Below are 576,716 nucleotides of genomic sequence, written 5' to 3'. Positions count from 1 at the left end.
ATCCCCTTTCATCCTTCTAAACTCCATCGAGTATCGTTCCCAAGTCCTTAAATGTTCCTCATATGTTAAGCTTTTCATTCCTGAGACAATTCTCGTGAAGCTCTTTTGAACCTGCTCCAGGGCCAGTACATCTTTGCTGAGATATGGGGCCCAAAACTGTGCAGAATACTCCAAATGTGGTCTGACTGGAGCCTTATAGAGCCTTAGAAGTACATTCCTGCTTTTATATTCAAGTCCTCTCAAAATAAATGCCAACATTGCATATGCCTTCCTAACTACTGACTCAACCAGCAAGTTTACCTTAAGAGAATCCTGGACTAGAACTCCCTCGTCTCTTTGCACTTCAGACTTATGAATTTTCTCCCCATTTAGAAAATAGTCCATGCTTCTGTTCTTCTTAGCTGAAAATGTGTTGCTGGAAAAGCGCAGCAGGTCAGGCAGCATCTTTATGTTCTTCTTACCAAGGTGTATGACCTCACACGTGCCCACGTTGTACTCCTTCTGCCACTTCTTTGCTCACTCTCCAAACCTGTCCGAATCCTTCTGCAGCCTCCCCACCTCCTCAATACTACCTGTCCCTCAACCTATCTTTGTATTGTCTGAAGACTTAGTCAGAATGCCCACAGTCCCGTCATGTAGATCATTAATGTATAAGTGAAAAGTTGTGGTCCAAGCATTGAGCCTTGTAGAACACCACTTGTCACTGACTGCAATCCTAAGAAAGACCCTTTTATCTCCACTCTCTGCTTTCTGCCAGACAGCCAATCTTCTACTCATGCTAGCACCTTGCCTCGAGCACCAAAGGCCCTGTGACCATCCTTTAACAAGGTTATTTTGTCTTTGGTATTTGTTTTGAGAGGGGTCGTAACGGCAGAGGTGCCAAAATGTCTGAAGTGGCTACTTTAATAATAGCTAACAGATGCTGGCGAAGTTAACAATCATAAAAGGCTTTCAGGCTTTTTTAAACACACTTGTACAATGAAAGGGGAGTGGCCAGTTCTCCCAGTTCAGGAATTTATTTTTGTTTGGTTTTGTTTGAAGCTGCTGGTCAAAGAAAGCTCCTGGGAAAAATGTTCCCTGATTTAACAGAGATTTCCGGCTGATCCTCTCTCTCTGACATCTCTCTCATTAGAACTTGTGTTTGAATTTACCCTTTTGCCAACGGGCATGTTGTTGCAGGAAATTGGAACAGCTCTTGTTAAGTTAGATAATTTCAGTCAGATTTTCAAATTGTTGTTAATGTAAATTCTGGTTTCTTTTGCTTATGTCTCATTTGGTAGTCTGTAAATAAATTCTGTTCTGTTTAAAATTGAATGGTTGGGCTAGCTGCATCATCCTGGAATACCCACCTTACACCTGCTTAAAACAACTGGAAAAAATAGGTTTTGGGCTACCTTCTTGAAATGTTTTGTGGGGATCAGGCTTGGTCCATAACAGATTGGGGGCTCTTTGCAGGATTTGTTCTATAGTTCCAATTTGTGGTGAGGACTATTGGATTCAAAGGTATAAAGTTGTAGGTGTGAGTGTCTTTTGTTCTGGGTGTTGAATGTGGTTCTTTTAAAATGCGTTTGAGGTAGTAGTGCCTCTGTCAGTCACTGAGAGTTTTCTGGTGGTGGAAGAAGTGACTTTGGCGGTTTTGCAAAAGGTGAACAAGGAAAAGGCAGTCAAGCTGGAGTTGGAGTTGCCTTCATCTGTAAGAAAGGGACAAATAATTACAGCAATAGCTGAGCTAAATTTGCTGGAAACATCATCGGAATCTTTGGAGATGACTAAAATTCCATTCAAAATGAAGCAGCTTTAGTTAGAAGCAAAAGAAATAGGAAGAGAAAAATAAATAAAATTGTTTGAATTATGATTAAAAACAGAGGAAAGGGAAAAAGAACAAAATGCCCTTGGAGAACAAAAAGAAAAGGACGGAATCGCTTCAGCAGAACAAAAACAAAAAGATAGAGAAGAAAGACAAAAAGAAGGAGAAGAAAGGAAGAAAGAGGGAATTTGAACTTCATAAATTGGCACTGAGACAGGAAAAGTCGCTTAAAAGGATGGAGATAAAGGCTGAAGATAAGCTCAGTGAGGAAGAGAGTGAGGATGAGCAAATCCATGGTGGCCAAAGGCCTGGTGGAGATCTGTTAAGATATATTTAAGCATTGCCTACATTTGATGGGAAGGATGTAGAAGCCTTTTTCGTCTTATTTGAGAATGTGGCTGAACAAATGTGGCCAGTGACTATGTTGGTTTTGTTGATCTTAACAAAACTTGTCAATAGAATTAGTGAGGTATTTGCATCAGTATCAGAGGAGAAATCTGGGTCATATGAGGAGGTGAAGAAAGCCAACTAAAGTGTGTATGAACTTGTGCCAGAAGCCGTCAGACAACGTTTCAGGAATCTAAGGAGGGACCCTAATCAAACCTACAATGCGTTTGAAAGGATCAAACAAAATAATTTTGATTGGTGGATAAGGGCATTAAAAATAGAGCAAACGTATGACGCTCTTAGAGATTATTTCGGAGGAGTTTTAAAATTCACTTTCTGAAGTAGTGAGAACTCATGGAAGAACGGAGAGTTAAAACAGCAAGATTAGCAGCTAAAGTGGCTGATGATTATGAGTTGGTCAAAGTTTGGCTTTCAAACTTTATGAGTAAATCAAAGTTTGGCTTCTAAAATCTGTTTCAATCTGTGAAAGATAGAAATTGAGGAAAAAAGAAATCCTCACATAGTAAAGGAAAAATAAATCTCGGTGAAGATCATAAGGATGACTTACCACAGGGTAAAAAGGAAACCCTTGAAGGGGATAGAGAAGTTAAAAAGCTCTGGTGTTTTCACTGCAATAAAAATAAGCCATATGAAATCACAATGTTGGTGGGTTAGAAAAAGCACTGGGAAACCAGATGTAGGGAAACAGGATAAGCCAGTGAAGTTTTTTGGAGTGGTAATGGAAAGCACAGTGGAGGCTAAAAATCTGCACCAGAATGTACAACTTGGTTGGAGGTTGGTTAAGGAGGGAGTGCCAGATCTTCTTAAATCATATACTTGCGAAACTAAAGTTTACTCTCATAGGTCAGAGCAGCAGGTAAAGAGATTACTGTATCTTTGATATCGAAAGATGAGGAGACATGTACCTCAGAAGGACTACTGCCAGAAAAAGTCTAGTGATGGGAATTCACAGTGAGACAAGAAGCACTCAATTATCTGGTGAGGTTAGATTGTTCGGTAAAGAGTGGAGAAGTCGTGGTAGGAGTTCTGGACAAACTCTCAGCTCTAGGAATACAATTTGTCCTTGCTAACAATATAGCTGGTTAACAGGTAGGAGTGCTGTCTACTTTAGTTGAAAAGCCAGTGGAAAATCAGGCTGCATATCCTGGTATGTTTCCTGACTGTATAGTAACGAGGTCACAAAATCACCAGTTGAAACAGGAGAGATCAAAGAGTACAGATAACAAAATTGAAGTGGAATTGTGAGGGACCCTGTTTATCAAATGGTTGAGACAAACCAGGAGCAGATGACAAAATACATATCAGATAAATTAAGTGAGTTACAGCAGAAAGATGAAAAATTAAAGCAATTGAATCAAAAAGCAGACACAGAGAAAGAACTCAAATGTATTCCTGAGTGCTACTATCTCAAAAAGTATGTCTCAATGGGGAAATGGAGACCATCACAAAGTCAGGCCAATGAGAAATAGGCAGAAGTTCATCAAATCGTATTGTCAGTGGGTTATAGAAAGGAGGTGTTACGGGTAGTGAATGAATTAGCAGTAGAAGGTCATTTAGGGGTAAGAAAACCTCAACCTATAATACAACAACATTTTTACTGGCATGGGCTGCACATGCATGTATTTGAATTTTACCAGACATTTCATATATGCCAGGTAATTGGAAAACTACAGGCAGTCATAAAACCCGTCCCTTTAATACTTATTCCTGCATTTTAGGAATCTTTTACAGAGTCTTAATTGATTGTGTAGGACCCCTAATTAAAACAAAAAAGTGGTAATCAGTATTTGTTAACAATAATGAATGTGTCCAGGAGATTTCCGGAGGCCATTGCATTATACAACAGCATAGCTAAAAGGATTGTTGAGGAGTTACTGAAACTTTTCAACAGATATGACCTACCCAAAGAAATACAATCAGATCAAGGGTCAAACTTTACATCACAATTATGTTAGCAAGTTATGGACAGCTTAGTAATAAAACAATTCAAATCTGCATAACATCCAGAATTGCAGGTAATGCTAGAAAAGTGGCATCAGACATTAAAGGCCATGGTGAGGTCTTATAGTCAAGGCTACTCAGATGACTGAGATAAGAGAATCCATTTGCGCTGTATGTGATCAGAGATGCAGCAAATGAATTGACCAAATTGAGTCCATTTGATTTAGTTTGTGGGCATGAAGCAAGAGGACTACTAAAATTGATTAAGGTGGAATTGGTAATTCAGAATTCAAAGACCACTCATTTGGACTATGTGTTACATTGTCAGGAACGATGAAATAGAGCAGGGGAGTTGGCAAGGTAGCATACAATGAGACAGAAAGCGGACAAGAAATCATAAACTCACAATTTTGCTCTCAGAGATAAGGTGTTAGTGCTACTTCCAGTGACAGGTGAGCCTTTAAAAGCAAGGTTTAGTGGACCTTATCAAGTCGAAAGGAAATTGAGTGAGGTGAACTCAAGCCAGAAAGAAGTCTCATAGTGTGTGTCACATTCAAATGGTATTTTGACAGGGAAGGAAAGCCAAAGGAAACTGTGTTATTGGTCACAAAAGAGAGGGAAGAACCAAGGTCAGAGGACTCTGAATTTGACGTTCCTCAAACTAAATTAGACTATAAGGAAGTTGTTAAAAATTGGGATAAATTATTGAGTTACCTACCAGAGGAAAATCGACATGACCTGACAGAGTTATTACTATCACAGGGGAGATATGCGGAAATAAACTGGGCAGTACTGACCTAATTGTGCATGATGTAGATATAGGATGTGCTGTTCTGATTAAGCAACATCCTTATGGGCGTAACCCTCTAAAGTGGCAAAGGTTCAAAAGGAGATTGAATGCATGCTCCAAGATGACATAACCAAAGTGAGTTACAGTGATTGGAGCTCACCTGCAATAATGGTGCCAAAACCAGATGGCATCCAATGGTTATGTGTGGACTATTGCAAGGTCAGTGCAGTTACAAAGACTGATGCATATCCGATTCTGAGTTTGGAAGACTGTATTGAGATGGCGGGACAAACAACTTATATTTCTAAGTTGGACTTGCTCAGAGGATTCTTTGTTCGAAAGAACAAAGGCAATTTCAGCTTTTGGATTGCAGAATGGACTCGATCAGTTTAAAGTCATGCCATTTGGTATGAAAAATGCACTACCCACATTTCAGACACCAACCAATAAAGTCGTTGTTGGACTACCCAACTGTGTCGTATACATAGATGTCCTGGTGATTTTTAGTTACACGTGGAAGGAACATTTGCAACATTTATCAGACTTGTTCGGTCAACTTTGAAAGGCAGATTTGGTGATAAGGAGACAGTGAGGTCTGCAGATGCTGGAGATCAGAGTTGAGAGTGTGTTGCTGGAAAAGCACAGCAGGTCAGGAGCATCCGAGGAGCAGGAAAATCGACGTTTCAGGCCGGAGCCCTTGATCAGGCCCGAATATTGATTTTCCTGCCTCTCGGATGCTGCCTGTCCTGCTGTGCTTCTCCAGCAACACACTTGAAACTCAGATTCGTGGTAAACCTGGCCAAAAGTGAATTTGTCAAAGCCCAATTCATCTTCCTGGACGACATTATTGGACACAGACAAATGGTGCCACAGGATGCAAAAACAAGGATAATTTGAGAGTTTCCCATACCATTGACAAAAGAGCTGTATTACGGTTCCTGGGATTGAGTGGATTTTATTGAAAATTCATAACAAATTTTAGCAGTGCTGCTCCACACACTGAATTGCTAAAGAAAGGCAAGAGTTTTCACTGGACAGCGGACTGTCAAAAGGTATTTGACAGCCTGAAAGCTGTGTTACCCGCTGCTCCAGTATTAGCCACACCTAATTATGCAAAGTCATTCAAAGTGACTATTGATGCGAGTGATGTGGGTGTCAGTGCTGTGCTCTTCCAAGAAGATGCTGAGAAAATAGAAAGACCAACCAGGAGGTTGAACATTCATCAGCAGAAATATTTGACAATTGAGATGGAGACTTTGACCTTGGTGTTGGCGTTAAAACATTTCAATGTTTATGTCACCGGTAATGCACCTGAGACAGTCATATACACTGATCTTAACCCATTAAAGTTTGTGGAGAAATTTGAGGACAAAAATGCCAGACTGTTTAGATGGAGCTTGTTGTTACAGCTGTTCAATTTAAGAATTGTGCATGCGGCTGAAGGAGAAGATGTGACTGCCGACCCATTGTCAAGACTTGAATGAGAAACGGAGGCGTTCAGTGGCAGGAGTAAAACAGACTGAAACAGAATGTAGTACTGCATGTTTGCATGTTTTTGGTCAATATATGTTTATTGTGTATTGTGGTGTACTAACAGTTTAAGATGAGGGGGTTATAAAATGAAGCACTCTTTGAATAAAGATGGTTCTGTTTTTTAAGGGAAGAGGTGTGATGATGCTGTTCCTTTAACAAGATTATAGAGTCATAGAGATGTACAGCACGGAAACAAACCCCTCAGTCTAACTCGTCCATGCAGCTCCTTTAACAAGATTATAGAGGCGTAAAGACGCACAGCACGGAAACAGACCCTTCAGTCCAACTCGTCCATGCCGACCAGATATCCCAACCCAATCTAGTCCCATCTGCCAGCACCTGGCTCATATCCCTCCAAACGCTTCCTATTCATATACCCACTCAGATGCCTTTTAAATGTTGCAATTGTGCTAGCCTCCACCACTTCCTCTGACAGCTCATTCCAAACACGTACCACCCTCTGCGTGAAAAGGTTGCCCCTTAGGTCTCTTTTATATCTTTCCCCTCTCACCCTAAACCTATACCCTCTAGTTCTGGACTCACCTACCCAAGGGAAAAGACTTTGTCTATTTATCCTATCCATGCCCGTCATGATTTTGTAAACCTCTATAAGGTCACCCCTCAGCCTCCGACGCTCCTGGGAAAAACAGCCCGAGCCTATTCAACCTCTCCCTACAGTTCAAATCTTCCAATCCTGGCAACATCTTTTCTGAACCCTTTCAAGTTTCACAACACCTTTCCGATAGGAAGGAGACCAGAATTGCACGCAATATTCCAACAGTGGCCTAATCAATGTCCTGTACAGCCACAACATGACCTCCCAACTCCTGTACTCAATACTCTGACCAATAAAGGAAAGCACACCAAATGCCTTCTTCACTGTCCTCTCTACCTGCTACTCTACTTTCAAGGAGCTATGAACCTGCACTCCAAGGACTCTTTGTTCAGCAACACTTCCTAGGACCTTACCAATAAGTGAGGTAAAAACAATGACTGCAGATGCTGGAAACCAGATTCTGGATTAGTGGTGCTGGAAGAGCACAGCAGTTCAGGCAGCATCCAAGTAGCTTTGAAATCGACGTTTCGGGCAAAAGCCCTTCATCAGGAATAAAGGCAGTGAGCCTGAAACGTGGAGAGATAAGCTAAAGGAGGGTGGGGGTGGGGAGAAAGTAGCATAGGGAACAATAGGTGAGTGGGGGAGGGGATGAAGGTGATAGTTCAAGGAGGAGAGGGTGGGGTGGATAGGTGGAAAAGAAGATAGGCAGGTAGGACAAGTCCGGACAAGTTATGGGGACAGTTATTGAGCTGGAAGTTTGGAACTAGGGTGAGGTGGGGGAAGGGGAAATGAGGAAACTGTTGAAGTCCACATTGATGCCCTGGGGTTGAAGTGTTCCGAGGCGGAAGATGAGGCGTTCTTCCTCCAGGCGTCTGGTGGTGAGGGAGCGGCGGTGAAGGAGGCCCAGGACCTCCATGTCCTCGGCAGAGTGGGAGGGGGAGTTGAAATGTTGGGCCACGGGGCGGTTTGGTTGATTGGTGCGGGTGTCTCGGAGATGTTCCCTAAAGCGCTCTGCTAGGAGGCGCCCAGTCTCCCCAATGTAGAGGACACCGCATCGGGAGCAACGGCTACAATAAATGATATTAGTAGATGTGCAAGTAAAACTTTGATGGATGTGGAAGGCTCCTTTAGGGCCTTGGATAGAGGTGAGGGAGGAGGTGTGGGCACAGGTTTTACAGTTCCTGCGGTGGCAGGGGAAGGTGCCAGGATTGGAGGGTGGGTTGTTTGATGGCGTGGACCTGACCAGGTAGTCACGGAGGGAACGGTCTTTGCGGAAGGCGGAAAGGGGTGGGGAGGGAAATATATCCCTGGTAGTGGGGTCTGCTTGGAGGTGGCGGAAATGTCGGCGGATGATTTGGTTTATGCGAAGGTTGGTAGGGTGGAAGGTGAGAACCAGGGGTGTTCTGTCCTTGTTACGGTTGGAGGGGTGGGGTCTGAGGGCGGAGGTGCGGGATGTGGATGAGATGCGTTGGATGGCATCTTTAACCATGTGGGAAGGAAAATTGCGGTCTCTAAAGAAGGAGGCCATCTGGTGTGAGTTCCACCACAGAACACACCAGATGGCCTCCCAATCCTGATACCCCTGCAGTCACGTCACCGTGATGTCCACCATGTCATACCTGCCAATTCTGATCTGTGCCACAAGCTCATTTACCTTATTCTTTATACTTCATGCATTCAAATATAACACCTTCAGTCCTATATTAACTGCCCCTCTTCTCATTGTCATTCATTTATCTAGTATGCTTGATGTTTGATTGCTCACCCTTTTCAAATATTCTGTCCTATTTATGTCTGTTCTTGATACTTTAATAACCTCTCCTGAGTTCTCCTTCCCTGTCATTTTTTTCATATTTTTCTATGCAGTTGAATCCACCCTGCAGATGTTAACTTGGTGCTTTGTTTCTCACTGAGGGAATGAGGGAAGTTTTAGCCTTCTCTCCTCCTCTTCCTTCTTCCTCCTCCCTCCAACCCCCCCCCCCCCCCCCCCCCCAAACTTCCTAGTTTAAAGTCTTGTTGACCAGCCTACTTATGAGAACATTAGTCCAGGCTTGGTTCAAGTGGAGACTGTCCCAGTGGTTCAAATCCCTCTTGTTCCAATGCTGATGCCGGTGTCCCATGAAAAGGAACCCCCCCTTTCCGACACCATCTCTTTAGCTACATGTTTACTTCCCTTATTCTTGTGTCCCTATGCCAATTTATACATGGCTTAGGCAGTAATCTGGAGATTGTAACTCTTGAGGACTTGTTCTTTAATTTGGTTACTAGGCTTGCAGGGGAACTTGCAGCTGGCTGTTTTCCCAGATACCTTCTATTGTCCTTTGAGGTAAAAGTGGTCATGGGTTTGGCAGGTGGTCTTGAAGGATCTATGGTGAATTTCTGCAGGTCATCTTGTAGATAGTACACATTGCATGCTCCTGAGTGTTGGTGGTGGGGGGAATGGAGGTCATAGATGTGGTGCCGATGAAGCAGGTTGCTTTCTGCTGGATGGTGTCAAGCTTCTTGAGTGTTGTTGGAGCTGCACCCATCCAGGAATGTGGGGGGTATTCCAATACACTCCTGACTTGTGCCTTGTTCATGGTGGGCAGGTTTTGGGGAGTCAGGAGTGGAGTTACTCACTGCAGGATTCCTTGACTCTGAACTGCTCTTCTCACCACCATATTTATCTGTTGATGACACCTTCTATTATGTTATAAATGATCGAGAGTAGATTGATGGGGTGGTGATTGGCCAGGTTGGAGTTGTCCTTGACTTTCGTGTTCAGGACACACCTGAAAATTTTCCACATTGTCAGGAAGATACCAGTGTTGCAGGTGCACTGGAACAGCTACATTTGGGGTGCAGCTAGTTCTGGAGCACAAGTAGTCCTCAGTCCTATTGTCAGAATGTTGTCAGGTTCCATAGCCTTTGCAGGATCCTGTGCCTCCAACCGTTTCTTCATATCATGTGGAGTAATTCGAATTAGTCCAAGCCTGGCATCCGTGATGCTAAGGACCACTGGAAGAGGCCGAGATGGATATAGAATTAAGATTTATTCATCCGTTATTTATCTCCTTTGAGGAGACAGTAAATTGTGGAAATGCCACTTGACTAGTTTTCCTTAGGCCCAGGCTTAAGTTCAAATATCAGCGTGGTGATTGATGGAACTTATGTGATGCTGCTCTTTGAACAAGGTTAGGTTGTCCTGGGTTTTTTTTTCAGAGGGATTGTAAAGACACAGATTCAAATATGTCTGGGTTTACCTACTTGAAGAAGCCTTTAAATAAAAAAAACTTGTACAATGAAAGGGGAGTGGTCAGTTCTCCCAGCTCAGCATTTCTCTGGTGTCTTTTGGTTTTAACATCTTGCCTGTTTTGCAGATGCAGGTCAAGTTTTTGAGGCTGCTCGTCAAAGAAACAGTTCCATCTGATCCTCTCTCCCTCTGACATCTCTCCCGTAAGAACCTGTTTTGATTTTACCGTTTTTGGCAAGGGGGTGTTCAGGGGAATGTTGCAAATATTTGTCACAGCATCATTAAGTTGTGATAGAGTCGATTGGGTTTTCAAACAGTTATTTTATTCTAAATTCAGTTTTCTTTTGTTTGTGTATAAATAAATTCTGTTTTGTTTAAAAGTGAGTGGTTGGGCCAGCTGCATAACGTTTGGAATATTCACTCTACACCTGCTTAAAACAACGAGAAAAGTTAGGGTCTGGGCTTCCTTCTTGAAATGTATCGAGAGGATCTGGCCTCATGCATAACACTTACATTCAATCAATTTGAAATGTAAAACTTGTCTCAATAATGGTGACCATTAAATTGTCTTAATTTGTTGTAAAAATCCATCTAAGTTACCAATGCCCTTTCGGGAAGGAAACCTGTGGTCCTTACCTGATTGGGCCTGCAGATCTGACTCCAGATTCAGAGCAATGCGGTTAATAGTTAACTGCTTTCTGAAGTGGCCTCACAGCCATACAGCTCAAAGTTAATTTGGGATGTGGAAGAAATGCAGGCCATGCTGGTGACACCCACATCCCTTGAAAAGACAATGAAAAAATGTTTGAAAAACTTGAGCCTGAATCCAATTGGAAAGAGAGAGAAAAACAAGTACAGATTCAGCTCCCAACGTTTGATGTAGGGCACGCAATGGCAATTTCCCTAGCAGGGTCAAATCGCTAAGCACTTAGGCACTTGATTTCTATCCAATACCTCCCACTTCAATAAATACCAAAAATGTTGGAGCTGTTCTGCAGGTTTGGTAGCAAGTGTGGTGAGAGAAAGGGAATTAATGTTGAGGTGATCAAATTCACCTTTGATCACAACTGTTCCTGTTCCAGGATTTTGCTTTTGTATTCTAACTGGAAATTGTATGTGGATGTAAGTTGAGGACAGAATGAGATGTTCTCTGGTCAATTAGCATAGTAACATTCTCTAACTAATGAACAATTTGGGCAAAGGGCACAGTGACCTTAACTGGTGCCCATTGAACCATGCCATATTATGTGTTTTGTAAGAGCTTGGGAAGCGCATAGTTTGTTGGCATCAAATGATTCTTCTTCTGTCTGAATGTTTTTATTTGTTTGGCGAAAGGAAGCGCACAGCTTTGGCCAGCAGCTGTTATTTTAAGGATGAAGGTTTATCAGTGCTTATTGATTTGGTTCAGGACTGTGGAGAGAAATGTGAAGCCAAGTTGGCAAAGGTGACACCTTTCAGGGGGGAGATACACGTGCAGAATGGAAGAAATCTTTGTATTTATAGAGTGTCTTTCACAAATTCAGGCTGTTACAGTATGATTGAAATGTAATTACCATTGCAATGTTGGAAAAATTCAAAGCGAATTGCTCACAGGGAAATTTAACAAACACTAAAATTGTAATGACCAAATCATCTTTTCTTTGTGGTATTGATTAAGTAATAAATATTGGTGAGGACACTGCAAATACGCCCCCACCCCCCCCCCCACAGCTTCTTTGAAATAACACCAAAGGATCTTTTATTTCTATCACAAAGAACAAAGTCAGCTTCAGTTGAATGGTAATCAGAAAGATGGTATGAGTGAAAATTTAGCCCTCGACAGCATCACACTGAAGCCCAAATCTCCAGCTGGATTTTCGCACTGTCCTTTCTGCTGTCGCACTTGAACCCAGAACCTTCGAAAACAAGTACAACCAATTGAAATGATTGGGAAAAATGAAACCAGCTGTAGCCATATTCCAGAGAGTTGAGGACAAAATTGAGATTCATACTTCACCGCGGCTCTGCACAAATGTGGCATTCTTGGTGTTGTGGTTCTGTTCGCCGAGCTGGGAATTTATCTTGCAAACGTTTCGTCCCCTGTCTAGGTGACATCCTCAGTGCTTGGGAGCCTCCCGTGAAGCGCTTCTGTGCTGTTTCCTCTGGCATTTATAGTGGCCTGTCTCTGCCACTTCTGGTTGTCAGTTCGAGCTGTCCGCTGTCGTGGCCGATATATATTGGGTCTAGGTCGATGTGTTTGTTGATAGAGTCTGTGGATGAGTGCCATGCCTCTAGGAATTCCCTGGCTGTTCTCTGTTTGGCTTGCCCTATCATGGTAGTGTTGTCCCAGTCGAATTCATGTTGCTTGTCGTCTGTGTGTGTGGCTACTAAGGATTCTTGTTCTTGTAATGAAGTCTTTCAAAGTCTTTTGATGAGATTTTAAACCAGGTGAATATTAAAGACCTATTCTTTAAAAAAGAGCTGGGGAATCTTGCTGTTCAGCCAACATTTATCCATCAACTGATATCAAGAAAAGCAAATTGTCTGCAGGAGCTTTCTGTGTGAGAATTACTGCTGCTGTTCACACAAATGCAACAAAGACTGATTCCTGGATGACAGGAGAGACTGTTATCGGTTAGGATTATATTCACCAGACTTCAGAAGAATGAAGAGAGATCTCTGAGAAAGCGATAAAATGTGAATAGGATAAGACAGGGTAGCTGCAGGAAGGATTCCTCAATGAGTTGGAATTCTCAAATCAGGGATCACAGTCTAAGCATCAGGAATAAGCCTTTTAGGACAGAGTTGAGGAGACATTTCTTCAGAAACAAAATCAGAAATTGCTAGAAAAACTCAGCCGGTCTGGCAGGATCTGTGCAGCGAAAGCTGAATTAACATTTTGGGTCCATTGAAACTTCTTCAGAACTTCTTCACTCAGTGAGTGGTGAGTCTGTGGAATTTGCTATCGGAAAAAACCATTGAAACCAAAACATTGAAGAAAGATGCAAATATTGTCCTTTTAAGTGAAAAAGGATCAAAAGATATTGGGAGAGATTGAAAGGCAAAGCAAGTTCAAAGGGCCAAATGGCCTACTTCACCTCCAATACTTTTCTGTTTTTATCTCTGTCATCCCCTTTGCTGTCCAATCATTTGTGATGTCTGTGCTCTGATATTTCATCTTTCTAGCTCTGTAACATCCCCCCACCACCGCCCCGTACAATCTTTTACCATATCTGCACTTCTTGAATTATGACTTTTGAGCGTCCTGGACTTTAATTGCTGTGCCACTGGCATCTAAGTTTTCAGCTTTGGAATTTCCTCCTGAAATCTCTCTGCCTCACTTTCTTCCTTATAAGCAATGTCTTTGGCTAAGCTTTCAATCATCTGCCTGAAGATCTCTCCTTACTGTGGCTCAGGGTCAAGAGTTTTATTTTGCAGGTCTTGTGTTTTTTTAAAATTTCTTTAAAGGGGCAATGTGAATGCAATTCGTTTTTGAGGGTTCAAGGAGCAATGCATAGTATCCCTGTCTCTGATTTGGAAGCTCCAGGTTTGAGCCCCACCAAAACACCTGGTGGCCAAAAACAATGTGTTCATATCATGCCCAAACAATTTAAACACTAACTTCCAAACCATTCCAACCTCTTTGAATAACTAGGGCATTGAAATTTGCAGAAGTCCCTGATCAGCTAAATGTTGGAGCTTCTGCCATTGCTGTACTTTGGTCCAGGCACAGCAGCTTAACAAATCAGAATATCCCATACAGCCCTCTGAGCCTGCTCCTTCCTTCAATAGGATCATGGCTGATCTTATCCTGAGGATACAGATTCACTATTTCTCAGCAGCTATTTTACTGAGCATCCACAGGATTTTGGCAGGTCCATCAATATCTTTGAAGAGAGAAAAACAGAGCTTGGGGTTTCTGAAGAGGTATCATATTGGCCTTGAAAAATTAACTCAGGTTCTCTCTATCTGACACTGGCAGATCTACTGACATTCTCTCGCACTTTCTTCTTGTATTTCAGACTTTCAGATTTTCCAGCAATTTGGCTTTTGTGAACCTCCTCATATTTCAGTGAGATTGCCTCATATTCTTCTGAGTTCCAAGGAACAAACGTGCAAAGTCAGGAAGTGCAGAAGAATGTTATTTATTATTTGGTCATGGAATCTGTGTGCTGCACGTTAGGCTAGTGTAGCTCCAGTGTAATCAATCTAATTCTTTCCATGTATTAATCTACTTGTAAAATTCATTTTCCTGAGCTGTAGGGAGAGGTTGAATAGACTAGGGCTGTTTTCCCTGGGGCGTCGGAGGCTGAGGGGTGATCTTCTAGAGGTTTATAAAATCATGAGGGACATGATTAGGATAAATAGACAAAGTCTTTTCCCTGGGGTGGGGGAGTCCAGAACTAGAGGGCATAGGTTTAGGGTGAGAGAGGAAAGATATAAAAGGGACCTAAGGGGCAACCTTTTCACGCAGAGGGTGGTGTGTGTATGGAATGAGCTGCCAGAGGCAGTAGTGGAGGCTCGTACAATTGCAACATTTAAAAGGCATCTGGTTGGGTATATGAATAGAAAGGGTTTGAAGGGATATGGGCTAGGTGCTGGTAGGTGGGACAAGATTGGATTGGGATATCTGGTCGGCATGGATGAGTTGGACCGAAGAGTCTGTTTCTGTGCTGTAAATTTCTATGACTCAATGACTCTATGACTTTCGGTTACCAGACAAAAATAATCAGCAATCTGCAAACGGGACATGCATGCTGCTCCGACTTGTCTTCCAAAATTCATTTCTAACTGTTACTCGTCATTTACAGATTTTGTCCGGTGAATTACCGTTTGACCTTAATTGCCCCAGAGAAAGTGGTGGTGAACTGTTTTCTTTTCACAAGCATGGCTGGGATCTCCTCCCAAATTGCACTGTGGGTGTCCTCCTGTCACCACATGGACTGAGGTGGCTCACCACCATGTCAAGAGCAAATGGGTTGGGCATAAACCCACAAATTTCTTGAATGAAAAGAAACACAAACTTTCAGCACAGGCAAGTGCTTGCAAATGGGGGGAGGGGTGGGATTAGCAGGGCTTTGGAGGGAGGGGTCCGAGCCAGAAGCAGTTACCAGCGTTTGGTTCTCTGTCCCTGCCAGCCAGCAGCACTTGGCAGCAGTTGTTGTTGGCGGAGCTGTCAATCAGCGAGAGGACTACATGTCCCGTGATGCCCCGCTGCATGTGCGGGGCCCGGCAGCCAATGGGGGTGCGAGGCCCGGGGCCTTTGTGCGGCCGCGGAGGGAAGGCGGCCAAAACAACACGCACAGGCGGCGAGGCAGCGCACCACAGGCCCGGGGCCCCGGGTGGCGAGAGCAAGCCAGGCCAAGCCGCAGTCCCAGTCCCAGTCCCGAGCGGCAGCTTCAAAACACCACAGAGATCTCCCCACCCCCGCGTCGTTCTCCATCCCCTCCTCCTCTGTCTCTCTGTCAAAGCTGCAGCCGCCATCTCGCCAGCCTGACAATGGCAGCTCCAAAACGACGGAGGTAAAAAAAGAGAGAGAGAGAGAAAAAAACCCTTCTCCCAGCCCGTCCCACCCCCACTCACTTCCCTCCCCATTAAAGCTGCGAGCGGCCTGGACATCCTTCTCTTCCTTCCTCCTGGATTAATTCAGTCTCTGAATCCCCAGCAAGCTGAGCCTTTCTGGCTCTGACTAGAATGGAACAACCTGCAGGTAGTAGTGTTTGTTTTTTTTTTAATGTTTTCCAACACTTCTCATCCTCAGGACAAGTATTTTTTTTTCCTTAAATTTGTGACATTCAGCTGTCATTTCATATTTTGTTCCATGGAGTGATCATTCCCCTGGTGGGTGTGGATGGACAGTGAGATACTGTGTTTTTTTTTCTTCCTTTGCTACATGCTGTTTGGCGAGAGGGGCATGAGTGAGGATGAAGGGGGAAAAAGGTACAATGCTGGATTTAAAGGGGCATTGGCAGCCATATTGCAGCAGTCTGTCTCCTGCTGATGACTGAGGATGCAACATTAAGTTTCATCTCAAAATCCAATAACCTGGTCTTTTGGTTAAGTGTACTTGTTTGGCAAGGTGTTAAGTAACTCTCCTCCTCTTTCCCCTGCCTCATTTCAGTCCGACCTCCTGCTCTGAGACATTAACATTTCTATTTGCTTTTTTTATTGTAAGGGCAATTCTTGCAGATGTGGGAATGGTGGTGGAAAAGATCAGGGCAACTTGTCATCTGTCTAAGCTGTCAGAGGTTTTTCCGAGAAATGATTTTTGACAGGTGACGTTCCTGCCTTGTTCAGTTTTTGATGTCCATGTTTGTCAGCAGATGAGATGACATTCAAAATGTAACCGTAGCACTTGTTGTCATTTTGGAAAGAAAACAGTGGGAAGCAGAAGAATGTTTGTGAGCAGAAACTGACACAATTAATGAAACTTAAAAGTTTATTTCTGAGCTTAAATATGGTTGTAAACTTAAAACTTCTTTGCAACGAAAAGTATGCATTTATTTTACTGACAGTTGCTTGTATAGATTTTTACAACAGACATGGAGGCCATTTGGCCCATAGTGCCTCAGCTAGTTCTTTCACAGATTTCTCTAGTAGTCTTACTCTTCTATAACCCACTGATTTCACCGAAACCCTTTCAGTGTGTTCTTTCCAAGCCTATCTGCAATCTATTTTTAATGTTATTTCTGCTTCTACCAAAAGGAACATTGAAAAACAGCTTGTTCACATGCCAAGTGGTTAAAATCTTTTTTATTTGTTCATAGTATGTGGACGTTGCTGGCTCGAGTAGAATTTATTACCGATCCCTTATTACCTTTGATCTGAGTGGCTTGTTGCACAGTTTCAGAGGGTGGTTCATGTGTGGAATGAACTTTGGAGGAAGTGGTGTATTTGTACCCACATACAATGTGTAAAATACATTTGGATAAGGACATGAAGAGGAAAGGTTTTGAGGGATGTGGGCCAAGAATAGGCAGATGGCACTAGTTAAGTTTGGGATTATGTTTGGCATGGACTGTTTGAACTGAAAGTTCTGTTTCTGTGCTGTATGACTCTTTGACAGCCACGTGTCACCTGTGTTATTGTGGATCTGGAGTCACATTTGGGCCAGATCAGGAAAGGATAGCAGATATTTTTCCCAGAAGGATGTTGGTGAACCAGATGGGTTTATATGACAATTGACTGTGTTTACATGATTGCTGTTACATCTCTCATAGAGTCATAGAGATGTACAGCACAGAAACAAACCCTTTGGTCTAACTCGTCCATGCTGACCAGATTGCCCCTCTCACCCTAAACCTATGCCCTCTAGTTCTGGACTCCCCCCACCCCAATGAAAAGATTTGTCTATTTATTTTATCCATGCCCCTCATGATTTTATAAACCTCTATGAGGTCATCCCTCAGCCTCCGACACATCAAGGAAAACAGCCCCAGCCGATTCAGCCTCTCTCCACCGCTTAAATCCTCCAACCCTGGCAACATCCTTGTAAATCTTTTCTGAAGCCTTTCAAGTTTCACAACATCTTAGTTTTTTAAAAAACTAGTTTTTGAGACTTTTTAAATGGAATTCAGATTTGACTATTCACCAAAGTGGATTCAAGCTCATATTCCCGGAACATTAACGACTGTGAATAATGTAGTGATAGCAGCACAATGCCACAGCCTTTCTTCTGACGAGAAAGTACTGTCTGAAAGTGTGGTGGAGGTGGGTTCAAGCCAAGCATTCAGAAGATAATTAGGTTATTATCTGAAAAGGAAGCATGTGCAGGATTATGTGGAGAATGAAATTAAGAGCATGACTAATTCAGAGAGGCAGAGAAGACAAGATGGCAGACCTCTGCATGATGACAGTCCATGATCCTGTGCTCACACATTGAAGTGGTGCATTAAGTAGCATAATCACTGTGTGAGTATGATATTTTTTCCCAATTTTTTTAAATCCGTGTCTTCCGGTTATTGACTCCATTACTGGAAGTGGGACCATATTATCCTTATGCATTTAGTTTATCTTTATCTCTCAACTTTTGAACATCTTTCTTGAATCTCAACATAATGCTTTAAGAACAATCTCAGTTTACCTTGTCACTTCAGATATCCAAAGTTCCTCATCTCTGATACCATCTTGGAAATCTCTTCTGAAATCTTTCCAAGGAATTAATGCTCCTGTTCAAGTTCGGTGCAGTACTCCAGGTTATATTGTACAAGTAGTTTATAAAGATGCTGTTTTCATACTCTGTTTTTATTTGTAAAGGCAGGAATCCTGATTTTTAGTTTTGAAATTGTCAAGCCACTTTAAAGTATGTACATTAGCAAACCATCACCACCACCCCACCCACCCAAGTCTCTCCTTCTGTACTCCTAATTACATTGCGTCATTAATTTGTAGTATCTCTCCTGAAACTTCCTTTCAACATGTGTCATTTCAAATTTGTTTAGTCGTCTGTCTATAGCTTCCTAAGTCTGGTGCTATCCTCCTCGCTGTTAACTGCACTTAGAGAGTTTCATATTACCTGCAAGCTTTGAACTTGCATGCTTAAAAACAGAAGTCCAGGTCATTGACACATCAAAGAGACCATTTATCTTAACCCCAACCTCTGACAGGCACTCTGCTGTATATAGGCGACAATGAGGACTGCAGATGCTGGAGATCAGAGTCTAGGTTGGAGTGATGCTGGAAAAGCACAGCAGGTCAGGCAGCATCCAAGGAGCAGGAAAATCGATGTTGGAATGATTCCTGATGAAGGGCTTTTGTCCGAAACGTCGAGTTTTCCTGCTCCTCAGACTCTCCTGTATCTGTCCAACTATTATGCAACTCTCCTGTTTTATGACTGTCTGAGCCAGTTGTGTGACAACACTACCATTACCCCTTTAATATAACGAGCTGCAATTTTCTCGTCAGTTTTGTTAAACTAATGGATGACTTTCTTTCTCCTCATTGATTTTGAAAGTCCATGTATACCACATCAACATCATTCAATATTCCGATTTGCCTATCCAAATCTTTTTTAAACATTTAAAAGCAGCTGTGTCAGATCAGTTCATTTTTTTTCCAAGTAACCGTTCTTTTCTGCAGGTTCCTAACTCCCTGAGAGTAATTTTAGACTTACTGACCTGTGTTTCCTGGGTTACCTTGTGTTTTTTGCATATTTGTGTATGCCAGCCCTCCTAGCCTCTGAGACTGATGTATACCCAAAGACAATAGAACGATAATGGCTTCAGCACTGCCATCACTCCTTTTATACCAGATGCTGTATCTTCCTGGCCATGGGTACTTGAGGTATGGGTAATCCTTTAAGTATGTTCACCATATGAACTGTTTGCCAATTTAATTTTTTTTTGTATTACCTCTTCCTCCACGAAAGGGCTGTAAGACGTTTGACATGTTTTGTTGGTGAAGAGAAGTCTCAGAATAAGGGAACTGACATTCTGCACTGAGATGAAGGGGAATTTCTTCACTCAGGGTGGGAATCTTTGGAAATCACGACCACGTCAGGTTGTGGAGGTTCAGTTATTGATGATGTTCAAGGCTGAGATTGATACATTGCTAGAAATAGTAGATTTCAAAGCATATAGGGATGCTGTGGGAAAGTGATTTTGAGGGAGATGATCAGCCATGATCTAGAGTTGCTCAGTAATAGTTCGTTGGTCTCCTGCAATTTCTGTGTAATTGCGTTGACATCCTTTTCTTTCGTGATGACTGGATGCTGCTCTTTCGGTCTCAGCCTTGCCCTCTGCCTCCACAAGATTGTCATTTTTTTTTGTCCCTGATCAGCCCTGTTTTTAGCCTCCTTCCTTTTCATCCTTTTTCCTTCTGCTTTTCATTGACATTTGACTTTTCAGATTTTATCCATGAGATGCTTTGTGTTTTTACATGAACAATTTAAACAACTCTTGTCTGACACTGTTGGGATTTAGGTGCTGAACAAAACAGTCTGATTCCAGTGAGGTCAATAGTTAACTGAAGAGAATTTTTCACTTGGGAGATAACTCAACTCAAAATGTGAGATGGATAACAGATCACTTCCTGCTTTGCACATGAGCTGTTGTTTACCCGGTTTGAATTTCTGTGTGCCATGTTGGTCTACTCACCAGAACAGCTGTGTGGTAGTTCTACTCCCACTGACTGTCTCTGGTGTGCTTTATAAATACTCCTGAGTACATTGTTAGGCAGTTTGCAAGGGGTGTTGGAAAATCACACTTGTTATCTTGGTTCACCCATAAGGAAGGGCTGTTTTGATGAGATGTAGGAGGACTCCTGTGGACCCAAACCCAAGCGTGAAATGGCTGACCCTTGAGAGAGCATTGAGGGAGGAAATAAAGTTTGTTGCAACATAGCTGTTTCCCAAACACGGCATTGTTTAAAATCCTTAGTCAGCCTTTAGTGATCAGTGAAGCTTTTAAACCCATTTAGTTCAGTACGATAATACAATCTCTGAAGTAGTATGAAATTGACCGTGTTGGCTTTTCTATATAGAGCAACATCACTGAATTAGATTGTTACAATATGATTAAAAATGATTAAAGCGAAGTGAAATTGATGTTTTGATTGTTTGTTAGAAAAGATAGTATTCAAACTTGTAGAGCCAAAGATAATTTCTCACCCTCACTTTTGCATGTCAGACCTTTCTCCCCGGTAAAGCACCAAATCATTGATGCTTTTTAGCCAAAGAAAATGGAGGGGAGGAAGAGAATAATGTGTTTCTGACCAAACCGGTTTTATATGTCAGGTAATGTGGTTTCACTAAATATCATTCTGCTCAGAGAAAACTGTGACGATTACAGTCCTTGTCACCAGACTGGCTTTTCTGATGACAATGATGCTACAATTTTTCAAATGGCTCCATTGATGTTTTTCAAGAAGGTCTAGTTTTTGCATTGTTTATTTCAGAAGGGAATTTTATTTCATCACAAGCAAAGGGTTGTAGTGTCTATCTGTGCTTTTATGTTTGTGGTGTTTTAACATGCTGCGCCTAACAGTGCAGATGATGTAGAGGGAAAGGATGTGGGTTCATGATCAGAAACCACGCAAGTTCCTGTCCTTGTTGGCTCTCTGTGGGGAGGGAGGGAGGGAGGGAACGTGAGCAGCTGAGTCATTCAGTGCACCAACAAGCTGCTCACTGCACATCTGGGAACAGATTTATTTTCAACTGTGGAGAATGCCCCATACTGCTGCAGAGGGGAAGGGGACACATGTCAGCAACCATATTCTCGATTCAGAGTGGGCAAAAAACAGTGATAAAGCAGCTTCTTATTCAGGAGAAAAGGTCATCCATCACTCTTTTACTTGATGTGCTGTGCTGCCAATCTCTGTTAATTTTTTTCTGATGTTCTGTTTTGAGCTGATCACCACAAATATGTAGGCATTGCCTTCAGAAGCAAACCATCAATTGGTAATATGAAATGGTGATGTAAATTACTGCAGTTTTGAGCTGATTGAGATTTTTCATTGCCTCTCCCACCCCAAAAAAAAACAGGGCACTCTCTCAATAATCCCATTTTCTCTCTTCAATCTGAGATTGATCCCTGCATGCGTAGATCTCGGTAGGCCCCGCCAGAGTACAGCCTGGCTGATAACTCAATCTCGTTTTCTTTTTACTCTTCCACCACTCCCCCAGCCCGCAACTTGGTCAACTAAGAAGCCAATTGCAGTGTGATCGAATTATTCAGCTCCATTTAGACCACAGCTGACTTCTGTTAACAGAAAAATTGTTTGAAAGAAAAAAATCAATCATAAATTTGTATATGTTGTAAAGAAAAGAACTACCTAGTTTGCACGGTTTACCATAATATTAACGAGACTCAAGTACAACCTGAGGACTTTGCTGGTATCTGGGGATTATTTGGTACATTAAACCATTAAGTCTGTTTAGGTGTTTTATTCATTTGCATGAAATCACTTGGGAATTCTATGTAAATATTGCAATATACAGGTAGCTTTGTGGTAGACCTGTCATTCCTTGATTGAAATTAATTTGTCGGTTCATGCTCCTCCCATAATTTGGAAAAAAAAGAAAAACTGTTTCCAGTGTTGATTGAAAATATATTCAGCAATGCAGTGTTTGCTATGATAAGTATGTTCTTAATAAAAAATAAAAGCAAATTACTGTGGATGCTGGAATCTGAAACCAAAAGTGAAAATGCTGGAAAATCTCAGCAGGTCTGGCAGCATCTGTAAAGATTAGATTAGATTACTTATAGTGTGGAAACAGGCCCTTCGGCCCAACAAGTCCACACCGACCCGCCGAAGCGCAACCCACCCATACCCCGACATTTACCCCTTACCTAACACTACGGGCAATTTAGCATGGCCAATTCACCTGACCTGCACATCTTTGGACTGTGGGAGGAAACCGGAGCACCCGGAGGAAACCCACGCAGACACGGGGAGAACGTGCAAACTCCACACAGTCAGTCGCCTGAGGCGGGAATTGAACCCGGGTTTCTGGCGCTGTGAGGCAGCAGTGCTAACCACTGTGCCACCGTGCCGCCCAAAAGAGAGAAAAGAGCTAACGTTTTGAGTCTAACTGACCCTTTGTCAAAGCTGTCAAGTATATTCGTATGTTGAGTGAGTTCTCCTCCTAAGAACTAAACAAAGAAACAGTAGAAAGGTGAAGTATTTTTTAAATTATGGAAGAAGCATTGACTGAGTTCGTTCATTGGGAAAGTCTAGTTTTTGAATTCTGGTTTTCACTGGATTGTAAATATCTATCAGATAAAGCATTTGAGTAAAGCTTGAATACTTGGTCAATTTCCAAGTTTGAAGTTTGAGAGACCAGTGTTGTTCAGTCTTTGTTGTCACCCACAGAAACTAGTGTTTGTATAATGCCTTGACCGTAATGAAATGTGCCCCAGGCACTTGACAGGAGTGTCAGAAAACCAAAATTGATGAGTTACACAAGGATCCATGAGGGTTGATGACCAATAGTTTACCTTTCAGGAATACTTCAAAGAAGAGGCATTTGGATGGGTATATGAATAGGAAGGGTTTGGAGGGATATGCGCCGGGTGCTGGCAAGTGGGACTAGATTGGGTTGGGATATCTGGTCGGCATGGATGGGTTGGACCGAAGGGTCTGTTTCCATGCTGTACATCTCTATGACTCCAAGAGAAGAAAGGTGGTGAGAATGAGCAGGGAGGATCATTCCTAAGTGAATCTTTTTTGATTTGTATTATTTTTATATGTTGCACTTTGCAACATTGATAATAATTATCATTCTGACTAAGCCAGTTGAAATCCATTGTTCCACATTCATTGGGTCTGCCGAGTCTCCTCCTTGAGAACATTTACTTGCTGCTCTGCTGTTGTTGATGGATTTGCTGTGCATTTTGCAAATAATAATTTTAGAAAAAGGTAAATGCAGCCTTGACTGTAATCTTGTGCCCTGAGGGGGAACATCTGCCAGTTATGAGTGACATGAGCAGGCACATAGGAAATAAGGATACTGTATAAGGCTGTCCTGGGTGTTGTCTCCATTGTTTGATTTTAGACTTTCAAGAAATTCAGTATTTGTACAGTGGTGTTGAGAACCTCTGCTTTTTGAACCACCCTTCCGCCCCTTTTTCTCCAATTGTTCCTTTGTAATTTGAGTTCTGGTTATTGTGTCTAATTAATGCCTGATGAGGATCTGCCGTTGCATGTACTGCAATACGTCTACCTCTGTATTCACGGCTCATTTTCTGATCCTAGTGATATAGATTGCAGCTGGTCTCTGTGCACTTGGAGTTCTGGCTGCATCTTTGTTACGTAAGTGCTGCCGTAAAATGTGTTGTTGCTGTGCTGTTTGTAGATGTTTTTAAAAATAGCAAACTCCTAGCAGTTTCCTATTCTTGCATCAGCAGAATAAGTAATTGGGTATGTGAGGGACGAACCAATGGGAAGTACAGTACAATGATTTCCGTTTGACGTTTTTTGGCGTGGATTAGCAGGAAGCACTCAGTTGTGACTTCACCTAGAAACCCATTAGTTTATACTGGAAAGTACCCTGGCTAAAGTCTTGTAGCTGCAGTGCAAACTTGATTGGCAGATATGGGAGTCTGAAACTTGTAATAACTGGTCAATAATTTGGCCTCCACTTTCCATTTGAAGGTTACAAATAAATAGCTGTGGGTTTGAATAATCCCACTCTTCCCTTTTCCACAGTCTTCTCTGTTTATTCCCTAACCCCACCGACACACGTGTTCCACGCCCCCACCTCACCACTATATCTCTCTGACATACAGCATAACTGAATTGCAGGGGAACCAAAAACCCGTTGGTTATCTGTCTCACTCTGGTTTATCGCAAGCACTTTAAAAAGATGTTCTTTTTGCTGGTGTTTTTTTGTGTACCTGTTCCAACATATAAATGGTCATGATGGTCATTTTTACTTGGAAGAATAGTTCTGTAGTTAAAAACATCTTTACACATTGTTTTCTATGCTGAGCAGTATCATTTTCAAACAAATCCAATTGGCTGCCAATAATTCCGCTGTATTTCAACTTCCTTTCCGAACCAATTTCTGTAAACCGTGAACGTGATCAGACATTCTGACGAGCAACCTTGGATGTCTTTTTGTCCTGTTACGTACATTATATGTTTTAGGTTTGTCCAGTTTTTTTGTTTGGTTGGTCTTGTTTTCCTGGGATGAGTTTTGTTTTGTTTGTCTGACCTTTCACTGTCCGAGTCTCATACACTGAGAGCAAGAGTTCTAAAACAGCAATTAGGCAAAATCTGAAAAGGATTTCACAGCAGAATAAATCAAGTCTTGAATGTTGATTAACTAGAACAGAGTGGAGGCAGCGTGCCTCCATCATGAACAATGCCCAAGTTAGATGAGAGAATGTTTCCCTTATTCATCTCTTTTACTTCCTGCAACGTGGCTATATAGGGTTTTGTCTTCCCTGTTAAAGCTAGAGATTGAACCATTGAAATACTGGACCTAAGGTGCAGTTGTACTGCTGTACTGTGCACTTCAGCAACTTCAAGGGAAGCTTTGCTCCATTCTTGCTGACAAGGCTCATCTAGTGTATCAAATTTGCACGATTGTGCACGGGGCTGGGTTTTGTCTTCATGCAACAGTCTTTTCCCGTTCACCTGAAATTTGACCTGGACTCACTCCTCGTGTTCCTGGTTTTGAAATAGTCCAGCCTGTCTGAGCCATTTGTCTGACAATATGGAGTGGAATAATGGAAGTTGTTGGTAGTACAGCTGTTTCCGTGGAGTAACAATTGATATTATGAGATTGACAACAGTTATCGAGCAGAATAAACACATGACTCTTAAGGGGCCATTGTATGTTTCCTTTTACTCATTGTAACTGGTTAGGTGCGTTGCTGAGAGTCTGAAACTCCTCGTGTGAAAGACTGTCTCAGGAAAAAAATAGTTGATTGACAAAAATGATTATTGAAGAAATAAATTCTGGTGGAAGTTAGGATAATTTGAAAAATCCTCCTCATCTTGTCTCACACGAAAATGGGGGTCCTAATGAAAGATGATGTGAAACTTGAAAGTGTTCAGAAAAAATTTACAAGGATGTTGCCAGGGTTGGAGGATTTGAGCTATAGGGGGAGGCTGAACAGGCTGGGGCTGTTTTCCCTGGAGCATCGGAGGCTGAGGGGTGACCTTATAGAGGTTTACAAAATTGAGGGGCATGGATAGGATAAATAGGCAAAGTCTTTTCCTTGGGGTTGGAGAGTCCAGATCTAGAGGCTGGTACAATTGCAAAATTTAAGAGGCATTTGGATGGATATATAAATAGGAAGGGTTTGGACGGATCTAGGCTGGCAGGCGAGACAAGATTGTGTTGGGATATCTGGTCTGCATGGATGGGTTGGACTGAAGGGTCTGTTTCCATGCTGTACATCTCTCTGACTGCTTGGAATCAAAATTTACTTGCCTTCTTTTGGACCAGAAAAGTGTTTCTTGGAACATTTCATATTATTAAAATCTTAGTATCATGATGGAAAGCAGTTTTCTTGTTTATAACACTGGATGATCATACCATATGGCATTAAGTAGGAGGTCAGTGCTGGTTAAATTCCCAACTCTATGTAGTATTTTCTTTCATCCTGTTAGAGATGTGATCATTTTGAAATGAGTTGATTTAAAGGTTTGCTAAACTTGGTGTAGAGCATTGAGTGTTGACAGTACAACTGTCCATTCAACTGGTGTCATCAGTCAAGACAATCTTGAGCAAGTTAATCTGATTCGACGTGTCTTGAGTGAATCTTTTTGGAGTTGGCCTTGCATCACATGAGAGTTACGATCATGTTGTGCATTGATGTGAAGAGTGAAAAAACATTTTGTTTTGTCATTGTTCCACAGGCTCAACAAGAGAGAGGGAAAGTTGAGGATGCGGGGGCAACACGATGGATCTCTCGTTCACATTCATGAAAGGTATCATGGGAAACACGATTCAACTGCCGCAACAACTTATTGATTCAGCCAATATGAGACAGGTTCCTGATGTTCTCAATGCCAGCAGTGGCATCAGGGAAGACAGAGGGCAATCCTGTGAAGCTTCCCTCCAGCAAGGGTTTATCTTTCCTGCTTCTAGTGCTGATAATATCCCACCAGTCACCAATGGCTACTCCAATGTTAACATGTATGAGACACCAAACAAGTACCCAGCATATTCCCAGCTCCCCAATGGATCTGCCAATGGCTACGGAACATGTAAGAATATCAGTTCCACTGAATCTTACACAGCGGGAAACCACTTGGTGAAACAGCCCGAGATTCAGGAGAAAGCACCCTCTCCTCCTGTTCCTGAACCTGTCACACCAAAGAAGACGGGCTCTCCAGAGATTAAATTGCGCATCACTAAAACTTACCACAATGGAAAGGCACTGTTTGAGTCCTCACTCTGTGGCGATCTCCTGAATGAGCAGCAGGCTCAGGCTGCTGAGTCTGCAGTGACTCGCAAACCAAAACGGGAGAAAAAGAAAAGGAGCAAGCATGATTCTACCACCACTGACAGCCAGGAATACAAAGCTGTCAAAGTGGAGCCTGAAGACTGCAAAGTCATGTGTGGAAATCCTGTTGTACAGGTATGCCTCTTTGTTGAGCGGGTCTTGTAATGGGTAGGGCCATCTTTTCTAACGTGATTTCTAACCAGTCACTTGCTCGATTTGAATGTTAAAAATGTTCTGTAACTCAACCAAGTTAAGGTACATTTATGCCACATATTTATTGAGAGCATTAGGTATAAGTTGTATTTTAAAAATGTTTTTTGTCCATTTGGGTCTTTCATTATGCAAAGCTACTGTTGGTCAAACTGTCTCTGCATTTGTCCAGAATGGGAATGCTTTTACCTCTTTGACATTGCAATATCTAAGACAGATAATCTGCTGCTTCTGTTCTTGACACACAAGTGTTCTTGTGTTTAACGCACCCTGAATCTGACAATTCAGGCATTGTATTTGGTTTGTTGTCAAAATGTAGTTTCCACCCCTACCTTTTGGATCCTTTGTATATGCGGAAGCAACTCCCTGACTCGAGAAAATAACAACTTTCTTTTCCCTTTAATCACCCTGCCCTTCACCCCCCCCCCCCCCCCCCCCCCACCACCACAAATTAAATATTAGAAAGACCAATTGGTACTGATTGCACTTGTCTTCCTGACCACTGTCTTGGGGAGAAGCCGCACAGTTTGCAATGTGACTATCCTATCTGAAGCCCAGCTGAACATGATGCTAAATGAAAAGCACCACTTTTTACTGTTCCTCTGTACTGTCACTGGTGTTTCAGCTTCAAGATTAGAGTGGTGCTGGAAAAGCACAGCATATCAGGCAGCATTGGAGGAGCAGGAAAATCAATGTTTCAGGCAAAAGCCCATCATCAGGACATTGCTGATGAAGGGCTTTTGCCCGAAACGTCAATTATCCTGCTCCTTGGATGCTGCCTGGCCTGCTGTGCTTTTCCAGCACCACTCTAATCTAAACTCTGATCTCCAGCACCTACAGTCCTCACTTTCGCCTGGTGTCTCTGCTTATCTGTGCAGAAACTGTCATCCAAGCTTTTGTTTCCTTCAGTTTAGATTATGCAAGAGCTATCATGGCTTCCTCCCATCTTTGACAGTAGATCGAGTTTCACTCATTTTAAAAAACTGTTGTTAATATTCCGATCTGCACAACACTCTCTCAATCTTATTTCTCAGCTGTGTTGACATACTTGGGGTCATCTTTAAAAGAAATAAAAACTTTCCTGGATTCAAACTTCTGAGTACCTGCACCTTTCCCCATCTCTCTAACTTCATCCAGGCTGACCACCCACTGAGAATTTGCTTTGAACTTTGTGCACTCCATCCATTCTGGTGTTGGCAGTTTTAGCTTCATCTCTCTGGTATCAGTCTCAATATCTTGTTTATTGATTTGGTATCATATTTTGTCAGATTATACTCCTGGGCAGCAGCATAGGATTTTAAATGCTTTCCAGGTATGATATAAATGCATCTTATTGTTGCTTCCAGAGCATAACACATGTCATACTTGGACAGCAGTCAGAAATGATCAATCTTGTCTATTTATCTATTCACCTGCACTCGAGAGCAAATGCACGGTCTATATATGGCTGATACAGAGGATTAGGCCTGTTAACATTCAATTTGAACTGGCTAGTTAATGCTTTGAAACAAAAATTGATCTGAATGCGTATCAGAAGTGTGAATATTTAATTGTTTTAGCCAGTTAATTCTAGAGGACGCCACTGTGGATTTTTTCTTCCCAAGTTAGTTTATCTGATTTCAGTAAAGCAAGACAATGTTTTGATGCTCCTCCCCAAAACAGTATGAGTCATAATGAAAATGTATTAATTTACTTAATTATCTGAAGAAATGGACAGGTAGAAACAGTGTATATCCTCACATCATGATGTCATATGAGAAAGGATAGTACCAGTCGTTTAACTTGAACTGACTGGATAGATGAACCTTTTTTAAATGTATTAGCTGCTTTGCAAGAGCAATTTTCCCAGTCTCTGACCTTGGAATTCATACGGAATTGATTTATCTTCCTTTGTTTCTCATCCATGCTCTTTCTCAAATCTTGAAACGTGTTTGTAACCCTTTTCCAAGGAGTTGCCTGAGGTGACGGTATTCCTTTGGGGTTAGCATCTGACTTCCATGATTGCTGTCTCTCAGAAATCACAAGAAATCATGGTGATAAAACCATGTCTTTGATCACTAGAAGCCAACAGAACGCGGGCGTGAATTGGTTTAATTTCCCACCACAGCAATTCTATTGAGATTACGGTTTATTCTGGTGTTGAGGGGGTGTGTGACTCACTCCAAATGGAATTCTTGCTTCACTTAGTTTCCAAGTCAGTTTGGTTTGTTACACCTGTTTTCTTTGTTCCAAGTTCAACATTGTGTGGTGAACGCAATGTTAATTTTAGGTACCCCCTAATGTGCAGTTAGTCTACAGAAATGTCAAAAAGGTGAATTAAAACAGAACGGAAGTTTCACCGATCATGTCAATGGAAACTGGAACGAATCAAAATGTCTATTACTGGGAACTGAGACTGCAAATAATTTTAGTTTCCTGGATCCTTTCTCAATTTACAGTAACTGTGACTACATTTTGGAGTGTGTTATGTTTATTTTTAGTGTGGATGTCTGTGGCCCTGTTATCATTTGTGATAACACATCACATGTAATAATTCATCTCACGATTGTTCTGTGATGAATTTTCTTCTGTTGTGGCGCTGAGGTGCGCATCAGAACAAATGTAAATGGGTATAAGCTGTAAATGTATGGCTGTTGAGGCTGATGTGATTTTACTGAGCTTGAGGCAACACATCCCAAGTCAATAAATAATGATTTAAATGATTACTCAGACAAAATTTTTATTTTTCTGAGCATCTGTTGTTTTTTCTTGTTTTTGGTTGAGAATTTGGATGTTGAACTGCCTGTCTGATAGGGGTGGATATTAAGGACTTTGGAAAATGAAGGCTCTTGTTGGAGCTTCACGTTGACTCCAACATGCACTTCTATCTGTTGTGCACTTTGAGAATTTTGGAAGCCTACATGATGTACCATAAAATGGAGTTGGCTAGATTAGATTCCCTACAGAGTGGAAACAGGCACTTTGGCCCAACCAGTCCACACCGCCCCTCCGAAGAGCGATCTACCCAGACCCATTTCCCTCTGACTAATGCACCTAATACTCCAGGCAATTTAGCATGGCCAATTTACCTAACCTGCACATTTTTGTGATTGTGGGAGGAAACCAGAGCACCCGGAGGGAACCTACACAGACACTGGGAGAATGCGCAAACTCCACACAGTCACCCGAGGCTGGAATTGAACCTGGGACCCTGGTGCTGTGAGGCAGCAGTGCTAACCACTGAACCACCGTGCCACCCCTGAGCCACCATGCCATGTTGTTGCTAAAGTGAGAAATATATCATTAACTACCCATGTCAGAATTCACAGTAAAAGCTGACAACTGCGAACGTTGTAAATCAGAAACAAAAACAGAAATTGCTAGAAAAGCTCAGCAAGTTTTGCAGCAACTGTGGAGAAAAATCAGATGTTTTGAGGAAGGGTGGCTTGACCTGCAGCATTAACTCTGATTTCTCTCCACAAGTGCTGCCAGACCTGCTGAGCTTTTCCAGCAATTTCTGCTTTTGTTTCAGATTCATGGTGCTTTCATTTCCTTCCAGTTTGGTCCCAAAGATGGAGCAAAATATTGTTTATATTCAGGGGAAAGGCCATTTATGGAGCACTCTTGGATGAAATGTTAGTTGGGTGGAATGGGATTGGGAATGGGGCCAGGTCAGCATTTATTGCCATTGCTGATGACCCTTGGGAGGTTAGTGAGTGAGTTGTCGTCTTGAAGTCCTTGGGGTAGAGTGACACCAACAGAGCTCTTAGGAAGGGAGCTTGAGAATTTTGACCTAGCATCAGAGAATTAGTGGCCCTGTAGTTCCAAGTCAGGTGGTGTGTTGCTTAGTGGAGATCTTCGAGGTCGTGGTATATTTACTGGTCTTGCGCTTCTTGCAAACTCTTGACCTGAGTTTGTGTTAATGGCACACTGTGACACCTCATTCACCACTGTCACTGAGGCAAAAATCAGTTGAGATGTTTTGTCCTGCTCAGTGTTGATCTTTGAGGATCTTTGAGCATCAGATAAAGACATTCGTAGGCTTAAGTTCCACCATAATTTTTTATAATTAAGCCCTGCTGATTTTGACTGCCAACTTTGGCCTCATCAACCCAAATCAGCTAACTTGCTACACGGGATCATCTACATTTGACTTGTTTGCCCCCCCATTGCCATATTGCGAAGGACGTTAACCAAGGAAATAAGTTTTTGAAATAACTCCATGGGGTTGGGCCATCCTTCATTTACACATGTGCAAAATCCTTGCCACTAACACTGCTTCTTCAGAGAAAGCTCTCAGTGAACAAAACCTCAAACACCTCTGTTATTACCTGTCAGGCAGATTTCCCTGATGGGGGCTGTTAATCTGTCCGAATCAAGGAACTCAGATTCTTGGAGTTCTGGCTAGCTGTTCTTGTTACAATCACTGCAGTTTCAGAAGACCACAGGGTGTACAAGTAGAAGTAGACCATTTGTTCCAACGAGCCTGCTCTGCCATTCAATGAGCTCATGGCTTATCTGATATTCATGAACTACACTTTCTTGCTTATCACCACAACCTTTGATACCCTTACTGATTATAAATGTGTTGATCTCAACCTTGAACTGACTTCATGACTTACCCTTGACAGTCAGAGAATTATAGAGATGTACAGCACAGAAACAGACCCTACGGTCCAATTTTCCCATGCCAACTAGATCGCCTAAATTAATTAAGTCCAATTTGGCGAAAAACCCTCCAAACCCTCCCTATTCTTATACCCATCCAGATGCCTTTTAACTGTTGTAATTGTCCCAGCTACCACTTCCTTTGGCAGTCCTCTGCAGTGAAGAGTTGCACAGATTCAATACCCTCTGAGATAAGAAATTCCTCTTCATCTTTGTTAAACGTGCATTCCCTTATTCTGAGTGATCCCTCTGGTCCTCGACTCTACCACAAGGGGAAACTGCCTCTCCGCATCAATCCTGTCCAGTCTGGTAAGGATCCTGTCAGGTGTCCTCCCATTCTTGTGAACTCCAAAAAGTACAAAGCCAACCTTCTGAACTGGTCCTCTCAGGCAAGGTTTCCACATCTGGAATAAAGCTAGTGAACCTTCTCTGCAATGCCTCCAATTTATCACCTACCCTCAAAGTGTGTCATAGCCTCTCCAAATAAGTTGATCAGAAAACCATATGAGGTGTTTTTGTTTTGCAGTAACAATTTAGTTTGTTCATGTTCGGGATTGTGGCTCCTGACCACTAATTCAAGCCTTTCTCTCTTTCTAATCTTTCTTGCAAATTATTTGTTTCATTTGCTGTTTAGTTATGCAGCTTCTGGGAAAGGAAGAACAGCGAAGAAAAGCAGAATGTATGGGTTAGCACTCTGTGTCATCAACACTAGTTGGTGAGCAGATACAAGATAACACACTGCATTTCTCTGAGGGTTATAGGTGGCAATTAAACCACTGCAAACTGGAGAGTTTAGATTTAAAGGAATTTGGTGGGAATTTTGTCTTTGTAAATGATTGTGTTGGTCTTAGCTACTGATTGTATGTGAAGTATTTTACATCTTCAGATGTCCTCTATACTCTTGCTGAGTAAGAAATACTCCACAGTAATGTGAGGCAGGAGGATGCAGAGAAAACGAACTGTGGTTTTTAATTATCCCACATTTGAATGACAATAACTGGCCATAGATGTGAAACCTCTTCAGCTGGTTGGAAGAGAATGTGCCCTGCTGTTACCGCTGATGATGGAGAAGGTTGCCCATTTGTCTATCATGTGAGAACTCCTGCAAAATCTTGATAACTTCTTTTGAGAATTTTGTCCTCATTGCCATGAACATGTTTGGGAATGTTTGGAGTACAGAACACAATATCATTTTGGGATCCAACGTCAGGAGGCGTTCAGTGATAAGATATTGCAATGAGATAGAACATGAAGCTTTACCTTGTGCACAGTAATGTCAGGGATGAGAAACAAGCCTTTTCATCATGAGCTTTTGTTGTCAAAACAGTTGCTGTTTGAAGTTTAAAAATATACACAAGGTTTCATTTGGAGCGTAAACTACCATCCAGACTATTCTGAATAGAAGTGCGTGACATTCTGCTGGCACTACTACATTTCAGAAGCTCTGCACTTGCGGTTTTTCATGTTGCTAAATGAATGTTTTGTAGATACCCAACAATATTCTGCCATCCTGTATTGAGTAATCCAAGACTTCTCAGTACAAAATTGTCATAAAGAAGGCTACAAAAGATTTTTTTTTTTTGCAAAATGTATCAAGAATTCTTGTTAGTCAATCCTTTGCTTCAAGGCCTTTTTCATGTTTAAATAAAAACTGCAGACCAGCATTTGGCATGCTTCAATTGCAAAGCATTATCTGTATGTTTGTTTTTAATTGGTTCATGGGATGTGGGCATTTCTGGCTGGGCCACTATTAATTGTGCATCCCCAGTCTACCTTTTTAAATGCAGCTAAGTATGGAAATAAATGCTGGCCAAACCACTGACCACTAATGGAACGTGGTTGTATTGAAAAATTATACTTTTCTTGATCCGTTGTGAATTCCTTCAGGACTTCTGGGACTGAATGCAGTTTTGTGTAGATTTCCTCATGATGGGCAGTATAGAGTTAAATTGTTGTAACTAAGTATTTATAAACTGTTCATCTGCTTAAACTTCTATTGAGCACTGTATCAACGTTTGTGAATCTGAAGTTGCCACTGCTCCAATCCAGCAGTCATTACCCTTCCGTCATGGTTCATGGCTCTTGGAAGGAGGACAAGAATATTTCACGGATGTAAATTGCAATTAACTGATGGACGTAATGTCATTGCAAAAGGGATGGCAGACACATCATAAGGATTGCTGGTGTTGGTATTTTGATTGGACGTATCCTGATTTCTATGGATATTGTATGTGGGAGTGAATAGTTGGTAGTCCATACAGGATATATATTACAAATGGATCAGTTCCAGTTTTGATGTTCTTTGTTTGTCGTCACTTGGACCACAATCACTGTCTGATCTTGCAGGTAAAGAGTTTACAATTGGTCAAACTGGTATCCCAGTAAATGTCCCCACTTACAGGAAAGAGCAGCTGAAATGCAAACATATTGAAATCAAACTCTTTTGGGAATTCAGTGCTCATTGACATGAATGCTTTCTTATTTGGAGTGCAGAACACAAAATGATTTTGGGACCAAATGCTTTGGAGACATTCAGTCGAATGCTGAGTTGGAAAAAGAATCTTAGCCTTGTGCACAACAATATCTTTATGTGCAAGTTGTATTTGCACTGCTTCCTGGTGTTTCATTTGTTGCCTGAGTAAAAACATTCTGTTCCTCAGCTAATTGTAGTGAGTAAAGAAGGACAGCCTTTCCAGATCACGAGCCAGTTTGTCAGGGATTGGGTGACTGAATATGGCCTGCTGTTGGAGATCATTCTTCAGGTATAGTCCTTTACTGAAAGGAATCCTGCCCACTAATATGAAGCCAGGTGCATACGTTTAGCTGGTAGGAAAACAGAGGACAGCCTAATTCCCTCTGGATACCCTGGTCGTTTTGTATCTTGAGAGGGAGGGAATTGCTAAACCACTACAAAAATTGAGAAATTGTTTTTAATGGCACCAAATCTCTGCAGAGGAGTGGAAAACCCTTTTTTAAAAAAAAGGGGAGGGAATCAAAGTTTCAGTCAAATGGTCATTTGGAAGCACAACTTTCACAACTGCGATTGATTATTCTTTCTAATTCATAAATATCACAAATAAATAAAATATTTCATTTGCATTGAGTGAGGAATAAATAACATTTTGGAAGTGTGAACACATCCATTGAGAGATTTTGGCTTAGTTTGATGAAAAGCTTTTCAGCAGCTCCAGGAGTTTAATTTATTAATGCAAGGAAAGGCTGTGTAGTTCAATGTTAAGACTGTCTGTCTGCTAAGGAACAGTTTCTCACCCATTCATGGTCAGACAGGTGTTCAGCTTAAGGCAGTGTTTCTACAGTTGCAACTATCATCGAAAATACAATGACCAAAAGGCATCTTGCAGGTGTCTAATCTCTCAAAACCTGGCATTTAGCAACAAAAGGAGACATCAGGAATGATAGCCCAAGACCTTGATTGAAGAATTAGATTACAAGGGGTGCTTTAAAGAAGGAATGACGGGCAGAGTGAGAATTTCAGAATGGAGGGCCTTGGCATCTGATGATGTTGTTTGCCAGGGGTGGAATGGATGGAATTGTTTAGTCAAGAGGCCAGAATTACTGGAATGCAGAAGTGTTAAATGGGCAAGGTCATCAGATTGATAATCAAGGTTGAGTGTGTGATGCTGGAAAAGCACAGAAGGTTAGGCAACATCCAAGGAGCAGGAGAATTGACACTTCGGGCATGAGCCCTTCATCAGGAACAAGCCCTTATTGGGCATAAGCCCTTCATCACCGTGATAATCAAGTTGTCAGGGTGGGACCATAGGGGTATTTGAAAATAAGTTTTACTGCAAGCACTTGTATATTGGAGCCCCACTTATTGTTGACTATGTTTTGGAGTTGCATTGTGTGCATTGCTGTTTGGGTTGAAGCAATACAATTGCCTCAATAAATTAGAATCCCCTGTACTCAATGTAACATTCTGTGACTTGGAGAAAGAAATAAAACAGTGAATCTGAAATAAACTTGCTTGACTGATATGTAACTTGCAGAGGAGATGTGGAAACACCTCAGGCAGTATGTGGGTCAGTTTTCAAATTTCAGTAAAAGAAGTGCAATTGCATGAATTCCCTTTGTATTTTGTGAGGGGAAACATTTAGCATAGCCACAAAAGCAAAAGCCCACATGTAGTGCCATTTGCTAATCTGAATAATGATGGTACAACGGCCTGACTACGTCAGGACTCAGGAATGGTAAATACACTGGTTTCTATTCCAAATATTGTATCAGTTGACCTCTGCTGTGACATAGGCATTAGTCTGTGGATAAAACGAGGTAAAAACAATGACTGCAGATGCTGGAAACCAGATTCTGAATTAGTGGTGCTGGAAGAGCCCAGCAGTTCAGGCAGCATCCAAGGAGCAGCAAAATCGACGTTTCGGGCAAAAGCCCTTCATTAGTCTGTGGATGTTCATCAAGGCCAGCATTGAGTTCACCCTGTCTGTGATACATTTTCCTTTTGGTTGGCGTAAGCTAGACATAAAACTACCAAACAGGCTTCAGGTTGAAGAAACTCTGGCTGAGCTTGGATTCTCAGTTGTGGCGAAGTCGTTGCTACAACTTCAAAGGCGTTCTGTAAATTGAGTCAAGGTTTCCAACCTTAATTGTCAACTGGCTTTAGGAATTAGGAAACTAAGATATTTCATAATTTTTCCCACCTGCCAGCACCTGGCCCATATCCCTCCAAACCCTTCCTATTCATATACCCATCCAAATGCCTCTTCGATGTTGCAATTGTACCAGCCTCCACCACTTCCTCTGGCAGCTCATTCCAAACACGTACCACCCTCTGCGTGAAAATGTTGCCCCTTAGGTCTCTTTTATATCTTTTCCCCTCTCACCCTAAACCTATGCTCTCTAGTTCTGGACTCCCAGACCCCAGGGAACAGACTTTGTCTATTTATACTTCATTATTAATGAATTGTTTCAAAACTGGAATATTTTGCTTGATGTAAGTAGACATGGCAGCAAACTGAAGTTCATCGAAGATAGATCAACAAGTGAGGAGATCTTACCTGGCTAAGTAGCGCCTTGTTGTACCCAACAAGTAGTCAGTTCTTGATTCTAGTTCCTTGGCATGAGGAACATGGTGAGCATTACTGTGCTGTATAACTGTATTTCAAAATTGATGTGCACTGAAAACATGTTGAAACAATGAGAATCTTTGGTTCAATCATTGACTGTTAACCCTGATGCCGAGCAGCAGACCAGTGATGATGACTTTCTGCATTGCATTTCATGACTGAAAGTCAGTTCTTAACTTGCCAAATGATGCACAGATAGAAGGGATTTAAGAGTGAACCATTTTCACAAAACATCATATCAATTTGGGTACTGGTATAATTTGATCAGTTGCATATTTGTTGTCCTAATCAAATGATGACCACGTGTCCTCTCATTGAACTCACTGATTCAACTCTTTACAGTCAGACAGTCATAGAAAAAGATCATTCAACCCTGTAAGGTCCATGCTGGCTCTCTGGAAAGTAATTCAGTCAGTGCCATTGCCCCTTTTGCTACCTATGTGATTCTGCAGGTTTATTTCTCTAACTGTTTTCGCTTTGGTTTTCCTGCAAATTTGTGAATTTCCATGCATCAGAAATCAGGTATAGAAAATATCTCAAAAACTAGAAGAACTGCGGATGCTATCAATCAGAAACAGACGTTGTTGGAAGAACTCAGCACATCTGGCAGCATCTGTGAAGAGGAATAGGAGTTAACATTTCAGGTCCAGTAGCCCTTTCTCAGAGCTAGAAAATATTTCTGTTGTCAAACTAGAATTGAGTATTATCATGAGCATTCTGCATTTTGCTTTGAGACCTTGGTCGCATCATTGCACACAAGGAGGCCATTCAACCCAATGCTGGTCCTCTGAAGGAGCAAATGCCCTTGTGCCACTCACCTACCTTCCTGCAACATTGCACATTGTTCCTTGGCTAACAATAATTGAGTTTCCTCTCGAATGCCTCAAGCAAACCTGAATCCTCCTTTTTTGAAGTTAGCAGATTGCAAATCCTAACTACTTACTGCATGAAACCTATTCTTCTTCACAGCTTGTTTTGTAACAGAAATAGAAACATCAGTTGGTGCACCATCTAGTTGGATCTTGGTTGATTCAACATTCATCGTGTGCACTTTGCTCCCCTTGATCCCTTTACTGATCAAGAACCTATTTATTGTATCTACAGTTAATCAATCTAAATATATGCCCAGTGGTTTTTGATGCTGTCACTGATGGGAATAATTACTCCTTACCTAACCTGTCTAGGTACATCAATATTTTAGAATGCTTCTATCAAATCTCTTCTTCTAGGAGTACAAAGGAACCGTGCGCATGAATCTATCCTGCACTCTCTCTCAAGCTTTTACATTATTTCTCAAGTGTGTTCCCAGGATAATAGACAGAAGTTGAGAGTTTCAATAAGTGTTTTTAATATAAATTGGGTAAGTGTATCTACAATTGTTTTGTTGAGTGTAGCCTTTGTGAAAATAACACGTATCTGTATCGACGTGATGCTGATGTGTCAGATTTCTGCAAAATAGGCAAGACCATTATTGCAGTTTGTTGAAGTGCTGCAACCTGGTGGAGTACATGAATGAAACAACAGTTCTTGTGGGTTTAAGCAGCCTGAGTAAAAATCTGTGAAAAAGCATCGTTTGCTTGGTGTGAAGCCAAGTCAGAAAGGAAATTGATGTGTTCAAGAGCAGTAGTAAGTGGAGGTAAGCAGAAACATCCATCATCAAATATTGAAATGCACTGCCAGGCCTCTGTAATAATGGTTACACAGTTCTTAAAATAAGGAATTTTGACTGATCATCCTGCCACTTGTCAAACTCTGGATGCTTCTTGAGTGCTGCCCTGCTGCTGTTCCTCCGCTCGGAATTTATTGTACCATGTGTCTTGTACCACATTACTTGACAGAAATTTAGCTGTCATTACTAATTCATGTTGCATGCAATCACAAGTTGGATGATTACTAAAAGAGTAACCTAAAAAGAGGAAGTGGATTGTGCTGACGAATCAGAGTACTTGGAGTGTTTACAGGTGCTGAACGGATAAGAGTTTTCTGAAATACACATTATCCTTGCAATTGGATCTCATCCTGAATCAGCGGAAGTAAGAAATAATTACTTGGTCAAATTTTGTCCTTGTTTTAATATGTTAAGTTTTAGAAACAAACTCACACCCCTTCTAACATTCTAATTCTGAGCCTATTTAACAAGAGAGCAAACGTGTAGATTAGTCTCACAGTCAAATGAGGCTGTATCCTTCATTGTTCATAACTCTCCTTGTTCATTTCTGTTCTCCTGAGCATAAACCTGTCATGACATGTGCAGATCTGATAGTCTTTGCTGAGTGCTGCACTTGGCCAGTCCCTGAATGGATTGGTTTTGCCCATGTATTGCTGTGTGTGTTTTAGAGATATGAATTGTTGGGCTTCATTTTATATTCATTCTCTAACTGGGAGTGCTGCCCTTGTCTGCTGGGTATTGAAAAGCCCCTTTTGATGTGTACCTTGGTGCGGTTGCTTGTTTTTCTTGTTGTGGAGAACTGACCTGCCATGAGAGGTCAAATGTGTGCGTAGTATCTTGTAAAAGGCTGAACTTGGCCATCAAGGACAGATTATTGCATCTCTGGCACATGAAGAATGGAAGCCAAGTTAGGTGCACTTTTGTTTTATGAACGCTGTTGAGAATGCAAACTCCGAAATCGATACATGTTTGGGCACTGTTGTTGAGTGGGGCGAAGGATGCATTGTGAGTAAAAGGGAGAGATTTGAGAACAGTTCAACCAACCAAACACTTGTAAAGTGTTGAAGCCATATTTGTCCAAATGCAGAAGGCCTTCAAACAGGCAATTTACTAATTTTGAGAGAGAAATGAGAAACATGGAAACTTTTTTTTTGGTTTGCTTCCCCTTCCACCCCCACTAAATGGTGCAGAAAGGTAAATGCTTTCTTCCACATGTTTTTTTTCTGGGGAGTGCATCTCTGCTGATTCAGCAGAATAACCTAAAAGGACCAGATGATACTCTGAAAAATGAACTGTACACTCAAGGAAAAGGTTAAACTCCCAAAGGAAAACTCTTTGCCTTTCTTATCAATGAGAGTTACCTGTCAAAATGCAATGACAATCTTATGAATGAGTAACATTTGGAGGTCAAGTCCGGCCTCCAACGACAATTGATTCAAGTATTGATCCAATAATTGATCCAGTTATCCAACAGATGATCTCAGTGAAGGGAAAGCATTTTTTATTCACGAATCACCATGCATCATTCATCCGAATGTCAAAATTATTTGACAGCCTATCAGGTATATTTCTTTTAAAATGTAACCTGAATGCCACATTCCACAGATAGTGATGAAATGCAAGTTTGTTGTGTGTATAAATAGATTCACTCCGACAAAGGAAGACAAAATGGTTGCTCTTTAGTTTACCTTGAACATTAACCCCTGGCCACTGGCCCTTTTGGATGCCACATTGCTGTCCATTGTGTAAAAACAAACTCATTCATGTTGGGGGGCTAAGACCGACAGTGAAATTTCCAAACCCAGCTGATTTTGACTTGCCAGTAACCCTTTATCTTTGGCCTTTTACACAAAAAAACCTTCATGTAGAATCCTGAAAATAACAGTGGTTCATAACCATTAAAATTATGACTCTAATTCAAAGTTCCTCAAAAGTATGGCCATTTTATGAAGAACTGTGAAAGGTCCTGAGTTGGTTTAGGTGTGGTTGTTAGGAAAATGGGCAACACCATAAATGGGGTCGTATTAATATCACTTGGAGAGCCAAATTGAATGAGGTGATTGTGAATATCGTTAGCCAACCTCCAGTCTTCGGGCACCTCGCCTGTGACTATCGATGATACAAATATCTCAGCAAGAGGCCCAGCTATCACTCTCTAGCTTCCCACAGAGTTCTCGGGTACACCTGAACAGGTCCAGGGGATTTATCCACCTTTAACCGTTTCAAGGCATTCAGCACTTCCTCCTCTATAATCTGGACACATTGCAAGATGTCACCATCTATTTCCCTACAATCTATATCTTCCATATCCTTTTCCACAGTAAATACTGATGCAAAATATTCATTTAGTATCTCCCCCATTTTCTGTGGCTCCACACAAAGTCCACCTTGCTGATCTTTGAGGGGCCTTGCAACATATAAGAGGCATCCGGATGGATATGTGAATAGGAAGGGTTTGGAGGGATATGGGCCGGGTGCTGGCAGGTGGAACTAGATTGGGTTGGGATATTTGGTTGGCATGGACGGGTTGGGCCGGAGGGTCTGTTTCCATGCTGTACATCTCTATGACTCTATCTGCAGTCTAGCTGATTTGTTGTATTCAAAACATCTTTTAGGAGAAGGGTTGCCAAACCTCCTGCGATTGGCCAAGAATATGCAGGAATTGAAGATCAATTTCAGGACACTGCTGTGTTTAACCCTAGAGAAAAAACAGCAAGATGTGAAACACCTTATTTTTTTGCCGTGACGTTTTAAATCTGTCTCTTCATCAGATTAACAAAAGACTAATGAAAATGGGGCAATAAGGCCAAGAGTCAAGCATCATCTAGTTGGGTCATGAGTCTTTTTGCTTTCCAATTATCTTAGAAAGCGATGTGTCAGCTGGAGTGTAGGCAAAGCCATGGTGATCAAATCTCCAGGAGAATATATCATTGCCATTGGCAACCTGATTTGGGAGCTGCTGAAGAACTCAGCATTGCGGTGCTTCAGGTATCCTTTGAGCTCCCGTGGTTTGTAAGTTATGAAAGCTGTTAACTTTTGGCAGTGAACACTTGAGTCATTTTTTTGTCTCTGCAGAGGAGTTTTGCCCATCTAGGTATTCTTGTGATTAACACGGTGGGATCCAGTCGTGGCAAAGAGTCCTGGCTGTTTGGTGCAGCATTAGAAATTCTCTGCTTGTCGTGAGAAAGAGAAATCTTTCACATTGGTGTGCTCTGATTTCAATCAACTTGTTTTCGTAAGAGTGGCTATCTTGGTATCTGAGCAGGAGTGTCTTAATGGTAGTGATTGGGATGAGAGCTATGAAGTGAACAAGAAGCAGCAGAGTACTTGATAATAGTCTTTTCTGTTGGTCTCTGGGATTTTTACCCATCCCTAATTGCCCACGGCACAGTCATAAATCAACAACAGTGTTCTGGTTCTGGAGTGGCATGTTGGCTACACCAAGTAAAGACAGCAAATTTTCTTCCCAAAAGATCATGAGCGAACCAGATGGATTTTTAATACCAACAGCAATGACTATATATTTGCCACTTGTCAATAAGCTTTTAATGCCAAATTTTTATTAAATTGGAACTTGACTATTTGCCATAATGGGATTTGACCCCATGTTCTAATAGCATGCTGGCCTTCATAACAAGCGGGATTGAGTATAGAAGCAAAGAGGTTCTTCTGTAGCTGTACAGGCCAAGGTGAGACCACACCTGGAGTATTGTGTGCAGTTCCGGTCTCCAAATTTGAGGAAAGATATTCTGGCTATTGAGGGAGTGCAGCGTAGGTTCACTAGGTCAATTCCTGGAATGGCGGGACTACCTTACGCTGAAAGACTGGAGCGACCTGGGCTTGTATACCCTTGAGTTTAGAAGACTGAGAGGGGATCTGATTGAGACATATAAGATTATGAAAGGATTGGACACTCTAGAGGCAGGAAACATGTTACCGCTGATGGGTGAGTGCCGAACCAGAGAACACAGCTTAAAAATACAGGGTAGACAATTTAGGACAGAGATGAGGAGAAACTTCTTCACCCAGAGAGTGGTGGCTGTGTGGAATGCTCTGCCCCAGAGGGCAGTGGAGGCCCAGTCTCTGGATTCATTTAAGAAAGAGTTGGATAGAGCTCTCAAGGATAGTGGAATCAAGGGTTATGGAGATAAGGCAAGAACAGGATACTGATTAAGGATGATCAGCCGTGATCGTATTGAATGGTGGTGCAGGCTCGAAGGGCAGAATGGCCTACTCCTGCACCTATTGTCTATTGTTCCCAGAACATTATCTTAGGTCTTTGGATTACTATGGATTACTTTGGATTATATCATGACATCACCGCCTCCCCTGAAAATAAATGGTTTAACCTTTAAAGTAAACGCAACAGAAGAGTTTCCTGAAATTCTGCAGCTTGTTCTCACTCCAAAAATAGTCCTCAATAATCTTTGAGAGTGCATCTGCTTCAGGAACACTCCTTTAGTGCCCTCATGGGATGTCAGACAGTGATTTTGAAAATTTCTCTCTTTATTGTTGTACTCCTTGCTGCTTTTATTTTGTCTCTTTTCGTCTGCTGTGAGAGTTTGTATTTTGTCTTCTGTTGTATGGCCTTTACTCTGCCAGTGCATGTGTTTATCGTTCTGCTCCCTCTCGTGTTTTTACTTTCTCTTTTCTCCAGTGATTAGGGACATTTGGGTATAAAAAGGGAAGTAGAAAATACCATTTTCTTGGAAGAGCTCAGTTAGTTGTGTTACCTTTCCTGCTGGATTGCTTTAGTTATTGAAGTGATTCTGTTGGAGTCAGTTAGGTTTCAGTCAGGTTGAGATTACTTGTGGACTTGGCACTTCAGTTTTTCATCGTGCATGTAGAATGATCGTTTTCTGAAGATTTTGTGGGTTCGGTTTACAAACCATGCATGAATGATCCCCCTGCAAGGCCAAACCCTAGTCATTCGAAGGGTTTGAATTTTCAATCCAGGTTTCACACGATATTTTTGATGAAATCCTTGAACTATTGGTTATGTTGGTTTTGAAGAAAGGATGTTGTGAAACTTGAAAGAGTTCATAAAAGATTTACAAGAATGTTGCCAGGATCAGAGGGTTTGAGCTAAAGGCAGAGGCTGAATAGGCTATGGCTGTTTTCCCTAGATGGTCAGAGGCTGAGAGATGATCTTTAGAGAGGTTGATAAAATCGTGAGGGATGTGGAAATGTAATTAGGCAAGACTCCCCAGGATTGGGGAGTCCAAAACTTGAGGGCGTAAGTTCAAGGTGAAAAGGGAAAGGTGTAAAAAGAGGACACGAAGAACAATATCTTCATGCAGAGGGTGGTGCCTGTGTGCAATGAGCTGCCAGGGTAAGTGGTGGAGGCAGGTACAATTACAATATTTAGAAGGCACTTGGTTAGCTATATAAGTCAGAAGGGTTTTAAGGGATATGGGCCAAATGCTGGGAAATGGGATGAGGTCACGTTGGGATGTCTGGTTGGCGTGCATGAGTTGTTTCCGTGCTGTATCATTCTAGGATTCTATTTCTTCGTCATGTCCCATTGTATAAACAAATTGTTCATTCTGTCTTCCAGGTCCATCGTTTACCAGTGTCTGGAAATCAGACTGTCATGTCGAGTTGTTACCAGATTGGAGACTTGGTATGGGCAAAAGTTGGTACCTATCCTTGGTGGCCCTGCATGGTGTCCTGTGATCCATTGCTGCAAGTTCACACCAAGGTCAACACAAGAGGTAAGATTGAGACAATATATGGTTACTGTATAATTTCCCTTGAGAAGTACAACTCATTTATTGCTATGTCCTTGCTCTTTCTGCTTGTGAGAATGGCTGGTCTGTATTTTCAATCAGGTCGATACACTTGCTGGAATGTCACACTAAGAATTAAAAATTGGTGTTGTTCCTGGGTTGAAGTGTTTTCCTGTGTTTACATCATGTCCAGTCCATAATGTTTTGTAGGCACTGTTAACTTTTTGTTCAATGGACTATTGGGAAGCTTCACATTTTGGTTTAGAGTCATCTGGAAATTGCTGCCATGTAACTTTGCAAGCAGTTTTGCATTGACAGCACCAAAATATCTTCAATTTTAGTGAATGGCAGGGCAAAAACAAAAGCAGTCACTGAGACCTGAGACTGAAATACTCAGGAGAGATATGGACAATGACATCTAGGAGGATTGCTGTCAGACCAAGTTTCCCTCTACTCCCACCTGACAGCATCTGACTCACTCTTAAATTATTGCACCATATTTATGTTCACAACTACTGCTTGGAATTTCAAGTGCTGACTTATGTGAGATTGCTAATACCCCTCACTGGGTTTATTTGTCTTGACCTTGTTTCTTGCAAGCTGGACACTTGGCTCAAGATTCAACTCCTTCCGATATAAACTTGGGAAAACTATGGTCCCAACAGTGTATTCAAACTAACTCCTGTAATTCGTTCACTCAAGCATTGCCAGAAGATTGTGACAGTGTTGTCGGTAATGCTCGACCACACATCAATTGTGGGAAGCTTGGCACAGATTTGGCTGTTTAATTTGTCTTTGGCCATAAGAAATTGCCAAATGCTGGGTAAAATTAATTCTCTTTCCAAGTCTTAAAATTATATTGCCTGATTTGAGTTTTCATCATTTTTTTTCTCTCAGAACATGAACTCATAAAGATGATAGAAAAGGATATCTGTTTGAGTCTGTCAGTTAGTTTTAGGATTGCATTCTGTCAGGCTCTGGATTCGAAATAACTTCAAAGTTTTTTGACCCTTTGTTTTGATTGTGGACTGAAGTGGGTAAAGGTGTGCTTTAAAGACAGGACGATTGTGAGTGGATTTGCTGCACTTTTTAAAGAAAGCGATTGAGCAAAACTCAATGTATGTGCGTAGATGGTGTTGCGTTGTTCAACCAGTTCGTGAGGTTGGTTGCCACCAGGCTGGAACAAGGGATATGTCTATTTGAGATTCAGCAGTGGTTAAAAGATAGCTGGTTGTTTGTTTGTTTTGTGAAGTTGTGATCAGCTGTGGATGACACGAACTATGTGATCGGCTATTGGGTAGCCTAATACTATGTTGATGTGAGTGATCTGGCCAAAAGCCTTGAGACTCTATCAGGTGAGTTCGTGCGTCTGTGGACAGTGGAAAATACCTCTGGTCTAAAAAGCCACTAATTAGTGTATGTTAGTGCTTTTAACCAATAAGACAGAGACTTTGCAATTTGCAAACCAGTTGTTCTTTGCCTCCTGCAAGGAAGTGTGAAGACCTGGGGAAGAGTGATCAAGGAGCAAGTCCTGACAATCCAAAGGATCATCCCTGAGTCCTGCAGACAGGGGGCATTGAACTGCTTGTCCAGTTTGGTTTTCTCCATCCAGAATGCCATTTTCCTTTGTTTGTCTCTGTCTGTCTGTTTTATGAGCGATTAGAGTTCTAACAAAAAGGGTTACATGTTGAAATTCCTCTTTGTTTATCTGTTGCTAAAATTGAATTTTTGGTCATGAACAATAATTCTAAAGCACAGCAACCTGTTCCATGCTTTTGGTTATCCTGCATCTACAATGACAAGTAAAATGGGGACTCTGTGCTCTTGGATAAAATCCTTACCTTTTTGTGACAATGTGGGAATAGCAGGGCTTGGTTTCCAGTCTGCTATCCCAGGGAGTTGTGACAAAACTGTAAATGTATCTCTTGATTTAAAGAGCAGCTTGGAAATTGTGAACCCAATTGATTTGAGAAATGGAAATGCAGGCAAATTCAGCAGTAAGTTTCAAAGGGTAATTGTAAACCTTGAAAAGTGAAGCTTTTGCTGGGCTACGGGGTAAGGATAAGCTTTTTGAAAGAGTGGGTGCCTTTTTGTTGTAGGAGATTCTGTGTCCCGATATCACATTAAATATTTTGCTTCCGTTTGTTTTGTTCTTCGCTTCGCATTTCGTGCAGCATGTGCAAATGCTGTCCATGAATTTTGTTATTGTTACAGCCAAAGAGATTCTGCTTGAAATACTCTTTTCCTAAAGATGGACTGGTTCTCTTTGATGATTTACAACCAAGCAGGTGGCTTCTTTATGGAGGCTTCCAGCATAATGCTGAATGCTTTATCAAATGAGATTTGGCCAAGTTTCGTTTCACTTGAGTAGTTAAATTGAATTATTAACATGAAACTATTCTTTTGCTGGGCACTCGTCCAAAAGTAGCATGTCAACAAAAGGGTTTTTTTTTTCAAACTACGTACTCATTCAGAGGATGTGAGCATCACTGGCGAAGCTGGCATTTGCTGTCGGCCCTGATTGTCCTCGAGTTGTTTACAGTGAGTCACCTTCAGGAACAGTCCCTAGAGTGAAGGTGCAGCCACGTTCGATGCAGCATTGAAGAAGGTCTGGATGGTGCGTGACTTGGAGATCGTGGTGTTCTCCTATGCTTGTTGGCCTAGTTGACTGAAGCAGGAGAATATGAGACATCAGCAGCTGCTGTCAAAGGAGGCTTTGTGAGTTACTGCCATGCCACTGGTGATAGGAGGAATTGAATGTTGAAAATGGTGGATGGGTTACCAGTCAAATGGGCTGCTTAGTTCAAGATGATATTGAGCTTTTTTATTGCTGTTGGAGCTGCATTGATCCATGCAAGTGGTGAGTGTTCCGTCACACTCCTGACCTACATACGTGGACAGGCTTTGGGAAGGTGAGGTTGAATGGTCAGAAGGAAAAGATAATCCATTGTGAATGAAACCTGTTTTCTCTCCTCTGACATTCTTTGGAGAAATAGTTGCAAAAAATCTAATCCTGATGGATGTACTCATTGGATTATCGTATTGCAGTAGTTATTGCAGCCTTATTGTCAGATGAAGAAATTTGCCAGGGTTTCTCCTTGAAAGTACACACGTGAACCTTCAGTAAGTGTCACTTTGAGTATTCACTGAAACGTGAGTTAGATGCCTGAGGATGATATCCCGCCTCCTCCAGGTCACCACAACGTTCGGAAATGAGGATCCCCAGACACAAATGAGCAGTTTGTGATTTGTGCAGTTGTCCCCAGAATGTGAATTGACAGGTCCTCAGTTGGTCAGCTTCATTTTCCTGAAACCAATCCACTTGGTGAGTTTGGTATTGCATGTTATGAAGCATGCGAAAGCTCAGAAGTGGAACTGTATCCCATCAAATTGTGTGAGACATTAGTGCAAGTGGCTGTGGGTAAATATTGTTCACAAGAATATTACTGCATTCCCTTCAGCAAACATGTTTATTGAGATCTCCTTTATATGATAGACGTTAACCATGTGGCAGGATAATTAAGATATTCAGTGCAAGCCTTTGAAGTCCATCTCTGTTTATATGTATTGGATTTAATTAGCCTGGATCCAAAGAAGGAGCTAACTACAAAATAAAGGTATGATAAAAAGTGATTATCTCAAATTATTACCTATTTTTGCCACTTTGTAATATATTGATTCGGCTAAAGGTGAGGACAGGTAAAAATTAATTATTAAGCATGTTGAAAAGCCTCTCTTTCGTGCAGCCAGGAGTGACTGAATCATAGGTTTGATTGTTTTGTGCCTATCACCCAGATGAGTCATGTCCTCAGTCTGCCTGATATTAGAAACTGTAACTTACACTTGTTTGTGCAGGTGCTTGCAAGTACTGTGTGCAATGCAGTGTATTTACTGCCAGGAATGGTTCTGGCTGTCCAGGTCATCCCCGACAGATTTCTTGATTTTGCCTTGCACCCAGCAAGTCAAGGCCATTTCTCTCGAGATAAAATGGCTTGAGTCAGCCTGAGCCATTTTGGTGCCTTGACTTCGTCTGCTTTGTGTAGTAATATATGCCTTGTTATGGGAGCAGCTTACCTAGCTTGAGAAGAACACATGCAGACTAAGTTATTGGAGGAAACCAAATGTTTTGGAAAGAGTAAAGCTAATCACAACTAAAGAAAGCATCTACCTCAATTTTTATAACTGCGCCATTGCAGTGAAATTCATTCAGATAGTGACCAGTGCACTTTAAGTTAATTGACTACATTTCAGCAAATCAGCACAAGAGTGAATTGCCAAATCAATTAATCTGCAAGAGGCCACGTGTAAGATCCCACTGGTTATAGTTTTGTTTGTTTTCTGCCTGTCTTCCAGATGGGTGATGTCCTAGCTCTGTCTGATTTAAAATCTGTAATCTTCTATCTGTTTGTGCAGGTGCTCGCGAGTACCACGTGCAGTTCTTTGGGACGGTGCCAGAACGAGCCTGGATCCATGAGAAGAGGGTGGCGCCTTACAAAGGACGTTCACAGTATAGTGCCCTTGTTGCCGAGACTGCCAAGCAGGCCAGCAATGCTGCAGAGAAGCAAAAGGTATTGATGATGTGGAGCTATTGTAAAGATTACCCAATGCTGCAGTCCAGAAAAATGTAAATTTGAGTTGCAGTACTTGCAAACATGTATGGATGATAATCTCGTGGTTTTTATCAGAGACTGTGCATAACTGATGCTTTCAGATGGTTAATATTGAGAGATTTACCTTGAAGAAAGTGTGCTGATGTTTCTTCCTGGGTTTTCATTTTTTAAATTTGTATAGTTGTTCCAATGAGATCTTCCCTTTAGGGCTTTTCTCCAAAGAGATCTGACCAGGTGTATCTTGCCAGTTCAGGAGAAAGGCTGTTGTAACTGTTTTCTGATTCAACTTGTGCATTTTAACAGTCTCTTCCTTCAGTGACTTTTTCGGTGAGTTTGTCAGAGGTCCAGAGTAATGCTTTTGGGATATGGGTTTAAAATCTCAGTCTGTGGGATTTCCATTTCATTCATAAATCTGGGAAATAGTGCAAATAATGGTGATGATGCAACCTTCTGTATTCTCTTGGGAAGAAAATTGTGTGATTTCAGACACACACCCATGTGGTTGGACCTTAACTGCTCTCTGAGATAGCCGAGCAAGACACTTAGTTCAAGGGGATCTGGGGATGGGCAACAAGTGCTGCTCCCAAGTCTAGTGACAGATTGGAAGAAAAGACAAAGTCTCATTTCTATGAGAAAAGCTTTGGCGAAAAGCATTTAGTGCAAAGTTTCTGATCCTTGTTTGTCAAAAATGTTTTCCGCTTTGGGTTCCCTCTTTTCTTCCTTCTTTTTTAGATTAGATTACTTACAGTGTGGAAACAGGCCCTTCGGCCCAGCAAGTCCACACCGACCCGCCGAAGCGCACCCACCCATACCCCTTCCCCTACATTTACCCCTACATCTAACACTACGGGCAATTTAGCGTGGCCAATTCACCTGACCTGCACATTTTTGGACTGTGGGAGGAAACCGGAGCACCCGGAGGAAACCCACGCAGACACTGGGAGAATGTACAAACTCCACACAGTCAGTCGCCTGAGGCGGGAATTGAACCCAGGGCTCTGGCGCTGTGAGGCAGCAGTGCTAACCACTGTGCCACCGTGCCACCCCACGGTGTCATCTCCTGTCAGATATGTAAATCCTTCTGAAATGAGTGAACACCCTGTTGGAATGACTGTGTGTCTCCTTGTGTCGAGCAGGACTCGGTTGCTTGCAGGAAAAAAAAGACTGGGAGAAGTGAACGATGGAGTAGTCCCTGTATCTCAACAAGTGTGGTGCTGGAAAAGGGCTTGATGAAGGCCTTCTGCTGGAAATGTTGATTCTCCTGCTCCTTGGATGCTGCCTGACCTGCTGTGCTTTTCCGCCACCATACTTTTGGACACTGGTCTCCAGCATCTGCAGTCCTCACTTTCTCCTATTCCTAGCTTGTGATTGGTAGATGTATGGGGGTGGGTGTTGTTTGGGAACAACATCCAGATGTGAATGCTCCCACTCCTGTTTTTACCTGTTGACCTGGCATGCATGGCAGCATCTGTCAAGTTTGTCTTTGAAGGAATTTAAAAGGTTCTCAGAAATATCACACCTGTATTCTGTTATGGAATTGAGGTGGATAAGCTTCAGGCAATGGACGAGCTTTTAGAAACATAGAAAATAGAAGCAGGAATAGGCCATTCAGTCCTTGAAACTTGCCCTGCATTTGACATGATTACTGTTGGTCATCCTTCTCAGTCCTTGTTCCTGATTTCCCTCAATATCCTTTGATGTAAATGACCAAATGATTTCAAATAAAAGATAATATTTGACATATTTACAGGAAGCTAGTGTCTCCATTGAGGAGGACTTGCATTTGATCCATGCCCTTGGGGACATTACGGTGGCAAAGATGAGGTAAAACCAATCATATACAGAAGTACTCTCTACAGAAGGTTTTGGCAGTTTGGACCAGACTGGTCTTTGGAATTGAGAAAAAAGTAGCTGTTTTGATCGTGTGCACTATGGGCAGTAAAAACATGAGGACTTCGATCATTTGTGCAGTCAGGGAAGAAAGCCTGACCTGTTGCAAAGGCACAATAGGTACCACCTCATTTCTTTCTGCATGGAAAAGGTCACATTGGCCATCGTCTTGCTCCAGTTTTGCTGTATGTATCCAATGAGCAGTCAAGTCTTAGTCCAGATAGAGCAGCTGGAGAGAGAAGCTCCTTACCTCAGCAAGTATAGGGTGTCATTTCACCTTGTCAAACTGCGAGATTTCACCAAAGTCCTGCAATTCTAGGTTTAACTTCCGCTTTGTGTGAAACCTGTCATCTTTCAGACACAAAATTATGTCATTGTCTGTTCCCTTGATTGATCTGAAAATATCCTATTGCCCTTTTGGACGAAAACCAGGAGCGTTGTCCTTGTGTCCTAACTGATGTTTATCCCTCTCAGAGCAGCAGTCAGAAAACAGATAATCTAAGAAAACAGGAGGTGAGTTATTTGGTTCAGAATTCCCTAAACTACTGTGGTAACCACAGTATTCATGTGGCTAGTCCAGTTTAGATTGTGGTTGTTGGTAATCTCCTGCATAGTTGTTGTTTGGGATTTAGCAACAGTGCCATTGCATGTCAAGAGGTGATGGTTAGATTCAGTCATTGAGGATGGTGATTTTTGGGCACTTGCAAGATATGAATGTCACCAATCTAGCCTAAGCCTCAATATTGTCAAGGGCAGTCTTTGCTCAGCTGTAGAGTTGAGTGATATTTTCTGTTTTGGATGAAAGTTGTGAGCAGGTCAGGAGCGAAATGGCTCTGGGGCATTCCAAACTGGGCATTTGTGAACAGGTTATTATTTTCTGAGTGTAACCTAATAGTGCTGTCATCAACTCCTTTCACTGTTTTGCTGATTTTGGAGAGCAGATTGGTCAGGTAGTAATTGGCTGGGCTTGATTTGTTCTGATATTTGTGTCCAGGCTTGGTAATTTTCCATCTTGTTGGGGAGACACTCGATGAAAATAGCTAGGCCTGGAATCAGTACGAGTCTTATCTATCACTGCTGCAACGTTATCAGCACTCATTACCTTAGAACAGGCTCTCATGCCTTTGGACATTTCTTGATGATGTATGGAGTAAAACAAGTTGGTTGATGTCTGTGACGCTGGGGACCTCTGGATGATGTTGAGCTAGATCATCCTCTCCTCACTTCATGGATGCAAGTGTTTCAGCCTTGTTTTTTGCACTTGTGTGCTGGACCTCCGCATGACTATTTGTGGAGCCTCCACAACATTTTTAGTTGTTTGATTGACCACCATTGCCATATGGGTGTGACAGGAAGACAGACGAGACATTGGGCCTGTTAGTCATGGTGTTGTCAATTGCATGCTACTTCTGCTGTTTTGGTTGGCAGGTCATTCTTGTGTTGCAGCTTCACCAGACATCTCATGTTTAGGGATGTTCTGCCATGCCATCCTCCACTCTTTCATGACCTAGAGTTTCCTATGTTGATGGAATTTGTAGGATGGGCATCTGTGAAGACATGAGGTTACTGGTTGTGTTTGTGTACATTTCCACTGCCAAAGGCCTGCAGTGCCTTGTGGATACCCATAATGAATTGCTAAATTTGTTTGAAGGGAGTTTCCAATCATATGAGAGCCATTGAGACTCCTGTCTGAAATCACCTATTTGCTGTCGAAAGTCCGGTCCTATCTTGTTAACCAAATTGAACAAATTTGAATGAAGCAATCAACACAAGTTTCAGATTTTTCAGGAATATGATTGAGATTTGCTGCATGTGTTGAAGAGTGTGGCACAAGCTATGCTGAACATTGTTATGATGAATTGGAAATCCCTTGTTAAAATACCTGAAGTCTGGTCATGAAATGCAGGGCATCAATGTGCGTGGTGTTGCGTTGAGGGTTCTGCATGCGGCAGATGAAGTGTGCACCCTGTCATGCTTTCTGTGGGTCAGTGCCCTTAGGGCTGGACCTATTCGTTGGCATATGCGACTGCTTTCATTTCTGGTTGTGGAGAGAGAGAGAGAGAGTGGGAACTACTTTGAGATTGCAATTTTGTGGCTGTCTGCCTCTGCCTGTGTTTCCTCCTTTTTTCTACTGCTTCACTCAGTCCTTTCCTGAGGCTGCCGTAGTTATACCATTTTCTGACTGCTCCACTCATTAAGCAAAAAGAAGTCCAACTTTGTTCTGCTGTTCCTTCTGTATTGCAGGAGTTATTGCAGCCTTATTGTCATTCTGCAGGTCCTTCTGTATATTTAAAGCTGAGACACATAGATTCTTGATCAGTCGGGGAATCAAGGATTACAGAACAAGGGCAGGAGAGTGCACGTAAGGAATGTCAAATGAGCCTGATCCTTTTGAATGGCAGGGCAGGATTAAAGGGCTGACTGACCTCTACCTGTTGCTTTGTCTTATGGGCTGAAAGTCTCCGGGAGAGAAACCTTGATGTGGAATTGTATTGTTTCTCTGCCCATCATGTAACTAGAGGTGGTATGAGACAACGAGAATTCCTGATCTAGAAGATTAAATGGTGCGAGCTGCCTTCTGATGGGCTCTGTCATCTCCTCGATAATAACCCAGTCCCTGAAACCCCACGTTTTCCATGGTAAACCCACCCGTCCTCCATATCCCTTGACTCTACAGGGAAATTTAGCATAGCTAATCTGCCTCATCTGCTCATCTTTGGACTGTGGGAGGAAATCTGAGCACCCGGTGGGAACCCACCCAGGTACTGGGAGAATGTGTAAACTCCACACAGGCAGCCACCCAATGGTGGAATTGAATCTGGATCCACGGTGTTGTAAGGCAGCACTGCTAACCACTGAGCCACCTTGATTCAGAGGGAGCAAACTCTCTCTTTGAAACAGGGTGCTCGGCTCAGAGGAATTCCTGTGTGATCAGAGTTAAAACATCAGTCTGATGCAGAAGATTGCTTCACGTAACTTGTGGGGAATTGTCCTGGTGTCATGGCTCAAATGTTATCCCTCAACAAGATGAATTTATATTAAAGGCAGGAAGAATGTTTTCATGTTGTGCCTGGTTGCAATAATTGATTGTTACTTATGTTGTAGGAGTAACTATGCTTGAAAATGTTCTTGTGGATCATTTTGGCATATCCTGTACATGTTAACGATATTACATAAATGCAAGTAGGGGTGATTTGTTTTATTTTGTGAGCAAGATAATTGCCGTGTTGTAATTGATTCAGCTTTTTAAAATTTGTCCTTGCAGATTTTGAAGCCTATAGCACAAAGAATTCGACCCCAGTGGGATGTTGGCATAACTCAAGTCGAAGATGCATTGAGATTGACTCAGGAGGAAAGGATAGCACAGTACACTTTCATTTATGTGGATGAAAAGCCTGATGCATCAGCAGATATGACTGCAACATCATTAAATCATGAAGTAAAGAGAAACAGACGCCTTGGAATGTTGTCCAGTCCTCCACACGACCAGACAGTGGGCAAGCAGGCCTCTTCGGCGCTCTCCACTGACAATGACGCTGGTCAACTGGCACATGAAAGGCAAGCAAACATCCAGGAGCCTCCTCCCAAAATGACTTGGAGAACAGCAGCAGCTAGGAAATCACTGCCTCCTTCCCTTGCAAACCTCAAGGGGAACCAGGATGCGAAAAGAAATGGTGGCAATTCTGACTGTGAGGTGTTGCCAGTAAGAAAAAATGACCAGGTATTTGAAATCGAGGAGAATAATGCCAATGGGAAATTGCCTAACAAGTATTTAGTTACGTCGAAGAGGAATATTTCAAGGATAATTAATACATAGATTGTTTCCAAGGGGTTAAAAAGCAAAACATGCCATTTGATTATTTCACTCCATGTTGCTTGCCTGACCTGTTGGCAGACTGTTGTTGATTGGTGAATCATTGTGCATGTAAGTTGAGCATAAAATGTGACCAATCACTCGCAGGCTTCATGCCATACCTTCTTTCCATGGGTAACATCATTGTCTGAAACGGAGAGTAACAGCAAATTGTCACTCTGTGTTTGCAATGCTACAAAATCCCATTTAGAAATTGACCACACAAGTAATCCCCTACCTGAATTCCAGATTTTGTTTTCTTGCATTTGAGAAATATGTCCTTGATGCCACAGTGAGGAAGAAAAATAAAAATAAATGCAATGACAGGAATCCCACTTCATGATTACTGTCCTATGACTTCTGCTGGAAACTAAGTGTGTGCGTGCTTGAGAGAGAAAATAGCTGTCTGTACTTGTAGATAATCGACTGGCCACTTGGTGAGAGACCAGAATCTGACCAGAAACCTGTCAGCCCCATACAGCATTGACCGACACTTGCACAAGGTGGGAGCAAATTCACAGTCAGAAGTCACACAGCACCAGGTTATACTCCGAAAGCTTGTGATTTCAAATAAACCTGTTAGACTATAACCTGATGTTGTTTGACCTCTGACTTTGTCCATCCCAGTCCAGCACATCGGGGCAAATTGAAGTAGCAGAGCTGTGAGGACTGTATTAAAATATGAGCCAATGGTGTTAGAGGAGCAGGAGAATCAACGTTTCGGGCATAAGCCCTTCTTCAGGAATGAGGAGGCTGTGCCAAGCAGGCTAAGATAAAAGGTAGGGAGGAGGGACTTGGGGGAGGGGTGTTGGGAATGTGATAGGTGGAAGGAGGTTAAGGTGAGGGTGATAGGCTGGAGAGGGGGTGGGGGCGGAGAGGTCGGGAAGAAGATTTTAGGTCAAAAAGGCGGTGCTGAGTCCGAGGGTTGGGACTGAAATAAGGTGGGGGGAGGGGAAATGAGGAAACTGGAGAAATCTGAGTTCACCCCTTGTGGTTGGAGGGTTCCTAGGCGGAAGATGAGGCACTCTTCCTCCAGGCGTTGTGTTGCTATGGTCTGGTGATGGAGGGGTCCAAGGACCTGCATGTCCTTGGTGGAATGGGAGGAGGAGTTGAAGTGTTCAGCCACGGGGAGGTTGGGTTGGTTGGTGCGGGTGTCCCAGAGGTGTTCTCTGAAACGTTCTGCAAGTAGGTGGCCTGTCTCCCCAATATCGAGGAGGCCACATCGGGTGCAGCGGATACAGTAAATGATGTGTGTGGAGGTGCAGGTGAATTTGTGACGGATATGAAAGGATCCCTTGGAGCCTTGGAGCGAAGTGAGGGGGGAGGTGTGGGCGCAAGTTTTGCATTTCTTGCAGTTGTGGGGGAAGGTGCCGGGAATGGAAGTTGGGTTGGTGGGGGGTGTGGACCTGACGAGGGAGTCGCGGAGTGAGTGGTCTTTCCGGAATGCTGATAGGGGAGGGGAGGGAAATATATCCTTGGTGGTGGGGTCTGTTTGCAGGTGGCAGAAATGACGAAGGATGATATGAGGAATGTGGAGGTTGGTGGGGTGGTAGGTGACGACCAGTGGGATTCTGTCCTGGTGGCGATTGGAGGGGCGGGGCTCAAGGGCGGAGGAGCGGGAAGTGGAGGAGATGCGGTGGAGAGCATCGTTGACCACGTCTGAGGGGAAATTGCGGTCTTTGAAGAAGGAGGCGGCCATCTGGGTTGTTCTGTATTGGAACTGGTCCTCCTGGGAGCAGATGCGGCGGAGGTGAAGGAATTCAGCATATGAGATGGCGTTTTTACAGGGGGCAGGGTGGGAGGAGCTGTAATCTAGGTAGCTGTGCGAGTCGGTTGGTTTATAGTAAACGTCCGTGTTGAGTCGGTCGCCCGAGATAGAAATGGAGAGGTCTAGGAAGGGGAGGGAGGAGTCTGAGACGGTCCAGGTAAATTTGAGATCGGGGTGGAAGGTGTTAGTAAAGTGGATGAACTGTTCAACTTCCTCGTGGGAGCACGAGGTAGTGCCGATACAGTCATCGATGTAGCGGAGGGAAAGGTGGGGGGTGGTGCCAGTGTAGCTGCGGAAGATGGACTGTTCCACATATCCTACGAAGAGGCAGGCATAGCTGGGGCCCATGTGGGTGCCCATGGCTACTCCTTTGGTTTGGAGGAAGTGGGAGGATTGGAAAGAGAAGTTGTTCAGGGTGAGGACCAGTTCAGTCAGTTGGAGGAGGGTGTCAGTGGAAGGGTACTGGTTGGGTCGGCAGGAAAGGAAGAAGCAGAGGGCTTTGATGCCTTCGTAATGGGGGATGGAGGTGTATAGGGATTGGATGTCCATGGTGAAGATAAGGCATTGGGGGCCGGGGAAGTGGAGGGTGTGGGTAGTATCCCGAACGTAGGTGGGGAGTTCTTGGACTAAGGGGGACAGGACCGTGTCGAGGTATGAAGAGCAGAGTTCGGTGGGGCAGGAACAGGCTGAGACAAGGGGTCGGCCGGGGCAGTCAGGTTTGTGGATTTTGGGTAAGAGGTCTTCCTGACCTCTCTGCCCCCACCCCCTCTCTGGCCTATCACCCTCACCTTAACCTCCTTCCACCTATCGCATTCCCAACGCCCCTCCCCCAAGTCCCTTCTCCCTCCCTTTTATCTTAGCCTACTTGGCACACCCTCCTCATTCCTGAAGAAGGGCTTATGCCCGAAATGTCGATTCTCCTGCTCCTTGGATGCTGCCTGACCTGCTACACTTTTCCAGCAACACATTTTTCAGCTCTGATCTCTAGCATCTGCAGTCCTCACTTTCTCAGAATGGTGTTAGAGGCAAGGTACTGACACCGGTAGAGGATTGGCAGACTGGCAGAAGCGATTAAAAGGTCTTTTTCAGAATGGCAACCGAAGATGAGTGGAGTTCTGCATGCATCAATATTGGGACAACAGCTCTTCACATGATGTATGAATGATCTGGAATAAGGAACTGAGGGCAATGTTGCTGAGTTTGCAGAGGAGGGACAGATAGTGGGGAGGAGGCAGGGAAGCTGCAGAAAGACCTGGATATGCTAGGTGAGGGGCAAAGAAGTGACAGTGTGGCAAAGTGTGAAGTGATGTATTTTGGTAGAAAGAATACAGGTGAAGATTGTTTTCTTCACCTTTAAAAGGCTTCAGAAATCAGAAGCGCAAGGAACTCACGAGTCTTATGTTTAGGTTGACACGCAGGTTCAGTTGGCGGTTAAGCAGGCATTCATTTCGACAGGGCTAAGATATTAGAGCAGAAGTGTACTGCTGAGGTTGCATAAGACTTTGGTCAGACCACGTTTGGAATATTGTGAACCGTTATGGGCCCCATATCCTAGGAAGGTTGTACTGGTGTTGGAGTAGGTCCAGAGGAGGGTTGCAAGAAGGATCCAGGGGATAAAAGGCTTGTCATGTGAGAAGTGGTTGAGGATTATGAGTCTGTACTTGATGGAGCTCAAAAGGATGAAGGGGAATCTGACTGAAACTTGCAGGATACTGTGAGGCTTGGATAGAATGAATATGGAGAGGATATTTCCATGAGTATGAGAGACTAGGAACGAGGGGAACAGCCTCCTTGAGAAGGTATGACCCTTGAGAACTTTGGCTGAAGAAATTCCATCTCATCAGCCAGAGAGTGGGGGAATCTGTGGAACTCATTGCTGCAGAGGGTTGTGCAGACCAAAGTCATGGAGTATATTTCAGACTGAGATCGGTAGGTTTTTGATGAGTGAGGGGGTCAAGGGTTACGGGGAAAAGGCAGGAGAATGGGGCTAAGAAACGTAGCAGCCATGATTAAATGGCCAAACAGACTTGATGGGTTGAATGGCCAAATGCTGCTCCTGTATCTCATGGCCTTACGGTCTTATTGACCGATGACATTCTGAGGGCCTACAGTTCCAATCCTATTTGTACATCCTCGTTTAAAATGAGATAATTGGGACATGTGGAATTTTTCTGTCTCCATTGTTCCTGAGATTTGGAATGTTGAATTCTTAGCTGTTCGTTTGGCAGACATCTGACCAGTTCAGGTTGTGGTGTAAACTACGCTTCAAATTTCTGAAATCAATTGTGCATCATATTTGCTCAACATTTGACTGTGTAATGTAGAATTGCAGAAATTGGCCTATTCCTGTTCCTAATTCATACATAAATTTTCTATTGGAAACCAAATATCAAATGTTCATGTAACAGCTGAGCACAATGATGCAATACACCTCTTGACTGGAGATACTGATTGCTTTTAGCCTTATACTGTGCATATTTGTATGATGGTTATCCACAGTGCTGAGGCGTTGAGTTAGAAATATTTTCTGAAACTGAATAGAACTTGTATTTTTCTATAGGGTGCACACATTCCTATTTTGATTCAAGTAATTCCTGGATATTCAAGAATGTAATTCAGAGATCTTAAATTAGCATTTTGAGAAAGAGAAATCCTATGTTTTCTCTCTTGTCTTCCAGCTTCAAGTCATGGGTGATGATTGGCATATTAAGATTCCTGTTCAATATTTCATTTCTGCTTTTAAAAATCATGAGTGTTTTCTGTTGTTTTGGAATGTTTGTAAAGTGTACTTGACTCTTTTGGAAATATTCCAAACGCGAAGACTTGACACTTGGCATTCTTTCAGTCAGACTAATGTCTGGATCGCCTAAACTAAAATCAACTATCCAGTTTAGCTGATTGAAAATGGCAGCAGAGAATTCCATCTTGGCTGGAAGAAGATTGAAAGACAACAAGGGGACAAGACAGTAAAATGAGAGATTTGGGGTGAGGTTGTTTGAATGGTTGAGAGAGGGTGAAGAAATGTGCCATTGAAGCTTTAAATATCTGACTGTATCCAAGTTAAATTAAACCAGGTCTGTGGATTAAAAAGTAGTTGCTATCCGACATCTCCCATTCCCCAAGTCATTTGGTTGAAAACATGCCATTTGTGATTTCAGTTTTATACCTGGCTTCATATTTAATTTACAATTTGCAAATCACAAAAAAAAAGGCATCTATGGTTCTCGGCATGTGTTTCTTGAAGAAGTTAGGTTTTCTCTTAATAAAAATAATTATCTTCCTTGCAGTTGATCTCCTTAGGACATTTTATCAACTTGTGGTTTGTCAAAATCGCAAGTGGTTCTGGATTGCTTTGAAATAAGTAATACTTTGCAATTTTTGTGACCAGCACATTGAAAAGAATTTAATTTTCACCCTGCTGTTTATCCCCATCAATAAAAAAGTCTTTGTTTCAATCTTCCTCTTGACTTCCTTTTGGGTTTGGGGCGCCTCAGGGAGCTAAAACTTGCAGCTCGTTGATATTGATTTTGTGTGGCTAATGAAATTGTTTTATTCCTAGAAGGGAGCAAGTATTAAGGCAGAACCATTGCAAAGAGAAGTTAAGGAAGTTCTCATCACCCCTTTAAGTCTGCGAAGTGAGAAGCGAGACGCAGAGGTGCAGTTCTCTGTGCGTGGAGAAGCACACCTGATTTCCTCAGGTAAACAATTGTCTTTGTCCCCTTCATGAAAAGGTCTTGGCATTTTTTTCCACTTCATGTTCCTCTGGAATGCAGGCTGACAGTTGACTTGCTTTCTGGTTTCCTGAACTGTCTCTGCAAGTTAACTGGATGGCACGTGCAGAATAACTGACTTTCATCTGTATGTTTGCATGTATTCTGTGTCTGCTTGTGCTGATATGGAGCCATTGCAGGTATGACCCCATAAAGTTGTTGATATTGCAGATTCGCTACGCTGGGAAATGTGAGCATAAATGCAGCAGCTTGAAGTTTTTCATATTGTTATGTCACAAGTTTTGGCCAGGCAACTCTCAGATTACGGAGTGAAGCCAACTGATAAAATTCCATTCTGATCTTTGTGAGAAAGTTTGGGGGCTGATCCAAGTCAGGCCTTTTCCTGCTCTTTGTGAACCTTGATTTGAGAGTTTTTGTAAAAGAGGTTTTAGTTTGCTGCTCAATCTCGTGATTAATTTAACTGTTAAAGAGAGCGAACAAATTATTAGACAGCTCAATAAAGATGGGGGAGGTGAGACAAGAACAGTCTGAGCATTTTAAGAAAAGTGGGGCTTCCTTCTGCATCAGCCATTAAGGATCCCAGATCCAGCTAATTTCTCCCCGATGCATTCTGTGCCTTTTGATATTTCCTTTCATGTTTCTGGTTTGTTTTCGGTTTAAAATTGTCTTTCGCATCCTTCAGAAAGGAAACAACAAAGAAGATCAGTTCGAAGTCGCTCTGAATCGGAGAAAGTTACTGAAGTTGTACCGAAAAAGAAAATGCGAAAAGAGCAGGTACATCCTGGGACCATGGAGGTTTGGTTATTGGTGGGTCAGGGAACCAAGGGAACAGTCATCCCCTTGACTCAATTCTATCATTCAGTTAAGTCACCAGCTTATCTGTCCCTCAACTCCATTTCCTTCTCTTTGATCCATGGCCCCAGTTGCACTTCACTGATGAAAATCTGTGAACCTTATTCTTGAAAACCTCAAAGGCCTAGAGTCCAACACTGTCTCATTTGAGGGGGAGAGAAGGAATAAAATTCACACTGGCATTTATGTGAAACGTGTGATCTTGTGCTCAATTTCCTAGCTCTAATTTTATGCCCTTTGGTTCCAATAAAAAGGAGTAGCTCAACTTGATCAATTTTGTTGAATATGCTTTTAAGTTTAATATGGCTGTTGGATCGTTAATAAGCCATGGAAATGCAAAAGTAGAAAAATTATTAAAATATGGCCTTACTTGCACTGAAGAGTTGGTAAAGCATGGCGCTGGAAAAAGCACAGCAGGTCAGGTAATATCTGAGAAGCAAGAGAGAATCAATGTTTTGGACATGGACAGGGGGAACAGGCCTGAGAGGTAAATTGGGTGGCATAGGGGTGTGCTCGGGGAAAGGTAGGTGGGCTAAGGTCATAGGTGATGTTAACAGGTCAGTGGGAAGTGTTGAGTGGAAAGTTGGGAAGGAGGATGGACAGGTAGGTCAAGAGGGTGGATCTGAGTCAGAGTTGGATCTGAGATGTGGTGGGTGGAGGGGAGATTTGGAAATTGGTGAATCCAGTGTTGATGCCATGTGGTTGGAGGCTCCCCAGGTGGAAGATGAGGCGTTCCTCCTCCAGTTTGTGGGTGTTTTTTTTCCCCCTGAAAACTGGAGGAGGAACGCCACATCCTCAGCCTACAACCACACAGTATAAACATTGAATTCACCAGTTTTTTCAAATCTCCCCTCTCCCCACCACATCCTACATCGAACCTTCCGACTCAGGTCGTCAAGAGGGAAGATCTACCTGCCCATCATCCCTCCCACCTATCCGCTCCGCCCTCCGCTCTGACTTATCAACATCACTCCGACCTTCGCCCACCTATTGCCATCTCACCTACCTTTCTCCTAGCCCCACCCCAACACACAATCTATCTCTCAGCCCTGTTCCCCCTCCCCAGGCCTGAAGAAGGATTGCCCGAAATGTTGACTCTCTCGTGCTCCTTGGATGCTGCCTGACCTGCTGTGTTTTGTCCTGTGCCATGCTTTATCAACTGTGACTTTTCAGCATCTGCAATCCTCACTTTGTCCCTTCCTTGTACTGGGTTCTGTCGTCTGATTCTTGATGTTACTCTACTGAAACTGTCTATATTATTTTTGTCTTCATTTCCCTTAGTCACTTGTCAATTTTAAGCCTGTTGACACTGCAGTTCATTCTCCTTCCAAATTGTTCTTGGTTTCCTATACAACCACGTCATACTTGTTAGTTTGTACACATTGAAGTCAGAATGCTGTTATTGTTCTATAACTCTAAGTCTCTCACTCTTGAATGGTAGGATTTTTGTTGATTGGATTCAGTGTGAGTGACCTCTCACTTCTCCAGTTGGAATACCAATTTTGTAGTTTAATCAGTTCAGTTCATCAGGTCCCTTTGTCACATCTTCCTCCCATCTCATAAGTTATGGCTCCTCCAAACTCAGCAAGACTATACTGTCTTCATCTCAGAGACTTTCTCTTACTCCACTCAACTTCACAATCTTTTTATTCTTCCATGACCAGGCTTTCCTTTGCAAACTTCGCTGTTCCTGTTCCTTGCTTGATTGAAAAAGGGGTTTTGTTTGTTCATTGACTCCAATATACTGAATATAAAGACAAAACCAGAATGTTTTTGTGTCTGCTGTTAATTGTTGTGGTGGATTTTCCAGGATTTGTGACTATCAGAGTAGCTTTATGCAAATCTTGGGTCGATTGCTGTCTGTGTTTAAATCATGTATTTTCAGTGAATGATCCAATCCAACTCATACTCAGAATGGTAGATCAGGAAATGCACAATCCAGGACAGCAGCTGAATGCATGTTACTTGAGCTCCCCAGGTAAATTATAACAATGTTAAGATTGTGCATGATCCAGAGAGACAAATGACTTCTTGGAAGGAGAACTGTTTTTCAGCCTGCTCGGCTTGGGGTACTGGATCTGCATTAAATGCCCATGAGGGGCTCAAGTTGTTACAGAATTGAGCTTCACTTTCACAAAATAATTTGAACTGATGTGAAGTGAAATTCCTCTGTTATCTGCTGTCACACCCTTTAACATAAAGGAAAAGGGAGACGAATAGGGTTTTCAGTTTTTATTTGAAAAGTTAAATGACATGAAGACAATATTTCAACGAAAAAAAACACATAATAGATTTTACTTCCAATGCTTAAAAATTCATTCTCCTCTCTTGTTCTAAGTATAAAGAATAGGAAACAGAATAGTGGATGTCCAGGAGTTGAAGAAAACCATCCCATCAGTACAACTGTTAAACATGAAAGAATAATGAGTAAAATGCATATTAATTCAAGTCACTGTTGTGGAGAGAAAAATTATATTTTAGTCCATGCTCTTTTGGCAGAGGCCAGGGAATTTGATCAAAGACTGGAGATTCACTAAATTAATTCAAATCACCTTACTGTAAAATAAGCAATGTATGTTTATTTTACAACTCACTTTAGAAACGCTATTCCATTTGAAAGGAGACGCAGTGGATGAAAAAATCGTTAATTCAGAAATCCAGTTGATTTGTGTGAACACAGTAGTGTTGCTGTCACTGTGATTATTTGAATTCCAATAAGAGTCTTACAGAGTTCACAGATATAGTAACTGGAAGTACCTGGAATGAGTGAAGTATACCCTTGTACCACAGCCAACATAGAGTTATTCATCTTTGGATTCACTGTTAATTTGGATTTATAATTTGTGTTTTGGTTCGCAGGTGGAAACTGTTCCAACAACTGAGATGACTGGCCCACAGAGAGGAACATCATTACCCCATGCGCATGGAACAATGAGTTCAACTCTGCCAGGTAAGGTCCTACCAGCGACATGTTATACTGTTGTGATCCTTGATGCTGAGCATTTGCCATAAGAATTTTTGAGGCATCTTGCAAACATGAATTGCTTTGTTTCGTGACTTGGGTCTGCTTTCATTTTGCTGTGTAACAGAATGTCCTGCGAAAAGACTGAAGCCAAACAGCCTCCCTGTTTTGCTTTTAGGTGCCAGCGAACTTTCAGATTCGTGCAAGCCATTGAAAAAACGTAGCCGGGCGTCTACAGATGTGGAGATGACAAGTCCAGGTTGCAGAGAAATCAATGATTCTGATGCTAGAGGATTGCTGAGTGAGGTAGGAGCATGATGGGAGCAAAACTAATAATAGACAACAAGTCACCTCTTTGAGAAGCTCAGATCAACTCTCTAAACAAGGAACAGTGTTTGAAAAAAGCTTAGAATCCATTGGTCTGTATATATATAATTTCCTCCAGCCCCCCGACCTCCCAAAGTATCTGCACTGCTCTAGTTGGACATCTTGAGCATCCTAGATGTCAGTTTCTTTACAGTTAATGTCTCGCCAAGGCCCTCAACTCTGAAATGCCCGCATTTGACCACTTAATTTCCCTGCTCTGGTTATCTTTAAATCACTCCTCAAAATCTACATCGTTTATTACTTCGCTGAAGATTTTACTGATCTGCCCTGACATTTCCTCTTATACCATAGTGTCAGATTTTGCTTTACATCTGTTCTGTGAAATACCCTGAGACATTTTCATGTAGTTGTTATCTTGTGAATTGTCTTTGAGACAAGATTGAGCCACCCATCGGTAACTAGTTTCCTGGGTCAAATTGTTGAGATATGCAAGAATAAACCGTTCAAAGTAACCATAAGCCAGGCACCATCAGGAGATGGAGAAGTCAATGTTGCGAGTGTAAACCTTCTTCAGGACTGGAGGTGGTTGTAGATGGAGCTGCAGATAAAGGGATTGGTGGGGGCAGGGTGGTGAAGTGGGGATAGGTGAAGACAGGTCGAGGGTATGACCCTGTTGGTCAACAGGAGGAATGAATCTGGTTGGTGGCAGGAAGGAGCGTGAGGGGCTGGGAAGGGAGGTAATTGGAAATTGGAGAACTCAATATTGAGTCCTCCGGCCTATAGGCTGTCCAGGCGGAAGATGCGGTGTCGTTCTTCCAATTCGCAGTTTGGTTTCTTGTGGCAATGGAGGAGGCCAAGGATGGTCATGTCGGAAAGGGAGTGGGAAGAGGAATTAAAATGGGTGGTGACTGGGAGGTCCAGTCCGCCTTTGCATCAGAGTGCTGTGGATACTCAGTCTTGCAGTATGTTTTAGTTAGAGAGGGATAGATTTCTGATCAGGTGTGGAGGGTCACAGGGATGCGATAGGTAAAATGCAATTGAAATGTTCGCTCACCCAGGAGCAGGCTTGATGGGCTGAAAGGCCTATTCCCGTTTTCTTTGTTCTTGTCTATTGAAATTCCACGGGTTGTGATGATCCGTTTTTAAACCATGGCCTTAGTTAGTCTGAGCCTCTGGATTGCTCATTCAATGACTGTTGTGCTGACAGCCATTTCCTCCTGTTGTTTCTAGTTGTTCTGGGGCTGCCAGCAATCTGTGAATTGTAACATGTCAAGTGCGTGCAGTGCCAAGTCTTTGTGAGAAGGCTGCATTCACCTCTGCTGGGCAATAGAGGCTAGGCCTATTGCAAGTGTTTCAGCATGTCACGGTTTCAGTAGGTCATGGCCAATTGCTGAAGAAATCCCAAGGCAGTCGGTCAAGTCAATCTGTGATCAGGAGATGCAGATGTACATTCCGTGTTTGAATGTATTGCTGGCAAGGCAACTGAATGACAGGTTCTCTGTTGAAAACTGATTGAGAAGTCAGAGAAACTAAGAAGTGTCTTGATTATTTTAGCTTTTTAATGTGCACAGTAGAGTATTTGATCACAGCCTATTTAACCATATTTACCACATGTCTTTTTACACATGTTCGCAAAAAGATGTGCATGTGTTGTAGGTGATTCTTAAAAACTGTGAAATCTTGTGGTCTTATTCCCGTCATAAGTTTCCGATGTCTCTCATCTGATGTACTTGATAAATAAAAGTTGCAGACTTTTCATTGAAGTGTACCATATATTTTAGTGCTCTCATGTTGGATTGTAATACTTGGCACCAACATTGCCCACCAGTTCAAGCTTGATTACGATCTGTTAGAAGTCCTAACGATTATTAAGAAGATGTGTTATTTGGATCATCCATCGATGAACTGGTTAAAACCATGCTGTAATGATACTTGGCTTTTTGTGTTCATGAAGCAAATGTATACAATTGGAGCCAAAAAAGTTGGCAGTGATATCGGAAAGCTGTCCCTGCCTAAGGGTTTTAATTAGTGCTTGTGTAAGTTTGAAACTTGGTGAATGAGTATATTCTGGTCGATTCATTTGATCTGAGTCTTTTGTCTTTGTGGGTTTACAACAGAGTGTAGGTCTTGGGCTGTGGGCAGGATGTGGAATGATGTAATCAACAAGGAAAGAATGATGATGGCATCTTCTTTCCATTTTTCTTTCTCCTTTCACAAGTCCCACAATTGGGCCAAAAGAAATGCTGTCAAAATATCTGCTGAGTTTTAAGTGCAAGTGTGACAGCAGTTTTAATCGAAATGGTGTGTGCTTGATTCAGATTGGGTCACTGAAAAGTTACTGTTGCAAAGGTTACCTGCCTTTGTCACCATCGCTTTCTTAGGTTGCCATTCAAATGCCCTGAATGGTATGAAGGAGCTGTATGTTTGCAGTTTGCTCAAATGAAGTTTGCTGTTGAAAGTGTAATCATGGTTTTCACGAAATGGTGTCTTTCTGTATTGTACACCTCTGTGACTCCATGACACTGTAAATACTGCGTCAACCTTTCAGGTACTTAGCATTAACTATTCTGCATGGGCTCTGTTAGTCCTCCAGCTTTTTGTTCTTTTGTTTTATTTTAATTACAACTTTTTACATTTTCCTTGGTTTATTTTCTCTCTCCTAACTCTTTTGTTTCCCTAATTCTCAGAGTACAGGAGTTTGACATTTAGTGGAAAACTTGACTTGCATTGTTGATGTTGCAATCCTTCACCCTGATGTGGCACAAAAGCTGCATCAAAACCATGCACTGTGGAGGATACCATGCTGTTTTAATTGGATGTTTTTGGCCTCTTGCATTGCCTGGGATTGTGGGAATTCAAGTGAAGAAAGATAGTCTAACTCTCGGTTGATGCAATTTGTTAAATGGTTGTCAGAGTTTCTGCACCTTCCACATTTTCAGACTGCTTTCAAGGCTAGGTTTGGTGCCACCTTGTGGCCAATGTTTTGTCTGTTCAGAGCTTGCAAAAGAAAAGTTAATAATCACACAACTCCTTTTCCACCTATCCACTCCACCTGACCTATCACCTTCATCCCCTCCCCCACTCACCTATTGTATTCTATGCTACTTTCTCCCCACCCCCACCCTCCCCTAGTTTATCTCTCCACGCTTCAGGCTCTCTGCCTTTATTCCTGATGAAGGGCTTTTGCCCGAAACGTCAATTTCGCTGCTCGTTGGATGCTGACTGAACTGCTGTGCTCTTCCAGCACCACTAATCCAGAATCTGGTTTCCAGCATCTGCAGTCGTTGTTTTTACCTCATTGATTTTAACACAAAGTTATAGTCCAACAGGCTTCTTTGGAAGCACTAGCTTTCGGAGTGCTGAAGGAGCAGCGCTCCGAAAGCAAGTGCTTCCAAAGAAGCCTGTTGGACTATAACCTAGTGTTGTGTGATATTTAACTTTGTACACCCCAGTTTAATACCAACACCTCCAAAACATGTAGAAGAAAGGTTTGACTTAAGGATAAAAATCCTGAGGCCATCAGGGCTCTGAAATTGTGCACAAGATATCAAAGCCATTGTCTTCAAATACTTTAATGTCCAAAGCATTCCTGTCTTTGGAGGCTTTTGAATATTTTTTTCAATTCACTGATGGGATGTGGACTGGCCAGCAGTTATTGCCTGCCCTGAAGTTGCCCTTGTAGATGTGGTGGTGAGCTGCCTTCATGAACTTCTGCAGTCCATGTGCTGTAGGTAGACTCACAATGCCCTTGAAGTGAGAATTCCAGGATTTTGACCCAGGAACAGTTAGGGAATGGTGATATATTTCCATCAGGATGGTGAGTGGCTTGGAGGGAAACTTGAAGGCGGTTCCCATGTATCTGCTGCCCTTGTCCTTCTCGATGGAAGTGGTTGTAGGTTTGGGAAGTACTGTCTAAGGATCTTGGGGGAATTTCTGTAGGGTGTCTTGCATGGGGTACACAGTGCTGCTACTGAGCGACAGTGGTGGGGGAAGTGGGATGTGGTGCCAATCCAGTGGACTGCTTTGTCCTTGACGGTGTTGAGCTTGAGTGTTGTTGGGGCTGTACTCATCGAGGTAAGTGGGGAGTATTCCATCCCACTGCTGACTTGTGCCTTGCAGATGGTGGACAGGCTTTGGGGAGTCAGGAGGTGAGTTACTCACTACAGTGTTCTGTGCCTCTGAGCTGCTTTTGTTGCTACTATATTTATGTGACGAGTCCAGTTGAGGTTTGGGTCAACAGTAACAGCAAAAATGTTGACAATGGGAGGTTCAGAGATGGTAATACTATTGAACATCAAGGGACAATAGTTAGATTTTTTTAATTGGAGATAGGCTTTGCCTGGCATTTGTATGGCATGAATTTTAAATACCGCTTGTCCTGGATATTGTCTGGATCTTGTTGCATTTAAGCAGGGACTGTTTTAGTATCTGAGGAGTTGTAAATGGTACTGAAAATTGTCAAGATATTGGTAAACATTTCCATGTCTGACCTCACATGGAGGGAATGTCATTGTTGAAGCAGCTGAAAATGGTTGTGACCAGGAACTCCTCCAGAGATGGAGTGGACCTGAGATGACAGAACTCCAGCAACCATGACCATGGAGTTCCTCTGGCATGGAGCCTGTCCCCGTTGCTCAGAAGGGAAGGGTGAAGAAGAGCAGAGCAATAGTTATTGGGGGACTCGATAGTTCGGGGCACAGATAGGCGGTTTTGTGGGGGCGAGAGAGACTCATGTTTGGTGTGTTGCCTCCCAGGTGCAAGGGTATGTGACGTCTCTGATCGTGTTTTCCGGGTCCTTAAGGGGGAGGGGGAAGGGGAGCAGCCTGAAGTCGTGGTCCACATTGGCACCAACGACATAGGTAGGAAGAGGGATGAGGATGTTAGGCAGGCTTTCAGGGAGCTAGGTTGGAAGCTCAGAGTTAGAACAAACAGAGTTGTTGTCTCTGGTTTGTTACCCGTGCCACGTGATAGAGAGTCGAGGAATAGGGAGAGAGAACAGTTAAATGCGTGGCTACAGGGATGGTGCAGGAGGGAGGGATTCCGGTATCTGGATAACTGGGGTTTTTTCTGGGGAAGGTGCGACCTCGATAAACAGGATGGTCTACACCTGAACCTGAGGGGCATCAGTATCCTTGGGGGGAGGTTTGCTAGTGCTATTGGGGGGGGGGGGTTTAACTAACTCTGCGGGGGCATGGGAACCTAGACTGTAGCTTTAGGGTGCAGGACCTGGAGTGGAGGGAGGTTAGGAACATGGCATCAATCTCAAAGGAGGGTGCCTGTAAATAGGAAAGTGGCTTGAAGTGTGTATACTTCAATGCAAGAAGTCTACAAAATAAGGTAGGTGAACTTGCGTGGGTTGGTACCTGGGATTTCGATGTTGTGGCTATGACGGAGACATGGGTAGAACAGGGACAGGATTGGCTGTTGCAGGTTCCAGGGTTTAAATGTTTCAGTAGGGTCAGAGGTGGGGTTAAAAGAGGGGGAGGTGTGGCATTGCTTGTTAAAGATAGTATTACAGCGGTGGAAAGGATGATGGATGAAGACTCGCCATGTGAGGTAGTTTGGGCTGAGGTTAGAAATAGGAAAGGTGAGGTCACCCTGTTTGGAGTTTTCTACAGGCCTTCTAATAGTCCTAGAGACATAGAAGAAAGGATTGTGAGGATGATTCAGGAGAAGAGTGAAAGTAATAGGGTGGTTGTTATGGGGGACTTTAACTTTCCTGATATTGACTGGGAAAGCTATAGCTCGAGTACATTAGATGGGTCGGTGTTTGTCCAATGTGTGCAGGAGGGTTTCCTGACACAATATGTAGACAGGCCAACAAGAGGTGAGGCCATACTGGATTTGGCTCTGGGTAATGAACCAGGCCAGGTGTTAGAACTGGAGGTAGGTGAGCACTTTGGGGACAGTGACCACAATTCGGTGACTTTTACTCTAGTGATGGAGAGGGATAAGTGTGCACTGCAGGGCAAGAGTTATAGCTGGGGTCAAGGAAATTATGATGTGGTGAGGCATGACTTAGGATGCCTGGCTTGGAAAAGTAGGCTTCAAGGGAAGGGTGCAGTCGATATGTGGAGCTTGTTCAAGGAGCAACTATCGAGTGTCCTTGATAAGTATGTACCTGTCAGGCAGGGAGGAATGGGTCGTGTGAGGGAGCCGTGGTTTAATAAGGAATTGGAATCCCTTGTTAAAGGGAAGAGGGCGGCCGATGTAAAGATGAGGCGTGAAGGTTCAATTGGGGCGATTGAGAGTTATAAGGTAGCCATGAAGGATCTGAAGAGAGAGCTAAGAGCAGCAAGGAGGGGACATGAAAAGTCCTTAGTTGGTAGGATTAGGGAAAACCCAAAGGCTTTCTATAGGTATGTCAGGAATAAAAGAATGACTAGGGTAGGAATAGGTCCAGTCAAGGATAGTAGTGGGAAGTTGCGTGTGGAGGTTGAAGAGATTGGGGAGACACTGAATGAATACTTTTCGTCAGTATTCACTCAGGAACAGGACATTGTTGCCGATGTGAATACTGAGTCGCAATTAATTAGAATGGACGGCTTTGAGGTATGTAGGGAAGAGGTGTTGGAAATTCTGGCAAGGGTGAAAATAGGTAAGTTCCTTGGGCCTGATGGCATTTATCCTAGGATTCTCTGGGAAGCAAGGGAGGAGATTGCAGAGCCATGGCCTTGATTTTTATGTTCTCGTTGTCTACAGGAATAGTGCCCGAAGCAAATGTGGTTCCCTTGTTCAAAAAGGGGAGTAGGGATAACCCTAGGCCGATGAGTCTCACTTCTGTTGTGGGCAAAGTCTTGGAGAGAATTGTAAGGGATAGGATTTATGAACATCTGGATAGGAATAGTATGATCAAGGATAGTCAGCATGGTTTTGTGAAGGGCAGATCGTGCCTCACAAACCTTATTGAATTCTTTGAGAAAGTGACTAAGGAGGTGGACGAGGTAAAGCGGTAGATGTGGTGTATATGGATTTTAGTAAGGCATTTGATAAGGTTCCCCATGGTAGACTACTGCAAAAAATACCGAGGTATGGCATTGAGGGTGAGTTGGAGGTTTGGATTAGGGATTGGCTGGCTGGAAGGAGACAGGGTAGTAGTTGATGGTAAAGGTTCATCTTGGAGTGCAGTTACTAGCGGTGTTCCGCAAGGATCTGTTTTGGGACCATTGCTGTTTGTCATTTTTATAAATCACCTGGAGGAGGGGCTAGAAGGTTGGGTGAGCAAGTTTGCAGATGATACGAAAGTCGGTGGTGTTGTTGACAGTGAGGAAGGATGTGTCAGGTTACAGCAGGATATAGATAAGCTGCAGAGCTGGGCAGAAAGGTGGCAAATGGAGTTCAATGTGGGTAAGTGTGAGGTGATTCACTTTGGTATGAGTAACAAAAAGATGGGGTACTGGGCTAATGGTCGGACACTTGGTAGTGTGGATGAGCAGAGGGATCTTGGTGTCCATGTACACAGATCTCTGAAAGTTGCCACCCAGGTAAATAGTGCAGTGAGGAAGGCATATGGTGTACTGGCTTTTATTGGAAGAGGAATTGAGTTCCGGAGTCCTGAGGTCATGTTGCAGTTGTATAAGACTCTGGTGCGGCCGCATCTGGAGTATTGTGTGCAGTTTTGGTCGCCATACTATAGGAAGGATGTGGAGGCACTGGAACGGGTGCAGAGGAGGTTTACCAGGATGTTGCCTGGTATGGTAGGAAGATCGTATGAGGAAAGGCTGAGGCACTTGGGGCTGTTTTCATTGGAGAAAAGAAGGTTTAGGGGTGACTTGATAGAGGTGTACAAGATGATTAGGTGTTTAGATAGGGTTGACTATGAGAACCTTTTCCCACGTATGGAGTCAGCTATTACGAGGGGGCATAGCTTTAAATTAAGGGGTGGTAGGTATAGGACAGAGGTTAGGGGTAGATTCTTTACTCAGCGAGTCGTGAGTTCATGGAATGCCCTGCCAGTAGCAGTGGTGGACTCTCCCTCTTTTTGGGCATTTAAACAGGCATTGGATAGGCATATGGAGGATAGTGGGCTAGTGTAGGTTAGATGGGCTTGGATCGGCGCAACATCGAGGGCCAAAGGGCCTGTACTGCGCTGTATTTTTCTATGTTCTATGTTCTATCTTCCTATGTGTCAGATATGACTTGAACCAGTGGAGAGTCTGCCCCCTGATTCCCATTAATTCCAGTTTTGCTCGGGCTTGTTGATGCCACACCCAGTCAGATGTGGCCTTGCTGTCAAAGGCTAGGAGAAAGTGAGAACTGCAGATGCTGGAGATCAGAGTGGAAAAGTATGGCAGTGGATAAGCACAGCCCGTCAGGCAGCATCCGAGGAGCAGGAGAATCGAAGTTTCAGGAATCGATGTTCCTCCATCAGGAATGAAGGGCTTATGTCCAAAATGTTGATTCTCCTGCTCCTCGGATGCTGCCTGACCCACATATTCCTGATGAAGGGCTTTTGCCCGAAACGTTGATTTTATTGCTCTTTGGATGCTGCCTGAACTGCTGTGCTCTTCCAGCACCACTAATCCAGAATCTGGTTTCCAGCATCTGCAGTCATTGTTTTTACCCACTTGATATCAAGGGCTATCACTTTCATTCTCACCTTTGGAGTTCAGCTGTTTTATCCATGTCTGAGCTGAGGCTGTAATGAGCTCAGGAGTTGAGTGGCCCTGGTGGAACCCAAACTGGGTATCACTGAGCAGGTTGTTGGACACCACTGTGATGACGCTTTGCATCAGTTGACTGATGATCGACAGGAAACTGACGGGGCAGTAATTGGCTGGGTTGGATTTGTCCTGTTCTCTGTGTACAAGACATGGCTGGGCAATTTTCTATGTTGTCAGGTAGATGCCAAAGTTGTAACTGTACCGGAACAAATTGGCTAGGGCTACGGTACGTTCTGGAGCACAAGTCTCAAGGGCTATTGTTGGAGTGTTGTCAGAGCCCATCGCCTTTGCAATATTTCGTGTCTCCAACCGTTACTTGATGTCAAGTGGAGTGAATGGAATTTGCTGAAGAGCTGCATCTGTGAATTGGGAACCATTGGAAGAGGCTGAAAGGGATTATCCACTTGGCACATCTCGCTGACAATTCCTGTGAAAGCTTTAGCCTGATCTTTGGTACTGATGTGGTGGGCTCCTCCATCATTGAGGATGGGGATATTTCTGGATCCTCCTCCTCCAGTGAGTTGTTTAATTGTCCACTTTGGTTCACAACAGGATGAAGCAGGACTGCAGAGCTTCGATCGGATCGGTTGGTTGTGTGATCTTTTAGTTCTGTCTGTCAGTTGCTGCTTATGTTGTTTGCCATGCAAGTAGTCATGTTTGGTAGCTTCACCAGTTGACACCGCATCTTTGGGTATTGTCACATGTACTCACCTGTCACCACTTCTGGCATCACCTTCAATACGAAGGTACTTAGGGGCAGGATCTCAGGAATAAATTTGAAAAATAAAGAAATTTTAAAAAAGTTCAATAGACTAGTTCTTTGCATGATCTAAAGACAGAGCGAAGAGTAGCCAAGAGGGGACATGAGAAGTCGTTTGTGGATCAAGAAAAACCCTAAGTATATCAAGAATAAATCGGAGAAAGATTAGGGCTAATCAAGGATAGTAGTGCGAAGTTGTGCATGGAGTCAGAGGAGGGAAGCATGAAGTGAATGTTTTGCATCAGTATTCACACAAAGTGGCAATGTTTTGAGGAGAATACTGAGATACTGGTCTACTGGACGAGATGGGATTGAGGTTTACGAGGAGGTGTTAGCAATTCTGGAAAGTGTGAAAATAGGTAAGTCCCCTGGGCCAGATGGGATTTATCTGGGATTCTCTGGGAAGCCAGGGAGGAGATTGCCGAGCCTTTGGCTTTTATCCTTGTCATCATTGTTTTACAGGAATAGTGCCAGAAGATTGGAGGAGAGCAGATGTTCCCTTGATCAAGTATTTATAGATGAGTGAGCCTCACTTTAGTTGTGAGTAAAGGGTTGGAAAAGGTTATAAGAAATAGGATTTATAATCATCTAGAAAGGAATAAGTTGATTGGAGATAGTTAACATGGTTTTGTGAAGACTAGGTTGTGCCTCACCATCATTTACTGAGTTTTTTGAGAGGATGACTAAACAGGGGGATGAGGGTGAAGCGGTTGATATCGTGTATATGGATGTCAGTGAGGCATTTGATAAAGTTCCCCATGGTTGGCTATTGCACAAAATATGGACGCATTGGATTGTGGGTGATTTAGTTTTTTTCAGAAATTGGCTAGCTGAAAGAAGATAGAGGGTGGTGGTTGATGGGAAATGTTCATTCTGGAATTCAGTTCAAAGTGGTGTACCACACAGATCTGTTTTAGGGCCATTGCTGTTTGTCATTTTGATAAATTACCTAGATGAGGGCATGGAAGGATGGGTCAGTACGTTTGCGGATGACACTGAGGTCGGTGTGGATCGTGCTGAAAAATGGTGTGGGTTACAGAGGGACATAGATAAGCTGCAGAGCTGGGCTGAGAGGTGGCAAATGGAGTTTAATGCAGAAAAGTGTGAGGTGATTCACCTTGGAAGGAGTAACAGGAATGCAGAGTACTGGGTAAATGGTAAGATTCTTGGGAGTGTGGATGAGCAGACAGATCTCAGTGTCCATGTGCATGGATCCTTAAAGTTGCCACCCAGGTTGATAAGGCTGTTAAGAAGGCATAAAGTGTGTTAACTTTTATTGGTAGAGGTTTTGCTGCAGCTGTACAAAACTCTGGTGAGGCTGCACTTGGAGTTCTGGTCACCACATCATAGGAAGGATGTGGAAGCTTTGAAAAGATTGAGAGGAGATTGATCAGGATGTTGCCTGGTATGGAAAGAAGGTCTGAGGAGGAAAGGTTGAGGGACTTGAGTATTTGTTTGAGAGAAGGGTGAGAGGTTACTTAATTGAAACATAGAAGATAATTGTGATGGCTAGCACGAGGAAAAATAGCTTTGAATTGAGGGATGATAGATATAGGACAGATGTCAGAGGTAGTTTATTTACTCAAAGTAGCAGTGGTGTGAAATGGCCTGCCTGCAACAGTAGTAGACATGCTAACTTTACGGGCATTTTAAATGTTTATTGGATAGATATGTGGACAAAAATGGAATAGAGTCGATAAGATGGGCTTCAGATTAGTTTCGCAGATTGGCGCAATATCGAGGGCCGGAGGGCCTTACTGCGCTATAATGTTCCATGTTCCATCTTTGGTACAAGGTACCCAGGTACAAAATCTTAGCAATAATTTAGAAAATAAACAAATAAAAACTTAAGGATTCCAGTCTTTCAAGCAGTCTGTGCTGGGCCTCCCCCACCTCACCAGTTGCTGTTGACCTGGTCTCAGCGGACCTACTACAGATCCGCTCCGGAATAGAGTTCCCCCGCAGCTAATAACGCACCAAAGTCTGGGCACTGCCATTGTGGCTGTCAATAACCTTCCGGCTTCATCATGACATCAGAAGATGACAGAAATGAAAAGAGAAAGAGAGAGAGAGAGAGAGAGACAGAAAATGTGGCCAGCCTGGAGCATACGGGCTGAGGAGCCCTAACACACTGTACCATACTTGCAGCACCATCTTGTAGCTCTTGTTTAACTTGTGTGCTTTTAGTTGATGACACAAACAAAGGCCTGCAGTTCAAAGACACTCTTGTTAAAGCACTGGCAAATTGACGAAGCAGTGCTTACACAATGAAGGTTTGCACAAATCTGATTGACTGCCTGAAAAGCAGGCTTTCCTGATCAAGGGCTTTTGCCTGAAGTGTCGAATCTCCTCCTTGGATGCTGCCTGACCGGCTGTGCTTTTCCAGCGCCACACTCGTGACTCTAATCTCCAGCATCTGCAGTCCTCACTTTCGCCTGCCTGAAAATCACATGGATGACCTGCTCTGGTGAACATGAGTAGGCTGCTGGATTCAATTCACTGCACTCTGTCGTCAAAGCACTCAGGGTTTTTTTGGTATGAAGCTGAGCTTCAGGAAGAGTCTTCACTGACAGAATGGCTGCCAGGTGTTCCTTCACATCCCCTTTTCTGAGTCCTTGCAGAACATTCTCTGACTTCAGTTCGTGTGGTCACAGGAAAAGGGTCACAGAACCCAATAAGATGAGGTCAGCTCACCCTTGGTGTACTCATTCCTTTCCAAGATATAATTACTCCATAGTGCCAAGGGGTCTGGTTGAAACTGGGGAATACATAGTCATAATGTTTCTCTCTGTTATTGTGGCTCAGTACTGTTTAGTGAGTTTGGGTCGCAATGACTCTCCCATTGTTCGATGTGTAATACAGGTCTGGGCTTTGGTCTTAATCTGTGATTGACTTGGCTTCTTTGCATTCCATTAGGCCTTGCTTGGAGAAACAGTTTGGCTCATTTTCTGTTGAACCTGTTGTCTAGGCTGTTGGTCACAGAATCATCTTTATGGTGTGACAGGTGACTGTTGTTCTGTTCTCCTGAAATGGAACTTCAGTAAAGATGAGTAGATCGCCTTCACTTTCCAGATGACTAACTGATGTGCTGGCCCACTCCAACCTGGTTTGCATAACATCAGTCACCTTCAGTTAGATTTCTGAGCATTCTGTTGACGAGGTGAGGTTTTTAACCTCTTCTGTACTTTGTAGATTGGTTTGGAGAAGAGAGCTGATAGTCCCGCAGTTCCTCCAGGTACAGATGTCTCCGATGAAGCATCCATGGATTCGTGTTTGTCCAGACGTGGCAGTGGATCATCAAAGAAAGATAATATTTGTCAGGTGAGAGCTGTACAGGGGGAGAACTTGACCATTGCTCCATGATTGGGAACTACTTCATTGAAATTCATTTGCCAATCATTGTGGATTACTTGATGACAATTAAAACAATACATTGGTATCTGATTAGCTGATCAGAACAAGTCCCTGATTACCTTCATTCTTGAATCTGCTGTTGACTAGCCTACATTACTGTACTTTGGGTCTGCATGTGTGTGTGATGCCACAGATTACTTGTGTGCAGTCATTGGCACTATGTTCATTGTAGCATTAAACCCTTTTCATTGTACACAAATTCCGAAAGTTATCCAACGTTATAAGACCAGAAACCATGGCGTAGGCTATTCAGTCATTTGAGCCTGTTCCTCTGTTGAATTGAATCAGGGTTGATGGGACCTTCCTCATGTCCACTTTGCTGCTTGTTCCCTGGAACCCTTGAATCCCAACATAATAGGAATCCATCTAACTCAGGCTTGAATTTACACATGGACTTTGCTCCATCAGATCTCTGTGGCAAGGAGTTCCAGAGGACTTCACACCCTCTGAGAGATGAAAGTCCCTCCTCACCTCGGTCTTAAATTGATGCCCCTTTGTTCTGAGACTCTACCCTCTGGTCTGAGACTCTCACCCTATCAAACCTCTTAAGAATCCTCCATGTTTCACTGAGATCATCTCTTATTTTTCTGAACTCCAATGAGTCAAGTCCCATCCTGTTGAGCCTTTGCTCTGATGGCAATCCCTCTGTACCAGGAATCATCCAAGGCAACCTTCTCTGAACTGCCTTCAACAAAATAACATTTTCCCTTGAGGGGATTAAAACTGTTGAAGTTATTCCTGATGTGGTCTGAGGAGTGCATGTACAGTTGCAGTAAGACCACCATACTCAAAGCCCCATGAGCCAGTCTTCCTGATTACATAAGATACAAGAGTAGAAATCGAGCATTCAGCTCATATCTGCTCCGCCATTCAATCATGGCTTATAAGTTTCTCAACACCATTCTCCCATTGTCTCCTGTAAGCCTTGATCCCCTTGATGCTCAAGGACCTATCTATCTCAGTCTTAACTATACTCAATGACCTGGCCTCCACAGCCTTCTGATTTCCATAGATTCATCACTCTCTGGCTGAAGACGTTTCTCCTGATCTCTGTTCCAAAAGGTCTTCCCTTTACTCTGAGGTTGTGCCCTCAGGTCCTCATTTCTCATACCAATGGAAACATCTTCCCAACATCTACTCTGTCCAGGCCATTCAGTATTCTGTATGTTTCAATTAGATCCCTCCCCATATCCTTCTAAACTCCATCAAGGAGAAACCCAGAGTCCTCAAACATTCCTCATGTTAAGCTTTTGATTCCTGGGACCATGCTGCCCCCACGTGTGTGTTGTTTTGTGTTGTGGCACAAGTACTATCAAGCCCCTTTCTGCAGCTTTTCTTCAGTCAACCAATAATAAAATGAGCAAGTTCACATTTTCCCACAAGTTTCGTTTTTTTGCTCACTTCGTTAACCTATCATATCTCTCTGTAATCGAAAATGAAAAACTGAGGATGCTGGGGATCTGAAATGAAAACAAAAGTTGCTGCTGAAACTCAGCATGTTTTGCAGCATCTGTGCAGGGAAAGCAGAGTTCACGTTCTGAATCTGGTGACTATTCATCAGACACTTCATCAACCTTCCTACTTGTTCTTGTGTCTTCTGCAAATTTACCTATAGAACGTTCACTTTCTTCTTCCAAGCCATCAGTATATATTAGGAGAAAGTGAGGACTGCAGATGCTGGAGAGCAGAGTTGAAAAATGTGGTGTTGGAAAAACACAGCAGGCCAGGCAGCATCCAAGGAGCAGGAGAATCGACGTTTTGGGCATAAGCCCTTCTTCAGGAATGAGCCCTCATTCCTGAAGAAGGGCTTATGCCCGAAATGTCGATTCTTCTGCTCCTTGGATGCTGCCTGGCCATCAGTATATATTGTTAACAATCAAACACTGATCCGTGTGGAGTCCCATTGGTCGTAGTTCACCAACCTGAAATGGAGGCCCGTATTCCCAATCTCTGGCCTATTAGTGAAATCTGTACCCAGGCCAATATACTCCCTCCAACACTGTGGGCTCCTATTTTATTGCGTTAACCTTTCACGAGGCACCTTGTCGAATGCCTTCTGGAAATCCAAATAAAATTCATCTGGTTCCCTTCTGTCCATTTCGGTTGACACTTCAATCATAACTCAAATAAATAGGACACAATTTCTCTCTTGAAGTCATGCTGACTTTGCTCCATTAGATTATGATTTTCCAAATATGTTGCTATTGCTTCCTTAATAATTGATTCCAACAATAGATGATTGGTTCATTAATCTCTTGTTCCCACATTTTGCCTTCCTCCCTTGTTGACTCGGGGTGTCACACATTGGCAGTTTGCCAATCCTCCAGAATCCAAGGATTCTTGGAAAATTACAGCCAATGCATCCATTACCTCCTGTCGCCGCGACTTCTGGGATCCGAGGATGCAACCAGTCAGGACCAGGGGACTTGGCAACTTTGAGCCGCAGCAGCTTGTACTAATAGTTGTTCGGTGGTGGCAATGGCAGTTAATTCCTCTCCCTATTCTTTAGTATTGTTGGGATACTTGAAGTATTTTCCACCATGATTCTTTGAAACACTCAACAAAGCAAGTTTTGATCTTTCAGTGGAATGTAGGTAGGGCATGGGTTTCATTGTTCGTTAGAAGATAGTGAAACAACAATATCATAAATTGCATGTAGGTTATTTGTCTAAAGTTGCTTTTTTTTTGTTTTTGGACCATCTGCTGCCTCAGGTCTGTGAGAAACCAGGCGAGTCTCTCGTGCCTTGTGAAGGGGAGTGCTGCAGAGTCTTTCACATGGAGTGTCTCAGATTGGCAGAGATACCTAATGGGAAGTTCACCTGCATGGAATGCACTACAGGTAATGACAAATGTTGAATGCATTCTTCAGCTGACTTCCTGTATAAGCCCACATGTTAAACACTAGGTGATTTGACCACAGTCCGTTTCCAGTTGCTCAATGACCAGCTGGTTCGAGATGTTTAAGATTTGATAAAATATTGCGCAAATAAATTTGTGGGATCTTGAGGGCGTAGCCTCTGCTCCCACCTCTACCAACTCCCTCATTGCCTCAGCAGAGCTGAGATTGAGGTTGGATTGTGTTTTGATTTTGTCTTGTGGCTCGGGAAGAAAATATCCAGTGTCATTGTTCATATAGCTTTTCATGACAAAGTTGACATTGCAGGCAGAAGGATTGAAGTTTATTAGAATTCCACACTATAGAATTGCAATATTTCTGTAATACGAAGTACAGTTTTGAAGTAGGGTTGTCATTTGTCAAAATACAAACATGTTTGTGTCTGTGAAAGCTGTCTGACCTGCTGAAAATTTCAAGGCATTTTTCTTCTATTTTACATATTTCTCTATTCTGGTACACTGGTCCTCCCACAGGAAACCACACCTGTTTTTCTTGCAAGTTGTCTGACAATGTCGTGAAAAGGTGTTCGGTGAACTCATGTGGAAGATTTTACCATGAATCCTGTTTGAGGAGTTACTCTTCTGCACAGTTTGAAGGAAAAGGTTTCCGTTGCCCTCTGCACTGCTGTTTGGCATGTTTAGTGGACAACTGTGAAATGGCTAAAGCAACGAAAGGTGAGCATATCAGCCTGATGCCAGCTCCAAATCAAGTAAGAATGGTTGTTATTGGACCACAAAACGAGCCAGTGTGATTCAAGCAGCAAACATAAACTGCATCATCAGTGAAGAATTTTCTTCTGATTGATTGCTTGCTGAGTAGTTCATGTTGAGGGCTTCAGATTTCTCTGGGGAAGGGGAGGAGAGTGGGGCATTCAGAAGTGGGTGAAGGAGGGGAGAGAGGAGACGGGTGGGATGACAGGGTAAGAGGGCAAAGCGGGCAAGAGGAAAGGGAAGAATTGGAGGGGAGGGAATAATGAGGGATAAGAGAGTCGAAGGAGGGTGGCAAGTGAGTCAGAAAAAGGTGAGGCGAGGATCGGGGACTGGAGGGGAGGAGTTAGAGGAGGAATGGAACGGGTTATCAGGGAGCAGGTGACAAGTAAGTTGCATTCGACTGGGGCGCTGTGTTGGGGTGGTGATGGTGCAGTGAAGGGTCTATCAGGAAGGGAGGGGGATTTGGATGTTTGGTCACTGTGGTCCAGTGTGGGTAGACTGGTTCGGTGCCAGGGGCTTCAGGGGTTGAGCTGGTTCCACAGTAGTGTTGAAATATGCCAACATTCACAAGAGTGGCCTCTGACATAAAGATTAGTTAGAGGAGATAGTAATGTCAGGAAGAAGACACTCAACCCAGATTGTTGTTCACGTGTCCCATGCATGATGCAAGCAAGATCGCATGTGGACTCTTCTCGCTTTTCCCCTTATCCCACTGTGCTTCAGCCATCCATCAAAGAGCTATTTAAATAACTTGCCAATACGTGGCTATGATTTCTGAGTTGGGGCAAATAAGAAGCACAATATAGTTTGGAAATCCTGTAAGTCTACTATTGCACGTACTTGATGTGAAATTTAGCTGATGAATAAAGACTGAAAGTCAGTGTTTGACATTAAGTGTATCTGTTGACAGGCTTGCAATGTGATGACCTGTTTGAAATTTGCTCGGGACAGACTTATTGTTTTATTGCTCTTCTACGTCACCAAACAATCGGCAAGTCCTTTTGAAAAAGAATTGTATTTTCTTTAAATATGGCCAGGTCGCATGCTGCGCTGTTTGCGGTGTCCTGTGGCTTATCACACGGGGGAGAGTTGTATTGCAGCTGGCAGCCTTGTCCTTTCATCCCAAAGCATCATCTGCAACAACCATTCCAGCTTGAAGAAAGGCAGTCGCGCGTCTCTCCAAGTCAATGTAAGCTGGTGCTTTATCTGTGCAAGAGGTAAGACAACTTTCCCCCTGCCTTCAGTTTCTGTGATGCATCAGCTTAAAATGGAGCATGCGTTAGTTCAGTCTTTTTTTTAGAGCATTTTTCTTCCCTTTTTTGAGAAAAAAATCTTCAAGATTAAATTCATGTTTTTCAGATTTTTTTTCGGAGGGAATCATGGGTCTTTTCATTGCACCTCATGTGTTTTATTTGTTTCATGTAGGGTTGATTGAGCAAGACCAATCCGAAACCCTTATCAGTTCTTATACATATAAGTCGCACTACCTCCTGAGCGAGTCAAATCGTTCGGCTGAGTTGTTGAAAAAACCTATGATTCCTCCCTCACCGTCAACTGCAGTAAAGAAATGTGGGAAAGGTAATAAAAACCAGTTTATCTCCGGAACCATATGTGCTTGAATTTTCTTCCCCCTACCCCCCCCTCCACACCCACCTACCATGCTTTTCTCCCTACCCCCCTGCATCTGCTAAATCTGTGGCTTTTTTTAAACCTGTGTGATCTTGTTCATGGAAGTGTGTAAACTGAATTTTTTCACTTTTTTTTTGACGAACCTACTTAATGATCACAAATTTAAGAGAGATTGAGTAAGCCTGGGCTTGAAATAATTACAAGGTCAACTTTTGATCCTGAGTCATGCATTTCATGACTTAAGTGGTGCAATTGTCATTGGACACATTTTCTTTGACATTACAGGTATTTCCCACCCCACCCCCCCCACCCCCTTCTGGACATTGAGTTTGCTTGGATAATATCATCATTTACCAGTGCTCCATTTGAGGTAGTTTGAGAATTACAATTTCTTTTGTGGAACAATGCACATATGTTAGATTGGGACAAGTGTCTTATTAAGGAATCTCCATGTTCCACAGATGAAATTGCATTCTATTGGTTTTTAACAGAAGATATTCTCAGACTCTGAAAGAAATCACTGCATGTTCACTTCTGGCCATTTGCGTAATTTGATTTTTGGATAAGTTCATTTCAAAGATAAGACATTAATTGTCTGGATTTGAAAATAAGTAAGGCAAGATGTATCTTGTCTGAGTGAAACATGAAAATATGTGGGTTTTTTTTCTTTATTTTCTGATTAAATACTGAATTGTGGTTGTTCCTTACCATTATCTGTCCTGAGCCCTTGATTTGGACTTTGCATTGACTTTTGGGCTTTACATTTCACCCTCTTGGACTCTAACACGTTGTCTCAGACAGAGAAATGGGCCTGGGGTATACCTCGCTCATGCAGAAATGATTTCAGAGACTCTGGTTACTGATGTTAGTTGTTTCTGATGCTGTGCTGCTCTGCTTCTCAGTCTTTATGGTATTACCCTCCAGAGTTGTCTGCAACTCGAGAAGCGGCTAGTAATGTGATCATATCTCTGTTGCTGTAAAATCATTTACTTTTGTAATTTGTCTTTGACATTGGGAATGATCACAGTCGTCCAGTTTCTCTTTGCCCTCTTTGGGTCACCTCTTTGTGACTGTCTGGATTTAGTCATGGCTAGCACAAATGTCCGATTTCACCGGGACAAACAATCCAGTTACACTTCTGATGTAAAAAACATGTAATTAGAAATCAAGTTGTTTTAATTACATAGCAGCACATGGAAAACAGTGACAATTTGTGCTGTGTTTGATTTGATCTGAGTATTCGGTTTGTAATTTTGGGTAAGATTATGTCTTAAGGGAGGGAAGCCTTGCAGTTATTTTGAGCCCTAGTGTTGCTTAGCATGAACAGGATGCTGCTTAACATGCTTCTGTGAAAGGGCAACTGTTCTCCCTGCTTCATGTTTTTATTCCACGTTTCTGCTTCACCCCTCTCTCTTGCTGACTGGAGAATATTGCATCCACGCTTTTACATGTTAGATGGATAACTGGGTTTGCTGGCAAGCTACATATTGTGGGATATCAGAGGAGTATGCTTTCTTTTGCGACTCCCATTTTTTAACAAGAAAACATGATTGTACCAAGAACTGGGGGTAGAAATTTGTATTGGCTGATCACGAGGAACAAACTGTATTGCATCAGCTGCCTGCCCCACATTCTGTGTCTTGTTTGGTTCTGTTGATTGCAAGAGAATTGAATATCATGCAGGAATTGTCGGATGTAGCCAAAGCAATGCCAGGAATTTCATGCACAGCCTAAAATTTCCAACCTGCCCCCCTTCACAACTGACGAGTCTTTGCAATGTTTAATGCATGTAATTCAAGGTAAAAGGGTGTGGGAATTGCCAGCAATGAAACAGTTCTTGAGCATGTTTTATCTCACAGCTGCTGTGTCTGTCATTGCATCATGTGTTTTCATTCATCTTCATCAGCTTTGATCTGAGCACAGTGTATATGTCGGTTAGGGGGGATTTTGCAGATCTGGAGTAATAACTCCAGGGATGAGGTTGTCTTTGAAAGGATACACATTGCTTCAGGACAAACTGACCCTTATCATGCTGCAATCCACATCATTATTCTTGGGGAAATCACCGACTGCTACTGGCTGGTCAACATTGATGATTGCTTCCATTCCCTCTCCTGGGCAGATTCGTGTATTCATTGAGATTCACGTTAACAAATGTGAACTGAGCAACTTCCCTCTTCAGCTCTGGCAAAATGGCTTTGTATTTCTCAGCTCTAAATTTTTCCTCTCATGTCTCTACTGTGATGAGCGTTCTGTCTATGACACATTGCTGCAGCTGACCATTTATTTCGTGCTATTGGTTTTATGCACACCAGTTCAAACTTAGTGTAGTCAGGTGCTCAGCTGTGTTGCTTGACTTTTGGGTTGGAGGATTAATGTGCAAACTGCTGCCCACTGTGGTACCTATTACTGTAACTCTCTGGTTCATGAAGCAACAACACAGTTAGATACTAATAAAAAAGAAACTCTTCAGATTCTTCAAACAGAATAGCTCACAACTTAGAGTTTAAAAATGACAATTAATGGTTTAAATTAAAACACTAAGACACCTGAACTGTGTTTATGTTCAATCTGTAACACTCAAAATATTGGACTTTGGAGTTTAATATGGGACATTGCTCAGTTGTCCTGGGTATGGTGCAGATCGTTCTCTGCAGTGGGGAATTGTGTATCTGCATGATGCTGAATTGTAGTGATCAGTGTTACTCAATAAGCATTGCCTCAATTGACCTTGAAATGCCCGCGTTTCTGTGACTTTAAAGTGGTGAGCGTGAATGGAAGCAGCAGTTGAGTGCATTTATGCAAGACACTTAAAGTAAAAAAGTATGTTTCCGTTTGTGTTCAGGTGGTCACCTGTTGTGCTGTGAATCCTGTCCAGCATCCTTCCATCCTGAATGCCTGACGATTGAAATGCCAGAAGGGAACTGGTATTGTAATGACTGCAAGGCTGGCAAGAAATCACGATACAAGGAAATAGTCTGGGTCAAGCTCGGTATATACAGGCAAGTCATTTTGTTTCAAAGTGATGAAAATATTTCACAACAGATGTCTTAAACAAAAAAGTTACAGGCTTTGGATCAGAAATGCTATTTTACCGAATGTGTTGGCAACAATTATGCTGAAGTGTGATTATGATACACCATGAAAAATGTTGGACTAAAATCACAAGTATTGAGAAGTGATTTTTTTTTAGTAGTTGCTGTCCATGTCCAAATTCTGAGCCAGCTTACAGTCGAGATGTGAGAAGCAGCAAGCAACAGCGTAAACAGCTAGTCACATTGCCATCTCGCTTAATTATTTGGTGCATTTTGTGATGGTGTGCATTAAGTCAGCATTTTTTGAAAAATTGTCAGGGTGAGGGACTGAAACGCATTACCCTTTCACCCTTGTGCAGTGAGTTGGAAGGGTTTAATGGTTATAATTCTGATAGAGCTCTGAACTCGTGTAAAAATTGTAGACCTAAATAAGAACATGAAAATATCATGTCAAATACTATGAATAAGTAAAAGTGAAGTGGGTATATGAATACGAAGGGTTTGGAGGGATATGGGCCAGGTGCTGGCAGGTGGGACTAGGTCGGGTTGGGATATCTGGTCGGCATGGACGGGTTGGACCGAAGGGTCTGTTTCTCTCCTGTACATCTCTATGACTATATGCTGGATTGTTTTGGAGTTGTACGTGCAATCCTTACGATCTTGATTCCATACATGTCATATCTGTCTGGCTGATGTGAAGTACAGAGTGTGGACAATGTGGAGTTGTATTCCATCGGTTTCTGCTTTGATAGACCACAGAATGAATAGTATTGATAGGTTAGGTCCATGTTATTGACTTAGATCATTTCAAAACAGGTCTTCATGTTAAACCAGAAGCATCAGTTCAACAAAGTCAGAACATAAACATAAAATGATGGCACTGGTCAATGGTTCATAGAATCTCGACAGTGTGGAAACAGGCCATTTGGCCCAACAAGTGCACACCGACCCTCAGAAGAGTATCCCACCCAGATCCATTCTCTTACCCCGATTGCTCTACATTTCCCCGATTGCTCTACATTTCCCCGATTGCTCTACATTTCCCCTAACTAATGCATCGAGCAGACACATCCCTGAACACTATGGGGCAATTTAGCATGACTATTTCACCTAACCTGCACATCTTTGGACTGTGGGAGGAAACTGGAGCATCCGGAGGAATCCCATGCAGACACGGGGAGAATGTGTAAACTCGACACAGACAGTCACCCAAAGCTGGAATCAAACCCAGGTCTCTGGCACTGTGAGGCAGCACTGCTAACCACTGAGCCACTGTGTCTGCCCCTACCACTGAGCCACCACGCTGCCCTTTGAGCCACCATGCCACACTTGGTAAAGGTTCATATGGCATCTGTGCATGGACAACAGATTATTGCTTCAGGACAAGGACCTATGTTCAATATAATGCAGGTTGCAGCATTTCTAAGTTTGCCCACGATTCAAATTTCAGACCCTTTAGACTTGCTCACTAGAAATCTCTGTGAATCCAGATGTGTGCCAGAGCATATACTCAATGTTGGGAATTGAAGGAAATAGAGTGATGGGCAATGTTTCAAGCCACAGTGAGACCTTGGAGAGCCTTGCCATCGACTTAGTTGAGGTGAATCCAGTCAAGCAATTTCAATAAGAGTTTAACCCAGAAACAGAAGAAAGGTAAAATTGAAATGGATCGAGGTGGTGAGGAAGACATTGATGTGATCAGAAGTGATGTTTGCAAATGAAGAACACTCTGGGAATAGTTGAGGATGGTTGGGATGATGAGGCCAAGATGGTAGTCAAGTACTTAAATATAGCCCCTGTGAAGATTCAGCCAATCAAATTAATGCAACTGGCATCTTGGGATGGACAGTTTGAAAGCATGTAGTCTTTTTCCAGAATTTGTCTCCTTCCTTGGTATTGCTTTGGATCAGTGATAGTTTTAGATTAGTGAAAGGGGCGCTGCATGTTTTTAAAACCACTTCTGTTCGTCAATGCGATTCAATAAGAGATTGTTGCTCAATGTGCTATCTGCTTGGCCATATGTGACATGGTGATAACCAATGATTTTTCGCAGTTGTTCTGACCATGATGTTTGTTTCAGGTGGTGGCCAGCAGAGGTTTGTAATCCCAAATCTGTGCCACTTAACATTCAAGCAATGAAGCACCACATAGGAGAATTCCCTGTACGTTTCTTTGGATCGAATGATTACTATTGGGTGCATCAGGGTAGAGTCTTTCCTTACTTAGAAGGTGACAAAGGCAACGTATCTGATGGTCGAGCTGGTGGTATTAACGAGATTTTCAAAAAAGGTAACCTCTATTGCCCTAATGCAAAATATGATTATTATACTTTGTCACTTCCTTGTCAACTGCTTTGTTTTGCTTTCTTGCTCTCAGCCTTTGCTGTAAGGTAACAAAATAAATCTACAACTGTTAGAACATAGCAATTCTCAGGTGGAATGGGATCTCTCTGTTCAGAGTTTGTCTAAAGAATACTATTAGAAATCTGTTTGTGCACTTCAGTTCCAACAACTCAATGTTTTAATACATGGTATTTTGCCTGTACTTTCTGGTGAGAATTTGGATGCTGTTGTTGCCTAATAACTGGCTTTGCAAAATTCAATCAATGTTCCTGTTAATTAGCTCCTACCAGGAAAAAGTGAAATGCAACTGAGTTACCCACAGCAGTAATCCGTGAAGTTGAACACTGGGTGTTGCGTGGCATGGGGAGATGAAACTTGTTCCAAACCAAACTTTTTTTTTTGTTACTCACAGCACTGGAAGAAGCTGCAAAACGATTCCAGGAGCTAAAGTTATTGAAAGAAAGTAAGGAAGCACTGGAAAATGAACGCAATGAAAGAAAGCCACCAGCGTACAGATTTATTAAGGTAAGGTAAAAGTCTCCATCATCAGTGGGCATGGGTTTCATGATTTTTCTCAAGGATTGGTGTTTGAAGTAATTTTTTAAAATGATTTTTCATTTTCTAGCCAATTAATTATGTGTAGCCCCATTCAGATGTACGCATGAGGTCGGAATTGCTTCCACCATCCTTTTGCAATTTTTCATCTTAAAATGAAGTTCATATTTACAACTCACAAGATCTGATAATGTCTCCTTTGACAAAACTGAGCTTGCGCTTTGAAAAATGAATAGGTATCCAACTTAAACATATCTCAACTGTATGCCACATTGTTTCTTGACATTTATTTTGCTTCTGTGATCATTACTCTAGCTTTCAGTTTTCAAATGAGCCATTAAACTGGAATTGAATGCTGGTGAATCTGGGGAACTTCACTTGATAACACTTAGAATTCCTGCAGAGAAGTGCCATGCCACCATAAATGGCGTGTTCACCTGCTAACATTGCAGGTGACATACATGTCTTTGGATCCTGACCTGTTTTGTCACCAGTGTTTGGGAGCAGAGTAAGCAATTGCAATTGTGTCACAGAGTCACTTGTCAGCTTTGACAGCGATCAGGAGCAGGACACCGGTGAATTATTGTTCGCTCGTAGTTTGGACCAATATTTGATGACCAATCCAAAAATCCATGGTTGTGCAACAGATCTTTCAATTTGCAAGGGTTTGGTCCACTTGAACTGTTTTTAAGATAATTTTTGATGTTTTTCTTGAATGTATTGATTTTTTTCATCACGTATTGCTACTTATCACACTGAATTAAGTCTTGACCTTGACTGATTCAGAAAAGTGAAAAAATAAATCAAACATTTTTAATTTAAACAGCTAAAATATTAAATATCAGTTGTTGGTCAGCTGCTGCTGAGAGGTGAACTTAGCTCTTCAGTTATGAATGACAAGAAAAGTGTAAAATGCTGAAGTGTGGACACCAGTGAATTCCAGTGTTGTCTCTTTTCTATACTAGACAAACAAACCAGTTGGCAAAGTGCAGATTCATGTTGCTGATGTGTCAGAAATCCCACGATGCAACTGTAAGCCCACAGATGAAAACCCTTGTGGACTGGACTCGGAATGCCTGAACCGGATTCTGATGTACGAGTGCCATCCTCTTGTCTGTCCAGCTGGAGAAAGCTGCCAGAACCAGTGCTTCAGCAAACGACTCTACCCTGAGACAGAACTTGTGAGGACAGAAGCACGGGGCTGGGGCCTCTGCACAAAAGTAGATATTAAAAAGGTGACTTCTCTTTGTACTTTCCTTCTTTTAGATTCATCAAGGATGACCGTGACATGAGAGTGGAACAGCCACAGAAATGGCTTGGGAAAGTTCAGCATTCTGCATTTGTTTCAGATTTCTAGCAACCCCAGTATTTTACTTGGCTTTAGAGAGCAATGACGTTTTAAAGCAACTTTTACAAGTCCTCCTTTTGTCATCCTTGCATGCAGGGGCAATTTGTAACCGAATATGTTGGTGAGTTAATTGATGAAGAGGAATGCAGAAACCGCATAAAACATGCTCACGAAAGCAACGTTACCAATTTCTATTTGTTGACCTTAACCAAGGTAAGGAGTGAGTTTCTCGAGTGAAATTATTTCTTCAATAGCTTGGATGAAAGTTTGATTGACGAAGCACTGGTCCTTAGGGTGCGCACACTACAGTACTGAGTGCTTAATGTGACAATTTGCGTTCATTCTGAGGTCCAGTGCCACTGGTTTGAGTATTCAGTAAAGAGCATGGTGTTTCTGAGGTGGGAATGCTTCCTCAAGAAGTTAATGTGATAATTTGTTGTGCAAAGAAAACAAAGGGTTGCATTTACATTGTGCTGACAGCGAGCTTGAAACATTCTGGGGTGTGTTGTAGCAAATACAGAATCTTTGACATGTGGCCATGGAAAGAAACTGGGACAGGTTTGAGTAATGTTGCACATGACAAAGTCTGTCAAATAATAAGGCTTGATATTTTTAAGTGACACTGGGTGATCGATAAGCTTAGTAAATCCTCAGCCTTGTTTGTTTCTTTTGAATGGTGCTATGATCTTTCATGTCCACCTGAGAGATCAGCTGAGGCCAAGGTTTTCAGTGTTCTGATGGTTACAGGATGGTGTCCTGTCCTGAGTCATCAAACTGGATTCTGTGCACCACTCTTGTGGTCAACTGGAATGCTGTTGGTCAAGAATTGTGAACGTATTAGCGAGGTTCCTTCTGACTCTGTGAATATTGATAGGCATAAGAGTTTATGATGAGTGGCCACCCAAGTCCATAATGGCAAAGTGTCTGAAAGTCAGTGAAGCTGCTTTTGCACCAAGACAAAAATACTCTGTCGTTAAATTTAGGCAGAAAATGTGTTTTAGCTCCTCTGGGCTTGTGATGTTGCAGCATCTGCTGCGAAGAGCTGGAGAATACAAGTAGCTAAGTCTTGATACAACTGGAGAGGGCATTGCTCAGATCGCATTTACAATTGTGTACAATCTCCTTCTCCTGATTACAGGTGACAGTTAATCACATTGGAACCAGTTCAGAAAGGGTTCAACCAAAGTTAAGTTTTGATTGGTGGAGTTTGTGTTTTTTTTGTTCAATTTTGACACAGAGAACATTTGAGTTTGGGAATTTGAGTACATTGTGAACGGAGCTAAACAGAGACAAAAACAGCAATTGCTCACAAAACTCAGCAGCTCTGGCAGCATCTGCCAGAAAGAAATTAGAGTCAATTTTTCAGGTCAAGTGACTCTTCCTCCGAACTGTTGAACAGCAATTTCTGTTTTTGCTTCGGATGTACAGCATCTGAAGTGTTTTCATTTTTTTGGTTTGAACAGGTTTTGGATCGATGTGAATTGAGGGTTTTGGGGTCTGCCATTACGAAGTGAGGGGCATAATGAAATGAGCCATATTCTTATTGAATGGTGGATCACGTTGAAATAACTGAATGGCACACTCCTTTTCCTGAGGACCTTGTGGTCCGTTTCTCTTGGGTTCCTTGTCCAGAGTTCTGTCTCCATATCTGAATATGTGCTGTTGTTGAGAAGTTGGATGTCTTGATACTAGTAGAAAGCTGGCTCATCAAGATGAAATATTTTGAGTTATAATTGGTTCTTTAGTAGACATAGCTGCTTGAGTATTTTAGTACATATTACTGCCTTACTTGACCACCATTGTTTTTGTCATGTCCAGATATTTTGAGCAATGGCATGGAATTTCTTGGAGTCATGACTATTTATATCAGTCTTATATAGCACCTTGTCCTTTGGGTGTCCATCTTAATGCCATCACTCGCAAACAACATGAAGCCCTGAATTAAATAGAAGGGTTTAATACAAACTCTGCCAAGTCCAGTGTCCAAAATGAAGAACTGCCTTGAACAAAAACAGGAATTGCACGAGAGTCTGAACAGATCTGGCTCAGTCTGTGCAGTGTCCAGTGACTCATCATCAGAACAGCCTGGAGTTACTTTGACATAGGTTTTCATGTGTAAACCTATAAATGCCTTACATTTGCATTATAAATGCATCATTTGCAAATGAACTGGATATTTGGACCAAAATGAGGGTTTCTTTGTCAGCTCTGACAAGACTGTGGGAAACAAGGTGATTGTTACCAGTTAAGAGTGAAGCTGAAAGCATTTGTTTGATTTACATTTTCCCAGGATCGTATCATTGATGCTGGACCCAAAGGCAATTACTCCCGCTTCATGAACCACAGTTGCAATCCAAACTGCGAGACACAGAAATGGACAGTGAATGGTGACACACGTGTCGGACTTTTTGCACTTTGTGACATTCGAGCAGGTGAGAGTACGCGGGAGGGAAAGGGTCTTCATGAGAACTGGATGCAAGGCAAAATCTTTGCCTTATTGTGGGCGGGTATGAAGTTGACGGGAAACTCCACTTGTGAACATACAGACACATACTGAATAGCGTAAGTCACTGTGTCTTGAAATGGGGGAGCAAAGTGCAGTAAGATGTGTTTCAGACCATACTGGATGATGTTATTTCCTCTCTTGTTATTAGACTGCAAATAATGAAAGTGGCTTAAAATAGAAAGGAACCGTGGTATTTGCACAACTGTTTCCCAGCATACCAGAGCCCAGTCATCATCATTGTTTGCAATGAAGCATGTGGTTTTCAAGTTGAGTAAAGCTGTCTGCTGAAACACTAGCAGCTCAGTCAACATCAGTAATGTCATGTGTTCCTTGCACATGGTATCCTGTGATTTTAAAAACTGAGGCACTTAGCATTTAACAATAGATTTGCAGGAGGATGTTGCAAACTGGTTTCAGAATGTTCTTTAACACTCTGCTGTGAATTGTGACTGAAGTATCAAGGGCTGAGTGCGTGAAGGTAATAAAACGTGTTGTGTTCTACAGCATCATCAGCAAAACAAGAATAGCTTTTTGATTTGATCTCTTGAAACCTCTGAATGGGTTGCACCCTCAGAAGTGCTAACCACGTGTTGAAATAATGCCCATTTGTTTTATCTTCAGGTTCTGAACTAACCTTCAACTATAATTTGGATTGTTTGGGCAATGGAAAGACGGTATGTAAGTGTGGAGCTCCCAACTGCAGTGGGTACCTGGGTGTGCGTCCAAAGGTAAGTGTCATGATGTTTGCTGTAGGCATCTTTGTGTAATGCGAGAATTTTTTCAAGAGCTAAGCATTGGGATGAACTGGAGAGCTAATCAAGAAGAAGTCAGATATTGTTCCAGGAGTTAAAGAGATCAGACTATGGGGTGACAGTTGGAAAAGGGGACTGAGTAGATGATCAGCCATGGTTATATTGAATGGCCGACCAGGTTCAAAGGGCTGAATGGCTGACTCCTGTTCTCATTATTTATGTTCTTATGAAAAGGAGAGTCTGTGTGAAATAAATTTGGTTACAGCAAGTTACTTTGGAACTAAACCAGGCTATGAAGGAAAGTAGGAATTACCAATTCAAAGGTAGCTTGGAAATGTTTCACAGAAGCCCCTTACTTGTCAAAATTCAGTGGGGTTATTTAGGCACAGTTGGTGGAAAGAAAGTGTGCTATAAGTCACCAATTCTCATCAAGTTTCAAGTGGTTTTCGAACTGTCTAGTTCTTTGTTCCTTGCAGCTTAAACAATTGGGGAAAAGTGTCTCCTTCCCCAAGTGTAGATGACCTCTCTCTGTTCGACTCTCTGAACATAAGAAACATTCTCTCTGATGCGCTCCAAGACAGTGTGCCATTTCTGTGTTCACTGTTTCCACAACAACAACAACTTAGCTGTTTTCCTGCAAAGAACTGAAAAGTGGAAACAGAGCAAGGCAAGGTAAAGCCCACCTACTGCTCAGTTGTGCTCCACCCAAACACGTGATGTTTTCTTGGCACCTTGACCAAAAGCCTTTGTGCATATTAGTTGGCGGCATTTCACCTCAGCTCCATTGACAAGCGTTTTTGATGCATGAAGTTAGACATTGATTAGAATGTTCTTTCCTTCTGAGGATTCACAGCAAACCACCTCCAATTGTCCATTCACAAGGTACAGGGCGTATCCCTGGGTTTCTTTCTCTGTCTGCTCCCTCCAATCTCAGGATAACCCAACAACTATCATTAGAGCTTAAAAATGTGTTGCTGGAAAAGCACAGCAGGTCAGGCAGCATCATTAGACCCAGGTAACCAAAGAGTTGCAGTGCATTTTACCAACGATTGAGTTGTATCCGTTTTTGAGGCTGACATGTTGAACAAGAATCTGTACGCCTGCTCAAAATTTCCTTTGAATTTCAGTTGCATGATCTTAAATATCAGCTTCAACATTAGCATTTTGTTTCTGTTTATCCCATCTGGTGTTTTGCTTCCTGCATGTCAACTGTACTGTTTTCAAGCAAGTTGTACTGCATTGTTGTTGCACAGTTTGATTCCCTGTTTTTATTTGAATATATTGTTTACCCTTTCCCAATCAATCTCCTTTGTCCATCTCAGGAAGAACTTGGTACTTTATTGTGTTGACACTTCTATACCTCACAGTCCAGTCCATTCACCACGTACTGTCTCAGCTGAGACATGGAGTTGTGTTTTATTTGCCCATGAGATGTGGGCTTGCTGTTATTTCTTTCTTGTCCTTGTTGATTTTGAGTCGCTGTTGGTGAACCTCGTTCATGAACAGGACAACAGTGATGTGAGAAAGCGGGTTCCATGATTTTGACCCAGCAACCATGAAAGAGCAATGATGTAGTTTGAAGTTAGACTGGAGCGTTGCTTGGAGAGACACCTGTGGGTGGAGTTATTCATCCACAAATGAAGTTTTTATATTTCTGTTTAGTTGTACTTGAGGCTTTGGGCGGTGCCTTTGAATGGAGTTAATATTATAGCTGGTGAATGTGGTGCTAATTAAGCTGACTGCTTGCTCCTGGATAGTGTTGAGCTTCCTGAGTGGTATTGGAGCTGCACTCATCCAGGAAAGTGGGTGCATTCCATCACACTCCTGACTTGTGCCTTGTAGATGGTGGACAGGCACTGAGGATCTGGCGAGGAATGCAGTGACATCTAATTCATAGCCTCTGAATTGCTACTGCAGCTACAGTATTTATACGGTCCAGCATGGTTTCTGGTCAAGATGTTTCTATGAGGGATTCAGTGATCATCACACATTGAATGTTAAAGAGCAATCGTTAAATTCTCTGTTGTTGAAGATTGTCATTCCCTGGAACTTGACTGGCACAAATGTTAGTTGCTACTAAGCAGCCCAAGTCTGGAGGTTGTTCACATTTTGCAGAATTTGGACAGAGACAACTTTGGTGCATGGGGAGTCAGGAATGGGTGCTGAACATTATGCATCGGCAAACATCCCCAGGTATGAACTTAAGATGGAAAGGAGGTGATTGAGGACGCAGCTTAAGATGGCTGGGCACAAGACACGACCCTGAGCATCCCAGAGATATCCTGGGAACGAGATGAATGACACAGAACAATCACAGCCATCTTTTCTTGTTCCCGGGATGATTTCAGCTGAAATGGTTTTGGAAGGGTTCCCTGATGCCGTTCTCATTGGAGTGCTCCCTTGATATCAAGGGCAGCCTCTCTCTCACCTCACCGAGAGAGTTAAACTCCATTGTCCGTATTTGCATCAAGACAAATGAGCTTGAGAGAGTGCCCCTGGCAGAGGTTAATGCAAAGCAAGTGCCATTTGATAGCACTGACCCCTTCCATCACTTGGATTGCAAGTGCACTGATGGAGTCTTAATTGTCTGGTTTGAGTTTCACCAGTTTTCTTTTTGAGGACATAGCTGGCCAAAATTCCATAGTGTTGTAGCTGTACTGAGACAGCTTGAATTGGGAAATGGCAGGTTATGAAGCAGCGGTCTTCAGTAGAATTACTGGAACATTTTCAAGACCTGGAACCTGTGCAGTCTCCAGTACCTGCAGCTATTTCTAGACATTATGTGGTGTGAATCAAATTGGTTGAAGACTGGTATCTGTGATTGTCGGGATTGAGGTTAAGATGGGGTCATCCTCTTGTCACTTTGAGCTGAAAGTGGATTTAAAGATTTAGCCTTGTCTTTTCTCCATCATGGAAGATGGAGGTTTTTGTGGAACTCCCACCTCCTGTTGGTTGTAGAGTTGCCTGCCAACAACACGGAATGTGGCAGGACTGAAGAGCATAGATCTGATCATAGTGCCTTCAGAAGCTTCTTGATATCCGGGGGAGTGAATCAAATGGATTGAAGACTGGCACCTGAGATACTGGAGACCTCAGGAAGAGGCTAAGATGGATCATCTCTCCCCACTTCCGTCTCTACATGGATGCTGATATCTCAGCCTTGCATGCTGGGTGTCAACATCATTGACAAACATGATGGTTGTGAAGCAGCCACCTCCTCCTTTTGTTTAATTGAGCACCATTTCCATATGGATGTGGCAGGAGAGCAGAGCAGCCATCTGACTTGTTGATGTATAGGGTTGTTTGGCCCTGTCCATAACAAGCTGCTTCCACAGTTTGGCTTGCAAAAAATTTGTGTTGAAGCTTCACACCTAGTATACCTGGTGTTACTCCTGACATACCCTCCTGCATTTTTCATTGGACCTGGTCAATCGCATGGTTTGATGGTCATGGTAGATTTGGGGACATGATATGTCATAATGTGACAGAGGTCGAACACTGTTGATATCAGCCCACAGCATTCATGGATATCCCTTTTCAGTTGCATGGTGGGTATTGTCACAACACAGTGGAGGGCATCCCCAGGTTGAATGAGGGACTTGATAAAGTCATAGAGATGTACAGCATGGAAACAGACCCTTTGGTCCAACCCGTCCATGCTGACCAGATCTCCCAATGCAATCTAGTCCCACCTGCCAGCACCCGGCCCATATCCCTCCAAACCCTTCCTATTCTTATACCCATCCAAATGCCTCTTAAATGTTGCAATTGTACCAGCCTCCATCACGTCCTCTGGCAGCTCATTCCATACACCCCTCTGCATGAAAAAGTTGCTCCTTAAGTCTCTTTGATATCTTTCCCCTCTCACCCTAAACCTATGCGCTCCAGTTCTGGACTCCCCGACCCCAGGGAAAAGACTTTGTCTATTTACCCTATCCATGCCCCTCATAATTTTGTAAACCTCTATAAGGTCACCCATCAGCCTCCGATGCTTCAGGGAAAACAGCCCCAGCCTGTTCAGCCTCTCTGCATAGCTCAAATCCTCCAATCCTGGCAACATCCTTGTAAATCTTTTTCTGAACCCTCTTCGCTGTCCACTACACCTCCAATTTTGGTGTCATCTGCAAACTGACTAATTGTACCTCTTATGCTCGCATCCAAATCATTTATGTAAATGACAAAAGGTAGAGGACCCAGCACTGATCCTTGTGGCACTCTCAACCCTTTCAAGTTTCACAACATCTTTCCAATAGGAAGGAGACCAGAATGGCACGCAATATTCCAACAGTGGCCTAACCAATGTCCTGTACAGCCGCAACATGACCTCCCAACTCCTGTACTCAATACTCTGACCAATAAAGGAAAGCATACTAAACACCTTCTTCACGATTGAAAAATGTGGTGCTGGAAAAACGCAGCAGGCCAGGCAGCATCCGAGGAGCAGGAGAACTGATGTTACGGGCATAAGCCCTTCTTCAGGAAGGCCTTATGCCCGAAATGTCGATTCTCCTGCTCCTCGGATGCTGCCTGGCCTGCTGCGTTTTTCCAGCTCCACATTTTTCAACTCTGGTACTCCAGCATCTGCAGTCCTCACTTCCTCCTAGCCGCCTTCACTATCCTATCTACCTGCGACTCCACTTTCAAGGAGCTATCAACCTGCACTCCAAGGTCTGCCCAACATGTACACAAAGGTTCAGCAACACTCCCTAGGACCTTACCATTAAGTGTATAAGTCCTGCTAAGGTTTGTTTTCCCAAAATGCAGCACCTCGCATTTATCTGAATTAAACTCCATCTACCACTTCTCAGTCCATTGACCCATCTGGTCCAGATCCTGTTGTAATCTGAGGTAACCCTCTTCGCTGTCCACTACACCTTCAGTTTTGGTGTTATCTGCAAACTGACGAATTGTACCTCTTATGCTCGCATCCAAATCATTTATGTAAATGACAAAAAGTAGAGGACCCAGCACCGATCCTTGTGGCACTCCACTGGTCACAGGCCTTGAGTCTGAAAAACAACCCTCCACCACACCCTCTGTCTCCTACCTTTGAGCCAGTTCTCCCTTTATTCCATGAGATCTAACCTTGCTAATCGGTCTCCCATGGGGAACCTTGTCGAACGCCTTACTGAAATCCATCTAGATCACATCTACTGCTCTGTTCTCATTAATCTTCTTTGTTACTTCTTCAAAAAACTCAATCAAGTTTGTGAGACGTGATTTCCCACGCACAAAGCCATGTTGACTATCCCTAATCAGTCCTTGCCTTTCCAAATACATGTACATCCTGTCCCTCCGGATTCCCTCCAACAACTTGCTTAGCACTGATGTCAGGCTCACCGGTCTATAGTTCCCTGGCTTGTCTTTACCGCCCTTAAACAGTGGCATCACGTTTGCCAACCTCCAGTCTTCCAGCACCTCACCTGTGACTATCGATGATACAAATATCTCAGCAAGAGGCCCAGCAATCACTTCTCTAGCTTCCCACAGAGTTCTCGGGTACACCTGATCAGGTCCTGGGGATTTATCCACCTTTAACCGTTTCAAGACATCCAGCACTTCCTCCTCTGTAATTTGGACATTTTGCAAGATGTCACCATCTATTTCCCTACAGTCTATATCTTCCATATTCTTTTCCACAGTAAATACTGATACAAAATATTCATTTAGTATCTCCCCCATTTTCTGTGGCTCCACACAAAGGCCGCCTTGCTGATGTTTGAGGGGCCCTATTCTCTCCCTAGTTACCCTTTTGTCCTTAATATATTTGTAAAAACCTTTTGGATTCTCCTTAATTCTATTTGCCAAAGCTATCTGATGTTTCCGTTTTGCCCTCCTGATTTCCCTCTTAGGTATACTCCTACTTTCTTTATACTCTTCTAGGGATTGACTCGATCTATCCTGTCTATACCTGACATATGCTTCATTCTTCTTAACCAAACCCTCAATTTCTTTCGTCATCCAGCATTCCCTGTACCTACCAGTCTTCCCTTTCACCCTAACAGGAATATACTTTCTTTGGATTCTTGTTATCTCATTTCTGAAGGCTTCCCATTTTCCAGCTGTCCCTTTACCTGCGAACATCTGCCCCCAATCAGCTTAGAAAGTTCTTGCCTAATACCGTCAAAATTGGCCTTTCTCCAATTTAGAACTTCAACTTTTCGATCTGGTCTATCTTTTTCCATCACTATTTCAAAACGAATGGTCGCTGGCCCCAAAGTGCTCCCCCACTGACACCTCAGTCACCTGCCCTGCCTTATTTCCCAAGAGTAGGTTTTGCACCTTCTCTAGTAGGTACATCCACATCCTGAATCAGAAAATTGTCTTGTACGCACTTAAGAAATTCCTCTCCATCTAAACCCTTCACACTATAGCAGTCCCAGTCTATGTTTGGAAAGTTAAAATCCCCTACCATAACCGCCCTATTATTCTTACAGATAGCTGAGATCTCCTTACAAGTTTGTTTCTCAATTTCCTGCTGATTATTGGGGGGTCTACAATACAATCCCAATAAGGGGATCATCCCTTTCTTATTCCTCAGTTCCACTCAAATAACTTCCCTGGATGTATTTCCAGGAATATCTTCCCTCAGCACAGCTGTCTTGCTATCCCTTATCGAAAATGCCACTCCTCCTCCTCCTCCTCCTCCTCCTCCTCTTGCCTCCCTTTCTAAACTTCCTGTAGCATTTCTATCCTGGAACATTAAGCTGACAGTCCTGCCCATCCCTGAGCCATGTTTCTGTAATTGCTGTGATATCCCAGTCCCATGTTCCCAACCATGCCCTGAGTTCATCTGCCTCCCCTGTTAGGCCCCTTACATTGAAATAAATGCAGTTTAATTTATTAGTCTCACCTTGTCCCTGCCTGCCCTGACTGTTTGACTCACTTCTGTTCTCAAATGTACCAGTCTCAGAATGATCTCTTTCCTCCCTATCTCCCTGGGTCCCACGCCCCCACCTTACTAGTTTAAATCTTCCTAAGCAGTTCAAGCAAATTTCCCTGCCAGTATATTAGTTCCCTTCCAATTTAGGTGCAATCCAACCTCCTTGTACAGGTCACTTTGACCCCAAAAGAGATTCCAATGATCCTAAAATGTGGATCCTTCTCCCATACACCAACTCCTCAGCCATGCATTCATCTGCTCTATCCTCCTATTCCTGCCCTCACTAGCTCGTAGCACTGGGAGTAATCCAGATATTACTACCCTTGAGGATCTCCTTTTTAAATTTCTGCCTAACTCTCTGTAATCTCCCTTCAGAATCTCAACCTTTTTCCCTTCCTATATCATTGGTTCCAATGTGGACAATGACGTCTTGCTGGCCTCTCTCCCCCGTGAGAACATTCTGCACCCTCTCTGAGACATCCTTTATCCTGGCACTAGGGAAACAACACACCATTCTGCTTTTTCTCTGCTGGCCACAGAAACGTCTGTCTGTACCTCTGACTCCGGAATCCCCTAACACAATTGATCTTTTGGAAGCCGACTTACCCCTTGTTGCATTCGAGCCAGTCTCAATACCAGAAGCTTGGTTGTTCGTGCTACGTTCCCCTGAGAATCCATTACCCCCTACATTTTCCAAAACAGCATAGCTGTTTGAAATGGGTATATCCTCAAAAGACTCCACTAGCTGCCTACCTGTCTTACCCTTCCTGGAGTTCACCCATCTATGTGACTGTATCAGAGACTTTTCCCACCTTCCTATAATTGCCATCCATCACATACTGTTGCTGTTTCAAATTCCTCATCGCTTCTATCTGTCTCTCCAACTTGATCTGATAAGATTCACATCCAACAGCATTTATGGCAGATATAATCCGCAGTAACTCTTAAACTCTCTTTAAACTCCCACATCTGACAACAAGTACATATCACTGCAAAGGCCATTTTTGCTCCTTCAAAATCTACAGACCCAGAAAATAAAACCGTCTTATTCCTCTACAAACACTGCCCCAGGTTAAATTAATAGCTATGGCTTATATTTTAATTTTAATCAAGAGCCTTATCTACAAAAACATATAATCAAGAAACAACCCACTGTACTCACTAATACAGCCTTTGTATTGGACAGACTTAAAACAACAATTAACTTATCTGATTCTGTGTTGTGAACTTCGCCCAAACCAGTTCCTCCAAGATTAGTTGTGAAATTCATTGTTTGTTAATTTTCCCAGACGCACTCCAATGTCCAGCGATACATGATTTCAAAAACAGCAAAGACAGTAACTGTGCAGGTTTTCTCTCTCTCTCTCTGTCTCTCCTGCACTGTCCTCACGATGTGCACAATGTTTATGCAGTTGTCATAATCAAGGTGTCTCTCTCTCCAAACTGTCATACATGAGCATATGTAGAAGATACCAATAGAATGGTGAGAATGCCATTAAATAAAACTTTCCTTGTTTCCTTTCCCGTCTGTCACAAACCTCAACTAGGAGCTATGTCCTTTCGGACTTCACTTCAGTCAGTTGTGGTGCCGCTAAGGTGTTGGTTATGGACATTTAAGTCCCACATCCAGAATACATTGTATGCCCTCACCACCCATAGGTTTTCCCAACAACGGCATTGAACATAAAGAATAATGATCCATCAGCTGAGGAGTAGGGGGTGGCGGGAAGTATCTTTGACCTCGTGTCAACACATTTGAAAGGTTTCAGAGTTCCAGTCGAGAACTGTTTGGGTGGTTCCATCCAAACTATACCTCACTGCTGTTGGAACAGGACATAGTGATGAAAGGTGAAAGTGAGGACTGCAGATGCTGGAGATCAGAGTTGAAAAATGTGGCGCTGGAAAAACACAGCAGGCCAGGCAGCATTCGAGGAGCAGGAGAATCGACGTTTCGGGCATAAGCCCTTCTTCAGGAATGAGACTGGTGTGCCAAGCTGGCTAAGATAAAAGGTAGGGGGGAGGGAATTTGGGGGAGGAGCGCTGGGAAGATGATAGGTGGAAGGAGGTGAGGGTGATAGGCTGGAGAGGGGGTGGGGGCGGAGAGGTCGGGAAGAAGATTGCAGGTAAAGAGGGTGGTGCTGAATCCGGGGGTTGGGACTGACATAAGTTGGGGGGAGGGGAAATGAGGAAGCTGGAGAAATCTGCATTCATTCCTTGTGGTTGGAGGGTTCCTAGACGGAAGATGAGGCGCTCTTCCTCCAGGCGTCATGTGGCCAGGGTCTGGCGATGGAGGAGGCCAAGGACCTGCATGTCCTTGGCGGAGTGGGAGGGGGAGTTGAAGTGTTCAGCCACGGGATGGTTGGGTTGGTTGGTGCGGGTGTCCCAGAAATGTTCTGAAAGTAGGTGGCCTGTCTCCCCAATGTAGAGGAGACCACATCGGGTGCAGCGGATACAGTAAATGATGTGTGTGGAGGTGCAGGTGAATTTGCGACGGATATGGAATCACATTGGGGCCTTGGAGGGAGGTGTGGGCGCAAGTTTTGCACTTTTTGCGGTTGCAGGGGAAGGTGCCGGGAATGGAGGTTGGGTTGGTGGGGGGTGTGGACCTGACAAGGGAGTCGTGGAGGGAGTGGTCTCTCTGGAACGCTGATAGAAGTGGGGAGGGGAATATATCCTTGGTGGTGGGGTCTGTTTGGAGGTGGCGGAAATGACGGAAGATGATACGATGTATCCGGAGGTTGGTGGGGTGGAAGGTGAGGACCAGTGGGGTTCTGTCCTGGTGGCGATTGGATGGGTGGGGTTCAAGGGCGGAGGAGCGGGAAGTGGAGGAGATGCAGTGGAGAGCATTGTTGACCACGTCGGAGGGGAAATTGCGGTCTTTGAAGAAGGAGGAGGCCATCTGGGTTGTTCGGTAATGGAATTGGTCCTCCTGGGAGCAGGTGCGGCGGAGGCGAAGGCATTGGGAATATGGGATGGCGTTTTACAGGGGGCAGGGTGGGAGGAGGTGTAATCTAGGTAGCTGTGGGAGTTGGTCGGTTCTCCTGCTCCTCGGTTGCTGCCTCAATAGTGATGAAAGGTAATGGTTGTTTCCGGGAACAAAACAGGAATTGCTAGGAAAGCTCAGCAGGTCTGGCAGCAAATCTGGAGAGAAAGCAGAAGTTCTGAGGAAGGATCATTGGATGCTGAAATATAAACTCTGCTTTCTGTCCACATAAACTGTCAGACCTGAGTTTTTCCAGCAATTTATGTTTTTATTTCTGATTTCCAGCATCTGCAGTTGGTTGGGGCTTTTTTGTTTGTGGTTCCTGGGACATTGCCTGTCTGGGATGAGTTTGAGAGAACGACTATGTTATAGAGTCAATAAGAGATGTACAGCACAGAAACAGACCTTTCAGTCCAACTCGTCTATGCCGCTCAGCTATCCTAAATTTGCCTTTCAAAAATTTGCATTGGCGTTCCTCATAAAATCTGATCTTAGCAAAAGCCTGTTGATGAGTTTTTGCTCCCCCTTTGATTCTTGTTTTGAAAGGGAGATGTTGTGCTGGTGTGGATTGTGTCGCAGCATGTAAGCCAGAAGCACAAAGTCTGGAATGGCCAAATAAGATTACTTACTTAGAACAGTACAGCACAGGAACGGGCCCTTCAACCCACGATGTTGTGCCAAACATGATGCCAAAATCCCTTCTGCCTGCCCTTAGTCTGTTCCTTTATTCCTTGCTTATTCATGTGCTTATTCTCTCACGCCCCGATCATATCTGCCTCCATCACCACCCATGGCAGCACGTTACCGATTCTTCAAACTCTGTAAATAAAACTTGCTCCTCATATCTCCTTTATATAATTGTAAACAGCAGAGATCCCAGTATGGATCCCTGTGGAACACCACTAGTCACAGACCTCCAGCCTGAAAAATACCTTTCCACCACCACCCTCTGCCTTGCCCCCTCCAAGGATTCAGAAATTGATTCAGAATCCATGTGTCCAAGTTAATGTGGATCCCATGCACGTTAATCTGGTGGATGAGCCTATCATGAGGGACATTGTCGAAAGCCTTACTGAAATCACAGTAGACAATATCCACTGCTCTACCCTCCTAGATCACCTTTGTCACCTCTTTGAAACATTCAGTCAACTTAAAAGACATGACCTGCCCACATAAAGCCCTGCTCACTGTCCGTAATTAGGCTGTGCTTTTCCAAATGTGTATAAATCCTATCCCGAAGAATTATTTCTAATAGCTTCCCAACCATTGATGTGAGACTCACCCGTTCCTGGAATTATACCTATTACCCTTCTTGAACAGAGGAACAACATTAGCTACTCACCAGTCTTGTGAGACCTCTCCAGTGGCTAATGAGGATACAAAGGTCTTAGTCAAGTCCGCAGCAATCACATATCTTGCCTCTCTCAACAACCTGGGGAGATTCCATGGGGATGTGTCCACCTCAATGCTCTTCAAGAGACCCAACACCACCACTTCCTTGATCTCAAAATGCTGGAGCATGTGAGCATGCTCCACATGCTGAAAATTTGGCCAAATGGTTAGGATCAATCTGCTATCCTTGCAACCTAAGTGGATCGCGTACAGTAAGAGAGGAAGAGATTCCTGGTCAGACAGGCTTGTTATCGTTATTTATTCTCTTCCTTGTAATATTGTCTGCTAGGAGGCTTCATTTGTAACTACTGTCTTGGTGTCCATGGGGATGGCATGGTTTGGCCAGCTCCTGAAGCAGCAGCAGGTGGACTGTGGTCTGGATCTTTCAGGAAGAGATGGTCATGCTATTGCCTATGAGGCAGGAGGCCTTGCTGGTGATGTGCTCAAAGATATTGATGAATGAGTTGATGACACTCATGGCTGCAGAGGAGATGCTGGTGTCCAGGTGGACCTGCTTAAGCACCTTGTAGATGCTTCTCGCCTTTGATATGCTTCTTAGTGGCTGTTTATTTGGGACCCTTGTTAGGCACCCTCCCTTGCGTCAGACGTACTATAAGTGCAGTGGAGGCTTGTGGTGCAGAGAATTGAACAAACTCTGATCAAAACAGCACACCCAGTTAGAGATTTGAACTCTGGATTATCGGGTAATCTTATGCTCTATCAACTGAGCTACCAAGCTCCCGTTCGTGTAGAGCGGCATGTCTCGAGCCGTAGCAGGTTGCAATAGGGTTGCATGGAATCAGACACAAGCATGTGCTATTTGGTAGGGGAAACCAAGAAAGATAAAGGAAAGATGATTTCTAAATCCACCATAGCTGTTCAATTGACACATGATTACAAGAAGTGTCCTGACATTCCTTCTTGAACAAGGATGTTATTTTGCAACTCACTGATCTCTGGCCTCCCCAGGCAGGACTGGAAGATCATACAAAGCCCTTCTCTTATCTCTACACCCACTTCACTAAGAAACTGGAATGCATGTTGCTGGGACAGAGTCTTATCCAGTCCAAGTTCTTTCCAGTTTGCCAGTATTTTCTTCCTGTAAAAATATGAATCCCATTAAGCAAGAGAGCTGACGGGTAAGGTCGATGAGCTCAGGGAGCGGATAGGTACATCTGACTGGGATATTATAGCTATTACAGAAACCTAGCTAAGAGAGGGACAGGACTGGCAGCTTAACGCACCAGGGTTAAGCGACTTGAGGTGGGATACAAGTGGTGGAAAGAGGGGAGGGGAAGTTGGATTTTTGATTAAGGCGAGTATCACAGCAGTAGTCAGAAATGAAATATGATGGCTGAAGGCTCATCTACTGAGGCTTTGGGGGTGGAGCTAAGAGGGAAGGGGATGGTGATATTATTGGGGCTGTACTGTAGGCCCCAAATAGTCAACGGGAATTAGAGGAACAAATATGCAGAGAGACTGGGGAGACTTGCAAGAGCATTAGGGTTGTCATAGTAGGGGAGTTTAATTTTCTTAACATCGACTGGGACAGCCAGAGCATTAAGGGCTCACATGGGTGGAATTTGTTAAGTGCGTCAAGGAAGTTTCCTTCGGAAGTATGTTGAGGATCCTACTCTGGAATGGGCAAAAGTCGACCTACTCTTGGGAAATAGGGCAGGACAGGTGACAGTGGGAGAGTACTTTGGGACCAGTGACCATAATTATATTAATTTTAAAATAGTTGTGGAGAGGGACAACACTGATCCACAGGTTCAAGTTCTAAGTTTGAATTTTGATGGAATTACACAGGAGCTTGCAAGAGTTGATTGGAGGCAAAGGAACCTCTGGCAAGTGGGAGGCCTTAAAAAGTGAGATAGTTAAAGTTCAAGGCCAAAATGTTCCTGTGAGGGTGAAAGGCAAGGTTGGCAGGAATGGAGAACCCTGGATGACAAGGGATATTTCGGCTTTGACCAGAAAAAAGGAGGTGGTATGGCTCAGGTACAGGCAGCTGGGATCAAGGATATATGCAGGGAATACAGGAGAAGAAAATCAGGAGGGCAAAAAGTAGGCACAAGATAGCCTTGGCTGAGAAGATTGGGATGAGTCCAAAGAGGTTCTTTCAGTATATGAAAGGAAAAAGAATAGCTACAGAGGGAATAGGACCCCTCAAGGACCAAAGTGGACATGCAGGAGATAGGTGGGGTCCTCAATGAATATTTCCCCTCTATGTTTACAGTGGAAAAAGATAAGAAGACCAGAGGTTCGGAAAGTTAGTGGTGATCTCTTGGGGTCAGTCTGTTGGATGTATTAGAATGTATGAAGGTGGATAAACTTCCTCTTCTGACAAGATATATCCAAGAACACTGCAAAAGGCCAGGAAAGAAATTGTGGGAGCCTTGGCTGATATTTTTGCACCATTGTTAGCCATGGGTGAGGTCCCAGAAGACTGGAGGGTAGTGAATGTTGTGCCCTTATTCGAGAAGGGCTGCAAAGGAAAGCCTGGGAACTATAGACCAGAAAGCTTAACATCTGTGGTGGGTAAGTTACTTGAGAAGATTCTGAGGGATGAGATATATATACATTTGAAAAGATAGGGTTTTATTAGGAGGAGTCAGCATGGCTTTGTGAGTGGGAGATCATGCCTCACAAATTTGTTAGAGTTCTTTGATGAAGAGACCAGGAAGGTTGATGAGGGCAGGGTGGTAGACCACTATAGAGATTTCAGTAAGGTCTTTGATAAGGTTCCACACGCTCGGCTGCTCTGGAAGGTTAGTCGCATGGAATCCAGGGTGAGCTGGCAAATTGGATACACAATTGGCTTGATGGTCAGAAGCAGAGGGTAATAGTGGAAGGATGCTTGTTAGACTGGAAGCCTGTGACTAGAGGAGTACCTCAGGGGTCGGTGCTGGGCCCATTGCTGTTTGTTACCTCTATCAATGATTTGGATCAGAATGTACAGGCATTATTAATAAGTTTGCTGATGACACTAAAACGGGTGGACAGTATGTTATGGACAGTGAAGAAGGTGATCAGGAATTGCAGCAGGACCTTGATCAGCTGGCGAAGTGGGCTGAGAAATGGCAAATGGAATTTGATACAACTAAGTGTGAGGTCTTGCATTTTGGAAAGTCAAGTCAAGCCAGGAGTTTCATGGTGAATGGTAGGGCCTTAAGGAATGTTGTGGAACAGAGGGACCTTGGAGTTTAGGTTCACAGTTCTCTGAAGATGGAGTCACAGGAAGACAGGCCAGTGAAGAAGGCTTTTGGCACACTGGCCTTTCTCAGTCAGGGCATTGAGTATTGAAGGTGGGAAGTTATGTTGTCGTTATATGTGACATTGGTGAGGCTGCACTTGGAGTATGGTGTTCAGTTTTGGTCACCTTATAACAGGAAGGATGTCATTAAACTGGGAAGGGTTCAGAAGAAATTCACAAGGATGTTGTCAGGTCTCAAGGGTCTGAGCTCATTCTTTTTCCCTGGGTTGGGGAATTGAGGACTAGAGGGCATCCATTTGAGGTTAGAGGGGAAAGAATGAAAGAGAACCTGAAGGGCAACTTTTTTTACACAGAGGGTGATATGCAGATGGAATGAGCTGCCAGTGGAAGTGGGTGATGTGGGTACGTAAACAACATTTAAAAGGGATTTGAACAAATACATGGTTAAGGAAGATTTGGAAGGATATGGGCCAAGTGCAGGGAAATGTGGTTAGCGCAGATGGACATTTTGGTTGGCATGGACGAGCTTGGGCCACAGGACCTGTCTCTGTGCTGTGAGACTCCATGATTCAAGTTTTTCCAACCCTTTCTTATGACTAAACATATGTCACCCTCTTTGTGTCGGACAGGCACCACCTGACCAGAGTATTGCCACGACTTACTGTGGGTTGCAGAAGATTTCACGCACTCTTTGCGAGTTTTATTTTCCTCTTCACCCCTCTTTTCAATTTGTGGTGTATGACCTGGCTATCGCTTGAAACTCCAACCCCCTTAATTATTTTGATCCCTCATATTCTGTATCTGCATTATCATCCAAGGTGCTTGATCTTTGGCTCTCTTCCCTTTTACCCTTGTTGGATTGAACCTGTACCTGGAGCATCTCCTCTTTAAAAGATAATTCATTGCTTGGTTCCAGTTTGTCCTGTTCATCTTTATTGGATCCCCTCTCAACCCACAAAGGTAGTTATCTTCCAATTTTGATTGCTACTTAATAAAAGCCTAGTTCAGAAAAAACCAAGAACTGTGAAGCGTTCATGGGACTGAAGTGAAAGCAAACAAGTTACTTCATCAATGGTGACATATTTTAGAAATAAAAACTTGGTCATTTGCTGCAGTGATATGATGAAACTGAAGTTTTGCCTCTTGGATTTACTAGACAGCTGCTGCAACGGCGAATGAAGAAAAGGCAAAAAATGCAAAGAAAAAGATGAAGAAACGTAAAACCAAAATAGATATCAGAAAAATGCATGAGGACTACTGCTACCGATGCTGTGATGGAGGCGAGCTTGTGATGTGTGATAAGAAAGATTGTCCCAAAGCATACCATTTGTCATGCCTAAACTTGACTAAACCACCCTTCGGTAAGCATCAGTATATATGTCTGAAATAAATATCGCTTGGGGTACTTTTAAAATTACTTTTAGCTACGGAACATTATGGGTTGAGTGCATGTTGAAATGTGACCATGTTTTGAAGATGCTGTGCAAACCAAGTTAGTGTGACTTTCAACAGTTGGTTGGATGTCAAGGAGCTGTGTGCTGCTTGTGTCTGCAGCTCTGAGACCCAAGCTGGTGCTTTAATCTAAATGTTGATCTCCATTTGAGCAAGGTTGTTCTCACTACCCTCTGTTGTAAACTTATTTTTCTGCAGGTCACATCAGAAGGTATTGCATGATTTGAAGCTGTGAAAAATGAGTGAAAGATTTCAGTTGTTACCGACCAGGCCAGACCCACTCAAAACATTTCAAAAAGTAGCCCAGACCCGAACTTTGCTCGTTGTCTTAAGCAGGTGTACAGTGGATATTCCAGGAGAGATGCAGCTGCTCAAACCACTTGGTTTTAAACAAAACAATTTATTTACAAGATAACCGAATGACACACAATCAAAAAAGAAGAGAATACCGAATAACTTAATGTTTCAAAAAACCCAGCAGGTCATCCCAACTTAATGTTGCTGTTCCCAATGCGTGCAGCCATCCCCATAAACACGTCTTGGCAAAATAAAGGTTAAATCAAACCCAGGGTCTTAGAGGAGAGAAACCAGAGAGTGAGAGTACCAGCATGGACCTGCTTCTTTGGGTCCAGCAGCTTCAAAAACACTATTGTTCTAAAACCAGAGAAAATCTGAGCTGGCAGAACTGGCCACCTCCCTTTCATTATACAAGTGTTTTTTAAAACTTGAAAGTCTTCTGCATGAGACAGTATCTGTTAGCTATAATCAAACTGGCCCTAAAACCCATCAACTAGGACTTTGCAGAGTCTGCATCTTTCACGACCTCTCTGGAAAAAAAATCCCAAGGACCTTGTTAAAGGAGCAGCATAGTCACACCTCTCCCCTTTAAAAAAAAAAGCCCATCAATACCTGAAGATGGCTTCATTCTCAAACCCCTTCATCCTAAATTGTTAGTACTCTACAAGGCACATATACATTACATTGATTATAAACATGTAATACTACACTATTTCAGTCTGTTGTACTCCTGCCACTGCACACTTCCGTTTCTCATTCAAGCCTCGTTCTGCAATATGCATAATTTTCAAATTGAATGGCTGTAACAACAAGCTTCATCTAAACAGTCTGCTATTTTTGTCCTTAACCCATTAATGTTTATGGAGGAACTTATGATCAGTGTATATGATTGTCTCAATATGATACTAGTGGCATAACCATTGAAATGTTGAACGCCAACACCAAGCTCAAAGTCTCCTTCTCAACCGTTGAATATTTCCACTGATGAATGTTCAGTTTCCTCGAGAAATAGCTGACAGGTCTTTCTATCTACTCGCTGTCTTCCTGTAAGAGCACAGCAGTGACACCCATGTCGCTCACATCGATAGCCAGCTTGAATGGCTTTGCATAATGAAGTGTGGCTAATACTGGAGCAGTGGTTCACACAGCTTTCAGGTTGTCAAATACATTTTGATCGTCTGCCATCCACTGAAACCTCTTGCCTTTCTTCAGCAATTCAGTGAGTGGAGGAACCACACTGCTCAAACATAGTGTAAAGTTTTGATAAATCCAGACAATCCCAGGAATTGTAGTACTGCTCCTTTTGTCGATGGTGTGGCAAGCTCCCAAATAACTTTTGTTTTACCATCCCATAGCACCATTTTTTCCGTGTCCAAAAACATGGCCCAGGAAGGTGACTTGGGCTTTGCCAAATTCACTTCTTGCCAGGTTTATCACCAAACCTGCCTTCCGAAGTTGATCGAACAAGTCTGATAAATGTTGCAAATGTTCCTTCCATGTGTGATTGAACATTGCACAGGAATCTACATATTCGGCACAGTTGGGTACTCTGGCAATAACCGTCCTGGTTAGTCTCTGAAATGTGGCTGGCACATTTTTCATATCATGCAGCATGACTTTAAACTGATATAGTCCGTTCGGCATTGTGAAAGCCAAAATTACCGTTGCTCTTTCTGACAAAGGTACCTGCCAGTATCCTCTGAGCAATATAAGTTGAAATATAAGTTGCTTGCCCCACTTTCTCAATACAGTCTTCGAAATACAGAATCGGATATGCATCAGTCTTTGTGATGGTACACATTTCACTTTTGGGTACCATCTAGTTTTGGCACAATTGCAATTGGTGAGCTCCAGTCACTCTAACTCAATGAAGTATGCGTTCGATCTCCTTTTGAGTCTGTGCCAACTTTAGACCATTGTGCCTCTGCAGATGTTGCTTAATCGGAACAGCATCTCCTCTAACTACATCAAAAATAGTTCCACATATCTCCCCTGTGATAATAATAACTCTTTCAGGTCATTTTGATTTTCCTCTGGAAGGTAACTCAATAATTTATCCCAATTTTTGACAACGTCTTCATAGTCCAATTTACTTCAAGGAATATCCAATTCAGGATCCTGTGAACTTGGTTCTCCACTCTATATTGTAAACAGTAACACAGTCTCCTTTGGCTCTCTTTCCCTGTCAGAATACCTTTTGAGCATATTCACATGACTCTGAGATTTCTTTCTGTCTGGAGTCCATATTAAGTAGTCCACCTCATTTAATTTCCTTTCGACTTGATAAGGTCCACTAAACGTTGCTTTTAAAGGTTCACCTGTCACTGGAACTAACACAAACACCTTATCTCCGATAGTAAAATTGAGTTTTTGATTTCTTGTCTGCTTCCTGTTTCATTGTATGCTATGATAGTTTTAAATGCCGTCTAGCCAACTCCCCCGCTCGATTTAACTGTTGCCAAAAATTTGACACATGGTCCAAATACGTGATCTCTGAATTCTGACTTAACAATTTGTCCTTAATCACTTTTAGCGATGCTCCCACTTCATACCCAAAAACAAATTCAAATGGATTGAATTTGGTCGATTCATTCGGTGCATCTCTCATCGTAAAAAGCCCCTTATCTCAATTATTTGGATAGTCTTGACTATTAGCCCTCAACATGGTCTTTAATGTCTGATGCCATCTTTCTAGTGCTCCCTGTGATTCTGGATTGTACGCAATCGATTTGAATTGTTTTATTCCAAAGCTATCCAGAACTTCCTTGAATAATTTTGATGTGAAATTTGATCCTTGATCTGGTTGTATCTCTATAGGTAGTTGGTATCTCATGAAAAATTTGAGTAATTCCTTTACAGTCCTTTTAGCTGTGATATTGGATAATGGAATGGCCTCTGCAAATCAACTGGACATATCCATTACTGTTAACAAACACTGATTCCCACTGTTTGTTTTAGGTTGGGGTGCTCTGCAATCAATATGGGGGAGGCAATGGCTTAGTGGTATTATCGCTGCAGAAGCCCAGAATAATGTTCTGGGGACCTGGCTTTGAAAACCTGCCACGGCCAATGGAGGAATTTGGAATCAATAAAAATATCTGGAATTAAGTGTTGACTGATGACCAATTATCAATTGGAAAAAACCCCATCTGATTTACTCATGACCTTCAGGGAAGGAAATCTGTCATCCTGACCTGATCTGACCTACATAGGGCTCCAGAGCCAAAGCAGTGAAGTTGACTCTCAACTGCTCTCTGAAACAGCTAAGTAAGCCACTCAGTTGTATCAATTGCTAGCAAGTCACAACAAAGAAATGAAACCGGATGTACCACCAGGCATTGACCTTGGAACCGGAAAAGACAGCGGCAAAAACGCAAAACAGCCTTGACAACCATGCAAAGTCCTCCTTACCAATATCTGGGGGCTAGTGTTAAACGTGGGAGAGCTGTCTCTCAAATTAGTCAAGCAACAACCTGTCGTAGTCATGCTAATGCAATCAAACCTCACAGATAACACCTCAGGCACCACCACAACCATCCATGGATATGTCCTGTCCCACTGGCAGGATAGACCCAACAGAGATGGTAGCATAGTAGTATACAGTCAGGAGGGAGTTGCACTGGGAGTACCTGACATTGACTCCGGACCCCATGAAGTCTCATAGCTTCAGGTTAAACTGGTTACCACTTTCTGTCCTCCTTCGGTTGATGAATTCATATTCCTCCATGTTGAACAATACTTGGAGGAAGCACTGAGGTGGCAAGGACATAAAATGTACTCTGGGTGGGGGATTTCAATGTCCACCACCAAGAGTGGCTCTGCAGCAGCATTACTGATTTGAACTGGTCCTAAAGGGTGTAACTGCTAGACTGGGTCTGTGGCAGGTGGTGAAGGAACCGACAAGAGGAAAACACATAGTTGACCTCCTATTAATCTGCCACTGCAGAAGCAGCTGTCCATGACAGTATAGGTAACTGTACTGGAAGAGCTTGGCTAGGAAAGCAGCAAGTTCTGGAGCACATGTCTTCAGTACTATTGTTGGAACGTTATCAGGGCCCATTGCCTTTGCAGTATCCAGTGCCTCCATCAATTTCTTGATGTCATGTGGAGATGAAGGCCCACCTTCACGTGGAGAATAGCCTTCATTGTGTTGTGTGGCAGAACACTGTGCGAAATGGGACAGATTTCAAATCAAGCCAGCAGCTCAAGACTGGGCATCCATGAGGCTCTGTGGGCCATCAACAGCAGCAGAACTGTAATCCAGCACAATCTGCAACCTTAAGGCCTGGCATATCCCCTACTCAACCATTACCATCAAGCCAGGGGATCAATTCTGGTTCGATGGAGAGTGCAGGAGGGCATGCCAAGAGCAGCGTCGGGCATCCTTAAGAATGAAGTGTCAACTTGTTGAAGCTGCCACACAGGACTACTTGTGTGCCCAATGGCATAAACAGCAAGTTGTAGACAGAGCTAAGCGATCCCAGAACCAACAGATCAGATCTTGGCTCTGCAGTCCTTCCACATCCATTTGTGACTGGTGGTAGACAATTAAACAACTCACTGGACGAGGAGGCTCCACAAATATCACCATCCTCAGTGATGGAGGACCCCAGCACATCCGTGCAGAAAATAAGGTTGATGCATTCACAACAATCTTCAGTCGTAAGTGCCTACAGGATGATCCACCTCAGGCTCCTCCAGTGGTCCCCAGCAGCACAGGTAACAGTCTCCAATTTGATTGACTCCACATGACATCAAGAAATTGATGGAGGCACTGGATACTGCAAAGGCAATGGGCCCTGATAACGTTTCAACAATAGTACTGAAGATGTGTACTCCAGAACTTGCTGCTTTCCTAGCCGAGCTCTTCCAGTACTGTTACAACACTGGCATCTACCTGACAATGTGGAAAAAGCAGGACAAATTCCACCCAGCCAGTTACCGCCCAATCAATCTACTGTTGGTCATCAGTACAGTGATGGAAGAGGTCATCAACAGTGCTACCAAGCAGCACCTGCTCAGTAACCACCTGCATAGTGACACCCAGTTTGGGTTGTGCCAGGGTCACTCGGCTCCTGATCTCGTAATAGTCATGGTTCAAGAATGAACAAAAGAGCTGAATTCCAGAGGTGAGGTGAGAGTGACAGCCCTTGTCATTTGACCAAGGCCGCATTTGACTGACTATGGCATCAAGGAGACCTGGCAAAACTGGAATCAATAGATATCCGGGGACAAACACTCCACTGGTTAGGCACAAAGAAAGATGGTTGTGGAGGGTCAGTCATGTCAGCTCCAGGACATCTCTGCAGGAGTCTCTCAGAGTCATGTCCTAGGCTCAACCATCTTCAGCTGCTTCGTCAATGACCTTCCCTCTGTCATAAGGTCAGAAATGGGGATGTTCGCTGATGACTGCACAGTGTTCAGCACCACTCGTGACTTCTCAGATATTGAAACAGTACGTGCTCAAATGCAACAAGATCTGAATAATATCCAGGCTTGGGCTGACAAGTGGCAATTACCATCACCAATACGAAGCACTCTCACCACCGCCCCTTGACATTGAATGATATTACCGTCACTCAATCCCCCATTGTGAACATCCCTGGGGTTACCATTGACCAGAAACTCAACTGGACTTACCACATTAACTCAGTGGCTACAAGAGCAGGTCAGAGACCACGGATACTGCAGTGAGTAACTCCCCTCCTGACACCCCAAAGTCTATCCGCCAACTACAAAGCACAAGTCAGGAGTGTAACTTGCCCAGATGGGTGCAGCTCCAACAACACTCAAGAAACTTGACACCATCCAGGACAAAGCAACCCGCTTGATTGGCACCACATTGACAAACATGAACTCCCTTCACCACTGGGGCTCAGTAGCTATCTACAAGATGCACTGCAGTAATTCACCAAAAATCCTTTGACAGCACCTTTCAAACCCATGACCACTTCCATCTTGAAGGACAGGGCAGCAGGTACTTGGGAACACCACCACCTGCAAGTTCTCCTCCAAGCCACTCACCACCCTGACTTGGAAAGATACTGCTGTTCCTTCATAGTCATTGGGTCAAAATCTTGGAATTCCCTCCCTACCAGCATTGTGGGTCAACCCACAGCAAGTGGACTGCAGTGATTCTAGAAGGTAGCTCACCACCACCACCTCAAGGGCAAATAGGGATGGGCTATGAATGCTGGCCGGCCAGCAACGCCCAAGTCCCATAAATAAATTTTTAAAAAATCAATTAAAACTCTTGTAAAAGGCTGCTCAAATGAAGGAATAGATATTAAAGGTGCGGGTTTTATTACGGCCTGTGGTGTTCCAATTTCCTGACATGTATGACATGTCTGGCAAAATTCAACAATATCCTTGTGCAGTCCAGTCCAGTTAAAATGTTTTTGTATTTTAGCTTGAGTTTCTCTCACTTTAAAATGACCCTCTAGTGGTCGCTCATGTGCCACTAGCAACACCCCCTTTCTTTCACCCACTGGCATTATGACTTGATGAATTTATGCCCATTTCTCATCTGCCTGAATTTGGGATAGTCTCACTACTTTAGAAAGTGGATTTTTGAACTTCTGTTTAAGTACCAATTTCTGAAGTTCAAACTCCCTCTCTTGATTGCTTTCTTCTCTGTCCTTATCTCTTTCTCTCTCTCTTTCTCTTTCCTCTGCTTTAAATCACAATTCAAACTTTTTCATTTCTGTTGCCCTTTCCCGGTCTTTTGCCTTTAACTCAAGCTGCTTCATTTTCAATTGAATTTCAGCCATCTCTAAAGATTTTGATGGTGTTTCCAGCAAATTTAAATGCAGTAATTATCACCCCTTTCTTCATGGAAGGAGGCAGCTCCAGCTCCAGCCTGTCTACTAATTCCAGCAGCTTGTCCTTAATCACATTTTGGAAAACCCCAAAGTCACTTCTTCCATTTCCAGAAATCTAATGGTGAATGGAAGAGCCATTGCTATCCCAAGCACTGTTTAAATCAACCGAATTCAACACCTAGAACAAAAGACACTAACACCTACCACTTGCTACCTACGTGTCCAAGAACCCTAATCCCAAATCGTAACAAAAGAACAAATCCTGCAAAGAGCCCCCAGTTTGTTATTGACCAGGCCAGACCCCCTCAAAACATTTCAAAAAAGTAGCCCAGACTCAGGAGAGATGCAGCTGGTCAAACCACTTAGTTTTAAATAAGACTGAATTTATTGACAAGATTACCGAATGAAGCCCAAACAAAAGAGAACACAATACCGAAAAACTTAACCTATCCAAAAACCCAACGGGTTCTCCCAACGTAATGATGCTGTTCCCAATACTTGGCCATAAACACCCCTTGGCAAAAAAACGTTATATCAAACCCAGGGCCTTAGAGGAGAGATGTCAGAGAGTGAGAGTACCAGCATGGACCTGTTTCTTTGGGTCTAGCAGCTTCAAAAACACTATTGTTCTCAAACAAAATAAAACCAGAGAAAATCTGAGCTGGCAAAACTGGCCACTTCCCTTTCATTTACAAGTGTTTTTTTTAAACTTGGAAGTCTTCTGTTTGAGGCAGTATCTGTTAGCTATAATTAAACCGGCCCTGACCCTTCAACTTAGACTTTTTGGAGTCTGTCTTTTACGACCTCTCTGAAAAAAATACCAAGGATCAAATCACCTTGTGAAAGGAGCAGCATCATCACACAGTGCTTGATTAAAACCTTCAATTTCCACGTCAGTTTTGCTTGTGAGCAGAATAGTGTTGTTGTTCTCTAAGAATTTTCCAATCTAATCTTTTGACAAACTACCTGAAGTTTGGATAAAAACAGTACCTGTGTCAGTTTTAGATTGCTTCAGTCACTGTTTAAAATTTTTATCCGATTATTAAGGGGATCTGATCAGGAACCTGTGTTACATACCTCACAATGCAGGTATAGTACTTTGAGGATTTCCAAAAGAATTTATTTGGATTGTTGCATGGGTTTGGTGCTTTCTCAACATCTACAAGACTTCCAGTGATGTGGATGGGATGTGTGGAGTGTGGTGGGGGAGAGGTTCTAAAGTTCTTGATAAGCAGAAGGTATGAGGCAGTGGAGGAGCAATTAACACTTGGTGCATCATATATTATCTTAGGGCCATTGTTGTGGTTTCAGGAAAGGGCAAAGCTGAGACTGGCTATCTGCTGGTTCAATTGGTTACTGTTGACATGATGGTAAATAAAGTGCTGAAGGTTGCATGGTGCTAGGAGGCAAAAGAAAGGCAGTGATACAGTAATTGCATCTTTATTAGTTGTTCTTCTTCTGTGTTGAAGGTTTCTGGGAAAAACTTATTTGGTTCAATATCAGGGAGAAAATGGTCTTTACCTGGTCTGGCCCACATGTGAGACGGACCCGCAGCAATGTGCTTGACTCTTAATTACCCTCTGGGCAAATAGGGAAGGGCTATAAATGCTGGTTGAGTCAGCAGTTCCCACATCCTGTGAACGAAGAAGATAATTGTTTTTTAATACGAGCGGAGAAAAATATACTACAATGTTATAAAAACATAGTCTTTTTATCAACCTATTCAGAGTTGCTCTCTCATACCTCTGGTAAAGAGAGGTGGGACTTGAACTGAGGCCCCCTGGTCCAGATGTAGAGACTATCTGGTAATGGAAGAAGGGCCCAAACAATTTTGTGTCCCTATCTCTTAATTCAGAATTGTGTCTCCACTATCAGCGGAGATATAAATGACAAATGTGTTATCCCTTAGATCAGTGGCATGGAACTGATCTGATTGTGTCCATTTACTCAACCCCAGGCTGAGATTATAGAAGAAACCTTAGTCGTACTGCTTTATATGTTTCCTTTCTTAAAAAATATGGAAATGGAATCTTGGGTGTTGCCAATTTCCCAAGTTGACTGGTGCTCCACTTGACTTACGAAGGCAGTGGGCGAAGTGTTATCTGCTGCATATGTGAAGGACTCAGTGTTGTGGATGTGTGGAGAACCACGAGTTTTTGAAATTTGTCGGAAGCAGCTACAATGTTTTCTAGTGTGGAAAGCATATGATGAATTGAGCTGTTCGTATTATTCATAATCCCAACTCCTGTTTTTCCTTCAATCTCCAGGAAAATGGGAATGCCCTTGGCACCATTGTGACGAGTGTGGCAAATCCTCAACTTCCTTCTGTGACTTCTGCCCAAACTCCTACTGTAAGGACCACCAGAAGGGAGCCTTGATTGCTTCAGCGTTGGATGGCCGGCTCTGCTGCTCTGAACATGACCCAAACTGCCCAGCAGAATTTGACTCATCCTCCTCTGTCAGTCTTCAGAACAATTCAGCAGCTGAGGACACCGGTGAGGAAACCACTGAGTGAAGATTTCAAAATGGAGATGCCATGGACTTGAAGTAATAAACAGGGCAACATTTAGTGTTGTGTTCAAATGGCTCTGGGGATTGTAAATCATGCAGAGTGGAAAGCTCAGAGATTCCAAGGGAGTAAGTAAAGATGACCAAAAGATTGTTTTGATTTTTTTTCCCCTTTTTATGTTTCGATTTTGGACACCTCAAAGTGACAACTGTTCTTCAAGAATTATTAAAAACACAGGAAATGGCACTTAATTTTGTGTTAATCAAAATAGGTAGTGATTAGTGGTATTTGTATCCAACTATTGTTGCCCTTTTGTCCACTAAAAACTAAAATTGAAGGGCAGTGCAGCTTGCCCTAATCATGTTTAAATGATAATTGATCATTTGTGGGGTTGGAGGGCGATGGAAAAGAATGGTCAATGGACAATTCTGTTGGGTGGTCAAAATGAAAAATTCAACACCCAGTAATCACTCCCTGAGCATACCCTCCCCTCCTCCAATGCCCATCCAGGTTGGAAAGTGGATTACATCCAGCACTTTGTTAATTCTAAACAGTCTTACAGTGGGCCACCTGGATCTGCTCAGAACCAGGAATGGCAAAATAAAACCCATGTTAGAAGCAGTCAGAAAACTGCCAGATCAACAGTTGTTAAGCCTCAACATTTTACAGGGCAACGAAGAGAACACAAAGGGGTTTGAGTTCCAGTATGGAATTAGGTTTGAAGTCTAACAGTCGCTGGTGGTGTTGTGTTTTATTTGAAGCTCAGAAAATGCACATTAGTCTGAGCTTTGTCCCTTGTGGCTTAGGATGTTGTCTGATGTGGAACCTCGCTCCCACAATTTACTTCTAATTTTTATTAGTATTTACAGTACTATTTTTTCCACATTTATAAGTGAGTGTTATAATTTGAGTTCTGCCTTTTTGGAGTTCATAGTTTCTGTTATCAGCACTACCATTATGGCTATGATGATGTGATTTTATTATTTTTATACATTTATATGTAAAAAGCAAAAATTATGACAGAAAAAAATCATGTTTTTTTTAAAAAACTGAAACTTAGAAGTGTCATCTTTGCTCTTAACAGAGTGTTTTATGGACAAACTAAAAAGTTCTTACTGAGTGAAAGTACTCCGAGAACCATAGGATTATACACAGCTCAGAAGGAAACCATTCTGCCCATCAGACCCAAGCTAGCTCGATAAGAGCCACCAAGATTTTATTCCTATGAAATTAGCTTTCACCATAATTTCAGGCAGTCAATGTCTGATCATAATTCACTGTACATAACATTCTCCCCATCTTGCACCTGGTTTTCTTTACAAGTTATATTAACTGTGACCTATGATTACTGATGCCTGTTAACCCCTCCACCCTGACACTGATGCAAGCCATTTCTTGCAATTTACTTCATCAAAAACCCTCCTGATTTGCCAAAACCTTCTCTGTGAACCTATGATTCTATGCTACAGTACTCTTGTATATAATAAACATTAAACTATGTCTGTATGTTTAAATAATCTTATAACTATCACGTTCTGATATTAGAACTTGGGTAGAATAAACTTGTGATATTTGTTTTTCAGCATTATTCACACATTGTATTTAATGGCAGAAAAACCTCCTCATCCATCACATGTCTATGTGTTGCAAATTCAGGGTATCTGTTTGATAAAAAGTCTCGGTAAAACTACCAAGTTTCCTCAGTTGCATGGACTGGATTTTATCTTTAATTCTCTTTTGCTTTCCCACTCAAAGTTTGCATCCACTGGCTCAAGGGGCATTGCTGAGCTGTAAGCATTGCCGACCACATGAGACTTCCCCTTCAGTTGTGAGTTGTACTGTTAGCTTTAAAATGAGCAAAATGGAAGTTACATGGAGTAGCTTCAGTAAGGTAATAACTACTGGCCAATGTGGACAGGATAGTGAATCTACAGGACAGAAAGGCCATTTTTACTCATGCATCTTCTCGCCAAAACATGTAATTCCCATATCCAAACTGTTTCTTGAGTATGGACTTTGCACACAAACATGTGTAAATAATACATAATGTTGTGGCTGACAGGAGATGGAGGACAGAAGAGGAGCTATCTTGCTCTGGCTCCAAATAGATCTGGAGTTGGAGGTTTTTTTCCCCTTCCTAAAATAGCTGCATCTTCCATCATGCTCGCAAGGAACCTCCAATCTCATTATATTGTTGTCCCCAATTCGAAATGGGAGCTGCCATAGTGGCGAAAAGCCCATAGTCTGTTCTAATAGGTGGTCCATCTTGCTTTAAGAGATGGTGTCTCTATTTTAGTAAAATTTTCATGATGATCAATGGGAGATTTGCACTTGACATAAATAGTGTGATGGAAGGAAATGTCTCAAAAGCTGGTTATTCAAATGACTTTCTCCTGTTTATTGCCTGATTGTTTTTCCAAGCCAGGTTTTCCTCTTGTGAGATATTAGACTCTTACAGATTTCGCAACTTTACATTTCTTCTTCCATTATTTGTTTATGCTTTTACAGCACAGATTTTCACAGACTACCTTAATTCAGTTTTTCATCTCTCTCGCGCTCTCTCACTTTCCCGCCGAGTCTGGGGCAATACCTGAGAACATTTGGATGGCTTTCAGATGTTTAGTTTTAAGCCAAATCCATTAGAAAGAACACATGAAAATGTCTTATCCTCAGGAAATTGTTTTCGTGGGCATTATGTGCTCATTGTTCCCACTTTGCCATGTTTGATAAATCACTCAGCACTATGGCCAGACATCTTAGGGCCTTCTGGAGAAGTGTGTGAATAACCTGACTCCCAGCAATGTCCATGGGAAGATGGGAGAAAACACAGTTTTATGTCTTTGAGGGTGTCCTCCTTCACATGTGTAGAGTACTGGAAATAGGAATGGATATCTTTGGACAAGTAAAAATAGTGTTGCCATAGTCCCATTAACCTCAAAGCTTGACAGCTCTGAGCCTGACGGGCACCAGTTTGATGACAAGTGCATCCAAAGGTATTGAGTGTGTATTTGTTTTTCTTTTTGTTTCATAATTGGACAACTTGACCCATTTACCACGTGGTCAGAGCTTTGGGTAGTGAATGAGGAATTAGAATGCATTATCTGCACCTTGCTTTGGTTTTACTGTGCAATTATTATGTTCAATACACGATATAATTCATATGGTTGTGCAATGTGCCAGTATTTCAGCAAGAGGACGCACCTGATGGTGATTGTCGTATTTATGTTCCATCTGCAATCTGGGGTATCATTTCTGAATTATTTTATTATTTGTTGAAAACCAGATGATGAAGCCCATCTTTGCTTTTACTATTTCTGCAATTGTGCTGGTTCATTTGAAAACCACATTTAAAAAGGTACATAATTTCATGACAGAACACAGATGACTGTGGAGGGAGCTGCTAATTTGGCTGATGGCCAGAACAATGCCACACCATGGGTGGGCTGAAAGACATCTTCCCCCTCTGCTAAGTATCCCCATTCCTGTCCTGCCGACTCTACTTAGTAGTCCATTAACCAGTAAATGTTGAGATGAAATCTTTTGCAGACGAGAGAAGGATATGCTAAAGGTCCATTGATTTTCTGAAAACTGGGCTTCAACCCTTAGCTGCCAGTGAGGCAACCTCTCATGCCTGTGCCCAATGTGTTCGTTGATCCTTTACCCTACCCGTTCTGATTTAACATCATTTGTGACATCGTTGGTTTAGGTTGGATGTCCTGTGGTACTAACTTCTTTTGGTTTGGTACTTTCTTTCTCATTGAGATTCATCTCCGACCTTGGATGCGAACAAAAATCAATGTGGAAATTCAAACGCTGCTTCCTATTTCCTGGATGTCCTCATTTCTAAACTGCCAAGTTGCAGTCCAACTTGGGAAAGGTGAGGGAATAGAGAGGAAAAAGAGTATTTTCAAGTTTGATGATGCTTTCTCTTCTGATTGAGAATGTTTAGCATTATCAGGTACGCTGCCAAACCCTGACCTGTTTAAGAATGTGTTCTTAATAAATTAAAATACACAAAACTTGAACAAGTTTGCACATGACTTGTGGCAAGCATTTAGAATGAAAGAACAAGGAACCATTGCACAGAGTATTACAGTGGTTAGTCAGGAATGTACAGCCTTGGAAGTTGTCTCATTTACTGTGACAGTAAAATACTTATGCAGATGCATCCTTTGGAATGGTCTGTTGATGAAACTGAAATGAGGGATACTCTGTGTAAATGTGTTCTCATGCTCGTAAAAAGCAGAGAGAGTGCAAGGATGACTCTAAGGATTCGGACTTATTCAACTTTACAACACTTGTTCATTTCTGTGAGATTGCCCACATTGATTCTGGAATCCATAAGCTGTTCTGTAGCTCCACTGCATATTTTCCAAACAAAGTTGTTGTGAAAACCAGAAACCCAAAAAAGCATTGTCTAAAAAGGCAGAAAATGTGAGTACGCCTTGGGTTTTCCCATCTTTTTAAAAAAAATTCCCTACGGTTGGAAGGTTGTGCTGTGAACACCGTTGTTGTATGGTCATCACTTAGTGAGGTTGATAAAAACAGAATGAGGTCAATCTAATGGAGGGGTCTGGACCCGTTGGAAGATGTAGGTACATGGGAATCTTAGTTGTAGCTGAGAAGGATGACACAAGCCATTGTTTTATTTTTGTTTTCAGATTTGAATATCACTAGGACCCTTCCCCATTCTGCTAGTTAAATTTTAGTTGCTTTGTATTACCAAATGGAAAGGGATATCTTAATATTGTTCGAGATTATAGTGCTGAATGAAAAGCAGTTTGTTAAGGAGGATTATTATTTTATCAGTTGATGCTCTTTTATTGTATAATAATCATGTAAATAGCTGAAATATGAATAGGATTTCAATCTATAAAATGTTCCATGCCAAACAAAGAGAGTGTTTATCTGAAAATTGATTTATTCTTCCTTGGGCCCTGGCCCATTGTTCCCTTTCCAAGTATTTATTTGGTTAGAGCAGTGCATTTGCTTCAATTGAGAACATAGGATTGGCCTTGAGATTTTTATATATGGAATATTTAATGTGAGAATAGAAATATTTAAGAACAAACATTTGAAAGCTTTGAATTTGAGTGAAATGGGGACAAACATTTAAATAAAAACTGAAAAGAAAAAGGCAACAACTTGGGGTAATTTTAGAACTGGGAACAGTTCTGCACTTATAGCATTGCTTTAATTAATTGTGACTTTGATACTTATTTAAAGCATCATGTTAGTGAATCATATTTGAGTGTGTATGATAGGAAATGGGTTCAAATTAAATCAGTGCAAAAGGGATTGAGGCAAATAGTGAACTGTGACATCTGATCTTCTGCAAGAGATTGCATGTCGGAAATTGAAGTACTGTAAGATTGGGCAGGTCAGATTTGAGCAAACTGAAGTGATTATTCCAGAAACTAATATTAGAAGGGATGGTAATGCCTTCGGCTTGACTGATTGCAGTTCTGCCATGTGTTACGTCCTTCCAAGAGAAAAGAGTTACGACATTGATAAAGGGGCAGATTGATAGCGAGTTTTGAGATTTGTAGCTAGGTTGAGGTTCTGGATGTAGTTTGCTCGCTGAGCTGGAAGGTTCATTTTCAGACGTTTTGTCACCATATTTGGTAACATCTTCAGTGAGCCTCAGGACGGAACTTTGTCCGGAGGCTCACTGAAGATATTATCTAGTATGGTGACGAAACGTCCGAAAATGAACCTTCCAGCTCAGCGAGCAAACCGACATCCGCGGCAAATTGATGTTGACTGTACAAGGCGTCCTTTCAACAAGAGACCTGTAAACTAAGCCTGGCTTGTCATTTGGCTTCAGTCAATGTATCACAGCAGCGTTTGCAGTGGATCTCTGATAGGTTCTTTGGTAGAGGCAGTGAGACTATGATCATTTCAGATGGTCTTCACCAATCCTGGAGGTGGATGTCTTTTGTTAACTGTTCAGTTCAATTGAGTGTCACTGTCTGAGGACCGAAAGCTCAGTTGCCAGCTTTTTAAACTTCAAACTGAAGAATCAATACTGGGTTCAGGAAGGGGGGTGGGGGTGCAGTGTTGTGGATGGACAAAACACCATAAAAATGAAGCACTTTCTGATAATCAGATTTGTTCTGAACAACAATTTACATACCAAAAAAACCTAGAGCATCACTGTCAAGTGTCTAGTTAGATTGATAGGTTGTTTTTCTGTTTCGGCAGGCTGGGCATGCTGCAGGAGCAGACACCTCAGGCAATTGGCTCAGACAACATTTGCAGATTTGAAGTTGTCGGCTCACTTGGGATGTGAGATTGTCAACTCCAATATGTGTTTCAATATACCTTGTTAACTAGCATATGACTGTCTGGGATGACCTTTTGCCATCTCTTCAGCATTCAGATGCCTTAGGTGAGTCAGATTGTGGTCACTTCTGGGCAAGTATCTGAGGGAAGCCCTCATAGTAGAGGAGGTTCAACTCGGAAGTGTCACCAGAATTTCCTTTGCCATGGCCAAAGCTACTGGCTCAAAATTATACTCCTCTTCTTTAATCATCAGTAATTCCCACATGGCTGTTGAATGATGGTGACAGTGAAGTCCAAATAACCTATCAGTTTGGTCCATCGTAAGTAGCAAGGGATTTGTTATTTTTTTTAAAGCATCAGCTGTAAAGTTCAGAAAAGATATTGCACTTAACGCTTCCATCTTTGGATGCTGTAAAGTTGTATTTGCGAGAGAAAACACATTAAAATCCCACTCAAAGACGTTGATTCATTAGAATCATCACTGGTACGAAACTGTAGCTCTCCTTATACCTGGCTTCACACCAAGTGTTTAAGATATTATTACTTGAAAGTTCAGTATCGTTTCAGTTATATTTGTTTTTGTAACTTTATTTATAGGTAGATGGTGCTGCAGTATATTTTTGTATTGCCATGAATGGTTGACGAATTGCAAGTCAATATAGCTCATTATCAAGTAGTGGTGTTTCTTGCAAATACCTGTACAATAGGATGAAGTTGCATAGCAATCAAAAACCGATTCTTTTTGTATTTCCAATTTATTTAAAAGATGGCATTTGTACAGCTTGTTATAAATGAGCATGTTTTTTTTGAGAAAATCTACCTGCTTTAGAAGAAAAGACAGGACTTGGGAGATTCAGAATGCTGACTGAACACGCTAACACTAATTTCCCTTATTGAACCACTTGGGGTGTACTGTTGCAAAGATGTTTTGTTGTTGTTCAGAGTTTGAAGACTGCTGCTCTTAAACCTTGTAATTTCCACATGTAATTGCACAGTATGTGAAAACTTGGAGCTTTACTGAATGTACATGGACATTGCCCTCTCCTCACTAATTGGACTGCTTGTAATCTAGCCTGTGACTGTATTCTATGTGTTTGAATGTAGGATTGTTTGAATCATTTTTTGTATATGATCAGTCACTGAGATGGCTCTTTTTCTTAAAGAAAATTTTATTTCAGGTTACAGTTGGAAGTTTGCCATGGTTTGTTTTCATGAAAGGTTCATTCTGAAGATTTGTAATGACATTCCATTGATCTGAAAGGGAAATATACAGACTTGCTTGACATTAATTTCAATAAACAATCTCAGTGTTTAAATGGAGGTTCTGATTTCTACGCTTGTTTAATAGAGGCATGACTTTTACTCTGGCAAAATGTGCTTTATATGTTGATCAAAAATCCAGATGTATTTTATGAACAATACTGAGGCTGAATCAGATAGGTTAAGGATGACTGAAAGCTGGATGGATTAAATTTCAAGAAATCTTGAGAGTGATCTCCAAAATATAGGACTGAAGTGGCTGCAGAGAGAGTCAGAGATGCACTGGATCCTCCAGAGATCCTGGAGAAAAGGAACATTAAGGGCAGAATCTTGGGCTGGAGGGTGATTTGTCGAGATGGAGAACCAATGCAGGTAAGTGCAAATTGAACTTTGTCAACGGTGTTCATGTGCTGAGTTTACTTCACCTTGGAGTTTATGCAAGATAGCAGCAAACAGCATAGACGAAGGGACAGAACTAATTAAGATGAATCTTATGGAAATTATACAATAGATATTATGTTTGGACTTGATTGTGGACGGTAATGAATAACAGAAGAAAATTTGACAGAACCATTCAAGTGAGTTGGTAGAAACCCCAAGAGATGAGTGAAAGTGGTATTTTTCATAAAATCCTTAGCAGGAGTCACTTCAACTCATCAAGTCTGCTTTGACCCTGAGAACAGGACTCTTTCTCTCTTCCCCCCCCCCCCCCCCCCCCCAGCAAGACCCAGGACCCCGGACCCCAACCGTCACCAACCGCAACCCTACATGGGTTTATGCAATGGTTGATCCACCAAGCCTTCACATCCCTGAACGTGGCAAGGCAGTTTTTTTTTGATTGGCTAATCCACTAACCTGCCTGTCCTTGCTGTACTCTTTGGTGCATCAAACATCCAGAATTATTCCCTATTGAACGTTCTGGAAAACTCTGAGCTGGCCTATCTGATTGGTATAATGAAAGGAGGGTGGGACAAGATAACAAAGGTAGTCAATGCTCAGACCATCTAATGTACAAAGTAATCTCATACTGTACTCTTTCCAGCCACTTCGCTGGTTGGTATCGTATCAATGCCATTTTGGTAAAACCATCTAGCAGAAAAACAGCATTAGTTGAAGGATAGAGACCTCCACCAGCTTCAAAATCCCACCAACGGTGATAATATGCTGTCGCCAGGCATTGTTGGGCAAAGGTAATCACTGATCCTCTGGATGCACTTCAGTCCTTTGAAAATTAGAGGGCACTGTGCCAATAATGAAGTAGCAAATTAGAGTTATCAAGATTTTTCCTTTCATTTCATTTTTTTCTATCAATCCTTACTGTGGGAAAGAAGTTTGAGTGTATTGAAGAACTACCAGATTTACTTTCTCTTCTGAAGCCTCAGAGATGAAAATGTGTTGCTGGAAAAGCGCAGCAGGTCAGGCAGCATCAAGGAGCAGGAGAATCGACGTTTTGGTCATGAGCCCTTCAGGAAGCCTTGGAGACTAAGACTCAACTGTGGATTCCAGAGGTGGAATGCAAATAGACATGAATTTGGTTTACAAGTCCAATCAAATGGATTTTTCTTTGAAGAACAGCTGGGGAAATGAACCTTGTAAGTATATGCTGCTGCTTCTTCTTCCCTTATGAAATATATGGGGCTTTGTAATACTTTAAAGATTTCTTTATTGCAGCAACCTGACAGAGCCCAGGAAGCTGGTAAACACAAGTTGAGTTGAATACGACAGCTGCATTCAAGGTGAACCTGGGTCAAAGGCATGAGGGAGATAGGAGGCTAACAAGTTGATGCGAGCTGATTTAAGTGAAGGAGTAGGCTCAAATGAAGAATAAGCCTCATTTGTTAACCTGTTGGGCTGAATAGTCTGTTGTTCTGTTATAAGCTGTAATATAAATGCAAACAATGCTTTAACTTTCTTTGCACTGAGTGGCTTGCTACATTTCAGAGGACACTTAAGAGTTGATCACTTTGCTATTGATCTGGAGTCACATGTAGTTCAGATGAGGTAAAGACAGCAGATTTGGTTCCCTTAGACAAGTTAATGAACCTCATGGGTCTGAGATCAACCAGGGACAGTTGGACCGAAGGGTCTATTTCTGTGCTGTACATCTCTATGACTCTGTCTTTCTTCAGCTGCTTCATCAATGAATATCCTTCCAAGAAGTTGAGCTGTTCTCTTATGGTTTCACAATGCTGAGCACCATTTGTAACTCCTCAGTTGATGAAGCAGTCTGCACGACTTGGCCATAATTCAGATTTGGGCTGGTATGTAACAAATTATATGCATTCCACACGAGAACCAGGCAATGACTACCTTAGACATGAATAAGATGAACCTTGTTGACTTGAGATTGAATGGCATCACTATCACTGAATCCCCCCCCCATCTTATAAATATGTTAGTTACAACAGCCAGTCCAATGCTGGGCATTTTGTTGCAAGTGATTAATTTCCTTGCATTCCAAAGTCTGTCCACCATTGACAAGGCACCAGTCAGGACAGTGCTGGAATACTCGCTGTTGCCTGGATGAATGTGAGAAACTTGACACCATTTCAGGTCAAAGCAACCCACTTATTGACACCCTAGTCATCACCAACGTTCTCTTAATCAATGAAGCATAAGGACAGCACTGTCCAATCTCTGTCTTTGATGTGGCACTTGGAAAAGCAATCAACTATAAGCTCCCTTCCAAGTCAAAAGAACAATATTGCTCTTCCTTCCCTATTATGAGATCAAAACTCTCGAACTCCATTCAAACCTCCCCAAGAAACTGCAATTGTTCAAGAAACTGGCTACCACTAGCGAAAGAGATGAGGGATATGCTAATGAATGTAAGTCTTGCCATTTACTCTCGTACTGTGAACTAGCAGTCATTCCTCTACAGCTGTGAAGGTTGGTTCCAAAAAGCCCTCACGCATGATTACATTTGAGTGTGGAACTGATTTAAAAATTAGCAAAGAAACAATTGGAAATAAACAACAGAATTTGACTGACAAGTCTAATCCATGACTCGAGGTTAGTCCACTGTATTGCAAACTGTATCTTCAGAACAGCTGTGTTTTTAAATTACCTTAACCATGGAAGTATACTGGTTTCAGATTTGTGGAAAATTAGCGAAGAAAATCTCAAAACACAATAATAAAATGCAGATTTGCCGTTGACCATTGGAATGAAAGCAAAAAGAAGGCAGCATGTTGCACTAACCCTTCAAAATTGTGGTGGAAAAATGTCCTTCATAACATTTCCCTTCTATTTGCAGCCCATGATTAAAATATTTAACAATTGCTACCTGCTGGGTCGATTATAGCCATGTGAATGCAGGACCAGAATCTGATGGTAAGCTGTTTATTCACAGGAAAAGATCCATGCAGGAATTTTTAAAAATGTCAGATCACTCTGGGACATGATTTTACTGATGTGACTGCATGCCTGGGGCTATTTGTGACATTTTGGTGCTGCCAAATGGAAATTACTGCTAATGTTAAGTCTTCTCTCTCTGTCCACAGAATGAAACAACCTGCCTGTGGCTCCTGTCATTCACTATTATTACTTAATAACCAGTCATAGTGGGACACTGTTCTCAACATTTCTTTCCCTCACTCAATGAATAGTGAACTAAGGTGGCACATCCAAATCGGTCCACCAATACTTCCTCTGATTTCCTCAGGACAGAGTGAATCCAATGAATAAATGCAGCCAGAGATGATTAGCAGTGTTCAGCAATTCACTGAATTGGCCTTTAAGTTCTGTTGTCGCTTTTGTCACAAGTTTGGGTATAAGGATCACTGGTCTTAGTATTGCATTGACAAAGTTCACAGTTTGCATCCAGCCACATAGAATAATTTCTGCCAACATGGCTGAAGGGACAAACTTAATAAAAAAAAAACCTCCATACCCCACGTAAATGACTGCTGCACTTTCCATCTGGTACCCTAAGTATCAAGTTGAGCAGAAATCTTTGCAAATTGGAAAAAAAAAACAGGTTACAATACTCAGTCAATAACAAAAGCTTGTGCTTTTTGGTCATTTTCTAGTGCATTCAGTTATATGTATTTATATATAATCTTTTTATCCACTGTCTGCACTTCCATTTTGACAGGACATTTATACAAGTTTGAGAGGAGAGTCTCTGTGTAGCCGATCAGGAAATAGAATTTTTGAGGTGGCAATTTCTGAATGAAGATGGCGCAGATGACAATCATGTTTGCTCTCCTCTTCACAACCACTTCATTGGCGAGACAGCCGTGAAAGGTTCCATAAATAAACTTGCGGATGAAAACCTCCTCAATTGTACGGTCTGCAGCTCCTTCTTCACCATCCAGATTGCCTGAATCAAGAGCAAGATATTTTTTATCGTTCTAACTGCATTGGCAGTCCTTAAGTACCAGAAACCTAATGCCAGTTCTTACAAATAGGACTACATTGTGCTCGACATTACCACTCTCAGGCAAGTCTGACAAGAACCAACAGTATGAAAAGTTAATGATTGTTTATGAACTGCAGATTGTAGAACATATTGAAAACAGAACATTTGAAGCAGATTAAATAACATTTAAGTATTAACTTGTTCATTATTAAATTGATATTAATAATAAATATTAATATCATCATGCATCGATTCTCAAGTAAGTTGCTGTGTGAAAGCAACTCTGCAAAACATAGAATGTTGAAGTACAGTCGCTTGGCTACATTGTATTGTATTTGGGATATATGTGTTCCTACATCTACAAGAACATGTGCAATTGTGGTTTCATTATTAGGATATAAATCAGTAGAAGCAGTTCAGACATAGTTCACTGCTACCTGGGATGGTAGATTTCTTTGAAGGAAAGGTTTGACAGGATGTACCTGTACACATTGTTTCTCTTTTTCTAAACTCCAATCTTTGACTCACTAAGAAGATCCAGAGAGGACTTGAAAAAATGGATGTTGAAATTACTGTGTTCCTGTTATGAGAGAAACCAGAACGACAGAGCTCATTTTAAAAGTGACCTTTTTTAACATCAGAGACAGAGTGGAGGAGATTGAGAGTCTGTGCAAGTCTCTGCTCAGGGAATGGTGAAGGTAGGGTCACTAATTTTTAAAGCAGAGAGAAACAGACTGTTTAGTAACAAGGGAATCCAAGATAATGGAGAGTAAGACCAAATGTGGAAGTGAGGACACATCAGATCAACTATGATTTTATTCAACTGCAAAGCCAACAGGAGGGACTTAATGGCCTACTTCTGCTCCAATTTTATATGTAATCAGAGAGCAAGTTTAATGCCTCTCCGAGCGTCACCATACAACCACATTTTAGTGAACTATCCTGCTCCTTGTACATTAATTCTGGGGGGCATTTTATATTTAACTAGCCAGGCTCAGAACACAATACTGTATCCAAAAAAAAATTAATTAGAAGTCACTTACTGGTGTGTTGGGACAGCCAGCCTTTTCTGTGAGCGATGAAGTGAGGTGGATGTGCCTCCTCATAAGTAACTGGTTTATCACCCTTTCCAACACGAACACGAGCTGCTCGATTCTAGGAAAAGCAGTAATCTTTAGCACTTGTTCTTGTAAACCAAGCTTCTTTTAATTCATCCTTCCTGTTATGAAGATGTGGGTGCACTGTACCTTTAACAGAGTTAAAAGCTAGCAGAACTACCTAACAGCACCAAGTGTTCTTGAAAGAAAGATATAATGTAACATCTGGTTAAACAACTCTATTAGCTGGTTGCCTGGAGAGGACAAAACAAATTCGAATTAAGCCAATCAGTTTAAATTACACCCCGAAAAATACCAAACTCCAATGAAGTTTGAATTTTGTAATTAACAATCTGAAAAGCCAATGATGCAATGGTATAAGACTGGGGAAAATTGAACAGTTGGAGGAGAACTATCAAGCCAACGACATCTTCAGTCTGCTCGGAGAATAGCTCTCTTAAAGGTACCCTTATCAATCAATAATCTGTGAAGCAGAAATCCCCAAGAAGAAAAGACGACACAGGAAGATCCAAATACAAAATTCGACAGATGCTGGTTTTGAAAACTTGAATTTCTGGTAAATCTTAACCACCTCCCCGCACCGATTATCGGACTAGTATAAAAGAAGGGAAAGTAAAAGATAGGTGAAAGGAAGGAGTTGCAGATAGTTTTTAGATAATTATTCTCTGTTATACTTTAAGAAATGAAGTGGTTAATGTTTACTTTAAATAATTCTTGACCTCCTGAATTTTCACAGATTACTGCACAGGACTAATTTTTTTTGTGTTGCTGGTTTATCCTATGTCATAATATTTCATACCTCTCTCAAAATCTGAACACAAAATAGTTAGATTGTATGCATCGTATCCCCAAAATTTGAAAGGTGCACCCTCAATGCAGTGACAGTAGTATCAGATAAACTGAGGAATTCAGAGCAGGATTTGGCCACTGGGTTTGTTCAGTCTGCTGCTCTGTTCATTCAGGTCATGGTTGATTTGATTGTGGCCTCTACTCTGTATTTCCTCCCTAATCTTAACTGCAATATTCCTTGAAAACAGCCATTTTAAACCACCATCCCTACCACTAGGAAAGACATAGACAGCAGCACTTGGGAACACCAGCACTTGCAAGCTGTAAGCCACACAGCAGCCCACTGTGAACTATTTTAAATCTCCAACCTCTGGTCAACTCCCCCTCTGTTTCCCTACCAGTCCCCAGTCCTAATTTTGGTTGGTAAATCTATGTTCCACCAGTTATAGGTTCATCAAGATTACTTCAGGTCAGCCAATGATTCAGTATAATTCCTGATAATTATCTTCAACTGCCTGTTCAGAATTCACCAGATGCCAATAATCAGATTACCGATGTAATCCTTTTACCTTGAAGCATGATGTTGTTGCGTGAATAGCCCTTCTCCATGCAGCCTCACATTGCCAAGATGACAAAACCTGAAATGCAATTTTCAAATGTGAATGACTTTTTAAAAAAAACTGCATGTGCAATTAAATACAAGTAAATCAAGCATTTTCCTCGTCAGTAAGATTCATTGAAGCTTGTGTTCCTTAACACTCAATAGTTGAGATAAACAATTTCACTTTGCAGGTTCATCCCTTTGATAAATTAAAGCAAAATACAGCAAATGCTGGAAATTTGAAATACAGAATGGCCGGGACAGAGTGGATGTTGGGAAGATGTTTCCATTGGTATGGGAGACAAGGACCGGAGGACACAGCCTTAGAGTGAAGGGAAGACCTTTTAGAATGGAGATAAGGAGAGTGGTGCATCTATGGAATTCATTGCCATAGAAAGCTGCAGAGGCCAGGTCATTGAGTATATTTAAGAGTGAGATAGGTGCTCGAGTATCAAGCAGATCAAAGGTTACGGGGAGAAAGAGTTTGAGAAACTTATCAGCCATGATTGACGGTGGAGCTAATGGGCTGAACTGCCTAATTTCTACTGTTATGTCTTAGGGTCAACATTGGTCTGTGATGTGGAAAGCAACTTGCAGGCTGCAATGAGGTTGCAGGTTTGAAAGATGCTGTTGAAGGAGTCTTGGGTGAGTTGTTGCAGTACATCTTGGAGGTGGTACATATTGTTGCTACTGTGTACTGGTGACGAAGGGAGTGCATGTGGTGTCAAATAATCTGGCTGCGAGGTTGCAACTGCACCCATCAGGCAATTGGGGTGTATTCCATCATTCTCCTGATTTGTGCCTTGTCGATGAGGGGTAGGCTGTGGGGGTCAGGAAATGAGTGACTCACCGCATGATTCCCAGCTTCTGACCTACTCTCGCAGCCATAACATTTGTATTTGAACAATACTTTATTTGGCTTAGATTTAAGGTTAGGAAATATAAATTTACAAGTAAAGTTAACTGGTCGAGCATCCATGCCACTTCTGGAACAGAGTCCCAAAACTATATCATCTGTTCTGTGTACAAGTGCTTCCTAACATCTCTCCTGAAAGTCTGTTTCCACTGTTTGGAGATCAGACAATCTTTAGCTATCCCCTCTTTCCCTGTTAATATCTTGAAGATTTAGATCAGATCACTCCTTCATTTATAAATACAAGAGATAACAGATTTAATTTGTGTAATCGCTCATAACATAACCCTTGAAGTCAGGTATTATTGTGAACCTGTGGTGTTCTCCCTTAACTATACTCGCTGAAATGTGATACCCAGATCTATTCCTAGTGTGGGCTTACCACCATAACTTCGGCTTCTTTGTATTCCAGTTGTCCAGACACAAAGGCCAGCATTCTTATGAGTTACCTTAATTATTTCCTATATGTTAGTGAAATTGTAATGATTTATTGTAATGCACCTCAACACTCCAGCCCGGGAATCACTGGACCTAGAACCGAAGCTAGAACTCTGGATCTTTCCCGTGTAAGCTATGTGAAAGGTGCGCAAATTTATTCTTTTTTGATCCATAACGGAGTACATCAAATTTGCTTGCATTGAACTCCATCTGCCGTAGGATCCTTCACTGATATTATGCTCTTCACAATCTGCAAGGCGGTCTGTGCCAATGATGCAAGTCGTTAACAACAGGGCCGTCCAGATTCCTTGCTAAACTGACACAATTCCATCAGCAACGCGTCAGGGATCTGGACGAGGGACCGTCACCCGCGAATTCTCTCGCCCGGTGAGAACAGCGATGAAACGCACAAGCAGAAACAGAGAAAAGTCATTTGTGTTTTGTTTTACCGACAGCTTCCGGCAGACCAGCGCCGCCATGTTGCATTCGCAGAGGATGACGGGGCGCCGAGATGAACGCGACAGCTCAGCGACCAGACTGTCGCCGTGGCCTCTCCGTTTTGCAATGATCCGACGACACGCGCAAACAGAGCGATCAACGATTTGCTTTTCAATTTTTTAAAAAAAAAAGTTACGGAGAATGAAACAAGCCCAACGCGCAGCAGAGCTTCGGCGGCAACGTGGCGATGTCGTTAACGGTCGCTGCGCGCGGCGAATGGCGCGTGAGTAGTGCGCAGGCGCTTTTAACGGTCGCTGCGCGCGGCGAATGGCGCGTGAGTAGTGCGCAGGCGCCGTGGTGGCCTATAACGGTCAGCAGCAGGAGGGGGAGGAGATGGCGGACTCGTGGGTGTGTTGTGTCTGCCGTTCTACCCCCCCCCCCCCCCCCCCCAGTTTGGTGCATGGAGCAACACTTGCTCCGAAAAAATCAGCCAGTCGCTTGATTTTTTCAGATCTTCTTACCACCGGTCTCCCGCCCCAATCCCCCCCACACACACACACAAAAAAGGAAGTTTGCGTGACTGGGTTTGGCCGCGGGGGCGAGACCAGACATGATGGGCAGAATGGACGACTCCTGCGCCGTCTCAGTTCCGTGACTCTTTCAAAGTTGCAGGTGGAAGCGGCGAAAACAGTGCTCGGTCGGGACCTTGGGAGCAAGGTAGTCAGTTGAGAGAAATAGACACAACAGTTTGTACGTGTGTATCAGAAGGAAGAGAGTCGCTCAAGGTCCACCTGGGAATAAAGCGGGTGAAATGTCCTTCAGAACAAAGATGTTGATGGTTAAAAGTAGAGAGAACTTGCTGTAACTGTACAGACGCCACGTCTGGAGAATGGTGTACAGTTTTGGTCTCTCTACTTTTAGGAGAGATGGGAGAAAGTGAGTACCAGATGAGAGTCAAAAAGTGTGGTGCTGGAAAAGCATAGACGTTGGTAGATGTCCTTGGCTTCCATGCTTTTTCTATCTGGACTCCGACCCACCCTTGGAGGACCCCTTCTCCCATCCAACACACCTCATCCACCTGGATACCCTGTGCTTGCCTATTGCCTTCACTCCATCTTCATCTACCTATCGCATTCTCAGCGAGCTTCCCACCAGTCCCATTCACCTCCCATTTATCTCCCAGCCCCCTTGGGCCATCCCTCATTCCTGATGAAGGGCTTGTGCTCAAAACGTTGATTCTCCTGTGCCTGAGGTGCTGCCTGACAGGCTGTGCTTTTCCAGCACCACATTCTTTGACTTTTAGGAGAGATATACAGGAGTCGCATGGGAAGCAGTTTCGGGAAGGCTTTGGTAGGTTGTCTTATGAGGAATGTTGAAGTTGTTGGACTGAAATTCAGTGCAGTTTAGAACATTTAAAGATGATTTCATTGAAATATCTCAGATTCTGAGGGGTGCTTCACTGGTCAAGTGCTGAGAGGAGAATTTCAGCAGAATCTTGAATTGCAACTCTGATTTAAAATAAGGGCACTTGCAATAGAGGCTAGAAGGGTCACCAGCTTTGGAATTTGCACCCCAGTTTACAGGTCCTTGGTAAGACCACGTCTTGGAGTATTGTGAGCAGTTTTGGTTTCCTTATCTGAGGATGGATGTTCTGGCTATATAAGGAGGCAATAAAGTTTACCAGAATGATCCCTTGGATGGCAGGACAAACATTTTCGAAAAGACACTAAATTAGTTTGGACGATATTAGCTGAAGTTTAGAAAAAGTTGCGGGGGGGTGGTTGTGTATGGGAAGGAGCAGACATCTCAGAGACTAACAAAATTCTACCAGGACAAGACTGGGTAAATACAAGAAGGGATGTTTCCAATAACTGGGCAGTCCAGAACCAGGGGTCACTGTCTAACGATCATTTAAGACTGAGACTTGGAAAAATGTCTTCACACAGAAAGTGATGACTTTTCTGCTATAGAGAACATGGTTGAGGCGAAAGGAGTTAGATATTGTTCTTGGGATTGAAGGGATCAAATGGTACAGGGAGAAAGCAGAAACAGTTGGATGATCAGCCGTGATTCCTTTTCCTAATGTGGATGTTGGAAGCAAATAATAAATACAGGTTTCGGGGGATGTGCCAGAAAACATACTTCTATATCTTGTTCTACAAATCTGAATATGATTTACTACTTTGTCAGATTTAGAGACTGAAATTATATCCTGTGTATATATTTCTCGTCGTCCTGGAGTGTCCCATTAGATCTGCACCTTCTTGAATACTTCCCATATATATGCAGTCTTTCCTTGTGAAACCTGTGGATATGTACCTTATTTCTTGTTGACCTCTGATTTGTGGGATTATGGGGTAGGTGAGACAAAACCAAGTTTGGAAGAACTTCGGCATAGACTTTTTCAGTTAGTTTATTTATGGGATATTCCTCGTCAGGATTCCTCATTGGTTGTTTAGCGTAATCCCAACTTTTCATCCATTGGCCTTGTCTGCCCCATAGTGATAACTTGTTGGTTTTTATCTGCCCCCTCTGCTCATTTCAGTCATTTTGCTGTGATGAGCTATTGTCTTCATTTGAGAATTATCACTGCAATTACCAAATTTTCCTGGAGTAAATATACCACCATTGGTAATCCACACAGCAAACACTGCTCTGAACTGTGGTCTGTCTGTTCACTTTTTCCTCATAAATCTTAAACTCTTAAATTAGAATTCATTTTGCCCAAGCTGCTCCTCTAAATGAAATGTTAAGATGGCTATAAAGACCAGTGATATTTGGCTGTTTTGTACAATGCATTTCACAAGAAAATCTTTTAGATTTTAACTTGATCAAACTGAACTGATTTTTCCTTGTTTGTCATGATTTGAAGGTGCTGGTGTTGGACTGGGATGAACAAAGTTAAAAATCACGCAACACCAGATTATAGTCCAACAGGTTTATTTGGAAGCACTTGCTTTTGGGAAGGTGTGAGCTTAAAGTCTGTCTTTCTGTGCCCCAATGATTCTATTTCGACTAAAGGGAATTACAGATTCTTAACTAGATTCATGTAGTCTTTGAGCAAAATAAAATGTAATTCTGCAAGTACAAATTCACCTCACAAAGTTATGTGTCTGTGAGAGTGTGTGTGTGTGTGTCTGTGCCAGAGTGGCCGAGCAGTACCCATGGGGATGGCCTCAAGCAGGACCTTGGGTTCATGTCATACCATTGCACTATATACACACACGCATACACTCTGACAGACCTGTACACTCTGACAGACCCATACACTCATCCACTCACATACACACCCCACACTCGCACCCAGATGTGCACCCTCTCAAAGACTTAGATCCCTTTACACTCACAGACACTCACACCCATCCCCACCCCCCTCGCCACACACACGTACGTTTGTGGGGTGAAATTATACTTGCAGAATTGCATTTTAATTTGCTCAAAAACTGCATGAAACCATGTAAGAGTCTGTAAATCCTTTCTTTAGAAATAGAATCTGTGAACATTGGGGCACGGGCACCTCACACCTTGAATGCATTTTCTGAGCTGATGTGGCACCTATTGTTAAAGTTCACTTGAGAATTTAACATTTTTTAAAAAAAAAGTTCTGGGATTTACATATGAAAGAACAGAAACCAACATGGTCATTTTAAAAGATGACAGACTTAACAAACAAAATTTAATTTTTCAATGTAATATCAATATAATTTCAGTTAGATCACACTGTAAACTTTGGCTATAAATTCTGTGTCTTGCGACCTTATATTTCACAATCACCTGAAAAGGAGCAGTGCTCCGAAAGCTAGTGCTTCCAAATAAACCTGTTGGGCCATAACCAGGTGTTGTGATTTTTTAACATCCGTGGACGAGATCCACACAAGCATCATACCATTAACTTTGTTTCTCTTTCCACAGATATTGTCAGAGCTGCTGAGTTTCTCCAGTATATTTAATTCTTAACTTTACAACTTGAGCAACTCCAGCATTTTGCCTTTACTTCCTTACGGGATTTCCGGTGGCTGTCTTGATGTGTTATGCACCGCATGATGAAAATGAATGAGACTATCACAAGAAATTACATAGCTAATGAGTGGCAATGTGATTTTCAAAGCATGAGAAATTCCTAAATGCGCAGTGTGCATGTAAAATAAAAAAAATATGGTGTGGACGCATTCTCCTTGGAATTTACATCTCCTCTTGAGGAGCACTTGAGGCCTACACTGTCCAGTATTTAGAAGCTTGAGAGGAGATCTAATTGAAATAATGTGAAAGGCAATGAACCAAGTAGACACAATAGATGTTACCTCATCTTGGGTAATCTAGAACAAGCAGTTGAAAAGTTTTAGGATAAAGGGTTTAAAACAGAGAAAAAATAATTCATTCTCTGAAAGCGTCACATTTCTGTGGCATTCACTAACCAAGAGGGCACGGGCTGTCAGGACACTGAATAAATTTGAGGAGAACATGGACCAATTTTTTATAAGCAACTATTATGAGGAAAATTGGCAGCAAATGGAAGTCAGCATGATAGTACTGAATGGTAGTACTGAATTACTCACTCCTGCTCTGTTCTTTCAGCTGTTCTCCAAATCAGACAGGTATACTTTACCAATCATGTTACTATTTGAAATGTATGTATGTGAACTGAGCTGAAGAAGAATGTCTCTGTTCCAGGAAAGCTCTTGAATGTTCACCACATGAAATCAATTAGTATAATTCATTTATTAAAATAAATACATCTGCTTGATCACTAAGCGAATGCAATTTTTGAAGTGGGAGGAGTGCTTTGTTCTCAGACAAGGAAATCTACTTCATTGGGTTGTTGATTAATTAATCTTCCTTTTCTGCTGGACCATCTGTGCTATTCAGATGTTAAGTATAAGTTCCAAAAGGTGGTTAATGTGAGCACTTTCGTGGCACAGTGGTAGTGTCTTGGTTCTAAAACACAATCAGCTTGTGTTCAAAGCCCACATTTGCAACAAAATGCAATTTTGGTAAAACCTTTTGGAAGCAAAACGCGGCAGCATCTGGTGGCACTCCCTGCAGTTATTGAGTTTGAACTTGATTTTACTCAGCACTAAGTTCACTAACCCGAATTAAATTAATTAAGCTACCCTTTCCTATTTCAGACTACCTCTAAGGGTCTACCTAGGACTTGAACCCAGGGCCTTTCAAATCTCATCCCCACTCTCTAACCACATGGCCACCAGACACATGCCTGAAAGGGAAGACATTTCACAAATACTTATATACTGAAGTATATAGGAATTCATGTCAAAGTCCATTCTTCATCTGATACTTTCACAAGCTCACACTTTGGAATTCTGAGTTCAAGTCAAAATGCCCCTTCTTCTGTGTTCAACAAGGCTAAGATTTGTACTCAGGACTACTGTAATGAGCAAAAAAACAAAGAACTAAGTAGGTTGGCAGCTTGAAAGCAACAAGCAAAAACAGAAATTACTGGAGCAATTCAGGAGGTTTGGCAGCATCTTTGGTGAGAAAATAAATGTTTCAAGTTCAGTCATTCTTAAGAACAAATACCAGTGCTGAAGGGTCACTGGATTCGCAATTTCTGTTCTTATCTGCTGTTAACAGCCTCTTACTTGGATGACAAAAAAGACACATGCTTTGTCTTGAAGATTTTCACTTTGACCCAGAATTGTGTGTTCCATTTTATGTATTTCTTCTCTGATCTAAAATCTAGTTTCTCATCAATTTATGATGCTATCAAGTTAATACTACTCCCAGATAAAAATCTAGAAAAATGGACAGAAATTTAATTCCCTCAACAGGCCATCACCCAGTAATGAAGTAATCAACAGATGGGGAATAATGCTGCTTCACGATCACTTTGTTGCAAATGGTGAAATTAAATATTTGCCTAAAAAATGAGAAACAATATTAATAGCTGCTCCTCCAGCATTCTTCTTTTAGGCTCAACAGTTTGGGTTCAACGATTAATGAATTTTCTGAAGAATGTTGTTACTATGCTGGATCAGAATCTAAAATTATTGACTTTTTCTTCGTTCTTATTCCAAAATGTGGGTGTTTCAAAAGAAGAATACAAATGAAAATTCAGTGAATAACAAAGTCCTGTCTGCAGCAAAGAATGTCACAACTAAAAATTCAGGGTAATCTCAAACAAATTGGGCATTTCAAAAAGAAACAGAAACAGCAAGTGGGCTGCCTATCTGTGTCCTCCCCCCAACTTAAAGTAATTTATCCTAGATATGTCTGTTTCCCTCCAGGAAGAGATCAAAAATGTGGTTTAAAACTGAGTGTGTGTACTGCATTGCTGTGAGGGCTATAATTTTAAGAATAGCCAGTTTAAGTATACTATGTCAAAAACAATTAAGGCAAAGGAATTTTGAGGAACCCAAGTTTGATTACCTAAGAATCTTGGATGCTCAACTGCCTTTGCTCCTGCTACCAATGTAACTATGGAGGCAGCAGCAGCATTGTATCTGGTCTTGACAAATAATTCAGAGACTTCTTTTTGTCTGTGTAATTACAAATATATGTCATTTCGACGAGATTCTTTTACACCACTGGTTCTTCTCACATTTAATAGCATAATTTTTCAAAAGCCGAGTGAAGTGGCTCCTTTTAAAGCATCAGTTCATTTGAATCTGGGAGAAAGACATCCAGAGGGAAAAGGATTCTTTACAAATTAACCTTGCCGGCTATGACCAACCACAGGTGAATAACCAAAATGAGCCAGTCCATGCTTCCCAATGTGGAAGCTTAATGATTTGAGGTGTCCTGTCTCACAATGTAACAAATTGGAGAACCTTGCTTCAGGTTCAAGCTAGAAGTCCAAAATAAATTATTGTGTGGTTACAGGGCAGCTTTCTCGGAATTGATGTTACATCAGCTAAAGTCCACAAGGTCAGATGTCAATACCTCTGGTCTGCAAGTTAAATGAACTCAGCCTGTATGGGAGCAAGGAACCAACCCAACTGTAAAGAAACTTAGCAATCTCATGAACATCGCAAAGTTATCTCACTCTATGGCCAGCAAACACATTCGCTGAAATCCTTCTGCTCAATGTTAACAATGTTGACTGAGATCTGTTGGAAGAACCACTAGCATGGTAAATGCTGACCGGAGTCCGGCAAGACTCAGCATCATGGTAGATATGTACGTAATGTAACCTCCCTACTTTTGGGGTCCATTACTCCACAATAAAACAGTAACATTCATTGGCTTGTCAAGTTCTTACTGTACCTGCATACTAACTCTCGGCAATTTATGCACTTTGAGAGCCTCATCCAACTCTGTCTCAAAGCCCTGCAATCTATCACCATTTAAATCATGTTTATTTTTAATTTTTCCTTCCAATATGGATAATTACACATTTTCTTAAATGATTCTCCGCTTGCCATTATTCCTCCACTTTGTTCTTCCATTAAATTATAGAATAAAATGGGATTTCTAAGTTTACTTAAGTGAAGAACTAAACATCTAGTATATTTTGAAGTGGAATACCCAAGAGCTTTTGCTTATTCTCAAAAATGTTTTCACTAAACTGGAACTAGGCTGAATTTCAATGTGTAAACAGTACTGATACAACATAAATCATGATCAAAACAGTAAGTTCACACTGTAGTCATATTGTCAAGTTTATTTCTGACATATCAACAATTTTAAATGGTGAGAGGAACACATAGACCACATCCTGTAACATATTATTTTTTTGTCCTCATATAAACCAGACCTGACAGAATTTCAGCTGCAGAGAACTTGAATAATTAAAAAAAAAATCACATTTCATATTCAGGCAAGTTGCTGTGTAAAAAGCAAATATAGTCCATCATTTTCAAACGTAAAAATATCTCCAGCAAAATCAGCACTTCCACACTTCAAGCCACATGAGGCATTAAATGAGATACAACTCATTTGTTTAATTCATGGTTCCACAGCCGTTGTAAAAAAAAATTAAAAAAAGATCCACACACAGCTCATTACACTTAAGATCCCTAAGCTGTCTAATTTAAAACATCCATAAAAACACGATAAGAGGAGTCCTCTCAATGCGTTTCCACAGCCCCTGCACAAAATTGTTAAGCGGTTGATCAAGTGCATGCAAACCAGGTCTTCATTACACACAGCAGACAAAAAAAGGTTTTATGCTGTTACAAAGCTCAGAAAGGAGAAGGTAAGAGAAATGTAGAGCTCCACGGGCAACTTCTTTTGAAACCAACAGGGTTAATTATGTCATGCAAAATAACATTTTTTTTGGCTATTTTAATAAGCTATTTTCTACACAAGTTTAACAAAGAAACCACAAAGTGATCATGCCTTTCTGAGAGGCCTTCCAGCTAGACTGATCTCAGACATCAGATTGTATCACTACACGCACTCAAGACTCTGTAATTTGAAAACAAAGCTCAGTACATCATCTGAACCCATGGCAAGTTAAACACAAAAATTATTGGCTATAAATATTTAACATGCATTTGTAAAAATGCATATACAATTTTAACTGATGGCAATAGTTTTTCTTTAAATCCTAGAGTTGGTAGCACAGTATAACAAAACAGTAAAGAACATCAAATTAAATCTGGCTACTTCAATATGATATAGTTAACTCATTCACTTTTTAAAAGAACAGAATCAGGGAGGTGTTCGCCCGAGCCTTGTCAATTTTCTCAGATCACTGCTATTTCAAGTGATGTACTTGTTACCTCTTAAATTCATTTTTTCTTTAAAGGTTGTTCTATCAAACCAATACATTTCACATAGAACAGAGGAAAAATCCATGAACAGAGCTACCTTTCTTCCTCCACTACAGCATACATAATATTTAAGAAATGAAAAATCAGGTCGCTGTGTTTGTTCATATACTTGAAGCAACCTTGTGAGACAAGTTGTTGATGGCAGAAGACTGTTTCAAAAGTAATGTTTTCCACATTTTAAAAATTGTTTGTGAAGCCGTTTTTGAATTAACTGTTGGCTGCTTAATTTGATTGGCTGCCTTCTGCCTTAATACCATCCAGAAGTACTAGTGGCTGCGATGGGGCATCATGTACGGTTTCACTGAGTCAAGTGTAAGGACATCAGAATTAAGTTCCCGAAAGAATAAGTGACACATCTTTAGTGTACAAGAAAATATAAAATGGAACACTAACCCTCCAACATTAGGATGATCACCATTAAATGTTAACCTTCATGCTTTGGCAAATGTTTTGAATGAATTGTACAAATCACTGCCATCAAATGTGAATTATATAAAGTACATATACAGTAGCCATTTTTGATTTTGTAAATTTTTTTGTTTTTTTTAAGTTAATGTCTACATCTTGAGACAGTTGAAAGAAACACCATATAGTTCCACGAACGTGACAATTATGCAGCCACCAGGAGCATAATGTGCATGCGGACACGTGCATGTTACTGCTGGTCTTCAGAGGCCACCAGATCGCGGCTCAGCTTGAATGTTTGCTTGGGCCAGAACTCTGCCAACTTCTTCAATTCTGCAGAGAAAATTTCAAATAAATTATAAGCAGAGTCTTTCACATTTTATGAATGATAAGCAAGTTCACTTGGAGCTTGATCAATCAGCAAGAACACGGGGAAAGCATAATAAGATCTAACTGGAGCTGTGAACTGTTCAAATTTACCAAACCCTCCCACAAGGAAGTTGGTCCCATTCTAGTTGAAGTACAAACCACCCTTTTTAACCACGGTCCCAGTGATGCAGGAATTTGAAAACTACATTCCTACACCAACCATGCATAGAGCCATCTGCTCTACACTTTTATTTTAGGAATTGGTTTAGCTCAGTTGGCTGGATTGTTAGTTTGCAGAACAGCGTGGGTTCAATTCCCATCACCGGTTTGAGGTTACCATGAAGGGCTCTCCTTTTCAACCTCTTCCCTCAACTGAGATCTGGTGGCCCTCAGGTTAAATCACCACCAGTTGCTTCTCTTTAATGATACAGCAGCCCCTATGGTGGTAAGACTATGGCAACTCAACAATCAATCTTTTATTTCTGTACTTGTTAGCATGTGGCACTGGAAGTAATACAGAGATTAGAACCTTAGAGATCCTGCTTTGTCGAGCTCCATGAATTCTTGATGCAAGACCACATTCCTCACTCTATCTATCTCGTTGGTATCAACATGTGCCAGGACCTCTGGCTTATCATCCTACCTACTCCCTTGAGCTACTGTGTGAACACCTGTCTAAATGTTCTAGGTGAAAGTGAAGACTGCAAATGCTGGAAAAGCGCAGCAGATCAGGCAGCATCCAAGGAGCAGGAGAATCGATGTTTCGGGCATGAGCCCTTCTTCAGGAATGAGGAAAGAAAGCCATTTTCCTCAATCCTGAAGAAAGGTTCATGCCCGAAACGTCGATTCTCCTGCTCCTTGGATGCTGCCTGACCTGCTGCGCTTTTCCAGCAACACATTTTCACCTCTCTAAATGTGCAAGCCACATAATAGTGAAACTTGTGGGTGTGCCATTCAAAACTCAAACTCGTTTTTGCAATTTGCACCTCTTCCTGCACACACCATCCAGGACACCGGGCGGGTCCTTGACTTCACTGTCCAAAGTAAAATTTGGAGTACTTGCAAAGTTTCAAACATCTTTCAGGCATGCTAAGCTTCATACCGAGATCCACCAAAGTCATTAAAAAATGAATTAAGAGCGTGCTGAATTGATGCTGACTCTTTAAAAACTACCTTTATTTCCCTTTCTCTCATTGGACATGAAGTGATGAACCAATGTTGAAATCATACCTTCACTGGAGTGGTGCTGCTGGAGAACCCGAGCAGTGGAAGTGAACATTTTGCCATTTGCTGTCCCGACGGTGCCAGACCCGTGTCTCCTCTGACTGGGTTGTCCGTGGCCTACCCTGAATGTCTATATACTGGGTGAGGCGAATGTATGCTATGCAGGCAGCATCTTCTCCAATTAGATGCACGTGAGGATTCAAAATAGTTGTGTGGATGGGTTTGCTGTTTTTAGATAACACTGCATGAGAGAAAGAGTTGAACAGTTGTTGATTTTATTAACTACTGTGGACAAGTTCATTTACTTTACATCAACGGGAATTCTCTATGTGGAGAAACAGAAAAAGGCACACAATTTTCAGTTTCTGTGAGCAACAAGTGCTCCTTAATTTGTCCTGTTTTAGTACATCTATAAGTATGTTGTGTGGACACTTCAGTACATTAGACTAAAATAGGTCACTGAATTCCTAATCTCTGCTTCAGTGCTGATGAGATGCAGCCTATCCCAGAGAAGTGGACAGATAAAGGTATGTTACCTTCACACAACCTAGTAACAACTTTGAAAATGAAATTACTCAAAGCAAGGCAATGAGTTGCGTCTCTGAAGTTCACCATGTGCGTAGATAGGCATGAACAGAAAATGGGATGGTGAGAGGTCAATCCTTGTCTTGGAATTTGGGAGAAGACTGTGTTTATGTGACAGGCCAGTTTTTGGAGTTGAACTGAGGAAGTTGCCTCTCAAATGAGATGGCAGTCAGACATCACCCAGCCGATGTAGAGATTGTATTCATTGCCAGCATTTCAGAATATTCTCATTAAATACTTTCCCAAGGACTTGTAATATTTATTGGCCGATCTGCCAAAACTGACACCAAAAGATAGAAAATGAGACATTTTTGAAAAGAAAGCAGGAATAGTTGACCAGGAGTATCCCCCCTAAGTATTAAGTGTAATACTATCCCTTATCAAAAATGTACTGTACCTTTAAGGGGGAATGAAAATTGTTTTGCACTGAGAACTTGCAGGTACCTGTATTGTGACTGACTAGCAGTCTCAGTGTACTGGAAAATTGAAAATATGTAACATTTGGCTGTGAAACAAATATCTGCATTTTGGCTGCTATGTTGACAACAATTTGAATTTAACTAATCAGTTTAAATTATGCCGCAGGATACTAAAACCCAATCTTTGAATTTACTGATTGTCTCTGGATTAAATTGCCTGGAGCAGTGTTCTTTAGAGCAATATGATGGTGCTATTTTCTGAATCTGTACATTTTGAGGGAGCAAAAATGGCCTTTAGAAGAGTGATATGCTCTTGTCAGACGTGGGAGTTTAGGGAGAATTTACATTACTGCAGATTATGTCTGCAGGAAATGTCTTTGGTTGCAAATCCTATCAGATCGAATAGGATGGTTGGAACAATAGTTAGAGGCAATGAGGAATTTACAAGTGCAAGGGGGTGTGATGGATGGCAGTTATTGCAAGGAGAAAAGCCGAAGATAGTCAGATAATTGGGTCAACTCCAGGAAAGGTAGGAGAGGTAGATTAGGTAGTACAGGAGTCTTCTGTGGCTATCCCTATTTCAAACAAGTATGCTGTTTTGGAAAATGTAGGGGTTGATGGACTTTCAGGGATCAAGAGAGGCTCTAATATCGTGATGGGTAAGGTGGATTCTAAGTGATTGATTGTGATAGGTAAATGTCAGAGTTAGAGGCACAGACAGATGTTTCTGTAGCCAGCAGTGAAAAATCAGAATGGTGTGTTGCCTCCCTGGTGCCAGGATCAAGCATGACTCAGAAAGGGTGCAGAATGTTCTCAAAAGGGAATGGGACCAGCAGGAGGTCATTGTACACATTGGAACCAACGACGTAGGAAGAGAAAAGGATCTGAAGAGAAGATTGAGAAAGTTAGGCAGAATTTAGAAAGGAGGCCCTTTGAGGTAGTAATATTTGCATTACTCCTGGTGCTGCGAGCTAGTTAGGATAGGAATAGGAGGATAGAGCAGATGAACGCATGGCTGAATAGCACATGCACGGGAGAAGGGTTCATTTTGTTGGATCACTAGAATCTCTTCTGGGGTAGAAGTGACGTGTATAAGAAGGATGGATTGCACCTAATATACTGGCAGGGAGATTTGCTCGAGGTGCTGGCGAGGATTTAAACTGAAAAGGTGGGGGTGGGATGGAGACCCAGGGAGACTGTGAGGAAAGAGATCAATCTGAAACTGATTGTCAGAAGCAACAGTCAGGGCAGGCAGGCAGGAACAAAGCAGAGATCAAGGTAGGGCTCATAAATTAAACTGTATTTACTTCAATGCGAGAGGCCTAAAAGGGAAGGCAGATGAACTCAGGGCATGGTTAGGAACATGGGACTGGATATCACAGCAATTACAGAAATGTGATTAGGGGATGACAGGACTGGCAGCTGAATGTTCCAGGATACTACAGGAAGGATAGAAAAGGGGGAAAGAGAGGAGGAGGAGTGGCATTTTTAATAAGATAGTATTACAGCTAATACTTAGGGGGGATACTCCTGGGAATACATCCAGAGAAGTTATTTGGTTAGAACTAAGAAATAAGAAAGGGATGATCACCTTATTGGGATTGCATTATAGACCCTCTAATAGTCTGTGGGAAATGATTAGAAAAACTTTTAAGTAGATTTCAGTTATCTGTAGGAATAATAGGGTGGTTATGGTAGGGGATTTTAACTTTCTAAACAGATTGGGACTGCCATAGTTTTAAGGGTGTAGACGGAGGGAACTTGTTAATTATGTACAAGAAAATTTTCTGATTCAGTATGTGGATGTACCTACTAGCGAAGGTGTAAAACTTGATATACTCTTGGGAAATAAGGCAGGGCAGGTGACTGAGGAGTCTGTGGAGGGAGCACTCCAGTGACCATAATTGTATTAGTTTTCAAATAGTGATGGAAAAGGATAAACCGGACCTAAAAGTTGATGTTCTAAACTGGAGGAAGGCTAATTTTGATGGTATTAGGCAAGAACTTTCAAAAGCTGACTGGGAGCAGATAAAGGGAAATGGGAAGCCTTCAGAAATGAGATAATGAGGGTCCAGAGACAGTATGTTAGCTTGGAAAGAAAGGCTGGTAGGTGTGGGGAATTCTGGATGATGACAGAAATTGAGGCTTTGGTAGAAGAAAAAGAAGAAAGCATATGTCAGGTGAGATCAGAGTGAATCCTTAGAAGAGTATAAAGGCAGTAGGAGTACACACCTGGAAGGTATAAAGGAAACGTGAGATGGCTTTGGCAAACTGGGTTAAAGAGAATTCACAGGATTTTTATAAATACATTAAGGACAAAAAGGTAAGTAGGGAGAGAATAAGGACCCTCAAAGATCAGCAGTTGGCTTATGTGTGGAACTGCAGGAGTATTTTGCATCAGGTTTTATTATGGAGAAGGACATGGAAGATATAGAATGTGGGGAAATAGATGATGGTGACATCTCAAAAAATGTCCATATTTACTGAGGAGGTAGGTGGTGCTGGATGTCTTGAAACGCATAAAGGTTAATAAATCTCCAGGACCTGATCAGGTGTACCCTAGCACTCTGTGGGAAGCTTGGGAACTGAGTGCTGGGCCCTTTGCTGAGATATTTGTATCATCGATAGTCACATGTGAGATGCTGAAATACTGGAGGTTGGCTAACGTGGTACTTAAGAAAGGACAAGCCAGGGAACTATAGATTGGTGAGCCCAACACTGGGCAAGTTGTTGGAGGCAAGTTGTTGGAGGGAATCCTGAGGGACAGGACGTACATGTATTTGGAAAGGCAAGGAGTGATTAGGGATAGTCAACATGGCTTTGTGCGTGGGAAATCATGGTGGATGTGATCTTTATGGACTTAAATAAGGTTCGAACTCATGGAATACAGAGCGAACTAGCCATTTGGATACAGAACTGGCTCGAAGGTGGAAGACAGAGGGTGGTGGTGGAGGTTGCTTTGACCTGTGACCAGTGGAATGCCACAAGGATCGGTGCTGGTTCTGCCACTTTTTGTCATTTTTCTAAACGATTTAGGTGTGAACATAGAAAGTATAGTTAGTATGTTTGCAGACTACACCAAAATTTTAAGTGCAGTTGACAGCAAAGAAGGTTACCTCAGATTACAATGGGATCTTGATCAGATGGGCCAATGGGCTGAGAAGTGGCAGGTGGAGTTTAATTTAGATAAACGTGAGGTGTTGCATTTTGCAAAACCGAACCTTAGCAAGACTTATATCCCTAATGGTCCTCAGGAATCCAAGGGAGTGTTGAACAAAGAGACTTTGGAGTGCAGGTTCACAGCTCCTTCAAAGTAGAGTGACAGGTAGAAAGGATGTGAAGAAGGCATTTGGGATGCTTTCCTTTATTGGTCAGAGCAGTGACTAAAGGAGTTGAGAGGTTATGTTGCGGCTGTACAGGACGTCGGTTAGGTCACTTTTGGAATATTGCGTGCAATTCTGGTCTCCTGATCGGAAGGCTGTTGTGAAACTTGAAAGGATTCACAGAAGATTTATAAGGATGTTGCCAAGTTGGAGGATTTGAGCTATAGAGAAAGTCTGAATAGGCTCGGTCTGTTTTCCCTGGAGCAGAGGCTGAGGATCGATCTTATAGAGGTTTATAAAGTCATGAGGGACACGGATAGGATAAATAAAGTTTTTTCTCTGGGGTGAGGTTGTCCAAAACTAGAACACATTAGTTTAGGGTGAGAGGGGAAAGATATAAAAGGGACATAAGGGGCAGCTATTTCACACAGAGGGTGATGCACGTCTGGAATGAGGTGCCAGAGGAAGTTGTGGAGGCTGGTACAACTGCAGCATTTAAAAGGCATCTGGATGGGTATATGAATAGGAAGGGTTAAGAGGGATATGGGCCAAGTGTTGGCAAACGGGACTAGCACTCCAAGGTCTCTTTGTTCAACACTCTCTTGGTCAGCATGGACAAGTTGGATGGAAGGGTCTGTTTCCGTACTGCCCCTCTCTATGACGATATTGAACCAATGAGACAATCCGATGTTTGGGGTATAAAGAAGCAGGCATTTTGAGAGTTAGCCAGAGAGCGAGTAACTGCCAGCAAAACACGATCAAAGGTACCTTTTTCTTATGAAACATCTTTGCAGCAAAAGACTGAAAAAAGACCCAGGGAGATCTACAGCCAAAAGAAGACAGACTCTGACAATGACAGCCACTGTGTAGTTTTGAAGATTAAATTGATGTAATTTTAATAGGGGCTTTTATTGAATCAATATATTGTTACAGAGTTGGAGACAGATAACAAACCTTTAAGAGAAAGGAGGCTTAGAGTTGCAAATACTTGTTGTTTAATGTTTACTTTTACAGTTAAAGAATAAAATTGATATTTTTGGAATTTGGGGAGTTCTCCGTCACTCATACTGTAACAGATTATGAGGCGATACGAGCTTTGCTGTGTGTTTGGTTTAATTAGCAGAAGGTTTTATCACAATGTCGTAACAATACTATCAAATATGTACTGATTATAGGAACCGTCCCTGAAAGAAATCACCGTTCTACAATATTCTCAGAAAAAGGGTTAAGAAACCACAAGGATAACTGAAGCTAGAACATACTCTGCTGGAAACATCAGGCAAGCACACTTTTTTAATATTTTCCAAATCATGGATGAGAAAAAAATGCTTACAGTTCTCGAAATAAAATCTGTGGAAGTCCATTCCTTCAACAAGGTTACCCAAAGCTTCGGGTTCAAATGAGGTCAGTCCTGGGTCGCATATTTTCCTGTAAATAATTAATAAAATTAATAAAAGTTTTCAGGAAGTGGAATTTCTCAGTACGACCAGGGATAACAAATTACACAAGTGGTCTGTTACTTCCACTGAGGTCTGAAATGCAATTGTTTAGGAGCAAGCTGTGGGGAAAAACCTGCATAGAATGGTTGTTATGTGGTATCAAAATTCATAAGGATGCAATTTGCAATCTTGTCCATATCAAAGCTGAAAAATCTTTGCAACACAAATTAGGAGGTGACTTCAGGTACCAAGTCCAAGCTTCAAGAGAATGTGTCTCACCACTGTACAGGTTACACTTTAAAAATCTATACTAAATGAGAGACATTTCGTAAGTATCCAGACTATCATGGAAACTTTTAAAATTTTACCTTCCGAAAAATTTATTTGGGGAGAAAATCACGAGCATTTGTTGCCCATCTGAACTGAACTTGAATAAATGATGGTGAGACACTTGCTGCAGTCCTTGGAGCATAGTTACAATCTCTATGTTGTTTAAATTCCAAGCCTTTGACCCAGCCACAGTAAAGGACAAGTCAGGATGGTGTATGGCTTGGAGAGGAACTTGCAATTGAACCTGTTTCCATGCATCTGTTGCTTGGATCCTGCTGGCTCATTTCGGTTGTGAGTTTGGAAAGTAGTGTTGAAACAGCCTTCATGAGGCATTGGTGATTAGGGGAAAGGAGGTGGATGCGGTGCCAATTAAGCAGGATGTTTTGTTGTGGAGACTGTCAAGCTTCTTAAGCACTGTTGGAGTTGCACTCAACTGGGATTATTCCATCACACATTTCACTTCTTACTTGTGCCTGGCCTATGGTGGATAGGCTCTGGGGAGTTAGGACTCAGTTACTTGCAACAGTATTCCTAGCCTATGACCTGCTCTTGTAACCACTGGATTTATATGGTGAGTCCAGTTCAGTTTTTAGTTGATGGCAACCTCCCAGGATGTTGACAGTGGGGGGATTCAATGATGATCATGTGAAGGGGTGATGGGTCAATTCCTGGCACTTGTTACCTGTTTGGTTTGATAATTACTTGCCTTAAATATCCCTAAAATAGAGATGTTGAGAACGGAACAGTAACAAAGTGGAAAAGATATTCTTTTCACTTACGCATAAGCTTCAAAGTCTCCATTGTTGATGGCTTCGATCAGCTGCTCAGTTAACTTGATGATTTCTTGCTTGCGAGCTGGAAAAATAAAATAAGAAAATGGGACATCTGATACCATCAAATGTCATCACTATTTGGGGACAAAAAATTCGCAGTTTGATTCCCTGCTTAATGGTATCAATTCCCATTTACAGTAATTCACTTTCTTACGTAGCGAAATAAAATTGGTGCCGAGAATAGCTGGTGATACTAACTTTTACAATTAACTTAAAACTTGTATTTTGGATTGTTACCGTAATTTCACGAAAAAAAACCTGGGCTGTAACCTAATTAGCATTATTATAATGTGCTTCTGAGAACAAAATAAAACGTGTAATTCCGCACAATGAATCGATCCCACGTCAAAATGGCCCTGTACAATACCTGATAAAGCTACCCTCTCATCCATGTACATAAAGATTTAAACCCATTCATAAACACGCGAAGACAGCTAATTCCCTTGTTCACACAAACAGTTTAAAATGTTAGCCATCTCCACTTTTGCAATAACTTACCTCTTACCTGTAGGAAGACCGAAGTTGGCCAGCCATCTGCAAAAAAAGTCGCACATATAACCCGCCCACGAATATAAGCCACATTGCCTCTGGAATACGTTTTAAGATATACCCTGCAGGTTGTTTTCGTGAAAGTACGGTAATTACTTAAGATTGCGACTCTTCGAAATGTGATGTCCTTCTAGTTGTTTGTTTGCAAAAGAGAAGACATATAACACACAAGAGACAATACTTCAAGCAATGTTGCTAGAGTCCATCATTGGCTGTGCCTAACTTTTAATTGAAACTGCTTAATGTATGCAGTGCTTGCACTTTTAAGCTATAAACTGTTTTGTTGTTATTCAAGAAGGGTACCTGAAACCTCCGCCACTTGAAATAGTAGCTGTTAGCACTGAACACAAATTGGGTTCATTGCTGTCAATGAAACGGTTCCTAAGAGGCTTCCTTGATTTGATAAGGTAACAATGCAAAATGTGTGTGAATTGCTGTGTTCAATAGTCATACACTGCACTTCAACACAAAAATGCAGGTTCAGTGATGGTCTGAGAATTTTAAAACGAAACAATAGAAAATATGTGAATAATTCAGAGACAGTATCCCAGACCTTATGAAGTCTTGTCACTTGGAGAGAAAGATTTGGTTGGTTTAAGATTATACTTATTCATAGTTTTACAGTGCTTTCCTCTGAACAGTCAGTCATTACCCTCTGACTGGAAATATTATTTAAACCCCTTTTTTTTAAAATGACACATCATGCCAAAGGTAGGGCTTACAGAAGTCGACATGCTTAAACACACTTCATCGATAGATTTCTGAAAGTATCCAAATTCACCCCAAGATCATTTTATAACTAGATCTTTGAAATTATAAATAACGTTGACAACAGAATACACTCCCATGACATTGCTCAATAATCACAGGTAGAAAAGTTTTAAGCATGTTGCAATAGAAAAAGATGAAATTCTATGCTCCTCAAATATTGGAATGTTCCTTGGAGATAGAGAACACAGTAAACTTGGCCTCTGTGGTCTGACTGAGAGCATCAAAATCCTTGCTCATAAAACTAAACACTCCTTCATACTCGCATGACAATAGATCTCTCACCCATGCTTTGTGACAACAACGACTGATTAATTCTCATCAATTTTGGGTTGTCTCATTCTAGTTCAACTTCATTCAAGGAGAAATGTAATCAGGTCCCTTCAGTATTACACTGACAAACGTTATGTGCCCACAGGTGTAATAAAGTTGAATGTTTATATTTTGAAACCTTCTCTAATGTCACATCAATACACCGATCTCTAAGTTTATTAGCTGTGAGTACCCGAGACCGAAATTGCCAAAATTATGTGAAGTGGCACAAAACAACGTTCAGTCAAGTTAATCACAGCATGAGAGACTCCACAAATACAACACACCTTTTATCTTCCAGCCTGATTTGGAATTTTCAAATACAATAGCACATGGTCGCATCTTGGCTCTGTTGAGTGAAGCTCTCATCAGCGTGAGATCTGGATAATGGAACATGTCCAAGACTATTTCGAACAACAGAACACAGATGGAGCACAGCAGTTCTGCAAATCTTTGAATCTATGTATTTGAAGTTCAATGGGTCACTTTTGAACAACTTAAGATTTTATATTTAACATCAGCTGCTAAATCTCCAAGCCTAGGCCATGCACAGCAGACTGTGAGCTAAATGTACAGCTTGCCAAGTCTGGAAGCCCAAATGGTCTAGTGAAAACAACTTTGAGTGAGACAAATAAAATTTTCCATTACATACACATTTGTCATTGGCGGCTGTACTTGGCAAATAGTACACTCATATGAATCTGACCCGTTAAAAGCAGCTTGACATATTCCCTAAAAAATGAACATCAGCATATAGCTCAGGGCAATGATAGTTTTGTTTGTGATTGTTCTCAAGCTCTCAAAGTATCAAAAAACACTTTTTTCATTCATACTAAGTTTATAGTGTGGTATCAGCTGGGTAGGTATACCCAACCTTCTGTTGCTACCACAGATAGAACTTGAGGCAAAACTTGCAGGCATTTCTGCAAATCTGTTGTTCATAAATTTAGGGTTATAGGTTGAAGCATCGGTTATCAACCATGGCCGGGGAATAGAAAGAGGAGGGGGTGGTGGTGAGTAGACACGACATGAAGGAGAAGCAGATCCTGAACCCAGCTCAGTTCATTGGGAAACTGAAGGTGGCAAGAATGCATGAGATATCATCTACTGACCTGCTCTAACACAAAGCTGAGATTGTGAAGTGTGCAATGGAGCAGCTGGATCATAAGGAATAGAACCTCAGCTAGCAAGGAAAGGAGTTCTGAAAGTCATCATTCACCATATGGAGAAGTAGAGGAATTTCTGTGTCCCCAGCAGTTACTTGCAATTGTGTTTGCAAGAAAAAACAAGATTTTTCCTCCTATCCTGAAGAAAGAGAATTTCCACCTTTCGGTGGAGCCTTCCTATTTGTCTCGACAAGAATCAAAAGAGTATAAAGTTTTGATTAGTGGTAGAGGCAACTCATCTCCTTCTCCCATTTTCTTCATCCTCTGCCCATACTTGGCTCTGGCATTCCTCTTCCTTGTAATGACCCCTTTACCCAGCTCTTGCATGAACTCCTCTCCATTCAATTCATATTGAAACTGTTTTCTCTACAAGGAATTTCAGGCAGTCCAGGAATTAAACCATGAGTCCACTGGTGCAATTGAAGTGTGACCCAGAGTAACTGAATTTAAGATATCCATTTAAGATTTGGTTAATTTGGTGTCCATTTCAAAGTAGAGAGATACGCTCTGTCTTTGCTCCTGAACTGTCCCACATTATCCAGAAAATTATCAAGTGTTTCATTTAATCCATACGAGTGTTCCAAGATATTAACTTACCTGATGATTCGACATCCATTCCTTTCAAAGAAACAATAAATGAATAAAAGTGACTTACTTCATAACTGAACTCTCAAATTAGGAACAGAAGTAGGCTTCTTAGCCCCTCAGGCCTGCTCAGCCATTCAGTCACATCACAATTCCAACATGTTGTCTTTTTCAAGATGTTTTGTTTTTGGGTGTAATTGCAATTGTTTTCTTCCTTCCAGTTAACTTATTTTAAATCCATGAAAATGCAGCAAGTTTAGGAAAACATTTAAAAGCAAAGTCACAAATCAACCTTTAAAACCCAAAGTTTAAATGGAAAAGGGCATTGTTTCCACTGGGGACCAAAAGGAGAAGAAATGCATTTGAGAACGGTTTCATTTATGATGGATCAGTTCCTTTTCTGAGACACTGCACATTAGGAGTGTTATGTAGAATATACTTTAGAAAGAACTAGGACTTCAAGCTTTCTCAAGACAATGAGGCATGAGCAGTAAACGCAAACCATACCAACTGATGTCCATATCTCCATTCCATCCCCACCATCATCCATAAAACAATAAACAGAACATTTACAGGTCTCACTGCTTCTCTGAAATGAAACTTGGTGCAGCTGCAGTAGTTATAACAGACAAGAAACTGGGCTCCGTACTTCAGCTGGGAAGGGAACACCTGCCTCTGCTGGAAACATCCACTGGTGCACATCAGGTAAATGGTATCGATGGCATAAACTGAAGAGTCAAGAACGTACAAATGCTCTCACATGCGAAATAACAGGTCAGTGAATTCCCAGAGCTTTGACAGGTGCCTGTGAAGTTGTATCTGAACCAGATCCATTAGGTGTATTTGAAAATGTTCTTTCTCTTACCAAAGCAGGGCAGGATCAAGTGCACTTCTCTGATTGGCAAATGCAGCATAATACGAAAGGCCAAGGTTTCTAGATGCATGCAGTGTGAATTTGGTGGTGTCTGAACAGGAAATGTGAGTGAGCCTACTACTATAATGAATCAAATATCCATAACTTGGCAAGTGGAAAGGGAGTTTGCACCAGGAGCTATCACAAGTTGCCATTCCAAAAACTTTCAGCAAGGTTGACAAACTAGGAGGATATTTCTTCAAGAGAAAGTAAAGGAAAAAAAGTCAAAACATCGTATGCTTGCCTCAGACACTTAACTGTTTCAGAGATAAAAGCACTGAGAGGATGTGATATTTTTGGCTGCAGCTATATCAACTATTCTATAAGGAACATTAACATGTTTTTCTCACTCTTAATTCTGTTAGACCCATTGTGCTTTTGCAGCATTTTAAAAAAATTTTAGTATGATCTGTTATAGATTTGAAAAAAATATGAAAGCTGCTGAGTTTGCAGAACCTCGACAGCTGGGGAAACATTAGAATGGACAAAGAATGGTCTGGAAAAATGTCTGAAATGTGACGAAAGAAAAATCTCCATTTTGCCACAATCCATATTTGAATGATGCTCATTCATATCTATAACAGATTTTTTTCACCAACTGTTCTGTCGTGACAGAATTTCTTGTTAGTGCAATTAATTTACTAAGACCAAACATTATAAAAAAAAAGCAGAAATCAGGAAAATGCATGATAAACTAAATTAAAAACACACAAAATATATATTTTGAACACCTTTTGGTTTCATTATTTCTGTAACAAGAATTAAAAGACCTTTAAAAGAAAAGGTGCCATTCATTGAACAATACACACTACATAAGTACCTTATAACAATGCCTGTTCCAATCAGATCAGCCTTCTTCAAAGTAAACCATCGTCGGTTCACTTCAGTACTGATGTGAAATGCACAAAATTGTTCTGCCAACTTATTAACCAGGAACTTCCAATATGGGAACTACACAGATGAAAGAGGACATTGCGTTCCTTTCCCAGATTGAAGCTTTGACTGATAGAGTGCTGCATTTTCATGACGACCCAAGCAAGCAGCTCTTTACGTCAGTCGTCACAGAGAACCGAAGGCAGATCCTAACCATTTCAGCATCTTTCCAAAATATATCTAGAGCTTTCTTACTTTAAAATCTGCAATGTAACTATGAAAGAAAAACATTTTGGCTAAGTGTTCTTACAGACTGACATACCTGCCACTTTGCTCGTCATTTCTGAGTGCTTGGCCATGTCTTTCAGCTAATTACACTAAGCTGTTACTTAAACAGAGTGACCTACACATGCTATTATTATCCATTTGTCCTCAGATCAGATTTAGTTGTCATGTTATGCCCTTCCAGATGCTCTGATATCCAAGCGGTCATCTCTGGTTCATTACAAATGCAAAGTCTTAATTTAGCACAGTTAAAGGTTTATCAGTTAAAGGATTAAAATAATAATTATCTGCTCATCAGAGGATACCTTGGAAATAGAAAGAGTGCACCTTGTCCGCAGGAGCTGTGATGTTGGTGGTGAGGATTGTAAATTTATAGTAACACTGCTGCTATTGTAGGAAGTGAGATTGAACATTTCATGGGACTCAAAATGTGTAATGAGTCCTCAAGCAGAAACCTAACTCAACACACATTATTATATCCTGAGTGATTCTCCTCCAGTGAATCTGAACTGTTTGATTTTAGATATTTGGAAGGCATTTAATTGTGATGCCATATGAGACCATAAGAAAACTGAAGAGATTATATGGACAGTGACATAGATTTGTTTGACGATAGCACAACAGTTAGAGATCTGGAAGTATTCTAAATTCCAGTCTCTTAACATTTGTTGCGAGCATATATGTCTCTCAAATAGCAATCTGAAACAAAACTCATGGTCACTACTGGCAGCAAGGGAAAAGTTGCAATTGGGATAACAACTAAGAATCTGTGTAGGTCCTCTTTTCCACCTGATTTTTTTCTAACAGAAGAAAGGAAGCATTTCTACAGTCGTTGAGATGTACAGTGCAGAAACAGACCCTTCGATCCAACTTGTCCATGCCAACCAGATATCCCAATCCAATCGAGTCCCACCTGCTAGCACCTGGCCCATATCCCTCCAAACCCTTCCTATTCATATACCCATCCATATGCCTTTTAAATGTTGCAATTATACTAGCCTCCACCACTTCCTCTGGCAGCTCATTCTATACACGTACCACCCTCTGTGTGAAAACGTTGCCCCGTAGGTCTTTTTTGTATCTTACCCCTCTCACCCTAAATCCATGCCCTCGAGTTCTGGACTTCCTCACTCCAGGGAAAAGACTTTGCCTATTTATCCTATCTATGCCCCTCATGATTTTACAAACCACGATAAGGTCACCTCTCAGCCTCTGACACTCCAGGGAAAACAGCCCCAGCCTATTCAGCCTCTCCCTATAGCTCAAATCCTCCAAACCTGGCAACATGCTTGTAAATCTTCTGTGAACCCTTTCATGTTTCACACCATCTTTCTGATAGGAAAGAGACCTGAACTGCACACAATATTCCAGCAGTGGCCTAACCAATGTCCTGTACAGCCGCAACATGACCTCCCAACTCCTGTACTCAATGCTCTGACCAATAAAGGAAAGCATTCCAAACGCCTTCTTCACTATCCTATCTACCTGCGACTCTGCTTTCAAGGAGCTATGGACCTGCACTCCATGGTCTCAGCAACACTCCCTAGGACTTTACCATTAAGCACATAAGTCCTGCTAAGATTTTCAGCACCTCACATTTATCTAAGTTAAACACCATCTGCTAATTTTCAGCCTATTGGCCTATCTGATCAAGATCCCTGTAAGATTGTAATCTGAGATAACCTTCTTTGCTGTCCACTATACCTCCAATTCTGGTGTCATCTGCAAACTTATTAACTATACCTGTTATGCTCACATCCAAATCATTTGTATAAATGAGAGGTAGTGGATCAAGCACCAATCCTTGTGACACTCCACTGGTCACAGGCCTCCAGTCTGAAAAACAACCCTCCACCTCTGTCTTCTACCTCTGAGCCAGTTCTGTATCCAAATGGCTAGTTCTCCTCGTATTCCATTTGGCAGTTACCATTCCACAACCACAGTTTTGAAGTGCCAGTTACCTATTGTACCAAGAAAAAAAAAATGCCTGGTTCATCTTCCAAATGGTGTACGCACCTTTGATAAACGTTCCTCCCTCAATTCTGTTAAATTTGGAAACATTTTGTATCAACAAAGCAGTCCAAAGTTCCCATAGCATTTGAATGTTTTGTTTCTGCCAGATGAAAATTATTTAACTGACAAAACTATTTTTCAAATAGTCTTCAGTGTTGTACTGTAAAAAGAGTGCGGATGCAGAATATTTCCTTCTGGGGTTGAAATCATAAACATATTTCTGCCATGAAGAGTCTCCAGTTATACCCCAGCATGTGACTGATATGAGCAAGGCAATTTTAACCTAATTGTGACCACTCTCTGAAGAATCGGTTCTTCCTCCCCGCTCCTTTTCATCTTTTCCTTCCTAATCCCATTCTGCTTTGTCTGGGAACTGGAACATTTTGATGCATAAGTAGAGTTGTGCACAGCAGTGCTCCTCTGCCTTTCCACACCCTCTCTGGCCAGCAACGTTCAGCTTGACTGGAGAAATGAGTTCAAAAACTTAGCACAAAATTGGTGTTCAAATCTTGAAGCAATCCATTGGCAAATCTCCAGTAGTACAGTCCTTAATGTGCAGAGTATATCATTTCTTATCGGAAAGAGTCGGCTATTTGGCCTCTCAAACCTAGCAGATCTTCTGACTCAACACCATTTTCCAACGTTATCTCAATTTCCTTTGATGTCTTAAATATCTGAATGTCTATCAAACACTGTCTTGAACAAAGTCAATGACCAAACCTCTGCAGCTGAGAATTCTGAAGACTCACCAGCCTCTGAGTGAAGAAATTCTTCCTCCTCTCAGTTCGAAATGACCAAGCTCTAGGTTTCCCATTGTTCACAACTCTGCAGTGACGGGAAACATGCTCACTGCATCTACCTGTCAAAATTCCTATGTTTGGATGAGGTCAGCTTTTATTCTTTGATATTCTAGAAAACATCAATCTAGTATCTCTTTTCGGAGTTTAACACAATATCCCAGGAGTGGCACTCCCTGTATGGTAGATATACCCTTCCTTAGGCGAGGAGACAAAGTATGCACAAAACACTTGGTGAAGACTCAGCAAGGCACCCTACAATTAAAGAGTCATAGAGAGGTTCAGCAAGGAGACAGGCACTTTGGTGCAACTCGTCCATGCTGACCAGATACCCTAACCCAATCTAGTCCCATTTGCCAGCACTTGGCCCATATCCCTCTGAACCCTTCCTATTCATATACCCATCCAGATGCTTCTTAAATGCTGCAATTGTACCAGCCACCACCACTTTCTCTGGCAGCTCATTCCATACATGCACCTCCCTCTGTGTGAAAAAGTTGACACTTAGGTCCCTTTTATATTTTTCCCTTCTCAACCTAGACCTAAGTCCATCATGATTTTATAAACCTCTATAAGGTGGCCCCTCAGCCTCTAACGCTCCAGGGATAACAACCCCAGCCTATTCAGCCTCTCCCTATAGTTCCAACCCTAGCAACATTCTTATAAATCTTGCAGCAAGCTAACTTTATTTTTGTACTCAAATCCTCTTGTTGTATAGGACAATGCACTATTTGCCTTCCTCTTTGGTTGCCTCACTTGTAAATTCGCTTTCAATGACACACTCTCGCTCTCTCTCTCACACACACATAAACATACAATATATCCTGGGGTGCTAAGAAATGGCAAAAGTTACAATAGATGCGTTAGTGGCAATTTACCAAAATTCACTGCATTTCAAACAGGTTCTGGCGGTCTGGAAGACACCAAATGTTACGCCAATTCAGGAAGTGAAGGTTCTGTTTGACAAACTTCCTGGAGTTCTTTGAGGATGTCAGAAGCGTGGTGGATGGAGGGAACAGGTAAGCGTTATATACTTGGATTTCCAGAAGGTGTTCAATAAGGTGCCACATAAAAGACTCATCTGTAGGAATGCATGGATTTGGGGAATGTACTAGCATGGATAGAGGTTTCGGTTAACCAATAGAAAGCAGAGAGTTAGGATAAATGGATGTTTCTCTGGTTGGAGATCAATGGTGGGTGGGGAGCCACAGGGGTCAGTGTTGGGCCCACAATTGTTCATGATTTCTCTGAATGATTTGGAAGAGGAGACCAAGTGTAAAGTATCCAAGTTTCTGATGACAATAAATTGAGTGGAAACACAAACTGTGCAGAGGATATGGAGGATCTGCAGAGAGATTTAGATAGGTTGAGTGAGTGGGGTTGTCTGGTACATGGATTATAATGTTGGTAAATGTGAAGTTATCCACTTGGGAAGTAAAAAGAGTAGATCAGAGTATTATTTAAATGGTGAAAGATTGCATCATGTTGTTGTGCAGAGGAACTCAGGAATGCGTGTACATGAATTGCTGAAAGTTAATTTGCAGGTGCAACAGGTAATCAAGGCAGCAAACAAAATATTTACTTTCATTGCTAGAGGGATTGAATTTAAGAGCAGGGAGGTTCTGCTACAATTGTACGAAGTGTTGGTGAGGCTATACCTGCAGTATTGTGCACAGTCCTGGTCTCCTTACTTGTGGAAGGGTATACTGGCTTTGGAGGCAATGCAGAGGAGGTTCTACAAGTTAATTCTGCACATGAGGGGGTTACCCATGAGGAGAGGTCAAGCCGCCTACGATTGTAATTGGTAGAATTTAGGAGAATAAGTAGGGGAATCTTACAGAAATATATAAAATTATGAAAGGGATAGAGAAGACAGAGGCAGGCAAGTTGTTTTAGCTGGTGGATGAGACTAGTACTAGAGAACATGGCCTCAAGATTAGGGGGGATAGATTTAGGACAGAGATAAGGGAGAACTGCTTTTCCCAGAGAGTAGAGAATATATTGAATTCTATGCCTAAAGAAGCAGTAGAGGCAGCTTCATTAAATATATTCAGACACATTTGGATGGGTTTTGCATGGTAGGGGAATTAAGGGTCATGGGAATAATGCAGGTAGAAGCTGAGACGATGGATAGATCAACCATGATCTTAATGAAGGGCTCGTCAGACCAAATGGCCTACTCTTTCTTCTATTACTATGAAACTATGACATATGTACAAGGACAGTAAGAGTTCCAAATCTTTCACTATTTTAAAAATGACTCTGAATTTTTACTTTTCCAACTAAAAAGGATAACTTCATATTTTCCCACATAATTTTCCATGTGCCATGTTCTTGATCACTCCCTTCATCTGTCTAAATGACTTCAACTTTGAAGTTTCTTTGCACCCTCCTCACAACTCACATTGCCACATAGCTTTATGTTATGAGCAAATTTGGAAATATGATATTTGGTCCCCTGATCCAAATTATTGATATAAATTGCTGTACCTGATTCATTCCAATCTGACAACCTGAGAATGATTCGCTTATACCTATCCTCTTCTATCCATTAACCAACTCTCAACTTACTAAACTTTTCTGTGGTACCTTATTTAAAATTTTCTGAAAATCCAAAGACAGCAACAACCTCTGGTTCCCTGCTACCTATTCTGCGCAGTATATCCTCAACAAGTTTGAGCAAGTTTGCCAAGCCTAAATTTTATGTGTCAAATTAGCACATCCTTTAAATTACATTAGTATTATGACTTGAATGGTAAAGCAAAGTCATTCTTCAGATAAAGTTGGGTACCAATATCTGTAACACTTACATTGAGTTGGAGGTGGTGAGCTGAGGGGTCTCTTGTAATCATTGGACTGATTCTTAACACACATACGATCCATACCTTTAGCAACTGAGTTTGTAGAAAAAATGATATCACATACGAAAGAGACACAATGAATATCCAAGAGTAAAAGCAAAAATGGATCAATATTGAGGGAATGAATACGTTTCCAAAAATATTGCATTAAAGCCATATTCTCGAGAGAGATAAATAATTTCCATTTTAAATGGAACAGAATTTGGTTTTCAAAACAGATAACTTTGTTTTTGCATTTCACAGTCTCCTGATGCTGCAGTAATAGCTAGAAAAACAGACTTGCATTTCTTTCATGCCTTTCATGACCTCATGACCGCTTAAAATACCTTAGAGGCAGTGCAGTAATTTTTGAAGTCGAAGTTTTGCATTTGAAGGAAACTAAGCAGCTGATTTGCACACTGTTGCCTTTCACAAATGATAATGGAATAATGACCAAAATCTGTGTGGCACTGATTGAGGGATACTAAAATGTTGTACCTTGGAACCATGCAGTGGATTATATGATTATATTCACAAAAAGGATTAAATTTGATGGCTTTGTCTTCACAAAGATAGTTAACCAGTTCTATACTGCAGATAACTTTGAAATTAAAAGTATTGCATCATTTGCATTATATGATGCCATTGGAATTTCAGTTTCCATGAACAAAACTTAACTTGCATGTTGTAATACGAAGAGCCAATGAAGAACGCTTTACAAAGCTGATGTAATCCAATTCAACTGACATTAGATCTTCTGGACTTTGGAATGCAATCAATATAACTCCCCTCTTCTTTGCAACTTTGATGAGAAGCACTGTTCTCCAATCTGTGCAAAGATGAACTGATGACAAATGTCTCTCACTCTGTGGGGAGCTCTGTTCAAGCTTGTCAGAGGTTCCCAGACAAAGCAAAAAGTTTGTCATATTGCTGTACGCTGGTTTCCTCCACAACTGGCTATTCAGTGGGTACAGAATTGTGGAGAGGAACCCATTTCTACAGCTCTAGTTCTTAACAGTGGTGTGCACAATCAAGATTCCCAAACTACCTGTTATTTTACAAAAGAAATATTCATATTATTGTTGTAATCACTGGAGTAAAAATTGAGAATATGGCTTTCAGGAATAGTCTATAAAGTGACCAGTAAATACTGCTCTCATGCATATGTGCATAGATTACAGTCTAATTCAGAGAATTATGTCATACCAAGTGTTCCTTCTGGATCAGTTAATATATATGCTGAAAAATGGGCATTTCTTTTGTGAAATAGATCAACCAATGACAGCAAAGTGAAAGACCTCAAAGTAGAGGTCAGGAGTTATACTGATGATGCTGACTGAAGAACTTAGAGGACACTAGACCAATGTGATTGAGGTTTTATTGACACAGAAGGCAACTGGAAAGGGTTACAGCGATTAAATGCATTCAAACATGCTGCACATCTGAGTTAGACAGTGGGAACCAAGTGCAGAAATTGTGGGTTATTCATGCCATGTTAAAATCCTCACTGAGCAAAAACTTGCACAGCTTTTACAATCATATGTGCTTGAACTTGTTTTTTCTTCAATTGAGTATTTAGTAATTTTTTAAAAAAATCACAGATTATGGATGTTCCTTGGGAATGAGTTGGAATTCTCACTTTAATAGAAATTACATAATAAACACCATGATCATAGGCACTCAGAAATAGTGCTAGCTGGAATAAGTTGTTAAATTCATAATGTTCTCGAGGATGCAAGCATGGTCACATATCTAGTTAACAACATGTTGGGTATCCTAACGTTTAAAATATGATTTGGAGATGCTGGTGTTCGACTGGGGTGTACAAAGTTAAAACTCACTCAACACCAGGTTACAGTCCAACAGGTTTATTTGAAAGCACTACCTTTCAGAGTGCTGCTCCTTCATGAGGTGGTTGTGATGAACCAAAGGCTAGTGCTTCCAAATAAACCTGTTGGCCTATCATATGGTGTGGTGTGATTTTTAACTCGAAAATATACACAGCCGACAAGAGCCTTCTTCAGAATTACAAACTTCAAGACGTCAAGTCTTTCCTCTATCTTCGAAAGGTTAGGGAAGAATTAGATTCAACAGCCCTATTTTATGAATTTGATTCAGTCCAACAGTAAGGGTGTAAAGTAAATCAAATGTGAGGATCTGGATAAGTTACTACTGAAGCATTGCTAAATTATATATTGTCGAAGGAGACAGTAAAGACAACAAACAAAACTTGCATGCAGTATCCAAAGCTTCTTACAGATCAGGATGTATAAGTTTTAAAAGGTGTACTACATAGAAAACGTTACTATTCAGTGAAGCTCTGAAGTCTGGTTGAATGTGAAGTATGGGAGATGATCAGCTTGCTATCATGTGACTTGTTTAAGTCCAGTAATTGTGTTTCAGTGTACTGTGTGGTCAATGGAAGAACTGATGAAACAAACAAATAGCTGAGTGGGGAAAAGAAAAATCTGACTCCCAGTAACGAGGGAACAATCAATTTTGAGGATCAAATGTCCCACCATCCTTTTTGCATGAACAGAGAAGAGTCAGGCCCTTGATTACTTGCATATGAAGAGGCAGTGGATAAGCTCTTTTATGAATGTTGATTATGACTTTTGATAGCAATGTCAAATAAAATGGCATATTCTTGATATTGATCCTAACATCACAAATTTACACTTGCAGGATTATTAGAGGGATATTCAAACAATATGACTCACTTTTATTAAAAATACACTCAAAGAGTTTGCCTCAGAGCAGGTCAGGAGCAAATGAGCTGCTTCCCTTATTGGCAAATCTGCACAACAACTTTCAGGTAAGTCTCCAGTCACAACATTTTCTCCTTTGACATTCTCAGCTCATACTCAGATGAGAAGTCGCAATATGAAACAAATGTCTCAAGTCTGCTTAACTTAAGCAAGCCCCATTTGGAAGAATGAAAACTGATAGAGCTACAGACAGCAGGTTGAAATTCAACTGCAATGTTTGTTCTGTCACTTGTGTTCATGTACATAGGAGCAGAATAGATGATGAGAGAGGAATAAGCTTGGGCTGTCTGTTCTCGGTTGATTCCCCTGCAGTTTTTGTGGCTGGCCCACAGAGGTAGAGGTCTGGCAGAAAATTACTCTCTGCCTTCTGAGCCAGAATGACTTCACAAGTAGAAACAAAATGTTCAAGCATTTAGTTATGTCAAATTTAACTCAAAAATAAGAAAAAAATGATCTTATGATTTAAGTTCATCAGTTTCTCACAAATATTTCAGTTTATATGAACTGGTGACACTGCCTGTAGGAAGACAGACTCCTTTAAAATGAGTGATTTCCCTCTCATGCACATACTTCTATATATCTGAATTTCAGCACAACTCATGATGCACTCATCAAAACACACCAACTCATGGTGCAGTGAGGCATGACTCCTCAGAAATTGAAGCAGTCCATGTTCAAAAGTTACAAGATCTGGGCATTATCCAGGATTGGGCTGACAAGTGGCAAGTAACAATTGTGCCACACAAATGCCAGGCTTTGACCATTATGAATAAGAGACAATCTAACCACCATCCCATGGCATTTAATGGTGTTACGTTCACTGAATACCTGACTATCAACATTCCTGGGAGGGCTATCATTGACCAGAAACTCAACTGGACTCACCACATCAACATAGTAGCTACAAGATCAGGTCAGAAGCTAGAAATATGGTCGTGACTAACTCACCTCCTGACTCATCAAAGCCTGTCCAGCATCTACAAGGCACAAGTCAGAAGTGTGAGGGAATACTTCCCCCTTGCCTGGATAGGTGCAGCCCCAACAATACTCAAAATGCCTGACACCACCCAGGGCAAAGCAGCCTGCTTGATTGGGACGAGATCCACAAGCACCCACTCCCTCCTCCACCACCAATGTTCAGCAGCAGCAGTGTGTACATTCTACAAGGTGCACTACAGAAATTCACCAAAGATCCTCACACGGCATTTTTCAAACCACAATCACTTCCATTTAGAAGGACAAGTGCAACAGATATTTGGGAACATCACCACCTTCAAATTCCCCTCAAAGTCACTCACCATCCTGACTTGGAAATATATCACCATTCCTTAACTGTCACTGGGTCAAAATCCTAATGACAGTGTGGGTCAACCTGGTGGACTGCAGCAGTTCAAGGAGGCAGCACACCACCACCTTCTCAAGGGCAATAAATGCTGGCCAGCCAGCGATGCCCATGTCCCACAAAATGAATAAATACATTTTTTTTAAAAATTCATCAGAATCGTATTAACAAGCAGTTTGGGAGCAGCAACTGGAAGCTCAGATTCACCTTGTTGAGAACGGAAATATAAATGTTTGTGCATCAAGCCATTTTCATTTGTCAGAAATGTTCTGGAATCAGATCATTGAAAGTTGACAGAAAATTTAACTCAGGAGCAAGAGAACCATGATTTATTACCGACCAGCTGTTACTGGTAGGGAAGAACAGTTATTATACTCAAATACAGCTTGTTCTGCTATACTGCGTGTTTCGTTAATGCAAATTGGTTACAATGCAATCCCAACCTTATTAGTTGAAATGGTGCTGCTGTTACGTGATTTTCATCTAACACGGGGTTGCACGAGAATGGAACTACCAGAACTCCATTATAGTAGAACTGACTGTATTCCTGACTTAACCACCTTTCAAAACTGGAAACATGCCAAGCATTTTTCAAGAAGCAGTGTTTTGTACCTGGTCAATTTACTGTATGATTATATCCTTCTGTTTCTATCTTGGCACTGGGCTCATGCTTTGTTTAAAAGCTCAAGTTGAACTGAATGTTCAAATTGCTTGCATCATCATTTAGGACTTGTACACTGACTGTTGCCTGGAAATAACTGCCAAGCAAGTTACAAGCAAAGCTTAATTGTAGACGAATGTCCTAAAATAATATCCATCATAAATTTTAGATCACTGCCAGCTTTTCTGCATTTTAAACTTGCAAGAAAGATGCACACCTTCCACATGCTGAAAGTGCATTGCATTCGTTCAGCCTTATACAGAAGGCTGAATCTCAGTCAGGCAGCATTGCTTGCTACTTACAAGGGATAGAGATGTAGGGAGTGAGAGGTGGTACCTGAACAGATTGGCCACCCTCAGATTCAGCAAAAGGTGCGGACTGTCGTGGCACACACTTTAAAACATCTGTGAATTTCGCAGCTGAGGATGGAAGGTGAAAATATGATGTAATAATATACAAGGTTATAAAATAGCTGGCAGAAGTGAAACCATGGCGTGCTATTCTTTGCTGCACAAGTTGCATTGCTGAGCAAGCTGCAAAACTTACAGAAGATTTAACTGTGTCTATTTTCAGTTTCTAAACATGTTAACTTTAGATGGTTCCGTACTGCATGGCAAAAGTTTTTAAATCAGAGTTCTCTTTGAACTACGCAGAGATTCACAGAACAAACTGATTGCAGAAGGAAATTATCCATTAAACTTGTGTTTTCATCAGTCTGGACCTGAGAAGGTCCACTTTCAAGAGCTTAGAAAGGGACCTGAATGCACGTCTGAGCATTTCAGATCAAGGTGTTGCTCGATTGAGAATTTAGATTATTGAGCACAGCCACAATAGGTGAATGTAAGTAAACTGCTGTGTTTGACCTCACCTCCAAAGTGTGCAAGTGCTAACAAAGTGTTAACAAGACCAGCAACTGCGAGTGTCTAACAAAGTATAATTATTCCACATAATTCAGAACAAGTTGTAACTGAATTTTCTTCAGCACAGGGGTGTGTGTCATTATTCCACAAGTCTAAGTCTCCAAATTTTTGTTAAAATTAATTGATAGCATTGTGGATTTAAGGAAGGTAAAACATGTTACGATGACAGAAAAGTCAAGAGTCACTGAGAAAGTGTTCTGTTTTCTCAAAATCGACCTTGTTAACCATATATCTCATTGTACCTTTCGATGGCAAGAGTGCTGTTTAAACTTTGGCATAGCAGGGCAGGCTGACAGGAATGCAAACTGTTGTTTGTGGTTTGGTTCGAAAATGATCACAGTCGTGTAAGAGCAGGGCTATTTCACATCACTGATACGGCATTAATCAGTCCCAAACTGTATGTTTAAATGGAACTACACCACATTGTCATGGCATTTCCATTCCAACATTTATTGCCCTATGAGAAAAACAGCTTTTGCCCCAATGGCCATGCAACAACTTAAAATTGTAGTCTTCATGGGTCATTAAGTCTTTTGGCTCAATTATTTGCACAAAGCTGAATATGGGTGCCCAACACTTGCATGCTATCAGTGCACACGCCACATGCTCAGTGGTCTTTCATGACAGACTTACTTACTGGGCATAGAAGAGGGAGTGAGAGGAGGCAGTGGAGGCTGTGCAGCAGGAGTCAGGAGCCCCTCATGGTCAGGAAAGGGTCCTGACCCTCTCCGTACACTGTTAAGAACATCTGTGAACTTTGCAGCTAATAGTGGGAGATGGAGAGAAGCTGGGATGAAAAGCTGTAAAAAGCACAATCTTTATGGAAAATTCAAGTAAAATGGAATGTGTTTCATACATCCTTATGAATGTGAATTGTCAAGAGTTCAATGAAACATATAACATCCATTTTCTGTGTTGTTTTACTAAAACTGTCAAGTTTTAAAAACTGTATTTGCGATTGCATGATATTTACCAATATATTACAATGGTTTGTTCTCCCCTAAGTTGAACAAAGAAACAAAGTAACTGACAGACAGGCAGAGAGTTGCTGAAGAGAAAAAGAGACAGAAAAGTTGATCAAATTGCCATCTCGCAATGAGAACTTGCATCAGATCTTTTCTGAACACAGGTTAAAAATTCATGGCTGGGTTGCACTTAGAGTTTAGATGCTGATTAAGTGCAGATCACAATGTTTCATACCATGCTGAAGGCACTGTCTGGTCCAGGAAATCAGGAGAACAATGCATTCATGCTTTGATAAGCAGCAGAAAATCAACATTTGCTGTGGCCTGATTGCTATGCACCAGGGAGGTAAGCACTTGGTTTTTAATCTTAGGATCCCGACAATGCCACATCTTTTTTATGCAATGAGTGACATCATCACTGACACATGCTGCATGGAACCCATACAAAAATGCTTCGAGTTTGAACTGTTAAGATTTATACCATGAAAAATCTTCAAGGGTGGTTGTGTCTTTTCATACTCAACAATGTAAGACAGTTTTAGTCTGAAGAAAATTAATTTTTCTGCTCACCAATGGATACTAGTCTCTCCCTTGAACAAGCGTTAGGTATGTAAAAATTAGCTTGCTGCATTGACACCCTTATATTTTGTAAGAAAGTGTGTGCTACATCTCAGAAGTGCATTCATCTCATGGTGTGCAGTGCATAGCATCTAATGGAGTAGATTGGTTAAGAGTCCTACCCAGGACAAGAAAGATGGATTCAAAATACAAATAAACAATTTAATATTAACCTGTAAATCTTTCAACAGTGACTGTAACAAAGTCAGCCAGATCAATCTTGTAGAATATGAGTTCCCCGATTGGGACTATTAATCCAGTCCAATCCGGGAGCCCTGGCTGACACAAAAAAGGGAGTGTCCCAGATACTGACTCTGGGTGCCTGAATCTTTATGAAATAGTACTGCAGTGAAAGACTGGTCTTTTGTCAATCAGGGTGACTTGGTGATTGGATACTGGCTTTTGTGGGGTTATTTCGCTTTCCAACACAATTGAAGTAACAAGCTCAAACAGCAGGAGAGATTCCTGGTCAACCAAATGATGGAAACAAAATAGGAACATCTCCCATCATCATTCAGAGCTCCAAGTGAAAACATGATAAAGAAATAGAAGTCTGAATGATCTGTAACACCCTTGTTGCTTCTCAGCACACATGTTGATGGCTTTCTTTTGCAGAAATTATGAAAATAGATGATTGTCCAATGATGGGAAGGAACAGCTACACTTCATGTATTTGAAACATCTGAGAAAAGTAATATAACAAGAGCAAAACAGAAAAGGGCTCATTGACAAGTTGTTCGAAAGGTAGTCAGTTCAATGCAAAACTGGGTTGGCCAGCCAATCAGAATGCAGAGCCACCAAACAATGCATCAGGAATCACACGGTTTTGTTTACCTGAGCAAGGTTATGTAACATATATTTCTGATGTTCACACAAAATGTTTTCTCCAAAAGCAAAATGAAGGATTATTACTGGTGCCTTTAACTGAACACATTTTATTTGAAATAAATATAGATTGTGGTTGGAATATATTAAATGGAAACAAAGTGGAGAAGCTAGTGATCACGTTGTCATCTTAAACAGTTCATCACTGACTTGTGGGTAGATCCAGATTTGTGCATTGCAAGTGAATGGCAAATAAAATTAGCATCTCAAGATTTGTGGGAGTCAGATGGTAACATCAAATTTGTTGGCTCAAATGTATTGCTTAATGTTAATATTTTGGAAAATTAATTCGTGGGACGTGGATGTTGCTGTTTGGGGCAATATATATTGCCCAACTCTAGTTGCCCTTAAAAAGATGAAGTTGAGCTGCCTTTATGAACCACTGCAGTCTATACAGTGTCAGCACACTCAAAAAATAATCTTTATGTTGATGGAAAATTTGCAAGAAAAATTGTATATGATTCTGTGAAGATCAGTGCTTAATCAAAGATTGGAGAGAATTTCAAAACCAGTTAATTATAAACAAGTTTGATGAGAATTTAGGAAGCATGATTAGTAAGTTTGCAGCTGACACTAAAATTGGTGGTATTGTTGACAGTGAAGAAGGTTATCTAATATTACAAAGAGATCTTGACCAATTGGGCCAGTGGGCAGAGGAGTGACACAGAGTTTAATTTGGATAAATGTGAGGTATTGCATTTTGGTAAAATGAACAAGGGCAGGACTTATAAAGTTAATAATAGGACCCTGAGTAGTGGTTCACAGTTTTTTGAAAGTTTCATGAAGGATAGACAGAGTGGATAAGAAGGCATTTAGCTCACTTGCCTTCAGACCATTGGGTATAGGATTTGGGAGGTCATATTGAGGTTGTACAGGATGTTGGTTAGGTCACTTTTGGAGTACTGCGTACAGTTCTGGCCACCCTGCTATAGGAAGGATATTATTAAATTGAAGAAGATGCAGAAGAGATTTACCAGGATGTTGCCAGGACTGTTGAGTTTGAATTATATGGAGAGGCTAGGAAGGCTGAAACTTCTTCCACTTGAGCTTGGAGGTCGAGGGTTGATCTTAGAGGTTTATAAAAGGGGCATAAATAAGGTGAAGCCAAGATCTTTTCCCTAGGTAGGGGAGATCAAAACTCGAGGGCGTAATTTTTAAGGTGCGAGGAGAGAGAATTAAAAGGGACCTGAGATACAATGTTTTTACACAGTGGAATCTGGAATGAACTGCTAGAAGGAGTGGTAGATGCAGGTACAGTTACAATTTTAAAAACATTTGGACAGATGCATGCACAGGAAAGTTTGGGAGGGACATGGGCCAAATGCAAGCAAGTGGAACTAGTTAGATTTGAGAAACTTGGTCAGCATGGACGGGTTGGACTGAATTTAACCTTAGAAGGGGAGAGGGAATGAGGGATGGCTAATATACAAGGGACGACACTACAACAAGTCAGACCCTGGAAAGTTCTGGACATCAGTGGAATCTTGGTGTGCATGTCCCACAAATCTCTGGAGGGAGCAAGGTGGTTAAGAAAGTATCTAGGCTACTTGCCTTTATTAGATGAGACAGAGAATCGAAAAACAAGGCGGTTATGCTGGAACAACATAAACTGGTTAGGCCACCACTGGAGTGTCATGTGATGGCCAGAATTGTACATTATCAGAAGGACCTGATCGGACTATAAATGGTGCAGAGGAGATTTAGCAGGAAGCTCCTGTAGATCTGAGTTATGAGGAAAGGTTGGAAAGGCTCAAGTTGTTTTCCTTGGAGCAGAAAGGTTGAAAGGGGAATGAAAGAGGTGATTGAGATTGAGGGGCTAGCAAGGTACTTTGACCATTAATAGAAGGTCCCCTCCAGGGATTTGTGGACATGGACACCAAGATCCCACGTATGTACAGAACTTTTCAGGGTCTTACTTGTTATAGTGTAGTGCCTTGTATGTTAGCCAACCCTCATTACCTGTCACCTTCCAAGGTTGAATTCAACCCAACTTGTCCATGTTGATCAAGTTTCTCAAACCTAACTCGCCCCATTTACCTGCATTTGGACCATATCCCTCTCAAACTTTCCTCTTCGTGTGTGTGTCCAATGCCTTTTAAGACGGACATAAATTTAAGATAAGGAGATGGCAAAGAGGACCGTTGAGGAGAAATGTTGTCACTCAAAAGGGCAGTGTAGTCTGCCTGATAGAGTGGTTCAGTCAGAAACTCTCAAAACATTTTATCAGTCTGTAAATATTCATTTTGTTATGAACCTAAAGTCATGTACTCTACCTTTACGAGAGAGAGTGAATGATGTTCTGCACTGAGAGCTTACAAGCACCTGTGATATAACAAGAAACCAATCTCAGAGTACTGGAAAATTGAAAATACATAACATTTGGATATGAATTGGATACCTGAGCTCGTTGCTGTTTTGACAACAATTTGAATGTAACCAATCAATTTATATTATGCCCCAGAATACTAAAGTCCAATCAAGTTTGAGTTTAATGTTTTGCCAACATCGAACCAATGAGACAATCTGATGCAGGATATAAAAAAGGCTGGCATTTTGAAAATTGGACCAAACAACTACCATCAACACAGATCCAAGAAATTCGGAAACTCTCTCTCAAAGCTACCTTTTCATCTAAAACGTATTCACAGTAAAAAGCAAGACCATGATCTGGGGAGATCTTCAGCCAGAAGACGACAGCCGCTGTGTGGTTTTGAAATTAAGTTGATGTAGTTTGAACAAGTGTTTATTGGAACAGTACATTGTTATAGAGTTGGTCGCAGGTAATAAGTAGTCAAGAAAAGGGGGGCTTAGAGTTGTGAATAGTTGTTGTTTAACAGTCATTTTTCGATTTAAAGAATAATTTGATATTATTTTCTTTAAGTAGTAGAATTTGGAAGTTCTGTGTCACTCATATTTTAACAGATTATGAGACAAGGTGAGCTTTTCTGGGTGCTTGATTTAATTAACAGAGGAGGTCACCGCCATGTTCTAACAATTTGCATTATCACAGCTTCCCGAGATATGGGCCAAAAGTTGGCAAACGGGGCTTGTGTTATTGTTGCTGATTGGCATGGAAATGATGGGCCAAATACCCCCTTCTGTACTACATAAATCTCTGAGAATTATGCTATATTACACCAATGAGACATGGACTATATCTGCTAAAAGACTCAAGCCATTCCAACCACAACATTTTTCAGTTTTAAGCAGAAATTACAAAGTTTGTGAAGGTTTGTAGCTCAGGTTGAGGTTTAGGGTGTAGGTTTGCTCGCTGAACTGTGGGTTTGATATCCGGATGTTTCATTACCTGGCTAGGTAACATCATCAGTGGCGACCTCCAAGTGAAGCGAAGCTGTTGTCTCCTGCTTTCTATTTATATGTTTGTCCTGGATGGGGGTTCCTGGGGTTTGTGGTGATGTCATTTCCTGTTCGTTTTCTGAGGGGTTGATAGATGGTATCTAGCTCTATGTGTTTGTTTATGGTGTTGTGGTTGGAGTGCCAGGCCTCTAGGAATTCTCTGGCATGTCTTTGCTTCGCCTGTCCCAGGATAGATGTGTTGTCCCAGTCGAAATGGTGGGTTTTTTTTTCCCCACACGGATGAAAACAATCACCGTTTTGACTGGAACAACACATCTATCCTGGGAGAGGCGAAGCAAAGACATGCCAGAGAATTCCTAGAGGCCTGGCACTCCAACCACAACGCCATAAACAAACACATAGAGCTAGATACCATCTATCAACCCCTCAGAAAACGAACAGGAAATGACATCACCACAAACCCCAGGAACCCCATCCAGGACAAACATATAAATAGAAAGCAGGAGACAACAGCTTCGCTTCACTTGGAGGTCGCCACTAATGATGTTACCTCGCCAGGTAATGAAACGTCTGGATATCAAACCTACAGCTCAGTGAGCAAACCTACACCCTAGAAATTACAAAGAACAGCCGAGATTTTGTGAATGACTACAGCTTCAGACAAGACACTGCAAATCGACTTTTTCCATTATCTGAATTAACTGTAAAGACCATCATCGGAATGAGATACTGTGTCAGATACATAAAGGGATATCTCATAAAAGGGACGAAGGATGTTTTGCATAATTGTCTTTGTGGCCATTGCAGGAAATGTTTTGAGTTGATGACAACTATCTTTTAATGTTTCATACTGCATCAAAAACTGCAGCTTCAAGAACATAAAGAGGTTTCAGGTTTTTTTTTCATTCCTAAGTTGGGAATTGCATCTTTTAATTCAAGGAAACCAGTCAGCCTTCTCAACATCTTCACTGTGTAAGTAGGACAGCTGATTAGAACTTTTGTCGTACTTTTCCCTAACACAGGCAGGTGCCCACTCTAGCACACTGCAGGAATGCAATGCACTTGGAGCTCACAAGCTGAAGGAATAGTACCAAGCTGTCCCAGTCAGCTATCCATTACATTTCAGCTAACATAATAGTGGTATTCATTGGAACAGGCATTTTAACATTTGTACAGTAATAATAAAAAGGCAAACAAATCTTTTGACAGACGATTGTTTTACTACAATTCCATATAGTTTCCTATAACTCAGGTTCAGGATCACGTTCCCTCTCTACCAACCCCCTCCCCACCCAGCAAAGCCATTAAAGCTGGCATACACTAGAAACCTTTTAAAGACATTAGAAATATAGGAAACTTTGGAGGTGATTGAGACAAATGCAGTGACTTGTCAGAATGTTGCATGTCAATGAATTTAAAGCTGCATGAACCCACATTTTGGTGCCATTTTGCCATGTCTATTAATGAGCCACATACAGAATTTCTTAAAAATCCAAATTAAAATGGAAGAACTGAACAAATGTTCACTCCCTTCATGCTCCCAGTACTTTCCCAGCCACGTGAAGTATCAGGTATCCTGCCATGAAGCCTGTTGTATTCTCCTTGTCTTTCAGTTACTTGGCATTGGATAAGACTAATAAGGTGAAGCAGCTGATGCCTTCCCCAGTCACTATCGTACTCCCTTCACAAAAAGCATTTGTGGAGTACCTGCACATACTGCAGTAGTTTAAAAAGACGGAGCAACAAAGGTTGGCATTGCCAGTGATGCTCATGCTTGTTCAAGGAACAAAAGCAAAAGACTACCTCACTTCTCCACAAGTCAAAATCAGACCCTTACTGGGAATCAATGAAGGGTGGGGGTATGGGTGTATGTATGTCATTGTATTCTGGGGTTTGAACTATGATGCATCAGAAAGCCTCAAATCACAGCGAAATAAGAAGGCCTTGCTAAAAATGCACCCATCTGAGAGTACTATCGTCCAGGGATGGTTATCAATTCTGAGGCTCTAAAGTCAATCCCAGCACGGGAAAATTGCAAATGACTTCAATAAACCAAACAATATGAATTTTTAGTCTAAAAAAAAGGCGGAAAATGCCAGATCATTGCTAGAAACAAAAGTGGTTGATGACTGTCCTTGAGGGGAGATCTGTTACCTCTGTCTGTTCTGACTGCAGTGCCACAATATGTGGTCCACACTTTCAGCCCTCTCAGGAAAGGGCCTTTCAAGCTACTTGGCTGTAAATCAATCCATCAACCACTTTCTCAGGGTTGCTTGGAATGAGTAATTTATCCATTTTTACAGTTTAAAACAGTTTGGAATTTCAAAATGACTGAACAAGGATCCTGTGGTACAGTGAAAGGTGAGATGAGGAGCAGTAAAGGGAGAAAATGTGAAGAGGATTTTTTTCGAAATAGAGTTCTGACATTCATCATGTTCAAAAAATTGAATCAAAAGCTGTCACTTAAGTATATTCTGGGGCATTAGCTTTCATGCTGGCAATGGTAACATTATCCAGCAGAAGTAAAAGCAATCAAGGTTGAGAAATCCATATTTGGAAGACAGAAGAGACACCTCACCAACTTCAATGGTCAAACTAAAACTGATGGTTTTGGAGACATTATCACCCCTATGTTCGGATGCTCTTCTACACTGTGTAGACTAATGGTTTCCTTTTCAATTTCTAAAACACCGTGCAAAAACATATCTTCCCAACTCAGCCAATGAATTCACCACGTGGGAGAAATTTGGCTGTGAACTGAACCAAAAAGTCTAATATTTAGTGTTTACAAACAAACATAATGTGCCAATACCCTCCTTTTACATTCAATCAACAACAGCAAAATCACAAATCATGCAGCTTCAAAGATGAGATGGTGTACTTTAGAATGACTGCAGTTAGCCTTGTAAAACAAGTCTAATGGTTCAAGCCAAAGATGAAGAAGCTGAACATCATGCAGATTTGAGCTTAGGCCATTCATAATAAATCATTCAACATTCAACAAGCTAATGAATTACAGACTCAGTCTGAAAAACATTGAAAGGGTTGACTCATGAAGCTTTCAATGTTTTGAATGTTCACTTTCTGCTGTAGTGTTATGTATTAGCTCTTTTAATGTTTTAGTGCAAAGCTCTTGAACTCTTTTAATGAAATGAGTTGTTGATCAGCCTATAATCATGTCATCATTACAGCTGTAAAACTAAATAATTTTTGCAAATTCTTGTTGCTGGAACTACTTCAATCAAAATAACCTCGGCTTCATTTTCAAAATAGTTTTGAGTTAGTTCCAGAACTGAAGGATTTCAAAACGTTTTCCAAACATACTTGTGATATTGTGTGCACGTGTCAAAAACTGGAATGGCAACTGAGTAGGCAAACTTTATATGCTGCGTTTCAGGCTGTGTCCTGACTTGGTATCTCAGATTCTAATGACTACTATAAGAGATGCCAACACAAAGATAATGGTGATGGTTTCTGTGTGTTCTCATTTCATATTTTTGACTTTATCATCATATCACATGTTTGGCATGATCAGTGCACCGTTACTGATGTAATTTACACGTGAGGTCTAAAGTCTCTCAGATATGAGGTGAAATTGTGGAAGTGCAGTGAAACATACTCAGGTCACCTCTGGGAGATTAACAGGCACTGTACTGGAATCATTTGGATGGTGGTTATTCAAATTTGTACATTTAAGTGGTACAGCAGGCATCATGTCTTAAATGTTTTGTGAAAGTGTTCAATACATCATTAAGATGACTTCATATCCTTAGTGAATACAGATGTCACCTTCTTTTGAGGTGCTAAATCTGAGTCACGTGCCAGATTGGCTAACTGCCAGTCAGGATATGACAACAATAAATGACTCGAGTCAATTGTGTTTACATCCACAACTTTTCTTGGGGAAGCCAAGTCTCAGATGCTTCACACTGGTTTCTTTGCATTTATCTCAAATTGAATTACAAAGTTAAAATTTTCTTCTGAAAACGAGGTGAATTCAAACATTCACAATTTGATTATTGAAATATTTCAGGTTAAAATAATATGGTAGAAATTAAACATTTGCCAGTAAAGTGAACACAGATTTAATTTTGGGACAAATTAACAGCTGGATTTCAAACATTCCTCAAAAGGTAAAATGAATCTGTAACTTTGAGAAGAAACTGTGCCTTCAATGTCAGTAACCTACATAAAAAACGTTTTCATGTTTTCTTTTTATGAATGGCCACTTTCTACAATTTGGAAACACACACAGGCTGTCGCGTGAAATGCAGAACACAGCATGCCCAGACAACTTACAGAGTACAGGAGGCGGAGGGTGAGCAGACTGGAGCACCTCGGCCTGAGGCCCAGCACCTGACTGGTTCCTTACAGCACTGCTCTCAGCGCCCTTGGCTGGAGGCAGCATGCAAAGGACGATGGAAACAAACATACAGAGCATGTTACACAGTAAACAGAATGAATGATGAAAACACCACAAGGTGAGGGGCAAAAATAATGATGGGACATTTCAACAAGACTCAAGTATAGTTTTGCTTATTCAAAGACTTTTTCATATAAAAGGTCTGAAGTGGGAATGTGTACATAAGAGATAAGGCAGAAATATTACCAATCCTGTATTCAAAAAAAAACCTTAATTGATAAACTTCATTGATTAAAAGCATGAGCCCAATGTGTATGACATTTCCCAGGCCTTGGGAGTAGTGGCACACACTGAATTTTGAGAGTGCCACATGGTTCCATTCGTTTCCTATTCTGATAATTCACTGGACAGAGCAGCTGTAAACACTGGTGGAAACACAACAGGCACATTTTTTTTTTGGTTTGGACATGGGTGAGTTGGGAGAGAAGCAAGACAGAAAGAGCAGTTTGGCTCTCATCAATTGGTGATCTGCCACTGAGTGAGCACACTGACAACGGGCAGAAGTAACCTCCAACCTGGGCCCATGTCCTCAAGGGGGTGAAAAGGAACAACTCAGACAAATGGCACAGGACACACATTTCTGGCCTTTGGATACTCTTCACTGCAAAAATGCAGACAATTGGTGAAATGAAATTCTCTGTTGAGATGAAATGTTATTGGATAAGAAGGTACAAACCTTGACGAACAACACCAGTTACTCCATGAAAGTTAGAATTCGCTTTCTGAATATCATAACATTATGAGCATGACAAGAAGTTAACCTTTATCAAACCGACAACTGTATTGTTTGCCTGTTACCCGACTGCTTCACACACTCCACTGCAAGACCCAAACCCAGGAATACAAAAAACTGCTTTACATTTTACTGAGATCCATGCCTCATGAACTGCTCACACATTCTGGAATTTCTGGTCTGCTTGAAATCAAACTTATTAAATACAAAGACCTGATGATTCACAAGATCCAATTCTACCCATTGACTTTGGTAAGAATCTAAGCCATTTTACATTCAGCTTGGATATCAATGCACCGTCACACAAACTCACTCAGTGTTCATGTAATGATCGGTTCAGAGAGTAATGTGTCTCTGCTTTGGTTAAGCTCATAAATGGCACACGCATATTTCTCTGGGACTTGTGTCTTAATTCTATAAATTCCAAAACCTGTTCCATAGTTACTAGATAACGCTTTTCAAAAATTACTTTGCCCTACCAAAAATAAGAATGCACTATGGATGAACAGACAACAAATTTCAATGATGAGACAGGCAACTGGAACTCATTGACTTGAACCTACTCTTCACAGCTGAGCTGGTGGATGGAGTCAGAAATAATTCAGGACACATTATAAAGGACGAACTGTTTTGTAGGGCGGTAATGCAGTTTATTAAAAGTCTAAAAGTTAAGCACCAAAGGGAAATAATTGGCTGTCAACACTTTCACATTTCCTTTATGAGCTACATACACACTGAAGGCACCAAGGAGCCTGAGTTTGCCAAACAAGTTAATTCTCTGTTTTTTACCCACTGATCAACTTCAAGAATATCTAACACCAGCCTTGTGTCAGTTTTTACATGACACCTATAACTAATCACCTTCAAAGTTGTGGCATCACCTTGTCACAACATGTTTAAATCTGGCCTGAGCAGTGAGAACATTGGTGGGATGACTCAAAACCTACGTTGTTGTCATGCATACAGTTAGAAGAAGATAAAAGCAGAATTACTGCTGAGACACGCTAATGAGATAATAGCAGATGCAACAGTGATTCTCAGCACAACATCAACTACACAACATTTGAATAAGTTATGTTTGTTTGCCCTTGCAGTCATTTCTCAAAAATAAGCCAAAGCAGAGCTCGAGTATGAAGACTGATTTAGCTGAAATTATCTCTCAGTTGCAAAACTCATGGGAAGTGACATGATTTATCTGATGGCTTGTGAAGTAAGGAATAATTTCCCCATAGCAGCTTTATCCCAAATGAAACAGCATACTGAAACATCAGAATGAGACAGCTTGACAAGTCTTCTCAACCTCCTTCCACTTTTAGATATCACTGAATGTTAGTACACTAAAAATAATATGCCATTCATGAGCATCTGGGCATACTGCTCTACAACCTCTTAAGATCAAAGAGAAGAGCTCAAAGAAATTATTAAGTTCTTAAATGGCAAAGGCAAAATCAATCTCAGAAATTTATATAGTGGGTATAAATGTACACAAATTAGAACACTATAGCATAGTGCAGGCCCTTTGGCCCTTGATGTTGCGCCGACCTGTGGAACCAATCTGAAGCCCATCTCACCTTCACTATTCCATTTTCATCCATATGTCTATCCAATGATCATTTAAATGCCCTTAATGTTGGTGGGTCTACTACTGTTGCAGGCAGGCCATTCACACCCCTTACTACTCTGAGTAAGGAAACAACCTCTGACACCTGTTCTATATCTATCACCCTCAATTTAAAGCTACGTCCCCTCGTGCTATCTATCATATCTGATGAAAAAGGTTCTCACTGTCCACCCTAATTAACCCTCTGATTATCTTCTTTATCTCAATTAAGTCACCTCTAAACCTTCTCTGCAACGAAAACAGCCTCAAGTCCCTCAGCCTTTCCTCATAAGACCTTCCTTCCATTACCAGGCAACACCCCAGTAAATCTCCTCTGAACCCATTTCAAAGCTTCTGCATCCTTCTTATAATGTGCTGACCAGACCTATTTGCAATATTCCAAGTGCGGTCACACCAGAGTTTTGTACAGCTGCAGGATGACCTCATGGCTCCAAAATCCCTCTACTAATAAAAGCTAACGCACTGTATGCCTCCTTAACAACTCTATTAACCTGGATGGCAACTTTCAGGGATCTGTACACATGGACACCAATAACTCTATGTTCATCTACATTACCAAGAATCTTACCATTTACCCAGTACTCTGCATTCCAGTTACTCCTTCCAAGGTGAATCAAATCACACTTTTCTGCATTAAACTCCATTTGCCTCCTCTCAACACAGTTCTGCAGCTTATCTATATCCCTCTGTAACCTACAACATCCTTCGGCACTATGCACAACTCTACCGACCTTAGTGTCATCTGCAAATTTACTAACCCACCCTTCTACACCCTCATCCAGGTCATTTATAAAAATGACAAACAGCAGTGGCCCCCAAAACAAATACTTGCAGTACACCACTAGTAACTGAACTCCAGGAGGAACATTTCACATCAACCACCAGCCTCTTTTTTTTAATCAGCTAGCCAATTTCTTACCCAAACTGCGAAATCCCATGCCTCTGTATTTTGTGCAATAGCATACTGTGGGGAACCTAACCAAACACTTTATTGAAATCCATATACATCATATCAACTGCTTTACCCTCATCCACCTGTTTAGTCAGCTTCTCAAAGAAGTCAGTAAGATTCGTGAAGCACGATTTAACCTTCATAAAACCATGTTGACTATCCCTAATCAACTTATTCCTTAGGATTATAAATCCTATCTCTTATAGCCCTTTCCAACAAGTTACCCACAACTGAAGTAAGGTTCGCTGTTCTAGAATTACCAGGGCTGTCTTTCTTGAACAAGGGGGCAACATTTGCTATCCTCTAGTCTTCAGGAACTATTCCTGTAGACAATAATGACAAAGATCAAAGCCAAAGGCTCTGCAATCTCCTCCCTGGCTTCCCAGAGAATCCTAGGATAAATCTCTTCCGGCCCAGGTGACATCTATTTTCACACTTTGCAGAATTTGCTAACACCACCTCCTTGTGAACCTCAACCCCATCTCGTCTAGTAGCCTGTATCTCAGTATTCTCCTCAACAACATTGTCTTTTTCCAGTGTAAATAGTGACGTGTTTGTCAAGGTTTGAGAAAGTGACCAACAGGTGGATGACAGTAAAGTGGTTGATGTGGTGTATATGAATTTCAATAAGGTGTTTGATAAGGTTCCCCATGGTAAAAACTTAAAGAAACACCAGGAATAACCTAACATTTTATCATCCCACTGCATATTTTAAGTACCTCAACAGGAAAGTCTGATTTCTCTCTGGATTATAGAAACCGGGTTTAGTGAAGCTCACAATACACTCAGAACACTTTTAATTTTTACTCAAGTTTGGTGTTGCCCTCCAATTAGCATTAAGTGGAATTCAAATTCTAGACAAGTCCAATGGTCAATTCTAAACATTTCGTACTCTTTAAAAACAAAGATTAGAAAGTCATATTTTCTTTGGACCAGCAAGACAATATCCTTCACAAAATCTAGATCCATCAAACGGCATGGGTTGCTGTGGGATGTCCAATTCTGCAGCCACCATCAGTTTCCTCTTGATGAAATCATCAAGTAGATCAGGAATTGGCTGAGTATACATTTGTGCTGAAGGGCCCTTGAGGTGCACTGGCAATGTCCTTATCTCTGAGCCAGATACCCAAGACCCACCTGCTTTAGAGGTGTGTCATAACATCTCTTAATAGCTTGATGAAAAATATCTCCAACCTCACTGCTGTGATGTTCAAGCAGTCTATGGTGGACAGTGCAACCGGAGCATTGTAAACCACTCTGAATAAACCTTTCTGGGTTGCCACTGAGCAATGTACAAGAGTGACTGTTCATGGAGATTAACAAAAGCTTTCTCTGTCGAACATATTGCCTCTGATATTCTAGGATTTACTCTCTGATATTCCTGAGCATAAACATCTGCTAACAGTATGATCTACTATCTTGGAACCCTGCCTGTTTTTCCTAAAGCAATAGAGGTTTATAAAATTATGAGGGACATGGATAGGATAAATAGGCAAAGTCTTTTTCCTGGGGTCGGAGAGTCCAGAACTAGAGGGCATAGGTTTAGGGTGAGAGGAGAAAGATATAAAACAGGGGCAACTTTTTCACACAGAATGTGGTACGGGTATGGAATGAGCTGCCAAAGGATGTGGTGGAGGCTGGTACAATTGCAACATTTAAGAGGCAATTGGATGGGTATATGAATAGGAAGGGATTGGAGGGATATGGGCCGGGTGCTGGCAGGTGGGACTAGATTGGGTTGGGATAACTGGTCGGCATGGATGGGTTGGGCCAAAGGGTCTGTTTCCATGCTGTACATCTCTATGACTCTATGACTATGACTCTGCTCTTAATCGGTTGAAAGGTACTATGCTGATGTCCTTGCCAGGTCCTGACAGCAGTGTTATGCCTTGCCAGTTATTTCAGTTGCTAAGGTGCCACTTTTTTTGGTACTTGATAAAGGCATCATGCTTGTTGTTTTCTGGGACATTACCCACAGATCTAGGAGTTCTACTGTGATGAGGTTCCTGTCTTGTTCCAATAACTGTGCTGGTGTGTCGCTGACACTTCAGTGTTATTCTTTCGGCTTTTATAGAGCTCGAATCTAGTAATTTCTCACAGCTTGATATTCAGCTGCTGAGGTGTGATGCTGGCTGAAGAATTGAACGTGCTTCAAGACATGACTGTCAGTCTTGATGGGAGTGGCACCAAGGTTGATCTACGTACAGCTACAAGCTGACCAAGACATTGACAAGGCCTCAGTAACTACAGGGTAAAAGGATGTCAAGGATAACCACCACTTCAACAGAGGGAGCAACATCTCTAGGAAGGGATATCGAGACTGACACCCCACACAAACATTAGAAAGCAGCAGTGGCTGCACCCAATCTAGGCATCCAAATCTACCAGTATAGTCATGAAACTGCGATTCGACATGTGCAAAGTAGTTCCATCTGTAATCTCGGTCAGTGAGATATGCAAGAGAACAGTGAAGCTGTCACCCAAGTTGGACAGCTTTGACAACTGGTGCTTTTGCAAAACCCTGGGTCACACTGAGAGATACACCACAAGTGATCAAGTGTTACAGATTACATTGTCGGTGAGAGTACGATTGAGATTGGCAGCACACTCAATTTTCCACTTGAACGTATATCCTGCTGTAATGGCAGTAAAACGAACACAACCTGACAGAAGAACAAGTTGGGTTGGGACAAAGAAGGCTTGGCAATGTCCATTTCATGAAGACCTTCAAGGCCAGGATGCCAGCTGCAGTGAAAAAGTTTGTAAATGACCGAGAGGTTTGCTGTTCACTGTCCTGGCAATAGTAGGATTGGAGTTGAAGTTGGGATCATCCCATTTTCTAATAATGTTCTAGGCTTACCTTATCTGCAATACAAAGACAACCATTTCCATCCCTGAAGATGGGTCCTTTCCAACCTCCTTCACTTTGGACTACATGTACATCCTGAACTTAGCTTTTGTTTTGCTTTATGCTCACCAAATGTTTCATTTCAGATCAATCTTAATTTTTTTCTTCTCCCCTTTCTTGGTGCAAGTATATAGGATTTTCATGCATTGAACAGATTCTCACAGGATAACCTCAATGATGCAGACAATTGGTATGGTTACATATCAAGGTTAATTCAATTCTTCAAAATGTCTTAGAAAAGATTGGCATGAATCTCCTTCCTGGTTCCTTGAAAATCTCACTTTGGTGATTCGTTTCTGTTTGCTGAATAACGTACTTCGCCAAAATAAGATGCAATATTTGACATGCGTCAACTATCACTCGAGACTGCCAATCACACATCCAGTCTGAACTTGTCACAAAATCTTCTGTCCAGTTGTTTCAAATTTTCATGATACCAGCACATATTGCCAATTTGCAAACGTCAGTGCATGAGTCAGTCCGTTGCACATAAATTTGAAATTCAAGCATGAATGCCTGGCATCTGGAGGTTGGGTAGGACCTTTCATCAACGTGAAATGTGAATGTCTCCGAGAGATCGGTGATTCATTTCCAGTTTTCTGAAAGAACACTAAACTGTTAGTGCACCATGAGGTTTCACTGGCATGCACCTGAACTGCTGATGGCAGGAAACCACATTCTGATATTATGTCACTTCACACTAACTCAAACACAAACTAGGTTATATTAAATGTGAGGATGATTCTTAAAGTTCTCATGCTACTTTAAACTTGGAATACCTGTAAATTGCAAATGGCATTTGAAAGCAAAATTTGTCAAGTATTTTTCATTTATGTATTGTTGATGTTGTATTGGTTTTTCAAATTGAAACTGGTCACAGTGGAAGAAAAGAAATAGTCCACATAAATTTGTAGAAGAAATTAAGATGCTCATTACAGGAAATCTGCAGCACATAAATCCATGAGTTGGATAAAAAAGTGTATATGCACTTGCAAAGGTGCATAGGAACTTGATAAGCTTCCTGTATAATAGCTTAATATTTTACCTGGCCTCATCTGAATACTTTAGTCATACTGGGGTACAGTTGGAAAAGTGTGAATTGCAAAATGCTTTGTGGGTATTTCCAAGATCTCTATAACCAAACATCTAACTCAAATATGAATAAAAGGCTATTTGATGATGATCAGCCTGATATTACTAACTCCTTAAAATCACATCCACACTATATTAACAATGGCAGTCTAATCCTGGCTGGTTTTCTTATCTGCAGCCCAAAGCGCTGAAGTCATTTGGAATACATGCTTTACTTCACCACAAAGTGCGGAACCAGAAAATAGGAGTGACTCAATCACATTTTTCCTTCACCATGTCAGCTCATTGGGATGTTGCAGAAAGTTTTAAGGTCAAAGTATGTCTAAACTGGTCAAGATGTGGAGGTGCCCATGTTGGACTGAGGTGGACAAAGTTAAAAATCACACAACACCAGGTTACAGTTGAACAGGCTTACTTGGAAATACAAGCTTTCGGAGCGCTACGCCTTTGTCAGGTAGCCAGTTGGTCTATAACCTGGTGTTGTGTGATTTTTAACTTTTAAGCTGGTCAACTTGAAGTCAATAGTGTCCCATTACATATTTGTCATCAGCAGCATAAAAGGAATCAGTATGAATCTGTAACTTGTGCAGCAAGTATATCATGAGTTTTAAAGGAAGCATTCAGTTCAACATGACACGGAGTTTTATTCTACTTCACTGAAGCTTCAGGCATCTTGCTGACAGTTTGGTCAACACATCTCAAATTTCTGATATGTTAATGTCTCATTGTGGAGCAGAAAGGGAACTGAATTCTTTGGAGAGTTTTGACTTCTTCACTCAATATATTTTCTTGTATAAGGCCTTCAGATCTGGCAAATGCTTCAATTATTTACATGCAAGAGTGATTTCAGGAAATCAATACAATTAAAATAGCCATCTGGGTTTGGAGCTAACTACAGGGGAGGAGATAGTTGGGGAATTCAAATAGCTGCATTTGGAACAGAATTTGAAATGCAGAAACACTCAACTTAGGGTCAGCATCTGGTTTGTTATCTTTTTGTAGCACTGCAGTGATGAAATGGTTCCAAGTCTATCATGATCATCATATGTGAATTATGCTGTCAAGCCCTGTAAAATTCTGGCACCAGATTCACATTAATACATCTGAGCTGAGGACCAATGAATATTATACAAACAGGAAAATCTCAAAGTAGGGCCATTGAACCTTCCCATCAGCTGCACAAAGACAAATGAAGGCTGTAGGCACCTCAAGAACAAACTAACTATGTGGTATAGCTCATGCTGAAACTAATTTACCTTGTTCTAATTGCAATCTCATTCTCTCTCAGGTTTATGAAATACATTTGATGTACTTACCAGTCAGTGCATGTCACAGGCATCAAACTTTTATGTGCAAGTGCTGAGCCTCAACCAAATCATTGTTATCTTGTTAATGAGCAAGGTTGCATTTTTAATACCTTTTGCAGCAGTACTCATCAGAATGTAGCCTTTAAAAGGTATCTGGATGGGTCTATGAATAGGAAGGGTTTGCAGGGATGTGAGCCAAGTGCTGGCAAATGGGACTACATTAGGTTAGGACATCTGGTTGGCGTGGATGAGTTGGACCAAAGGGTCTGTTTCTGTGCTGTACATCTCTATGACTCTCAGACTAATAGATTTCCTGTCTGGTGTCAGAATTTACCAGCAACGCCCCCCCTCTTTAAAGAATAGATTAACTCAACAGGAATGACTTGTTTTAACTATTCCTGAGTAGGACTTCAGCAAAACCTTTTCAGGTTGGTGGGTTAATCCTGGCTTACATCAACTCTCATGTCAGACTTGGTTGCGTCTTAAACCAGAGTGGAAGAGTGTGGGGCTGGAAGAGCACAGCTGGTCAGGTCGCATCCAAACAGCAGCAGAATCAATGTTTCAAGCATAAGCTCTTCATCAGGAATGAGGGGTGGCCCAAGGAGGCTGAGAGATAAATGGGGAGGAGGGGTTGTCAGGCTGGGAGTAAAGTGGCTAGGAATGCGATACGTAGATGCAGTTGGGGGTGAAGGCGATAGATTGGAGAGGAAAGTGGAGCGGACAGGTAGGAAGGAGAATGGACAGGTCAAGAGAGCAATGGCAAGTTGGAAGGTTGGATCTGGGATAAGATGGGGAGAAGGAAAATTAGAAAACTGGTGAAATCCACATTGATCCCGTGTGGTTGGAAGGTCCCAAGGTGAAAGCTGTAGCATACTTCCTCCAGGTGTTGGGTGGTAAGGGTTTGACATTGGAGGAGGCCCAGGACTTGCATGTCTTTGGCAGAGTGGGAGGGGCACAACTTCACCTATCTGTTATATCCCTAGGTACCTCCAGTCTCAAACCACACCACCCCCCAGCCCCCTTGGGCCACCCCCTCATTCCTGATGAAGAGCTTATGGTCCTCGGGTGCTGTCTGACCGGCTGTTCTTTTCCAGCACCACACTCTTCCACTCTGATCGCCAGTATTTGCAGTCCTCACTTTGTCTCTGCTTCCCTTCATTCACAACTGAAACAAATTCCAGATTGTCTCTCCCTCCAAAACAAACATTGTGCAATGGTTGAATGCCATTCTTATTCACATCAGTTTGAAGTGTAAAATAAGCAGTCCAAGCCAGACACTGGTCATTGTTGCATGCAGCAACAAGTTATAAAGACAGCATCTTTTAAAAGCTCATTTCTTTTTATGAGCTTTTTAAAACCGTGGGCTGAGGTGAGAAAGAATATTTTGAAACCCAGGGATTTACACAAATGGCAGTTTGTTTTGAAAAGAAGGAATTTGATATCTGTTGTGAACCATGTCTATGTAGCTGTGGGTTCCTGCAGGCCACAGATGAACAAGAGACAAGGGGATTATTTACAAATGAAGGTGATGGGTTCATACCCTCCTGACCATTATCAATGACAAAAGTCCTTTGCCTGCCAAAAACTAAATGATAGGTTGCCAGGAAGCTTAACAGTTGAGCTTGAGCCTGAGACAAAGCAACTAGGTTAGACTGGAATAAAATCCAGCAGATCAACTGCAGTCAAAACTTTGTCTCTCAGTTGTCTGCATTAAGCCACTTTAGACCTGAAGGAAGCCAGCTTCGCTCCGCTTCAGCAGATGCTTCAAGTTATGACTTTGAAATTTGGTAAGTCAGAGACCCTAAGTAAAAAGAACCCTGTGCCGCCTGCACACCAGTGGAAGCATTCCGAGAAATCTGCTCATCTGTAAGATCCAACCCAGGAGATCTTATGGATATAGACTAGGGAACAGTTTTCCCTCTCCCCAGATGGTTTTGTTGGTATGTGTGTGCATGTAAGGGAGAGTTTATAAGGGATTTAGAATTTAATTGGTCAAATTTACTTAATTTTGTTTAATTATTTACCTGTAGTTAAAATCTAATGACTGGTGATTAGGAGTGATATTTTTTGTTCATTGCAGAAACCTAATTCATGTTTTGTACCAACCTGGATCTGAGTATTAGGCAAGTTGGAGATTTTGCATACCTCTTTGAAAGCCTGGCCTTTTGTGACCACTCTGGGAATAGCGAGGCTCAATTTTCAACACACCAGTCAAGGGAGTTGTGCCAAAGTGTTTAAGCAATTGGAGTGAAAGCAACTACAATAGAAACTCAATTGTTGGCATTCATTACAAATATTATTTGACACCAACTAAATAATGTCTGTGGACAGTTCTGTAAAGACACTGAGCAAAATTTAATAGGTTTTTACAAGTTAGTGACTAGATCTGAAACAACGGCAGTGATGCGAAGATTACTCTGTCATCTCTGGCTTCTACAAATATCCATAGTGCATGAGATCTCTTCTCAAGTGGTTGTGGATGTTCATTCATTCCCTGTTTAGATAATGGTTCAGTACGACCACATTCTCACATTTTGCTCAACTTTCATTTCCAAACTGGAAGACTGCAAAGCCCTCAGATACAACTTTCGACATTTTTAAAGCTGTTTTTTAAATCAGACATAATGAATCTCAATAATAACAGAATGGCATGAGTTATGACAGTAAAATCACAGCATTGAAGCATGTACATACTGACTACCAAGGCACAAAATCAATAGGTTATTCAGTCCCTTGAGCCTGTCCCAGCATTTTAGCAGATCATGATGGAATATACATAAGGTTAATGCAAGCAGGATACCAAGTGCACCCGCTCTTACAAAGAACCAACACAGGAATGACAATTGTCTCAAGTTTCTATGAATTCACAATTGTAATTCTACTTCCCGGGCCTTCTTCCATTTTCTTAAACAACTTTTCTACTATCTTGACATCCAGTGCTGAACATGTAACTACTGTTCCACTGGGGAGGTTCAATTGATCAGAAAGTGAATTGAGAAACTGAACAGAGGCTTGGAATTCTGAAGCGAGCAACTTATGCATACACTCCCCAAAGTCTATCTACAAGGCACAAATCAGTAGTGTGATGGATTACACCCCACTTGTCTGCTATTCCAACGACATACATTCAAGAGGCTTGACACCATCCAGATAAAGCAGCCCATGTGACTGGCACCACCTTCAACATTCATTCCTTTCACCACCTACGCATAGTGGCAGTAGGTTGCAATATACACAACAGACACTGCAGTCAGCAGGGCTCCCTCAACACACTTGCTGAACCGGTGAACTCAACCACTTTGAAGAACGAGGGCAGCAGATGCATAATAAGATACATGACACCACCCACTCCTTCCATCTCCTCCAAGACTTCCGTTTCCCCGGCCCCCAACGCCTCATTTTCACCATGGATATCCAATCCCTCTACACCTCCATCCGCCATGACCAGGGCCTCCAAGCCCTCCGTTTTTTCCTCTCCCGACGTCCCCAACAGTACCCTTCCACTGACACTCTCATTCATTTGGCCGAACTGGTCCTCACCCTTAACAATTTCTCTTTCGAATCCTCCCACTTCCTCCAGACCAAAGGGGTAGCCATGGGCACACGTATGGGCCCCAGCTATGCCTGTCTCTTTGTTGGCTACGTAGAACAATTGATCTTCCGTAATTACACCGGCACCACTCCCCACCTCTTCCTCCGCTATATTGATGACTGCATTGGTGCCACCTCATGCTCCCACGAGAAAGTTGAGCAATTCATCAACTTCACCAACACATTCCACCCTGACCTTAAATTTACCTGGACCATCTCTGACACCTCCCTCCCCTTCCTGGACCTCTCCATCTCCATTAATGATGACCGACTTGACACCGACATTTTTTACAAACCCACCGACTCCCACACCTACCTGGATTACACCTCTTCCCACCCTACCTCTTGCAAAAATGCCATCCCGTATTCCCAATTCCTCCGCTTCCGCCATATCTGCTCCCAGGAGGACCAGTTCCACCAGAGAACACACCAAATGGCCTCCTTCTTTAGAGACCACAATTTCCCTTCCCATGTGGTAAAAGATGACCTCCAATGCATCTCGTCCACATCCCGCACCTCCACCCTCAGACCCCATCCCTCCAACCGTAACAAGGACAGAACACCCCTGGTGCTCATCTTCCACCCTACCAACCTTCACATAAACCAAATCGTCTGCCGACATTTCCACCACCTCCAAAAAGACCCCACCACCAGGGATATATTTCCCTCCCCACCCCTTGCTGCCTTCCGCAAAGACCGTTCCCTCGTGACTACCTGGTCGGGTCCACGTCCCCCCTACAACCCACCCTCCCATCCTGGCACCTTCCCCTGCCACCGCAGGAACTGCAAAACCTGCGCCCACACCTCCTCCCTCATCTCCATCCAAGGCCCTAAAGGAGCCTTCCACATCCATCAAAGTTTTACCTGCAAATCCACTAATATCATTTATTGCATCTGTTGCTCCCGATGTAGTTTCCTCTACATTGGGGAGACTGGACGCCTCCTAGCAAAGCGCTTTAGGGAACATCTCCGGGACACCCGCACCAATCAACCACACCGCCCTGTGGCACAACATTTGAACTCCCCCTCCCACTCTGCCGAGGACATGGAGGTCCTGGGCCTCCTTCACCACTGCTCCCACACCACCAGACGCCTGGAGGAAGAACGCCTCATCTTCCGCCTCGGAACACTTCAACCCCAGGGCATCAATGTGGACTTCAACAGTTTCCTCATTTCCCCTTCCCCTACCTCACCCTAGTTCCAAACTTCCAGCTCAGCACTGTCCCCATAACTTGTCTGGACTTGTCCTACCTGCCTATCTCCTTTTCCACCTTTCCACTCCACCCTCTCCTCCTTGACCTATCACCTTCATCCCCTCCCCCACTCACCCATTGTACTCTATGCTACTTTCTCCCCACCCCCACCCTCCTCTAGCTTATCTCTCCACGTTTCAGGCTCACTGCCTTTATTCCTGATGAAGGGCTTTTGCCTGAAACGTCGATTTCGAAGCTCCTTGGATGCTGCCTGAACTGCTGTGCTCTTCCAGCACCACTAATCCAGAATCTGGTTTCCAGCATCTGCAGTCATTGTTTTTACCTAAAAAAGCATTATAAGCTACAAGTTGCCCTCAAATCCACACACCATCCTGAATTCAAATCATCTTCCTTCAATGTTGCTGGGTTAAAAATCTTGGAAATCTATCCCTATAAGTACTGATAGTGCTCAAGCAGTCCAGATGCAAAAGCAGCAATTCCAAAGACAGGTCATCACCATCTTCTCTCAGTCAATGAAATATAACATTACTGGCAAAGCCAGCAACACCCACATCCTGTGAAGGAATACCAAAAACATCTGGATTACACTTATTCCTATTCTGCTTCATGCCAGGACCCTCTGCTGTTCTGAAGTTCCTCGTTTTTGATGGCAACTTCTCTGCTGATTCCAACTGTCTTGTGTAATGATCCAAAATGTCCTTTTCAAAAGGAAACAATCCTGATGGTTCAATCTATTTCCTGAACTTCTTCTGTTTGTCTTCTTTCTTCCAGAACAATGTTGTTTCCCTTAACCCTCATTTTCCACCCCTTTGCCTCATTTAACAGGCCTACATTTCAATACATATATTTCTCTGTTTTTACATGATATTTTCACCATTTGCAAAGTCTAGAGATATGGCTTCTCTTCATTCTCCACTTTCCAAGACAATCTGTTCCCCCATATATCCATACTTCACTCTTTGACCGAACTCTCTATCCCAGCACCTTACAGCGTAAGGTCAGTGGTGGAACAATACCACCCAAGATTCCAAACAATCTCTAAAAACTAAGCCAGCACACAATCACCTCTGCTGTTCATCAACACTTCACTGTATCACAGAACCAAATACAGATTGGTTAAACATTTCAGTACTGACTTGAAATTTCAATCCTAAGCTCTCCTGCAAGGATCTTCGTTGCTGTCATACTCTTTCAACCTCGGTATGTTTTTTTCCAAAAACACAGAAATCCAAAAATATAATTAAATTTTATGGAAGAATATTGTGTTATTGTTGCCCTCTGTTATCAAATATAGACCATAATAATGCCGTACTTGACCTGTACCTTCAGTTTTCTCTCTGGTAGAAAATACTGCAATGTTAAATATTGTTAAATAATAATAATGCTTTGCTTGAAGCTGTGTGGATGCACTGGCTTATCATGGCTCATGACCACCATCTCAAGATAATTTTGGATGGTTAACAAATGGTAGCCCTGTGAAAAAAATAAATTTTAACAAGATGGATGCGCTGGATTTTCTGACAATCACACACTGCAGGGATGCTTGGGAGTAGGATGGTTGCAAATGGAAATTGGCGGTATTTCTAACTGTTGCAACACGACACTGGCAAGGTGGTCTGTATATGTAGAATCATAGAATCTCTACAGTGTGGAAACAGGCCATCTGGCCCAATGGCTCCACACCAAACAGCATTCTACCCAGACCCATCCCCCTATCCTTGTATTACCCATGACTAATCCACCTAAACTGCACATCCCTGAAATCTACGGGCAATTTAGCATGGGCAATCTGCCTGGCGTGCACATCTTTGGACTGTGGAAGGGAGCCGGAACAGCTGGCGGAAAACCCATGCAGACATGGCAAGAACGTGCAAATTCCACACAGACAGACACCCAAGGGTGGAATCAAACCCAGGCCTCTGGCGCTGTGAGGCAACAGTGCTAGCCACTAAACCACTGTGCTGCCCTAAAATCAATCATTTTATGGCTGCCTTTACCAAGTCCAGTTTTGAATTTCAAAGTTACGAATGGAACTTAAATCCCATTGGATACCATGATAGGATTTGATCTCATGAAATCAGATCCTCTGGATTACAAGTTCGATGCCATTATCACTCTGCCACTACCCCACCTTTCCTGACGACCAATCAGGCACGAAAGCTTGCTGGTCCTTGTGATGCTTTGTCAATCCTCACACTGTACTTGCTATATTTCCCTCTCTCCTGTCAGCTTTTACTGTTCTCTTTGTTTTCTCATACCGATGTCATGTCTGACATATGTTGATCTCCAAAAGACACAGAATAGACCAGACAGACCCTTTATCATTCTCTGCCATTGCACAAGGATATGGCTGATCTGAGACTTCAGCATTGGTTGTTAACTTAAACATTTTACAAATCACTTTTTCTGGTCCTCCGTTCCTTGCTTTTCTGATTGATTGATGGATTTATTTACTGTCAAGTGTACAAAGTGCATCTTTTCCCTTCCCCAGGTTTATTCCAGTTAAAATGCTATTCCTCAGTCATATCTTCACTTTTTAAGTGTCCAAACCAAAAACGTTTATCTCTCAGCACAGATGCTGCTCAAGATACTGCGGCAGTTTCTAATTCATTTCAGATTTACCGCAGCACAGAATTTTGACATTTGTCCATCTTGTTCGCCATTCGCTCGATTCCAAGTATTCTACACTGTGACTGAAGCTGCTCAGAGGAGAAAACTTTGTTTCTGATCTCTACAGCCTCACCTATGATCAGATGAAATGGAAAAGCAAACCTGAATGAGAGGTCACTTCACTTTGAGCCTTAGTCATGGAGTGTTTTATCCAATTTGAAAACTGGCAGAACAAATGCAGCACACCTCAGTTTCCCCTCCAAAGCCCTGCAATGCTATGTTTTAAAAACTGCTTTCAATGTATTGCTCACCTTTAACATCTTCATCTTCAATAGTTGTGTTACTGCTGTCAGAAGACTCCTGCAAACAAAACAGAAAGAGTCTTACTTGCAACATCACGTGTGTATTCACCACCTGAACTCTGAATTAACAGAACAAATACTGAACTCAGTGCAAAAAAGAAAAGCATTTATGTGAAAGCTTGAGTGAAACAGAGCAGGAGAAAACATGATCATGAAGCAGAAAAGAATAAAGCAGCTAGTTTTGATAATTTGAATCATGCATTTTTTTGAACACAAGTGTTCTATTTACTGCCTCTGAATAATTTTAGTGAAGTGAAAAGGTAAGTGAGATTAGCAAAGAATTTAGATCTTCAACAAGTCACTTGTTTAGTGGATGTGGCTTCAACAGTAACTTGTTCTCAGAAAACCAACTTGAAGCAAGAGGGACAACAGGATCCAAGTGCATAATGAAATTGCCAGTGTGCCATCTGACAATTTTCGTTTAACTAGTTCTGTACTATGCACTCTAAAGATTCCATTGTTCAAAGGGCTCTTGTTCAGGCAAGATTGTGAACAAGACAACTGTTCCAGTTGGAGCCACTGTGAATGCTAGTCAAGCATTCTAAGTTCTTGATAAAAGAGTGATACCTTTTAACGATTGCAGATTTACTACCAGAGATTGCAAGAAGGAAAGCTGATGAGATGTTAATGGCCAAAATGATCTGATTAGAGTGATAAGTTTTAAACTAACTTTATGATTGGTGAGAGGCCAAATCGATTTCGAACTCTATTTCAACATGATGCTGACAATTCCTATCTATCACTGTTCTAACGCTGAATGTTTTGGGGTTTGTGCACTTCCAACATATTTGTACTTACTTCAGATGTAAAGATTATATATCATTCCAAACATTTTTTTTTAAATCAAATCCTGGCATTATGCAATTTGGAAATTTTGAATGTTGTGCCACAAGTTATATTTAATGAAACCAGTGAGAAGCAGAATTCAAGATTCTAGCCACACATGATCTAGCTATTAGTTTGTACCTAATGTAGCTACAGCTCAAAACACAGAAATGTCATTGCGTATAAAACAAATGGGAAGCTCCATAATTTAGATCCAACAGGAACAAAACCTGCCAAGTGTTTTACAACTACAGGATATCATAGAAACTTTATCATCTCAATCAATGATGAAATAACCTTTCTTTCAATTTTGCTTGAAATGCTACTGTATTTGCCTACAAACCAAACTGTCTGCATTTCAGGTTGAGGTATGAGTGCAAATTAAAGATTTCACAACTGACAAATATGTAAGTGATGTTTGCCAACTGTATCCAAGGATGAAAAAGAAAATGAAACTCTTTGTTCATGTATTAGGGAGAATCAATCCTGCAGTGTGCCAGAGGGCTGGTGAAAGGACAAAATCTCACTCTTCAGTTTTAAGACTTACAATGTATGTCTAACCAGCTGCTACATGGGAGACCCTCAATATTTGTAACTCAAAAACACAAATCAGAACCTGGGAACTCTTGCTTAATAATAGGGATACATTTTCTATGACAGAACTTGACAAAGGAAGATTCCAAAGATGGGAAAGACTACAGCACAGACAGATGGTACCTTTATCCCATCCACAGGATTGTGGATGACAGTAGTTTGTGGTTCCTAAAGAGAATGAAAGCAGATATAGAAAAGGAAATTTTAGTGTGGAGAAAAGAGGGTTTTAAACTAAACAAAAAACAGAGAAGCAGAAACGATCGAGGAAAAAAGGCAAAAAGCAGAGAGAAGGGGGGGGGGAAAAGCTCGGCACGTTTCTCCTGTAGAATTTTAACAAAATAAACAAACAATCTCGAGTGGCTAGAAATGGAAAGATGATGAAAAACTGCAAATTATGATTTGAATGGGTTGACTTTACTTCGTTGCTTAAACTGATTCTTGTTGTAAAGTTGCAAAATAAGAACTGAATATTCCCACAGCTGGGACCAAACAGCAGCTTGATTTGGATGGGAGAGTAGCTTTGAAGACTGATTTCAAACAGTGCTAACATCCATTCACTCAGTGAGGATCGACAAACCCTACCTCACACTACCATCAGTCCCCAGTGCATTTCCCACACCAGGTACTGAAGTACAATGAGATGAATTATATTGTTTGAACAAAGAAAAACGAACCTGCACCAATTTACAGTCACTGAACACTCAGTGAACTTGAAGTTCATGCAAAGGGAGAAATTGGAGACTCCTGTGACACAGTGCTGGTGACCCTACCTCTGGGCCAGGAGCCTGGATTCAAGCCTCACCTGCCCCAGAGTTATGTTAGAACATATACCATTAGGTTGAATGATGCTTTTTGTCAGATAGACCAAAAGTGGGCATGAGAGCAAACGCTGCATGAGAAATTTGGTGACTGGGAGAAAGATCCAGCTCAGAAATGCAACTTGGAGGGTTCTCATGTCTAGTTTCAATTTGGATAATTTAAACAGCTGCCCAGGGGGATGCCTCTTATATCTCCAGCAGTCAGTGGATGGGATGACTCAGGGCTGTGACAAGCATCCTCTATGGGTTGGTTTATCCCTTACTAGAGAGTGCCAAAGAAACTTGGTACTCTCGGAATTCCACGAAGAAATAGGGAGGGTGGAAGGAAACAACTGGAGATAACAACCTTGATGATTTAAGAACCCACCAGACTAAGACACACCAGAAAGATGAGTACAGTTCATCTGGAAGTAGGACAAACTGGATGATGTTGCATCAACAGGGAACCCATCGAGGGTCATTCCATGCCAAGTGCTGGACTGAGAAATGCACACTTGCTGATATATCTCCCTTGTGAAACTACCAAATGATTGTGGCACAGATCATGCCAATATCTGCTAATCACAGGATCAACAAATGGTGGAAATGTACACATTGCCATATTGCCCACTGACTAATTCACAGCTGTGTGGAACTGGATCAACCGGAGGATAAATTGTCTCATGGCTTAGTCTTAACTATTTCTGCCACAAATGTCCAATTTGACTGGAAATCCATTCTATTGGGATTAACCTGCAGTTTCTAGACATTCAATACCACATAAAGTGTGACTGTCTTGGTCAGGGAGGCTGTTCTCAGGAAGTGGGGAGCCACACAGCACAGATAGATAATCCCTGAGCACTGATTGGGAACTGGATGGTGGGGTTGGCATACGTGCATGTACTGGGATGGGCAAGCACAGTTTGGAGGGATTACAAGAGCAGGGGATTTATGTGAAAAGAGCCACTGCCACTAAGAATGAATGTCTGAAAGATCTCCAGCTCTCCTGTCCTTTTGACCCTAACTGCATGATGACCTGACACAATCCATCTAAATTTGAGGCTGAGGGAAGTCTCGCCAATTCACCAAAATCGCAATCATATCTTAAATCTTCAGCATATCTCCACAAGCAGGAGGATCTTGTGATTTGGTACAATGGAGAGATATGCTTGAACATTTCAGGCAGAAATTGAGAGCCTTCGACATTGCAGAACGTTTGTGACATATATACTCGACCCAATGAGGACACTGCATCTCCCTGAAGTAAATGAGTGAACCAATGAGATTTTGACAATAATATGAAAGCTTCCCACATTATAGAGCTTAAAACTCTCGAACTGACATTTGAAGCCACAGAATCGGCCAGTAAGGTAACCAGCACCATACTGCACTTCTGATGACGTTTCACGCGGCTGGTGGGGTTCTTAAGTTTTCAAGTCAGTGCTAAAGACTAAAAGATATTTATTAACAAAACACAGCTCTGACCAATCAGGCAATGTGTAGCTGTTAAATGGCTCAAAACAACCCTCCCTTACATCCTAAACATTTGGGCCAAGTCTTAGCCATACACTGTGAATAACATTCATGAACATTTCAGAACTTATACATTGCCAAATGCTGGAAAAATCCCATCAAAGGACCAAAGCATCAATATGCATTAAACAAAAGCCAAGTTAAAAACCCTGCCAATGTAAAGATTGGATTGTCAGTAGGCTTTGAACATTAAAGCAATAGTTATTTCATCTGCACTTCAGTTTCGTGCATTTTTGCTCTATTTATTTGGGGTCATCTCAGTTTTCTTGCTCTTAATCATGGCCATAGCTCTTGCTGCTCAATCCTCACTGCATCCAAGCACAAAGATGGAGGCCAAACTCTGGTTACTCTGGTTCTTTGTTTCACAACAAACTGAAAAGAACATGTACAGAAAACTGCTCCTTCGACTGAGCCAAGTGTTCCATTCATTACCAGGGGATGTGATCAGAATTTTGTTTCAAATTTAGACAAAAGATTCACCTCCGATAATAACTGTCACTGCATGTCCTTTCCTACTGACATACCTGTTACATATTGCAGTCTTATCACAGTCATCAGCAAAAGGAAAAGTCAGAACCAGATAACAACAAGCCAACTAATACAGGAGGTATTAATGAAACATGGCTTTCTTTCATTGGGCGCATGCAATGTGGGCGCCAGATCCACGTAAATACTTAGCAACTAGCTCAAATAAACACCACTTAAAATGTTCACCGTTGAGCTTGGTTATGCCAGGCAGAGGAAAAAAAAATCATCAAACCTATTTGGATTTTACTGCACACAACAGTTCAAGTTTCTGGAAACTAAGCTATTAATTCAGGACAACCTGTGTCCCGCAGTACTGCATTTTGCAAAGTTGCGGGAAACTGTTTCCTCTCACAAGACAAAGGGAAAAATATCCGGGCTCCTTGAAGCAGGAAAAATAGGTACGGCTCCTTGAATTAACTATTATGAAGGACATAAACCTCACCATACAATTCCCAAGTGTGGTCTCAAAATCAAGTTAATTCAAGTTCTAGCCATGTTTCACCAATGCCTCTGGAAGAAGAAGATGGTAGAAGAAGAAGAGAGCCAATACCAGTGCAGGGCAGGGAATGTTTCCTTTAGGACTGGTTACTACGTTGTTTTTGGTGCTGTTTATCTGAGGCTGTGCAGAAAACAACAGAGGATTTAGGTTGATTTCACGTCCACTTTTCACCTCCTAGCCCACCTGGGTCAGGAGATCAAACTGAGGTGGCAGATATTGAACTGTCTGAGGTACAGAATTACTTTGATCCACCTGTGAACATTGGCTTTACTACTGCTGGTTGGTTGGAACAGGTTCGCTTTCGTAGTTTATGAGTTGGCTTTGAAATGTGAGTCTCAAAAAGAGGGTACACAAATTTTAAGGATATTAATGCTACTACAGCTGTTAATTTGAGACTTATTTTACCTCCAATTGTGGGAGCTGTGTTTTCCCATTACAAAGTGTGTAGGTTCAATTAACACATCAAACAGTTCAATCTCTGTGGATAAGGAAAAGCAAGAATTATGAACACCAAAGTCAGTGACATGCCATTTCCAGTATTGCTTCACAATTCCTCATTTGCCAAATTTGACCAGTCAGAACTGTCAAACCCGATAAACTGAGTCAAAATGAATAGCAGTGATTTGATAAAACTGCCAAGCAAAATCTCTTTTATGCAATAACATGGACAAACAGAAATTTCTCATTTCCATACTTGCAGAAAACGAACTTTTTATATACGTGCACATGGATAAACTTGATATCTAACATTTGGACCAAAATCAAGTCACCCAACGAAAGATAACAAATTTTACTTTTTATTTAAAATGTTTCTTGGATCAGTTTTTCCCAAAATGTGTATATGAAACTTCATTCCAAGATTAACAGAGAACTGGTATCTTTACAATTTTATATAAGATTACCCACAGATAAGTGAATAGCTGAGTTAAGTTTTTCCAGATCCACTGGAAATGTTTCAACTGGAGACCTTTCTGCTGTGTGAGCTGGGCCAAAATATCACCATTTATTAGGGCTCCATATTATTTCCAGCAAAAAACATGAACTGGCAGTATATTCCTTCTTAAGTTAGAATTTAGAGAATATTGTCTAAAGGCAGCATTCTGTGTTTGATTTGCATGGTGTTGATTGGTCTTTCATTAGTTAGGGGATTGGCACAACAGTCCATCCTCAAAAGGTATCTTGTCAACTGCCATTGCACAAGGATGAAAGGAAACTTTTGGTGCAAGGCATTGGCCAGATACAGCAGGAATGTATGCCAGGTTCTTCCATACAGGTCAGAAATAATCTATCAGTTGAGTGCAATGTTTTCGAATTTAATCCAATCCAAAGTTGCCTGTCAGATCAGTCTTAGTTGCATTATTCAGCACAACTCAGACCTTCTAGCTCCAAGTCCACAGATTTACCACAAAATTGACAGCCAAAACTATAATCTTTTCCAATGATGTAACACTTACACACACAGTTTTTGGCTTTTTGGTCAGAATCTGTACTTAAACATGAAACAGATTGTGTGCCGGTCTATCCACAAGAAGTGTTTTTTTTATTTTCTGGGTTAAAGTTACTGAAAATGCTGGAGAATGATGGCAAAGTCATTTGGCAAGTGAAAGGAGGAGCTCAAAATGAATAGCAGTGATTTGATAAAGCTGCCAAGCAAAATCTCTTTGATGCAATAACATGGAGAAACAGGAGCTATGAAATGATCAGCTCAAGGACTGAGTGTGAACCTTTCCTCTTCTTGTGTTTAGAGGTGTTCACCAAACTGCTGAAATAGCTTCTCTGGGATTTTGGGCCGTGATTTAAAAAGAAAATTTCCTCATTTAAAATATTTTCACAAATATCAAGAAATAACATTTGAACCGCAAAATCATCCTCCCAAATCCATTGTCAGTCTAGTTCCCAACAAAAAGGCAGCATACTGGTCTCAGAAATTCTTAACTGCAGTTGCTACAAGGCCAGAAGATGCCCTTTTTGCCTTTACTTTCATATCCAATTTAACTCAGCAGGATTCTCAAAGTTCACTTCTCTGGTATCACAGGAGCGTCACATGCTGCAGGACTTGATGCAAAGAAAGCATTACTCATTTATAGCCAGAACCTACTGACTGCCATTCACCCACCAACATGATGCTTTGAGCTAAACTGGTTCCAAATCCACTGACACTTTAAGAATGAAGACTTCACTGTCATAATCAAATCCAACCTATTTACATATCCCTGTCTCTGTAACTTCCTTTGGTTTGACAACCCATGAATCCCTTGAGCTTTGACTTCTTCTGTACTGCCAACTTTCTTTGCCTTCAGCTATTTAAACCCTAATTTCTGGAACAAGATAGGAATTCTGTCTATGCATTTCTATCTACTTGCCTCTTAAATCGCTCAATGTCAAATTTTGTTTGAGGATCAATTCTGTCAAGGATATTCTGTTATGTTAAAGGCAATTTATAAATGCAAGTACTTCATGTTGTTAAGTTCATCTTTCTGATTCAAATTCCAGTGACCAACACAGCACAGAAGCTGAGATTGCTCCAAATGGGGAGGGACGGAAAACAGAAACCAAAAGAAATTTATATTCCGGGATAGCTTGGAGCTCAGTTATGCAGTATTGTACTGCTGAAGGTCACTGACCTTTCCAGAAGAATGCACCTTCATTTTCAACCACCATCTTCTAAAATATACACTGGAACTGCTGCTGCTTCGTGAAAATCATGTTTCAATTGAAAATATTTTCACCTTCATTCACAAACTAGCACAAGTTTGGCTAATTACTTCCTGCTACTGAGCACACAACTATAAGCTGAGCAACATTAGCTATTTAAAGCTTTTCCTACAAGGCCTATGACATTTGTTCACCAACACTGGAGACTATGCAGAGCGCCGCAAATAATCCACACAGCAAACTGCAAAAGAATGTGACAGGTACAGGAGGAAACCATATGCTCCCTTGAGCATTTTCTGCTGTTCATGACATTCACAAATCAGGAGCGATCTGTGCCTGAACTCAATTTCCCCACCTGGTCCCATGACCCTAAATATCCTGAACACAGGGACTGATAAACTAACATCGCCTGAATTTCACAGCTGAGTGAGGAACTAATGTTTCAGTTTGAACTATCTGGACTTAGAATTGAGCAGCTGAATTAGTGGGTTTGATAAAGTCCGATCAAGACATAAATTGTGTGGCTTGGCAGAAAATGGTTTTTAAGTCAATTGGAGTCACTTTACAACCGTTTTAGCAGAAATATTTCCTATCTTTCAGATTAAAGACGACACAAAATTCTGAACTGTCAAATGGATTGAGTGTGCATGATCTTTCAGAAACAAGATTGTTGCTCAGAGACACAGGACAGGAGATACAGAAAACCTGGTGGCTTTGGTGACCATAAATATTACATTTGAACACTCAGCTTTCAGAGCTAAAACACAATTCCTGCTGGTATCTTAGTAGAACAGTTCACCTCAAGGGCTAAGTAGTATACTTCTCAGAGTAGCTGCACTTAATACAACCATCAGTCCGATCCATTCCAATAGTGGTGAGTAACAAGGTGTTCATTTTAGTTAGGTGGAAGTGAGGACTGTAGATGCCGGAGGTCAGAGTAGTGGAAAAGCACAGCAGGTCAGGCAGCATCCGAGGAGCAGGAAAACCGACATTTCGGGCAAAAGCTGTTCATCAGGAAGGGATTTCAGTTCATTTTAGTTACTAATATACTAGTCATGCACAGTCACTTCATGATTGACACTGTGTTTGCATCCCTTTCACATAGGACTTGTGATAACGACTCAATGTTCTGGGGCAAGACAAATCTCATCAGTTGACATTGGAGCCTAGGGTTGGAGGACTAAAATTTCATGAAGAACGGGAGATGCTGGACATCAGAAATGAAAACAGAAATTGCTGGCAACTCTCATCAAATCTGGCAGCATCTGGGAAAAAAGCAGTTAACATTTCGAGTCCAGTGTCTCTTCATCAAAACCCTTATGAAGGGTGACTGGACTCAAAATATTAATTGTGCTTTCTTCCCCCAGATACTATCAGACCTGCTGAGTTGAACCAGCATTTTCTGTCTTTTTTGGAGCCAGGACTGTATTGCCTACTAAGCATGTCTCAGCTTTCAAATAATCACCAGTGATTCAGATTAGTTCAGAATGACTCAAAGCCTTCAGAAAATTGTGAGTTCGAGCCCAACTTGATGTGTTGAGCACAATCTTGGAAAGAGTGCTGCATTACTGGAGGAGACATGAAGAATGCTGATAACAGCAAAATGTTGTGGATGTTAGAGATCAGAAGTAAAAACAGAAAGTGCCCAAGAAAATCAGCAGGATCTTGGCAACATCTGTGGAAAGAGAAACAGAATTAATGTTTTGAGTTCATTATAATTCTCCAAAACTGCTGCTGGCAGCCTGGTTGAGTTTGTCTTGCACTTTCTGGTTTTCTTTGAACAATGTAGGTCTTCACTGCTTGGTCAAGTTGACACTTTAAAACAAGGTGGAAGTGTCCTAGCCAATATTCCTCCACCAAACAACACTGCCAAAACTACCTAAGTCATATTGGGCAGTTATGAGTCCCTCTGTGCAGAAACTGACTGCCACATCCATTTACATAGGTGACTGCATTTCAAAGTCATTGACTACATGTGGAATACTTAGCGGCCTTTCTGCAGGGCCAAGCAGAATTAAAATTAGAAGCCCTGCTGTGTGGAAACAGGCCATACAGCCCAACAAGTGCACACCAACCATCCGAAGAGTATCCCACTCAAACTCACTCTCCTACATTTACCCAGGACTCATGCACCTAACCTATAGCATGGCCAATTCACCTAATTGTGAGATTATGGGAAGAAACTGAAGCACCCAGAGGAAACCTGTGCAGACAAGGGAAGAACATGCAAACTCCACACAGTCGTCAGAGGCTGGAGTCGAACCCGGGTCCCTTGTGCTGTGAGGCAGCAGCGCTAACCACTGAGCTACCGCGCCGCCCCAAAGTAACGTTTTTCATAAAATTATTTTTTCGTGCTTCGGACCTCAAGAGGGATGTACACCAACAACAAAGGAAACAGGTGACACAAGCAGCAAGTCAAGTGGCTTCTTCCTGTCTAGACCTGCTGCATAAAGTAATATTCAGAGATATTCTGGCTATATCTGTGTTACATGTTATCAAAGATTTGCATCCAATTTTCAGTCAGATAAGGAGTCAGTCCAACTGCTTTAGGGTGAGAGCCTTGCTGTTAAGAATTTTCCTGAGAGAGCTTGTCCATAAAGCAAGGACAGAAACAATGAACAGATGTTCTCTGTGTCATGTCAAAATCTCAAAGGGGCAGAGTACAGCTCACAATTTTAGTTTTTCAGCTTCTCAAGTACACAGAAAGGAAATCACTATTATTTTGAGGAACAGCACTGGAATATACCTTCATTGTCAGAGACACCATTTATCCCTCAAACAATAATACTAAAACATACTACATTATCAAATTGCCGTTTGTGCAAGTTTGACTTGCATGACTTTGCCAGTGAGTTATCTTACAAACTTATACATTTCAATGGTTGTAAAGTGCTTCGGGACAACCTGAGGTCCTGAATGACATGATAAAAATATGTCATTCTTCATTATTTGATGGGGAGTCATAGTTTTTGTCAATTTCTGGAAGTTTAAAAATTGAGAACTACAGATAGTGGATTTCCAGGGGTTGGCTAATTTCTCTGTAGTTGGTGACTGGAGAATAATTTGATGGACAATCCTGAGCACAAATCTCAAGAATGTAAAGCAGCATAAAAATTATCAAAACCAGTCATGGACCATTCACAGCAGAAATTTAAAATTAAAATCAGATGTTAATAATAAATAACCCACAATGTACAAGAATGAGGAGAGAATCCAACCAAATCACTTGGCTTCTGCTTTGGTTACTTTCGATCCATTGAATTATCTAACTGAGATGTTAATTCTGCTATCAACTGCAGTGATTGTACACAAAGCACATTATTGAATCTTGTGACAAGAAGCATATGGAGAAAGAGAAGGAAGCAAGACAGAAAGGGAGAGAGAAAGGAAGAGAGGAAGGAGGCATTTGGTCAGTTTAATGCCATTTACCAAATGGACCTCTAACTGTTGTCAACATGCACAGACTTCAGTATTTCTATTCTGGTTGGGACTTAAATCATGAAAATCCGTGAACACGCAACATCATCTCCTGGCAGGGAAAAAAGGGGAAAAAAAAGAAATAAGATTAACGTGAAGTGAATTGAAATTTCAAAAGGGTCCTCACCATTAATTGAACACTGGAACTTGACTTCCTTTTCTGAATAGAGACCAACACGAGAAAAAGAAAAAAAACACAAGAAATTGTGACTTGTTGCACATGTGGCACATTTCCTAACACCAGGTCCAGATCAGGTACACAATCCTGAAGACTAAGTCTGACGGTCAATGTTTTTAAAAGGACATTGTCAAGAAAACAAAATGTCTTAAATCCTGAAAAAAGTATAAATTATATGACTTAAAGTACAAGTGTTGAGCTGCAGTATCCCTTTCTCAGAAGTTCAGGCTGCATTTCAAAGAGACAAAAACTTAACATCAATCTCATGAATGCTCAGGATACTGGCCAAATTGAGAGGTTTCCAATGTTTGCTTGCCCTAACAGCTTTGGCCCTGTCAAGTACTGGGATGCAGGTTCAGCACCTTATTTATTCATCATGCATGACCAATCTGTTTGGTTGTTTGGTACACTGACTGTTCAACAAAGACAGCCTTTACGTAGGTTCTGTACAGTTTCTCAACTTAGTCATTCACAGTCTGTGCTTGTTCAAGCTCAGCATGAGCTCTTTATTAAGATGTAAAGTCTTAAAGCCATTCAGTCAAGGCAGGGTGACAGGGAATGAAGAAATGAGTGGAACAAAAGCAGAATTATTCCAATCTGCAAAGTATCCTTGGAAGGCAGTTTCCGTTCAGGCTCCACTGTTATGATTTGGGCAGTGAGTGAACACAAAACAGACAAAATATGGGTTGAAGTGAGATCGTCTGTGGCAGAGATTAAAAAAAAAGCAACAACATCCTGAGAATTGGGCAAAGGAGAGAGAGAGAGGAAATTTGGCCATTAAAAAACACAATGTCATGACAGTGAACTAAGACCAAGTTGTCAACCCAATTGCTTGGCCAGGTCCATTTGTTTGCTCTTCTCCATTAGTCACTCTGCCTGTTCAATGGATGTTAAGTCTATGTGCTGGCCGCATTTCAAGATGTGCTCACTACTCAGGAAACATCAGAAAAAGTCTTCCCAGAAGCAGTCGGTGTCATGATGGGTTACCTCTAAGCTTCCACAGGATGAAAAGCCAGCTGAGGGTGAACACAGTGGTAATATTGCTGATCTGTGGAACACTTTATGCCGTCATCCAAGGCAGGAAGTCAGAATATCACCTGGATCTCTGGCAATGTGACTTGAAATATGTCTGACAGAAATGGCAAATGAAGAGTCTAGAACATTGTTTTTTAAATGATTTGAGGATTAACAACAAAAGGGATGCTGCAGCTTTGTTGCATAAATTACAATTAAAGAATGGAACTAAATAGAGCTCTGTCCACCCTTTCATCAGCCCAGTAGATTCAGTCAATCTCTTATGGAAGATAACTTGTTGGAAAGATTCATTTTAAAGTTGTGTTCTTTTTGTTCACATTTCAATTCATATCAATACCTTGTGCAATGTTTCACAGGCAGAAGACCAAATCCAAGCCAAATCTAATTGTACCACAGGGAGAGAATCCTTACGCTGTGAATTTTAACTCTGAGGTGGCTCTATACCGAGCCATCAATAGGGTGTTTGTGCTGGTGAAAGGGCTAATTCGAGACGCAAGGTAGAATGCTCAAAGGAAGAACTGTGAACATGCATACACTTTAGTAGAAGCTATGACATCGGTTGAGCTGTTATCAATCATGCATTTTATGTGAGACATCACTGATGGTCATTTGTAAACTCTCTTGCCCATTATTATGTCCAGCCCCAAACAAAACCCAACAACTCAAGTTCCGAAATGGGAACAGTTCTTTTCAATTTATTTCATTTTGTCTCTAATAATTTTCTTATCTCTTCTCCTACTTCCTGTTTGACATTTGCCACTTTGGTGGAATCCTATCCCGCTTGCCAGGGAGAGAGGCTGGTGCCTCACGGACCCATCCAACAGTAACAAGCTAATCTTTCACCAAATGAGCAGATGAAAACAGCAAGGAAAGCTCTTTTTTTTCTGACCTCGGGTAGCCCTCCTTCCACCACCACTGCATGGAACACTGTATGGCACCTGTGAGGCAAGGTGGCAGAGCTCTCTCAGTTGAAATAGGCAGAGTGAAATCTTCAGCAGGGTTCAGGTTGTGTGTGCTCAACCTCCTGAGAGCCAGGCTGTGCCACACAACCTTTCTTCCTCACTGAAGCAAAACTTCAAGAAAAAAAAACACCTTCTTATTTCTGAAACACAGTGAATACTCTCCTTGATCAATTTTGTTAGCAAGCCAAGGCAAACTGATGTGGCAGTATTGGAGAATAGAACCCATCATTTTCTCTTTTGCATCCAGTGACAGTACTTCTCATTTGCATGAATGTGGTCTTTGAACATTCTACCTATTTGCAGTTCAAATAAAGGGATAAAAAAAGGAAGAGTTTAAAAGCCTTCAAGACCTTCCAGTTATTTGGAATGGTCTGAATTTTAGTATTTCAAAGCTGTTAACACTTGGACTCAACTAACTTCTTCTATGTTTCTTGACACAATGGCTGGGTTTGAAGGTATTCGGCTAATATTTTATCACTGAAGATGACTGATGGTTTTTAATACTGACATGATTTTTTTGCTTCACCCTAAGTAAGGAATCAAGATTCAGAGCAAATGACTTATCATTGGCTGTTCTATGTTTGATTGGCAATGTATAAGGTGTGATTAAGTTGCACTGGCTACAGTTCAAATTTCTACCTTCCCAAAAAAGCCTACAGAGTTTCCAATTTAGAAACAGCCCAAAAATTGATTCATCACTGATTGACCAGAGTTTGGCAGTCACAACCTGTTCTCAACGGGAAGAAAGCATGTTGTCCTGAGTTCATTTCAAAGCAACCCAGTTGATTTCTAATGTGATCACACCCAAATATTATTAGGTTTTAATTATTTTGAAACTGTGATCACACTGAACTGGTTTGTAGCTGCTTTCTATTTCTCAAGATGACAACCTTGCTGAGGTGGTGACTCTTTTAAGATCGGATGATGTGACTTAGGGTGTGACTTGTGTAAATTTGGCACAGCAGTCCATGCTGCATTTGCTTCAGAGGAAGACAGTGAGCTGAGAAGGAGCATAATTCAGTGGCCCATTCTTGGGATTTCTTGGCCAACTGTGCTTTTCATTTGTGTTCACCTCTTCCAATGCCCTTCCAGTCAGTCAGTCTCCAAACTCAGTATTGCAGCTTCCAAGTATAATCTTAGTCAGTGAACAGTTATGTTCATTAAATGTGCTCAACTGAAAATTGAATCTTTTGAGACAAACTGATGCAAGATTCAATTACTGAAAGATAACCTGAGTAGACACTGTTCCCTTTGAGAGAGGGAAGAGCCCACATCTGCTTCAGGATGTAATTCTGAGGTACCAACAGACAAGGTCTTAAGAAGGAATTTGATAGCGGCTTCAATACTCCACACTAAATTCCCAATCTCAGATTTGGTACCTGGGACACTTGTGCACACTTCAATGGCAGTTGCTGAGGACTGGTTCCCCTACCCGACTGACCCTCATGTGCAGGTGGCATTTGTGAAGCCATATTCAAACTGAGGAAGAAAAAAGAAAATGGCAGAACAAGTTTTCACAAAATAAAACTGTTTTCGAAATGAACTTGTCACAAAGTAAAGAACGGTGATACCCCACAATTTGGCTTACAATTGCATGGTTAGGAGGAAGCCTGAAAAGGGCAGGGCAGAACGTACGCAAAGGTATTGGGAAAGGTGAAATTTGGCCAAAAAAAAAGAAAATTTCCTTTACTTTTCCTTGGATATTGTTGCACATCAGCAATTCTGTCAAAATGGGAAGCCGACAAAAATGACAACAGGATTGTCTGTGGAAAAAGCAATGCTTTCACAAGCTTATCCAAACTTCAGCTGAGCTTTTGAGACAAAGTTTCTGTGCTGTGTGAGGCATATGAAGGAAGGGAGAAGAAATCTAATTCAGGTTACTCAAGTGTATTTTAAATCTCCAAGTGTTGCTATATCCTCAGTGTGGGATCGATGCAAAACAAATGAAGGAGGAACATGTTACGTAGAAAATGAAACTTCAGTTGACCTTGAATTTAAGTTCGCATTTTACTGATTTGTAACAACTGACCATAGTAAACCAAACACTCCTCAGCCTTCTCAACCTGTCTGCTATCTCCAGACAGTTGACAACACCAACACCCTCCAGCAACTCTCCATATGGTTCAGAGCAGAACTGCACTCACATTTTCTTTGCTTTCTATTCAGTCATAAATACAGAAACCCTGACAATAATTTCTCTTCCCATACTTTCCATCACATGGCATGATACCCCATGTCATCTATGAATACTGCCATCCAAAAATGCACCTTCAGAGCTGCCCAGCAACAACTCACCACCTTGCTTCTTGCCTCTTCCACTGCTTACGATGCTTATGCAACAGTCAGCACCAATGGAGCAGAGGTTGCTCAAATTATATATTGCAAAGGCCAAAACTAATGTTGTTGACCACCACAAATGCTCATCCCAAGCTCAGAATTCATTGCACTCCCTGGACATCATCTTAGGCTGACCCAGACTGACAAGAGTCTTTCCATATTTCATCATCGACTGATCTTCTGATACCAAGTATTACATTACATTGACAGCGCTCAGTTCCACCTCTGTGACATTGCTGGACTCCACTCCTGCTCAATCACTCTGAAAGGTAACATTTCTATCGCTGTTACCTTGAGACTTGACTGTGTGTGTGTGTGTGTGTGTGTGTGTGTGTGTGTGTGTGTGTGTGTGTGTGTGTGTGTGTGTGGGCGGGGAGGGGGGGTGCTGGTCTTCCATGTTCTCCTTTCAATAAACTGGAATTCAGGTCAAACTGCTGTCAGTGTCTTAGCTCCCATGAATTACAATAGGAAGCAAGGGAAGAGATTGTTGCACCTTTGGTGATCTTTGCGCCCTCACTGTCCACTGGAGTAGTGCCAGATGACTGGAGGGTGGCAAATGTTTTTCCATTGCTCAAGAAAAGGAACAGGAATAATCCTGGGAATCACAGACCAGTCAGTCTTACATCTGTGGTGGGTAAAGTATTGGAGAGGATTCTGAGAGATAGGATTTATGATTACTTGGAAAAGCATAGTTTGATTAGAGATATTCAGCATGGTTTTGTGAGGGGCAGGTCATGCCTCACAAACCCTACTGAATTCTTTGAGGATGTGACAAAACACATTGATGAAGGTAGAGCAGCGGATGTGGTATATTTTGATTTTAGCAAGGCATTTGGTAAGATCCTCCATGATAGGCACACTCAGAAAGTAAGGAGGCATAGGATACAGGGAAATTTGGCTGGCTGACAGAAGATAGAGGGCGGTAGCAGATGAGAAATATTCACCTTGGAGTTCAGTGACCAGTGGTGTTCTGTTCTGGGACCTCTGTGATTTTTATAAATGATTTGGATGAGCAAGTGCAGAGTGGGTCAGTAAGTTTGCTGATGACATGAAGGTTGGTGGAGCTGGGGATAGTGTGGAGGGCTGTTGTAGGTTGCAGCAAGACATTGACAGGATGCAGAACTGGGTTGGTAAGTGGCAGATGGAGTTCAACCCGGAAAAGTGTGAAGTGATTCATTTTGGAAGGTCAAATTTGAAGCCAGAATACAGGGTTAAAGGCAAGATTCTTGGCAGCATGAAGGAACAGAGTTATCTTGGAGTCCACGTCCATATATTCCTCGAAGTGGCCATCCACTTTGATCGGGTTGTTAAAAAGGCGTATGGTGTGTTGGCTCTCATAAGCAGGGGGATTGAGTTTAAGAGCCGCGAAGTTATGCTGCAGCTCCATAAAGCCCTGGTTAGACAACACTTGGAATATTGTGTTCAGTTCTGGTCACCTTATTATAAGAAGAATATGGAAGCTTTCGAGAGGGTGCAGAGGAGATCTATCAGGATGCTGCCTGGTTTGGATAGCAGGTCTTATGAAGAAAGGTTGAGGGAGCTAAGGTTTTCCTCATTGGAGTGAAGAGGATGAGAGGCAACTTGATAAAAGTCTACAAGATAATGAGAAGCATAGATAGAGTAAATAGTCAGAGACTTTTTCCCAGGACAGAAATGGCTATCACGAGGGGCCATAATTTTCAGATGATTAGAGAAAGGTTTAGGGGAGATGTCAGAGGTAGGTTATTTACCTAGAGAGTGGTGGATGCATGGAATGCACTGTTAGTGGAGGTAGTAGAGTCATTAGGAACATTTAAGCGACTCTTGGACAGGCACGTGGATAATAGTAAATTGAAGGGTATGTAGGTTAGTAGGATAAAAGGTCGGCACAATGTCAAGGGCCGAAGGGCCTGTACTGTGCTTTACTGTTGTCTGTTCTAATTCCTAACCAGCCATCACCTCTGTGCTCGATGACCTGCAATGCTGAAGTTTAAAATTCTCATTCCACATTCCACAGCCTTGCCTCTCCTGATTTCTGTAACTAACTCCTCAGTCTTACATTTCCTGGCAGAAGAATTCTGCAGCCCTCTACTTCAGCCACTCAAGCAATCATGATTTTAAGTGTTCCATGGCTGGGATGATTTTGTCAGCCACCAAGCCCAGAAGTTCAGGAGTGTCCTCCCTGATAGTCATCTGCTTCCTTAGCTCTTCAAATGGCTCAGTGTCAAATCCTGCCTGGGTGACAAGCATCTTCAGGTGTTTTACTGTTAAAGCTTCTCCAAGGATAGCAGTTGTGGTGTGTACCCAATTGTGACCAGGACAGACTACAAGAGCCTTGAATTCGATGGGTGTGCAGTAGACGTATCTGCTAAAAAGCCTACATATTACAATCTGAACTTTCAAGTGGGAAATTGGATCGATTACCCTCAACAACTGCTTGTCGCAAGGAGATATACTTTTGGTTAAGTTAGTCAATGTAATGTCAATGCTTGTATCTTGTTTAAGTAGTTCAGAGAAGTATTAATTTCCTTTTGCACTTCATCCAAAAAATGCATCTCTTAGGAAGGATATCTCTTGACCCTATTCTGCTACTTCTTACAGTTCCTGGAAACAACTGTCACTTTCCTAACTTTGCAAATCAACACACAAAAGGGCAATCTAATTATTCTGACAGGTGTCTAACTCATGCTTGGACATTACTAAAATCTATGTTGCACCTACAAAAGTTGTTTCAGTTGAAAGCACTTGCCCAAGCAAGTCCTGAGTTTGGACAAAATTAAGCGGGACAGTAAGGATTTCAAAGGCATTTCTTGGCATGTAGCTCAAAGGATCTGCAGTGATTTCAGAGGTTTCTAGACCAATGACTGACTTTATTATCCTTGCACTTCAGGATGCCTGAATGAATAACTCTGCCATAAAATCTTGGTCCTGATTGGTAATGACTGCTAACAGCTCTGAAATACTATCCCCAAGGGCATATAGAAAGATTGTTGAATTTCCTGTGGACAATCAAGACTCTTAATTGTGCTTGTTATAACAAATCGCGCTTAATATATCTTTAAACGTGACATTTCTTGAAGGGATGATGGGAAACTGTGGTCAAAAGTCTGCCTTTTAAGGAGGGTGCTGCCTGTGAGCAAAGCGAATCTGTTCAATCAATCAGTCAGCAATACTCCGTATAAAGGTTTTAGTAGTTTTGAAGAGTTCTGCCTGTTTTTTGAAATGGATAATGGAAATTAATATTTATCTGATATAAAATTGGATTTTAAAATCTCTCCCAAACACACAAGTTCATGATTCTTGTAATGCATAATTTAATGATTAATCTCATTATTTTTCCAAATCCAAAAATATTTGTCATTATTTCACACAAATTCAATTCACTACTGTTTAAATTTAGGTGCGGAGATGTGACAATTCTATGAGGCACAGTCTCTCTGAGTATGACTGTTTTACAGAGAATTATGACAGAAGGACGACATTTGGTATGTCATGCCTCTGCTTGGTCCTTTGAAGGACCAATTCACTTTGTGCCAGCACCCCCACACAATTTTATCCATAACGCTGCACATGCTTTCTCTCTTGTTCATAATATAACTCCCTTCTGAATGCCTCAACTGGACCACAAACACTCACTGCAGAACTTCACCATAGTTCTAACCATCAAAGGTTCTCTCTCATTTTGCATTTCTTTTGTCCATTACTGGAAATCTTATTCCAAATCTTTCTAACAATGACAGCACTTTCTCCCCAGACCTCTGGATGTTGAATACCTCTGTACATCTCTTCCTCTATCGTGAACAGTTCTAACCTCTTCAATCTATCCACAAAACTCAAGTTCCTCATCCCTCTTTTTGGTCCATTAACTTGGAAAGAAAAATCACTGTCACGATTCATTCCAGTTGGGATTCTGATCTTGTGCATAAACTTTATCAAGTAAAATTCCGAACTTTGAGTAACTTATGATATGAACTTATAAAATCTTAAGCTAATGTGAATATCATTGCTGCAGCTTCTTTTCCCTTTCTGTCCTGTTGCAATCATGGCCAATATACATAGAAAAATTCTTGTTCATGTGGACTATAATTTGTTTAAGCACATTTGGGAAAGAAATACTCCATGCACTCCTCCTCCTTCTTCTCTATCTCCCCTCACTGTGATATAGCCCAACTGACTGTGTCAGTGAATTTCCTTCCCTGAAGAACAGGCAGAACTTCATGACATTCGCAAATGCATGTGAGAAACCCAGAGTGGCTTGGCTTGTGAATATTACTCTGCCAATCTCGAGCTTCAGTGTTTAGCCTCTGCCTGGATAAGCAAAGAATCTCAACAGCAGAGAAAATGAAATGGGAGCAATGACTGTGTTGTTCATTACCACTCAACAATAGTTCAAAACCTGGGTTAGCTAACAAGAAGGAAGTCTTTCTGTGTGACAAGTCATCTCAACTCAATATTTTCAAAGTTGGAGACTTATCATTCCATTGGATTAACTTCACTCATCTCTGTTGTGGTTCTATTTGCCGAGCTGGGAATTTGTGTTGCAAACACTTCGTCCCCTGTCTAGGTGACATCCTCAGTGTTTGGGAGCCTCCTGTGAAGCGCTTCTGTGATGTTTCCTCCGGTAATAAATGCTGGAGGAAACATCACAGAAGCGCTTCACAGGAGGCTCCCAAACACTGAGGATGTCACCTAGACAGGGGACGAAATGTTTGCAACACAAATTCCCAGCTCGGCGAACAGAACCACAACAATGAGCACCCGAGCTACAAATCTTCTCCCAAACTTCACTCATCTCTGTATCGCGATCAAGATTAACTAAACTGCTCTTAAATAATCCTAAAAGTGCTGTTGAATAACTTCACAATGCAGCCACTTTGCATTGTGCCTCCAAGAAATTTACATCATTTTCAAATAATTTCCACAGATTGTGACATTTAGGCTCTATCTGGATGTCAACAGAGTCTGCTCCTCATATGTCCCTGTGTGCTTAATTTTACTATTCTGCTCTTGAGATATTTATAGCACCAAACTGATCTATCTGTCACATCTTCTGAAGATAAGTGCTCAGTTTCAACTGTTTTTGCTGATAATATCCCATTCTATTCTGCTTCTCCAAACTTTAGTAGTACATGAGACACAAGTTTTTCAAACATAATGCTTTTTAGCAGTTGCCAGAGACCCCATCCCCTCACTTACAGATCCATTCACTTCGTCAGCCACTGTCTCAGATTGCTTGCAATCTTGTTCACTTTTACAACTCTGAAGTGATTTTCTGATGTTACCTCATCTCTGCATTATAGGGACTGCTTCCATCCATTGCTGCATCATGATCTACCTCAGCCTGTTTGCTCTTGATCTCCACACCCATACTTGTGTCACCTCCACCACCAACTTCACTTAAACTGTCTGTGTTTTATCCATTTCACCTAATCTAAAGCTCTGCTTATTGTTTTCCATCCTGCACCAAGTTCTACTCATATGACATTGCTGCCTTAACTGAATTAGATAGGCTCTCACTCCTCCAATGCTTCCAAGTTAAAATTTTCATGCTTCTGTTCAAATTTCAACAAAGCTTTGTCCCTCCCTATTGACATTTTTTCTTCCAGCAGGGCAAGTATTCATGTGACTCCAGACTTCTAAACATCTGCATTTTGTCCCACAGTTAGTGATGGTGCCGTCATCCATCGATACCTATGCCAAGATATCCGCCTAAATTTCTCTGCATTTCATCTGAAGTTCAAAGTCTTTGAACCCAACTCTTCTTAAACTATTGACAGATTAAGAACTTTAACAGATTCCTACCTTGCTTTCTTATTTACTTGGAATTTGAATTTTTGGAAAATCCAGTGTTTGGTTTGTGCACAAGGTGCCTCAGAACCATCAGCAGTTGATTAGAATGCAATGAACGAGTTGTGAATTTTCAACTGAGGAGTCGACTCAACAAGTTCAGTGTGCACTTGGGTTTCTCGGCTCAATGAACACGTACTGTCAAGAGCATTTGTCTCTTTCAGTAAACTTGCCGAGAAACGTTTGAAAAAAACAATAATAGGAAATGGACAAAGTTTAAAACTCAATGGACAGCACTTTTGGAGATCTGACAGGGTCATAAGCGGCTATACAATTCTGTTTATCATTATTTGCCTTTTCCACACTATGTAAGACAAAAGCAGAACAAAAACATGACCATCAGGATTTCCTGTAATTTCAGGTTTTGGATCCCAACAGTGTGTAAAAAGCAAGAATGTGACCATTTATGATTGACACTGATACTCCGAGTAATGAAGTACACAGTGCTTTGGTGGAATTCAATGTGCCAGTATGAGCACTGAATTCCACCTATGAGTAGTGGCATGAAGATCAATCATGGAAACCATGACAAGTGTTGGCTTGAATGTGACCAGTCCTCGAGGTAAAGCACAATGATGATATCATAGTATTTCACAGAGCCACAGCCAACAAAACTGAAAATCATGGAATCTTATTTGGCCATTCAACTCAATATATCTTTGCTGGTTCTTGCAAAGATTAACCCCTTGCTCTATCTCCAAAATTATTATTAATTCAATTTCAACTATATATCTATTTTTCTTTTGAAAGTTACTATGAAATCTGTTTGCATAACCCTTTCAGGCAGTGTATTTCAGACTGTCAAAATGTGCTGCATTGAAGGAAAATAATCCAAATTTCCATTGTTTCTTTTGTTAGTTATCCTAAATCTATGCCCTCTGTTCATTGACCGCATCTGTCAGTGCAAATAATTCCTCCGAATTTATTCTTTGAAAACCTCTCAATTTTATGTGGATCTCTTAAACCTTCCCTGAATCTTCTCTGTCAAACGAGAACAGTTTCAGCTGCTCCAGTCTCTCCAAACCGAAGACCCTCCTCCCTCACTTTCTGAAGGTGGAAATGCAGGAGCCTGGGAAGGTGGAAGAGGATTGAGAAGGAATACAACTGTACACAAAATGATTCAATGTTTAAGTAATGAATAACTTTATACATGAGTAAACATGTTGCTTTCTCAAGAACACTGTTAGTAGTAACTGTTGCACCCTTGACTGTTCTAAAAATCCTCTCTGTAATTTATCTCGCACATTTGTACAAGAAACTTGGGGGAAAGAAAGCACCCACTTTCTAAATATAACTGCTTTTATTGTTTGCTGTCACCATCAACCTTCTCACAAACCTCAGTGAAAACAAAGCTATGTTTCACCAGCAATATCTGCCAGGTTTTCTAACGCGCAGCTTAGAATGCCATGGTCGGCATGATTAGAGCAAACTGATTATTCACAAAGGCTCCTTCCCTGTAGTGCTGCTAATTCTTGCTGGCTGTCTTCAATCTCTCAGTACACAATTAAACAGGTTTAGAATCAATGTTCATTAGAGTTTCCCATCATCCCTCCAGCAGACCAACTGATGGGATAGCAAAGCTTAGCTGAGTAGACTAACAGCAAATTATAATATAAAAGGAAGGGGACAATAAAGGGAAGAGTGCTGTCAAAAGGAAGCAAGAGAGAAACCAAGACTGTAGGTAGAATGTAAAAAAACACTACCACACAGGTGAACAATACCATGCCCTGAACAGCTTTCTTTATTCCCCATACGTACCGCCAGGAGAAAAAACAAATAATCAGTGTGACAAAATGAATGACCAAAGGACTTGTTCAAATAAGGGGTTTTATGTAAAAGATAATTCATGCAGAATGTAAGGATAGACCTCAATGTTGCAGTGTGTACCTTTATGACTCTTTCTGTGCTTCCATATGGGATTGTTGCTGAATTTTGTGTTAACGTTACACTTCTCTGAAACCAGTCACCGAAGCATTAGTGTCATTCCTTCATTTGCATACCGTTAAATCTAGGGATTAATCCACACTTGTTTGGACATCTTCCCCTTTTCGCTCTTACACTTGCACTCTTCTCCAATTTTTTTTGAAACAAAGTAATGTACCACCTTTAACTCAGTCCCTGGGCCAAGAGGAGAAGCAGTGCAGCACAGCAATGAGAGTCCCATGAAGTGACTTCTCCTCTGTTGCCTCTGCTCCAAGCTTTGCACTGCAGAACTGACAATCAAAGGTGCAAAGCCACATGTGTGTCAATCCTGCAGCACATCTTCAGATTTGCTGGCCAAATTCACTGTCAGGTTACAATTGCTGACACAGAAGCAAGCAATAAATTAATTCAGTTTTCAATTGTGAAGACGTTTATCAATTGATGGTAAAGGAGAAAATATTTAAATAAAGATGCACAGATAAAAATAAAATCAAATGGAGAAATAAAATAAAATCATATTCAAGTGATAAAGGGATAAAAGGTGAAAGAAATACAAAATACCAAGTGGATTAATCCCTAGAAGCAGATATTTTGGAAAATACTCAATAACATGTACAAATGATTTAAACCATTCCTGTTTTTGTAAGAAAGAAGAGGCAAACATCAATTAAAAGACTGTTTCCAGACAACAGAGAGAACACAATCCCCTTCACAGTACTGATACTGCACTCTGTTCACAATGAAGTGACACAGTGTAACAGTATTATTCATCATTCAACATTGAATCTGGCACATGTTAGAGAAAGCTTAGGAAAATAACCAAAAGCAATGCCAGTTCAAGTTTGTTTACTGATATCCAATGATAATGACCACGATACAGTTTAACACTGAATAGAAGGCATTGGATAGAAGTGGCAGGCCCAATAAGTACACTGTAGACGCTGTGTGATGTATTTGCCAAACAAACATGAGAAATTGATTGGGTCAAAAATTATGGCACAATTAGTACTTGACAGTGGAAACCTGAAACATGCAGCTAGTTAGAAAAGTATGATGCTTTATTCCACCAACAATCTGTGAATAAGAGTTTCGACTCTTGACACTGTGAAGGTTGGACACAGACATGCATAAATCTGACAATATATTACATCATGCAGAGCCCTGTCCAATTCTAACCTGGGAAATTGTGTTTCCAACAGTGTGAGAATGACAGAAGGTAGTGGAGGATTCTGGCAAACATGTCCTTTTAACTTGATCTGTACTAGAGCTTGTGAAGCATAGCTTACGATGAACAGCTTGCATAATAATACTGAGTTACTCATATCGGAAATTCCCAGATTCTATCTGCTAGCCTTGTGCAAGTTGGCTATTCACGGCCTGGATTTTAAAATGGTCTCATCAGACAGGATTAATACTCCTGATCACGCCCACTGGTGGCTAAGAGAGGGGAGAGTTTTAAAATAAACAGATAAAAAAGGGAACTTGGATGGGCTTGATTGCTTGTGGAACCATACCCCAAGTCAGTTCTTTTAAAAGAGGACAGCACAATGGTGGTATTTTTCAATCACCTCCTACCCTCTCTCCAAAACAATCTTGACTAGGATTTTGGGAGGAAAATTCTGCATTTCTACTTTTAAGTAATGGCAATTTCCCTTGTAATGGAGGCTGCAACTGCAATCTGTGCTGTTTCCAGCAACCTATCCCACTGTATGATGACTTTGATTATAAACAGTCCAAAAACTATGTTACACCAGTTTGTGATTTTCTTTTTCTCCACTTTAGATCCAAACACTCAAGGAAGTATAAAACACTGGGATAACAATTCACTTTTTGCCAAATATCCATTCTGAGTCTTAATATGATGGTCTAACTCATCAAACTGAATAGTCATTTGAAACTTAAATGGGCTGCAGTTCCATCACTCTCACCTATCAATACCAGCCAAAAGGTGATTGAAAACTCGCTGGACTGTGACAGGGGACTAAAGCCTGATGACAGACAACAACACAGATCCTAGTCTAATCCGTTGCTGAATACTATCTTGCTTTGTAGTACTGTGGCTGCATTGTGAGTTCACAATCAGGGTTGTCCAGTCCATCCAACTGACTTGCTCCCAATGATGTCCCACAATCACCTGTCTCCCATGATCTGCAATACCACTACGTTCTGGGAAACAGAATGAACAAGAGCTACACTGGTCTGCCAATGAACAAAGACTTGAAGAATCCTCTGGCCATTCTGAGGAAAAGGAGCTAATATTTATCAAACTGTTTTCAATCCACTTTGCAGCTTGGAAGAATTACATCAATGATATGAAACACAACAAACGTCTAAGCCTTGAACATCAAACCTACAGTACAGATTCTTGACTTCAACCTGCTGTGAAAACAAAGCATGGATGGTATGCCAGCTGGGCAAACGTGAGGACTGCAGATGCCGGAAACCAGAGTTTAGATCAGAGTGGTGCTGGAAAGGCACAGCAGGTCAGGCAGCATCCGAGAAGCAGGAAAATCAATGTTTCGGGCAAAATCCCTTCATTTCAGCTTTTGCCCGAAACGTTGATTTTCCTGCTCCTCGGATGCTGCCTGACTTGCTGTGCTTTTCCAGCACCACTCTGATCTAAACACTGGTATACCAGCTGTTCCAGAATGGAAGATGAGATGGTAAATTGCAAGTGTCATGGTGGTTGAGTCCCAGACCATGGAACACAGCAGCACTGCAACCTGCCTAAAGAATACCTGTTACAGGAGGCACCTCATTTCTTTCTTGATAATTTGGGAGACTGACAAATAGGCAGTCAAACTAGGCATCCCATGCGAATCTTTGCGATTGTAACAAAGCAGTAGTTGCAGCAAAGAGTCACGGAAGTGAGATGGGAATCAGGGAACACTTGGAGCTAGATAATATGATTCAATCCTAGTGGGCATTAAGACATGTACTTTTGGAAGAAAGAACATGACACAGACTGCCAATCATTTTTGATGTGACATTCACACAAACTTCTTGAATCTACTCAGAATGCCACAATGGTAGCTCATTTAATGTACTTATTATAATGCATGTCTTGACTATTCAGGGAGACAATTCAAACTACAAGTTTAGCTACTTTGTTTGACCCTGTGGGAATTTGCGTCTCTGCAGCACACTAAGAGTATGCCTGTATTTCTTATCTGAATACCGAAAAGAATGGAGTCCAACCTCATGACCACAATGTGAAGTCAAAATGGAATTTATGTTATATCCATTTGAGGAATGTTGTCATTGCAGGGAAAGCCAGCATTTATTGCCCATCCCAAATATCCTTCAAGAAATCGTGGTCAGCTGCCACATTGAATACAATAGAGTGGCTTACTGGGCCAAACCAGATTTGTATCCAAGGTTCCTTCCAGAAAGGACACACTTAAACCAGGCAGGCATTGACAACAATTGTGTCTATACATAGCCACCATTGAGGATACAAGCTTTTTATTCCAGATTGACTCAACTAGGTCAATTTACATTGCCCAGCTGCTATTGTTGGACCAGGTAAATGGATTGATGATGCAGAATTTAATTAATATACAAGCAAATCCACAAGGATTATACACGTCTGTATGGGTCTCTTGTGACAGTGGTCATGTCTTTACCTCTAAGCCAGGAGAACTAAGTTCCACCTGCTTCAGAGGTGTGAGATGGACGATCTCTGGATAGGTTAGTTAGAAAATATCTATATGTAAGTCTGTGAACCTCCCTTAACTCATCTGCATCTTCCACTGGAGCCAGTGCGGCCAAATCTGGTAGAAATACCCATTGTTCCTTGACTTGATACAGTTCTGCCACTCCTGATACATTGTCATATATTCTTTAACCTGTAGTGAGCCACCTTCTTTCAGAGAACTGAATCTCACGCTCAACTATTTCACAACATGGGTGAAAGTCAACAATGTGGCTGCAAGGATAAAGTCACTTCAACAGCAGACTGGGGAAGAAAACAGGGTTCCTTCCCTGAATGACACAAGTCAACCACAAAGTCAGTACTTTCACCATCACTATTGGCATTACCATATTTTTAATTCCAGATTTATTTCCTAACTGAATTTAAATTTCCCAGCTGCTGGTTGGGATTTAAATTCACATCCTCTGAATTATTACACCAGTTTTCAAGATTACTTGTCCAGCAACATCAACATTGTGTGACCATGTTACGATAAATTGGTTCTGCTTCCAAATTTTGCCATTTTGTATATTTACATCTTTGAATATTTCTAATATATAGAAGCATAAATGACTGAAGTTTAACCTAAATGAAGCCAATGTTTGAGGAAGAGGTTACTTATTAATTATTCTTCTCTTGCTTGCTTTGGGTTTGAGCTTTATACAAAAGGTCTGCACAATTATGCTTGCATTGTAGCTAGTGAGCTGAACAGGCCAATTCAATCTTTCAGTAGTTTAGCAGCATTCATGACTAAATCTTGTATACTTCAAAATGCTCCAGAAATACACAACTCAGTCCCAACAAGAGCAATTAAGACTGTAGATAGTATTATTCATGTTCGAGCAACAGCCAACTAAAGTACAAAGGAGCAAAATTCTTCCTGCACAGAATTTCATTTTCAGGCCATAGTTTTCATTAACTTTATTGACTGAATTAATTTTGCTCCACAGAGTTTGGAACCAGATGATAACTTTTCGCCTCAACAAAATGGGAAGATTCACATAAGAACACATCCCTTTCTTCCTGACATGGCTAAGGGCTTTGGACTCATCTTGCATTCCTGTTTAATGCCTACTGGCTGCCTCATGAAATGTGAAGCCATCTCCAACAAATTGAAAGCACCCTTTCAGTCAGGCACCATAGTTTTAGCTTGCACCTTTCAATTTGTGTCACCACTGAACTTTGCTGAAGATGGTGGAAAAAGGGAAGTGAACCATGTAGTGGAGAGAAAGGTGATTGAGCTTGTTAAGTGACTGGTCCAATTATATAACAACCAGTCATGCATTGATGCTCTCAGCGCTGCATAACTTGCAGATAAAAATCACACGTGTGTCTACCTTGCGATTGCTCAGCCTGACTCAACAATCTGCTGACGATGAACCTTGACCCTTGCTCTTCTGAACTATTGCCAGGTAATTCTCTTCAGAGCATGCAGAACCAGATATTTATTCACAAGTGACACTTGAAGATAAAGGTAAAGTCATCACAATCCTAACGAACCATAAAGCTGCTCTGTCGTTAGAGAGAAATGACTGATGGTGGTTTAATCTTAGGTCACCACACATCGATCAACCCTTTGGAACAAATATGAACAGCCCAAATCTGACTTCCTCAACAATAAACTAAACTTGTTTTTGAAAATATATTTAGCACATCGCGGTACTCAACATGATTTCGGCAAACTGGTTTCTCTGTCCTGACCACTCTTTGCAAAAGACCTACTCAACTAGAAAAGTTGCGAGAAAAAAAATGTTTTGTTTTGTAGAAAGAAGAAACTATGTATTTTGTACAAGCAGGAATATAATGACTTGGAAAATGTGCCATTATACTACACTGAATAGAAATGAAATGGAAATGACTGAAATGAAAATCTGGAAAGACAACCTTTTATTCCCCAGTCAAATATTGTCTGATTGCCCTGGACCAACTTTTTCTGACTTCCTTTGTCTCGTAAAATGCTCACTTCCAAATTACGTTCTAATTTCAAACCAAAGGTGACACACACAATGATAAAACCCACTCATGAAGTTGGTAATTTTTGTCACTTTATTCAGTATCAGAGAAATGACGATAATATGCTGCTACAAAGTGTTCTCAAGAGAGTAAACAATGACTAGAAAGAAGTCCATCTTTTTGGACAAGCAATAAGAACCTGCACTAGCTGCATTTACACGAGGTTCAATTACTTTTTACGTCAAAATGGCACAATTTAATATTTTGGAACGATTGAAAGTTACTAGTCCCTCCTCTGAATGGTGGGTTTGCTTTCACCCTAATGACAAGACGAGAAATTAACCCTTTCAGCTGCTGACAAAATCCAGATAAATCTTAATTATTGAGTTTCTCTGAACTCAATTAATGAAGAAAGGGCAGGCAAGCATTCTTATATATAACTGAAGACAGCTGTCAACACTGCAGTTATGCCTCAATGTTATGTCACTTCACCTCAGAAAATCTTGCCTTTCTAAACAGATCCTGCCATGCCACATTATCACAGACTAACTCAAGTCCTGCCAACTGCTCACACTTTGAATAGAAGGTGGTTGACAGTGAACTTGGTTCAATATCTTTCCCTCTTTAGAGTTAGAGGCAACTGGTCTCTGTGGGATGTATCTCTGCAGCAGCACAACTCAAATCTGTTAAAAGTCAATGCTAAAGTTGTGTTCCATCATTCTGAGGAGGAGTGTATTGGTAGCAACCTGAATGAAATAGTGAAGAATCTCTTTCAAACATGCTAATTTCCTGTTCAGTTCATCTTGAACAAAGAAAGCCATTGTCCAAGATAAACAAAAATTGCACATTGCTCAACATTTCTTATAAAATGAGAGACTTGTTAATCCTCGAGGGAACAATTCTCCCCCATGCCTCACCTCTGTTCGAAACAAATACTCATTGTAAACCAAGCACATTTGTGAGTAGGCCATTCAACTTGATTATCCGTGCCTTATATTTACCAAGCAAATATAGGGGGTGCATTGGCAACAACAGTTAAATCAATTGATATCTGGCATTTAATAGATAGGAAGGGGAAATAACAGAGAGGAAGGGAGTGTGTTTTTACACTCAACCATCATCTCTGATTTATCCCAAGACAAGCTTCAGACAGTACCAGTCATGAGTGGGTGGTGCCAAAGAATGCCTCCAAACTAGCAGAATAAACTAAAATCAAAAATTACTGATGGTGCTTGAATGTGACAGGAAGAGGTCTCTTTCAAGTAACAGCCACTTCAATATCATACAACTAAAGCTGAAACACTTTTCTGACAGCAATTTTTCTTTCAAGCAGGACTGAAAACTTCTCATTCTCAACAGGAGATGAAATTTTTAATATCGCTGGAATTGCCCAGTTGGCAATGAGAGAGATAGATGAGTCAACTAAGCTTTGCCAGCTGAACAACATGATTACTAGGGCCAAGTGCTAGTCTGGGCAGATGCTTGAGTTGGCACAAAGTGAGCACTTAGCTTCACAGCAAGGACTCGGTTTTGAAACTTGCATTTTTTCTGTTGTCAACACTCAAATAACTCCTGAATATTCTTCACATTTCAACTGGGTACGTTAAGATATCAGGGAAGGGAAAAATATCAGGAAGGTTTATCCCACCTTGTTAACCCCCTCTTCTGTAGTAAATGCCCAGTGACTGCCACTAACAGTGCACCTAAACCCCAAGCAGCCCGCATGGCTGAATGAAGACTATAGAAGAAGATGTACATGAAATGATGAAACAAAATGGAGAATTACTCACTGCCTGTGGACTCCACCTGAAGACCAGGCTACTTCTGCCTTTATGAAAGTTCACATCATTCTTTGAAGAAATCAGAAATCCACAGTGCTAACCCTCCCTCCCACCCCCCCACCCATCCCAAACTGTGGAAATAAACTCTTTACCATGAATCTCAAATTACACTTAGGTGTTTTGAACTCCCACCACATATCTTGGAAACATGTGGGCAAGTAGTTTGCGTTGTGCTAGGCATAACAGCATACAGTTGGTCCCTGCTGAAATATGTTGGCATGAATCTGTGTGCATCATGTCAGTGCTGAGTGCATGGCATTGTTGTGTGGCTGAAGCAGGCGTGGAGGGAGGAGCATGTTGGAGAAACTGAGGTGGGGAGCAATACTTTAAAAAAAAATCTATTGTGTCCTCTCTGCCAAATAAATACCAAAGGCTGTGACAGTGAAAACCAGTGGATTGGCACTTCCTCGTACAATTGCTCTTGGGTTAAATGCAGCAAAGTGCCTCACCCAAAGACATATGTAAATGCTGATTCACTGCGGCCACCCATTTTGTCGCTGTACTACCATTTTACAGGGCACTTCGTAGTTCCGAACATGATACACAATTCTTTCCTTTGGCACTTAAAAAGATCTCTTTTGTATTGTTCAACTGTGATAGCAGACACTAACAGAAGCCAGAAATGCAAAGTAAAAAGATAAAAATAAAGATAAATCAGGATTAACTGACTGTGAAGAAAAGGAAAGTTAAGCTGGAAACCTACCTTAACTCCATCGACCTTCTTGTTTAATAAACTTTTGGCTGCTGTGTTTTAAAAAGGGAAAAAAAAAGAAAATTACATTCAGATCTCAACTTGCACACACAAGCTGTGCTGTCAGGTTACAAACCAACTGTCACCTTATGCTGAAATAGCTGTTGACACAGCATACTGTCGAAAGACAATTCAACTAGGTGGACACACCAGATACTCAATGACCTGCATAGTTCAACAGGGTCTTTGACTCACTTGTTTGTTAGCGTGGCAGGCACAACTCCAATATTTGCCCAACTGTTGCTGCGTGTACAGCATCTCAAGTTGCTCTATAAATGGCCCAGCTGCCCCAATGCATCTTATGGGCTTGTCCATCTGAACAACTCCCAGCCCATTCTGAAAAGACTGGCTTTGGGCAAGTCCGTGAGCCATACGTTCACTGCTCGAGGTGAAGATGGTCAAAGGATCATAATTCTTGGTCAGACACCATCACTTGGGGCGGCATGGTAGCTCAGTGGTGAGCAGTGCCAGGGACCAGGGTTCTATTCCAGCCTCATGCAACAGTCTGTGTGGAGTTTAAACACTCTCTGTGTGGGTTTCCTCTGGGTGCACTGGTTTCCTCCCACTATCCAAAGATGTGCAGGTTCGGTGAATTGGCCACACTAAATTGCCCATAGTATTCAGGGATGTGCAGATTAGGTACGTTATTAAGAGGTAAATGTAGGGTAGGGGAATTGTTCTGGAGGGGTTACTCTTCGGAGGATCGATGTGGACTTGTTGGGCCACATTGTAGGGATTCAATGATTTCGCCCCACCATCTCAATGCTGATTCACCATACTTCAGTAAGAGATTATTTCAGGTAATTCCAATTGTTCTGTAACAGTTTGACTTTTCAAATACAATGCCAATGACTCATGAAACTAAATGTCAGTTCAGTGGAAACATTACAAATATTTAATCAGAATTTGTGTTACTGCAATGATATATGACACCAGTTTAGTTCCAACCAAAAACTCTGACCACACTCCTTTGCAAACCCCTTGGAAGACTGTGTCTTTTGTTGGTGATCCAATGAGAACCTGTGACAGATGTCTATTTCATTAACCAAGTAGACACAAGAGTCACTGATCTGTCAATATGTGGAAGTGACATACACTAACCTATGTTCTATAGATACTTCAGCTATTCTGAAACACATACCAAGATTGAATTTTTGACAGGCGCCCCACAGCTGAAAATCTGAGAGCTTGTTCTGCAAATTTACATAAATCTGTGACGAGGATGAATTCACCATGGGTCCATTTCTCAATTCAAAAGTTCAATCAAGAATTCAATCAAGAATTCATTTTCTATCCCGCATTCAACAACCTTTCAAGTACAACTTATTAAGTTCTTTCAGCTTCAGATGGAACGAATTCTTCTGGAGCAATCTATAATCTTTGTATCAAAACTCTTCATCCAAAACTAGTTAACCAGATTGAGTTTTAAATTCAGAGTTGATGCCCTTCTATGGAATTGATAAGGAGACTTTTCAGCCTGCAAAGAACTAATTCTGAACCACATCCTGAGACAGCAACATGCCTCCAATCGTAGCTCTGAGAGATTCTGGGAACCGGACCAGCCTGCTTTGTAGTGACCTCCTGGCAATGTTCTCATCCTAAGCATTCAACTTTACAAGAATGGCTGCAGCTGGTGCACAACTCAAGGAGATAATCTCATGGGATAATAACAAAACCATATCTCTCCAAAACAGCAATTTCAAATGCAACTTTCCCTCCAGCAAGCATGGAATGCTCCACTTTCACTGGAGCCTCAGTTCAATTAATTCAATGCACATTGTCAAAACAAATCTTAAGGGGGGAAAAACAAAAAAATCAAAAAAAAAAATTCTTTCAGGTCCAATGGTCATCTCTCAGTAGAAAGAGAAGGATAATGGTTGGCTCTATGTCTCTCACAAAGGTCACTGGATATAAGTTAACTCTGGGAGAAAGACATTCACTTGTGAAATTTGCTGAGCCTGTCAATAATGTACACAGCGACCGCTGTATCTGCGGGTCCAGTTTCCGTTGGTTCGGTTACCTGGGGTTTACTGCGGTCTGAACATATTACATGAAACATCCAGAACCAGGCATTGGGGCTGCCGCGAAGCTAAATTTCCCATTGAAATGAATAGGTTCACTACTATCCGCGGTTTTGGGATTCCACGGTAGGTCTTGGAACATATCGCCCACAGGTAAAGGAGGACTACTGTACTCACTGCAGAAAAACAGTGGACACTTTGCTTTGTGGCTATATCTGGATACATTATGTGGTATTCATATATCCAAACTTTTCATAAAAAGGAAACACGCCCCAAAATCCCACTAACCCCACCTCCAAGTCGTACATCAAGTTTACATGGACATGCATTGGCCTGTCCTTCATCATCACTTGGTTAAAATTCAACCTTTCTGCGTTAAAAAGCACTGTACAAGGAGCCTGACCACATCAAATGATCCAGGAAGTTAAGACAGCATCCACCTTCTCAAGGGCAATTAAGGATAAGCAATAAATGCGGTCCTTGCCCAAAATCAGAAATGTGTTTTAAAAGGTTAAACTGGTCACTGTTGCTCAGTGCAGTTTGTGGAGCTATTCACTGGTTTATAAAACAGCATAGATGAAAAGAATCCAGAAATCCCAGCTGGGATTCATATGGAGATCAAGTTCACTGGTGTGAGCTTAACATCAACAACAATATCCAGCACTTATGATGAGTTTTGTCACAGAGATCGGTGCTCCAAAAGCAGAGAAATATACTTGAATCATGTCCCTTCCCAAATGTATAGGATTATGCCACTGCTGCAAAAAAATGGAAGAATCTTGACCTTGGAGGTCATTCAGACAAATTAGAAGAAATAAGAATGAAAGAAAAAGCTGGAGAAAACTCAGCAGGTCAGGCAGCATCTGTGGACAGAAACAGGGTTAACATTTCATGTTGACAATCTTTCACCAGAATTGAAGCTAAACAGAAACATGTGAATTCTTAAATCAGCAGGAGAGGGCAGGATGAAAAAAGATGATCTGTGACAAGATCGAGGCGAGGGGAGAATAAACAAGAGATTTCTTGATGCAACACTCACAGTGACAGTGGACACTGGGAAGAAACAAAGGATGCATCAAAATGACTTGTGACTTGCTGCATAAAAATCATCTGAATGCATTATGAAGGGACAAAGAGAAAAAAAAACAAGATGAAGTCCAACAAAATAAAATTTACAGAACAGGACTAGCTCAATGCAGAGGATATAAACTAAATCAAACTCAAATCTTGAGTCCAGAAGCTGTGGAGTGTTGAGCCGAAAGGTTAACTACTCCTCCTCCTCCTCAGAGTTGTATTAACTTTCATTCTAACACTGTAGCAGGCAGTAGACATAAAGGTCAGAGCACAGCAAACCTAGAGATTTCATATGATCAGCAGCCACAAATTCAGGGAGTCCAGGATGATGCTTACAATCAAATGGGGTGTTTTCTGAAAAGCGCTCAGCCAGTATGCACAGTTTTCCCAATGTAGAGGAGATCGCATTATTAGCAGCAAATACGGTAGACTAGGTTGAAAGAAATTCACATCGATTCTGTTAACTTGGAAGGAGTGCTTGGAAAATTGAACATTGAGAAGAGGGGACAGCTTGCACAGAAAGGTGCTATTGCAAGGCAAGGAGGGTCAGGGTGGAGCAGAATGCTGAAGAGCGTCTCGCCCTGTGCTCAATGCTCAAAGGGGAAGACTGGGTTTGATGGCGGCAGCACATTGGAGCTGGACGATATGGTCTCAGATGATCTGCTGAATGCAGAGGACCAAAGGTCAGCACAAACAAAGCATGATCATGCATTTGGGAGAACGGGAAGAGGTGAGAGCAAACCAAACTGCACACAGTGAAGACCCTTGCCAGCTCTGCTGCATGGAAATATTCTCCCTGCTAAGGAAGTAAAAGGAAGACATAGCACAAATTGTAGTGTGGAAAACAGTGTCATCAGAATAGAAGTAACAGAGATGGATAAACGTGGAGAAAGAATGGAATCTTCACAGGAAGCAGGGTGGGAGGACATGTAGTTGAGGAAAGTGTGTGAATCAGTGAAGTTGGAGTGAAGATTACAATAAAGCCAGTCTTCAGAAATGGAAAACAGATATCAAGACAAGGAAGGCAAGAATTAGAGATGGGCAAGGTGAAAGCAAGAGAAGGACTGAAATTGAAAACAATCGATTAAACTTTCCCACTTCATGGTTTCAACAGTAGACAGCACCAATCCAGACATAAAACTGGGAGAAAAAGAGATGAGGGACGAACTCAGGATGATTCTGATTGAATGTATGTTGGCATGAAGAGGATGTCTCATTGTATCCATGATAGAAATGAAAAACCAACCATCCAGGCAACACCGAGTGAATGCTGAACCCAATCCAGGCAGGCCTTTAAAGAAAATACAAGAACCTTGCACATAATGGCTAATTTACAAATAGTTCTCACCAGCTGTTTTTAGACAAAACCAAAGATGGTCTCTGTTGCACTGACAAGTTAAAAGTCACTGTGTCAAAAGAAATAAACTTTCAGCCAAGCATCAAACATTATTTTTCTGCTTTCAAATGACCACAAAGACTTCAAACCAGATAATATTTTCAGTCTGCATCAGGTAGGTCTCACACATGGAGAAACAAGTACACATTGTTAGAAACTGTATAAACCTTAAACTAAACTCATGAACGGGTTTCAGAAAAAAAAACTGCTTCCATTGTACACATCTTTTACATCAATGTGTCTAAGAGCGAAAGGAAGAAATAAAATGATAAAGGTTAGGTCGAAACAAATCAACATTAGCAGAGCAACTGCAGAGTTTGGTTGGAGTGGCAAAGAAGCCCTGATTAGAGCCCTCCTTACCTTGCGTAAGTAGAGGTGGAGTCAAGGAGACAGAAGATTCAAAAGAGAAAGACAAGAAATTAAATCAAATAGTGGCCAGTTTTCAACAGTTCAAAGGATGTCCATGCAATCAGTGTTTACACCACTCTGACTGGAGCACAACTTCCAATGCAATTGAAACATTACATCAACTTAATTCACAGTCATCCCTTGATCACCATGCTCGAAACAAGTAAAACTTGCAACCCTCGGCAGCTCTCAGAGCAACCGTTCCCCTGAATAGACATCGCCTGACTGGAGATGTCTGCAGAGTATCTGGCCACAAAAAAAGCGTCAAGGGATCAAATCAAGTCAACAATGTCATTACCATGCTCCGATGTCTTGAATATGTACGACGGAAACAAAACAATGCTGACGTCCCTTCAAACAATGATCTAAAAAGGCCTTCCAAATGTTTTGCAGATGAGTTAGGGACCTTAGGTTAGATCAATTTACTTGCATCGTGATACTTTTTGATAAGGGAAATTTTAACAGAAAAATTAACAAGCAAGATGGACTAACTCCAACACTAGAACAGTGTGGTGACTTGGAGCAAATGGCCACCATCATCTTATAACTTGCAAGGAGGACAAATGCACCATGCTGCAGGATCATGCTTCTAAATCCAATAGTTTTCAACAGTTTCTCAGCATTCAGTATCTCTTAGGATTCCTTGTTCTCATGTTTACATCTATCTGCCTGCAGCTGATACATTATGTCTCTATTTACCTGAATGTTTGGGCTGGGAGTTGGAGAGATTGATTTGAGTTGGATCGTTGGAGATGAGAGCTGCCAATATCATTTGGTTATTTGGTTTGCTGGATGTCAGGGTGGAGAACAAGAGGTGAGGATTGAGGGATGCAGGAAACATCTGTACTTTTTTTTCCCCAGAGGGACAGCAGTTCTAAGAGTTCAGCTGGTCTGACAGGAGGGCTGCAAGATGCTGACCTCAGTTAAGAGGTTATGTTGGTGTGGAGCGCAGATCAATAAAACAGCAACAATTTCTTCAAAAGGGAAAGTTTGGAAAATTCATTCACAGCTCAAATGGACTGCACGGTTGGTTCATGGTGGTCAGTCACCGGTCTGTATAAACAGAATGATGACAGAGGTTGCTTGCTGTCCTCACAAGAAAATAGTGAAGGATGATTTCAGAGTGAATTTAGAGTGCTCTCAGTGGCAACTTATGCAAGTCAACACCCTCAACCACAGCACCAATCAATGTGAAGCAGTCTGCTGTTTCCATTGAAGCCACTGTAGGACAGCAATTCCACCAAGATTTCAAAGCGAACTGTCCACCAGAGGGCTTTTGTATTGTCGAACCACCAACACACATGCAACTCATCCCAATGCCATGAGAACAATGTGATAGGAAGAAATAACCTCACGATACACAATAAAACAGAGCAAGCAAGCCCCGTTTTCGCATGCACATGGCTTTTTTCTTTCTGGCATGCAGCATTCATTTTCCAAAAGTGCAAGCACAGCCACTGACAAACTGAAGCAACACTATCACAAAGTCAGTGAAGTGCAAACTCGCCTTTTCCCTCTCCACATAAAGTGACCTCTCTCCTCCTCTCTCCTTCTCCCTCCCCCAGCTCGCCATCTCACTCTGCCTACAATTTGAACTCGTTTTGGGCAGATGTTTCATCAGTAAACCTGCCTCAGTGGCTTTCTATACCAAAGCTGAAACTCAGACTAGCCCACTACAACTCTTACTTGAATTAGTAAAGGAGAAACAAATCAGTTTATTTTTACATAGTTCTCCCTCGACAAAGCCTCTGGACAGATATTGGGCAAGAGTACATGGCTTAAAGGATAACAAAATACACTTTATTTTTACACTTCAGGAATGTGGAACAACTTTCAGGACTTGAACTCTGACTGAGCATTTCACCAAAAAATGTATCATTCACATAACTGGTCACGTTTAATTACTTCAAGCAAGTTGGTTTTGAGCTCAGTCTTTGACTACAACTGTGTAACTTTCCCTGAACAAAACAATTATCTTCACACTACACTATCATCCCCATGATGTACAATTGCTGACCAAATATGTTGTCACTTTCCTTCCTAAGGGGACAACTCTCATATCCCGAAGTACCATCTAAATCTGACACCATGTAATGCCCACACATAATGCCTACACTGGAGGAGAGAGATGGGATTCCTGGGTCAGTCAGCCAACTTCAGGGACCCAGGCTCACCATTCACTTCTCTCATGAACAAATCCATGACAGCACCTCAATCACTGTTCCGCCTGAACTCAGATTATATGGCGGAGGCAAGATTTTGAGCCAGCAAAGATTTGTGGAGGGACACAGACCTTCTAGGTTAAATGATATGAGTGTACTCATCCAGAATGTGATGGTGAGTTCAGGAGTTTGAGAGAGTGCCCTTGTGACTTGATGCCCAATTCTGTAAGGTCCAGCTAGGAGTTGGACAGGCAGCACTGCAAACACAAAGCTTACAGAAATCTGGATCATCCAGACATGTCCTTCTGTTGCTATTGCTCTTTGAGAAACAGATTTGAAGGTTTGTTCCCAAGAGGTCATTTGCCAATGTCAAATAGTCTTGTTCAATATTTTAGAGTATCAGACTTCAAATGCAAAAATAAACTGAAGACACTAAACTGACTTTTCAATGATTCAAACCCAAACTTGACTTGGCTCTGACTATAGCAACAGTGCTAACAACAGGATACATAAAACATTGCACAATTGTGCAAGACAGGAGCATACAAAATAGACTGCACCAAACAACACAGACACTTGAAGGGCCAATCAGGGTCAAAAACATGGAAACCAAAATGATTACAGCAAATGGACATTACAATCCAGGCTTCACTGCACACAAGACAACCATTTCAACGGCTCAGTTTTGAAATTGTCCATTAAGGCACCAAATCAGTGGGATTGGCACAGACAAGTTAACCAACAAGAATATGCTGGCTTTACAAGTACAAACTTTGTGACAGTACTTTTAGATGGAATATTAATTTACTGGAATCAACTTGAGCCACTTGGAAGAACTACTGGTTGTACATTAATGGTTCGGCTCAAGTTGGCTTTTGCAACCATATCAAAGGCTGACCTCAAGTTACCTCATTCACAAATTAGCTTCCTTCAAATTGGTGCCTACTAGGTCAAATGTCTTCAATGGAACTTCCTGATCTGATTTTTGATTTTTAAAAAAATTCACCCAAAGCTTCTCCCTGCTGCTCAGCCAGTTAAAATGGGATTGAAATATCCAGACAACAAATACACAAAGTAGGATACGTTCACAAGTTAAGAAAGCAGAGCATTAGTTCTGAGCATGCCCTCCACCTGCAGTGTCTGCTCGCACACGTCTACCTTGTTCAACGAGACCAACAGTCGCGCTGGCGGCAGCTGTCATTGTAGCTGGCGCAGTGGTCTGTCTGCCCACTGTTGGCGGGAATAAAAAGAAAGCAAGCAACATCAGCAAAACACATTCATCACAGCTTGACCACATACTCAATTAACTCGAGGTGGAAAACTGTGCCGCATATCTATATCAACCTCTCGTGAATCCTATTGTACATCTTAAATCAGTGGAGATCTTTTCTTACCGAAGAATCAGAACTTGCCACCAATGTTGACCACTGCACGTGGAATTATATGCATGCAGGAATGGTTCAAGTTTGGATTCATTTGCAGTGGATCAAAGGATTTCTCAAACAGAGCCCACTGATTTGACTGATTTGAAGCGACTATCTAAATTCTACAAGCCAGATACCAACTGTGAAAGACAGCCCCAGAGTGGTCCCCTTCAAAATGGCACACGATTTGACAGAGACCCTTCTTATTCTTTGGGGATCTAATTTTGAAATGTGCTGTCAGTTAAATCGTGAGCAGAGCTGATCAGTGATTTCCACAGGAAACTGGGAAAACAACATAGTGAACAGCTTATTCAGATCTTATTTGCAGCAGGCCACCAGGAAGTTGACTTTCCTTCTGAAATTTCAATCAGGCTAAATGCAAAGCACAATCCTATCAAGTGAAGAGAATAGTGAACTTTTAGATATCTACCAGCAACAAACTCTCAGGAAATGCATACATAAAACAAATCTGACTAACTTTACAAGCAAACAACTGCAACCCTGCTCTGAAAAGTGTACTATTTATTGCTTTCATTGTTCATCACTGGAAGTTGCTCACTTCCTTTCATGAAAATATCTAGACCCAAAAAACAACAGTTCCTCAAGGTTCATTGGTTTCCCTCATAATTTGTATAAAAACATTGATAAATGGACTAAAACCATCTGTTACATTGGAGCAGGAAGGTCTTCTCTCTGTTAACTAAATAAACTGAAATTCCAAATGACTTGCCCAGCAATTACTGGCTTTCAGATCTAAATGTTCTTCCTTGCCTACTTTTTGGGTGGTGGGGAGTGTATATTTTGGGCTACAGGGAATGGGAGCATAATTGGTGATGGAACACATGATCTGAGACCTGGGTTAATAACAAAGACTTCGGGTCAAATCCTAACGTTATTGTAGTGAATGAAATAAGGTATGAAATAACAAATAGTTATTAATGATGAAGACCATGTCACTTCTCAATTATCATTTAAAAACCGGTTTCAGTGACGACCTTTGCGAAAGAAACTTGCCAGTAACGTGTGACCTGGCCTCTTTGTAACTCCAGACGCATAGAAATATGGCTGACTCTCAATTATGATAAGAATGTGATTCACATCTGACCTCCAAAATAGCCTCGTAAGCCACTCAATTACTCCAAGGTTGCTCAATCATTGTAGGTATAATGCCACCACTGCAATGGTTCCAGGAGATGGAACAAAAACCCTCCAGGACATTTACAAATGTAATTTAGCAGTTAATAAAACAAAACTAGTAACTGCAGCTTGGACTTTGGGTGCACAGAGTCTGACATGAACCAGATCATAAATTTCACAAACAAGCATGAGCATAGAGGAGCTTCTGGAATTCCTCCTTCACTGTGGATTGGAGGGAAGGGAGGGGCTTCTGGCAACAGATCTGGGCAGCCCAGCTGTGAGGAATACACAACAGGCTTCAGAGTCAATAATGAATGGAATAACAGAGTGAAGTATAAACCACCAAAACTGTAAGAAGATGAGACTTCTGCTCTACATGACTTCTAATCAAAGGGTGCAGTGACTTGAATAGACATTGACTGGGTGTGATGAATGAGAGCAGATAAGGATAGGCAACAAGTTCTCGTCTTACCAGCAACTCCCACATCCCATAAATGAGATGGGAAAAAAAACAGCTATAGCTGCATTATCTCTAATACTTGCTAAATATACACACAGACTACAAGATAACAAAGTGAAACTGAGAAGACATGAATCATTAAAAGTAAGGGAAAAGGATGTGGCTTTGCCAAGGTTTATGTGCGACTTACAGTGTGCTTTGCTTTGAAAGTGAACAAACGGTTGAAATGTAGCAAACAAGACAAGGTGAATTCAGGCTGTTGGAACAAGATGAATCGAATGATGCATTTTTACTGAATAGGCTTGATTGCTTTTGCTGTATGAAAATGACTGATGTCTATATTGCTCTGTTTTCCAACCTCAGATTTATTTAAGGTGCATGGCTGTGAAACATGAAAGGGAAGTGGTGGATAATGCATAATCAGTAATATCATGGGAGGCTTACACTTCTTCGAGCTGACTTCAAATCAATGCACATTTGTTTTCAACATATCAAGTTGTGCACAGCAACCCTTGGTGCAGGGATCTGCCAACACAGTCTCAGTGACACGACAAGCAGTTAACAAATGCGACAACAGCAAAGTCAAAATCCATTAGCTGACTTTCAATCCAGTTGAAAAATAAATTGAGTTTCTGGAAGCATTTGGTCAAAATGTTTCACGTTACTGGAAGCAATTAGAGAATTAAAGAATTTGTACACAAGTAGTTGACATTCTGAGGTATGGCACTGTTTAAAATAATACATTATCAAGCAAGACTATTTACTTCACAAAGGATGTAAACTGAGAAAAAAAGAAGCATGAAGCAAACTGAGGATGCAGCTTTAAACTAGGACAACAGTGGCCAAAAGCTTATGATTCAGAGATATTAAGACGATTTTCCTTGAATGTGGATTTCAAATGTGTGGCATATAGATGCCAGTCGAGTTTTGTGAAGGGTTAGTAATGAATAAGTCAGTCTTTCTAAAACCATGATTTTAATCAGGTATGTGTCAGACAGTAGATGACTGAAGTCCTCCTGAAGCTTGATTATTTTGTAGGGACTTATGAGAGGACAAAGATGATGTTAAAAGATATGAGCTTGCTGCTGGGTTTGGAATAATCAAGCATTAATTTTAGTTTCGAAAAACACAGGGATTGGAAAAGTTTTTGGGCAGTTCAAAGAACACTTGGCTAAAGGTAGATGCCAGTACAGTCTCTTCTCAAAAAAAGGAGATTGTTCATACTAATTAGGGAATAAATTAACGCAGGCAAAAAGGATTGTTTGTGCAACTTACAGACCAGGAACATTTGGTTTTAAAAATGCATTAGTAGTTGAAAGCTGAGGAAGTCTAAGCTCTCAGTTAGATGAGAATTCACAGCTCACAGGAAGGAAGCAAGGAAAAAGCACCTAAGTCAAACCTTCAAATGTGATAGGAAAGGGAAATAACTTTTTTTTAAGTTGGAGAGTGGATGAGATATTACATCACTGTGGACTTGAAATTCTTTGCAACTGTCGAGATATGCTTAGATATATTACTTGTTTTATTTCATTTTTATTTCTTTTGTGCAATTGACATCTGTTTTATAGCTCAAATCAAATCTGCACCTTGCGTGTCTGTTTTAGTGAAAAATCTCATTTTAATTTCACAAAAAACAAAATTTGACTGTCAAAGCAGATTTCATTCTGGAATCTGACTTATACAGTACTAACATTAGCCAGGTTCATAACATGACAAAGACACTTCCTCTAGGTTGCTGAATATCAATCACTTGGTCTGAAATTTATCCCCCTCCTTTGCATGCCTCACCCACATGACTTCCATACCCATCCAACCCAGTATCCCATCTCAAACAGTCTGTTTCTCAGTTTTTGGCCACTGGTGCACCACTTTCGCCAAAGCAATTCTTGCAAAATTTGTAGACCTTTCAGCTATCTGAAGCCAATTCTCGAGAATTCTGTCCTGAAACCTTCCCAACTCTCTATCCCTCGCATATATTTACAAACTAAAAGGTGGACTCAAAAAGGTTACATTATGAGAATATTATACAAACTATAGATGGTCCTCAGGGAAGCGAGAAGGATAAGAGGCGATTTGGTTTATATCTTCACATTGTTAAAGGCAACTGATGGAAAGTTAGAGAGAAACTATTCAAAGTGTCTTGGAATGTGGGTAGAGTCTAGTGGTTAGAGAGACAGACTTTACAGGAGAAGTTAGCAAAATATTTTCCAAGTCAAGGGTAGTAGTAGTTTCGACATCACTTCCACAAATGAAGTTACTGCTGGGTCAATTGTAAACCTGAAGTTTAAGATCGACAGATTTCGATTCATTACACCTATTAAGGGGACAACAAAAATGAGTTGGCACTGTTTAAGAACAAGAGATCACCCCTTAAGACAGGCAAGAGGAGAATATTGTTAAATCGATGTTGCTGTCATGTGCCATTTTCTTCTCCATGGAAACTGCATTTTCGTGTTGATTCAAGCTCAGTTACTTACGGTTTTGATGTAAGGATATCAAGGAGTCAGGAGAGGCACACAACTGGGCTTGAGGCTACACCATATCATCCATTATCTTATTCAGTAGTGAAGCACCTTCCAATTTCCCATGACACAAAACTTGGAATATATTCAGTGCAACAAGCTTTAGTTTCCACTTTGACTGGATCATTCCAGTTTCTATGATGTGTGACGACTTCCCACTGGGTTTTCACTGGGCAGCTATTTTTTATCTCTTGTAAAAACTAATTATTTGGTGTGTGATACAGACGACAAATGAGCCAAGTTCCCCTCCCAAATTTTTCAGCTCCTTGTTTTGTCATCAAACTTCATCTGCAAACCATGATAAAGCTGGTTGAATGCACTGGTGAGGTGGCAAATGCATCAAACGCCTGCAATTCATGTCAACTTCAAACTTTCCAGTGACATCTCACCATGAGATTAATAAAGAAATTACTTTCAAAACAAAGAATTTCAATGGAACCTACCTGAAAAATTCCGTGTTGCTAGCATAGTGGTGAGGATGGCACCCTGGATGGGATAGAAGGAAAACATCAGTCAATGGATACAACTCAAATATCATATCATAATAGTTTTCAAGCCCTATTCACAAACCCATTTTTCCACGTCTCAGAAACAATTCAGCACTTTTTAAGATGCAGCCATTGTTTAATGCAAAAGTCAATTTGTCTACACCAAGCTCTCAAAACAGCGGGATGATACCTGTCCAGATCATTTGTTTTACTCAAGTTAGTTGAGGTCCTGGTGAAAACGCCCTACTCTTCTTCATATATTCCATTTGAGGAGGTAGCAAGGGCCTCAATATAAGTTCTCCCATCCATAAGACATGGGAGCAGAAGGAGGCCATTCAACCCATTGTGTCTTCATTCAATAAGATCATATGTGATTTGATAATCTTCAACTTCACTTTTCCGTCTTTCCCTATAACCCTTGAGTTACATGCTGATTACAAAATCTGTCTATCTCAGCCTTGAATAATTTAAATGGCCAAGCCTGTCAGAACTCAGTGGTGAAGAATTCCATAGATTCACTATCCTGAAAGAAGAAATTCCTCCTTATCTCGGACTTAAATGTGCAATCCTTCACTCTGAGATAATGCCCTCTGGTACTAGTCCCTTGCAGAAAGGGAAAGTACCTCTCAGTATTTGGGACCCTGTCATACTTCAAAGTATCGTGCCTCTTATTTTGCTGAACTCAAATAAGCAAAGGCCCAACTTACTCAACCACACATCAGCAAATCCCTCCAGACCCAGAATCAACCTAGTGAATCTCTGGAGTACCGGAGTATCTTTCCTTAGATGAGGAAGCCAAAAATCTTCACGTTATTCGAAGCATGGGCTGCAGAATGCCTTGTATAATTTTATGAAGAGGTGCTCATTTTTGTACTCCATTTCCTTTGAAATGAAGGCCAATGTTCCATTTGCCTTCCCTATTACCTGCTGAACTTGGATGGTAGCTTGTGAAAAAGATCTCAGAGACAATGTGCTGCAGCTATCTACAGTTTCTCTCCATTTAAGTGACAGACAGCTCTTTTAGTCTTCATGCCCAAGTGCAGGAATACACATTTCCCCATATTATATTCCATGTGACAAGTTCTGCCCATAAACGTTATTGGTCTCCAACCCTCTGCAGACTCTGTCATTCTCACTACTTGCCTTCGCACTTTTTGTTGTGTTACCTGCAAACTAGGCTACTGTATATTCACTTTCTTCAACGTCATTAATATATGTTGTAAAGAACTGTGGGCCCAGCACTGATCTCTATGGCACTTCATTGGTTACCGGTTGTCATCCTGAAAATGCCCCTCTTATCACAACTCTCTGTCTTCTCTCAGTTAGCACTGTATTTCCTGCAAATATCTGCATTAGCTTTCAAGAGGTCAGAAAGATGGAGAAGTAGAGATATTTAGGAAGGAAATTGCAGAGCTGAGGACTTAGGCAGTTGAAGGCACAATTGCTGCTGGTAGTGTAGATAAAATCATTAATGCTCAGCTATCTTTTCTGCTCATTGCCTTTCCAAGTCTCCTCCAATCACTCCACCCTCAATCAAATGTAATTACCCTTTTCAAAGTCTAACACAGTTGTTTCAGATGCAAGTCTCAAAATGAAAGCTAAATTTTATCATCTTATGGTCAATGTTTCCTAAAATATCTTTCACTCCGGCATCATTTATTAAATCTGCCTGATTCCGTATTACTTGACCCAAACCTTGGTTGGATTCACCACATATTATGACCAGAAACTGTCCCAAATAATCTCTATGAATTTCTCACTGGTACCTCTGTCAACTTGATTTTCGCAATCTCCATGAAGATTAAAATCCCTCAAGATGATTGCACTGCACTGCCTTTCTTACAAGACCTCATCATCTGCTGATTTTTCAATCTGCCCTAAAATATAGCTTCAGTAAAGGAGTGATAGACCACTCCCACCACTCAATTCTCCCCATTGTCATTTCTTAACTCCACCCAAATGGTTACTAGCTCCCCAATCCAGGACTATTTCTTAGTATTATATTTTTTTCCATCTCAGACTAACTAACCTACCCATAACCTGGCTTTCTTTCTTGGCTATCCTTTTGAAAAGGCACTTAGTCACGAATATTAAATGCCCGGTTTTGTTCTCTTCATAACTATTGTTCTGTAACAGCCGTAAGACCATACCCATTAACTTCTATTTGTGCCATTAATTCACTTATTTTGCTCCAAAAACCATGCACATTCATTTAAGCAACCATTAATTGGGCCTTCTTGTTATTCTCCCCTCTCTCTCCTCACCAATTCTATTTGTTTCTCTTTATTTACGCTAATAAGATCTGCCCCTTCCTGTGCCACTCTGGGTATCACAACTGAAACCAATGCACATTCATGAAAATAGTTGCGATAGGTATGTTCACTCTGGATCATCTTCGTGTCCAGCAACTACCACATTTAACTCATAACAGTGCAGTGTTTCCCCGATACTGCATTCAACTGTCAGCCTCGACTGTGTACTCAAAAAGTCTGGAAGGAGGTTTCATCTGACTCAAACAATACACGTTGTCGCCCACTTTCAGCCAGAGCTGATTCCAACTGAGGTGCAGCAATGAACAGATGTGCCAGTTACAATCATAGCATCCTACAGCATGGAGACAGGCCCCTTGGCCCTGGCAGGTCCATGCCAACCAAAATGTCCATCCATGCGAATCCCATTTCTCTGCACTTGGCCCATATCCTTCTAAACCTTTCCTATCCATCTACTTGTCCAAATGCCTTTTAAATGTTGTTAATGTGCACACCTCAACCACTTCTGTTGGAAGTTTATTCCATATGCATACTACCTTCTCTGTATGTAAACCTTATCCCTCAGAATCTTCTCAAATACCTTACCCACCACAGATGTTAAGCTTATTGTTCCTATAGTTCCCAGGCTTTTCTCTGCAGCCCCTCTTGAATAATGGCACATTCGCTATCCAGTCTTCTGGGACATCATCCATGGCTAATGTTGATGCAAAAATAGCAGTCAAGTCCCTTGCAATTTTTTTCTCTAGCCTCTTGCTGTGCTGTTGGATATATTTGATCAGGGTCAGGAGCCTTATCCGCCCTCATATATTCTAATACATCCCAATTCTCCTCCAATGTGATATGGACTGTCCCCAAGACATCACCATGAATTCCCGAAGTTCCCAAGTCTTCATGCCTTTCTCCATGGTAAGCACAGAGGAGAAACATTCATTGAGAACCTCGCTCTCTCCTGTGGTTCTACACATACATGTTCTCTTCAATTAAAAGTTCTGATTAAAAGTGGTCAGTTATTCAAGCACTGCCCTCACAGGGCATGCAATCTAAATTCTGTTCACTCCAGTGATTTCTCTCATAAATAAACCAACTGTGCAGCTAGAAAATAGCAAGCAGTGTAACCTCCTTCCTTGGACTCTCCACTCAATCAGGGCTGACCCCTGGGCTTGATGGTCATGGCTGAAAATTGTGTTGCTGGAAAAGCGCAGCAGGTCAGGCAGCATCCAAGGAGCAGGAGAATCGACGTTTCGGGCAAATGCCCTTCTGGAAGAGAGTCATGGTCATGGTTGAGTGGGGGATATGCTGGAATACAATTCTGCTGCTGTTGATGACTCCCTCCTTGATAAAGGACTGAAGTTCTGTGGCAATCTAAAATTCAATCTCAAAATCTTGCCAAAACACCAACATGAAACAACATAATTCAATGGAAAATACAACAGCAGAAACAGCCCTATTGACCCTGCAAAGTCCTTCTTATAAACAACTAAGAGCTCGTGCCAAAAATTAGGAAAGTTGTCTCACAGACTAGTTAAGCAACTGCCTAACACTTTCATACTCGCGGAATCATACCTTACAGACAATGTCCCAGGCACCACCACCACCATCCCTGGAAATGTCCTGTCCCATCGGTACGCCTGACTCAGCAGAGATGATGGCACAGTGGTTTACAGTCAGGAGGAAGTTGCCCGAGAAGTCCTCACAACTTTAAGACTCCGAACCCCACAAAGTCACACAGATTCAGGTTAAACATGGATCGGAAGCCTCCTGCTGGTGACCATCCTCCCTCGGCTACTGAATCAGGACTCCTCCATGTTGAGCAAGACTTGGAGGCGGCACTGAGGATAACTAAGGCTCAAAATGTACAGTGGGTGGGAGATAGCAACGTCCACCACCAACAGTGGATTGGCAGCAGCATGACTGATTGAGCTGGTTGGCTCCTAAAGGACATAGCTGTGACACTGGGTCTGCGCCAGGTGGTGAGGGAACCAAGAAGAAGGAAAAACACTTCTCACCTCATCCTTACCAATCTGTCTGCTGCAAATGCATTAGAATAACAAATGCATGAAGCATTGGTAGGAGTCACCACCGCACAGTCCTTCTGCAGAGAGTCCTGTCTTCACAATTTTCCATTGTGTTGTGTAGGCCTATCTCTGTGCTGAATGGGACAGACTTTGAACTAAACTAGCAACTCAAGATTGGGCTCCATGAGGTACTGTGGGCCATCAACAGTAGAACTGTACTCCTGCACAATCTGTAACCTCATGGCCCAGTATATTCCTCATTCAACTATTACCAGCAAGCTAGGGGATCAACCCTGGTTCAATGGAGAGTGCAGGAGGGCATGCCAGGACCAGCACTGGACAGAACTGAGGATGAAGCTCCTAAACATGACTACTTTCATACAAAACAGCATAAGCAGCAAGTAACAGACAGAGCGAAGCTATCCCACAACCAAAGGATCAGATCTCAGCTGTGCATCCTGCCACATCTAATTGAATGGTGATGGATGGTTAAACAACACACTGAAGGAGGAGGAGGCTCCACAAATAACCCCATCCTCAATACATCAGAGTAACAAATAACACTGAAGCATTTGCAGCGACCTTCAGCCAGAAATTGTTGCGGTTGTACAGGACATTGGTTAGGCCACTGTTGGAATATTGCGTGCAGTTCTGGTGTCCTTCCTATTGGAAAGATGTTGTGAAATTTGAAAGGGTTCAGAAAAGATTTACAAGGACGTTGTCAGAGTTGGAGGATTTGAGCTATGGGGAGAAGCTGAATAGGCTGGGGCTGTTTTCCCTGGAGCGTCGGAGGCTGAGGGGTGACCTTATAGAGGTTTATAAAATCATGAGGGGCATGGATAGGATAAATAGACAAAGTCTTTTCCCTGGGGTGGGGGAGTTCAGAACTAGAGGGCATAGGTTTAGGGTGAGAGGGGAAAGATATAAAAGGGACCTAAGGGGCAACTTTTTCATGCAGAGAGTGGTACGTGAATGGAATGAGCTACCAGAGGAAGTGGTGGAGGCGAGTACAATTGCAACATTGCTATCTCCCACCCACTGTACATTTAAAAGGCATTTGGATGGGTATATGAATAGGAAGGGTTTGGAGGGATATGGGCCAGGTGCTGGCAGGAGGGACTAGATTGGGTTGGGATATCTGGTCGGCATGGACGGGTTGGACCGAAGGGTCTGTTTCCATGCTGTACATCTCTATGACTCTAAATGCCAAGTGGGTGATTAATCTCATCCTCCTCAAGTGGTCCTCAGCTTTACAGATACCTATCTTCAGCGAATTTAATTCACTTCATATGAGACCAAGAAATGATTGGAGAAACTGGACCCCGGCCAAGTCTATGGACCCTGACAACATGCCGGCAATAATATTTGTGCTCCAGGAATTGCTGCTCCCCGAGACAAGCTCTTCCTATGCACCAATGTGGAGAATTGTCCAGATATGTCCTGTATACAAAAGCTGGATAAATCTAACCCAGTAATTTAGTGCCCCATTACTCTATTCTCAATCATCAATGAAGTCATGGAAAGTGTCATCAACAGCATTTGCTTCACAATAAGGTTCTCAGTCATGCTCAGTTTGGGTTCTGCCAGCGCCAATCAGTTCCTCACCTCAATACAGCTTTGATTCAAACATGGACAAAAGGGCTGAATTCCAGAGGTGAGTTAAAAGTGATTACCCTTGACATCAAGGTCTCAAGACTGGAATCAATGGGAATCAGGGGGTCCTCGATGTCACACTCAAGTCAAATGCAGCCTTGATGTCAAGGTGGTTGGAGTCATACTTGGCACATCGGAAGATAGTTGTGATTTTTGGAGCCCAGTCATCTCAGCTCCAGGACATCTCTGCACAAGTTACCCACGGTTGTATCTTTGTCCCAACCAATGTCAACTGCTTCATCAAAGACCTTTTAACCATCATCAGGTCAGAAGTGGGATGACTGCCAAAGATTGCATCATGTTCAGCACCACTCACGTCTCCTTAGGAGATTGAAGCAGTCTGTGTTGAAATGCAACAATATCTGGACTATATACAGGTTTGGGCTGACAAGTGGCAAGTAACATGCATGCCATACAAATACCAAGCAATGACCATCTGTAATAAGAAGCAATCTCGCCATCGCCTTTTGACATTCAATGGTGCTTTAATTACTATCAACATCCTTGGAGCTATCAGTGACCAGAAACTCAACTGGACTCACCACATAAACACATTGGCTACAACAGGTCAGAAGCCAAGAATACTGCAGTGAGGAACTCACCTCCTGGTTCTCCTTCTGCAATGCACAAGTCAACTGTGAGACTGAAATGCTCCCCACTTGCATGGACGGGTGCAGCTCCAACAATTCTGAGGAAGCTTGACACCATCCAGGACAAAGCAGCGGGTTTGACCGACACCACATCAACGTACTTCCTCTATCACCATTGCTCAATTGCAGCAATGTTCACTATCTACAAGATACACAACAGGAATTTATCCAAGATCCTTCAACATCACCTTCCAAACGCATGACCTCTTCCATCCAGAAGGGCAGCAGATACATGGAAACATCACCAAGATACCCCCCAAGCCACCATCATCTTGACTTAGAAGTATATCACTGTTTCTTTACTGTCGCTGAGTCAAAATCTGGGAATTCCCTCCCCGACAACATTGAGGGTCAACTTACAGCACAGAGACAGCAGTGGTTCAAGGTAGCTCACCACTAAGGGCAAGTGGGGACGAGAAATGAATGCAGGCCCATACAGTGATTCTCCTGTCTCATGATTGATGATAAAAAACAGAACATAATTCAGATGCACAACGTCCTTGAACAGGTAAATAAAGGAACTGGGCACATCTCTAGTTTCTTTCATGTGACTTTTGCAAATGAGTTTGTATCTTTGAAAAATATTTTTGGTATTTTGGCAAATTCCAAGGAAAGTATAATCTTCAAAAATCAATCCACTTATGACCTTCTGGGATTCACCCCAAATCATAATCTTACTTCATTGTTTGTGCTGAGCTTCTGCAATTCAACTTCACCTATCTATTTTTAATCTGAGCTCTCAATTTGTCGTCAGACAGCCATGTGATTTCACTCCTCACTCTCTGGCAGCAATGTCAACTTCCAGTCACAAGTTCCATTCCAGAGACTGTCAGACATAATCGAGTCTTACACTCCTGCATCAAACTGTGCAAGTGCTGTACTATCAGAGGAATAACCTTTTTGAGAACTTATTTGAAGGAAGCATTGTTAGTCTTCAGTCAACATGAAACATCCCATGGTAGGATTTGAAGTCAAGAATTCAGCTTCTTCAAACAATAATTTCAAATCTTTATTCCTCAAGTAAGATCACTGAAACAGATTTGCTTCTCATTTATTTAATTGCTATTTGTGGAAGCTTGCTGTACATACAGGAGTAAACATCTTGTAACAATGAGGTCAGAAGTGCTTCAATGGCTGTAAAGCACAGGGAATAACCAAAGCATTCAAAAAAATGCTGTACAAGTGCAAGCTTTTGCTTTTCAGTCCTGGTGCATAGCTGTACAGTGTTTCAGTCATCTATATTTTTGTTCAGTTAAATGTTATTTGTCAACAATTCATCAACTCAGTTTTTCAAGTGCCAAAAACAAATGCTATCTTTAGCTAGGCCTGCTTGGTTTCACCATGATATTCTTGGTAAAGGAAACTTTACTCTGGGTTGTCAAAACCAGCTCAGAATGTGTCACAACTTGCTTACTTTCTCCTCACTTTCTGAATATGCATCATTATTTATTGCTGAATGCATAATCTTGCTTTCTCAAGTTGGACAATTCTTTGTGAACATTCAATATATGTCTCTACATACAAACATATGCTTAGCCTCTTGAGTCTGCTCTGCCATTCAGGAAGATCACTGCTAATTGCAATATTCCACATTCTAGCGTACACATGAAAACCTTAGAATTCCTTGTGTCCCAACAGTTTGTCCAGTTCTTACTTAAAAATAGTCAAAGACTGCTGCCACTGCCTTTGGAGGAAGAGACTCACAACCCTAGGAGGAAAGATTTTCTCTGTCTTGAATTGGGACCCTCTTATTATTAATCTTGGAACCCTAACTCGAGATTGCAATACAAGCACGAACATCCTTTCACATACATCCCATCAAGATCCCTCAATATTTTATGGATTTCAATCATGTTGCTTCTTCAAAATCCCAGCAGACACAAACCAACACGGTGTTAGCCCAGAGTCAAAGTGTGGTGCTGGAAAATCAAAGCTGGCCAGGCAGCATCCGAGGTGTAGGAGAATTGACATTTCGAGCACAAGCTCTTCTTTCCTGATGAAGAGTTTATGCTCAAGACATTGATTCTCCTGCTCCATGGATGCTGCCTAACCTGCTGTGCTTTTCGAGCACCACACTTTTTGACTCTGTCTCCAGTATCTGCAAAGTGTTAGCCCAGTGTTAGCCCACTTTGCACTGCTTCCAATGCATCCTTAAATAAGATGACCAACACTAGACCACAAGAAATAGCAACAGGGGTCGGCCAGTTGACCTATGGAGTTGAAAAATGTGTTGCTGGAAAAGCACAGCAAGTCATGCAGCATCCAAGGAGCAGGGGAATCGACGTTTCGGGCATAAGCCCTTCTTCAGGAATGAGGAAGGTGTGCCAAGCAGGCTAAGATAAAAGGTAGGGAGGAGGGACTTGGGGGAGGGGTGTTGGAGATGTGATAGGTGGAAGGAGGTCAAGGTGAGGGTGATAGGCCGGAGTGGGGGTGGGGGTGGAGAGGTCAGGAAGAAGATTGCAGGTTAGGAAGGTGGTGCTGAGTCTGAGGGTTGGGACTGAGATAAGGTGGGGGGAGGGGAAATGAGAAAGCTGGAGAAATCTGCATTCATCCCTTGTGGTTGGAGGGTTCCCAGGCGGAAGATGAGGCGCTCTTCCTCCAGCCGTCGTGCTGCTATGGTCTGGCGATGGAGGAGTCCAAGGACTTGCATGTCCTTGGTGGAGTGGGAGGGGGAGTTGAAGTGTTGAGCCACGGGGCGGTTGGGTTGGTTGGTCCGGGTGTCCCAGAGGTGTACTCTGAAACGTTCCGCAAGTAGGCGGCCTGTCTCCCCAATATAGAGGAGGCCACATCGGGTGCAGCAGATGCAGCAAATGATGTGTGTGAGGTGCAGGTGAATTTGTGGCAGATATGGAAGGATCCCTTGGAGCCTTGGAGGGAAGTAAGGGGGGAGGTGTGGGCACAAGTTTTGCATTTCTTGCGGCTGCAGGGGAAGGTGCCGGGAGTGGAGGTTGGGTTGGTGGGTGGTGTGGACCTGACGAGGGAATCGCGGAGGGAGTGGTCTTTCCGGAATGCTGATAGGGAAGGGGAGGGAAATATATTCTTGTTGGTGGGGTCTGTTGTTTGGAGGTGGTGGAAATGACAAAGGATGATACGAGGAATCTGGAGGTTGGTGGGGTGGTAGGTGAGGACCAGTGGGGTTCTGTCCTGGTGGCAATTGGAGGGGCGGGGTTCAAGGGCGGAGGAGCGGGAAGTGGAGGAGATGCGGTGGAGAGCATCATCGACCATGTCTGAGGGGAAATTGCGGTCTTTGAAGAAGAAAGCCATCTGGGTTGTTTGGTATTGGAATTGGTTCTCCTGGGGCTGGCATTTTTACAGGGGGCATGGTGGGAGGAGGTGTAATCTCGGTAGCTGTGGGAGTCGGTCGGTTTATAGTAAATGTCTGTGTTGAGTCTGAAATAGAAATGGAGAGGTTGAGGAATGGGAGGGAGGAGTCTGAGACGGTCCAGGTAAATTTGAGGTCGGGGTGGAAGGTGTTAGTAAAATGGATGAACTGTTCAACTTCCTCGTGGAGCACGAGGTAGCACCGATCTTTACATTACTGAGGCTAAATGCCAGCTCGTGGACACCTCCTCCTACTGCCCCCTTGACCATGACCCCACCTCCCACCACCAAACCATCATCTCCCAGACCATCCATAACCTCATCACCTCAGGAGATCTCCCATCCACCGCCTCTAACCTCACAGTCCCACAACCCCGCACTGCCCGTTTCTACCTCCTGCTCAAAATCCACAAACCTGACTGCTCCGGCCGACCCATTGTCTCAGCCTGCTCCTGCCCCACCGAACCCATCTCAGCATATTCGACACGGTCCTGTCCCCCTTCATCCAAGAACTCCCCACCGACATTCGGGACACTACCCACGCCCTCCACCTCCTCCAAGATTTTCGCTTCCCTGGCCCCCAACGCCTTATCTTCACCATGGATATCCAAGCCCTATACACCTCCATCCCCCATTACGAAGGCATCAAAGCCCTCTGCTTCTTCCTTTCCTGCCGACCCAACCAGTACCCTTCCACTGACACCCTCCTTCGACTGACTGAACTGGTCCTCACCCTGAACAACTTCTCTTTCCAATCCTCCCACTTCCTCCAAACCAAAGGAGTAGCCATGGGCACCCGCATGGGCCCCAGATAGGCCTGCCTCTTCGTAGGATATGTGGAACAGTCCATCTTCCGCAGCTACACTGGCACCACCCCCCACCTTTTCCTCCGCTACATCGATGACTGTATCGGCACTACCTCGTGCTCCCACAAGGAAGTTGAACAGTTCATCCACTTTACTAACACCTTCCACCCCGACCTCAAATTCACCTGGACCGTCTCAGACTCCTCCCTCCCATTCCTAGACCTCTCCATTTCTATCTCAGGCGACCGACTCAACACAGACATTTACTATAAACCGACCAAATCCCACAGCTGTTTAGATTACACCTCCTCCCACCCTGCCCCCTGTAAAAACGCATTCGCATATTCCCAATTCCTATGTCTCCACCGCATCTGCTCCCAGGAGGACCAATTCCAATACAGAACAACCCAGATGGCCTCCTTCTTCAAAGGCCGCAATTTCCCCTCAGACGTGGTCGACGATGCTCTCCACCGCATCTCCTCCACTTCCCGCTCCTCCGCCCTTGAACCACGCCCCTTCAATCGCCACCAGGACAGAACCCCACTGGTCCTCACCTACTACCCCACCAACCTCCAGATTCCTCGTATCATCCTTCGTCATTTCCGCCACCTCCAAACAACAGACCCCATCACCAAGAATATATTTCCCTCCCCTTCCCTATCAGCATTCCGGAAAGACCACTCCCTCCGCGACTCCCTCGTCAGGTCCACACCCCCCACCAACCCAACCTCCATTCCCGGCACCTTCCCCTGCAACCGCAAGAAATGCAAAACTTGCGCCCACCCCTCCCCCCTCACTTCGCTCCAAGGTCCCAAGGGATCCTTTCATATCCGTCACAAATTCACCTGCACCTCCACACACATCATTTCCTGCATCCGCTGCACCCGATGTGGCCTCCTCTATATTGGGGAAACAGGCCGCCTACTTGCGGAACGTTTCAGAGAACACCTCTGGGACACCCGGACCAACCAACCCAACCGCCCCGTGGCTGAACACTTTAACTCCCCCTCCCACTCCTCCAAGGACATGCAGGTCCTTGGACTCCTCCATCGCCAGACCATGGCAACACGACGGCTGGAGGAAGAGCGCCTCATCTTCCGCCTAGGAACCCCCCAACCACAAGGGATGAACTCAGATTTCTCCAGTTTCCTCATTTCCCCCCCCCCCCCGCACCTTATCTCAGTCCCAACCCTCGGACTCAGCACCGCCTTCTTGACAGAAAATCTTCTTCCTGATCTCTCCGCCCCCACCCCCTCACCGGCCTATCACCCTCACCTTAACCTATCGCATTCCCAACGCCCCTCCCCCAAGTCCCTCCTCCCTACCTTTTATCTGAGCCTGCTTGGCACACCTTCCTCATTCCTGAAGAAGGGCTCATGCCCGAAACGTCGATTCTCCTGTGCCTGGATTCTGCATGACCTGCTGTGCTTTTCCAGCAACACATTTTTCAGCTCTGATCTCCAGCATATGCAGTCCTCACTTTCTCCCAGTTGACCCATCGAGGCAGGTTTGGCATCCAGTTGGACCATGGCTGATGTGACATTCCTCACATTCACTTTCTTTTCCCTTCTCATTAACCCTTGACTTCCCTACTGATCAAGGTCTTTCTATTTCAGTCTTGACCCTCCACAGCTCTCTGTGGCAAGGAGGTGGACAGCCTCTCAACCCTCAGAACAAATTCCTTCTTCTGGCAGTCTTTAACTGGCACCCATTTATTCTCAGACTATGCCCTTTGATCCATGACTCTCTCATGAGGGGAAGTATGCTCGCAGAATTACCCCGATCATGCCTCTTAAAAGTCCTTCATGTTTCAATGAAATCACAGTCCTTCACTTTACTCAGTAGTCCAAATATATCGCCCTTAGTACCTTGTATTACTCAAACATAACTCCTTACTTTTGCATTTAATTTCCTTGCTAATTACATGCTGTATATGCACTCAAACCTTTTACAATTCGCACTCAAAGGCTCTCAGATCCCACTCTGCCTCTCAAAGCCTTCCAAACTATCATTATTTCCATGATCAGCTTCTTACTTATTCTTCCTGACAAGATGACAATTTCACATTTCTCTACATTGTCGTCCATTTACCAGATCTCTGCTGAACTACTGAGTAGGGAGTTCGGAAGGCAAAGGCAATGATGGCATTTATTTTGAATATAAAAGCAGGGATGTACTTCTGAGGCTCTATAAGGGTCTGGTCAGGCCACATTTGGAGTATTGTGTGATGTTTTGGGCCCCATATCTCAGGAAGGATGTACTGGCCCTGGAGGAGGTTCAGATGAGGTTCACGAGAATCTCATTTGCAACTTACAGAATACTGAATGGCTTGGACAGAGTGGATGTTGGGGAAGATATTTTCATTGGTAGGAGAGACTAAGACACAAGGGCACAGCCTGAGAGTAAAGGTGTTTTCGAACAGAAGTAAGGAGAAACTTCTTCAGCCAGAGTGTGGTAAATCTTTGGAATTTACTGCCAAAGAAGGCTGTGGAAGCCAGGTCATTGAGTATATTTAAGACTGAGATACATAGGTTCTTGATTGTCAAGGGGTGTCAAGGGTTACGGGGAGAAAGTGGGAGAATGGGGATGAGAAAATGGCAGAGCAGATTCGATAGGCTGAATTGCCTAGTTTCTGCAGCTGTGTCTTATCCATATCTCCTTGTGGCCTTGTTACACTATCTTCACAATGTTTGCACTATCTTTTCTGTCTAGCTTTTGTCATCAGCAAATTTAGCAACCACATTTTTGCTCCCTTCATCCATGTTTTTATATTTAATTTGTGAAAAGTTTCGGCCTCACACTGATCTCCAGTGGAATCTCAGCCGAGAGGAGAACAGCGTAACACCTGTTATTTTAATTGGATAGAGTTGAGATTATGTGGTGCTCTATTTCCAAGAAATAGATTCACCACAATTTCAAGAGCGATCACAAAAACAAGATGCTGCAGATGCTGGAATTCTGAAACAAAAAACAAAAATGCTGGAAATATTCATCAGAACAGCTAGCAATTGTGCAGAGTGAAATCAAATTAAGATGGTTAATGACCTCTCTTTCATGAGAATAACCTGATCATTTTCAGTATTTTGTGCAGTTCATTTTGTTAATGCAATGTTAAGTGATTGACACCAACTGAATCGGGAGACAATGTTCTGGACTTCACAGGTTTAAGGTCTGGTGAGAAGACATCTGCACTAGGGTTTCCCCCCAAATGTCTGATTTGATAGAAATATTCAAAATTCAAAACAGATTTCAGGGTTTCATGAAGGTAACCTCATGGGTAAGTGAATGGATCAATAAGGTGGTCTGGAAACTGTGCACGACAGCAAATTTTATTTTCAGGTTCAGACCCTGAAAACAAAGATCTGAACACTTTAAAATCTGTGACTATAACGTCAACGCACCAACAAATTCACGAGTAATACTACAAAATACCCTCACAGCACTTGAAAAGGTGACACAGCCCCAACAAAGTGATTGTAACAAAGGGTTTCTCACCTTGAGTTTTCGTCTGGCATTGAATTTCTTCAAACACTCCACAGTTTCTTGGCGGTGCATCATAGACGCAACAGTGGATCGTTGCTGAAAGTGAACAAAAAATTTAATTTCACTGATGGAGCTCATCTTGCAATTCAATTTTTGTAAACATTTTGTCCCATTCGTTCCCCAGTTCATGAAAAACAGAGAGACAGTCTAAGTACAGATCTTCATTAACTTGCTTGCAGAGTGAATTGTGCATCGTCACAATACAGCAGTTCACCTCTATCATATCCCATTCAATCTTGGTCACTCATTTCTGTTTAAGGTCAAGGGGTTACATCCAAACAATCCACATGACATGTAGAGACTGGAGGGCATGTTGGCAGGCTAAAATCTAACATTCACTTAAATGACATGATAAATGCCATCCAGCTTTCTTTGCTAGATACAAAGGTGAGGGATGCATTCACTCCTGCAGCTCCTGTGCAATGACAATAGATGAACACTTACACAGACCCAAGGGTGTTTCAGTGCCTCAGTGGCAGTAATACGCTTGGCAGGGTTAATTGTCAGCATCTGATTGATGAGATTCTTGGCCTCTGGAGTAACTGTATCCCACTCAGGAGAAGGAAACTAAGAGATGACAGAAAAAGAGGTAAAAATGAGAATTCTCGAGAAATAGCATGTCTTTTACACAACACCATAACATCTTATTTAAGTCCATATTTGTTCACTTTATTATAGTCAGTGTAGGGAGAAGTTTTACTCCTGTGATCAGTAGGATGTACAGTTTAATTTCTTATTCAAAATAAAATGGTTCCAACGATTTTCAAGAATTGCATCAAGTCCCATTCAGTTCTCTGCTTGGTGATCTACATTTCAACTTCAAAATGTGCAAGCTTATTTCAATGTTCTTCAATGGCTTCTCCAATTTCAAAGATATTTTGACTTTTTGAGCTCTGTTCAGCATGTCTACACATCCACAATTTTAACTAATCAACCAATCTCCATTGTGCCTTCAGATGCAGAGGCCCCAGACAAAGAAATGCCACTGCATCCCAAAGCCTATCCACCTCTTTCTTCACTTAGGAACATTGTTTAAATCAGAAAAGTCTTTCATCATCTTCCCTCAAATCTATGAACCTACTCAGTGCCATATTTTGTTTGATACAATTCCTGAGAAGTGCATTTGGACAGCTCATTGTTTTAACAGTGCAAAATAAATAGCAGTTATTACAAATATCAACGTCAAAATAAATCAAATTCTTGAATTATTTTGAGGAATCACAATGTCAAAGCCAATGGCTTCAGAATGTAGTGATTTATACTTCGAATTACTTCTGCAAGCAGGAATCCAGCAGGAAATACAAAAATAAAGTGTGCTTTATTTTAATTGCGACTTTTATTTTCGATATCAGAATTCCATTGATTTATTACGGTACAATCCTGCCCTTGCAACCAGTCATATTTCTAAGTTTGAATTTCATATGACTGTTTCATGAACATGTTAAGAAGCTTTAATTTATTCCTCTGTACAAGGTTGCAAAAACTCATCTGAGTGCAGACTTTGAGACTTCTGGTCCTGCCAGATCAAGTGGAACCTAAACCGTTGCTGCCAGTAACAATAAATGAAGAGATATTTCTAGCCAATTATTACTTCTTCCTTGTGGCAAATAATAAGTTCCTACTGAGTTTCTGCTTTCCATACTTGGTCAATTAACCACGAGCCAACCCCAGAGAACAGAGATCATTGTGATCACCTTTTGGTCTTTCTTGGCTCCATTAATAGTCTGCACTGGAGTAGGAGGGAGAAAAAAACAGGCCTTCTTGTGGCAGGCTTAATCATGCAAGGGTGACAGGGTACATTAAAAGATGGAGGAGTCAGCACAGCATATAGATTAGAGCTGAAAGTAAAAGGACCAGGTGGGGCAGGCATTCTTTCGCACTTCAGCTGCATGCTATAGTGAATCTTGTACCTTGGCAAAAGCTGACAGGTAAAACAGAAACTCATCAGAACCTAGTAGTGCAAGATATGCAAATTGGTGACAAGTCGTTCCCTTCAGCATGCTCAGATGAAACCCAAACCCATGTCTATCTGGAACTGGAGTGCCTCTGGGCTTATGCAAGTAAGAAACATGAATAGTTATTTTTAGCGTGGCAGAATTTGTTGCCCATTGTGATAGGCTGTCAGCACATACGGACAATTTGGGTCTTTGCAGCCCAAATAGCCAGTTCAAATTATTCAGCAGTTCATTGGGGATTGACACTGCCACCTTCAATTCTGGCAACTGTTCAGTCTTTTTGGCTTTGGAGCAGATAGGCAAAGTCAAGGACCATGACATAGAAGTGGACAGGAGTGGAGTGTGACTAGAAATGAGTGACTGAAATAAATGACTAAGATGTTGCATTTTGATCTCATGCTGGTCAAAGCCAGTTTCTTTCATGTACATACATCATAAGCACCAGCCTTGATCTGTTGATAGAGCTTGTGCTGGTCTTCATCCCAGAAAGGTGGATAGCCAACAAGCAAGATGTAGAGAATAACGCCTACAAGAGACAAAAAAAAAGCAAAAACAGGAAAATGGATTTCAAAAGATCAGCATTTTTGATAAATTATTCAGTCAATGTTTAAGTCAAAGGTGAACAATGAGATGACTCTCGATTTTTGCCTTTTTTTTGAAAAGAGGTTGTCAAGCAGTCTGTTTCAAGCCAATAAAACAAACAGCTTTTGAGGCCTTGGTGTCTTTTAAACACAAAGTTGGAACAACAGAAGCAGCATAAAGGAATGGAGTCAGGCTACCACAGAACCAGGGTTTTAGTTTCGCTTTCAGTCAGAACTGAGGTTTTCAAAGCTGGTTGTGGAAGCTGTTATTCATCTCGGTTACAGCTAAAAGACAGAGCTTGTCTCTCTGCAGCCAGAACTGCATGCAAGACTATCTGTTTTACTGACTTTGCCTTTGTCAAGGATGTTTATGACATGTTAGTACATTGGAACAGTTGCCGCTGTTAAATAATCTATTACTCTGTTAGGTTTTCCAATAGAGTTAGCTTATTCCAATTCTTCTTCCTTGTGTTTGTATTTTAACTGGAGGGTAAGAATAAAGTGTCTTTTGCTGAAAGCCGTGCAACCAACCGAACCACATCTAGAACACTGCACTTTACACTTGTCTTTAAATAAGAAAATGTTCAGGTCCAGATATATTTGCAAGGGATTTGGTCTGGTCATTAAAAATATTTAACCCAAGTTTGAGAGTGTGTCGTCTGACATTTGACAACTGTTACGACATGGCAGTGAACTCTTCCGTTCATTAAACCAAACACCCAGAAACGCTCACCTTGCCTTGTGATCTGTTAAAAATGAGTCACACAGAACTCCCAAATTCTACTATTTGAAGAAAAGAATATCAATTTATTTTTTAACTCTAAAAATGAACATTCAACAACAACTATTCACAACTCTAAGCTCCCCTTTCTCTTAACTGCTTATTACTGCCTTCCAACTCTACAACAGTGTACTGTTCCAATAAGACACTAATTGAAATTACATCAATTTAATTTCAAAACCATACAGTGGCTGTCGTCTTCAGTGTCTGACTTCTTCTGGCTGAAGATCTCCCTGGATGGTCATCTTTCTTTTTACTGCAAATAAGTTTCATATGAAAAGGTACCTTTGATAGAGAGTGTTTCCTAATTTCTTGGATCTATGTTCATGGCAGTTGCTCTGTCTGCAATTTTCAAAATGTCTGCATTTTTATATCTCCAACATCGGAATGTCTCATTGGCTTGATGTTGGTAAAACAATAAATTCAAACTTGATGGGTTTTAGTATCCTGGGGCATAATTTAAACTGATTTGTTAAATTCGAATTATTGTCAAAACAGCAACCAATTCAGGTCTCCATTTCACAGCCAAATGTTCCATATTTTCAATTTTCAAGTACACTGTGAGACGGCTTTCTTGTTATATCACACGTGCTTGTAAGCTCTCAGTGCAGAACATCATTCACTCTCTCTTAAAAGTACAGTACATGCCTTCAACTTCATAACACAACAGATGCACTTTCCTAACATCTATCAGAATTCATGTCATCCTGAGCTTGCCTTCCATCACAATCAAATATTCCATCTCCTGGCTGATTCACTGACTTTGGGATCCAAGACATATTTTGGGTAGTAATGAGCTCAAATTTGCTCTACAAACACATCTGCCTGCAGTTTGTACTTTCCAAACTTCAGTTAAGACTGCTGTCCCTTTCTGGATTGGGAGAAATTTCAGTGTATCCCAATACTTCATAGAAATCATTTGTGGGGAGATAAATTGGAACAGCAGTGTCTCAAATTGCTTCGCACAAATAAAACTCTGACAGCAGGGATGACAGAAGGGTCAAGCTTCTGTATTTAATGCCTGAATTTGTCGACTGCTCCTGTGATGACCTGAAGAGAACATTTGTTACTGAAGGAAGAAGAGCAGTAAATATGGACAAAACCATATTTTCTCCCCCTCAGTACACTTAGTGGTCCCTTCGACGCCCATGGCTATTCTACATCTCCTGACACAAATGGAGATAGCGGCTCAGTTCAAGAGGCTGAGCACCAATGGAACAGTTTCCATGAAAATTTAATGGTCACAGGGCACTCCCATCCAGCAAACTGGTGGACACTTTGATTTGTAAACAGGAACCTAACTCTGTTCAGAGCATGAGGAGAATCTGACCTGTGACAGCTATTACCACATTCACATCTGTTACATGCTTCTCACATGCCAGAAATATAAAAAAGTGTCTTCCTCATCTAAGAGGAAGCATCATTGATCTGTTCCCACTGCCTCATCCATGACTAGCTGGCTGAGATCAGCCTTCTCTTTTTGTGACATGTCACGGGCAATCCATTCGCTCACTCCTTCAGGTCCATAATGCACCAACTGGGATGTATCCCACTAATTACATGCAAATGATGCCCAGGAATGGGAAGCATCATGGTTTCAACACCTGCTATATCACGTCTGGACTTGGCTTATGACTTTTCATATCCTCACCCATGGTTTCAGGGATATTCTATATGGGCAGGTCACTGGTGAAAAGCTTCCAAAGACACTTCAATCTAACCATGTGGTTAACCTAAAATGCCAAACATCGAGGGCAGGCCAATTTTAGAAATTAGTTAAAATCAAAGTCCACCTATTCTACTCACCGCATGCCCAGATATCTACTGGCTTTCCATAAGCTTCTTTTCGAAGAACCTCAGGAGACAGGTAGCCAGGTGTGCCTGCAAAACCTGTAGATAGTAAGAATTGTACAGTCAGATGTTTTCCTTAGACTCAATTCTGAAATTGATGCAAAAGCAGGTTTATTCAAAAGTAACAAACAAAACCCTTCCCTTCTGTTCTCAGTGTTATGCTGAGCTGCAGTTTTCGAGGTATTAAGGTGAGGTATATCATGCCAAGACTGATGCCAGCAAGATTCTCATTCACACAGCTCATGCAACATTAGGTTCAGCAGGTAATAGGGAAGGCACCATTGATAGTTAACCCTTTTTGCAATGGGGATGGAGTATAAAAATTGTGAAGTCTTGCGAAAACTACTTAGAGCATGAGTCAGACCACATCTCAAATACGGTGAACAGTTTTGGTCCCTGTGTCTCACAAAATATGTCATTGGGGAAAGGTGTGAGCAGAACGAGCTTGTGTCATTGATGTTCAGAAGAATCAGTGAAATCCTGGTTCAAATACACAACATTTTTCAGGGACTTGACATGGTCGATGCAGAGAGGTTGTTTTGTCTTGTGGGAGGCAAAGATGAGAGGGTCTTTTTCTGTCAAAAGGTAGTCAATCTATGAAATTCTCTACTGCAGAGGGCTGTTGGATGTGTTGTTAAGGGCAGATCTTTAATCAGTAAGGGGATGAAAGGTTCTGAGGAAAAAGCAAGAAAGTGAAGTTGAGGATGATCAGTTGAGCCACAATCTGACTGAACAATGAAGCAGACTCGCTGGGCGGAGCAGCGTACTTTTGCTCCAATTCTGAGATGGTGCCAGATTTGGGTTTTTACAAGCCTTGGTCTTGATCAAGGGAAGGCTTCAAGAGGGGAAAAAATGTTTTGAAATGTTGGAAAGGAATATGCTAGCTTTGGCATGCTGAGTTTAACAGACCAATAGCCACATACTGAATTAGGCAGCAAAAGACCTTCAGAGATTTATGAGGGTTTTACTCCAAATATTTCTTTTAGTACAAACACCAGTTTCCATCTGTTGATTCTGTCCAAAAAAACCAATATCCCACTGGGGAGTAACCTGGCTCTTTCTTTAAAAGGAAACCAAATCAAGACTGAGCTTAATTTTAAACAATTATAATTCTAAGATAGCGAGGTTTGAGAAAATTTGTAACTCAGATTGAGGTCCTGTATGTTAGTTTGCTCGCTCAGTTGGAAAGTTCATTTTCAGACGTTTCGTCACTGTACTAGATTACATCATCAGTGAGCCTCTGGTGAAGCACTGGTGTTCGTGACCCATTTTCTATTTATGTGTTTCAGCATCCTTGGGTTGGTGATGTCATTTCCTGTTCTTTTTCCCCAGAGAGGAGAAAAAGAACAGGAAATTACATCACCACAGAAACTAACATCACCAACCCAAGGATACCAAAACACATAAATCGAAAATGGATCACAAACACCAGTGTTTCACCAGAGGGTCACTAACGATGTAATTTAGTATGCTGATGAAGTGTCTGAAAATGAACTTTGCAGCTCAGCAAGCAAACTTACATACATTATTCCAGAATCTCTTTTTTTTATCTACCATTAGAAAGATAAAAATTGGTTAAGTAGATTTACTGATGTGCAATGTGTTACTTTAAGTGAGTCTACCCAGCAACACAATCAATCGGGTCATGGATTTGAAGTTGTGAGCCGAGGTTCAATGGCAGCACTTTGAAGTTTGAGAAGTTTTATTCAGTTGAGTCCTGCCTCATGGAATAGAACCCCAACTCAATACTGGACTGACATCCAGTACAGTAAGAGTAACAGCGATATCTTTTAGGTGAGACTTTAGGTTATAGCACATTTAACATCATAGGGTTTCCTGAAGCAGTTCACAGAAGTGAAAAAAGTACAACGCATGATGGATTGGATGCAGTGAACGAAGGCCACATCAAAGGAAGCCTTTGAAGTTAACAGAGTTACTGGTGCTTATAGAGCGTTCCAGAGACTTAAAACAATGGTTTCTCTACTGAAAATAGAAGAGTTTTGAGCTGAGTTTGAAGGAGGTGCAACTAATCGTCAGGAACGAGGCTATACAGCAAAAACAGGACTCGGCTTTTCAAGGTTAGACATTGGAGCATGGTGTTTGAAAAAGGAAGGTGTTGGGGGAGCACAAGATTTGGGTACACTCTCCATCATTCCCTCTTTGCTTTACTGTTTCACAAGCACCTTGGTCTAAGTCCCATGGTGTCAGGACATGTGCAGGAGCAACGTGAACTGTTCATTCACTTCTGTTCTTGAGGGGAAAACTTAACATCGCATTAGTCTTCTACCTACAAAACTTTGAACTTGCTGAGAGGACAAAATACAAATGGAGGTTGGCAAGTGCCTATTTGAATCAGCACCAAATCTCTGCACAGAGAAACGGAGCAAAACAAATGGAACATAAACATCTGGAAATTATGTAAAGGAGATACCATGATGCATAAGTGGTATTCAACAAGTAAAGGATAGCTTGGATAGTCCATCAGATAGTAGCATATCCAGCTCAACGAGCAAAGGTTTATCGTGCACATTTCACATCCTGAGGATGTCACAAAATGTTTTGGGTCAACAAATACTTATAAAGTGTAAATCTGTCTTGGAGTGGCACTTGGATCTATAAGTTTGTACTCAAGACAAAATAAGGTTATCACTTGGCCACAACTGACCTGGCATCCAAGAGAACTGTCAAGCATGAGATGGAATAATAGCAAGACCAGGGGAATAGATTCAAATTCACCAAAGATCATTAGATAGCACCTTCCAAACCTACAATGACTTCAAGCTCGGAGGACAAGGACAGCAGACACATGGGAACATCACCACCTGCAAGCTCCCCCTCAAGCCACTCACCAACCTGACTTGGAAATATATCATCGTTCCTGACTGGCACTGGATCAAAATCCTGGAATTCCCTCCTTACATCATGTGGACTGCATCAGTTCAAGAGGCAGCTCACTACCACCTTCTCAAGGGCAACTTAGGATGGGCAACAGATACTGGCCAGCCAGGGATACCCATGTCCCATGAGTGAATTAATAAAAAGATGGAAATAAAAAGAGATGCACCAACAACACAGAAGCCAAGTAACATAAACTGGGACTTGACTCAAGTTGTGGAGCGCTCAGGACCATTGAGTGAGCATCCAGCAGGGTACATAACGAGGACGTACAAAGTGGGAACATTTGAAATTTGCAAGGTTTATCAGCAGATATTTTGGCACTGTGAGTGAGAGACCAGAGAGCTCTCTTTCGGTTGACTGGCAAGAAAAGTTGAATCTAACAAAACAAGTGACACATGACATAGATGGAATGAGAATTGACATCACAGCAGAGTTAAAGATCACACAACACCAGTTCAGAGTCCGATATGTTTATTTGGAAGTACGAGCTTTCGGAGTGCTGCTCCTTCATTAGGGAACAGCCATCCAAAGGTTAATGCTTCCAAGTAAACCTGTTGGACTGTAACCTGGTGTTGTGTGATTTTAACTTTGTCCACCCCAGATCAACACTGACACCTCCAATCATCACAGCAGAGGACAGAGAGTGAAGACATATGGAACACATTCGGCAATTGAGAGAAGTTCCACTGGGATGTGTTGATATATTGGACATTTACCTTGGACTCACTAACACGTGGACAAGGTACATTTAGAATAGGCCCAAGGACATCAAGACATTTTTGGCCTATTTTCGTGTGCACATTCCAACTTTGTCATGCAATTTCAAACTTAGAACTGGCAGTTTCCACTTTAACTCTTGTTATCACACAACCTCACTACATAGAATACAAGACTAGGTCAGTTTGAGAATTCTGCTTTCAACACCAAGTTTGGTTGCCATCTGGTAACTGATGAAAACAATCTTTAGCAAGACCACAGCAAGACAGAGACAAATCCACCAAGTGGCTGGCAAAAGTGCAGTAAATGGAGCAGCATCACTTACCAAACCATGCTTGTTGTTCCCCTTGAACTTCAATGGCCAAACCGAAGTCAGCGAGTTTCACAGCAGCTCCTTTGCATTTACTGGCTAGGAGTAAATTTTCAGGCTTCGGGTGTGGTATTTGGTGGAAGGAAAATTTCCATTGTTATGCAATAGAATTCTTAAAACAAGAGCAATTGCTTGATCAAAAAGTTAATCCCTGCTTTAAAAGACTTATTTTAGTTGAAGCCAATAGCTCAGAGAATCAGTGCATTCATGTGAGACTGCACTGCATGAAAGGATTTATCCACATTCCAAGGTTTCCATCAACTTCACTATGGAGTCAGCTGTGAATGGGGTGTAGACATGTCCTCTTCTCTTATAATTTAAATGGCCTGCACCATTCACACTGTCAGTTGGTAACTGTTTCTGGTGAATGGGCAATTCTACGTGACACAGATTGAGCACCAGCCTGCACTGGCACCACACATAAAAAGTGACAGAAGTTGGAACTCTCTTCAGCAAGTGACACTGGGTTAAGTTATAATTTCAGATGGCAGAATGACAGAAGTTAGCTAACTTATGTTATTAGGGGGTATGTAGAAAAGGCAGGCCGATGAAGTTTGATCACTCATCAGCTTTAATCTTACTGAATGGTAGAATGTGCCTGAATGGTCTCTTCTTCCTGTATTCAATGCCGGGTAAGATATTAGGCAAGAATTTGGGTGGGTTGCGCTTCGGAGGGTCGGTGTGGACCTGTTGGGCCGAAGGGCCTGTTTCCACACTGTAATGTCATCTAATGTAATCTAATCTAATCTGAAGTTGACCAGTTGGGTGTTAGCTCAGGGTGGGTGGTTGGTGAAGGAAAAATCAGGAAGTCAGTATCCTGAAGATCCAGGTAAGTTAGTCTCCACAATCCGACAATATGTGTGCTAATTTCAATTGGTATGGAATTAAACGCAGTATGATTGGCCTCAGAGTCCTAGACTGTGGACAGGCATAAAGCATAGAGATATGGCCATTTCTCACCATTTGGCTGTGTGAAAAGTGAGGGAGGATGTGAAGAGAGGCCTGGGTTGACTGTGGTGCCCCAAATACTCAGAGGTCTTGGTGACACGAGGAGAGAGAATGGAATGTGATCAGTGCCTGGTGAGCAACATGGTGAAGCATCAGCTGCATTCAGATAGTAGGGTCGCAGAATGGGAGGCATGTATACATTCAAAAATAAGTTTTAAAAATGGTTTTGTTGGTTTATCAATTAATCTGATTAATTATGGTGAAACAATTGATGGCAGCAAAGTGCTTCAACTCACAAGCAGTGGTACTGGGTCATGAGCTGGGTAAACAATTTGGAACATGAATTTGCCCTCAGGCCTACAGACAGTTGTCAAATGAAACCTCAGCTTTTACTCACAGAAGTAGAGGTGGTGCACGGATCTTCTTGTCCACGTGTGTTTGTGTCAGGGTGATTGGCTAATCTGAGTATTCTAAGGGGGCATTCAGGCTGTCTAATTTGGGATGGAGTGAGGTGCGTCAGACCAGGGAAGGGAAGGCTTACAAAGTTTGGTCTACTTCAGAGATAAGGCACCTCAGCCTGTGTGCTCTGTGGGGGGACAAAGCAAAAACTGTCATTGTTGCCAGCAATGCTACCTCCTGCACTGTTTGACTGGCTTCAGCAGAAGCAGGATGAAATTAACTGATGAGAAAGTAACAAGGTCTCTCAGTGTCACCAACTTCAGCTGACAAAAATTGAAGATGGTTGACTGGAGTTTTACAACTCCTCTTTGGGATTGTAATGTCACTGTACCCTGGGCCTAAACGCTTCAGTTTATAGACAACAGCAGCTTGTGGAGCTGTCAACTTGGCAGCAGTGGTTGGGGAGGGGGGCAATTAATTAATTATCAAATGTATTGTTTTGTGCATCACAGTGAATTCATAAAGCAGTGACATAGTCCCAATGTTTATATATAACACCAGACCATCAACACTTTGAGAATCTTTTATTCACGTAAATACCACTTTTCCTTCATTTACTTTAAAAAGTAAATACTGACTATCTTTATGATGTAAAAATAACTGCATAAAATTACTGTACTCATGATATAAATATGCAAAATCCAGCAACTAAATGAGAAAATAAACTACATTAGAAGCACATATTCTGATCTAAAGCAGCCATGCCGTTTTCAGCACATCCCAGTGATAGAGCTTTCCAGCTAAAAGACACATGCAAGAAGGAGCAGGCCCACCAAAAGCCTCAAGCCTTGTTAGAGAGAGCTGGTAATTTTAACACGGGCTTTCCACCTCATCCCTTGTACGTTTCTTTTCCAAACCACCAGCTGAAAACTTTGGTGATGTTGGACCACAAGGGGAAGGCACCATGCACTGGATGTTGACTCAGTCAATATTCAACACAAACACACACAGTGCCCCAAACCCATCACGTCTTTTGGCAGGTGGCCATGCAGTGGCATGGATGTCTGAATGAGAGCATTTGCCACCTCCATCATCCAGTGGCAATCAGCCATCGGCCAATATGAGACCCTTGCTCCTGACACTCCCTGAAAAAGGTCAGATTAAACCATACAACATCAGCTATATGTACTGAGGCAAAGAAAACTTAACTGAAATTCAACGTAATATGAAACTCAAGAAAAAAATGTCAAACATTGATTACTGAACAGAGATGATGGTGTTCTAAATTATCATTTTGGCTGGGATCATCTCAGCTAATGATATAACATCCCAACAAGTGGCTTTAAAATCTGATTTTTCAAAAATCATTTTCTCACATCTCACAGACTCATCACAACAGTGAAATACAACACTCGAGACTTGCTTTGAAGAATTTCACTGAAGTGTCAGGTCTCTTCTCCAAACTCACCCGCCTGTCCCTTCGTGTGCCCTGGTTCAGTTAAAGAACTCTTCAAGGTGTGCAACCGGAGTTAAAACACCCTGAGCTGCTTTACAAAGAATGACTGGAGTAAAAGCCAAGGGAAGTCAGCATGCAGCTGTAGTTGCTTGAAAGAAAAAAGCAACATGGCACTTTTCTAGGTTTCTGTCTAGCAATGTGCTTAGATTAAGCGCAATTTATTCACCATGTTATTAATTCCAAATTCATCACAAGCCCTTTCAAGAGGTGAATATCTGCACTGATGGCAAAAGGCTACCATTCCCACCTCAAATATAATTAATTTGCTAACTACACAGAAGTAGAAAGTCTTTTCATCAGTATACGTGGTAAGACTTTCACTACTGCATATATGCACCCTCAACAGCACACCGCACCCAGAAAGTTCCCAGTAAGACTAATCTCAAAGGGAATACAAAATAGAAACCCTCAGTTCCTGTTCCGTGTTAAAATTACCAGTGCCAATGGAGCTGCAAAGAAATGTAAAACAGTTTACCAGAATATGTAAAAGACACAACTCGCGAGGGTTACAATCTCGCCGTCATTACTACAATACAACTCACCTTAAGATCGCGATGGACAACACCCATTTGGTGGCAGTGCAGTACGGCTTCCAGGATCTGTTGAATGCAATGACTGCATGCAAACACCAGGGGGCGTGTTAGTTGCAGGTGAGTCTCACGTGGCACAGACTGGCGCTCTGTCTCTCTCAAAAAACAAGTCTCAGCATAATGCCAGGCCAGGGCAAAGCAGGAGTCATCTGGTGCTGGCTCAATCCAGCAGGAAAAACGCAACAGAACCACTTTTTGGTTTGACTTGTTTCTCCATGGGAAGGATGGGGATTTGATCGGCCCATTGCTGTCACAGAATATCTTGCGTTCTAAATCAAATGGCTATACCAGGGAGGCAGTCTGTCAAAGCATACAGAATCTGCTTGATTCCCATGGGCAAAATTGCACAGTAATTCAAATGCCCACATATGCACATGTGTATCACCCCCCTCTGAATACCCCACTGATTGACCACAGCAGGACAGGGCTCTTGTCCCACCACTTGTCTTCTGTCAGCCCAAACCAGGTCAGACAGTCACACCACCAGAAACAAGCAGCAACAGTCAGTTTTGAAACATAAGCACCTTGCTCACCACTTTGTTACCTCAAAAACAGCACTCAGATGTGATCTTCACCACTGCTACAGCCACTGAACAAACTAAACATTTGGAATAAACAGCAGACCTCAAACAACCAAAGACACACAGCATATATCGTGATCACTGCTTGTGATCAGGACTTGGGGACACAATTTGAAACACCCATCACCTTCAAACTCCCAACTCAGCTCAATCCCAGGGTCAATTCATAGAAACTTGATGGCCCCATGTTATTTTAAATTACTTCTTTGCTTCAGGCTGTGGTTCCCTGGCTGTTGTGAGGCTCATTTGAAAGAAAGTGCAATGTTCAGAGTTCTGAGATAGCTGTAGAAAATTAGTGCATTTCCTGAACCTTGCACCCAACCCAAGCTTCCCACTGTTAATTCAGGATCCAAAGAACTCAAAACACTATCTCATCGGGGTCAGCTCTCATTAGAACGTGAAGAATATAAACATTTTTCTAAGAAACAGTGATTTCATATTGACATCGTGCTCTCCCACTAAAAAAATGCAAACTGAACTGCCATAACAGTACAGAATCTGGATGTAGGTTTGCTCACTGAGCTGGAAGGTTCATTTCCAGATGTTTCGCCACCCTAACAGGTAATATCTTCAGTGGGCCTCAAGCGAAGCAGTGTACATGTTTCCTGCTTTCTATTTATATGCTTGGGTTTCTTTGGGTTGGTGATGTTATTGCCTGTGGTGATGTCATTTCCTGTTCTTTTTCTCATGGGGTGGCAGTTGGGGTCTTACTTGATGTGTTTGTTGATAGAGCTCCTGTTGGAATGCCAAGCTTCTCGGAATTCTCGTGCATGTCTCTGTTTGGTTTGTCCTAAGATGGACGTGTTGTCCTTCCTCATCTGTATGTAAGGATACTAGTGAGAAAGTGGCTAGTTGGTGTTCATGTATCCTGGTGGCGAGTTTTCTGCCTGTATGAATTGTAACAAACACTACATTGGACAAACAGACTGAAAACTAGCCACCAGGAAACATGAATATCAATTAGCCACAAAAAGACATGACCCTCTCTCAATAGTATCCTTACATACAGATAAGAAAGGACACCACTTTGACTGGGACAACACATCCATCTTAGGACAAGCCAAACAGAGACATGCACAAGAATTCCGAGAAGCATGGCATTCCAACCGGAGCTCTCAATCCCATCTACTACACCCTGAGAAAAAGAACAGGAAATTACATCTAAACCCAAGGAAACCCAAACATATAAATAGAAACCAGGAATCGTATTCATTGCTTTGCCTGAGGCCCACCGAAGATGTTACCTATTAGAGTGATGAAACATCTGGAAATGAACGTCCCAGCTCAGCGAGCAAACCTACATCCAGAACCTCAACCTGAGCTACAAATCTTCTCCAAACTCACAGTACAGAATCATAGTTCAAAAAAGACAGCATGATGGCTCCGTGGTTAGCGATGCTGCCTCAGAATACCAGGGACTCAGGCTCAATTCCACCGTCGGGCAACTGCGTGGAGTTTGCACATTCTCTCCATGTCTGCACAATCCAAAGATGGATTGGCTATTGTTAAATTGCCCATAGTGCCCAGGGATGTGCAGACCAAATGGATTAGCCATGGGAAAGGCAGGGATGGGGTAGGGTGCTGATCAGGTGATCTTTGTGGACTTGCTGGGCTGAGTGGCCTGGTTCCACTCTGTAGGAATTCTATGATAAGATTAAACTGAGAAAATTAATAGTCATATTAACTAAAAAGGATTTTTAATACTCATCTTTGCATTATCTCTCAATTGAAGAAAAATGATCTGAAGCTGGAAGGACGATGACACATGGACATTGATAGTTTCTCGGAATTACATCTTATTTTTTCATGAAGCCTCCAAAGGAAGGGTGTTCCACTGGGAGATGAACAAATCTGAGCATTTGCAAGGATTCCACTGAGTGAGACCAGTGAAGCGCTGCAGGATTTTCAGAACAGGAGGTGAAAACCAAGTTAGCCTCGTGATGAGTTCAAATTGAAACAGGGTCTCTTTTGATGCTGATCATGGACAGGGGAGAGGACCATGAGATTCTTGATGTCAACTGTTTATCATTTTGAATCTCAAAAATACTGATTTACCCACAAAAATATCATGAATGAAAAGAAACAATGAAAAATCTCATAATGGCAAATAAAAGTGAATATCAAGGTACTGTAATTGTCTGAAAAAGGGGGGTGGAAAGTAGTCATAATTATTCAAATCTGAGTATACAAAAGATTTAATAAATACCACAGCCCATGGTGAGCCTGTTTAAGCCTTTCAGGTAATGCTATACAGTCACCCTCTATCAACTGATGGGAGTCAGCATTTAGGCAACGAGCAAGGCATTATGTATTTCAAGAAAGAAAACAAGACAACTTAAGAAAACCAATAGGTGACCAAATGTATATTGTACTGGTGCAAGAAACATTACCTCATCCTGTACTGTGCCATCTTGCCATACCCCTGCCCTCAGCTTGAGCAGAGATGGTGCAAAACCCTTGTTCTGGAACATTAAATACCAACCTCAAGTTAAAAAAAAATTTCACGCCCTGTCATACAACTTCACAATTGATGGTCTATGTCCTGCAGCCTGATCTCAATGTTAACCAACATCTAACCACCATCCAAGTGACTCAGTGGCCTCAAATATCAACAAAACTGACCGAAGCAGCTTTAAATAATCCACCCATTGACCCGCAGTGGCGTGCAGTCTGACTCTTGTATGACACCGAGTGCCCCATTCACTTGATAGAGTGGTTGATCGGAGTCTCAGTTGTTGAAGCTGCCATGAGGAGGAGGAAGTGGTTCTAAGCTCATGCTTGGCCCTGGCCACAAACCAGTCTGTGCTTCTCTTAAAGAACATTGTCAAGAGCAATAAAGCATGACAGACTCGAGAAGGATGGGAAGGGAAGAAGTGCATTCGTGCCCTTGAAGTCTCAAAGGTCATGAGGGGGTAACATTTTCCAAAACAATACTTTTATGTTAAATATGACAGGGTTTATGGGGATGGGCATTCTGTTTCCAATATGTGCAGCAAGCTTTCACTGCAAAACGAATTCAAGTTTTTGACCTAGCATACAAGATGAGGGAACCATGAGGGCAAGGTGGAAGGGAGGTGGGTAGTTAGGGGAAAGAGCACTGCTGATGATTAGAGTTTTCCCGATTGATTTCCTTTCGATTGCCTGTCACAGCTGAGAGCCCAAGAGACTTTTGGGAATGGTAGTGATAGCCATGCAAAGTAGGACAACGAAAATGAGGTAAAATAACAACACAAAAGAGGACAAACAATAACCAGAGGCAGAAGAAACTCTGCACCTGTAAACATGACACAATTTTAGACTCAAGCGTATCATTTTTTTTGGTTCTTTTTCTTCATTCCTGTAAATGTTAGAAAATACTGACCTTCAGGTCCCTGTGAACTATGTCATGTTGGTGAATATGATTAACACTGTCTAGAATCTGATGAATACAGTGACTGTAAAACAAAGCGGGACAAGGAGAGACAAGTGGGGGGAGGGGGAGTGGTAAGGAGAGGAAGGGGGAGAACCATAGGACTAGTGAATGTTGTGGAAGTGAAGAGGAGAATCGTCACAAGAGGAGGAAGAAACGGACAGTTTTATTGGCACACAGACATCCACATGGTGCCAGAGCAGCGATTGGTTAAGCCCAGTGGCAACTCACGCTTCCTTTGACTTTAAGTCTCACACAGTTAAACAAGAAATGAAATCTAGAAAGAACACAAAGAGTGGAAACAGCTGTAAGGTAATTTCTGACTGCTATGACTCATAACAGCAAGGCAGTGATACTTAAAACAACGTGATCCGCTAACACAGGACAAAGAAAAATCCCAAAAAACTGTGGAAAGCTCAAATAGGAACAAAAAGAACCTGGACAAAACCTCAACAGGTCAGAGAGTGTCTGTTGAGAGAAGAGAATGCTGCACAGTTTTGATGAACGGGTTATTAATCTGAAATGTCAACTCAGTTTCTCTCCAGGCTTTTTCATTCTTGTACCACTCTCACAAGACCCCAGCAAATAACCAAATTAACCACAAGCAAAACATCCAGTTGAAAGAGGTCAGCGGTCTCAAACACGTTTGCAATTTGCTCCTAGTTTAAGGGTGATCTCTTTTAGCAACCTTTCTCATACAAAGTAAAACCCAGAAGAATCACTTTCTCATGTTATATGGCTGATGGGCAGTGAGGCTGGGTGGCTAATTGTGTTCACTGATGCTGAAGTGCCCCTAATCATAGGCTGGAATCACTACTGAAAATATCTTATCCACCCATGATACATGCTGTTCTGGTGCACTGGTTGCATTCCTTCCTCTGAGTCAGGAGAGCTGGGTTCAAGTCCCATATGCTCCAGAGGTGCTTGCTAATATCTCCCTTAACAGGTTGATTTGGAAATTACCTGTGCCACAGTGTTGATTGCTCCCACTTGGCTGAGTGTACAAAACTAGCTGCTGACATTAAGATGATCAAGTGCAACCTCTTTCTCCATCCTTTAGCTCCTCTCTTTCATTGCTCTCATTCCATCAGGTGTTGATGTAGAAAAAGGAAAAACTGAGGCATCAAAACCCCTGTAACAATAAACAACAATCAGCTGCACTCGCTCGGATTTGTAGACAATAGCCAGACTGTTTTGTTGTGAAATCGTCTTTTAATCTGTTAATCTAATGCTTCAGGACTCCATGGGGAAACTTGCATGATGGCTGCTGATCATGTGCTCCTCAGGCCAGGTACAAGTTACCAAATAATTTCTAACTCTGAGATCCTAGTTCCACAGCAGATCAACATGCTTTTTAACTACAAAGGAATTGCTTGGTAGTTCAACAAAGACAGATGCCATTCATCTGAGAAATTTGAAAGTTATGCAAGACGTGTATGAACAGATCTCCTATGGAATTCTTCAAAGGATCGAGGCATCGGTTGTTTTATAACAAGTGAGATTTTTATCGACAAAGTGTGACTGTGAAAATCTGTGCAAAGGACCAAATACAACTCCACAAGTCAGTCAAGTCACATGTTTTCGGGTCAGTGAAGTAGGGGGGAGGAGTGCTGCTGGGAAACAGCTGTAAAAGGACTAAGGTGCACAGTCATAAACTGAGTCTCCATCTTTGATTGATCTTGATTTTTACCTTTTCAAATATAAATGTCTCCACAGCACCTTTCACACCATCAGGATGTCCAAGAATGCTTTCCAGCCACTGAACAAAGGTTCAAGTGAACTCACTGTTGGACCATAGTCAAACACAGTTGCCAAACTGCACAAAGTAAAATAGTACAAACAACAACACAAAGGCAAAATATTCTCTCAACTCAAAATCTCAAGTACAACCAGAAAGCACTGGAAATAATTAACAGGTCTGGCAGAATCTGGGCAGACAGAAAAGCATGTGTCAGAGGAACGAAACACAAACTTTGTTTTGTGTCTCCACATTCTTGTAGATTATATATTTCAACATAATTTATCTTCCAGTTTGAAGTTTGAATTCATGGTGCATGTGTTTTGGTCTGTATGAATGAAAGGATGTGATGCTTCACTTGTAAAACCTTCTGAAACTTTGTTTCATTCAAAGAAAATATATGAGAGAGATGGTTCTTGGAAGCTAATGGGAATTTGTTCACACTGGGAGATTTTTTTTACATCGGCAGTAAATAGGCTTCAGGTGGAAGGAACTTAACAGCATTTCTATTGGCAGGACAGAAACACCAAGAGATTTAGAAAAGATTTTGGTTTCAGTTGTTTTGCAGAAATCCTGGTTCAAATAAGAACAGCTTCACCTGAAGGGGATTGCTTCAAACTGTTCAGAAATAGGTTACCTCAGTCCAAGGATTTTAGTTTGAAATACGATAAATGTTGGGTTGAAAACTGCAAGTTGGAACTGAGCAAGTCTTAGCTCAGTGAATGAAGAATCGAGAAAGCAGCTCACATTCTCAAGAACAGGAATTGAAGGGTCAGTTCAGCTCTGTACACTTGATAAAGAAGGGTTTTCTCTCTAGAGTTTGAGTACTGTAAATGGGTGCTGTTAGGATTAATGGAATTGCATTATCACATGAAACTGTGTACTTTGAAATATTTAAACTTGTGTTATCTGTAAAAAGCTTGGTTTCTTGTGTTTTGTCTTTGTGGATTTTGAATAACGTACATCCGTTTTAGTGTTAAAACCAAATCTGCAGTGCAGTATCGTGTGCTTGCTTCCGGGTGAGACCACCTCATTAAAAGAGAAACAAAAATGATCTACAAAGTCAGCTCTCAGTCTGGAATCACAACAACCCAATAAGTGTTCCCAGCATTCTTTTCATTCCACAAACAGCAATGAGATAAATGTCAAGATAATCTGCTGGCTGAGGGATGTTACTTTGGACATTGAGAAAACTCTTCCAATATTGCAGTGCTATCTTTTATATCCACTGGAGAAACTACTCCCAACAGTGCAGTATGAATTCTGCACTGATATGGAAATGTCAGCTCCAGTTGTGTGAGAATGAGACATGAATGCATCACCTCTGACTCAGGAGCAACACTGCAGCACTTCTACCTCCAGCAAAGGTTGTTATAACACATCTTCCAAGTTTACACAGGCATTTTACAATACAACAGCTTGACAGGTGTATCCAGGTGTGAAACATATTATTTCAAAGATTTCAATAAAGCTGTGTCCCAAGTGATATCGTATCAGGACACTAGGAGACAGACCAAATGGACTGTAATGTTGTATTTTACTGACTGAGGAGGAGAAGCTAGCTTGGAAGTAGTTAGAAGCACAACTGTTCCAAAGATGTGAAAGAATTTTTGGGATGATAGCATCCTTAGTGAAAACTGATTTCAGCAGACTCTTTTGTGCTTTGAAAAATATTTCACAGCTATTTCTGCCACAGAAAGCTCCATATTTCTGCATTTTGTATTTTTGGCCTGAAGAATTGTGATCAGATTGTATGAGAATAAAATGCACAAGTATATCAAGGACTTGGGTGTCCCCTCCGCTTGGGTCCAGGCTAGTCTCCGCAGCAATTCTGCTGAATTAATCCTGTTGTTCCTGGATACAAAGATGTCCTTGCCAATTAAAAAGCCTGAATTGTGACCTGTACTTTAGACTTTTTCTTCAATCAGAAGGGAATCCCACAATTGGTCTCCATTCAGAAGGCACTTTACACTTGCAAAGTGGCTTTCCACTACTGCTGTGCTAGCCACGGCTGAGCTACTAACACTCCCACCTTGGAATCAGAAGCTGTGGGTTCAAACTGCCATCCAAGAAACTAAAGCACAAAGATCTGAGCTGAGGGTGTGCTGCAATGTGCAAGCTGCTGGTATTTGGATGAGCCATCAAACCAAGGCCCCATCTCCAGTGGCTAGAAAAGCTCACATGGAACTGTTGCAAGAACAACAGATGAGTTCTTCCCACTGTGTCTGTGATTTGTTATTCCACAATCACATCACTAAAACAGATTCAGTCATTGTTCCCACATTTGTTGTTTGTGGGAGCTTGCTGTACTTGCCTGGCGATCCAGCATTGTTAAAAATCCTAAACTGATCTCAAAAGTGGCATTCACATGAGGGCTTTCATTCTCCTCTTTTTGTGATCGACAGTAAGACTGATGTATAACAAAGATAAAACCAGCCAACAATGCTACAACACTACTTACCTTGACAATCACAAAGCTGGGAGCCTGGCTGGGGAATTCCCCTTGAACCCTATCACTCTCTTTCACTTCCTCATGGATGAGGGGACAATGCCAACTTAAGCAGCCCTGTAACTCAGGCCTTTCGTGCTTTTACTGGATGGTGGGTGTTGCTGACCAGGTCAGCATTCATTATCCATCACTAGTTGTTCTTTAACCAAGTGGCTTGCTGGGCCATTTCATAGGGCAGTGAAGCGTTAATCATATTGCTGTTGGTCTAGAGTTACACATAAGCCAGACTGGCTAAGGATGGCAATACCCTTCCCAAACAAATTTGAGTCAGTCAGATGGGTTTTCTAACTCTATCGTTAAACTTCAATCCCACCAATTGCCACGGGATTTGAACCTGCGTCCTTGAAGTATCCTGTGCCTCTGCATTACTTGTCTCATGAAATTATCAAGAAGCCACAGTCTCCCATGATGTACAGAATAATGTTGAGGATTTGTTGAGGAAGCTGTGCTAAGATCTTGACGGACACAGGACCCCCTCACCCACATCATCATGCTCAGCAGTGAGAAATGACACTGGAAATTATGGTTGGTCCTGAAATTTTGAACAGTAATCCCCCCCGCCCCCCCCCCAAAAAAGCAGCTTTTGTCAATGGGTAGTAGAAATTGTGATTTAGAACAATGATGATGGGGGAATACTATGTAAAACAAAATCCCTTTAGCCTTTCTATCACCTCCAATGTAAAACAAAAGACTGTCTTGTTCTGGTCTAATAATTATAATTAAATGTAATAATGGCACTAACTGCTGAAGATCACTTGAGAGAGGCTGTTTTGAAAAAACAAAATAATACATTCTTCTATTGGAGCAGTGAGGCGAACGACCCACTTGTTTTTAAACAAGGCTGCGTAACAAAGATCTGCCAAGTAATACAAACCACAGTGCCACAGCCCTTGAATAAATTAAGTATAAGTCAATTAACACCAGTAAGCAGGAGCCCACTTCTTTCACCACTTGTTCATCACTGGCCGATGAACCAATCAATTTGAAGTTTGGTCACATGAGCAGCGTTTCCATGGACCCGTGAACAATCATTTGGCAACATGAAATAGTCTAATTGAAGTCTGTAACTTATCTCTTCATTCTGGTCCTTGGTGCCTGGGGAATGTCAGAACAGCATAATGAGAGGGAAACAGTCTTGGACAGGGTTTGTTCCAGCAAATCTTCTCATCACCAATGACAACTGAACACAGCAATGCACAGGCACAGTTTAACCTCTCCCACTGATTTTTTTTAATAGGATTAATCTATGAATAAAGAAACTCATTGTCTCTAGATTATATCTTAACACCAATCTGAAAAGGAATTAAAATCCACTGGTTTAGGAAAGCAGCAAAGGTTGCTGAGAAAACTTGGACCAATACAAATGTCCAGCAAAATCAGTGCACCAGTGTGAAGGATTGGAAAGTCAGCTCAAGCAGTATTCTGAAAATTACGAACAAGGTGTAGATTCAGGCTAACAGGGGCACAGAGCCCCTCAGTCATCTCCTCTTTTGAAATTGGCTCCCATGAGTGCTGGACCGTTGCTGGACTTGCTTCCACTGCTAGGGGAATGCTGCAAATGTTTGTGTTGGCTCAGATAATAGGAAGGAGCTGATCCATCACATCACCTTGGTGAGTGGTACCACTGCACTGAGAACGGAAGGTCACCCGATGACTTGAGCAACTCCAGAGCCACGGAACCCAAGAGGTATATTCTTCTGAACATCTGTGAACAGCTTTAAATTATGAACAACATGCAGGTGTTCTGGACATCACAGGTCAATGTGACAGATTTTGTTACCAACACCAGAATCTTCCATGACTTGCAGAACAAATTCTATTTCAACAAGATTAAGAAGGATGTCTGAGATGGACAGACACAATCACCAAGTCTGTAAAGTTATCAACAAAGTCATGCTGGTAACTCTGCAAATTGTGAATCTTACCCTGGCAATGAGTTCGTAAAAGGTTTCTTCTCAGTGTCTTCCAATGTTTACTTCCTCACAGCCAACATTTTGAAAATTAGTTTGACTAAATACAACAGCCAATCTCCTTACTCTTTAACCTGACTGATCATGTCCCCAAATCCTGAGTTAAACCGAGGGGATGGGTTGGAAACACAAAAATTTAGGAGAGTCCGAACATCAGAAATTACCTTACTCTTCCTCCCAAGTTCACTCACAATTAAAATAAAAATCTTCTTTTTCTTAACATCAGAGACAAAACGGGAAAACTGGCACAGAAAACATTCAGAAGTGAGGTCATCACAGATGTAAACATGAGCAAGCACAATTAAAACACAAAGGAATAGCTTGAGGTGCAGAAAGAATGAGATTAAAATTATACAAGCAAAGGCTAATGTGTTGTATTACAGGGTCTTTTAATTCCTAGACCATCAGAACAAGAACAGCCCAATCCCCTGACCTCACCAAACATTCACCAAGGTTGAAGGGACCATCCACACTGTCAGGTTCCTTCGTGTGACACTTCTTGACCCTCCCCTTCCCCGAAAGTAGATGATAAAACAAAAAATAATTAGCATTTCTCATAAATTCAGTTGGTAAATCTAATAAAAATCAGTGACCACAGTGGACAGTCCCTTGAAGCAGTGATCATGTTAACAGCATTTATGCTGGCTTTAATTTTCTTCCCCTAATTTAATTTAAGCAGGCAAGGTCAGATAACCACTGGCAGATTTGCAGGATTCAATCTTAAACAATGAAATGCATACCGAAACAGAACATACAGTTAGTGAGAGACACCAGTGCAAGGTCATTAACAGATAGATTGAGGCTAAATCACTGTCTATGTCGAGTCCTTATCCCTCCCCGATCAGTTGAAAAAACGCCCATCACAATTTGACAGCCACATACACTGAAGTAAAATGTACATTCCTGCAACTGCCAAAGGGAACACAACAATATCACTATGAACTTATTTTCAATCCTTGCAAACTGTAACTCCTTTAAAATATGGCAGACCACCTCCACGAACCTTTGAATGTGCAAGCGGGGGGCATCTCTTTTTGTTAGTAATGCCTGACAAGTGAGCCTTCCTCATCATAACATTCTCATCTTGCTTTGTCTGTACTGGCCGTATTTTCGAACTGTCTCTCACTTTGCTGAACAGAAACTTAACATGTTGCACACCCATCACCCCTGATGTACCTTCCCAATGCCCAAATCAAGACTGACCGGCACAGGATAGTGTTGGAGACTTTTCCACAAGATCTTAAAATCAAGAAATGTCGAATGGCTGACTCCTGTTTCCTATGTGCATTTTTGCATGCGTCTATGCCCCCTGTGGTGAGAGAATTACAGCTATTTACGACCATCTGGCTGGGGATATTCCTTCTTGTCGGAGACCAAAATGACTAGATTCACTAGATTCTGGGAGGGATTCACCATTGAGGGGGAGTTTGGCACCCTTTTTTGCATTGTTGGCTAACAGCTCAGGCACACTCCAATCACGCTTGTTCCACAAGCAAGCAACAAGTCAACACATCTCAGACCAAGTCCATCATCTTCCCAGAAGACCTGTCCTCTGTTAAAGAATAGAATCCCTACAGTGTGGAAACAAGCCCAACAAATCCACAAGCCCATCAGCCCACCAACCCTCTGAAGAGTAACCCACCCAGACCCATTCCCCTTCCCTACTGTCCGATATTTACTCTTGACTAATGGACTTACCCTACGCACCCCTGAACACTGGCCAATTCACCTAACTTGCACATCTATGAATTGTGGGAGGACACCGGAACACCCAGAGGAAACCCACGCAGACATGTGGAGAATGTCTGTGTGGAGTTTGCACAGTCACCTGAGGCTGGAATTGAACCCGGCTCCCTAACGCTGTGAGGCAGCAGTGCTAACCACTCAGCCATCATGCCGCCCTGTTAAGCATCAGGCCAGACCCCCTCAAAACACTTCAAGCCCAGACCCTAACTTTTCTAGATGTTTTGAGAAGGTGTAAAGTGGATATTCCAGAAGGTTTTAAACAGAACAGAATGTATTTACAGAGTACTGAATGAAAGACCAACAAAAGAGAACAGAATATAGAATAACTTAACCTATCCAAAACTCAATAGGTCATCCCAATTTAATGACACAGTTCCAAATTCCTGCAACAATTCCCATAAACACACCTTAGCAAAAAAGGTAAAATCAAACACAGGGTCTCACAGGAGAGAGATGACAGAGGGATTCAACACAGATCACCTTCTTTCAGTCACAAAAAAGATGACTGCTTGCTAAAACCAAACCCAACCAGAGTAAAGCTAAACTGGGGAAACTGGCCACTCCCCTTTCATTGTACAAGTGTTTTTTTTTAAACCTGTAAGCCTTTTGCCTGAGGCAGTATCTGCAAGCGACAATCAAACTGGCCCTAAAACTCATCCAAACCAGACAGAATGGAACTTCTGCATTTATGACCTCCATGGAAAAAAACAAAGACAAACTAAACTTGTTAAAGGAGCATCTTCGTCACACCTCTCACCCTCAACCAAGCATCTTAACCAAGTATTTTCAGCTATCAGAATTCTTTCTCTTCCACAATCATTTGAAGTTTTTTTTATTTATGGAAGGCATTAATTTACTTTCACTGACTTAACGGAATCTGTCTGTGGCCTGCAGCTGTTTGCTCTTCAAATACTCAACTATCAAGACAATTCCTGCAAACCCCAAAGGTCTGCTGTGCTACTGTCCAAATCCTATGCTTTAACAGGATCACTGCTGTGAGATCAATATTACAAAAGAAAGCACTTTACACAGACATCATGGTTATTCCCTGTTTATGATACTCAACTTGGACATGGTTAGAATGAAGGATATATGCCTGTCTTTTGGGGGACAAGAGGAAATGACCACCCATTCATCATCTTATATTGACAGACAATATCTCATCAAGACATTGGATTTAGCATGTCAGGGGAACCCTATCTTTTAAGTCATGACTTCAGCAGTATTTATCGTTTTGAAGTTGAATGCTGCATTTCACCAACCTTCTCTTGGTTTGGCCAGTCCAGACAGCACACAGCCTCCACCTACCAGCAGTTCACACAGTTAAAAGTGAGTGGGGACAAGAGTATTCATCCATTTAGGATTAATTACATTTTTCCTTCCAAGTTTTAACAGAAGAAGGAACGCATTCTAATGTCATGAACTAATCTAAAAAGGTTAAGGAGTGGGATTATATCGACGTTATACAGAGATTATACTTTGAGTCTTCCTGTGTGCTGAAAGGGATATGTTTTTGCTGAAATCAACAATATTTTTCCCTTCTTATTCTTCGAACTTCTCTTTGCATTCACCAATTTATAACTCAGTCACACAGAGATTCTGTCTGGAAAGACCAGAGTTCAGGAGAATCCAAAGGGATTGTACAAATACATTAAGGACATAAGAGTAACATGGGAGAGAATAGAGCCCAGTAAAGACCAGCAAGGCTGCCGACTTGTGGAACCACAGGAGATGGATGAGATACTAAATTACTATCTTGCATCAGTGTTAACTGTGGACAAGGATACGGAAGATATAGAATCTGGAGAAAGAAATAGCAATATCTTGTAGATGTGCATAATAAGGAGCTAGTGGTGCTGGACATCTTAAAACATATAAAGGTGGATAAATCCTCATGATCTAATCAGGTGTACCCCAGAACTCTGTGGGAAGCTAGGGAACTGATAGCTGGGTCCCTTGCTGAGATATCTGTATCATCGACAGTCACAGATGAGGTGCCAGAAGACTGGAGGTTGGCTAATGTGGTACCATTATTTCAGCAAAGTGGAAAGGAAAAGCCAGGGAACTATAGACCAGTGAGCCTGACATTGGTTGTTGGAGGGAATCCTGGGACATGACGTTCATGTATTTGGAAAGGCAAGGACTGATTAGGGATAGTCAGCATGGCTTTGTGTGTGGGAAATCATATCTCACTAACATGACTGAGTTTTTTGAAGGACTAACAAAGAGGATTGATGAGGGAAGAGCAGTGGATGTGATCTATATGGACTTCAGTAAGGCATTCGACAAAGTTCTGCATGACACACTGGTTAGCAAGGTTAGATCACATAAGAATTAAGGGAGATACAGAACTGGCTCGAAGACAGGTGGTGGTGGTGGAGGGTTCCTTATCAGACTGAAGGCCTGTGACCAACAGTCTGTCACAAGGATCGGTGCGGGGTCTAGTGCTTTTTGTCATTTGTATACAAGATCTGGATGTAAACATTGGAGGCATGGTTAGTAAGTTTGCAGATGTCATCCCAAATTGGAGGTCGAGTGGACAGTGAAAAAATTACTTCAGAGTACAGCCAGATCCTGATCAGATGGGCCAATGGGCTGAGGAGTGGCAAATGGAGTTTAACTTAGATAAATGTGAGGCGCTGCAGTTTGGAAAAGCACATCAGAGCAAGATTTATGAACTTAATGGTAACATCCTGAGGGAGTGTTGCTGAAATAAGTGACCTTGAAGTTCAGTTCATCGTTTCTTGAAAGTAGAGTCGCACTGAGATCAGATAGTGAAGAGGGCATTTGGTATGCTTGCCTTTATTGGTCACTGCATTGAGTTTCGGAGTTGGGAGGTCAGGTTGCAGCTGTACAGGATGTTGGTGAGGCCACTTTTGGAATACTATACGTAATTCTGGTCTCCCTCCTCCAGGAAGGATGTTGTGAAACTTGAAAGGGTTCAGAAAAGATTTACAAGGATGTCGCCAGGATTGGAGGGTTTGAGCACAGGGTGAGGCTGGAGCATCGGAGACCAAGGGGTGACCTCCGCGACGTTTATAAAATCATTAGGGACATGGATAAAATAAATAGAGCAGGTCTTTTCCCCAAGTGGGGGAGTCCAGAACTAGAGGGTGTAGTTATAAAGGCATCTGGATGCGTATATGAAAAGGAAGGGTTTGGAGAGATATGGTAAAGATGCTGGGAAATGGTACTAGATTTATACGGGATATCTGGTCATCATGGATGGGTTGGACTGAAGGGTCTGTTTCCATGCTGTACAGCTCTACGACTCTATTAAGTACTGACGAGTTTAAGTTATTTCAAGAGACGCAAAGGGTGGCTGGTTGAATCTTGCAACTCAACTGAGACTTGAAACAGGAAAGCAAATATAGCACAGCCAGATCAAAGTTTCTCTGGCGTGCGCACAATGTTGTGAAGATGTTATCCACTGTGACAGACTTAACTACCTGTTTGACAGTCAACTTGATTTCAGATCTCAAGGTGTGCAAATGGTTTGCGCCCAATAGTGTGAGCATACTCCAGAATTATGTGGAACTGACAGAGTCCAAGTGGTTCACATGACATATCTATTCCATCCAACCAGGATTCACACAAGACCAGAATTGAATTTGTGTTAAGCAATCACAGTGATTTTTTTTCTGAAACAGACAGAATGAAATGACCATGATGTCTGATGTACAGGGTGCAGGTGACAATCTGGTAGAATCCAAAAATCCTACACTGTCACGGAAAATGACTGATTAAACAACTTACCTTGCATCTGCTTCACTGTAATATTCTCTGGCTACAATATCTTCAAAAAGCTCTCCTCCAGTAACCCTGCAGATAAAAAGAGACAATTGTTAACTCTGAACAGAGACGAGCTTTGAAGGATTCATGCTTTGGTATCAGCTGACCTCCTTTCCCATTCCTGCTGCTCAGGAGATTGGTCAATCTGATAAAATACTGCCAATAATGGAAATCTGAAATGGAGAGAGTAAGGTCATGAACAGGAAACAGGAGCTGGCAAAAGCACAGTGAACCAAACTGACTCCGTCTGTGCCGTGAGAATCAAAATTCTTAAGATGGTAAAATAATATGGGCAGTAGGAATAAGAAACAAGTAAAGCAAAACAATAGCAGACATCAAGAACGCAAGAATGCTCCAAATATGTTATATCCTATTTTGAGAAGAATAATCTTAAGAGACACACAAATTGATTACACAGTGACTTTCGGGTCAACAGTTTTTCAAATTTTGAATGATGACTGTTGTCTAGTTCCTCCTTAAAACAAATCAGACAACTTGAACCAGAATGTTATGAATGAATTTGCTCAGGTGTTCCAGAATACTGAAGTGGTTATGAATCAAATCATTATGAATGCAAGCCAATATCAATGCACACCACTCCCAATTTTATGAGGAAAGAAGGTACAATAACCTTTAACACCAAACAAGCTATCTGTAATTCTAATTGTCCCTCAAGGTAACAACACTTCCCAAATCGCTTGCAGTTTTATGCAGTTGCAGTCTCTCTGGCTCTGAATCTGGGTCTGTGAAGCTGCTTTCTCTTTTTCTCTCTGCAGGCAGTCAGCTCGTCTCTGCCTCTTACCAAGCTAGTATCCTCAGAAGGCCTCCAGAAGATTCAAGAGAGTGGTTGAGAGAGCTTGGCCTGCAGGTGAACCCTATTTTTATACAATTTTGGATGGTTTTCTGGAACTTTCTGCAGTCCTGGCCAATCGGGGAGAGACGCCTAATAGTTTGAAACATTGTCAATCATTTGAATGGCCTGCTACTGTTCGTTTCTTTGTGGAGCAGCACCTGGTGCCTTTCTGTCTGGGCCCTGCTTTGTTCGGTTGGGACATTCTTGAGGATGTGTCTGTCCAGGATAACAGTTGCCTTTCACATAATAGAACATAGAACATAGAACAATACAGCACAGAACAGGCCCTTCGGCCCACGATGTTGTGCCGAACTTCTATCCTAGATTAAGCACCCATCCATGTACCTATCCAAATGCCGCTTAAAGGTCGCCAATGAATCTGACTCTACCACTCCCTCGGGCACCGCATTCCATGCCCCCACCACTCTCTGGGTAAAGAACCCACCCCTGACATCTCCCCTATACCTTCCACCCTTCACCTTAAATTTATGTCCCCTTGTAACACTCTGTTGTACCCGGGGAAAAAGTTTCTGACTGTCTACTCTATCTATTCCTCTGATCATCTTATAAACCTCTATCAAGTCACCCCTCATCCTTCGCCGTTCCAACGAGAAAAGGCCGAGAACTCTCAACCTATCCTCGTACGACCTACTCTCCATTCCAGGCAACATCCTGGTAAATCTTCTCTGCACCCTCTCCAAAGCTTCCACATCTTTCCTAAAGTGAGGCGACCAGAACTGCACACAGTACTCCAAATGTGGCCTAACCAAAGTCCTGTACAGCTGCAACATCACCTCACGACTCTTGAATTCAATCCCTCTGCTAATGAACGATAATACTCCATAGGCCTTCTTACAAACTCTATCCACCTGAGTGGCAACCTTCAAAGATCTATGTACATAGACCCCAAGATCCCTCTGCTCCTCCACCTGACCAAGAACCCTACCATTAACCCTGTATTCCGCATTCTTATTTGTTCTTCCAAAATGGACAACCTCACACTTGGCAGGGTTGAACTCCATCTGCCACTCCTCAGCCCAGCTCTGTATCATATCTAAGTCCCTCTGCAGCCGACAACAGCCCTCCTCACTGTCCACAACTCCACCTATCTTTGTATCATCTGCAAATTTACTGACCCACCCTTCGACTCCCTCCTCTAAGTCATTAATAAAAATTACAAACAGCAGAGGACCCAGAACTGATCCCTGCGGAACTCCACTTGTAACTGGACTCCATGCTGAATATTTACCATCTACCACCACTCTCTGACTTCGACCGGTTAGCCAGTTTTCTATCCAATTGGCCAAATTTCCCTCTATCCCATGCCTCCTGACTTTCCGCATAAGCCTACCATGGGGAACCTTATCAAATGCCTTACTAAAATCCATGTACACTACATCCACTGCTCTACCCTCATCCACATGCTTGGTCACCTCCTCGAAGAATTCAATAAGACTTGTAAGGCAAGACCTACCCTTCACAAATCCGTGCTGGCTGTCCCTAATCAAGCAGTGTCTTTCCAGATACTCGTAAATCCTATCCCTCAGTACCCTTTCCATTACTTTGCCTGCCACAGAAGTAAGACGAAATGGCCTGTAATTCCCGGGGTTATCCCTATTCCCTTTTTTGAACAGGGGCACAACATTCGCTACTCTCCAGTCCCCTGGTACCACCCCAGTTGCCAGTGAAGACGAGAAGATCATTGCCAACGGTACTGCAATTTCCTCTCTTGCTTCCCACATAATCCTAGGATATATCCCGTCAGGCCCGGGGGACTTGTCTATCCTCAAGTTGTTCAAAATGTCCAACACATCTTCCTTCCTAACAGGTATCTCTTCTAGCTTATCATGTAATGACATTAACACCTGGCTGCTGTGTTTCATAGAATCACCACTCTGTGGAAACAGGCCATTTGGCCCAACAATTTCACACCGACCCTCCAAAGAGTAACCCACCCAGACCCATTCCCTTGCCCTCCTACTCTACCCCTGACTAATGTACCAAACTTACACATCCCTGAACACTGGGGCTTGACCAATTCACCTAATCTGCACAACTTTGGATTGTGGGAAGAAACCAGAGCACCGAGGAAATCCACACAGACACGGGGAAAATGTACCAACTCCACACAGACACTCGCCTGAGGTTGGAATCAAATCCCGGTTCCTGGCGCTGTGCCGTACCCTGGTGTGTGGGTTCTGTGACTTCACAGTTATACTTGGTTAATATACCCAGCATAGGAGAAAGTGAGGACTGCAGATGCTGGAGATCAGAGTGGCGCTGGAAAAGCACAGCAGGTCAGGCAGCATCCAAGGAGCAGGGAAAGTGACGTTTCAGGTATCAGACCTTCATCAGGAATGTGGGGGCAGAGGAAGGTGATGGATAGATGTAGGTGGTGGGGGGAAAGTAATGGTGGTAGGTCAGAGAGGAGGGTGGAGCATATAGTTGGGAAGGAAGATGGACAGGTAGGACAGTTCAAGAGGGTGGTGCCGAGTTGGAGATTTGGATCTGGGAATAATGTGGGGGGAGGGGAGATGAGAAAACTGGTGAGGTCAACGTTGATGCTGTGTGGTTATACGGTTTCAAAGCAGAAGATGAGGTGTTCTTCCTCCAGGTGTCGGGTACAGCCAGCATGCCTTGCAGTTTGGCCAAGTTAACAATCTGTGTTTAACAGCCAGGAGGCTGCTACATGCCCATGCCTAGACCATAGTTCACTCCAAACTCTTGCTCTAGCGGTCATTTTCCTTGTATGAACATTGGGCACAGAACGCTCAAGGACCATGAAGAAGATCAGAGAGAAGGTTAAGCTGTCAGATGAAATTCCCTGGCGCGTGCAGGGATTTTAAATAGCTCCTTTGCATCAGCCTCCAGTGTTGATGACAACGCTATGTGATCAATACCACACTGAAAAGCTGCTATTCAAATCAAATGTGTCAAAGTAAATGCAGATGAATTTTTAATAAGAATTAGTGATTTCTAAATGATCATTGCTGGCATTTATCCACAGGTGCTCCATGAGCCACTTGAATGCATTAAACTTGAGGCTGTAGTCTGACATCAGTGTCACTGACAGGAAAGAAGTCCATGCATAACCCATCCTTCAAAATGTCCAAACCCAGGAAACTACACACTCACATATTAGGCTTGGTGTCGAAGAAAGAATTATTGGTGGTAAATAACACATTCAGCTTGACCAAGAAAGAAATGTGACACTGTGTTCATTGAAGGAGAAATGGCCTCTCGCAACAACCTTGTTGAAATATTTGAAAATTTTCCCAAGTTAATACATGTTGGAAGCCATGTCCACATTGATGGTTAAGACTTTCAAAGGGTGTGCACAACACTTGGTTACTCAGGTCCTTAATTGGTTGAGGACTTCATTTGCTTTCTGGAGACAGTAATTGGTTGCTGTCCAGGGAGACTGCTCAGAACAAGAAACCCACATTTGTATCAAGACATTGGGGCAACTGTCCCCCCTCAAGCTTGTGCATGACATGAAGGCAGACGTGAGGAATGTTGGGTCAGCCACCATCCTACTAAATGGCAGAGCAGGTTCAAAGTGTTGAACAGCCTACTTCTGTTCCTATTTCTCATGTCTTTGAGCGTTCAAATGGACAAGAGAATTCATGGAGGTGTGTGCACCGGGGTGAACAGATGCTTCTTCATGTAGGTCACTGTCATGACAAACAGCTGGGCTGGGCATCTCCAAACAGGTTGTGTCTTCAAGATTTCTAAGTGGTAGATTTACCAGAGATGATCATTCACTAGTCAGTGATGGCCTCATATAGGTGACACAGTAATTTCAAAGCTAAAAACATTATAATGTCTCGTTAAAGCGATTAAATAGAAAGCTAAAAATATCCTTTTGAGAATCAAAGTCAGAGCCTTTCTCAATTACCACATCAAATTTGGTTCCTTTTATGACGAGATATTTGCAGGCCTTAGTATAAATCTACAAAAGGACTTCTATGTGGATCCACAGTTTCAAGGTCATCAGTAGAAAGGTTGTTTTTTCACTTTAGAAAAGCCAAAACGTGGACTTATTGAAAAGATCTATATAAAACAGTCAGAGTATGATATATAGTCCTGGTGGATTCCAAAAAATTTTTGGTGGGCCAGGGAACATGACTTAAGTAATGTAAGCAGAGGACTAAATGAAATACAATGAGGTGCTTCTTTTTGCAGAATGACAAATGATTTCCAGTTCTCTGCCAATGTGTGGTAAAACCATCTTGAGTAGGCAAACATGGCAGATGCAGAACATGGCTAAATGTCCAAACTACGTTCTACACTGTGGTATCAAAACAGAAAAGCATAATATTACTGAAATAGTGGTATATTGTGACATATGGATTCACAAAGGGACATGGTACCGAGGTCTGCCCAAGTCAATGAAAAGTAGATAATCAATTAGGAAGGCAATAAAAAAATTGTTTCAAATTAGCCTGCTCAAAGAAATGTTATTCCACACTTCTGGTGCAGGATGGTCTTGAACTGGGCCTTCTGGATCACCACCATTGCACCAATAAGAGTTCATCTCAGCAATTGTTGGCCTGCACTGCAAAAGGATTCCAGTTCAGAAACAGAAACGTCTTCCTGCAGTTATACAGGGCCTTGGGGAGACTACACTTGGCAGTATTGTATCAAGTTGGTCTCTCGACCGAAGAAAGGACCTAGCATTCAGAGGCAACAGCAGACGTGGTTCCTCACGGAGACTGGAGGTGGTGGCAGCAGCAGCATCAGGGATGGCAAAGGAGACGAACCTTCTCCAACAATTGGAGGTGGTGGTGATGGCAGCAGCCTTTTAAAGTTGGCAGTGCCGGCAAGGCGATATATCAAAGGAGAGCAACCAGAGCAGAACTCTTAGCAAAACAGCGTCCATGGCGGCCTGGTCTGGCAGCAAACCAATGACCCCTAGATGCGGGACGTGTGGGTTCAGCATGGGACCCGGCAGCAGTGGCAGGATGGGCACAGCACCAAAGAGATGGTGCCCAAAGTGTGGTGAGTCCAAGCTTGGTGGGTCCAGCACAGGCGGTGGAAGGGGGTTGGTGGCACAGGTGTTGTTTGTGAGCCGGCTCAGGGCTCAAAACTCATTTCAGTTGTATCTTTTATGCTTTTTATTCTTAAACTATTCAAAATGGCGCCACATTCCAGCAAGTATTGAAGATGTCACTACATTTACTGTACTATTCACTAAAAAAAATACAAGTACAATAAATAAATTATTCATTGAAGTTACAGAGCCAGCCAAAACAAAGAGAAACCTGTAGACTGGCACAAAAGTCCGAAGGAAGACAATTTTACCATTCCTCTTCAAGACTCTGCTCTCTTCAGTGACAGTGTGTGTATGTGTTTGTCTCTGTGAGCATTCTGCAGTGGGTTAGGTTTCTGTCTGCATCCATGTTTGTGTGGGTGTGCGCATGACCATCTGTCTGACTGTCCATCTGTGTGTATGTGCTGCAGTGCAGATTTTTCTCCATTGAATTCCTTTTCGAATTTGTGATGGAAAGAATTGATCTAACAAATGAGCAATATGAGGCAGTGACACTGAACAATTCCTTCGTTGTCTGCAGACAAATGAGTAAACAGCAGAAAAAGGACCTTGCAGAATATGCTGGAAAACTGAAGATAATCACTGGTTTACTATCAAGTCCAGATGCATCCTTTCCCTCTGTCTCCATGTACACTGTACTGTGATCTGTTGACACATTTGCAATCTAAGTTATTTGCACTGTCTCTGTAAATGCTGTTGCATTCTGCATAGAATTCATATTCTGATGGTATGTTGAGGGTACAGAGTATAACAGGAAAAGAAGAGCTACAGATTGTTCTCAAGGAGAAAGTGAGGACTGCAGATGCTGGAGATCAGAGCTGAGAATGGGTTGCTGGAAAAGCGCAGCAGCTTATGCCCGAAGCATCGATTCTCCTGTTGCTTGGATGCTGCCTGACCTGCTGTGCTTTTCCAGCAACACATTTTCAGCTACAGATTGTTATCAGCCCAATACATTCCATCTTGCAATTCTGGGAACATGTACATGCCTGCTGTGAGGTTAACAGTGTGGGAATTAAAAGTCAGTGGTCATATTGTTGGCTAAATTATTCAGAGAAATAGACTGCATATGCCAGAGACATGACTTCAACTCTCACCACTGCAGCAAGGTAAAACAACTCCTCAGAGGCCAGTATCCCACCACCAAGTCACCCTTTATTTAGGGTTACTCAAGTCGAGTCCTTGCCCCTAATCCAGCTTCCTCAGGGTGAACAGATTCTCTGACATTCCTGTTTATGTCTGTCAGCCAGGGCTCCTTGATTAGACCAGATTTGAAAAGTGTGGCACTGGAAGAGCACAGCCGGTCAGGCAGCATCCGAGAAGCTAAAGAGTGAAGGGCTTTTCAGCCCAAAGCGTCGACTCTCCTGCTCCTCAGATGCTGCCTGACCTGCTGTGCTTTTCCAGCGCCACACTTTACGACTCTGACTCTTCACCATCTGCAGTCCTCACTTTCTCCAAGATTAACAGCCCCCATCAGGGAACTCAGATTCCAAGAGATCCACATAACTGACCTTGTTCCAAACAGTACACACAGGGTGTTACATGTATTTCATCAATCTCAAATAAAAACTGACCTCGCCTCAATAACTGTCACTATAAAACTGCCAATTTATAACCCTCAAACATTGAAGGAAGGAAACGTGCCATTCTGATCTGGTGTGCCACGTGACTGATTCACAAATGGGCTGGGAAGTCATGAAGCTGTATCAAGCCAATGCAGTGAAGGTAAAAATGCCAAGTTAGCAAAGCTGCACGAGGTGGCATGCTTGCTCAACAGTGACGGCAGCATGCTACAAACAGAGTGAAATGACTCCCAAACCAACTGATCATTCAAAGCTCTGCAGTCTAGTCACAAGTGGTGGTCAACAATTCAAAACTGAACTGGTGCAATTGTTGCACAAGCATTTCGATCATCTGACGGCAAAGCCCAGCATGTCAGTGCAAACAACAAGACTGAAGCATTTGGAACCAGCTTCAGTGAGAATATCAAATGACACAGTGACAATGACCTCCTGTCGATGTCTCCAGCAGCACAGACATCAGTCTTCAACCATCTCACTTCTGTCTTCAGTCAGTTTGCCTTACAATAAATAATAGCAAGCAATGACTCAAGACAGCAAATTCAGCAAAGGCCAAGCACAACAGTTGCAATGCTGAAAACTCATGCTTGAGAACCAGTCATGTCCAGAGCTGGCACTCACCAGCAATACGTGAAATTGACCAGAAATGTTCTGACCTTAAAAATGCAGGACAAATCCAGCCTGATTATTTACTGCCCCATCAGATTATGTTCAATCACAAGCCAAGTGACACAAAGTCATATTAACCACACTGAACTTATACAGGAATAACCTGTTCATCAATGCTCAATTTAGTTTTCGTCAGGCCACCTTGTTCCAGACACTCTCCAGTGCCCGAGCATGATTGAAGTCAATATCATCAAAAGGGAAAGTATCTAATGACTGGAGTCATATCTAGCACAAAGGAAAATGGTTGTAGCTGCTGGAGTCCCAGAACATCTCTGCAAGAGTTCCTCAGAGTTATGTCCTTGGCCCAACCATCTTCAGGTACTTCACTAATGACCTTCCCACCACCATCAGGCCAGAAATGGCCATGTTCACTGATGTCTGCACAGTGTTCAGCACCATCTCCAACTGCTCAGAAACTGCAGTAGTGCACAAAGACTTGGATGATGTTCAGGCTTGGGCTGAGAATTTGAAAGTGACACTCACACTGCGAAAATGCCAGGCAATGACACTCCCAAGAAAAAGGAATTGACCTCTCTTTCACAATAAGTCACAAAACCGACACTGAACGCCCAATCAGCAACATTGTGGGGGGGTGACCACTGACCCAGAAATGCAAATGTCCAGCCATATCCCAAGAGCTGGTCAGTTTCTGGCAATTTGCTACTGAATGAAGTCACCTGTCCACCATCTCTGTGGCACAAATCAGGAGTGTGATGGAATATTCCACACTTGCCTGGATGGATCCAGCTCCAAAACACTGAAGAAGCTTAACATCAGAACTAGGAGCCAGAGTAGGCCATCTGGCCCTTTGAGCCTGCTCTGCCATTCAATAAGATCATGGCTGATCTTTTCGTGGATTCAGCTCCACTAAACCACAGTCCACCCTTAATTCCTTTACTGTTCAAAAATTCTATCTGAGCTTTACTGAAGTAGCATCAATCACTTTACTGGGCAGGTAATTACACAGATTTACAACCCTCTGGGTGAAGAAGGTCCTTCTCAATTCAGTCCTAAATCTACTCTCCCTAATTTTGAGGCTATGCCCTTTAGTGCTTGTTTCACCCAACAGTGGAATAATCTTCTCTACTTCTATCTTATCTATTCCCTTCATAATTTTATATATTTCTATGAGATCCCTCCTCATTCTTCTGAATTCCAATGAATATAATCCCAGTCTACTCAGTCTCTCCTTATAAACCAACTCCCTCGACTCCAGAGTCAACCTAGTGAACATTCTCTCACCCCCTCAATTGCCAGTACATTGTTTCTCAAGTAAGGAGACCCAAACTGCACACAGTACTCCGGGTGTGGCCTCACTAGCACCCTATACAGCTGCAACACAACCTCCCTGCTTTTAAACTCAATCCCTTTACCAATGAAGGACAAAATTCCATTTGCTTTCCTAATTACTTGTTGTACCTGCAGACCAACCCTCTATGATTCATGCATGCTGCAACTTTGTACCATTCAAGTAATATTCCTTTTTACTGTTACTCCTACCAAAATGGATGGCTTCACATTTATTAACATTGTATTTCATCTCCCTGACCTTTGCCCACTCACTTAAAGTATCTATGTTTCCTCTGCACAGTTTCACAGTCCTCTGCACATTTAACTCTACCACGCATCTTAGTGTCATTTGTCAACTTTGACACACTACACATGGTCCCCAACTCCAAATCATCAAAGTAAATTGTGAGTAATTGTAGTCCCAACACTGATCCCTGAGGCACACCACTCATTGCTGACTGCTGACCTCATTTATAACACTCATTTATCCCCACTCTTTACTTCCTGACGCTATGCATTTTTATCTGATGCAGCAGCCTCTTGTTGAAGGTCTTTTGGAAATCTAGGTACACCACATTTACTGGGTCCCCGTAGTCCATCTTGCTCATAATGTCTTCATAGAATTCCAAAAGATTTGTTAAGCATGACCAGTCCTTCATGAACCCAGGCTGCGTCTCCCCAACGGGGCAATTTCTATCTAGATGCCTTGCTATTTCTTCCTTGATAACAGACTCAAGCATATTCCCTCTGACAGAGGTTAAGCTAACCAGACTCTAAGTCTCCAACTTTTGTCTACTTTCACTTTTAAACAGTGGCATCACAGTTGCTGTTTCTCAATCTGCGGGAACTGTCCTAGAACCCTCCAACCACAAGGGATGAATGCAGATTTCTCCAGCTTTCACATTTCCCCTCCCCCCACCTTATCTCAGTCCCAACCCTCGGACTCAGCACCGCCTTCTTGACCTGCAACCTTCTTCCTGACCTCTCCGTCCCCACCCCCTCTCTGGCCTGTCACCCTCACCTTAACCTCCTTCCACCTATTGCATTCCCAACGCCCCTCCCCCAAGAGTCTCCTCCCTAGCTTTTTTCTTAGCCTGCTTGGCACACCCTCCTCATTCCTGAAGAAGGGCTCATGCCTGAAAAGTCGATTCTCCTGCTCCTTGGATGCTGCCTGACCTGCTGCGCCTTTCCAGCAACACATTTTCAGCTCTGATCTCCAGCATGTGCAGTCCTCACTTTCTCCTGTTCTACAGTCAAGCCAAATTCGGAGAATTATCACACGTGCACTTGCTATTTCTCCCACCATCTCTTTTAGTACCCTGGGATGCATTCCATCAGGGCCAGGAGACTTGACTACTCTTAGCTCCATTCGCTTGCCCAACACTACATCTTCTGTAATAATGATTGTTTCCAATTCCTCACCTACCTTTGTCAATTACTGGCATGTTATTAGTGTCCTCCACTGTGAAGACTGACACAACATACCTATTCAAGACTTCAGCCTTTTCATCATATCCCATAGCTAAACACCCCTTCTCATCTTCTAAAAGACCAATGTTTACTTTAGCCACTCTTTTTCATTTTACATATTTATAGAAACCTTTGCCATCTGTCTTTACATTCTGTGCTCGTTTTTTTTCTCTTTATAGTTTGTTTTGTGGCTTTCTGTTGACCTTTAAAGCTTTCCTAATCTTTTAGTTTCCTGCTGATCTGGTTTCCCTGGTTCTCATCACGATACTTTCAAAGGAATGTTGACGTCCATTCAACCTGTGATGATCTGGAGACAATGTGATGCTGATGGTAAAGAAAGCAGTTTAGTGTCAGCCCCACTATCCAATAACTGAAATGCTTGGAAATGGGCAAACATCAATTTGAATGACAGCACTCAGCCATCAGCACATCAGAAATTACAACATGACGCAGTGCAGAAGCTATTCAATCCATCACAGGTCCAAGTGGAAATTATGACAGAGATCTGGACTATCCTACAAAGTTGCTACTTAAAGTGAAAATGTTAGGAGGAACCTCAGACTATTAACAAGGATTTACAGGATTATACAATATTCAGCTCACAATTTTATTAAGTTTGAATTACCTCCCACAAGCACACCACCCCCAGTAGATTAGTACTCACAAGTCAAACACGAGGTAGTGAAATCCTTCTTCCGATATGCTGTCATGGAGACGAACTGAAAAAGAAAGCAATTTTACATTAAGCTTTAAACATTTGACTTCATAAACAATGCTCACTGAACACTTACATGAAAGGACAAGCTGTTGATGCATGTCACACACAACGAGATGAGTATAAGCACAGCAATGAGAAGCCTTTGAGTCCATAGCCCCTGAGTACTTACTGGCCTTTATCACACTAATTGTCCTGTTGGCTTTCCCTTGGTCCCTCACATTCTATGAATGCTTTCTGGTAACCTGCAACAATTTAGAACTGATTTATGAGTAAAACTAGATCATTTTCCTCACTTGTGTGATCTTTCCTAAATTTATTATGAGACCAATAGGAACATGTAGTAAGCGGTACATTCTTGACCCCCCAAATCTGCTTCCCCATTCGATCAAGGCACGGTCAATGTTTATCTTCCAGCCAGTATTATCCACTCATGGTCTACATGCCTTGATAATTTGGCCATAGATTTATCAAGAACAATTGTGAACACTTCAGTTGTTTCACATCCACAGGTTTTAAAAGAAGGAAGCATCAGAAATTTCTAACTTTGATTAATTGGTTATATTCTAAAATAGTTTAGCTGTAATTTTCAGATAAGTCTGGATTCTGTCACTCAAAGAAATAGCTTCATGGTGTCCAGTCTATTGGACAGTAATCTGATCATCCTCAAGCCACTCTGCTCAAAGGAGGCTTCTGCAACATGTTCTCAAAATTTAACCTTTTAAACCATGGCACAATTCTGGTAAAGCTGTCCAGTCATATTGCTGAGCTCAACAAACGTGGTGAAGATTTGATGTCCAACCAAGATGCTGTAATCCAGATGAGGTCTCACCGAGGCTCTACATACGAGCCGCCTGCAATTCCAAACCCCTTAAGTAATTCTCAAAATTTCCTGTACAATATAAATAACAATACATCCCCAGGGACTGTTGGCTTACAATTCCTGGCCCTGATTTGCTCAACTTCCAAACATGAGCGGGCCAACTACAGGGTATGTTCATGTCTTGCACTCTTCAACTGACAAAACCATCATTAAAAGGGAGAAAACACAAGATTTTGATCAAACCTACTGCTTTCTACCATCATATTCTTCTTATTTTCGGTCAGGAAGTTAAAGAATTCAAGGACATAGCACCTGACCTTTAGATTTTGGTGACTCCATCACCCACTGACTATAGTATCCAAGCAACTCAATTATTTAAGAAGCAACAACTGTTGAGGGCTGTGGATGTTCAAACCTGAGTACACTCAAGACTGAGACTGACTGATTTTGGACACCAAGGAAACCAAGGAATATAGGGAACATGACAAAGCAAGCTTCAGTAGCAACATGGCTTATTTCCACTCCGATTTGTTCTGCAAACTCAGCAATTGATGGTGAGTCCACAAAACATTTTCATTAGTTGACCTTGGAATTGGCACAGAATAAATTGGACATTTCAGAGAAAAAGGTCAGGAAAGTGAAAGAATCACGCATTCAATAAATTAAACCATGTGCCCAGTGAGAGTCTGTGGACAGCGTATTACACTCTTTAAAATGCGGTGATACAAAGCAGAACACATCTACTTTGGTCACCTCTCTGATCATGTGGGAAATGAAAATATGTCAATCAAGAAACAAATGATATTGCAGTATCTGCACATCTCAATGAACCATGAAATACAATTTGCCAAACTTACTTTCCTCTTGATTTGTTTTCACCAATGTGGGACAAACACAAACCCAAGTCATGGAAGAATGGCAGTATCTTAAATCTAGCTGATAGTCTTCAGAAAAGATGTCACTCTCTTAAGAGATGCACTTCACCTTCACGGCAGCCCAAATCACTTTAAAAGCACTGAACTCCTTTCTACAGCAAGTAATACAGGAAGTATGGCAGCCATATCTCAAAAACAGCAGTAACAAGGTGATGTGTCATTTTTGTGATATTGATTAAGGGCCAGTGTTGTTTGGCCACCAGGAAAACTCTCCAACTGGTCACTGAGCAAACTCATCTGAACCCATCTGCCCATATTAGGGGCCAGATGGAGCCCAAACTCCATATATCATAGCCAAAACAGCAACCTGAAGAGTGCAGTCTAAACTCAGTCCCGCAAAAACAAATTTCCTTATAGATTTGATGTAGAAGACTCTGGAGTGGGATCTGAAACCATAACCGTCTGATTCAGCGGCAGGACTGCTCCCCACAGAGATATGGTTAAGACCAACAATGAGGCTCGTGTTTCTGCATGTCAACCTCCAACTGAGCAATGAAAATCCTGCTCAGATTCTCCATTTCATTCTTGTTTCCATGGACACCATCTCGTTGCTGTAATTCTAATGGATAGTGCACATGTTACCGTCAGAATGCCTTTCAGAAGGGACGAGGTCAGACTGTGATGCATGAACTAACCTCTGAATGACCCATTCACATCCTACGGAATATTTGGCATAACCAGCTCAGCAAAAGCACACAATTTTCATGTGTTAGTTCAGAAAGATGACTGGAGATTGTGCAGATCTGCTGCCAATCTGCTTTTAAATTAGTGAACAGCACAGCTTGACTACGTTGAAGGGAGAAGGAAGGTAATAAGTATTCCACAGTCAGACCTTTGTGTTCTTAAGAAGAGAAACTACTTAACATCCATCTCAATGTAAACAGACGGGACAACGCAAAAGGAACACGGATTTCACACACTGATGAAAATGCTGATTTAATATCACTACAGCAAAGTGTTACCATGCCCATTTATAAATAATTGCCCCAACAGTTCTCTTCAGGGTGTTAATTTCCACCACCTCATTCCCGATGGAGCATCAAATCATCATTCATAGCAGTGCGCATGTTGGAGAACAAAACATTTTCCACAATATTTCATTACAAATTACCAAAGGTGTCTCGAGCCATCAGTCATCATTGGGGAGGGGTGAAATTGAGATGGAGAACAAAATCACTGGCTTTTACCAAAAAAACATCAGAAATAATCCTCACCTGAAGTGGGAAATCTGAAACATGTCATATCTTTAAAAAAACTGACCAAATTAAAAGCTGCAACTATCCAAGGCTTTTGAGCTTCCACTTAGACCATAGACTTTCCCGCACATTGCCAAGGTGAAAGCTAGAGAACATCAAACTCATTTCTTTCCTCTCCACTTGATCATCAAGAGTGGAGCAAAATCCCCAGGAGGTGGAACAGTCTTTTACACTGCTAAAGCTGGTGTTGAGGGCAGAGGGATCTCATCCGCAGCACTTGGGCTAAATAAGACCAATAATTAGATGGTTTAAAAATGATGTTGCCAAGGTCTCAGCCATCGTGAGTCAAAGTAATTCAAGCACAAAGATGACCATTTGGCCCTTTATGCCTCTGATGGGTGTTTCAAGGAGCAATCTAATTAGTCATAGAGTACTGTTATCTTCCCAAGTCAAGAATATACCCCATTCTTTTACCCAAGTTGCTGCTGACACGGTCTGTTCAGGCAATGCATTCCACATCACAGTGCATTCAGGTAAAAACTAACTGCTTCAGGTTTTACTCAAACACAGTGGGAAGTGTGCACTACATTGCACCTCTGCTTCTTCTGCTAATTACCTTCAATCTCTATCCTCTGGTTGAAGGTCCTCCTCCTACTGGAAGTCAGACAACACCAGGTGATAGTACTTCCAAATAAACCCGTTGGACTATGTTTCAGAGCATTGCTCCTTCATCAGGGAGCTAGTGGGGCAGGATCATAAGACACAGAATTTACAGCACAAGATCACAAGTCATGCAACTAATAGACATCTGACATTTTATAAGTTCCTACTTTGGAAATAGAACCACTGTGATCCAAGATTGGAATACAGATAGAATCAACCTCACACCTGTAATGCATTGTCTGAGCTGAGATGTCACTTTTTTTCATATAAAACCTTAAGTTATCTTGGGAATATCACTTGAAAGAAGTTCTGGGATTTACAAATGAATGAACTGAAACCTGCAACCCATTCTAAAAGTTGAAAGACTTAAAGTCAATCTAGGTTCGTTCAATATACCTTATCAGTTGCATGACACTGTGATCTTGTGATATAAATTCTGTGTCTTATAATCCTGCCCCACTCGCTACCTGACGAAGGAGTAGCACTCCGAAAGTTAGTACTTCCAAATAAATCTGTTACTTGAGAGTTTTCAACCCAAACCTGGACACTGTCCATGTGTTGTTGCATTTGGACACCACTGTTTCAGTATCAATGGAGATGCAAGTCGTGCTGAACACTGCGTAGTCATCAGCGAATATCCCACTTCTGGCCTGATGATGGAAGGAAAGTTAATGATGAAGCAGGTGAAGTTGGTTGGGCCAAGGACAATACCCTGAAGAATGCTAGTAGAGATGCTCTGAAGCTGAGGTGACTGACTTCCAATGACTCAGTCATCCTCCTTTGTGCAAGGTTGATTTCAACAAGCAGAGATATCACTCTTCATGATTCTCAGCGTCTCTGATTTACTAGGGCTCCTTGTTACACACTCAGTTGACTGCGGCCTCGATGTCAAGAGCTGTCACTCTCACCTGACCTCTAGAATTCAGTTCTCTAGTCCATGTTTGAATTAAGGCTGTAATGAGGTTACGAGCTTAATGGCCCTGGCAGAACCGAAACTGGGTGTCAGTGAGCAGGTTAATACAAAGGAAATGCTCTTTGATAAACTGTTGATGATACTTCCATTTTATTACCGATGACTGAAAGTAGAATTATGAGGTGAGAATTGACTGAGTTGGATTTGTCTGCGTTGAGTAAAGAACAAATGTCATCAAGTTTCCGCATGGTCAGGAAGATGCCAGGGTTGTAGTTGTGCTGAACAGCTAAGCCAGGGGCCTGGGACGTTCTGCAGCATACGTTTCAGTACTATTACTGAAGTGGCGTCTGGACCAACAGCCTTCGCAGTATCCAATGCCTTCAGCTATTTCTTGCTGTCAGATGGATGGCATAGAATTAGCTGAAGATTGGCATTTGTGATGCTGGGAGCCACTGGACATCAATGGATTATCCTTTCAACACTTCTGGGTGAAAAGTGTCCCAAATGTTCAGCCTTACCTTTCACAATAATACGCTGGATGGTTAAGAGACCTCCTCTTCCACTGAGTTCTTACTGTCCAACACTATTTATGGCTAGATGTGGCAGGACTGCAGGGGTAAGATCTGATCCACTTGGAGATTACTTCGCTTTGTGTATCACTAATTGTTTGTGCTGTTTGACGTATGAACAGTTTCGCTTTGTAGATTTACCAGGTTGACACGCCATATTTGTCAGGCATGCTCCTGGCATTTCCTCATGTACCCTTTACTAAACCAGGGTTGATCCCTTGGCCTGATGGCAATGATAGAGTCAGGCATATGATGTGCTGTGAGGTTGCAGTATCCCACTTGGGAAACAGAACAAGAACTAAATAGCCATGGACTTCATTCTCACTCTTGCAACTCCAGGACAGTAAGAACTCTAAATTACATCTGCTAGGATCTCCCTGTCTCTACCAGACATCCTCCCCCAACACTTGTAAAATTGCTCTGAGTTGGTGTGTGTGCTTTATTCTTGTTTTTCTGAGAGTTCGTAGGGAATGAAATAGGCACTCAAGAAAACCTTGGAATAGGCTTCTTCATTTTGACTGAGTTAACTTGATTAAGTTTTAAATCAAGTGTGATAGTTACTTGTTATATGTTGAAAGGAAAAGAAAAATATTTGCTTCAAATGACCCAAAGGGGGTTAAAGTGAGGAGAGACTAATGGCCGTAACAAAACCAACACCTAGGAAATACTTGTTCCCTTGGCTTTTCATCCCTGAACCAATTCTGTATTCACATTTATGGGGTCTCATTCACTGAATGGGATACAATTTGCGATTAAGTCAATCAGATGATATTTCACTGAATGTCGTCTTCAAAGTACAGAAATTTGGCAACTTGAAGCACCCTCAGTATTTCACAATACTACTCCGTCAAAAACACTTACCTTCAACTTGCACTTTGCGAGGAGAACCACAACAGGCTTCAGTTATTTGTCTGTGCAAAACGGAATTATCAAGAATTGTTTTAACATTCCAATACACAAGAGTCAGCTAACTTCAATGACCTCCTGAAATTTCTGCACTGTATGGATCTACATGCTACCACAAGTGAAGGTTTCTGAACTGATTTTCCACAATGAAATTATATCTCAGACATTAGCATCCTGCAGTCATATCTATAGCCACAGAAACAGCTGTCTGTTCATCTCACTGATCGATCCCCTTCCAGTTACAGAACATCTTCAATGTAGCGACAAATTACATGTTTGATAGAAACAATGCGAAACATCAAGCTATCTGAGCAGCAATGAGACCAAATAACCAAAGGTCTGTGCAAAGACATAGATTTGAATCAATGTGATTCCTGCTTTAACATTTATGCTTGTGTGAAGTGTCGACTTAAAGGAGAAAATGTACAAAGGCCAGCAGACTTAGAAAGGAAATTTAATCTTTGTGGCTACAAAGCTTAAGGCACATCACCTTTGGGGTAATGATGAAAATTTCTTTTGGACAGGAGGCCAGAATTGGAATAAAGCAGATCTTAGTGCCATGGGCTTTGAGGCAGTTTGAGGCAAAAGAAAACTGCAGAGCCAAGGTGGGATTACAGTCATAGAGATGTATAGCACGTAAACAGACCCTTCGGTCCAACTTGTCCATGCCAACCAGATATCTGAAACCAACCTCGTCCATCTGCCAGCACTTGGCCCATATCCCTATAAACCCTTCTTATTCATATACCCATCCAGATGCCTTTTAAATGTTGTAACTGTACCAGCCTCCACCACTTCCTCTGGCAGCTCATTCCATATAATGCACAAGCCTTTGAATGGACAAGTTGCCCTGAGGTGCATTTTAAATATTTTTCCTCTCAACCTAAACCTACAGCCTCTAGTTCTGGACATCCTCACCTCAGGGAAAAGACCTTGTCTGTTTACCATATCCGTGCCCCTCATGATTTTATAAACCTCGATAAGGTCACCCCTCAGCCTCAGATGCTCCAGGGAAAACAGCCCCAGCCTAGTCAGCCTCCCACTATAGCTCAAACGCTACAACTCTGGCAACATCCTTGTAAATCTTCTCTGAACCCTTTCAAGTTTCACAACATCCTTCCAATAGGAAGGAGACCAAAATTGCACGCAATATTCCAAAACTGGCCTCACCAATTAGCAACCCGAAGATGACCTCCCAACCCCTCGACTTTGAAATCACTGAGAATTTTCATTTGCTTCGGCTAGTTTGAAGTACTGATGATGAGACACCATCTTCAATTAAAATACAACCCAATGAACATTATTTAAAGCATAAACTGTATGCAGTTTGTTTCAGCATAGGTAATAATTATCATGTTGAGACCAGGCTTCACACTTCAGGATGTCGTGACAAGACAGAAAACACTCAGAGCTAAGGCGTGTTGCATTGCTCAGTCACACTGCGTTCTGAAACCCAAGCATACCATCCTCCCAGGGCTCCCACGGGGAACAACTCCACCCAATTACCTCCCACAAGTTATCCATTAAGGCAACACATGGCAATGCTGAGCTTCACAAAGTGAAAAACACAACAGCATGGAAAAGCCAAATTTAGTGACAATTTGCAACTGAATCAAGTGTTGGGGTGCAAATTGAAACATTTTCTAAAAATACAGAATTTTAACATATTGCATTGTGAATCTGAGAGGTTTCTCTCAGCTCGCTGAAATTCAGGCTAAAAAAAATCTCAAACAGGACTGCAATAATAATGATGCACAACTGACTCTTTTATGCACAAATTAATTGAAAATAGTTACCTTCCAATACCAGAACACAAGAGCTCCAAGTTTCTGTTGCAACAGCTTGACAACAATGAACCTATCCACTCCTACAATAAGTTATGAAACAACTCAAGGCACTGAACAGGAGGATGGATCCAAAATCAATGAGATCAGGATTAAATGAGATGACTGACATCAGAGCTTTTGAAGGGAGAAAGAGATCATGAAGAAAATTCTAAAAATGCAGCACAGGAAGAGTTTACGTAAGAAAGTAAAAATGTGTGGTTCAAACTTCAGTAACAAGTAAACATCAAGCTGAAAATGCTGAGCCATTGGAACATCGGAAGCAAGTGAGAAGGAGAAAGAGCCAGAGACGGGTGTGGGAGGGAACAGAAGAAGAAAAAAAAAAGAGGGGGAGAGAAAGAGAAGCAAGCATCGATATAATGGAAGTGCTGGTTAGAACAGAGACGAAGTGAGAGAGAGAGAGAGAGAGAGAGAGAGACACACACACACACACACACACACACACACACACACACACACAGTAAATCAGTCAGTGACGGTCCCAAAGTTTTCCATGCAATGTGGCCACTGCCCAGCATTTGCTCCCCAACTTGAAGTCGTCATTCAAGACAGGTAAGAGGCAATGACATTGATGCTGGTCTGGAGTCACAGGCCAGCCAGATAAGCTTTTGACAACAGATTTCCTTCACCAAGAACACGAGTGAACCAGATGGGCTTTTTATGACAATGGACCTGAGTCTCCAGACTCTGTGACTTGAGTTCCTCAATAATGCCAAAACTATAATAATCGGGCACATGTACAGAAAAAATATGCATCCCCAGAAACTGCAAAACAAGTTTTCTTCACACCCACCCATATCAATTAACCAGTTGTTCATGATTTATTCCAGAGATGATAAAGTAACTTGTAGTTAAGAAAAGCTCACAGAAAAACAGCAATTGAAAAGGCCTCCTTCTTTTGTTCAGATTAACTGAGGAAGACAACACTTGATATGAGGAAGTAAAGTTGATGATATGTTACTTGTAACATAACTGATTGAAGAAAATTATCTCAAGGTGGTTAAAAAGACAAAGAAATAATGCCCATTGTTTGACTGAACGATAAATTTACATTTAAATATCCATACTTCTATAAACAGGACATTTAGCAGAAGTATGAATATTTAACATCAAAATTTCAAGAAATCAGCTTGATTTTGAGGAGTAAATTACATTTCTAAGCATGAACAAATGCCTTGATGGTACACAACAGCTGTGATGTCTGAAAGCTCTGCCCTGAATTCACTCCAGAGAAAACGCACAGTTGTCCAAACCTGAACTGGAAACTGGAGTCAGGTGAGCAGTTTGGACAAGGTGATAGATGGAGTGAGCTTGTACCAGGGAGATTGCAGACAGTAAATGTATGGGCATGTTGGCAACTCAGCTGGTTCTCAGAGGCCAGCTTTACAGAGTTACTAACATCTGCTGCAATGCAACATTGAAACAAAGTCCACCTTAATGAACGCTCCACATAGCACCAAGGTCATAAAGGCACATAACACCTTGGCTATTGACATTAGAAGAGATGGGGTCCTATGCTGGTAGATTGCTCTTAAACACCAATGACTCAAATACTTCAACTGTATAGCCTTTAACATTCATGAACACAAACTGTCAGCATGTTGCAGAAGCCAACACCAGGGTGAAAATTCATTCCATGGATATAGGTGTCACTGGCACGGCCTGCATTTATTGCCCTTGATCGGAGTGGCCCACTCGGCCACTTCAGAGAACAGTAAAAAAATAGCTGGGGCCCTGACAGATATCTTTGTAGCATCCTTAAACACAGGTGAGATGTCGGAGGACTGGAGGATTGCTCATGTTCTCCCCCTGTACAAGAAGGGTAGTAGGGATATTCCAGGTAACTACAGACCAGTAAGCCTGACGTTAGTGGTGGGCAAGTTGCTGGAGAAGGTACTGAGGGATCGGATCTATTTATATTTGGAAAAGAATGGGCTTATCAGTGATAGGCAATGAGTTTTGTGCAGGGGAGATCGTGCCTTACCAACTTAATAGAGTTCTTTGAGCAAGTGGCCAAGCTGATATATGAAGGAAGGTCTGCTGATGTCATATACATGGACTTGAGTAAGGCGTTTGATAAGGTTCCCCACGGTAAACTAATAGAGAAAGTGAAGTCACATGGTGTGCATGATGTACTTGCGAGGTGGATAAAGAACTGGTTGAGCAACAGGAAATAGAGAGTAGTCGTGATCAGGGATCAGTGCTGGGGCCATTGTTGTTTGTGATATATGGTATGATCAGCAAGTTTACAGATGGTGGAGTAGCAGAAAGCCTCAGGGACTGTCAAAGAATACAGGAGAATATAGATAGACTGAAGAGTTGGGCGGAGAAGTGGCATAAGGAGTTCAATCCAGGAAAATGTGAGGTGATGCATTTTGGCAAGTCTAATTCGAAAGTGAATTATACAGTATACGGAAGAGCCTTGGGAAACGTTGGTGAGCAAAAAGATCTGGGAGTGCAGGTCCATCCTGAAGGTTGCTGCACAGGTGGATAAAGTGGTTAAGGCGGCATATGGTATGCTTGCCTTCATCGGACGGGGTATTGAGTATAAGAGCTGGCAGGTCATGTTAAAATTGTACACAATGTTGGTTCGGCCGCATTTAAAATACTGTGTACAGTTCTGGTACATTACCAAATACTGTGTACATTACCAAAAGGATGTGAACACTTTGGAGAAGGTGCAGAGAATGTTTACGAGGATGTTGCCTGGTATGGAAGGTGCTAGCTATGAAGAGAGGTTGAGTAGGTTAGGTTTGTTTTCATTCGAAAAAAGGAGATTGACGGGGGGAACCTGACTGAGGTCGACAAAATCATGAAGGATATAGATAGAGTAGATCGAGATAAGCTTTTTCCCAGGGTGAAGGCTTCAATAATGAGAGGTCATGCTTTCAAGGTGAGTGGTGAAAAGTTTAAGGGGAATACACGCGGCAAGTACTTCACACAGTGGACAGTGGGTGTCAGGAACGTGTTGCCAGCAGAGGTGGTGGAGACATGCACGGTCGATTCTTTTAAGATGCATCTGGACAGATGCATAAGTAAGTGGGGAGCAGAGGGATACAGATGCTTAGGAATTGGGTGATAGGTTTAGACTGTAGATTTGGATCGGCTCAGGCTTGGAGGGTCAAAGGGCCTGTTCCTGGGCTGTAAATTTTCTTTGTTCTTTCTTTCTTTGTTCTAAAAAGTCAACCACACTGCTGTGGTGCTCACAAGTCAATCAGGCCAGGTGAAGGCAACTTTCTGTCCCTGAAGGACATCAGTGAAGCACGTGAAGTTTTACAACAAAAGACAATGATTATTTGATAGACAGTGCACAAGCTTTTTATTCCAGACTTTTTCAAAGTCAAACTTCAATATCTGCTACACTGGGATTTGAACTGATGTCCCCAGAATATTAGGGACTATGGATAATTAATCTAGTGACATTATCACTACGTATGTAGTGAGTCTCAGATATCTTCAGCTGTGATTTGAATTGCCTGAGAAATTTGCATTAAATGGCTGCTCCCATTTAATTGTGAGATGAGGAAACTTGTTTTTCTCTCGGAGGGTTTGGTCGAATGCAGAATCTTGAAATATTTTGAGTGGAGGTAGCTAAATTCTTGACTGCCAAGGGGATGGAAGATGATCACGGATAGTGGGCAGCACGGTGGTTAGCACTGCTGCCTCACAGCGCCAGAGACCCGGGTTCATTCCCGCCTCAGGTGACTGACTGTGTGGAGTTTGCACGTTCTCCCCGTGTCTGCGTGGGTTTTCTCCGGGTGCTCCGGTTTCCTCCCACAGTCCAAAGATGTGCAGGTCAGGTGAATTGGCCATGTTAAATTGCCCAGAGTGTTAGGTTAGGGGTATGGGTGGGTTGCGCTTCGGCGGGTCGGTGTGGACTTGTTGGGCCGAAGGGCCTGTTTCCACACTGTAAGTAATCTAATCTAATCTAATCTAAAAAATGTAAAGATGAGGTTAAAGTCAGATCAGTCATGATCTTATTCAGTGGTGCAGCAGGTTTGAAGGACTGAGTAGCCTACCCTTGTTCCTTGTTCATATGTTTACAGGATAAGACATGATTGAGGAGGAGATAAGAAAAGAAAGACATTAAAATTTGTGACAGAGAGAAAAAAATACACTAATCTTTTCTTAACCCCATCTGACACTGACCTTCTGCCAGCAACCTTAAATCTACAATCATGCCCCCTAAATCAAAGATATATTCAGATCAAGCAACCCAGGCAGTGGACTGTCACAAGGAAATGTCACATCTCTTCCATTGGAACAATTATGTTTAATTGACTTGATTGTCTCACAAAGCAGCTGCGGCTCTGCTGAAAAGTTCAAACAGGCACTGCACAGAATGCATAAAAGGAAGTCCGCCATTTTCAGGTTAAAAACCGTCTCCCTGATCTACCATCTGCACAAAAAGTTCAACATTCAGCCCACAGGCACTCACAGTTAACACTTTCACAGCACACAGAGGAAACACTTTCAGGTTTGTCTGTTCTGTCACATGAAACAAGATAGCTAGCAGGACACCCTAGTTATCTAAATCTGCCAGCAAAAAGCTTTCAAAAGCAAGGTAAACTATTCAATTCTGTCGCACAGAAGACAGCAATTGTTTGCTAAAAGGATTTGTATGTCAGTGACAATGTAGGGAGGAAATTAAACTTGGCAATTTATCAATGATTCAAAACCTTTCAGCATGGTCACAATTAACAGAGAGCTACTTCCAGTAAGTTACGTTGGAAAAAGCTTGCATCTGTTGGTGATTGGGAACTCTATTTTGAAAACAGAAACAATAGTAGATTGTACTGCTGGACAATGGACAGAATGACATCAGGTTTTAGCTTCCATCAGTTTACCACAATACTCAGATGTATGGGTTCAGACTGCACTCCAAGTCTCAAGAGAGGCTCTGAATTCTCTACAACACCGAGGGTCTTTGATCAAATGAAATGCACTCAGCATGAATCAAGGCAAAGTAGGAGGCTGCTTTTGCAAGTCAACAGAAAAAGTGCTTGTTGTCAAGTTTCTATTGGATGATGCAAGAGGGATGCAAGCATTGAATATTACTTGGAGCTTCAAAACATGGCAATGTTACAGATGAAGAAAACTTTCCTGTTCACCTTAACACAAAATTAATTGGCTTTCAAAATTACAATGACACAAAAAGATGACAAGCAATAACTTGCCCAGTGACCTTTGTCAATTCACAGCCATATGCTATCAGCATTGATTGTTTTGTTCACTTTTGAAGATCTCAACCAAGCCCTCAGAAGGGTGCAAACACTCAATCTCATCCACTGTGTTCGCTGCTCACAATGTGGTCTCCTCTGCATCGGGAGATGAAGTGCAGACTGTGTGACCACTTTGCACGACTCCGACATGCTATCTACAAAGGTGACCCTCAGCTTCAGGTTGTTTGTGTTATGGACTCGGCCAGACCACTCAAAACATTCTTAAGAAGGCAGCCCAGACCATAACTTTGTATTTTGTTTTGGTAACCATACAGTGAAAATTACCCAGATTAAGTAAGCTAGATTGAGGACCAGGTTTTAAAACAGACAAAAATTTATTCACAAAATCACAATGAAACACAAAGAACAGAATAAAGAACCCCTACAGAACTCAGTTGATCCAAACTAGACTTAATTATGCTGTTCCGAATATACACAACAGTCCCAATAAGCAACCCCCACTAAAAAATACAGTAAAAATGGAACAATTGCTTAAGGTTAGAAAAGGAGAAGGAGAAAGAGAGAACCTGTTTCCATACAGCTCACTGTTAAAACTCCTAACTAATTCTGGACTGAACTGCTCAGCTAGAGAGCTGACCATTCCCCTTTCATTATACAGGTCACTTCTAAAACATGATCACTTTGGCCTGAAGTCTCATCTGTTTACATATCAACAAAAAGGCCTCTCAATACCCTTTAATCTCTGTACCAAACAAGTCTAATTGGAACCGGGAGCTATTTACAACCCCTCTGAAAAAAAACCAAGGACACAGTATCCTTGAGAAAAGGAACAGCTTTTAGAAAAGAAGACCAGCTTTGTAACACCTACCAATAGACAACAGACAATAGACAATCGATGCAGGAGTAGGCCATTCAGCCCTTCGAGCCTGCACCGCCATTCAATATGATCATGGCTGATCTTTCCCAATCAGTATCCTGTTCCAGCCTTATCTCCATAACCCTTGACTCCACTATCTTTAAGAGCTCTATCCAATTCTTTCTAAAATGAATCCAGAGACTGGGCCTCCACTGCCCTCTGGGGCAGAGCATTCCACACAGCCACCACTCTCTGGGTGAAGTAGTTTCTCCTCATCTCTGTCTAAATAGTCTACCCCGTATTTTTAAGTTGTGTCCTCTGGTTCGGCACTCCCCCATCAGCGGAAATATGTTTCCTCCTGCCAGAGTGTCCAATCCTTTCATAATCCTATACGTTTCAATCAGATCCCCTCTCAGCCTTCTAAACTCAAGGGTATACAAGCCCAGTCGCTTCAGTCTTTCCGTGTAAGGCAATCCTGCCATTCCAGGAATTGACAAGGAATTACCACTTTAACACACCACCATGGACCCTGGCCAACATCTCTATCTCAGGCTTGCTACAGTGCCCCAGCAAAGCTTAGCGCAAGCTGGAAGAACACCACCTCACTTTCTGCATAGAAACCTTGCGACCTTCTGGACTCAATATCAAGTTCAATAATTTTAGTGTCTGAGCACCTTCCACCATTACCCCAATCCCCACACACTAGACCCTGTCATCAGTCAGGCTGCTACTACAAATAACCCATTGTCAACCACTAACTGTCCCCATTAGCAGATCTTCATTCTCCCAACCATGACCTTTCCCCATTCCTTTGTCTGTCCAATTGTTCTTCTCTCTCTTTGGGTTTGACTCCACTTATTATGTCCTCTTTATCCCTCATCCTACCCCTTGTCGTCTCACACACGTCACAACCTTTTCCACGTCACAGTCTGTTCTGAAAAAGAGTAACTGGACCCGAAACGTTAAATCTGTTTTGCATCCAGAGATGCTGCCAGACCTGCTGAGTTCTTCCAGCAATTTCTGGTTTTGTTCTCGATTTCCAGAATCTGCAGTTCCTGGGGTTTGTTTCCTTTGAAATGCACAACATACAGTTCAGAAGATGGCCATTCAGCCCAGCCTGCCTGCACCAGCTCTTCAGATTTGGAGAGGTTGTGATATCCATGATCTCGATCTTGAATATGCTAAATAACTGATCACCTCAGTTATCTCTGGGGTAGAGAATGCCAAAAGTTAACAACTGTGCAGGTGAAGAAATTTCTCAGGTCAAAACTAAACAGCTGAATTAGCCCCTCTCAACTGCTCAGCTCAACCTCAACCTCAATCTCAACCTAAGAGGCTGAGTTACTAAGGTAACAGAGAGCGTTTGTATATAAAACGCAAGAACTTTCCATCAGTTGCTATGGAATTGACATCTATCATTTGGTTCAGTGAATCATCATTCCCTCAAGCACTTAGCTGATTTCCATCAACCCATTATTGAGCACACTAAAACCTGCCATGTCCAACACCTCATGTGCCACTGTTTCATTCATGGCCAAAGTAATCAGCACACTTGGTTTTAACAAGACGATCGACTGAATTTCAGCACAATGACAACAATTAAGTCAAAGTGAACAGTTTTAAATGAGACTGAAGGGACCTCAGAGGGATTTCAAAACTATGAAGCTGGCAATGAGAAAACAGAAAGCTGAATCTGTGAATTGTCTGTGGAATTCTACTGTTATCACAGCAACATAGATCATCCTGAACAGGATGATTTAAGTTCTTCATCATTTGAAGTGGAGAGGCCCCTTGTAACTGCAGGACAATGCTCACAAACTCGTGAACGCCTTGTTGGTACATTTCCCACAGGCGACGTCTGCCCCCACAGTTCTAACTACAACGAGCATGGCACGAATGCTTCAGAACCACAAATGGCACTTGAAAACCGAGCAAAACCCTTGAATGTTGTAATAAAGGAAAACTACATCTGGTCATTTGTCACGTGATATATGTCATCCTGAAGTTATGATAAACGAGGCTGAATGAAGTGCCAGTGAAGAAGCATGCCACACCAGGCCAGGGCCACACTTGTTCACTCTGATCTTACAATGACAAATAACTGTCAAACTGCTCAGTTGTTAAATGAAGTGCTTAATTGCTCAATAAATATCTTGAAACCATATTCACTAACAACCTGCTCATTCATGCAACACACACAGATTCAGGCACAAGACAAGACAGCTTTTCCATTGTCCCAGATTTTGGCAAATTTACTGGGAGAATACATTTTCCCATCAGCATAATTCACACCAATGAAGAACCCCATGTCCCATGGAACATCTGGTGCTCTGGGTTCAGAGAATGCTCCAGGTCTCAAGAGTTGTTGATCAGAGGTGCCTTTTTGAGGGCGAGGTGTGAAATCTAAATTTAAAAATCTTACGGCAGTATGTCAGAGAGTAGGAGATTTCTTCCTGGTACACCGACCTATATTCCTCAACTAACAGCATGAACAACATTTCTCAAGTGCTGTCACTGCTGCAGTGAAGCAAATGTGAGAGCTGCATATTATGGTCTGATAAACAGCAAGGACTTCTTTCAACACTATTCACAAGACTTGGTTACATACACTTTGATAGCATTACAAAACAAAATTCAATGATACCCAGTATCTAAAATTGTAAGACGACATATAGTCATTGTCTGTCTTTGCTTAATCCTTTTGTCTTGCACCATCATTCCTTCTGCCATTCACACACTCCACTTGTGGGCGGCATCAGCAGGGCCAGCAATTGATGAGGATGGCGGCTTCATCAGGGTCTGGAGGTCGGGAAGTCCAAAGCAGGACTCTGGTGGATGGAGATGAGGCTGTGGCTGGCAGAGGAGTGAGCACATGGCCCAGCACTGGCTGCAACATTGGCAGAGGTGACATCGGTGAGGTAGGTACATTAGCCAAAGATGATGCCCGAGAGGTGGAGGTTTCAACACCATTCAAGTCCGGTGCTGGAAATGGCAAAGCGGTGGCAGAAGGGTTATAGACTCTCTTTAAGCTAGACTTTTAAAAATTATTCTTAAACTGTTCAAAATGGTACTGGATCATGGTGATAGTGGAAGCTTTTCACAGTATTTTACTGTATTTTTTTCAGTGATATACACATGTCACCAAATGAGATGCTAACATTTTTCCCTTCTCAACTCTAAAGTGCATCAATACAACACATCTTTATTTGGAGAGGAAATAGTTCACAACTTTAAGACTTTAATTACGGATGCTGTAAATCAGAAATGAAAACATAAGTTGCTGGAAAAGCTCAGCAAGTCTGGCAGCACCCGTGAAGAGAAATCAGTTAATGTTTCGGGTCTGGTGACCTTTCCTCAGAACTGTTCAGAGAAAGGGTCACCGGCTCTGAAACGTTAACTCTGATTTCTCTTCACAGATGCTGCCAGTACTGCTGAGCTTGTCACAAACCAGCTTTCAGCACCATAGGGAAAGGTACTGTTTTGCTAAAAAGAACCTTCATTCAAAGATTCGTGAATACAAATCCCACCCCACGGATTCCGCTCCCCACTACTCCTGCAAAGACCCTCACCCTCCTTCCAAGCCTAAGCTTGAAAATGCCCCTCATATGGTCGGTTCTCTCCTTTCTGGCCATCCCTCAATTCCATTTGCCATCTGCCCAAATATCGTCTTACAATTCAGTAGCAAAACGTCTTGGATAGATTCAAGTCAAATGTCCTGTCATGTTTCATCATGTGAAAGGGGCAACCAACATCCAAATAGATGTCAGTCTTGCTTCACTTAAGTAAATGAATGGACTCCTTTACACTGAATGCAGCAGCTTCTAGTGGACTGATGACTTTCTTCATACCAATCAAACTCAACTTAGAATGTGTTGTGAAGGAAGAATACTACCAAGCAACAATCCATGGCCACGGATTATGTGAACAAGTTCTGAAGCCCTCCCAAGTTGATTTTATTTAATCTCTTACTATACATGCAGTGGACTTACACAGAGGAGCTAAAGTTGAGTTTAACTTTGGTCATCAGTAAAGAGTGAAGGTTTACAAAGATAGAAGGCTTGCTCGTGAGAAGTCATCGATCAGAGATGATGGCCAAAACTAGCCAAAGCAAGATGTGGAAATACCTTTATTTATAGTGCCATGTAACGGTTTGAAATGCATTTCCCACAAGTCACTTACAAAAGGGATCTGGGTTAATAATTCAAGTTAAAAATTTGCCAGCTTCTGACACAAATCATTGTGGGATGTAGGAGGATTTGGACAGCTCTTCCAAGTGCTGTAACATTGGTGTCATCATCTGCTATCAGCGCACAGTTGGCTGGAGCTTCTCAAGTTCATTTCACTAAGGATCTTTCCAACCTGACAACCATGTGAGGGTTTCGCACCTCATGGTCTGGTTTCCACTGGATGTGAATTTGTTTGACCCATTGTAGTTCTTGTTGGATAATGCCTTCATCATGACAGGCAACCTCACTCAAGTCTAATTCTGAAAGGGTACATGCCGACCAGCTGTTTCTATGGGTGGTTGGTGTTGTGACAGTGCTGATGGTCATTTCCCTAGTTCTGGGACAGAAGGTCTAAATTCAAGTCACCCTGCCTAAGAGATGTGTCAGAACATGAGAGTGGTGATGGAAAAGCCCAGCAGGTCAGGCAGCATCCAAGGAGATTCGCCTGCTCCTTGGATGCTGCCTGACCTGCAGTACTTTTCCAGCACCACATACCGATACTGAGCTCCAGTATCAGAATATGTTCAAACAGATTGATCAAAGTAACAAGAGGTTGAGAATGGAACTTTACACAGTGGCAGTGGTGAAAAACTATCACATGGTGATTGAGCTGAGAAACTGTTACACATATTTGGACTCAGTTTCTGGCTCTGTGAGCCAGTGGCCAGTCAATGACAAGAGAAATAGTGACCTGACTGAGGTGTACAAAATTATGGAGGGGTACAGATACACTGGATAAGAAGAAAGGATTCTCAAATACAGGGATCAATAACTGGGGCATACGTTTAAGGTGAAAGGCAGGAGGTTTCAAGGAGTTTTCAGGAAGAATTTTGTTTCCCAAAGAATGGAGAATATCTGGAACTCAGTAGCTGAAAGAGTGATGGAGGTGAGAACCCTCACAATGACTGGGACATATTTATCTGAACATTCACAATGCTATGGGCCAAGTACTGGAAATTGGGATGAGCAGAAAAGTATTTGATAACTGGCATTTGATATCTGTGCTGTGAAACTCGATGACACATGGTTATTTGAACTACCTGGAGGCAGAACAAACCGGTTAGAATACAAGGAAGTGAATTTCTCAGTGGGATGCTTTAAACCAATATTGGGAAGGCAGAAAAACACATGGGAGCAGGCACTGTCATGTGGGAGGAGGGTGACACCCCAACCCAAAGTGCACACACAACAAGCTTGCTAGGATGTGAGTACCCCTTGCAACTGGTCAATACTGGGCTGATCAATTCCTGTTTCCCTGTTCAGTGAATGAGCAGATCATAACACTCAATCACAACAATGAATCATGGCGGTCAAATTTGTTTTGTGCAACAGGTGTAAGAAAGCAAGCGTTTGAACTGGAAATAGCATAGTGTGTTTCAGCAATGAATGGACCAGATGAGGAGACTGCACAAGAGGTCACAAGAACCACTGTGAGAATTACGCCAAGCATATGGAATTTCAGGAATGATTGGGCAAGGATCAGGTATATTGCAACCAAAAATGATTTTTGTTTTCTGACAATTTATGGGATATGGGTGGTGCTGGCAGGACAACTAATATTAACCATTCCTAAGTGTTAAAACCTGAAACTGGGTTGCTCGCAAGGCCATTTCAGAGTGCAGGGAACAGTCATTCATCAGAGTCCAGACTCCATTGTCCTAAGTCCCAAATCAGCAAGACCAGGTGAGGACACCAGATTTCCTTCCCTCATGGTGGGCTCTTATGTCAATCAACAGTGCTTCCATAGTCGCCTTCAGGTTCACTTTGCATACCAGAGGTTTACATTCAAATGTCACCATCAAGCCATGGAGGGATTTGAATCCATGTCCAAGAATATTAGTGTTTGACATACTGGACAATTATTTCAATGACATTGTCACAACAGCACTGTCTCCCTTAAAATATTCTGTGATATTAATACATGAGTGACACTGCTATTTTATTGAGAGTCACTTTGACAGAAGTACCACGAGTACTAGTAGTTTACAAGACGAGAATGTGCAGGAAGGAGACCCTGCAACCTATCCAATTGCCAAGCCGAGTGTTGTTGAAGTGAGAATCCGAGTGTTAGCACAATCCAGTTGAGAAGGGACTGAGAGTTCCCAGCAATATTTGTCAGTTCTTTCTGTCACTCTCAAACTTGTTTAAAGGGGCACAGCATTATTTCACCAACGGTGCATTAACATTTCAAAATATTATTGGTATTTATTTCCAAAATAATAGCACAATAAAAATAAATTGAAATGTGAAGAATGAGCTTCCTCATGATTCACTTTAAGAACACAGAAGCCAATTTGAATTGAGATGAGAAACCTTTGAAGTGTCAAATTATGTTGAAAGATCTGACGTGTTATTAATCACCTCAAGTATGAAATTACAGCAGAATCTTGTAAGGACAACTCTGATGGGTTTTGTGCTTATTCCTTAAAGAACTGTGGGGGCGAGCTGCTGTCAGCAGCACAGACAGCAGCTATACAGGCCTTGAGCGTGGGCTATTTAAATACTGCTGCTCCAGTATTATTAACTGTTCCAAACATCAGGAGTCTTTCACACCTATAACATGCAATCTCACAAGCAAAACCACTCAATTTTCAACATCCCCGCTCATAAGAAATATTTCCATTTGTGAAAAACGTGGTTGATCAGCCCTTTTATTTAAATGGTGATCTTCAGTTCATTTGGCTACAGTATTGTTACTTGCTGGCATGCATCTGCCTGGAGTCCAAGCACACACACTTCTAAGGATGAGCAGGATGGGAGCTGCACAAGTTACATACCTCTGTCATACATGTAAAATGGAACTGAATTAGCTTTATTGTCTCATGTGCTCACATGAGTACAGTGAAAAGTTTCTAAGTCGCCACATACAGCACCATCTTACATACAAAGATACGTAGCAACAGAATCTTGGTACCAAGCACAAAAATAAAGAAAATGAAGTTAAAAAGTTAAATATTACAGTCAGTCTTAAAAATCAGAAAAATGGAGAGACACAGTTAACAGTTCAAAGCACAGACTCAAAGTGCCTTGCCATGCTGGGCTTGCACTCCTCACAAGGGTTCCATCTTCCCCCATTCTGCACTCAATCTCGCCCCGACTGCTGCAATGGACTGCCTGCTCTTGCTGCCTTTTACCCTGGTCCTACTACTGCTGCTGCCGCAGGAAGCCTGGTCCTGCCCCCCTCGCCCTCACTACCTGTCACCACAGGCTGCCTGTACCCCCTCCTGCCACCAGCATTTCAAACAGAAAATGTGGTTTCTCACATTTGTACAAAGTGTTGATGTTGTCAAACGCCTGTCTAATATTAACTGCTGATTTAGACTGTTTATTTAAGAAAGGATGTAACTGCATTCAAAGCAGCCCAGAGAAGGTTCTGCAAAATGATCCCTGAAGCAATGGGATGGACACAAGCAGAAAGTTTGAAGAGACTAATCCTGCAATGTTTCGACTTCAGACAAGCTGATCCTCTCAAAATATGTAATATTCTGTGCAGACTTGACAAGGTGGACACTGGTAGAGTGTTCCCCCTTGTGGGAAACAAGATAGATTTTGAAAACAAATGGTCTCCCATTGAAGACAAAAAGAGAGAGAACGGTTCTCTGATGGCCATGATTCTTGAGAAATACCTTGGCCAGATAATGCCTGTGGAGCAGGGTCACGAAACAAGGAAGTCAAAGGGTCTGACGGTAGAGGCAGGAAAGTTGAAATGATGCCACAATTAGGTCAGTCATGATCTTATCGCATGCCAGAGTAGGTTTATATTTTTAAAAAGGGGAGATTAAAACTCTTGAGAAAAGGCACTAATCACCACACTCTGTTGAGAAAATTATGTCCATGATCACAATCTTCTAATCCCAGAAGAGAAAAATGGAACACTTGAAAACAGGTCATCAGTCTCCTTTCACAGACACCACTCAAACACTGCATTCTTGATACAACAAATATCCAGATTAAAACCCAGCGCAATTACAGGCAGTACCAACATGAATTGACCTGCAGGCTTGTTGTCATGAGCAAACCTGCCACTAATTTTGTGTCCCCTTTCTGTTTTTTTCCCAAACACATCACATGGAACGTGCATCCAAATTGAGAAGAATTCTAATATTACAGTGAACTGGAACTAAAATCTAATTTCTAAAGGAAAAGGGTTACAAATTGTTTTCAGTGATATTCAAAGATGGAGACTTTGATGTACTTCTGTGGTGCACTCTTTTCCAAGAATTAACTCGTATTTTTAACTGTTTGAAACTGCCAGCATTAGTATTACAGCAAGCAAGGCTGTTCACGGTTAGTCACACTGTCAGGATTCAAGCTCTGCCTCTGAACTGAGCCTGCCAATTATGAGAAAATTGGAGCCATTTCCTCAGGCCTTGATGCCATGCTGTTCAAAAGGATGTGGCTGTGCCCTCCCTCTGTGTGGAAGGTACAGCAATGCGAAAAATTCCCTCATGGAAACAGTCTCTGTAATGGCCATGTTTCCTTGACAACAGGACTTGCTTGTTATTTGCTCATATCTCTCCTCCTGGTTTGGAGCTGGGGATGGTTTTGTGCACTGCAATCCGAACAATTCTGTACTTTTTTTATTTCAATTGTTGTTTATGCAAGGCAGGAGCTGTCAGCACACAGAAACTGCTCTCTCGCTGTTAAGGAGAATTAGTGTGTATAAAGGCTACAGCTTGAGAAATATGTACCAATCAGTGGTGATACTGAAAACTGTTCAGTGAGGCAACTTCTCTAATACTCTATAAAAATAAATTGTATATTCATGGCCTGTTTGAGCTCAGACTGTGTTGTAGTTCACCTCAACACTTTCCTGCCCACAAGCCATTCCGACTCTCCATGGAGTTCTACTTGGAGACTAACTTTTCGAAACACAACTGCAAGAGTGGGCTTACTCAGGAATGTTTCAAACGTGACTTCAATTCTCCCAGTAGTCCACCATCCCATCAGTGGTGCATTTCACCAAGGCATCATCTGTGATTTACTGTCCAAGTGACAGTCTTGATCCAGGACCTATCAGCTGAAGCTAAGTAAAAACACTCTTGCCCTGAATCAGAAGATTGTGAATTTCTTTTGGTTGATACACCAAATGAAGAAGTGCTGCATTCTTGAAGGTACCATCCTTCAGATGAGGCCTTGCCTGCCCTTTTCAGTGGGTGGACAAAGTTCCCATGCCACTATTTGAATTAGGAGAAAGTGAGGACTGCAGATGCTGGAGATCAGAGCTTAAAAATGAGTTGCTGGAAAAGCGCAGCAGGTCAGGCAGCATCAAAGGAACATGCAAATCGACGTTTCGGGCATAAGCCCTTCTTCAGGAATGAAGAAGGGCTTATGCCCGAAACATCGATTCGCCTGTTCCTTTGATGCTGCTTGACCTGCTGCGCTTTTCCAGCAACTCATTTTTAAGCACTATTTGAATTACAACAGCAAAGCTTTCTCAAATAGTTTTGCCAATACTTATTCCTCAAATAATATCACAATATTACTTTCCTTTTCTCCTTCCTTTATGGGAGCTTACAGTGTGGAAATTCCTACATTACAGCCAATAAAATTACAATTAGTGTTGTCAAGTGCTTTTGGACATAGGAATGCAAAGGGTGCTATTTAAATATTTAAATACTGGTAATTCTCTGTTCCTAGCTCTCCTCCTGGCCCATATATACACACGCCAAGTTCTGTCCATCTGTAATTTGTTTGGACCAGATGCCTGCAGATTATACCGCCTCGTGGATTGGCCCTTATTTGGCTAAGTCCAGGAACGTTGCATTTTCCCACATGCCATATCTGTGACAGCTTAAATATTCGTGAGTACATTCCCATCCACTTGGCATTGCAGCCATCCACATGTGTGAGCACCCAACCAGATCTTTGTCCTTTGGGAAGGCAGCACATCTCTTCCTCTTTGTTGCATGCTACTGCTTAAACAAAGCTTTGTTTTGACAAGAAGCTAACTGACATGTCTATACAGAGCCATCTGCCAGACTTGCTATTGAATTTTGTCACTTTCATTGAATCATGAAACAATTCAGTGTGAACAGATTTCACACTCCTGACCTCATTACTCACCAATATTGGAGTGTTTCAACAATCGACAGATTCGAGCTTCCCTCTCTAACTTCTGGTGGTCTGCAAGAGAACAGAAATAAATCAATCAACCCACAGGGAATTGGAATGCAGGAACCTTGCATTTCTGAAAACATCAGCAACAGTGCGAAACTGGCTGTAAATTCATTTGATTTTGATGGCTCAAGAAATGGTTGGAAAGTACTTGCAATTACTGAAACTGCTCAGAAAGATACCAAGGTAAAAACGGAGCTATAAAAAAGCAAAATATACATTCATAAACAGAAGAAAGAAAGAATTAAAATATGCATGCCATGTTAATTCAGTTCGGTATTTTCTCTTCTCAAAATCCTCACACTTGATAGGCGGATCAAGAGAACCTGTTCTCCATTTCATTGAGAGAGATTCCAGGCAATTCCCCCTGCCCCCTCAACCACTCTCTCCCTAAGGTCAGGAGAAGTTCTGAAACATTATGGACCTGTTTATGTGTTTTGAATCTGTTTACGTGCATCTTAGATTATGTTTTGGCTCACATGTGCACTTGAAGAATGCATGAAGAAACTATCAATCAGTTGTTCATGGCTGTTGGATGGGGCAAGGAGTGAATATATTTTGATGTGTGAAGCCCTGCAGTTTTGTTGCTGTGTTGGATGAATTAAAGGCCTTTTCCTGCTCAGATACATTTGGAATGTGGTCTGATTATTTATTGCAATGTGCACCAAGGTACAGTGAAAAGTGCTGTCCTTTATGCTTTACAGTCAGATCACACTATACAAGTGCATCAGGGTAACAGGACAGAGTGCAGGTGACAATGTTACAGCTACCAAGAAGGTGCAGAGAGAGAGGGAGACCGAGAGAGAGAAGAGAGAGAGAGAGAGAGAGAGATATCAACATTAACATTAAAGAGGTCCATTCAAAAGTCTGGGATCAGCAGGGATGAAGTTGTTCTTGAATCTGTTGGTATGTGCATACAAACTGTGATGTCTTCTGACCAACGGAAGAGGGTGGAAGAGCATATAACCAGGGTGGGAGGGGTCTTTGATTACGTTGGTTGCTCTCCCGATGCAATGGGAAGTATAGATGATGTAAAAGGATGGGAGGCTGGTTTTCTTGATGGACTGAGCTGTGTTCACAACTCTCTGTAGTTTCTTGCGGGCTTGGGAACAGCGCTCGCCATACCAAGCTGTGATGCGACCAGCCAGGTTCCTCTCAATGGGGCATCTACAACAATTGCTCTGAGTCCTTGTGGACATGCTGAATTTCCTCAGCCTCCTGAGGAATTAGAGGCATTGCTGTTCTTTCTTGACCTTAGTGTCAACATGGGTGGACCAAGACAGATTGTTGGTACTCGTCACTCCCAGCAACTTGACATTCTCAACCATCTCCATTTCGTACTAATGATGCAGACAAGGCTGTGCCCTCCACTCTACCTCCTGAAGTCAATGGCCAGCTCCTTCGTTTTGCTCATGTTGCTGGAGAGATGTTTGCCTTTAGAACATGCCATTAAGCACTCAATCTCTTGCCTGTACTCCTTCTCATTGTTGTGTGAGATCCAATTTACAATTATCAGCAAACTTGTAAATGGAGTTGGTGTAGCATTTGGCCTCACTGTCATGTGTATAAGGAGTATAGTTAGGGGCTGAGTACTGAGGACTATTGTGAACGAGGTGTTGTTGCCTGTCCCGACTGACTGCAGTCTGTTTTTTGAGGAAGTCAAAAATCCATGTCCAAATATCCCAATGTACCCAAGCAGGAGAAAGCCACTAATTCATCCAACATAACCTCAGAACTGCAAGGCCTCGTGCATCAGAATCTATTCATTCCCTGCCCTAACCAACACCCATGTGATAAAGTCTAGATAAAAACCCATGCTGAGAGAGAGAAAAAAATAACAGGAAAACAACTCAGTCTTAATCCTTTGAGGCAATCAAAGCTACTCTTGGAGACAACTCTGACTCTCATTTAATTGCACCTCAACACTACAGAGAAGACTGTGACTTTGCACTTATTATTAAAAAAAGTCAACCAAATGCAAACTCATTACAAAGTTAAAAGCCACTAAACAAAACCTTGACTTCACAAGCAAATAAAACATCTCATCAAACCAACCTCAAGCTATTCTGCAAAGTTGGCATCCGAACACATACATTTTGAAAGTAGGTTCAATCACAAACACCAAGTCCATGCTACCTTAATCAGTAACCTTCATCTTCTGCATTTGGGACAATGACATAGTTTTAAAAGAAAGACATCATTGAACAGTGAAAATAAAATCTCTCCTCAATTGTAGAGGAACCTGCATTGAGAAGGAAGAGTATCTTGTATGTTATTCAAATCAAAAGGACTTGTGAAAACAAGTCAATGTGAGCATACTGAGACAAATTCTCAATGCTGGATCCCTCTGGTGTGTGTGGTACCCCAACCTATCATCAACAAACCACACACCAGTGAATCTATGTAGCAGACCAGTGGCACTTTTGCACTGGCCATACTACTGAGTTCCCATACCTTTACAATGATTTATTGTAAGCTCTGGAATGTCCCACATTCCCATGACAGCACAATTTGGGGGATGGTGAGCATTTATTGCTCAACCCCGACAACGGGTGGCTTGTTACGCCATTTAAAAGTGCAGTTGCAAGAGCCAACCATGTTGCTGTGGATTTGGTATCACATGGAGGCCACAGATTCCATAAAGGTCCTCTGTGAACCAGGTTTTACACAATTTCATGGTGGTTGTCAGGGTTATCACTGAAGATAGCTTCATTTTCCTGATTCAAGAATGGAATTTAAGTTCCACCTTGAAGCTGCTGTGGTGGAATTTGAACCCAAGTCTGTCCGTCTTTCACCTGGGCCCTGTATATTCCGAATCCACTGAGACCATCTTCCATTCAAAGATATGTAAGTTTAAGTGGATGGGCGAGGCTGCATTACCCTGTAGTGTGCAAAGATGTGAAGACTCTGTGGATTAGCCATGCTCAATAGGGATTCCAGGAGTAGAAGGGCAGCAGTGAGCTGCTCTCAGAGTTGGTGCAGACTTGACAGGCCAAATGGCTCCTCTCTCTCCAGTTGGGATTCTATGATTGTGTGACTTTCCCAGGTCTCAACTGAAACAGAGTCAACATTTGGTTGACGAAAATTGCCATTACCCCAGTTAAACCATCTTTCTTTGTACTTTAGGTTGTGGCTCCATCTTAAAGATTTGTGCAAATGCAAGTTAAGACTCAGCAGATCGGTGCAGATGAAACTGGCTGAAAAGTCTCTTCTGTGCTGCACGTCTTTAAGACAGAAACTGAGAAAATGAAAAGCGGGAGCAATCAAATTACATAATGCTCAATCAACGGAAGATTCAAGTTGCACCACTGGCAAATATTTAATGATTCAAATCATTATGTAAAATAAAAAGCAAATCCTAATTATGAAAGCACCTGCTCTAAGGAGTGAACTTCATGACACAGACAGTTAAAACAAATCCTTTACACAGAGCCCATGTTGCTCCCACATTGGTTAGTGATTGGATAGTCTGACAGCGATTAAACTTCAGAAGTGCTACACAGCACTTCACAACCTTGAGTGAAAGGTGCTATATAAATAGAAGTCTGCTTCCTTTCTCTCTTTAAACACTAATCCTTCAGAAACAACTGCATTCAAACAGACAGCTCCACTCACACAAGAAAGATGTATCCTGAGAAATGGGTCTGTTCAAGTTCTGTTCTGAGATTTTGCAATCAATACACCGGTCCAACTCTGCTGTGAGAGAATCTGGGGAGAGCGAATCATTGAAGTTTCAGGTCTGGAACCTTTCTTCAGCACCAAAGGTTCTGATGAAGGTCACAGACTAAGCGTCAATGCGGTTTCTTTCTCCATGGGTGCTGCCATGTTTGTTCAGTATTTCAAAACATTTTCTGTTTTTATTTCAGAGTTCCAGCAGCTGCACTACTTCATACTGTTAGTGTATAATTCAGTCCTGGGTCTCTTCTCTCAGTGCACTATTCTTCTCTTTGATAGGATTTCCTCTTAGTCGGTTTTATCTTGCCTATCTTTGCTTGTATTTTTTGCAATTTCTGATCAATTATCAAAGCCAATTCTTACCCTGTTTATTAAGTGTGTCTCATGAATTTACTTGGATTTCAAGTGAAATTCCACTTTCAATTTTAGAACATACTATTATAACTGCCTCTGAAATATTCAACATTCCTTGAAGTGCTGTTCTCACCAATTGACAGAAGTACACAGATGTGAAACATTCTCTGCTCCTCGCTGCATAAATGTGGTTGGATCTGCCAAATATGCTGTTCTTTTGTACTTACAGATTTCCAACATCTGCAATCTTTTGATTTTGTTCGAATACATTTTTGTGAGGGCTTTGACTACAATCAAGCTTCAAAATGTTATTGCTAGCAATGTCAGCCAACATGGACTGTTATGGTGCAATAGTAATGCCTCAACATCTGAACCAGGAGGCCCAAGTTCAAGTCCCACCTGGAGTGTGTAAAAGCCTTTGTGAACAGGCAGATTGGTTCATATATAGGGAAAAAAAGGGTGCAGTCCTGAAAAAGTGCTGCATGATTGGAAGGGGTGTGCATCTTTCAGAGCAGAGAGCAAACACAGCCCATCAGAGGAACAGACAGGGTGGGCAGCAGTTATACAAATGAAAGAGATGAAAGAAATAGAGAACATTAAAAACGTACTGACGCTAACATTTCATTGCTATACTAAGGGAATACTGCGGTGACAGAGATGCCAGCTTTCAGATGAGATGTTAAATAAATAGAGGAGCCCACAGTTCTGAGTAAATCGATGTCCAGTGCTATGAATGTGACAAATCATCCAAAGCATCCTTCTACTTTTCTGTCAAACCAACTAAAATAGAGAAAATAACCAGAGACATTTTAGCTATTTGTGGGATCTGATTGTGTACAATTATGTCTTCTGTTAACTAAGATAATATTTCAAAACTCTGACTGCAAAATGTTTTCAGGTATCCCAAGTTCACAATTTAAGCAGCTCAAAACGTTTCTTTCAATTTTAGATTTATGCTCTCTGATTCCAACTTTGAACCTCATATGACAATCGTTTCCTCGGGTTTTATGACAGGTCGCTTTGAATTTAAACATACAGTTTCACAATGTTAGACAGCCGTGCATGATAACAATCAATTTTGTGGCATATGTTTCAATGTTAAAAAATGCGAATGCTTTCCACATTAAATCACTCACTTCTTTTTCATGCCCTATGGGTTTACGTCAGTGAATCTCGTGATGATGCCAACTTAAACATTCGCAAATCATCCGCGATATTTTCTTGACGGAAGTCCCAAAAGGATGCTAAAAATATGCATTAAGATGGCTTCACAGGTCCAGCTTCTTCTTGAATTACATATTCTGCAGTTACAGAATCAGCTGCTGATGAATGGACTAGAACTGTCTGTGCACCATTAACAAACGTTTCAGGGCTATGATCACCTGATGTTCCTGCATTTAAGATCACTTGAGGATTTCATTATTCCAGCTTGCACCCTCAACTTTTTGTTACAAACAAAAACATTCAGACTCTGGTGAAGGGTCCTGATTTTTGGTTCACCAAGCAACACTTTTGAAAATTCCCAAGTGTTGAGAAAGCGAAGCCATCATCTAAGGATAAGAAAGGTAAGTACAAAGAAGAAAGGAATCGCAAATGAAAAAGATGGCTTTCGGAAACAAATGTTTACCAGACTGATTCCTGGGACAGCTGATATATGACGAAAGAATGGATCGGTTCAAACCATATTCACTCAGTTTAGAAGAATTGAGGGTGAGGGGGTGTGGTGTGTGTCTTATATAATTCAGCAGAACTAGACAGGGGAATTGCAGGAAGGATGTTCCTATTAACTGGGCAGTCCAGAACCCGGGGTCACTCTCGAAGGGTAAGGAGTGAGCAATTTAGGACTGAGATTTAGGAGAAATGTCTTCACCCAAAGAGTAGGGAGTCTTTGCCACATCACGTAACTGAAGCCAAAACATTGTTTACTTCAAGAAGGATTCGGAGGGAGGTGGGGAAGAGAGAGAAAGAGAGCGTGAGAGACAGAGACAGACAGCGACAGAGAGAGAACGAGCACCAGAGAGAGAGACAGACAGACAGAGAGAGAGAGAGCGCAAGACAGCGGACACACACACACACTCGGGCAGCACGGTGGCTCAGTGGTTAGCACTGCTGCTTCACAGCATCAGAGACCCAGGTTCAACTCCCGCTTTGGGTGACTGTATGTGTGGAGTTTGCACATTCTCCCAGGTGCTCTGGTTTTCTCTCACAGTCCAAAGATGTGCAGGTTATGTGGTTTTGCCACAGTAAATTGCCCAGAGTGTCAAGGGCTGTGCAGGCTAGGGGACTTGGGGCTTTTGCTGTAATGGAAATGCAGCATTACAGACAGGGGATGGGGGACTTGGTCTGGGTGGGGGACTTGGTCTGGGTGGGATGCTCTTGGAGGGTCAGTGCAGACTTGATGGGCTGAATGGCTTTCTTCGCACTGAAGGATTCTATGATCCTATGAGTTAGGTATGGGTCTTAGAACGGAAGGTATAAAAGGATACAAACCCTAGTATAGCCAAACATTTATTAACTATCACCTATGGGACCAGCAATGTGCCCAATGACCAAAATTACAGATGATCAAGAGGTACACAACTGCAGTAAACACTGACCAAGTGAAGCTTCAAGACATCAACCATCCCTCAAATAATCTCTGTAAAAACACCAAGGCACCTCCCGGAATTCATGTCAAATCACCCATTAAATATGAATGTAATGCAGGATGTATTCACATCAATATTAGACTTTATTTACGGGATAAGTACTCTGGCATCGCGATCAGCCATGATCATGTTGAATAGACCAAATGGCCTCTTCCTGCTCCTCATTTCTAAGTTTCTAAAAGGGCAGGAGAAGACTCACGTGCATATTAAAGAGCAGCACAGGCTGTTGGACTGAATGGCATGTGAGGATGCCGGTCCTTGAACAAGATTAAGTTATCCTTGGTTTTTCTTTTCAGGAGGTCATAAAGACACGAGTTCCAAAAAGTCTGGGTTTGAAAGGTTTCAGGGCCAATTTGATAATAGCTAATAGATATCGCCTCAGGCAAAAGATTTTCAACTTTTTAAAAAAACTCTTGTACATTGAAAGGGGAGTGGCCTGTTGTCCCAGCTCAGCTTTTCTCTGGTTTGGTTTAGTTTTAGCAAGCAGTTAGTTGTGAAGCTGTTAGACCCACATAAGCAAGCCCATACTGATCCTCCCTCTGTCTGACATCTCTCCAGTAAGAAGCTGTGTTTGAATTTACCTTTCATGCAAGGGGTATTTATGGGGATTGTGCAAGTGTTTGGAACAGCATCATTAAATTGGTATAATCTGCTCAGTTTCAGATAGATTAAGGTATTCTGTATTCTTTTGTTTGTGTTTCACTCGGTCATCTTGTCAATAAATTCTGTTTTGTTTTAAACCAAGTAGTTTGACCAGCTGCATGCCTCTTGGAATATCTGCGTTAGACCTGCCTAAAATAACCAGCAAAGTTAGGGTATGGGCTACTTGCTTGACATGTTTTTGAGGGTTTGGCCTGGTCTATAACAGGCATGTCATTGCTGTACATTATGTACAATGCTTGCCCATCCACCATGGCAAAGTATGCACTACCTGACTGCCCTCTGGGCAAGAGATGTTTCTATAGTTTTGCCGAGAAGGAGACACTTCTTTCCACTGTCTTGGCCTGCAATTATCTCTCAAACAGCATGACAAGTCACCGTTCATAAAACATTCCATGTGTAAACTGGCCACTGTGCTTTGTTACATCACAACAGTGGTTACAATTCACAACCACTAAATGGAGGAAAATACAAACAAACAAATAAGCAGGTCTAGACTGCTCGCACCCATTCCTGTAGCTTGCTCCACCAGTGACTGAGATCATGCCTTATTTGATGGTGATCTCAACCCACATCCCTACCTGACCCTAATAACCTTTCAATCCCTTGCTCATTACAAGTACGTCTCTGCCTTCAAAATACTGCATGACCCTACCTCCACTGCTCAATGGCAAGGACAGCTCCAATCACTAAACCCTCAGAGGAAAACAAGTCAATGCAATCGCCATCTTGAATGAATATAAAATAAAATCATTCCAGGTTGTCTTTTTCAGTGGAAATTTCCACTTCTAATGTACCCAATTCATGCTGTAAAAAGGGACAACAGGTTTTGAATGATCATAATTTGTCTGGTTCTTGAAAGTGGGTTCTGGTGTTTTTAACCATTGTGAATGCTCTGAATGCCTCAACAGCACGATGGTAACGAGGCTTGAAAAGAAGCACCTATATATACACTTGCGTAAAAACCATCAACTCAGCATTCAACTCCGATTTCTTCTGTGCTGTCAACACCATCCAGCCTAGATCCTTTTGTCTTCAAACTGGACTCGAATGAAAGTCAGCTCACACACGTGGAAGGAACAAATGCAAAATCAAACATAACATCCAATTCTTTGCAACTCCCACCTAATCTAAAGGACTGATAATTTTAATTTGGTTGTATCTGAATGAATTTTTAAATCTTACGGAACAAAAACAATTAATGATGATCATTGCGTTTTCAAAACAATGTGGGTGATGTCACATGCATTTGATTTTAATCCATTTACTTCCCTTTTACGTTCTTTGAACCAAAAGGTTATTTCTCTTGGGTTCTGGCTCTTGAGAAGCCACTATCTGAAAGTTCTCGTTTTCAAGGAATACACAAAGTTCAGACAAGAGAAAAAAATGCATTACTAAATGTTACCTCTTCGAACTGAGTGTGTGACTAAATGACAGTAAGCAGACTTGTTGCAACAGAAAATATGAGACACAACACAAAGATTCACAAAGGCTTTTCTCCAATTTGAATTGCCTTGCCAACGCACGCAGAGAACAGAACTAGCAGACAAAGTTTAAACGTTTTCCACATCAGCCCAGATGAGAAAAATGTATTTCTTTCCAAGTATTGCAAGACTCTGGAGTTCACCTCCATAGCAGAGGAGGCACAGTTAGTGAATATCTTGATGGGTAACAATGGAACCATTATTCACTAACAGGTGATAGGGCTTGGTGAAGACATGGAATTGATGTCACAACCCAATCAGACATGATCTTCTTGAGTGACAGTGTAGGATTGAGAAACCAAATTGCCTTCTCCTGCTCCTAATCACATGTTCAGATGAAAAATTGAGCATTCAACTGATTTACTTACCAGCTGAAAACCAGTTTTCATCCAACTAACCAATGAAAAGAGTAAACCTCCCAAATTCCTGGTATTGGCAAGAGGCAAGGCAAAATGAACTGAAGCAATTCCAATTTTTATTCATTTTCTGTTGAAGACAAGATTGGAGTCTTCCAACACCCATAATGTAAATGAGTCTCAGTAGAAATTTGCTGACACATAGTTCACTTCAAGACAAATGGGCATCTTACACTAAACTTTGGTCACTTTACAGAAAATTGAGCAAATAAACACATTCACGAACCTCCACTTGGTGAGCTTCACACTTACACTGAAGTGAAATGGATTACTCATACAACAACTGTTACTCACCAACACTGGGCTTCAGGTTTACACAAGCCATGCCCCATTTAGCAGTGATCATGTGACTGAAATACGCTGAGCTAGAACATGGACAGATTCCAGTCCCACCCTGAACTGATGGTTAGTGACAAGCAATGAACATAGTTTCCCATGTGTTGGTGCCAGTGCCAGTGCCAGTGCTCGACCAAACAGCTCACTTGCCCTCCAAGCCAAAAGGAATTTGCTCAGTTTCCTCTGTAATTTGCCTCTAAAGTGGACTAACACCGATAATTTATGCTTGTTTTGCAAAATCTCAAATGATCTTGAATCAATCATCAAAAGTCTTCAAAGTTGCCCTGCCACCACCCAAAAAACAATCTTTTGGAATATAGTTAAGAAGATCAGCACAAAACTGTGGACGTGAAAATCTGCTTTGAGTTAACTTCCCCTACAATCATCGCTTAATCAGACAATTTAATACCGTTTTCTGGATTAATCCAGGACAGTTGATGCAATGACTCCTGCATGCTGAGCACTGATGAGGTTCAATTGTTAAATCCACCATAGTTCTGTCAAAGGCTTTTGTCCACTTTTTGCTCTGCAAATTACCTCATCAATGGCGTGAATACCCTCTCAATCACAGATAAACTTACTCATTAATCATTAAACACAAGAACACTTGCATCAATAAACAGTTTTATTGTATATAATATTTCACTGAGACGTGAACAGACAAATTTTGACACTCAGCCATGAGGGAGGTATGAGTGTCTACACAGTTTGAAGGAGCAACATTATGAAGGAGAACACATCAACTGTCCATGGCTTAGCCAGCATTCCCCATCACGCTCACCGACTTCGAGTCCTAATCCTTGACGTTTCCCTCCCTGTCTGAATTTCTCGACCTTTGTCAGCTTTTTTAAACGTGTTCATTAAAATCTCGGAGAAAGTGAGGACTGTAGCTGCTGAAGATCAGAGTCAAAGAGTATGGTGCTAGAAAAACACAACAGGTCAGACAGCATCTGAGGAGCAGGAGAGTCAAAATTTCGAGCATAAACTCTTCTTCCTGATGAACAGCTTAGGCTTGAAATGTCAACTCTCCAGCTCCTCGGATGCTGCCTGACCTGCTGTGCTTTTCCAGCACCACACACTTCATTCCTTAAAATCTACCTTGTTCTTTCCTCTTCTGTGTCTCAGTGTCACACTTAGTTTGGTAACATGGCTGTCCACTTTGGGAACATCTGAATATATGAGTGGGAGTACATTAACATAATCTGTTGATGTTATCATAAAATGCTACTTAAGTACAAATCAAGGAACATATTAAGCTGGTAACATATGCGACTTGCTGGAATTCCCAGGATGTCATTAGCATCAGCTTCAGTACATCCTTTCAAAATGCTGTAAATGGCAAGGTATCAGTGAACGTTGTAGAATCCACTTTCTGGATCCTGGATAAATTATGTGCTGGTTTATTGCACCAGTGGCAGAGTTGGGGGAGGGCGGGGTGTGTGTGTGTGTGGTGATGGTGGTTAACTTGGTCAGCTGGGTCATTGATTTGGGTTGTTGACCTGGATCAATCAGGAAAGCCTTGGCTGACCAACATAACCAGGACATAAGAATCTCCTCAGTTGAGAACTGACTTTGAGCTACTTTTAAATCATGGTTGACTTGGTGCCGGGGTACCGGCCGCTGTGCAGTTATTTCACTTGAATTATCCACTAATTGAAGGCATTGTCGTTCTGTGCCAAGGAAATAAGAAGAAATAATGACAGGGCAGAAAGCACCACGATATTTGCAACCAGGTTGAAGTCACACAGAGAATGGATAGGTCAAAGAACCTGAAGCAGAGACTCCAAAGATGAAGGGATTTAGCTTTTGATAATTTCCCTTTCAGACTGCACACTCATCTCCATGAAGGTTTCCTGCAGGATGTGTTAGTCAGAACTATTTTTATAATTCCTGAGAGTCGCTGGTGCAGGGGAAGCAGAGGAGAGGAGGTAACATGTAAAATCACTTCAACAGCAACCAGGAAAACACCCAGGTCTCAGTTTCAGCCTTTCAGGAGCAGCTTGCTAAGATCTGATGGCTTCCATTTCGAGTCCTGAACGATGAGGCCCTGAGATGGGGACCAGCCAGGTGCAATGACCTCCTGGTAAACGAGGTAAAAACAATGACTGCAGATGCTGGAAACCAGATTCTGGATTCGTGGTGCTGGAAGAGCACAGCAGTTCAGGCAGCATCCAAGGAGCAGCTAAATCAATTGTGTTCTCAGCTCAGTGAGGATGGCTAGAACAGTTGCCAGAAGGGGACGCAGGCTGCGACCAGAAACGGACATGATGCTCACACTGTTTACATGTAGGGTCAGGAGAAATGTTCCTGCTCAAATGGTCACAGAGGGGTCTCTGCCACACAACAAATAGCTCAGCCGACCTTAGCAGGCAGCACTAAGCTTTTTCGGAATTGTTGCCAATTTGTTCCTTTGGTTGAGGATGTATGCAAGACAGGATAAAGAGGAGGACAAGACAACAAGTGCTGATGAGAAAAAGAAGAAGGGCACAGTTTCCATTTGAAAGCTCTACAAGTGGCATGTCAGCTCACTGCAGGACCAGACTCCCACAGCGTCAACTCATCGAGCTTTGTAACAACTGAAACGAACACAGCCGGAATTTCATTTCAAGCAGGATTTAATTAACCTTCACAGACTGTACGTCAACAACACTCTGCCAAATCATGCACAACATTAAAGATTCACAGACGTTTTCGGGGATGACTGATGTCACAAAAATCATCCCAAACAACACCAATTCACCCGATTCACTGGAACCTTTCAATTAATTAAAATGTTAATGTCTTTATTTGATTATCATTTGCACTGAGATAGAGAACAAAGCTTGTGACGGACAAAGTTGTATCTGTGGCTTTCATTATTAAACTGTCCAGAGAGTCAATGTACTGCTGTGAGAAAGTGTCTTTTCAAGCACATTTTCTTCAGATTTGGATGCACCAAATCCAACAAACCTGAACCTCTTTGTATCTTTGGATGAACTAATAGCCCACTTGATTCTCTCATTCGAGAAGTATACTTTTGTCTCCCACAATCCCAATCTATTCAAAAGACAGGAAATACAGTGAGTGGGGATTTTACTCCAAACTGACAAAATAAATCATGCAAGATTTCCAAGAAACTGCAATCGAAACAAAAGTGATGTGGCTGGAAACTCCAAGGAATCCAATTCTGGTCTCTTGGACAGTGCTGATTTTCAGTATTCCAACACTGATGGAAAATGCTTTCGGCTGCTGACACTCTGGACCACTCTTCTGAAATCTCAAACTCTCTTGACCTCCTTTTCTACTTTCAACACTGAGCCAACAACGTAGGTTTTAAGCAGAGCTTTTAGCCAAATGATGTCATTATGTGTTGTGTCAAAGATTACTGCACAAATAGAAAATAATAAACATCAACAGGAAGAGGCAATTCAGCCCCTCAAGCAGGGTGGCACAATGGCTCAGTGTTTAGCACTGCTACCTCACTGCAACAGGGATGAGAGTTTGATTCCAGCCTCGGGCTACCATCTTTGGTATTTGTACATTCACTGTGTGGGTTGTCCGCTGGGTACCGCCCACAGTCCAAAGGCGTGTTGGTTCTGTGGATCGGCCACAGTAAAAAAAAATGTGCCACAGTGTCATGCAATGTGCAGGTTACGTGGTTTAAACAGGCGAAAAGCCCTTTGCGGGGTCTGGGTGGGATGCTCTTACATGCTTCAACAAGATTACCTTTTATTCTTCTCAACTGCAATGAATGTTGGCTCTGTAAAGGAATAGAGTGTCCTGGATCAATGGACCCCTCAAACATGCTATGCAAGCTCGTTTCCTGGATTCTATAGCACTTAGCTCCACACACCCAAGAATGAACAGCTTCTGTTGCTCTGGTAGTGAAGAAATTGTGTCATCAAAGTGCTTAACAGCCAAGAATCACAGTTCCACATGCTTGAGTCCCTCTCAAGAATTCTACCAGTGGTTGCCTGGAGCTGACCACTTTAATTCCATGGAACAGAGTTTAAAATAAAGCAGTTAAGCTTGCCGTTTTCAGTATTTTTGAAATTCATAACCCTCTGCATGACGAAACCCAATTATCAGAAGCAGAAAAGGAGAAGTTCAGCTGGCTAGCAGATGCTTTAGGCTATTCCATTAAACAACCCAGAATCTTTGAAGCAAGCCAGGTTGAAGATTATTTTGCCACAATTTTAACCAGGCCTTCCAAGAGACTAAAAATCCAAATAGTGAGGTAAGTTACATTAACAGTTTGGTTAATAGAAAATATGATCAACTTCCAGAACTGAAGTCTGCTCATCAAAGTAAAAGGTAGTGCTGAACTCTAATTTTTATAGGAAAGCTGTGAAACACAAATTGAAAGCATAATAATCTCTTGGCAATTCAGGCAGCTGTGTTCTTTGGGAGCTGGGCAAAGGAAAGACAATTGACGTAGAGCGACACATGTTTCATTCCACAGAATTTGCCTTCAAAGTAAAACTTCTCTTCCTGGGTAAGAATAAATATTCAAACTAAAGAAACTTGCGAGGTTAGAAATGTCACAGTTCAGAAGGTGACTGAGTCACTACATCCAGAACACAATGCACTCATATGTCAAATACCCCTGGGCAAATGGCAAAAGACAAAACGAGCAACAGTCTCCCTAGGATCAGAAGGCCCCTACCCATCCCAGTCTATCTCGAGCCTCAGCTTAAAAGCAACCCTGAACCAGGGCAATACATAGCACAAACATCCAGAGATAGATGCTGAGGAAGACAGTCAGGGTTGCCAACGGTGATTGTTATCTCGTTCTGTGGATAAATGAAACACCAGAAAAGGCATCATCCGTCAGACATCAAGAAGGGAGTCTGAGGTCAGTGTCACATGGCTTGGCTGTGCTAAGAAAAGGCAGGCAAGCTCACCTCTCTCAAGGACTTCTACGATTCTTTATTACAGATGCCAACTAATTGCTCATAACAACATGCCTTTGTGACACTAGAGAGCTTGACTTCTACACTGAACATCCAGTACCTTAACTGCTCAGCCATCAGATTAAGCAAGCAGATTGCAAGTGCACTTGTGCGCACATTAGGCAAAATGGAAAATGAGACAAAAAGGAAACTGAGGAAATGTTTCACAGGAACAGCTGGCCCACACACACAGCTAAACAGCCAGGACTGCCGAAGCTGCCAAATTCACCAAGGCAAGATGGAACAATTGTTTTTTAGCAGGCCTTGCAAGAAATGAGAGATTGGGCAGACTGCAATCCTTCTGAGCCTTGCTGCCTTGTGCAGTTTTTCAAACTGTCCACTGTGAATGGGCATCTCGAAAACTCATGCTCACTGATCACTATCCGTCAGAAAACTGATTTTAACCTTGAGAAATCTCCAGATTAACAGTCAGTAAACATCACAACTCCAAGTCAAAATAAAGGTAACCCTGTATAGGTAGCATCCTGCATCTGTGCTAACTCTTACTGGGGAAAGCTGAATCGACTGCCCTGCTCTTCGAGAAGAGTGGTGTTCTTGCCTCCATGTGAAATTTTCATCCACTTTTCTATTCAGCAATGGGAATGCAAAATTCACATAGCAGTGAGAAAGACATGAAAGAAAATGAACACTTTCAGCCCTCAGTGTAAGGAGAATGAATCAAGGAATGGGCAAAGGAATGGTCAGTCAGGAGAGAAAGAATGGGATAGACAACAGAGGAGAAACACAGGGAGGAAGAGAGAGGAAATGCAGAGGGTGTGTTGTGTTAAGAGTCAGTGTAGGAATAGGAATCAGAAAAGAAGGAACAGTGAAGGCAAACCAGAAACACAGGGCATTGAGGGGTGATCTAGATTTGGAACATGAGGCAGTGTGTGTTACAGGCCAGGCCCGACCCCTCAAAATATTTTAAGCAGGTAGCCCAAACCGTAATTTTGGTATTTGTTTTAGCTAAGTGTACAGTGGATATTCGTGGAGTGAATTAGCTGACCCGACTGCCAAGTTTTAAACAAATAATTTATTTCCAAAATTACAGAATGAAACACAAAGAACAGAAAATAGAATACTGCACAACTTATTTGATTCAAGAAGCCAACAGATTATGCCGACTTAAGGATGTTGTTCCAAAAATAGTTGTAACAGCACCAATGCACACATCCCTTAGCACAAAGAGTTAAAATGAAACAAACCAGGACTTACAGGTCTTAGGTCGGGGCGGGAGAGAGAGAGAGAAAGAGAGGGAGAGAAGGAGAGGTAGAGAGAGAGGTAGAGAAAACACTTGCCCCAGCAGCCTTTCTTCGTACAAACTACTCCTGAACTGAATTTAAACTCGATGAAAGCTTTAGGCCGGAGGCTTTATCTGTTCAGGGTAAACAAAAAGGGAACCCAATAAACTCAGTCCCAGCCGAGTTGGAGCCTAGCCAATTACGCCCTTTCTGGAAAAAAAACACTCATCTGGTATGTAAAAAGACCAACAGTGTGACAGTGTTTTTAGTTGAAGTGTGCTTCACGACATCACAGATCATAGAGCAACCTTGAGCTGCCCATATTTCCAATGTACTTGTTTTTCAGGTTGCACTGTTGAAATGGTATTGACAAGGAACAGCTCCAGCAGCTTCAGTTGGGTTACAGCAGCAGCACCATGAACCAGGTTGATGCCTAACCTGATTATCTTTGGATACTAATATTGTGTGCAGCAATCAAATACTGCCAAGCCTGTCAAACAGTTTGTCCCCCGTGATAATCAGGTTAAAAATAAACACTTGGGAAATGCCTGATTATATTCTGATTGCTAAAAATATCTCTGCAGTATCCAGGTTACAGGCACTTCTACTGCGCACTGTACAATTCCAAACAATATCGGCACTGCCTCACTCCAAAGACAGGCTCTGACATAGTGGTGTCACAACCACTGGCAGACTGCTAATATGTTGGTGTTCAAGGATGCTGGAATGGAAGCCTGCGCATTGGAATCATAGAATCCCTACACTATCACTGAACACTATGGGCAATGTGGCAGGGCCAATTCACCTAACCTGTATATCACTGGATTGTGGGAGGAAACAGACACAGGGAGGACATGCAAACTACATGGAGACAGTCGCCCGACGCTGGGTTTGACCCTGGGTCCCTGGCACCACTGAGCCATGGTGCTGCCCTGCTGGAACAATAGCATGCTCATGCAGTGGGTACAAAGCAGACAGTGACTGGCTGACAAGATATAAGATGGGAAAACTAAGACCAAGAACTCAAAATACAATTGAATACAATCAGTTCAAGCACACAAGTCAAAGTCATGAGATGTACAGCACAGAAACAGTGCCTTCAGTCCAATTCACCCATGCTGACCAGATATCCCATCCTAATCTAGTCCCATTTGCCAGCACTTGGCCCATATCCCTCTAAACCCTTCCTAGTTGATGATGTTGGCAACAGAATGACCAGCTTTGGCCTGGTGGGTTGAACTGTCCTGAGAGTCACACCAGATTACCAAATAAAGACTGATACTCCCAGTGAAGTAGGGCAGGAGTGTTGCTGTCAGGGATGTTGTCTCTCAGACAATGCATAACGTCAAAACTCAGTTTACCCTTGCAGGTTGTGTGAGGAAGTTCATCAGAGTCTGGAACCCTACTCCTCTATTCTGCGCAAGAATATTGCTGGAAAGAATCCATGTGCACATTGTCGGGGGTTGGCCTCGTGAACTGTGTGAACCCCGAAGTCTGACAGCCCATCGTGAGACTTGACAGTGAATGAAGAATCAAGGAAATGTCAGTAATTTTCTGTGGAGCATAACAAGAGGGGACATGTTTTCCAAACAAGGACAAAAGGTAGAACTGAGATGGAGCTGGCATTGTTATAATCCCAGGATATTAGCTTTGTGCAGGAGACTGAGTTCCTGTTCAATGACGATCCCGGATCATATGCTTTATGCAATCAACTCCAGCTCTTATGAATTACTATCAGTCATGTTGCAAATACACAGACACATACACACATCCATGTATCACATGCTTACATTGTCTCCTTTCTAAATTTTTCATCCTTCTCATCATCACAGCTAAGACAGAAAGAGGTCAAATGCTCTTGTATCTCCAAGGGTCTGCATTAAACACATGGAGGAACCCGAACACATAACCTGTGCTGCACAAAGTTGCAGTTGCAATGCATGAAGCAGCATTGGATCTTATCATGGCTGTAGGTATGTTCGCTGAGCTGCAAAGTTGATTTGCAGACTTTTGTCCCCTGTCGAGGTGCATTCTTTAGTGCTTTGGAGCCTCTTGTGAAGCACTGCTGTACTGTCTCTTCTGGAATTTACTTGGTTCCATTTCTGCTGCTTCCGGTTGCTTGTTGTAGTGGCTGGTATTTTATTGGGTCTAGATCAATGTGCTTGTTGAAGAAGTGCGTGGATAGATGCCATGCATCTAGAAATTCTCTGGCTGACCTCTGGTTGTCCTATGATCACTCTGTTGGCTCAAGTTGGAGAAGTCAGACTGTCAGAATACTAACTAGTCACTTAACGCCATGACCAGCTGTCCCTAGTAGCCATACATACAAATGACAACCACCACAAATTTGACTGGGCCCACACAACGATCATAGGACAAGGTGAACATTGGACAGCCAAAGGACTTCTAGAAGCATTGCACTCAGCCACAGACCCCACCTACAAGCACGTTGCCCTCAACCAAATACACCGGCCACTACAATGAACAACCGGAACTGGCAACCAGAAGCAGAAATGGAAGCAAATAAATTCCAGAAGAGACAGTACAGCAGCGCGTCACAGGAGGCTCCAAAGCTCTGAAGATGTCACCTAGACAGGGTACAAAACATCTGCAACTTAACTTCCCAGCTCGGTAAACATAACCAAAACCACGACAACTGGCATCCGAGCTACAAATATTTACACAAACCTTGAATTGGATCTTTGACTAAGACCCAGTCCCTACTGCACTGGAGGCAGTAGCTGTTGTTAACAACAACTGTCTGGCAGAGAAGCTAGCTACTGCTGTACCTGCTAGATTATGCAAGTAAAGAGACATCACACCAACTTCAAACTCTTGCTTCCCTATCTCGGTTGATGACCAAAGGTTTTTTTTGCACAATATCCAGTAATCATTGTGATACAACCTTACCAGACTGCCAGATGCAAGTATGCTCTAAATTGATTGTGAATCTAAAAACAGGGAATTGCCTATTCCTAGATTTCTGTGGACAGCTCGACAAGCATCTCTCCTCAAAAGCAGCAACCTAATTTTTGGAGAAACTTTGGCAACCTTCACTCATTCCAAACTGTTTGTTGTGAAGCACTCCCTTTTTGGGCTTGGAATCCAGAATCCCAGCTGAGAGCCACAACTACCCCAAGTCAAGCCACTTGCATTCATATTTTTGAATGATTATTCACAAACCCAATCGCATTGGTCCAAAATTAATATTACATGGTACAAGATCGACTGCTGTGAATCAGCAATGTCTGAAGCAATGAGAGAAGGTAAAACGCAAATATCCAACTCCAACTTAACGATGGTCAATTGATTGTTCAAGATTGTCCTCAGTGTTTACTACACAACAACACACAGTTACTGTCAATATTGTTCACAAAGAATACTCCCAGACACAAACCAATTGTTTCCACCTTATTGGCATGATTACCAGTCAGAAAGTAGGAAGGTATTTAACTTCAGAAAGCTGAGAAATGCTACACACAACACTGCAATCATCAAAAATATGGCACTCGGTGCAATTTAATCAATATTTTTAAATCCATTCCAACACTGCTACACTGACAATGCTTGCATTTGGACAGGAACAAGCATCGAGTATAATCAGCTTCTGTTTTTAGCTTAGACCTTATCTCTTTGCAAACTCTGGTTCTCAGTGGGTTGATCGCTTTCTACAGCGACATGCTCGCTCTCAAAACAGGCAAAGCTAGAATGTTTTATTCACCCAGTTCTAAAAGTATTGCACTTCTTAGCTTTGTCTTAAACACGTCAATTTGGTGATGGCAGAATGACCGTCATCCTGGACAAAGCAAACTACATCCAAAAAGCACAACAACTACTTGCAGATACCAACACCTACCAAAAGAGGGAGTTTAACCCAACCCCACAGCTCACCAATAGGAGAAACAACACACTGAGGAATCTACAAAAAAACGGACAGATAACCAGGTCTGACCTACAAAGAATGAAACCTGAAAGCAACAACACCCCCAGATTCTATGGACTACCTAAAGTGCACAAACCAGACATCCCACTCAGACCCATAGTATCACTACCAGGGACACCATCACACAAACTGGCCAAAGAACTACAGCAGAAACTGAAACACCTGATCAGCGGATCCAGACACTCTATACAATCAACACAGGAATTCTTGGACATCATCAGAAATATACACATAGACAAGGAAGAAACCATGCTCTCATTCGATGTAACGGCACTGTTCACCTCCATCGACAAAACCCTAGCCAGAGAAACAATAGCCAACCTGCTGGACACACAGAACAGACAACAGGACGTTGAACCTATCAACAAAGACGGCATACTTAAACTACTGGACCTGTGCCTCACAACACACTTCACATTCAAAAACCAAATATATGAACAAATCAACGGCACACCCATCTCTGGACTCATAGCAAAAGCGGTAATGCAAAGATTAGAACAAACAGTCTTACCACAAATTCAACCCAAACTCTGGGTCAGATATGTGGATGACACCTTAGAAATCATTAAAAACACAGAAATAGAGAACACACACCAGATCATCAACGCCACACTCACAGGAATCCGATTCACTAGAGAGGAAGAAAAGGACAACCAACTCCCATTCCTAGACGTGATGGTACACAGAACACCGAATGGAGAATTCACCACAAAGGTTTACAGGAAAGACCCACACACACAGAACAAGTCCACAAGACATGAACACGTCAATTTGGTCTCTTTGAAGGTCCTGACTTCAAGCTGAAGGTGCATTCAAAAAGCCTGCCTGGTACTCATGGCCATTCAGCATTTAGATACTTCCAGACTTTCATGCAAACCACGAGAAATAATGGCAGAGTCAACAGATCTGGGGTGGCACAGTAGCTCAGTTGTGCACACTATTGTCTCTCAGCACCATGGACCCGGGTCAGATTCCATTTTTGGGCAACTGTTTTAGAGTTTGCACATTCTCTCAGTGTCGGCATGGGTTTGCTCTGGGTGTTTGGCTTCCTCCCACAGTCCAAAGATGTGGTGAAAGGCTAGGTGAATTGGCCATCGGAGATACAGGATTACAGGAATAGGGTAGAGGGGTCAGTCTGGGTGGGACGCTCTTCAGAGGGTCAGTGTGGACTCAATGGGCCAAATGACCTGCTTTCACACTGTAACGATTTTATGATTCTAGGTTGCACAAAGGAGAAAAGAATATTTTTAGCGCAAAATTCAACAGATTCTACAATAACAAAGGAGTTAAAGAATACTGGAGTAGCCAGCAAAGTGGGGTGACATCCAAATCAATTCAGGCTCAAGAGGCAAATTAACAGACTCTTTTTCAAACATCACCCCTCAGGATGACTTTCTACCCATGCACTTTAAACTCTGAAACAGGCTGCAGTTAACATGATTAAAAACCCATCAAGGTTAAACCCATTTCTCCATTTCCATGGAGAGGAGGAAAGGAGGTGTCGGGGCATCAGGACAGATTATCAAGTTACGGTCCAAACTTCTCCATTTTGTTCACATGTGGATTGAAGGAGCGGAGTGAAAAGGGTAAACCATGCTGAGATAGGCTTGTCTCACACCAGTGGGGTAATCGTCTCTCTGTCCTATCAATTACAGCCAGCCTGAGGATTGTGTGGAGAAGGGAAGGGATGGGGTTAAACCTTCATTTAAAAACAAGCCTTCCCCAAAACATGATAAATACAGAGGTGAAATCTAAGGATGCTTGTTCACGCAAACACAGATTCTGACTTTGTTGGTCAGACTCCAAATTATAATTCCCCAGCAAAGTTATTTTGTTTTCAATCGCATCATGATAAAACAGTGTCAGCAAGGGCAGAAAACATATGCTCAACAGAGACTCTGGAGGCTGTTGCAACTGTTCTCTCCAGTAACGTGGGTGGAGGGGTGGAATCAAAAAGAGATGGTAGTCAGTGGGACAAGACGAGTAATAAGAAGTGCTGTCGAGCATGAGCTGCAAGTGGGTGGGGACTGGCGTGAACAGTCTGCCTCTGCTAACCGATTCATGGCTAATTTTAGTGAGCAGTGTCCCTACAACCAATCTGAGGCGAGACTGCAAGCTTCTAAGCGAGCTCAGCAGCACACTGTACACGCGCGCACACACACAAACACACGTCCCCCCACCCTGCCCCCCTGTCCCCGATGCTGAACCAACCTACAGTGAATTGATCAAACCTACACTGCAATGTGCCGCATTGGCTTAACCCATGCTGCAAGCTCACTGCGGCTGTACTGTCAAGCAATTGTGGCAGGATTCTCTCCTCCCATCTCCTTCCTCTAAGTTCGTGATCACAAAGACGCAGATTTCAACATCACAGGTGCCGAATGGATAATTATTCCCTCGTTTCCCATTCCCCTCCCTTCTGAGGGAAAGATCACAGCTGATCTTCCAAAAATATTTTTCTCTCCTCTAAATCATTCGCTATTTGACTTGCTAATTCTTCCCCCTTACACAGTTCAGTTCACACAGAAAGCAAACAGAACGAGACGGGACCTTCTAGCTTTGGAATACAAAAATCAAACTTTTAAAAGCAACTCTAACCCCAATTTCTGACCACGTCACATGTTTTCTGGGCTGCAAGTGAAATTCAGGCTGCAGTTTCAAATCGCATTGCCCAAAAAGATCACTTCAACGCTTGGTCAATAATGAGCAGGCCGGAACAAAACATCTCAAATAGCATGACAATCCACAGTTTGTACAGCTGACAGCCTCTTGTAAACACAAGTGGAACACTGTGGAGGATAAACCTTGGCCATTCTTGATGAAATTTTGTCATGTGACTTCACAGCCTGTATGCTGACCTCTCAAAGTTGCCACTATCTGCCAGGAAACAATTACAGGCTATGATCAAGTATACACCTCACAAAGACATTGCAGTGGGAACAGTGATGGCCATTCAGCCCATCATACTTCCACATTCCCTCCAGTCAATCCAGTCATGAGCTCTGCCACACTTATTGAATGAAAAGCCGCATCAGGTGAAGGTTGGAAGAGGTATCTGAAGTCTACAGCCTGACAGCACAGTCTGGGTGAGTGCAACTTTGACACATGCAAGCTCACCACTATCCAAGTCAAAATCCTGCAAGTCCTTATTAACATCACTGTCCAAGTAGCTCCATCACAAGGACTGTCAAAGTTCCAGGCAGCAGTTCACTACCACCATCTCAACGACAAATAGATATGGGGAATAAATGCTAATCTTGCTAACAATGCCCTCGTCCCACAAATGGAAAAAATTAAGAGTTAAATAAAAATTAAATACTTGCTTGCCTATCTGAACTGACAAGTGAGTTTTTGTAGTGGTCAGAAGGGAGCCACAATCTTTGATGATTTGGAAATACTCTGTTTGAACCTTTGGAAAGGACTGTGTCTGTATTAGCAGGGATATCTTCCAGAGGAAACAAAATACCAGTGCAGCCATGAGTCGATCTGAAGGAACGATACATTCCGACATTCACTGAACTTTTCTAATGCCTAATTTACAAAAGACAAATAGTTTAAAGGTAACACTGCTTCAAACATGACAGTGGGTCATCTTGTTGCACATTCTACTATTTAGAAAGAGATTTGGTCAATAAATAAGCTTTACAACAGTCACTTAATAAAAACAAAACCTTCCGCTGTTTCCAGAAGTCCCAAGACAGGAGAAGTTCTATTCTCGACACATGGCTGTTATAAGTGGAACCAATATCAACCCACAACATGCCAGATAAATGAACCCTTTGAAGAACCGATGGGATTGGAATTTATCAATTTCCATTTTCTCCAGTCGCATCATCTCTTTATGCCAGGACACAAGGCAGCAGCCATCTGCAACATCTGCCTAAATGCTTCTCGCAATCATGGAACAGATGATGATGTAACATCTTCGGGAGAACCTTTCACACTTCAACAGTTCTTTTGAAAAAGGTTATGTTAACCAGCTTGAAAAACCCTCCGTGATATTCTGCCACATGATCTTGTGCTTTTGAGATGACACGGTTTTCTTGTATGTAGTGTGGGCTCAGTTAGTATCACTGTCACCTCAAAGTCAGAATCTTCAAGTTCCATTCAAGAGACTGGTGTTTGTGAAGTGGGCAGATACAGCAATGGCAATCTTCTGTGCAATCCATATAACCCAAAACTGCCTTCTCAGGTGGATGCGAAAAAGTCGAGAACACAACACGACTTTTAACCATAACCAACACAGACTGTCGAGTCGAATAAAAGCCACTTGGCGGTGGTATGTTTTACCCCTGGGATTAGAAGAAAGTAGGCATTATGGGAGATCAATGTGGATGACTCATTTGTTGCTACTGCTGCATATGGGGACATCTCCCATGGTAATGAGCAGACAGCACAGATGGCAGCACAGTTCGCGCTGTTGGAGTTGAAATGGGGAAGGGAAGATGCTGCAGACAATCATAAGATGGTAGAGCATAAGCTTTCATGGGAGATGTGAACAGGCACAGAGGTAATCAGAGAGAAGATGCTATCACTTATATTAATGGAATCAGGGCAATCATTAACCTTCCTGGTACAGTGCTGCACATTCACCCAGTTGGCAACTTCCCAACAAGCTGGCACGGTTTAGCGGTGGGACCTCCACTGTTAGTCCTGGGGGACCTACATCTGCACCACCCCATCCAGCAACACCTCCCTGCCTGCAAAGTGGATGCCAATTTCCCCTCATCTGCCATGTCTGAGGTAAATATATGCAGGTATGCAGGTCAACTCAACACTGACATGACTCAATTTTTCACTTCCAGAGGCACAGATTCATACAGCATGGAAAAAGACCCTTTGACCCAATCCATCCATGCTGACCAGATTGTTGTAGCTGAAATAGTCCCATTTCAATGCACTACCCTCTGCGTGAAAATGTTGCCCCTTCGGTTCCTTTTAAATCTTTGCCCTCTCGTTGTGGACTCCGGTAACCTGGGAAAAAGATCTTGGCTATTCACCCTATCCAGACCCCTCATCATTTTATAAACCTCTGTAAAGTCACCCGCAAGCTTCCAGGGAACAAAGTCCCAACCTCTCTCTACAGGTCAAACCCTCCAGTTTCAGTAATATCCTTGTAAAACTCACGTCTTTCACCACAGTACATACTGACGTAAGTATTTGCATTCATCTTCTGTGGTTCTATATAGAAATGGCCCTCATTCATTTACTGGGGGTTCTATTCTCTCCCTTGTTACTCTTAGTAAACTAAAGGGAATCCAAAGGGATTCTCCAAACCTTACCTGTCAAAGCTATCCTATGTCTCCTTCTTGCCTTCTGATTTCCCTCCTAAGTGTACTCCTACATCCTATACTCCTCAAAGAATTGACTTGAGCCCATAATTCATTTAAACAATAAGTGACACGTCTCCTGTTTCTCGAAAGTCTCAATATCTTCAGTCATCTAATATCCCTTATTCATGTAGGATTTGCTCTTCACTCAAACAGGAACATTCTGTCCCTAAACTTTCGTTATCGCCCTTTTGAAAGCCTCTCACTGCCAGGCATCCCTTTACCTGCCAATACCTTACCCCAATCTTGCGGATTCCCAGAGAGTTGCAAGTTTTTCTGGCAATGGTGCATGGTAAGTTAGGGATAGGATTAGAACACAAGGGATACTACAAAGCTGGGACAGATAGTTAAGGAGGTGCGATAATGCTGCAAGTACCCATCGTTCCAAAAGCTCATGCATGGCACAATTAGCCTAAATAAGAAGAAACAGCCCTGAGTATCTGAAGTTTCTTCTAATGACAAAGAAAAACCATCAGGACAACCAACTTACGAAACAGTCCAAAACTCCAAATTCTCTTCTAGATTCACCAATGAAAAGGTCCAAAGCCTGGCTTCAAATCATCCCAGTTTTAAATATCCTGAGCTTTCAGTTGTGTTATTCAAGTAGCAATTGCAAAGCGATTGCAAGAAGTGTTGAAAGAGTTGATTTTTACAGAGAGAAGAGCAGGGTCTCAAAATCATGCACATATCGATAATTTGAATTCAACACTTAATACTATTGTCACTGCAGGGGAAATCTGGCAGCTGCACCCAAAAGGAGCAAACCCCCTGACCAGGACATGTGGCACAATGATCCACCATCACATACATTTGTGGAGATGCCAGACTTCTTTGAAACATCTTTCCATCTTTGAAACGTAAAATGACAAATGATTTTAATGTTCAATTTTTATGCTAGGTTAGTTTCATTTTAACAAGTGTTGCAAAGTTGGTTTATGTAAAATTGTAAAATGGAGAACGCATTGCACGGCTGCTTTAAAAGATGTGTTTTATTCTGTGTTTTGAACTTTTAAAAAATGGATTTGTGGCAGCTTGGGGGGTCTTCACAGGTGCACCAAGAGCACTCCAATTGAAACATTTGCTATCAAAAGACCAAGCAGCAGTTTTCTCAAGACAACAGCTTTTAAATTTACCCAGTCAATTTAAATCAGATCCTTAGATAACAAAAAGCTGTCAAATTTACATCTGATGGTTTTGACAGTGTAGGATCAACATGATTGTAAAAATATTGATACATCATCAAAGGTATAAAAGAAAGGGGAAGTTGAAAAATCCAGAGGCAACCAACTGCCATTTGCTAAGGGATAATAACTCTCAGCTCTTAGAAAAAGCACCATCTCATTAATAAAGGCACCGCGGCACACTGAGCTAATATTCCAGACAGAAGAAGTCACAGAGAGAACCCTCCAGACACAAATTCATCAAAGAAGACACAGTTCCACAAGACATTGAGTACAGGAGTTGGGAGGTCATGTTGCAGCTGTACAGGACATTGGTTAGGCCACTGTTGAAATATTGCGTGCAATTCTGGTCTCCTTCCTATCGCAAATATGTTGTGAAACTTGAAAGGGTTCAGAAAAGATTTACAAGGATGTTGCCAGGGTTGGAGGATCTGAGCTATAGGGAGAGGTTGAACAGGCTGGGGCTGTTTTCCCTGGAGTGTCGGAGGCTGATGGGTAACCTTATGGAGGTTGACAAAATTATGAGGGGCATGGATAGGGTAAATATGCAAAGACCTTTCCCTGGGGTGGGGGAAGTCCAGAACGAGAGGGCATTGGTTTAGGGTGAGAGGGGAAAGATATAAAAGAGACCTAAGGGGCAACCTTTTCACACAGAGGGTGGTACATGTATGGAATGAGCTGCCAGAGGATGTGGAGGAGGCTGGTACAATTGCAACATTTAAGAGGCATTTGGAAGGGTATATGAATAGGAAGGGTTTGGAGGGATATGGGCCGGGTGCTGGCAGGTGGGACTAGATTGGGATGGGATATCTGGTCGGCAAGGACAGGTTGGACCGAAGGGTCTGTTTTCGTGCTGGACATCTCTGTGGCTCTATGACTGTAGACATGGTCGCCTGGCTATAATTCTGAGAAACTAAACTCTTTTTTTAAAAATATGTAAGTGGGGCTTATACTTGTGTTTTATTCAGGAATAGGAGAGAAGGGATTTGCATGGTTTGTTAACAGTTTAATGAATTTGTTCACTGTTAAAGTCAGATGAATATATTGTCATTTGTTGACTGTAAACTGAGTGTCCAGGATTTCTTTTCTTTAACCATTAGATGTGGCTGAGAAAACAGGTTACATACACCCCTTCTCACACACCTTTTAACAGATTGCAGAGTCAGGCACTTCCCTTTGAGTGATTCCATTTTAATTCTCAGAGTAAGGGGTTGGGAGGGATGGGTATGGGGAGTTGGGAAAAGAGGTCAGCCTTTGCTTTATAACACAATTCTTGTTTCTGTTTTGGCAAAAGCTGACAACATCCCAGATTCTTCCATTATCCCACCTGGCAGAACAAACGAGAATCCAATTTAGAAACTAAAAATTGAGTATCCATGCAGCACAATTAACAACCAATAACACCAATTGCAAAGTAGAGTCATCTCGAATCTGTGGGTCAGTACATTTCTTTACGACTCGATCAGTCCAGGTGACCATGGTTTACGGGAGAAGATGTGCAGGTCAGGTGAATTGGCCATGATAAATTGCCCGTAGTGTTAGGTAAGGGGTAGATGTAGGGGTATGGGTGGGTTGCGCTTCGGCGGGGTGGTGTGGACTTGTTGGGCCGAAGGGCCTGTTTCCACACTGTAAGTAATCTAATCTAATTCAAAACGGCTCAGAGCAGTCCTTATGAATACATATGAATTATACATCAACCCCTGAGACGTATTCCAGGCTGCTCCGGGAGGAGATTGCTGGGGCTCTGGTATATACATATAAAACTTGGCTGGCCACAGGTCAAGTACCAGGTGACTTGAGGATAAATTGGGCAGATGGTATATAACTCTGCTAAGTGTGAGGTGATGCACTTTGGAAGAAGAAACAAAATGAGGGAGTATTTAATGAACTGCAGGCCACTGAGAAACTCAGAAGAACACAGGGATCTTGGGGCAATTATTCACAGATTGCGGAAGTTGGCAGAGCATGTGAATAGGATTGTTAAAAAGGCATATGGGACACCTGTTCTCACAAATCGTGGCACAGACAAAAGCGGTAATTTTTGAGTTGTACAGAACACTAGTTAAGCCATAGCTGGAGAACTGCGCGGTTCTGGTCACCTCACTACAGAAAGGATGTAACAGCACTAGAAACTTGCAGAGGATATTCACCAGGATGCTGCATGGGGTGAAGCAACTGAGCTATAAGGAGAGACTAGATAGGTTTAGACTGGCTTCTTGACAGCAGAGAAGGCTGAGTTGTGGGCATGATTGAGATTTATAAGATGAAGATAAGTACTGATTTGGTGAGTAGGGAGCACCTGTTCCTTATGGTTAAGGGGTCCATCACGAGGGAACATAGTTTATGGGACAAGACAGATTCAGAAGGGACTTGAGAAAATATTTTTTTCACTCAAGAGGGGAGTGGTAACATGGAACACACTGTCTGGCAGGTGGAGGTCAGAAACCGTAAAACCTTCAAAAAATATTTGGATGAACACTTGAAATATCATAACATTCAAGGGTGTGGGACAAGTGCAGGAAAATAGGAACAGCATGTCGGTGCAGAATCAGTGCCAAAAGGCCTTTTCTGTGCTGTCTGATTCTATCACTCTGTGAAGTGGTCTGATGTGAGTTGTAGAGAAATTATTGGAAAAAATTCTTAAGAACAGGATTAATCAATGCTTGGAAAGAGAGGGATAGTCAGCACAGATTTATTTCAGGAAAATCCTTTCTGACTAATTTTGTTCAGTTTTTTGCAAAGGTGACTCAATATATTATTGAGGATATTGCAGTTGATGTGATTTACACAGATTTCAGTGAAGTCTCACATGACCAAATGCTCAGAACCCATGGGATCCAAGGCAAGTTGGCTTACAAACAGGAGGTCAAATGTGATAAAGAAGGGTTGTTTTTGTGATTAGAAGCCTGTGACCAGCAGTGTATGATATGAACTGGTCCTGGTCCTTTTGCTGTTTTTGTCCATTAATGACTTGGATGTGAATGTATTAAATATAATTAGAATGTTTGCAGATAAGACAAATGTCCCTGATAGTGAGGAGGATAGTCTGAGGCAAGTCTGATATTGATCAGCTGGCAAATTGGGCAGAGCAGTGGCAGAAGAAATGTAATCCTGGGAAGTGTGAGACAATGCATTTCAGGATGTCTAATGCAGGAAGGATATACACAATGAGGGAGATGGCAAGGCAGTATTAAATACAAAAGGGACCTTGGTGCACAAGTCCATAGATCCCTGAAGGTGTCAGCACAGGACAATAGGCTAATAAACACGGCATACTTCACCACAGGCTGGTGATGAAGCAATGTTTGCCTTCATAAACCAAGAGACAGAATATCGGAGAAAGGACATCCTGCTAATACTTGATAAAACATTTGTTAGGCCACAGTTTCAGTCACAATGCTATTACAAGGGTGTGAGTGCACTGGAGAGGGTGCAGAGTATAGCCAGGATTATGCCAGAGATGGAAAGTCTCAGTCATGAGAACAGACTAGATAAGTTAGGTTTGTTTTCTTTGGAGCAGAGGAGGCTGAGGGGAGATCTGATTAGGTACACAAAACTCTGAGAGGCACAGACAGGGGACTTTGTGAGAATCTGTTCCACATGGCGGATGTGTTTAAAAGCAGATGGTCTAAGTATAACCTGAGTCAGATAGTCACAGAAAAAAACAGCACGGAAACTGACCCTTTGGTCCAACTCATCCATGCTGACCAGATATCAGAAATAAATGTAGTCCCATTTGCCAGCATTTGGCCCATATCCCTATAAACCCTTCGTACTCATATCCCCATCCAAATGCCTTTCGTAAGTTTTCACTAAACCAGCCTCCTCCACTTTCCCTGGCAGTTCATTCCATACACACACCACCCTCTGCATGGAGGGGTTCCCCTCTAGGTCCCTTTTAAATCTTTTCCCTCTCACCCTAAACCGATGTCCTCTAGTTTTGGACTCACCCACCTCGGAAAAAGACCTTCGTTCTTCACATTATCCATGTCACTCATGATTTTATAAACCTCTGTAAGGTCACCCTCAGTCTCCAAATCTCAGAGAAAACAGCCCCTGAATATTCAGCCTCTCCCTATAAGCTCAAACCCTCCAACCTTGGTAACATCCTTGTAAATCTTTTATGAACTCTTCCATGAGTTCTAACCTTGCTGACCAGTCACCCTTGGGGAACCTTGTTGAACGCCTTACTGAAGTCCATATAGATCACATCCACCAGTCTGCTCTCATCAATCCTCTTCGTTACTTTTTCAAAATACTCAATAATGTTACTGAGACATGATTCCCCACACACAAAGCCATGTTAACTATCCCGAGTCAGTCTTTGCCTTTCCAAATCCATGGAAATCCTGCCCCTCAGAATTCCCTCCAACAACGTGCCCACCACCAATGTCAGGCTCACAGGTCTATAGTTCTCTGGCTCATCCTTACCACCTTTCTTAAATAGTGGAACCACATCAGCCAACCTCCAGTCTTCAGGCAACTCACCTGTGACTATTGATACAAATATCTCAGCAAGGAGCCCAGCCATCACTTTCCCAGCTTCCCACAGAGTTCTGGGGGACACCTGATCAGGTTCTGGGGGATTTATCCACATTTATGTGTTTTAAGACATCCAGCATCTCCACCTCTGTGAAATGGACATTTTTCAAGATGTCATTATTTATTTTCCCATGTTCACTATCCTCCATATCCTGTTCCACAAAATATGCATCTAGTATCTACCCCATCTCCTGCAATTCCACACATATGTGGCCTTGTTTGTCTTTAAGGACCCTGTTCTCTCCCTAGTTACCCTCTTGTCCTCAACGCACTTGTAGAATCGCTTTGGATTTTCCTTAACCCTAATTGCCAAGGACTAAACAAAGCCAAGACCTCCAACAATGATTCAAGCCACCACCTCCAACCAGCTTTCAGCTGAGTCTTTATGTTAGGCTTTCATGCAAAAGGCAATCACAGAACACAAGCCCTAAATTGTGGCAGCAAGTGGGCAACGCCCAACAGTAAAGGATCATGGTCTATTCTGGTCTACTGGAGGTAAGATAGAAAGAAGGCATCATCTTGATGTCATTTAACGAGTGCACCATCTTTATTTTGTCCCACTGCTCCACAGGTTACAACATGAATTTAATTTTCGCACCGGGTTCCCAACATGCCCAATCGTACGCTTTTTCTATATTAGACTTAAACTTTTAAAAAAACCATCAACCAGGTTTCTTCAACCAAAACTAAACCACATATTCAGTGAAAACACAAAATGGATTTACACACTTGATGTGTCTAAGAAAATATAAATGTCTCCCCCTTGAATCAACTCAAAACACACACACATACTTAAGGTAAAGGGAAAAGAACAGATTTCTCATTTCACAGTTTCACTGATGGCCAATGAGTCTTAGTTCTTGAAAGCTAAAAATGACCAAGTTGGATCAAGCTGTTGGTCTGATGTGGAAAGGCACCTGTCACTGAATGCGAAGATTGTTGACAATAAAATTTGCTCGTGAAAATGTGTCAAGGATTCTTTCAGACGTTCTCGAGGGCGACAATCAAAGTTCAGACGAGAGCAGGGCTCCAGTGACCACAATGGACTCACAACAAACGTATCTTTCTAAAGCACTGGAGCCGAGCTGGAGAGATCTCCTCCTTTCCAATTCTGGCAGTGAATTGAAAAATCTGAACGATTGTCAAACCAGAAGCCAAACCTGATAGTCATAAGCCCAAGAGGAGGTCCACAGTAATTACACAGTTATGACATTATATTTGACTACAAGAAATATCTTGTTCAAACAGTGTTGCACTGACCTGTTTTAAACACAACCAAATCAGGTATCTACAATTCAAACTCAAGTTGATAAAAATTATTAAATGTAAAGCCACTCATAATACATGGCACAAAGAGTGAAAACCACATCATTAAAACTGGAAATCACCGAACTGGAAGAATCTGAGGGTGGGCAGTGTACCGATACCCTTTTCTCAACCAGGGAACTGTGGAAGAAGCAACTGAAATAAATCAAGAACTAATATCATTGATCCATCAGGACTCTATGTTAAAGAAAAACTTCGGCAGATACATCAGAAGCAAACAAGAAAGCGGAAAACTCACAAATAGTGTAGTCAGAAAAAGAAGTCACTGCGTTCGCAAGAGTCATCCACAAAGATTGCATTTTCATATATTGCATTCCACCTTTTTCAAACTCAACTAACTCAGGGATCAACGGTCAGACTCTAGCTGGCTATGTTCAGTTGGGAAGGCAACGGATTCAATTTTATTGTATCCTGAGAGAATTGCTTCTGAATCCAAATCCAACTCTGGAACGTCAATCCTGCTTTTCCGGGGTAACAGGGTCAGAAAGTTTGAGAGAACATGAGAGGGGAGGGTAGAGGGGAGGTGGCTGAGAAGAAAGAATAGTTGATACCACAAGCCAGAAAGGAAAGAGAGTAGGAGTTGTTACAAGCAGGAAGTCAGAGAAGGGAACAGAGAGGGAAGATGAAGAGAATTAAGGGGAGGAATGGAGACTGGTGAAGGGGAAGGGACAGAACATCGAAGAGAACTATGGTGTAGGCAAAGACAGAAGAGTGGCAAACCATAAAACCTCAAAAAAATAACTGGAGTCGACCATTTGGGCTCCTGATCCTGCTCTGCTCTTCAGCAGTATCACAGCTGATGCAACATTGCTCAGATCCACCTTCCTCGATTGTTTCCAGGTCTTTTTCAATATATAATTTCAGTTACATCACACTGTAAACTTTTGCTATCAATCCCTTAGGATCTTCCACTCCACAACCACCTGATGAAGGAACAGCACTCGGAAAGCTAGTGCTTCCAAATAAACCTGTTGGACTATAATCTGTCGTACTGTGATTTTTAACTTTGTCCATCCCAGTCCAACACCGGCATCCCCAAATTGAGACAGAGGTAGAGAGACAAGTTGGTAGGCTCTTTAAACACAGTAAGACCTCACAAATATGAGCATGATAATGAGCACATTCTCTGTTTTTAATCATGTCTATCAGGAATAAACATGGATAGCACATGGGATATCATCAGTTCTTCTTGATAATAGTTCTTAGAATCTTTACCTTCCACCTTAATGATAGACAAGACTTTGATTTAATGCCTTTTGCAAAACAAATAAAATGACTCAGGAAATTTGGTGCAGATTTCTAAACTGCAGTTCTGTTCAGATGAATACTGCTTAAGGGCAAATACCTTTGCAAAAACAAAATACCGCTTTGTTAATGACAGAATGAACCAACCATCAAAAGACGAGGAATTATCATATCCCAAAACCCAAGTCTTGTTAGCCACCCATCAATACAACACTGAACAGGCCAGTTTAACCAGTTGCAATTCCAATTTTAAAACAGGACCGAACACTCCAGAACCAACACAGTCACTGACAGAAAAATAAATATTTTGTGGACTGATATATACTTTGTGCATATTAGTCCATGAACATGAAACAGGGAGATTGTGGTCACAGTGGCAAGATTCCCATGCAACTGGGTTCTAATCAAAGAGAGCCAGAGACTGGACAGTGAGCAGCCAAGGAGAGGAAGACCCAGCAGCTTTTGAATTTAAGTGAACGCAGAGACCTCCTGAACACTTTGCAAAGGGTCGGCCAGAGTGACTTTGTTTTAAGTTGTCAGGCAATAACTCAGATTTATGCTGGAGTCAGAAGGCCTCTGGATTCAAATTGCACGACAGAAACATGAGCACAAAGGCAAGGCCAACACTTCCACTGTGGTACTGAAGGAACGCTACATTGTTGGAGATGTACTGATTCAACCAGATGCAAAGCTATGGTCACATCGAGCCTCCAAATGGGTGGTACAGATGCCAATTTACAAACTTCAAGAAAAGGAGTGTGCCTCTGGTGTTATTGACAGAACCTTGGCCAATATTTCTCCTTCATTAAAAAAAACACAATATAAAAGTTTGATCAATTTAATAATCTTGCAAAGGAATACTGTGCAGAAATTGGATGTGGTATGGACAATAACTACAACAGACTTCAAAGCCTAACTGTTGGCCTGTCTTCACTCTTCAGACATTTTTTCTTAGCTTTCATTATACTTTCATGGGATGTGGGCATCTTTGGCTTGAGTGGCCCACTAAGCAACCTTAAAGGGCAAGTAAAAGACATTGCAGTGGGTCTGGAGTCACCGGAGTCACCCGGTAAGGATGGCAGATTTCCTTTATAAATGCCATTCGTGAGCCAGAATTTTTACAACAATCACGGTACTTGTTTTATTTTTCAGATTTTTCAAATGAATTTGAAATCTACTAGCCTTTGCGGTGGGATCTGAACCTATTTCCCACAAGTGTGGTCTTTGGGGTTACTGGTCCACTGACATGTTCACGATGCCACCATCTCCACTTCATAAATGAATCCTGCTAATGGGCAAAGGGATCTGGAAACAGAATTTCTTTTGCAGCTTCCACTCTGGCACGGTGGCTCAATTGCTGCCTCACAGCACCAGGGTCCCAGGTTCGATTCCAGCATCAGGCGACTGTGTGGAGTTTGCACATTCTCCCAGTGTCTGCGTGGGTTTCCTCCGTGTGCTCCGGTTTCCTCCCACAGTCCAAAGATGTGCAGGTTAGGTGAATTGGCCATGCTAAATTGCCCAAAGTGTTAGGTGCATTAGTCAGAGGGAAATGGGACTGGGTGGGTTACTCTTTGGAGGGTCGGTGAGGACTTGTTGGGCCGAAGGGCCTGTTTCCACACTGCAGGGAATCTATTTATCTATCTCAATCTATCCATGGGAAATGTCCCTGCATTTCCATGCTGTAGCAATACAGTTCACAATGGATATCTCTCCACTGGCTACACTGCAGAATGGTAATTAGCTCAGGTGCCAGATATTGGCAGCATTGTAAAATCTCGATCCATACTGTCCAGAGAGAGAGATAGGTTGACTAACATAGCAGCTGGGTGTTGGCTCTGTTCAAGTCCTCCAAAACGTTGTTTCTAACACAGTTCAGACACCAGCTCCCCCACCAGACATCAGCCTGCTCGCCCAAATATGAAGGTGGATACATATGTCCCCACTTTCATGAAACTAACAGAAGATTAAGAGCATATGTAGTCAATCTCTACTCTCCTCAAGATTTATGAACAACAAGACTACCATGACTCTCCATCAAAACCACAAAGCATAATGTTCAGTTCTTATTCACTGAAGATCCTTCACTCCTACAAAACAAAAGTCAGTGTGACACCAAATACCTGTTTTATTCAAAGAACTCAGAGCAATTTTACTTATTACCCAGTCTCCTTTTCACTCCTGAAAACAGAGGGTAAAGCAATACTTTGGTTCAGAATAGACAAACAGCAGCTCTTTGCTGACACCATGCTCCGTTCTGTGTTGACAGCACAGGGAGCCAATATGTGCACAAATTAATTAGAAATGAAAAGGCAGCTATTTTCAGGTTTTACAAATCAGCAGCTGTTATGCAAATGTTCCAGCCACATTTAAGAAATGACCGTCTCACCAACGCAGTTACGTGTCTGATCAGTGACTAAATGATTATCTCTGTCAAGCACACAGATGAAATTCATTTATCATTCGGACATGAAAAAAAAAACTCCTCTCTCTTCCTTCCTCCTGATCTTCTGTATCTACACCAAAGCTAAGGAGACATGAATCAGGACCCCGTGAAGGACCCCAGCAAGACTGCAGTCACATGAGACACTGGATCAGATGAGGGGATGAAGACTCCATCTTTCTATGCTGAGACACGGCACACCCACGGTGATGTGTCGACACAAACACAGGTTCTCCCACTTGAACATGTTGATGAATGAGCAGGCTGTGCATAATGCAAATGCACAGAAGCTCACAGTTTTGGGAAGATAAGGAGCAGTCGTCAAGTCTTTAAAAGCATGGAAAATAAAACGACGACATTCTTCACCCCAGACTATACGAGCCAGCTTAATTCAGTTGCTAATGAACTAAGACCTTTCAAACACATGGGAATACTTGTGAGGAAAGAGAATCTACACATAAGAAAATTAAATTGTGACTCACACAAAAATAGACATTGTGTGAGACCTAGGTCTCAGTTTGTCATGTTCACGTAACTGAAAGACACAGTTAACCAATATTACAACCTGGAGAGAATTCCATTCTGCGACATGTTTTACAAGGCTTCTGAAAGCTGATATCAAAAATGACCTTTGAAAGTATAAAATGGTCATGTACAACGACGCGACTAACACAGTAACCAACTGTTCAAGGCAGAACTGCAGCAGAACAGAAAAAACTTCACAAGAGTCAGACACACCCTGTCCAATCTAAAAACTAAATGAACACCAGTTTCATTGATCATAGAAAAATCTGTCAAATCAGATATTATCTGAGGTGAGACTAGCTCAAACAGCAGCATTTTTAACAGATTTCACTTCCATGTCTGGCTTGGAAAAGGTTCTAAAATGCTGCAGTTCACAGCAACTCTTCCTTTGCAATCTCTGCAATCTCAGAATGTCAAAATTAAATTCATTGTGACTAATGCTGCACAAAACATGATCAATTCTCCCTTATTGACAGAATAGCCCTTTCTTTCTCCCTGTTGACAGATTCGCCCTTTCTTTGGAGAGGGTCTCAAAAAAATCATGCAGCTCCAGAAGACTGATATATAATCATAATGAAAGGAGACAGTAATTCTGTTTAAAAGGGAAACGAGACAAGAGTTATCAGAAAAACAAATTCACAAAAACACCAATACAAAACACTGGAATAGTGCAACCCAGCCACAAATGCTGGTGGACAATGGCACAACTAACCAGATAAAAAGGTCCAGAAATATGATCATTCACAACGATGATGAGTTCAGTACATCAATGCACAATACAAGGGGTCAAACACTCAGTCCCACCTTTAGCCACAAAGTGCCATGTGGGTTCTGTCAAGGCCACATGACAGCCTTATCCAAACATTAACACAAAAGTTGAACTTAATATGACACGAAAGCGACTGCTCTTTCCACCAAGGCAACATTTAACCAAGTCATCATGAATCTCAGAGAAAAGTGAAGTTCATGAGAATTCTGTGAAAATTTTGCAGCGTTTCGAGCCACACTTGACACCAAGGAAGATGACTGCACTTGCTGTCTTTCAATCAGCTCAGCTTCAAGACCATGCAGCAGGATATGCTCAGAGTCATGTTCTCAATGCAACATCAGCTGCTGCTCCCTCCATGGCCTACACTGCACTGTGGGGTGCATAAGTAGGGATGTTTCCTGACATCATGTCCAGCATCATTCGGAACGACTCAGAAACCAATTCAGTCAGTTTCTAAATGCAGGAAGACCTGTCCAACATTCATGGTTGATCTGATGTGCCACACATCACTTTTGTGCCATACAACTACAAGACAATGATCATCCCTCACAAAAGAGAATCTAACAATTAACTCTGTACCTCAAAGGCATTACCATTGCTGAAGCAGTCGAGTCACCTTTCTGGGAGGCTCCCGTCAATTAGAAACGGAATTGGACTAACCATACAAATATTGTGGCTATGAGAGCAGGTCAGAGGTTAGCAATCTTGCAGGGAGTAACTCACTTCCTGACTCTCCCAAGCCTGTCCACCATCTACGAAGTACAAGTCAGCAGTGTGATAGAGGAGTTCCCAGTGAAGTAAATGAGTCTCGGTTCAATACACTCAAGAAGGCAGACACCAGCCAAGTCAAATCAGTCCATTTCATCAGCACCCCATCTTCAACATTCAATCCTGAGACCAGCAATGTACAGTGCTAACATTATGTCTAATTTACAAAAGTGTATTATAGCAACTTGGCCAGATTACTTGGACAGCAACTTACAAGCTGATGTCCTTCACGATTTTGGGTGTTAAGAGCAGCAGATGCATGGGAACATCGCCACCTGCAAGATTTCTCCATTAAAACCTCATACTATCCTGACTTAGAGAAGTACATTCTTGTTCCTACATTGTCAATGGGTCAAAATCGAGGAACCTGTTCCTAACAGTACTATGGCTATGCCAATACAACATGGACAGCAGCAGGTCAAGTGGGCATTCATGACAATGTTCTCAGAATCAACTGGGGACAAGGAACAAATGTAAACTTAGCCATTGATGCTCCCACTTTAAAATCCACTTCCAGGGATAGAGTTCTGCACTGATATGGTCAAAAAATTGCTCAATTGTTGCTCCAACTAGAAAGGCTTATAATGCCGTTACTTCAGACTGAAAAACAACAGTAAAATAAATTGATGATTTAATTCTCCTGAATGAATTAATGACTCACGATGGAAACATTTGTTGTGACCTTTTGAGGAAAGCAGCTCAGAAATTACAAGTAATCAGCAGAGGATAATTCAATTTTGTGGCAATTTGAAGTTTTCTTTTCCCCTCCCCTCCCAAAGACAATTAATATTGTCTTTAAAATAATAGAAAGGTCAACGAAGTTGATCAGATGGGAAGTAACATCAAATTGAATTCCCTCACTTATACTGTTGTGACTGCCAATGTGCATTTCATCAGTCAGAGAAACCGAAAAGTTCTTGGTTCTGTTGCTGTTCAGTGTTAGGTCAATCTAGCACTGCCTGACATTTGGTTAGGAGGTTACAAATGGCTTTTAATTCCATGGTTGGAGGAAGTGCCTTATTCTATTTTACCTGCAATACGGCTTCTAAGCAAGCAAAGAACCACTGTCAATTAGGCTTGAAACAGGTCATGACACTGACACGATCGACAACAGAACTGGTGCAAGAAACAGAAAAAGGGAATATGTCAAACTGGTGCAACTAAAGACACTCTGTCAAAAGTATGACTTGAGGTAATTTGAACAAGTGCAGAGAAAAAGAAGAACGTCATTAGTAACATCACAAATGACATGCGAGTGCTTGACATTGATACTAAACTAAGCAAGTCCCTCCAGGAATATCCTTCACCTTTGAAAAACACAATATAATACTGCTCAAAGCAGAAGCAAAGAGTATTGTTCTCCAGTTCAAGCCAAAAGTTGACAGCACAGACATCCAAACTTGAAATGAGTACTGTAACCAGGTAGAGGTCTTGTTACATCACTTACATCACTCTCGCTTCTTTTTCTAATTATTTTCAAATCCGCCCTCAAACTTAACCTTTTCACTTGTGGGTACATTTTCTCCTTACCCTCTCATGATTTCAAATAATTCCACCAGATCTCCCTTCAGCCATCTTTTCTCCAAGGATAACAGTGCTAGGTTATCCAGTCCAATCTTCCCAAGTCAAATTCCTCATCCCTGGAACCATTCTTGCAAACTTGCTTTGCACTCCTAACAAATATTCACATTCCAGTACAGCACCCAGAACTGGACACAATATTCCAGCTGAGGCTGAACTATTATCTTCGACAAATTCAAGATAACTTCCCTACTCCTATCCTCTATGCCAGCATTACTAAAGCATACAATATGCTGGCCTTTCGTAACTCACATGTCAACCTGCCCTGCCATCCTTCATGACATATCACCCAGATGACTGTACTCCTGTACAACGGGTTTCCACATTCTCTTTGGACCAAAAGCAATCAGGTTACACTTCTCCACAGTCAACTTCAATTGCCACCTTCTGGATTAGTGGTGCTGGAAGAGCACAGCAGTTCAGGCAGCATCCAAGTAGCTTCGAAATCGACATTTCGGGCAAAAGCCCTTCCTTTATTCCTGATGAAGGGCTTTTGCCCGAAACGTCGATTTCAAAGCTACTTGGATGCTGCCTGAACTGCTGTGCTCTTACAGCACCACTAATCCAGAATCTGGTTTCCAGCATCTGCAGTCATTGTTTTTACCTCTTCAATTGCCACTTGTTCAGCCACTCCACCAACTTGTCTTGACTTTTTCATCACCTTGTTCACATTTTCTTGTGCTTCATTTCAGGTCATCACAAAATGCTGAACATGTGCTCTGCGCATGAAGGTTTAGGTCATGAACATGGATCAGGAAAACAAGGAATCCATCACTGACCCTTAGAGCTGCACTACAAACCTTTTCCCAACCTGACAAACATCTGTCAGCATTATTCTCTGCTTCCACCTAATCAAATAATTTTGCATTCACGTTGCTGCTGTTGCTTTTAATCCACAAATGTAAACTTTGCTGATATGTCTCTTGTGTGGCACTGTGTCATAGCCCTTCTGGGTGTCCAGCTACACAGGAATGGCACTGCTGCCTCAAAGCACCAGGGATCTGGGTTCGATTCCAGCCTTGGACCACTGTCTGTATGGAATTTGCTTATTCTCCTCGTGTCTATGTGGGTTTCCTCTGGGTGCTCCTGTTTCTTCCCACAGTTCACACATGTGCAGGTCAGGTGAATTGGCCATGTAAAACTGCCCATTGTGTCGAGGGATGTCGAGGTTAGGTGGATTAACCAAGGGATATACAGGGTTACAGGGACAGGATGGTTTTGGGGAGGGGGGGGGGGGGGGCAGGCAAGGGGGGAGAGATTAGGTTACTTATTCAGAGGTTTAGATTAGATTACTTACAATGTGGAAACAGGCCCTTCGGCCCAACAAGTCCACAGCGACCCACTGAAGCGCAACCCACCCAGACCTATTCCCCTACATTTACCCCTTCACCTAACACTGCAGGCAATTTAGCATGGCCAATTCACCTAACCCGCATATTTTTTGGACTGTGGGAGCAAACCAGAGCACCTGGAGGAAACCCACGCAGACACAGGGAAAATGTGCAAACTCCATACAGTCTGAGTGGGATGTCATTAAGAGGGTTGGTAATGTCTCGATGGCCTGAATGGCCTGCTTCCACACTGGTGGAATTCTATATCAAATCAACACCATTTTCCTACCAACTCTCACTGTCATGTCATCAAAGCCTCCCTGACTGGAGTTAAAGGTGACTGGCTCAATAGAATTCCACACTGGCTCTCCTCAATTAAGCTGTATTTGCCCATGCTGCTACTGCATTTGTCCTCAATTATTGCTTCTAATAGTTTCCAACTTGTCTGAGAAGGTAGATTGAAGCTTACTGCAGAAGCTAACAATGTAGCATGGATGCAAGATTGGTAGGTTGGGAGAAAAACAGAGGGCTTTATGTTGGCCCCTGCACTTTTTACAAATTAACTCCATGTCTGAGATGAAGGGACCCGAAAGCTGGCAGATAAATTTGCTGATGACACACAAATCGGTCGAAATACATGCAGTGAGGGAGATCTGATGAGTTTGCACACAGATGGAGATAGGTTGACTGAGTGGGTAAAAATCTGGCAGATGGACTATAATGTGGGATAAAGTGAAACTTTTCACACTGGATAGACAACAGAAGAAGCAAAAGACTGGTCAAACAGAGAATAGATTGCAGAAATCCAAAGGATTAAGGTATTCTTGCACAGGACTCACAAAGGAGTATACCACAATCAGTAAGGCATTTGGAAAAGCATCCTTATTTGAGGAACTGAACATAAAAGTAAGGAAGCTGAAAAGAGGGGGTCAACTTGATTAACGTGCCTCACATCTTGAAAGGTCTTGACAAGGTGAACACGGAAAGGATGTTTCCTCTTGCAGATGAGTCCATTGCTAAGCAGCAGTGCTTTAAATTTAGGGATTGCCTTTTTCGGATGGGGTTAAGAGAGTGAGTTTTCTCTCTCAATTATTTGGGCGGCACGGTGGCACTGCTGCCTCACAGCGCCAGAGATCCGGGTTCAATTCCTGCCTCAGGCGACTGACTGTGTGGAGTTTGCATGTTCTCCCCGTGTCTGCGTGGGTTTCCTCCGGGTGCTCCGGTTTCCTCCCACAGTCCAAAGATGTGCAGGTCAGGTGAATTGGCCATGCTAAATTGCCCGTAGTGTTAGGTTAGGGGTAAATGTAGGGGAATGGGTAGGTTGCGCTTCGGCGGGTTGGTGTGGACTTGTTGGGCCAAAGGGCCTGTTTCCACACTGTAATGTAATCTAATCTCTTGAGGCGTTATGCAACATGCAACTCTATGCCTCAGTAGACTGTGGATAAGGCTCTTAAAGCATTTTGAATGCAAAGGTCAACAGTTTTTTTGTAGGGTAGCGACTCAAATATTATTGGGGACAGAGAAACATGTATTTTGACACACAAACAGATAAGTCATGATCTTGCTGAATGACAGAGGATACTTGAGGGGTCAAATGGTCTCTGCTTATTTCTCATATTTTATATCAGTCACTTTCCCATGTACATAAGCTAAACTGACTTGTCTGTAATTGTTTGGCTCGTCATCATACTAATTTAGGGACAAGGACACAACGTATGCAATATGTATTGCACTGCTCGAGTCTTGGGAAGAACAATAAATTATTCCTCGTGTCTCTGAAGGTTCCTTTTTTACTTCCAGTATCCATGCTCATTGTCCTTCAATGCATCTCATCTGGTCCTGGTACCTTTTCAGTTCTGACTACCTATCCACGGACTCCTCATCAATTGAGAAGCCAAATCAGAAGTGAATTTTGTTTTCTTCCACCATGGCTTGGGTAGCATCTCCTTCCTTGGTAAAGACAGATCAAAGAGCCATGTGCTATGCATCTCCTCTGCCTTGTTCATCAGCCCCACTTCTTTTATCACCCTTTTACTTTTTACATCACGATAAAAGACTTCAGAATTCCTTTTAATATTCACTGCCAGCATCTTTCATGCAACCTTTTTTCTTCCTCCAGTGGTTTTTCACAACCCCTCTGAATCTTCTATATTCAGTCTTGTTTTCACCTGTATGTAGTGACCTGTGTCACAAACGCACTTTTTCTTCTTCACCATCACCTCTGCCTCTTTTGTCATACAATGAGTTCTGAATTTGCCGTTCTGTGTTCCCAATTCAAGTGAATATATCTTGACTGTGTCCAAATCATTGTTTATTGAAGTTAGATCAATATCTAGCCACCATTTTTCCTGCCAATCCTGGATTCTAATTTATTTGACCGAGAGCCATTCTTAACGAACCATTTTTTTCTCTGACTGCTTATTAACTATTTCTACAGTCACCCTAAACCTAACAGTACACTGATTACTGAGCTTCAAATGTTTACCCACTGATATATGATCTTCGGAGCCCACTTCATTGCCAGGTGTAGCAGTGCTGCCTTTCTTATTGGACTGAAAAGCTACTGTAGAAGTTCTCCTGAACATCCTCTGCCCTTTGCAATACAATTCTGCACAATGACCACCCAATATTTTTGCATGTCTCTATAATTTCATGACCAATTTATTCCTCCACATCTTCCTTTGAGTTTGGGGCCCACAGACAACGCTGAACAGTCTAATTGCACATTTCTTTTTGTTCCTCAGCCCTTGCCAAATCAATTTTGTCCTTGAAACCTTCCCAACTTCCTCTCTATCCATCACTGCAATGTCCTTCTTACTCAACACTGCTATTTGGCCCCCTTTTCGTCCTTTATTGTTCTTCCTGAACACCTTGTGTCCAGGAATATTTAACATTGACTCAAGCCTGTCCTTGAGAAAGGTCACTGTCACAGTCAGATCATCACACAGCCACATGGCAAAGTATGCATGCAACACAATCTTACTGACAACACTCGGTGCATTCACTTCCGTGTATAGCAACTCTAATTCAGAACTCTTCATTTCCCATTACCCCCCTTCTGAACCTATTATCCTCTATTCTAGTTGTACCCGTCACTCCTTGCATATTGTGCACATCGGTATATTGTCGGACATCTCCTGGTTCCCACATCCCTACTAAATCAGGGAGTGATGAATCAATGCCTTTACTGAACATGGTACATTGATAATTGATGGATATGTCTCCATTAATGTACTGTGGTTAAGTGATAAACAGACATCCCTACTGACGTTCAATACACAAGCATGCATTCACAGAAGAGGCAGAAACCATTTCTCACAGATATGTCCTGATTCTTATCAGATCAAGAGCTTTCTCAAGGAAACGCACAAGAGGAAATGGAAAGCTGGCAAGTTTTTCTGGAAATATTCCAAGATATATGATATAACAATCATCGGTTCACACCCCACTCTTCCACCTGCAACAGTATGGCAGTACAGAAATGAACCAACTGGCTCAGATGATAAGTGACTATCAGACAGTAAACTAATTTTATTTCAAAACATGCCCACAGCCTTTTTCCAGTGATGCGCACATCAGCTTCCTAGAGGTTTCTGGAGACTCCAAGTCAACCTGAATTTGAAAACTGTACCTCCGACACCAGAAACATAGCTGTTGCTGGTTTGAAGAGGTTACATCCATTGGCAATGTGAATACTTTTCACGCTGCACAGAATTACCAATTACAGAAACCACAGGCAAGAAACCTGCGGAGACAAGCTGGTGACCAAAATCCAAATAACTCAGGAGCAATTGGCAAGCTTAAAATTAACAGGTAGAAAATATCTTTGATTCCACCGGAGTTGGACTTCCCCAACCTGTTAGACAGACAATTCAAGTTTGCTTTCTGCAGCTGCTGTCAATTCCAGAACTTCAGATCGGGTTTGCGAGCAGCAGAAATTTGAGTTTGTCCCCACCCATTCCAAGATATATGACAACTTTGCTCAACACTTCAAAACATTTACAATCTGATGGCTAAGATACTCTGATGTGAAATTCTGAACACAACACAGAGTCACCGAAGGAGTATCTGAACAACACAAAACTTGACATTTGGAAATATCCCAATGTGCATTGTCTGTAACCGGAGCACAACTTGCATCACATGAATGGATGAAGTATCCTATTTATTTTTCTCCCAGAGTGGAAATGACTATTTATAAAAAGTGCTGAGCTGTACTTTTACATGTCAAGGACAAGTCTTCACAATTTATTATAGACTGCAACAGTTCAGTTATTCTGCTACTTATTTCTTTATAAAATCATGTTCAAGGAAATACTTGAACAGTCAAGTACCTGTCATAGGCCTGTTACACCCAAACCAACATCCTTCTGACTCAGCTGTGAATACATTCACTGCCTCATTTGACACAGAGTGACAAACATAAAACAGCCACTATTCATGGATCTTCTCAGTGACTCATAAATGACAGCTCCACACTTAACTTCTCATACGCTTAACTCAACAAGTATCTTTGCACGTCAATTCAAACAAGAACTCAAGGCATTCATCCCAAGGCACCACCAGGTCAGAACCTAACTCCCATGAGTCCATGACGATATCTGCAAAATTTCCAGCAGAGTTCAGAGGGCAGCAATTAAGAAAGGGGTTGATAAAATATTTACAGGGCAGAAACATGCCTGTTATACATGTGGGATAAGCTCCACATTAGCTTCGTCCCATTTCTCATTATCCAATCCGAGTAACAAAGCCTCCTCTTTTCTCCCTCATGTGTTGACTTAACTTTCCTTCATATCAAGTGAAGCCAAGGCCCAATGATAGCGGTTTCTACATTCATCAGGCACAATTGGTTCATCCGAGTATCCAGTTGGATTTGTGAGTGACCTTTCACAGAATGTCCAAATTATTTCCATTTCCTCTCGTGCCCAAACGTTTCTATGTTTAGCATCTTAAAAAGCTTCTATCAGATGAATCCTTATTCTTCTAAGCTGAAAGACATATCACATCACCATGCATGTATGTCTTGGATATATCTATCAATAGGAAATAAAACAATTTGAAATTAACCCAAGACTGAATTTGCCTTTTTTTGGGAGCTTTGTTTCCTTGAATCCTTCAGGATACACAACGTTTAGATGCTTAAATTAGCCTTTGTGCTCTGCAACAAAAATACAATTCAACTGAAACATGTTGGGAATGCGAAGGGAGATGCTTGGAGCTGTCAGTTGCTCACTCATTTTCTGTGTAACAGTCTTATATCTGTTAAGAGAGTCAGAATTAGACTGGTGCTGGAAAAGCACAGCAGGTCAGGCAGCATCCGAGGAGCAGGAAAACCGACGTTTCGGACAAAAGGGATTCCTGATGAAGGGCTTTTGCCCGAAACATCGATTTTCCTGCTCCTCAGATGCTGCCTGATCTGCACCACTCTAAGCTTGACTCCAATCTCTAGCATCTACAGTACCCACATTCACCTTATATCTGCTATTAACTGGGTGACAGTTGGTTGGGGAGGAAGGAATGTGAAAAGAAAGATGAGAGATCAAGAAGCAAATTAAGTCCTGCCAACTACACCCCTTGCCCAGCATAACAAACACTTCAAAATAGGATCAGAAATGAAAGAAAGCTGTTCTCCGGATTCAGGATTGGCGAAAAGACTCAATGAAATCTCAAATGAGAACGTTAAGAATCAAACAACTATTACACAGAAATGGAAGAAAAAAGAAACTTTCTGTGCCAATTCGCAAGTAATACAAGGCGTGTCCAGCAGTCTCCATCCAGCATACAGAAGAACAAACTGCCTGTCGCTCTGTACTGCTGCTTCATGGGTGAAACCAATTATAACGTTCTAATTATCTCATCCATCGACAAAAGAGACAATGAGATAATTAGAAGCTAGCCGTTTACTTCAAAATTCAATGTGTTTTTTTTTCAAAGTAAATGAACTCAAACTGTACTAAGACAAGACAGTTATTACTGCAGCTTTCTGGTTGGGAAAACAAAAAAAAAATGGGGTCAGCTCCAACAGGTGTGTAACGAGAGAAATAAAACGGTTTCATTTCACTCTCGTACACACGTGCAAACCTCAAACAAATTGCACTTGAGTCAAGCTTTTGGAAATTTATTCAACACTTTTTCAGTTTTTGGAAATCATTTTGAAAAGCAGGTGGATGAATTTGGTTTGAAATTGAAAAGAAAATATTCTAATGAGTTACTTCAAGATAGAGCAATGGCTGCATACAGGCAAAGGATGTTTACTCAGAACATGCCTTCAGAAAATGGCACCGATGGCTCCTTGGACAATATACCCATCAGATCAGAAAAAAGGGCAAAACCGGTGAAGGGAAGAGTACACTGACCCATTTGATGGGTTGCACCTGAATTGGAAGGGGACCAGTATCCAGGGGAGATGTGCTGGTCAAGGTAGGCAAGAGCAAGGCGAAGGATGAGGTAAGACTGATAAATTAAACTGCATTTATTTCAATGCAAGAGGCCTGACAGGTAAGGAGGTGAACACAGAACATGGTTGGCATCATGGGACTGGGATATCATAGCTATCACAGAGACATGATTCAAGGAACAGCAGGACTGGCAGCTGAATGTTCCAGGGTACCAATGTTTTAGGAGGAATAGAAGGTGGGGGGGGGCGGTGGGGGGAAAGAGAGGAGAGGGAGTGGAGTCTTTAGTTATGAATAACATTACTGCTGTACTTAGGGAGGGTATTACTGGGCATATGCCCAGTGAAGTTCTTTGGGTGTAAGTAAGAAATAGGTGGGGGATGATGCCCTTAGTGGGATTGTACTATATCCCACCCAGGAAACAGAGAAGCAAATCTGGAAGGAGATCTCAAATATCTGTTAAGAGCGAAAGGTTTGTTTTGCATGGGGCTTTTAACTTTCCAAATGTAGACTGGGACTGCCTTTGCGGTAAGGACATGGATGGAGAGGAATTTGTTCAGTGTGTACAAGAAAATTTTCTTATTCAGTATGTGGATGCTGAATAGTGAAGGTGCAGAAGTTAACTTCCGCTTTGGAAAGTAAGGCAGAGCAAGTGATGAAGGGGTCAGTGGGGGAGCATTTTGGGGCCAGTGATCATAACTCCATTAGTTTTAAAATAGTTATGGAAGAGGAGAGACCAGATCTACAAGTTAAAATTCTAGACTGGAGTAAGACCAAATTTGACCGTATTAGGCAAGAACTTTCAAAACTTGATTGGGAGAGACTCGTTGCAGGTAAAGGGACAGTTGCAAAGTGGGAGGCCTTCAAAAATGAGATAACAACAGTCCAGAGACAGTATGTTCCCGTTAGTGTGAACAGCAAGGCTGGTAGGTGTATGGAATGCTGGATGACGAGAGACATTGAGGGTCTTTGATCAAGAAAAAGGTGTATGTCAGGTACAGACAGCTGTGATTGAGTGAATCCCGAGAGGAGTATAAGGAGTATACACACAACAGGGAAAGAAGGGAACATGAGATACCTTTGGCAAATAGGGTTAAGGAGAACTCAAAGAGAATCTATAAAAATTAAAGGCAAAAGAGTAACTTGGGAGAGACTAGGGCACCTAAATATCAAAAAGGCCACCTGTGTGTGCAACTGCAGGAGATGGGTGAGATACTAATTGAGTATTTTGTGTCAGTATTTACTGTGGAGAAGGATATTGAAGACAGAGAATTTGGGGAACTAAATAGTGACAGTGGAAAAAAAACATCCATATTACAAAGATGGAGGTGCTGGACGCCTTAAAATGTATAAAACAAGGCTAAAATCCCCCCACACCCGACCTGGTGTACCCCAGAACTCTGTGATTACTGGAAAGTGATTACTGGGCCCGTTGCTGAGATATTTTATCATCGATAGTCACAGGTGAGGTGCCGGAAGACTGGAGGTTGGCTAATGTGGTGCCACTGTTTAAGAAGGGTGGTAAGGAAAAGCCAGGGAACTATAGACCAGTGAGCCTGACATCGGTGGTGGGCAAATTGTTGGAAGGAATCCTGAGGGACAAGATTTACGTGAATTTGGAAAGGCAAGGACTGATTAGGGACAGTCAACATGGCTTTGTGCGTGGGAAGTCAAGTCTCAGTAATTTGATTGAATTTTTCAAAGAAGTGACAAAGGAAATTGATGAAGGTAGAGCAGTGGATGTTGTTCATATGAAATTCAGAAAGGTATTCGACAAAGTTCCGCATTGGTTCACAATGTTAGATCACATTGAATCTAAGGAGATACAATCACTGGGATACAAAATTGGCTTGAAGGGAGGAGACAGAGGGTGTTGTTGGAGGGCTTTTCTTCGGACAGGAGGGCTGTGACCAGCAGTGTGCCACAAGGATCGGTGCTGGGTCTGCTGCTTTTTGTCATTTATATAAATAATTTCAATGTGAATAAAGGAAGAATGGTCACGAAGTTTGCAGATGACCCCAAGATTTGGTGGTGCAGTGCACAGTAAAGAAGGTTAGCTCAGCATACATTGGGACCTTGATCAGACAGGCCGAGGGGCCAAAGAGTGGCAGACAGGGTGTAATTTTAGATAAATGTGAGGGGCTGCATTTTGGTAACACAAATCAGGGCAGGATTTATACTCTTAATAGTAGAGTCCTGGGGAGTGCTGCTGAACAAAGAGACCTGAGTGTGCAGGTTCATAGTTCCTTGAAAGTGGTCTCCCAGGAGGATGGGGCAGTGAATAAGATGTTTGGTTTGTTTGCTTTTATTGGTCAGTGCACTGAGTAAAGGCATTAGGAGCTGGATTAGTGGTGCTGGAAGAGCACAGTAGTTCAGGCAGCATCCAACGAGCAGCGAAATCGACGTTTCGGGCAAAAGCCCTTCATCAGGAATAAAGGCAGTGAGCCTGAAGCGTGGAGAGATAAACTAGAGGAGGGTGGGGGTGGGGAGAGAGTAGCATAGAGTACAATGGGTGAGTGGGGGAGGAGATGAAGGTGATAGGTCAAGGAGGAGAGGGTGGAGTGGATAGGTGGAAAAGGAGATAGGCAGGTCGGACAAGTCCGGACAAGTCAAGGAGACAGTGCTGAGCTGGAAGTTTAGAACTAGGGTGAGGTGGGGGGAAGGGGAAATGAGGAAGCTGTTGAAGTCCACATTGATGCCCTGGGGTTGAAGTGCTCCGAGGCGGAAGATGAGGCGTTCTTCCTCTGGTGGTCTGGTGGTGAGGGAGCGGCGGTGAAGGAGGCCCAGGACCTCCATGTCCTCGGCAGAGTGGGAGGGGGAGTTGAAATGTTGGGCCACGGGGCGGTTTGGTTGATTGGTGCGGGTGTCTCGGAGATGTTCCCTAAAGCGCTCTGCTAGGAGGCGCCCAGTCTCCCCAATGTAGAGGAGACCGCATCGGGAGCAACGGATACAATAAATGATATTAGTGGATGTGCAAGTAAAACTTTGATGGATGTGGAAGGCTCCTTTAGGGCCTTGGATAGAGGTGAGGGAGGAGGTGTGGGCACAGGTTTACAGTTCCTGCGGTGGCAGGGGAAAGTGCCAGGATGGGAGAGTGGGTCGTAGGAGGGGGTGGACCTGACCAGGTAGTCACGGAGGGAACGGTCTTTGCGGAAGGCGGAAAGGGGTGGGGAGGGAAATATATCCCTGGTGGTGGGGTCTTTTTGGAGGTGGCGGAAATGTCGGCGGATGATTTGATTTATACGAAGGTTTGTAGGGTGGAAGGTGAGCACCAGGGGCGTTCTGTCCTTGTTGTGGTTCGAGGGGTGGGGTCTGAGGGCGGAGGTGCGGGATGTGGACGAGATGCATTGGAGGGCATCTTTAACCACGTGGGAAGGGAAATTGCGGTCTCTAAAGGAGGAGGCCATCTGGTGTGTTCTATGGTGGAACTGGTCCTCCTGGGAGCAGATACGGCGGAGGCGGAGAAATTGGGAATACGGGATGGCATTTTTGCAAGAGATAGGGTGGGAAGAGGTGTAATCCAGGTAGCTATGGGAGTCGGTGGGTTTGTAAAAAATGTCAGTGTCAAGTCGGTCGTCACTAATGGAAATGGAGAGGTCCAGGAAGGGGAGCGAGGTGTCTGAGATGGTCCAGGTAAATTTAAGGTCAGGGTGGAATGTGTTGGTGAATTTAATGAATTGCTCAACCTCCTCGCGGGAGCACGAGGTGGCGCCAATGCAGTCATCAATGTAGCGGAGGAAGAGTTCGGGAGTGGTGCCGGTATAATTAAGGAAGATCAACTGTTCTACATAGCCAACAAAGAGACAGGCATAGCTGGGGCCCATACGTGTGCCCATGGCTACGCCTTTGGTCTGGAGGAAGTGGGAGGATTCAAAGGAGAAATTGTTAAGGGTGAGGACCAGTTCGGCCAAACGAATGAGAGTGTCGGTGGAAGGGTACTGTTGGGGACGTCTGGAGAGGAAAAAACGGAGGGCTTGGAGGCCCTGGTCATGGCAGATGGAGGTGTAGAGGGATTGGATATCCATGGTGAAGATGAGGCGTTGGGGGCCGGGGAAACGGAAGTCTTGGAGGAGGTGGAGGGCGTGGGTGGTGTCTCGAACGTATGTGGGGAGTTCCTGGATTAGGGGGGATAGGACAGTGTCGAGGTAGGTAGAGATGAGTTCAGTGGGGCAGGAGCATGCTGAGACAATGGGTCGGCCAGGGTGGTCAGGCTTGTGGATCTTGGGAAGGAGGTAGAACCGGGCAGTGCGGGGTTCCCGGACTATGAGGTTGGAAGCTGTGGGTGGGAGATCTCCTGAGGTGATGAGGTTCTGTATGGTCTGGGAGATGATGGTTTGGTGATGGTCATGTTGCGGCCACTGTGGCGACAGGACATTGCTTTGGCCACTTTTGGAATACTGCATGCAATTCTGGTCTCCCTGCTATCGAAAAGATGTTGTTAACTTGAAAGGGTTCATAAAGATTTCGTAGTATGTTTTTGGGTTGGAGGGTTGAGCTATCAGGAGAGACAGACTGGGGTTATTTCCCTGGAGCGTCGGAGGCTGAGGAGTGACCTTATAAGAGGTTTATAAAATAATGATGGACATCGATACTGAGAATAGCCAAAGTCTTTTCCCCTGGGGTGGGGGAGTCCAGAGCTAGAGGACATAGGTTCCAGGTGGGAGAGGAAAGATGTAAAAGGGACATAAGGGGCAACACTTCCATGCAGAGGGTGGTGCATATGTGCAGTAAGCTGCCACAGGAAGTGGGGGCAGCTGATACAATGACAATAGTGAAAAGGCATTTAGATGGGTATATGAAGAAGGCGGCTTTAGAAGGCCAAGAGTTGATAAATGAAACAAGATTAATTTAGGATATCTGGTCGATATGGAGAAGTTGGGCCGAAGAGTCTGTTTCCATGCTGGACATCTCTAGGACTCTGTAACTGTGTCTTTGCTGAGTTAAAAAAATCTTTGAGAAGATCTAAGTTCCTCGTACCAACCTGTGTAATGAACTGTAAAACGAGCACCTGGAAATGAGGCACTTTTAGGTCCTCCACACCAAGGTTCTGGTGACTTTTCATTTTCATGGCCTCGATTTGCTTTCTGATCATTAAATCGCTTGGCCAATCCCTACTTTTTCCACAAGTAACAACAGAAGGGAGGAGAGAGGAATGGGGAAACAAAGGATGGGATTCATAACCCATCATACTAAAATGTCGCAGCACTGGCAGATCAGAAAGCATTTCACACCAACTTCTTTTGAAGCAACGCATAAAATTTACCACCAGTTAGAGCCTATTACTTCAAGAGGAATTAACTTCTGCCTGACTTCAGGCTAAAGCTAAACAGCAGAATACAATTTTGTACATGACACACTAATATTCAAAAGTATTTGTTTAAAAGAAAACAGAAGCAATGTATACAGTTAAATGATTCCATGACCAATAATACAGAGATACTCCAAGACACAACTCACGGTCCTCCTCAACTGTCATTATCCATAAACTTCTCCAAGTTCATGAGACCTCAATAGTATGAGAAAGCTTCCATTTGGTGCGAAGTAGCAAAGAATCAGAACATGATTCAAGTAGTGTGAATTATTGTCAGATTCCAGTTGCTAATCGTTTTGAAACACATGGGTCAATGATTCCCTCAAAGCAGCTGGGCACAAACACAGTTGAGCAGCGAGCGAGAAAACACAACTTTACAGGAACAACTGTTGACCTGGAAATGTATCTTTTCCTGAATTTCTTCCTCGGAAATACATCATGCCAGTAAGTTCCATGTCCAGCTCCATGGAGAAGCCTTCTTTATCACAGGTAGATGACAGAGTGACTTGCTAACCCAATTAAGGCAGTCAACCTCGGACTGAACAGGGAGGCTAGACCAACCGGCTGGAATCGGATTTTTCCTGTGGGTGTAGGGAGGAGCAGCAATCAAACCTGTAAGCTTCTGATCTCAGAGATACCCGCCAGGGAGCAGCAGATAGCCCGAGCTTCTTATCTTTTACTCCCTCCTCTATGTTTAATATTAACATATCAGGGTCCATGCAAAAAAAACTCTCACAACATAATTCGAAGGGGTTACCTGTTTGAAGACAAGTGGCAAGTGCAAGGATTCAACTCCTTTTGGGCAAAGTTCTTTGCAACATTTGACAGAAGTGGGTCTTGTTATGTTAAACTACGATGACTCTTACATCAAAAACTAAATCCTCTGTCAGTTCCAAATGTGCAATGTAACCCCAAGAATAAAGACAGTACAATATGGGAAGGGCTAACAGGTATCTAGCTGCACTTCTGCTATCCTCACATAACGCAGAACACATGAATCTGTTCATCAGTATCACCCCCAGAGAGAAAACAAAGCGACTTCCTTGCCCCACACATCATGACACATTCAGAAGCCATGACAAGACAGGTTTCAAGTAGACAAGCTTTGCCAGCACCATTTGATCAATGATCTAAAACCTCACCATCTGTGATTTCTTTGAACAAAATTCATATCCAATTTCATAAAACATTCATCCCACATTTTCTAAGGTCAAATAGTTTCAGAGTTTCATAATGCCCACTCTCAGCAATCATGTGACACAAGGTAACGCGCAACATCACCACAACCCCAACCATCCCAAACTTTCCTCCAGACCAACCACTCCCAAGCAGAAGCCAGATTTCCCTTCCTCCAGAAGGACCTCATGCCCTCCTGAAACAGGAAATGCATAAAACAGAAGAACCTGAGCATTAATAAGATCCAACTCAAGCTGGTATATCCTTGTGCCTTAATGCTGTCGATTATGCAATGGCAATCGGTATAATGCATCTATAAGAAAATATTAAATTACCTGACCTTCACACCAAAAAAATGCCATGCAAGGTCAGGTCTGAGGCAGTCAAGACTTTGTCTTTTTAACTTCCCATGGTGAAGAAAAAGAGTCAGTCTAGTGACTGTCGAGAGATGATGACCTGATAAAAACAAACTCGAGTTTATAAACATACAGGGAGTGGAAACCCATAGCTAACATCCATGTCCTCATTACTAGCAAACAGATGTTTTTGTGCAGCCTCATTGAAGGGAGATTAAGCAGGCAGTTAGAGTACATTGATCTAATGGCATTACGTTAAGCGGTCATAATTAAACATCTATAAAGATAAACACTGAACTCCTGAGGGACTTGTTAAATCTAGTCTTGGAGGTCAAAGTGCACAAACAGCAGAGAGTGGTTAGGTCTGAGTGAACCCTGGGAAGGAGATAAAATGTCCCCCAAGTGGTCCTTCAGGCAGCGATTTCTGCAAACCACTGGGATGTGGCAGAGTAATGAATAAACTCCCTGAATGTAACTCTTCACTTAGGGTTAGCCGAGCTTTTAAAATGCAAAATAAAGTACTTAAAATGAGCTACTCAGCAAAAGTAGCAAACACAAAAACAAAGAGGTGTTTTATCAAAAAATGCATGAAACTCTGGTTGCCTCTGCCTTTATCCCGTGGTCATTTAACACGCTGCATAGAATCAGATTATATGTGATGATGAACCGAGTCAGAAGGCAGCTCCATCGCTGCCTGTGGTGGGTCTGTAATGCCAATGAAAGCATAACTCAGCGACTGAGTTCTGGCAGGTGTTTAGGTCTAGCTCCAGACACATGCTCACTAATATCTGCAATGCAGTGGTTGTGAACTCAGTTCATCCTGCATGTGATGGAATGAATACACAACTACAGACTGCAGATCAGAGTCAGGCAGATGGGTGCGTGCACACTCATGTACATGTACCGATCGATCCATTCTTGAGAAAAAAAGAAATGAATAGACTCAACGAAAAAGGCATAAAATTAGCTGCTTTCCCCCAAAAACCACAGCTTCATCTCACATTTGTTAAACATCTCACACCTAATGTTCTTCGTCATAACCCAATGCTCTCTGAATAGACAGACTAGTCCAATGCAGGCTGCAGTATATGTACCAAATAAACAGGAAGGGGAAATGTAAAATATTGCGAGTAGACACTTCAGTGCACACACTGGCAGCAAACAAAATCCTCCAGGAATCGATGAATACCCCACAGTGAAGAAAAGATGTGCTAATTCTACCCGGTTCAATTAACAAAGGAAATGATACTGCTCAAATGACCAAAAAAAAGGCAGAATTGGAAGCACTGTTGTCCAATTGATAGCTGGGAGAAATTGAGCAAGTTACGCACTTATATCACCAGGCAGTCTGAAACAGTTCCCACGTAATTAAGATTTAACACTTTGCTGCATATCTGTGTTACTTGACATATATAAGTCATTTGAGCTTATTGAGGCACTATTTCAGATTGAGGCACTATTTCAGATTGAGGCACTATTTCAGATTGAGGCACTATTTAATATTTTACATTGGATAAAATGCCACAACACAGACATGAACAGACACTTATTCTGTGTGTGGCATTCTTGTCTTCTGTAGCTCAAAACCTGGCTAACAAATGTGCATCTTGTGCCATATTAATGCAAAGCATTAAGTGTCCAACTTCATATTCAAAAACAGCAGAGTCTGGGACAGAGTGGTGGAAGCTTATTCTATATGTTTTGTGCACAACACACAGCAGCCTTGATGATTTCATTAAGCAGAAACCCCATCTTCGAGACAAGGCATTAGTGAAGAAGCAGAATGCAAAGCTCACCTTAACACAAACAAAAGACAAGACACGAACAAAATTACATATTTTAACCAAAGGGAGAACCAAATAAAAAATCAACCTCTCCTTGCAAAGCATTAAACTTGTCTGCATCCTTGAATCATTACAGATCACATTCTATTTGGCAAAAAAAAAAACAGGTTAATGAGACTCATGTCAATAGGGCGATTAGTAACTGTCGCACTGTGCAGCAAAGCAGATCCTATGCTGCCACTCTCCCCTACAAGGTTTCCCACTGCAGCATTTTTTTTTAACAACTGCTGTTTAGCAAACACTGCAGTTCAAATGATAGAGGGGCACCTGGGAGTGAGGTTCAACTGACAGTGGGTCATTTTTCAGTGTCCTTCCAAGTCAAAGTGAGAGGCCAGGGCAAGTGCAATCTCATATACACTTGTGGTTTTAAAGTTAGAAACTAAAATAATATGCTGACTGCTCAAAGGAAACTTGCACAGTAGTCCAAAACATGTGCTCAACCTTGTGGTTTCAGCCAATACTGTGATCTGCATATTCAGCTACCAATCTGGAGTATCTCGAGGGTGTCAGTGTCTGCACTTACACTGTCCCTGAGGCTGCTTGCTCCTTATCACTAAGTATGGCTCTTCAACTCTGTGCTGTAATAACTAACTTTGTACAAGATGTAAATAAAGAAGGACCAAAAACAGCATCTGAAGACTTTGCTCTTCATGTGATCATTCTCAAGTGATGGCATCTCACTTATTGCTATCAGAGCCATATAATAGGTTACATGCTGATGAATCTTACTGTCACCATATGGCCAGTTTGTGGCACAATGTCACCATGTGTTGGCAGGACTGAAAACAACAAAGTAAACCCAATTTTACACATTTCAATGGAAGGACAAAGATGATTTGTAATCTACACCGACTAAACTGCTCCCTGACTGAAGCATCACATGTCGTTTTAAGTTGATTGGATGCAGTTAAGCCAAGACTGACTGTCACAGTTACCTCAAAGCTTCCTGACCATTACATCATTTCAATACCAGAATGGCAGGTGGAAACTATTCACATCTAGCCATCCTCACCTCTTGACAAACATTTTAATTTGTTGCAGGAAGTTTACTGTCAAGAGCTGACAGGGACATTTGTATCACATATTTCAGTAAATTACTGAAATAATTACTTCACCAAAGGCATTTCTGAACATCCTTTCCATGTTAAATGAGTTGAGAGTGTCCTATTGTTTCCCTCCATGCCATCTCTGAGAGACTGGATTCATTTTCCAAGATTCCTGAGATGAACAGTTCCACTCACCTCCTATAGCACATCACATAATGTGCACTGAAATTTAGGGTTGCTGGTTATTGATCTAACACTTCACATATCAATAAAGGTGGATCAATCAAACAAGATTGAAGATTTTCAACACTTTATTCATTCAATTTCACAAATTTTTTGTGTGAAATAATAGACTAAGTAGATGAGAGGAACACTCTTCACATACGTCTGGACTTCCAAAAGTCTGTTGCTGATAAAGTACATCCGACACTGCAAAAGCAGATACAGTGTTACCACTCTCTTCTCCAAGTGTTCAAAATTCAAGTCGATGTGAATTCCACAACTTTTTTAACAATTGCAAACAAACCGATGTTGACTAAAAAGCGGAAACACAGTCTTGAGCCTATTTGTATGCTGTGCCAAATGTCTGTTTCATGTCTACCTGAAATGCGAAATGAATACTTGAACTAATCTTCAACTTTTATCAGTTCTGATGATGCTGACTGAACAAACCCTACTGAATCCAGTCTGACCCTAGACCCTTCACTCGGCACCAAAATTTGGTTGAGTTGTGTTCACAGTATATGAGGCACTGGCAATTTCCTTCCTGTAAACCACTTCGGTGAACTCATAACTAGCTGTAAGTAATTAGAAATCTAATGTAGGGTATATGCACTTCCTGTGCACAAGCCTTACCGCGATCACTATTTTCTTCTGTCAACATTTCTCATTACTTGTTCTTCAGTAACTGTCAGAAACCCATCACAACTTCCAACCTATACATAATAGAACCAAGTATTTCTGGTATCTCTACCTGTTTCTCACAACTCCTAATGTTGCCGACAGCACAATGGAACACTGGTAAACTTGACCCTCCCTCAGCTGAGGCACTGTGAAGGGGCACTGAGTTGATCTATTGGTTCTCAATAGGAAACAGGGGAGGTCTTTTTAAAAAAAACACTATTCTCACTCTTTCCAGATCATTTTGTTCGATCAAACTGTTGATCTGTGTTGGGTGCAGCTCTGTTGTGTCAACAGCCATCTGTTACCCAGGTGTTGCGACCGTTTTCCGTTTTCAAGGCAAACTCATCTTACAACAGAAATACTTCTTTTGGGCAATCGTGGGATGTGCATGCTCATGGCAAGGCTACATCTCGTACCTGCTCATAATCGTCCTCAAGGAGGTGATGGTGAGCTGCCTTTTACAAATGCTGTGTGTGTCGAGACAACAAATTGCTCTTCAGGAGGGAGATCGTCACAACCGATATACAGCAAGTATCAAGCTAACAAGCTCCCCACCACCCCCCACTCAGTGCATTATGTAGATAATAAATGACAACCAAAGACAGGGAAACATCTTTTGATCTACCCAGACTGTTACCTTACATTGCAAAAACTTATCTTCTCTGTCCAACCTCCTTGAAGAGGTGAACAACCAAACCCCACCCCAGAAGGTTTACATGCAGTTCTGTGACACTAACCTATATCCAAAACATAGGATTTTAGCTTCAACAGGAACTTGTTCATTACACTGAGTCTGCAACATTGGCTTACTTCACCTTTCATGAAAAACCCATAACTGACACACAGATCATGATGGTCACCAAAAGGTTCATGGCCACTTTTACACACATCAACATTTCCTTTTCAGATTTTCTTTAAAAAATAAACTAGATTCTCAATTTTAGATGGTCATTGTTAGGTTTTTAACCCATACTCTCCTGGATTAATACAAAGTACGCGATAAAGTAAGATGTGATGTTTCCATCAAGGCATATTTAGAAAGACTCCGAAGTTGGATTCAGTTTGCAAGGCCAGAATTTGTTGCCGATGTGATGGTGACCACACTCTTCAACCGCTGCTATGGTTGAATTAACAGATACTTGCTGGACCAGTTCAGTTAAACAGCAGCCCACATTCATGCAGAACTAGCCTCACCAAGATATCAGACTGGATAATGACAACAGATCACCTTTCCTCAAAGCTGTGCTTTCACAAAATATCTGAATGCTCCATAATCACTTTCTTCAAAACAAAGCTTTCTCTCTTTCACAAAGTTCCACAAACTTCTGCTGAACATACTTCACCCCATGTGCAGCAGAAGCTGTGTTGCAATAAATGTGCACAGGATGTGAAAGTCACTTAGGATTATCCAACAGGAGAATCGATGTTTCGGGCATCAGCCCTTCTTCCTAAATTAGGAAAGAAAAGCAAAAGGCAAAGAAATTTAGGGCAAGAACTCGGAGCTTAGGACTACGGCAGTGAAAGGCTTGACGACCAATATGGTCCAATAAACAAAAGCTGAAAATGTGTTCCTGGAAAAGCGCAGCAGGTCAGGCAGCATCCAAGGAGCAGGAGAATCGACGTTTCGGGCATGAGCCCTTCGCCTGCTCCTTGGATGCTGCCTGACCTGCTGTGCTTTTCCAGCAACACATTTTCAGCTCGGATCTCCAGCATCTGCAGTCTTCACTTTCTCCTAATAAACAAAAGGTCATGCTCAAGAGGTCAGAAATTGCTCAGTGTGGTAATTTTAGGAGTCTGAAAGGTTGGAGGTCAGAGATAAAGAAGAGATGAAGCCATGGATGAATCCCAAAAACAACGATGCACGTTCAGATCAAAGCTTGCTTACCCAGATGTCAATGCAGACCAGCAAGCATAGGGAGAATGGAAATGTTTTGAAGTGTGTGGTGCTGACAAAGTACAGCCGATCAGGCAGCATCCAAAGGGCTGGAGAATTAACATTTCAAGCTTCAACTCTGACCTCCAGCATCCCTGCAGTCCTCACTTTCTCCATATGGAAATTTGTGCAAGTTACAATTTGGGCCACAGATTTTTGAATGACCTCAACTTTGCAGAGGATGGAACTTTGTGAGGCCATTTGGAATCTGTTGGAACAGTGAAGTCTGTGTGTTACAAAAGGCAGGAAGAATGTTTCAGCTGAGGGACAGCATTAGGTGATGCTACACAAGGAAACATTCTGAGTCATGCTCTGAGTGTGTGCTGGGAAGTTGATCTCTGGCTCAAAATAAACTCATCAAAACTCAGAAACAAAGTCAGAAGAAACCTTATTGAATCACAAAACATAAAATGTGTTGAAACGGCTGCAGATCGTTGTAGGAAAGCAAGGGTTTTCCTTTTGGCCTGTGTTTAGCACTGGTCAATTGAAGGAACTGGGTGCTACTTTCTGCAGAGCTGCAGAAACAGAATGTAAATTGAGAAATTAAAACTATCCTGCTATGCCAAGTAAAGCAGGAAAAATACATAGTCGAAGAGTGTGGTGCTGGAAAGGCACAGCCAGTCAGGCAGCATCTGAGGAGCTGAACAGTTGACGTTTCGGGCATAAGCCCTTCATCAGAAATTAGAATGAAAGTGTATGAGTGGAGGTCACTCCGAATCTGACGAACTATTTGACAGAACCTGAAGAACCATTTGCACTTGAAGATCTGCTTGCAGCTTTTCAAAATAATCAAGATTAAAATCAACATACAGTTCCTATTTTATCTTTTAAGTTCATTCACTTTCTCCGCCTTTTAGGTCATTCAGTTCAATGCCCTTAAGAAATCTGGGCACTGACTGGAATATACCAAGGAGTACGCTTTTGAAATCAGCGTAGGTGGAGACCTAAAATTCGATGAATTCTTTGATATTCAAAAAACAAATACCAGCAATGGTGACCATGAAACTACAGGACTGCCAGAAAAGTCCATCTGCTTCATTCTTCCAGCTCTGGTCAATACATGATTCCAGGTAACCTGCTCAATGGATGACTCTGAAATGGCCTAATAACCACTCAACTTCCTTCCAAAACAATAAAATACAAAACAATGTAGTCATTCAAGAAGGTGCCCTTGCAATGACAATTGGAGACTGATACGAAGTCCTGCTCTTGCCAACGGTATCCATGGAGGACCCTTTTGGATAGACCAGCTGTGCTTCAGGTTGCTTATTACACCAGACGGGAAGAGATGTATTCAAGGATACAGTGCGGAATTCAGGCTGGAAGCTGCTGACATAGTGGCCGGAATCTTTGAATCCTTCTTTAAAACTGGGTTGGTGGCAACGAATTGCAAACATTACACCTTGGTTCAAAGAAAGGTGTCAGGAATGAAGATGTCAGCAAGTGAACACCAGTTCGTTTAACCTTGACAGTGGTAAAGCCTTCAGAAATGATAATCAGGACAAAGATAACACAAGTTAAAGAATTAACAACTCCATTCTGGTTTTCATGAAGGACAAGTTATGTTTAATGAACTTGCTCAAGTTTTTGACGAGATCATAGGGTTTATGAAGATCATGTGATTGACGCGTTGTACTCAGACTGCCAAGACAGTGAATCAAGTACCAACAAACAGTCTTCTCAGCAGAGTTGAAACCCAAGAACTAAAAGGAGCTATGGTAGCTTAGTAATAAGTCCATCAGTATCAAGAACAAGAGGAGATAAAGTATCAAGGGTGTTTTGGACTAGAGGATGAGATTTTGCACGACTCCACAAGAGCTGTTTTGAGGACCGCTGTTTCTCTTGAGATACATCCTTCAACTAGACTTGGGTGTTCAAGGGCACAATTTCAGAGTTAATAGGTGGTTTGAAGCCTAACCTGACTAAAAAAAGGGAGAAGGATCATGTTATATCATGAGGCACAAACATGGTGTACAAATGGCAGACAAAAATCAATGCAGAGAATTGTAGGAACATTGAGGAGAGGCAACATAACAATACACAATTTGTAAGGAGCGTTGGAGCTGAATGAGGAATACATACATGTTACTGAAGGTGGTAGAATGAGAATGAGAAAGCAATGAATAAATATTATTGGATGGTGCACTATAGCATTGTAAAGCACTGAAATAACCGTATAATGAAGATACTGTGTAAAGCCCTGAATCAACTTCAACTGGAATACTGCTTCCAGCTCTCGGCACCACTATTTAAAAATAATGTAAAGGCATTATGGAGGGTTTAAAAAAAATCACAAGAATGGTTCCGGGGAGGAAACATTTCAGTGACAAAGATAAATTGGAGAAGCTGGAGCTGCTCTTCTGGGCAAAGGTTGAGAAGAGATTTAAGGGTGGTGTTCAAAATAATGAAGATTTGGAGAGTGTTCATTGGCAAAATCTGTTCCTATTGGTGTAAGGATTGAGAACTAAGCAGGACTGATTTCAACTCATTAACAAATGAAGGTGTGCTGGCAGGAGGAGAAACATTTTCACACAGCACACTGTTAGGATTTGAAATGCACTGTCTCAGAGGGTAGCTGACGCAAACTAAATTGAGGCTTTCAAAATAGCCCTTAATAATTCAATGAAGCATAAAAATTTGTCATCAGAAGGCAAAAAGGCAGGTGAGTGGTACAAGATGAATTTCTCCTGCAGGGGCTGACAGAGACACAACAGGGCCATATGGCCTCCTCCTGTTTTGTAACTGTTATAACATGATTCTACAAATACATCGAAAATATTATGCATGCCTTTCATTGAAAATGTTTTCCAATGCAGCTCAACAGGAACAGCCTTACATGCACCTCGAACAGCAGTTGCCGATTTGACTGGTATTAAAACAATTGCCAAAAGGAACTTTCATTGCGAAAGATAAACAACGGCAAAAAGTTAATCTCTAGTACTTCCCATGAGCAACAGAACCACAATTCAGTAGTGCATTTTGAATCAGCACATTTGTTTCAAAAACAAAAACAAGCTTGCCACAAGAATACCCTGCCTACTTAAATAAAAATCACCAGCTAACAACACAAAAAGTACAGAATTTCAAGTCTCATCCAAATGTTGATTGCTAGGCTTCAGTGTTTTAAATCTCACGATGAAAAGTTAAGCTAATACACCAATGCAGTACTAAGGGCGTGCTGCACTGTTGCAGTTATCGTTGTTCAGATGAGATGCTCAAACAATGTTCTTCTTGAAGTCTCACATGGAAGTAAACATCCCAGTGGGTTATTCAAAGAGGAAAATTATTATCCTTTGAATAATATTTGATAAAATGTTCTCACTGTTATCACATTGTTATGTGGGATCTCGATGTGCATAAATTGGCTGCCACATTTCTGACAACACAACAGTGAGCATGACAGGCAACTTATCCTCCAAACCCAAATACTGCTCATGATTTTCCATTTCTGACCTCTTCTTGATTCAGGTGACCAAATTTGAAAAAGGAGTTACCACACAACTGAATCATTAAGCTACATATATATAGTCAATCACTATTGGCAAGGGTACGACCTGGGCTGGCACTATTTGCTGAGTCTTGTGCATTGTGAGGTTGACATGTAATGGTGATTCCTTCTGATGTGGAGCCAGAAATTCACTAAAGTTTTGCCAATTAATCAGAAAATTGCTCTCCCGAAAAGCAATTCAGCTCTCACTGACCTGGATTTTGAGAGTTTCGGAGACAGAAGAATTTGAACACAGCTCATGATTTCAAAACATTAAAGATGTGATTTGGAACAGTGCCTCGTTTTTGGGGACTAATTTTCTAACATTCAATTTTTGGACTCTGTACATAGATGCTGACTAAGGTGGTGATCAAAATCTTCTGCAAGATTCCACTTGCATTGCTCCACGAATAAAAGTGAGCAGCTCACAGAGTCATACAGCATGGATACAGACCCTTTAGTCCAACCAGTCCAGGTCAAACACAATCCCAAACTAAACTAGTCCCACCTGCATGCACTTGGCCCGTATCCCTCCAAACGCTTCTTATCGTGTAGTTATCTAAATGTTATCGTGTAGTTATCTAAAACTAAATGAAGAAACCTTGGGGACAAAGAGGAAAATTGCATTGAGACTGAGGATCAGCCATGACCATCGTGAATGGTGGAGAATACCAAGTGGTCTACTCCTGTTTGTAGTTTCTATTCATCAACACATCAGTCATTTACACTGCTTCCAAAAACAAATTCCCTTTTTGATTCCTCATCAGCCTACACCTCCTTCTGCCATTCTTTCACACGTATTTTATATCAATCAGTTCTGAATCGTGTGACACACGTGTTGAAGGATACAATCTGAACCCAGTGTTTGACTTGCCCAAATTTTCCAAGCTTAGGCTTGCACAGCCCCTTGTGTCAACATACATTTGGCAAAAGAGGACCAGGAGCAATCCATTCAGTCTCTGAAGCCTGCTATACCATTCGAGATCTCTGCTGATCATCGACCTCAATGCCATTTTCCTGCATATGCTCATATCCTTTGTTGACACGAGAATCTACAATCAATTTCGGTCTCACAGCAAACTCCAAGACTGAACTTGCAAAGGCACTTGGGGTACAGACCTCTCCCAAATTCATGACTGTATGAAAACATCCACCACATGTGAAGAAATTCCCGAAATCAGTCCAACTCAAGTCACATGGTGTATGGTGACATTTGAATTCAATAAAAGAAGTCTGGAATTAAAAATCCAATGATGACTAAGAAACGACGGTCGGAAAAATCCATCTGCTTCTCAAATGTTCTTGAGGGAAGGAAACTGCCATTTTACCTTATCGCGCCAACATGTGACTCACAGCCGAGTGGTTGACTCTTAACTGCCTTCTGGGTAACTAGGGATCACAGTGGCTCAGTGGTTAGCACTGCTGTCTCATAGCGCCAGGGACCCTGGTTCATTTCCCATCTCAGGCAACTGTCTGTGTGGAGTTCGCACGTTGTCCCAGTGTTTGCGTGGGTTTCCCCTGGGTGCTCCTGTTTCCCCCCACAGCCCAAAGATGTGCAGGTCAGGTGAACTGGCCATGCTAAATTGTCCATAGTGTTAGGTGTAGAGGAATGGGTCTGCGTGGGTTGCTCTTCAGAGGGTCAGTGTGGACTTGTTTCCACACTGTGGGGAATCTAATCTAATTAATAAATGCTGGCCAAGCCTCATCCAGATTCGTGTGGTGCTGGAAAAGCACAGTAGTTCAGGCAGCATCCAAGGAGCAGTAAAAATCGACGTTTCGGGCAAAAGCCCTTCATCAGGAATACAGCTGTATTCCTGATGAAGGGCTTTTGCCCAAAACGTCGATTTTACTCTAATCTAGACTCTGGTTTCCCACATGTGCAGTCATTGTTTTTACCTAGAGACATCCTCATGCCAATGAACATTAAACACAATGGCTTGCCCCTTATTCTGAGACTGTGCCCTCTAAGAGAAAAACTCCCCATTCAGGGAAAAATACTGTCGGTGTCCATTGTGATGAGCCTTTATAGATTTTGTGCATTTCAATGAGGTCACCTCACGTTATTCTTAACTCTGGAGAATGAAGGCAAACCCTGCCAAAATATCTCTGCATTGGTCAGTCCTATCATTCCAGGAATTAGCTTCGTGAGACTCCACTGCACTCCCTTTGTGGCAACTTCATCCTTCCTTCGAGGTGAGGACTAAAATTGTACACAATACTCCAGGACACTATCTCACAATGATCCTGTACAATTGACACAAGATATCTTCACTCCTGTACTCAAATTCTATTACAATCAAGGCCAACATATCTGCTGCCTTCCAAATTACTGCTACTGCATTTGGACATCAACACTTTCCATTTGTCTATTTTCCCAAGAACAGAAGGAGTCACCAATTTATGACCTTGTAAATAGGAAGCTTCTTGGAGCATTCTACTTCCCTGGTTAAGGAAACTTCCATCCACTTTCAGTGTATCAAATGCCTGCTCCATTGATCACCTCAGAAACATCTGCCAGTGATCTGGACACCATAGCTCGATACTGCGGAGTGGAATGATTCATTGGTTTGTGACAGGAGTCAAACAATGTGATGCTGGAAAAGCATAGCTGGTCAGGCAGCATCTGAGGAGCAGGAGAGTTGACGTTTCGATCATAAGCTCTTCATCAGGAATGAGGGGGTGGCCCAAGGGGGCTGAAAGATAAATGGGAAGGGGGGTGGGACTGGGTGGGAAGCTAGCTGGGAACGTGATAGGTGGGGGTGAAGGTGATAAGTCAGAAGGGAGGGTGGAGAGGGTAGTCCAAGAGGGCAGTGCCGAGTTGGAGGGTTGGAGCTGGGATAAGGTGGAGAGAGGAGAAATAAGGAAATTGGTGAAATCCACATTTTATCTTGTGTGGTTGAAGGATCCCAAGGCAGAAGATGAGGCATCGGGTGGCTAGTGTTTGGCAGTGGAAGCAGCCAGGACTTGCACGTCCTTGGTGGAGTGGGAGGGTGAATTAAAGTGTTCGGCCACAGGGTGGTGGGATTGTTTAATGCGGGTGTCCTAGAAATGTTCTCTGAAACATTCCACAAGTTGGCATCCTCTCTCCCCAATGTAGAGGAGACCACATCGAGAGAAATGGACACTGTAGATGAGGTGTGTGAAAGTACAGGTAAATCTCTGTCAGATGTGGAAGGATCCTTTGGGGGGGCCTTGGACAGAGGTGAAGGGGATGGTGTGGGCACAGATTTTGCAATTCTGGTGGTGGCAGGGGAGGTTGCTGGGAGTGGAGGGCTGGTTGCTGGGAGATGTGGACCTAATAAGGGAGTTGCAGAGGGAATGGTCTCTACAGAATGCAGATTAGGGTTGGGGAAGGAAATATATCCCTGGTGGTGGGGTCTGTTTGTAGCAAGTAGAAATGGCGGATGATGATGCAATGTATATGGAGGTTGGTGGGATGGGAGGCAAGGAGTTTGGGGCACGGTGGGGGGTCGGTGGTTTCTGTCCAAGTTGCGTTGGGAGGGGTGAGATTCAAGGGCAGATGTGCACTGTGGAGAAGATGTGCTGAAGGGCACTGTCAACCACTTGGGAGGGGAAATTGTGGTGTTTGAAGAAGGAAGCTATCAGGGATGTTCTGCGGTGGAATTTGTCCTCCTGGGAGTACGTGCGACGGAGGTGGAGGAATTGCGTTTTTACAGGAGGCAGGGTGGGAGGAGGCGTAGTCCAGATTGCTGTGGGAGTCGATAGGTTTGAAGTCTGTGTTGAGTCGATTGCCAGAAATGGAGATGGAGAGGTCCAGGAAGGGGAAGGAGGTGTCCAAGATGGTCCAGGTGAACTTGAGGTCGAGGTGGAAGGTGTTCGTGAAGTTGATGAACTGTTCAACCTTCTTGTGAGAGCACGAGGTGGCGCCAATACAGTCACTGATGTAGCGGAGGAAAAGGTGGGGAATGATGCCAGTGTAGCTGCGAAATGTGAACTGTTCCATGTTCCTGACATAGAGGCAGGCATAACTGTGACCCATGTGGGTATCCATGGCTACCCCTTTGGTTTGGAGGAAGTGGGAGGATTTGAAGGAGAAACTGTTGAGGGTGAGGACCACTTCAGCTAACTAAACGAGTGTGTCAGTGGAAGGGTACTGGTGGGGTCACCAGAAGAAGAAGAAATTGAGGTCTTGGAGGCCTTCATCATGGCGGATGGATGTGTACAGGGACAGGATGTCCATGGTGAAGATGAGGCGTTAGGGGATGGCGAAATGAACATCATGGAGGAGGTGGAGGGCGTTGGTGTCCCAAACGTATGTGGGGAGATCCTGGACCAAGGGAGACAGGACTGTGTCAAGGTGTACAGAAGTAAGTTCAGTGGGGCAGGAGCAGGCTGAGACGATGGGTCCACCAGGGCAGTCAGGTTTGTGAATTTTGGGGAGGAGATAGTCCGGGAACCCCGAACCGCCTGGTTCTCTGAGGTCGGAGGCAGTTGGTGGGAGAGCCCCTGAGGTAATGAAGTTGTGGATGGCCTGGGAGATAATGGTTTGGTGATGGGAGGTGAAGTCGTGGTCAAGGGAACAGGAGGAGGGGGTGCCACGAGTTGGTGCCTGGCTTCAACGATGTAGAGGTTGGTGCGCCAAACTACCACCGCGCCCCTCTTGTCCACTGGTTTGATGGTGAGGTTGAGATTGGAGCAGAGGGAGTGGAGGGGTGCACATTGCCAGGGTGAGAGGTTGGCGTGAGTGAGGGGGTGGACAGGTTGAGATGGTCAATGTCATGGTGGCAGTTAGAAATTAAGAGATCGAGGGCGGATAACAGACCAGCACAGGGTGTCCAGGTGGATGGGGTGTGTTGGAGACAGGAGAAGGGGTCCTTGAAGAGTGGGTGGGAGTCCTGATGGAAAACGTAAGCATGGTGGCAGAGGCGGCAGAAGAAAAGTTCAATATCACAATGTGTGTTGAATTCATTGATCCGGGAGCATAGGGGGATGAGGGTGAGGCCTTTACTGAGGACTGATCATTCATCCTCAGTGAGGGGGAGATCTGGGGTGATGGTTAAAAACATGGCAGGGCTGGGAGATAGGAGCTGGTGTGGGGCTGGAGCTGGGAGTATGGGGTGGAGACTGTCTCTGGAGTGGGTGTGGTTATGGGATTATGGGTAATCTCACCAACAGAAGTGACCGTCACCCTGGGGGGTAGTCAGGGGGGCGCAGAAGCAGTGCCTTGGGAGGCATAAGTGACATAACACATGATGTTCGCAGTGTCATCTCCAGTGTTCCGGTGTGTACAGTCAATAGGGGGGTGGAAGTGGCTGCAGCGGCAGCGGCAACTATTGGGGCGAAAGTGACATGCCGAGGAGACTCCAGGGTGGTTTCAGCGGCAGTGGTTCTTGCAGCAGTTGAAAAGGCAGTTGTCTTGCGGGTGATCACAGAGATGGTATTGTTGGCGGTGGCTGCAGTCTGTGGGGCAGTGGGGACTGAAGTGATGTCAGCGTTTGGTGGTGGTGTCTGGAGCTGCCGCATGCCTCATGGTGTCTGAGTGGTTCCAGAGGCCGGGAGAAGCCTCTGGGATGAATGAGGGAGTTTGGAGGCAAGTACATGAAGGTTTGGTGTCCCTATGTTCCCAATGTCCGATACGGTAGAGAGAAAGCATTTGTTGAGTGTGTGGATTCTTCTCAGGATGAAGAATAGCAAAGGTCCTTTGCACGTCTGGGAGAGTGTGGCCCTGAGCTGATGCAAGGCTGACTACAGGGAGAGTAGGTGGTGACACACTGATGCGCATAGCTGCGAACATGGAACGGACGATCCAGAGGGAGAACAGTTTCTGGAGGCTTTGGATTTGCTGTAGGTAGCTGTTGTCTTGATCAAGTCCAAAATGTGATGGTCTGAATACAGTTCAGAGTCCATTCGGGAACAGTCAGTTCCGCAGGGAGGCACTGAGGAAGGAGGTGTGGCTGTGGTAACGAGTCTGCTTCAGAATGTGGCCTGTTACAGGAGCCCAAGCTAAGACCAGCTCCAAAACAGTGCATGAAAGCAATCCAGCTCAAAAACTGCATCTTCCTGAGGTGAAAGAAAAACAACTTCCAAATACCTTAAAGCACAGAGGGTAAACTGAATAAGAAAGCAGATACACTTGGCTGAACTCAGATTACAAACGCAATGACTAGAAATTGTGGGCAGCTGACAAATCCCGACAATTAGCAAGTCAGGCAATAATTCCTTTTGCTGTCTTGTGAAACACAGCATGTTAACAACCAGCCCTATGTCACAAACAGACCCCAATGCTAGTTGTTCAAAACAACACCTGACTATTGAGCCACAGCTCCCACAAATACTTGAATATCTTTTACAAGAGTACATCTGTCAGGCAACAATCAACAGATGTTAATTTAGTTCAGCTTCAACTGAAAGGCACAGGATGTCAGTTAAAGCAGAGAGATGCTGATTTCACTGCTTCAATTCCTTTTCCTTTCTGCGTCACTGCTTGTTGCTTCATATTTACCCATGTTTAAGCCTTACTTCTGGTAGGAGAAACAGCCACAATCACAAATTTGTCACGGACATCCTCGAACTACCAGCATCCACTGGAGGGAATAAGAGACAAATACCAGAAAAAGATGATGAAAGGTTAATAAATGCTGTCCTGCTTCCAAAACCAAAACATCAAGAACAACACAGTTAAATTACATTTAGTCGAAACATCCTGCAAATATTTGCACAGAGATGCTCAGACACACCCTTGAATCTTACTCCTTTGCAAATCATCTGTTGGGAGATGCAAAAAGTGAGGCAACTTACTCTCGATTCTCCCAGCTGAATGCCTGAGCTCAGAAAAATGTTTAGCATAGTACAGGTATCCCATTTTTCAAAAGTTCACTTTACAGCACTTCACTTTTACAAAACCTACATTAGTACCTGTTTTTGCTAACTGAAAGAAATCCAAAGAGAATTTTCGCGTTTACAAATAAAGGCAAAAGTTTTCCCATATAAATTAATGCTTCTTTGCTTTACACTATTTTGACTTATGAAAGGTTTCAAAGGAATGGTCCACTTTCGGATAGTGGGGGATACCTGTACACTAGCAAAGCATAAAGAACAACTTCAAATCTGCAACACTTGAAACCTAACTAGGCTCCTGTGAAACCTTCCTCTGCTTCCCGAACCTTTTCATGTATTTACTGTCCCTTGGGACCTTCCACTTTCTGATGCTGAACGTTCTGTACTCAACATCTCAGGTTTTACCCCCTCTTCGCTCCCACCTCCATGAATTTCAGTCACAACATGAAAGTGAATCTTTCTTCTGCCACCTCTGCCTCTACACCTATTCCTTTGGACCAGAGTCCTCTGCCCATCCAACAGAAACCTTCACCTGCCTCCAACACTCTCCCTGCACTTGTACCCTTCCCTCGGGCTTTTTATGTGCATTCAACCTGTTCATCAAGGACAGTCTATGTGACACTGGTTGCTTCAATTTCACTGCCTCCTTACCCATTTAAACTTCTCCCCCTCTGAACTGGGTGCATTCCGTACTCTTGAGATCTTAACCTGACTGATGATCAAGTGACTAACAAAGCCTGCTCACAAAGCTGGTCTGTTGATGTCTGGCATACTGACCAATACATTGCTGAGGCTGATCACCAGCTCTTGGACACCTCCTCCATTCTCCCTCTAGAACATGACCCCAACATTGACCACCAGACTATTGAGTCCACAATGAAAAGAAGCTCCTTCCATCTGGTGGGCTCCCCTCCAAGCTGACTGTCCCCCAACCCCACACTGCTCACTTGTCGCTTCTTCCCAACATTCACAAACAGGATTGCCTAGAAAGACCTGTCGGCTCCTGCCCCACAGGATTCAGGTCATCCGACTTCAACTTGATTTAGTCTCCCCCATCTAGCTCCTCGCCATTTATATCTGCGATTCTTCTGAAGCTTTACATCAGTTTCAGAATTTCCAGTTTGCAGGCTCTAGCCGTCTACTTTTCACCATGGGAGTACAATCCCACAACATGACGAAGAGTGAAGTGGCTACCTGCCATTTTTGTCAACAAAATATCTTGTAAAATGGGCAACTGGGGAATTTAGATCTGCAGGGGAGGGTTAAAGGGGTGAATGCAGACACAGCCAGGGTCAGATCACATTCTTCCACCGCTCTTTAGCATATACTTAATTCAACACAATGACTCAAAATGATCCTCTCTCCTGCCCCGTTCCTAAATTCCAAATTCAGTATGGGACTATCATCATGCAAAATGACTGAAAGCACCTGAGAAAACTGACAGAGAGACCAAGAACGAATAAAACCTAGGTGAGGGTGCTATTCAGTGCAAAGAGCCTTTGGAAAAGATCACAGAGGAGCGAATGACTTCATATACCAAAACAGACAAAGGGCGTTTTAGAAATAGTGCCTCTTTTGAGAGCTCCATTTGTTGAGATGGAGAACAAAAGCAGCTTACTTTAAGTTATGTCGCTACAGAGTTACAGTTTAATTGCAGAAGGTTCAACTTCAGACAAAAAGGACTAAATTATTTTTTTTTTGGGGGGGGGGGGAGGATGCTGGGCAAACTATCTTCTAGACATTCCACAATTAATCTTTCTTGAGATCCACGACATTCCTAATCTTCCCAATTCCCCTAGTGAATTGAATTCCCACAATTACTGTAATAGTGCCTTTCTAACATGCTTTTTCTGTGCCCTGATCAGAAGAGCAAAACCAGTTCGGCTGTAACATGAACCTGACAAAGGGTGAGGATGGACCAGGACTGTTGGAGGCCAGAAGGAATTCTAATCAGTCCACTGACAGCAACTCAAGCAAGGTCCCTTTGAATGCCAGCTAGTCCAAAAGCAGCAAGGCTAACATGAGGTGGGTATTTTTACACTCCAGCAGTCAGGAGAGTAAACAAATCTGAACTAGCCTTTGCATCGCAGCAATCAAAATCAACCTCTGTTGTTGAGAGTAGGAACCTTAAATTAAAAGGTGTTCATTTTGTCAAACAGGCAAGGTGACACAAAATGCCATGAAAGGAAAGCTCTGTGCAGTTCAGGGATGTTTCACAACCCTTCCCTTTCTTTCTCCCCCTGGCTCTCTGTCAACAGTCAGCTCTGACTAAAATTAACAAGATAGATAATTATTGTATGATCAGCCACATTCATAAAGAGCAGCAGAGCAGGTCTGAAGGGCTGACTGGCCTACTCCTATTTCCCACTTTTCTATGAAATGTTGAAACACAGATTTTCTCTTTTTCAGTCTGGCCTTATAGGATCACTTGAACATAGAACAGACAGGAAGAAAAAAATTTCATTGGGAGAACCACAGATCAATCATGGAACTCATCTCAGATTTCAAATAGACAGTGAACTTCAATTAATCCAAGCAACTTCCTTTTTTGCTCTGCCCTTTCCAAACCAAGCATAGTGAAGAGAACATCTGCCCTCAAACGTATACATTTCTTGACAGCAAGTCATTTTCAAGAACAGGATCAGCACATTGAGTTGAATAAGCATCCAATACTTCATGGCCTAATCCTCCTTGTCTGAAAGACACTTGGGATTATTCCTTCAACCCAATCATACTGCGCCCTCTCATGACAGGATTGACCAATTCCACTTCAGTTGGTGCAAAATAGTTAATTGCAGTCAAGCCACGGTTGCTCGACCAGAATTATGACATTCAAATGATGACAGACCATTCAAGACCCACTGTCCATTCTGTCACCTTATACAACACAACATTTACATGACAGTCCTGACTTGAAAGCCATATAACTGTCCAGGAGAGATGGAAGAACAGGTGAAGACCCCAAGACTGTTTGCAAAAAAGCACCTTGAAAATTCCTCTCCAATTCTTTTCCTTGACTGATACCAGTCTCAGACACCAGCTGAAAGCAGCTTCAAGCAGAGGCCTGCAAATAATCGCAGGAATTTAGATTAAAGAGAAGGAAATATGTTGGCCCACAGAAAATTATTAAGACTCTGATTATTCACATGATATCCAAACAATTCCTGTCCTCGAAGTCACTGGGAGATTTTTTTATTTCAAGTCATTGATGGGATGTCGGCAACACTGACGAGGCCATCATTTCTTCCACTTTCCAAATGCCTGGATAGGATGGGGGTAAGCTATCTTCTTGAACTGCTGCAGTTTTGAGTGTAAGGGCGTCCACATCTCTCTTTTGGAAGACAGCTCCAGGACTTTGTCCTGATAGGAGGGAAAGACCAGCCATACAGTTCCAAATCAGTTCGCTGCTCTGCAATGGTGGAACGAGAAGGTAAATGGTGTTGCTGTTCTTCTGTTGCCTTTGCTCATCTTGGTGATAGGAGTTGTGGGTTTGGAAGATGCTGGAGGACATAATTGTGAGGGACCAGTCACAAGCAATTGTTTCAAAATGAGTGACAATATTTCTCAATCTTCCTTGCAACTTGGCATAGAGGACACCATTACCAGTATCAGTACACCATCACCTCCATGCTCCTCTGCAAATCACACCCCATCCCTGACTTGGAAGTGATATGATACCTGGCACCATTAGTTCATGTGACCAGGAGAAGAGAGATGATGTGCACAGTGAATCTCCAGGGGTGTTTTGGGTGGAGGGGTGGCCTGTATCTGACACTTATCCTGGAGGGCAGATGGTGGCTCAGTGCCATTGTCATTATTCAAGTAATCCAGAGACTCAGGCCTCATATCGTGAGGACATGGTTACAATCCCAACAGGTGAAATCTGAAGCAATGAACGTCTGATTTTATAAGTTTTCAACTGTTCTAAAATCCAACTGGTTCACAAGAGTCCTTTGGGGGAGGAAAACTGTCATCCTGACCTGGTTTGGCCTACATGTGACTGTAGAGACCAAGCAATGTGGTGACTTTAAATCACCATCTGACATGGCCCTAGTCAGCCAGTTAGTTCAAGCGGGCAAAGAAAAGAACAGCCAACAATATCAACATCTCATGTCAGAGATTTTTAAAAGATAATTCTGCAAAGTCGAGCTACTGTTCCCTTTGGCAATGGGGACGCTTTCAGCAATGTCATGCTTCGTCTGACGGCCTGACCTTCAAGAGGAAATAGGAACTCATGAACCCATGATCTGGTGTGAGGTACAAAACATGCCCACATAACCCACAAGCTAATGTGAAAACTCACACCAGCTTTACAAGAGAGATGCTGTGGCACAGTTGGAAAACAGCAAACACCAAGACTGGATCAGAGAATGGAGTCAAGCGATTAAGAGGGGGCATAGCTTTAAATTAAGGGGTAGTAGGTATAGGACAGATGTTAGGGGTAGATTCTTTACTCAGCGAGTTGTGAGTTCATGGAATGCCCTGCCAGTAGCAGTGGTGGACTCTCCCTCTTTTTGGGCATTTAAGCAGGCATTGGATAGGCATATGGAGGATAGTGGGTTAGTGTAGGTTAGGTGGGCTTGGATCGGCGCAACATCGAGGGCCAAAGGGCCTGTACTGCGCTGTATTCTTCTTTGTTCTATAAACTTTTCTGTTGATATGCTGCTTCAGAACAAAAGGAGGGTTATGACAGAGGGAACACGTTTCTGGTGAATTCATGTCAGCAAAATTGTTGTAGGCTGAGCTGAACTAGTTTGGCACAAGTGCAGCACTTCAGAGAAGACCACAGACAGGCAACTCGAGCTGGTTTGAAAAGAAGCAGTGGTGAAGTACTCAAACAAAAGGAAACAGAATTCAACCAGAGGAAGTTCCTAACTTTGAAGCTCAAATTGGTATCATCTCTGTAGAGGTAACTACTCTGTCATTGAGATCTATCCTTGTTGCATCTGTTATTTAAATGGGTTATTTACTGCAATTTGCCTCCTATTTCATGTTTACTTCATGCTTATTTTGGTTTGGTTGTGAAGGCACAAGTCTTTTCTCATTGGATCAGTGTGGCGAACACTGCAGAAAAATTCTAACACTGTACTTTCTGCTATACTGGTTCAAATTTCTAGTAATCCCTCCTTTGCACTGTGAGTGACTTTCGACACAAGTACTGGACTGTTTCAAGATGATGGCTCAGCAAGGGCAATGAGATATGGTCAATAAATGTTGGCCTAACCAGCTCAACCTACAGTCCAAGAATGACATTTATGAACAAAATCGATTCACAACTTGAATAAAACATCATTAATCATGTGCAGGAAATAACAGCTGTTTAAGATACATTTTCCATGACTCCTTTGTTTCTCTCAGGAGTGACAACTGTTTTTTGAACCTGGACCAACCTTGGCTTTTAAATCTGTTTGACAAGACCCTACATGGAATTGCTGCTGCTTTAACTTAACTGAATGGAGAGTCAAACAAAGACAATATAATAAATTGGCCAAGGGCGTGGGTAACTGTCGAGTAGTCAGTGGGAGATAGGAAAGTCAACCTCAATTGATATTTGAGAGGACAACGGCTCAGATTCTGGAAACAAACAGGTTGCACTGACAGAAAGTAGCAAGCTCGAGGCAACCATTTATCAAGACAGCTCAAAAGTTATTTGTCTAATGAATTTTGTCATTAATTGGGAAGATAAAATTACAGTTGCGACAATTGTGAAAGAATTCCACTTCGAAACGAGCTGGTGTATAAATGAGAATTTCAGCCTGACAAATAACCACCCGAGGTTACTGAGTGTGTCCTGTTGCTCAGTATCAAGACCAAAGGCAGTCCCTTGGATTGCGAACTGGTTCCATCTGAAGGTGTTTTGTCTGCAAGTCTGAACACAGGGCAGGACAACGGAAAGCAGCCATTCTTACATCCAAGAAATGTTTCTTTGTCAGATATTGAAAATTACAACCTGTATGGGATGACACTACTCATTCAAAACTTTGTATATCGAAGACTCCGTGCGCGTTGTACTGAATTGGTGGTAGCAGCTCAAAGAGAAGAATGAATCACAGCATGATATAATCACAAACCTCAGTTTGTGTGGCTGATACACCTTGTAACATTCATTGAGCATTCCTGGATGATAAAGAAAGACACATTGGCAAAGAAGGAAACAGAACACACAATCACTGCACACCAAGCCCTCACAATGTGGTAAAGATCAGATAATGTGTTGTTTTCAGGATAAAATTGGTCAGGCTACTGGGAGAACATCAATGCCCTTCTTCAGAGACCATGGGATATATCATGTTACCAGAGAGGTTTTGGTTTAATGATCTGAAATAGACCAGAGGACGTTTCTGCTTCTTTTCACTTAGTCAAAATGATTCTTATCAGACATAGTCCTGGAAGAGTTCCAAAAAAGCTACAAATGATAAACAACTGCTACAACATGAAGTGACTGTCTTTCTGGTCAGAAGAGCAAGCCAGTTGGCTCAATAAGTTGTTGAGCTGCAGCAGAAACATTTACTGTTTTCTGAACTGGTTCCAAATCTGGCTCTGAACATGCATGGGAACGAGACCACCAAAATCTCTGAGATCTTTCAACTGACTGAAAGAATAGAGAAGATGGTGTTGTTCCTGGGTAGGACCACATCAGTTCACTAATGTGAGCCAAGGAAACAGTCAGTTCCTAAATTCCAGGTTGCACAGGAAACTGAAGGTGGAAATAGCAAAAATGTTTGTTTTCATCTTTCAATCTTTTCTTGATAGGGGGGAAATGCCAGAGAGTTAGAAAGAAGTAAATGTGACACCTTCGTTCAAGGAAAGATGCAAGACATTCCAAGTAATTAGAGTCAGAGATGTACAGCATGGAAAGAAAACTATTGATTGTAGTGCCACCGATATTCCTGTTTCGCAGTACTGTCAAAGAAGGACAACAATGAATAATAGAAATAATTTATTTACGGAAATAGTCGTGGACAAATGTCCTTTACTGCCTCAAACCTCTAAAATACTTCGCACTGATTATTATGAATTAAGTTGAGACCCTTTGTTGTGCCCAATCTTTTGACTTCTGGCTGAACAAAAACAGGAATTGCTGGACAAATTCAACAAGTCTGGCAACATCAGTGATGAGAGAAACACAGAGTTTCCCTCTCAAGTCCAGGTGATCCTTCTTCACATCACTGGTGAAACTAAGTGAGAGGCAAATTGCTTCTGGCAGTTACAGAGTCATAGAGATGTACAGCATGGAAACAGACTCTTCGGTCCAACCCATCCATGCCGACCAGATATCCCAACCAAATCTAGTCCCACCTGCCAGCACCCGGCCCATATCCCTCCAAACCTTTCCTATTCATATACCCATCCAAATGCCTCTGAAATGTTGCAATTGTACCAGCCTCCACCACATCCTCTGGCAGCTCATTCCATACACATACCACCCTCTGCATGAAAAGGTTGCCCCTTAGGTCTCTTTTATATCTTTCCCCTCTCACCCTAAACCTGTGCCCTCTAGTTCTGGATTCCCTGACCCCAGGGAAAAGTCTTTGCCTATCTACCCTATCCATGCTCCTCATAATTTTGTCAACCTCTATAAGGTCACCCCCTCAGCTTCCCATGCTCCAGGGAAAACAGCCCCAGCCTATTCAATCTCTCCCGATAGCTCAAATCCTACAACTCTAGCAGCATCCTTGTAAATCTTTTCTGAAACCTTTCAAGTTTCACAACATCTTTCCGATAGGAAGGAGACCAGAAAAGCATGCAATATTCCAACAGTGGCCTCACCAATGTCCTGTACAACTGCAACATGACCTCCCAACTCCTCTACTCAATACTCTGACCAATAAAGGAAAGCAAACCAAACGCCTTCTTCACTATCCTATCAAGGAGCTTTCCACTCCACTTTCAAGGAGCTATGAACCTGCATTCCCAAGTCTCTTTGTTCAGCAACACTCCCTAGGACCTTACCATTAAGTGTATAAGCCCTGCCAAGATTTGTTTTCCCAAAATGCAGCACCTCACATTTATCTAAATTAAACTCCATCTGCCAATTCTCAGCCCATTGGCCCATCTGGTCCAGATCCTGTTGTAATCTGAGGTAACCCTCTTTGCTGTCCACTACACCTCCAATTTTGGTGTCATCTGCAAACTTACTAACTGTACCTCTTATGCTCGCAAAATCATTTATGTAAATGACAAAAAGCAGAGGACCCAGCACCGATCCTTGTGGCGCTCCACTGGTCACAGGCCTCCAGTCTGAAAAACAACCCTCCACCACCACCCTCTGTCTTCTACCTTTGAGCCAGTTCTGTATCCAAATGGCTAGTTCTCCCTGTACTCCGTGAGACCTAAACTGGCCATCAGTCTCCCATGGAAACCTTGTCAAATGCCTTACTGAAATCCATATAGATCAGAGCTACTGCTCTGCCCTCATCAATCTTCTTTGTTACTTCTTCAAAAAACTCAATCAAGTTTGTGAGACACGATTTCCCACGCACAAAGCCATGGTGACTATCCCTAATCGGTCTTCGCCTTTCCGATTACACATAGATCGTGTCCCTCAGGATTCCCTCCAACAACTTGCCCACCACCAACGTCAGGCTCACTGGTCTATACTATTCTGGCTCATCCTTACCACCCTTCTCAAACAGTCTTCCGGCACTTCACCTGTGACTATCGATGATACAAATATCTCAGCAAGAGGCCCAGCGATCACTTCTCGAGCTTCCCACAGAGTCCTAGTTCTAGGTCAATTATTTTAACATCAGGGACAGGATAAGTTTTAGAACATAAAAGACAAAAGCTTACATGTATTTGTAGAGATTTCAGTTATTGAATCGGGCCAGATTTGTAAAAGGCATATCAAATTCGACAAACTTCATTGGACATTGTGATCAAAAGAACAGAGAAACTCGTGAAAAGTTTAGCGGAATTTATCTATTTAAATTTGAAGAAAGCTGACAAACAATGACATGAAACATTGATTAACAAATCTGAGCTCACCGACTGAGGCTTAGAATCAGTATAATAGAATATTGACTGAAGGACAGAAAAACAGAGATACATGGAATCAGTGATTTGTTTTTTGACTGACTATGGCTGACAGCTTTGTTTGCCATGGATTAATACCAAACCTCATAATTGTAACATATATATGACTTTGAAAATGGTAGACAGCGTAAAATTTCCAAAGCTGCAAATGATACCTAACTTAAGGGTGTGGTAAACAATGACACTAATTACAAATCGATTGCAATCCAAGATCGAATTAGATAATGGAGCAGAATGGAAGGTGAATGACAGGCCTCGTTTAAAACAGACAAGTGTAAAATGATCCGTTTTGACAGAAAGGATATAAAAAGATAATATAATCTTCACAGCATATTCTAAGGAGCAAGCAAGGATCTCGGAATTCATGTAGAAATTTCTTCTAAGACAATATAAAACAAAACAATAGTTTGCAAGGCATAATGGAATCAAGATTTCATAAACTGGAGGTTTTGAGGTAAATGAGTGAGGGGAGATTTCTTTCAAATGTAGAAGAATATGACAGATTTAGAGAAGGTACACAAACAAAAACTATTTTTATTACTGTTGGTGAAACATGAGGGGACTCAAATATTACAATGTGGATCAAAGCTACAGGGGGAATAAGAAAGAAATTATTTTCAAACACGGTGATTGGCAATACCTAGAACTTGCTGCACATCAGGTGGTGGAAGCAGAGAACATCAGTGATTTCAAAAGAAAGTCACGTGGCACTCCAAGGGCAGAATTGTGCAGGGCTGAAGGGACAGGCTGGATGCTTCTCAAAAACCTGGTGCAGACTTGATGGGCCTTGTTTACTGCCATTACATTTTTTTCCACGTCTGCCCATTTACCTCTCAGTTTTGGAAGGTGGAAAAGTATTTAAATTCGGTGACTGAATAATCTTGCGACACTTGGCTAAGCTTATGACAATAAAATGCAAGGTAGTGGAATTCACCTTCATCTGTGCCAAAGTATTTTAATTTCTGCCCTGCATTATCCAGCAATGCAGGATAGCTGTTTTCATGAGCAATGGCAGCGAAATCTCAAATTGCAAGTTCTAAATTGTTTTTGGACACACTTCAAATTTCCAAAACAACCCTTATTGAAGAGGATTCAGAGGTAATCTCAGTCACAAGAAGATAAAGAGCCATAAGAAGACAGCTGTGAAATGTGCAGAATAGGGAAAGAGCAGGTAAGGATGGTTTTGGGGGGGGGTGCACTAATTGGATACAACGCTCAGTGAGCCCATGCAGACAAATTAGTCAAAACTCTCCTTTGTGCTGCATGATTTGATTGCCTGAAAACTGCACACCATCAGTTAACCATTTCAGAAGCACAGCATACGGGCACGACCTGCTTTTGAATTACAGCTCAAACTAAATTGGAAAGACTTTGGAAAAACAAGGGCATAATTGCAATGCCACTTTAGAAATATTCCAAAGACCCAAGCTAATGCCATGGGGACACAGGATCAACTTTTACCACAGAAGCTGGTAAAATGAATTTAAATTCATTTACAAAGTCTAGAAATGAAAGCTGGTCTCACGAGTGGTGACCATGAACAAAGGGAAGCTGCCATCCTTATCTGTTGTAACCTCCATGACTCCAGATCTACAGCACACTGGGGAAGGACCCTGAACTGCCTTCTGAAATGGCTGAGGAAGTCACTCAAGTTCAAGAGCAATTGGAGGTGAGCAACAAATGCTAGTCTTTGCCCACAACACCTAAAGCCATGAAATGACTTGTTTTTTGTTCTTGCTCAACTCTCAAGGATTGGTTTCCACTCCATTCCAGAGGCCAAACCTGAGCACTTTTGTATCCATTCGTTCAGAGGTACACAAGAGACAAGTTCCTGGGAACAACTCATTACCTGTTTTGAGTCCCAGTGGGAAGAGCAAATTACGCCCTGAACATACTCCGGCTAAATTATTCTCACCTTGCAAGCTCACTCGGGTATGAATGGCTCATTCACAAAATCTTCAATTAATGCCCATTTTTGGACCACGAACTATTTAATACACTCACTCATTCAGCAGAAGATTGCATTATATATAAGAAAAATATATTCCCTATCAGCTAATACCACTATTCAAGGAGTTCACAACTGATTGCCGATCCTCCCTCCATCCACCTACTTTGGTTCCATAGCCCTTCAAAGTTTTTGTTTGCACAAGTCTACCAAACCTAAATGTAAGATGACAAATTCACTGAACATAAAATTCACACCCAGCTGTTTATGGGACAAAGTTCCACTTCATCTGTTTTAGGATGAGATGCTTGTACCTTACCTTCTTAACGACTTGTCCCTCATGTAAGGGTTATGTCCCTTGTCCGAGCCTCCTCAACTGGTGCACACGGTTCCTGTCTTACCTTTCAACTGTTTCCAAAATGGAAAAAAGACCAAAGGCAAAAAGCTCTTCATCATCTTTATGCCAAGTGATACATTATGTTAAATCTCTCCTCAGAATGTAACCTTTGGAGCACTGATGCAGGTGGCTATGTATAGTGAGTATAAATTGGTGGGAGGGTTTGTGATGAGATAAAGGCATGCGCTAAGCTGTCTACAAGTACAATTTAAAACAAAGCTGAATGAATTCAGTTTGACCTATCCCAGGGTTCTGTGCACTTGGTGATTTTTCTCCAATGTATTAAATTCAAACACGTAATTTATAAGTAGAAAGCAGGAATGATCAGCAGTGCTTTGGCTGGAAGCCCACTGAAGATGTTACCTTGTAGGATGACGAAACGTCTAGAAATGAACCTTCCAGCTCAGTGAGCAAACTTAAATCCAGAACCTCAACCTGAGCTACTAATCTTCTCAAAACTTGCGAACACAATAGAATTCCCTGAGCTGTTAGCTTATGGAGAAGTAATGCTGAACTTAGACATTTTTAATCTAAATTAACTGGTAAAAGAGTTAATTTCAAACAAGAAATGTGTGTAATTTAAGCCTCTCAAATCAACCTTCAATCTTGTCGCCTCCAGAGGTTTGATTCCTCACCAATTTAATAACTGCCCTGCTTCAAACTGAATTATTCTTCAAGCAGCTGCTTTGCTCCACATTCTATTTCAAACATTTGGCCTCCCAATTTCCAAGATTTCAGGCTCAAACAGTGATGTTCTGGCACTTCTAAAACAAAAAAGTCAAAATGAGGGAAAGCTAACTTTTCAGCCCTCAACTTGTACAAATGGGGGCAGGGGTGGCAGAGGTGGTGGTTCGATATTGGACCCTTTTTGGTGTCTCATGAACAACAGGTGCAGTGTCAGTATCACGTGGAAGCTCAACTTTGGGCCGAACAGCCAATTTCTGTTGTGTAACGGGGGACTTGAGTTTGGGACCCAGCACGACTCAAGGATATTGGGGAAGTGGTGACATGACATTAATATCACTGGACTAGGAATATCATTGAGAGGGGATGTCCTATGGCCAGGAAGCAGTGTCCCTTCCTCTGGACCTGAAGATCTGGGTTCATAGCCTGTTCTTCACTAAAGACGTGCCATATTATTTCTGAACTGGTTGACTGAAAATACTAATACGCAAATGCAAAGAACAGTAAAACATGTTGAATAACCAAAGTTCTTTGAGTTTTGATTTGAGTCTCATGCTCTGAATTCCAGTGTGTTTGCTTGCTTTGCTATGCTGAGAAATGTTTTAACAGTGCTGCCTGCTACTTGGTTAAGCTTGCTCAACAACACACCATCAAAAACCCAAGTCATATTACTACATTACAAGTTCTGTGTGAAAGCAAATTATTACCTTAACCAGTCAGAAATATGCAACTGTAACAACTCACACTCATTTCAAACAATAAGGCTGGGCCAATAAGCCTGATAGTAAATTCAATATGATCCATGTTCCTGTCTGTCAATCAAATATATGTCCATCAATAACACGACTAAGGAGCAGAGAAAGATGAATATCCTACACTGTGCTCAGGTTTGGTTCTTAAGTGTAAAGAGGAGTTAAATCACCTCTGAAGGAAGTTATACGAAATTCAAATCGAGAAATGAGATCTGCTCATTTTTAATTACATTTTTACTTCATCAAAACACCTCACACAACTAATCCCCTTACTCAACTGGTGTGACAACTTTGTAAATAATCTTTCGAATGCAGCAATGAGATGAACAATTATCGTGAATGATTTTGGATGGTTTTTGCATGGCATTCTCAATAGAAGTACAGGACTTAGGAAGGCAGAAATTGCTGGTAAGAGAAGCAGGCAACAATATGTTTGAGGGGTCAATGAAATTGGGAGACAGGACTAGAATTTAAATGAACAACGCCAGCAAGTTATTTATCTGGTTTCAAAACGCTGATTACAGCAGCTGTTCGTTCATCCAATAATTTAATGAGCAAAACACTGGCCCGAGATCTTTAAAGGAACTGCAGTTAAGAAGCAAGCTACAAACTGGATATCAACAGTTTCCACAGCTTTTCCAAAGATCAATGGAGAGCTATAACATGGGAATCAGGATTAAATCGAAGCATAAGCCAGCCACTTCTCCACTTCCCATCCTCAAGCGTCCATCCTTCCAGGTCAACTCATATAATAATCTAATATCAGTATGAATTTTATGTCAATGGCCTATTAACACATCCCCAACATGCACTATAAAAAAACTTTGGACAAAATAAAAAAGCAACATAAGGTAAAAGTAGGATAGGTGAACAGAAGCTTGGTTGAAAGGTCAAGGTTTTGAGGTGTCTCCTAAGAAGAAGAAAGCGGGTCAAAAGTTTACGGAAGTAATTCCGAGTTGAGGACCGAGACAAGGACACCACGAGTGAATCAGTGGAAATTAAGGGTTTCAGTGAGGCCAAAATAGGAATGCAGAGACCTAGAGCAAGAACTAAAGCATTGGTGGAGCAGAGGCACATCAAGTCAATCCACACAGGTGCAAGAGAAACACAAAAGACAATCCGACCTCGTGAGAAACAAATGGAAGGCAAGAAGTGAAAGTGAATAAAAGGCGAACCTTTTGCCAAAGGAACAATGAGAACATCTGTCTCTCCAGTGGCTGTTAAAAGCTAAGACATTTGTCACAAGTGTCTTTCATTATAAACTCAAAAATCAATTCCAAAATGGTGTCTATTCATCCAATGTCAAGTTGTTAGTAAATTACAAAGTTGGTTCAAAGTTGTAGGACTCTGTAGTACCTGGGTGAGGTCATAGCTGGAGAACTGTGCATGATTTGGTTCTCCAGATCTGAGGAAAAACACCCTGTCTTTGAAGGGTAAGCAAGTAATACTGCAAAGGTTCGACAGCTTGGTTCCAAGGATGAGAAGGTCGTTGCTTTCTCAAAGGGTCAGCAAATTGGGCCTAAAACATCTGGAGTTTAGAAAAATGAACCACAATCTCATTTGAAACATGCAAGATTGCAAAACAGATTGGTGGGGTGGTTATGATGTTGCTTCTCCAAGCTGAATTTCTCAAACCTGGGAGCACAACCTCAGAATAAGGGGTCAATTAATTATATTTCTTCAACCACAAAATTGTGAATCATTATAATTCTCTTTCCCAACTTCAACAAGTATGCTAAAGACTGAAATTGACAGTCATTTGGTATCTCAGGAAATCAAATGACATGAAGAGCACACAGGAAAGTGGAATTCAGCTTGCACTATACTGAAAGGCAAATCAAGTTTCAGGGCCAAGTAGTCTACCCAAGCTCCCATTGTTATGTCCTTGAGAGATTTAATTGCTGCTATGTATTCAAGCATTTAAAATATATGAAGCTTAAGGAAGAATGGAAGGTATCTTGAGGCAGTGGCAGAGGGACCAGAATAACTAAGGATGACAAGATCATAGCTGCACAACTACCTTGGAAAAGCTGAGGTCACTCTCCTTGGAGCCAAGGAAATATATAAAGTTAAGACATGTTTCGGCAAAAAATGAGAAAGGTAAGTCGTACTCATTGGTTTGGCATACAACGATAGAGAGACATAGATTTAAGATTTGAAATCGAGATGTCATGGGCATTGGGGTAAAAAAAAAAATTATTTTTCCACAACAAGGGAACGTGATCCAAAACATGGTGCTTCTCTGGATGGTGGAGGCAGAAAAGATCACTGATTTTAAAAAGAAACTGGATGAGCAGAGGAGTGCGACTAAGTAGACTGCATTCCATAGAACCACCAAAACTCAATGGGCCAAGTGGCCTCCTGTGTGTTAAAATGAATCCGCAATTGTACATCAATTGCTTGCAAATATTTGATATTCATTTGAAACCCTGTAAATAGATATCGACTAAAATCAAAGTTGTGATCTAAGTTACTGTGTCCTTACAATTTGATGTCTGTAAATAAATAAGGATAAAGATTAGCTGCCATATTATCCTTCACCAACTGGCTTTCTGAGGTACATTAAACAAAGCCAACTCCATCAATACTCAGTAGCGAAATGGCACACTGCATGCATGCATAGACAAGGCAGCTCACAATGTTTGTAATTCATGCTCAATGCTCAATTCGGTGGGTCTCACCAGTACAAATGCAGGGATTCTGCAAATGGCCCAATAGCTGTGAACTAGAAAGAATGGGGGCAGAAGAAACGTTTCTGCTCTTGGCTGTTACCTTGTGATCCAAACTTCAAGAGGCGAAGTGCAAGAGCTGACTTTCCCAGTCAGAAATCTTTCAGCTGGGAATGAAGACTTTTGCAGTGTTCAACTGCAATCTGCTCATTTCCATGAAGAAGTTTGCTTCATTTATCCAACCTTGCACAAAGGTCTGGATACAATACAAACAAATCAGAGATTGTCAGGGATGTAAGCTGCTCTCCTTGATTATCTACAGTGTCCAAGACATCCTACTCACAACAGTATAATTCATTCTTCATATCATTACGATAAATGATTGGGGCCTGGGGCTGACAGTACTCATTGTCCAAGCTTGGACTTGGGAAAATGACTAATGGGGCAAATCACAGGGAAGCTCTAACCCCAATGAAAATTAAACCTCAGAGAACATAAGAAAATTGGCTTTCAACTACTTCCTCTTTGCATCTATTATCATTCCTTGGTATTGACTATCCAACAGAATTTTATAACTAATTTGCAGTGCCACTTCCTGTAATTGTGTTACGACCTTAGAAAAACTTCAGTTTATTCATATAATTCGTGTGGAATTATTCAGCATTATTATTCAGCTTTTACAGCAGTCAACATTACTGGTCACATAACTATAACAAAAACATCCGGCACTAACATGTGCTTTCAGCAGCTTGTCCCTTTATTTCACTGTCCTGTCTTTCTCCGGTGAGACTGTAGTTACAAATTGACAGGACAGTTTTGACTCACTCATTTATTTTTCTTATCTATTCTGAGATACTATAAAACATCACTGTTAGATGATTTGCAAAAATATTGAGATAGGCTATTGCAAGAAATTTTCTCCACAGCCTCACGAAAACTTGTTTGTGAAGTGAGCTTGCCAGGATGAAAGAAGACCTCAGTTGAGGTTTAGTAGCACCCAATGGGTCTTCAAATAAGGTGCCGGAGTTCCAGCTGCTCTCCAAAACCAGACCCAAGTGTCCACTTCTCAGAGGGGAGCTCAGAAAAATTCATATTAACACATGATTAACCAACAGGGCTGTACCTTGTCGTGTTCTCACCTCTCCTCTTTGTCTGAACAGTCAAAAGCTATCAAATAGACATCTTCTCCTTCATGCCTTTGAGATAGTGAAGCCAATGCACAGCTGCAAGTCTCGTGGAGCTCAAAAAGTTTTACAAGAGTCCAGATTTTGCATTCTGTTAAGATTTTGGTTAATTGCAAATAAATTGAACTTTGGTGGACCCTTGTTCAGTGGTGGAGATAATTTGAAGTTAACTGCACCAACTATGTGACATTTCAATATCCCACAGTAAAGTCTTTCCTCTGAACACACCAATTACAATTGTACCTCGATACCCAACAACTGCACTTGGAGGGTGTGAAATGCAAGTTGGCACAGCACTTGCATTTCCTCATACCGGAGGTCAAATTGTAATTCACACAAAAATAATGCATTTCACTTGTGCAGAATGCAGCCAATGTGGTCAAGTAACATAAAAGCAACAGATCAATGAAAGAGGGATCTCCTCCTCCCTCAGGTAGTTTTAAATGAATACAGATAGAACCACATGCAAATAACTCTCTGAGAAACATCAACAGGTTCAGGTGTGAATTTGCTGGCCAGCTTTCACATCAGTGTACCCTCTCTTACATCCTGACCCATGTCGCTCCATACATCTGGAATATTCCTCATCCATCACCTTTCAACACCCTTTTGAAAGCAACTCAAAAGCAGGTATTTGACCACACCTTTAGTTGCCCTGCCTGAATCTCACCAGGACCCATGTCTTGCCAGATAAACTGCATTTAACATTTTACACAGAAAGAAACTCAACCCTCGACAGGATGAGAGCTTTGAGAATCTGATTATTTGCAAAGAGCATACAATGGTCTTCATCACTCCATCACACTGTACAACAAAATTCTGCTCTGAAATCAGTCAGCTGCTTGCAATGGGACCAATGTGGGTGATATGAGATATCCCCTTCCCCTGGGACCTCTCCCTATGTCTGATGCTACCCACAAAAAACACAAATGGCAAAAAAGCAATAACTTAATGCTGCTCTCGACACATGATTCAAAAGAACCAGTGCAGACCCTGTCAGAAGGCCTGCCTTGGAAGCAGGGCACGGTGTACTGACGACAGACGTGAAGAGAGGGAATTGAAGGGAATCATTCACTTATTAACTCCGAACAAGAACTAGGTTTTATTTGGTCCAATTTATTCCTCAACCTTTTATTTTTAAAAAAAAGACCACGACTGACACAGATCGTTTGAAATTGGCAGGCTACGCCAGAAACCCACTTCTGAGGACCGTATTTTGTTAACGCCGACTGAAACGAATCTGGGCAGGCACCAGTTCCAGAAGACTGCACTGTCACGCAGACATGGCGAGCACATGATCTCTATGTGATCAGCTAAACAAACCCATCTACTGGGCGAGGGACGAGAAACTGGGAGATGAATGAGCCCCGGTCATGCGTCTCGACCAAGAGATTTCCGTTTCCTAACCCCCACCTCCAATTCATGAGAGTTGAAGCCAACGTTTTAAAATGCTTGTTGATAAATGAGCACCGTCTGATCTCAGCACCACAGAGATCTTCCTGCACCAGGAACCAAGGTACTTTCAGTGACAGATTTGCAAAAAAAAATGAACGATCCCGATTATTTTCGGTGTGCACGTGTGGAAGGTCTCACGAAATGCTCGGCCCCTAATATTTTTCATACCATTTTTAGAATTGCATTCGCCATAAAAAGCAATGCGAAAACCAAACGCTGCAACCAATCTGCAGTCAAAATAGCTCCAGTCAAAAAAAAACTGGGTGACACTGTAACAAGTTGTACACGAGAGATTGACACACTCTCTCCCACCAGTCACCCCCCCACCGAAGCCCCGTACTCGCCGAATATTGCTACCAATTTAAATTTAAAGGTGCAAATTGAAACATATAAGGGAACAGACAACCACACTTTTAAAATTGTGACTGAATCGCGAACGGGCAAGAAAAACAAACCCGAGGAACAAAAAAAATAAAATGGGCTAAGGAGCATTTCTGACGTGTGTGTCATAAACATGATCACATCCCGACAGATGAGAAGGAGAGGCTGCGTTTGAGTGTTGCTTGGCTGTCACTAGCTTTGAGACGGCGGAGATGGGTGGATACAGACTGACAGCTGTTTCATTCCCACTGTAACCCACAGCCTCCCCGAAAGAAAATGTCCGGGGGAGGGGGGAACTGCAATAAAAGCATTACATCTACCAACCTCGAGCAGACAGCTTTTTGGTGTTAATGATTTTCGCTGCATATTCTTGCCCTGTTGACAGCTTCACGCATCTGCGGACGATCGAGAAAGCGCCTCTGGATTGAACAGAAACAAGACACAATGTAGCAGAGAAAGGATGTTATTTTGCAACCATAAAAAAAAGATCACAAATTGTTGCGATGTTTTTTTTTCCCCCTTTTGCGGTAAAGGGGAAGGAGGGTGGTTAGTGAAGGTTTTCTCTGAAGCTGCTGCAAAGGCATGGGGGGGGGTGTGAAGGTAGTGGGGATGGCAGGAGAAAGACACAGGCGGGAAAAGGAAAGCTTGCGCCACTTACTTGCCGAGCTCCTCGTAAAGCTGGTATTCATCGCTGAATCGGGTACACGTTCCAGTCGAGGCCATGTTGGAAAAAATTGCAACTCGAGATTGCAAAGGGAGGGAGGGAGGGAGGGAGCCAGCGCTTGCTACCGGGATCCGGCTGATTGACAACTCGGTGCAGCGCTTCTCGCGAGATAGGGAGGAGAAACTGGGCGGCTTCTTCTGATTGACAGTCTGCAGCCTGCAAGAATGACATCCAGATCGGGGGGGGGGGGGGGTTGGCATTGCTCTTCTCAAACCTCGGAAGATGCAGTCTCGTCTCACTGGGGAGAAACTGGTTGGTTTCTCCATATAAGCTCGGGACCCGCGATCATTCAGTGACCTTCCCCCCCCCCCCCCCCCCAAACAAAAGAAACGACAAAAAAAATCCTGAAAACCTGCAACAAGAAACACTAAAAGCTGCGAAAAGAAACCACACTGCGGGTCACCCAGGGGATCGGTGGTCGCTTTCACCTCACGCAAACTCTTCTCTCCGCATATCGCTGCGATAAGTTCCAAGTTGTTTGCTTTAAAATGCAAACGGAGATAAATTATTTCAAAGAAGCAAGATCTCAGTTTTAAAAGAGGTGTCAAAATTCAAGAAATACGTGTATTTCTTTTTAAAGTCCTTTTTAAAATCTCACAAACACAGCCACGTCGCGTTTAATGTATCATTTCTTAGAAACGTTACTTCATTAATGCTTTTGAAATCGGTCCTCTCATTTTCTTCGTTTTTTAAGTGAGCAAAAAACTCCATGCAGCTTTTAAAATAAAACTGCTTTCTTTTCTAACAACGATACCATTGAACCTGGGATACTATACCATTCAGACTGCATCAACTCCACAATTTGCGACAAGCTAGGTGCTCGGTTTATCGATTAACGGTTTCTTAAACCGCTTATATACAGAAAGCATTTTCCTCTGCAATGTTCCGAGTGCTTCATAATTCGTTCAATACCTTTGAACTTTTGTCGCCGTTGTCAAGTCAATCTGAGCACAAGATCATCCCAAGAATACCACGCAGACAAAATTAATCATGGTGTTTTGGTGATTTTGCTCAATAGATCAACGTTAACCAACTTTGAAGTAACTAAAGGTGATAGAACAGGTCGAGAGAGCACAAGTGGTAACAAAAGCATCCACCATTTCTGGACATTTTTCTGATCAATCTGTTTGGAAATATTATGCCACACCTGTGAAGCAGGCATGAGTTTAATCCAGAAGTCCTTGGCTCAGAGGCAGCAACACAACTACTGTGCCATATGAGACCCGATATCCATTTTTGGCTTGTTGATAGGGGGCACAGAACATAACTTCAGTGAGTTCATACTCACTGGCTCTTATCTCAGATGATAATGAGATGTCCACTGCAGGGATGTGTACAGTTTTGGATTAAGGTTGAGAAGGATATGAATGCATTGGAGACAATGAAGAAGACATTTCCAAGAATAGTTCCTGGAAAGAGCCACTTCAGCAGTGAAGGTGGAATGGAGAGATTGGGACTGTTCCCCTTGGAAGTGGGAGAAGCTCAGAGGAGATCTGAGAAAAGTTTTTCAAAATCAGGAGGGGGCTGGACAAAATAGATATGCAGAAACTGGTCCTGCTCTTCAAAAGATTGAGAAGCACATGGGACAAAAGTTAAGAGTTTAGCAAAATATGCAAATGTGAGGCGAGAAAAAGCTTTTTAACACAGTAACCCATTATGATCTGAAAGTGTGGCAATTGCAAGGGGTCAGCTGAGGCACTCAAATAGGTCTGATTGGCGATTAGTTTAAAAAAGAAAACATACAGGGTTACAGGAAAAAGGCAGGGGATTGACACACACTTTAATTGCCCAGAGAGCCATAGAGACATGATTTGCCAAATGGTCTCTTTCTCCACTGTACCAGTTCTGTGATTCTGATAGAGGGCATTCAGAGCCTCAATTCAACAGCTTACAATTGACAAAGAACACATCAAACAATATAGCACCAAACTGCTGGCCTCTGGAGTTGGGGTTTGACACCTTCCTGTGTATCGAAGGCACACAGAAACCAATGGATGAGCAATAAGATTAGGCAGTTTGGCCAATCACTTGTCGGACCTGCTCCATGATATGATTCCTGACTGATACCCCATCTCAACACCATACCTCCTTTCTCACTCCACACCTCGGTTTAATAATCTGTCTCTTGCTCAGATATATTTTGTGGTTTGGCCTCCAGTGCCTTTTGTCAGAGCTCCACAACGTTACCACCGCTGAGTGATCATATTGTTTCTCATCTCAGTCTTAACTAAGTCAGACAATCTCTTGGAAGTCATCTTATTGGCACAGGTTTGTTCTCCTTCCAATTCTCGTGGTTCTTCTTCATTCTCTTCTTCCAAACAAACATGTTCTCCCCTTTGTTCAGGCTGAAGCACCATCCCAGCAACCCTCCTTGAGGTGGAGAAGGAGAGTCCTCAATAGCAACCTCAGCTGGTGATGGGGCCTGAACCCACATTTTTGGCAACACACTGCTTTGCAAACCAACTGTCCAGCCAAGGGAACTCAACTGACACAATGTGAATGCAGAAACCAGCAAATTGAGTGGCATATCCACAGCACTCTCCAGTCCAAGCAGACTTGAAGCCAGTCATCTCTCAATCAAAAAACTGAGATCTCGCCAAACATCATTGCATCTTTGGGAACAAATCTTTGCCAAAACAACACTGTTGCTTACAGAAGAAATGACGCACGCAACATTATATTCATCTGATGAACAAGCAGTTTGGCTTTCTGCAAGGAAAAGTGGGTGGTCAGGGGTGCTGCAGATGTGAGAGCCTGTAAAAGGATTACGTATCTGGAATTACATGACTGATTGAAACATGTGAGGATACAGGTGAAAGGAAGTAAGGTAAAGAAGTGTCTACGTCCTCCTTAACAGTTCCCCAATGAGATTGGAAAGTAACAGATGCAGAGGTATCAGCCTTGGATATTGGATTTTCATAGCTAATATTGCCAAACCACCTTGACACTTAAGATTATTGTCTTTGTGTTATGACTAACCTATGTTTAACATGCAAATTACTGGTTACCACCTCCACAAAATAAGATAGGGTACAGTTACATATTCAGTGTACTTCATAAATCCTGTTGCTTTTCAAATGACTCAAAATCAGTGAATTGTACTTGAGTCAATGATACAATTGCCAACATGATACTGTGTAAATCTGATGTTGTTCCATGAATAACAGAAACACAATGACAACAGATGGAGCTGACTTCCTGATTGATTTCTTGAATAAACACAGATTATATGACAATGGAACAAATCTCAGTGACCTACTGCCAACAAATCTTAACAATCTTCTTCCATTAGCAAATATCATTTTGAAATGACAACCAAAGGCAGTCATATATTGGCCGGCGAACCTGTGAAACCTACAGATCAAGGTGGCTTCAGGTTCAGCTGCTCATCATGTCACCAAGAGGCCTCACATCGATGAGGAAGTAGATTCATCAAAGACCAAATCTTTGGGGATCATGAGAACATGACTGTTGCCACTGCTGCTTACATTATGGCAATGTCAAACAGGTCAGAGTGAAACCAAGCAACTGCAGTCCCACTGAGCTGGACAATGGAGGAGAATCACTGTAGATGATGTGCCCAGCTATGTCAACAACCACAGTGAGATCAAGGTGCAACAAGATAGTCAAGACCATTTTGCTCTGGTTACAGATAAAAGCACACCCTTCTTAATCTGGTAGACCTTACAATTGGGTCAAACAAGTGAAATTAATTCCTCCACCCAGGTTTTAATTTGCCAATTGGCTATCATGACAAGCATAAATATATTATTACACATACCTTGCAAAATAAAAATTGACTTTCAATTTGGCATTCAGTCAAGGTATGCAAAAATGAAGATGCTTCTGTCTTACCTCAGCATCCCCATGAAGGTCAATCAGGTGTGAGAACATTCAGAAAATGATTTTAGTATCGTGTATGTGGAAGAGATTTTCAAAAAATAACGTTTCAGATTCTTTCCTTGTTTCCTTCACTATCTGAGGAGTGATTAACTCTGTCATGATTTTGGATTTGACTAGTGATTTGTAATGTTGCTCTCGACCCACAAATGCAACTTTTTTGATAAATCCATTTTGCAAAATGTGCAAAGATTCAATAGGCAGATTTTGGATAATTTCAAGTTGCCACTCAGAATGGAGATGATTTTGGACAAAACAATCTTGTATTACGTACATACTTTTTTCTTGGCCTGTGAAAATGCACAGATTCATTTACGCACAGTTCTTATCACAGGATTTGATCCCAAACCAATGTATGGTTGTCACACAAGTTGAAGGTCAGACTGTACATATGAACGAAGCTTTTCCAACCTAATTACCTCCTTCTCCTAATCCAGGAAGACCACTGCAGGATCAGACTTTTTTTTCCTGACATGCGCTAAGATCAACAGTTGTAGGTCACCATGACTGGGTGAAACAAAAAAAGGCAGCTCACTTCTCATGCTGTTGCCTCATGGCACCGGAAAGGATAGCTCTAGGTTTCTGCATTTAGGACTGCTTGCATTCTTCAAAATCTTAACAAGATTCTTTTCAAAATGTCTCTGTTCCAGCAATAGCAATTGTTGCTTTATCTCATCATTCTTTGAAGCACACCCTTCTCACAGTGAGTGCCATTTGCACAACTAATCAATTCTGGTACTTTACTCTTAAGCCCATTATCAGTGAAATTTTCCAGCCACACAGCTGGTGGGCAAGTCAGAGAAGCTTGCTGCTTTTACTAGTCACTAACATGTATTTAAATGCATCTTATCTCAACTTTAAAATACACTTAGTGAATAATTTATACATCAGCACATCAAACCAAAGAGAATACATTATTTATGATAAAACAAAAACAGAAACAAATGGAGGAACTCAGCAGATCTGGCAGCGTGTGCAGAGAGAAAGCAGAATGAACATTTCAGATTCAGTGACCCTTCATCAGGACTAAGACCATACGGAAATGGAAAAGGAGTAGGTCATTCAGATCCTTGAGCCTGTTGTCATTCAATGGGATCATGGCTGATCTGACATTCCTCATGTCCATTTTCCTGCCCTTTCACCACCACCCTAGAGTTGATCAAGAATCTGTCTGTCTCAGCCGGAAGTTTACACAAGGACTCTGCCCCCAAAGCTCTCTCTGGCAAAGAGTTCTCAAGACTCACAACCCTCTCAGAAAATAAATTCCTCCTCATCTCAGTCTTCCATTGGTGCCCACTAATGCTGAGACTATGCCCTCTGGTCCTAAACTCTCCCATAAGGGGGAACATCCTCTCAACAATCACCATCAAGTACCTTAAGAATACTCTAAGATTCAGTAAGATCACCTCTCATTCTTCGAAACTCCATTGAGTCCCAACTTCTTTAAGATCATCCCTCCACACTGGGGATCATTCCAGCTAACCTTCTCTGAACTGCCTCCAATTAAATAATACCTTTACTTCAACCAAGAGGATCTAGGCAGCTCACAGTACTCCATATGTGGTCTCACTACCCACCACCTTGGACAATTGTAGGAAAACTTCCCTACTCTTGTATTCCAACCTCCTTGTAATCAAAGCCAACATTCTGTTGCCTTCCTGATTACGTGTTGCGTCCGTATGCTAACTTTGTGTTTCTTGCGCATATACCTCCAACTGAGTTGCAATTTTCTTCAGTTTCTTTCTATTTAAGTAAAGTGGTTATTCTATTCTTCCTTCCAAAATGAGCACCCTTGCATTTTCCCATATTATCATCCATTTGCCAATCTTTTTGCCCACTTCGTGAACCTATCAATATCTCTCTGTAAACTGTTTGTATCCCTCTCGCAAAGTGCTTTTCAACTCATTTCAGGATTGTCTGCAAATGTGGAAATCGTAAATTTACATACTAATGATTTGGAGGAAGGAAGTTATGTTAACAGTTACAGTCCCTGTGGAACCCCATTGATCACAGGTCAGCAACCTGAAGAAGTACCCCTCAATCTGGTCTGCTATTTTCGCCATTTACAATGTGGTCGCCTCCAAATTGAGAGACAAAGTGCAGATTGGGTGATTGCTTTGCAGAACACCTACATTTTGTTTGCAAAAAAATCCCTAAGCTTCCCATTAACTGCCATTTTAACACACCACCATGTTCCCTGGCCAACATTTCTGTCTCAGGCTTGTTACAGTGATCCAGCAAAGCTTGGTACAAGCTGGAAGCTGCCTCATTTCCCTCTTAGGAACCTTGCAAGCTTCTGGACTCAGTCTCATATTCATTAATTGTCGGACCTGAGCACCTTACCCCAACCTGACACACCATGTCCTGTCATCACGCAGGCTGTGACCATGAACAACTCATTGTCGGCCACTAACGGTCCCAATTAGCAGCTCTTCATTCTCCAAGCTATGACACTTACCCATCCTCAGTCCGCCCAACTGCTTTTCTCTGTCTGAAACCATCTCCAATTGTCATTTCCTCTTGACCCCTCACCTCATCCTTTTCCCAGCATACGTCCCACTCTTTTCCTTGCTACAATCAGTTGTGAAGGGTAACTGGACCAGAAACTTGAACTCTGCTTTCTCTCCACCGATGCTGCCAGACCTACTCAAGTTTTACCAGCCATTGATCCTTTGCCCACTTGCTGGTTCCTGGCCATGAGCCAATTCCCTATCCATACCAATATACTACCTCCAAAACCATGAGCTCACAAACTGTCCACAACTGATAGTAGCTAGGATAAGGTGCTATTTATGCTGAAAATGGGGGTGAAGTGGGAAAAGGAGTAAATCCGGTGGAGATGGAGCCCAAACTGAGAAAGACAAAGAGATGGACAATTGTAAGCCAGGGAAGAAGAAAGTTAATCATGGGGACTAGAAGTAGGTGAAAACGGGGAGGCTGTGCTGTAAGCAGCCCGTGACAGGGTGTCAGATGTGAAGGATATGGAACAAGGTGTTCTGGTCATGAAGCAATTCAACTGTTTGATACATGGATAAGAAAGTTGAGAGGGATAGCAGCCAAATGGGACAAGTTCAGTTTTGGAAACCTAGTCAGGGTGGACAATTTGCATAGATGGGTCTGTTTCCATGCTGTATGATTCAATATTGAATCCCGGCAGCATTACTTGAAGTTTTACTTCAATTATAAGGGGAGATTGGAGAGGCTAGAGTTTTCCTCCCACAGAGCTGATTGGAAGTTGAGAGAACTGTTCAAAATCATGAGTAGTCAGGACAAAATAAACAAATCTGATTCTATTAGTAAAAAGCTTCAGAATCAGCAAACACTGATTTTAGGTTAACAATCAAACGATGTAAATGCTACAGGAAAAGCTTTTTGACACGAGAGGTTTTGACACAAGGATTTGGAATGTCCTCTGTGTTTGAGGAGGCAGATTCATTCAAATTGTCAAACAGTACTGGATAATTCTTTGAACATATAAAATTTGCAAGTCCACAGGAGAAGGTGGGGCACTTGCACTAAGTGCACTGCTGTGGAATGGAGCCAAAACAGACATGATTGACCAAATAGCCTCATTCTGTGCCGCAACAATTATATGACTGCACTATTTTAGTTGGGAGTACAAAAGGTTGTTGGATCATCTTCCACTATATCACTAACTAAACCGCATGCTCCAACTTCAAAATAATTTGCCTCCATGTCTGCTCACAGATACTTTTATGTAACTTGAATCTGAACGATTGCCAATTGGTCCACGTGTCATGTTTCTTGGGAATTATCTGTCCAAATATACAGTTTGGTGAATGATTTGAAGCACACACTTGATTGCAGATGCGCTCTTAAGTAAAATACCTTTCCTGGAAGTCTGTTCAGTTTCATCCCATTCAAACGGGAAAAGTGGACTTGCATTCCTGTGTTCTGAGTGTCAACTCTTTCTGACCTGTATTTCCAAACATTATTTCCAAACACCTATTCTCCACTAATCAACCCAAAAGAAATGAATGTTGACCAGCCACTTCAACAACCTCGCATCAGTGAATACCTACAGTGCTCAAAGAAACCATTCGGCCCATCAAGTCTGCACCAACCCATCAAAGAGCATTGCCTCCCAGACCCAGCTGACCCACTCTAACCCCTTAACCCCGCATTTACATCCACTCATGCTACGGACAATTTACCATGACCAATCCACCTAACCTGCACATCTTTGGACTGTGTGAAGAAACCAGAGCACGTAGCAGAAACCCACACACAGTGAGAATGTGCAAATTCCACACAGATAGTCATCCATGGTGAGAATCAATCTCATGTCCCTGGCACTGTGGGGCAGGAGTGCTAACCACCATACCATCAAGACGTGAGTGGACAACAGTTGGAAGCAGAATCCCAAAGTAAGTTTTCCAAGTCAGAGAAGACCAAGGCCAAGTACATTCACCATTCTCAGATCCAGGGAAGATCAGTTAATTTTACATTTAATTCAAGCTTGATTTGTTTTAAAATCAGAAATGAGATTTCCGCTTCACAAACAGGAATGCCCCAAATGAGACTGGAGTTCTTTTTGTGCTGTTCTATCGATTTTGGAATTTGGTCTCACACTTCTGGTGTTTATTTCACAAGATTATGAATTCCCTGGAACACTGAGGGCACAGTCAGAGGTAACTGGAGAAGCACACACCTATTGTTGAACCGCAACCACAACATCAGCTCACCAATCTAAGTGGTGCTGTGTTTTGAGATATGTAAATCAATGGAAAATTTGTGCCTTTTCCAAGTGAAATGAGATATTGATTGATTTGGAATATTTTTCAGGTAGAAGGTGACAGAAGGCACATTTAAAGAAAATAATTCAGCAACACACATAATTCAACATGAAGGTGCAGAGCAGATGGAAAGATTTGATTGATTTGACAGATCAGGTTCCTCTTGTTGATTTAAATGCTGAGAGACAGGATCACAAAGCAGCTGCATATCTCAGCACAGAGGACAAGTTCATACCAAACACACAACTAAAATACCCAACATTAGGTATGGTTCAGTGGGTTGCACTCTCACCCAGGTCAAAAGGTCATGTGTTCAACTCCGACTCCAGAGACTTGAGCACAAAATTCAGGCTGACACTACACTGCAGCATTCGGAAAGGTATTTGCTTTCAGATGAGGTGTCAAACTGACACCTCAGCCGCTCTCTGACATGAAATCATGGTATGAGATAATTTTAAGCAGGGAAGAATTCTCTGACGTTCTGGACAAGACTACACCTCGGTCAAAAATCACAAAAATAGATTGTGTGATCTTGCCTCATATAAATGAGCTTTTGCACTTCCCAAAAGTGACCAGACTCCTTAAAGACTTCTGAATTCAATAGTGATCAGTTCAAGATGTCTGGGCTGCAATAAAAATGCAAGCTCTTTATTTCATTCCACATTGTAGCCAATATTTGGTCTGATTGGCTGGACCAGTCTACAAGATGGTGGATGTTACAAACCATGCTTCCAGGCAGTGCAAATAAAAATATAATTGCAGCTTTGCGATCTCTGGCTCAAATTCCAGATAATTCAAAGATTAAACTTGAAAAGAAGTATAAAAGGTCAAGTAAGCAACTAAGAATGTGAGGAATTTGAAGTCAAAGCTCATTTTATCATGCTGCATCATCTCAAAGATACAAATGAATGAATTCATACGGCAGTTCTCTGGAGTGTCATCAGGGACACTGTTAAGTTTTCAAATTAAACCATATACTGGTGATGACTTACACATTAATCTGACATGATCAGCAGGACCGATGTATAACATCCTTTGAACAAGTCGAAATAACATTTATTTTGCAAAACTCTCTGACGGCACGGACCACAACCTTTCAACTGTTTGAGCTGGGACGTTTGCTTAAAATAACATTTCCTGACTGCATATTTCTCCTTTTCTTAAGCTACTAAATCTTTACTGGTATATAATCATAGAAATATTATCTCTTCAAATCACAACCCAAATGACCAATCGTCACATAATTTGCTTTAAAATTAAGCAGTAGCAGTGTATGAGTGCTCAAGGGATATCATGGTCCCAAAAAATCCAGCTCAATACATCTCCACTCATGCCCACAAGCTCACATTTGGGAACTCCTGGACAGTGACCATAAAACCAGGATAGCGTACCCTTGGTAACTAAAGCAAACTACTCATTGTATCCTCCCCCATCCTCTAGATAAGACCATGGCTGACCTACTCAGTGTCATTTAATTGTACACTGGCCACTGTTCAAACCAACTGAGCTGCAAATGTAATTTGTCTTTGCTCAAGTGTATGACTTTTATTGCAATGTCTGTCATGTAAGACATGTGCACACTGAACAGCTCAAAGCATTTTTACCTCTTCACCTCTTGGCAGCAGCATACAAGAACACATCAGGTTCCACACACATGCTGACAAATCCCTGCTCTACCATACCAACATCTCCGACTTGTCACAAGCAAGTCTGGCGTCTAGTAGTGGATAAGCAGAAATTTCTTCCAATTCAACAATGTCATGGCCTTTTGTTCCACAAATTAAATTCTGTTCTCAAAACATCATTTCATCTCTTCACCAACCAAAGTTTGAGGGTGAAGTAGATCATTCGCAATCACGGTACCATCACGAGGGGTGATGGTAGAGGAGTGGTAGCACTGCCAGAGAAGTGATGCAAAGACCAGGCTCATGATATGGGGCACTGATCCAAACCTCATTGTCACACTAAATGCAATGTAAACTCAATTTGGAACACATTTCAACTGACAGTGACTGCTGAGAAAAAAAAAATCTGGTTCACTGATGTTCAGGAAAGGAAGTCCTCTATGCCTACCCAATCTGCTTTACCTGGACTCCTTAACCAGAGCAATGTGGTGACATTTTACGAGTCTCAGCAAAGATCTACCAAGTTACTCAGTTAAAGGGAAATTATGGGTGGGTAACAAGTGCTAGTCTTACCAGTGACTCTCACATGCCCAAAAAGGTAAAGAAGGTATCTCTGAAACAATGTTCTGACTGCATAGAGACCCAAGAACATCTACTTTCATCTGCACTCCAACCTCACTCCATTTGTTTGTTGCTGAAACCCTCATTGATGCCTTGGCTATTTCAAGACCCTGTCATTCAATGTTGTTCCTGACTGTCTCCCATCTTCCAACCAAAAACGCTCAACCCATTCACAACTCTTGCCACCCATATCCGAAGTGGCACAAATTCTCGCAACATTTAAGCATGACGGTCTCCCCTCAACTCGAAAGGTGAATCTGATGCTCGTTTAGACTGGTTTCCATTACAGACTGCAGCAGTCATCATTTCTGAAGACACGTGCCAGATCTGAATAAAAATATCACCTCAGAACTTTCTCAGCCTTTGCCCTGAAGCAGGTCTCCTAACTTGAGCCATGTAAGGGTGTTCAGCAAATGCAATATTTATTTCCATAGCAAGAGAGAAAAAGCCATTGGCAGTTCTCCAGAAACATACTCACTTGCCTCCAAGTGGTTAGATTGGAACTTTCAACAGGTTTCAACAACAGGAATGACATGTGACACAGGGAGATGAAGGTGGCAACTTCGATTTTCAATGACATCTGGCAAAGACTGAAATGCTACAAGGCACTTAGCAGGACTGCTATCAACAAAGTGAGAGAGGGAAGACTGAAGGGGAAAGCTATGTTGACAAACAAAACTTAATTTACATATAAAATATAATCAGGCTGCAAGACACATTTTTTGACTGAAATAAACGACCGAGTTTTACATACGTGATCGATGGCTCACAAGACAAAATTTGCATGTGACATGGAACTCAGGAAATATTGCTAACTGTGAAAAATGGTGACAAAGCTGAGGATTTGATCGACTGTCTGGCTGGCCAAACACCAGGCAGATGCAACTTCATGCGTAATACTTCTATGAAGTGATTCATTCTGAAAGTCTGAAGTATAGCAGTATGATCTGAACATTACAATTTGAGTGCTTACAAAATAGACAGGCCTTGAGGAGTATCTGGATACAACTCTTGGAAAGTGGCAGTACAACTTGAAAATACTGTTATGATAGCATAAAGGCTCTATGGCTTTATAAAGTAGGATTTTACAAAACAATGATGAGGACACAGCTGGAGTACTGCATCCATATCAGGGCAACACACTTCAGGAGGAGAGTCAAGACTATGGAGGTGATTTATCAGACTGGAGCATTGGAGGTACTGCATGGAAATGGGGAGGTTGCAAATGCTTGCATGGGAACCAAAAAGTGAAAAGATTCAAATAAAATGCTCAATAATGAACAAATAAGTTAACAAAGCGAATCCTGTGCTCAGACAACTGCACTGCTGAGATCTCTGGACAAGCCCTGAATAACTTGTGGAAAGATGCAAAAAATAAATAGTGCACATGTCTGATTGGTGTTCTCCCTACACACTAAGTGATGGACTCATCACCTGAATCTTATCAAATGAGAGTGTCACACAAACTCAGGATTTGTATTCGCTATGGGTAGACTGTTTCCAACAGGAGGAGGGTCAGAAATCAGTGGGCATGAGTTTCATCAGCAGAACTATACTTGGGACAGCAACATCTCATGATCTCAAAGTACTGCCGAAAAGAGGGTGTGGACCCGATACCACTGAATTACATCTTACAAAAGGAATTTGAATACTTGAAGAAAATTTGCAGAAAAACTACAAAATGGCAAAGAGACGAATTGAATAGCTCAAAGTGTTGACGCCAGTATTACAGGCCAAGTGGACTTTGTTCATACTTAATCAATTTTTGCTTTTACGGCTTGTTCAGTCAGACAATAATGGGAGCAAAGTAATTTTGTAGTGTTGGGGAAAAGGTGAAGAAAAAGTTAGAATGCTGCAATCTAAATCTGACATTCAATAAACAACACTGAAAAGGTGTACTGGGGTTTACTTAATCCACCAGTCTTTGTTAAGTGCATTTTCGGTGCAAGTTACTTTTTATTCCCTGGGTTTCAGAACAAGCAGAGTTATTTTATCATATCCTATTGTCATTCTACAAACCACTGAACTCCTGAAAGACATGAACTCAGTGTTAGAAAATTAATGCCAAGAAACAGACAGGATGTTATCATGTCATTGATGCCTAATGAATCAATGATCCATTTCCTTTTGAATAATGTTCCTGTGCTTTCCAACTATTTAATTATTCATTGCCTTAATTGTGGCTCAGAGCCTTTAACCTCTATGTGAGGGTTTTAACGCCTTCAGATTCAGCAACCTCTGTTTTTCTGCCAATTTCTTCCATTCACATATACTTTTCTTGTCTTTCCAACCCAGGTTTCATTCTTCCCTCAACATTCCTTCAGAATCCATTTCTCAATGATCCCGAAATTGAGACTCTTTATTAAGAGAAACCAATAGGGCATTCATTGCTAATCTTGCCTGGAAAATCAGACCAGATATTTGACCACATAGTGCCTTCGCTTATCCATCATGTGGGTCTACATGCCTGCACTGCACAGATTGAGAGGGAAGGAAGAGCGATTGATTATTTTTCTCCTCCATTTCCCAAGAAAAGGCACTGGGGTCAATAATGACAGCTGTTCAGTTAATATCAACTAATTCAGCAGAGATTGAATCTGGGATATCTCTGATTTGGTATACTTCAGTCCCTCACTCATTGACACTGAACGCAGCATTTCAACAGAATACAGGTAAACCTTTCTCTTGCTCATCTCTTTCCAAAATTTATAATGACTGTCGGAGTGTTCCAAAATTCTCCACTCTAGTTTTTCACAAGATCAAGCACTCAGTCTCTTCAGTTTGCCCTCGCATTCAACCTGAACATGACTGATGTGCAGATATTTTTTAATCATACTGGTTTTTTTTTAAAAACACCTGAACCTGGGTCTCCTGGTTCAGAGGCAGAGATACTAGAACTTTGCCATGATTTGTCTGTACCTCACTTCCACTGACCCACCTCAGCTGCTAATCCTTGGATCACCAAGTTAAGAAAAGACCTTACTCAATCCTGAAATTTTCAATTGTGCCAACAAAGGGAATGAACAGACTGTTAGGGGTGTTTGGCTGCAATTGTACTGGGCATTAGTGACATGACATGAATCTTGTGAACAGGTATCGTGCTTATGAGAAGTGGTATTACATGTAAACCATTAGAGTGGTTCAGGTCACTCACCCCATCCTAGGATGAGGGAGTTATTTCAGAAGGAAATGTTTGACAGGGTGGGCCAATGTCAGATTAGAAAGACTGACAGAAGATGTTATCAAAACATCTGAGAATTAATTGTATATATTCTGAGAGAATATCCATATGGGAAAGACTAAATCTTGGTCTTTCAACAGTTTCAAACGAACTGATCACCCATTTAAGACAGACAAATACATTTTCTTTTTTGCAGAAGGTCATTCATCTGTGGAGTTTTCTTACCTAACCAGCAGTGGAGGCTGGGTCATTGGATAATTCTGAGCCAAATTAGATTTGCTTTATAAGCAAGCTAAAGGGGAGACGGTACAGATAGGGTTTGAGGCATCGTGGTAATATCTCTACAATGCTTTTAAGGGAAAGGTGGATAAACACAAGGAAGAAAGCTCCTCAAAGTTGGATGATGGAGTCAGATGAAGAGAGATGGGTAAGCTCTCGTGTGGAGCATAAGTGGAGCCACGGTTTCTGAATAGGCCTGCAATCTCTGCAATTCTATGTAATTTTTTTAATTAGAAGATTGTTGCAGGGGGCATTATCAAAACCTTGCCAACAATCCAGATTTAACAGTTTAACCAATCATTCAAAAACAGGGGCTCAGCTCTGGATTTAGAGAGGGAAAAACCTGCTTGGTTCCCGCTCATGCTCATTTAATTGTGATCCATCAAAATGCAACTTCAGGTCAAACAAAATGTTGACTTCTCAATTCAGAGAGTCAATGGATTCATGGAAATTTGGAATTATGCAGATTTCAACAAATATACAAAAAGAATGGCTGACCAGCAGTGAGGGTTAAGGGTCATCCTTGACAATCTAGGAAACAAAGTAACTTCTAGCTCAACAGTCCTGCTCGCAGGAATGTTAACTCGTTGAGACACGATGGTTAAGCACTCCATCAGTCTGCAGAAAAACCATACAAACCACACTCATTTCCTACTGAGCATGCTATAGAATGCATCACAAACCCTTTATTGTATAACCGATGTTAAAGTGTGTTCAACATCCAATCAGAATAAAGGAAAGTATCCTGACTGCAGGGATGATCATCATCATAATGCTCCAGGGGATCCAGGAAGCTGTTCTCTCATTATTTTTGTTCAAACCACATCCAGTTCCTGTTTATTTCGCAGAATGAGAACATGAATTACTTCGTTGGAGTTTAGTGAGTGGCACATGTTCACAGTTCTTTCTGAGAGCACATCGTGCAGCTTACACACAGCTCCCATTTAGTAAATCAAAATCGCACCCTTCATAGCCACAGCATGGTTCCTCTTTTGTTGAAGGCTCCTTGACACTCATATTCATGGTTTACAGTAAAACATTTCCTTTTCTCCTTTGCAGCTGACATTTTAAGGTACACACAGCTATGTTCTTTTTCGAGCTGATTAATATCATGAAGCCTACAAATGGAGGGAGACAGCGAGAGAACGCAGTCTAAACCACTTCATCAAACATTTCCCCTTATGACTGAAAGTCTGGCTTTTCAGTCCAACCAATAAAAAGTTTCTAATCTGCCTTCCTTTCTCCAGTTCCCAATGCAAATTACTGACTGCAAAGAATGATAAAATGAGACAGGTGACATTAAACAAACACATTCTCGAGAACACCAGAAAACCTCCTCTCCATGTTCGGCCTCCTTCGCCATCAAGAACGGATTCAAGCAAATTAAGTTAAAATCTCTTGGAAAACACCAAAAGCAGCCAAGTGAAAAACGATATATTGAAGGAAACTCTCTCTGTCTCTCTCTCACCCTATGTCTGATGAGATTGTGAGCTTGCTGTGCAGGAACAAACTGATGTCCAGCCATTCAGTGGCACTGCATAAAATCCCTGAAGTGTAGAAGCAGTCCATATGGCTCCATACTGACCCTCCAAAGAGCTTCCTACCCAGACCCACTCCGTGCCCTGACCGTATTCATGCACTTCTTCTGGCTAACTCACCTAACTTGCACATCCCTAGACACAATGGGCAATTTACCATGGCCAATCCACCTAACCTGCACATCTCTGGACTCAATTCCTCTGGCTGGCCTTTTCCCCCTTACCCATGATTCCATTACTGATTAGGAAACTATCATAGCCTCGAATATACTGAGTGATCGACTATCAGGAGGTCTCGGTGATAAAGATTTCAGTAGATTCACTTCCCTCAGGAAAAAAAAACTCCTCCTCTCTGTCTTAAAGAGATGACCTCTTATTTTGAGATGACCTCTTATTTTGAGATGACCTCTTATTTTGAGATTTTGCCCTCTGGTCCCAGACCCTTCCAAAAGGCTGAACTTGAACTGGAATCATACTCTTACCCAGATGACTTTCACCTTGTTCAAGTTGCATTTTCACCCTTGGAGGTTTTTGAGAACAAACAAATTTCCTGACTGACTCCAGCATGGTTATTCTTCTCATGATGTGGATTTTCTCCATCCGTACATGTTCATTCATCAGGATTAATACTCGGTGGCAGCTATCTATCCAAATATAGATGTCACCCTAAAAATCCATGCTCTCATTCTGAACAATTGAGTAGCTCATATATTCAGTGTTTGGGACAGAAAACTCTGGATTAATTTTCTAGTTGCGAACTCAAGGATCCTTCATGCCAACTGGAGAAATCCAATGCCAACCTAAGTGAGTTCAACAAATGTACTATTGACTTATGAGTCTAATTCAAAAACTTATTAGTTGAGGGAACTTCACTTCCATCGGGGCATCTTTCATTTTGCTATCAACTTCAAACAAAAAAAAGCACTCAAATGACTCAGCAAAACAAGTCATTTTCTGCTACTTTCCACAAGAGATTTGTAACACATACTTATCGTGCCTTTAAGTGCGAGATGTCCAATTTATAAACAGATCAAAATATCAGTGTCTCATTTCCAGTATGTTCTTCGCTCTGATAATCCTGGACATGGTCTAAGAATTTCTGGAAACATCCTAGTAGTCACAAGGACAGAAGAAAATATCCCACAATACCTTTATAATCACAGGTGTATTTATTTATCAAAAGCTGCATTTTTTGAGTTATGGAAGTTTTAAATTTTTGCACAATTGGTTACAATAGATCTATGAGAAATGAAAGCAGCAAAACTGCTGGCAGCCTGTTCACTTACTGCTTTGGGGAACTGGCCTCTCATCATATTGATGAGACAGCCTTAAAAATGCATTATTATTACACAATTTCCCATTATGATTTGGAGTCAGATTTTGCTAAAGTAATACTAACATGAATGGAAATACAACTCACACTGACAAGTGACACTGAAGTTGATGTCAAGCTTTTTCAGCGATTTGGATCAATATCTAAGTCCCTTAAAATCAATACTTTTTTGGGCTCTACATAAAAATTTAGACTCAGGCTAATGGTAGAAGGTGAATTGGCTGGTACGGGTAGGTCAATTCCCATCCCTTCTGTGTGACTACACGGCTTAGACTGATGTACAAGTTGAACTGAAAACGAAAAATTTTGCTTGTCTAAACTAAAACCTGTTAATTTTTATATGGCTGAAGTACTTTTCAAGTTCTCCTTGTTTTTTCTTCTGTGCTGCTTACCATCATGGCTGAGAATATATAAGATAGAAACAGCCCTCAAGTGTTCAATATTCCACGAGGTACTCAAATCATTCATCTGGAAGCAGCATAATATTTAGTACGCAGTGAAGAAGTGACAGCACCAAGGAACCCAAATCAAGGTTGCTGTAGTTCCTCAAATCTAATATCAATTCATGCAGTTTTCAAACTTATTGTTCAGACTACTGAATCAGTATTTGTGGGGAATCTCTCACACATGGTTGAGAACCCCACAGAGCATGTAGCTTTGTGGGAACTAGTTCTGTTTCCCATCAACCTTTCTGCTTGTGCAGAAACACAGACATTATTTTAGCTCCTCATAGCATACCTTCCCAAGTCCAAATACTGCTTCTGACCTCTACATTGTACAGAGACTGCCTTTTTCCTGATCTCTAACCTGGCCAGACTGTAACCACTTCAGGAGAACCTACTTCAAAAATCTTTCTTGGTGCCTCAGTTCATCTCTAGACCTGCTTATTCCAAAACAGGAATAATCCATCCTGCATAAACTTGGAAGTTTTCCAAAGTTCTGCTTCCCATGTCTTCATTCACAGTGAGCCCTGATGCTCCATTACCCCTGTGCTCGCAATCTGATCTACCTGGCTTGCCATCAAGCAACGCCTGAATATTAAAATCCTCATCTTGATTCCCAAGTTGCTCCATGGTCTTGTCCTCATAGCTCTACAATCTTTTCCAATTTCATGATATGTGAAATTATCTGCTCAACTGGTAATACCTCACTGGCAAACCCCAAAGAGCCAAGTGTCCATTCTCAGTCTTGGTAATAACTTGGAGCCTCATGAACACCTGATGCAAGGAAAGATAGACAAAAGAATTCAAATGAACACAAAGTGCTTGATGTCTTCACAGAGTTTAATTGGATTTTGACTACACAATTGCCGGTCACAATATTGCATGCTTCACTGATTGCACATTAGAGCAGAATCTACAGGTGAGAAAACAAATTAGCCCACATTTATCTTACTAAACAGTTAATCCCTAACATTGTATGACATATGTATAAATGACTGCATTCAGAATATGCTAACGGTTTCCCACAGCTCTGGGTTAAGCTAAACCTATATACAGCATCTAAGCATATTGTTCAACGGTACTCTGTATAATTACATCGCTCTCACAATGACATATCTGTTAAAGATTAAATATTAACACAGTCAATTACTTTTTATCTTCCAGACTTACAAGGCTAGCAATTGCATGATTCTATGTTTTAACCATTCAGTAACTGATTAAGAGCACTAAGAAAAACCATTTGGTATGAAGGCAGCCTTTGCTGAGAAAATGCAGTCATGATCTTGTCATATAGATATCATGCTTTTATCAGGGGAAAATTGTAAATCACATTGAGCAGATGTAACCCTTCAGACATTGGCCAAGTGGATTCACAAGCAGTTTACTTCAGTAAATCCCAAGTTTGAACTCCCAATTCATGAGTTCATTAAAACCTGAGAGAGAAAACTGCCTGGTCTTGGGAGAAACAAGTGAAAAACAAACAGCCAGTTTTTCCAAATCATCACTCACTGATCTCTGGTAAAAACATCAAGGTGGGACAACATCAGATTACGTTGTGATGTCTTCCGAGCTCTAATAGCTTGAACTCATTATATGACTCATACTTGGAGAAAATATCTGTTACGTAAAGCATCTTGGGTCTATTTTCACCTGTGTAACTGCATGGAGGGACAGTGCCTTCAGACAAGTTGGAAAAGACACTTACAAATTGCATGACTTTGATCATTGCTTTCAGTGTCACAATTAAACCAAATTGTCTGAGAAGGTGTCAGGTCAGTAACAGACATTATTGAAAAAAAAAACTGAGTGTTAATTCAGAAGAAGTAGGAAGACAAGCGAGGGGCCTCTTCACAATGCGTTCACTTTGTGTGGACAAAAGGGTTAAAAGTGTCTCTCACATGAAGAGCTCACCAATGTGTGACTCCACCATAAGCGTGACCGTTTCTAAAGTCTTACCTGAGTAATGTGTCCAGGATGTTTCCGATGGTTTTGAAATTAAAATGAACTTTCTGCTAACAAGTCTCAGACACTAAGTAGAAAAGCTTGCTGTGAATGACATGAGTTGCTGGATCGATCCTTTGCTCCACTGGAACTTGCATCTGTTTTTGAAAAGCACCAAAGTATTGCAACTTGAGACATCCTTCACATTTAAACTCGCAAGACTTAAGTAACTGTGAATAAAGGACAAGAGTAATACCCACATATGTAACAATGACACATAAACTGACATGATAAGACTTCTTTTCCAAAATGCCTCCTTCACAACAATGGCTCTTAAAGGCTTTCTGGTCTGACACAGAGGGTGGTGGCAGAGAGTTATTTTCCAGACTGGAGCCTGTGACCAGTGGGATTCCTGGGAGATCAGTGCTGGGTCTACTTTTGTCTGTCATTGTGACAATTGATTTGGATGAGAATAAAGCAGCCATGGTTAGTAAGTTTGGAGATGACACCAAAAAAATGGTGGTGAAGTGGATAGCGAAGGTGGTTATCTATATTGATCAATATGGGTTAATGGGCTGAACAGTGGCAGACAGATTAATTTGAATAAATGTGAAGGATTGCATTTTGGGAATAAAACAATGACGGGACTTATAAAGTAATGGTGGGACCCTGGGTAGTATTGTAGAACAGACAGAGGGTTTCAGGTACATAATTCGTGGAAATGTGCTTCACAGGTAGTAAGGGTAATTAAGAAGGCATTTAGCACACTTGCCTTCTTGCTCAGACCTCTGAGCCCAGGACTCGAGCTATCATGTTGAATTCATACAGGATGTTGGTGAGGCCACTTCCAGAGTACTGTGTGCAGTTCTGGTCGCCCTGTTTATAGGAAGATTATTATTAAACTGGAGAGGGTTAAGAAAAGATTTACCATGATGCTGCCAGGAATGGAGGGTTTGAGGTATGAAAATAGACTGGAAGGGCTGGGACTTCTTTCACTGCAGCACAGGAGGTTGAGCGGTCACCTTGTAGAGGTTTATAAAATCATGAGAGACAGTGATAAGGTGAATAGCAAGGGTTTTTTCCCCAGGGTAGGGGAATTCAAAATTAGGGCTTTTTTTTAAGGCGGGAGGAGAATGATTTATAAAAGGGTATGAGGGGAAACTTTTTTTTTACACAGTGGTTCATGTATGAATGCGCAACCAGAGGAAGTGGTGGGAGGCAGGTACAGTTGCGACATTTAAAAGACGTTTGGCTAAGTGCGTGAATATGAAGGGTTTGGTGGGATATGGGCTAAGCGCAAGCAAGTGGGACTACTTTAGTTTGGGAACATGGTCAGCATGGACTGTTTGGACCGAAGGGTCTGTTTCCATGCTGCATGATTCCATGTTTCTGTAACTCGTTGTTTTTCTTGGATTTCAATCATGTCAGGTTAATTCAAATGGTTGTTTTTCATGTGGAAACTAAATCAAACACCTTTACGTTAACTCGGTGGCATGCTTCCTCCTTGAAGTAAAATGGCTCAGAGACAACAGATCAGAACTTCAGAAATGTTTTTATGGTCTGAAGAAGGGGACATGGCTTGAATTACAGCTGGATTTGATCCCTTTATGTGATATTATTCGATGAAATAGACCTCCCCTCAGCTAAAACTACACAAAAAAAAACTCAATTTCTGTCACAAGTTCTTGCAAGAAACCTGTTCATTGAAACCACACAAATACAAAGTAAGATTGACTAGATCACTATAATTTTTGCCCACAAATGTTTTTATTATTTAATTTCAAAGCCACAAGAGGAATATAAATATCAGTGCATTCACACAAAGGATAAGAACAGTATCAAACACTACTGTCACTACTCACCGGAAAGCACTCTAAATCACAATATTTGGAGGAATTGCCCAAAATATCTGCAGACAGCAAATAACTTCTCAGAAAAATCTAAATTATGCAAGACTGATTAAGAATAAGAATTACGAGAAATAAATACGTTGTCTGCGATCGAGATTTGGCAGCTGATGCTTTGCATTGACTTCACTCGAAGCTCAGAAGTCTCTTGTTACTCAAGAGCAGAGTGCAATCCATGATTTGTACAGATCCTCGGTGGCGCCTGGGGTCAGATGCTGTGCCTTGTGAATATCAATAGTGTTGGCAGGAAATTTAGAACTGTACAGCTCCAGGAGAAATGTTAAACAGAGAGGGATCAAACGTTTGTCCTTTAAATGGTGAGCCTTCAGCATCCCAGCCCTTCTTCAACATCTCGTGCACTTTCTGGAAACCATTAACAAATAAACAGTTTGAGAAAAGTGGAAAATATTGCCGTTTGTCCCAGTTTATAAAGAAACTCAGGCATACACACCCTTCCTGCACAGAATAGTGAACTGCCAACTTCAAGCAACTTTCCACACATTGGAGATTTAAGTTGCAAAATGAAGACCCAGTGATAATGAGAACAATTCAGAGAAATTATGAAATTGAGTGAGAAGGTCATTTTCCAATCTTGAGTCCAACAGCAGCTTCAAGACAAATTAATCTAAGGCTCCTTTTGCAATCAGGATCACATCAGTTCCTGTGGCTGTACATCTGCAACACTGAAATACTTAAATTTCCAAAATCACCTGCGACAAAACTGGTAATGTCATTCTGATAGGCCTCAACATCAGGTGCTGTAATAAATGGACATCTTCAAAGTTTGGGAGAAGATTTGTAGCTCGGGTGCTCATTGTTGTGGTTCTGTTCGCCGAGCTGGGAATTTGTCTTGCAAACGTTTCGTCACTACAGCGGACAGCTCGAACTGACAACCGGAAGCGGCAGAGACAGGCCACTATAAATGCCGGAAGAAACAGCACAGAAGCGCTTCACAGGAGGCTCCCAAGCACTGAGGATGTCACCTAGACCAGGGGACGAAACGCTTGCAAGACAAATTCCCAGCTCGGCGAACAGAACCACAAAAATGGACATCTTATGGGAAGGTTTTAAGCTTTCAATGAAATCATACTGATGCAGTGGCAAGTCAAGAAGCTATGGCATGGCTGATCTTGGAATACAATGTTTTCAACTTGCTGCATGAAAATGAATCTGTTGTTCACAGTCATACACCAAATTCATCACATCAAATAAATGGCCATTGACTCATCAGTTATATTTCTGCTTCGTCCATTCCTTTCCAAACCATTGGTTATTTTTTGTTACTTACTCTTCTGTCTAAAATTTACATTTGAACTACAGACCAATAGATAAGGAGAGGAAATAAGATGAAAATAAAGGCCCAGAATCTTTCAGATACAAGGCCAAAAGTGCTTGGTTTTGCCAAGAGCTCGTATGGGGGGGCGGGGAAACGTCATATAAGCATTGCTTAAAATAGCCTTGAGTGATCCAAGTGGTTTGGCTGCCATGGGATTCTGCCATCAACACAAATCTATATTTAGATGTAATTAAGACTGGTCTCCTGAGGTACATTCATCTCCAGTGAAATGCTTTGCCAATTCCACCAAAGCTGTGTGGGATTTCACCTCACAATTCTTGCCACATACGCAGCTGAACACATATGAATAACAAAGTAATTGTTAAACAATTAAAGAAAGAAACAGAATTTCTGAAGTAGCTTACAGACAGAGAACAATACGATTTTGCCCAAATGAAGTTTATCAGCATCCATGCTGGCCATGAGTCTCTGCCCACTGTGTATGGGATATGAACTGAAATACTTCAGTTCCTTCACCATATATGGCCAACATCAAAACCATTAAGAAACACCAAAATTGGATTGACAAATGAAAGCCTCATCACCAATTGAAACGTTGATGGTATTTCACATGGAAATGTGTTGTAGGTGCTGGAACTGTTGAAGGCAGTCTTACAGAATTACCATTTTGACCAAAGGAAAAATGCCACCCAAAAGCAACTACAAATTCACACACCAGGTCAGGAAACTGTTACAGGAGATGAAGCCATTCTGAAAGCTTGTTTCAGAGTCAACGCAAGACAAAAAGTAACAATTAAGCTGTTTATAGAATTACAGAATCTATACATGATGGAAACAGGCCATTTGGCCCATCCAGTCCACAGGGACTGTTCAAGATGCATCCTATCCAGAACCACTCATCATTTCCAATGGCTAATTCACCTTGCCTGCACATCCGGGACACTATGGGCAATTTAGCATGGGCAATCCACCTAACCTGCACATCTTTGGACCGAGAGAGGAAACTGGAGCACTTAGGGGACATCCGTGATAGCAAAGCTTCTTCTGGATACTGCATTATATCATAATATATTTTCATTAGGTCGACTGCATAATTGACAAATTATTCCCTTGCCATCAACTGCAAATGATTGTCAATTCAACTTGCCACAGTAATTGAAACTACCGTGCTAGTTTTAACATGCTTCCATTTCTTTGTTGTTTTCGATCCGAGCTCCCTGGGTTACCCAAGTCAGATAAGCACCGTTACCTATTCCTCAATTCGAGAATGTCAGCGACACACTTTTGTGACTTCAGACTTCAACAACTGAGCATGTCAATTTTTGATCCACACATCTTTCAGCACATAGTTGATCATCCTATTAAGTCGCAGGATCCAGAGGATTTCCATTCATTTACTTCCTTCTTGGCCATCTTGCTACCCCATCAAGACATTGAAATTTCAAATATCATGCAATTTAATGCAGTTACCACCATTCTGAACCAGTAGCTGTATCTCAAAGTCATTATAGTCACTGCTGTCGTGTTCCAAGAACCCATGGGGCAGCACAGTGGTTCGCACTACTGCCTCACGGCTCCAGGGTCCCGGATTTGATTCTGGCCTCGAGCGACTGTCTGTGTGGAGTCGCACATTCTCCCAGTATCTGTGCGAGTTTCCTTCAGGTGCTCCAGTTTCCTCCCACAATCCAAAGATGTGCAGGTTAGGTGAATCGGCTGTGCGAAATTGTCCCAGCGTGTTCAGGGATGTACAGGTTAGATGCATGAGTCGTGGTAAATACAGGGGAATGAGTCTGGGTGGTATTCTCCTTGGAGGGTCGATGTGGACTTGTTGGACCAAAGGGCCTGTTTCCACACTATAGGGATTCTAATGCTAATTCTAAAAAAAAAAGCTTTGGAGTGTCCTTAAGATGTTTTGATTGCAAATATTGATGGAATTTCTCTTGTGCTTCTCCATGTTGCTCATGCACTAGCCATGCCTCACTGCAGGTCAGGAGTATGGTGATGACAATTTCTCTGTGCACAAAATCATTTTTGTCAAGTCCGATGGCAACAGAGGTTTAGCAGCAGGGATAAGACTGTGAACTGTGCACCCATGATCGGGGAAATAAAGAACCAAAGAACCACAATTGCTGGAAATCAGAAACACAACAGAAATTGCTGAAAAAACTCCGCAGGTCTGGCAGCATCAGTGGAGACAAAGTAGAGTCAACATTTTGGGTCCAGTGACATTTCTTCAGAACTGATTGGAGCTGAGACTGGTGGTGTAGATATACTGAAAATGAAGTTGGGGGAGGTGGGGAGGAGGAGTGAATGATCGGCAGAGATCGAGTACAGAGAACACAGCAGTTGAACTGAAAAAGGAATGGGTAGAGATCAGCGTGGTACGATGAATAGCCGCTAATGGGGACCATTCAGAGTTGGGTCCTCCCAACTCAACCCAAGGCCCAAAACACCTTGCAGTTGAAGCAGCCATTTACCTGGACTTGACTCAAGAGAGTCGACTATATTCACTGCTCACAAAGAGGTCTGCTCTCCAATGGAAAGATGAAACACACTGGGCACCGCTTTGCAGAACACCTAAAAATTCTGTTTGTGTGAGGCCCCTTTCGGTCATGGCTGACCATGGGTTGCAACCTAGTTGTTCTGGCTTTCTGCTTCCCTGAAGCAACGTCATTCTGACTGAAGAGACCAATACTGGAGTGACAGTCACGGTCGCAGAGGTCACATCTGTGTGCGGTCGTTAATCTGCTGGAACTGCTGCACTCCTTCCCGTGTGGCCACTTGTCTGCTGCAGTACTCATCAGCTTCTTTCCTCCTGTTTTGAGGTGTTGGTTCAGGGTGCTTCTCCATCTTGTGCGATCAGTTGCAAGCCATTCCCAGGACTCTGTAGCAATATCAAACGCCTTCGTGTCCCTGATGCAGATGTCCTTGTAGCGCAGCGGGTCTCTTCCCAGATACGAGCTCTCCACAGAGGATATCCTTGGGGATGGTTAACATGGAGAAAGTGAGGACTGCAGATGCTGGAGATCAGAGCTGAAAAATGTGTTGCTGGAAAAGTGCAGCAGGTCAGGCAGCATCCAAGGAGCAGGAGAATCGACGTTTCGGGGCTTATGCCCAAAACGTCGATTCTCCTGTTCCTTGGATGATTAACATGGTCCAGCCAGCACACAGTCTCTGCTGCCTGGGCAAAGTGTACATTTTGGGAAGGCCAGTGTTAGATAGGACCGCTGTGTTGGACACGATAATGTACCAGGATACAGCGGATACTCCTCAAGTGGAAGGTGTTCAGTCCTCATATGTAGTCCACATTTCACTGCTGTACAGCAGTGTGCTAATGACACAGGCGTTGTAGACTGACACTTCTGTCTTGACTCTCAGCTTGGGATTTCTCCGAACTCGAGTTGTGAGGTGAGCAAGAGTTGAGGCTGCTTTCCCGATCCTCCTATCAATCTGTGTCCAAGGAGAGATTATCAGTGATGGTAGACCCCAGGATGTAAACTGATGGACCACATTGAGTTTGTCATCATCAAAGGTGATGACCGGTAGTTACTCTGTGTCCTGTCCCAAGATGCACATAATCTTCAGACTGATAGTCACCTGAAAACCTTGCAAGCTTCGGAGAGGTGGTCTATCGGTGACTGGAGTTCCTGCTGGGTGTGTGTTGCAACTTCAGCATCATCAGCAAACAACATGTCCCTGATGAGTGCCACACATACATTTGTCTTGGCTCTGAGGTGGGCCAGGTTGAAGAGCCTGCCCTCTGATCTTGTGCGTAGGTAAATCGCCTCCACTGCAGTGCCAAAGGCATGTTTCAGGAGCACAGCAAAAAAAAAAATCCCCAAGAGTGTGGGAGCAAGGATGCAGCCTTGTTTGACGTCGCTGTGGATGTTGAAGGGTTCAGAAGAGTTGTTGTTGAACTGCACTGTCCCCTTTGTGTTACTGTGGAAGGATTCTATCATGCTCAGCGGTTTTGGTGGGGAGTTCAGATCAGAGTGGTGCTGGAAAAGTGCAGGTCAGGCAGCATCCGAGGAGCAGGAAAAAAACCCGACATTTTGCGCAGCTTTTGCCCGAAACGTCGATTTTCCTGCTGATCGGATGCTGCCCGACCTGCTGTGCTTTTCCTGCACCACTCTGATCTGAACTCTGGATCCAGCATCTGCAGTCCTCACTTTTGCGTAGTTTTGGTGGGGAGCTGATCTTCAGGAGAACCTTGAAAAGGTCGTTTCTGATGACCAGGTCTTGCGAGGTGGATGAAAGCGACATACAGGGCTTGTATACCCTTGAGTTTAGAAGACGGAGAGGGGATCTGATTGAAACGTATAGGATTATGAAAGGATTGGACACTCTGGCAGGAGGGAACATATTTCCGCTGATGGGGGAGTGCCGAACCAGAGGACACAACTTAAAAATACGGGGTAGACCATTTAGGACAGAGATGAGGAGAAACTACTTCACCCAGAGAGTGGTGGCTGTGTGGAATGCTCTGCCCCAGAGGGCAGTGGAGGCCCAGTCTCTGGATTCATTTAAGAAAGAATTGGATAGAGCTCTTAAAGATAGTGGAGTCAAGGGGTATGGAGATAAGGCTGGAACAGGATACTGATTAGGAATGATCAGCCATGATCATATTGAATGGCGGTGCAGGCTCGAAGGGCAGAATGGCCTACTCCTGCATCTATTGTCTATTTTCTGTTATGGAGTCATAGAGATGTACAGCATGGAAACAGACCCTTCAGTCCAACCCATCCATGCCGACCAGATATTCCAACCCAATCTAGTCCCACCTGCCAGCACCCGGCCCATATCCCTCCGAACCCTTCCTATTCATATACCCATCCAAATGCCTCGTAAATGTTGCAATTGTACCAGCCTCCACCACTTCCTCTGGCAGCTCATTCCTTACATGTACCATCCTCTGCGTGAAAAGGTTGCCCCTTAGGTCTCTCTCATATCTTTCCCCTCTCACCCTAAACCTATGCCCTCTAGTTCTGGACTCCCCCACCCCAGGGAAAAGACTTTATCTATTTACCCAATCCATGCCCCTCAATTTTGTAAACTTATATCAGATCACCCCGCCAGCCTGTGACGCTCCAGGGAAAACAGCCCAGTCTGTTCAGCCTCTCCCTGTCACTCAGATCCTCCAACCCTGGCAACATCCTTGTAAATCCTTTCTGAACCCTTTCAAGTTTCACAACATCTTTCTGATAGGAAGGAGACCAGAATTGCATGCAATATTCCAAAAGTGGCCAAAACAATATCCTGTACAGCTGCAACATGACCTCCCAACTCCTGTACTCAATACTCTGAATAATTCAGGAAAGTATACCAAACACCTTCTTACTATCCTATCTACCTGTGACTCCACTTTCAAGGAGCTATGAACCTGCACTCCAAGGTCTCTTTGTTCAGCAACACTCCCTAGGACCTTACCATTAAGTGTATAAGTCCTGCTGAGATTTGCTTTCCCAAAATGCAGCACCTCTCATTTTTTTTCTGCACTTCTCCTGCAGTTGACGAAGGGAAAACTGCATGTCGACTGTTGACCTTTTAGTTCAGAAGCCGCACTGTGACTCAGGGTATACGTGTTCTGCCAGTTTGTGCAGGCGAGTCAAGATGACTCGAGCAAAGGCTTTGCCAAATGTTGAGGAGAGAGATGCCTCTGTAGATGCTGCAGTCGCTTCTCACCCTTGTTCTTGTAGAGGGCAATGCTCTTAGCATTCCTCATGGCCCGTGGGTACAGCTCCTTCTTGCCAGCACTGGCAGGGGACTTCATGAAATGGGAGCAGTAAGCTCCTCTTGCAGCACTTGATCAGATCAGGAGGAATCTCGTTACTACCCAGGGCTGAAAATGTGTTGCTGGAAAAGTGCAGCAGGTCAGGCAGCATCCAAGGAACAGGACAATCGACGTTTCTGGCATCAGCCCTTCGTCTGATGCCCGAAATGTCGATTCTCCTGTTCCTTGGATGCTGCCTGACCTGCAGTGCTTTTCCAGCAACACATTTTCAGCTCTGATCTCCAGCATCTGCAGTCCTCACTTTCTCCTCATTCCTACCCAGGGCCTTACCTGAGGCCAGGCTGTCAATGACCTTGCTGCGCTCTTCGACTGATGGCTCTGCATCGAGCTCATCCATGGTCGGCAAGCACGTGATGGCATCAAGCGCTTAAGTGGACACGGTGTGCTGTCTGGAGTAAAGATCAGAGTATTGTTCAACCACCTCTCCATCTGCTGGCCTTTGTGATTTCTTACCCAGTAGAAGATTTGAGGGAGGGCTGTCTTGCTCTGAGCTGGTCCTCGTGCCTCATGATGCCTTGATTCCCCTAATGTTCCTTGTTACATGGCTGTCTGAATATCCTCACTTAGCTGTGTCCAGTACTCGTTGGTGCAAAGCCTGGCATTCTGCTGAACCTTGTTCCTGGCAACCCTGAGCTCGCTGACTGCTTATACTCCGCGAGGGGGACACACTTGGCTTCAACAACAGGGTTCATCTCAGTTGCCTTAACCTCAAACCAGTTGTGTGTCTTGTGCTAACCTCCTGATCGACAGTTCTCCTCGCCCACTCTCTGCCTACCTCCTCTACTCACCTCTCTCTTGCCTAACTCAATTTTTCTGTCTTTTATATCCCCACCTCCCGTCCCTATCCACTCTCCCACATAACTTACATCATCCTGAGCCTCTCCCACACCCCAGGTCTCTCCCCACCCATCCCACCTCTCCTCCCTCCACTGCCTCTTCCCCCCGCTGCCCATATCTCTCTACCTCAGACCCCGTTCCTCTTTCTGCCAAACTGACCCCTCCCCATCTCGCCTCCTGCTGCCCCCAGACCCCAAACCTCACACCCCCATCCCCCCCAGATCTCTGTCTCCACCCCATCCTCGGTACCTTTGTAAAGCTGCGTGATGGGAGTAGCCAAGCACGGCCAAAGCCGTTGTCTCTGGGCCTTGGCCTCGCTTCCTCTGAAGCCTGTCTCAGGCCCAGGGTCACACCTCTCATCCTCCGCCAGGCACTGGCACTCCGAGCCACACAGCCAGTTTACGGGGCTGTGCCCAGTCATACGGAGTCACTGGGAGCCTTGGCCACCTCCACGGGTGGCCCTGCAACACACACCCCAATCCCCAAACACCCGAAGTTCTGTTCACATGTTTGCAAGTATGACTGAGCTCCAGGTTGCCTGTCATTTCAACACACGACAGTGTTCCCTCACCAACATCTCAGGCTTGCTGCAGTGCTCACTGAAGTTCAGCATAAACTAAAAGAACAGCATCTCATTTGCCGCTTGGGCCCCCGTAACCTTCAGGCCTCAATATCCAGTTCAATAATTTGAGGCCTGAACACCCTCGCCCATGTCCTCACCCCTAACCTTGTCATCATATAGGCTGCTCTCACAACCAACCCATTGTCAGCTATTAATGGTCCTCATTTGTAGTTACTGATTCACCCAGGCTGACTGTTACCCATTCCTTGGTCCACCCAACTGTTGTTCTCTCTCTGGGATCAATCCCCAACTATCATTTAGTCCTCCCGCTTTTTCCACTCTTCAGCATATTTACCCATCCTTGCCTCGTTTCAATCAATTCTGAAGAATCATCACTGGAGCTGAAAACTCTGCTTTCTCTCCACAGATGCTGCCTGAGTTTTTCCATCAAGTTCTGTTTGCATTCATAATTAGGAATCTCTAGATGCACAAAGGTCCTTGCAGTGGGAATCAGTAGAAATCTGGATTGAAGTTGTTGTCTTGAATGCTTTACTCAGCCCAATGGCAAGAAGGCTTAGAAAGATATTTCAGAAAATAAAAACCCATTTGCTATTGGCTGGGAAACCACACCAAGTGGGATCAACAAAAAGATTGATTAACTCAGAAAACATGAAGTTTTGCAACCTGCAATGTTAGAAAGTGTGTGGACTTCACATGAACGGTCACTGATTGAAAATGCATTTGACCTGGATTACATTTGTCACCTAACCTGGCCTCAGGTAACTTGGAAATAAAGAAACAAATTACGACAGAGACTAAAGTGAAAAGAAGTTATTATTTCACACAATTACATGTTGGTGACACAAACACTGCAGACATTCTCACATAGAAGTGGCAATTCAAAGCAAAAATTAAAAACCCAAATGACACCTTCAAAAGGAAAACTCTGGTGGAAGTTTTAAAAGACTTAATAAGTTCATAACTGAGTATTTTCAAAACTTATTTTGGGCATTAAAACTTGCAGTTGTCAAGGGGGGGAAAAAAAAGGAGACAAAGACATTTTCCAGCTAAATGTGCAGCGAATCCACTAGCTTCACATGGTGCCACAGTCCTACAACTTTTCCCATGATAGATTTTGATAATCCAAGTGTGACCAAAATAAAAGGATATGGACAGGGAGCATTACCTATTTCAACATAGATACCTTTTCAGCCAAGTGTTCAGGGATCAGCAGCTAACTCCCCATTCCTGATAACTTGCTTACCATTTCATGACTCTGTGGTTTGCCCTGCATTTTCTGATGATAATCAAATGTTAGTCTGTCCAGCACTGCATGTTCCTCCTCATCTACTGTTGCCATTGACCGTTCTTTGTTTATCTTCTCTATGTCAATTGTCTCTTCACCTTCGAGAATTGCATTCCACCAATATTCACCATTTTTATTCAGGTTAATCTGTTAATAAAACAAAGATTTCAAATCATATTATTTCCTCTTTAAAATTTAATGGCAAAAACACCTGGAGGTAAAAGGTGGACATGTCTAACATATGTCTGATAGAGTAATACATGTGCCCTGTCAGAGGCAGGCAAGAAAACAGCAGTGAGATATATTTAGCTTTGCCTATTTGCAATGTATTTATTCTTCATGAAAAAGGTACAGACAGACAATCTCTTGGTAATGCAATATCTGAATCAAAGAACAAGTGATTTTAAAACTAAAAAGGAAAGGTCCTCCACAAATCAAAACAACATTATTAATTTTAAACCACAAAGTATGTTGCAGGTTTGAGAGAAGTAACAAGAATGCACAGATTTCAATACTTGAATGGTTGAAAAATGTGAAATACAAACACTCTTGACTTGCAGGTCATTCTCTCCTAACGCCTCATATTGCAGTCATGAAAGGATTGGTAAACCGAAGTTCGTCATAAGCTAATCTCAAGCTTAACATAGAATATTTTCTCTTTCATGTATGTTTAACAAGGTAGGGAAAATTCCTGTTCCAAACATAATTTCACGAGTCAACTGGAAAAAAGTGTATTGATAATTGAATCTTAATATGCCACAAGCTGTCACAAACATATAACTATTAAAATGAACTGTAACAATGTTTTACCACACCCTACTATTCAGGGTAAAACTAATCCACACCATGTTTTGTGATAAACAGAAACACATATTTGTTCTCAACAACTAATGCAATAAAAAAATCGGCTGAAAACAGATTATTGATTTCCTATTGTGGGACGAAAGCTAGACATCTTTGAGACCCCATATATATCCATCATTCACAAGTAAGACAGACCAAAACCACATGGTTTGACACAAATATGATGGGTTGAAAAATAAATTCTGTATGTCCAAGTCCAGGCCACACGAGTGGGTTAAGTTATTTCTCACAGTCTTCTGGTATTTTCATAATAATGCGACAATGCTTCCCACAGAATGATAGTCAATCTTCAATTCAACATTCAGTGGAGCTGGGTCTTGTCTTATTGTAGAATTTTTTTGTCTGAAGTCTCCCAGGTATTTTGCCTTTTTTCGCAATAAAAGACAAATTGGGGGCGGCACGGTGGCTCAGTGGTTAGCACTGCTGCCTCACAGCACCAGGGACACGGGTTCGATTCCAGCCTCAGGCTGTGTGGAATGTGCACATTCTCCCCGAGTCTGCGTGGGTTTCCTCCGGGTGCTCCAGTTTCCTCCCACAGTCCAAAGATGTGCAGGTTAGGTGAGTTGGCCATGCTAAATTGTCCACAGTGTTCAGGGATGTGTAAGTTAGGTGCATTTGTTCGGGGAAATGGAGGGAAGCAGGGTAAGGGAATGGGTCTGGGTAGGTTACTCTTCCGAGTGTCAGTATGGACTTGTTGGGCCAAAGGGCCAGTTTCCACACTGTAGGGATTCTATGTCAGAGAGGTTTCTTTTTTGCAGGCTTGTAGTAGTCCCTGGTACACTGCCTTACAAGTTTGTGAAACTGAAACTTAAACAGCAATTTCAGAAGGTTGTTACTTTTCCCTGAACTCAAAGATTCCTGGTACTTGCCTCTTGTAAATTATTCACCTCACTGCTTCCAAAATAACAATCCCATGTAGCTGAACTGTAGAAAGTACAATCCCATTTGACTTTAAAGTTACAAAATAACTTCTCCTGGTATTATTTTAGCTGTATCGCAACACCCAAATTAACATCCCCCATAGGAAGATTGTAAGTGGTATACAGGTAAAACAAAAAAAACCTAATGTCTCGTCATACAGAAAACCCAACATTTCAGAGATAAGCAATTCAACAGGGATCAACATTACAGGCATATAATTCCACCTCCTGTTCTTATTGAACTGTGCCTAAAATGTATTCTTATGTAGTTACCTCCCACACAAGACAAAAACAAATGGCCAGTTTACTGAGCCTCAAACAATTGCACAAATAATACTTTGTTGACAGCATTTCTGCCCAGGCCTTCTGAGGATATGTGCTATCTATTCAAGACTTATGCACAAATTGTGGGTTTGTTTTGCTTCAAGTCTGTGCGCTTATGTGAATAAACGTGGAATTGAGTTGTCTGTTTTAGATTTGAATATGGAATTGAAGCAATTATCTTGAGAAATTGAGACAATGAAGCCAGTTTAAAAAAACTCAAATAATAAAATGAACAACTTGACGAGCAATCTGTTAAATAAGTCACCAATGAATGGAAAAATAAAATTCAACCACAGAACTGAATACAAGTCATTGTAAAGAGGGCATCTTCTTACTGTTCTATACTTTTGATTGTAGACTAAAAACAGGAAAACAACACTTTAAAACAACAAGGATTGTTGAAGGAATGGATATGTTCACCAATGACTGCACAATGATCAGCATCATTTGTGACTCCTCAGATACTGAAGGACTCCTTGTTCAAATACAGCAAGAATGGATAACATCCAGGCTTGGGATGACAAGCAGCAAGCAACATGCGCACCACACATATGCCAGGCAATGACCGTTTCCAACAAGAAGCAATGTAACCAACACCATTCGACATTCAATGGCGTTACGGTCACTATAATCCCCACGATCAAAGGACCTTGGGGTTACTGTTAACCAGAAACTCAACTGGACTTGTCACATAAAAACAGTGGTGACAAGAACAGATCACAGGCTCGGAAGACGTCACTTCCTGACGCTCCATTCACAGGACATAAGTCAGGAGTGTGATGGAATATCCCCCATTTGCCTGCAGCTCAAACAACATTCAAGAAGCTTGACACCATCCAGGACAAAGGAGCTCACTTGACTGCACCACATCCACAAACATTCAATTCCTCCACCACCAATGCTCAGAAACAAACTAGCTACAAGATGCACTGCCAAAATTCACCCAAGATGCTTACAGGAGACCTTCCAAACCCACAATTACTTCGGTCTACAGATATGTGGGAACTCTGCAACCTGGTAGTTCCCCTCCTAGCCACTCATCAGCCTGACTTGGAAACAGATCAGCATTCCTTCACAGTCACTGGGTCAAAATCTTCTATATCCTCCCGAATGGCGTCGTGATTCAACCAACAGCAGGGGGATTGCTACCGCTCACCACCACCTTCACAACAAGGGTCAGCCAAAAACATTCTGGCCAGCAATGCCCGTGCCCTACTTGTGGACAGTAAATTAAGCAGGGACCTGTAACCCCATCTCTCCAGCAAACAGGTGAAAGTATCTGAAGAAGAAAATCACAAAGAAGCGTTCTGATCAGCATAGCAAACATCTCTGCACGTCATAACAAATCGGAACAGGAGGCGGCCATTCAGCCCCTTGAACCTGCTCTGCCATGCATTAGGATTATGGCTCATCCAACATTGTTCACACCCACTTTTGTGCATTTTCCTGTAGGCCCTGTGTGCACAGATCACTCAACTGCTTCCCAGTTTTCACTCTCCCTGCATCTGCCTGTATGTTAGTGTGTTTATAGAAGTGAGGGTGCATTTATATAAATGTCAGAGTTTTATCAAGTCATGTTGCATGTTGATGATTCAAAATAGTTTACTGTAGTTCCAATCTATTTAATGATAACAAGAATTATTATTTATTACGTTCAGAAAACTGGTTTGTGCTTTCTGTTAACCTGGGTCTGAAAGACAGGTAAATTGGTGCGTTTTCTACAAATCTTTGATTTTGTTGATGACTCCAAGGAGAGCAAGGCCTGATTTCCAGCATGCTACCCCGAGTTAGTGTCATGCAGTCATCTTAGAGCAAGACATGCTGGAAAATAAAGAGGAATAACTAAAACAAATAATGCAAGTCCTCACCTTCAGACCATGAAGTTGGCTTTGATGAAATCTGATCTTAACAGGGAAGACTTGCTTGGAGGAAATTTTGCTCATATTTGCTGAGACAACATTGTGATCCCAGCACTTCTTTTGGTGTGCATTTCACTGCCTGTGGCAGACATAATATTTTTGCATTGCATCCCATATTAGTAAGAAATAAACCTGCGCACAGTCCAGATGTTTTGTTGTCTGCTCTAACTGCAGATGGGAAGTTGCAAGCAGTTGGCTGACAAGTTGGCAAGGTGGGTTGGAAATGCATGCCTCTGCACTAAACTATAATTAGACAACAATGAGGACTCTTAAGGCACATTGGCAGTGTCCTGACCTCTGACCTGGATTCAAGTGCTACCTGCTCCTGAGATGCGTTATAAAGTTGGTGAATGGGTTCATTAGAAAAGATCTAGAAAAAAAATATAGTTGGAAAGGAATCCTCCAAATGCAAATCTTTCTGCACAGCATACATCCATTATAGACACCCAAAGTCTCCCTTGTACACATTGTGGTTAGTGACCTAAAAGCATCTCCTTTGCACTCCTTCCCACCATGGTAACATCCGCACTGCAGAAAAATACTCAAGATGGCTAATGTGGAAACTTCATGCTCATTTTGTAAATCTCTGGGTTATGATAACAAACAAACCTGTTAAAGATCGAAAATAATTATATTGCTCAATAATTTTGCTGTTGCACATTTACTCATCACTGTGTAGGAGTGATTGAAATTAACATGAGTGCAGATATCATTAAAGTTGGACAATACAATTTCAGCTGTGTGCACAATTAAGCCATTCATCACTATTGGACACCATCATTCAATGAGGATGTGATGAGAATTCAAGGTTTCAAAATGAAGAAAAATTAAGACAAGGAAAGAGAAGAAAATTACAATTCAAGTTAATAGATTTCCAAGAACTGAAACTGAAGTTGCCTCAGACAAACAATGGTTACAGGAGCCATAAACCCCTTATAAAGCACCACTCACAGAGAAACTGACTGTTTTAGGGGTTTTTGTGGCTTTCGTAAAGCAATATTTATTTCCATGCAGATGGCTTGTACAACAGACAGCTTTATGCAATAATAGTGCCTGACAGAAACCCTCAAACATTCACGAATCACCAGGCACTAAGCAGAATGGAAATGTAACCTTTCTGTAAAAATATTACTGGTCAGTATAAAAGAAAACTATCAAGGCTGATTTCAGACCAGAAATGGACAAACTGGGCCAGCTCTGAGCAATCAAACTTGTTTCGAGAGCCAAGTGGAAAAGAAACCAATTGAAACAAAGATAGAATTATCATAATTCTATCATACTTCATTACATACACCAACAAAATCATGTGGTGTTCACCAACTAGCCATGAAATGACACAACCAGCTATTCTTAGTAGCCACACACGCAGATGACAAGCAACATGAGTTTGACTGGGACAACACTACTATTAGAGAACAGCCAGGGAATTCCTAGAGGCATGACACTCATCCACAGATTCCATCAATAAGCACATTGACCTGGACCCAATATACCGACCACTGCAATGGACAGCTGGAACTGACAACAGGAAGCGGCAGATTCAAACCACTACAAATGCCAGAGAAAAGATCACAGAAGCGCTTCACAGGAGGCTCCCAAGCACTGACTATGTCACCTAGACAGGGGACGAAATGTCTGCCACACAAATTCCCAGCTTGAACAGAACCACAACAACGAGCACCTGAGCTACAAATCTTCTCACAAATTTTGAATATCTCCTCTTTATACTGCCATTAAACCCTGATAGGATTTTATTTCTCTCTCCACAGATGTTGACTGATCTGTTCAGTGCATTTTCTTGTGTTTCAGATTTCCATTAGAGTATTTTCATTTCACCTTGCCAAAATAAATACTGCACTGCAATTTACAAATATTGGTGCAGCAATGACCACAAGAAAGCAAATCTGGAGTGACTAAAAGATATTTTCGCCACTCCACCTTATGGACAGTACATCACCTCTCTACCTTATTTCAGGATTTAATAACCTCACAGCATATTTCCAAAGAGACCTGATCGCATGCATGTGGAATCTAGCTCATACTTGGGAACATGCTGTTATTTTTTAATTTTCTCAAATCACAAGACCATAGCTTGAAATAATACACTGCTCACTTGTCATCATGGCCAAAAAGGTTCATCTGAAGATGTAAAGCTGAGCTGTACCTCCAGCAGAAAGAGAAGATGTTTTTCAATACAAACGTAAGCACAGAAACACCGAAATGGCTACCACAAAATGTTAAAACAAGATTGCTTGCAGATATTTTCAGTCATGCACTTTCACTGCAGGTGCTGGTGCTTCAGTTTGCTATTTCAATCCCTTGGCCAGCATCAGAATTTTGAAGCAAGTTTTGGTAAGGTCCTGCTAAATCCAGTACTTTAATGGTCATCTGCCATGGAGGAATAGTTGCTGCTTGTTTAGCTTATCTACACCTGTATGAATTTGAGCAAGTCCGTTGCATCTCAAACAAGCATTCTCTACTCTTGGAGAATAGCTTTTCTCACCACCCCACTTCACAAAATTTTCTCAGTTATAATTGTGGCTCCAGGAGGTTACAATATAAGCGGACAAGGTATGAAGACAGACACAACTTATTTTAGAACTATAAATATGTTTGATTCTACTGTCTAAAAGCAATAAATTAATTGGCATTGCGATACTAATGCAGACTTCAATGTCCCAGGTTAAAATCCTGGACTAATGCCAGAAACACCAGCTTTACTCCCCAAGAATTGTGGTCTTTGGTGAGGAAATGAGCAAACTGGGAAACAAAACTATAATGACACTAACAACCAATTTAAGACCATCAAACAGGATCAGAGTGTGGCTCACTTCGACATTCTTGAAGCGACATCTATTTACAAAAGGGCCACAAAGAGTCCATTTGTCTCAATCAAACAGAACAATGCCTTGATCACAGTCATCTTCCCTGGCTTGAAGTTAAACTGAAGTTTCAAGTACCTTCAAGTTGCCTGGTGTATTGTCTGTTGCAACATGTCTACCAGAGTTTATTCACAGTATCCCTACAGTGTGTAAACACGCCCTTCAGCCCAATACATCCACACCAACCCCCCGAACAGTCACCCACCCAGATCCATTCCCCTACTATTACTCTACATTACCCTTCACTGATGCACCTAACTTACACATCCCTGAACACTCTAGGTAATTTTGCTAATACAGCTAACCTGCACATTTTCAGACTGTGGGAGGAAACTGGAGCACTCAGAGGAAACCCATGCAGACAGGGGAACAATGTGCAAACTCCATCCGAGGCTGGAATCGAACCCTTTACTCGTCCAATAATCAGCACGATAAATTGTTGTTCCCTCAGATTTGCTATTTTTGGTGATTCTGTCCAGATGCGTGCAAGACTGAAATCAGCTGAGCAAAATATCAGAAAGAGACTAAAGTGAAAAATGAACTGATGATTTGGAAAATCTAATAAAAAACTGCAATAATCTACAAAGTAACTTGTTGCCCTCACTGCTTCGCTATGTCCAGTCGAACAGGACAGCAATGCATACTCAACAAAGACCTGCTTCCAGACTCTTGATTACCAAAACCCAACTTAGCTAAAAGTAAATAAAAATTTCCAGCGATGGAAATATTTAGCTAGTCTGGCAGTTTACTCCTGCAAAGACTTATCGTCAAGTCAAAATTATTTCTGTTTCTCTCTTTACAGATACAGCGAGACCTATCAAGTATTTCTAGAATTCACAGTACAGGGGTGTATTTTACTCCATTTTCCCTGGGAGTACTTCTCTTAGCTTTGAAAATACTTCCCTTAACCTTCTCCAGAATTTTATTTTCAGAACTCCTGACCTCAAGTTGCCAGACGCCAAGAGAGGCTGTGCAAGCATACTCAGCTCGCAGAGATATACACTTGTATATGTCTGCATCAGACAGACACAGTCATTTAAACAACCAGAAATATCGGCAAGTGTGGGCTGCAGAGGAGGTCTCATGAACTGGATGTGGTTAGAATTTACTCAGGCCTGCATGATACAATGAACATAGAGTGATAAGGTGAACAGAAAAGGGACACCCAATATCACGGAGGTAAAATGAATATAACTGAAGGTCAGGGTGACAAAACTCCAGATCTGAACCAACAGGGAGTCATTCGATGACGTGCAATGCTGGAAAAAGCACAGATCAGGCAGCATCTGGGCTCAAGACATTCAAGGTTTTGGGCATGACCCTTCATCAGGACGAATGAAGGGTCATGCCCAAAATGTTGAGTCTCTTGCTCCTTTGTTTGCTGCCGGATCTGCTGTGTTTTTTCCAGCACCACATTTGATCAACTCTGACTCTCCAGCATCTGTAGTCCTTGCCATCTCCTGGGTGAGTTATCCCCCAATCCAAAGGACCCAAATATTAAGCAACCAACCAACTTGCAGACTATGCTTATACAGCCTTCCTTGATTGGCTCCTTCACGGGACTGGTGCTGCTAGCTTGGTCAGGATTTCAGACCTGTCCCTAATCGGTGTTGCCAAGGTGTTGCTAGGCTGTCTTTTTGAACCACTGCAGGACATTTCTTGAAGTGCTTCCTTAACTTAGAATAAAATCTGTTCAAAACTCAAATTACAATTTTAATCAAAAAAGATGGGTTCAACTTATTTCAAAAACATGAACTCTGTTCTCCCAAGTTGCTGTCATGCAGCTAAGTCGGGTCAGATGATAAGCTGCATAGGTCTGCAGAGGAGAGGCCTAACATGCTTCATTGGCAATTAGAGCAATCCTGTCAGTGAGACATGAACTGCAGACGAGCAAGCTTAATTTCTCTTCTATTTTTAGTGCATCTCTGCTTGTGCTATTTTGACACTGCCATCAAACCAGTTTAAAATAAGTGCATGCCAAACAGAAATTTGAAGAATTTTCCAAGAGGTCAGCAGAAGAAATCTTGGTGGAGGCCTCAGTGGGGAATACTGTTGCTCACCTGGGAAAACTGCAAGATGCAGCCCAATCCAAATGCAAGTCAAAGAACTGGGATAACTTTTTTAACAGATCTTTTCCTTTTCTACTTTGGAGGTGATGCTGGAGTGTTTTTAATCACTAAATTCTTAATCTAGAGAGCCAAGTCATATTCTGGGGACCCAGGTTTGAGACCCACCATAGCAAATGGCAGAATTTGAATTCCAGACTTTTAAAGTTAAATTAAGATTCTAATGATGACTACAAAACTCCAATTGAATGCCAGCAAAAAAAATCTGCTTCACAAATGTCCTTTCAGAAAGGAAAGTGCTGGTCTTGTTTGGTCTGGCCTACACTTGACTCCAGACTCACAGCAACAAGCTTGACCACATTGTGGCAAGCAATTGTGGTAACAAATGCTGGCCAAACCAGTGATACCCACAAGCTGTGAATAAAGAAAACAAAACTGTTCTCTGCTTACACATACCCAATCAGTAGTTGCTGTTTGCACTGCATTAAGCTTCACAGCCTTGATCCTTCCTCATCTGACTGACTAACTCAACCACATTCTATCCTATTCTCCTCCCAACGCCGACTTGGTTTTCCTATTGCGAAACACTGACACTCAAGGAACTTCCTCTTGTCCCAGCACCCACATTATTCCTCGAACAATTCGTTATTCACTCTGTCGAACAGAGACACTGAGTAAGATTTCAACAGGGAACAGAATACTATGGAATGGGAGGGTGAGGAGAGCGAATGAAACATGAATTTGCCAGTCATGTCATTGTCTGAAAATGGCTTTCATAACTGCACACTTTTAAACAACCATTACTCGACAACTAGAATAGGAACCCTCACTGACTTCCTCAAGTCAGTAAGATTAAAAATACCTTAGCACTGCATTGTTGAAAGCTGTCATTTGTCTCATTAATGCTTACCCAACGGGTCAGCTGAGGAAATTTATTTCCACATTTTTAAAAAAAGTGAATGTACCTTGTGCCTGCTTCTTCACACCATACCACACATCTGAAAAGCCAAATGGCAAATAGGCCTATGCCAAAAGTCACAAATGCTTCAAAGGACTCAGAACAGCAGCAGGTGGGGAGGGTTGGGTAACTGGCAGTGATTCCCCAACTTCACTTCCTTCGTAAAGAGAAGCACAAAACACTATGACTGACTAGTTCAGTGCAATTAACGCTTGGTGATAAAGTCTATGAATTTGTAAAAGGAAAAGACTGTTGCTGCTGGAAATCTGAAACAAATACAGACATTGCTGGAGAAACGCAGCATCTGTGAAGAGAAGCAGAATTCTTGCACTGAAGAACAATTTTGGTATGCTTTCCTTTATTGGCCAGAGTATTGAGTACAGGAGTTGGGAGGTCATGTTGCAGTTGTACAGGACATTGGTGAGGCCACTGTTTGAATATTGCGTGCAATTCTGGTCTCTTTCCTATTGGAAAGATGTTGTGAAACTTGAAAGGATTCAGAAAGGATTTACAAGGATGTTGCCAGGGTTGGAGGATATGAGCTGTAGGGAGAGGCTGAACAGTTTAGGGCTGTTTTCCCTGGAATGTCAGAGGCTGAGGGGTGACCTAATCGAGGTTTACAAAATTATGAGGGGCATGGATAGGGTAAATAGGCAAAGTCTTTTCCCTGGGGTCAGAAATCCAGAACTAGAGGACATAGGTTTAGGGTGAGAGGGGAAAGATATAAAAGAGACCTACATGGTAACATTTCCATTCAGAGGATGGTACGTCTATGGAATGAACTGCCAGAGGAAGTGGTGGAGGCTGGTACAATTGCAACATTTAAAAAGACATCTGGATGGGTATATGAATAGGAAGGGTTTGGAGGGATATGGGCCGGGCGCTGGCAGGTGGGACTAGATTGGGTTGGGATATCTGGTCAGCATGGAATGGCTGGACCGAAGGGTCTCTTTCTATGCTGTACATCTCTATGACTCTATAAAATGTTAAGTGTTTCTGTATCATTAGATCTGCTAAATATGCTAAGTTTCAACAAAATTTTTTGTCTTTGTTCTACCTGTGGTAAGTTACCAACATAATTCAAAAGGTACACCTCAAAGTGTTCTGGGCTATGCAGAATAGTCATCAATCAGGTCAGGAAAACGCCACAATTTTCAGCAGGAGGCAACTGAACTTAACCCAGCTAAAGGTGGACAAGGTGGTGGGAAAAATAAAATTTTCAAGCAACTTCCTCTCTGTTAAAGCTCAAACTTCTGTCCTGGAATCAAACTGACATCTTGCTCCTTTATATCCCAAAAGGGCTTTACTTCTAAGAGGACAAAAAAAACACAGCTTTTGACTGCATACTTACATCTCTGATTGTCAAAGCGCAATTGTGAAGCAAATATACCTTCAGAACCACGATGAATTCTGAGTGAGATGATTGTGCTGTTACTTAAAACGACACTTTTATCCAGTGGGTTCCAACGGGAGACAAAGAGAGACAACAACATAACTTGTGGGACATAGCTCTCCACAAGGAGTAGATCAGAGATTTACAATGACTGCTGATCAGTCCACTCACAATAAAAATCAGTTTTATTTTAGAAAATGGCACCAATCCAAGTGTTTCTCTCTTTATGCAGTGCCTTAGTTTTGTTTCGATCAAGCACGATTCATCTGCAACATCATACTCCCGCATTCCAAGGTGATCAAAAAATGCTCCTGGTTTCTTGTTAATTCAAAAACGTACAGCTTGGTCAGGAGCACTGAAGTCAAAATAAAGCTTCCAACTACTGCGCCCTTTAATGTAATGAAATGCCTCCAGTCATAAAGTGGCACATTAAAAACAGAACGTGGCACCGAACCTTTTGGAAAGATATCACAACAACAAAAGGTAGGCTTCAATGAGGAGTGTTTCAAAGGGCAAAATCAAGCATTGCGTTTGTAATGTATTAGTTGAGGGTGCTGCTCCTTGGAGACGGCTGGTCAGGTGACCCAGAATCCAGAACTGAATATGGAGGTCTGAACATCGTGTTCCTGTTCCACTCACTATTTGTTAACCGGGTATATAATTCCTGGTTGCAAAGGAAACACCAACGTAAGTGACTGACGTGCAGGCAGGGAATTTCAGACTTCTGGATTGAAGATAGGACTACCAATAGTGGAGAAATTAAAATAAAGGACGATAAGGAAGGCAGAATTAGATTAGTGTTATCATGGAGGATGATGGAGATACAAGGTAGGGAGGAGTGAGGCCATACAGACATGTGAAAACAAGGAGGAGCCTTCTACATTTAAAAAAAAACACTCACCAGAAGCCAGTGCTGGTCAGCAAGCATGATGGTGATAGATGAAAGGGACCTGGTGCAAGCTAAAATACAAGCAGCAGAGTTTTCTGTGACCTTTCAAGTTTGTGGGAGATCAACCAAGACTGCAGGAGAAAAGCATAACATCGAGCAGTGAACTCAGTCTTCAATGGGAGGACATCTCTGCTCATTTAAGGCGAGAGGCCTGATGGCCCAGTGCTTGAATGGAAGGGCCTGAAACAAGAATGGGCCACCAGAGAGTGGCCAGGCCCGATAAGACTTTCAGGACAGGACAAGCACAAAATATCCACACGAGACAAAAGCAGGCAAAGACAAGGCTGGACTTGGCCTGCAAAAGGAGACTGGTTTGTGTGGTGAACTACAGCCAGCAGACTCGCTGGAGCCCTGGGTTCCTGCCTTGAACACATATTGAGAAGGGAATGTTCATGACACATCGGGGGAATGGAAATCGACTGCAGCCCCAGCATTTTCCACATGTGGCACTCGGGATCCCAGTGGATTCTGTAAGCTCGACCCTGAAAATCAATGAGCTCAGGGCCAGAGAACATTCTAGAAGGTGTCAGCAGGGAGGGATTACAAGGGACACATGGCCGCCATTCCCTCAGTGAGGACTCAACCTGGTCCAGCAGCAGAGCTCTGGCAGAGATGGACAGAAAACAACCTTCAACAAATTTATCAGACTCCTGATGAAGTGCTTATGCCCAAAACATTGATTCTCCTGCTCCTCAGATGCTGCCTCACCTCCTGTGCTTTTCCAACATCACACTCTCAACGTAAGCTCATCAGAGCCAACTCTGCAGCCTGGCCAAGTTCAAGAGTAGTTCCTGGTTTTTATCTGGTAGCAAGGAGTAGTTGAGATAAGGATTTACCAAAGGTTTAACATTGTGACCGGTACAGTAATTAGATCACAAATCAGGAGTTTTAGATAACGTTCAGTCACATGGCTCCCATGAAAAAAATTACACTGAAATGCACGTCAGTTCTGATCCTTTTGTCTGTCTCACAACTATCGGACCTGATCAAAACAAATTCACATAGTAACTAATCAAAGTGTCCAAAGCACAAACAACAAAGAGACATGTTGATTGCTTAAACATAGATCCATCAATGGAATCACCATCAATTAAATAATAAGCTAAAGCAAACTTGAACAATCAATCAATCTTAAATCTAATGTGAAGCAATTCAGACTTTTCTTATTTAACTGTGTCAATTCAAAAAAGGATCATACATGCAAGGACAAAAAGATAATGAGACCCATGCAGACCAAGATCTCAACTGGCAAGGGACACACACACTATACCTGTGGGCGGCACAGTGGTTAGCACTGCTGCCTCACAGTGCCACAGACCAGGGTTCAATTCCCACCTCATGCAACTGTCTGTGTGGAGTTTGCAAATTCATGTTTCATTCGCTCTCCTCACCCTCCCATTCTCCCAGTGTCTGCGTGGGTTTCCTCTGGGTGCTCCGGCTTCATCCCACAGTCCAAAAATGTGCAGGTTAGTTGAATTTGCCATGCTAAATTGCCTGTAGTGTTAGGTGAAGGGGTAAATGTAGGGGAATGGGTCTGGGCAAGTTGCTCTTCGGAGGATCGGTGTGGACTTGTTGGGCCGAAGGGCCTGTTTCCACACTAATCTAATCAAAAAAAAGTAATCTCATCTTCATTTCAAGGTCTCTTTAAACATGTCTGCTGACACAGTGACAAGTTTCTCACTGTATAAAGTAAATAAACTCCAAGCAAATGGTAATACTGAAGCTGCCAAAAACATGTATACCTTTAAACACAAACTTCAAACGCAATCTTTTAATTGTGTTGATCAGCTAAATCCTTCACTTTCAAAGCAAAGAAGCTGCATCACTGGATCAATATCACTCAAGCAAGGTGCAGTTTTGCAAGTTCTGCAACTGAGTTTTTGTCAATACTTTTGCAAGACAAGAAAGGCTAAAAACATCAAGAAATTCTAGAAGCACTGAAAATTTACAAAATCAAGATGACAAAGAGAATTACACAAAAAGAAACAACAAACACATCAAGTTTGACCCCATCTACCACCCCCTGAAAAAAGAAACAGGAAGTGACTTCACCACAGGAAATAACATCAACCACCCAAAGATACCCAAACATATAAATAGAAACCAGGAATTATCAGCATTGCTTCGCATGAGGTCCACTGAAGATGTTACCTAGTAAGGTAACAAAACGTCTGGAAATGAACCTTTCAGCTCAGTGAGCAAACCTACATCCAAAACCTCAATCTGAGCTACAAATCTTCTCAAAACTTCAAGTGATGTCCCCTCGAGCTCTGCATCACCATCTGAGAAAGAAGGCTCTCACTGTCAACTCTATCCTAACCCTCTGATTATCATCTATGTCTCAAATAAGTCACGTCTTAAACCTTCTTCTCTCTAATGAAAACAGTCTTACGTCCTTCAGCCTTTCCTCCGAAGACCTTGACTCCATGCCAGACAACATCCTAGTAATCTCTGCTAAACCCTTTCCAACACTTCTACAACCTTCCGATAATGCAGTGACCAGAACTGGACACAATATACCAAATTCGGCCGCACCAGGGCTTGTGTAGAGCTGCAACATGACCTCATGGCTCCAAACCTCAATCCCAAGTTAGGATATTTGTCAAAGGTTCAATTGCAGCTGACTCTCAAGATTAATCAACAACAGCCCATCATGGTCGTACTCACCAATTTTACCTTCAATATCCAACTTGAAGTATCCTCAACTTGACCTGTTCCATAATTACAGCAGATGGACCTAAGGTAGCAGCATCGTGAAACACAGTCAGGAGGGAGTGGCCCTCAAGTCCTCAACTTTGAAGCCAGGTCCTATGAATTTTCAGGACAAACACAGAACCAGAAACTCATTGTTCATTACTAATTGATGCTGCCATAAAACTCTTCCATGTTGAATATCACTTGGGAGGAGCAGTGAAGTTGTTAAGGGCAAACATTGTCCTTTGGAGGAGGTACATAATTGCACATCACTAACAATGGCTCAGGAACATCATTCCTGACAAAGGTGATCAAGTCCCAAGCTCAATTCTGCCGAGACGATTTGGTGGTGATAAGAAAATCAACAAAACAGGAAAACTTATTTGACTCTTCTTAGAAATTCTGTCTGTCCTATGTGTAGATTGCTCATCAGGGCCAAAACAGAGATCTACTTCTGCACCATAGCCTGGAGGCCACATTAGTAGATTCGTACTCAAGACCCCTAAGTTAAAATCCTGAGGGCACAGGCTTGAAAACCATCATCGTGCATGATGAAATTTTTATTTTAAAAAAAAGATTGTAATAAAAACCCATCTGCTTCACTAAAGATCCAAAAGGAAACGAAATCTACCATCCTTACCTGACTGGTCCAACACATGACTCCAGACCCACAGCACTGTGGATAATTCTTAACTGCCCTCTGGGAAATGAGGGACATGCAATAAATGTTGGCCAAGCCAATAATGCCCACATCCCGTTAATGAATTTAAATACAAGTCAGTCACACCCACATTCTGAGAAGGAATTAAAATATTCTGTTGTGTGCCATGAGCATTGTGCTCACTGAACAGAGTTGGAACAAACCTTCTGCTCAAAGCTGGGCATCCTTGATGCACAGCAGGCCATGAGCAACAGAATTGCATTCAAATACTATCTTCAGGAGACCCAGCACAACCCTCATTCAACAACTACCAGCAAACTGGGGGACAAAGCCACTTCGTCAATCCAGGAGTTCAAGAAATAACATCAGGAGCAGCACCAGGGGGACTCGCAAACATAAAGCTACAAGACAGGACCACATGCATTCTATAAAGTAGAAGCAGCATGCCAAAGTTATGTAATCCCACAATCAACTCAAAACTTTGCAGTACCAGCAAATCCAGCTGTTGGTGGTGGGCAACAAAACTAGCAGGAAGATGGTCCAAAACACTACATCCTCAGCAATGGAAAACACCAACAAATCAGTACAAGACACAAGGCAACACTGGTCACAAGCACTGAGTCACAAATGTTACTTCATGAATGAACCACTAAGCTGCCTCACAAGGTCTCCAACTTGGAAGGTGAAGGTCTTCAGTCAAAAATATTCACTCCAGGGGTTGGAACACAAAGTGGCTCACATTATTGGAGACAGCCAAGGTTGTAGGTGCCGAAAACAACTTCAGGGTGGCAGTGATGGTTTTTCAGCAGTGGAGAAGCGAGTTAAAGGGATGGACACTGTCAGAAGGCTGGGAGAGGGGTAACTACTGAATAGGTACGATCAGGAAATTGAGGCATTTGAAAATGTGTTGACAGTGGTGGGAACACAGGACCATGGGTGTGGGGGTTGGACAACAAACTTCTCTGACACTGCAGAAGCCTGGGACAGAAGTCTTGGCATGGGAACACAGTGATGTGATGAAGTGGCAGGCAGTTGAAAGCTGGAGGTCATTTTTACAGACAGAGTGATGATGTTTGAGGAACAACATCTCAACTTTCATCAGGGTATCAAACAGATCTTTGTGTTTTCTGAAGTCCGACTGGTGCTCACTACTTGAGCTTTCAAGTACTCACTCGGGCAAGACACTGGGGGATGGCAGGTGTGGAATTCTCCCCACAGACAGTCATGTCAAGAAAAAGAGAAAATGTGAGGTGCAAATTCCTGAATGTAAACCCCCCCCCCCCCCGCTGTTCATGATTTGGTGAGACTGGTGACATGATTCATGTCACAGACTCATTACTGCCCATTTTGGAAAACTCGATTGCTACATTTCATGGTAGCTCGATAAAACCAATGAAGGAGAAATAATCAAAATGGCTACAGTGATGAGGTAAAATGATGAGTGGGAGATCATTTGAATAAAACATTCACACCTGTATGAATCTCTTCAGCCAAACTGCCTATATTTATGTCAAACGTTGTATGAAATGACGGTAGTCTTACCAAGATGCAACGTCCTGGTTCTAAGCTCCACATAGAGTTTTCTGTATTGATCTTATGTGTCAGCTTTCCATCCACAATGACTCGCTCATTCCCTCCTTCCAATACAGCGACACGCAGACTGTTGCTCTGTATGTCAACAGAAACCTGTGGGAAACATAAAGAACTAAAGAAAATGCAATTACTACCTTTCTCATTTTGTCCACATCACTTCTACTTCTAATTACATTTGATGTGAGTCAAGAAGATTTTGATGGTCTTGACATGCTTCACTGCAATTTGAAGTCTGTGTTCAGCTTTCAGAGCTTTGATAATCCTGAGCTTCTGCTAGGTTTTCAACCTATAACTACCTTTCTATGCTGGAGCCGAGGGGATGAAACTAAGGTAGCAAACAAAACTGAAGTAATTCCTCCTACAAGTGGAATGGAAAAAGTCAAATTTTAAAAAATAAACAACAGTCTGCAACACCAAGTAACAGAAAATGCCAAGGAATGCATGTAATTATTGCAATATGACTTGGAATACATTGCCTGTTTGGTGAACTGAAACGGATTCAATCAGAACCTTCAAACAGAATTAGATAAACATGTGATCAAGAAAGAAACTGCAGGGATATGGAGAAAAGTGGGGAGCTGAACCGAAATATTTTGTCAAAGAACCAGAATAGACAATGCACCAAATACATCTTTTGCTGCTTTACAATGCATCTAGCGATCAGCCTACTGCCCATCCTGCATCAGGAACTAGCATAAAGCTCAACATTTGGAAATATTTTGACAACAGCATTCTGTGCTCAAGTTTAGGCAGAACAGAACATAACTTCCTGCTGCCACTGTACACTGCTGGTGGTGGAAATTTAGGTCCAACATCGTTAATGTGCTGTTTATTAAATGAACGACTTGATCCTGCGTAGTGTGAAACTTCCTCAGTGCTGTTGCAGCTGAACTCACTCAGCCAAGCGGAGACATGATCCTTGATGCAAGAGAGGTTTTGGGAACAAAGGGAAAATTACTGTCTACGTAATTCCAAACCACTGACCTGCTGTTGTGCCTTCCCCAATTCAGTTTTTGGACAATGCTCAGAAAGGGGATTCAGTGATGGTAATGCCACTGAATGCATAACTGTACAGGGCGTGAGTGAGACTGCATCTCAAATTCTATCAACAGTCTTGTCTCCGTATGTAAAAAATGATTGAATTGCCTCCAAATGCCAGTCTAAGAGATTAATTGGGCAGATTGCTGGCACAAAGGATTGACTTTTCAAGAACAGCTAATTAGATGAGGCCTTTATTCATGAGAGTTTAGAAGAATGAGTGTGACTGTCTTTAAACATACAAGATTTTGAGGAGGCTTGACAGGGCAGATGTTATTATGTTTCTACTAATGGATGAGTCTCAAACTAGGGGACATAATTACAGAATAAGGGGACAACGAATTCAAACTGAGATGCAAAGGAACTTTCATTCCCAGAAGGCAGTGAATGCCTAGAATTCTCTTACTCAACAAGTTGTGCAGGCTTGAACAAAAGATTGATTTTGTGAACCATCAAGCATAACAGCTGGAATGAACAAGGATTTGAGGCTTGGGGAGGGTCAGCCATGATCTTGATGAATAGCAGGGCAGGTGTGGGGGGCTGAATGACTGACTCTTAGCCCTCTTCCTTATGTTCTGTGATCTTAGAAATTGCATCAGTGCACAGACCTGTCTTTTGCTCAAATGCTGGATATGCGATTAATGTTCTCTGACATTGTTCCTCATATTATCTCAAGCCAACCTGCTCTTTCTAATTGAGGGGGCGGGGGAAAAGAGTAGGAGGATGTTTCAATGATGTTCTGCCAGTACTGATAGAGCTTTTTCGCATGCAGTATGAGATAAAGGTTTTCTGGGGTGATCATGGGAATTTCTTTTTATTGGGTGACTTGTACAAGCAGGTAGGAGTTAAATTGATAAGCATTGTCTTGCTTTCAGCTTAGAAGTATTAGAATTACATCTTTTTATGTTCAAAAATCCACATCTTGGAAAGCTTTTTTGGTTGTAGTTGGGAGGGGTCCTGGTTGAAGCTCGAAGAATAAAACAGTTCATCTCAGAGAAAGGAGTCAGTCTAGCCAAGTTAGGAAACAGGTTAGCTCAGTGCAAGGATTTTAGTTTTCAAGCATCAGACCAGAACCCTGAAGAGGTGATTCAAAGCTGAGAATATCTCAGTACTATGATGCAAATAATCAAAGATGCTATCAATCTCTCAAGACTGGGAACTGACATCAACAATTAAGTCAAACCTTCACATGATACAGAAGTGAATTCTTACTGATATTTTAGGACTGTAATCTAATGGGATAAACTTCGTTAAACAGAAACAAAACAAAAATAATCAAGCCAAATTTCAGTCTGGGATCTGACTTGTCCAGTTGGAACATCAGACAGGATTATCCTGTCAAGTCTTATTTTTCAGCACCCAGTCTGCTTCAGTCTTACTTCTCCGCCATAATTTACTGCCTGCACCTCCTGAAGGAATGAACTTGTCCTGAATAGTTTAATTGGTTCTACAAGGATATGTCTACCCACCCAGTAAACTATTCTTGTGTCAGACCAAAGCCTGACTAACACCTTTTTTTTCCCCTCTGATTGACTCTGATTGCAACTAGACACATGCTTCCCCAAAACGTACAGTGCTCAGCAAGAAAAGCTGTTAGCTGCACTGAACTGCTGCTACAGCACAAGTCAAGAATCAAACCTGGAACTTCACCAGAACAGTTTTGTGGTGTTCTGGTTCAAATCATAACCATTTTAGTCTTCAGCATGACACCCTTTCATTGTTTCAAGAGGGAACTGTGAACTCAAATCTGGAACACAAGGCTGTCCACTTTTGTGAACAAGTTGCGTGCCATGCATTACCTATGATCTTACCTGTCTTCCTTTCACAATTTCCTTGGACACTGGCACCTTCACTTCCAGGTCAGTGTAATCCTGGGACCAAGTGTAGTTGTCCCTCACAGCCCCATTGTAACTGTCAGAATTTTCTGCACATTTCCTGCAAATAAACCAAGAAAAAAGTCAGCACATGCAATGTGCCATTCCTATAACTGTCAGACAATAAATGTGCAGACTGTGACTTTCTCAACTCTCAGTACCAAAGACATCAAACATGCACCACAAAACACAACTAGAAGAACAACTAAGCCATGGGTACACAACCACATGCGTACCAAGTGCAAAACATTGCCATTTCTTTCAACCTCAATATCCAAAATGGTATGAACCCTTGGATAATTTCATGATACAGATTCACGCCAATCCAATGTTACAACAGTATCACCCGAACATGTTCTATGGATCTCTTCAGCTGTACATAAATCAAACCCAGCTTGAAGCAGCTTCAGAATTGTCCAACTTAACAGCAGTTCTCTATTTGTTTAATTTTAGATCTGTGACATAGGGCATCCTTGACCAGCTGAGGGATTTTAACAACCAAAGAGGTTTTATATGGCATCTTAACCAATAACTCGCCCAGTTTGGAGGTGGGATTGGTGGTGAAAAACTGGGCAATGGATAGCTTCATTTTCACACAGATGAGCCAAGTTACTATGATATGATGTGATAAATCACTTCTCAATGCGAAAGCGACAAGGTTCATGTTTGTTCATTCATGAAGCAACAAAAATCTTCATTTACATCTTAACGATCATAAAGTTTCCTAGACACTCAGTAAACATTGCTGTAAATTTCAGGAAAAGGACCACCAACTGTGGGCATTTAGCAGAGTGGGCCCAACAAAAACATTTGTATCATCTTAAATGTAGCTCAAGCTTCAATACTGCATGTTAATGTTTTGGCTTTTTATGTAGGTCAGGCATCCAATGTACTAAGTTACCAAATGCACAATGTTTTTCAATGGAGCAGAAATATTCTGCTAACATAGTCATAGAATCCTACAGCATGGAGACAGGCCCTTTGGCCCAAACTGGTCCATGCTGAACAAAATGTTCGTCCCCGCTAATCTCATTTCCCTGCACTTGGCCTACATCCTTCTAAACCTTTCCTATTTGTCCAAATGTCTTTCAAATATTGTTAATGTACCCACCTCAACCACTTCTGCTGGCAGTTGATTCCACGTGCATGCTACCCTCTGTGTAAAAAAACTCACCCATCAGGTTCCCTTTTATTCATTCCCCTCTCACATTAACCTCATGTCCTCCAGTCTTCCATTCCGCAATCTTGGGGGGAAAAAAAAAGTGCATTCACCCTATCCATGCCTCTCATGATTTTATAAATCTCTGTAAGATCCCCCCTCAGTCTCCTACGCTCTAAAGAAAAACATCCCAGCTTGTCCAACCTCTCCTGTGAGCTCAGACCCTTGAGACCTGACAACATCCTTGCGAATTTCTTCTGAACCCTTCCCAGTTCAATAACATCCTTCTTGTAGCAAGGTGACTAAAACTGAACACCACACTCCAAGTGTGGCCTCACCAATGTCCTGTACAACTGCAACATAACTTCCCACCTTCAATACTCAATGCCCTGACTGATAAAGGCCAGTGTGCCAAAAGCCTTCTTCACTGGCCTGTCTTCCTGTGACTCCATCTTCAGAGAACTGTGAACCTAAACTCCAAGGTCCCTCTGTTCCACAACATTCCTTAAGGCCCTACCATTCACCATGAAACTCCTGCCTTGGTTTGACTTTCCAAAATGCAAGACCTCACACTAAGTTGTATCAAATTCCATTTGCCATTTCTCAGCCCACTTCCCCAACTAATCAAGGTCCTGCTGCAATTCCTGATCACCTTCCTCACTGTCCATGATACCATCTATTTTCGTGTCATCAAACCTATTAATCATTGATAGAGGTAACAAACAGCAATGGGCCCAGCACCGACCCCTGAGGTACTCCTCTAGTCACAGGCCTCCAGTCCAACAAGCATCCTTCCACTATTACCCTCTGCTTCTGACCATCAAGCCAATTGTGTATCCAGTTTGCCAGCTCACCCTGGATCCCATGCGACTAACCTTCCAGAGCAGCCGAGCGTGTGGAACCTTATCAAAGGTTTTCGTGAAATCCATATAGATTAAGTCTACCACCCTGCCCTCATCAACCTTTCTGGTCACTTCATCAAAGAACTCTAACAAATTTGTGAGGCATGATCTCCCACTCACAAAGCAATGCTGACTGCTCCTAATCAAGCTCTGTCTTTCCAAATGCATGTATATCTTATCCCTCAGAATCTTCCCAATTAAGTTACCCACCACTGATGTTAAGCTTACTGGGCTATCATTCCCAGGTTTGTCTTTGCAGCCCTTCTTGAATAATGACACATGAGCTACCCTCCAGTATTCTGGGACCTCACCTATGGCTAACCATGATTGTAAAGTATTAGCAAAGGACCCTACAATGTATGCTCTCGTCTCAAGCAATGTTCTTGGAAATATCTGGTTAGGGCGAGGAGATTTATCCACCTTCATATGTTCTAACACATCCAACACCACCTCTACTGTGATATGGACAGTCCTCAAACCATCATCACTAATTTTTCCAAGTCTTCATGTCTTTCTCCATGGTAAACACAGACAAGAAAAATTCATTGAGAACCTCACCCATTTCCTGCAGTTCGACATATGCATATTCACTTTGGTCCTTGAGCGGTTCTCTTCTCTCTCCAGTTATTCTTTTTCCTTTAACAAAGAACTTCTCTGGATTCACCTTAATCTTCTCAACCAAGACGATCTTGTGCCCCCTTTGTGCCCTCCTGATTTCCTTTTTCAGTAAACTCCAGTATTCCTTCAATACATCCAGGGATTCCCTTGATCCCGGCTGTCTGTACCTGAGCCACACTTCCTTCTTTTTTCTGGTCAAAGCCTCAATATCCCTTGACATCCAGGGTTCCCTATTCCTGCCAATCTTCACCCTCACAGGAACATACAGACCTTGAACTCTAGCTACCTCACTTTTAAAGGCCTCCCACTTGCCCGAGGTCCCTTTACCTGCAAATAAACCACTCCAATCAACCCCTGAAAAGCTCGTGTCTAATTCCATCAAAATCCGTCTTGTCCCAACTTAGAACTTGAATCTGTGGACCAGTGTTGTCCCTCTCCGTAACTATTTTAAAATTAATACAACTGTGGTCACTGGTTCTCCCCCACTGTCACCTCAGTCACCTATTCTGCACTGCTTCCTGAGTCGGACCCTCTATATCATGATTATGATTCCCCACAGTGTGCAAACAGGCCCTTCGGCCCAACCAGTCCACACCGACCCTCCGAAGAGTAACCCACCCAGACCTATTCCCTCTGACTAATGCACCTAACACGACAGGCAATTTAGCATGGCCGATTCACCTGATCGACACATCTTTGGATTGTGGGAGGAAGCAGGAGCACCCTGAGGAAACCCACGCAAACACGGGGAGAACGTGCAAACTCCACATAGACAGTCACCCGAGGCAGGAATCAAACCTGGGACCTTGGTGCGGTGAGGCAGCAGTGCTAACCACAGCCACCGTGCCGCCCCTATACTGCTCAAGGAAAGTTCACTGAACACACTTAACAAATTCCACCGCATCGAAGTTCTTAACGCTATGGCAGTCCCAGTCCATTTTGGGAAAATTAAAATCCCCGATTATGACACCCTATTATTCCTCCAAGTCTCCACAATCTCTCTGCGTATTTGTTTCTAATACCCACTGACTACTTGGGTACAACCCCAATAACGTCAGCATCTCCTTCTTATTTCTTAGTTTCACCCACAGAGCTTCACTTGGTGATCCTTCAGTTATTTCATCTCTGACTACTGCTGCGACACTCACCTGAATGAAGAATGCAACTCCCCCTCCCCTCCTTCCATCTCCTCTATCCCATCTAAAGCACCTGTACCCTGGCACATTATGCTGTCAGTCCTGTCCCTCCTTTAGCCATGTTTCTATCATGGCTTTAATATCCCAGTCCCACATACCTACCCAGGCCTTGAGTTCATCGGCCTTACCTGTCAGCTCTCTCACATTGAAATAGATACAGTTTAATCCAACAGGCATTCCTTGCTCTATGTCACTTTCCAGCCTGACCCGATTCTTCACTTTACTATTTCTGATCATTGTATTTCCTTCCAGCCACACATTTGCCTCCCTGCAATTGAGGATTCCACCTCTCTGCCAATCTAGTTTAAACCCTTCCTTGAAGCACGAGCAAATCTGACCACCAAGATACTGGTTCCCCTCCAGTTCAAGTGCAACTCGTACCTGTTGAACAGATCACTTCTGCCCCAGAAAAGATCCCAATGAGCTAAAAATCTGAATCCCTGTGCCCTGCACCAATTCTTTAGCCATGCATTCACCTGCCATGTCCTACTGTTCTTACCCTCACTAGCACGTGGCACTGGAAGAAATCTGGAGATTACTACCAACAAGGTCCTGGTTTTTAATTTTTTTCCTAGCTCTGTGTAATCATGCCAGAGAACCTCATCTTGTCATTGAATCATCTCCACTTACCCACCTGCGCACTATAACCTGTAATTTGAGAATCAAAAATCTATCCATTTTTGCCTTAAAAACACCCAATGAGGGAGCCTCAACTGCTTCATGAGGCAGGGAATTCCACCAATTCACAACCCTTTAGATTGTACTCAAAATATCAACTTAGAAAGCCCAAAATCCAGTATGCTTTACTAACCATGCTCTCAATATATCCTGTCACCTGCATAGACATATGCACATCCAACATCCATCTGTTCCTGTCCACTATTTAAAACGGGATTGTCTCCTGTCCCTTCGAACAAAAAGCACCTTGTGGTACTGTGGCACAGTAGTTAGCACTGCTGCCTCACAGCGCCGGAGACCCAGGTTCAATTCCTGCCTCAGGCAATTGTCTGTGTGGAGTTTGCACGTTCTCCCAGTGTTTGCGTGGGTTTCCTCGGGGTGCTCCGGTTTCCTCCCACAGTCCAAAGATGTGTAGGTCAGGTGAATTATCAATGTTAAATTGCCCGTAGTGTTAGGTAAAGGGTAAACGTCGGGGAATAAGTCTGGGTGGGTTGCTCTTCTGAGGGTCGGTGTGGACTTGTTGAGCCGAAGGGCTTGTTTCCACACTAAGTAATCTAATCTAATCTAATCAAACACCATGGTAAAGTTTACCAGAGTCTGCTGATTCTGCTAGTCTATGCCCTATGGCAGACAATTAATGCCGTCCTCACTATTTCAGATGCTTGCAGTGGGGTATCATTGCCAAATCTTGAAATTATACTTTGTATTCCAATATCCATGTCATTTATAGCAAGAGAAACAGTAGCCATAGCACTTCATGCAAGAATGTGTATAGGGTTATAAGCAGGCAGGGAAAGAGTTAAGATTCTGAGTTTTGTGAAACATGAGATTCAGCTGAGCATGACTCAGATCAGATAAGATCTTGCAGTTAATAAAAGGGTGCTGGAGTCAAGGAGAATGGGATAACAATGTGGAAAAGCATTCATTATGTAGAGCCATTTAACGATATTAGAAGCATTCAGTATGTAAGGTCAGTTTAACAAGGTGAAAAATATTCATTATGTGAAGCCAGTTAAGGTTAAGAAAATTCATTGTGTAACAGCAGATGGCTTAATCTTTAACTGTTGATGCTTGCTGATTGTTACAGTCACCCAATCAATACAGATGTTGCCTTATCTGGATGCTCCTCCCTGTAAAATTACTATGTAATTCTTTAAGAAACTACTATTCCAGAAAGGACCGTGAACTCATGCCCCTTTGCACATGCGCGATCGTTCTCTCTCCTTCCAGGGCCCAGAGTAAAGACAAAGGAGGTAAAACCATACTATGTCTCTGATTGTTTTGCTTCAACTGAGGGGATAAAGCAGGACAATACATGAGCAATATTGCTTACCATACTCCATTGCATATATTCATTAAGTTTTCATTCTTATTCCTCCAGTCAGAAAGCCCATGATCAGATTCTTTCCCCCCCCCCCCCGCCAAGTGTTGTTAGCTTCTTTACCCATCTTCAAAGACATGTGTGTGAATCTGTTTGTTTAGTCACACATGAAATGATTCATTCTGATAGCAACAATGAGGAGAGGCAACATAAAGTTATCAGGTAAAAATCGCAGGGGCCGAATGAGCAGAGGCACCTACAAGTTCTAAGCACCTGTTCTACAGAAGATGGCATCTTCAAGAAATGGTCAGACCGAAAAGCATACAACAGAATTAGGCCATTCAGTCCTTCAAGCTTAGTTCGCCATCTGATCAGGACTTAGATGTTTCTCAAATTCATCTTCTGGCCTTCTCCCAAAACAGTCAATACTCTTACTAATCAAGAACCTGCCCATATATCTTAAATACACTCAATGACTTGGCCTCCATAGCCTCCTGCAGCAGCAAGTTTCACAGATTCACATCCCTCTGGCTGAAGATATTTCTCCTCATCTCAATTCTAAAGGATCGCCAATTCACTCTGAGGCTGTACCCTTGGGTCCTAGTCTCTCCGATGAGTGGAAACATCTTCTCCATGCCAACTCAATCAAGGTCTCTCAGTGTTACTAAAGTTTCAAACAGTTCCTCCCTCATCCTTCTAAACTTCACTGAGGACAGCCCCAGTGTCCTCAACTTCTCGTCATATCATAAGCCATTCATCTCCAGTGTCGTTCTTCTCTATCTCCTCTGGCATCCCTCCAATGCCAGCACATTCTTCCTTAGATAAAAGACCCCAAAACTGTGCACAATATTCCAAACACGGTCTGACCACAGCCTCAGTAGTACCTTTGTGGGTGGCACGGTGGCACAGTGGTTAGCACTGCTGCCTCACAGCGCCAGAGACCCGGGTTCAATTCCCGCCTCAGGCGACTCTCTGTGTGGAGTTTGCACGTTCTCCCAGTGTCTGTGTGGGTTTCCTCCGGGTGCTCCGGTTTCCTCCCACAGTCCAAAGATATGCAGGTCAGGTGAATTGGCCATGCTAAATTGCCCGTAGTGTTAGGTAAGGGGTAGAAGTAGGGGTATGGGTGGGTTGCGCTTCGGCGGGGCGGTGTGGGCTTGTTGGGCCGAAGGGCCTGTTTCCACACTGTAAGTAATCTAATCTAATCTAATCTAATCTTCTGTGAGTGCATTCTTGACCGCTTGAAATGAATGCAAACCTTGCAATTGCCTTCTTTACTGCCAATCGATCCTGCATGCTAACCTTAAGAGAATTCTGAACTTTCTGAAGCCTTTTCCTGTTTAGAAAATAATTTACATCTCTATTCTTACCCAAGTGCAAAATCTCACACTTCCCCACATTCTATTCCATCTTGCCACCTCTTTGCCCACTCTCCTTGCCTATCCAAGCCATTTTGCAACCTTCTAGCTTCTTCAACACTCCCTGCCCCTCCATCTATCTTTGTATCATCTGCAAATTTAGATACAATATTCCTTCGTCCAGATAGTTAGTGTACAAAATGAACATTTGTGCTCCCAACCTGGATCCCTACGGAATTCTACTTTCACCAACTGCCATCTTGGAAAGACTCCTTAATCCCCATTCTCTGCCTTTGCCAGTCAGCCAGTGCTCTTTGCTAGTACCGTGCCCTGAACGCCATGCACTCGTACCTTATTCAGCAGCCTTCTGTACACACTTTATCAAAGGTATGCTGGAAATCCAAATAAATGACATGCACTGGCTCTCTTTTGTCTCACCTGCTCATTAGTGCCTCAAATTTGTCAGACATGACCTCCTCTTGACAAAGTCTTGCTGACACAGCCCTATTTTACCTTGCACTTCAAAGTACTCCACAATCTCAACCTTCGTATCAGACTTTAAAATCTTATCAATGACAGAAGTCAGGCAAACCCTCTTTTGCCTCTATCCCTTCTTAAAGCTGGGTATGGCATTCGCAATTTTGCAGTACATTGTGACCATCCCTGCCTCCAGTAATTCCTGAAAGTTCACCCCAACAGCTCTCCAATTCTTCAGTTGTCACCTTCAGAACTCTGGCCTGTAGTCCATGTGGTCCTTCAGATCTTTCAAATTCCACAGTACCTTCTCCCTAATGATGGCCACGACACTCACCTCTGCCTCCAACTCTCTGGAAGTTCTGCTATGCTGCTGCTTTCTTCCACAGTGAAAACTGATGCCGAGTACCTAATCAGTTCCTCCATCACTTCTTTGTCCCCCATTAGTACTTTTCCAGCCTCATTTTCCAATGGTCTAATACACATTCCTACCTTTCTTTTGGATACTTAAAAAGAACGCTTGTGATCGTGGTTTGATACCACGAGTTCGCTCACTCTCATCTTTCAACTTCTGCCTCCAACTGCTTTTGTTGTTGTTCTTCACTGATTTTAAAAGCTTGCCAATCCTGTGGCTTCCTGCTGATGTTCACCACATTGGACGTTTCTTTCTTTTGCTTTTATGTTGTCCTTGACTTCCCTTGTGAGCCACATTGCCTCATTTCCACCCCCCCTCCCCCCCACCACTCCCCGTATCTCAGGGTTCCTTCACCTTGAGCTCCCGAGTCAAGCCTCTTCAATACACATGACCAAATCCAGAACTATCTGTTCCCTCGTGGGCTCGAACACAGGCTGTTCCAAAACAAACCCCATAGACACACCACAAACTCCTTATCTTGAGATCCATCACCAACCTGACTTTCCCAGTCCACCTGCATATTGAAGTCCCTCCATGTTTATTGTAATAATGCCTTTCTTACATGCCTTTCTTTCTGATTTATTTTCTTCCTCACATCCTGACGACTCTTTGGAGGCCTATACTCAACTCCCATCACGGTCTTTTCTCCTTTGCCATTCCTCAACTCTACTCACACAGATTCAACAATGCTATATCACGTCTTGCTGTTAATTTCATTTCATTCCTTACTGACAAGGCAACACTGCCCCCTCAGCCCATCTGTCTGGCCTTTCCAGAGGATGTGTATCCTTGGATATTTATTTACCAGTCCTGACTACCCTGCAGCTGTATCAATGTGGTGCCCACAAAATCATACCTGCCAATTTCAAACTGCACTGCAAGGTTATTTACCTTGTTTCATACACTATGTGCATTTAAGTACAGAATCCTCAGTCCTGCATTGAGTGCCCTACTTCTCTGAGGTGTCTCCTCACCTATTGTATCTGGAATTAGATTTGTGACCCTTTCCATAAAATAAAGTACAGTAAAGTGAAGTCAAGATTTATCAAGAGAGCCTGGAATTCAAAAACATGGACAGGACATAAAAGTCTACATAACACTATTGAGAGTGGTGCATCCAGTTCTGGGCACCAAACAAACAAACAGTCAGTAGGTAGAGGCAACACAGAAGATGCAGAAAATAATTCACAAAAATTAGTCCAGGGATGAGGAAGACATATGAAATCCTTTGGATGCAGATGATGGGTTAGGTCTCTTTGGAGAAGTGAAAAGTAAAAAAGGGTGAAGGTGCTCAAAACCACAGAGGGGTTGAGACAGAATCGAAAGACAGAAACTGCTTTGATTTGCAGGAAGATTTTAGAGGATGCTGATTTAAGGTAATGGGCAAAATGAGAAAGGGCAACAGAACATTCCAAAGGATCTGGAATGCATTGCCTGAGTATGTGGTGGAGACATATTCAATAAAATGGGTGGCATAGTGGCACAGTGGTTAGCACTGCTGCCTCACAGCGCCAGAGACCCGGGTTCAATTCCCGCCTCAGGTGACTGACTGTGTGGAGTTTGCACGTTCTTCCCGTGTCTACGTGGGTTTCCTCCGGATGCTCCGGTTTCCTCCCACAGTCCAAACATGTGCAGGTGAGGTGAATTGGCCATGCTAAATTGCCCGTAGTGTTAGGTAAGGGGTAAATGTAGGGGTATGGGTGGGTTGCGCTTCGGCGGGTCGGTGTGGACTTGTTGGGCCGAAGGGCCTGTTTCCACACTAATGTAATCTAATCTAAAAAAAACTTGCAAAAAAAAAAAATCAGCCAATTATCCAGAGAAAAAGAAATTTCAGGGGAACAAGGTAAACCCAGACAGGTGGGTTTCAGAGAGTTGCTTTGGCAGAGAGCCAGTCCAGACATAATTAGCCAAATAGCTGCTTTCTGTGGTGCTGTAACCACTTATACAATTCGGTGATTCTCTGCATGTACAAACAGTAGATCGGGAGCAGTCAGACAGTGAATCAAACCCCGTGACAAGTAATATCTGCAATGCAGTAGAGAATCTGTCACATTTACTTCACACAGTCAGGTGACATTTGAGTGAAACAAGAAAGAAGCAAAGACACTAACCCATTTCAGATCTCCTGCAAAAGGCTATTGCAACTACCAATATCCTCAGAGCCACCTCAAAGATACGATACAGATTCTTATTTGCATTTTATCTTAGAATAAATGTGCACACATACTTCAATGGGTCAGACTGCTCCTTTTTCACAACTGGGGCTGCAGCAGCGCCCTCGAGTGGTGGATCAATCACTTGCTGAAAATCTGCAGGCATCTTTTGATCATCATTCTGAGTTGGCTTGCTGTTCTGTTCATCTGACTCTCTTGCTTCTGCTTCTGGTTGTTCCTCTGCTGTTGACTCAACCTCCACCTCCTGGCCAGGAAGTGGAACGCATGGTTTGTCCTCTTCCACGTTCTTGCTCTTGAGTTTCCTCTCCAGTTCTTTCAACCGTCTTTCATTATCTTGAAGAGAATAATGTTCAAACTTTTTGAAAGCCTTGAAAACAAGATAATGCACTTGTGAAAATACTGACTGCATCTGTTCCACTTGTAAACAAGATTGTAACCACAAGACCTTGGGTTAAATAAATCGATTAAAGGACAGGGTGTGAAAATGAGTAAATGTAATTAAAAACAGATCAGTCACAGTCCCACTAAATGGCCAAGCAGGCGAGAAGAGATCAACATCCGACACCTGTTGCTATGCTCAAGAAAGAGGTTTCTCAAATCATGAGGGGTACAGATAAATTGAATGACAAATGTCTTTTCCCTTGATAGGAGAGTTCAAAACTAGAGGGCATAATTTTAAGGTGACAGAACAAAGATTTAGAAGGGAGTGAGGGGCAACAGAGAGAGGTTCGCACATGACTTGAAGTGACAGAGGAAGCAGAAGATGCAGGTACAGTTGCAACATTCAAAAGACATTTGGACAGGTCAATGAATAAGAAATGTTTAGAAGGAAATGCGCCAAATTCAGGCAAATGACTAGTTTAGCTTGGGAAACTTGATCTGCATGGATGAGTTGGAGTGAAGGGTTTGTTTCCATGCTGTATGACTATACGACTCTCAATGCTTGAAGAACTCTTGGTTGCAGCTTGGTTAAGGAAGTATTTAGCCAGAATACTGCCATTTCCTTTGTCAAAGGTATGACCAAGAGTGAGGCAATTCAAGTCTCTATTCAATTATACCCTGATCCAGAGGGAATGTAAGAATTCGAAATTCAGATCCTTCATAATATGCTACTGAACAACTCAGAATCAGCTGAACTTTGTTTTTGTGGAGCACCTTGATCAAAACATCAACAGAATCATACAGACATGACAAATGCAAAATACTGAGGAAACATAAAATCTGTAGTAACATTAGAAAACTGGGGAAATACTCGCAAAGCGCTGACAACATCTATGGAGAGGGAAACAGAGTTGACATTTCAGGTAGATGATATTACAAGAGTTGTGCTGGTCAGCGTGTCTATCAATTTTTTTTTGGTTTTTCTTATTATGAGATAATGGGACAGATGACTGAAGGCTTGGTCAAAAAAGGACACTTTGAGGAGGGTCATGAAAGAGTTGAAGTGAAGTGAAGAGAAGAGACAGAGAGATTTTGGAGGGGTGGGGGCGGTGTCAAAAACTGTTCAGCTCTACCACTGACGAGAGCGATTAAAATCTACAAGTGCAAAAAGGCCACAACTGGGAGCAGTACAAAGTTCTTCAAGGATTTCGGGGTGGAAGAAGAAACAGAGATGGGGATGGCAGGAAAGGAAGGGTAATTTGAAAACAAGCATGGATATTTTGAAATTCAGATGCTCCCAGACCAGGGATTTATGGAGTCACACATTGGTGCAACAGAGGCTTGTGGGTGTCTATGAGTCTTATACTACCTTTTGACTGGGCCAAACTGGTATGGAGGATCCAAATTTATGTTTACAAAAACGGCTGATTCTTCTTGGAATCTTCCGTTCAGGGGTCGAACAGGAAGCCAAGAGTGTGAATTGAAACACAGTACTGTTAGGGAAAACGGAAACAAGAATATAAGATCTAAAATAACGATGTTGCCACAGAGAAAGTAAAATTTTCATCCAGTATTTATATAAAAATATAAAATTCAGACATCTGGTGATTTCAAAATGAAACAAAATAAATTCAAGTGCTTTTTTTCTTCTGAAGGATCATTTTTTTTGACAAGCAAATCCCAACAAATTGAGCACATTTACACTATTAAGGCAACAAAAGTGGCTTCAGATTCACAGGAAAACTTTCCAACAGCAAATTATCGATTGCTTAAAATTAACAGTGGAACCATCAATGACGGCGGATTCATTCTATTTCTGTAACATTCAAGGTAAAAAGCTGATCAGATTGCACAATTCATTTCGTGTATATGACAGCACACCCTAGTCAAGCTCAGTCCAACAGTACAACGTTCTCAATTCAAAGTCGGGGAATGGAGTGTCAGAGAGCTTCAAGTTTCTATCTTTATTGCAGCAGAAGCTCTTTACATACCAAACTTTTTTCCAACAGTTCAACAGAAACCAAATGCCCTCCCTCTAGAAAAGGCGACAGAAACCTGACGTTGCAACAGCAGTAAGTCGTAGAGACATACAGCACAGACACAGTGCCTTCAGTCCAAATCGTCCATGCTGACCACATATCCTGAATTTATCTTGTCCCACCTGCCAGCACTTGGCCCATATTCCCCCTAAACTCTTGCTATTTCTATGCCCATTCAGGTGCCTTTTAAGTGTTGTAATTGTACCAGCATCCATCACTTCCTCTGCAGCTTATTCCATCCACACACCAGCCTGTGCGAAAAAGTTGCCCCTTGAGTCCCTTTTAAATATTTTCCCTCTCATCTCAAACCTATGCCCTCTAGTTTTGAACTTCCCTCTCCTTGGGAAAAGACCTTGGCCATTCACCCTATCCACCACCCTCATGACTTGCTCAACCTCTGTAAGATCACCCCTCAGCCCCCAACATTCCAGGGAAAATAACTCCAGCCTGTTAAAACTCTTTTCTGAACCCTTCCATGTTTCACATCCTTCCTACAGCAGGGAGAGCAGATATGAACACAGTATTCCACAAGTGGCCTAACCAATGCCCAAGACAGCCACAACATGATCTCCCAACTCATATACTCAATGCTCCGACCTGAAGAGGCAACCTTACCGAACACCTTCTTCACTGTTCCGATACTCTACTTTCAAGGAGCTATGAACCTGCACTCCAAGGTCTCTTTGTTCAGCAACACTCCCCAGGATATTACCATTAAGTGTTTAAGTCCTGCTCTGATTTGCCTTTCCAAAATGCAGCACCTCACATTAATCTGAATTAAACTCCACCTGCCATTCCTCGGCCCATCTGACCAAGATTCTATTGAAATCTGAGGTAGCGTTCTTCGCTATCCACCACACCTCCAATTTTGGTGTCACCTACAAACATACTAACCATATGCTCATATCCAAGTAATTTACATAAATGACAAAAAGCAACAAATCCAGCACCGATCCTTGTGGCACACCACTGGTCACAAGCCTCCAGTCTGAAAAGCAACCCTTAATCATCACTCTGTCATCTACCTTCGAGCCAGTTCTGCATGAAAATGGTTAGTTCTCCTTCCTAACAAGTCGACCTTTAGGAACCTTGTCGAATGCCTTATTGAAGTCCACATAGATCACGTCCACTGCTCTGCCTTCATCAATCTTCTTCGCTACTTCTTCAAAAACTCAATCAAGTTCGTGAGACATGATTTCCCAAGCACAAAGCCATGTTGACTATCCCTAGTCAGTCCTTACCTTTCCAATTCCTCATAAATCCTGTCCCTCAGGATTCCCTCCAACAACTTAGCCACCGCCACTGTCAGGCTCACTGGTCTATAGTTCCCTGGCTTTTCCTTACCATCTTTCTTAAATAGTGGCATCACATTAGCCAACTTGCAGTCTTCCAGCCCCTCATCCGTGGCTATTGATGATACAAATATCTCACCAAAAGGCACAGCAATCACTTTCCCAGCTTCCCACAGAGTTCCAGGTTACACCTGATCAGGTCCCAAGAATTTATCCATCTTGATGCATTTTAAGACATCCAGCACCACCTCCTCCGCTGTAATGTGGGCATTTTTCAAGATGCCACTATTTATTTCCCCAAGTTCTCCATCAACATAGTAAACACTGATACAAAATACTCATTTAATATCTCCCCCATCTCCTGGTTCCACAAATTGTCAGCCTTGCTGATCTTTAAAGAGTCCTATTCTCTCTCTTATTACTCTTTTGTCCTTAATGTATTTGTACAACCCTTCTGAATTCACAGACACACTATTTGCCCTCCTGATTTCTCTCTTAAGTATACTGCTACTGCCTTTATACTCTCATTGAGCCCCTTGAGCAGATTCCCGATGAGAGAGGGATGCAGCACCAACGAAGTCATTGAGTCATGGAGAAACAGGTGAGAGTCGAGAGGGCCGAAGAAAGTCAGGAAAGTAATTGTTCCAAGTAGCCAACAAAGAGACAGGCATAACTGGGGCTTATGACCATACCTTCGATCTGAACAAGGTGAGAGGAATTTAAGCAGACAGTGCTCGAAGTGAGGACAAACTCAGTGAGGTGGAGGAGGGTGGTGTTGGATGACAGGGCGGGCTCACCGTTGCTTTCTAGCAAGAAGCAGACGACCCAAAGCCAATCTGATGGGGGATGAACATGTAGAGAGATTGCACATCCGATTTGAAGAAGAGGCAGCAGCTGTTGCCGGCAAACTCGAAATTCTGAAACTGACATAAAGCATCAGAATACAGGTGTAAGTGGGAAGGGACTGGACGGGGTGGGGGGGGGAGAAAAGTGAGTCTAAGTAGGAAGGCACACGTTCCATGGGGCAGGAGCCAGCATAAACAATGGTGTGCCTGGTGTTCAGAAGTTCAAAGAGTGTATGGTAACTTTAAAACAGAGATGGCCTTTTCTGAGCTGAGAGATTGTGACAATACATGTGTCTGTGACTCGCTGGTAGGTGCAGAGAGCACGGAGAACTGATTTGTAACAATCAGCTTGGAGTTATATTTTGATGTTAAGGCAACCGGATTTGAATTTAAGCATTTAAATTATGCCCAGGATACCAAAACCCATGTGAATTTGAAGTTTGAATGTATTGACCACATCAGACCAATGGAAAGGGATATAAAAAGACATGTTGAAAATTAGTCAGAGCTAACTGCCCATCAAACATGACAGCACATCATCTGAAAGTGCTCTCAAACAAATCTCTCAGAAAGCACCATCTATTTAAGGAGTACCAAGACAATTTATAGCTAAAAATATTCACAGGAAAAACAATCATAGAAGATGGTTCTGGGAGAAGACAGCAGAATTGGAAGGAAGGAAACAGCTGATTCGGAAAACCAGATGGCAGACAGCATAGACAGTACGGACTTCGAGAGATTAAGTTGATTTAATGTCTAATAATTATACTATTGGAGCAGCATTTTAATAGAAATCGTGTCAGATAATGATCAGTTAAGAAAAAGGGAGCTCGTTTTGTTAACAGGCTTTCTCTCACTCACTCTCAATATTTAGCAGTTTATGAAGAGAAACAAGCTTTTCTGGGGTGTTAATTTTAATTAGCAAAGGTGTTCAACCACTGTGTTATAATACCAGGTAGTCATGTTTGAGGATTTTGGGAAGAAGGCAGAGGGCTGTGTGGTATTGGGAGACTGTGACCTTTAAGGCTGGAACAAATTACTGCCACAATTAACAAAACATCTCTGCACTCCTGCACCAGCAGCCCACTCTTGCCAGTCTCATCCGTATCAGCCCATCTTCCCTCGTGTAAACAATCTCTCTCGTCAGAGTCAATTTAGTGAAAGGATTCACTGCTCTGCAACATCTTCCACACCACGCCTCACTGCTCCCAGTTCGATACATATGATGTACATCCATCAAAATAACCCATCAACAGACGCACTGTTGACAATGACTGAAGAGTCAAGATGTTGAAAAAATAATTACCATGGTTATACATTTTGTATCCCTGTCACTGTTCAAGAAATAGGCAAAGGCCAAACCCCGCAGTTTGACAAGCACATGTCGGCACTCACTGGTCACACAAAATACACCTGAAACTGAACAATCTGAAGGAAAAACAGAAACTGTTGGAGAAACTCAGCAGGTCTGGCAAGAACACAACAGAGAGAATTAACATTGAGGCTGACAGGTTCATAGATCCTTGAAGGTATTGTCGATGTAGAGTGGGTAGATACAATAGTGAAGGCGATGTTTGGTACGCTTTCCTTTATTAATCAGTGCACCGTGTACAGGGGTTGGGATGTTATTTTGTGGCTGGACAAGACATTGATTAGTGCATGAATAAGGCAAATAGTGAAGATGTTTCTCCCAGGGCAGGGGAGTCCAAAACTAAAAGGCACAGGTCTAAACTAAGAGTGGAAAGATTTAAAAGGGACCTTTGCATTTTCAAGCAAAGAGAAATAACCTGGAATAACATACCAGAGGAAGAGTTGGAGGTTGGTACAATTACAACATTTGAAAGACACTTCGATGGATAGAGTATATGAATACGAAGGGCTTCTATGGATATGGGCCAAGTGCTGGCAAAAGTGACTAGATTAATTTATCTGATCGACATGGATGAGTTGAACTGAAGGGTCTGCTTCTGCGCTGTACATTTTTATGACTCCACCAATTACACTAGTCCCACTTTCCTGCACCCATCTCGTAGTCTTGAATGTTAGCACACTTCAAGTGTTTGTCTGATTAGTTTGTAAGGATTGCGAGGTTACCCTTCTCTACTCCCCTTCCAGGCTGTGCACTCCAGATCCCCACCACCCCTGTTCCTCAAGTCCCCTCTCAACCTTCTTCAGGAGTGGGCCCCCTTGCTCTTGACCCTTGGGCTGAGGCAAACAGCTGCGTTTCTTTGAAAAAGAAATCCACCCAGTCCGTGCCCATCATCACTGGAGCGGGAGGGACTTGAACCCAGATCTCGTTACCCAGAGGCAGGGACACTGCCTACACAAGCCATGAAAAGCCCAGTTTGAGTGGGTGTGGGAGTGGGGGGGGTGGGGGGAAAGAGTGGGTGGATGTGGGGGGGGGGGGGAAAGAGTGGGTGGATGTGGGGGGGAGGGAAGAGTGGGTGGGGGGGGAGGGAAGAGTGGGTGGGGGGGGAAGAGTGGGTGGGGGGGGGAAGAGTGGGGGGTGGGGGGGGGAAGAGTGGGGGGTGGGGGGGGGAAAAGAGTGGGGGGTGGGGGGGGGGGAAGAGTGGGGGGTGGGGGGGGGGAAGAGTGGGGGGTGGGGGGGGGGGGAAGAGTGGGGGGTGGGGGGGGGGGGGAAGAGTGGGGGGTGGGGGGGGGAGAAAGAGTGGGTGGTGGGGGGGGGGGAAGAGTGGGTGGTGGGGGGGGGGGAAGAGTGGGTGGTGGGGGGGGGAAGAGTGGGTGGTGGGGGGGGGGAAGAGTGGGTGGTGGGGGGGGGGGAAGAGTGGGTGGTGGGGGGGGGGAAGAGTGGGTGGTGGGGGGGGGGGAAGAGTGGGTGGTGGGGGGGGGGGGAAGAGTGGGTGGTGGGGGGGGGGGGAAGAGTGGGTGGTGGGGGGGGGGGGAAGAGTGGGTGGTGGGGGGGGGGAAGAGTGGGTGGTGGGGGGGGGAAGAGTGGGTGGGGGGGGGAAGAGTGGGTGGGTGGGGGGAAGAGTGGGTGGGTGGGGGGAAGAGTGGGTGGGTGGGGGGAAGAGTGGGTGGGGGGGGGGAAGAGTGGGTGGGGGGGGGGAAGAGTGGTGGGGGAAGAGTTGGGGGGGGAAAGAGAGTGGTGGGGGAAGAGTTGGGGAGGGGAAGAAGAGTGGGGGGGAAGAGTTGGGGAGGGGAAGAAGAGTGGGGGGGAAGTGGGGGGAGGGGAGTGGTGTGAGAGGGGGAGGGGTGTGTGTGAGGGGGGTAGGGGTTGGGGGCAGAGGTGTGGGGGCGGGGATGTGAGATGGGTTGGGGGAGATGGGGAGGGGAATGGGGGGATGTGAGGGGTGGAGGGATGGGGGGGGTTGGATGTGGGAGGGGTTGGAGGTGAGGGGTTGGGGGGGTGTGGTTGGATGTGGGTGGGGTCAGCAGACTGGGTGTGAGTTGACATAGGGTCAGGAGCTGGGAGCTGGGAGCTGGGGGCCCACTCTGAGCACACTGCCCCCCCCCCCCCTCCCCTCCCCTCCCGCTGGGATGGGGCTGAGCACTCACCCTCAGGGCCAGTTTCTCGGCCACCCCGGGTGGGAAGCCCAGCCTGTCCTCCCTCAGCGCCATCACTCGGAAGAAGTCGGTCTTCCTGTACAGGAAGCCGAAGAAAACTTCCAGAAAGTTCTCGATCTTCCCGACGTGCTGCAGGATGCCCAGCAGCGCCTGGTCGTACATCTCGGTGACCTCGGGAGGGCCGTCCATCGCCGCCGCTCCTGCTCCTGCTCCTTCTCCTTCGGGGAGAGCCGCCGCCACTGACCGCGATCCTTCGCCTTTCTTACTTTTTTTTTAGTTTTCTCCCTCCGTCCCTTTTGTTTGTGTCTCTCTCTCTCTCTCTCTCACCCACTTCCGGCGGAACCGGTCCGTCGCCCACAATCGCCTCCCGCGCCACGTGCCGCCTCCCTAAGGTTCCCCCCGACCTCAGTCAGATCACAGCCACTTGCTGCAGGAAATCTCGGCAGCAACAAACAAACGAAGAAAGTTTTCCAACACTGACAATGCAGACCATCCAGTGACACCCCGACCTTGAGGGAGGGAGCACAGAGATTTAAAATCACTTGTTTTTTTTTAAAAAAAGAGGGACTGGAGACGAATAATCGCTGCAGTTGACTAGACAGCATCCATGGGGAGGCAGAGCATAGTAATATTTTGGGTCTAGGTGATTCTTCATAAGAACTCTGATGAAGAGTCATCTGGACTCGAAACATTAGGATGCCCTCTCTCCATGGATGCTGTCTGATCCGCTGTGATCTCAGACATTATTTGGAAGCACTAACTTTCGGACCGCTGCACCTTCATCAAGTGGTTGTGAAGTACAAGATTGTAAGACGCAGAATTTATAGCAAAAGTTTACAGTGGTGTAGCTGAAATTATATGCTGAATATATTCAATATATAATTGCAGTTGCATCACTCTGTAAACTTTTGCTATAAATTCTGTGTCTCCGGAACTTATACTCCACAACCACCTGAGAAAGGAGCAGTGTTCCAAAAGCTAGTACTTCCAAATAAAGCTGTTGGATGACAACCTAATGTTGTGTGATTTTTAACTTTGTCCACCCCTGTCCAACACCAGCATCTCCAAATCATTTCCAGCATTGTAGTAATTTGCTCCAAAGGTGCAGCTGATATCAAGGATGCATTAACCTCTTCGCATATGTTTTAACACTCATCTAGAACAAAGGGATTTGAACCATGACCTCCTGCCTCAGAGGAGGGGCATAATAATGCTTCTTCTTCCTCAGGTCACGAAGGAAATTTGGCATGTCCATAAGGACCCTCAACCAACTTTTACAGATGCACCATAGAAAGCATTGTATCTGGATGCATCAAGGCTCAGAAAGGCAACTGCTCAGGAAGTTGTGAACACAGCCCAACAATCACACAAACCAACCTTCTTTCATCCATTGACTCCATATACATTTCTCACTGCCAGGGAAATCACCCAAAATCATCAAAGACTTCTCCCACCCCAGTTAAAATCTCTTCCAACCTTTTCTGGCAGGCAGAAGGTACAAAGGTATGAACGCATGTACCAGCAGATTCAAGAACAGCTTCTTCTCCACTATTATGAGAATTCTGAATGCACCTCTCAAATTTCAAATCTCACGTTGATCTTGCTTTATGTGCATCTTCTTTGCAGCTATAACTGTTCAAACACCCTATGATCTTTGTATGTTATGATCTGTCTGTACAGCACACAAAACAAAACCTTTCACTGTACCTAGCTACATGTGACAATAACAAACAAATCAAATCATAACCTTTGCATCAACCCAGCCCTGAAAAGGGAATGTGATGGTTTACCAAAGAAGAAATAAAGTGCGAGATTCAAGGGAGAACATAAAAGTATGAAACAAAGTATGTTGCTCATTGGCAGATATGAGGGTAAAATAGGTCCCGGAAGTGGAAGTCTGCAAGATCTAAGAGGATTTTGATTTTTTTTAGGTCTATCTCGAAGGAACTTTGGTGATTTTCTGTATCTTAGATCGTACACACTGTTGCCACTGAGCATGGGTGGTGCAGGGAGTGGATGCTTTTGGATGCCAAACAAGCAGCTGCTTTGTTCTGGATGGTGTGAAACTTCTTGATTCGATTTATTGTTTGTTTTGATTTATTTATGGATCGAGAAATAGTGAAAAGTATTGTGTTGCATGCCATCATCCCTCACATCAGTGCATCATGGGAACAGAACAAAATGCAAAATATTGCTTTACAGCTACAGGGAAGGTGTCAAGAAAGATCAATGTTTAATATATGAGACGTCCATTCAAGGTCTGAAAACAACACGAAAGAAACTGTTCTTGAATCTCTTGGTACCTGTTTTCAGATTTTTGTATCTTCTGTCCAACAGCAAAGGGTGGAAGATAGTACAACCACAGTGAAAGGGGTTTTTGGTTAAGCTGGTTGCTGTCCCGAGACAATGGGAGGAAAGCTGGCTTTCATTATGAGACAAGCCTGTGTTCACAACTCTCTCTAATTTCTTGCAGTCTTGGGCAGAGGCGTTACCATACCAAGCTGTGATGCATGGGGACAGGATGTGTTCTATGGAGCAATCATAAAATTGCTTACGGTCATTGTGGACCTGCTGAATTTCCTTCGCCTTCTCAGGAAGTACAGCTTTGAGTGTGCTTTCTTGACGACACCTTTGACATGCATGAACTAGGATAAAACATTGGTGATCTTTACTCCTAGACACCTGAAGCTCTCAACCACCTCCACCTCAGTACCATTGATACAGACATGGGTGTGCCCTCCAACTCCTTAGTTTTGCTGACGTTGAGAGATTGTTGTCTTTACACCATGCCACTAAGCTGTCCATCTCTTTCCTGTACTCTGTCGTATTGTCGTTTGAGAACTAACCGCCACAGTAGTGTTTATTTCTCCCCAGCACCCATGTCATGTATGTACAGGTGTCAGACACAGTGAAAAACAACAACTGTGTAAACCTTTATTTATATTCCACCACCAGAAAGAAAGGAAACACCCAAGTGGCCAGTGCCAAGCAGTGCCCTTCTCAGAGGGCAATGCTGCATACTCAAACAGTGAAGTGGAGAGGGGGATTAAATCAAAATAGAGTTGGAGGGGGAAATAATACACTCTACTCCCTGCGCTGCCCACCCTTCCCTGAAGATCTCAAGTGTGTTGGTGGACACCCTGTGCTCCTTCTCCAGAGACACCCGGGCTCCGACATAACTGCGGAAGAGGGGCCAGCAACTTCTACCTTATAATGGAGGGAAGATTATTGAACAAACAGTTGAAGGTGGTTAGACTTTAGACAAAACCCTGAGAAACTCCTGCAGAGATGTCCTGGAGTGGAGATGACTGACCTCCAACAACTCCAACCATCCTCCTAACTGACAGGTATCACTCCAACCCACAGAAAGCTTGCCCCAATTTAGATTCCAGTTTTGTACATGCTGCTTGATGCTACACTCGGTCAAATGCAGCCTTGACGTCTCACCTCACCTGTGGAATTCAGCTCTTTTGTCCAGGTTTGAACCAAGGCTGCAAGGGGGTCAAGCCTGAATGGCCCTGGTAGAACCCAAACTGAGCATCACTGAGCAGGCTTTGCAAAACAAATGCTGCTCCATACCACTGTTAATGATATCTTCTATAAGTTTACTGATGATCAAGAGTAGTTTGATAGGGCAGCAATTGGCTGGGTTGGTTTTTGTATACAGGACATACCTCGGCAACTTTCCACATTGTCGAGCAGATGCTGGTGGGTTGTAACTATCGTGGAATAGCTTGGCCAGAGGAGCAGCATGTTTTGGAGCACAAATCTGTAGTACGCTTGCCAGAAAGTTGTCAGTGTCTATAGTCTTTACAGTATCCAGCATCTCCAACCATTTCTCTATGTTACATGGAGTGAATCAAATTGGCTTCAGACTGATATCTGTAATTCTGGGGACCATTGGAGAAGGCTGAGCTGGATCATCCACATGGATGCTTCCATTTAATCTTTTGCAGTTGTGCTGGGCTCTTCCATCATTGGGGATGGGGATATTTGTGGAGCCTCCTCCTCCAGGCTGGATGTGGCAGTGTACAGAGCTGAGTCTGATCCATTGGTTGTGGAATCACTTAGCTCTGTATATCACTTGCTGCTTATGCTGTTTGGTGTGCAAGTCGTCCTGTTTGGTGGCTGATTTGGTTGACACCTCATCTTCAGGTATGCTGTTTCTGACCTGCTCTCCTGTACTCTCCATTGAACTACAGTTGACCCCCTCTGGCTTGATGGTCCATGGGAACTGGGGGATATACCAAGCCATAAGGTTGCAGATTGTGCTGGAGTAGAATTCTGCTGCTGTGGATAGCCCACAGTGCCTCATATGCCCACTTGAATTGCTCAATCTGTTTGAAATCTATCCATTTAGCACAGTGACAGTGCCACACGACACGATGGAGGGTATTCTCAAAGCAAAGGCAGGACTTTGTCTCCATAAGGACTGCATGGTGATCACTGTTATGGATACTGTCAATACCAGAGACATCTGCAGCAAGCAGATTGCTAAGCATGAGGTCAAGGATGTTTTTCTCTTTTGTTGGTTCCCTCACCACCTGCAACCACAACCGAGGAATGGGGGGGGAGCGGCGGTGGTCGTGGTGGTGGTGGTGATAGAGGTGAGATGAATGAGTCACTGACAAAGTCAGTCTCTGTCTCTGAGCAAACGGTTAAGCATCCCTCAGGAAGATGGGGATATTGCTGAGTGGGGAGTGGTTTCTTCTGAAAGGGAAAGTGGTCTTGGGGATCCAAACAAAAATAGTTTTCTTTTCTTTTAGAAATATATTTTATTCATAAAAACTCTTTATCTGCAGACATAATCACTCGAACAGTTCTGTTCTGTACTGTCTTTACACATGGAAAATAAACATACCCAAGGCATTTCTCACTTACACAAGTTGATATTTGGACAGTTCCACTGCTTCTGCTCAGTTGTTATGTTTACAATCAGTCCGTCACCCCGGTCTGGTTGGCGACAATGAGTCAGCAATCCCACTGAAGTCCAGTTGTCTGTAACCCGCTGAACTGATTTTGGGTATTAGTCACCTGGGAACAGCTCAGTTCAGTGAACTTGACTGTCAATGCCCCATTCATTCGGTTATCTGTAGTTCATGTCTAACAGTATAACTGTCTTTCTTTTAACATTCAGTCATGGTAGTTGGTATCATTAGCGAGGCCAGCCTTTATTGTCCATCTTGAATTGCCTTGGACAAGATGATGGTGAGATGCCTTCTTCAAACACTGTCCATGGCTGCAGGTCCTCCCACAATGCTACATCAGAGTGACTTCTAACATTTGACCCTGTAGCATTGAAGGAGTGGCAGTATAGTTGTATGTCTGTATGCTGTGCGATTTGAAGGGAACCTTGCTGTTGATGCTCCCATCTGTCTGTTAATCTGTCCTTCATGATGGTGCAGGTTGTGGGTTTGACAAGTGATATAACTTGGTGACTTGTGGCAGTGCACCTTGCAGACAGTGCTGTCACTATATATAGGTGGTGAAGGTAGTTAATGCAGTACTCATCACGCAAGCTGCTTGGTCCTGGACATGGTCAAGCTTCTTCAGTGTAATTACAGCAAGTGCGGAGGATTCCACCACACTCCTGACTTGTACCGTGTCGATGGTGGACAGATGTTTGGAGTCAGGAGAGGAGTTACTCACTGCAGGATTCCTATTCTCTGACTTCCTCTTGGAGCCTTTTCAGAAGAAAGGATGGCTTGGGAGCATTATCACTGGACTATTAATCGAGAGACAGCAAGTTAATGTCCTGCAAATCTGGGTTCAAATCCCACCAATTGTAGATGATGGAAATTGAATTCAATAAAAGTCTTGGATCCCAAAAAATGTCACGAACTACTACATTTGATTAAACTAGTGTCAAACATACATCATCTAAAATGATCCAGCCCAGTGGACATTATTCAATCCTCTGTGTCAGTGGCAGCTCTTTGAATAGCTGTCCAATTAGTGCCAATCTGTGCTCTTTAACCACAGCCCTGTCAATATTTCTAGCAAGGCTTTATCCAATTCAGTTCTGAATTGACTCTGTTTCCAGTATCATTTTAGACAGAGTGCAAATGAGAGAAAAAAAGTCCTGTAATTGTATCATTACTGGATTGTTTAGGTACCATATGCCTATAAGACTGTACATGTAAAAAATAACATGGGTAGAGCTTATTTCATGAGTTAAGGATATCCCAAACGTCTGTCCAGCCAATGAAGTACCTCAGGTATCATGACATCTGTAGGAAATGAAGTCCAAAGATGACAAAGAAAGCTCAGATGTTGATTTTATTCAGCATTCTTGATTTCAGACAAAGATTGACAATGGCACCAGGAAAAGCTTGTCTTATTTTTCAAACTTGGAGATTTTTATCATACACCTGATAGGGCAGATGCATAAATTCTCATCTCAAAAAATAGCAGCTCTGACAGTGTAACACCTCCATGTGTTTCAGCTAAGATTCTGTGCTCAAGTCAGTGGAGTGGGATGTGAATTGACAACCTCCTGACTCATAAAAATAGAGGTTCCCACTCAAAGAGAATTCATCAGGTGAACCAACAGCTAAGTATATGGATGCATAACAGAAACATTTCACAGGCTGGTAAATTGATTCACACAGAACTTACCAATTCTACAATATATCAGACAGGACATACGTGCTCGCCAAACAAAATCAAACACTGGTGAATGACCAATTTTTTACATGGTGTTAGATATCCAGTTATAAAAATGCAACATACATTTTGTGAGAAGGATCATTGAAGGTGTCCTCACTGTTTCTTCCCCATAGTCTGATGAGTTGAATTCAGCACATCATGCATTCCTTTCCTGAGGTGGTATGTAATCCAATCCTAAATGTGCAAAAATCTCTTCTTCTGTAGCAGCCATCAAAAATCTTTTCTGCAATTAGGAAGAAAAGAAAGGCTTGCATATACATGGTTCAGTTCACAACCTCAGGGTGTGCAAACCCTTCCCGTCCAATACAATTTTGCAAGTGCAGTCACTGGGATAATGTTGGCACTATGGAATCCAGCACAGCAAGTTTGCTCGAACAGCTAATCTGTAATTTTGCAAAACTCACTGAGCAAATTATTATTAGATAGTACACTCTGAATAATTCCCCTGTTCTTTCAAATCGTGTCAATCTTTTAAGCCTACCCAAGACAGCAGTCAGTTTGGTGGCTGAATGTCTCATTGGAAAGATATCACCTCATAGTGTATTGCTCAACATTCAACTAGCAAAGCAGGCAGTAGGTGTTGATCTGGCCTTCACAACTGGTCATTTGCATGAACAATTCAATGCAAATTCCAGTCTACTCTTGTGTGAGGAACACCCAATACCGGGGAGAACCAGCCCTCCAATATTTGCTCCAGCGAGTTGGTCACTATCACCTGTGGCCCATGAAGTGGCTAATTCTTTGGAGGCACCATCATTTACATGATTGTCAGCTCTGTGAATGCAACACTCCCTCAGTGCAGCACAGCGTATCAGCCAGGATTATATGCCCAGGTCTTTGAAATGCAACTTCCCTGTTAACTTCTGCAAAACAGTCAGAAGTGCTACCAGCTGCTATCTGGCTGGCAACTCAGAAAAAAAATCATGTTCTTTTCAAAATTACAAATAAAAACCACGATACGACCGGCAAACCAAATGTCACTTCAATTTTACTCTTCCACAATTTATGAAGGGGAATCTAATGTATTAGAAGTATCATGTGTTGGCAAACTATTGTAATTTACAAGAGTTTTTGAGAAATATTTCTTGTTAGGGTCAAAAGGATCACCAACAATGAGTGCCCCAAACTGCACTTGACAAGATAGAACTCAGCTGCCTTCCTCTTCAGGAAGGATATCAGGATTTTGAACCAGTCAGTGAAGGAACAGTGATATCTTGCAAAACCAACAATTAGTTTTCAAGTTTAGAGTTCTGCATAATTTGGATTATTTCATTGGTTTATTCCTTTGGCCAGGATAAAGTGTCTTCTTTCTGAGTTAAACAGCAGTGTTGAACCAATCGGAGAATAGTCTGCCTTACAGTACACACTTGATCATGTCAGGAGGTATTACTGTGAAATTGACAGCATCACAAAGACCAAGAGGCTTCGACAGAATAGACACAGACAGAGTTATCCTTAGCAATGTGGTCAATTACTGGAGGACATCAATTTAAAGTGATTGGTGGAAGGATTAGAGGGGATGTAAGCAATTACCTTTCCAACTAAAGGGTGTCCTGAATTTGCTGCCCATTTTGACGGTTAAGGTGGAAGACCCCACTTGATTTAAAAGAATCCTGAATATGCACCTGCAAAACTCTCGACTAGATTGCACAAAAGGAGATTAGAACAGATCATTAGATCCCTCATGAAACCAGCATTGACACAATGGCTGAATGGTCTCTTTCCCAAACTTTACTTTGATGCTATGGAATATTCTGATGTAACATTACTGAGAATCATAAAACACAGAAGGGGGCCACTCAGCCCAACAATTCTCTGCTGATTGAACAGTCATAGCATTTCAAGGACATCAATGGATTTGATTTGAAGATTTTCAAAAAGGTGTAGAGCGAAGGAATTCAATTTCTTCCCACCTGTTCATTATCAAACAAAGAATGGCTGCTCAAACTCATATGCTTGAAGTGCTTGGCGTATCTGCGTAGGTCTCGTTCAAACAACTACAGAATATAATAAAAATAAACAAAAAACAAAGAGTCATTCAAACAAAGTCAAAAGGAAGAAATTTCCTCTTTTGAAGTGATTTATTTTTGCTCTCATTTTTGGAATGTGAAAGTTTTATTTTCCTCTTCCCAACACCACCCCTCAAACTCTCACTCCTCTCTCCTGGGTTTCCCCCTGCCTTCCACCACTCTTCTCTTCCCGCATTGGTGCAAACCAACGTTCTCTGCTTCCGGATCTAAAGTCTTGAACTCATGCCAGTCTTCGGTTCCATAGGTTGTCAGGTGTAGATTCGAATGGTACTGGAAAAGCACAGCAGGTCAGGCAGCATCCGAGGAGCAGGAAAAATCGACGTTTAGGACAAAAGTCCTTCATCAGGAATTAAAGCAGAGACCACCACCCTGGAGGCTCCCTGCCTTCATTCCTGATGAAGGGCTTTTGCCCGAAGCGTCGATTATCCTGCTCCTCGGATGCTGCCTGACCTGCTGAGCTTTTCCAGCACCACTCTAATCTAGACTCTGGTTTGCAGCATCTGCAGTCCTCACTTTTGCCTTGCTCATAGGTTGCCAGGTGCCTTGCCAAACTTGACTCAAAGGCTAATTGACTGGGGGCTAATTGGAAACTGTAGGGAAAGCCCACATGTTCATCTCAACACACCTTTTGCAGGAAATGGGCACAATATTCTTGGACAAACACAGGCAGTTTTGCCAGGGTGCTGTACCAACTGTAAGGTCCTGTGGAGATCAGGCTTCCCAGGGTCAGCGACTTGCAGGCAACTCATTAGAGTACACATTTACTCGACTTTCAACTGTATACATTTTCTTTTTACAACAGGCGAACTGCGATAGAATTAGCAACCACATGGAGTGGTTAAGTCGAAGTCAGCAGATTTTGTGATGAAGACAATAATATGTTGAAATTCAGGGTTGAGGCTCATGGGGGAGTGGACTTGATGGAAAGTGTATGAAGTTTGTGACAATCAGGGGCACCTTTCCATTGGGACGGGGCGGGGGGGGGGGGGATCCTTGCGTTTCTGTGTAATTTCCTTGATGCCTCTAATTTTAATTGATCATACAATAGCCAAGTGCCTTGCACTTTCCCACAGTCTAACAACAGACCAATACATTTCATAACCAATTTGTTACTTCTGTTTGTGAGCCGAAAGTAAAATATCACTTTGCAAGTGAGCAGTGTGAGGGGAATTGTGCAGGTGTATTGGGAGAAGCAGCATTTATTGAACATGTACCAGAAAAGTGTTAATGTTTCAATGAACAGGTACAGATAGTCCTGTTTAGTTTAATGGCTAACCAGAGCAAAAAAGATTTGTCTGAAAAGGTAGCTATTTCACTGTCAATCTAAATTATGTACATGAAATCATATCCGGGCTCGAGCCCAAACTCTTGAAAGTCAGAAGCATCCTTCCTCAGCTGATCAATAGCTTCAATATTAACAAACAAATTGTCTTCACATTCCACTTTTCAGATCATCAAGCTGAAAATGCTGGAAATGGAGAGTATATGTGTCAATGTTTGTAAATAAAAGACTTTTCAATCATGAGCCTTCATGTGAATTGATCCAAATGTTAGCCAGTCCTGGTCAATTTCTAAGTTGGTCAGCTGGAACATTTACATTTTCCACCTTTACATTTTTGTTTTTTAAATACTGGACAATAATACAGTTTTGCTGTTATTGATTATACTTACCCTAGAACCTGTCCATCCTAATAAGGCATAGGCATACTGGCTGAAGGGTGCAACAACCAGATCCACTCTGATAGCCTTCCAGTCTTTATCCTTCACTGAAGCACAACCTGCATGCTCACATGTTCCTGCTTGGCCACCAAGTCCCATCTCCTTTGCCTCATTCACAGCCAAAGAGTCATGATCACCTGATGTGTTCAGGTCAACAACATTTACCATATCCTTCTGCAGTTTGAAGATTAAATAACACTTTGCAAAATGATCAAATAGCTCCGGCTCCTTGGTCTTCCACTTTTGGTCCCTGTTGTCTGTGATGTCATCATACAAGATCATACCCTAAAATATTTGGAAAATAACCATGTAAATAAATATCTACTCTTCACACAGAAATAATCTCAGCTCTTTTACTCAGGACTGCATGACCAAATTTCTTACAAGTTGACATGTATTCGTGAGGCAAGGAAGCACTCAGTTACCAAGTACAAGAACAAAATCTCTCCTCAACCTGCTTAAAAGGAACATTTTCTATGACCTAGTTTTAATCATGATTGTAAACATTATAAAGTCTTGTAACTTTTACAACTAATGTTTAATCTCAAAGTAGTTTCAGGAAAGCAAATGAAAAATAATTGCCCAGCTTCTGCGATCAGCAGAGTTCTTATGGGAAAGTTTTGGGGCAGGATTCCACAGGAAGGGAAAGTGGCCCACAAGGCAGATAGAATGGAACTCACCTCTTGACGAACTGATCAAGTTTGAACAGCTCAAATGACAATTTCACATTCAGCCTCCTTATTCGATTGACTGTACAACCCGCTTCCTTGGAACGGATCAGCAGGATATTCAGTTCATTTTAGTTTCACTTCCTGCTTCAATTAAAGCTTCAACAGGTGGATTTAAAATTAGGAAGCTTATTTTTAAAACTTCAACCCAACTTGGACTCATCCCTTTGCAGTTAAAACTCTCCAGTTTGCAATGATCAGTATGCTTGGAAAAGCCTCTTGTCAGGGTTTGTGTTCTTATCTTCTATGACCTGAATTGGCTGGAGAATATTCTACAAGGGGGTAAAGCGATTCCCTGATGATTGTATTGCTCGATTCCAAAAATTGCCAATGTGACCTGAGAAACAGCTGGAAAGCAAAGGTTGAATTGAAAGCTAAGTTGGCGGTTTCTCTGTGGCAATTCAGAAGGCACGGAGCTCATGCAAGATTCTCCCCAAGGGGAAGAGTTTTCAGTTTAATAGTCTTCAAACAGATTTAGGATTTGAAGAATACAGCTCATTCAGTTTTTTTTCTTTTCAATTCATTTACAGGATGTGGGCAAAGCTGGCAAGGCCAGCATTTATTGTCCATCCCTCATTTCCCAGAAGCCAGTTATGAGTCAAACATGTTGCTATGGCTCTTGTGTCAGAGGTTGGCCAGACCGGGTAAGGACTGCAGTTTCCTGCCCTAAAGGACGTGAATGAGTCAGGTGCGTTCATCCAACAAATCAACATGACTAGACCAACAATTCCAGGTTGTTTTAATTCAATCTGTGACAATGCTGTCACTCTAAAAAAGTTATTGAGTTTATTTGGGTTTTTTTCAAGAGAGAGGTCATAAAGGCAGAGGTGCGGAATGCCTCCCTTAACAATGGCAGGGAATGGCCAATTCTCCCATTTCAGGATTTTTCTCGTTAGGTTTAGTGGTAGCAGTCCCAGAAGCTGCTGCAGTGCAAAAGGTTCCATGCGTCAGCAGATAATCCCTGCCGGACTTTTCTCTCTGAAATCTCTCATTCCTGTAAGAACCTGTGTTTGAATTTAGTTTTTGGCAAGTGGTGTGCTTATGGGACGTTACGGGAATTGGAACAGCTCCTTAGTTGAGTCGGTTAAGTTTTCCAATAGTTTAGTTATTCTAAATTCCGTTTTCTTTTGTTTGTGCTTCAACTGTAGTGTTTAAATAAATCCTGTTTTGCTTCAAGCCCAGTGGTTTGACCAGCTACATCACACCTGGAATATTGACTTCACATCTGCCCTTAAGAAAAAATTAGGGTCGAGGCTAACTTCTTCCAATATTTTGAGGGGGGTCTGGCCTGGCCCATAACAATCCATCTCCAGGGCGGGATTCGAACATGGGTTCTTAGAACACTACCTGGATCTCAAGAATAGTTGTTTCCTTCAAGGTGCGTTGCATATTTGGAAAGAACTGAGACTGAATAAAGGGACGGCAACAGATTGTGCACTGGCTAAGACCTCTACTGTTGTCGCTATTTCCAGAGCTGACCAGGTTCTCTCAGGGGGGTTGGGCAGCAGAGTGTCTGATCAGTCTATGCAGTCAGGACGAGCCTGTTTGAAGTGAAAGACGATTCATTGACACGTGCCTCGTTGCTGGTCACTGAGTCCAGCGACTTCAAATGGAATTCAACTGCAGGCAACTGGCCCTCAATGGCCAAAACAGTTGAGTGGAAATTCAGAGTTACTGCACCGTGGTGACCAAATTAAAACACCAAGTGCATGTGGTCCCACTTCTCTGCAGGATGCAATGCAAACAGAAGCTCCATTAGTTTTTTTTTTCTGTTCGCTTCCTGGTGACTCCTTTCTTTTGACAGCCCCAAGTTTTGACAGGGATGGTTACAACATGTCTCAGTGAAGATTCTTAAACTTGATTGGCTGTGAGCCCCATCTTGCTGAGCCAGCATAGACAATCTACGGAAGGTGTCATGCTGCACTAGGTGTACTCTCAGCAGGTCTCTGCTTTAAAGAAATTTGGTCAGGTGAGCTCTGGAAGTTTACTGAAGTAGGATTTCCTCTTAGCATTTTGGAATGAGAGAAAAATTATTGGTCAGCAAGGGGAGGAGCGTTCTATAAAAGAACCAACACTGTGTTCACTAAGGTTTGAGCACATTGGCATTCCGAAGAGCACTTGAGGACAATATAATGTGATACGTAGAATGGCAAATGTGAAGCTCAGCTCAAGCTCAAACAGGATACCAGTGTATCACATTATGGTTCAGCTTGACAATAGGGTACAGAGGTGGATGGGGACATTGGGGCATGAACAGATGTCCTCAGGAGACACCAAAGATGATGGCCTGTGGTGATATTCTAGCCTCAGTTGTTTATTCTTCCCCAAGCTTTGAGTATCTCATTACTGGCCAATGGAAAAGAGAAAGAGAGAAAGTATTATTAACAATCCAGAGATACAGCCAATGATACTCATATCAATCTAAAACTCCAGTAATAAAGGAACTCTTATCCAGAACAGCTCAGTACTATTGTGAGCAGAGACACAGAGTCAAGATAGAAATTTTGCTAAAAAGTGTGTGGTTTCACCCAACTTACCACAAATGATTTTCCCAATCTAAAACCTATTTCTATGACACAGTGCCAACTGCTTCTAAAAAAAAACTGAGCGTCAGGAATCCAAGACAAAATTCTTAGAGTTCCTCTCCATGTAGTCTTAAACTACGTCAGACGCTAGCTTTTCTTCTATGTCTGCTCATCATATTTTCCAAGCTCACCTTTTCTAAAAAGATCTACCTCCTGCTCTGACAATGCCTATTTCTCATTCCACCACTGACCACAGACTTCCCGTTCTGGCCAGCATCCTATTATATAGTGTTGTAAAAGAGTCCAATCAATTGTCCACTCATGAGACAGGACAGAAACATTCTGAATGGCAAACATAAATGTCATCTTGTGTGACTGGGACCATGGTATAAAATGGGAGAAAGTGAGGACTGCAGATGCTGGAGATCAGAGCTTAAAAATGTGTTGCTGGAAAAGCACAGCAGGCCAGGCAGCATCAAAGGAGCAGGAGAATCAACATTTCGGGCATAAGCCCTTCATCTCTTAGGATTTTCTGGAATTAGTCAGGTCCAATTCATACCTGGACAGCCATCCAATTAATCACTTGGTGAAGAAGACCCTGTTCCTTGCCTTCATCTTGGTGAGTTATCAGAAGGTCAACATCATGGCCAGACTCCTTTCCTCTGAAAATCACAACGTTGTCGATGTGAACACAAGCCATTAACAAGAAAACAAGTCCTTCAGGGGATGTTGGAGGAATACAGTATCACATTGAAAAAAAATTAAAGTGCAGTGGTGTTTTCAAATGCATTTCTTTAGGATCTGGTGAATGCAACACATTGTTCAGTTCCCATTCCAACAGTTGCGGTGATAATCTGATGACAAAGGGAAGCGCGATATGACAAAAACAAGTACTGTAAACAAACCAACAAAGTGCCAGTTTCAAACATGCTGTTGTCTAAAAGCAAAAATCTCAAACATGCAAAGAGACAGAAACAATATGGAAAAACATTTTATGATTGGAAATTAGAACAAAGCACAGTACAGCACAGGAACCAGCCATTCGCACCACCAAGACTGCACCAACACATGTCGCCTTTCTAAACTGCCTCGATGCAATTCATATCCTTCTTTTCCCTGCCTGTTCATCTATCTGTCAAGATGCCTCTGAAACATTGCTGGTGTCTCCACCTTTGCCACCTCAAATTGTCCAATTAATTGGTGAGTCCAGAAGGTGTCAAGAGCTCAATTAAAACATAGGGGCCCATTCCTCAAGCTGTAGTTGAGCTTTCCCAACAGCAAGAGAAAGGCTGAGATGTCAGTATGAGAGTAAGGTGCAGAATTAATATGATAGGTGACTGGAAATTCAAGGTCACATCTGCAGACTGAATGGTGGTGTTCTCTAAAGTGCTCATCCAACCTGCATTTGATACCCCCAAGGTAAAGGAAATGCCTTTGAGAGGAGTAAAGATATTACATTAAATTGAAGTAAATTTTGTTTCTTTCCTTATCTGGTACCCGTGTATTCAGTCCTGTAAGACTCATCCTTCTGTCCCTCAGTCTATCTTCTCTGCCATCCTACCAGAAAACTTTGTTTGTCCTTGTCCCTTCCACCTCTTGCTCAAGCACTATTGCATCTGCAATTTTTCCCAATTCTCACACACAGTCATTGACCCGCAATGTTGAGTCAATTTCTCTTTCCACAAATACTGCCTAACCTGTTTAGAGTTAAATATCCCACAACACCAGGTTATAGTGAGGTGATTGTGAGCGTCGCTCCGGAAGCTAGTGTGCTTCCAATTAAACCTGTTGACTATAACCTGGTGTTGTGTGATTTTTAACTTTGTACACCCCAGTCCAACACTGGCATCTCCAAATCATAACCTGTTCAGCATTTTCTGATTTTAGTTCAGATTTTCAGTATGCACACAGTCCTCTGCTATTCAATTGGGAAACTCGATGTGTGACTCACAATTAACCAACAAGTGCCAAAACACAGTTTCAGCCAATAAATTAGGACAAGAGAGAAAATTTCCCACTTTGCTCTGGATGGAGAAACAAATAATTGTAACAAGGCTTTCAAATCTGTCAATGCCACTACTCTTAAAAATCAAAAACCTGAGTTCCTAATTTACCTTATCTCTTCCCTTGTTTAAAATCTTCATTTGGTATGCTTTTGTTTATTGGTCAGAGTATTAGAGTACAGAAGTTGGGAGGTTATGTTGCGGCTGTACAGGACATTGGTTAGGCCACTGTTGGAATATTGCGTGCAATTCTGGTCTCCTTCCTATCGGAAAGATGTTGTGAAACTTGAAAGAGTTCGGAAAAGATTTACAAGGATGTTGCCAGGGTTGGAGGATCTGAGCTACAGGGAGCGGCTGAACAGGCTGGGGCTGTTTTCCCGGGAGCGTCGGAAGCTGAGGGGTGACCTTACAGAGGTTTACAAAATTATGAGGGGCATGGATAGGATAAATGGGCAAAGTCCTTTCCCTGGCGTTGGGGAGTCCAGAACTAGAGGGCAGAGGTTTAGGGTGAGAGGGGAAAGATATAAAAGAGACCTAAGGGGCAACCTTTTCACTCAGAGGGTGGCACGGGTATGGACTGAGCCACCAGAGCAATTGGTGGAGGCTGGTACAATTGCAACATTTAAGAGGCATTTGGATGGGTATATGAATAGGAAGGGTTTGGAGGGATATGGGCCGGGTGCTGGCAGGTGGGACGAGATTAAATTGGGATATCTGGTCAGCATGGACGGGTTGGACCGAAGGATCTGTTTCCATGCTGTACATCTCGATGACTCTACGACTCTATTTAAGAGCCTTGGCTTCCCACTCGGTTTCTCAACATTATAAAGGTTCTTTTGTCTCAACCTTTCTCAGTAGTTAAATATCACAGGCTTTGACAAAGATAAGCTGACTTTAACAGAACTAAATGATACAATGGAAAACAGCAGAGCTCTAACCTTCGAAAGCCACCAGTTAACTTGACAACTGCAGCAGGTAGAAATCTGTGTACAGCTTCTTCAACAATTTTCCTGATTGAATCTGCCTCAGCCATTGTGACTGGGACAATGAGGTCTTCATAATAGAGTAAGCCTGTAAAACAAAAGGAACTTTTCAGTTCAAAAACAGCTATGGACTTCACAGGGGATTGCAGGTATTTTTGAAATATTATTCAGATCAAGTTTCATTTTTCAGCCAGAAAAATAGCCTGGGCCTATTTCCAATTTATTACTTACCTTCGTTGATGGTTGGCAGCATCAAAGGTGACAATTACACTGCAGAACACCTTCACTGGAGCAAAATAATATTGCATAATACTTCCATGTGCCTTTTAGCCACCCTGATTTCCACATTCCAATCCATTACCATACTAAAGCTAAAAGTTCAGCCCTAATGTTGAAACTGATTGCCCAACTAAATTGTTGCACAGTTCAAGGGATGTACAGGCTCAATGGATCAGCCAGGGGAAGATGCAGAGTTACAGGGAGAGGGTAGGGGTATAGGTCTTGGTGGGATGCTCGTCAGAGAGGCAGTGTAGACTCAAAGGGGTGAATGGCATGCTTCCACACTGTAGGGATTCGATGGTTCGATGCATTCAGCCCTATCACCTTCTGTGAACTCTGTATTCCTTTATTCCAGCCTCTCCTGCCACAACTTCCTTTGCCACAGTGTAATTTGATGTGCCAGGAGCTGTTTGCAGCAGTGTTAGGAATTTCTTCCTTTCATCTCTCAGTCTCTCCATCACTTTCTGTCCACTCTTCGATCTCTTTTCAGAACTAAATTCCTCAACTTAACCTTATTTCACCCATCAAACAGCTCTTGCTTTGGTCGAGCTCAATGTCTACCTGAATTAACCATCTCTGGAACATCTCTAAAGGTGCTGGAAAAATGTGACAACGGAGAACAGATTGGTCTCCCAGACTTCAAATGATCCATGTTGATCAGACTAGGATTATGACTCTTTGTTTTTGGGTGTTCCAAGTTCCATTAAAGAGCACGTTTTGTTGCTGCCTCTTCTAAAACACCTCTAAATGCAAATGAAGGAGTTGCAAACTTATTCATGCTTTGATTCCAAGCAATACTCAATTTGTCAAACTCAATTCTGATTGAAGTTGGGACTCTCCAATATGTCAGTATAAGCCTTTTCTTCCTCTTGGTCCAATACTTATTTCCTACAGCGCACATTTTAAAATGCTTGTCTTCAACTGCAAAACCTTAAGCTCATTTCATCCAACTTCTGCAACCTCATCCAGACTTTCAACATGTGTGCCTTACAATCCTGTGAATCTGAGCTAATGGGTGTCCCCACTTCTCCAGATCACATTCGATTTACAAGTTACAGCCATTTCCAACTTAAATCTGTAATTTTATTCCCTACTGTCAAACATGGTCTCAAAATCTATCATCAGTCCTCATGTTGTTGAGATTGATGAACATTGGCCAAGAATTCTTGGCCAATCTTTGATTCTCCCTTCTAAAGTCATTTTATAAAAGTCTCAGAGAATCAACTAAGTCCTATTCAAATGTGTACATTTGTGAATATCAATTATGGACAATGTCAAGTTTGTTTGTAATGCTCTCCAAAAAAAAACACAAACTAACTCTCACATCTCGGTGAAGACGAGCACAAGCTAACAAAGTGCTGTTGGCATCCACTAAATTATACTTAAGCAAAAGCCACTCATTCCAAAAATGTAGATAAAAATTAATGACTTTAGTAGAAGGCAAGAAAGGTATGCCATAACTGTACATTTGAAGTATAGGGTACATTACAATTGCAAGGAGTTCACAAGTGAATTATTTCCCTTCAAAAAAATGTCAGTAAAATCCCATCTTGCGCTCAATTTGCTTTTCCTTCCCTTCTGATGAAACTGATTCTTGCTGGGAGCACAGTTCCAAATTATCAGAAAGACTAAACAAATTACAAATGTCCTTGAGAAAAGTGAACAACTTCAAAGGCAACAGGTTAAATTATTTTTTTGTCCACAACTTCATTACCTGCTTCTTGTTCTTTAGTGAGTTTTATTTTTGATGCTTTCAGTTCATGCAGCGTTCGCAGTCCCTCTCTATACCACTTATCAGCTGTCTTCACACCAACGCCAAAGATGCTGGTAAATCGCTGCAAAAACCAGAAACTAAGTTTACAAACCATCGGAATCAGAGACTGACTTCTCCTTTTTGTAAACAGAAGCAGCAGGACAGCTTCAGTGAAGTGTGTTGTTATTTTTAAACACAAAGTAAACCACAGACCATCAACAAGTCCAAGCAATTGGTTTTATGGTGAGGGGCCCCGCTCCCCAAAGTTCAGCAAAGGGAAGGAGGCAGGCATCCATCCATCAACAATCACAGCTAGAATTGAAAGTGAACTCATCCTGATGGTGTATTGCACCTTTTGTGACCTCAGGACATTCTCTCATGCTTTTAAGCAAGGAAATATTTGACTAAAAATCTAATCGCTGTGCAATTTCCTATATTGCAAAAGACAAAATAAATATAAAGCAAAACATACAAAATATACAAAAACATGAAGCAAGAGATTGCCATTTGACGTGCCCTGGCACTAAGTCAGTCCATGGCTGACTTGATACAGGGCTGAACTCAGCTTTCCTGACTGCCCACCTCTAGTTATACCTATTAACCTTCTTCTGAGTCAAAGCCTTATTGAACTCAGCCTTGAATATTATAAATGAGTGAACCTCCAATGCTCAGGCCAAAACAAAAATAGTCAGTGAGTTTATATCAAACAGATTGATATCGCCTGGAAGTGGTTTTCTCCCGTTATCTGACATGAGACAACTGCTGTTTCCTCAATCATAATATCTGAGAGATGTCCTCAGTAACCATTATCTGACATGAGATGCTCGAGACTTGCCATGTGAACGTTTCAGTTCATTTCATGTGGAGCAAAATACATCAAAAACTGAGACTCACCTTTAGTGTTTGATATCTTTCATTTTGGATTAACTTCTCAACTTCCCCGCAGTTTCCATCTTCAAGGATTTCCTGAAACCAAGCGGAAAGAAGTGTTCATGTCTTTCATTTGAAGGATTGTGTGAAAAGCAATCATTCAAATCCAGTACATTGTAAAAATTAACTGCACTCTTGATTAGCCTGAGGAACCAGATTAGAAAAACAAATTTGTTATGTTTTTACCTTAATCACCTTTTTGGAATGTTCCCCAAGACTGGGAATTCCTTGGAGATCATCCATTTTGGTTACACGATATGGCAATGATTTTAGAATAGAAGATGCTCTTGCGAATGCCAGGTTCCGTCCTTCATTTTCACAGAACTCTGCATTTTCTGCAAGTATCTTCAAAGCATTCTAGGAAAAATCATGATTGGTGATCTCACCTCAATCCATTCAGACCCATCTCTTTTAATGTATGCATTTCAACACTGCTAATTTCCTTAACTTTAAAGACGACAAATTCACCCCCAGAAACGTAAAAATTATTGTTCTGCGTATCTTACAATAAAGGATGTAGGGCCAGGAATTTTCTTTTTCTCCCACCCTTCTGAAACAGAAATTCATCACTTCTCAACCGAGTCCTTATAGTCAGGCTCCAAAGCTCGACTCAACTGACTTACATAAACATGCCTGTTCTAATAGTCTCATCAAGTAACAAATATACACAACTGCCTGAAGTAATTTGCTTCTCACGTAGTTTAGCCAGTGACTTGAAGATGGATCACTGGAATTGAAAGGTAAACTCTGTTTCTCTCACCACAGATGTTGCCAGACCTGTTGAGTTTGTCCAGCAATTTCTGATTTTGTTTAGCCAGAAGTCATGAGTTTGGGCACGACAAAGGGTCTCAACTTAATTCACAATAATCAGTACAATGTATTTTAGAGGTTTGAGGTAGTAAAGGACATTTGTCCATGATTATTACCGTAAATAAATTATTTCTATTATTCAGTGTTGTCCTTCTTTGACAGGCGTACTGCGAAACAGGAATATCAGTGGCACTACGATCAGCAGTTCTGTTCACCTAAAATCAAACACAAGTGGTGAGTATTGTGACCAACTCCAGCCACACACTAAAACACTTTCTTCCAAATCAGAATTACATCACCAAAAACTTAGGATATGAAGCTGAACTTCTGTGTCATGGAAATAGCTTGAAGGTAGCATACTTGTGATGACAGACTAAACACTTGTTTTCACATCAATCATTCCCTCAAAAGCAAGGAAAAACCATAACACCTCAAACCACTCTTGATAACTGACCTGCCAGCATTGCTCAATATAAAACCCAGAAGGCCAACAGAGGGACAGCCATTGTTCCCACTTGACTCTTGTTAACAGCAAGAGTCCTTTGGGTTAGTGTAGTTTTTGATGGAGAAGTGATAGTTTAATATTCTTACTCATTGGCAAACTAAGTATTTACTTGCTAAGACTCCAATACTATGACCTCATATTAAGCGTGTCCAAACCTTAGTTCTACCAATCTGCGTGTAAACATCCTGAACTGAAATGAGTGCAATGTGTCCCAAATAAATCAAGTTTTGTGTTCTTCATCAACTACTGTTAATATCTCTTGGATATTAAGACATAATGAAGACTCAATTCCCAGTGACTTACACAAAGTATCCCAGGGCAAGATTTCACATGTTAAGGTTTCTACTATAGCAAAAATCAACACGAACTACAAATTGTTTAACAGGCAACTAATGTACCAAACTAAAATGAAGGTTAATCCCAATGAACAAACCCAAACAAAATACTTGAGTGACTGACTGATTCTCGACACCAACCTCCCCCAACAACTCCAAACCCCATCCCCAAGCCCAGTGCAGTCTTAACTCCTCCTGGATTTTCACCAGCTTCCCTTCCCTCTTGGACTGATCTTCTAGTATCCTTCAGAAGCCGTTTCATTCACTCTTGTGTGTATTCTTGAACTAATTTGCAGCAATGAAGCTCACTCATTGGATTTCACACAAACAGAGAAATACAATTCATGAGCAAGATGTGATGATTCAGCCCCTCGAACCTGTTTGGCCATTCAACAGGATCCTGGCTGATGTGAATGAACCTTAAAATCCAAATTCCCACTTCCCATAATAACCTTCCACCATCCCTTGTTTATTTCCCTCTGCTCAAAAAAAAATCAATGAATTAGCTTCTGCCAGCTTTTCAGGAACAGACTTCCAAATATTCAAAAACCTCAGATAAGCAGAGACCTAATCGCTGTTTTAAATTGGCAATCCCTGAATTTTAAAGTGACTCCTCATTCTTGATTCTTCCACAAGAGGAAACATTGTCTCCACATGTACCCTGTCAAAACCAATCAGGATCTTATATGTTTCAATGAAGTTCAAATTCATGCAGATACTGGCCAAGCCTGTCCAACATTTCTTCGAGACAATCCACTCATTCCGGGCATTAGTTCTGTCAACCCCACCTTAAGTGCATCCAATGCATTTACGTCCTTTATTCAATAAGGTGACTGAACCTGTGCAGAATATTCCAAAAGCAGAATCACCAGATACGTGCATAAGTGAATAATCACCAGTCCAGAGTAGAGCTGAAGCACACACTTCCTATTTTTAGAATTAATTCCTCTCATGATAAATGATTACATTTTATAGGCTTCTTTACTTGCTGAACCTTCGCACTCACCTTTTGGTGAATGATGCACTTTTACTGCCAGATTCTCTGCTTCTCAGAGCTCTGCAATCTCCCATTATTTAGATCACATGCTTATCTTTTTATTCTTCCTGCCAAGATGCACCAATTCACAATTTTAACACATTTCTGCCCACTCATTTATCAATATCGTGTGACGATACTACGCCTTTAAAAGGTAGTTTTTTTAAAATGAGGAGAAGTTGAGAAAGAGATATTGAGATCTCTTCCAAGGCCAGAAAGTAAAGAGTTTGCAAGGCCCTGGGCTTTTTTTCAAGTTCGAACAATAGAAGCAGCAAGAATGGGTAGACAATAGACAATAGGTGCAGGAGTAGGTCATTCTGCCCTTCGAGCCTGCACCACCATTTAATATGATCACGGCTGATCATCCTTAATCAGTATCCTGTTCCTGCCTTATCTCCATAACCCTTGATTCCACAATCCTTGAGAGCTCTATCCAACTCTTTCTTAAATGAATCCAGAGACTGGGCCTCCACTGCCCTCTGGGGCAGAGCATTCCACACACCCACCACCCTCTGGGTGAAGAAGTTTCTCCTCATCTCTGTCCTAAATGGCCTACCCCGTATTTTTAAGCTGTGTCCTCTGGTAGAGACAGGCTCCCACAAAACCAGTGCATTAATTTATCTTTCCGTTGATGGGACTTTGAAGTTGGCGATGGAACCAGTTATACATCTCTCTCAGCCACAGTAAAAAGCTGGAATTCTCTCTCTGCCAGAATTTCCTCTTCATGTTCTTATGTTCTGGCCTGGAGAAACATCTCATGTGGGACAATCTATTTCACAGAATTTGGCTTTGCCAAGGGTGTGTTTGCAGAAAGTTACCATCTTGGAACAGTTGCTGTTTAGGAGTTAAATAATGTATTAGTCTCTTAAATTTTCCAATCGAGTTAAAGTTATACCAACTCTTTCTTCTACTTGCATTTTAACGAGAGAACGAATAATGTGTGTTTTGCTTAAAGCTGAGCAATTGAATCACATTTGGAACACTGCACCTTACACTTGCCTTTAAGGAAGATAAAGGTTAGGGTCTAGGCTATCTCCTTAATCTATGCAAAAAGGATTTGGTCCGGTCCATATCAATCTTATAAACCTTCCTGAGTACTCTTCATAACGTATTTTCCAACACATCTTTGTGTGATCAGAAAATTTACTCAACATATATTTTTTCCCTTCATCCAAGTAATTTATACATTGTAAACAATTCAAGTCCTCGCATCGATCACTGGAGTACACCACTCAATACATCTTGTCAGCTGAAAAGATGTATCATGTCGATATATGACCTCTTACACGTTAAGGTTTCACTTTACACAATAACTTTTGATGTTATTCTTATCAAATACCTTCTAGAAATAGTTTTGAATAGTAGATCTACTGGTTCCCCTTTATCCACAGTACGTCTTAACTCACAAAAATCTCTGTTCGATCAGTCTAACACATTCCCTGTTCACAAAACCATGCTTAGTATGCTTGAATATTTGGAACTTTTCTCAAACTTCTTCAACGATAACTGGCAACATTCTCCTTACACCACATGTTAAATGAATCAGCTGTTAGTTTCCTGCTTCGAGTCTTGCGAAATATTTGTTCTTTGAATCTCCACAAGTCTTATTTCTTCAAGCAAACAACCAGTTCCCACCAGCATTTGTTCATTCATGGGAGGTAGGCATCGCTGACAGAAATATATTGCCCACCCCTCATTGCCCAGCAGGCAGTTAAGATTCAACTACATAGCTATGGGTCTGATGTTGCATGTCAGCAGACCAGGTAAGGATGACAGATATCTTTTCCAAAAGGGCAGTGATGAACCAAATGGGTCTTTTATGATAACTGACAATAGTCACGTGGTCATCATTTGACTTGCTTTCACATCCCAATTGTTTTGAACAGCGTTGAAATGTCGCTAACTGCTGTGGTGGGATTTGAACCAATGTCCCCAGAAATTATGCCTGGGCAGCTGGATTACTAGCCCAGTGACGATAACAAACATAGATGTATTTTGCACATGAGCAGTGATTTGCCTGCTTCTAAGTAGCACTGAGCCATAATGTCTGTGTATTCAAAAACAAATCTGACTTTTTTTGTGACAAGATGCAAAAACTGTTACTTGATTTTCTGATGCTCACATCATTCCCTGATCAAAAACATTCTGCTTCAGCCAAAGTTATCGGAGACATTTTAGAATGTAGTTATCTTGTGGAGTCCAAAATTTACAACATTGGCGACCTTTAAGCGGCATTTGGATAGGTACATGGATGGGTGCTTAATCTAGGTTAGAAGTTCGGCACAACATCGTGGGCCGAAGGGCCTGTTCTGTGCTGTATTGTTCTATGTTCTATGTTCTATGTTCTATGACCAGGAATTATGTTTTCCCATTCTGCAGAAGGGGAAGGAGAGGAGAGAAAGAGTACAGAACGAGGGCTTACCATCTCAGGATTCACGGTGGATTATTTAGGATCAAGGTGATGAAAACATTCTTCACTCAGAGGAGAGTGAACTTGTGAAAATCTCCATCACAGAAGGCTGTTGAGTTCAACTCACTTAAAATGCCCAGGAAAGAAACAGCTACGTTTCCAGACATGAAAGGTATCACAGGGTGTGGGGACAGAATGTGAGGGTGACACTGATACTGAGGATCAGTCATAGAGATGTACAGCACAGAAACAGACCCTTCAGTCCTACTTGTCCATGCTGACCAGATATCCTAAATGAATCTAGTCCCATTTGTCAGCATTCGGCCCATATCCCTGTAAACCCTTCCTATTCATATATCCATCCTGTTTAAATGTTGGAAATGTTCCAGCCTCCACTTCCTCTGGCAACTCATTCCTTACCTTTATGTGGAGAAGGTGCCCCTGAGGTCCCTTTTAAATCTTTCCCCTCTCTCACTATGCTCTCTAGTTCTGGACTCCCCCATCCAAAGGAAAAGACCCTGGCTCTTTATCGAATCTATGTCCCTCGTGATTTTATAATTCCCTATCGGTCACCCCTCCAGCTGATTCAGCTTCTCCATATATCTCAAACTCTCCAACCATAATAATGGTAAAGCAGGCTCAAGGGTCTGAATAGCTTCCTTGTGCTCCAATTTTCTATGCTGCTTGGTTGCCTATTTGCACTTTCCAATCACAATTTGCAAGTTTTGTGAGTGAGCAGAAGACCTTGTCTATTTACCCTATGCATGCCCCTCATGATTTTATAAACTTCTATAAAGGTCACCCTTCAGCTTCAAATGCTCCAAGCAAAGTCGCCCCAGTCTACTCAGCATCTCCCAGTAGTTCAAACCCTCTAACCCTGGCAACATTCTTGTCGATCTTTCCGGAGTCCTGTCAAGTTTCACATCATCCTTCCTGCAGCAGGGAGACCAGCATTGTGACCAAAATATAGAGGGTTATTACATGTGGAAATTCTCTTGCCCAGAGTATTTTGGAGACTTGGTCATTGAGAATCTTCAAGGCTGAGTTCTAATGATTTTTGAACTGTACGAAGTTGAAAGGTGTTGAGGAGAAGCCAACAAGTGGAGTGAATGCCACAATTAGATCGCTATGATTTTACTGAATTTTTCAGCAGACCCAACAGACTGCATAATCTACTCCTACTTCTATCCCGTATAATCTTTTCATAACGCAATGAGTTTCTTCATAAAAAGACATTTCTCTCCCAAAGGGTGAAAGGGAAGTAATAAACCCAGAATTTTAGCAAACTAAACTCTGTAGAAAACAATCATAAGCCAGCACGGGTGAAAACTCACTTCCTTGCAAATATTTCCGGCGACTCTTCTTTATGTGTTTAATACTCTTTTGCGTTCACTGTTCAGATCTGTATTAAAATACCTGAAGCCGATGACGATTTTCTATTTCCAAGGGTTTGCCTGCTGCCATACTTTCAGTGAACCATGTAATATCTATCAAGGCCGCTCTGCAGATTCCACTCTGTTTCGCCAGCAATTCGAACACTTCATCACCTGAGTTATTCTCAGACACAACATGAGTCACGGATTCACTGCAAAGAGAAACAAGAAACTTGGCAAATTTAAGATCAAGTCACAATTCATTCCAAACAATGGACAACTTTGTCACATTAATATCTGTTCCAGAAAAAAAAAGGAGCGACAGCTGCATTCGAGATGCCCACAATTCAACCGTGAACTAATTTTTCCCCAGAAAAAAAGGCCAACCTAGGTACACTTTTTTAGAGATGTAAACATTACTTTAAAAGAAGTTTAAACTGTTAACATATTAGTTTTCCACTTACACAAAGAGATGCATTTACTCAAAATAAAAGACTAATATTTATTTCAGCTCTGTAGTTTAAATGATTCTCCAAAATGAAAAAAAAGAGTCATGGGCCCATATACAGGAACAACTGTAGCAATATATGAGATGATATCCTCAAACATTCATTATGCCTTTCCAAATAAAAGGTTGCTTTGCAGCAGCATTTTTTCTTATGTGTTAACTTGAGTATACGAAAGGCAAGACTAGAACTTAATAATTAACAATTACTATTTTACATCTCCAGTATACTAAACCTCAAGAGGGAGCGTTAATATTACTAAATGAGTTATCTCAAGGCCCAGACTAATGGTCTGGAGATATAAATTCAAATTCCACCACACATCAAGTGGCCAATTCACCTAACCTGCACATTTTTGGACTGTGGGAGGAAACCGGAGCACCCAGAGGAAACCCACACAAACACGGGGAGAATGTGCAAACTCCACACATTCCTGAGGCAGGAATTGAACCCAGGTCTCTGGCACCGTGAGGCAGCAGTGCTAACCACTGTGCCACCATGCTGCCATTCAATGAATTCCAGAGCTTGGTCCCTGAGAAGATGAAGGCTCATGTATTTATAAGAGGTCAAAGGGAATATGAGATCTGAATAACAGGAATGGATAACTCGAGCAAAGAGACTTGGAAATGTCATAGCGGAATGGATAAATTACCTCACAAAGGATTTTATACGAGGACACACTCGAAAATTTGAAGTGTCAGGATACTGAGTTAAAGCAGATATTTTAGAACATATTTTCAAGTTCTCCTCTACAACACACTCAATTTGACTTGAAAACCTATCACAGTTCTTTAAGTATTGCTCGATGAGAATCCTGGAACTGTCAACCTAATAAACCAAGGATGTATGAAGCTTCCCTGTTTTCCATGATTCTGCTGCTCATTTGCTTAACTTCAAGAGTTAAGTGGGCAGTGAATTTAAATAATTTTACCAGAATAAAAGGGTTATTAAAGTTGTTGATGCTGTACTTTATTTAGCATCAATTTCCTTTGATTCATTCAAATTATGCCACCAATCCTCTCACCCACCCAAGTCCAGAATAATTAATCCTGTAACTGCAATGCAACTGATAGACAAGTTGACCACAATATTTCATCGATACAAGTAATGTCCCAAACAACTTGTGTAGAAATTACACCTTCCAATTCATGTAAAGGATGCATAACCCACCAAAGTATAGTGTCTTTATCTCAAGTATTTCAGAAAGGCACTTTTCAACTTTACTTCCACTGCACATCACAAGGACACATGTTGCTTCACATGTTTTGAAAAGATATTGAGTAACTTACAGAGGACATGTGCTGCCTCTGGTTTCACAAGAGGTCACATTTTTCCGCATGCAAAACCTTGCCTAATAATTGAGGAAGATCAGTGAATAAGGTCATGATGTTTACAACGCTCAAATTAAGGGCCTCTTCCTCAATTCTTTGAAGGTAAAAAGGTCTGTGGACCAAAGAGCTGTTCTCATTGAAGAGAGACGAACGGTGTTGAGTTTACGCTGCCTCAGGTGAGGGTTGAGTTTGAAGTGGGTCCTTCACGGTAAGCTTAGCCAATGTGGGAATTGAGCCCAGAATGTCAGTATCACTCGGCATTGTAAACAACTGTCAAGCCAACTGAACTAGCTGTTTTGTCGAACTGAGACACGAAGGGATTCAAGTACACAATTCTTTAAAGTTTGCATCATATGTAGACAGCATGCCCAAGGCGGCTTCTGGCATGCTTACCTTCACTGCTCAGACCTTGGACTACAAAAGTTGGGATGTCATGTTGAGATTGTACAGGAAATTGGTGAGGCCTCAGTGACACAGTTATGGAGATGTATACTATGGAAATATTCCCCTCCGTCCAACTCAACATGCCAACCAAATATCCTAAATTAATCTAGTCCCATTTGCCAGCATACGACCCATACCCTTCTAAACCCTTCCTAATCATATACCCATTCAGATGCCTTTTAAATGTTGTAATTGTACCAGCCAGCTCCACTTCCTCTGGCAGCTCATTCCATACACACCCCACCCTCTGCATGAAAAAGTTGCTTCTTAGGTGCCTTTTAAATCTTTCTCCTCTCACCTTAAACCTATGACCTCCAGTTCAGGACTCCCCCACCCCAGGGAAAAGACCTTGTCTATTACCCTTTCCATGCCCCTCATGATTTTATATACTTCTATAAGGTGACCCCTCAGCCTCCAACATTCCAAGGAAAATAGTCCCTGTCTATTCAGCCTCTTTGTATTGTTCAAACCCTCCAGTCCTGGCAACATCCTTGTAAATTCTTTCTGCACCCTTTCAGATTTAACAACATCTTTCTGATAAAGGGAGATGAGAATTGAATGCAGTATTCCAAATGTGGCCTAACCAATGCCCTGATCAGCCGCAGTATGACATCCCAACTCCTTTCCTCAATGCTGTACCCAATAAAGGCAAGTGTACCAAATGCCTTATTCGCTACCCTGTCTACCTGCGACTCCACCTTCAAGGAACTCTGAACCTCCACCCCAAGGTCTCTTTGTTAGACAACACTCCCCAGGACGATTAAGTGTGTAAATCCTGCCTTGATTTGCCTTATCAAAATGCAACAACATCTCACATTGATCTCAATCAAACTCCAACTGCCACACCTCATCTACAATGTTCCTAACATTTCCTCCTAAATTCACATCCTAATCATTTACATAAATGATGAAAAGAAGTGGACCGCACACCAATCCTTGCAGCATACTGCAAGTCACAGGGGTCTTCTGGAGTCACAGGGATCACCCTGCTTTAGGAAGGATATGATTAAATTGGAGAGGGTTCAGAAAAGATTTACCAGGATATTGCCGAGAATCGAAGGTTTGAGTTATGCACATAGGCTGGATAGGCTGGGATTTGTCTAACTGAAGTGTTGGGAGGCTGAAGGGTAACCATGTCGAGGTTAATAAAGTTTTGAGGTACATAGATCAGGTGAACAGCAAAGGACTTTTCCCTCGGGTGGTGGTGTTCTCAACCAGGGGGCATAGTTCTCAGCTGAGAGGAGAAAGCTTGAAAAAGGAATGTGCGTGGAATGAACTGCCAGAGAAAATGGTGGATGCAGGTACAGTTAGAACGTTTAAAACACATGTGGCTAAGTACATGAACAGGAAAACTTTGGAGGGATTTGGGTCAAACATAGATAAAAGTGGGACGAGTTTGGTTTGGAATGTGGACTAGTTGGACTGAAGGGTCTGCTTCCATGCTGTATGACTCTACAGTCTGCATTATTGTAAAATGTCAGGTACTGTATAAAAAATGCAGAATTAGTTTTGCATTTTTAGTGGCATATTTTATTGCCTGAAATTAATGCTGCACAAATCAAATTCCACTACGCCCAAATCTCTGTTTGCTCCCATTTCAAAATCTCACTTCCCTTTTCTTGAACCTTGTCTCTAAAATTTTTGTAGTTCTGATTCCCAGCACAGGTCCCAAAGTTAACTGGATGACTGCCACTTGAACCACCTCCCTATCATTCTGTAATCATTTGCAAACTGTGTCTAAATGTCAACATTGTCTCTGCTTCAACAAACAACTGCACAGCCTTGAAACCTTGCAGTTCTTTTTAAAAAAAAAGTAATTTTGGTCTCAACAGTTTCCAGTTTCATCCAATATCAACATCCTCTCTTTAATCAATCCAATTACCTGAAGCAGATTCTGCTTACCTATTCTGCCCCATTCCTTCAAAAATGTATGTGTTGAGTCATCTCTGAAATTCTTGCAGCGAAGAAATGGTTCCAATATTCCAAGTCTTCTCTTTGCATTTTTATTTCATCCTGTGAAGCAGCAAAGTAAGGTTCTCTCGTTCATTCAATTTTTGTTCCATCATACTTCCAAAAATGTGGAGCCCAAACTGTCCAAAGTAATCTGCCAGTGGTCTTACTAAAGTTTTGTGTGGACACACCATTCAAATTATATTTTCTTCACTTCTTGCCATGTAAGGAGCTTCCTGTGTGATATTGTGAATTACCGGTACATAAACACCCCTGCTCTTTATCAGCACCCAGCCCTTCTCCATTCTTCCTGCATCTGCTGACAAGTTTAATTTGGTTTTAATCCCTCCGTCGATTTACCCTTGCAGATATTCAGAAATTTTTAAACAACCTTGATTTTTACTTGTGTCCATGTTAAATGCTTTATTTGGTTTGGACTTGGAAACACAGCACTGACCATTTGCAGCCAATATGTAGCGTGGTTGGACCAAAGTCACTTGAAAAAGAGGCTTATGACCACAACCTCTGAGAGAACAATTGGGAATAAACAATAAATTCAGGCCTTGCCAGTGCATTCCGATCCATTGAACAAACAAGAAAACTTTTCAACATGCTTTTCAAAAGGCCAGCTCTTGATGTTCAATGCTATATTCCCAAATTCACTTTCCACCTTGGTGCACTGAGTCATCATCATTATCTTCTTCTCTATTCCATCTTCCATCTATTGTGGCAGTTCACCACCATCTACTAGAGGGCAACGAGCAATGTACAATACTGGCTGATCCAGCTCGTGACACCCACATTCCATGAATAGATTTTTAAAAAGTTTGATTTTGACCTGCAATCTCATCGTGCTACAATCACCACTCCCAAGATGATCAGCCCACTTTTAATTCCTGTCACCAAGTTATTTTGATCTACATTCGCAAATCAATGCCTATTTCCTTCCTAACAAACTACTTAAGTAAGCATCATGTACACATTTTAGGAATTTTATTTCCTTTTCTCACTGACGTCTCGCTGTCCTCAATGTGCATTTAAAGTCTCAAACAATAATTGTGCATCTCCGTGTTCTATCAACAGATTTTCTCTTCCTTCCTCTTCACATAGTGTACAACCTCTTATCCAACAGACACAAACCGTCAGATCAGTGCTCAGCAGGGGTGAGCTTCATCATCTTCAGACTACATTCAGAAGCATGAATGGCACTTTGACAGTCTCAGCAATACACTGAGACAATGTGCTCAGGCACATTTGATAAGGATTAGCTAGGTACTTTAGCAACTATGAAATGCAATCCGTTTGCTATCTCAATGTTGCCAGGACAAAGAAATTATATTGAAACATGTGACATAAGCCAGTTAAATGCTCAGGTCAATAGGTAAAGTTTCAGAAGATGAATTCGAGAACAGAATCTCAAAAAGTGGCATTGACTCTGATTGATGTGGGCATTGTCCTGAGACAAAAGCAGTGAATGGTTGTGACCATTGATTTTGGTGGGGGGTGGTGGGGGTGGTGGGGGGGGGTGAAGGACAGCAAAATGACACCAACCCTGTGTGCTCATTTGCAGTATCAGAATGACTTCCTTCCAGAATAGGCCGCATAGCTTCCTGCTGAGTAATACATGATGATGATGATGATGATTCACAATGTAAGTCCAAGTTATGGCTTAAAAGATGACGAAGCAGTGGTTCACACTGATGCCTCATAATGCCAGGTGCCAGGTTTGATTCCACCCTTGGCCTGTGTGGAGTGTGCATGACCTGCCTGTGTCTACGTGGGTTTCCTCCTGCAGTCCAAAGATGTGTAGTGGATTAGCCAAGGTAAATGCAGGGTTGCAGGAATAAGGTAAAGGTGGGGTAGTTCTGGGTGGGATGCTCTTCAGAAGGTTGGTGCAAAGTCAATGCACCAAATGGCCTCTAACAGCACTGAAGGGATTCGATGATGTGATCAAACTTTGGTCCAAACTCACAGTTCCAGCTCACTCACCTCATCTGCTCCTCCACTCGAAATCCCTTTTTCTGAGCAAGCTGTGTGAGGAAGTTTCTCCTGCTTGAGCCCATTTTCCTCTCCACCAAAAATATACCAACTTCAGAGAACTTTGCCACCCCGACAGGGCCATCCCCATCCCTGGAGTCTGAGGCACCAGGAAGAGCTGGATCTTTCCGCCTCTTCTTCCGAGGCAGTAAGGCCATGGTGAGCTGGAAAAAGGGGGATGAAACAACATGGTCAAAGATGAGCGAAACAAGACTGGCAACGACCCCAGTGAAATTCGCCACATGTAGCCCCTGTTTCCATTGGTGCTTGGACAAAGATGACAGCAGCCATTGGCTTAGCAGCTCGATACGACAGAACTAACACACACCCAAATTAAGACCCAGCACCTTCCAGCTTCCAGCAAGAAGCTGGAAGGTGTTGTTGCTGCTGCTGCTGCTTTTTGGGCCGAACAAGAATGGGAGACACGGTCAAAGGTAAGTGATCTGTGCAATGTACCCAGGCAGCAAGACAGGAGGCTTCTGTGCACCCAACACAGTGTCATTGACAATCGCTCAATCCGGCCGATGCACGGAAATAACTCAGGCCCCGCCCCCCACCCCCCGCGCGCGTGCACGCGCACGCAGCCTGGACGGGGACGAGCGCGGCGGAAGGGCGCAATCGGCCCGAGTCCTCCTTCCTGAGCAGCCGAGAGTGCAACCAATGTGAGTGAACCCCGGCACAGGCCAGTGACCAGCAAAAACACATGGTGCACGCGGATGCAACACTGGGGCAACTCCAACACATTGCACATTTCCTGAGGTGTACTCACTGTCTCTGCAAGAGAACCATTTTGAACTCTATGTGAATACTCAGATGGAAAAACTGACATTCCAATAAAGTACAATCAACTCCAAAACAGCCCTGTTTTATTGACACCCCATCGCCATCAAAAATATGTTACCATCAGCAGGTTCACTGTGGTGTCAGGGAACACTGTGGGCTTCTTTTTCACTTTCTCTCTCTCTTGCACTGCCTGACCATGTGCTGCCTTTGTCTGTTCCTCTCCCTTTCATAAGTGCTGTTGTTTTAACTTGTATTTCTCCAAAGTTCCTAAACAATGCAACAGCATATAAAACAGAAATTGCTGTTCCTGGAATTCAAGGAAAACACCTCCAACACCTAAAATACCCCCAAAAAAGTGCAGCCTATGATAGCCGTCCTTCAACTTGACTTACCCAGAATCCTCTTGTGGCATACAATTGCCAGGCAATGACCATCTCCAACAAGAGACACTTTTATCAACACTCTCTGACATTCAATGATGTTACCATAACTGTGAGGGTAGGAATAGGAGGATGGGACAGATTAATGCATGGCTGAGGAGCTGGTATGTGGGAGAAGGATTCACAATTTTGGATCATTGGAATATCTTTTGAAGTAGAAGTGACCTGTACAAGAGACGGATTGCACCTAAATTGGAAGGGAACTAATATACTGGCAGGGAGATTTGCTCAAGGAGGATTTAAACTAGCAAGGTGGTGGGACCCAAGGAGATAGTGAGGATAGAGATCAATCTAAGAGTGGTACCGTTGAGAAAAGAAGTGAATCAAACAATCAGGGCAGGCAAGGACAAAGCAGAGAACAAGGTGGGACTAATAAATTAAACTGCATTTATTTCAATGCATGGGGCCTAACAGGGAAGGCAGATGAACTCAGGGCATGGTTCGGAACATGGGACTGGGATATAATAGTAATTATAGAAACATGGCTCAGGGATGGGCAGGACTGGCAGCTTAATGTTCCAGGATACAAATGCTATAGGAAGGATAGAAAGTGAGGCAAGAGAAGAGGGGCAGTGGCGTTTTTGAGAAGGGATAGCATTACAGCTGTGCTGAGGGAGGATATTCCTGGGAATATATCCAGGGAAGTTACTTGGGTTGATCAGAAATATGAAAGGGATGATCACCTTATTGGGATTGAATTATAGACCCCCTAGTAGTCAGCAGGAAATTGAGAAACAAATTTGTAAAGAGATCTCAGCTATCTGTAAGAATAATAGGGTGGTTATGGTAGGGGATTTTAACTTTCCAAACATAGACTGGGACTGTCATAGTATTTAGGGTTTAGATGGAGAGGAATTTGTTCAGTGTGTATAAGAAAATTTTCTGATTCAGTATGTGGATATACGTACTGGAGAAGGTGCAAAACTTGACCTACTCTTGGGAAATAAGGCAGGGCAGATGACTGAGTTTTCAGTGGGGGAGCACTTTGGGGCCAGCGACCATAATTCTATTGGATTTAAAATAGTGGTGGAAAAGGATAGATCAGATTTAAAAGTTGAAGATCTAAATTGGAGAAAGGCTAATTTTGACAGTATTAGGCCAGAAACTTCAAAAGCTGATTGGGGGCATATGTTCGCAGGTAAAAAGGACGGCTGGAAAATGGGAAGCCTTCAGAAATGAAATAACGAGAGTCCAGAGACAGTATATTCCTGTTAGGGTGAAAGGAAAGGCTGGAAGGTATAGGAGGTTCAGAAGGCACACAAGATTAGTGATGCTGGGGGTTGGGATGGGTGAGAACAAGAGAAAGTAGATGTTGTATGCACCTGTCAGAGTGGGACAAGAGCAGCCTTCGAGGGCGGTGGGTGGAGAAATCCACCAGTGATAAGTACTTCCGGATTTGGGCTAACTTTGGAGGAGATGGACACTACAGAGTCTTAATAGATATTTAATATCCTGATGTCCTCATGATGATTGCTCAATAAAATAAATCTTGCTGGGTATCATGGAGAGAAACCCTCCATTAAATTGAACAAAAAACAATCTTCAGCTGCTCCATCATCAGGTCAGAGGTGGGGATGTTTGCTGATGGGTGCACAATGTTCAGCACCATTCATGACTCTTCACATATTGAAGCAGCTCATATTCACATGCAACACCATCTGAACAATATCCAGTCTTGGGCTGCCAATTGGTAATTAACATTTCGAGTCAGAAATGTACAGCACAGAAACAGACCCTTTGGTACAACTCGCGAAAGTGAGGACTACAGATGATGGAGATGAGAGTCAAGATTAGAGTGGTGCTGGAAAAGCACAGCAGGTGAGGCAGCATCTGAGGAGCAGGAAAGCTGATGTTTCTGGCAGGAAATCGGGAATCCTGATGCTCCTGCACAAAACGTCAGTTTTCCTGCTCCTTGAATGCTGCCTGACCTTCAGTCCAACCCATCCATGCCGACCAGATATCCCAAACCAATCTAGTCCTACCTGCCAGCACCCAGCCCAAATCCCTCCAAACCATTCCTATTCATATACCCATCCAAATGCCTCTTAAATGTTGCAATTGTACCAGCGTCCACCACTTCCTCTGACAGCTCATTCCATACACACACCACCCTCTGTGTGAAAAAGTTGCCCCTTAGGTCTCTTTTATATTTTTCGCCTGTCACCCTAAACCTGTGCCCTCTAGTTCTGGACACCCCCACCCCAGGGAAGAGACTTTGTCTATTTACCCCATCCATGCCCCTCATGATTTTATAAACATCTATAAGGTCACCCCTCAACCTCTGACGCTCCAGGGAAAACAGCCCCAACCTATTCAACCCCCCCCCCCCCCCCTTTAACTCAAACCCTCCAACCCTGGCAACATCCTTGCAAATCTTTTCTGAACCCTTTCAAGTTCACAACATCTTCCAATAGGAAGAAGACTAGAATTGCACGCAATATTCCAAAAGTGACCGAACCAATGTCCTGTACAGCCGCAATATAGCGTCATAGAGTCATAGAGATGTCCAGCACGGAAACAGACCCTTTGGTCCACTCGTCCATGCCGACCAGATATCCCAACCCAATATAGTCCCCCTTGCCAGCAGTTGGCCCATATCCCTCGAAACCCTTACTATTCATGTACCCATCCGGATGCCTTTTAAATGCTGTAATTGTACTGGCCTCCACTACTTCCTCTGGCAGCTCATTTCATACATGCACCACCCTCTGCATGAAAAGTTGCCTCTTCGGTCCCTAAATTAAACTCCATCTGCAACTCGTTGGCCCATTGGCCCATTTGATCAAGGACCCATTGTACTCTGAGGTAACCTTCATCGTTGTCCACTATACCACCAAATCTTGGTGTCATCTGCAAACTTACCTCCTGTATTCACATCCAAATCATTTATATAAATGACAAAAAGCAGTGGACCTAGCACTGATCCTTGATGCACATTGCTGATCACAGCTTCCAGTCAAAAAAGCAACCCCCCCCCCCCCCCCCCCCCCCCGCCATCACCAATCTCTGCCTCCAGCTTTTGTGCCAATTTTGCATCCAAATGTCCTGCCCTCCCTATATTTCATATGATCTCACTTTGCTATCCAGTCTACCATGCGGAACCTTGTTAGACACCTTGCTGAAGTCCATATAGACAACGTCCAAAGCTTTGCTTTCATCTGTCTTCACTGTTTCCCCCAAGAAGGAGTCAGTTGTGACCCTGCTTGCTCCAAGTAAGTGGCTGATTGCAGAGGGTGCCCATGAATCATTGGCTTAGGACCTCTTCACTGAAGGCTGTCTCTCTCAACTTGATGTACGATGATTCCCTTTCAATTTGGAGACAAGGGAGTATGCTTGCAGCATTTGCACTATGTTTGCCATGTGCATGGCTAGCACACATTGCAGATTTGAGAATCACGTCACACTGTGTTGTAAAATGATGTGTCATCCCCTTGACTGGTAACTGACAATCATGACAAACTGCCTGGATTTTTATCTGTGCTAAACTGCAAGGCAAAATTAAAATGGACCTGGGGGAGCAAAGCTAGGAAATGCAATGCCGTACAATGTTGTGAGCATGAGATCCATGCACCATTCCATGAATTGGTTGGCTGCCCAACAGCAGTGTTCTTGCAGTGATGTTACAAAGAAACAAACCAGTGCACTTCTAAGTGTGGAACACTGTTCTAAGTGGATCACAGATGTCCATGGTGATGCAGAGAGTCTTTTGCTTGTCAGTTGTCAATATCCACGGATATGGGGTGTGCATGGCTGCTGCCCATGAAGCATGCCCTGAAATATTGGTGCCAGTTGTCTCGAATGAACGACTGGAGGAGCAAGCAGAAAATCGCCAGGTACCTGCTCAGAGTTTCATGTCAGGAGTTATCATGACTACTTTCTATTTTTTTCTTTTTTTTTTGTTTTTTTTTTGTCCCAGGTTAACTGTAACACCAGCCAAGACAGAGTCAGTGCTCTAAACTGTGGAGACTCTAAATCTCCTGGTTATATATATTTTTATTTTTAAACCCCCATCCCCACACTACCGCCTAACTGCAGTAGTGCTTATATTTTCCACAGCCCCCATGTTTTATGTGTGCAGGTGCGAGACACAGTGAAAGACAACATGACTAGTTTCTATTCTAGTGATTGGGAGAATTGGAACCTGCACATTATTGAGGTCAGATTAAGTGGTAATGAAGTTGACAATGAGCAATAATTTACTGTAATAATCCTCTCACTGCTCACTGACCTGAAACTCATGTTAATGTTTGTGACTTGAATGGAAAATAAGACTTGTCAGTCTCGATATTAAGAAAGGCTGTCTTGACACCTCATATAATTCTCTCAACTCTCACTGCAGCCCATGTCATTTGGGACTTAGGAAGATTCCATGCTTGGAGTCTGAGTTGAGGGAGATTGGGTTTACAATTCTGAACCAAGTACAACGTTGTTTTGTATTTTTCTTCCCTCAATTTTTGTAATAACATTGATGCTTTTGGAATACAGTTCCATGGGTCACATAAATTCATGGTCTCCATTTACACCCCAAGTTGTGAGTGATCAAGTTGTTAGTTGAGGCCAACTAAAAAGCTCTCATATCCTATGTTCCCCAGGATCTACACTGTTTCAAGCAAGGGATATTGATTACGAAATCTGTGCTGAGCTCAATTTCCTCCAGTCCATAATTACTATCAATTACTTGTTAAATTTAAATCTGAGATAGATACACTTTGTTAAGCAAAGGAATATAGGCCTGAAGCAGATATGCTACAGATCAGCCATGATCTCATTGAATGATGAACAGGTTCAAGGGGCTGAATGGCCTACTCCTCTTCCTATGTTCCAATAATTAAAATCCTCTAACTGCCAAAGATCAGCTATTACAGTAAAGTCTGGATATTCACTTTGAGACATTCTGATCCACATGACTGAGCAATGCACAGGTCGGTGGAATTACATACTAAGCCACAATAAAACATAAAAATGTATTTAGATGTCTCAAAATAATTTATTTTCCATAGACAAAACAGTGACAGAGTTCAAATACGATGAGGGTAGGCTGACTCGAAGGCACAGATTTAAGGAAACTCATGAAAGCAAGAAGGGAAGTGGTGAAGAGAATGAAACTTGTCACAGACTTTCAGACACTACAAGCATATTGGCTGACGGTACAATTTTAGACATTTACATCTTGTAAAGAAACCATTCATCCGATCATGTCTATTTGACTTAAAATTAGCTCTAACCTCATCCCACATGCCAGGTTTTGCTCTGTATCTTTCTTTTATTCTCCAACACTTTCGGCATAACCATGCACTGGTTAAACAATGATAAGAGTTTCTGCTTTTGATGACCTTTCAGTCATTAAACCCATCCTTCCAACATCCTCTGGATAAGGACCAATTTCCTTAAATTCCCTCCAATCCTTTGGAGATCAGTGGTCCCAAATTATTGATTTCTAAGTATACAGAGACAAAGAGGTGAGTCACTCAGTTGCTCACTAAGATCTGTAACCTAACTCCTTTGACCCACATTCAGTCGGACATTTGGAGAACAAAATTTGAGAATTTTTCAAATTAAAATTCAGAAGTGATACTGCTCTAATTGCCTCAGGCCACACATTAAATGATGATTCATTCTGTATCTTTTCTCAAATTTTGTATCCAGTTCTAGTCACCCTGTTATAGGAAGGATATTATTAAGCTGAAAAAAAGTTCAGAAAAGATGTACCAGAATGTTGCTGAGAATGGGGGGTTTGAGCTATAAGGAAAGGCTGGACTGGCTGAGGCTTTTTTTAACTGGAGCAGAGGAGGTTGGGGGGTGACCTTATACAGGATGAAAAATCATGAGGCACATCGATAAGGTGAATGACAGATATCTTTTCCCGAGGGTGGGGGAACAGGACGACGAGGCATATCTTTAAGGTGAGAGGAGAAAGGTTAAAAAAAAGACATGAGGGGCCAATTACTTTAAGCTGAAATAGTTCCTGTGTGGAATGAAATTCCAGAAGATGTAGTGAATCTGGGTACAATTACAGCATTTAAAAGTCATTTAGGTAAGTACATGAATGAGAAATGTTTGGTGTGATATGGACCAAGTGCAGACAGGTAGGTTAGTTGAGTTTGGGATTATGGTCAGCATGGATTGGTTGGATCAAAGGGTCTGCTTCTGTGCTGTATGAGTATTATTTTTCTCAAAGAACAGATACTTGCTTTCTTTCTGAAACAATATAATTCCCTGGGATCGTGCCTCTAGCCAGACAATACTAGAAGATGCTGAGAGCCTTTGTGACTTCCTCCTTGTAATTCTTCTAAAATCTGGTCGATATTGCATCCTTAATGAACGGACAGGTGACAGCCAGAGGAACACTGTGACAAAACTGGCATGGCTATAACAAAACAAGAACCTGGGTGAGATCATTAATTTGGGGAAAGACAAATGAAAAAAAACGTTGAGAGATGTCATCATTCACTCAGCCGCAGTCTGGTTCAGGCCTGGAGGGCACAAGGTTTTGGACTGATGACGAGGAAAGCTGCAGTATTTTCAGTTGCACTGAGATTGGAAATCACACACCAGGTTACATCCAACAGGTTTATTTGGAAGCACTAGCTTTCGGAGCGCTGCTCCTTCATCTGGTGGTTGGATGATTTTTTTAACTTTATCCACCCCAGTCCAACACCACCTCCTCCACATCTTGAGATTGGAAGTTTTACGACTGAAGGTTATTGCACACATTGGGAAGAGATAGAGAGAGGTCTGAACAAATGTAATGGTGGTATGTCAAGTCAACGGAAAGGTTAAATATATTAACCTCCATTGTATGGAAAAAATGTTCGGTTGAAACCAACGCTGTGGCTAAAAAGGTGTCACTCTTGGGTTAGATTGATATCTCACAGTTGTCAGATCTTTCATGTCCACCAAGAACAATGCATGAGTCACCAGTCTAACTCTTTATGGTAGTTAAATTATCTCTGTTTGGACTCATTTCAGTTTTTAACAAGTGCATTTAAAATGGCAACCGGTCTCGACATGAGAGTTTCAGAATACTTTGAGAGAAAAACGCAACTTTCACGGCGACAACGAGCGAAGTTTGTTCTTTCCAGTCACGCCCTGTTCTACAAACCGAGCACACAATTGGACATTTCAGAAAGACATGGAGAGACTGACGTCTTTCTGGGACGGATGATTGGTTGTGGGGTTTGTCGTTTTCGCCTAACTGTGTTGGGGGGGGGGCGGGGGTTGAGCCACGCAGAAAACTCGGGTCAGGAAATGAGAGCTGCTGGAGACTCTGGTGGAAGACGGCTTTTGGGGGGGGAGGGATCGAGCGATCCACCCGCTGAACTCTCCCTGAAGACACCTCACAGCCTGAGCCACTTCTCGACCAACCGGGACAACACCATGAAGCTGATCGCGTTTTTGTTCCTGATGGTGTCCTTTCGTTTTGGACACTGTGTGAGACAGAATATTGTGTTCATACTCGCAGACGATCAAGATATCAAGCTCCAAGGAATGGTAGGTCTCAGATGGACTGGTCGATGTAACTTGTACTCTCGTTCTCTCCTAATCCTGTTGAAATCTAACATGTACCGCACAGGTATGTCTGTTGTTCCCAGACGGAGGGTCATTGTGAAGAGCTAGTTAACTCTTGTCCTCGAAAGGGAACCAATGTTTAGGCTTTTCACTGCATTGCCATTTTTGTTTGTGTGTGTGTGTGGTTTAGATGAGACGATACAAAAGTTTAGAAACTTTTAATACGACTTTCATAAAGTCAAAGTTTTTTTTAACAGCACGGGAAGAGGCGCTCTGACCCATCTTCCCAGAGCAGGTCATCAAACATGCAACCATTCCCATCCCAGTTTCCAACACCTGCCCCGCACCGCTCTGTGCTATGGTGTTTGAAGGGCCAATCTAAATATTTGTTTCATGACTTGAAGGTTCCTACCGATATCACCATTTTCACGCAGTGAGTTCTAGTTACCCACAAACGTCTGGTGAAAAACATATTTCCTCAAATCCCCTCTAAACCTTAGCTGAAAACTGTGCCCCAGAATTAGTGACCCCTCTACTCAGGGGAAAATGTTTCTCCCTAACTAGCCTGTGTATGCTGTCCATCTCAGTCAGACCCCCAAACAGTCCTCTCTGTTCTGAGAAAAACAGTTACATCACACTGTAAACTTATGCTATAAATTGTGTCTTACAATCTTATACTCCACAACCACCTGATGAAGGATCAGCACTCCAGAAGCTAGTGCTTCCAAATAAACCTGTTGGACTATAACCTGGTATTGTGTGATTTTTTAACTTTGTACACCCCAATTCAACACTGGCATCTCCAAATTTAGAAAGGTGAATAGGCATACCTGGTGTTGTGTGATTTTTAACCTTTCCAAATGTCTTTTACATATTGAAATTGGACCGACATCTGCAACTTCCTCTGGCAGTTCATTCCATACATGAACCACTCTGGCTAAAAAACAGTTGCCCTTCATGACTTTTCTCCTCTCACCTTAAAAATATGTCGCCCAGTTTAGAATGTCCCCACTCTTGGGAAAGACCCTTCCTATCCACTTTATCTATGTCCCTCATAATTTTATAATCCTCTATCAGGTCACCCCTCAACCTACTACGCTCCAGTTGAAAATGTCCAAATCTATCTAGCCCATTTTCTTTATAACTCAACCCCTCCATTCCCAACAACATTCTAGTAAATCTTTTCTTAACCCTCGAGAATATGGTGACCAGAACTGTACACAGTCCTCCAATTGTGGTGTAACTAATACTATTTACAGTTTCATCATGCCCTCCTTGCTCTGAGATTCAATGCTTTGAATGATAGAGGCAAGAAAGAGTCCCATCTGACTTCTCACCCACCTTACTTATTGCCCTGCTGCCTTCAAGGATCTGTGGACATGTACACCCAGGTTCCTCTGATCCTCTGTAATTCCTTGGATCCAACCATTCAATGTGGACTCCCTTGTCTTGTTAGTGCTACCAAAATGCATCACCTCAGGGCTGGGGCCACAATTATTTGCAATACACATTAATGACTTGGATGAGAGAAGTGAATGTACTCCAGCCAAGTTTGCAGATGACACAAAAATAGTTGGGAATGCAGTGGTTAGGATGACACAGTCTACAGAGAGGTATAAACAGGTTCAGCGAATTGATAGATGGAATATAATGTCAGAAAATGAGATAGTGTCTATCTGGGCAGGAAGAATACTGTCTCGGGGCTGAGTATCATGTGAACAGCAAGGCTAGCAAGCGACAGAACACAGATTTGGGATTCCTCATGCATCAATCATAAAAACTAGCATCTAAGTTGAGCAGGTAACTGGGAACAAATTAAATGTTCACCTTTATTTCTAAGGGAATGGAATGCAAAAATGGGAAGGTTTTGCTGAAATCTGATCAGACGACAGAATCTCAACATTGTGGAAACAGGCCCTTCGGCCCAACAAGTCCACACCGACCCTCCAAAGAGTAACCCACCCAGACCCATTCCCCTATCTTATACTTACCCCTGACCGATGCACTGAACTTCCACATCCCTGAACACTATGGGCAACTGTGCATGGCCAATTCACATAAACTGCACATGTTTGGATTGTGGGAGCACGCAGACACTGGGAAAATGTGCAAATTCCACACACACAGTTGCCCGAGGCTGGAATCGAATCTGGGTCCCTGGCGCTATGAGGCAGCAGTGCTAACCACTGAGACACCGTGCAGCCCACAAAATTCAAATATTGTGAACAGTTTTGGTAAAAAGTAAGCATTGCAGATCAGAGTCAAAAAGTGTGGGACTGGAAAAACACAACCAGTCAGGCAACATCCGAGGAGCAGTTTTGGGCCCTTTGTTTCAGGAAAGATACACTGGCATTGGAGGCAGTCCCCAGAAGGTTCACTTGATTGATACTGGATATCAGCTGATAGCAGAAACTGTCTTATGAGGAAAGGTTGATTAGATTTGGCCTGTACTCATTGGAATTTAGAAGAATGAGAGGTGATCTTATTGAAACACAGAAGTTTCTTCGGGACCTGGAAGCGTGAATGTGGAGATGTTGCTTCCCCTTTGGGGACTTTTAGAGATTTGGGAACCAGAGACAATAGACAATAGACCATAGGTGCAGGAGTAGGCCATTCTGCCCTTCGAGCCTGCACCACCATTCATTATGATCATGGCTGATCATCCTCAATCAGTATCCTGTTCCTGCCTTATCTCCATAACCCTTGATTCCACAATCCTTGAGAGCTCTATCCAACTCTTTCTTAAATGAATCCAGAGTCTGGGACTCCACTGCCCTCTGGGCCAGAGCATTCCACACAGCCACCACTCTCTGGGTGAAGAAGTTTCTCCTCATCTCTGTCCTAAATGGCCTACCCCATATTTTTAAGCTTTGTCCTCTGGTTCGGGACTCGCCCATCAGCGGAAACATCTTTCCTGCCTCCAGAGTGTCCAGTCCTTTCATAATCTTATACAATCAGCTCCCCTCTCAGTCTTCTAAACTCAAGGGTATACAAGCCCAGTCGCTCCAATCTTTCAACATAAGATAGTCCCACCATTCCAGGAATTGACCTCGTGAACCTACGCTGCACTCCCTCAATAGCCCGAATGTCTTTCCTCAAATTTGGAGACCAAAACTGCACACAATATTCAAGGTGCGGTCTCAACAGGGCCCTGTACAGCTGCAGAAGAACCTCTTTGCTTCTATACTCAATCCCTCTTGTTTTGAAGGCCAGCATGCTATTAGCTTTCTTCACGACCTGCTGTACCTGCATGCTTACCTTCATTGACTGGTGTGCAAGAACACCCAGATCTCTTTGCACTGCCCCTTTACCTAACTTGACTCCATTTAGGTAGTAATCTGCCTTCCTGTTCTTGCCACCAAAGTGGATAACCATACATTTATCCACATTAAACTGCATCTGCCATGCATCTGTCCACTCACCTAACCTGTCCAGGTCACCCTGTAATCTCCTAACATCCTCCTCACATTTCACCCTGCCACCCAGCTTTGTATCATCAGCAAATTTGCTAATGTTACTATTAATACAATCTTCCATATCATTAATATTGTAAAAAGCTGCAGTCCCAGCACTGATCCCTGCAGTACCCCACTGGTCACTGCCTGCCATTCCGAAATGGAGCCGTTTATCACTACTCTTTGTTTCCTATCAGCCAACCAATTTTCAATCCAAGTCAGTACTTTGCCCCCAATACCATGCGCCCTAATTTTGCTCACTAACCTCCTGTGTGGGACTTTATCAAAGGCTTTCTGAAAGTCCAGGTACACTACATCCACTGGATCTCCCTTGTCCATCTTCAGAGTTACATCCTCAAATAATTCCAGAAGATTAGTCAAGCATGATTTCCCCTTCATAAATCCATACTGACTCTGACCTATCCTGTTACTGCTATCCAGATGTGTCGTAATTTCATCCTTTATAATTGACTCCAGCATCTTTCCCACCACTGAGGTCAGACTAACTGGTCTATAATTTCCTGCTTTCTCTCTCGCTCCCTTCTTAAAAAGTGGAACAACATTAGCCACTCTCCAATCCGCAGGAACCTATCCTGAATCTATCGAACTCTGGAAAATAATCACCAATGCATCCACGATTTCTCGAGCCACCTCCTTCAGTACCCTGGGATGTAGACCATCAGGCCCCGGGGACTTATCAGCCTTCAGACCTAACAGTCTCTCCAACACCAATTCCTGGCAAACATAAATTCCCTTCAGTTCAGGTCCTTCAGCCACTGTTACCTCAGGGCGATTGCTTGTGTCTTCCCCAGTGAACACAGATCTGAAGTACCAATTCAACTCTTCTGCCATTTCTTTGTTCCCTGTAATATATTCCCCTGTTTCTGTCTTCAAGGGCCCAATTTTAGTCTTAACCACTTTTTTTTTCCTTTCACATACCTGAAAATGCTTTTACTATCCTCCTTTATATTTTTGGCCAGTTTACCTTCATACGTCATTTTTTTCTTTGCATATTTCCTTCATAGTAATCCTCTGTTGTTCTTTCAAAGCTTCCCAGTCATCCGTTTTCCCACGCATCTTTGCTTTGTTATACATTTTCTCTTTTGACTTTATGTTTCTTAACTTCCCTCGTCAGCCACGGCTACCCCTGCCTCCTCATAGGATCTTTCTTCCTTTTTGGAATGAACTGATCCTGCATCTTCTGCATTATATCCAGAGGGTATAGTCTCAGAACAAAGAGGTGTCAGTTTAAGACTGAAATGAGGAGTAATTTCTTCTCTAAGAGAGCAGTGAATCTGTGGAATTCTTTATTGCAGTGGGCTTTCAAGATTGGATCATTAAGTATACTCAAGACCGAGAGACAAATTTTTAATCTGTGATGGAATCAAGGAAAGGCAGCAAAGTAGAGTTGAGGATTATCAGTTTGGCTGTGATCTCATTAAATGGTGGAGCAGAAATTTCAGGATTAAATTTTCTGTGCCACTGTTCAGCCTATGCATATCATTCTGTGGTTTCAGGTTTTCTCCCTCTATTTATCACACCACCAATTTTAGTGTCATCTGTGCACCATAGCTCCTACATTTATATATAGACTATTCATGTGCACAACAAACAGCAAGAGACCCAACACTGAACCCTGAAGTACAACACTAGACACAGCTTTCCAGTCTTTAAAACACTCTTCAACCATGACCCTCTGTTTCATGCTACACAGCCGAATGTGGATCCATATTGTCCTGGATCCCAAGTGCACTTGGCTACGTAACCAGTCTGACACGTGAAACCTTGTCAAAACCTTAGGCCAGTATGTGCAGACTCCATCAACTACACAGTCCTCATTTACGCACCAAGTCAACAACTCGAAAAATTCAAATAAATTTGTGAGACATCATCTACCTATTCCAAGCCAAGCTGAGTCTCCTTGATTAATGCTTGATCTCTAATTGAAGATTAATTCTGCCCTACAGAATTGTTTCCTGTAGTTTTCCCTCCACTGATGTTTGACTTAATGGCCTATGGTTTCCGGGTTAATCCCCCCACCTTTCTTGAAAAATGGTACCACATTTGTTGACTGCCAGTCCTTTGACCGGAGAGGATTTGAAGATTAATGTTAGAACCCCTGCAATTATCTCCCTTGCCTGCCATAGCAGCTTGGGATACATGCACCCAAGGCCTGGGGATTTATTCATTTTCAAATCTGTTAAACCTGCTAATAAGTCTTTCATCTCCCTGCTCACTTGCTCAAGTATATCACGGTTCCACTCCCACTATATCACGACCATTTAAAACCCCAACTATGTATTTCAGCTCTGCACACTGATTGCTGCTTTGGTCTCAAATGGGCCTTGCGCTTTCCCTCTTAGCCCTAATATAGTTGCAAAGTGCCTTTACATTTCCCTTAATGTTAGGCACCATCTTTTTTTCATATCCCTTCTTCACTCTCCTGATTGATTTTTTTTTCAGTGACCTGTTACAGTTTCTCAGCCCTTCAAAGTCATCAGCTGTTTTCAGCCTTCAATATCGGCTGACAACTTCCTTTTTTAACTTTGTCAATCCTGAAAATCCCTAACATCCAGGATTCTCTGGACTCATTGGTGCCACTCATTACTTTTTACAAGAACATGGTCGGCCTGTATTCACCATTCGTCTTTCTGAATGGCACCAGACCTTCAAGGTTTCATCTGAAACATCAAACAACACAACTGTTCACATAAAGCGTTTGCTTTTATTTAAGTTGACTAACATTTGTCTCTGTTTTCATTCGTCAATGCTGTTGACTAATGCCCAACTAAATGGTGGACAAATAACTTTTCTTTGGTTATCTGTGGGATGATGAGTCAAAGATAAACAAGAAAACAACGCAAACGAACATGATACCAAACCAAAACATTTTTTCTTTGGATCAAAATGTGTGTGTGTGTGTGGTCAAATTAACCCAAAAACATTGTAAAGTGGACTGAGACTTTTGGAGAATTCTAGGAGAATTCCTGTGTCTGTTGCCAGAATCACCAATGCCTTAAAAAGGTCATGTGATGCACCGTGTTCTTCACACATGTTCATCTGGTTTAACAATGTCATTTCCCTTCTGTTTGACCCAAGGTGAGTCGAAGAGAGGATGGGGAATCTGCACTGTAATTTTTTTTTGTAAAAGCTTCTTGAGATCATGATGTTGTCCATTTTAAATGAAGTGATTTTTCGCAGACTCTGAAATGATCGTCCTGCCTGTAAAAACAAGCTTGCGAAGCAATGTCAATGTTGCCAGTGGAGTTCTTAAAACCCTGGTTCAAGGTGCTGGAAGTAGTGGATACCTTCCATAAGTAATGTGTTGCACTCCAATGAAAAAGTGAGAGTTTTGGGTCTGAAGGATAGAGCTTTGAGTGATAGAATCATGAATCCCTGCTCTATGCAGGAGCCATTTTGCTATAATTATCCTTATGTCTGAGCAATAAAACGACATACCCACTATTAATTGAAAGGATTTTTTTCTACTTACTAAGGAATAAGCATCAAGAGTCCTGTGAATGAAAGATCAGAGTATCAAAACAATGTACTCGGAGAGATATTGAAATGGCCTTGTGACTTTTACATGCTGAAGGCCAGTCACTATATGAGTCAGTGTTACTTGCAAGTTTATTCACTTCCTATTTTGTCGTTTCATAAACATTTTGCATTAAATGTTGGATACAATATATATTTTCAGGAGAATATTTGCTGCTGAACTGGGTTCAATTTTGCTTTCTCCCTGAGAAGATACATTTTTTGACTTTACTTCATTTATAGTTAGATGTTTCGGAGTCAAAGAAAATTTGAACACAACTTGGCTAGCATTTCAGCACTGTGCTGAATAAATGCTTCATTGCCAGATGTACTGTGTTTTGGATGAAACATTAGAACAAGGCAATAGTGCAATAGGCACAATACTGAGGTAATACCAGAAGACATAAGAACAGGAGTAGGCCATTCAGCCCCTTAAGTCTGCTCTGCCATTCAATATGATCATGGCTGGTCTGACACTTATCATCCATTTTCCTGCTCTTTGTTTGTAACCCTTAATTCCTCCACTGATTGAGAATGTTTTTATCTCAGCCTTAAATATATGCAAGGACTCCGTGGGTAAGGAGTTTCAATGACTGACACGTTTTGAGAGAAGAAATCCTTCCTCATCTCTGTCTTATGTTGATGCCACTTTATTCTGAGACTATAGCCTGTGATCCTCGATTGTCCCTTGAAGGGAAACATCCACTCAGCATTTACCCTGTCAAGCCTCTAATATTCCTATACTGGAAATCTAAAACAAATACAGAGAATGCTGGAGAAAGTCTGGTAGCATCTGCAGAGAGAGAAACAGAATTAACGTTTGAAGTCTGGCATGACTCCTGTTCAGAAGAAGGGACACTGCCTACTGAGATGTCATAAAAGACCATTTTGGTATTAGTAGTAAGATCTCACAATACACCAGTCAACTTTTAATGTCCAAAGTTAACCATGAAAAACTGAGAAACACGACATGAGAAACCCCCAGCTGAGGAAACTTTGAGACAATGCAACTCGTGATGCATTTCAAATATCCCAAATAATGTAATGAAGAACTCTCTTCACACGGTTTAGGACTGGACTGTCTCAGTGAGAAAATAATTCTGTGAATGTACCAGATTTAACATGAAATAATTGAGTTTGAGATGAAATGGGCAATGCTCCTTGCAAAAAGAAATAGCACAGTTGATGTGACAAGTGAGTAAAGATCTTATACTCGCACAAAGGTCGAAGATTTGCTTCTCATTTGGGAGGTTTTTTTGGGCACAACACAACTTCACTTGAGAATGCTTCATGTTAATTTAAGAGAGTTTAACTCTCAGCATTAATGTTCTTCGCTTTTTTTTTCAGTTGAAATAATTCATTCATCCCCACTCCAACTGTTATTAGATTGCATCCCTGCATGACTACTGCTTTGCATTGCTTCTGACACCTCAGTGTTGTGCTATCCACAAGGCCATATCTCGTCACTCTAAACATTCAGTGGATCTCTAACAGACACTATATGTGATCTAAAATGGGCAAGAGCTGAACCCATCGCCAACTGAATCAATGATAACAACTTAGCCATGTTGATAACCATGTCTGAATCAATAACAGAATGTTATATATTCTGTCTTATTGCCAATTACAGGACACAGGTTTCATTTGCAAATGAGAAGTTCTTTACTCATCTTATCCTCAGATTCAGTTACTTTGTAATCAATGTATAATGCCTGCTGTTGTGTAAATCTCCTGCAAACCACCCTTGTCTTAATTAAATTCCTCAGTGATTGTTTGTGTTATGACTCTAAGTTTTATTGAGATTTCCTTGACAGTTTTGGAAAATCAGTCATGTTGAACTTGAAATACCTATCAACAACCAATACAAATATACTAAATTGAGCAAATAATGCTCTTTTGGTGCATTGGAAGCGTCCATCTCTCTGAATCAGGAGCTCTAGGTTCAAGGACAACCTGCTTCACAGGTGTTACTTAACATCGCAGTGGCTCAGTGCTTAGCACTGCTGCCTCACAGCACCAGGGTCCCAGGTTCGATTCCAGCCTCGGGCAACTGTCTGTGTGGAGTTTGCATGTTCTCCCTGTGTCTGCATGGGTTTCCTCTGGGTGCTCCGATTTCCTCCCACAGTCCAAAGATGTGCAGGTCAGGTGAATTGGCCATGCTAAATTGTCCATAGTGTTAGGTGCACTAGTCAGAAGGGAAATGGGTCTGGGTCGGTTACTCTTCAGAGGGTTGGTGTGGACTGGTTGGGCAGAAGGGCCTGTTTCCACACTGTAGGGAATATAATCTAATCCCTGAATAGGATGATTTAGTATTATGTAAACTGAGCAAAGGCACTCATTGTCCACTAATAGTGGTGACATCTCGAGAGAGAATGTGTGAATGAGATGAGCAGCATAGAGATTCAAATGCTGTATCTCCCCTTCCAACTCCATTTTGATTAAGTCCCTTTCCTTTCTCTCCCTCGCCTTTGAAGAACTGCATTGCCTTTTTTGCATGTAAATTAATCAATTGGAAAATAGAGGTGATTTACTGGTAGTGGTTAACAAATGAAAAATACCATGGGTGATTTGATGATGGAAAATAAAAGTCAGTTTTGTGTATGAGCAATTCTGGGGATTGTGACTCAGAAACCACATATTGAGATGCCTTGATCTCCATGTTGATTATTACTGGGTGTGCACCCAGCTCATAGCCAAGGGTTGGAACTTCAACTTTTTACACAAGGTATTAAATATTGAGGGAGATGCGCAAAATATTGTCTTTCCCCAAATTAGTGATTTTAATAGAAAAACTGCAGCCTCTTACAATTTTAAAAATTAAACTCAGCTCCCAGGCTTCATTGTTTTTGAAACACTAAATGGACAGCACCTTCCAGCAACTATACCTGTTGTGTTTTGTGTTTCAATGCTGCAGTTGTAGTATCCCAAACTCTGAGTCAGAAGACCTGAGTTCATGTCTCAGCTGCTGCAGAGATGTAACAAAACATCTCTGAACAAATTAATGTTGAAAATATCTCTCTGAGATGTAAGACCCAGAAATCAAGAAATTGCTATCAGAACTATTTTTTTTCTCAAGAAGCTATTAGATACAATAGCTCTGCATTCAAGCAGGGAATATAAGGAAATTGCTTATTCAGGAACTACTCACTCAGTGTGGACTCGCCCTTTTCTACAGGTTTACATTTGGTTGAAAAGAAAATTGTTTTCCTACCTTTCTTTCTTTGACCTCTCAGAATCCCATGTTATTTTTCCCCTTCTCTCTCTTAGATTTTACACTGAAGTAAATTTTGTTACCTGTGCTTTCAGACCTTTTAGACTCTGTATGCCTCAGCAAATATTCTGTGAAGTTACTGGTTACTGAGGGACACTATTATTTACTGGTCCCAGATACCCAGGATGGGAGGGGGCGTGCTGAAAAAGATTGCAGTATCACCGCAATGTCTCAACAAAGTTTGCGAAAAATCTGTGAGCAAGAGTAACTGCAATTATTTCCCTGATCAAAAAATCCAGTTTCTTATTTGCATTCTGTTCCCCTGTTTGACAGGAACGTGAGATTGAAACAAGTTGACAACTGAACCCCATGTTCTGTTCTGCTGCTTACCTCATTATCATAAATCCTTCAGTACCATAGCTACCAATTATCATAATCTAGTCAGGTATTTTACACTTTTACTTCTCTGAACAAAATCTTGACACAACCAAGGAAAGGGTTATAACTGAATTGCAGTTTGCAGTCTGTTATAAAACCACATTGGATAATTGCCTTTAAACTTCTATACTCCAGTTACCGACTCTCATGTTAGCCAATCCAATGTCTCTTTACCCTGTCAAACACTTGACAATTTTGAACACCAATGTCAAGTAATTGTTTTTCTTCTTCCATTTCTCTGCCCCAAGAACAGCCAGCTTCTATCCTCTCTTCATGTCACGTTGCTGAGACCTAACTGGTGCCTGGAATTGGACAAAGGACTCCACTTGAGGCCTAACCACTGATTTTAGATGTGAACTGAAGCAGCAATGTTCAGTTTAGAATGTAAAAGTCGACAGGATGAATTATTTGCAGGAGGGTTCAGCAGAATCTTTGTTCACTAACTTCTGAAGCAATCTCATGGGATCCTTCTCCTCCTGCCAGACACGAAACCACAACTCTTGCGTGAAGTGATGCGAGTCACACGTGATCTTAGATTCTGTGTGTTAGGACAAAAGTTGACTGTAAGAGCTGAATTTGAGAGGTTAGGTGACAACAACTGACCTTGACATGAAGTCTGTATTGACTGAGTGGGCCAGAAGGTCAAGAAATCCTTTAAAAATTGAAGTCAAGGGGGATAGGGTGACATGATCTCTATTGACTGGAGTCAAACTGAACACAGATCAAGAAAGTTCTAGTGTTGGATCAAATATCTTACATCAAGAATGTGAAAAGATTTGTAGCTCGGGTGCTCGTTATTGTGGTTCTGTTCGCCGAGCTGGGAATTTGTGTTGCAGACGTTTCGTCCCCTGTCTAGGTGACATCCTCAGTGCTTTGGAGCCTCCTGTGAAGCGCTTCTGTGATCTTTCCTCGGCATTTGTAGTGGTTTGAATCTGCCGCTTCCGGTTGTCAGTTCCAGCTGTCCGTTGCAGTGGCCGGTATATTGGGTCCAGGTCGATGTGCTTATTGATTGAATCTGTGGATGAGTGTCATGCCTCTAGGAATTCCCTGGCTGTTCTCTGTTTGGCTTGTCCTATAATAGTAGTGTTGTCCCAGTCAAACTCATGTTGCTTGTCATCTGCGTGTGTGGCTACTAAGGATAGCTGGTCGTGTCGTTTCGTGGCTAGTTGGTGTTCATGGATGTGGATCGTTAGCTGTCTTCCTGTTTGTCCTATGTAGTGTTTTGTACAGTCCTTGCATGGGATTTTGTACACTACATTGGTTTTGCTCATGCTGGCTATCGGGACCTTCGTTCTGGTGAGTTGTTGTCTGAGAGTGGCTGTTGGTTTGTGTGCTGTTATGAGTCCTAGTGGTCGCAGTAGTCTGGCTGTCAGACTACTGACAAGCCAAACAGAAAACAGCCAGGGAATTCCGAGAGTCATGGCACTCATCCACAGATTCAATCAATAAGCACATCGACCTGGACCCAATATACCGGCCACTGCAACGGACAGCTGGAACTGACAACCGGAAGCGGCAGATTCAAACCACTACAAATGCCGGAGGAAAGATCACAGAAGCGCTTCACAGGAGGCTCCCAAGCACTGAGGATGTCACCTAGACAGGGGATGAAACATCTGCAACACAAATTCCCAGCTCGGCGAACAGAATTACATCAAGAATCTCATTTCAGAAGTTCCTTAGAATAATGTTCTCGGCCCAACCATTTTCAGTGACTTGATTAAAGTCTGTCCTTCCATCCTTCAAATGTGAGATGTTACAGTAATCACAATTTTTCAAAGTTCCATCCTCAAGCTGTCTAGATATGGCAATATCTGGACAACATTCAGGTTTAAGCTGACAAATGACAAGTAATATTTCTGCTAGACAAGTGCCAGACAATGCCCCTCTCTAACAAAAGATGATCTAACCAACTTCACTTGACAGTCAACTGGACTATACTCATTGAATGTTCCATTTGCATACACGATGGAAATGAGGTGACTATAGCAAAGAAGATCAAAAACTGGAAATTTTGTGGCAAGTAGCAATATTAAATCACAGAATCCTTGTCGTGCAGATTAAGGGTATTTTACAAAAATCAACAAATGATTCCCTTGAGTGTCAAAAGAGGCCATTCAGCCCACCAAGACACCACCGACTCTTCAAAACGCATCCCACCCAAATCAGTACCCTGCAACCTGCCGCCTCCATCCCCAACGGTATCTGTATAGCCCCGCGTTTACTCTGGCAAATTTGCCCACGCTGCACGTCTTTTGGCTCAAAGGCAGAAGTCAGAGGGTAGTGGCAGAGGGTTGTTTTTCACACTGGAGACCTGTGACCAGGAGACTGCCACAAGGATCTGTGCTGGGTCCACTGCTTTTTGTCCTTGATACAAATGATTTGGATGTGAACATCGGACATGTTGTTAATAAGTTTGCAACAGACACCAAAGTTGGAGATGCAGTGGACAGTGAAGGTTACCTCAGAATATTATGGGACCTTGATCATAAAGGGAGGCAAGAGAGGAGGGCGAGTGGCATCTTTGATAAGGGATAGCATTACAGCTGTGCTGAGGGAGGATATTCCCAGAAATACATCCAGGGAAGTTATTTGGGTGGAACTGAGAAATAAGAAAGGGATGATCACCTTTTTGGGAATGTATTATAGACCCCCCAATAGTCAGAGGGAAATTGAGAAACAAACTTGTAAGGAGATCTCAGCTATCTGTAAGAATAATAGAATAGTTATGGTTGGGGATTTTAACTTTCCAAACATCGACTGGGACTGCCATAGTGTTAAAGGTTTAGATGGAGAAGAATTTGTTAAGTGTGTACATGACAATTTTCTGATTCACTATGTGGATGTACCTACTAGAGAAGGTGCAAAACTTGACCTACTCTTGGGAAATAAGGCAGGGCAGGTGACTGAGGTGTCAGTAGGGGAGCACTTTGGGGCCAACGATCATTCGTTTTAAAATAGTGATGGAAAAGGATAGACCAGATCTAAAAGTTGAAGTTCTAAATTGGAGAAAGGCTAATTTTGGCAGTATTTGGCAAGAACTTTCGAAGCTGATTGGAGGCAGATGTTCATAGGTAAAGGGACGGCTGGAAAATGGGAAGCCTTCAGAAATGAGATAACAAGGATCCAGAGAAAGTATATTCCAGTCAGGGTTAAAGGGAAGACTGGTAGGTATAGAGAATGCTGGATGACGAAAGAAATTGAGGGTTTGGTTAAGAAGAAGGAAGCATATGTCAGGGAAAGACAGGATAGATCGAGAAAATCCTTTGAGTATAAAGGCAGTCGGAGGATACTTAAGAGGGAAATCAGGAGGGCAAAACGGGGACATGAGATAGCTTTGGCAAATAGAATTAAGGAGAATCCAAAGGGTTTTTACAAATATATATTAAGGACAAAAGGGTAACTAGGAAGAGAATAGGGCCCCTCAAAGATCAGCAAGGCGGCCTTTGTGTGGAGCCACAGAAAATGGGGGAGATACTAAATGAATATTTTGCATCAGTATTTACTGTGGAAAAGGATATGGAAGATATCGACTGTAGGGAAATAGATGGTGACATCTTGCAAAATGTCCAGATTACAGAGGAGGAAGTGCTGGATGTCTTGAAACAGTTAAAGGTGGATAAATCCCCAGGACCTGATTAAGTGTACCCGAGAACTCTGTGGGAAGCCAGAGAGTGATTGCTGGGCCTCTTGCTGAGATATTTGTATCATCGATAGTCACAGGTGAGGTGCTGGAAGACTGCGGTTGGCAAACGTAGTGCCACTGTTTAAGAAGGGCGGTAAAGACAAGCCAGGGAACTATAGACCGATGAGCCTGACCTCAGTGGTGGGCAAGTTGAGAGGGGAAAGATACAAAAGAGACCTAAGGGGCAACCTTTTCACACAGAATGTGGTACGTGTATGGAATGAGCTGCCAGAGGATGTGGTGGAGGCTGGTACATTTGCAACATTTAAGAGGCATTTGGTTGGATATGTGAATAGGAAGGGTTTGGAGGGATATGGGCTGGGTGCTGGCAGGTGGGACTAGATTGGGTTGGGATATCAGGTCAGCATGGACAGGTTGGACCGAAGGGTCTGTTTCCATGCTGTACATCTCTATGACTCTATGACTCCATGAGATGGGCCATTGGGCTGAGGATTGACCGATGGAGTTTAATTTAGATAAAGGTGAGGTACTGCATTTTGGAAAGGCAAATCAGGCCAGGACTTATACACTTAATGTTAAGGTCCTGGGGATTGTTACTGAGCAAAGAGTCCTTGGAGTGTCGGTTCATAGTTCCATGAAAGTGGAGTCTCAGGTCGATAGAACAATGAAGAAGGCTTTTGGTCTGCTTTCCTTTATTGTCAGTGCACTGAGTATAAGAATTGGGAGGTCATGTTGTGGCTGTACTGTACATTGGTGAGGCTACTTTTGGAATACTGTGTGCAATTCTGGTCTCCCTCCTACAGAAAGGATGTTGTGAAACTTGAAAGGGTTCAGAAAAGGTTTGCAAGAATGTTGCTAGGGTTGCAGAGGAAAGGCTTAATCGGCTTTATTTCCTTATATTTCATCTTTCTTGGAGCATGGGAGGCAGCAAGGAGACCTTTTTGAGGTTTATAAAATCATTAGGGGTATGTGTAGCGTGAATAGACCCCACCTGGGGTGGGGGAGTCCAAAACTCGAGGGTGCAGGTTTAAGGTGAGAGGGGAAAGATATAAGAGAGACCTGAGGGACAACTTTTTCACACAGAGGGTGGTGCATTAATGGAATGAGCTACCAGAGGAAGTGGAGGCTGGCACAATTCCAACATTTAAAAGGCTTCCGGATGGGTGTATAATTGGAAGTGTTTGGGGGCCTTTGGGCCAAGTGCTCGCAAATGGGTTGAGATTTATTTGGGATATCCAGTCGGCATGGATGAGTTGGACTGAAGGGTCTATTTCCGTGCTGTACATCTCTCTGATCCATCTTTGGACTGTGGGAGGAAAATTGGGGCCTCCGGTGGAAACCTATATAGCCACTGGGAGAATGTGCAAACTCTACATAGACAGTTACCCAAGGCTGGAATTAAACCGGATTTGTGGTGCTTTGAAGCAGCAGTGCCAGCCACTGAGCCACCATGCTGTCCGAGCAAAGCCAGTCCATCATCTACAAGGTTGAATGATTGCAGTTTCAACAACATTCAGAGAGCTGAACATGAACCAGCACAAATTGGCTTGCTTGATAGGCACCTGATCAATTATCTGAAACACTGACTCCTCCTCCTCCCATCAGCATCGTGACAGTATTACATACCACCTACAAGATGCAATGTATAAATTGCTGTGCCCCTTCAACAGTAATCTACCACTGAGAAAGACATGACTAAAGACAAATAGGAATGCTACCGGCTGCAAGTTCCCCTCCAACCCACAGACCATCCTGACTTGAAACTAGATCACTGTTCCTTCAAGGTCACTGGGTCAAAGTCCTTTGGAACAACAGTGTGTGTAGACATCACATGAACAGCAACAATTCAAGAGGAAGGTTCACCACCACCTCCCTTTACTGTAGGGCACTTGGAAATGGGCCACAAATGCTGGCCTTTCCATTGGCATTTCCATCCCCTCCACAGGATTTCTTCAAAATCATCTGCAAAAACAGATCTCGATTCTTGCTTTTTGTTTGAAAGTTTGAAAATGTGATATTTGAAGAGGCGCACAATCACTGATGTTTTATGGCTGCTGTATTTCTAATCTTAAGAGATTACAGAGTAAATTATTTATTCTGCTGTTTCATCTCAGGCAAAAACAACATATCCCATTTATTTGCTGAACTTTCAAGGTTTATTATGTTATAGCAAGTATTATGTTCAGATTTGATGTTGCTTTTGACTTTGTCCTTGTGCAGTCGATATCATCTGGCTGAAGATTACATTGGAGGTTTTTAGCAAGGGCAAAGACTGACGTTATCCTTCCCCAGCACACAGTGGACCTATTTGCTGTGCATTGGCAGCAGCTTGTGTGAAAACAGGTCACTTTTTTAAAAGGGCAGATAGGTGGATGTTACTTTGATTTGCGGATTGGATTCTTACAGTCCATCTTTCTTGCAGCAAATTAAATGAAGGAGGCGAAGTTGGCGATTCAGTTCTGTGGTGTGTGGGAGATGATCTGATGGGTTGAATGGCTTTGCTTGGAATCTGGTGCAACAGGATAAGCTGGCTCAGAGGTTTTTTCCCCAATGTCCAGAATGTACAGTTGTTTTTATTTCTGTTTATTGCTATTTCTTGAAACTATTGATGCAATCAAATGGCAGCATTTTTTGTATTTTCACAAAAGCAGTCACACGGATTTATCTTTACTTAAAACAAAGGTAGGGAATATAGTGTTCCAAATGATAACTTTTTTTTAAATCAGATGTTGGCAATGCAACATCTTGAGACTCATAGACTGCTTGGAGCTTTCTTCCTTGCTCCCTACTGTTTCTCATCTTTGGGAGAAAGTTTTAATTCTGTATCACTGGCTAAGTTAGCATTTGTTGCCAATGTCTACTTGCCCTTGGAAAGGTGGTATTGAGCTGTCTCCTTGAGCCACTGATTTCTTGGGGTATAGGCATGCCCAACATATTGAGGGGACACAGAGTTCCAGGATTTTGAGCCAGTAAGGGAATGGAAAGATGTTAGAATGGTGTTTGATTTGAGGGGACAGCTTCAGATTGCTACTCATCTACTGTTTGGCAAGTGCTATGAGAGAAATGCGGGTGAGTTACTCCAGTGCATTTTATCAGTGGTATACATTGCTTCCACTGTGTGTTCATGCCGAATGAAATGAATATTGAAGGTAGTCGATGTGCCAATTAAGCAGGCTGCTTTATGCTGAATGAATCCAGCTTCTTCAGTGTTGTTGAGCTGAACTCCTCCAGGCAAGGGAGGTCCATTCCATTACATACCTGACTTGTGCTTTGTAGACAACAGCAGTAACTTCATTTTAGATATTTTTGTGCAGGACTTGTGTTGTAAGGATTGTCAATACCTCAACTTTCTTTTAAATTGGTCAAAAACAAGACATTGAAACATTTTATTAAGACAAAGCATTTCTTGGAATCCCATGTCTTCCTGCTTGGTGCAAACCCCATGCATGGGTTTACTGTTGTCAATTGCAACTTGTGCTTTGGAAATTATTTGGATTTTGTAGTTGATGGTCAACTTAGGCAAGGAGAAGAGCTTCCAAGCCCATCTGTCGTGTTACTGACAAATCTTTGATTGTGGACTCACTGTGATAGCTGGTGGCCTGGTCCTATGCGAATTCTGATTATTCACATCAAGAGAATCCGAAGGATCCTTCAGACTGTCCGCAGTAAGCTCTATTGGCAACGTTCCCAGACATCTCTGTTTGTATTTGATGACATCTGTCTTTATGTACTGGAAGGTCACACTGACAGCCATCTCAACCTTCCACACCTTTGCCTGAGAAATTGGATATTAACCAAAAGTGTTTTATTTTCTAAATTGAATTATGCAAATAAAGATCTTGCTTTTCTTTTTACCCAGTGTTTGTTGTGCTGATTTTCGGCTGATTTTGAGATGTAAACACTTTTTTTTTTCGCTTGCACAAACTGTTGACTAGTTTATTATTGTTGGAAATGTGGTTCAATCTTTGTTAGAGAGAAATACATGATTGGCATATCAGAACAAATCTCCCTCCACCACCTTATTCTCTGATCCCTGCATTTACCATGACTAATCCACCTGCTTGCATATCCCCAGATGCTACGGACAATTTAGCATGGCCACTCCACCGAACCTGCATATTTTTGGACTGTGAGAGGAAGTCAACAGGCACAAACACACACAGACAGAGGGAGAACGTGCAAACTCCACATAGATACAAGGCTGGAACAGAACTCTGGTGACTCGTGCTGTAAGACTGCCGTGCTAACCACTACGCCACTTACCACCCAAATTGGAATGTGAACCAGGATTCCTAATTGGCATTAGGACATGCTTTTAACTCCAGATCTATTAACTAAATTCACATTTCTCAGATTCAAACCCAAGTTCCCAAATCATTCTCATCCAGTGACAGTGCTTGTATGCTGCTGGCTGCTGCTGTATGTTGAAAGAGTTGCACATCAGCAGACGTGAAATTTTCTGTTGGGAGCTTCATGTAGGTAGCAGCATGAACAAGCCAAAGACTTGGAACTTCAGATCTATGGGTTGCTATGGACGGCACGGTAGCACAGTGGTTAGCACTGCTGCCTCACGGCGCCAGCACTTGGATGAATCATAACTGATCAAGGGACTTGGTTCCATGGCAGTCATAGACTTGTCAACTGAAATTCTGTCTCACCAAAGTGCTCTTGGAAGGGACAGGACCCAACTCATCTTGCCACAAACAGGGCCTGATTAATGTTGTTCAGTTATTAGTTGCATAGAAATGTTATGAAAGGCAATGCAAGTACCTGCCATCTTTATTGCATATGAATTATCTCTTGCAGGAATTCTCAAATGAATGTAGGTCAGAAGTTTCAAGTTTACAATTTGACATTAAGATTATTTTACAGACTGCACAGCATTGTTTACTATGATATATCCTGCTGTTTTCAGACTCCTATGAAGAAGACTCAGGCCTTAATTGGAAATGCAGGGGTTACATTCACGAATGCAGTAAGTAAGCTCATTCTTGCAGCGCATCTCGTTACTGGTCTTTTACTGAATTAGTTTCTCACCGTTACTTTGTTTTCTCAGTCCAGGATGTCCCGTCATAAACTTTGCTCAGTGTGCACCAACCATTTGCTCAACTTTGTGCACATCTTCTGTATTCGTTGTGGATCCCCAAATTGATGGTAATCTAAAAGTGGGAAATTGCTGGAATTTGAAGTTACAGATTATTTGAATACAATTTTGGTGCTTCTGATAACTGATAGCATTTCATGGATACCCAGTTTTTGTTTGCTGGATGGAAGTGTTCAAAAGCTACCCCTTTTTCAGTCCAGCTGTCTTGTCACCCTACGTGATTGACAGTATGAATGAAATGATGAGACCTGATATCCATAGGAACTGTGCGTTTGAGTCAGTGACCTCGACAGATTCTTCTGAGAGAAGTTGACTGGTGAGGATGAGGTTGAGTAGGTATTTTGCTCTTGTTGGTTATTCGTGATGCTTCTGAGATAGTCCTGTTGATGGAGATGGAAGTTTTTCACCCAGATGACATTCTGTGTCCTTGCTACCGACTGTGATCTATCCTAACTGATGTTGGACAAGTCGAAGCACAGATTCATCAGTTGTGTAAGGGTGGTTGATGGGAATTCTCAAACATTTACTTGCTCATTTTTGATCTGATGCCCTTTCTGAAGTTGATGTAAGATGGTAAATGATTTCATTAGACCTTAGAGCAGCTTGGTACAAACGAGTGGCTTGCTCAGCCTGCTGATCAGAAAGGTATTCTTGGTCCTCAAACTGTCAAAGGAGGGTAAATTGTCCTGGATATGAATGCCTTTGGTTCGGGCTCCTTCTGATGCTGTTGCGTGGTTGCTTTCCTTGCAGTTTGTGGTCACCCCACTGTGCTGTCCAAGTCGCAGTGCCATCTTGACAGGAAAGTATCCACACAATCACCTGGTGCGCAACAACTCCCTCAATGGAAACTGCAGCAGTGTGCAGTGGCAGAAGGTTATGGAGCCACAGGTCTTCTCTGTCTATTTAAAGAAGCACGGATACCAGACCTTCTTTGCAGGAAAATACCTCAATAAGGTAATGCGGTTAAAACTAATTTGTATGTTTCACGTTCTGGTTCTAAGAAAGTAAGAATAAGGAGCTGAAGTGGACCATTCTACCCTTAATGCCGAGCCCTCTGTTAAATCCAATCACAGCCAATCTTGCACTCAAACCATTTTGATGCCCATTTCATTATCCTTGGATTCCACAGTGACCAAAGATTTCTCTGCTTTAATTGTTGTCCACAACGGTGTATTCCCTGGCCTCTGGGACAGAACTTCACAAAAATGCATGACTGTTCAGGTGAAGAAAATTCTCCTTTGCCCAGTGTTACATTGATTGCCCCCTTATAGAGTTATACAGAACAGAAACAAACCTTTGAATCCAACCAGTCCATGCCAAATGAAACGAGTCCCATCTGCTTGTGCTTGGCCCATATCGCTCCAAACATTTCTTATTCATGTACTTACCTAAATGTCTTTTAAACAATGTAATTATACCCACATCCAGCACTTCCTCTGGAAGACCATTCCACAACATGGAAATTGCCCCATGTCTTTTTTTGAATCTTTCTCCTCTCACCTAAAAAATATGCCCTTTCGTCTTGAAATCCCCACCCGAGGGAAAAGATACATGTTATTCACCTTTTCTATTCCCATAATTATTTGATAAATCTCTGCGGTCACCCCTCTACCTCATACCTCCAGTGAAAGAAGTCCCAACCTATCCAGCTTCTCCTTTTAACTCAAACCCTCCATTCCTGGCAACACCCTGGGAAATCTTTTCTGAGCCCTGTCCAGTTTAATAATATCCTTCCTCTAACAGGGAGATTAGAACTGCATGCTACTCCACAAGAGTCACCAATGTCCTGACAATCTCAACACAACATCCCAACTCCAATATTCAAAGGTCTGATCAATGAAGGCAAGCATATGAAACAACTTCAAAGAATAATGTATCTGAACCCTGAAGTCTATCTGTTGGACAACACTGCCGAAGGCCCTACTTTTAATTGTAGTGTCTTTTGTTTCACCAAAATTCAATACCTCACATTTATCCAAATTAAATTCCATTCACCATTGTTTAGTGCATTGACCCAGTTGCTCAAGATTTCTTTGTAATCTGAGATAACCTTCTTTGCTGTCAACTATCCCACCAATCTTGATGGCATCCACAAACTTATTAACCATATTTTTGATATTCTCATCTAAATCATTATATAAATGACAAACACAATTGGACCCAGCACCAATCCCTGTGGAACACAGGCCTCCAGTAAGAAAAACAAACCTCCACCATCACACTCTCTCACTTGCCATTAAGCCAATTTTGTATCCAACTGGCAAGCTCACCCTGCAGTCCATGTGATCTAACTTTACTGATTAGTCTACCATGCGGAACTTTGTCAAAGGCTTTACTAACATGTAAGTAAACAATATATACTACTCTGCCCTCGTCAATCTTCTTGGTTAATTCCTCAAACAAACTCAACCAAGCTTGACAGACGCTATTTCCCTCGCACAAAACCATGCTGAATGTCCCGAATCATTCCTCTCCTCTCCAACTGCACATAAATCTCATCTTTCAGAATCACTTCCAACAATTTACACACCACTGAAGTCAGATTTACTGGTCTCTCGTTCCTAGGCTTCTCCTTACATTACTTCTTAAACAAAGGCACAATATTAGCCATTAAGCCCGCATCCATATTTATGGATGATACACATATTTCTGCAAGGGGCCCTGCAATTTCATGAGAAAAAAAATCCAATTATCACGAGACTGTGTTCTAGATTTCTGAGCTTGGGGAAACAATCCCATTGTCAACTTCCTCAACATGTTGTGCTCTGGACCAGGCTACTTGCCTCAAAACATTTCAAGAAGGTAGCGCAGACGTTAACGTTTTTAGTTGTTTTAGGCAGATGTGAGGTGGATATTCCAGGAGTGATGCACCTTGTGAAACCACTTGGCTTCAATTAAAACTAAATTTATTAACACACCACTGAATGAAAGACAAGCAAAAGGAACAGAATTTAGAATATTTGAAAACCCAGCTGACATGATGTCCCTGCAATTTAACAGTTTAGTAACATCCTTCCTATAGCAAGGTGACTAAAACTGGACATAGAACTCCACATGCGGCCTCACCAATGTCATGTTCAACTGCAACATAACTTCGGAACTTCTCTACTCAGTGTCCTGACTGATGAAGGCCAGTGTGCCAAAAGCCTTCTTCACTGCCCTGTTTATCTGTGACTCCACTTTCCGAGAACTCCAAGGTCTCTCTGTTCCACGACAATTCTTAAGGCCTTACCATTCACCATGAAACTCCTGCCTTGATTTGAATTTCCAAATCAAAGACTTTACACTTATCTATATCAAACTCCATTTGCCATTTCTCAGCCCACTTCGCCAGCTGATCAAGGTCCTGCTGCAATTCCTGATCACCTTCTTCACTGTCCATAATATACTGTCCACCCGTTTTAGTGTCATCATCAAACTTATTAATCAAGCCTGTACATTCTGATCCAAATCATTGATAGAGGTAACAAACAGCAATGGGCCCAGCACCGACCCCTGAGGTACTCCTCCAGTCACAGGCCTCCAGTCTAACAAGCATCCTTCCACTATTACCCTCTGCTTCCGACAATCAAGCCAATTGTATATCCAGTTTGCCAGCTCACCCTAGATTCCATGCGATCTAACCTTCCAGAGCAACATACCACATGGAACCTTATCAAAGGCTTTGGTGAAATCCATGTAGACTAGGTCTGCCAACCTGCCCTCGTCAACCTTCCTGGTCACTTCATCAAAGAACTCTTAACAAATTTGTAAGGCATGATCTGCCACGAACAAAGCCATGCTGACTGCTCCTAATCAAGCCCTGTCTTTCCAAATGCATGCATATCTTTTCCTCAGAACCTTCTCAAGTAACTTATCTACCACAAATATTAGACTTACTGGTGTATAGTTCCTAGCCTTTTCTTTGCAGCCCTTCTCTAATAATGGCACAATATTCACTGCCCTCCAATATTCTGGGACCTCACCCATGGCTAACAATGATTCAAAAATATCAACCGGGGCCTATGCAATTTCTTCTCTAGCCTTTGAAGTGTTCTTGGATACATCTGGTCAGGACCAGCAGATTTATCCACCTCCATACATTCTAATGCATCCCACAACTCCATCACTGTGATATGGACTGTCCCCATGATATTGCCACTGACTTCCCCAAGTTACCGAGTCATCAGATCTTTCTCTACAGTAAACACAGAGGAGAAAGGATTCATGGAGAATCTCACCCATCTCCTGCAGTTCCACACATACATATCCACTTTAGTCCTTTAGGGACCCTATTATCTCTCTCGTTATTTCTTTTCCTTTAATATACTTAAAGAACCTCTTTGGATTCACCCTTATCTTCTGAACCAAGACTATCTTGTGCTCCCATTTCACATTCCTGATTTCCTTCAGTAAACTTTTGTATTCCCTGTGTACCTCCAGGGGTTCCCTTGATCCCAGCTGCCTGAACCTGAGCCATTCCTCCTTTTTTTTTCTGGTCAAATCCTCAATATCCCTAGACATCCCAGGTTCTCTATTTCTGCCACTCTTGCCTTTCACCCTCACAGGAACATACAGATCTTGAACTCTAGCTATCTCACATTTAAAAGCCTCCTACTTGCCAGAGGGCCCTTTGCCTGCAAACAAACCACTCCAATCAACCCCTGCAAGCTCCTGTCTAATTCCATCAATATTCGCCTTGCCCCAATGTAGAACTTGAACCTGTTGACCAATTTTGTCCCTCTCCATAACTATTTTATAATTAATAGTCCCAAAATTCGGCCCCACTGTCACCTCAGTCACCTGTCCTGCCCTGTTTCCCAAGAGTAAGTCGTGCTTTTCCCATTCCCAAGTAGGACTCTCTGTTTACTGCTTGAGGAAACTTTCCTAAATGCACTTAACAAATTCCACCACATCTAAGCCCTTTATGCTCTGGCAGTCCCAGTCTGTTCGAAAAATTAAAATCCCCTACAATGACAACCGTGTTATTCCTGTAAGTCTCCCCAATCTCTCTGCATATTTGTTCTCTAATTCCCGATAATTATTTGAGGGTCTATAGTACAACCCCAATAATGTCAACATCCCCTTATTTCTTAGCTTCACCCATAAAGCCTCACTGGATGATCCTTCAGTTATTTCATCTCTGACTACTGCTGTGATACTTGCCTTTATCAGAAATACAACTTCCCCATGCCCTCTTTCCACCACTTCTGTCCCACCTAAGGCACCTGGACCCTGGCACGTTAAGCTACCAGACCTGTCCCTCCCTTAGCCTATTTTTTCTCTTAATTTCTATGTCTCAAAACCTGACAGGAAAAGTTGAAATGGTTTACACCGTATCTAGTAAAAAGTATTGAAATTACACTTGACTGAATCTTGGTGAAGAGGGAGATTGGACTTGGATGACTGAGCCAAATCAATCTCCAGTGTAGTTGAGTAGCTTTCTGCCATCACCTATGTCAGTTCACTTTGAAATTGGTGAGGCATCTGTGTAATCTTATCTCAAGAATGGTCAGCTCTTTCAGTTGACCAAGTTGGCAGATTCACAAAAAACTGAATCCAAATCAAGTATATAGTGGAATGCACCACCTGAAAGAGAAATATCACAATTTGTAAAAAGTATATGGATGAGAATTTGAAAGGTCATTATATTCAAGACTGTGGGTCAGGCATTGGGAAGTGCGATTAATATAGATAGCATGGCGCAAACTCAATGATCCATAACCAACTATGGAGTACTTTTTGGAAATTGGGTGCAGTGCTTTGCAAGGTATCCAGTTCAATACTTCAGCCCATTTGTCTTGAAAGACATTTACATCAAAGAGATTTGACTGATTCAATTTTCAACATATTGAGTGCACGGAGAGAGATAAGAGGTCTGTAAACCAAGGTTGTTGCTGAAAAAGACTGAGCAGATTAATGGTGCAAATATTTGTCATGAAGTGGATGGGAAACCAAACATTTCAAATGTTGGTTCCATTGTCACAGCAATTCACAATGTGTACACAAGTGGGTGAGGTGAGTTCCTGCATTTTGTATCTCCCTGGGCAAGAGTTGTTTACACATCCCTACATAACTGTCTGCACTTTGTCTTAAGTTTGTCTGTTGACATGTTTGACCAAGGTGGCTTCACTGCTTTATTAACATTCTGGATATCTCGTCACCTCACTCAAGGTGGTCTGCCTGACCGACACTACTTTTGATCTTCAAGAGAGAGAACACGAGAGCAATGTGATGCCACATTTTTAATTTTATTCAGAAACGATTGATTTCAAAGACTGTCCTTCTCGGATAACATAATTATTCCTCAGTTGGATTGCTGTTTTAAAAAGTAATTTGAAATTTAAACTTAAAACCTTTAAATTTAAACTTTAAAAACATTTAAACTCTCCACTTTTTTCTTTACAGAAGAAGGTGGGAGTGAAAAGGCAATTGAACTGACTTTCCTCTGTCCAGGACTCTGAAGATTATTAATTCTTTTTATTTCAAAAACAAAATCTTGAATAATTGGCTCTTTAACTAATTTGATATAAGTTCATAAGCTATAGGAGCAGAATTAGGCCATTTAGCCCATCAAGTCTTCTCTGCCATTCAATCACGACTGATAGGTTTCTCATCCCCATTTTCCTGCCTTCTCCCATATCCCTTGAACCCATTGAAAATTAAAAATCTGTCTACCTCCTCCTCAAATTTACTCACTGTCCCAGCATTCACCGCACTTGATGGTAGCAAATTCCACAGATTCACAACCCTTTGGAAGAAGTAGTTTTTCTGCAACTCTATCTAAATTTGCGATCCCTACTCCTAAGACTAGACCTCTTGTCTGAGAATGCTGTACAAGAGCAAACATCCACTCCATGTCTATTTTATCCATACCTTTTATATCTCAATTTGATCTTCTAAATTCCAAACAGGAAAAGCCTAAACTGTTCAATCTCTCTTCATACGACAAGCCCCTCATCTCTGGAATCACTCTAGTAAACCTCCTGTGAACTGCCTCCAATGCCACTACATCTTTCCTCAAATAAAAACACCAAAACTGTGCACGATACTCCAGGTGCGGTCTCACCAATACTTGGTAAAGTTGCAACAATACTTCCTTACCTTTATATTCTATTCCTTTAGCTATAAAAGCCAACATTCCATCTGCTTTCTTCATTATCTGCTGTACCTGCATACTAGTTTTCTGTGACTGATGAATGAGGACACCCAGATCTCTCTGCACCAGAGCACCCTAGAGTCTCTCCCCGTTTAGTTATTAGGTTGCATTCCCATTTTGTTTGAACCAAAATGCATGACCTCACACTTAGCCACATCTGCCATCTCAATCTTCAATATTTCCATTCTGGCCAGACTGAAAACATAAACTGACTGTCAGTTGAGTTTTTCAAATTCCTTCATGGGATATGGGCATCGCTGGCTGGTCAGCATTTATTTCCCATTCCTACTTGCCTAGAGGGCAGTTAAGAGTCAGCCACATTGCTGTGACTCTGGAGTCACATTTCAGCCCATTCAGTAAGGATTGTGGATTTCCTTCCCTGAAGGACATTAATGAACTCGAGGGGTATTTGTGATCATCGATAATGGCTAACAATAATTCTAAGGCTCGCTTTTAATTTCAATGTATGTTAAAATTAAATTCATATTTCACCAGCTGCGATTCTAACACATGTCCCGAGAACATTCGTTGGCAATCCTAGATTACTAGTTTAGTGACATTTCCAATATGCCAGCACCTCCCCAAAATACTACTGGGCAGGGAGTCATGGATTTGATGCCACCATGAGTAAGATGTGTTCACCATAGTATCCAAGCTTTCATCTGATACATACATTGACACCACTGGCCGAGGGAATGAATGAGGGTGGGGCTGTTTTGGCAGTGGTCTAATTTCTTTATTCTCTGGCATTCCCCCATCTTGACTGCAAAACATCATATTGTTATACAATCAAGCAATTTCTGCATTCAAGCCTTTAAATAAAAGTGCTGTCAGGCTGAACATTCCTATAGAAGCAGGACAAATTCTTCTCCTGCAGAAATTATATTTCTGTAATTGAGCAATTATTAATTTGAAGATACAGGAGTAATCATTGATCAAAAAATGCAGCCTGACGTTGGTAATGTTTGTTCGTTTTTTGACAGTATGGTCATGCTACCGTTGGTGGAACAGCCCATGTCCCCTTAGGCTGGGATCACTGGCACGGATTGGTAAGTGAAAAGTCATCTTCACTGAGCAGAATTTGTGAAGGGATATTATTATCAGTAACAAGATGCCAGGGTCAGGGATGTCTTGGATCAAGCCTACAGGATTCTTAAGGGGGTGGGTGAGCAGCCAGAAGTCATGGTACACATCGGTACTAATGACAAAGCTAGGAAAAGGGATGAGGACCTGAAAAGTGAATACAGGGAGTCAAGTTGGAAGCTATCAGGAGGACAAGCCAAGTTGTAATCTCAGGATTGCTACCAGTGCCACGGGCAAGTGAGGCTTGGAATAGACAGCAAGTGCTGATGAACACATGGCTGCAGGGCTGGTGTAGGAGGGAGGGTTTCAGATATGTGGATTATTGGGATACCTTCTGCGGAAGCAAGGACCTATACAAGAAGGATGGGTTGTACCTGAACTGGAGGGGTACCAATATCCTGGGTGGGAGGTTTGTTAGAGCTCTTGGCAGGGGGATTGGAACTCAAGCTGCAGATCAGAGAATAGGGTAGCTCGTGAACAGGCAGATACAGCATGCAGGGCATCTGTCAGGAGGAATAGACAGTTGATCAGGCCAAGTTGCAGTCAGTGTGATGGGTTGAAGTGTGTCTATTTTAACGCAAGAAGTATCAGGAATAAGGGTGATGAACTCAGAGCATGGATCAGTACTTGGAGCTATGATGCTGTGGCCATTACGGAGACTTGGATATCACAGGGGCAGGAAAGGTTGTTGGATGTTCCGGGGTTCAAATGTTTGAAATGAAATGGGAAGGGAGATAAAAGAGGTGGGGAGTGGCATTGCTAATCAGGGATAGGATCACAGCAGAAGAAAGGGAGGTCATCGAGGAGTGTTTATCTACTGAGTCAGTATGGGTGGAAGTCAGAAACAGGAAAACAGCAGTCACTTTATTGGGAACTTTCTATAGACCCCCAGTAGCAACAGAGACACGGGGAAGCAGATTGGGTGGCAGATTTTGGAAAGGTGCAGAAGTTACAGGGTTGTGGGTGTGGGTGACTTTAACTTCTGGATGTAGGTTTGCTGGCAGGGCTGGAAGGTTCATTTCCAGACGTTTCGTCACCCTATTAGCTAAGACTTCAGTGGGCCTCAGGCGAAGCACTGTACATGATTCCTGCTTTCTATTTATATGTTTGGGTTTCTTTGGGTTGGTGATGTCATTTCCTGTGGTGATATCATTATCCCGTGGTGATGTCATTTCCTGTTCTTTTTCTCAGGGGGTGGTAGATGGGGTCTAATGATGTGTTTGTTGATAGAATTCCAGTTGGAATGCCATGCTTCTAGGAATTCTCATGCGTGTCTCTGTTTGGCTTGTCCTAAGATGGATGTGTTGACCCAGTTGAAGTGGTGTCCTTCCTTATCTAGTGATATGAGTGAGAGAGGGTCATGTCTTTTTGTGGCTAATTGGTGTTCATGTATCCTGGTGGCTAGTATTCTGCCTGGTTGTCCAATGTAGTGTTTGTTACAGTTCTTGTATAGTATTTTGTAAATGACATTTGTTTTGTTTGCTGTCTGTATAGGGTCTTTCAAGTTCATTTCTTGCTGTTTTAGTGTGTTGGTAGGTTTGTGGACTACCATGATGCCAAGGGGTCTGAGTAGCCTGGCAGTCATTTCTGAGATGTCTTTGATGTAGGGGAGAGTGGCTAGGGTTTCTGGCCGTATTTTGTCTGCTTTCTTGGGTTTGTTGCTGAGAAATCGACAGACTGTGTTCATTGGGTACCCATTTTTTTTGAGGACACGTTATAGGTGATTTAATCTGTTCTGCATGGTTCCTCTGTGCTGAAGTGTGTGGTGGGTTGATGTTCTGATGCAGCTTCGTTTGTGGATGTTGGGAACCCCCTTGGTATCATAGTAGCCCACAAACCTACCAACACACTAAAACAGCAACTAATGAACTTGAAAGACCCTACACAGACACCAAACAAAACAAATGTCATTTACAAAATACCATGCAAGAACTGTAACAAACACTACATTGGACAACCAGGCAGAATACCAGCCACCAGGATACATAAACACCAATTAGCCACAAAACGACATGACCCTCTCTCACTCGTATCCTTACTTACAGATAAGGAAGGATACCACTTTGACTGGGACAAAGCATCCATCCTAGGACAAGCCAAACAGAGACATGCAGAGAATTCCAAGAAGCATGGCATTCCAACCAGAATTCTACCAACAAACACATCGAATTTAACACCATGTACCAACCCCTGAGAAAAAGAACAGGAAATGACATCACCACAGGACTTGACATCACTACAGGAAATGATAACACTAACCCGAAGAAACCCAAACATATAAATACAAAGCAGGAATCATGTACAGTGCTTCGCCTGAGGCCCATTGAAGATGTTACCTAGTATGGTGATGAAACATCTGAAAATGAACCTTCCAGCTCAGCGAGCAAAACTACTTCCAAAACCTCAACCTGAGCTTCAAATCTTCTCAAAACTCGCTATGACCTTAACTTCCCTCATAATGATCGTAACCTTCTTAATTCAACAGTTTGAGTGCAGCAGTTTTTGTAAGTTGTGTTCAGGAAGGGTTCCTGACTCAACATGTAGATAGGCTGATGAAAGGGGAGGCCATATTGGATTTGGTGCTTGGCAATGTGTCCGATCTCTCAGTGGTAGTGATCACAACTCCCTGACCTTTATGATAGTCATAGAGAGGGATAGGAACAGATGGTATGGGAAAGTATTTCATTGGGGGAGGGGGAATCACAATCCGATTAGGCAGGAACTGTGGAGCATATATTGGGAGCAGATATTCTCAGGGAAATGCACGACAGACATGCGGGGGTTGTTTAGGGAGCACTTGCTGTGAGTGCTGTATCAGTTTGTCCCACTGAGGCAAGAAAGGGATGGTAGGGTGAAGGTAACTTGGATAACAAGAGATGTGGAACATTGAGTCAAGAGGAAGAAGGAAGCTTACTGAATGTTGAGGAAGCAAGGATCAGACAGGGCTGTACAGGGTTACAATGTAGCCTGGAAGGAACTGAAGAATCGACTTAGGAGAACTAGAAGGGGGCTTGAAAAAGCCTTTGCGGGTAGGATTAAGGAAAACCCCAAGACGTTCCACACCTATGTGAGGAACAAGAGGATGGCCAGAGTGAGTGTAGGGCCAATCAGGGATAGTGGAGGGAACTTGTACATGGAGTCAGAGGAGGTAGGGGAGGTCCTTAATTCAGTAATCACTCATGAGAGGGACCTTGTTGTTTGTGAGGATAGCATGAAACAGGCTGATATGCTTGGACAGATTGATGTTAAGAAGGAGAATGTGTTAGAAATTTTGAAAAACGTGACAATAGTTAAGTCCCCTCGGCCAGACGGGATATACCCAAGGTTACTAAGGGAAGCAAGGGAAGAGATTCCTGCGGGTTTGGCGATGGTCTTTGCACCCTCACTGTCCACTGGAGTCGTACCAGTTGATTGGAGGGTGGCAAATTTTTTCCCCTTGTTCAAGAAAGGGAATAGGGATAACCTTGGGAATTACAGACAGGTCAGTCTTACATCAGTGGTGGGCAAATTATTGAAGAGGATTCTAAGAGACAGGATTTATGATTATTTGGAAAAGCACAGTTTGATTAGAGGTAGTCAGCATGGCTCTGTGAGGAGCAGGTCATACCTCACGAGCCTTATTGAATTCTCTTTGAGGATGTGACAAAACACATTGATGAAGGTAGAGCAGTGGATGTGGTTTACATGGATTTTTAGCAAGGTGCTTGATAATGTTCCCCATGGTAGGCTCATTCAGAAAGTAAGGAGGCATGGGATATAGGGAAATTTGGCTGTCTGGATACAGAATTGGCTGGCACACAGAAGACAGAGGGTGCTGGTAGATGGAAAGTATTCAGTCTGGAGTTTGGTGACCAGTGGTGTTCTGCAGGGATCTGTTCTGGGACTTCTGCTCTTTGTGAGTTTTATAAATGACATAGATGAGGAAGTGGAAGGATAGGCTAGTATGTTTGCGATGACATGAAGGTTGGTGGAGTTGTGGATCGTGTGGAGGGCTGTTGTGGGTTGCAATGGGACATTGACAGGATGCAGAGCTGGGTTGAGAAGTGGCAGATGGAGTTCAACCTGGAAAAGTGTGAAGTGATTCACTTTGGAAGGTTGAATTTGAATGCAGAATACAGGGATAAAAGCAGGATTCTTGGCAGTGTGGAGGGAGTTTGGGGTCTGCATCCATAGATTCCTCAAAGTTGCCACCCAAGTTGATAGGGTTTTTACGAAGGCGTATGGTGTGTTGGTTTTCATAAGCAGGGGGATTGAGTTTAAGAGCCATGAGGTTATGCTGCAGCTCTATAAAGCCCTGGTTAGACCACATTTGGAATATTGTGTTCACTTCTGGTTGCCTCATTATCGGAAGGATGTGGAAGCACTTGAGAGGGTGCAGAGGAGATTTACCAGAATGTGGCTTGGACTGGAGGGCATGTCTTATGAAGAAAGTTAGAGGAGGCGAGGGCTTTTCTCATTGGAATGAAGAAGGGTGAGAGGTGACTTGGAGGTGTACGAGATCATGAGAGGCATAGATAGAATGGGTAGCCAGAGACTTTCTCCCAGGGCAGAAATGGCTAACACAAGGGGGCACTATTTTAAGGTGATTGGAGGAAGGTTTTGGGGAGATGTCAGAGGTAGGTTCTTTACACAGTGTGTGGTGGGTGCATGGAATGCACTGCCAACAGTGGTAGTCAAGTCAGATCCATTTGGGACTTCTAATCGACTCTTGGATATAGACACATGGGTGTTAGTAAAATGTAGGATGTGTAGGTTAGTTTGATCTTCGAGTAGGATAAAAGGTCAGCACAATTTCGAGGGCTGAAGGGCCTGTACTGTTCTGTTCCATGTTTTCCAAGTTAAACTGCTTTTGAAATATTAGCTTACAAAAATGTCATCTTTGACTTTGATCCCTGATTGATCTGCGTAATTAATACCTTAAGAAAATTTTCCTCCTCCTTGCAGAAACTTTGAAACCCATACATTTATTTTGTGACACAGCTTTTGGTCACCTCTCTAAACTTCAACTCTAACTCTGACATCTATTGAGTTTTAATTACCCCTCCCATCTTTGTTCTGCCTGAGACTCTTATTGTGAAAAATCTTGATGTGATGTTCAGGACACACACTTGTATAAATTCTTAATTCCTGCTTCAGTTATTGTCTGCTTTTGATGTGCAAAATACTTCTCAGCAATGTGTCGAAATGTTCAATAGTAGAAGTGATTAAACTTTTTTACAACTCATTGGCATGCTGCCAAGCTTGGAGATGTCAAAAATGTAGAACATCAGTCAAGTGAATCTATAAAAGCAGGTCACTTGCATGTAAATGAGAGTTAGGCAGAAATTTTAAAATGAGGTCCTAATATCTGGCTTACTCCCAGTGCTACGAGCTAGTTAGGGCAGAAATCGGAGGATAGAGCAGATGAATGCATGGCTGAGGAGCTGGTATATGGGAGAAGGATTCACATTTTGGATCATTGGAATCTGTTTTGGGGTAGAAGTGACCTGTACAAGAAGGACGGATTGCACCTAAATTGGAAGGGGATTAATATACTGGCAAGGAAATTTGCTAGAACTGCTCGGGAGGATTTAAACTAGTAAGGTGGGGGGTGGGACCCAGGGAGATAGTGAGAAAAGAGATCGATCTGAGATGGGTACAGCTGAGAACAGAAGTGAGTCAAACAGTCAGGGCAGGCAGGGACAAGGTAGGACTAATAAATTAAACTGCATTTAGTTCAATGCAAGGGGCCTAACAAGGAAGGCAGATGAACTCAGGGCATGGTTCAGAACATGGGACTGGGATATCATAGCAATTATAGAAACATGGCTCAGGGATGGGCAGGACTGGCAGCTTAATGTTCCAGGATGCAAATTCAAAGGAAGGATAGAAAGGGAGGCAAGAGAGGAGGGGGAGTGGCATTTTTGATAAGGGATAGCATTGTAGCTGTGCAGAGGGAGGATATTCCCGGAAATACATCCAGGGAAGTTATTTGGGTGGAACTGAGAAATAGGAAAGGGATGATCATCTTATTGGGATTGTATTATAGACCCCCCAATAGTCAGAGGGAAATTGAGAAACAAACTTGTAAGGAGATCTCAGCTATCTGTAAGAGTAATAGGGTAGTTATGGTAGGGGATTTTAACTTTCCAAACATAGACTGGGACTGCCATAGTGTTAAAGGTTTAGATGGAGAGGAATTTCTTAAGTGTGTACATGACAATTTTCTGATTCAGTATGTGGATGTACCGACTAGAGGTGAAAAACTTGACCTATTCTTGGGAAATAAGGCAGGGCAGGTGACTGAGGTGTCAGTGGAGGAGCACTTTAGGACCAGCGACCATAATTCTATTCGTTTTAAAATAGTGATGGAAAAGGATAGACCAGATCTAAAAAAGTTGAAGTTCTAAATTGGAGAAAGGCCAATTTTGGCGGTATTAGGCAAGAACTTTCGAAGCTGATTGGAGGCAGATATTCACAGGTAAAGGGACGGCTGGAAAATGGGAAGCCTTCAGAAATGAGATAACAAGAATTCAAAGAAAGTATATTCCTGTCAGGGTGAAAGGGAAGGCTGGTAGGTATAGGGAATGCTGGATGACTAAAGAAATTGAGGGTTTGGTTAAGAAAAAGAAGGAAGCATATGTCAAGTATAGACAGGATAGATTGAGTAAATCCTTAGAGTAGAAAGAAAGTAGGAGTATACTGAAGAGGAAAATCAGGAGAGCAAAACGGGGACATGAGATAGCTTTGGCAAATAGAATTAAGGAGAATCCAAAGGGTTTTTACAAATATATTAAGGACAAAAGGATAACTAGGGAGAGAATAGGGCCCCTCAAAGATCAGCAAGGCGGCCTTTGTGTGGAGCCACAGAAAATGGGGGAGATACTAAATGAATATTTTGCATCAGTATTTACTGTGGAAAAGGATACGGAAGATATAGACTGCAGGGAAATAGATGGTGACATCTTGCAAAATGTCCAGATTACAGAGGAGGAATTGCTGGATGTCTTGAAACGGTTAAAGGTGGATAAATCCTCAGGACCTGATCAGGTGTACCTGAGAACTCTGTTAGAAGCTAGAGAAGTGATTGCTGGGCCTCTTGCTGAGATATTTGTATCATCAATAGTCACAGGTGAGGTGCCGGAAGACAGGAGGTTGGCTGGCGGTAAAGACAAGCCAGGGCACTCTACACCGGTGAGCCTGACCTTGGTGGTGGGCAAGTTGCTGGAGGGAATCCTAAGGGACAGGATGTACATGTATTTGGAAAGGCAAGGACTGATTAGGGATAGTCAACATGGCTTTGTGCGTGGGAAATCATGTCTCACAAACTTGATTTGAGTTTTTTGAAGAAGTAACAAAGAAGAGTAATGAGAACAGAGCAGTAGATGTTATCTACATGGACTTCAGTAAGGCGTTCGACAAGGTTCCCCATGGGAGACTGATTAGCAAGGTCAGGTCTCACGGAGTACAGGGAGAACTAGCCATTTGGATACAGAACTGGCTCAAAGGTAGAAGACAGAGGGTGGTGGTGGAGTTTTTCAGACTGGAGGCCTGTGACCAGTGGAGTGCCACAAGGATCGATGCTGGGTCCTCAACATTTTGTCATTTACATAAATGATTTGGATGCGAGCATAAGAGGTACAGCTAGTAAGTTTGCAGATGACACCAAAATTGGAGGTGTAGTGGACAGCGAAGAGGGTTATCTCAGATTACAACAGGATCTGGACCAGATGGGCCAATGGGCTGAGAAGTGGCAGATGGAGTTTAATTCAGATAAATGTGAGGTGCTGCATTTTGGGAAAGCAAATCTTAGCAGGACTTATTCACTTAATGGTAAGGTCCTGGGGAGTGTTGCTGAACAAAGAGACCTTGGAGTGCAGGTTCATAGCTCCTTGAAAGTGGAGTCACAGGAAGATAGGATAGTGAAGGCGTTTGGTATGCTTTCCTTTATTGGTCAGAGTATTGAGTACAGGAGTTGTGAGGTCATGTTGCGGCTGTACAGGACATTGGTTAGGCCACTGTTGGAATATTGCGTGCAATTCTGGTCTCCTTCCTATCAGAAAGATGTTGTGAAACCTGAAAGGGTTCAGAAAAGATTTCCAAGGATGTTGCCAGGGCTAGAAGATCTGAACTACAAGGGGGCTGAACAGGCTGGGGCTGTTTTCCCTGGAGCGTCAGAGGCTGAGGGGTGACCTTAGAGGTTTACAAAATTATGAGGGGCCTGGATAGGATAAATTAACAAAGTCTTTTCCCTGAGGTCAGGGAGTCCAGAACTAGAGGGCATAGGTTTAGGGTGAGAGGGGAAAGATATAAAAGAGACCTAAGGGGCAACTTTTTCAGTTAGAGGGTGGTACGTGTATGGCATGAGCTGCCAGAGGAAGTGGTGGAGGCTGGTACAATTGCAACATTTAAGAGGCATTTGGATGGGTATATGAATAGGAAGGGTTTGGAGGGGTTTGGGCCGGGCGCTGGCATGTGGGACTTGATTGGGTTGGGATATCTGTTTGGCATGGACAGGTTGGACCCAAGGGTCTGTTTCCGTGCTGTACATCTCTGACTCTATATGGTCTTCTCAACATTGCATCATTTGTGTTGTGACAAACTGTAAAACAAATTACTGGGGAGAGGGAGAGGGTCTCAAAATAGCGCGCACACATGTTTGCTGTAACGTTTTGACAGGTTCCACCTTTGCCCTGCACAGGATAATGTTGGAGAGATTATCTGGAAAGGGGTGTTTAGGGTACACCCTCGTGCAGAACTCAAACTAAAGTGTGGGGAGAGAGAGAGAGAGCACGCAGGTAGTCAGTCATTTGGAGGCGGTATCTGGGCTTTAATCGATGTCCAGGACTGTTCTCGGCAGTATTTCAGTAAACTGAGTTCATTTTTAATCATTGTAAACAAAAGATCTGATCTGTGTTGAAACTCCTCTTTGATGTAATGTTTCTGTTGGGAATTTGAGATCATCTTTGGATAATCTGAAATTCGGATAACTGTTATTCGGATAATCACGGTTCCTCGATATTTGCACTTGCCATGGTTACAATACCTGTTGTTGCGGGGATGGGATTCTGCTGCCTGCTACTTTTGGTCATGTTTGCAATAGTTTTACAAGATGATCTCAGAATTGCCTTTATGCTTTCAACATCACTCGACTGCAGCACCACAGAGGAGGCGCAGCCAAGATCATATCTGTACAAGTGGTCATGATGGTTGCTGTGGAATACCGCGCAGATGTTTTCATTGCATCAGACTGATGACTCTATTCTAGCAGGACTGGAAATCATGTCACAATGATTCCAACCATTGCTTTATCCTCATGACCATCACTGGATGATTAGTTGTGTTAGAAACACCTAATTCCCCATCTTGTTGTACTCAGCTGGTCAGAAACCATTGGTAACAAGAAATATCCCAAGAGGTTCATCAAACCCTGAAAAGCTCCAGAGTTGGCTTTTAATATTCCCTTCAAATATCCATGGCTTCAGAATGATACGAAGTCATTCAAGGTCAATTTTAACCCAGTGGTACGATCCACCATCATACCTTAGCATGGATATGAGCCCAAAGAAGCAATGATCTCAAGAGCTTATGTCGGCATTTCAGCCTTCAGTTGTTATTCCTGGCACCAAGTCTGGGAAGGCTGTAGCAGCAAATATTGCTGAAGAATACTGTTCCTCATGATGCACAGCAAATCTTTTTGTCCCCAGTATGTTCCGCCAAGTTTTGAGAGTCACCCTGTTCCTGGGGACCATTTCAAGTAATATTTGAGGAGAAAAGTGACCCAACATTCAGGGTAAAGTATCCTTCTGCAGAGGGACACTTTGGACTGGAAAACGCTTTGTCAACCAATTGACTGAATGGAACTTTTTTTGTGCAGGTTGGAAACTCCAAATATTATAACTACACGCTGTCGGTGAATGGTGTAGCTGAAAACCACGGTGACATCTACCAAAAGGACTATCTGACTGATCTTATCGTAAGACCCAGTGTTCAAATATACTGAGTGCAGATGCTGAGGATGTATTACTGTTGTTGGAGAATTCTATTCCTCTATTTTCATATAGGAGCTGTGCAAGAATATTTCTGTTGCCTTTTGTAAGATATCACAGTGAGTGGTTGGAGTGCCCAAGGGGATATTTCTCATTGAATGTTTGTCCAAACACTAATAAAAATACAATTGAAGCCTCTTTTAAATTAAATCTTGTGCTTTCAGCTTTAAGGATAGGATAGTCCAGCTTCTTTGGAACAGAATTGTAAACTGATGGTTGTGTCAGTGCTGTTTAAGTGGGGACAATGAGAGTTTTGTTTTCAGTAGGCAGGCAAACGCTATTGAGGTTTGACTTGCACACTTAGTCATCTGCATGCAAGTTTTCTTGGTTGTAAAGTTGTGAATTGGATTTGAGTCTTCTACGTTTGCTTCAGGAACTGGTCAGTCTTGGACTATTGGCAGTCTTGGCAGTTTTGCTAACTGTCACTGGGAAATCCAATTTTTTGAGCACTCCATGATGGATGCCCACTTTGGTCCAGTTCCTTCTCTACCTTAGAGAATGAGAATGTTTCAAGTTAACCTCCTGACTTGTATCTTGTTTGAGAGAGGGGTAAGAATTAATTGTTGATCTGCTTCAAGTATGGAAAAGCTGCATATTGACAATGCTTAGCGTTGAAATGCTTTTCCTCTTTGGTTGGCAAGAATAAAAAGTAAAGTTGCCACAGTCTTCACAGACCATACAGCTGCTCTCTCATTAGAGACCAGGAGAGTAAACTGGTGGTGACTTAACCTGAGGGTCACTATGCCTCAGAACAAGGGCAAAGTTGAGAATGTGGGACGTGAATGGGAACTTCAACTGATGCAGGAATTGAACTTGAACTGTTCGCATCACTATGCATTGGAAACCAGCTGTAAGAATACACTGTTTATACCCGTATAATTCATGGAGACTCTGATGTATAAGAGTTCAACAACAAAATCCTGCAGACATTAGAAATGTTGATGCAGCCTCTGTTGGGGGGAATAAGTGAAGACGTTAGGGTCATGAGAATGAGTTTTCATGGTTAAACTGTTTGTCTTACAGTTGTTTCACATCGACTAGCTGAGTGTTTGCTTAGCTCCCAATTGTTGTTGTTTCTTCACCGAAGAGTAAGAATAAAGAGAAACAATGAGTCAGAATAAATGGGTCCACAGAGTTCAGTTCTAGGATCCTAGCTATTCACAAAATATTTTCATGATTTAGATAGGGGAACTAAACATAATACGTCAAATGTGCAGAGGACATAAAACTGGGTGTGGAGGTGAGCTGTGTAGAAGATGCAAACATGTTGCTATGTGATTTGGACAGGCTGAGTGAGTGGGAAAATGCATGGGAGGTGCAGTGTATAGTGAATATATGTGAGGTGATTCGCTGAAGTACTCAGAATAGGAAGGCAGGTTATTATTTGGATGGCTGTAAACTGAGAGAGGGAAACGATCAACAACATCTGGGTGTCTTTGTGCACCAGTTGCTGAAAGTAAGCAAACAGGTGCAGCAGGCAAACAGTATGTTGGCCTTCATGGTGAGTATACTTCAGCAATGGAACAAGCAGTTGTACAGGAGATTTGAGGCCACAACAGGAGTATTCCGTGCATTTTTGGTTTCCTTGTCTGAGGAAGGACATCCTTGCATAGACAGAGTACAGCGAAGGTTTACCAGATTAATTCCTGGATGGTAAGACTGATGCAAGAGGAGAGATTGACTTATTTAGGATTGTATTCCCTGGAGTTAAATAAGCATGAGGGGGGGAATATCATGGAAACTGATAAGATTTAAGCAGAGCTGGACAGGTTGGACGTAGGAAAGATATTCCCAATAGATATTCCCACAATCAGGTGTCGTAGTTTAAGCATAAGCAGTAAACCTTTTCGGACTAAGATGAGGAGAGTTTTCTTCACCCAGAGAGTGGCAAGCCTGAGGAAGTTACAACAACAAAGTGGTTGAGACCAAAATATTGTGTTTTCAAGAAGAACATAGATCTCGTTCTTGTGGTTAAAGGGATCAAGGATTTGCCAGAGGGCGGGATTAGGATATTTAGTTTGATGACCAGCCATGATCATGTTGAACGGTGGTGTAGGCTTGAGGAATCTGACTTCTGTTGCTATCTTCTAAGTTTGTATTTTGATCGACATTTTGCGGTAAAAGGGTTGTCGTCTACTTGTGGAAATTGACTGTCTGATAATCTCTTTTTTAAAAAATTTTGTGCAGGCAAACCGTTCCGTGGAATTTCTGCAATCCAAGAAACGAAGTGTTCCTTTTTTCATGATGCTCTCAACTCCAGCCTGCCATTCTCCGTGGACTGTTGCTCCACGGTACAGCAAGTCTTACAACGTCACCAAAGCTCCTCGTCATGGAAGTTTCAATGTGCATGGGAAGGTTAGTCGAGCCCACACAGAATGGCGTACAGAACGACCAAGATCATTGACAGTAGACAGAGCTGAGGAGAGAATTAGAAGGATTCAAAATTTGATGGATTTTGATATTTTACACTGGGAGAATAGAATGTCAGTCGTCAACCTTTCAGCAGTAAATTGAAGGAAACTCTACAAAAGCTGGAAGTAAAGTTCCTTCAGATCACTGCCTAATGTTTCTCAGGTACTCACTCATCTGGTGTATTTTTAAAATAATTGTTGCTTGCGAAAGCAATTGGTGCCAGTAATATCAACAATCTCCACAAGATGGTGCCAGCAGCCAGAATGCATTGATTTCAAAAGACTGGGACATCATTTCCAAGTTTTTTTTAGATTCTGTACCAACCCTCCGAAGAGTAACCCAACCAGACCCATTTCCCTCTGACTAATGCACCCAACACTATGGACAATTTAGCATGGCCAATTCACTTAACAACGAAGTTTAAGAAACTTCTGCATTTGTTGCAAGTATAGCTAATTCGGAGCGTTGCCTGTGCAGATGAACCTCTCTCATCTGTAAAATCATTGTTACTTTTGCAAAATTTGAGAGGCAACAAAATGATGTTCACACTATTGGGATGAAAAATTGAAGCAAGAATCTGGACAAAATGTGATGGCAGCTGTGGCATTCAGAACTGTTCTTGTCTCCCACAGGATAAACACTGGCTCCTTCGACAAGCTAAAACGCCTATGAAGAACACCTCTATCGAATTCCTGGACGGTGTATTCAGAAAAAGGTACTCTGATGCATTTGCTTTACAAAATCTAAGCATGTTGTGCAGTGGGTTACACTGAGGCTTAAATCAAGTCTAGTCAGTTACAATGGAAGTTACTTCTGCTTGCTTGAGATTGCTGGGGAAAGGGATGTGAGGGGCTGAAAGAATACTTTCCTGGGGCTACTGCTGCAGTCTCAGCAGTGCTTAGGGCCTCAGAGGTGTATCTAAATGAGCTCATTCATTCAAGTGCTGCTTATATGGCAAACCGCCTCACAATTGCAGCTGACTTTTTTTGTGCATGATCTTGTGTGCAAGAGAGAGAAATTTACACCTACCAGTTGGAACAAGATGCATAATGTTAAGGTCAGATAGTCAACATTTAAAATGCTAAAGTGATATGTTCTGTTGAGTAGCCAGATTCATTACTTTTTGAAGGTGAATTGTGATTAAAGCAACAACAAATTGGCTTCGACCTGACAATCTGTTTTAATCTCCCACCAGGAAGGTGTCCAAAATATAATCAGCCATAATTTCTGCCCTAAAAGATTTATATATTTGTAATCTGCATAACATTTTACAATGCTGATTGTCCAAGCTTATCTTCAAGTTTTTCACAAATGATGAAATGAACATTGGCTTAGGTGACTAATTTACATGGAGACGCAGTCATGTCAATCACATACACTTTGAACTCGGATTCTTAACTGAACCTACCTTCCTCCTTCGCACTTTTCTCATCAAGACTTTGGCTACTTAGCAAGTCTTGCAAGTTTCCTTCATATCCTGAGAACAAGCCAAAATTGCCATACTTTGCAGGAATTCTTTTATTTCCTGCTTCCCTCTGAGGTATCACAACTTTTGGGGTGTTTTGAGAACCCCCAGGAAACGGAATCTCCACCACTTGTGAAACACCTCAGATTTGTGGAGATTCCTGTTCAAGTGGGCTTCACTGCACTCTGGCTTGTCTCCTCCACCTCAAAATACTCTTCATTTCTGACAGTCATTTTGTTTCTGTGCTACAGCCATTTTCAGGTTCTTGGTGGAATCTCTCTGTCTGTTGAACTTGAGCTTTGCACAAACTAACTCAGGTGCTTATCGCTCCAAGACCTTCTCAAATATGTATTTCCAACAATTAACAAGAAAGACTCGAACCCTGAATTCACGCATCTCGACATTTGTGATGGTTAGATGAGATTGTTCTTCGGTATATATATTCATGAACACTTCAGCTTCAAAACTGGGCGGACTCTCCACAGCCATGCTATCTGCAGCTTGGCAGCAGTTCAAGGTTCATTGCCATTTTATGGTTTCCACCAAAATAACTCTTTGACCCCTCTGAATTATGGAACCTTTGGACTGTCATTAACCTGTGCTTGTTTGGTTTGCAGTTACACAAAAGCTATTTCATCGCAAGATTTTTCCATTCATATTTCTTTGAACATTTGGAATTCCTCAAACGACAAAGTATCTCAAAAATACTCATATAAAACGCAAACCAGATGATTATAACACATTGCATAATTCTTTGATATTGTTGCACTCCTTTGGTATTCTAACTAAGACAAGAAATCTAACATTTCACTGATGCTGTGTGTTCATGGATAAGATTAAAATTAAACAAATTACAAGAAAAAAATCCCAGTTTATTTATTGAAAATGAATAAAGATTTTGAATTTGGTTTGATTCTCTATTACAACCCACTTTATACAGATATGATTTCTTGCAGAGCTGAAGAAACCTTTCTATTGCCAACTCAGTGTGGACTTGCTTTGTGCCACAACTGAAGGATGGTGTGAGAATGCCTTTTTTAAATCTCACTCAGGAGAAGCTGTCCCTTTAAAATGGGTTGCAATTGTGTGGACGCATTCAATTGTTCTGGAAGGGCCTCACACTTGTATTTATGCGAGGCTCGTCAGCAAAAAATGTGTCTCGTGGATGCACCAAACAAAATCACGTAATTCCTCACTTTTGCAAGTTGGCTGCTTATTATTGCAAAATTGCTAAAATGAGGCATGATTTGCTACAGAGAGTTGTTGAGATTGAGAGCTTTTTGCTTAAAAGAGGAGTAGTGAATGAGTATTTAAAGTGAAAAAGGAAATGGTGCCTTGGACAGAAATGGAGAGAGAACAGTCTGGATTCTGCAGCATGTTTATTTGGTCACTTTTGGTCAAGGCTGATCCCAATTTCTGAACATGCCTTATTTATTGTTGACCTTTGATAAATCCATCATTGTGAATGGCCTGTCCAGCCACACTGACTTCTGACTGCCAAAGCACATCTTCCTCGTGCAGCTCAAGGAAGCCCCTCGTGAGAGGAAGAAAAGGCAAATTGCATTCAAGGACTATCATTGAAGTGTTTTCAAAGCTGTCTGTCTTATGGCCAGTAAAAATTCAAATTAGATCTTTCCGATAATGACTGAAAACAAACTATGCACTAACTGTCCCATCTGAGGAAGTGGCTTTAGATTTGGGGTTTAGGTTTATCCAGATTTTGTTCTTATTTTCAAGTGCTGAGAACACAGCAGTGAGTTGATTGAACCATCGAGTCTGCGCCAGCCAAAAACAATGTGCCTTTCTCTATGCTGAAAACCACTCTGACTCTGATTCTCTAAAATGTTTTAAAGATTCTATGATGGCTTCCATCTAGAAATGTGACATGGATGTTTTTGCACAGGAAGAATACAATCAGAAGAAAACAATTTGGAGGCGGCTCCGGTTATGATGGGACACAATTTTTTGAGAACACCCATCAGCAAGAAAAGTACAGAGAAGGAACCAGAGAAAGGAATGCCAATGATCTCAAGGCCAAGAATTAATTCCACCTCCTGGAAACATCTGGCAAACATACAGTGACTCAGAATTTCCTAGGTGGACAATCATGCTGACAAAGACAATGACTCACAACTGTTGGCGAATCAGAAGGCCTGGGACTAAACTTTTCCAGCTTAGCTAATTACCATCCACCAACACTTAAATAACACGCACCAAATAATGTGTACTTTTTATTCCCTCCTCTGAACTCCACCAAACTTATCACCACACATACAACCTCCACCCCCCCGCCCAGCACATGCACACGCACCTCTAATAATGTCCAACTTGCCTCATATCCACCTGGCTATGGAGCAAACTGTTGACCAGATTTTGAAGGCACATGCTGTTAATTTCTGGGGAAGCCTTTGTGACAGGTTTTTCAATCCAGAAATCCTTAGCATGTAGTCAAATAGCCTCCAATTTGCAGTTTAACAGAAATTGTTACATTTTTTTCTTGTACCTTACAGGTGGCAGACTTTGCTGTCTGTGGATGATCTGGTAGAGAAGGTTGTCATGAAACTGGAGGAAATGAAGGAGCTGAATAACACGTACATATTCTACACATCTGACAATGGCTATCACACTGGTCTGTTTCAAGTTGAGCTTTTTGCCCAATATTCCCTTTTGCATTTTATTTTTTCAAAGTTATGATATGATTTCAGGCATTTATCTATTTGTTTCTGGTCCAATTATGAATGTGACAAACTCCTTTTTGTTCTAGCATGTGAGACATAATTTGAGACTTAACAGTTTCTTGGAGTAAACTCTGACTCTCAGGTGCATGTTGTGAAAATGTTGCTGAAGTCTTCTTTTCACATGTCGCATTTACCCAGTTTGCCTGAACATCAGATAAAACCAAAAGAAATGCGAATGGTGTAAATCACAGACAAAAATAGAAATTACTGGAAAAGCACAACAGGTCTGTCAGCATCTGAGAGAAATCACGGTTAACGTTTCAGGTTGAGTGACCCTTCTTCAGAACTGGGTCATTCAACCCGAAACATTAACTCTAATTTCGTTCCACAGATGCTGCCAGAATGGTAGAGGTTTTACAGCAATTTCTATTTTTGACAGAATGTAAGAAACTCCCATTTTTATTGTGAACCAAGATGTGGAGTTGTCGGACTGGGGTGGGCAAAGTTAAAAGTCACTCAACACCAGGTTATAATCTCACAGGTTGTACTTGCAAATCAACCTGTTGGACTATAACCTGGTGTTTTGCGATTTTTAACTTTGTGAACCAAGTGTGACTGCACTTGATGAAGGCTTTTATCTATCAGCGAGAGGGGTTATTATTCACTGTTGTTATGGAATGAAGCCTCTTGCTTGGCCTTAAAAGCAGCTGTTATAGTGCCCAAAGGAATAGGAGGAAACCACGTAGCTCTGAAGCTTGCTCTACCATTCAACTCCAGCAGAAATGATCTGCATAACTCCAAATAGCTGCCTTTTCCCCACATCCTTAATACCTTTTCTTTAACAGAAATCTGTTGGTTACTGGTTGAGAATTTGTTCCGACATCATTTGCTACTTGCATGCCAGAGCTTTTGATTGGCCTTTATGGACAGCCTCATTTTAAAACTGTTTCCTATTCCTAGTTTCCCTAATGAACAGAAGGTTTCTTATTACTGGCTCCACTTAATATTTTAAAGTTGAATCACATTGCCCCTTAGCTCTTGGAAATATGTCGCCCCTTGTAGGTTCATCTTTGAATTCTGGTTCAATTCCAATACCAGGTAGTGGGCAAATCCACCCCCACCAGTGCTCAAATTGTGCACCAAATTAATTTTCCCAGGCAATCAATTGGACAGAAGTCAACACCATAATTAGAATGGGAGGAAATAATGAGACTCAGGGCTGGTTATCTCTGATGTGATCTCTTAGCAATAAATGTGGAAGGGAAACAATCTGCAAACAAAGAAGGGAGTGGCTGTGAAGAAACGAACTGGTAACAATGAATGAGTTGCCAGACCTGAAGCAGGTGGGGAGGTGGAGAACTCGAAAATTATACTTGCAAGAAGGTTGTTAGGGAAAGGGAGCGAGGGTTGTGGAATGACACGCAGACAGAAAACAAGTTTCAACCTGTCCACAAATCAATATTCTACAGTTTAGATATATGAAATCAATGAGATAGTGGACTCCTTACGAATGAATTTGGTATCTCTTTATGGCTGCTTAAATTGAGAAATCGGTAAACTTCGAAAAATGATCACTATCATAAAAAGTGAATTATTATATTTAAATATGGGATTGAGATCAAAGATGCAGTACATGAGTAAAAGGAAAGGCTCAGTTGGCTGGACAGCTGGTTTTTGATGCAGGGTGTTGCGAACAGCAGAGCTTCAATTCCTGCAGTGGCTGAGGTCACCATAAAGGACTCTTCTTCTCAACCTTTTCCCTCACCTGAGGGTTGGTGAGCCTCAGGCTTATGAGAGAGCAGTCCAATGGTCCTCTGGAATCAAGGCAACCTAACCCTAGCGAGGTATGGTGGCTCAGTGGTTAGCATTGCTGCCTCACAGTGCCAGGGACCCGGGTTTGATTCCACCCTCGGGTGACTGTATGGAATTTTCACATTCTGCTCATGTTTGCATGGGTTTCCTCCACGTACTCTCGTTTCATCCCACAGTCCAAAGATGGGAAGTTAGGTGGATTGGCCAGGCTAAATTGCCTCTGGAATCCAAGGATGTGCAGGCTAGATGGATTAGCCATGGGATATGCAGGCTTACAGGGATAGGGTAGGGAGTGAGTCTGGATGGGATTTTTTTCCATACTGTATGGTTTCTGTGACTTGTGCCTGCTTTTGGTATGCAGTTTTCCTGCCAAGGCCATTGTATCTTTCCAAAGCTGTGATGCCCAAAATGTTCAAGTACTTTAAATGCCACATTGCACAGTTGCAGCGTTACTTTCAACTTCTATTTTTTCCTTTAATCAAGGCCAGTATTCGTTGAATTTTTTCTTAATTATTTGCTGCACTAGTTTGTGGTATTGCAGTGATCTCTGTTTTTGAGTGCATAAGCTCTTTGGACTCCCACTGCTTTCTAGCTTATCATTTTTCAAAAAAGAAGTCTTTTTTTTTCCACAGTGTGAGAAAAAGCCTATAATTGTCAGCAAGCATCCATCCATTCTCATCCCAATTTCCAGCACTAGCCCCGTAACTTTGTATACTATGACATTTCAAGGGCCCATCTAAATACTTGTTAAATATCTTGAATGTTGTTAGCCCTTTGCAGACAACGAGTTCCACTTACAACTGTTTGGTGAAAAACATTTTTCCTCAAATCCCCTCTAAACCTGAGCTTAAAACTGTGTCCCCTAATTATTGACCCCGCTATTAAGGGTAAATGTTTCTCCCTGTCTCCCCTGTCTATGCCCCTCACAACATTGTACAATTCAGTCAGGTCCCCACTAAGTATCTCTGATCTGAGAAAAACAATGCCAGCCTTTCCCATCTCTCTTCAAAGCTGAACCAGTCCAGCCCAGGTTTTATCCTCTGGACCAATAACATACTTCCTGAAGTGTGATGACCAGAACTACACACAGTACTAAAGCTGTTGTCTATGTACTATCAGATCCAGCTCCAGTATTACCTCCTTACTCTTGTGTTCAATGCTTTGACTAATAGAGGCAAATGTCCTAGGTGACTTAATCACTTTATCTCCCTGTCCTGTTTCCTTTAAGATCTATGGACACACACACCAAGATGCTTTTGATACTCTGTAGTTCCCAGGATCTGACCATCCAATGTGTACTCCCTTGCTTTTTTAGAATTCCCAAAATGCATCATTCCATAATTATTGAGATTAATTTTCTTTTGTCACTGTTCTGCCCATCTGAACAGCCTGTCTATATCATCCTGTTGTCCAAGGACTTCCTCCTTGCTGTTTTACACATTGTCAATTCTCGTGCCTATGCAAACTTTCTGTATTCTCATATTCATGTTTAGATCATTTACATACATACATAAACAAGTCACACAGTGCCAAATCCTGTGGTATGCCACAGAACACCGGGTTCCCATCTATCCTTTGACGATCACCTTCTGCTTGCCTCTTTGAATCATTTTTGGATCCAGTTCACCAAAATGTCCAGTCTCATGGGTTCTTGGCTTCTTAACCAACTTGCCACACAAGACCTTGTGAGAAGCTTTACTCAAGTCCATGTTGATGTCATCAAGTGCTTTAATCTCACCTGGACACTTGTCATGATCTTGCAAAATTTGATCACATTTTCAGTCTCCCTGATAAAGCCATGTTTACCATTTTGATGGATCCCTGCATCTCCAAATGAAGATTAATTCTGCCCATAGGAATTGTTTCCAATAGTTTCCCTCCCACATATGTTAGATTCACTGGCCTGTTGTATCCTGCTTTATCCCAACCAAGGTTCTTGATGTCTTTGTAATTCACAATTCCATTTTATACTGCTGACAATGCCCCCAATTTTTGTGGCATCAGTAAATCCCGTGTATGTTGCTCTCTATCTCATTCAATTCAGTTATAGAACAGTACAGCACAGGCCCTTCAGCCCTCAATGCTTGCCAGCCTTTAATCCTACTCTAAGATCAGACTAATGTACATACCCGTCATTGTACTAACTTCCATGTGCCTATCCAAGACTTGCTTAAATGTCCCTAATGTATCTGACTCCACTGCCACTGCTGACAGTGCATTCCATGCACCCACCACTCTCTGAGTAAAGAACCTACCTCTGATATCTCCCCTACACCTTCCTCCAATTACCTTAAAATTATACCCCCTCGTGATAGACATTCCCACTCTGGGAAAAAGTCTCTGGTACCATTCTATCTATGCCTTTCAACATCTTGTACATCTCTATCAAGTCACCTCTCATCCTTCTTCGCTCCAATGAGAAAAGCCTGAACTTCCTCAACCTTTCTTCATCAGACATGCCCTCCAGTCCAGGCAGCATCCTGGTATATCTCCTCAGCATGTTCTCGAGAGCTTCCACTTCTTTCCTATAATTAAGTGACCAGAACTGAGCTCAATATTCCACGTATGGTCTAACTAGGACTCTACAGAGCTGCAGCATAACCTTGCTGCTCTTAAACTCAATGCTCATGAAAGCCAATGTACCAAATGCCTTCTTAAAAACCCTGTTAATTTGGGTGGCAACTTTGAGGGATCTATGGACATGGATGCCTAGATCCCTCTGCTCCTCTACCCTGCCAAGAATCCTGCCTTTATTCCTGTATTCTGCATTCAAATTCGACAAAGTGAATCACTTCACACTTTTCCAGGTTGAACTCCATCTGCCACTTCTCAACCCAGCTCTGCATCCTGTCAATGTCCTATTGCAAACTACAACAGCCCTCCACACGATCCACAACTCCACCAACCTTTGTGCCATTGGCAAACGTACTAACCACCCCCCCCCCCCCCCCACTTTCTCATCCAAGTCATTTATAAAAATCACAAAAAGTAGAGATCCCAGAACTGATCCCTGTGGAACACCACTGGTCACCGAACTCCAGGCGAAATACCTTCCATCTACCACCAACCTCTGTCTTCTATGTGCCAGTCAATTCTGTATCCAGACATACAGGTTTCTCTATATTCCATGCCTCCTTACTTTCTGAATGAGCCTACCATGGGGAACATTATCAAATACTTTGCTAAAATCCATGTATACCACATCCATTGCTCTACCTTCATCAATTTGTTTTGTCACATCCTCAAAGAATTCAATAAGGCTTGTCAGGCATGACCTGCCCCTCACAAAGCCATGCTGATTATCTCTCATCAAACTATGGTGTTCCAAATAATCATAAATTCTGTGTCTCAGAATCCTCTCTAATACTTTGCCCACGACTGATGTAAGACTGACCTGTCTGTAATTCCCAGGATTATCCCTATTCCCTTTCTTGAAAAAGGGTATAACATTTGCCACCCTCCAATCACCTGGCATTACTCCAGTGGACAGTGAGCATGGAAAGATCATGGCCAAAGCCGCAGGAATCTCTTCCCTTGCGTCCTGTAGTAACCTAAGGTATATCCCCTCTGGCCCAGGGTATTTATCATCCTATATGTTGTGCATTTCCCTGAGAACATCTGTTCCCAATTTAGGCACCCATGTTCCTGCCTAACAGCATTGTAATTCCCCCTCCCCCAATTAAGTACTTTCCCAGAGCGTTTGCTCCTTTCCCTCTCCATGAGTATAGTAAAGATCATGGAGTTGTGATCACTGTCACTATGAATAAGTAGAGTGAATATTTGAAACTGAGAAACAGATCCCAATAGAAGTAGCCAACTGCTGCTACTGACAATAACTTTATCTGTTTGCAGGACAGTTCTCTCTGCCCATTGACAAGCGTCAGCTTTATGAATTTGATATTCGAGTGCCACTGCTGGTGCGTGGACCAGGTATCAAACCTAAGCAGACCATAAAGGTATGTATTCACTTCAAGCATAGCATTTGACTCCAACTTATGAACTGAGTCAAGTTGTAGAACCCATCGCTAAGACCAGAAAGAGGACAATATGAATCAGTGGAGCTGGGCATTTAAATAGAATTTCATAAAGAGATCTTACATTGAAATAGCAACTTCACCATTGAGTCAGTTGTTATAAAGGTAAATGCAATGATGGCATTCATTTTGATAGGACTTGAATATATAAGTAGGCATGTGCTTCTGAGGCTCTTTCAGGCTCTGGTCACACCATATTTGGAGTACTGTGCACCATTGTGGGCCCCATATCTCCGGAAGGATGTACTGGCCCAGGAGTATGTTGAGGAGGGGTTCATAAGCATAGTTCCAGGAAGGAAAAGCTGAATATATGAGGAATGTTTAAGGATTTTGGGTTTGGACTCGATGGAATCGAGAAGGATGAGGGGGGAAACCAGTTGAAACATACAGAATACTGAATGGCCTGGACAGAGTAGATGTTGAGAGGATGTTTCTGTTGGTGGGAGAAACTAGGACCCAAGAGCACAGCCTTAGTGTAAAGGGAAGATCTTTTATTATGGAGATAAGGAGAAAGTTCTTCAGCCAGACAGTGGCGAATCTATGGAATTCATTCACATAGAAGGCTGTGGAGGCCAGGTCATTGCCTATATTTAAGACTTGAGACAAGTAGATTCTTGAGTATCAAGGGGGATCAAGGGTTACAGAAGAAAGCGGGAGAATGGGATTGAGAAACTTAACAGCCATGATTGAATAGTGGAGCAGATTTGATGGGCTGAATGGCCTAATTTCCGATCCTACGTCATATGGCCTTATCTCAACTATCCTCGTTCACAATGAACTTTTGGACTGTAAGCCTCTTGTCTAAAGGAGAGAAATACATATGTAGCATATGCACAGCAAGATCCCATATTTGCACTGCGATAAGGGATCAAATTTTGTGTCTACGGTATTTGATGACAAAGATCAGGGAAGGATAAACAAAATCATACAAAAGCACAGTTCTAGCCTTCATCCTGTGGGTGGGAGGAGAACAGTCAAGGAAACTGCATTTTACCTTTTGTCACTTGATTGCACAGGAACCCATCCTGAATATAGACCTGGCACCCACCTTCTTGAATATTGCTGGATATGATGTCATCCAAAGCATGGACGGTAACTCTTTTCTTCCCCTCATGGTGAGTACCTTACGCTTTTGCTCTTCTTGCAGTACCTCTTCAGAAATGCTGCTCACTGATGGTGAAAAGCAGCAGTGCAAAAGCTGAACCAACTCTTCAGGTCATGAAGCCTAGTGTCCAAGTACACACCAGACCTGGATCACAAGAGGGCTCATGCTGATGAGTGGGAAATGTCACGAACATGTGCAATGACAATATATACCAGAAGATATTCTAACAACCTCCCCTTGAGGTTCAGTGATATCGACAGAAGTGGAGGTCAGAGCTGGATAGTGTTCAGTGAGCTATTTGCATCCTGACACCCGAAACTAGTTTGCACTTCAAATACATACAAATATGTAAAGAGTGTTAGGTATGCATGCACATCAGTAAAATCTAGGCCACTTCATTATCACTTCATCTGCAACCATAAATATTTACTCAGTCTATCACCAAAGAAATGCGGTTGTGTAATATTTGTTCTGTCAAGATTATTATTCAATCCTAAAAGCATCAAATGCCAATATTTTAAAAAATCTTTATCTCTATGGCAGTGGTTTCAATCTGTTCACACACTGCTGAAAAATGAAATAGTGAATGAGTCGCAGGCTGAGAAATCCTGACAAGCTGGAAAATGAAGGGTGCTTTCATGTTCATAATCCCCCTGTTGTCGGCCAACTGATGATCAGTCCCATCCAAAAGGAGACTATTTTAAGAACTTGCAGCCCATATCATGGCAAGGGTTGGGGGAACCAGTCCTGGTTTCCCCACTGGATGCCAGTCCAGAACTCTGCATTGAAGCTCTGGTTGACACAACAGTTTGGAACAGGTTTTGAACTGACCACCTTCTGATCCACATGCAGCCATGAATACTACCAATATGACATATGTTCACTCCTTTTTATTCAATGGCTAATAGGGAAGTTTGTCCAAGGAGTTGACATGGAAGATGAAGTCAAATGGTTCCTTTGTGCTGCCTGAGCAATAATTTAGAGTTGTGATGCTACAGTAGATGACCTATCACAAAAATTGCACATTTCAACCATTAATTCTTCCCTGACTGCTTGATGAGATGAAAATGATCAAACGTGATTTGTTGACAATTAGCACCCAAAGGAACCCCGACCGGATCTGTGAACTTCTCTGCGTTGTAGTTGTCAAAAGCACTCGGGAGAAAGGTTCCAAAACAAAAATTGCTGGAAAAGCTCAGCCATGCGAGCAGCATCTGTGGAGAGAAATCAGAGTTGAAGTTTTGGATTGAGAAGGGTCTCGAAACAGTAACTCTGATTTCTCGCCACAGGTACTGCCAGACCGGCTGAACATATCAAGCAATTTCTGTTTGTGTCTCTGACTTACAACATCCGCATTTTTTTGTTTAGGGACAAAGGTCAGATGGTTTGATCTGTTCTTTCTGTTCTAACATTCTTCCTTCTATTTATTTCAGGATTCTTCACGGAATAAAACACACTGGCGCAATGATTTTCTGGTAGAATATACTGGAGAAGGTGATGCTAAGTTAGACCCTGCATGCCCCAATGTAGGACCTGGCGTGGCTGTAAGTAATCAACAAAAATAACTGCATTTATCCAAATGTTTAACATCAAAGGTGATGAAGAGGCACATCCTATTTAAACAAAACACACATTCCAATTCTCATGTGAAGATTGCTTTTTCTCACTTGTTTCAACCCGCCACTCCACAAACTATCATTGTGAAACTTTATTCACTGTTTCCATGCAAAAGCATGAATGCAGATGAAGTCATATTGACAAAAGCATTTGCATTGCTTCTCCTGATGGCATAGTGGGTAACAGTTAGATTTTAATGAAGCAGTGCAGGGCAAAAACATTTCAAGTTTGATCTCCTTGTTCAAAAAAATCTCTACTTGGACTCCATACAGTCAAGTGCTTTGGAATACAGTTATTTAAGCTGGTCTCTGGCAGTACTCCATACATTGATGGAGTGAAGAAAAAAGATAATTTTGGGCATGTTTTACACTGTAGGAGTGCAGTCATGGGGGAGAATTAAGCACACTTCTTCTTTCTCATCACTATTCAGTGACTGCTGCAAAGATTAAGGATAACTGGCGAGGACAGAAGTCAATGGGATTATAGTGTGGAAACACTGAACCCAAGTTTTCAGAACTTGGAAGGGCAATTGGAGCATTCAAAAGACAATTGTAGCAAAGGTCAGCATCTTGATCAAAAGAGGGAGAGAATGGTTTTGAAAGTTGAATGAAACAAATGTCAATTTAATGACCATGCTTGCTTCAGTGAGAAACGTCTTTGAATTTGCAAGTTTGATGTCTTTTTCTTCTCCTTTCCTTAGGAATGTTTTCCAGACTGCGTGTGTGAAGATGCTTTTAATAATACTTATGCTTGTGTGAGAACATTATCAAAAGTCAATCTACAGTATTGTGAATTTGCCGACAGTGAGGTAGGTGCTGTCTGTCATCACATGCTGTGTGAACCTCTTACCTCCAACCTGTGCAGGTTCGTTATCTGTAAGAAATGGGGTGTCCTAGGTTAAAAATGTGTACTCAACCAGAATTTCAAACTGTCGTTACCCATTTGCTGTACACGTCACTTTCCATGGATTCTAATTTCATAGTATTGACTTGCCCTGAATTATTTTAGTTACTCCGATGTTCTGTTTTCAGGCTTTTGTTGAAGTCTACAACTTGACATCAGACCCACACCAATTGGTCAATATTGCAAAAACTGTGGATCCCTCACTACTTGTGAAGATGAACCAGCGGTTGATAAAGCTAGAATCTTGTTCTGGAAATGACTGTCGTACAGTAAAGGTAGAGGAAGATGGGTAAGTATTAGAATGCAATGATCATGAAGGTATGTTCCAGCATTCGAAGTATCGATTACTGTCTTCTTTATTAAATTTTCCTTCTTCCTGCAAACAGCCCTGATTCTTTAGGTAGCATTTAATCCTCTGAATCTAAAGGTTGTAGGTATAACTACGAATGCAGGAGTTGTGCACACAAATCTAGTATGACACTTGAATACAAAATAACCTTTGCATTCTCCAAGCCCCCATTTTTTGGATAAGACATCAAACTGATTATTATGTGCCCCCAGATGGCATTGATCAAACTAACAACAGGAGAATTCATCCCAATACTTGATAAACCACTATGTATACAAACTCTTAATTAAATTAAACTCAAGTGTTAACATTTAAAGCAATGTTTTGCATTCAGTGGAGGGAAGACTTCATCACGTTTCTAACTCTGCCCATTATGCTCTTTTACAGATTTGATTCCTAGTCGAAGGATTGCTCTCTTTCTGGCAGATTGTATTTGAGCCAACACAGACCAGTGTCCATCCACAAAAGAAAGAATGTGAATGATTGAAAACCCAGATATCTGGGTCCACAAACAAGATGAATGTGCAATAGCTCATCAGAAAGCACCTAAATTCAAACAGGAGTCCTTTTTCTCCTTGTTAAACACTCCATGCAAGAAACCCTGCTCCTACTTTAATTTGAAATGTCCTGCTGTGAACGTCTGAAAAACCCATATTGTTTTTGCAGGGTTACTTGAAAATAGTTTCTCACCATACATCGAAATAAATGAATACATTTACCCCCTAACAGTTTCACCTGGTAACTGAAATACTTTTAAAAAATTGGTTCTTAAAATCCCTTATTTCCCTGCCCTATCCACTGCTTGTTTCAGCTTTCATTTTTCAAGACTGTTCCCTTCTCATTTAGAAGATCACTGCAATTGTTTCACAAAAACTAAAACTCCTATTTAGTGGGCTTGACTGTATCAAACGTACTCATTAAGAAGTGGATCTTGATGCTCGGGGTGATTCTGTTCATCAAAATTGTGCAAAGACCATTTGGATTTAAGACGTCTGACTGATTAATTGAATGATTGACTAACTAATTTGGACAGAAGGATATCTCTGCATTCTACTGTGAAATTGCAAATTTCTGAGCCATCTCTTTCTTGTCAGTTAGCCATATTTAGATGTTGGAAGTGGATTATAAGAGCTACTTGTATGAATGCATACCACACTCTTGTGTTTCGCTTCACTTTGTATCGCAACCACTTCCATAAATCATAATTACATAATTACCCAGTACTTCCTTAGAATGTTTCAACATGCTGGAATCGGTTTTGGGAATTCCTGCATTAATTTGAAGAGAGGAGTGAAACTCCTCTTCAGAGTAATGAATACAATATCAAACTCGTTTTGTAGGATTTATTAAGGTAAACCTGGAAAGACAATTAATGTTACAGAATGCTTGAATGTCAGGGATTTGTAATCTGAATGTAAAAGCGTGTTGGATTTCCGTGCAAAGGGTGACTTTTTAGCAGGATTAAGCTGTTTTTCAAAATGTAGGAAAAAGTAAAAAATTAAAAGAGTTCTCAAAGTGACAATTGTTCAGATGTGTTTTTGAGATGAAAGTGAGCAGAACCTTAGAGCAGTCTGAGTAAAGTGCACATGGGCATAATTTGTGGCAGAAATGGGTGACAAGTCAGGCAAGACCTATCTTAACATCAGGAGCATCTTTCTGCACCTCATCCTATTAACTTCAGTCTTATTTTACAAAGTACACTGAACAAGATGGATGTCAACAAATGCTAGCATAGCAGTCAGAGTGACTTCAGCTCATCACTGAGACTGAACGACCTCCATGTTGGGCACGGTCCACACTCACCGTACAATCATGGATGCTGACATCTGACATGTTCCATGCTCTGAGAAGCCTCATGGCATATTACCAATCCACTTACTGGATGCTTGTTGCACCTCTGGCTAACTGGCAATTATCATTGTAATAATGTTGCAAGGACACCATACATTGAGGGACACACATCCAGCTCATGGACTGGACTAGGCTGCATCTTAGGGTTCTTAACTTGCTGTCATAGCACTTAATGCTTCAGCTTATCTTGTTGCTCACAGAATGCTTGCCATGCATTGCCATGCCTCTTTTGCACTTTGCCCTATGACATGTCTCTTGCTTTGCTGTTTGGCACAGCACAAAGCCAGAAAGTTTGTCACACTTGTCAGGTTTCTGTCAAGTCAAGAGAAATAGCCTTTGCACAGGGGCTATATGCACAATTAGCCAGGGCAACTTCCCATAACTGCCTAGCAGTTTGGATATGGTCAATTAGCTACTTGGAGCGGTTATCGCATAACATGTGAGGAGCTGAATGTTGAGCATCCCACCACCCATCTTGACACTTTTTGTTCTATGTGGGCTGTAGGATGAGAGATAGATATTATGTGAGATGAACACAAGTGGCACAAGTCTTCCAGTTAATACAGGTGAGAAGGTGTCCTGAGAGAGTGAGAAACAGCGCAGAGGGCATGTAGTTAGTGGCGTCAGGGATTCGAAGATGAGAGCAAGTGGAGAAGATCACGTCAGCAATAGTGAGAGTGGTCAAGAATGGGCATAGTGAGACATGGTTAGAGAAACAGACTGAGTGTGAGATGTCAGGGAGAAGATGGTGACACTGAGGCTACTAAGTGGAGGATGACATTAACGTACTTCCTACATTGCTGGGCATTCCTCCAAACAACTGGTACTCCAGTGATCCAGGTGCCAAGCTCAGAACAGGCTGGCATGGTCTGGTGTCATGGCCTCGGTTGCTGGTCCTGGGGGATGAGGACTCCCTGCGTCTCCAAGGGAACCTGCAAATTCCTACCCACAAAGTAGGATACCAACTTCCCTCTGGCTCCCCCGTCCAGGACAAAGATCAGGAACAGTGCAGGGCAACTCAACCCCAAAGGGTGGTTAAATATGGCTCAGGCTTAAGTGCAACTGATCTTTTAACGAGTTAAAAATCACACAACACCAGGTTACAGTCTAACAGGTTTATTTGGAAGGGCTAGCTTTAGGAGTGCTGCTCCTTCATCAGGTAGCTGTCAAGCACCTTGGATGAAGGAGCAGCACTCCAAAAACCTGTTGGCCTATAACCAGGTGTTATGTGATTTTTAACTTGTCCACCCCAGTCCCAACACTGGCACTTCCACATCATGATCTTTTGATGGATATTCAGTAATTGGCAAGTTAATCTATTGCATGACAAGAAGGGGATGGTATCCGACAGGAGAGATGCTACTGAGGTGGGGGAGTTGATTCAGGAGGTGTATTTGCTAAGATACAGCAAGGAATGTCTCTGGGCCTTGTGACGAGAAGTATATCTCCCAAAAACTCAACACAACTTGTATTTTGCCAAATAAACGAGAGTATTCAACCCAATGTACTTTACTGCTTTCTTTTGCTTGACTACTGTTTGACTGCTTTTACAATCTAAATACTTGCAATACCTGAAGGAATTCTGTGCCCAGTCCTACATTAATACTTTCTCCATTAATACTAATGCTAAACCTCAATTGATATGTTCCTACTCTCTGTAAAAAGAATAACTTATCTCCAGTTAGTCGAGTGGAAAGCTTACTTCTTGTTTTTTTATCAAGGCAAAACAGATCCCTCCAAAACACATTAAGAAGGTCGCCCAGACCCTAACTTTTCTTGTCGTTTTGAGAAGGTGTAATGTGGACATCCAGGGGTGATGCAGCTGGTCAAAACCCCTCAGTTTTCAACAA

General features: G+C 42.2%; 6 protein-coding genes and 1 long non-coding RNA gene across 49 annotated transcripts; 3 read left to right on the top strand and 4 right to left on the bottom strand.

Moving 5' to 3' along the window:
- The first annotated feature begins 15,484 nt into the window (after positions 1-15,484).
- nsd3 (nuclear receptor binding SET domain protein 3) lies at positions 15,485-120,237 on the top strand. 5 transcript variants are annotated; one of them, XM_072554119.1, is made up of 23 exons: positions 15,485-15,956; positions 26,555-27,279; positions 44,330-44,486; positions 48,915-49,069; positions 54,267-54,722; positions 60,185-60,320; positions 61,036-61,127; positions 64,065-64,155; positions 64,346-64,473; positions 77,110-77,238; positions 80,044-80,170; positions 80,701-80,901; positions 81,975-82,154; positions 82,363-82,515; positions 85,412-85,568; positions 87,682-87,890; positions 88,356-88,468; positions 89,464-89,733; positions 89,943-90,059; positions 92,137-92,278; positions 92,974-93,080; positions 108,733-108,937; positions 118,414-120,237. In XM_072554119.1, the coding sequence occupies exons 2-23, from the start codon at positions 26,599-26,601 to the stop codon at positions 118,659-118,661; spliced, it is 4,254 nt and encodes a 1,417-aa protein (XP_072410220.1). In that variant the 5' UTR covers positions 15,485-15,956; positions 26,555-26,598; the 3' UTR covers positions 118,662-120,237. The 5 variants fall into 5 exon arrangements, with proteins under 5 accessions (XP_072410220.1, XP_072410217.1, XP_072410221.1 ...); XM_072554116.1 differs by having other exon boundaries at positions 15,487-15,956; positions 60,182-60,320; XM_072554117.1 differs by lacking the exon at positions 15,485-15,956 and adding an exon at positions 18,136-18,157 and having other exon boundaries at positions 60,182-60,320.
- An 8,790-nt stretch (positions 120,238-129,027) lies between these two features.
- On the bottom strand, positions 129,028-135,142 carry mrps24 (mitochondrial ribosomal protein S24). The gene is made up of 4 exons (XM_072554115.1): positions 134,872-135,142; positions 133,040-133,108; positions 131,607-131,718; positions 129,028-130,524 (listed from the first exon to the last, which is right to left on the bottom strand). The coding sequence occupies exons 1-4, from the start codon at positions 134,899-134,901 to the stop codon at positions 130,241-130,243; spliced, it is 495 nt and encodes a 164-aa protein (XP_072410216.1). The 5' UTR covers positions 134,902-135,142; the 3' UTR covers positions 129,028-130,240.
- A 160-nt stretch (positions 135,143-135,302) lies between these two features.
- Positions 135,303-142,059, top strand: LOC140459702 (uncharacterized). The gene is made up of 2 exons (XR_011953851.1): positions 135,303-135,577; positions 141,701-142,059. It is a non-coding gene; the product is annotated as an uncharacterized lncRNA (long non-coding RNA).
- A 407-nt stretch (positions 142,060-142,466) lies between these two features.
- Positions 142,467-408,208, bottom strand: LOC140459699 (calcium/calmodulin-dependent protein kinase type II subunit beta). Of its 36 annotated transcripts, XM_072554075.1 has the most exons (27): positions 408,020-408,205; positions 407,686-407,780; positions 318,830-318,889; positions 294,599-294,653; positions 282,987-283,052; positions 267,230-267,302; positions 263,780-263,882; positions 259,795-259,878; positions 257,058-257,152; positions 255,116-255,238; positions 254,624-254,707; positions 240,369-240,411; positions 235,541-235,612; positions 227,274-227,314; positions 219,047-219,112; positions 206,949-206,981; positions 200,741-200,809; positions 197,456-197,500; positions 195,863-195,911; positions 179,400-179,495; positions 169,952-170,077; positions 168,697-168,813; positions 163,594-163,677; positions 152,469-152,544; positions 151,254-151,348; positions 145,600-145,834; positions 142,467-144,333 (listed from the first exon to the last, which is right to left on the bottom strand). In XM_072554075.1, the coding sequence occupies exons 1-26, from the start codon at positions 408,082-408,084 to the stop codon at positions 145,602-145,604; spliced, it is 2,148 nt and encodes a 715-aa protein (XP_072410176.1). In that variant the 5' UTR covers positions 408,085-408,205; the 3' UTR covers positions 142,467-144,333; positions 145,600-145,601. The 36 variants fall into 36 exon arrangements, with proteins under 36 accessions (XP_072410176.1, XP_072410177.1, XP_072410179.1 ...); XM_072554076.1 differs by lacking the exons at positions 219,047-219,112; positions 267,230-267,302 and adding an exon at positions 271,220-271,292 and having other exon boundaries at positions 408,020-408,208; XM_072554078.1 differs by lacking the exon at positions 168,697-168,813 and having other exon boundaries at positions 235,514-235,612; positions 408,020-408,201.
- Positions 408,209-429,433: 21,225 nt separating this feature from the next.
- Positions 429,434-478,254, bottom strand: nudcd3 (NudC domain containing 3). The gene is made up of 6 exons (XM_072554074.1): positions 477,904-478,254; positions 469,884-470,197; positions 459,476-459,599; positions 456,576-456,719; positions 439,362-439,550; positions 429,434-429,973 (listed from the first exon to the last, which is right to left on the bottom strand). The coding sequence occupies exons 1-6, from the start codon at positions 478,099-478,101 to the stop codon at positions 429,863-429,865; spliced, it is 1,080 nt and encodes a 359-aa protein (XP_072410175.1). The 5' UTR covers positions 478,102-478,254; the 3' UTR covers positions 429,434-429,862.
- Positions 478,255-484,173: 5,919 nt separating this feature from the next.
- Positions 484,174-510,815, bottom strand: polm (polymerase (DNA directed), mu). 4 transcript variants are annotated; one of them, XM_072554070.1, is made up of 12 exons: positions 510,725-510,815; positions 510,221-510,432; positions 504,044-504,212; positions 498,458-498,556; positions 497,718-497,888; positions 497,496-497,567; positions 496,563-496,683; positions 494,525-494,657; positions 492,143-492,245; positions 488,283-488,615; positions 486,495-486,578; positions 484,174-484,804 (listed from the first exon to the last, which is right to left on the bottom strand). In XM_072554070.1, the coding sequence occupies exons 2-12, from the start codon at positions 510,424-510,426 to the stop codon at positions 484,718-484,720; spliced, it is 1,578 nt and encodes a 525-aa protein (XP_072410171.1). In that variant the 5' UTR covers positions 510,427-510,432; positions 510,725-510,815; the 3' UTR covers positions 484,174-484,717. The 4 variants fall into 4 exon arrangements, with proteins under 4 accessions (XP_072410171.1, XP_072410172.1, XP_072410173.1 ...); XM_072554071.1 differs by having other exon boundaries at positions 497,727-497,888; XM_072554072.1 differs by lacking the exon at positions 497,718-497,888.
- A 7,912-nt stretch (positions 510,816-518,727) lies between these two features.
- On the top strand, positions 518,728-576,369 carry gnsb (glucosamine (N-acetyl)-6-sulfatase (Sanfilippo disease IIID), b). The gene is made up of 14 exons (XM_072554066.1): positions 518,728-518,982; positions 538,203-538,262; positions 539,142-539,345; positions 546,513-546,578; positions 556,469-556,567; positions 558,828-558,995; positions 559,685-559,767; positions 563,028-563,146; positions 568,860-568,963; positions 570,058-570,156; positions 571,580-571,690; positions 572,464-572,571; positions 572,795-572,955; positions 573,403-576,369. Exons 1-14 carry the CDS (start codon positions 518,740-518,742, stop codon positions 573,413-573,415), a joined length of 1,638 nt encoding a protein of 545 aa, XP_072410167.1. The 5' UTR covers positions 518,728-518,739; the 3' UTR covers positions 573,416-576,369.
- Positions 576,370-576,716: the final 347 nt, after the last annotated feature.

Source organism: Chiloscyllium punctatum, chromosome 35 (genome assembly GCF_047496795.1).
Source record: "Chiloscyllium punctatum isolate Juve2018m chromosome 35, sChiPun1.3, whole genome shotgun sequence".
Classification (NCBI taxonomy): Eukaryota; Metazoa; Chordata; class Chondrichthyes; order Orectolobiformes; family Hemiscylliidae; genus Chiloscyllium; species Chiloscyllium punctatum.
Note: the sequence above shows the minus strand (reverse complement) of the source record. Positions and strands in the feature narration are given on the sequence as shown.

Excerpts from the sequence above, each read along its gene's own strand:
- nsd3 (XM_072554116.1), top strand. The coding sequence starts at position 26,599 with ATGGATCTCTCGTTCACATTCATGAAAGGTATCATGGGAAACACGATT. Across the intron at positions 54,723-60,181 it reads CAGTAAGAAAAAATGACCAG|AAGGGAGCAAGTATTAAGGC; the intron begins GTATTTGAAATC and ends TTTTATTCCTAG. Across the intron at positions 82,155-82,362 it reads GTGCTTTATCTGTGCAAGAG|GGTTGATTGAGCAAGACCAA; the intron begins GTAAGACAACTT and ends TGTTTCATGTAG.
- mrps24 (XM_072554115.1), bottom strand. The coding sequence starts at position 134,901 with ATGGCGGCGCTGGTCTGCCGGAAGCTGTCG. Across the intron at positions 131,719-133,039 it reads CAACAACATCATGCTTCAAG|AATCGAGCAGCTCGTGTTCG; the intron begins GTAAAAGGATTA and ends TGCTTTTCCTAG. Across the intron at positions 130,525-131,606 it reads CTGGCTGTCCCAACACACCA|GCAATCTGGATGGTGAAGAA; the intron begins GTAAGTGACTTC and ends CTCTTGATTCAG.
- LOC140459699 (XM_072554075.1), bottom strand. The coding sequence starts at position 408,084 with ATGGCCTCGACTGGAACGTGTACCCGATTCAGCGATGAATACCAGCTT. Across the intron at positions 235,613-240,368 it reads AGCAACACGGAATTTTTCAG|TGGGCAGACAGACCACTGCG; the intron begins GTAGGTTCCATT and ends TCCCGCCAACAG. Across the intron at positions 145,835-151,253 it reads CAGATTTTATTTCGAGAACT|TGTTATCTAAAAACAGCAAA; the intron begins GTAAGCATTTTT and ends TCTCTCATGCAG.
- nudcd3 (XM_072554074.1), bottom strand. The coding sequence starts at position 478,101 with ATGGACGGCCCTCCCGAGGTCACCGAGATGTACGACCAGGCGCTGCTG. Across the intron at positions 456,720-459,475 it reads AAATTGTGAAAGGAAGACAG|GTTTCTGTTGACATACAGAG; the intron begins GTAAGATCATAG and ends TGTTTCCCACAG. Across the intron at positions 439,551-456,575 it reads AACCAGGACGTTGCATCTTG|ATTAACCTGAATAAAAATGG; the intron begins GTAAGACTACCG and ends TTTTATTAACAG.
- polm (XM_072554070.1), bottom strand. The coding sequence starts at position 510,426 with ATGGCCTTACTGCCTCGGAAGAAGAGGCGGAAAGATCCAGCTCTTCCT. Across the intron at positions 497,568-497,717 it reads ATTCCAAAAAGGTGATTAAG|GAAATCCTTGAAGATGGAAA; the intron begins GTAAAAACATAA and ends GCTTGGTTTCAG. Across the intron at positions 492,246-494,524 it reads TTAACTGGTGGCTTTCGAAG|AGGAAAGGAGTCTGGCCATG; the intron begins GTTAGAGCTCTG and ends TGTGATTTTCAG.
- gnsb (XM_072554066.1), top strand. The coding sequence starts at position 518,740 with ATGAGAGCTGCTGGAGACTCTGGTGGAAGACGGCTTTTGGGGGGGGAG. Across the intron at positions 568,964-570,057 it reads AACCTAAGCAGACCATAAAG|GAACCCATCCTGAATATAGA; the intron begins GTATGTATTCAC and ends TTGATTGCACAG. Across the intron at positions 570,157-571,579 it reads ACTCTTTTCTTCCCCTCATG|GATTCTTCACGGAATAAAAC; the intron begins GTGAGTACCTTA and ends TATTTATTTCAG.